Source organism: Odontesthes bonariensis, chromosome 9 (genome assembly GCF_027942865.1).
Source record: "Odontesthes bonariensis isolate fOdoBon6 chromosome 9, fOdoBon6.hap1, whole genome shotgun sequence".
In the NCBI taxonomy this organism is placed as follows: domain Eukaryota; kingdom Metazoa; phylum Chordata; class Actinopteri; order Atheriniformes; family Atherinopsidae; genus Odontesthes; species Odontesthes bonariensis.
The window spans coordinates 21,679,349-22,214,651 of NC_134514.1; the positions used below are offsets into that span (position 1 = coordinate 21,679,349).

Genomic DNA, 535,303 nt, shown 5'->3' on the forward strand with positions numbered 1-535,303 from the left:
TCTGCGTCTCTTCAGTTGTCCCTTCCCTGGGCTGCGCTTCGCTCTGCGCTCGCGCTCCGTATGACAGCGCGTTGCGGCTCGCGCAGTGTTTATAATAAACTTGGCAGGGCGCGAGACAATAGCGAGGCGGTGGTCTAGTTTCCATGACAATGCCACCAGTGAGTGAGCGTGGAAACGGACGGCCCCCTCCCACAGCTCACTGCACCGCCCACGCGGTCCACAGCATCGCGAGCTTGCAGGTGTCAGCGTAGTTAAATCACCAGTCTTTTTTTTTCTTTTTCTTTTTCTTTTTCTTTTAAAAAAACCCAACAAAATAAAAACCCAGCAACTTCTTCGTTTAGATCCGTTATAAAGCATGCTTCCTTTATCGGACATCTCTTCGTTCTGGTAGGTTCGTTGTCCTCCTCTCAGCCCAAAATGTGACCAAGTCAAACATCCTCGTTAAAGTGACCAATTTGCTTTTACATGTAGGCCTAGCTGTTATCTGCGTCAATTATGAGCTCATACATTTCCCAGGCATACAGGAAAGATCTCTTTTTAAAAAAAAAATTAAAGAAAAGAGAGCCCCTTTTGTGCGCAGCCATAGACTCTAATTTGCATATTTCCTCTTTGTATTATATACCCCAGACAAGCTAAGGCCTATAAATCATATTAGTGAATTTGGAATGTGAAGATAGCATTAGACAAAATGTCGTTGTTGCCTCGAGAGATTTTGTCCCCCCCAAAAAGGGAATATGGGAACGATGTTCAGGGAATAGTTTGGATTCGGATTTAAATTCGTTCCATGACACAAACATTTATTGGTTAAATTCAAGTATTTGAAAGTTGTCTATTATTTCTTGATCTATATTTGCTTTGATATTCAAGCCATGACAAAATGATCCTGAATAAATTACTCCTAATCTATGCAACCACGGTGAATCAATTTCAGCCCCCAAATGATGCTCCTCAGCCGGTCAGTGCTGTTCCGTCGCCCCTCAAACGGCGAGCTGGATCCATCCGCGGCGCAGCCACACAAGTCTTTATGTGAGGGGAAACGTCCAGATGTGACGGTGATTGCTGAGATTAAAAGCTTTGATTTGATTCCGATCACTTTTACGGAGATGTCACCAGAGTGAGCGTCACTTTGATGTATAGGACTGGAGAGAGGGAACTGCGTGGCTGCGGAGACAGCTGAGCAGCCACGACAGGCTAACCATAAACGCATTGACGCTTCAGAAATTGGTTTAAGTTTATTGTTCGGTGTCATACAATGTGATAAGTCATATCCCACACGGCCCCGTCTCACACACACAGGCGCGCGCTCCATGCAGCAGTTTCCAAATCTAGAGGTATTTTTTTTGGGGGGGGGGGGGGGGGGGCTGTTCGTGAAATTAACAGGCTTTTTATTAGTGGGTAAATTTCACCAAATAATATAATCCCCAAACCAAAATTACGTTTTGCGTGCACGCGAGAAAATTAATTAGGTTTGGCCCCGCGTGCCCGCTCCTAAAATGGCATAATAAGGCTCGGAGTGCGCGCTCGTATCTCTGGTCGACCAGAGGCTGCATGATGATGCTCCTTAATGCCATTAAAGCCGCTACACGCGCGCGCATGCGTGCATTTGCTGCTCCGAGTTCGTTTAAGTAATAATAAGATTTGTTTACAGCGGTTGTTGTGCGGTCGGTGAGAGGTGGTGGATGGATGAGGCGGGGCTGCACGCGGAGCTCCTGGTGCTCGTCTTCATCAGCTGATGCGGGCCCGAGGTTCTCTCCGAGCGTCTCTTCATCTCAGCCTGCAAGCACGTGCTTCCCTCTCGGCCAAGAGATGATTTTAGTATTTAGCTCATATTTCTGCCAGAACTAATTAGTAGCATATTTAAAAAATAAATAGCCTAAATTAAAAAAAAACTGTGTCCAACTGTCGTTTAAATGTGAAATATTCCACAGGTTTGTTGCTCACTCTGCTGCTATATATAGTGTTGTTGTTGAGTCAAAGCGTATTGCGTATTTGAAAGAAAAAAAACATGCTTATTTTGGACACATTTTGTGTCTTTTTTCCCCCTGTATTTACGCAAACTCTACGTGTGTAATTAATGTAGGCTATTTTATTAGGACATCCAATTAATTCGATGGCAGACTAATTTTGCAGACATTTTGTCTCAATCTCTTCTCTTGAACGATCACCTTGAACACCAAGAAGTGATTTCACAGGAGCCCCTTTGAAATAAATGCATGCGTTTTATAAACCAAATGAGCCCCCCCCCCCCCCCCCCCCCCCCCACCCCACCCCGCTCCCCAAAAGGCCCTCCCGTCTGTTGTGCGTCCTCGTCTGCTCGGTTCAGAGGTGAGTTTATCGAGAAACTTAAACAGTTTTAAAGTTAAACTCTTTAGTTTAAAGTTTTAAAGTTAACCCCCCCACCTCCACACACACACACACACACACATATATATATACAAAAAAAGAGCAGCCAGTAGCGACTCTAGCTCTCCCGCTTTCAAGCATTTAGACTCTAATCCCTTCAAAGAAGTAGAACCCGGTCTCTTCCAGGCCACTAATCCGCCCTATAGTGCTCCACGCTGCGCAGGGGGAGACTTCTCCTCCGCTGAGGCTTTAACTTTGGACTTTTACATTCATGGGGGCGATTGGACGGAAACAGTAACGGGGAGCTTTGGCATTCATTGCGTCTAAGTCAACAGAGGGGGACACAATGGTCCCCTAAAGACTCCTGAGGGACCATGAGAGAGCAGCCCCGACTATAGGGATTATAGGCCCGCTGGTTAAAACCTTATGGGCGACAGTAACGTGTTGTCCGTTTCTAATCAGAGACGTGATTAAGTGCAGAGAGTAATTCAACCTTTCAAAGATGAGTTTGTGATTTACAAGCTATAGAAGCATTATCCCGTATTAAAACATCAGGTTTATGTTGGAAGGAGACAACAACAACAAAAAAAGATGCGCCTAATTGAGCAATTAACCATCATGTTAATTACGCTTAATGAGGAAGTATTACAAGCTTACAGCACGAGTTATAATGGAGATGGGCAGCTATAATCAGTTTTTGTAATGTTTTCACAAGCATCAGTTTGCCCTTTTTTTTATACGTTTCATAATATTATTAACAACTTTGAATAATGAACCCTTTCAGGATTTATATTGGAGAAGTTGAAGCCATAATGACTAAAAAAAATTTGCAGAGGCCCTGCGATTTGTTTCTGATCTGCAATGGTTTTCTATTTTTTTTTATTACAGTGGGATCAAAGTGTTCAGAGCCCATTAATTGTCCTGTCTGTCTCAGATAATTTTAAACACCGAAGGGTCGTGATCTGCAGAGAAATCAAATTCCCAGCGTTTGTTCTCTCCCGCTACTGTAATTGTTTGTGATGAACTTCCACCGACTGGATATGTGCGGGACTGCCTGCGCGCATGCAGATTGGCCTTAACGAAGCAACAAGAGGGGAGGACTGGCGCAGGTCTGGAGTCTGGCAACTGTATGATGGATGGCTGGCTGGATGGTCCCGATGAAGACACGGAGAGGTGTAGGGATAGAGACACCGGGATAAAAGATGAGTGAAGGATGAGACAAGGCCACGCGGGAGGCCCAGTCCGGTTTCTGTCCCCGTGCCCACGCGGTGGTCCGACATCCAAGGCTGTCAGTTAGAGAAGGAGACTGCCAGGTCCATCCATCACGACAGCTCAAAGGAGAACATGCCCCATGCGCCCCAAAGCCGCTCTCCCGCCTCAGACTCGGGCAGCTATTGATTCTCAGGTCTGGATATTAACCTCCTCTTTGTTGAGCTTTGCAAAAACGAGCAGATAAACGCACGAGGAAAACTGGATATTACACCCGACATGAAAAAAAAAAAAGTTAGGCCTATTTCAATGGCTTCATGGCTTAACTGTGCAACTGCTGCAAAATAATAACCGGCTAAAAATAAACCAAAAGGGGGCATTTTGTTGATTTATTTGGCGATCCTGCAGCGTAGAACACGTCCAAATATAATAACATATAATTCAATGGGTTCTTGTTTTTTTTTCTTTTAAAAAAACAAACAAACAGATTTATGTGGTGTAAACGGATCATTCTTATTATCACACCTTTCACCAGATTCAGACTACTTTTCTCATTCATGGATGAAGGCCTGAACTGAGTCACCGAGTGAAACCAAGACACATCAAAGTGATAGTGATTAGCAAAAAAAAAAAAAAAAAGCTTCTTGCATAAAACACGCAGAGGGTAGACAATGGCATATTTAATATCCCAAAATCCAGCCCTATTTGGTGTCTGTATGTAAATAGTTTCAGAGTTGCTTTGATTTGTTGGAGCTCCATCCTGCAGCTCTGCTGTCTGCGGTAAAGCATTGCCGCTGACTCTCTACCTGCAGTATCACTGAAATGTGTCGTGTCATCGCCCCTCTTAAGATCCTCTTCCCTGGGAGCTCGATTTGATTGCGCATAAAAATAAATTCAGAGCTCACAGGTCCCGCCGTTAACATCGGCCTGCGTGTTTCCAGCAGCAGCAGACTGGCGCATTTGATTTGCCCGGTGATGGATGAGAGGCGGAGAAGCGGAGAGAAGGGGGAGCCGGGAGGTGGGGTGGGGTGGTTGATGGGCCCGGGGGCCCCGTCGGTGCTGCCTGCATGTCCCCACATATCAGTCCCCAATTACCGGAATGTACCGTGACGCTCCGGCTCGAGACCACGTCTCACATAAGAGAAGGGGTGAAGCTGCAGTCAGCTCCTCACTCAAGTGATCAAATTCAGCTCAGGCTGAGAGTGAAAATGGAGACAAGTAAACCCCTTGAATGTTGTTGAATGCCCTGATTAGGATCTTTCCTATATTTCTGCGGATCATTGCTGTAAACTGGGCCAAAGTGCGACACATAAAGGGGGGAAACAAATGCTGTTAAGACCGGTGTAATGCAGCAGAGGGAACAAATGAAATGGGTCTTTATTAAGGGTAAAATCTCATCAAAAACTGCTCCAAATGTTCCATCACCTGTGTCGTTAAAATCGCGCACTAAACTGACTGATGCCATATTTGTTTGAATACTGATCTTTGGCAGAGAATAATCAGAAAGCAATTAAACTGTGACCCAAACCTTCTGTCATGATCGTGCAGCTTAAAGGCTCAGCAGGAAGAAGTTGCAATTATTGCCTGAGATGGCAATAGGCTACATTTGAAGCCACCACACTGCACTCATCCGTATCTGAGTCCCCTTTAAGTTGCATTGAACATGCATCCATCAGGCGGAACATGACGCAGAGCAGCTGCGGTTATTCACATGCTGCGTCCATCTCTCCTGCGGCAACAGACCTGTAGCTATTATCCTAATGGACGACGGCATGTTACTTAAAAAAGAAGCTTTTTAGGATAAAAACCAGCTCCCTGGAGACCACAGTTTACGTACACACACACACATTCACGGGCACACCACAGCTGGAGCAGCGAGGGATAGCCGCGCGCAGGAGAGCTTCTCCAAACACGCTAATTAGATCTCGAGCTCTGGCCCCGCGCTCTGAAAGCAGCCCAGCGGCGGGGCGCGCGGAGCTGTGGAAAGTTAATTGAATTAAATTCCCTCTAAACTAATTAGACTGCAATCTGCCACGCGAGCTGTCCCTGTGCAAGGTTCGAATTAGGCGGAATGGATTTGTTCCCTTTCTTTAAAAGAAAGAAGGACAGACTGGTGCGTTTTTTGGTCTTTTTTTTTTTTTTTTTTAACTCGTCTTTTATGCTAATTCTCTCGGTGGGGGCTGTCACGTGACGGCCTCGAGGTAACCGGACGGCATCCGGAAGGCGCACCCCCTTCCACCGATCCACATCCCTGCTCGAACCGCAGCGCAACAGCCGCACAGTTCAGGCGTTAACACGAAGGATGGAGAGTCTCGTTTGAACAAACATGTGCAGCGAGTGGTCGGCTCAGGCTGTGATAAACTGTGCAGCTTTAGAGCCGCATGAATAAGGAGCGACCTCATACAGAGAGGAGCTGAGTGGACTGAGGTAATGGAGGTGAAATCGATCGCTTTCCTGGGGGAGCACAATGAGAAGCAGGGGGAGGGAAGAGTGGAGAGGAGTGCAGAGGGACACGGATGAAAATCCCCTGTTAAGAGCGGGGACAGATATGATAATGGGAGAGCCACTAGTAGTCGTTCATCATTCACCACCTCCACCTGGCTGCTGCACCTCTCTCAGCTCCTGCTGCTGCTGGCTGGGCTGCATGTCTGCTCATAAACACCTCACCAAAGCTTTATTCAGAAGAGGGAAGAGGGTGCACATTTAGGACCCCGGCGGCCTCCTGACTGAAAATAGGCAAACTTCCATGCAAACAAACTCATATACACAAGCAAACAACTCCACTTGCCTTAGGGACTCTGGACAAGAAATGAATTGCTAAAGCTTCTAAACTAAGCATGACACAGAGCAGCTGCGGTTAATTCACATGCTGCGTCCATCTCTTATCAAATCAAATGTATGTGCTTTCTGTACTTCCTGTGTTTTTTTTTTGTTTTTTTTACCTTCTCTGTTTTGCATTTTTCCTGCATCTAAAGCTCTCATCCAGCAGAAGCAGGTGGGAGAGAGACACAGGGGCAGGCAGATGGACTGCAGAGGAAGAGGGAAGGGCTGGGGAGAATGGGGAAAAAAAGGTGGAGGAGAGACTAGAGGGGAAGAAAACGAGCAGAAGGCAGAGGGAGGAGTGGGTGAGTAAAACGCAGGGAGATAGAAGGATATGGAGGTTAGGACGATGGAGGGCCAGGTTTCTGTTTCTCCTTAATCTAATCAGAGAAATGGCAGCAGTCAGAAATAGCCTGACGGACAGACTAAGAGCCTCTCCTCTTACTCCTCCTCTTCTTATCCCCGTCTTCCTCCGCAGGGAGAGTAAATGGATACATGCAAGCACCATTTTGACTTTCTAAAACCATAAAGTGTAGATGGGTTTGAGGGTTATGAGAGATGGCAAGAGCCTCAAGGTACCAGAGCAGAACCTGATCTACTGTCCAGATGCGGCTGCTCCAGGGTCGCGTTTGCTAAAACATTTGCTGCTCGTCTCCCTGTGGGTGTTTCACCCTCATCAGCTTCTGGCAGATGACACTTCAGATACTTGGCAGTTCATCTGCAGCAACACCCACAGTTCATGCAACCACAGCGTAAGATTGGCTTCACGTTTACAGGGTAGCAGACCTTTGGGGGGCACATTCAGTATCAAACAGCCTACAGCAGACTTTGTGAATGCAAAAAAATATATATTGTGTGGTTGTATTGTGAGGTTAAAACAACAAACATAACATAACTCACTGTTTTTCCTTTTAATTAAAACTATATATATATATATATAAACAAAAGAGATGGAGATGTAAAAGCTACATTTTTAAGTGTAGTTTTGAGCTTTATTTCTCAGATTTTGTGGAGAGTTTAGTTTAAAGGAAGAAGCTTGCTTGTGGAACTATGTGGCTCTTATTTGTACATTTTCATTGCAAGTTACCCAAGTTGGCCTCTTCAAACAACAATTTTGAGCCGCATCAACTCCAAACTAATCAACTTGCCAGAGTCATTGCACTGAGACAGCTGAAGCCTTCAAATATCTTTGTTGTCGACGGCTTCCTTAAATCTCATCATTCAGCCTGTAAGAAAAGACAGTGATTTGTAATCAGTCTCTTCCTCCTCAGAGCACAGCTATAACTCGGAGTAGATGTCAATGAAACAAGCTCTGTGTGTGTGTGTGTGTTGTGGGGGGGGGGTAGCACAGTAAGAATGAATGCATCTTCTCCCTACATGCTAATTTCTCCCTATGGAAAACACATTCCTGCAGGGTGTTGTGTGTTTCACAGCTTTTACCGCGCTGCATTCCCTTCTCAGCGTACTGCCTCGGACCCCCTCGTGGAGCAGAATTCCAAGGAAATTCCTCTGTCATGTCATTTCAGAGGGTGGTCAAACATTATTGTTGTTGAAGAATTCCCACCCAGAAACGGGTCCCTCAAACACACACACACTTACACCATCCATCCATCCATCAGGGGTGTCAGTGCAACACAGACAGAACAAAAAACAGAGGAATTCCCTTTTTGTTGTGACGGCTTTATTTACACGTGGGAGGTTGGGGATACAAGAATGAAAAATGTCGCTCGATTACATTTGGCGCCTTGTCGGCATGCTGTTCCAACAATTATGATGCAACGTGTTGAATGTCAAATGTTCGTTATGGCTGGAAATGCATCTCGACGCAAACACAGAACAGCACCAGAGCGTGACAGACGGGACTTCTCTACATTCACATGCAGCGACAGAAACTATTTGCAAGGCAGATATGTTGACCATAATTCAAATGGACGGCTGTGAATTACTTTTTTATTTACTCCTTTTGGGAGTTTTTCCACCAACACCTTTTTGGTCAAATGAAATGAGTGATCAGGTAGTGTTTAAATGTGATATGTGCCACCACACACAGGAAACATCAAGCTGTGTATGGACATGTTACTTGTTTAGATTAAATTAAAGGTTCTTTGTAAGATAAACATTTTTTATTTTCTATGTACCCCCATGTGTCATTGTTCATCTGTCACTCAAGCTTAAATTCCTCATCCTTGAGTCAGGCGCACTACCTTATATGGCCCTTTCTGATAATATCTCTTTAATAAATATTTGGCTTTTTTCTACATTTTTAAGTAAACATTAACTTATCACTAAATAACAGCACAGAGCAACAGGTTAATGTGATACAGAAAATGAGGCGTTTGATGGTCATGATGTCAGCTTCTGGGAGGACCTGCAAACAGTAAAAACCCTCATCCGTGCTTCATGTCTGTATCAGATTTAAGTTTTCTTTAAAGCTGCAGTCTGCAACTCTTTTTCAACCATAATGCCTGGAACTGTCCGGGGATTCTGAAAGTAGTACATTAAATACCCCAATACAAAAAAAAAAGAGTTCTCTAGGTCCCCTATATGTCCCGCTAGGTCCCTCCAAAGCCAGCAGGTTTGTTTACAAAATTGCAGACCGGACCGGTAAAAGGTAACCAATCAGGTTACGAGCTGGGCTCTGCTGCCTGTCAATCACCGATTGTGCACGCGCGATACAAGGTAGGCTCGTACCCACGCTTATTTATCTGGACTATTGAACTTCATTACGGGCTAGTCTACTTACTGTGTCTTCCATGATAGCAAATGACAGGTGAGTTGATGAATGAGGAGTCGTGTAGGCGCATCTGGCGTGCACGTAGACGTGCACGAGTTCTCATGTGTTTTGAAGGGGCGGGACAGGAAGTTGAATAACTTTTTATTTTTCGTTAAAAAATAAGCATTTCTTGCATTTTGCGACTACGGAGGTCACCGTTTTCAACTTCAAGCGTTCTGATAGATCATGTAAACTCTTAAAATGCCAAAAAGTAGGACTTTACGTATGACAACAACAAATCTTGCAGACTGCAGCTTTAAAGTTGTTGATCAAGTAGCTTATGGACTTTTTACAACGCACTCCTGGCAATTATTGTACTGCGTGTTGTGGAAACTTTGGCATGTTGTTACTGCATGGTTTACTGAATCAGAGAGGCGGTGATGTTTTTCTCTCGAGGTGCTTTTATTGTAAGAACCATCCATCCTCCTGACACTGGGTGATGATGATGATGATGATGATGATGATGATTTTGCATTGTGACATAAGTTAGTGATCGGGGCTGAGCGGTGGGCGGATGTCCACTGTTCTTGATGAACTGTCCTCTCCCACCACTTCAAGGCGCAGACTGGGCGTGTTCCGCTCTTCCTCGCCCTCCAATTGGACGATCAGACGCAAGGTGCAGCCTTTGGGCAGCAGCTCTTGCTCGTACGCGGCAGCTAACTGGTTGACGACCCGCCGCTCAACCTGAGGGATTAGTGGACCAGGTTAGTGATGAAATAGAGATCAGTTTTAGGAATGTTTGACAACAAAACACGAAAAACCAGAACACTGGTTTTACAAATGGTGATTTCTGAAGTTCTGAGCTTACAGATTTGACTTAAGCTCACATAGTTTTACATTTCAAATTTTACCGCTTTTGTCAACATGATCTCAGCTGTCAGTAAATTTGCGGTTTGTTTTCTTCACGCACTGTTCTCCAGCTGTGCTGCTTGGCTCTGAAAACAATACATAGCGAGCAGAGGGCACCTAACTATTATTTTCAGTTAGTCTCTTAAAGCGCAACAATGTCTCCACGTTTGAACAAAATTGTTCACAAAGTTCAAGCTATGAGCTTGTATCAAGAGTAAAATTCTTCCTCTCTGCTCTACTGACGGCTCTTTCACGCAAGACAAAAAAATAAAAAATAAATAAAAAAAACCTACCAACATCAGATTTTTGTCGTCTGTGAGGAGCAGCGTCCCGTCGGATGTCTTCCGCTTTTACGTGATTATCTATTTTTTCATGCTTTTCAGTAAATATTTCCACAAACTTTGGTCCACTGTAGTTTGTGTAAAAGTTGCTTGGTTTCAGTCCTGTTCTCATCTGAGAAATAATTTGAATGCAAGTTCCATCCACAATGTATTAATAATGCTGCCTCTGCCAACGGGAAGACTCAATTGCCTCGTCTTAGCTGGTGTATCAGTGCATATACGTGAATATCCGTAACTCCAGAGTTACTGTGACCCCAGATCTAAATGATAAACTAAGGGGTGCATCATATGATTATTGTCTGCATACCTCGTGTTTGATGGAACGCGCTCCGTAATGCAAGTTATACCCGCCCGCCAAAAGGTCCAGGACCGGGCGATCCCACTGTAGAGTGATGTCATGGCGCTGCTTTGCCTGATGATGCAGAGAAAGAGAGGAGGTAATGTTAAGAGACAGCAGAGGATCAGACCTGCAGTGCACACAGCAACAGAAAAACCCAACACAAATCAGTGAGAAAAGAGAGAGGAGGAGTGAAAGAGACAAATGCAGCAGCAGAGGGGAGATACTGTCAAGCAGCATGTCTGCCAGTGCTAATCAACAGGCCCTTAATGCGTTTTAATCAAACGCCAGTCAATAGTAGTGATCAGAGCAGCTCATTTAGCTACCGATGTTAATGCTTCATCCAATAAATAAGACACCGTGTTTTACTCCTGATGTATGGTTAACATTTAATTTTTCTAATATAAGTGACTGCCAAACAAATGGCTTTTGAGGATTCAATGATAATGAGATGCCAGACGGTTAATAAGAGACGTGTGCACTTAAAAGAATGAATAAACAATAAGGAGTCGAGCCAAACAACAGCGTTCAGAAGACGGATACACTGAAATGAGCCTGGAGTCAGTTCCCTATCGGTCGCCTGAAGGAGCCTTGTTGGTTGTCAGGACACCAGCTGTAATATTAATAATTAAATATTGATGAAGGCTCCACATGTTAAACACTGTAATCACATTATAGTGAGTAACAGTGGCACACAATATTGATCTGTGTGTGTTTCTGCGGAGCTCAGCGGCTGCAAGATGAAGTGGGTGAGTCTCACTGGAGGACATCTATGCTGTGCACATGTGGGAAGCTGTGAAGACAGGCCTCCAGAGACGAGTGCACGTCTCCCTCCCTCTGATACACTAACGCACAAGGTGAGCTGAGATCTGCTGTTTCTACTGTCCAGGACAAAGCGGAGCATTAAGCAGGAACAGAGGCTTGTTTTGTAATAAACTAACTCTACATAACATGTCTCAGCTGACGGGAACTGTCAGAAACCAAAGCATAAATGAAGGAGGTGAGAAGAACAAAATTCATAATGTGGCACCGAACCTTTTTGGCCCAGAAGTTGAGCTCTTTGCTGACCAGCTGTAGCAGCTCAGAGTGACAGAACGGCAGGAAGTATACGATTTCATTGATCCGACCCAGAAACTCGTCCCTCCGGAAATGAGCCTGTGGATTCATCAAAGAGTGAACAATGACTCCGGCGGCCTCTCAGGCCAGCTCTGTCTGGAAGTGAATCAGAACAAGCTGAGAGCTGCGGTACCTTCAGGATCGGTCGAATCACCGACTCTTTGAACTGTTGGGAGATTTTGACGTCTTCACTTTTCTGTACATCTTCTGCGGAGAAACATGTAAAAACAGTAAAGATCTTTTTCTGACTTTAAAAACACACGTTGTAAATATTACGGCGCAGCACCAGTGACTGAAGTCAGTGTGAAGCACGTGAGGCTGATTATCGCGTCGGGGGGCTTCTCTCACCCAGGTTTTCGGCCAGCTTCCTGCGGCTGACCTCTTCGGCTTCCTGCCGGAGCTGCAGTGCTTGCTGAGCGATCTCGTCGCTGGCAACGTTTGACGTCATGATGAAGATGGCGTCTTTACATTCAATGGTCTTTCCTTTACCGTCTGTGAGACGCCCCTGAGTGAGGAAGGGGCACGGATGAAAATGAGATGAGTAAGCTTACTGAACTGGCACACAGGATGAATAAACCGAGTGTTTCTGTTCACACCTCATCAAACAGCTGCAGCATGATGGTAAGAACGTCGGGGTGAGCCTTGTCCACTTCATCAAACAGGACAACGGCATTCGGGCACGCCCTCAACAGCTTGGTCAGCTGACCCCCTTCCTCGTGTCCTACGTAACCTGGTGGGGAGCCAATGAACTTTGCCACCTGAGAGATGAGGGATGAGAAGATTCTGCAAGCTTCTAAAACAATCACACCTTCTCCATGCAAGGATTCTAAGGATGTGCTGAAGTTTCAGATTCAAGTGAAACTACTATATGTCCCTGAGGAGTTTATCCGAAAGTGCTTACATTCATCTCCCTTTTTAAACAATGACGTATTTCCCCCTTTTATGATGACCAGTTTTTCCACGCCACCGCCCCGTGTGACGTTTATTGGGACAACTGCAAACACCACAACTCTTTTTTACTCCATCCGAGAGACATAAACTGGCCTTTAATCTGTGCTTTTTGTTGCCACTGACGACAGAAGCCCCCCAAGACCAAAACACTGAATATGTGCACAGAGCTGAAAATGATTAGATATGATCCTTTAGCACTGCATCATAGTGCAACTCTGAACCACTGATTAAATGTATTCATCACCAACGCTTCACAAAGAGGAGAAACGGATGAAAACGCAACTCTAATTTTGGTTTATGCATCAATTATGAGTACGTAAACAGAATTAATCCCGGGCGTCACTGCCATTCATCTGCAGCGGACAGATGAGACGGTCACAGCTGCGATGAATAAACCTCTGCAGAGCAACAGATTCACCACACTGTGCAATTTCTATGACCACACTAACATCACAGTTCTATACTTTGTGACTTCATGTGCTCATTATACGTTTGAACAAAGTACAGAAGAGCTTACCTCGTGCTTTTCCTGGAACTCGGACATGTCCATGCGGATGAAACCCTGCAAACACACGATGGGTTAAACCTCCACAGAAAGTGTAACTGCATGTGCTGTATCGTGTGTACGTTTTGGATCTCCTCATCTGTGCGGGAACCCATCTTATGTGTGTGTATCCTGCTGCGTCACGCACCTTTTTAATGTCTTTGTGCATGTAGCGAGCCACCTGTTTGGCCAGCTCCGTCTTTCCTGTGGCACCCGCCATCAAACGGAGAAGACGGAGAAAACAGAAACGTCATTTAGTTACTCAGCAAGCGGCGGGAACGAGTCCCGTTCGCCATCTTATTACTTTGTCTTTAATACCAAAAACAATCGGGGTCTTCATGGAGCACATCAGCATGCAGAGATTTCAGGGGAAACAAGCTTCCTCACATCAGACAGAAAGACAATCTCTATCCCTCGCTAAGTGCTGGCCTAAATCCCAGCGCCTCCCTCTACAAAGCTTTCAATCATCTCTGGCTCTCCAGAAGCACTCATTATGTTTGTCGGTAAAATATGCTGCATACAAATGCTCATATATGATATTGATGTCTTGTGCTCGGTATGCATATGGGTGTGATGATTTTGTGCATGAAAGAGGCTGTGTGCGCTCTTGTGTCTTGTTGCTTTGTTTAATATTGATGTCTCACGGCCACTGTTTGTCGCTGAGGGGAACAGAGGATATGAACACTGCCTCTCCCTCATCTCTCTTTCCCCTGTCATTTCACCATCTCCTTCTTTTTTAGGCCATCTATCTGGCCCTTAATATCCCTCTCTCCCCTCTCCTACTACCTCATTTTGCTGATGGTCGAGGACATTTAAGATTTTCCCTCAACCGTCTCAGTGAAGTCTTGTCATTTCATAGTGAAAATCTGCTGAGTGTTGGGTTTGTAATCCCATTTTCGTGTTTTCCTATTCAAAACACAACAATGGATCACAATTACAAACTCACAGTAAAACACTTTTCAATGCAAGGTTTCATTTAGCAAGTTTTTCTTAAAGTCCAGCGTCCCGGTTCTTCCCCACAGGATATCACTATTTGAAACTGCAAGATATTGTTGATGTGTTTTTCACTCACAACGCACCAGTGTTTTAATGTGCAATTAGCTGTTTTCTGTCAGCAGGTGCACCCTCAAAGCTCGGTGGGTTGCAGTAACCAAAGGGTAAAAATAAATGGAGCTTTTTCCCCAAAAAATTTAATTGAATCCCATCCCTACTTATCTTAACCTCTTATTTCTCCCCCTACCCGAACCAGGGTTTGCATCCCCACCCCGCTGTGACTGGTGTGCAGTTGGTGAGAGGCTGAGGTAGATTATGGTTGTTGTGGTGGGAGGAGCAGTGTTGGCTGGCATTAGGGGGGTGACTCTGGGACGCCAGTGGTCATTGTCTAGCCGCCTGGAGGTGTCGTGGGCCCAACTAGACGAAACACTGATGAAAGGAGGTTCCTACCTGATGACCCCAATGACATGTTGGTCAGCACTGCTCACTGATCTATATTATAGGGAGTGTAGGGAATTATTCACAGAGTCTGGTCCTTTATTTAATTTTTTCTTTAGCACAAGTTTCTTGTGTAACCGCGAAAAAGATCTGCTCACTAATGATGACGAGCTGCAAGGTGCACCCCAGTACGATCGCTTGTCATTCGGTGATGTGGTAAACTGCATAAAACTACCGAAGCAAACGGCGTTTCGAGTCATAATACCAGCACGAGAAAGCCCATTTTTAACCACGTTAAATGTCCTGGGGTTGGCATTTTTTGCATGTCACACTAAAGTGCAACTGAGACTTATTGAAATGTCATTACTTTTGCAAATATTTGCTATAAAAGAAAAACACTGGGCATGTAAAAACTGAACCCAGAAAGCTGACAAAATTTTAATAATCTATCTTATAGCTTCAGATATTTTGGTTTGGACCAAAGTGATGGACCATCGGATCTACCAGTACTGCTCATAGACTGTAAATAAATGATGCACAGAGCCATTGTGAAGTCATCTGTTGGTTTTTAACTCCATTGTTGGGGCCTAAACTTTGGTTTTCTGTAGCCAAAAGTAGCTGTTTTTGGACAAGAAGGAAGAGCTAAATTGAGAAAGGTATATATCTTGGAGGACAAATAGCTATCAAACAATGACATTATTCTCAAAAGGACCACCAGCACACTGATCAGAAGGTCTGAATATAGATAATGACACCATAATGACTACTTTGTTTTTCATGAGAGAAGTTTATGCCTTATGAATAAAAGTCTCTTGGAGCCAGAACTAGTTTGGAGCCAGCTCCTGCCTGTCATTCAATTTTAGACCAGAGTCTATGTCTTCTGAACGGATCAAGTTTTCTGCTGCAGGATAAGAGCTGGCTGTAATATTGTTTGTTTTGTCAGTCTTAGTGTCTGACTGGTGCGACACATACCAGCCGACTGCAACAAACCACCATTCCATCGTTACCTGTCCACAGGATCTTTCATTTCTGCTTCCTATACATCATGCCTGTAATCAGCCACGCAATGCATTAAAATTTCAGATGCATTCATTTAGCTGCAATAACCAAGTTAAGCTGCATTCGAAGCAATCGAGAACCCTGAATTTCTGATCTCTGACTAAGAGAATCTGCAGGTATGGCTGCTCAGTTCTGACTTTCACCATTTCCCAGAAAGGCGGCTTTAAACGGCAGACAAAAGAAAAAAATCCTCCCTTTGTTATTCTTGGTCCGATAAAACAAAATGTGTTTGTGCTTTATTACCTCGGCTGTTTCATCAGAGGGGAACAGACTGTTGATCGGTGTTGGTTGTTAAAAGGAAAAGACAAAAGCAGTTATGTGGTCCTATCTTATGTGTTGAAGATTATGTGACTTTTAGCACCGACTTTCCACTTTCCAGATACACTGAATGCAACATTAGACCCCCTGCTTTTTTAACAAATGTAATAACTTGCGAGTATGAAAAACATTACATGCAATATAGATTTCAAATCAAAGTGACACTTTTGATAAATACATTTATTAACTGGACCTCTATTAGTTAAATTTGTGTTTACAGTACACAGTGAGCTTTTGTAGGCATGTGTATACGTTTTTTGTTTGTTTGTCGATTCTTTTTTTTTTTTTTTTGTCTGGAGGAGAATACAGTCATCAACAAAATTCAAATACAAAGCTTAATCGAGTGTTGTTTTTATTTTTGGCTGCTATTTAAAGGAAGCTGACCCCCCCCCCAAAAAAACAAAACAAAACAAAAACAAAAAACACACACACAAATTTACCAGACCAGAATTTAAATGAGGGCAGTGAAAGAGTTAAATGAGTTACCGATTCCTGATGAGCCAAGGAAGAGAAATACGAGAGGATGCTCTTCATCGTACCAACCATTCTCCTTCCTCCTGATAGCTAGAGAGCACAAAGAAAGGGAGAGAAAGACAGAAAACCCATTATTTTGTTTACTCGCATTTGTTTTTCTACCAAGTTTTGCAGTCTGCTCGGAGCTGAACTGAGCCGACCTGAGGGTGGCAGGTATCCCGGAAACTATGATAGAAGAGTCGAAAAGCTGGGATGAGAAAAGGGTCAGAAACATTTGTTGGAAGAAAAAAAAAAAAAAAAAAGAGAAAACAGAGCAGGAGAGCAGGATGAGAGACCTCCAGAAAGCTACCCACAATGCCTCTCCTCCCCCTCAGTCAGTGGGGCCATTAGCCATCAGTAATTGTGTTAGCCTCTCTGGCGCGGCCATGGCGAAATCAGTTTAGCATAGATCGCAGCCTCACACACAGACACACACTCCTGCTTAAAGAGGAGTGCCTACCCTACCCTGCCATCACCCCAGCAACCACACTCACACACATACACGAAGAAAAGATGATGATGTAGAGTAAAGAGAGGCAGCGGTTTCAGCCACTCGACAAAGAAGCAGACACCAGCACAAACTCATCCAGATCTCAACCTGTTGGGAGATTGGGCTAAAACCAGAGCCACAGACAGACGGGGTTCGGGTTAGTACTGCTGCCTTCAGCAAAAAGTCCCTGGACTCGTATCTTCTGGCCTGCTAAGGCTCGTTTAGTACCACATCTATTACCACTGACCGGCCAGAGGCTTACATTTCAGATAAACAGGAAACTCTAAAATGCTGTAACATGGCATGTCGGCCTTTTGCGGCCGAGAGGCTCCTAAGTGGGAATAGATAATGGACGGAGGCATCTTGATTGTGTCATTCAGGTAAATTAGCTTTACAATGTTAATAAAAGAGACCAAAGTTCTCTTTATTAGCAGGACCTCACAGTGTTACCAAGGCCAGCAGAAAGGCTTTAACAAACTCTTTGTTAATCTGATGGAACCACAACATCGTTGCTCCACTTTTACTTACTTAAAACCTACACCATTGGACTGTAGAAGTGTACTCGAGGTTATCCACAACTTGAAACCTCATCTATTTGAATCAAGCAAGCAGTAACTTCGCAAAAGCCTTGACCGGAAAAAATTAGGCTTTAACTAGCACTTTTAAATGCACGATGGGCCACAGTTGCAGACACAATAACCCGATAAAAAAAGCTCATCTCGGAGGTGAAAATTTACAGCCAGTGCAAGACAAGTGGCGGCAGAATGCTGAGGCCACGTCGCCAGAAGGAACCAAATTGTGTTTTCCTGTTAAAGTATCTTCCACCAAGATAACAAATCACAACACGGTGGATTTGTTACATGACATAAGTGCTAAACTAGCAACTAATAGCTGATAAATCAAAGAGCACATATTTGGCAGGAGAGGAGGAGGGAAACAGAGGGAGGAACAAAGATAAGGAGAGGAAAGAGGAGTAAAGATGTAGAGGGAGATTAAGAGAGGAGTGATGGAGATAAGGAGACAGAGAATGAGGTAGAGAAACAAACAAGTGTGTCAGAGATGGACCAAGAGATGGATAGTGACAAGAGGGGCTCCAAAGCTCCGTCTGCTTTATCAATAGCCGCGTGAATGACAGCATAACCTTCTGTGTGTTTGTGTGTGTTTTAGCTGATTGAGACCGACTTTGACAGAAGGACACACTGACATTTCTGAGAGGACCCTGACAACCAGAAGGAAAGAAAGGGGGCATGAAACGAATGAGAGCTCGCTCCCTCACACACACAAACAGAAACAGGGCAGTGTGTATTGGGCAGGTCTGGTTGGCTCTAACATGATTACAGAGGGATGATTCTCTTCAATAACTCTTAGCCCTGAGAGCTAAACCTGGATCAATCTAACCTCCTTCCTGTGTGTGTGTGTGTGTGTGTGTGTGTGTGTGCGTGTGTGTGGCTTTGTGTATTTGTACTGTGTGAGTCTTGCTCCAGGCCAGCTGTTTGTCATGAGACTTTATAGTGGAAACTGTCATTTTGAAGACATGACAACACACACCACATTATTTTAATTTCTTTTCTGAAGGTCTAGTCCACACATTTTTTCCCCAAAACTGTCGATTTATCCGACTATCTCCCAAATGACTTTTTAAATGCATTTACTGCAGTAGAATCAGATAAATAATGATTTAGTAATAACTTTATTAATAGCTTTGTTGGTATAAGACTGTCAGCAACTTAACTACAAACTACTGGTCATAGTAATGTAGAGTATCGTTACCGTCATTCTTTATTTATCCATTTCTTTTCACCCTTTATTCTAAATTCAATTTTCAAATAAAATGTACAAACATATGTGGGAAAAAACCATGACCGCGAAGTCTTGCTTGTTATCAGTAAACATTAGAGATGAGCAATGCCTTATCAGTTACCATTTCCTGTGATTAACAGTCCCATTTCCTCCAGTACCACCCCCCCCCCTTTTCTAGACTGAGGATATACAGCAAGTCTTCTTTTCCATGCAGGGTATAGAACTGATTGTTAACATTTAAAAGAGACTCACCGAAGGAAACTTTTTGAAATGATTTTTCACGATTTTATTACAAATAATATCTGAAGTAGTTTGAACTGTAATCATCTTTTGATAGCCTCAGGCGGGATTCTTAAAGGATGCGATGTGTTGATGTTTAACGATGGACAGGCCCGACGTGCAAAACTGTCGCATCAATCAGTCACAGGATCAGTCGGGTCATTTTTATTGGCAGGCACCTGTGCTGCCATTTGAGAAGTTGAACGGTTCTTAACTTTCCACCACAAGCGATGCTTGCAAAGTGAAGCATCGGGCCCAGAATTCAATTGGACAACACAGGATGTCACCCCATTGAAAGTGAAGTGGAAGCGAAACAGCTGACACCTGAAAAGCGTACATGTACATTCTGCCTAATTGATCAATAATAGGCTGATCAAAAAAAATCTGTCATCTCTATGACGACAGAAGTTGAAAAAATGCAGCCCTATGTAGTGCTTTCTCTCAGTTGATCTATTTCTCATTTGTCATCTCCTTATCTGGAATACATCCTTCTCTCCCTTCCTGATCCATCTCCTCATCTCTAGATGTCCACTTCCTCTCTTTGACTCTGCCAGAGTTTGACTGATTTATGTGATGAAATCTAACAAAACAGCTGACATGGGTACAACGAACACGAGATAATGTGTGCTCCTGTCAATTTGTTTGCTGATTAATTTTCTGTCTGTAAGCCTCTTCTGCTTCTACCGTTCCACTTGTGTGAGTGTGTGTAATACAGTATATTTACTGTAATACATCTCAGAGATCAATAAGCTCTTTGTTTATGTCTGTGGTGATGTCACGTACAGCTTTCAGGATTATTTGCGATTATAATTACATTAATTTGTTGTCTTGCCAAAGACTACAAGCCCCATGAATACCCTCTTCCAAAGCTTTTTGCATTTCCTGCCACCACCGACGCTCGTAATCACGGAACATATACGTATCACATATCACATATACGCATAACTGTCTCTTGTTTTCATAGACAGCCCTGAAGGTACGTACAGAGGTCTTGGGTGGAAGCTTTTCTCCTGTTGGTTATAAACTCTGCAGTATTTGCTTTCACTAACACACCACAGTTGGTTGTTTTGGGAATATGTTAATTGTTTTCACAAATCTAAACAGAAAAAGTCCAACATCATAAAAATAACCCATGGCCTCTCAGTTAGCTGAGGAACAATTTCTGAACTCCAACACTCTTTCATCTGCCGATCAATACAGCACATGGCCTCCATGGATGCCTGCTGTAATATCAGCTCTTTACTGTCTTCTGTGTTATTGTGCTCTAACTCATCCACCCTCCTCTTTCCTGTACTCAGTGCTTACTCTCTGCCTTTCTGTCAATGCTCCAAGCTTTTCTATTCTCAGCTACTTTGCCATAATTGTCTCCCATCAGCGTCTGTATTTATTTTAAATATTTGCTTAATTTGCCTCACATCACGCACACACATCACCTAACATATCCATCATTGACTCTGTGACAACACAACTTGGAGGAACAACAACGAAAAAAATTCAAAAGGCCAAAAAGCGCAAGTAGGAGAGGACAGATGGGTGAAGGATGATCATCAAGGTAGCACAGGGAGAGATGGAGAAGAGAAAGCCAAAAGGGGAAGAAAGAAGGAAGGGGAAGAGCGGAAAGATGGAGAGAAAAAGAGGAGGAGGGGTATGGGGTCTGTAGTATGTCTCCTCTCTCTGTAATTGTGTTAACTGGCGGCTCCAAGCCTGGGCTCTTCAGCTGTCACACACAAACACGGACACACACATGCACACAGCACCTGTGTACCCCTGACAGACAGCTCATTCATCACAATTAACCAATTACAGCCTCCGCCGGTCTGTCTGAACCCGCCTACTGCTGCAGGGAAGGAAGGAGAGCAGGAGGAAGGACAGAGGAGGAGAAGACAGAAATACGCTAAAAAAAGGAGAAATCTAGAGAAACAAAAGAGGAAGAGGACAAGGACGTTGCATCAAAGCATGTATCTATGTGAACTCAAGATGTTTGCAGTATGTAGATGCTGTTTATGGGTCTGCTAAGTCATACATATATTGCTCAGTGTGTGTATTTGGTTACCTGAAGCCACTGTATTGATGGCCCCCTCCTGTCCGATGATGTGCTCCTTCAGCCTCCTCTCCAGGGGGAACCTCCTCCTCTCCTGTGCCTCACGCCGAGCCTGCAACTCCTTGAACTGAGAGGAGTTTTGAAAAATAAACAAGTTAGCATTTAAGAAACAGGCAAGACAGTCACTGCGTCTAAGAGAGAGGGTAGATGTTCGAGGGAATAGGGAAGGAAAGGAGGGAAATTAACTCTCAGTCGAAGTCTCGCAGGAAAACATTTAAGACTCTGCAGCTGTCCCTTAACCCTCAACTGTTTATCATCACTTTTTCCACTTTAATACATTTATCAACATCACTACCCACTAAAAGAGAGAAAGAGTTGGTTAACGCACTACAGCGCCCTTCTAATATTCTCTTTTTGCAGTAGTTGTGCTGATTGTACTTTCTGAGGGCTGCATTCACCTCTAAAACACCTCTGAGAACACGTCTAAATCACAGTCCCATCTATTCACAACTGTAGCTCAGTCTCTTTATTTTGCTGTGCGTTTTCTAATCCGACTCAAGGGTCTCATGACTGATATCTTTGCACATCTTTATGCAGAGAGTAGCTTACATATGGCAGCAAATTAGGGACACCGTTTGTTGAGAACAAAACAAAACAAAAACAAACGACAACATGAACTACAATAAGGGAACAGGAGAAGAGGGATTCTCTATTCAGGGAAAACAGAATTGCTAAGAGGCTGTAAGGCTGTACAGTTACACGAAATAACAGAAACCCTCAGATGCTTCCTGAAATAAAACCCTTAAATGTTCTGAGATTAAAGTAACAAATTTATGAGAAGAAATCCATCCTTAGAGGCAGCGAGGAAAAGAGGGAAACACTTAGCATACGCGCAACATTCAGGAAAACTGAAGTGTTTTAGGGCCACGTGCAGGCAATGACTGATGCTTAAACTAACGGCCAAATAATGAACATCAAAAATAATATATTTCTTTTTAAAACAAAGCTTTGTTGATAAAATATTTGTTGGATTTGGTGTCAAACTTAAAAAAAAAAAAAATGAAAGAAAACGTTTTTTCCTTCCTCTCTCCGAAACTTTCATTTCAACCTTCCACATTTATCTGCCAATTTAGGCCTTTTTCCTATTTACGCAGCAGCTCCTGAATACTCGAGCTTTCCTCTCTTCTGCTGATTTTGCTTCTCTTTCTTTACCCCCGTCCTTTCTCTCAACATCCCTCACTTGCTCCTCAGTTTCTCCTCCTCTTTCTTTCTCATGGACACCACTTGACTCATTTATCCTCCCCTCTTTGTCTCTTTAGACTCAGGGTTTTCACCCTGCAGTGGAGGCAGGCTCTTTATTCTCTCTCTCCATCTTGGTTAGCTCCAGCCTGCTGTCAAGCTGGTAGATAACTACAAATAACTCGAGTTTTATTTAAGGAAAAGGCAGACTCCACTTCCAGCACTGTGAAATACTGAGAGTGGAGGTGTGCCCGAGCTTCGTTCCGCCAGAGACCCGTTAAATCTCAAGATCAACTGCACCACGAGCAAACGTATTTTCCACACGATACTGTCATTAGAAAGAAAGACATTCAGTAAGGCATTAACAAAAGAGAACTAAATTAATTCATTCAGTCACGGTTTTTACTGTATGTAAAAAAAGTAAAGTAACTTTATTACCAGCAACTCCTTCAGTTCCCCATCATCACACTGCTTTGCATTTTAAAAGATAACTTGTGTTTAACCGTATCTCACAGTTTAAAAAGTCCAGAACGAGGCCAAATTCAACAATGATTAATCATACAGACAAGCCCCATCTGTTTTATCTGTCAATAAAAACCATCATTTTACCATTTCTTATGTGCCATACAGCTCCACTGATGTAAAAAAAATAAAAAAAGAAGAATACCGGGTGACATGTTTCTTTGAGAGGGAAAAGAAAAAGAAACAGGCTTATAAAAAGCTCCACAAACTAATAACAGCTATCACTTTCACAATCTCCAGAGAGCAGTTACTGTGGAGCAGAGGTCACTGATAGATGGGAAAAAAAAAAAACACACACAGTTATCCTGCAAAGGGTCAGGATGAAAAGTCCCAGATTGTTTCTCTCAATTTCAGCAATTTCAAGATTTCAGCATCCACAAAATTTCTCTCTTTGTTTTTTATTTCATAATTCTCTCTTTTTTTTGGGGGGGGGGGGGTCTGTTATTAAAACTATGAATCCCAACATAAGATAGCAACATGCATATTTCTTCTCTATTAGAACCTAAAACAGTAACTTTTGTAATAAATAAGAAAAGCTGCTGTATGTCAAAACGATACAGCCAAATTTCTTGATCGTGTATCTGTGAATAAGAACAGCTATACATACTTTATATATAAATAACAACATTTAGCTATACCAGCTCTCAAATATGTAAAGGTCTCATCTTTAAGGGCTCAAATGTAATTGAACAATTTATTCAAAAGCTTTTTTTCTGGCCACTTTGGGCTATTTCATCACAATTGTTCAGTCTTTATAAATATTTATTCACATTCCTCATTATCATTACACAGCTTTGGAGTTGATTAAAATGTGTGACTTTTGCATTTAGAAGCTGTGGCTGTGGACTCTCTAAAAGTTAGGGACATGTTTTGTTTTGTTTTGTTTTTTCCCCCCGGTGTGAGGTGGAAGTACGTGATTGCTGCCTGTTTGTTTGCAAGATTACAGAGAAACTAAAAGCTGAATTTCACAAAACTTGGTGGATTTTTCTGGTAAATACATTAGTATTATGTAAAAGTATTCTGCAGTAACCAAAGTAATCTCAGCCTGATCAAGGAGCAGTTCACATGCAAAAGACAAAACTAATACCCGGAAGACGGCTGCAGTGAAAAACAGATTGACAGGAATACATTTTTATGGTGATGTTCATTAACACCATTACTCAGAAACTTCTTCCTTCAGTCTGGAGGTCAGTGCCATCACATTAAAGCTGAAAGTCTGCAACTACAACCGGATTATGTTTTAATAAAAAGCTGGAATACCAAAAACTGTGTAGGTGTCCAAACATTTGGAGACCTAACTCTACGCACTGATCAATAACCAAGCTCTGCTCTCCTGCTCATTTTTAACCCCTGTTAACCTCTACCAGCTTTCACAACTTTAATACCCAATAGCACCTGTCAGTCAGAGACCAGACTGACACAGACCTCCTGAGGAGCGTGCGCCTGTGTGCATGATGGCGAGTAAATGACACAGATGCCTGACACGGTGAAAAGTGCTGTGTCAGACAGGCATTTCTAACATTAGAAAACTTTATTATTTAAATTACATGCATTCTGCTGAACTTGTATGTAGTTAGAACTTAAAGACCCATTTGTCATACCTTGCCCTCCCACTCCTGCAGGACTGTGCTCACTTCTCCCTCCTTAGCATAGGCCTGTGCCGTGTGCCCCAAACCATTGGTCTGCAGGGGGTTGGCACCTGTATGTGGATGAACACACACACACACACACAAATTTACAGTGCATTAGGACACAAAAAAGCTTTAGATAAGCAGGGTGGCAACATGCGCTCGCTTTAGAAAACTTGTTTTTCTTTAGCAGTTATTCCTGAAAAATGAAAATGAAAAATAAATGCACGCATCGCCTCGGCAGGAGGGTGAAAACGTCAATCAGTGGAAGCGGGGTTAGGGTTGAGAGGTCACACGGGGTCATCGGTCACTGTGGCTTTTTGCTGAGATGCAGGAAGAGCGCCCAATGCCCCTGCAGGGGGTTTCATATCTGCAATGCGTGCCAATAACACACACTTTGACCCCCACCACCGCACACCCACACCCTGGACCATTATACCGTCTACACACACTGCAGGTTGTTGCACCTCCACACAACAGGAGGGGGTCAAACAGAGGATAATAATAGTTTAATTGGGTCATAGTATGAATGTGGAGGAAACAATGTCGCTGTGTGACTGAAGTGTGCCAGTGCTGGATGGGAATGGGGATGTCAGTCTGGGTGCTTAGCAGGCCTTCTGCGCTGAGCTGGGCTACCACTCTAAACCAAGAGGGTACTTTGATCCCTGAGCCCCATAAAAACCCTTCAACATTACACTGCTGACATCAGCATGTTCTGCGTATCGCCTTTGGCTGTTGCATTGTATTGCATTAGCACGTCACAACGCAACACTGTTTATTGAGAACAGGCTGCGACCGTGGCCACCATCTTTTTAAAAGGTAAAAGTAAGGCAAGGCAAGTTTATTTGTATAGCACAAATCAACTACAAGGTGATTCAAAGTGCTTTACAGATACATTAAAACAGTAGAAATAAAAATCATGATTTAAGTTTTAAACAAAAATGAAAGAAATAAGAACAATAGATAGAATCAGATAAAATCAGTAGTTAAAATGTGATTAAGTTTTGAAAAAGTACCTAATCAGATCCTCCTCATTACCTAATCCATCATCATACCCTGCTTCAAGAGAAAAGTAACCACCTGAACCACAAATCTGATTGTATTCTGCCATTCTTTATGAGTCAATTTTGCATCAGACGGTTACACGGCCCTTGTTGAAACATGGTTCATCTAAGAGTAAAGAAAATGCAGTGACAACGTGATGGAGTGTAAAAATCCACAACCTCCAGTTTGCTTAAACCTCTCATTACATTTTTGAGGTTTAAGTTTTTCTTCTCAATGGCAAAAAATCTTCTATGGCCTTGTTTTGAGCCGTTGTTTGGAAGTTGAGACAATTTCTTCATGAAATGTCTGTGACATTTTTTGATCAAAACGCCACAGAGATAAAGTGCTACAGGACTAATCTCAACATCCCCGATCAGAGCAGCTCGCGGGAAAGAAAACAGTGTAAACTTGTGACATGAAATGCGTAAATAATGATAAGTTAGTGACATCTGCAGTGCACGCACAAGATTCTGAACGGGGCACCAAGAACCTAGAATACCCATCTGAAGTTTCTCAATATGTTGTCACAGCACCAACTACAGAGACTAATAATCCCTGCGATGATTATTGATAAACCCCTAAAGTTTATGACCTGCTCACAAAGCTATCGATCCTGACAACAATACACCAGTAACCCCCCCCCCCACCACCACAAACTAACAAAAACATGAGAGAGGAAAGCAATAAAGTACCCCACAAAACATAAACACACACACACTGGACATAATAAATAGCATCATTTAGGGCTTTAATATCAGGCCAACCCTCTGGGCCATGGCACTTTATAACAGGATCAACACTAAGGACAGTCACGCACACACGCACACACGCACGCACACACACACACACACACACACACGCACACACACACACACACACACACACACACACACACACACACACACACACACACACACACACACACACAGGATCCCTTCATTAGGAGTGCTTTAGTTATGCCTATTAGGAGTCCCCTCTCTTTCCCATTTCCCCCTCCCTCTCTTTCACTGCAGCTGGTGGGAGTGAGCCCCTGCTGGCCTTTCTGCATGTGTGTGTGTGTCTTTGTATCTGTTTTGTGTGCGTCTGCGTGCATGTGTGTCTCTTCTGGCCTCTACCACCTACGGAGCTCTCCATTACTCAGTGCCCCCTAGCCAGGGGCACTGATGTGGAGCCTGGGGAGAAGCTAGAGAGCCTCTGCAGGTAGGGTGAGGGACTGTGAGACAGAGTGATGCCTGAGGGTGGGCCTGGAGACTGTGATGGATGGAAATGCGAGTCGAGGTCTGGCTTAGGCCGAAAGAGCAAACCCACGGCTAGAAGAGTAACGTAGATGCACACAAACACAGGGGAAATAACAAGGTAAAGGACAGACAACTTTAAAAACACATACAGTGTATACACACATGGCAGGGGGATGGTGTACAATCAGAGAAGCAACACACACACTCAGATCAACAGATCTATGGCACTCACTACGATTTTTTTATGACGACGCAAAACGATTGAATAGATTAGAGAGACCTCAGCCATGCCAAAAGTTTTGTCAAAAAAAAAAAAAAAAAACACATTAAAAACTTTCATAAAAGTCTGAAATAATGCAGACACATGCACATCGTCAGCGACGTGTGATTGAAAGTGTGCGATGTCCTGACCGTTATTGGCCGCGATGGCGGCGCCAAGACAGCAAAGGTCCAGCCGGCAAGAAACAACCAAATCTGTCATTAATCTGATTGTCTTAAAACAAATGTCTCTGCTTTGTGAAATTTCTTACCTTTTTAATTCAAAAGTGCTTCGGCAGAACATTTGATCGAGTTAGATGAAGTGATTTGTTTAAGCATACGGAGCGCTCACAGAAGCAGGGATAAGACGATAGAGACAGGCAGACAGAGCTTAAGATGCATCATCAATCATAAACATAAACAAGACATTAATACAAGATTGTATGCAGGTGTGCGTTTCTGGTGGTTTGGGGTGTTTCATCCAAAAAAAAAAAAAAAAGACTGCTATTAGATTAAAGACCTAATCAGCCTAAAAAGATCCAACTACAAATTGTGTACAAGCTGAAACAAGGGTATAGGAAGAATAAACGCAGACATGAATATATGAATATTTGAATTAATATATGGAGGTCTGAGTGCACACACATACATGCTCACACATCACTGCGCTCACAAAGATGCACACTTCCTGTGGATGTGGAGTTACCCCAAGGGTATGTTCTGTGTGGGGGTCACAGTTCAACGAGACTTGGCTTGTTTAAGAGCTGCTCGCCTGGAAACTGAGGGGGATACTCTGCCCCCAGGGCGTGTGTGTGTGTGTGTGTGTGTGTGTCTGTACGCACACTGGCAAAGCTGAGTCAACGACAGGTGCAAGTGTAATGGAGGCGGGGCAAAATGAACAAGCAATAAATTTTAGATGAGTTTTGGGATACAGTTTATGACAATTGTTAGCTGAAGTGTTAAAATGGTGATAAGTGCTAAACCTTCAATAAATGACGAAGCTAAAAAGGCAGAATGAGAGACAACTTGAATTTAAAGTATGTGCAAAACTGGCTACTGAACTGAACTAGATTTAAGTTCAATTCACGAATGAGATAAGGTGAAATAACATCTTTTCTTGTATACGCAGTAACGATATCATCCTATGAAAGAAGAATTTAAAAGTCAACACAAACTTCCACACAACTGCCCCCTAGTTAAATAAGTTAAATAGGGACAGGGCTGGCTGAGACGGACCTGGCACATCCTGCTCAACATGTTGCCAGAAGTCACACAATGTTACAAAATCCATTATCAGTATTGTGGAAGGGTCAGTGGTGCACCTGGCTGTTGAAATATGCAGTTCAAAAGCTTCATTTATGCAGTGAAAACACCACTACACTAATGCTAATCTAACATGAAATAACTGAAACGTGACACGAGTAAGAGTGAAACGTAGACAGAAACAAACAACTTAGAACAACCCAATTTACATCTATAAAATGTTTTCTTTCAAATATAGAACATCTGCCTGACAATGATGCTTTTGTGTTGCCAGGACAACCCGTACGCACACAGCCCACAGCGTCAAAGATAACCATTACTTTCTGAAATTAGACCGTCGTCACAAAAACACGTCAAGTTAAAAAAAAATGTATCAACAGATGCAGATGATTAGTCTGCAAACATAATTCCCTCAATAAAACTAACAAATAAGAAAACTATCAGCTGAGGTCATTTTGCTCATCTTAAAAAACAAAATGTACATTCTGTGGAACCAGACGTTCTCCACTAGTGGACAAAACAACTGAAATCTGTCTGACTTGTTGAGCTGATGGTGACGGTCCAGGCGACAGCTGCATCTTCTGCTTAGATGAACAACCAGTAGGTGCAAACTGAAATCTTTCATCCATGTTTCTCCTTTTAACTCTATCATTACGTGAACACGATTCAGATTCAGATTCAGATTTGATCACTTCGGTGAAAAAAAAAGGAACAAAAAAAGTAAATGAGTGACATATTGAAGACAGGAACACTGACTGGCCAACTGTATGGATTCATGTAAATTAATTTCCAACATTAAAACCAAGGATTAAGGTTTTTTTTACTCTGCTAAAATGACCTGGAGGGTGTCAATCTGAAGCAAAATGCTGAACAGCTTTACTTAAAATCTTATCTTTGCGAGGTCCTCCGTGAACTTAAGGGTGGGGGTATGACAGAATGGGTTTCGAGATTGGAAATGCCAACATACCGGCCTCGAGAAGCATGCTGACAGTGCGAGGATCGTCAGCCAGTGTGGCGTAGTGAAGAGCAGTGCAACCACGGAAACCAGCCCTGCTGCTGAGCCTGCTGCTGAACTCATCCTCTCTGGACACCAGGACTGTAAAAACAAGGACAAAGATGAGACAGATGAAGCCCAGTATGTGTATTTACTTGAAGATAATTGATAGGTTGACCGATGGGGGAGGGGCTGCTAGGATCATCTTCATTTGTGAGATTGCTACTTATATTCTAGTTTCTACTGTTGCCAAGGCACACACACAACAAACCCCCCCCAAAAAGAGAAAAAAAGCCAACATTTAATGAGTTCTTAGATGCAAACAGAGTAGTTAAGACTTGAATCTGGAAAAAGTACACTCCCTGGGGCTAAAGAAAAAGAATCAAAATGTAATAAAATCTTATAAACTGTTGTAAATGGAACTGTTTGAGTGTTTCTAATCTGTTCACATTTATTGATAATGCTCCAGAGAGACTGACTGCTTCAAAATGATCTTTCTTGTTTCAAGCTTTTGAAAACTTGTTAATTTTCCTACATTTCGGCTCAACTGTCTGAAATGATCGGAATAATGCGAGTTGCATCTTCGAGAATTTCTTTGCTTTAGTCTTTGGTAATAATAGAAAAAGTCTATCATTCTCTCCTGACTTATTTTTCATAAGAACACTCATCTCGCGCTACTCCATCATCTATTTTTAATTTTTCTGCCTCCTTCCTCTCCTCCTCAGCGTCCATCAATTCCTTTCATCACTTGCACCCTCTTCCTCCCGCCTCCCTGCCATCTTTCCCCGTCCCCGCAAGTTTGTCTCATCCATTTCCTGACTTCCTCTCCCTCCCTCCCTCCCTCCCATTTCCTTCGACCCCTCCCTCTCTCCATCACCCCTAAACATCCACATCTTCATCCTGCTCCTCCATCTTTTACCATCTTTTCATTCTTATTCTTTCAGTGCCTTTCCCTTTTTCCTCCTTCCTTTCTTCATCAGTCTTCCCCTCCCTCCATTCATCCCACTCTTTCTCTGTGTCTCTCTGATAGTCTCCCTCTGCACTGTGTGTGTTTATATATGTGTGTGTGTGTGTGAGAAATACAGGGTGGGATAATCATAGCTAACCCAATAAAGCGTCACACAGACCCCACTAGCCCATCCATCAGTGTGCGTCTGGGAAACGCTTCCCCATGCTACGCCGGCCCCACGTGGACCCAAACCTGACAGCCTTATAAATGTCTGCAATATACATATCCCATATAAATATGTCTGCAGAAACCCAACACAGACGGGAGGGAGGGGAGGTGGGGGTTGGTGTGTGCGTGCTTGTGCCATTATGCATGTGTTTGTGTGCATCACTGTGTCGCTTGAAAGAAAAGCAAATAAAAAATACATTAGTTGTCCCAGAGCTTATACGCTAAATAATACACAAGGACTCAAACATGTGCATAAATGCACATTTTTATGCAAATTATAATGTCTGATAATATCTGCAGGTTCATGTGTGTCATAAAACAAACCGCACACATACAAATGCAAAATAAAAACACAAAAAAAAGACACATAGTTCTCCCCCACCTTCCAGCGAGTGAATGCCTTTCTCCCGCGAGGTGTCGTAAACGTTGCTGAAGTCATCTCCGGCGTTTGCGTCGGCACCAGCTTCGAGTAAAACCTTCACGACACTGTAGAGCAACAAAAGAAAGGGACAAACATTTGACTACACGCATGACTCTGTGTAGAACTGGATACCAGATGTCAAACATGTCACCAAACATGTCGCCAAAAGAGTCTTTTAGCACTGGGATGATGTAACTGTATCACCAGTTTTCTGGCTGGGGCTGAGTCATCCTAACAATTCACAAAACCCATAATAATAATAATATTAATATTAATAATAATAATAATAATAATAAATCCCGTTTGCAGTTTTAAAAGTATCTTAAATGCCCCCGACAAAGAGGCAGCAGCAGTGGCTGATTAAAGATTAAATTAAGTGTAGTGTCCATCAATAACATGACTTAGTAAATAATTGGGAATTCAATCAGAGGTTTAATGTGTAAGCATAAAAAACAACCACATAAATGACCCTCAACCTGCTTTCCAAATATGACTGCAGCAAAAAGCACAGAAAGGCTCCCAATTACAGTCAGGGTTTGGTTTATCCATTCTGGGCTGCTGTAACAGCGTGGCTTCGGGACGAGGAGGACGGATATAAATCACTTTGTGTAAGCTAATGAAATCCCAATCCTATTATTCAACAGAAATGTATGAATTCTTTTAATTTTTTCAATGATTTTATGCATCATTGATGAACCCCCCCCCCACAAATGATCATTTAAAATGAAAAAGTAGCACATAATTTTCACTAATATTTACTTGTCTCAGTTGTAAACACTTGATACGTTGTCTTTGTCTTATTTTACAATCAAATATGTGGTTGAATTTTTTGTAAATAACTACATTCTGTTTTTATTTTGCAAGTTTAACAACAGCCCGGGAAGAAAACAAAGAAAGAAGAAGACCAATCCCATTCCATGCTGAAGACGTTTTAGAGCAGCCTCCTCATTCACGATACTTAGGCCCAATATGACCAAATATACTAAAGGGCTGACCACTTTAACATAAATGGAAACGCTGGCAAAGTGACAGGTTGTTTAACTGTGGTCATTGGCAGTTTTGCACAACCTTAATCAAACCTAACTGTTTCCTAAAAATAAATAAAAACAACACATAAATATGCAGTCTTCTGAGGCCCTGCTACCGGAACAAGGATGAATACCGCTGAATACTGAGCTGGACTGGGATGAGACTTGTCTCTTTCACATCAAACATAACCTTGACCTCTTCACAAAGTTTCCTGCATCCTCAGAGAAAACAAAAAGACGCAGATGCAAACATCAATTCTTCAGCTCACCATGACACTTTCACCTGACTCACTTCCATCTTTTCTGTCCCGTTATGGTGGATACACTCCAATGGCCACTTGACTCTTTCTCTTCTTCAGGCCGCATTTGTCTGCCTTGTAGCACGTACATATGTGCACACTGAAGGGGGCAAGGGTCGGGCCCATTTCCGGCACTGCTGGGGGGGGGGGGGCCCTCTGTGACGAAGTGAGTATTTTGTGTAGCCCTTCATTGGAGCGTACTGCCTTAGAGAGCAAACACTACTACCTCGGCAACACCACTCGCTGTGACCCAAAGGACATTCCAGGTACCGTCGCTCTGTCTACAGAAGCACACGTTTTACATTTACCGCCATGAACGTGGGCATTGGCTTTGACACTGAGACGTGGATGTGCTCAAGAGTGCTCACAAAAACTAGACGGCTAGTCTGTGAAAGAGGGAGGCGGTGGCCGAAACATGAACTCTGCCGGTACGCCACTGCTGCCATTAAACCTGTGACCATGTAATGCAGCCGGGGAGGGAGTGATGGATAATTCTCAGCTAAATGGTTATGGCAGTGGCCTGAAAGGATTTAAATGGAACACAATGATTATTCATATGAGGATGAAGAGTGACTACACTTGACAACATAATAGGATACAGAGCCAACAGAAGAAACTCCGCTTTTAAAATTAGCCCTGACAGGTGAATAAGCTCAACACTGATTTCAGCCAACTCTGATATAAAACCAGGTAAAACTAAGTGTCTTGATGGTAATGACACACCAGTTACAAATAGGGAATGTCAATCAATTCACAGAACAAGAGAAGCAACATTTTGACACTTTACCCATAAAATCTGTATTGGACAAGAACTAAAAATGTGTTTTTAGGTTTTTTTCCAACCTTTAAAAATAGGTTGTCACGGTAATATTAAAATAGTTGGCGAGTAGTAGGAGATTTTGTTATCACTTCAACTGTGAATGGAATCTGGTAGCAATGTCTGTTTAGGGTAAAAGCCAAGGTTCAAGTTTCCTTCTCATCTCCGTCTCTGAAACGAAAGCAGGATGTTTACGGGCTTTGGTACTTTGTATCATCATCAGAGAACATAACATGTGTGTTCCTGTGGGAGACCGAGGCTGAGAACATTCTGGACAGGTCTTTGTGTCTGACCTTGCTGAGGGGGAATAAAAGGACTATCGGGGGGGTCCCCTTTTGTTACTGTATTACTGTGGCTGGGGGATGGATTGGGGGGGGGCATGACCCACAGAGGGCTCTCCTCTCACCCTTGCAAGCACTTCTACAAACACATTGATGCATTCTAGAGACACAGCCAGAGAGACACACACACACACACACACTCAAACTAAGTTTGGTCACACGAGGCTAGACAGGACTGTGAAGACACAAACTGGTCTGAAAAGAGTTAATGGCATAAGAAAGGTAAATATGGGGGAATAAAGAGAGGAAAACTCCAAAGAGGAGGAGAAGAAGGAGGAGGAGGGTGTGAAAGGACGGCGGCCAGACTAAAAAGATGAAAGAAATGAAGATTTAATTATATAGGACAGTACTAAAACTAATGAGCCTGTGAAAACAGTTTATAGTTTTACTAATCAACTGATGATCAAGTGGTTAACTTTATTTGGGACATTTAGGAGAGCTGCAGGAGTAATTTGAGGCCAAACTGAAGGCAGGCAGAGGTTAATTAAGTTAAACGCCAGTTTTTAAAGGACTGGCAAAAAATATCATAATTACAGATGTTCAGATAGAATCTAATCCGATGCATGCTTTTGAGGTATCTTTGGGAAATTTAGTTTTGGTTCACAGTTCCAAAACCATTATTATATCAGTCTAATGTGCTTGCAACAAAATAATTTCCAGTTTCCCTGTTTAACAGAAACATCTGAGCTTAAACTCAACCGAATCACCACTGGAGCTAAAAGAGGGGGTCAGCATAAAGGCTTGAGGATTCTCAGCAGAAGTCTGCACCTCTCTGCTGCACCACACTGCGATTTAATCAAACAGCTGTGGCCACTCAACATTTAGTATGCGGATGCTACGGCTGGTAGACTGAAGCTTTGTGAGCTTCGTGCTCTGCCTGAGCTTCACCAGCGGTGTGAGCGCGGGCTGTTAGTGGTCGTTGGTGTTAGTTTCTTATCCGGCCCTGGAGGGAAGACAGGAAGCAGACACTTCTGTCTCCCTTGTTTTATAAAAGACACCTGAGTCGAACTGACCATCCATGTCTCTGACCACCTGGCCCAGATGCCGGACCTCACTTGACCCTACCTCACCTGGGGTCAGGTGCAAGGCAGAAAACAGGGCTCCCCTGCACTTGGTTACTTTTAATTTTCTTAATTCAGCCGGATTATGTAACTGTTCAAAATCTACTGTGTGAAATTATCAGAGAGACCATCCCCACCCGTCTGCTTTACAGCATTTATTGAGCCCAATTATTCAATTACACCCACTTAAAATATTTCCCTTTTTCCCCCCAATCGGTTAAGTCCATGTTCAACCTTCAACAACCATCTCAATCATCGCACAGCTGCTGTATAAAGTGGCTGTGTGTTGAAAATGATTATATCAAACCCCAAAAACACAGACAAGCATTACCCGTATATGGTAACTGATTATGTCACTAAACCTGACCACTTACCATCAAAAGCTTTTGCAGCGTGACCAAGTCATGATAATATTTTCACCAAGAGTTATCCAGTCCAACTAATCCCAGTCACAAATCCATAATCCCACTTCACATCACTCTCTGCTCTCAGCAGTTCTTTTTCCTCACGCAAGCCACTCATCCTCTCATTCCATCATCCCTCAGCTTTCCCCTCGTTTCTACCCCGCTCCCACCCGTCGAGTCACTCGGCCGACAGGTCGGAACGGTCAACAGGCGTTACACTTGGCTGAGTGCTCATTGTGCACGTGAATGCAGCGAGGGTGGGATGGAGGGAGAGAAAGAGCGATTGAGATGAGCATTGTGTGTTAAAGAGTGCAAACAGAGGGCCAGGCCCTGCTCCTCCCTGATTTAGCCCCACATCAAAGCTAAGCAAACACACGCCTCTGCGGAGTCTTACCCTTAATTCTTACACACCCCTCTGCTCCACCCTGAGTCTCTCACACAGCCACGCCTCGACCGCTGGATACAAGCCCGTGGATGCTACAGCTACCACCATTTTCACTCCGATGAAACCCTACATGTCCTCAACTACAAATATCACTTATAGTCCGGGAAAATATAAAAACACCGTGAGAGCGGTGGAATAACTCAACAATGAGATCCAAACTGACATTTTAGCTACAGGCTAGACCTTGTTCATGAGTAATGTTCCATGTGTTTTCACTTAACGGCTGCAAATAAAGTTGTGTGTGGCTGAGTAATAGGCAGTTGGCCTGTAAGATATTTAGTATAAACTCCCCTTGTCTGCTCACTTTCGGCGTATATGTGTGCGTATGTTCAGTGAGCAGATGTGAGCGTGTGTGAGAGAGAGATGTGAAGGATGTGTGTGAACTGATATTCTGTCTTCCCTGCAGCAGTGACGGCTCACTGGGGGGTTGGAAGAGGGGATTAAACACAGAGGAGTGTCTGTCTTGCTGAGTTATAGCACTCATAACACAAACACACGCAGAAGACACACCGACACTGGGTAAACACACAGACGCACATACAATCAAATTTATATCCAAAAACACTTGACACACAGAGAGGGAGAGACGCATCATTAAACATGACACGGCACGCATCTGTATGTCATACAGTGACAATTCCTTACACACGATATGTAAATGTGAGCTATGCTGTGGCTGATAGATCACTGCAACCTAAACCAATCAAAGCAAACGACGTATTAGTTACAGACCAGAGATTTAAAGAGCAACTAAAGGTTATTGTGATCAACAATTAATTCTGCAGTTATTATTAAACTTACTCTTTATGGTGTTTAAAAAAAAAATGGTGACAAGCATTCATAATCATCAGCGTCACATTGTTTTCATCGTACCAACAATTCACACATTTAACCTGAAGTCACAGATAGGATTAAATTCTCATTTATTCCCATAGTGAAGGAGTCAGGAGCAGCAAATTTTGGGCATTTTTTTCTTGACATGACCTTCCAAACTAAAAAAGAAGTGACAATAACCTTGTGACTTTAAGTAAGCTTGTTTGCAGCTATTATCATATTCAGAATTCCCATTATGCCCGTCCCTCATAGAGACCTTTTAACAAAAAAGTGACCACACAGTCCTGATGGAGGGGAAAAAGGAAGAACAAAAAAAAAAAAAAAAAAAAAAGAGCCTTGTAAATTGGATTTGGCCCGGCCTTAACCTCGGCCCCTCTCTGTGTTGTGTGTGTTCTGTGGGCCAGGAGGCTAATTCAATTTGTTGGACAGAAGGATGGGGGTACGGGTAAACGCCGTCTGTCAGTCTGAAAGTTGCACTTTGCACTCCTGCAGATGTACTGTAAGGACTACAGCTGGGACACACACATGCTCACATTATAACTAAAGCAGACAGCTGTGTTATACCGAACAACTACGTTGTCGTTACATATGCTAACAAGGGAGGCCATCTCAGAGGTTTTCCACCCATTGCTGTTTAGGAGGTTTAGTTAGAGGAAACGCACACAGACCTGTGCTGTCGGTTCATAGCAGCCACCATAAGAGCGGTCCAGCCCAGACGATGGCGATGATTTGGATCCACGCCCTCTTTTAACAGCCTGATAGGAAAAGAAACAGAATGGAAAATGTTTACTGAAGCATCACAACTCCCACCAGCTAGTAACAGAGCTTCGAGACAGCACCACATCGCTGCATTTTGTCGTGTTGCACATTTTAACACAACCAAGACATAATGAGGATTATTTGCACATTTATCAATTCAAAATACAGACTTTTGCAGAATCTCTTTTAAGGATCTCTCAGTTGATCTTTTTTTTTTTTTTTTTTTTTTTTTTTTTTAAAACCTTTTTTGAGATCTGAGTGCAAACACAAAATATTTGCCAGAAAATTGTAGCTCTAGTTACTGTAGCCGTCTCAAAAACATATTACCATCCAAGTGTGGCGGATAATTTTATTGAAGCCCCAAAACAGTGTGTCACAGAAAAACAACATCCCAGCCCCAGAAGAAGTAAACTAACTAGTTGAAACTGCTCTCCTCTTATCTCCCCTCTACAAAATAAATAAACATATTTTGATTCCCCATTATTCAAAAGGCTATTTTACCATGAAAAAAAAAGAAAAACAGCACCTGTTATCAAACGTTATATATATACCATTTTTTAAAGGCCTGCTTCTGGACTGTTTCTTCACAGTATCCACAGAATCAACAGTGAACACAATTGTAAAGACATCAAGTTCACTCAAACAAACCCACTCCCAGAGTGGTGCAGTTTGCTGCCTGCTCCACCCACTGTGAAAAACGATAAGATTGCACATAAAAGATGGATGTGGCCTCCTGATCTGAAAAGAGACGTAACCGGCATTCTCTTGAATGGAGCTTTGGTAACAAAATAAAGGTAGACTGTAATATACGAAGGGGAAACCCTCCTCCGCCTCTTCCCAATGACTTTCAGGGTCGAAGCCAAATATTCCACTATTTGGAAATTCATTTTCTGAGTTTAAAAAAAAAAAAAAGAGAGACTGTAAATTCTGAATTCAGACATTTGTCCTTCTAAAGTGTGTGAATATATACTGTCGCAGAAAATATGACCGACTTCCCTCCTTCTCACAGCAATGGACATCCGAGTTTTGGTCCACCTAAAGAAGTGACCGAGTTGGTAGATGTAAACAGTGTTTCAAACCTTTTACTTCTGCTCACAACAAACGTATGCGTGCAGAGCCGCCCCATACAGATGTATGGGCATGCCTTGTATATGAGGGTTCTTCTTGAGTAAAAATGTACAGGTTCAAAAATTGAGAAGGAAATGTTTCAAAACATCAAGCTTTCAAACTGTAGCTAAACCAAGTGGTGACATCCTGGAGGTTACAACCATCCACATGTGAGAAGCAACGCTACATGTTTGATTAATTCATTCTTATAAAAGTGGTTGAATTTTTCTTCCATATTTACACAGAAATAAAAACAAATTCCATACTTTCAAAGATTGCCCAGGAGTCCTGTATTAAAGACGTGGCACACCAAGCATAAAATCACCACATGTTGTTTAGGTGAAGCCATACACTCCCTCTTTGACCAGTTAATGTGTCCGAGCCAGGTGTGTGTTGAGTTTTGTGCCTCAGGGCATAACATCAGGTGCTGGAGTGGCACTGTCCCTGTAAGTGAGTGTGTAAGGGATCCGTCTGCCGTCTCTTATGCCGAGCAGGCAGGCAGTGTGCCTGTTTACAGTCAACACAGTGGCCTCTGACTGGTCTGCACTTAGCTCTGAGGCTCTCTGGCTCCGTTTTCACTGCCTGGTCTGCATTCGGTATCAGTGTTAGGGCAGATATAATGGCAAACCATTACAGCTGCATCTGAGCTTTTCTGTACTTGTTTCCGCTCTGTCAAACTGAGCAGCTTGTACAGCTTCAAAAGTTCTTTTTTTTTTTTTTTTTTTTTTTTTAAAGGGACATTTTGAGAAGCCAAAGCATTTCTATTTAAAAAATTGCAAAAGTGATCTGAGGCATGATGAATGGATGACATTGTTAGTATTGCAATATTGGAGCTGTGTTAACGTGTCACAATCAATTGTCCCCCCCCCCCCGTTTCGTGGCTACGACTGTCCTAATAAAAGCAAAACAAAAAACTAACAAAAAAATCTCATATCTACCCTCTTGTTGTAGGCAAAAGATACATTTAATGAAAATCTTTGTGAAAAGGAGGCCTCCTCTCCTTCAAGTGGCTCTCAGCAGACACACCCTGACACTCTACCACGTCTGAGAACTCAACCAAAGCACTTAACACATCTGTGACCTGCTAACTGGATGTCTCAATGCACTCTCACCTACACCATCTGCCACATGTGCACAGGTAACCTGAGCCTGCAAATGGAGACACACAAATGCACACACTCAAATACACGGATCTGGATATCAACAGCCAAAGAACAGGCAATCGGCCATAACCGCTCTTAAAATAGATGCAAACAACAATCGAACATGATTTCTAACCTGTAGTAAGTAGCATCCCTAATGGGAAACCCCGACCATGCAAACACGGTTAGCCAACGTACACAAAAGGTATAATTATCCTAACTACACAGTTAACTACAGCTTGAAAATGATTGTGCCATTTCCTGCACCTAAAACCAGACATACAAACAGACTTGGCACAGTGTTTACCCACCTGTATACAGACACACACAAACACACGCCTCTTTTGATGCCTGGCTCTGAAAATGCCGAAGGGCATCATGTTTAGGCCTAAGATACCATTCAGAGCTGATGTTTTGATTGATCAGCTTAAAAGGATAAACAAAGGCAAATCAACGGTGGGTAAAGTTTGACATCCATCCTGCATTTAGCAGCTGTGTTGTCACAGATGGTCCACCAGTTCCATCTGGTGGTTACTCTAAGAACTACAACAACAGGGTATTCTCGTGAGCTTTCTTAACGGCAGATGACCCTGACAGTTCTGGAAATTGGCCTCAGCATCTGATTTATGAACAGACAGGACGAAAGTGACAAATACTGGGCTGGAAAAGGCACATTCATTCAGAGACGAGTGTCTTTATTCGTCGATGTTCTTAAATGTTTTGTGGTTCAGGTCAAAGATTTATAAGCATCGTTTTAAAAAGTAGAGGTTTATTAGAGGGCCAAAAATGTGCGTCCAAAGACGTTCACAAAACAGTGAGTATTTACAGCCATGCCTTTGAGAAAATGTCAAACAATTTGTCTGCAGTGTACCAACCGCAACAGGTTTGAAATCAAGATTTCAAGATGGGACCCAAGTATAAACCTTCAGCTTTAACATCAGCGTCCAAGTTTCATACTCTCTGCTAAAATAAATGACAACTGAAGGCTTCCAAGTACCTTTGAAATTGGGCATGTTGCCATTTAATAACCCTTTCCACCTTAAATCTGTAATTGACAAAAAAAAAACATTTGAGCCAGTGAACATGACTGTATGGCTCCCTCATTTAAAATGGAATATTTTTTATATAACCTCTCCGGTCAAAAGAGAGAAATAACACACTGTAGACACAAACCATGAAGTCTGAGAGTGTTTGTGTGTGAGGAAGTGTGTGTTATACCTGGCTACATCTTGAGAGTTATTGGTCCTTGCTGCCTCCAGAAGCGCATCACCTTGTTATCGCAAAGACACAAATATACAGAAAACATCAACTAAACAGAAAGTGACACAAAACAACATCAGCACACAGCAGAAGTCCGGACGTATCTACTCAATTATATGAGCCAAATTTATTTTCATGACTTAGTCCAAACTTAACAGACTGCTACAGTATTAGAGTAGTAAAAAAAAGTATTCTGCAAACTCTTAAAAAACGAACAATACTCTCTACACACATAAGTGATCAGTGACTGCTCCAGGTGATCAGTTCTACCTTTGCTATCTGAGTCTTTCCTCAGGCAGAATGCCACCGCTGCGGCGGACAGCACACCGGCCGAGGCCACTCCTGCCCGACTGGCTCCTCCACCTGATCCGCGGCCCTCACCCCCGCCGCTCTGTTCGCTCTCCTCCCAGTACCGGTTATTGTTACGCCCTCTGCTGGCCAGAGCGGCCCAGGAGCTGCGGCGGTTCACCAGGTTTGACAGCCATCTTGGGGCGAGGTGATGGTACTGCACCGATGGGTTTACACCAGTACCAGCAACCTCCTCAGACAAAATTCCTCTCCTGGAAACCCGGGAGGTGGACACAATGGGGTTGCGGTTGGTCTCCGCTGGTGTCTCGCGGATGCCCTGGCTTGCGGCACCGTTGGCGCTGGTCTGGAGAACGCGACTGCACGGTGACAGGCTGCGCGACCTTCGAGCTATTAGCCTGGTGGGAACAGATGATAGCATGGCGATAAATTCCAAGAAATCGAGGAGGGAGAAGAAACCCTCAGTCAGACAATAATTACAGGGGCAACGGACACCCTACGAATAGGAGACACGGCGTTAATTCAGATGTAGTGGTCGCTTGTCCTTCAGTTTACCGGTACCTAGATACAAACATCGGGACGAAAATAACCGTTTCACCTCGTAGTGTGGATGCCACCAGAAGCCGCAGTGCATTCTGGGAAATGGCGTTTTATCAGCGAACTGTGAGCAGGTTTCTATGGCGAAATGCGCCTTGTTACATACCTCATATAACTACTCATATATTAGCTTTTTTTTTTTTTTTAGATAAGCTGCTCTTTTTCTTGGCCTAGTGATAGTGAACAAGTGAAAAAGCCTCCGAGTTGACTAGTTTTAAATGTCTTGAATGTCGTCTATTGATAGTAGGCAGCATAACAACTGCATCAGTAAACTAGGCGTCGTTCTTTTCAAACCAATAAAATTGAATTTCCCTCCCAAACCTTGTCTTTGTATAACAACAATGGGACATGGTTGTTTTGATTTTCTGGGGCTTTCCTTTACACCCCCTTTTGTGTGACTACTGCTCTCCAAAGGACTGACACCACAAAATCATGAGACAAGCTCTTCAATAAAAGCATTTGGCCCTGTGGATTACTGCCGCCAGATGGCGTCACAGCATCGGGGTAGATAGATATAAGTAAAACTCAGCAATTGCCAACCTCTGACCACAGACTTGAGTTTGAGAAACTACTCTGTTAATTAATCCTCACTTTGAAATTTTGCCTGTTGTCCACAGAGCACAAATTGTTTTGGGTAAGTACTTGTGTAAAAAAAAAAAGAGAGAAAGATTTTCAGATATTCATTTTGAATAAGATACTAAAACCCTGTACACTGACTGCGTATTTCTCTAGAAATAGACGCGAGCATAGAAGTTTTACAAGTTCACTTTTCAGTTTCTGTTGAAAATCACTTTGAATGTAATATAAAATACATTTAGCATATTTAGCATTTACCAGCTGTTCAAATAAGACTACCACAAAAACACACTGACATGTGAAGCGTGTGAATGTTAGAGGAAATACTGCATTACACGTGTCACTTCCTGCCCATGAAACCTATCTTGAAAATCTGAATATTTTAGGTTTATCGTTAAGGTATTCAGAGTGAAAGCAGTGATGTGTCAGTGAAAGAAAGAAACACATTTTCATTCAGTCGGAGGAATGACAGGAACACATTCATTAGATATCTTGGATGGTTTACTGGTTTGCCTATTTATTCACAACTTTCAGATTATTACCAAAGATACAAAACACACCCACACACAAAACAAACAAAGAAAAAAGGCATTGAAGTGGCCTTCCTTCAGAGTGTAGCTGTAATAGTAGTGCAGTAATAGTAAGCAGGAGGCTTACTGTGCCTCAGCAGAATTGAATGATGGTCTGCCATCATAAATCTACTGGCACGTTTCAGGGGAGTCCGTGTAGGTTTGCCATACTTGACATTTATTTTCCCCAACAAACACATCTGTTACAATACTCTACATCCCCTCTGGTTTTGCAGTGGCCATGCAGGGGTGCTGCTGCATGGGCTTAAATGTCATAATTGTCCACACCTTTTGTGTTAGTCTCCATTAATTGTTGTGGCCCACATGCCAAGTTGTAACATAACTTGTATACTGGAAGGACCACTCAGTTTGTTTAGGGCTGTGTATGCTTCAACCTCCCCGCTAATGATCTCTCTCTGGTTAATCTGTGATTGCTCATATCCGTTTCCCAAAACAGTCAACCTCACAGTTAATGGCCTACAATGGATTTGCTGACACAACTGGTGAAACCAGCTTTTAATAACAACCGCGCAGTTTTATTCGAGCATTGTCTGCATAAACTGTCCCAGTGAGCTAGTGAGGCATAGCCCTGGAAAAAAAGGCTCAGCTAAATAGACTGCAGCCCTGGGTCATTTTAATGACTACATCTCCACACATAGTTGTCTACCATGAAAAAAGAGGAATTGCAGAATACCACGGGGAAGCACAATGGTGTTAATACAATTCTCACAAACTTAAAAAAAATGGTGACAACAGAAGCAGAAGCAGTTCAGGGCCTCCTTAGCCTGCAGTAGCTACATGCTTTATTAAAATAGGAAAGTTTTTAATTATATTACTATTTGTGCTCTGGTATGATTGCAAACACAACACAGCCTTTGATTGTGTTACTGATGTCTTTCAAGAAGCAGGGTACTGTCGGGTTTTCAGGTGAGGTTGGCAGGACACAGATGACTCCAGAGGTGAGAAGCAAACTGGGTTTATTATTCAAAAACAAGGTTAACAAAAACTAAGCTGAGGGACAAAACATGAACATGACTACGACAAAAACCAAACAATTGACTAGACATGGAATGAAAAACCACTTATCTTTGTCGTGGCGTGGCATGAGGGGTGAAAAACAGAAAAAGGATTTCACAAAATGAAAGGGGAAACCTGGAAACTAAATACTGAACTGGGAGTGATTGACAAATGAGTGCAGCTGGGGACAATGAATGCAGGTGACGTGAGTGAAACTAATGAACTGAAGATGGGAAGTGAGGGAAAAACAATGGCAAAACTAAAACTAAACATGAACTCAAAAACCAAGACATGAAACAACCTAAAACATGATAAAACATAAAACTAAAAACATGGGGAAAACCCCATGGACGTGACAGGTACCTGCTGTGAAAGGCATAGAGGGAGGGATGACAACATGCAAAAGTTCTGTAAGTGTACGCCAGGTGACTGTCAGGTGGACCTTCTACGGTACCAAAGCTTCCTTGAAATTAGACATTTCTGCACAGAGAGAAAAAACTGCGCATGGTTTGTCCTTGTTTCATATCTTCACAAAAAAAACACTTCAAAGATTAAAATGCAGAGTGAAATTCAAATTATTTGAACCTCAAGATGGAGCGAAAACACCCACAGATCAAAGTAAAGGAGGCCGATTATGGGATTTAAGATTAAAGGACAGAGAGGATGAAAGAGAAAATGGCAGAACAGTGAGTGAAAAACAGCAGACAGGTAACTGTATACATATTCTCAGTAACACCAAATACTGCATTACAAGACATTTAAATTAGTTAATTGTCCTCAGCAGTGGTGAGTTGTCCGCATACTTGTGACTGACAGCTGACTAATGGAAGATAAAAAAATAGAAAAATAATTGAAAAAAGACACCCAGATGCTCAATATGTCAACCAACAGGGGTCAGATGCGCTACCATTGCTCAGTGAACTAAGCACAAAAAGGAATTTATAAAAAAGTGTGTGTGTGTACAGTGTAGTAGATGCAATTGCTTTCAGGGACTGTACAGACTGAAAGAACTGAAAAACACACAAGTGTTGCTTTCATATTTAAAAAAAAACATGCTGGCAGCCACATACAGACTGCATAGTATCTTATATGATAATAAACAATAGTTTCCTTAAAAACTGAGTATAAAGTGGACATGGAGACTGTAGGGCTCCCGTAGTCATTGTGTTGTTGACAAGGTAAACATTAAAGAGAATATGAACCTCTTCTTCCTCCAGAGCTTAGTTACAGTTCAGTGAGTATAATAATAAAACATATTATCCCAGATGAATTAAAAAAATTGAATTACTTCCAAGGTTTGATTAGATCTTTTCTCCAGCTCTGTTAGTAAACCATACCCACCAGGCATATTAAAAGCAAACGGTTGTTTAGTTGTTAAGGCAGCGACAAAAAGTAGCAGTTACAAAAAGATAGCCCTAAAAACACTTATCAGACAGAGCAAACTGCATTCTCTAATTTCAGTGTTAGAAACATACACTGTAGATAAAAAGTGGATGCTCCTGCTGTGATGTCAACCACTAGTTTGTGAAATACAGTTTGACATTTGGTATTTGGCCTTCCATTATGGTCTTTTTTTGGATACAATCACTCAGAATACTGCTTCATTTATGGGCCACTCACCTTCAAGCTGATTCTCCAACAGGTCTGTGGCTCTAACAACATTCCCACTGACTGGAAACTGGCTGATCTTTGGCTGGAAACAGCAGAGCTAATTGTCTGCATCTGTATGTGGACACAAAAGGAAAACTGGTGAGTGATAGCCCAACTTAAACCTGACTAGGCTAAAATATGTCGTTGAGACCTAAAATGTGTTTAACAATGGAATTATATTAAAAATGAGCACCAGGACACTGTAGTAAATTCAGCTTAAAAATTTGTTGTTTGTTTAGTCAGTCAAGTTTTAGAGTTAATTCCCAGCAACCCTCAGTTTTATTGCATTTTAAGACATGTTTTAATCAACTTGTGTATTTTTGACACAAAAAAACCACCAAACAAGATATCTTATGACCATAAAATGACTTGGGTTTTATTCTACATCGGCCGGCCACAGCCACGTATCTCAGTACGTGGCCGAACACAAGTAGAAGCATCAGAATCGTAATGTGTTCACTGTCTATTACTCTCATCAATATGAGAAACGTAACTATTTTCAGAGCAGTGCAGTTGTGGCTGGCCTGGGGCATCTGCAGCCCTATTATCTCTTGAGTGCAGGAATTGTGAATGAGATTGGGAAAGAGCACTTTGTTGTAGTTTAATATCTAAGCCGTGAAGGCTCAAAGAAACAGATTTTGTGCTATTACAGTCATTAGGTTATAACATAATCATGTTATAACAGGTTATAACACCTTCACAACAACTGCAAAACACACAAAGTAGGCAGCTTCTCCATCTAGCTTGTGGCGTCTCCTTTTATTAGTTGCTCACAGTGCAACTAATGGTTCCCCTGATGTTCAATAGAGAAAAAGCAGGCTGTCTGACCGGGCCTTTCCGAGACTGCAGGTGGTGCTCCTATAGCAGCTTGGATAAGGGCAACTGGACTCCTCTGTCCTGGTTCCTGAAGGGGTTTCTCCGAGTGGTGCATTGTAGGTGGTGTTCTGCAGATTCAAAACAGAAATACCCAGCAATAGTGCTGATGGCTGATTTTTCTCATATGGGTTTTAATATATGACTACATCTGAAATACATATTGTCAAGGCGGACAACTCTATTTTAATCGAAAGAGTAATTCAACTCTTTATGTAAACTTGCAGGGGTTTGAGCTTTACGATGAGCACCTAAAGGCACCACAGTGTAGCTGCGTTGCCTGCTCGTGCAGCCCGGTTTCCCCTCCTCTGTCACACCACCTCCTCCTCTTCCTCTTATTTTTTCTCACCACATCTCGTTCACCACCTGCCACACCAGCAACTCAGCTATGGAGAGACCCTCCGCAAATGATTGTAAGCTGATAGGATAAACAGTTGAGGGAGAAGGAGAGGCAGAGGGAAACACAGGAGAGGAGGAGACAGAAACGCAGTGAGAGGCGGAAACACAGAAACATATGGTTTGTCTGAAGAGCGGCTGTTTCTAAGGACTGCTGAAGCCGGACAGAAACTTGTTAAACCGCCGTTATTATCTGAAAGTCACATTTCATCCTCCCATCCCATTATTTTTGCCACTTCTTTGGCTTATTGTCGCGCGCTCACCTGTGTGAGGCTGTGCTCGAGCCTCTGTTTCAGTAGTTTGTGCAGGGTGGATTGCGGTTATTGGACCTGCTCGAACGCGCGCGCACACACACGCTCACAGAGCCATCACAAGACGCGGTGGAGCCTACAAAAGCTTCATGCAAGGACCAAATTGAATTAGACAACTTATTCCCACAGAGGAGGACGTCATTTCGGTAGGCTTTCGGCTTCCCTTCGCTTCTTCGCCGGCACGCCGCATTCCCTGACCAGGAAACTCCCCCATCTCGCCGTTCTCACGTCCTCACGGTAGCAAGCCATGTCTGGACATACTGTGACCATCCCGGACGACGGGGCGTTCGCCAGCTTCAAGGCTGAGTGTCTGTGCGAAGAGAGATGGAGCATGACCTACAGCAAGGGGGGCATCAAGGTTTGGACCCAGGGTCTGGAGGAGGGGAAGTCCATCCACAAAATTAAGGTGAGGCTACTAAACCCGACGGATATGAAGTAAGATTTTATTCTTTTTTTCTTTCAAATGTAGAAAAATGCACACTTAATCTAGTACTGGTACGGTTCACGTCAAAACACACGTAGAAAAGAAAGTCGTGAAGTCATGTGACAACAGGACAAACACAAACGGGGATGGGGAGAAATAAAACCCCACTGTACCATCCAGCTGGCAGGGTAGCCTACTGCTCTGTCTAAATTCCCATATGATCCAAACTGCTGACATGCTTTTTTGCCGCATGGCCCCTTTGTGGTTGCAGATCTCTCTCCACCAGTATACGTATATATTAAAAAACATACCGTTTATTATCCACTGTAAGCATATGAAAAGGAAAAAACAATCTTCCATTAGCATTGCTTCGTGCAACTAAGAAGACTGTAGAAAACTTTAGTAAAGTGAAGCCATTCTGTTTTGGATTTGTATTATGGTGGGACTGCGCCACGATGCACAGTAGAAAAAAAAAATCCCGTTTCTGAGGGGAAGTGAGAGCAGGTGGAAAACTCAGGAGGCAGGTTCGTTTCTCAGGAGGAGACACGTCATCCTTTGCGAGTAAAGCTATTTCCAAGTCTATGGAAAAGCAAATTGCGAGTATAATCTACCTCGTTTTCCTCTGAGGAATTGGATTTGCATACAGTTTATCAGGGGTTTAACACAAAGTTGTGAGCAAGAGTGCACACTGAAATAGTACAAGAGATTTAACTGTGTTCAAAATGATAGACTAATGGCAGTTGGATAATCAATTTGCTCAGCTAAGAATCGAAGTAGTTTATTTTGTGGTTACAGCTTATGAAAGTGAAAAACTCTGCTGTCTTCTTCTGTTTCAGTTTCTTCACCCTGCCCGAGCTATTTTTGGTTTTAAAGCTGCATTATGTTGCTTGTTTTTTTCAAACAAATAAATGTCAGTTATGTCAAAGGGCTCACCATATGGGTTCACATAGTGCTGAAGGATGCCACGTGATTTTTTTTTTTTTTTTGTATTTTGCTTTATACCCCAGTGTAAACCTTGGGTGTTTGTGGCATTGGTAGTGATGCATTTTTGTCAACCAGTCTGGGTTGAAGACAGAAGCACACAAAGTCACAGAGATAATTGGCTTCTGCAAAAAAAAATGAGAACGATGGGGTCTACGATGAAAAAGCCTTGAAATGTCCAAGTAACCAAGAAACTCAGACTTCAGAGGAAGGACTGCACTCTAAAGTTGTCTTTGATGGAAGCGTGGAACTCATCTCAAAGAATCCAAGAAAATGACCTAACTTCAACCCTTTACTGCATATCCCAACAAAGACACCGTAACATTATAAATGTAATTAGTTCTAGATTTTTATTTATTTACTATTTGAGCTTAAGACTTAAAGGAATCAGATGGTTTTCAGCTTGGTCAGCCCTGACTCTGATCACTCACAGTTGTATCCGATTTGCGACGTCTTTACACAGACAATAATTTGACTCTTACTCTTACCCCGTCATGGAGGAATTTGTTAACTGTGAGTTAAGAGGACACAGAGCAATTGGTTAATATGTGACCCGGACATGATTTTATCTTTAGAGAGTCAACAGAGCAGCATTTCTGCTAGAACACTGCACCAGTTGCCAAGATATCCTCTCTATCAAGCTTTGCAGATCAGTAACTTTATATGTATTATTCTCTATGCAACTCAAATCATGCCTTTCTTACCAAAGCCAGACAATGAGCTAGAGCTTCATTTTCAGCATATTAAACTGACCTGGACAAGCTATCATCGGTTTCTGTGTCAACCAGTTCGGAGACAAAGGAGCAGGGGCTAAATATCATGTGCAGCACAAAAAAAAAGACACACCTCTGCTGTCTCTAATGTCAGATAGAGTGGGGTGGTGTGCAATTCATTTCCACAAATTTTAGGTTGTGTAACCTCAATTGGTTTCGGAGTCTTATTTACCTGTAAGCGCTTAATAACCTGTAATCAACTTTTCCATCAGAGGACAAAAGAAAATGGGAATTCAGACTTTTAAAAACTGGGAATTGGCCAAGAAAACTACAACAATCTTTATTGTTTCTCTCACTGCCAGAAGGGGAGATGAAAGTTCTGTACTGGGGTTTGAATGAATAGATTATATTGGGTTCTGATCATTTTTTGATGACATTTTCTTTTTGAATGCTCTATTGACTGTCACGAGAACTACATCAGGGGACAGTTGTTATCAATAACACAAGGTCCATCTGGCTGAAACATCTAGAAGTTCCCAATCAGTTGTTTTTGGTAAGATAATGTGACAGACATGTGAAAGTATGCAACGACTAAACTTGTTTATCTAGTTAAGTGACTGTCATGACAGTTTGTCTGATGTTTGAATGTTTGTCTTTGGAGTCGATGAGGAGGCAGGATAGGACAATGAGTGTGCACCTTTTAGCCATAAAAAAACTGCTGCGTGCCATCCAGTATATTATATGTGCTCACAGCCATGAATTAAGCTTTATTAGTGTTTAGGGAGTTGAAGGGGAAAGTATCCTTACGGCACACTTTGGCGATGTCACGTGGTTAAATATGTTGATTATTTTTATTTTTTTCTCAAAAGGAATAGTTCATTCTATAAATCGATTGAATTTGCACACATTAAGACACAAAATCAAAGGTTAGTCAAGCAGTTGACACACTGAGCCCTCTGGAAGTGATCAAAATTGATTAAATAATGATTTGAGAAAAAAAAGAAAAGAAATCGAGTTGCACTTGTTGCTCAATTTGCTGTTGGATGCTACAATCTCCTTTGAAGGCCTTGGATGTTGGCTTGTGTCCCACATCAACTGACAGTAATCTCATTTCTTAATGTCAGTTTTGGGCAGATCAGGTTTAGGCGTGGAAGCTGCCTTCTTTTCCTGCAGCTTATATCCGGGTCTGAGGCGCGTCAGTGAGCCGTTAGGTGTTTACTCTGGTAAATTAAGTGGTGTGTGCGTGGATGGGTGTGTGTCTGTGTGCATAGGGGGTGTTATCTTCATGAGCAGAAGCTCCCCCCCGCCCCCACTCTCTTTCTCCTCTGTTTTTACCTGGGAACCAGGTTCTTTGTGTGTGTAGGGTAGTGTGAATGAGCCAATCAAGAGTGTAAACCGGTCTCATTTCTCAGGCGTGATTCTTTGGGCTATGTCCCGTGTGGACGACAGAGGTGTATCACGTCTGCTGTGTGTGTGTGTGTGTATGCAAAGAGTAGGGATGTGCTTAATCGTGCTTTTTCACATAAGACAGGTGTGTTTCCTCCCGACAGCTGCAGCCTGCAAACATTTGATATGTACACACGTTATGCGTTTGGGTGTGTCTTCTGTCCATCACTGCCTCTTTTATCTTTTTGTAAATATGACAGTAACAGGAGCTTGATATTTGCATTGTACAACATTGTTGGTCTTGACTTTTATTTCAGTCCCACACACCTAATCTTCCGCTCTGTAAATGGACATTAAATTATTGACTGGTAGTCAGTGCGTGTGTTTGTGTACATGTGTTGGGATGCTGGCAATCAGCGATGCCACAGATACAGCTCTTCTATTTATAGACCAAAGAAAAGGGTGCATCTTTGCGGATGCACGTCGAATGATTAATGAGACGGTTGAAACTTTTTGTTTGAGATTTAAACCGGCTGCGTCTTTCGGTTTTTGTCTTTCCTTTAGAAATATTACAGAAAAATGTATAACCAGATGGGTGCAAGAGAGAATGGATAATGGCAATCATCATTATCATCAGTGGGCTAATTATCCATCAACATGATCATTATGATCATTACCTCTGTCATATTCATCAATAAGAATTTCCACGTCAGGGCAGTTATCACTCTCACAAACAGACATCATTATGATATCAGTTCACAGCACATGACTTCACATACAGTGCACTATGTGTGCATGTGTGTCAATATGTAGGAGTTTTTTTGCTTACTGTATCAATTTGATCCCAACAACACACACTCGCACACGCACAAGGAGCTCGGCTGGTCAATCTTAACATTGTCTTTTTTTCTCAGTTTTATGGACAGTTTCAGTCTAATTTTTTCATTTTTTTTATTACTTTTTTTTTACATCTACATGAACTCAAGGCAAAAGATCACTCAAACATATTTGCTTTGTTACAACTATACTTGCAATATAAACAGATAATAACAAAGGAGCAGCATTTGGAAGAGTGGAAATGGGCATTATTTAATTTTTTGGTTAAGAAATACATTTTCATAAAACAAAGCACTGCTGGCTTGCATTAAATAGAAGGATATACACAAGGCACTCATAATTCTTTTTGTGCTGAGCTCAGATCTCCTTTTGCTCTCTGTTACTGTCTCGCAAATGTCTACATGTCACAGCGTTTTACTGCCACTTGGGGACTGTTCTTAGTTGTGTTAGCACTCCTGTTGGTCCTTTAGCTTTGCTCTGCTTTGGAAAAGACACGAATCAAAGTGGGCAACGGTCAGCTTTGTGGTGGGGTGAAACTAAGTGTGAAATAATAAAGATTGTCCTCTGCAGCTGCCGTTTGTGGTCTTACTCATGCTTTTTTTTGCTATTTATGGATTTTGGTGCTTCGTACTAATGTTGCTGGCTCTCCCGACACTAGCTGGTTCGCCAAGTTTGGCAGTCATCATTCAATTAGCGTGTAGCATTATCTACAGAGCTTTTTGGAGGATCTCCATATTGAAAAAAATGTCTCTCTGAAGTCTTAAAGCGATGCAGACAGATACCCGAGAGAACGACTTTTAACGCACACATTCTCAGTGAAATCTTCTAAAGTAATTCATCACGTTTATCAGAGCCATTGCAGTTTTCTTGAACTGTTGAAGTGAAATCAAATTGAAAAATGTCTTTGCAAATGAAAAGTACTGCATACATATGTGTTCACCCCCTATTCTTTTAAACCCTGCCATAAAATGCGTTGCAGTTACCTTCAGAAGTTGCATAATTAGTCAAATTAGATCTACCCGTGTGCAATCCAAGCTGCACATGATCTAAGCAGACTTGCACCCATTGTAAAAGACACCAGAGTCTTCAACACAACTGACCAAGCAGCACCATTGAAGACCAAGGAGTACTCCAAGCCTGTGGGGGACAGACTGTCTGGACAGAACAGCCGGGATGGGTTATAAAAAGAATCTCTCAGAGCACCATTAAATCTATAATTTAAAGAAGTGGAAGGAATATGACACTTCAGCTAACCTGCCAGAATTGTGTTTAATGAATAACATACATAAAAAAGTCAAGAACAAGGGAAGGAGGGAATTAACGCGAGAGGTAACAAAGAGGCCAATGGTATCCCAGAAGGATCCATTGGAATTATTTAAGCTGTACATTCAAAGATACTGCTCTCAGCAAAAAATAGAAAAACACATTTTGAGGCTTCTTGGAGACTCCCCAAACATGTGGAAGAAGGTATGTTGCTCACTTGTGACTAAATTTTAAGATTTTTATCTACATCAAGAAAGATGCTGCTTGAGGGGCAAAACCGGGCACCTCTCATCACCATTCCCTCAATAAAGTATCCTTATAGCATTATCTGCGGGGTTGTTTTTCATCAACAAGGCCTGGAAGATTGATTAGAACTAATGGAATGATCGGTGGTGCTAAATATTCTCAAGTAGAACCCGTTTCAGAAAATAGAGACTGGGATGGAGACTGACCTTTCAGCTTGACCCTAACCTTAAGAAATATTGCAAAAACACTGAATGAACACTCCATTCATTCACGGGGAAATGTGTTGGAATGGCTTTGTCAAAGCTTAGACCTCAGTCTGTTAAAAATCTGTGATATGGCTTAAAGATTAATGTACATCTGCTGAACCCAACCAGCTTGAAGGAGTTGGAGCAGTTCTGCCTTGAGAAATGGGCAAAAATCCCTGTGGTTAGATGTGCCAGATTTATAGAGACATACACAAAGAAGCCTGCAGCCGTAAGTGCTGCTTAAAAAGAGATATTTCCCACGTATTGACTTTGGGAGATAAATAGCTATACAAGCTAAAGTTTTTTTCCCTTCTTTATTTATAACTATTAGAATAAATATATTGAACTCTCAAAGCGATAGGTGTGTTGTGTTCATCACAGGATTAATAATCATGCAACTTCTCGTGGTTACTGAGATGGAAGCTGGTCTATGTGTGGAAGACATGCTTTCAAGATAATTTTGGATAGAAATGAGACTTAAAGAACATCTCACTTAACTACTTCACTGTCATTAATGTCACATTGCCACATTTTTTGATAACATTTTATTGTTTTGATTCTATATCTTGCAATTTAGCCATTTTTTAACATTGCGTTATAACTCACTTAAACAACTCACTCCAACCCTACCTTAATCATAACTACTACTTGCTTAATCCAGATCGCCATAGATGGATAGCTGCACATGAGTAAGCAAAATCTGTTGGCAGATTTAAAAAGAGGTGGAACACATTTTGTAAATTCAAGAACTTTGGAACATTGGTTATTTTCTGACATCAATTCAGCTTTTAATTTACTTTTTGTAATTCATCTGCAATCAGACCTTTAGCCTGTATATCACTTATCCTGCCTAACATTGTGTAAACAGACGCAAGGCAGCGCCTCACAACATGAGAAATATCTGCCCAAACATACACTCACAAACACTCCTGGGTTCGCCTTCTCCCATGCTGACACAGAGGGAAACCCGGCTCTGAATCACACACGCACACCCCCCTTAAGTGTTTTTTTTTTTCATGATTGTCTTCCGCAATCACGTATCAGCCCCCGTGGGAGCAAATGATGGGAGTTGACAGAACTAAAAGAACGAGGGAGGCGAGGAAGAGAGGAGCAAGAAGAGAACAAGAGTGTGTGATGAGGGGAGAAAAGGAGAGAATGAAAAGTGGGTGGATTGTGTTGGACCAGCAGGGCCAGAAGGTCATTGGGGACTCGGAGTGGGCAGACGGTGCGGTGTGGACGAACACGAAGACAAAACCACACGCATATCTTTAGTCTGTACCCTTCAGCTTCCATGTCTTTGTGAACTCTATTTTACCCGCCTTTCTCTTTCCCCGTCTCTGTGCTTCATCTGTGCTGTTTACTGAATTAGTACGTAATAGAATTATGAACATGTGTACTCAGCTGGCTGTATGTCTTCATTCTCTACTAAATGTCTTTTGCCCCCTGCAGCTCTCCTCTTTCGCCTTTTCATTTGGTTTTCCTCCTACTGTTTCAGTTTGCCTGTGGATACAACGCATCCATTTTTCTCACTAGGCTTTTCTGACTTGCTGAACAAGTCATTTGCCAATCCATCCAGACACACACAAAGCCAGCTATCAAATATGAGAACTTACTGGTACACATACGGTAGCCTATTGAAGATAAAAAACGTTTAACATTTCCTCTGTCTGCCTCTTGAATAAAATCCATGGCTTTGGAATGTACACTTTTCTTTCAAAATACTATCATACTGTGTACTCTGTTTTTGGTAGCTCCATACAGGGAGTCAGAGATTAAGCTGTAATCTTGTAACAAGTGCATAGTTGTAATTAATTTCTGAACTATTACATGGAATGAACTCCGTGTTTCACAGACTTTAATCTTAACAGTCACAGTATCATCTCTGGGTACTCACAGAATACTTGTACGTGTTTCGGCTATTGTCTTCAGTCAGTGGCATTGCGTAAGCTTAAACAGAGTAATATCAGGTGACGACAATCACTAATCTCATTTAAACAAACAGTGAGCTGACTGTCTAACTTATCCTCTGGGCCGCCTATGTTCTGTTTTTTAATCACAGATCTGGAGATGTGTGAGCAAGTTTTTATGCTTCAAAGTTCAAATGGACACATTGTTTTTCTCACTCCAATTGGTCTGCTTGCTTTGTGACAGTGAGGCAGCAGTAGATGTAACCCAAGATTTTGTAAGTGTTAACGTTAAACCTGATCATTTCATCCATTCACCCATCCACAGTCTATACCCGCTTAATCTAACCTTAATCCAATTTAGGGTCACGGGGGGGGTGGCTATCCAAGCTGTCATTGGGCGAGAGGCGGGGTACACCTTGGACACGTTGCCAGTCCATCACAGGGCCACACAGAGACGAACGAGACCAACAACAATGCACGCTTTCACTCCTGAGGACAATTTAGTGACACCAATTAACCTAGCATGCATGTTTTTGGACAGTGGGAGGAAGCCGGAAAGATTTGATTGGTAAATTAACCAAAAGTTTAATGAACTAACCAGGATATAATCATTGTATTAATAAGGGAAAAAAAGTTAGATTAACTTACTAATAAAATGAAAAGATATCTGTAATCAGTTCAAATAAGTAATTGTTACTTGGAGCCCCAATTTATTATAATCATTTACTTTTGGTTTCACTTGTGTTAGTTATCATTAAAGATTTATTTGGCTTGTACGTGAGGCGGCGTCTGGCTCACTATCTGTACTTTACTCAAGTCCCTTTTATTATTGCTCAAGTGACTGAGCCAACTGATACCCCAGAGTGTTTAACTGGATATTGTCACATTTCTATCCAGCCAGCCTCATGCTTGAGAGCCAGAAATTAGCTCCCTTATGTTCTGGATTAGTGTAGTAATGAGGTTAAACGTCCAACATTGACCCATCTGCACCTCTGAAACCTTTTAATTCAATCTCTTCTATCTTTTTCTGTATTTATTTACCTGTTTTCTGTACTAATTGCACAGTTCCCTGTTTCATTTTGTGTTTGTCTCAGTCTTTTGTTTATGCCCGAGTCTAAGGGCTTTATAGTTGATTTAAACAGCAGTGGGTGGCTCAGTGGCAACAAAAGTGCATAGCTTCCACGTGTTCCACAGTTCTCTCTGCAATAGACTCTTAACTCCAAACAAATAAATGAGAAAAAGTTCATGATATTATTGTTTGAAATTAGTATTTTGTAGTGACTTATTATAAAGATCAGTCAGTTAAACTTGAATGACCATGCCTGACTTCTCAAGGGCCACCACTGAACCGAAACTGTCATCTCTCAAACTCTTTCTTTGTTTAAAACTGAGATCATGAACGTAATGAATTTTACACCTGGAAAGTAGCCCCGCCTCAACATTGTCACCACGAGCATCTTAGCATTTTAGATGACAGAAATGCAACCCTTTTTCCGAAATCTAGCGTTTGGAACGCCGTGTGAAATCTGACCTAAAACACAGTGAAAAAACACAAATGAAAAAAATATTTAAAGTGCACGTTTAACTGAAAACTGTGGCAAAGTTAAAAAAAAGATGTCATCCTGATGCGTCAAATGTTGTTCTGAAACCTGGATACTGTGTCTTAATTAACACTAAAGGTGCCCTCCCAGGTGTATAAGTTATCCACGTCAGTAAAACACCCGCATCATGGATGCTGTCTTTTTTTACTTTGCTTCCATATATTTGTAAACGCACAGTAGAATTTCTCAGTTTCAACATATGATACCGGTATGCCATCTTTGGAATATTTTTAAATGGCTTTCGGGTTTAAAAGAGCTGAAATCATTGCACCGCGTACTTATTTGCATGTTGAGCAGCGTGCAACTCTTTGGGAAATAGGGGGGAAAAGTGAAGGATTTTATTGAACCATTTCTAAGGGCAGGAATTTATAAGATTTCAAATTTGAAATGCTCAGAGCACATTTTATAATGTTCAACCAAAGGTGAGCTCATCCTATATTTCTCTCTTCACTATAGACTGAAAGGGGACCTCAACAGCGTCACAGCTAAATGTGAAGTCAGCGATAATTTTCTCAAATGAATCCCTCAGGGAACAAGGCAGTTAAGATTAAGCTTTAAAACTGATTTGCATTGGGATTTAAAATCTATCGTCTACCATCCTTCATAATGCAGTCTTTGTTGTACTTAATATTTTCTATTGTTCACTTTACTCTCCCCTCTTTCGCGCTGTTGTTATTATTAAGATTTATTCCCCCTGACAGTTGTAGCTGTAGTAACACCGACACTCCTGGGTTTCAGGCCTCACTTTGCCTGGGGTGTCGTGGCTCTGGTAATAAACTGTACCACACCTACATGAAGACACAAATAAAGTGTATGTGGTGAGGATGGATAAATGGTAATCTACCCTTAGATTTTGCTGACTCGGTTTCATTGCATCTAGGTTGCAGCATAAAACATGCACATCTCAGTGAAAAAGATTAGTCCAAAAATCGTTGTTCCAAGCAGCAAGTGAGGTGTGGAGGTGGATATCCAAAAAAGGAGCTTTCCGCCCCCCTGCAAAAGATTGGCTTTTGCAGATGATTTGATGAGTGTCAGCCTCACTCTGTCTTGTAATGTTGTTGTTTTCTGTTCAAGAGCTCGGGTCTAGTTATGACTCATCTATGGTCAGTGGCCTTTTCCTCTTAATGCTTTGCTTGTCACTTTTTCACACAAACACACACAGAAACGTATCACCCCTTTCTTTCCACTCTCTGGGACTGATGCTCTTCAAACATCTGAAGTCTAAATATTTCCTTGTCAGAAGCCAAGCCTGTCTGTGTATGTGAGTTTCTGTATAGGAACCCTCAACAGCAGATCTTGTTACTTATTTAACATCAGATTAACTGTGATGTATGCTTTAAATAAACTGTGTTTTTAGCTCTATGTTTTCTTGTTTTACCTAAAATTCTAACACCTGGTTTCTCTGTCTTTTTCTCTCAGTGTTGTATGATTTGTATGGACGTGTCAGCTGAGACGATGTACGACGTTCTCCATGACATTGAATACAGACGGAAGTGGGACTCAAACGTCATCGAGACCTTTGATATTGGGAAACTTACTGTCAATGCAGATGTCGGTTACTATTCATGTATGTTACACACTCTGATATAGACACATCTTGTTGATGCGACCATTTGGATTTGGGGTTGTGAGGCAAACTAGACACTCAATGTGTCCGCTGGAGTTTAATTGTTTTATTTATTTATTTTTAAGGGAAGTGTCCAAAACCTCTCCGGAACCGTGATGTCATCACACTTCGCTCCTGGCTGCCAATAGGGAAGGATTACATCATCATGAACTACTCGGTTAAACATGTAGTGAGTATACACACACAAACACAGGGTGCACATATGATCTGATCCTGCACATTCATCCCCTTTATAACCTCTAGTTGTTATCAAAGGTGCACAGGAATGCAAATGCAGCACTGTGAAACATGCACATTGGTCCAGTTTAGAAAGGGCATTGTAGTGTATGAATTTTTTCATAGAAAAGCGGCAGCACAAAGCTCTTACAGGTCATTTAAAATTCCACTCATCTTATACAGAAGCATTGCACGCAGGAAGGAAAGACAGTTTGGCACCATACCACAGAGACAGCCCTATCCTCCCCTTGCTGCTTGGATGTGATATAATCATACAGTAGATGTATTGTGTGCAAGCACCGCTTCAGTTTAGCTGTGAGGTCATTAATTGGATTCAGATGAACGTTGTCCATTTTTTACTTTGGCTTCAAATCCTGCTTTCTAAGAACTTAAATGAAGTAAATGAACAAGGTGACTCGAAGGACCGGAGACCATGTGAGAGACAGTTCATAATCATACCTCTCTGATACCTCTCTTTTCTTTAGCTGTCAATATGTCTGTTTTTCTTGTCTGGAATTAGAAAGCGAGTACAAGAACTGTTTCATGTAAAAGCTTGTACTCATCACCTGTCACACGAGCTACAACAACCAAATTATTATTGTCGGTGCTGGTTAAAGTAGAACTTTGCAACCTTGAGAAAAAGGTGAACTTAGGAAAAGTTGAGCAAATAGAAGGAATGCGCATAATGTAATCAGACATGTGACTACACTCGGGTCACGCCCACCGATTGATGAAAAGACAGATGGCTGCAGACTGTTTGGCTGGAAAACAAGTCCAAAATAGTGAAGAGCTGTTGCGTGATTGACTGTCTCAACAGATTCAGGAAGGTGACTGTTTTATTTTCAAGGACTTAATAAAGATAGACAGAAGAGAGCCAAATGTGTTCTTGCACACATTTGGCTTTCCAGGCTTGGAAACGTGGATTTGCTGTGGAAACCTTGTTTGGTTTGTTTGATTGTTATTGTGTTTTGGGTCCATGTAGCTGCACAGTTTTTGCATTTGATGGAAAACATGTGTGTCACAGTGTTCTAATTGGTTAAAAATTGCATTCTGCACATGAAATTTGTGCATAAAATGAATGTTATAAATCGAGTTTGTTGGGTAACAAAAATTCAAACATTAACTTAAAAAAAGGTTGAAACTGACTACGTTGTATAAAAACGAGTACACCCAGAATGTCATCTGATGTCTTTGCCTCCTTAATTTTGCTGACAAATTCCACTGTGAAGTGCAACCAGGCATCCAGACTTTTATTTGCTTTCAGCTTTAGTTTTTTTTGTGAATTTTCACATTGACTGGTCTCTTAATGTGAGTTGAAACCAGTCAGATTTTAATGCCAGTGATCCCCAAGTTCTTTGGCACGTCACCAAGATCCCTGGAGGTACCAACAACTTTAAATATAGATGGTATTCACTTATTCTCGTGACCTTAAGCCACCTTTACTGTTTTTCCTCAGGGGGAAAGTATAGAAGGAAAAATGACGAAGGTGTACACTCTGTTAAAGTAACAGGTCCCTCCCGCTCTGCTTTGCCCGTGCCCACAGAGGAGGTTGCGATGTATGTGCTGCCTAGTAACCACGGCAACTGTAGAGGTGGCGGTGATTGGCTCTCACTGGTTGTTTTCACTCAGGCATGTTGGATTTAGACAAATTGCACCAGAACCTGTACGAGGAGCCAGGGGAACCAGATTTTCTCTTATTTTTCCCTCACGTGAGATCAAGGTGCCAATTTCTGCCACCATTAAAAAAAATAATAATAATAATAGTTTGTATTCAATTTACAAACTTCTGGCAACATTTTCTACTTATTTTATTTATTTGATTGTCAGGTTGGAAAATATTTTCAGAAAGTAGATGGTACGTTGTTTTCTCAATCTCCTTTTTCTTCAAATGAAAGGATATTTTGTTTCGTATCATGTTAGACATAGAAATGAATCCTTCCAATCCCCCCTGGAAAACTCATAAACTGGATTTCTGACAAATGAAACTATCTTAGCTTCACCTCTCTCTCTGTCAGTCCTCTTCCTTTTATTTGAAGTGACTTCTGTCCCATTCTCCCTTTTCTCTCCTCTTCACTCTGTCTCAATTTTGCTCACTTATGTAATGTTTACAGAAGGATAAGGCCTCTCATGTGACTCTTAGCTTTTGACTTCCGCCTCACCTTCCGCATTGCTGCATCAATTTGTGGTTGCAAATGTAACAAACTCTGTGTGTGTTCATGTTTGCATTTCACGTGTGTGACTGAGTGCGATTAAGAAAGGCCAACATTGCTAATCAGTAGAACTTGAAGGTTTGTATTGTTGGGTTCAGCTTAAGGTAATCCTCCTGATTTATTCTTAATCTTTGCCATGATTTATATCTTTAGGATATACCACCCATCTGTTGTAGTAGCTGTAGCTAGATTTTCTGCACAGTGAGCCTCTGTCCAGATTGTTGCTTTATTAGTTAATCCATTGAATGTTTTTTTTTTCCCCTCTTACAAAGGCAGCATGGCTCCACGGTTAGCAGGATCAATTTGGACCAGGCTGGAATGTCTCAGAAGCTACTTGATGGATTCTAATTGTGTGGATGTTATTGTGCATACTGTAAAAATCCATAATGATTAAGGACTTTTTTTCCCCTTAAACTCTACGTCTATCCCCATCATTAGGATAAAATGTTAATTTGTCAAATAGTTTAGGGATATTTATTCAAAAATAACAACCAAATACCTACCCAACAACCTCTGCTGAACTTTGTTTGCTGAGTGTTTGTCAGTATTTGAATATACAGAACATAAGCGGGATCTTTGGCACGGGTGGGAAAAAAAAATACAAAACAAAAGTTTTGAGAATGTTGTCATGAAACCAGTTGATCAAGTGCTCGAGTCAAGATGTTTGATGGTGGGTGTGTTGAGAGATGCTTTAAATGTCATCTAATCCCTTAAAGCAGGGAGCTCAAACTCGAGGGCCACTATCCTCCAGGTTTTAGATGTTTACCTGCTCCAACACACCTGATCCAAACTGATGCCTCATTAGCTGGTTTGTGAAGAATTGAACAATCTTTTGAAGAGATCCATTTAATCTGAGGCGGGTGTGTTGAAGCAGGGAAACATCTAAAACCTGCATGACAGCGCCCCTCGAGGGCCGGCGTGTAAGCACCCAGCCTTAAAGAATGCATTAGCCCAGAACATGATGATGCTGTATCTGATTTCCCAGAAACCTGCAGATGATTCGTGAAAGCTGTAATGGTGCTGACAGCAGAAATTCCTACTATGTAAACTATTAGTAAAGAAACACAGTCAGTGAAGTCAAATGGCTCACAAAAGATAAAGCGGCTATGTGAAGTTCTCCTCTGATAACAGTTCTAAGCTCACTGCTGCTCTGTGCTGCTTTAGTGCTCCGCAGCGTGTCTGTCCCAATTAATACAGGCCAACCAGTACAATGCTGTATTTCCATGAAAGATACTCTAAGAAATTTAACTGTTAAATGTTTTGAGCTCACAATGAGCTCAAAACATTGGGCTACAGTGCATGTGGCATTTAATGCTGGGTTATATGTCGTGTAACATAGACTTTATTTGAATAAAAAGTACGACTGTTAAAAACTGCAGCAGCCTAAAGACAGAAAACAGAGGAGGACGATCAAGTGCCTACTCTGCAAATGTTTAGACCATTTGATGAACTGTTATATTAAGCCAGTTTATGTATATGAGGCTGATAATCAAAAAAAAAAAGATGGTTTTCTGTTGGTGGGTGCGTTTATGTTTGGTGTCAGTCATTAGTCAAAGTTAACTTTTGTAGAAATGTACAAAATATATCTATGTTAATGATAACCTAGGTAACTTCAGTCCATAACAGCTTTGGTGCTTTTTTATCTTGCTAATTTATACTTTTCGGGATGTGTCTCCACAGAAATACCCTCCTAAAAAGGACATGGTGCGAGCTGTTTCCATTCAGACTGGCTACTTAATCCAGGGCCAGGGACCTAATCACTGCATCCTCACGTACATGGCCCAGGTAGATCCACGAGGTAAATGACACACACACACACACACACACACACACACACACACACACACACACACACACACACGCACATGCACATGCACAGAGGCAAATCAACACACAAGCTCAAAGGGTGCATGCACTCGTACATAAAAAGGACAGAAACTCATCACTTCACTCATCCAGGTGCTTAGCACATGCTCTATGCTCTATAAATTATTCATTCCTCTGCCTTTATGTCAAAATGAGTCGTCATAGTAACCATATGAAAGATGGTCTATTTCACCTCTTAATGTAGCCATGTCCCTCTTTGGTCTTCATTCCCTTCCTCATTTTCTATTTATGTTTTCTCCCTTTAATTCACCTCTTCTCTGTTGCTCTCTTGCATTCAAGTGTTAATTGTGTAAATCTCTGTAATTACCTGCTTGTAATGTTTGCGTGTGTTTGGATGCAGTGAGTAGTAAGTTACTGAGCTCCTCTTTGATGCTGTTGAAGTGGAGCGTGATAACACAGACTTAAAATCCCTCTTTTACACACCTTTCCCACCCTCATCTTCCTCCTCCACTTTGATTCTCTGCCACTCTCGCGCTTTTATCCGTCTTACTCTGCTCGTTCTGTCTCCCTTTACAGGTTCATTACCCAAGTGGGTTGTCAACAAATCGTCCCACTTCCTGGCTCCTCGCGTAAGTCATGCACATATTAAAATGGATCCTTTGAGTCCAGAGACGCTGTGCATTAAGGTTACACAAACACACACACAGCACAGTGCCCGTTACAATGAGAAACATGCATACCTTGCACACGTAAAAAAAAGTGCTTCCACTCATTTTTAGAAGCATCATGTTTACTGTAATTGTTTGTCTGTTTGAGAGTGTGTGTTTGCTGAAATGGGGCCAAGACTCCCTCGAGAGCAGCCTGGGATGGATGTGTCCCATGATGATAGTGTCAGTAAGGGGAGAAGCTTTGAGAGATGTACAGAAAATACATCTCTCAAAGACAGAAAGTAAAAAAAATAAAAATAAAAATAAAAAAAATCATCTTTGAATTTCCAAGATACAGTTAGATTTTTTGCTGTATTGTTAGAATTATGACATTTTGTGCAAGGCTGACTGCTCCCTCGCTGTGTCGGGTGTGCATAATATGTACATCACTGTAATGCTGTGCATGTGTACTCACCCACAGCTTCTGAGCGTGCAATATTTTTCATTGTAAAAACCATGAATGTACAGTTTTGTTTAACTCACGGTGGATTTGATTAAAAAGTAAACCAAAGAGTTGGAACAGTTGAAACCAAAGCGCAGTCACTAAAGCGCAGTCACTTTACTTTTTAACCCTCATTCGAGGAGTGTGAGAAAAGCAACCAAAAGCAGACATGTCATTATGTCAGCATACCCACCCAATTGTATCTCAAATAGGGATCCTGCTTTATAGGTCTCCTCATATTGCCACAAATTCCCACTTTGATAACATGCAATCACCCAAATAAAAAAGGAAGTCCTCATAATGCGATTTAGTTTTACACACTGTGACATTTTGCCTACATAATGAAACTACTCTTGAAGGTTTGTTGTTGTTGATGTGAGGTCAGCATGAGATCAGAAATAATTTTGCTTTCCTCAAAAGAAAGACTAGAGGGATCTAATTTGCCAAATTTAATTCTAAAAACTCAAATTTGTTGCATTAGATTGGCTGCATGTGTAATTTCTGCTCTAATTGAACATTCAACTTTTCAAAATAGTGACCATAATTAACGGAGAGATTCCCCATAATCCACCTTTTTTTTTTTTTTTTTTTTTTTTTTTTACCTAGAGCAAATTTAACAAATAAAAAACTTGACCTTACAGTAAAGGGATGAAAGATAAAAAAAAACAACCCAAATGAATGCAACTTTTAGGTTGCTGTCAACAAATGTTGACTTTGTGGAATTACTTTAACATTAATTCCTTGCACAGCAAGTTTCTGTGGCTGACACTTTGTGAATGGTGTGAGAAGTGCTTATCACGTAGCCAGTGTGTACTCCGCAATCCTAACATGTGAGCCAAAAAATCATGATATTCTGCACACTCGGTCTCACAACCCATGCGGCTTTTGTGGAGCCAGCCTAAGGGTATTTTTCGATAATAAATGCATATATGTAGACGCTCTTTAAAGTGTTATGAAGAACATCTGAAGGTACCTGATTATTTGGCTCTGATATTTGAAAAACACTAGGATTTCTCTGTTCTTGTGGTTCGACACACAGTCACCTGGCGTCTCACTTGGCTTCTCTACCCACGTTTCATCCCTGTAAATATCTGCATCTCTCACACCATTCCTTCTGCCTCCCTTTGTCTTCTCACTCATCCATCTTCTGCAAAGCTATTTTGGTCCACAGTATTGTTATTTTTCATTCCAGCCCAGTCTGCGTTAGCTGAAGAAAGAATATAGGCAAAGTTTTCCAGCACACTCCCATAATTTCTCTCTTGCTTGCTGAATTTGCTGGTTCTAAACACGGATCTCTGTAACATCAACCATACGTGTCATTGTCCTATTGTCGTTTGCCTCATGTACCCTTTCTAGGTGATGAAGAAGATCAACAAAGCCTGTTTGAAGTACTCGGAGTGGAAGCAGAGACACAACCCTGGCTTCAAGCCCTGGCTCTACCCAGAACAGACTGCATTACCCAGCATCCCACTCTCAGAGCTGAGCATTCAGCATGCAGAGAGCCTGGAGAATATTGATGAGAGCTCTTTGGCTGAAACCCATGAGAGGGAAGACAGCGACTAACACAAACACATCCACTTGCACGGTCATGTTCATACAAACAGCAATGCAGGGATTCATAAATGCCTGATAAACATCCATGATTCCATGTATGTATATGTGATTCTGTTTGTAAGTGTGTGTGCGTGTATATGCATACATGATTGCATCAGTGTTGTTCATGAAATGCAAAAGCAAGCGTACTGTTGGGGACATGTTTGTAAGCATCGATGCACAAAGACAAACAACATACTTTTACCGACTTGGTCACATATCACATATGTATTGTATGAATACATACACCTGCAACAAAGATACACAAATGCCCTCAAACACTGATAAGGGACTCCAATTACATATATAAGTCAACAAACTAATATTTGTTTAATCAGAAAAGTAACTGTAAATGTGTTTTTGTTTTTTATTCCAAGGGATATCAATGTTTTCTGATTGGGACCTATGCAGTTTAACGTAGCAAAATATGTTTTATGGTATATTTTAGAGAATAACGGTAAAATGTTTACAACTTAATCTGACACATTTTTGCTGTCAATCAAAACATGACCAATGAACGTCAAAAATCATAATTTTTTCTTTTAGCTACTTTTGGCCACTCGTCTGACATCTCAGTGCAGCCCCAGGCGGTTTACGTACAGACGCACCGTACTGCACCATCCCTCTGCCTGTGTTGTTTCTTGTGTCCCTTGTTATGTGTCTCCTTCACATTTTGTAAGCACATAATAAATATGCAGGTGTGCAGAAGGCAGCTGGAACCCCCAACTCAACATTCATCCTATTCTCCCCCATACACACACACACACACACACACACACACACATAAACACCCACGCATGCAGATTCACACATACGTACTGTCTCCTTCTCTGTTTGAGAGATGTATGAATGTATGTAGACTTTAAAAATTAAATGCCGATTCCTACAAAGGTTTTCAAATTTCACTGGTGATCTGAGTCTTTATTTCTGCATGTGTGTGTCTTACCTGTGTCACTGCCTTTGCTTGGGTTGGTGCTCACAGTTTTGCTTGGTTGTGTCTACGCTTAACTCGGTTTCAGGAGTCATTGACCGGATAAGCTGCCTGATGAGCTCTCATTCACGTTTTCGTTCAGTGACACAAAACTACTGGTTTTAAAATTTTACTGCCGTGATTAGAACAGGAGAACACCATGACATGCGGCTGCTCCCATGAACTGTTTTTTTTTTCCCTCCCCGGGAAAAGTGTGTGTGTGTGCATTTGACTGCATGCATCCATGCATTTGCAGCATATGAGTGCGCAGTGGCCTAGATCAGTATTAGGAATCCCCCAATCTGTTGGCATGGCAACTCTGAGATCGACTCAGCACCAGAGGGACACAAAATGATGAGAGCATGTCACAGAGGAAGTTACTTATTGCGGGGTGTCTGATATACTTCCCTTTGCTAGCTTAAACGAAAAGCATGTGCTACAGTTTCTGATCCCTGTGGTGAGCTGATTAAATGACATAGAGCACACACAGAAAAGAAACTGTAACATGGCGTTGCAGTATGGGGAAGAGCTGGAGTCAAAACTGTTATACAGCCCATGTCTGAGAGAGCCTCAGTAAGAGGAACATAGCAGGGTTCTATATGCGTAATGTCATGCCCATGTTTTTTGCATGTCTTCCTCTCTGCCTCTTCCTCCTTTGCAACATCTGCCTCTGCATATGCACCACCTAATAAAGTATGAATGATGAAGCAAAGTATATCCAGGAGATGCACCACTGCTTCTCTTCTAACCCGTTTTCCCCTTAACAACAGCTGTATTGACTGCCATCCATCCATCCCCAGAGTCTTAATGAGGCCTCTCATCCTGCCCTCACCATCATCATCATTTATGTGTATGTGTGTGTGTGTGTGTTTGTGTGTCAGAAGGGAAGGGCTGCAAGTGCATGACTGTGAACTCTGTATCCCAGTGGCTTCCCTGTATTGTCTCCCACCCGCCTCCACAGCAGGAGGAGACGTATAAGCAGCGTGACGGCTTGCAACGCTCTCCGCCCGCATGTGTGTGTGTGTGACTGCATATGTGTCACACTGCCACCCCCACAGCAACCCAGTCCACTGGGGCTGATAGCCTGGTGATGAGTCATCACCACCCCCCTCTTCTTTATCTCCTCTCCCGCCCTCTCTTTCAACCTCTTGTAATTTCCCTTTACTCTGCTCCTCAAGTCTCCTCTTTTCTGTCCCGTTTCTTTTTTTGTCATCTTCCAATCTTTTCACTGTCATTCAAAGCTCCCCTCTGTTTTGATCCTTTCCTGTACATCATCTGACTCCCCCTCTCTGTCTTCTCTTTGACTCTGCCCGTTTTCTTTGACCCATTTGTTCTCCCTAATGTATTCCCATCCAGTCCCATTTGGTCAACCCTCTATACTCTCTAATTCACACATCTATTGCTAACTTTGCCTGTTTATTCTTACCCACCTCTCATTCCCCTTAATCGTTAAGCATTGTTCTCTCCCTGCTGCTCCTCACATTTTACCACCAGTTTTCTCCTTCTTCCTCCATCCCCTTCCCTTCAAGCCTCTGCTGCAGCACCCTTTCTGTATCTTTTTTTTTCAGGTCCCAAGTGAAATGAGAAACACACCGCTGAGCCACTGACTTGTCGTAGAGGAAGTGTGTTCATCATCCAGCCAGAAGGCTAAAATATTACCCTTTTACTCACACGTCTTCTGGATGACAGGGTCCCTGACTGTGACATATAGAAAGCCAACACACCAGTTGATATATGCACCTAAACTCACAAGTGGGATACGTTTAGATTGCTTGGGGTCTCCAGGGACATCTCAATGTGCAAACTTACTGTGAAGTTAAGGCTTCCGCTACGTTCTTCTTTATCTTATCACATGCCAGCCTCCCATTTCTTCAAGTTACTTACATGTTTGCCGACCATCTTCCCTTATTGAAATTAAATCAAAGGAATGTGCTTTAATAATTTAAATATATTTAAGATGCAACATTCTCTTTCTACTATAAACGTGGTTATCTATTAAGCATCTTTTTAAAAAACCTGATCAATTTTTTAACACTTTCACGAGCTCAGTGCTTCGATGGGGAGTGGGTGCCCTCTTCTGGTTCCAATGGGACTCTACAATGACCAAACCAGCTTCTCTGTCAGCTCCATAATAATGCCCGTTTCAACACATTTATGCCCACGATTATGGTAGATTTCTTCTTTAATCCTTGAAAAACTACGAGTCTTTCTTGTGTGTTGTCACTATTATGAAATTTGCATAAGGAATCATCTTTGCTGATCCCTGTGTACAGCAGAGATGTGATAGGGTTCGGGCAGACCACTTGGAAATGTAGTCAGTTACTGAATGCTACTTACATGGCGAATTTGAAAACATTGAATCAGTTTGAATGCTTTTGGATTACTTTGACAGCAAACACTGAAACTCGAAGGACCTTATGTAACTTTATTCAAAGTTACATAATTCAAAAAACCCTTATTCAAAAAACAGGTCTTCATTTTCCAGTACAAATATAAATGAATTAAACTTCATAATAAGTAAAAAGTCCATTTTCGAAACAAATTGAAATAAATCTAAAGAGAATACAAAACATAACGTACAATCAAATTGCCCTCATACAAACACGCTGTCATGAATGTCTTAATGTTTCTTTCAAGTTTTTGTTGTAACATTTTAAGATCCAATCCAAGTAGAATGACGTAACCCTTGACAATGTATAATCTCCTAACACCTTTTTAAACCCTCAAATGTCATGTTCTACTGATATTTTGAAACATTATTACATGGTTTCAACTGGATTTAATTTATAACTACAACTCTAAATCACAGGTAGGTATGTTTACTCGTTTTTTCTTCTTGGAATAACTTATTCTTCATCACCCTGTGAGTTTCAGTTCCTGTGAGTTACAACTGTGATCTTGTTTAAAAGCGTGTGCGCGTCTGCGCGAGACCACACCGGGCTGACCAGTCTTTCTCGGTGGTCACATGACGGGCTTAACGGAAGTTTTGCATTTTCATCGTTTTCCGTCAAGCTCGTAATATCTAGGAAGCTGCGAGCCTTGAAAATAAAACACGGCGGAGCTGAAGGAGAACGCATGCATTTATTCTGAAAAGATTTCCCCAGCGCCAACTCGCTTCTTGTCTGTTCGGCTTCACTCTTGGATGGCAAAGAGCGTGTGTTGGTGCTCGAGCGGCACTTCATTCGTGAGAAAAATGTTACGCGCTATCCGGTGCTGCTGCTGTCACGTTCCCTGAGTTCACGTCGAGGATAAAGCGTCAGGACATTTCAGCGAGTCGGACACTTGTTTAGACTTGAGAAGGTAAGTTAAAATGAGACGGATTTCTAACTTTTTTACCCTCCCGGTGAGGAACTTTCCCCGAGCAGCTGATACGAACAGCCCTAAAGTGAAGTGAGGCGGTTCGGTTCCAGCTCGGGATTACATTCAGGCACTGACCGTTAGTTTGACCCGCAGCGCTGAACATACGACATTTTTTAGAGGAGGTTTCAGCAGGTCTAGTTCTGCTTTTAGCTGCCTGATAATTAAAGAAAATTATTTAATGACACTCGATTTGAGTTGATGGTAACTTGTCGTTGGCTGTTTTTTTTCTTCTCAGTTCCCACATGCCGCTCTATTCTTTCTCTGGTAAAAGCGGACTGCCTGTGACTGGGCTGTTTATCCCCAGTGGAATTCATTCTTTTTAATCTGGTTGCATGCATGTTTTGATTAAGTATATCAAGTAAGCATCTGATCAAGTTTAAGTAAGCTTAGAGATGGAGCGATTAGTCCCCGGCTGTTTATGTTGCGAGCAGGTGGATTTATTACAGCGAGTCTGGCATTATTAAGACCAAATGGCAGCTTTATTGTCTCCTGTGTGACACAAATACCGCAAAAACCACTCTGAGTGTGTAGTTGAACGTGTCTTTCTCAGTCTATTTCTGCTTTTTTTTTTGTGCACAAGGGAAAAAGCCACCGAGTTTTTCTGGTTCTCGCATTGCAGATAATGAGGCTCGATCAAGAAGCGTAACTAATTTACTGACAATTAAGTGAACCATGCACGACAGATGCACGTTGGGTTCAGACAGACTAAGAGGTACAGATGGGAGGGATGGGAGGTACCTTTTCAGTGAGGATGTAAGCTCTAAATTATTTATTGGTCACCATGTTGCTGCCAATCGGTTTGCCAGTGCCCTTTCTCCCTCTTATTTCCACCACTTTACTGTCGCCTGTTCTCTATTCTCTATTCTCTCAGTGGCTTGTCTCATGCAATCACATGATTTCTTGCTTCTGAATCGCTCCATAATGAGGTAAGAGGAGGAACATCAGCGTTCCTGAGAGCGTTTTTAGCTATCTAAGAGCAAAATTACTCGGGTGAAAAAAAACAAGGCCAGCTGTGTAAGAAGTGATATGGGGCACCTGTAGAAAAAAAAAATGCTGTTATTAGCCAAGGCTGTTAATTCTGCTTCAAGGTTGTATATTTTCACACGGGAAAGAAATGCCCCAGTTGAGGATAAGATCTCGTGCATCTTGTGAGAAGAAAATTCTCCCCCAGAGAGGAATACAAGTTTCAGTAAAGACAAAGTTTTATTTGTTTTTGTTTTCTATGACCTGACCCCCCCCCCAAAAAAAACAAACAAAAAACAGATGGCCGACTGACGACGTTGTTGTGAAGTGTTTTGGTTAATTGCGATAAGCGAGTTGTGGTATGTTGCCAATGTAAGTATTACTTGTGTAAAAGTTAGCGATAAGAGCGCATGCACAAGGTTGCTCACTAGAGGACATTGTTCAGATGCATTGCTGTACTGGCAGAACTGAGTCACTATTCAGTTCTGATTGAAAGTGGGCTGAAAGCAGCAGTGTGTCTAGTGGTGGGTGTATGAGTCATGTCCCTTGTGTGGGTGTGTGTGTGTGTGTGTGTGTGTGTGTGTGTGCGTGCCTGTGTTTTCTAGCTGTCCTTTTTTAAAGACAGCATCTTGTTGGAAATCTGAATTGAAACTCTCTGTGTCCAAACTGCGCAGTAAGGCCAACGTGAAGCTGTTGAACATTGTGGAGAATTTCTGGCTTACACTCTTGAAGGGTGTATAAACACGACTCAAAATTATTGGTCATTTTCTCGACACAGGGGCCAAAATACACCACCAGCATCTTTTTCTGTATGCTACCTCCGCACCGGCGTTGGCTGGGCACATGCTGTTGCTCGGCAAGCCACTGCCACGTGAGATTTTACATTTTTACATCCCATTTCTAGAATCAAATCTTGCTTGTACGTCTTTGCTTTGCTCCTGTACCTGCGAGTTATACCCAGACATCCACTTCAGTCAGATTCAGTAGCCCTCATAACTCTATAGTCTCGCTTGTGTGAATGTTTCCCAACACAGAATCCATGACAAACTTGTTTGACAAACTTGTTTGTTTGCATTCTCTGTATCTCAGATTCATTAAATTGTGTAGAGAAATGTTTTCTTTTCTTTCTTGTTGAAGTTCAGTTCAATAATCTGGGAATGTCACATAGAAGGTTTCCACTGTTTTGCATTACGATGGGGTTTTATTACAGAGTATAGGAATTCTTCACATTCTTAGTTGAATGTTGTGTCTACAGCATGGTGGCACATGATCCTAAAATACTTCCCTTGACGTGACCCTTATGGGAAATTGATTAAAGGACACTGCAGCAATATTTTTGGGTCTTTCCCACTATCGCACAATAGTGGTGGTGATGTGTTTTGGTAAAGGAAAATGATGGGGTTTTTTTATCTCTTCTTCGCTGTATCTTTCTGCGCTCTTTTTACATTGATGGGTGTGTCGAGATGAGATGATTGCAAAAGGAGAAGTTAACTCCAAAGACACCAAACCGATAATTTGAGCAATCGTAGCCTGAGACATAGAGGAAGTGCTTGCTTGAGTTCATGTCCACATATCAGTGCTGAGTACATAATTGATTTGGGATTGATGATATTTGATGGCCACTCATGGTTGGAGTATATGGAAGAGAAGCTTTTAGCTACTAGAGGGAGGACAATGAGGAGGAAGAGGAGAGGAGCAACAAACTAAAATGTTCTCAAGCTGTCCCAGGTCTGTTATGTCTTGAAACAGTATTTCTGTAGAAAATTGGTCTTTAGTCAAAGAGTCCATCTTCTTTTTGTCTGGCAACCATGAGACTGTCAAAATGATAACTGCCAGTGCCAACACGGTGGTCTGCGAGGCTGAGTGTGCCATGGCCGAATTGTCAATATTCACTGAACGCCAAAGACTGGTTTATGGTTTCTGTGTCCATTTGTGTGCATGACACACACAAGTGGTATAAATTTTGGCTCTGATTATGGGCATAATAGGTTCAACATTTACAACCTGACAGCAAGGCAGCATGCACCACTGTCTTTGTAATAAACACCTTACTTGGCGTGACATGAGGAAATTGGCGTTGTTATTGATTACACTGTTGTTTGTGCAACTCAAAGTCCAAATTGTCTTGCCGTCACACTGGTGCCCGTTTTGACTTGCGGCGTATTTTTCTGCCATCTGAGAAGTTGGTGAACTGTCTGACTCAGTCTCACTGTTGTGGTGGTCGGAGCTGCGTTTGTAGGCAAAGGGAGTGAAAATGCAGCTTGCATCTTGGGTCATAAAAGACCACCTAAAACATATAGAAATGTAGTTCACGTCAAAGATTCTGCAGAGAAATTCTGACATTGGCAGATGTACAGTATCGGACACATCTTTCTCTAAACCGTGATAAACGCATCGGCCTCAAAAATCCTTTATCGGTCGAGCTGTAGATACCATAATGAATACATACAACAGTAATGAGAGTCTACTACAATAGAATTGAGATAAACCCATATGAAATGGAGATAGCATCCAACACTCTGTCTTTATAAGAAGTGTAAGTTAAAAAAAAATGAAAAGAGAAGTTTCTAAGAGAAAGATGAAACAAACTCACCGCACTGATGGATTCAGAGACTGCTAACAACACTGTGATGTACAGACTCGCATTATATATTTTTCACACCTTTTTGAACTGCCGTGCTTTTGCTGTTTCAACAAAAACAACACGCAGTCGTGGGGGTCATGTGTTTTGAGAGTCAGTAATGCGCCCAGTCGATGCAGAGGTCACTTTCACTACTTCGGTGGTGAAAACACTGAAACGGAAAACAAATGGGAAGAAAAATGGAACGTGCCGCTTCTATCTTTGTGTGCGTTCAATCAAAATAGGATATGAGATCTCACTCACTCCATAGCTTTCACACAAAGTATCACTAGGTTAGCACTTCTTTTAGCGTGTGAGCGGACCTGAACAGTGGGGCCCCCGCAGTGCTTTTCCTGCCTTCTTGTCAGTCTCGTCCCCTTGCCCAGGCAACAGAATGTCCCATTGTGAAGGCAGCACAGAGACCCTGTTATTGGCAGCTTTCTGAGTGGGAGGGAGAGAGCACAGAGAAAGTTGGACAGAGGTGGGAGAGAGTGAAGAGACGCAGGGAAATAAAATGGGCTCAAAAAATAGAGAGACTATAGCTCAGGGAAAATAAAGTTGGCAGCTTCTGAACCTCCTTATTGACTGTAAAGTGTTTTCTGAATGTACTTATCATATTAGATAAGTTCTGGTTATAATTCCATGTTGATTTAAGAAGTTCATGGAGCATGTTGACATTTAACACACTTCATTTAACATGAAGCTATAAAAAAAAACAAAGTCTAATACCTTCCAAAAGCTCTTCATCCATTAGACAGGTTGGACAGCAGCTTGGTCCGGTTTCCCTCAGTTACTGCTGGCAAAGTAATGGCTTTTATGACTGAGATGTGTACCGTAGAATTGTTCATTTACATGTTGGATTAGTTGGTAGAAAGTTTAACTTCAGAGGCTCCACAATTGCACAATAACTCTGCACCAAAACACTTCCAGTGAACAATATTCAGTTATTTAACAATTCAGACTTTTGTTTTGATTCCTTTTTGAAGGCAATATGTCTTTTTGGGTACTGTGCTGCTACTTTTCTTCTAGAATTATAAGAATTTAGAAGTAACTGAAGTTGTTGAGCATGGCTCGATCTCTTCACTTTTGTTACAGACTCATAATTCGTTTTAATGTAACAAAAAAGTGATCTGCAGCAGGCATATAGCAAGAGCTAAAGAGGCGTTGTTGTTTCTGTCCTGTTTTCTCATCTATAGTAGCGCTGAAACACTTTGTGTTGTTCCTCATCAACACCCACACAACGCTCACAAGATTTACACTGAATAAGGGCTTCTCTGTAATGAAGTGCTAAGGTGACAACTTGTGGTTGGTCAAAGATGCTGAGGCAAGACATTTTTAGACTATGCATGAGCCTTTTAGTTTATGAGCAACACACCAATCAGACTGTAATTCATTACATGTAGCATCTCTGAGTTCCTCAATTCATAATGGGAACTGCGTTCGATCAGAGAGAGAAGAGAGCAAAGTTGACGCTGTCCCTGTAGCTTGTGGTGTCTGCCTTATTAGAGAAAACATTTGACAGGAAATGAAATGCGCTCATTTCAACATGCTCACACACTGGAACACACTGGTTTTTCGCAGACTGGATAATGTGGGTTGCCGTGTCTTCAGTCAACCTCGGCAACCCTCACTTCCAGTCACTAAGTCAGGTTCATGTGATCTGTTTTCAGACATTTTTGTCATCTACCACCGGCCAGTAAGCTAATGTGTAGGTATCACACAGATTCTCTTCAAAATGTGCTGATGTTAAACATCGGCCTGTACAACTAAGCATAATATTTGAAATCTAAACTTGAAAGTGAAACTATAAGATGTCTAATAAATGCATCACGCTCATGGAAATAAGGCTGGACATTCAGCCCTTTGATTCATTGTTTAATCTTTCTAAAAAAACATGTCTTGGCACATGTAACTTGTATGTTTTCTGATGACTGTCACTTTAGGGTGGGGGTGCAATTAAAGGTTTTTAGAAATGTTCTGGTTCTAGTGAAGTGGAGTTTTTCTCAGACTTTGCATTGATTTTTTTTTTTTTAAATATGAAGGAAACGGCAAACAAATGTTTTAATTCCCACATAAGATATGAGCTGAAGAGAAACGGTGTTTGTGGTTGTGCCTGAGAAACCAGACATGTCCCCTGTGGTTGAATGTATGTGGCGTGTAGATCTCTGAATATTGACAAAGATAACAGGAAATGGCCTTTAGTTGTCTCATCTATAGTTAAAAAGTTAGTTGAAATGATTTGCGCAGGCCTTTTTTTGGGGGACATTGGTCCTTGCACCAGAGGAATTCTTGTTGAGTCATTGCAAATAGTTGCACGGGTTTCGGAGCTGGCACCGCTTGTTTACTAATTAAGGCTTGTTATTCTGACCGATCTGCATCTTAAAGCTCGTGGGACAGTTTGAGCTGTGTCGTGGCGTCCATCATTAATATGCCAAGACTTGGTGCATGAAAAGACTGAAAACCAGTGTGAATAGTGTGTTAAGAGACTGCTGAGAGTTCTAAAGGCCAGGCTCTGTGGGAAGAATTTTCTTATGCTGCATTGAAGTGTTGGTTAGAGAGGTGTAAGAGGGAACGAGTGCGTCTGTTAGAACATTATTTGTATGCCAGTGCTTGTGTGAGTTAGACTTCTTCCTGTAGTGGTCTGTTGTGATTGGTACACACTACTGACTGTTTGTTGGCGTCTCAATAGCACTCCTTAGAGTTTTACAAAGAAAAGACATGTTGTCTCGTTCGTCATTTTTTTTATAAACGATAACACATTATAAAAGTACTGTGTTTTCATATGTTTCAGGATGGATCTAAGGTCCAAATGTAGAACAGAATATAGAAAAGGAATAAAGACAGTACTGTGTGCTGTACGAGTCTAATGGCAATCGAAGAGCTGTTAAAAATGACACTTTGTTGAGGCTTTAACACCACTTCCTCTTTTACCAAAGTGGAAGACTTCCACCATGTCTGTTGATCACTTAGGCTATGTACACACGTAGCCGGGTATTTTTAAAACCGAATGTTTCCCCCCCTCCGTTTATAAAATAATCTGTATCCACATTACCTCGTTTTCGAAAAAAACACCTTCCACACATAACCGAACATCTGCGTTTTCACCTGTCTTGACAACCCAAATGCATTTGCTGTTTAGCGCAATCTGCCCTTGTCAGCTAAATAATAAAGTGTGCACGCAACTTTTTTGAGCACACTGACAGGTGATCGCATGACAGTGGACTGCCCCTCGATATGAGGACGTAATAATTCCGACAGCGAGAGGACTGAGGACCGGGACATGCGAAATTGTCACGCCATTCCTCTGGGAGTACGACTTGGGCGTGTAAAATCAAGGCAGTAAACAGCGCCTGCACAATAATAACCACCACAGTTCTCAAGGCATCCATGCTTCTTCAGTAAACAAAGGTCGCACTTTAGACTTTAAAGCAGATTTGTTGTTGTTTTGGCGCATATTGTGACGTTCGAAAACGCAAAACTCCGGTTATCTCTGTCTACACGCAGCTGCATAAACGGAGTTTTCAAAAATCTTCACTTTGCCCGGAGTTTTTAAAAACATTCGTTTACGATGCGTTTTTATGCGTTTTCATGTGGATGACAGGTCCAAACGTAGAAAAATAAATTCGTTTTAGCAGATACCCGGCTACGTGTGGATGGGGCCTTACAGCTTTGACAAAGCTGTTCACACCCAAAATAAAATGACTCTCTTTTCGATGTACGAATTTCAGTTTTGCTTATGAATAATACCGATTTGTCTTTTCCCAAACTGGCATTTATTAACACAGGTTTGCTGTTATCATGCCTCCCAATGCAGGATTATCAGAAAGGGTAGAGTGTAAGAAATGTTATTCCATAAAACAGACTTATGTGATGCACAATAATCCAATTTTAGACGACAAGTTCAGGAATATAGGAAAACGTAGCCCTTCTAACAAAGAACCCTTTCATTCTGCCAGTTTGTCATTCTTTTTTGTTGTATCTGACATTTTCATGCTTTGTCTTGTCCACAGCTTTGTCTTGGGTCATGATCTGACGTGGTGAGGTCTCCGTTTTCCCTGTGGAAGAGGATTCATGGCATGTTGACCCTCACACATGCTGCAAACACACACGTATTCGACCATGTCTCAGTCTGACTCCAGTGCAAAGGTGTGGGACTGGTTATGCGTGCTTCGTTTGGAGCAGTATGCAGAGGCATTTCAGAGCGCCGGGTTTGCAACGCTACCAGAGTGTCGGAACCTCACGCCAGATGAGCTGGAGCGGATGGGCATCAACCTGCCAGGTCACCAAAGACGCATCCTGGCTAGCCTGAACAAAGCCCTTTCCCACCTCGCACAGTCTGACAAATCGGAGCAGGCAGGCACTGCTCAAGGTGTTCAAAGAGAGAGACCGGTGCCCATCCCATTGGAGGGCAAACTGGAAAGGGAGAACAGTGATGGAGAGACAAGGAATCCTATTCCGAGTGAAAGAGGCAAACCAATGCCCAAAGAGAGACAAGTGTTCAGAATGCAAGAGAATAGCAGCGAAGGAGGAGAGACGAAGCCTGTTCCTGAAAGAAGACAAACAACATTTGAAGGAGGAAGAGAGGAAGAGAGGAACGGAGGAATAGCTGAGAGGATGAAGCCTGTCCCAAAAGAGAGGACTAAGTTTCGCTCTAGTGCTCCAGCTGACTGCGACACGAGCTCCGTCGTGTCTCCAGCTTCAGATGCCTCTTTACCACCTGTGCCCCCACGAAGCACCCTCAACTGCCCTCCACAACGTTTCACACCCTCTTTGTGCTCCTTGCCACCATCTCAAACCGCTGGCTCCCCGAAATCAGACAGCCATGCTGCCATACCCCCAGCTGTGCGGTCCCCAGGTTCCACCCCCAGCTGCTCCCCCGTTCCCACAGAAGCACCTCTCCACTCTCCCAACATTCAGTCAACCCAAACTAGGCCTCAGACATTAGCCATTCCACCACCTGCCCAACGCTTGAGTAGTAACGGCGGTAGAAAAGCTTTAGCTGGCTCCCCCGCGACGTCTCCCATCGACGGCGAAAACACTCCGCCTCTTCCTCCAAAAGCAGGAGCAGGGTGCAAAGGCCCCCCACCGATCCCACAGCGCTTTCCTGCACAGTGTCCAAGAAACCACAGGTGAGCCTGTTTTTAAGTGGCCATTCTTATTACTGCACCTCCCTCATTCTACAGTACTTTCTTTTACAACGCCCATGTTTTTAAAGAACGCATTGCCAGTACTTAGTGTATGTCAGATGCAAGATTTTGCTTTTGGACCTTGTGAAATGTAAAGAGCAATTTGAATATGTCACAAATTCCCTTGTCCTGTTTTGAGGACCCCATACCACCCTATCTATCTGTATATCTGCTGGTCAAGTTGTAGTATCCTCGAGGAAAATATGAAACAAAATAATCTGGGATGACTTTATTATGGTCAGTCCATCAGTCCACCTTATTTTGAAGGAGCCCTATACATCGGGCTATTTCAAGAGTAAGTTCCTTTGATTATATTAGCTTGAGAAAATGACAAAAATAATGTAAATGACACTCAGATGTGCTTTTATCTTTTGGTGGATTTAAGCGAGAGGTGGTCCTCATGAGTACTCGGTGGTCTGCACTGCCATCTATTGCCTAAACCGGAAAGTTACATCTTTTAACTTTTGTTCAGTGTGAGTTGAGACACTTACAGTCTTTCTGGGCAATTTTTAACACTTCCTGAAAGTAAAATTAGATACTTCCTTAAAGCGAAGGGCTAAAGGATATAGACTTAGTGAGTGAGCCAAAAGCTCAGCAGTTTGTTGAGTACAGAGATAAGTGAACAAGATTTGATGAGAGTACACATTATTTTATAATGGATTCTTTTTCCATTTCATTAGACCCCCCCCCCCCCCCCCCCCCTCATGTTGTTCCTCATGATCCTTGTTTTTTTCTTCTTCTAATTTCCTTTGCGCACATTGAGGCATTTGCAATGTTGTGGATCCGTAAAAAGCACACAGAGGCTACACATCTCAACCGCAGACCACCATTCTTCAGCTAAGTTTGACGGCATTGTTTGTGTAATGCCTCTGGATTGCGCACTAGATTAGAAGCTCTCTCTTCTTGGTGGTTGTTTTCTGTTTCGTCGCCAGCAGGCGAAATCTTGACCTTGCTGCGGGCTGTGGAGCGGTTCTATTATGACTCACACACATGTCCGTGTTTTAAAGGGAAACTAGCTTTAGAAAGAGTGAGGAAGTCACAGTGGAGAACAATATTTAGCGGATGAAAACTCTCCTTCTCATTAGCCCCTCATTAACCCAGGAGAGAGAGGGAGAGAGAGAGATGGGATGGAATTTAATGGCTAAAGGGATTTCTGAGCAGGAACTACCCTCAGACTAGTTTTGTGGTCTTTGTGAGAATACATTCACTTGCTCTCTTGCTACTTTCTTGCTTCCTTGTCAGCCTGCCAGGTTGCCTCCTCCCATCTGCAGGCTGTTCAGTCATTTCCTCCTGATTTTTGATGTGTCTATCTTTCTGTGTGTGCTTGAGATTTTATCATCATGGAAGAGGACTCCTTGTTAACACGCTGTGACAGGTAACATTTACACAAATCCTATCTATACATCTTTGCGTCTGTACCGTTAGGTATGCACTTTCTCACCTCTTCTCGCCCTCTTCACACCGCTGTGTTGTTGTACCCTAAACAAAAAAAAACCCTTTCCCTCCTGTTGTGTTGTGTTGTTGCTGGGCTGCACCAGTGAGCTGTTGGCGATGGCTCTGTTGTCTTCAGGTGACTAACGAGGAGAATAAGGAGATTAAAGCTAACCCCTTTCCTTGATTACCAGTGGGGGAGACCTGGTATCCTTTCTTGTCTTGTTCTGGGACTGTACATGCTTAGGGTAATGATAACGGTATTTAGTTGGTTACAGGTGGACCTATATAGAGCACAAAACAAACGGATGGAATTTAGGCAAAATATTAGTATATCAATAAATATTCTTGGTACATTTAGCTGGTTTTAGCCGTACTGTGTTCTTTAATCATAAATGCTCTACTTGTGCCATTTATTATGTCCTATGAGCGTTTCTTTTTCTCGATTTAAAAGTGGTGAATTATATTCATAGCCCATGTACAAATGAGTATATTAGCTTGTGGCTGGTCCAGTGTATCAGTATACTACAGTTAGCTTGTAGTTAATATCAAAGATTGCAAAACCCTACGTAAAAAACACACTGTGTGGCTGAACATGCTTCTCAGTTGTCTGCACCACATCGCTTTAGTTATTGTGTGGTGAATTGTTCTGACTTACACACAAGTGTGGGCGGAGAAAGGAACAGTCATTGTTTTCTCAGCTCACAGTCATCATAAGTTAGAGACCAAGTTAAATATAGCGAACAGCTTGCGACCCCCCCCCCCCCCTCCCCATGCACCACCAGTACTCTTCCTCTGAGAAAAAAGGGGGAACTATGTCAACTGTGCAGTTTCCCGTCATTGTCATTTTTGTTTGTAACGTACACTAAATAGAACACCTTTTGTAAGTACAGTGCAAAGTTTAGTTCCATACATTTTGATCTGGTGCTGGACACCAGCTGCATGAAAAAGTATTGTATTCTTTGACCACAGGAACTGCCTCCTCTGAGTTTCATACCTTTTTAGGTTGTGATTCTGAGAACTGTGTGCTTCGGTTTGACACCTAATACAGACACAGTGTTACTACTCCGAAGGATCACACACTATATTTAATTCACACCATGTCTGTGTGTTAGTTCAGCCCATAGAACGCTTGCTTTGCTGCTGTGACCCACTGTGAAGCATTTGACACGAGAGTAGAATTTTCTTTTTTTGACTCTGCCTGGTGCGGATGATCCTCCGTGAACTACTGAACTGAACATTCGATTGGAAACTTCAAGATGTGTCCTGCGAGGTGTGACTTTGATTGCAAGTGTTACGAGAGGCAAAATTCACAGAGGAAGGGAGGATCAAAGAGGAACTTTGGCAATACTGGATGGACAAAAACGAGACTCGTGTTCTCACCCATGATGGGAATAGGCTGTTAAACGTCTGAATGAATAGATTTCACAATTTTGGGTTTTATAACTAAGCTGTGAGAGATATTGATGAAATCGAAACAATCTGGGACACAAGGAAGAACAGTTATTCATACAAAAGCAGCAAATGTATTGTGTGGGTGTTTCACGAATCCAGGCCTGGGTGAGTCCTTATTAAAAAATGCTTATACATACAGTTTCTCATAGTTTACGGACTTACAAGCGTAATGTTTATGTCAGTGTGACTGTGAATTGATGATGGAAGGGACATGTGGTTTTAATCATCTTTGTTAGAAACCTCTAATACTTTGAAAGGAGAGGATACCGTCGCACAAGCCCTACCTACAAATGCCCCTGTGTCTAAAACTGCCACTGTGTGGGCATTACACAAATGTGTTGCGCGGTGATGGAGGCCAGACGGATTCTCATTGCAGCCCTGTGAAGGACCGGGAACCTGTCCAGGGCGTACACCACCTCTCACCATGAGGCAGCAGGGGCCAGGCTCCACTTCCACTCTGAATTGGTTTAAAGAGATAATCCGGAGTAAAATGCACTTTAGATCAATTTACGGGATGTTGGGAGTACATACGTTGAGTTGACATCAAAATCATGTCATTCGGATGTGTTTTGAGAATTTCGATTTGACCGTTTTTAGCCAAAAGTCGTTAGCGTGGAGGTGAAGGGGGCAAATCATGTCACCGCTACAAAACGCTATTTTTATACCTCTTCTACAGCTCCAAACAACATAACACTTACGTGGTAGTGAGTAGAGGGTCCCTAAAGCCAAACCGAAGTGTCCCGAGGTCTTCATGTGGTCGGATAGAGAGTCCAGAATGAATTTAATCAAGCCAACCTTTCCGGAAATGTGTCTGCTGCAGCTGCCGCTACAGACCGTGGTGAAGTTGGTTTGATATTGGTTTGAAAAAAAAGACACCTTATTTCCTTATTGTGAATATCTGTCGAATATCCTATATCAAACCAACTTCACCACGGTCTGTAGCGGCAGCTGCAGCAGACACATTTCCGGAAAGGTACTGGCTTGATTAAATTCATTCTGGACTCTATATCCGACCACATGAAGACCTCGGGACACTTTGGTTTGGCTTTAGGGACCCTCTACTCACTACCACGTAAGTGTTATGTTGTTTGGAGCTGTAGAAGAGGTATAAAAATAGCGTTTTGTAGCGGCAAAACGATATGCCCCTCCAGGCTAACGATTTTTGGCTAAAAACGGTCAAATCGAAATTCTCAAAACGCATCCGAATGACATGATTTTGATGTCAACTCAACGTATGTACTCCCAACATCCCGTAAATTGATCTAAAGTGCATTTTACTCCGGATTATCCCTTTAAGCGGCTATAGAAAATGGATGGATGAATCTTTCAGGCAGCTCAGTTTTCAGAGCAGTGTCCCCTGTGGAAGAGAGTAACTACCTTCAGTGTGGACTTTTGCCTTTGTCACACTTTGGACCTTTTACACGCAGAAAGGACTAAACAATTTGCTTATTTGCCTGAGTGAATGAGCAAAAGTAAATGTTGATCTGCAATTTTCCCGATATCAGGCCTATTGACCCTCGAGATGCTTAGTTATGTGGGAGGGCTGAGCCGTGTATTGATCTTTATAAATATATAAACTGGTACTTTGTAGTATGAAAGCAGACAATATAATCCAATGCTGTCTGTGCTCCTGTGATGCTGCCTGTGTCTATGAAACGCTATTTATTTTTTCTAATTCTGTGTTCAAAAGAGGCGGTCAACCCTTAAATATCCAGCGGAGTGTGTACGCATTTGAATGGGAATGATTGGGACTGACCAGACCCCTGGGACAAAGAGGTGGACCGGGAGAGGAATGTCTACCAGTGGCGACATCACAGTGATGCGCCTTACAAATTCACCATAAATGTCCGCCTAATAACTACGTTTGAATTCAGTCCACACAAGTCTGCTCGGTACGTCACTTGTCTGGACTTTGATGAGTAGCTGTTGTGACTGGATGCATTTAGGCCAGTTTGAGTATAGAAAATGCAAAGTTGACGTCAAGCATCAGTTTATATGGACGGCATTCTGTGTTCACGCTCGCTCTGAGCCTGTCTTTTGTATGTACAGACCCTGAATTCTAACTTCAGGGCAGTGTTTCGACGCTAAAAGTGTAGGAGCATTCTCTAAAGTCATGTATCTGTCCATTTTTAGTTCTCATAACCAAATGTTAAACGTATATATTCAAAGCAAGTACATTTCTAATGGCTTAAGAATATTAAAACACATCTTTATTATCATTATAGGGACATGTGAAATCCACTTCACATACCTTCATATGATAAATGCATCCCTGAATCAGTTTGGAAGTATTATAATTTGTTTACTTTAATGAATTAACCAAAAAGACAAAGGTTGGATTTAGTGAGAGATCACATTTCAGCACAACATATATATCCTGCGTTCAGGGCTCGTTTTAAATACTACTGCTTATGACCATCTTCTCCTCTTTTTTTTTTTTTGTCTCTTCTTTCCTTCACTTTCCTGCCTGTTTTTTAGCTAAATAAGATCTAAAAAAAATCTAATCTAAAATCTAAACAGGCAACTGTGGTCTTAAACGTCCCAGCATACAACACGGCGTGACATTTCTTCACATTCATGTTTCGTACTGGACTATGTGCTAATTTTTTTTTTAAGCTTTTTTAAAAAAAAAAACAAACAAAAAAACAATTTTGCTGCTCACATGGAACCATTAGCCTATAAATTTACACAAAATAGTTTCCTTTGAATGCACGATTTTTGATGATAACTGCTGTGGAATGAAACATGTTAAACGAACACCGATTAAAGGCCCCCATAACATTTATAGTAGTCCTGGCTTCTGCCTGTTTGATAATTGATTACCCAACACTGCTCCCTTGTTGGAATTCAGCACACTAATGTGGGATCTACAGTATTTGTCGTGTGGCAGAATGCTGGGATACTTACAATACTAGAGGAGAATGTATTAAATAAGTATGAAACAGATAGGAGTGTTTATTGCCGAGCCTACTTGCACTAAAAACAAATATCACAACTTGACCTTTTGACATTCTTCCTTTTAGCCTACGCACTTTTGCTGTTCTGCTCTATACAAATGGTTCTGCTATGACTCAGATTCCCCCCCGAGGTGAAGTACGGTGAAGACCTGATCAGTTAACGGCTGCCAGATATGTTTATGTACATGTATTTAAATGGGCTACTTTTGCTTTGTGAAATGTGGCATTGGATCCCTTTTCCCAGCATGACGAAAATATTTTTTTTCGTCTCAGCAAACCTAACTGAATAGTTATGTCTACTGTAAAAATGTGACGTTAAAGGTAATTCATGAGGAACTATGGCAAAACTTTTCTGGTCTAAAACACGGCAAAAATCTAACGGGCCACACGATGAATCGGGTGATAACGGATGATTACAAATACTGATTCCACTCAATTTTGTAATATCCTGATTTTTCTTGTGTCACCTACTAATCCTGTTGTTGGAAGTACTTAAAATGTGTTCTGTAAAAGTTTAAACAAAATGGTTGAAATTAGTCGTCGTCTTGCAAGACAAGATATCTGTCACAGACGTGAAAAAGTGTCTCCTGGTTTGCATATTTGATGTGAAGAATCTCTGATCAGCTTCTCCGGAATGGCAAACTGACTTTCCATCTCAAGGTTCCTAAACTCTGACTTGAGATACAGCCTCTTCCCGTGTAACATTTTAATACTCCAGGCGATTCTGCTGGCTACTTCAGCTCGCTGAGATGTCCCTGCCATGTCTGAATGAGAATTGCTGCCATTTTCTTCTGTTAGTAATTCCACTTATTGCTATCATCTACGACTCTTGCTGAGCTGCACTTGCTTGTAGACGGGGCTCTGTGCAACGTCACTGCAGAGGTGCGCAGAAGCAGCACTCGCCCCAGCTCGCCCTCTCGTTATGTTATAAATACAAAACTCTGATCCCCTTTAGTAGTTCCGTGTAGTTTCTCTCATAACTACACAGAGATATTCTTGTAAGGATTCGCTTGCATGCACACGCATTTAGAAATGTTTACGCACAAATCAGTGGTTGTAATTTGACCGTCATACTGGAGAGTGTTGGAGAAGTCTGTAGGTGATGCTGTGGATCCTAGCAGCTTAGAGTCGTTTGACCTTTCCTGTGTCTAGGTGCACTTTTTACGGATGGCATGATTGTCTTCTTGGTAAGGGAGGAAGTTGTTCTGGTAGAACTTGGAGGCAATGGTTCTCGCAGACGTTTGGTGAGCACCGCCTGTTCAGATTATTGCAGATTATTATTATTATAATTATTATTTCATAGAAATGTACCACAAAGAGAGCTGAGATTGACCCAGTTGGAAGAATGTGATCTATTTTTCTCTGAGTGTCACAACTCAGCCCCAATAGCAGAAAGTGGTGGCCAAGGTTGTATGAGTTGGACATGATTTATTAATTTGCACATTTATTTATTTATTTTTTCTCATATTTGAAGATGGCAATAACAACAGTGATGGCATTAATGGAGGCAGTTACCATTCTTGATACCGTGAGAATCTGCGGTCATGCTATGTTGTGCAACCAGTTTGTCAGGACATCCTCAATGTCCCCATCTTAGATGTGTTGTATTTGTTTACCTTAGATCTACAGGTATGTTGCATTTAGATCATACCTTGTGACTTCAGCAAGTTTGGACTTATTGCTTAAACTACAAGTAGAAAAAGACAGACAGTCGGTCTAGATGAAAGCAGAGGGACGCAGGTTTGTTACCGGGAACAGTTCTTGTACAGCTGAGTAAGGCTTTGTCTTTAGAAGAACAGTCGGCGTGTCTTCTTTAGGGGAGTACTGTGGGAGTTGTAGCTGCCAACCAGACTTTTATATATGATTACTTTCTCTATGATTACTTTCTACCATGATGTCTGAGGACTCATCTGTTTCTCTCTTCTGTACATTCTTATCCCACAGCCCACCTCTCACCAAGACAGGAGCTGATGAGGAGCAGAAAGACCACTCTCCACAAATCCCACCTCGCACCAAGACGCCCCAAACACAAGAAAACAACCAACAGTCCACTCAGCCTGACACACGGCCGGCTTTGCCTGCGAGGAGGATCACCCAGCCTCCCCGTGAGTACAGTAGGACGCATTAATTGCCAAAAGCCAGCCGAACTAATTTTGATGTAGCCTCCACGCGAAAGGGACGTTTCCATTTTCATTTTGAACGCTAAAGCCTGGTTTATATGCGGTAACGCAAGACGCAACGCAAGCCCTTGCGCAGTTGCAAGCCCCCCCTTGCGTGCTTGCGTGTGTCACCTCAATTTTCTAAACTTCACGCAAGACGCAAGACGCAAGACGCAAGACGCAAGACGCGAGCAGAGCTATAGATTAGCCACTCTGGACGCGAGCACAAGCCACTATCTACATCACATCGCCACGCAGCACCCGCAAGCGCCGGCAAAGCTAAATGAAGCATAAACGTCTCGAGCCATTAACACAAGCGCAAGACGCAAGCGCAAGGGCAGTTAAAAGAAGTATAACTCAGCCTTTAGAGTTTGAATTAAAGAAATTAAACCATTCAGTTAACTCTCCAGCCCGTTTCTAATTCAAAGTGGGTTTGATGTCTCAGATCTGTGCTTTAATGTCATGGATGTGGGAACTGGTAAACAAGAGTTTTCTGAATAACGTCAGAGGTCTCATTTTGAAACAGAATTTAAATCTCGAGTTCTCTGTTTCTCAGTTTCTCAAGCGTCTGTGCAGTGACTTTTGTGTGTTTTCTTTTTATCTATTTAAATGATGTTATTTCTTTTCTGAGTGCCGTCAGTTTTGGGCAAACTTTTTCTGTCCCCTCCCCTGCTCCCTTGTCCCGCTCTTTTGTCATAGGTTGTGTTCGTTCCCACGTTGAAACTAACTCATAAGTTACAGCAGACCACGTGAAGTTAATGTTTTACTGTTGGCTAATAGGGGTTTTTCTGACGAATGCATGGCTTCAGCCAAATGATTCAGATGAGCTTGGTTTCAAAACTGTGTTCCATGGCTTCGGTGTGGGAGCATTTTTTATTTGAGCTTAAGGAAGGGAAAGTCAAGGAAAGCCTATTATTCTAATTCTAATTAAGTGAAACTGGATTAGCCTCTCCTGTACTGGAGATAATAAACAGCCTTTTTCTACGCAAAAAAATAAAATAATGATGATGTATTTCAATTGATATTGTTTAATCTAATCCACTTGACAGAGGGTGTAGGATTTGTCTTAACATTTGCCAACATTTACTGTAAATGAGAGGCACAACTTCCACACATGCATGTAACTTATTATGCCCAGCAGTACTCTCAAACTCACTAAAGTGAGTCATTGATTTCTAGTCCAGCAGGTATTTCTGCATTTCCAAGAAGGGCTTCCACTATAACAACACGGAGAGAGAGTATGTGTTAAAGTTCAATGTGGCCTTCGAGTGGATTCATCTGAGTGGTTTTGATGACTTGTCATGAAAGTTTAAGGTCTGTAAGGCTACTAGTTAGTGGAATTAGTATTTTTGTTATTCCAAACAGTAAGCAAAGAGTCTCTTACTACGCTAATGCGTGGCATCATGGTTAACTGAAAATGCCTCACTGTGGACTCAAATCTGAATCCCAATTTCTATCATTTGCTTCTGTTTCACTTCTGAGATTTTTTTTGTGTGTGTAAAGAGAATACGTTTTCTTTAGATGATATGTCACTGGGGTGCATGCAAGTGTTTCCTGCGAAGACTAACAGAAACTCTACATCTCCTCTCCTCAGGCCTGGATTCGGTTGACGATAATTCCGATGACTACGAGGATCCAGACTTGTCATACCCCAGTGTCCAACAAAGAAACGTGGCGGACAGGGTGAGGAGATGTACAGCTTGCAGGACTATTTTCTTCCTTTATCGTCTCCCTTCTTTTTCTTCACAGGTGCGTTGTGATTAACCTTTGTGTCCTCCATCAGGATATGACCCTGCAGGTGCCCAGTCGATCAAAGGAGCGCTACGGTTCTCTCTGTAGTGATGATGAGTTGTTGGATGATGACGAGTGAGTCATGCAACAAAACGCAAACAATGCACTGGAATACATACAGTACAAGTCAAAAGTTTGGCCAGTCCTACCCATTTATTAAGAATTGATACACATTCATTTTGATGGTGTGTTTTTTATTTATTTTAGCTTAAAGTGCAACTTGCATGTTAGCAACCTCCCGTGGCTTAAAGTAGAGGGGGAAATAAATTTAAAAAAAACCCAAAAAAACCAATGTTTGCATATGTTTATTCATTACAATTAGAGCTATTTTAGTATTAGAGTTTTGTACAGTTTAAGAAAACCCAGCAGGTATGTCGCATGAGGAGCAACAGCCAAGTTGGGACAAGTTTAATGGTGAGAAATATGGATCCACGCAGGAGTTTGAGCACTAAAGAGATGACGAATATAAATGCAGAATGATATGACAGAAAGCATTTGTATAATTACGAGCCTTAAAGATGCTAACGAGACGAGGAAAAGACAAAGATTGATAAAAAGTATCGTTCGTCAGAGAGAATTTGTAGCTTGAGATGGACAGCTGGAGAACTGAGCCAGCGTGCTGGTGAGTTGATGCCATTTGCTAACTTGGCAGGTTGCCTGTGTGTTTTATTGACTCCGCTGATATGCCCTTGAGCTAGTAAGGGAAGTGGTAGCAGAGGCGAAATTGTTCTTCCTTGTGCATGCTTACACATAACAAGGCTAAAGTCCTCACTGCAGCTGGCCCCGGTTCGACTCCCGCACCGAGCGGCCCTGTGCTGCGTGTCTTTCCCCTCTCTCTGCCCCCTGCTTCCTGTCTCTCTCCAACTGTCCTAACATTAACGGCTTAAAAAGCCCCAAAAAATACTTAAATAAAAAAAAAATAATAAAATTAAAAAAAAACGAGGCGGCATCGCTGAACTTGTCACTCTCACCAAAGGTGATACCATCACTCAGCTGATTCCACAAGGCTGGCTTGATGTGAGTCAGCACGCAGCAAAGCGGGGCTGAGCTTCCTCTTTTTGACATGTCTGAATTATGAGGAGGAACAGCGGCAGGTCACTATCTGTCTTCGCCTATAACGTGCAACCGATGTGTGAAAGAGTCTTTGGGTGCCATGCAGCTCAACTCGATAAGCCGGTGCCCCACGTACAGAGGCTGTACTTCCTCTATGCCGCCGCCCCAAGTTCGGGTCGTCCTGACCTGAGGCACTTTGATGCGTGTCTTCCCTCACTCTCCCTGCCCCCTTTCCTGTCCACCTCCTTTCAAATAAAGGCAACTGGCATCCCAAAACATTGGAAGAAAAAAGAGCCTATCTTGAACTTTTGAGTTTTGTGAAGTACTGTGAATGTTAAATGAGACAGCTTTAGTGGTTGATTGAATTTCTTTGCACATGATGTTGCTCTTTAAGGATTCTGAAAAAAAAAACGCCATCAGCTTTAATCAAGATTCTGAAACTGTTCCTGGCTTTTAGTTTGGATTAATATCTTCTAAATGTTTATTCTGACTTGAATGTGAAATTTAGTTTTTACCCTTTTTAGATGTTTTTTAAATGATTTGAGAAGGTTTGTTATTAAACCCATCAGTGTTTGTGATTCTTGACATGTTTCTATGCATCCATAGTAATACCCTTTGGAATGATCAGGGCTTCAGCAGCCCGAAAGGCAGCTTCTACCTACCACTCAGTGGCAGACTTAGTGCACCCGTCAAAGAAGACAGCTCTCAGCTCTCTGCTGTTATCAAGATGGGCTGGCTCGACAAGAATCCACCTCAGGGGTAAGAATAACAGTACATTGAGGCTAACATGCATCCTGGGTGATTCAATTACAAGTGGACAGCGCTATTTAAGTGTGTTCACAACTGGCATTACAGTGCGTTCTTTACTGCATCCTGAGTGTATATGTAGAGCCGTATATGCTACTAAGCTTTGTAGCTTACATCAGACAGAGCTGTCAACTGGGCAGGAAACGGGACCTCAGCAGGTCAACTGATGTTTCTGTAAAGGCACAAATCTATTCAGTAACTCTGATATGCTTCAGATTAGCTCGGGTCCCATTTATTGTGTAATTCTTTTTGCAATCATTTCAATGAGCTCAGTTATGTAAAAGAGAGAAGGAGTATAAAATACAGTTTTAAGGCCGAGTGCTTTTTCCAGAAAGAGAAAAAAATCCAAGCAGCAACTCTGCTGCTGATGTGGAGTCATGTCAGGTAATTAGGCTTAGTGGTCCCAGAATGCTTCCCTGGGATGGATGGCGTTCAGGATATCGTAAGAGTGAGTGAGGACGAAAGGCTCCCAGACCACCTCTAAATGTGGCCTGAGTGATTGAATCTGAAATTGAGTCCCGAGTGTGTTCATACCAGTACTTAAAGCTGTCCACTCATGATTGGATCACCCAGGGCACATGTTAGCACCAGGTCTGAATAGCCTCAAACATACACAAGTTGAGGTTCTGCTAGAATCTGAGATTTATTGATTTATAGGCTTAACATGGAGCATGATATCTTCAATTCATAATGACCATAATAATAAAACAACAAATGTTATGCCAAATGTACAGTTTAGTACTTCTAGTTGTACAATAAGTGTTTTGTAAAGAGTATTTAAGGCTTTGTGAATGACTGTCATTTGTGTTCTTTTAAACAGGGCTCTTTATTACCAGAGACGATGGGTTAAACTGGATGTTGACTATCTGAGATATTTTGACAATGACAAGGTAAAGACACATGCACAGCAGCAACTCCCAGTCATTCAGTTCAAACACATGCACACGTCATGTGCATGTGTTACATGGTGTCATACAGCCAAACAGACTACAGACTGAATGTTAGATGTGGTTCCACTATATTTAATACAGAATTGTTGGTGTGTGGTACGTTGTAGGAGGTTTACTCTAAGGGGATCATCTCGACAGCGTTCATCACTAATGTGGCCAGTGTGGGGGAGCTGAAGTTTGAAGTTGTCACAAACAACCGAACTTTCATCTTCAGGGCTGAGAGCGAAGGTGCGTCTGTTTTGTCCGGTCACCTGTTCATGTCCTAACACGCATACAGAACAATGTGTCTTACAGTTTGTGATACACGGCCCGTGTTTGCTCATCTGTTGCAGCTGAGAAAAAGGAGTGGGTGACTGCACTGCTGGACTGCACCAGGGGGCGCCATCGACCTAGCACCATAAACCCTGGTTCACCATTGACCCCGGACTATCAAGGCTATCTGGAGCTCCGAGGATTACGCTCCAAACTGTATACCGTTGTTGCCTCAGATAAAGTCTTCCTTTACAAAAATCTGGATGTAAGAACACTCAGAGACAAGTAATGTGCGGAAAGCTCATGCTAGAAATAAAATGTGTGTTTTACCCTCTTTATTTTACAAAATACTATACAGATGGAATCTGAACATTAATGACCAGCTGTATTATCCCTTCCTTAAACACATCAATGACAACTGCTTTCAGAAAAAAGAAAAAAACAAACACTAAAAGGCATTAAAATTTGTAAAGAGCTAGAATTCTAAAAATTCTTTTTGCTTTTCTTCTAGGACTATCGACTTGGTGTGGGCATAACATCCATTGAGATGAATGTAGGAAATGTTAAAGACTCTGATCGCCGCAGTTTTGATCTCACCACCCCGTACCGCATATTCAGGTAGTGTATGAGAATCGAAAACGAAACACCCACGGACAGTTTCTCTTGTGTGCGTTGTAAAGATATCTCCAACAGGCCTCTGGTGCACACACTGACTGGCTATTACACGTCTTCTTTTGAGTTTTACTGTGTAACATTTAGTGCTTTTGATTGGCGAAAAGGTCACGTCGTCCTCCTTTTTTTTTTTTTTCTTCTTTCCAATCTAATGCAGTTAGTGCGTTGTTCTTGGCGCTAAGATAACTCCAAAAATGAGATCATGTTATTTTAATAACAACTCACCTTCATCTAGCCTCAAGAATGTGAGAAGCTGTTTTGTTTGACTGTGGTGAATAAGAACAAGGCATACGTGTGTGCACCAGTGCATGTGGTGTGTGTGGTCTTTAGGCTCACAGTACACAGCCTGCAGTGCAAGGACTCAACTTGACAGGAAGAGGACCTGTGAAAAGGCTGGTGTCTCTCTCTGAACTGTTTGCTGTGTGTATTGTATCTGTAAAGATGTGTCTCTGTAGTAGTCAAAGTTTCTTTGTGGAGAATTAACAGCAAAACGTTTATGCTCACATCAAATAGTTGTGAATTTCTTTTTGAAGATTTAAAAGCTTTTAGAAGTGTGTACTAATTGAATCAGTGTGCATTAAAGGGGAAATGTACTCATGTATTGTGAAATTGAAGCAACGTTTAGATGACACACGGGTGCATCTAAACGTGCATCATTATATTTACTTCAACTTTTGTTTAAAAAAAGACCTAAACAAAAGTTAGAAAAAGCAGCCTCTGGCAGTGATGGCTTGGGGGTGTATCAGTACCACGGTACAATGGTTATTTACACTACTGTGACAGCAGAATTTCTGCAGAAACATCCAGTGACATTTTAGTGCAACATCTGCTGCTTTCAAAACGACATCTTTCCCAGGGACATGCATACATCACACATCTGTTAGACAATCCAAAACAACATTCTGTACATATTACAAATGAATGGAAGAGGAAGAGGGCTTAGGATACTGGACTTTTATGTTTTCCCCATCCCCATGAAAGAATTTGTGGAGTATTTCGAAAGGAAAAATGACCAAATAACACTTGAAATCCTTTTTTCTTTTTTTTTTTTCAATTTGTGTACAATTTGATCTCAAATTGTTGAGTCGATGCTACCAATTTGTAATGATTTTTTTCTTCTTCTTTGGTATTATTTCACTATCTGTGGAAAATCAGTGTTGTTTGCTGTTCTGGAAACTTGCAGACACAGCTGTCATGTAAGAAGTATGATCCTGCATGTATTACTATATTTAAATGCAGACAGAGCCAGAATGTTGCCAGACGCATCAGAAGAGGAAGCAACAAGGATTCAGACAAAAGTCTGTGTCAAGACACAAATTTATCTTTGTGTGTGTGTGTGCATGGATGTGAGTTTTAGTTTTTTTCCAGGATTTGATTCATATATATTTAGCAAAACAGAAACAAAGTAAGAGTCAGTTGACACCCTGCCCATAACCAGCAAGGAACAAATGCAGAAATTCCTGTTGCTTAACACCTTCATGTCAGCAACAACATTTGGCCATGTGTTTGTCTCTCTTCGCAGCTTCATAGCTGAGTCGGAGCAGATGAGAGAGCAATGGGTGGACGCCATGAGGAATGCCATAGGTGAGGCGCTGTCCAATAGCGAGGTGGCCGAGCAGATCTGGGTGGAGCCTAGTAACAGTTTCTGTGCCGACTGTTCGGCACCGAAGCCGGATTGGGCGGCCATCAACTTGTGTGTGGTGATCTGCAAACGATGTGCAGGTTTGTTTGAGAGCCTTTGAACTTGTGAGAAGTTTTGTCTACCTGCGTTTTTTGGGACACGTGTACATCATTTTAACGTCATTGAAAATCGTTTGCTGTGGTAGAGGCTGTGTCTCTTTTTTTTTTTTTTTTCATCCGTGTGAAAATATTGATATGAACACAAATGGTACATAGTTTGTTTTTGACAAATTGTTTGCCGATGTTTCAGGAGAGCACAGAGGACTGGGTCCAAGCATCTCGAAAGTTCGGAGTCTGAAGATGGACAAGAAAGTGTGGACACACGAGCTCATTAAGGTACTAAGCCAGAAAAAGAAAATAGGCACTTGAAAGATGTAGTTGTTGGGATTTTTAATTTTTTTCTGGAATAGAAAACCGTTCAATCTTTTGCAAACTCGGAACATTTTGCAAACCGATTTATAACCCTGCAGGTACACGAGCTCGTAGAAAATTTGCTTTGACGCCTAAACTTTGATAGTGTTGAAGTTTAATTTAGATTTAAGTAGCAGTTAATTAGATGTATTTTGAAAAGTATTGCAGTCTATTGCACCTCTTTGATTGATTATGGTGATGTTGGTGGCTTAAGTTTCTTCATCAGCGGTTTATTTTCAGCTCTTTGGTAATGTTTTAGGTTTACATTATTTGAAGAGTTGAAAGTGAAGAATTTGGCTCCTCTGTGACGAATAGTAGTAAGCTGCCGTACTTTATATACCAATGTCACAGTAAGGGTGAAAAAAGCAACCCATTTCCTTTTTAATGTGAAAATGCTTTTTCCTGTGACAGGTGTTTTTGTTGCTTGGCAACGAGCGGGTGAACAGTTTCTGGGCAGCTAATGTCCCACCAAGTGAAGCTTTAACGCCTTCGAGCTGCAGCGAACTCAGACGACGCTTCATCACCAACAAATACCGGCAGGGCAAATACAGGAAGTACCATCCTCTGTATGGCAACCAGAGGGAGCTTAACAATGTAAGTTGAAATCCTGTTTGGAGCGTTTGATTTTGTGTTGCGCTGATGTTTAGATTTCAACCTCCATGCTGTGTTTTATGTGGTTATATAAGTTTTAAATGGAAGACTTTACTGAAAAGTCTGCATATCTTGGAGCAAGATTAAAGGTAGATGAGATTTCTCTATGACTAGAATACATTTTGAACCTGATGTAATGCCTTGCTCATCGCAATATTTGCTAAGTGTTTCATAGCAGTTACATTCTAAAGCTCTAATAGATTTGTCCGCACTTCTGCACAAACTCGCGGGAAGGTGCTGCGTCGCTGTATTTTATACAGAAGTTCCTGTTTTGCTGAGCAGGACAGAATTTGTTTGTGGCAGAGAGGTTTAAACGGACAGAAAGCAGAGGCGAACAAGGAAATAGCAGTTTGATCTAATCGCTACAATTTATAGCTCTCACATGTGCACAAGGGCAGCGTCGCTGCTGATAAACATACAACAACACACTTATAGTGGCTCATGTGGGATGATTGCAAAGGGTTACTTTTGTTTGAGGGTGTTTTTCTTTTGTTGTTGTTTGTTTTGTTTTTCTTTCCAAGTTGTTTTGGGCACTTTATTCAGGAGTGGGTGGACAGGAAAGGGGACAGAGAGAGTGGGGGGAAGACATGCAGCAAAGGGCTCCAGGCTGGTATGCAAACCTGAGCCAGCTGCGTCGAGGAACTACAGCCTACACTGGATGCAATACAGCTCCTCGTGTTTTTTTTTTTTTTTTTTTTTTTTTTTTTTGGTTGGCAGGTGTTGTTATGGCTGGATTTAGCTTGTGCACTGGCAGCATAAATCCATTATACAAAGTACGCTTACACATTCACTACTTGGACTATCACTAAGCTTCTAATTATTGTCCTGGTAACTCAGACTCATAGACAGAGAACTACAGGATTTCCTTGGACATAAGTTATAATTTGAAATCTCTTTAGTCGATGCGAGTCTAAGGGCCTAATAGTGCACTACAAGGGCATTTTCTTTAAAAAGCTGAAAAGATTAAAAGAAAGAAATAACATTCCCTCGGTCAGTGACAATAAAGTTGACTATTTTCAATTCTGTGTGTCTTTAATTGTCTCTGTAGTAATCTTTATGTATGTAACTGACATTCAGAGTTGGTGTAAATTGAAGTCGCGCTTTAATCCGGGTATTGCAAGACAACCAGGGTATCTGTCTGTGTGTCTTTGTCAGTGAGATAAGTGATTTCCCACAGCCAAAGTCTGAGGTGGGACTTTTGGGAACAGCATATGAATAGCTTTTATGTTACGGCCTGGCAGTGCTCCATCATGTGTGATAAAAGTCTTAGTGTTTCAGCCTCAGTGGGGTCATTCATTAGCCGCTTAACCCACTTACAGCAACAATGTGTAGAGCTAACAGACAAACTTGAGTGTGTTAGTGAGTCACATTTAACACCTGACTGTGAGTTATTGTACGTTGCTCCTCCCTCAAACATTTAGTCCTGTGTGTGTGTGTGTGTGTGTGTGGTTTTGGTCACTGTGTTGTGAAGACAGAGATAAAGGAAGTTCCTCTTTTTTCGGCTGCTGGACCTACTCCTCCTGTAAAAACGTCACTGCTGAATATCCCAGTTACTCTTTTGGGTTGTTTCTGAGAACTCGCTGTCTCAGACTTTTTTACACTTTTCTGTCTCTTTGAAAGCAGCAGCTCCCCTCACTCTAGAGGGGTGGTTACTGATGGCAACTTTACCTGTTTTGATTTTGTTTCTGATTAAATTGCATGAAAGAATTCTGCTATGAATTGGTTCGGTTTCTACTTGGGTGTGTCTAAAGAAATTGTAGACTCTAGAAATGCGTTTGGGATAACTTTGCTGTGACATCAGTGACAATACGTTGACAATAAGGCAGTGCTTGACAAAATGTTTGTATTTTCAGTGTTTTGGACTGAACTTTGATTTATTGATCTAATCCTGGCTTTTCAATCCTACTGCTTCCTTTCTTCTTTGTTTTTCCTATTTTTTTTCCCCTCAATGTGACATCACTACTCACTGATTTAACTGGAATGTGCTGTAACTCCGCCTCTCCCTCTCGTCCTCCTCTCCTCCTCTTTCGCCTGCCCTCATTGTTTGGCTGGGACTGCTGCAGAAAGCTGATCTCCTCTTGGGTCTTTTTCCTGATTTGTAAGTTGCTTATTAACATTCTGTCTGACTAAAAGCTTTGCAAAATTTTACATTTTGGGCGTGCCCGTCAGTGCTGGTTGACATTTAAATTGAGCAGTGTGTGAAAAGGAACTGAAAGCTTGAAGGTGTGAACTGAGCTGAAGTAGAGGGTAGTAAAACAGGTTGTGTAGCTACAGCTCTGTTTTCTTGTAGTTTAGTTAGGTAAAGAATGTGAATATGTGTTTTAAAGGCGTGTGTCGCTGGACTTCGGATCTCTGACTTTATGTGATCTCAGTGAAATTGCACAAAATGCAACTTTGAACTTGTTTAAGTGGCATAGTTTGCTGTAATGTAGGTTTATGTGAGAGCACATTGGAGTTATTGTGTGTCTATGTTTCTCACTGAAGTGGGCTGGGATATGTGAACATGCATATTGATGTGCATGTGTGTGGATGCTTCTGTGCCTTTTTTGTGTTTTTGTCCATGTGTACTCTGTGTACTCGCTCGATAATAATTTCTCTCCTGTCAGTAGGCATCATTATCGCTCTCATTCTGTCGGTCTTGGTTCCCCATCTGTCTTTAGTTCTCGCATTACTCTTTCACACCATGTAGTAAACTGTTGATTTTCAGTTCTATTAATTGTGTATGTCATGGAAATGTTACTACAAAGAAGACATGTCAGGGCCCTCTACACGAAGAAGAAGTCCAACAAGTGCTTGGATCAAGCACTTGACGACAGTGGGGAGGAAAAATGCCGTTTTAAAACAAAGAAATCAGTGACAAAATCACATTTTGGGACGTGCGTGTATCTGCCTGGACTGGTTGAGTGAGGGACACAAAGAGCAAAAAGGATGGAGAGAACAATAAAAACTAGGCCTGTCGCTCAGAGCAGTAATTGCATTACAGTGGGAAAAAAAGCTCAGACCATTAAGTTGACAGATGTTGTGGCATACACATGCAGGGAAATTGAGAAATGAGTGGCACTCAGTGCATCATGGGAGGTTCTCCAGAGGCCTGGGCCTATAGCACCACGACTAAGAGGCGGTTTAGGATCATTAAGCCAGCACCAAATGGAAGATTTACAAAACAGAGTTCAAGTATTTAGCCTAATCCTAAAAGTAGAGATTGTCAGCCTCCTCTCCTGTGGGAGAGCTTGTCCCAAAGTAGAGGAGCCTGATAACTGAATGCTCTGCCTCCCATTCTTCTGTTGGAAACTTTAGGAACCCCTGAGACCAAAGTGCTCTGATGGAGTAAGATGGAGGTCTTAAAGAGACAATGGAGTTTGGTTTTTGGGGGTGTTAAACTTGAATGTGAGCAGATTTTGATTTATCGATTTTTACAGAGTGCCAAAAAAATGTGTCTCAGAAGGCTTCAGATAAAAAAAAAAAAAAGCAATAACTGAAGCTTGGTTAGAATTTAACAGCAGACATATATGGATCATCCAGACCTTTATGTCTTCGCAACATGCTGTTACTTGAATTGATTAATCGATTGGCACTGTTATCTAAAAGTTGGATTACATAAGATAGCCTTGTTTGGCTCCTTTAATTCCAGTGACATGTCCCAGTGTCTTTATTTAAATGCTGTGGTCAGTGATGTCAGTAGAATTTTGAGACTATTGTTTATAGCAGTCCTCTGTGCTGTTTATGTGTTATAATGGGCTAAAACACTTGAAACAAACTGTTTTGATCCAAGAGGTTCAAATTTATTGGAAATAGCTTTTTTCCGATCAAGTTTTTTAAGAAACATATAATAAGTTTGTTACGGTATAGCTTTATACTTGGCTAGATAAGATGTAAAACACTTCTTTATCAAGTGTAGGCTTTTCATGTAAATGCTTAATTGCAGCAGCCCTAAAAACCTGCGGTTCAATAAGGCTGATCAGATGTAATAATTAGATGGTGTTTTCCACTAGTGACAACTCATTCATTAACTTAGTTTCATATTTCTTTCTAAGATCACACTGTAGTATCTATGTTTCACCCCAAAATCTCACATGTTGCTGGCACGCTGTTCTTGGTTTTTGTTTCTAGGAGACACAGACTGAATGTTTGTCAGTAGTGTTTAGAATTAAGTGACAGCCATTCATGGGTCTGACTTCCTGCATGGTGTGCTGTTATGCTTCCCTCAGCCCCTGGACTGACACATTAAAAGGCTTCATTGTTCGTCGGTTCCTTCTGCATGTTTGCGAGCGTGAAGAAGCGTTAAGTGAGCATTAAGAATGAAAGTACGGCCGTGAGTTTATGAAGTGCTGATGGGGTGCTTATGTTCACACAGGCGTCAGTTTAATGTTAGGATAATTATGATAAATCCTGATGTTATTTTTAACAGGGGAAAGTTTTTGAACACGACTTCCCCACTGGATAATCACTTTTCACTTCTCATACCTTGAACGCTGTGGGCTGGTGACAATCAGAATGTTATTGGTACGTATTATAGCAAACTGACAGCGGAGGCCCCTGTTTAGGAAAGTTGCTTCCATAGAAGGAAAACACTTTCTGTACTGGATAGTTGCTTCTTTTCTTTTTTTCTTTTTTGTCTTACTTTACATTTCTCTGCCCATTCATTTCCTCATTTACATTGTAGAATTTAGGAGATGCAACCTTTCTTTGCTATATCAAGATCAGCTTGAGATTATTTTCTTTCTTGTGTCTTTTCTTTTTTCTATCTCCAACTCAGTCGCCGCCCCGCCCCCCCCCCATTTCTTACTCATTTTTCTCTCCTTTTTCATCTGCCACCTCCACCTCTCTCTCCATCTCCTTCCCTGGTGAGGTAATGATGGAACATATGTGGATCGCTGCTCGTTCTCATCTGGATTTAATATACGAACAAACATAAACTTGTATGTGTGTGTAGTTGTCACAGAATGTGCACTATGGATGCTAAAATCTACAAAGCTTTGTATGTGTTTGTGTCAGTACGTAGGCTGAGTGTCCAGCCAAGCGCAATTAGCGTCTGATTAATGTGTATAACTGAATCACTTTCATCTTCTTTTCACAATATTTTCCTTTGTGTGCTTTTTCTCATCTCGTTCTTTTCCTCCAATTCTGTCCCATGTAACTGCAGAGGGCAGATGAAGGCCTGTGATTTTTAGACACACCCAGATAAAATCTCTCTCTTTCTGTTCTCTCTCTCTCTCTCTCTCTCTCTCTCTCTCTCTCTCTCTGGGGGACTCGGGTAAGATTCTTGTATTCCCTTCTCCTCTCTTTTCTCTCTGTGTGTTATTACATTACTCCCTTTTTCTTCAGAGGCAGCAGATGTTGAAGGGTGAGGTCTTTAAACACTCAAACAGCCCATTTCCTCATTGTACTTTGTTTCGATTGGCTCAAGTCACTTGGTCAGAGGGAAAACGCTTGACCTTATCATTCTTGCACCCTGACCTATATGCATAGCTGTGAAACGTCCAATGATTTTTAGGTTACTGGCGTGGTTCCTTTGCGTTGTTGATTCAATCACCAGAATTAACCCTAAGTTAGAAGACATCGGTTAACCCCTAAAAACTCGTGTTTTTTCATTTGTACTGTGCTCTAATATGTTAGTCATGCAGATTAGTGCCAGTGCTAAACGTTTCAGATAGCAAAGTGCAGTAAATGGCTTAAATTCCCTTTATTCTACATTTTATGATTTGTTTCATATCAAAACAAAAAGATGCTTCTGCCCCTCAAAGCCAGAGTGACGTAAAGAGTAATGTAGCCACTGAAATACCAAGATAGCGCTCTGAAGTAGGATTGATTCTCAAGCCCTCTCTGCCAGCTCTATCTTGGCGCTCATGTGATCCATATCATGAGAACGCTCGTGTGCATGTGCTCGTCCCCAGATGGCCGACCGCAACTTTTTTTTTTTTTTTTTGCTCGGATGTCTCCAGAGTTGTGTGAGACAGAAAAATGCAGTGTATCTTTGCGTCTTCTGGGTGTGTGGGGGTGTCTTGTGCAATTTTAATCTTTGTTAATTGGTTTGTTTGTCTCAATGTGTGTGTGTAGAGACTCTGTAGTGCTTATATGGAGGAGGGGCTGTGTCTGTGTGTGTGACTGAGTGCTGTGGAATTTCTCAATCAGACCAAAAACAGCTTATTGGTTTTAACAGAGGACAGATGTGCCCGTGCCCGTGTGTGTGTGTTCGTCTGTGGGTCTTTGAGTGTGCATTTTCATGAATCAGAATTGAGCTCCCGAACTCTACAACTTCTCCTGTCGTGTACAGAAATCTGTATTTGTTTGTCATCATCTGGCTCAAAATCAGTAATGATGATAATCTGCTTTTGGAAGAAAAGCAGTTGTTTGATGTTCAGCGTGGGAAAATGTTCTCCTGATGTTTTGACTTTGGTGTTTATTTTTTAGTTTTCTACAAATTGTCGTTTTCATGTAGACTTGTAGAGTAGCACAAGTGTCTCAGTCTTGTTGGGTTTACCTGTACTCTTACACCGGAGTTCATGTCATCTGGTCTTCTGAAACAAGGATTGTTTATAGTCTATAAACTAATCATAACAAAATAGCTCCAGGCTGCTGTGTTATTAAATGTCCCTCCAGTGGATTTAGAGTGAATTCAACAGTTTGCACAACAGAGCGCTTTGTTTATAGTTATTTTGTAATAATTGCCTCCACATGTGCAATGAATTCCAACATTTTTTTTTTTTTAACAGTATGGCATACGCATATTTCATCATAGGAACATAAGACACTTTATCACAAGTTTGTACTTTAAAAAGAATATATAAATCAGGGTTTACAGGTGATGTTTAGGTTCAGCAGTCACAAAGCTCATGATATTTGTTTTTTTGAAGAAAAAAAACAACAAATATTTATTTTGGACGCCATACTTGAGGCTCTCACTTCAACCAAAACTGGCACTTCTGTACCTGCTCCACCGGGGCTGTTATTTAAATCGATTGAAGACTCATTGCACATGTCAGGGTTTCTTTTCTGGCGAAGCTTGAATGTTGCTCGTCACTTGTAAGCCACGGAAATCGTCAGGTAATTGACAAAATCGAAATGTGAATGCAGAAAACAGACTTGCTTAGATCAAGCTTCGCTTGACACAGTTAAAGTCTCGTCATTGTTTTCAGGGTTGTGTCCTAAATTCAGTCCATTCTCAGTTTTGTGTATTAGCCTTGCACATGATTGAAATCTGCTTCTTTCTTTGTCTTTTTTTTCCTCTGGTTAGCTCACTTTAGAATAAGTTTCTTTGTTACTGTTGGCATATTTTGTCTGCACATACTAACATGTTAATAGACCTAGAATGTGTTGTTTCTTTGTGGTTCTCATCTTTGTCTCCTTCCATATGGGGGAAATGCAAATACTAACATGAATGTTTTATTTCAGTTCACAACCAATATTGACCACAATAAGAGGTTGTGGCTGCATTTACTCATGTATTTTTCTTGTTTCCTTTTACTGTCACTCCTTCTCTCCAGGCTCTTTGTATAAATGTGCAATGCAGCGATGTCCTGGAGACATTAAGCCTGATTTTCTGCGGTTCGGATGTGAATTGTTCAACTGGTATGGAAGGCTGTCCGTCCCCTCTCTCACTAGCCACTGCACACTCGCAGCCCTTGCAGGCTGAGTTAATCCGCCATAATCTCAACACAGGTAAAGTATTTGTGCTCAAGCGGGCTCACAAAATCATCTTTGCTTGTGATAATGCTTACATTAGGGTCGAGGAGGGTTTGAAATTAATATCAAAGCACAAAGAGCTTTTACGAGGCTAAACATGGAAGGAGAAAAATGACACTAGATGTGCACATGCATTCCCAAAGATATACGATTTAAAAACATAAAATGAATTAATGTGCCTGAAGCACCAGAAAACCAATTAAAAATGACAAATGTTTTGAAACATTTGAAACCTTTTCACAAGCAGCAAAGATGACGGCAGGTTTTAAATTCTGTTGAAAGGCGAATAATTATGAATACAGGCAGTTTGAAGTGGTTGAACAGCCGAGGGATGGCTGTTAACGATCCAGAGGAGGCAATCAGGAAAGGATCTTTAAATAGAATATAGAGGGACGTCTGAGGCAAAAAAATCCACAGAGCCTAAAGGTTTTGGACACATTGCACCACATACAAGATGGGGGGTGACTACAGAGGCCAGAACAGAATTCAGGTCATTTGCATACTAATCGTACCATCCAGTGAGCCTTTGTGCCCTGTGGTTTGGGACATTGTCATAATGGAAGAGGCCACTCGCGTGAAGAAGAAAAAAAAAATTGTTGTGGGATAAAGGTGATCACTTATAACAGCTTTTACAGAGAATTTCAGTGACCTTTTATCTTTAAGAAACCATCAGAGCAAAATAGACCCCCCCCCCCCCGAGCCACTGCTTCCCCTTCCCTGATCCCACCGGCTCAAGTGAATCATGCATGTGCACTTTTCTTCCCTGTAAAGTTTTGTGATTGATAGCAGACAGACAAAGACACAAACACACACACCTGCAACAAAAACTCAGAACTACCTCTGCTACAGTATTATCCACATCTTGTCACGATGATACAGACAGACTCACAGTATGATGAACATATTCTGAATATGTAGAAATGGAAGCAATGTCCCATGCTGGGCTTTTGAATGACTGAAAGACACATCTGTGAAGAAGTGGCTAAAATATTTCATAGTCGTGCTTCAACATCTTTAACTGTTAGACTGCGGTGTCGGGTAATTATGTCTTGGACAAGAATGTTAATCAGTGAGGACTGTATGAGTTTCAGCTTTATGTATCTAGGGAAAAAAGTTATTATTGTAGTTTCTTTTATTATCCGGCCTCATGACTTGGTGTCAAAATAGTTGTGTGGAGAATTGAATGTACATCACTGATTCCTTTGTTTTTCCTCATTGTCATGCTGCCAACATTTGTTTTCTAGTGATAATAAAAAAAAAATTAGAGTTACATGAACACACAAATGCTTCACAGGTCTGGTATGTTAAGCACTAAGGAAGTCGCCTGCCTTTTTTTTTTTTTTTTTTTAAATAATTATTTTTGTTATTTTTACTCTTTGTAGAGCTACCACAATCAGAGGTGGGTGGGGATATGGATCTATCACATTACCAGCCATCACCCTCTGTGTCTCACAATGGCTTCCTGTTCAAAACTGCATCCATGGCCCGGGCCGTCACCGAGCGCAAGGGCAAAGAAGGTATGCATGGACACCGCGTAGCGCCATTGCACTTTCCCTACAATAGGAAACAGACTGTACCTTTTCGTAAAGTTGTGGGATATTGTTAAAAAAAAAAAAAAAGAATGTACCAAACACAACACAGCAAACGGAGAAAATGATTGTGTCCATCGATTCAATTTTTTATTACTCTTCATATTATTCTTAGTAAATGTCCATTTGTCCATCCTCGTAGAGTTCAGTCGTCGCTGGTGCACTTTGAATGACGGCACTTTCAGCTACTATGAAAGTGACAAGAACTCAAACCCTAATGGGACTCTTAAGGCTTCAGAGATCGTCTGTTTGGCTGTTGACACACCTGAAAAACATGGGTATGCTCTTATCTCTCTCTTTCACACATTTCTGACGATGGTAAATACCAAATAAAAAGGCTAGGCTCAAACTAAATGCTGCCTCAATTCTTCCTCATCTCTTTTCCACCTCCAGGTACGACTATACCTTTGAGCTCTACTCAGAGTCTGAGCGTCTCTATCTGTTTGGCACCGATGACGCAGAGAGCCACAAAGAGTGGGTCAAGTCTATTGCTAAGGTAACGGATTATTCAGAGAACCGATTTCATACACAGCGAGCTTGTAATTTTTCATCAATTCTGTTGAAATTGGAAAGCTGTGATTAAGTAGAGGGTAGGCAGTTCAAGATATGCTCTAAATTATTTTTGTTGTTGGGAAAACAGTGTGAACTGCCTGTGTTGTGTGTAAGCTCATGCAGCACTTGTGAAATGATGTCGTCACTGGCTCTTTTTGTTTAATGAAGCATCAAAGGTCGCATTAGTGCATCCACGGTTCCTGCTTGGAAAGCCACACAAAAAATCAAAGTTGGGTTTATAAATGGCCACACCATATCACCGCATTGAATATTTTGCTAATGGTGATTACTGTTTTTCACACAATCATGTGGTTAAATCCTAAAAAAGGTAAACGTCAATTACTGTCTAGAAGTCTCAACGTTCCCTTTTATTTGTAGACCGTTATTCCAGCCTCAGCAGAGCCTTTGCTGCGACTGGGTTTTGAGCGAATTGGCCGGCTGAAGTGTAAAGACGGCTTGAACCTACAAACATCCAAGGTTGGGTGGTTTGCTCTGGTGGGCTCCACACTTCACGCCCACCTCGAGGACAGTAAAGGAGAGGAGATCCACCTCCGCAAACTGAATGAACTTTGTGAGTGGCATCCAAATCAGTGTAGACGCATAGCGACAAGCTGAGAGTGCTCAGACAAAATGGTAATTGTTCTTTATTTTTATTTTCCAGCAATTCAACAAGACAATGAGGTGCTGGTTCTGGTGGAGAAAGGCCGGTAAGATGAAAAGATAGCGCAGATTTCTTTTTGTTTTTCAGTGCTTTAGTTGAACTTTGCATTCTGTCCTGCACTCGTAAAACTCTTTATATGTTAAGTCAAGTATTTTGTGTTACCTTTAGTAATAACTCAAAGTTTTTGTGGGAAAAAGGAAATCGGCACTTCTTTTTCTGAATTTAAAAGCTCATTATCTTCTGCTTCTTCAGTGACGGCTTTTCACAGGATCCTGAGATGATGATTTTCATTTTATTAGCATCATCATATCATTTGATCATTTATTCATTTCCCCTCTTTGCTTTTGTGTTTATTTGTTCAGAACTCTGTACATTGAGGGAGAAAGAAAGCTGGACTTTGCTGGCTGGTGTGGGGCCATCCAGGCGGCGGCAGGGAGCGGAGGAGACACGCTGAGCCAGCAGCAGCTCACGGAGACAGACACACCCGTCATAGTACACAGCTGCATCGACTACATCACACAGTGCGGTAAGAGACATCCACAGTGGGACAGAAACTAGGGTTTGTGGAAATGAACGACACCGCGGACATTCGCAGGTAGATCAGCTGTTCGTAATTTTAGCTTCTCACCAGCGCTGCCATCACAGAAGAAGTCACCCACAGTGTACATTACTGTATGCAATTATGGTCACTCTCCGAGTCTTCGGTACTCATGTGACTGTAATAGCAGGAGTTTTGGCTCTGGGAGAGACCAACGCACCACAAGACAACAAAGAAACTTTGTTCCACCTCCATTTCAGTTCCTGCTTCCTCTGAGATTTTCTTTCCCCTGTTTTCTGTTCTCTAATATATCGCTCATCACCCCCCACTCCCACCCACGCACGCATTTAATCTTCAAATGTATTTGGTTGAAACAGACTTTTAATTTTTTTTAATGCCCTCTGAGGGGAATAATTTGCAAATCTGAGGAACACATGGTGTTCGCATCCATTGTTTTGACAAATTTGCACCCACAGCGTTAAAAACTTTAGATGTACTAAGCTGCTTTCTGCTTGGTTACTCTTTTAATCAAGCATGCTGCCCCTCTGCTCAGACCAGCCAGGGATGCTGTAGTAGATTGGCTGTAAGTTGCCCTCAGCAGTCAGTTTACTAAATAGCTATGAATCGAAATGCACATCCTCCAGTTGGTGGGGGGGACATGTTTTCTTTATCCAACAACAGTGTTGCATAGTGTTGGTTATCCTTTCTGTACAGGCCAGTTTTTACGGTATTGTGTCATCTCCGTATGCTCATTAACGTATATTTTTTCTAGGTTTGACATCGGAGGGAATTTATCGCAAGAGCGGTGTGAACTCCCGTGTGGCAGCCTTGTGTGAGAGATTCCGTCGGGATGCTCGCAGTCTTCGTCTAAAGGAAGGAGAGCATCAGGTGGACGATGTCTCCAACACACTCAAACGCTTCTTCAGAGAGTTAGAAGAGGGACTGTTCACGTCAGAGGACGCCGGCACCTGGCTCGGTATCGCTGGTAAGACGCACCGGTGTACCTGGGTGTGAGCACGCTGTTAATAAACGATATGCCATTTTCTGTCCTGATGAGATGGTTCCAATGCACTTGCGTTGCATTTCCGTGCAACAGAGCATCAGCTGTGGCTTGTATACCTTTGCGTTTGTATTCCTGGAAGTATCAGTAATATCACGTAAACATTATGATTTCCGCTGTATGATCCATCTTCCTGCTGCCGCTGCTGTGCATCATATATTATATGGTTACTGCTGAAATCAAACCCCCTACACCTGACATTATCTGTCTTTTCTACAGTAATTGTTCACAGTTTGCTTTCCATCCTAACCATTCACACTTCCTGGTGCGATTTTGTGTTCCAGCCAATCAGGACAAACGTGAAAAGATTTCCCAGTACAAGGACCTGTTGGGCAAACTTCCGCATGTCAACAAGGTTACACTACAAGCCCTTATCAACCACCTCTACTGGTAAGAGATGGATGCACACTTACCGATATCCTCACCGTTCATATGTTTGTACGCAGGCTTGTTATGCTCTCTGTTTGTGACGTTTCAGCGTGCAGCGTTTTTCTGAGCTAAATCAGATGAACCTCCACAACCTGGCCATAGTGTTCGGTCCCACTCTGTTCCAGACGGATGGGAAGGACTACACTGCCGGCTGCGCCATCGAAGACCTCATAGAGCACTACACGCTCATCTTTGAGGTTAGACTCTTACGCTGAGGAACGCTACGAGGTGATAAAGCAGTTTGCTCTAAAAGCTGCTTTTTCCTCCCATCAGCGTTGACATCAGTAAATCAGTATGCACAGCACCAGTCTAAAAAGGCTGAGATGTCAAAGAGCATGACTTATTAAATAGGCTGCTCTGAATGCATGCACACAAAACTTCCAGGAGCAAATTCCAGTCATCACTATTTAATTACAAGTGGTATTTACACTTGTATGCATCATTAATTTCTTATGAATAGAAAAAGATCTGAACTAGTGGCATGTTTTGATGTTTTTTTCATTCAGTGAACTTTATTGGAAAAGATGTTGAAATTAGAGGAAGGTTTGGGTAGGGAGGAAAGGATGTCTCTCGTGGTCTCACGGTAGAAATATCTATTGTGAGTATAAATGTTATCCCTCTGGTTTGCAGGTGGATGAGCAGCAGCTAAACAAGCAGCTTGAGGAGATCAAAGCCATCATCACAATGCGAGACAAACTCAGCACAAAGTTTCCTGTGAGCCACTCACACTGACAGAAAACACAGTCACATTTCCTCTCTTAAACAATGTGTTATACACCCATATTGGGTTTGTGTAGATTGTTTGCATAACAATGTAATTTTGGCTAAATTAAATTTTTGAATTACTTAAGGGAAACTGCATTGTTGTTGTGTGGTGTATGTCAAAGTAGCAGAGAGAGTTGCAGTTGATCTCCCGCTTTAACCTTGAATATATTGGGGTGTTTGTAGCTAGGCAACACCTGAGTTGATGCGATGACATTCAGCACCTGTAGGTAACACAGGTGAACTCTCTGTAGACAACATGGATGGCATTCCTTCTCAGTGACAGGGTTACACCATCTGTCGCCATATGACGGGGGAAGAGGGGGTCAAAAGTTCCCCTTCCTCTCCCTTTTGCTCCTGCCCTGTATCCATAATGCCTCATCCTCAACTTGTCTGGATTTGGGGCCTTATTCCTGGCATTGCATGGGCTTGGGAACTCAATTATCCGCTCCCACATGTAAACAACTTTTGTTCTGGCATGGTTACACATCATAATAGATATCATAAAGTGTCAGAAGTATCAGCGGAAATCATTTAAGCAGCACAGCATCTAAACCAGCATGGACATTTTTTTTAAAATAATCAGTGTTTTCACAGAAAAAGCTCAGTGGAAAACTCAGTCACAATATGTTCAGAGCTACTGCAACAGGCTACAACTAGTGTGGCAAAATGCCAGTAGAAATCTCTACTGCAGCCTGCTTCCTCATTGTTTTATGGAAGAAAGGAATCAAAGGTGTGGAGATACTAACAAGTGTTGCATTTCTTAACTGTTTGCGGAAATTAATTTGGGGTCCAAAGAGCATTTGGTGCCTTTGACCAGAGAAAGCAGTCTCAGTTACTTTTGAGCGTGTCATATTTGAATGGACTACTGTGTGTTTAAAACATAGATGTAATTCCTTAACAATTAATATGACATTTATTAAAATGCTTCAATTAAATTAAAGGTGAAATTTTACACTTTAGTCACATGTTGCTTGATGTCAAACCCGTAACGATGTACAAAGGCTAAATTCTCCGAACTGTGCAACTTTCCAAATACTTCTGGACCTACTTGTGGTGGTCTCTGTGTGCACAGGTACACTGTATTCAGCCCACACATCTGCTGTTTGCTATCATGCTGATTTTGTTGCCGTCCTGTCTGATCTTTTGTCTGTATGTGCAGTCACATCAGAGGACTGAGCGTGACGGCCACTTCATCTGCACAGTGTATCTGGAAGAAAAGAAGGACACAGCAGAGCAACACGTCAAGGTAAATTGGATTTTTGCAAATGACACGACATTACATTTGTCCAAATCTGCTTTTGTGTGCATGCATGCAAGTACCAGAATAACAAACTGCATTAAACTGACCGCATCTTCTCTGCCTTTGCCTCAGATCCCTGGTTCTATGACGGCAGCAGAGTTGACATGCGAGGTTTTGGACCGGCGTAACATCCCAGTTAAAGACAAAGAGTACTGGAGCTGCTGGGAGGTCTGCGATAAGGACGAAATAGGTGAGACGGATGGAAAGAAAAGCAGAGGGGAAAGAGTAGTGGTTGTTGTAAAGGTTTTTCCCTTCTAACTATAATACAAGAGCCGAAAGAGCCCGACTCAAAATAAAAGCTTTACTGAATAGTTTTCTGCTGCTTCGTGCAACAAGTGCATTTCATTCACTTTTTTGGTGAAGCTAGATAAGATCTTGGCTCGAAGTGTGGACCACCAGTAATCTCTACACAGCTGACATTAAGTTGTGAGTCGAAGAATGAAAGGTTTTAGCTTTGGAAAGAATCGTAGGTTCATATGACCAAATACAAGCTGTGTCAAATTAACAGTGGGATATGAAAAGGCCCACAGCAAAAACAAAAACAATGACACAAAGCATGTAAAATACTCTCCGCTCAGCTTGCACTATCCACAATGACGCACAAACCCTCGAGGCAGAAAAAAAGATCCTAATCAGCAGTGTGACTGTGTGCTGTGGTTTGTTTAGAGCATGGTATGTGGGCCGCCTTTGTCCCCACCAGGAAGCCTGTTGGTGGCTAAACAAGTGCCAGTAACTCTCAGCTGATTTGGTAGATTTCCCATTCCTTGGCAGAAGAGCAGTTTCAAAGCTCTTCCTCTTACTTTGCTCAGGCTGTTTTTCTTATGATATTAAAATTCCTGTTCTCATGTAAAGGCATAATTTGAGTTCGAATTTTGTTGCATCATCCTGTCTTTCTGCGTCCCCTTCTGCTCCTTAGAACGTCCACTTCATTATCAAGAGCGAGTTTTGCCCATCCTTCACTCCGTCGGGACCGACTCCCATCTCCTCATCAAGAAACAACCCGCTATGGAGGCGATGCGGCTTTTCCTATGTAAGCACAAATCAGACAAATGTTTCTTTCCAAAACCGCTGCATTATATTTTCTGCGTCGTTGCTGGATACTCACAAATCTCTCATTCTGCCTCGCAGCCAATAAAGTGGATGTGTCCAAGCACGGGATGATAAAATTCAGGGAAGAACGGAGCATCTTGGGGTTGGGGCTGCCCACTGGAAACTTTCACGACAAATATTTCATCCTCAATTCAATGTCACTAAGAATGTACAAGGAAGTCCGGGTAAGAGGGATAATCTTCCCATTCTTCTTTTTTGAATCGTCACTTTCTTTCACAGACTCGTGAGCTCATGTGCTCTTTTTTTGTCTGTCTATCAGAGTAACCGTCCAGAGCGGGAATGGCCAGTGAAAAACTTAAAAGTTTACCTTGGTATCAAGAAGAAACTCCGTCCTCCCACATGGTGAGCAAACACGTGAACATTTAATGTAAAGAAACGGGTCACTCATCTGAATTACCAATTTTTCTTTTTCTTTCGTTATGTTTGACACATTTTTATGCCTATTTTGGAACATTAATGCATCTTTAACTGATCTGCTGTCTTTTTCTTACTTGAATAGGAAGAGCTCTCCTAATTGTAATTTTCAGTTAAACACTAAATTGGGTGGTAACCTGTTTTGTTACTCTGCAGCGTGATCATCAAAACAAAAAGTTGATGGCTAAAGTTAGATGTTTAATTTTCTAAATTTGATCAGAGCTTATAGCTTGTGAAATAGCTTCTTTGGACTTGTATGATTAATGACCACCAGGGGGCAGGCTAAGCTCAAGACTCGCACTCATAAAGTGCTAGTGAAGAATTTCCTCTTTCTGTCCTTTTCTTTTTCTAGTTGGGGTCTTACAGTCGTGTACGAGAGCAAGAAACAAGAGAAGCCAGAAAGACAGCAGTGGTGAGGCAAAAACTAAGATTAATTTTATAACATAGCAACTCTCACATGGCTTTCATTCTTTGATTTGTACACCTGTGACCGATTTCCCTCTTCAAAATGCAGTGAAACCGTGTGCTTATTTCACAGTGAGGAATAGAGCTACATTTTTTAGTTTTATAGTTTTATACCTCCTCTGCCTCTACAGGGACAGCATCACTCTATACTAAAACACAAATAGAGCTTTAATACATTCTCCAGAGGAGCTGGCAGCCTTCTCAGTTGTTCTGACATGTTCACTGCCTTTTTGCAGGCAGTGGCATTTTCCCATAGCGGCAGCTTGATCACATTTATGATATGCATGTAAACACGACAAACATCAGAGGAAGCTGGAGGCTTCTCTATAGGCATAGAAAATGGATCGGAGCCCTGCATGAGTTTGGAGAAAGAATCAAATGAAAGGTCAGCTCCACCCAGAGGGAAACGCATGAGAACACCTATAACCATGGCTCTATTCTTCACCTGGTCTATTCACGTAGATATCTCTGTGTGTGCACGTGTGTTACGGATATGCATGTCTAACACTGAGGCACATCTGGATGCACAGCTTACAATTCAATATTTTCAAGATTCATACGAGGCAGCTACCATTACTATTATTATTACTATTACTATTGCTGTGCGGTGCAATTGGACATAATTTGATTCGACAGTGAAATCCGTCCACGGTATACAATTCAGATGGTTTGATTTGACATCTTTGGTTTTATGCTTTTAAGGCTTTTTCTTTGTGACCTTCAAAAACACTCGACCCACCACTGTGGATCATGCCTTGACTCATTCCCTCTTTCCTGTTCTGCGTTCCCGCTCACACTTTTACTACATCTCCAACATTAAAAGCTGGGGAGGATGCTCTGATTAACATTAAAGCCTGGTGCAATGTGCCGCAATTACTGCCAGCAGACGCATGCGCCACCCCGCTTCAGCAGCAGTGACAGGAAAGCAGGGGTCCGGTTTTTCTATATGAAAGGTGAAGCGAGGTGTTGAAGAAAAGTCAGAATGTTCAACTGTCTTGCTGCAGTCAGTGCTGCTGCAGCCAGACGGAGGCTGTTAAAGATGACGTTCAATAGTGAATAATAAAGGAATCTTTACTCGGGCTCTCTACTCATTGTTCGGGGGAAAACAATGTTTTTTGGGGGTTTGGTTGTCTCTATTATGCTGCGAGTCGTATCATTTCTTGGTACGCTCTACTGTCATGTCCTTCATAGCAACAAACAGGTCTGAGAGGAGGGGGTAAGATGCCGGGTAAAGCAGCAGGGCTTCATGCTGAATCAGAGATACTAAGTTAGAAGCCTTATGTTTAACCTGTGCTGGAGGAGGTAATAAAGATTATAAAAAGAATGGGAAACACACACAAGTTGATGAATGAGGTGCTCATGTGGCTGTTGTGCTCATCTTGCTTATCTACCTTCACTTAGTGTTGTTTTGTCCTATCCTGACATTGCTTCTACATTTCCTCTTAATATGTTAAATTTGTCTTTTTATGGCACCATCTTATCATTTTCCTGCAATCTCTCTATTTAGGTCGCTTCCCTTTACAGCTGGTAATATTGCCACGTAATTGTAGGCAAAAAATGGAAATGTCAACAGTCGTAGAGACACTAGACTGTAGGAATGCATGCTCTCCTTTCTAATCCCAGCAAGCACTAATGAGCTCTGTTAGGCATAATGATGTAAACCAGGCACAGGGACGGGCTCTGTGTGTGTTAGCATGTGTGCAAAATGATGCTAAATTCACAACTGTCGAATACAACAAACACTACATACATTAAGTTCGAAAGTCTCACCTTTTTTATGTCTCAGTGGAGGGAACTTGAATGATGGCTGTGGTCTAAATCTGTGCTCCCAACTCTAATCACTGTATAAATAACGTTTATTTATTCAGCATCACAGCATGGCTGATGACTCAGAGCGGTATGAGACGATAACCTGAGTGGCATAGAATATGCACATGCACACACAGTGTTAAGAGACACAAACACCCACACTATTCATGGACACAGTGCTGAAAGTCCTAATCAGTGTTTTTCTTTGCCTTCACTTTTGAATAAGGAATCACACTCAGTGTTTGCGCTTGTGGCGTCACTGTTGTGTGCCATCAGAGAGAGCATGTCACTTTCTGTTTATATCTTTGACTATTCTGTCTTCTCTATTTTCCTATTTTTCCTCTTTTCTACCTCTCTGACTTCTAGTCTTCTAAGACACAGACACACGCACGTACGCACGTACGCAGTCTGCCTCCTGAATTTGCTGCACTGTCTGCTTCCAGCTATCACCATCCATTTATTTGCAGGTATCTCTGCTGTGAAACCCAGTCGGAAATGAGGGAGTGGTATGCTACATTTCTCAGCATCCAGGTGTGTTCTCTCTCACACGCACAAACACAAATTGACAGACATGATTTACAGGCGTGCTGTAACTTCAGCGTTGGCAATAATTCAAAATTCATGGCTCATTTTCACTGCTCAGTCATTTTTAAGGCCAAACCAAACTTGGAGGAGATTTTGTCCTTGAGCTACAACAGCAATTGTAAAATCTCCCTGTCTCTGTCTCTGTGTCTCTGTCCACTCATTTAAGTACGACGGCGACGTGTGGCCTCAGGACGGACTCCAGCTGACCCGAGCGAGCCGCGTGGTACCCGATTCTCGTCACGGTAACGTGTCGCTGATACCGCTGCGTGGCAGTGAGAATGAAATGCGGAACAGCGTAGCAGCTTTCAGCCAAGACCCGCTTGCTGTGAGTCAATCTGCCAATCACTGGGACTAATCTAGGACAAACCAAGGATGCTCAATATAGAGCTGCCAGCTAATCAGAGACATTCATGCTGAACAGGTGGTTCAGACCCTCAACCCTGATCCTTATCGAAGAGCAGGGGAACATAAACGTGCTATATTAATTGTGCAACATGCTCTGTGGAGGGCTGGTTGCTGTTGAGTCTCTCACTCAGCGGACAAACGTCCGATTGCATGTTTTCTTATGATTTCTCTTCGATTTGCTCCATCAAAAGGAGAACAGGAGTTGGGGGGGTTGCACCTGTGCAGGATCAATATCTCTGATTCATGATTTAACTGTGATTTAATGATGATGTCAGCCTCTGGGTTCTTTCAATGTGGGATTTGAACAAAAAAAAAAGGAGGCTTTTATATTGTGAAGCACCCATTTGTGTTTTTGATAACCTGGATTACAAGACAAGAGAATAAAATCCTCATTTGTGCCTGAGCCTCATAATGTTGAAGAACCCAGACGACGTGACGAGACGCAGACTGCAGCATCTTCATATTGCAGGCCTTTTGGACCGAGACCCAAGAAAACAACTGCAGTCAGAGTAATTCTGGCGAAGCTCTGCCAAACCTTACAGAAACACAAAAGAATTTCACATTTGAAGTGGACTCGTGCCTTCAGGCAAACTAAGGTTAACAGTGTGTTGCACAGCAGGGATACGAGAGCTGCTTACAGTCGTAGACTTTAATGAATTTGAAAAGCACCAAGGCCGTAGGTTTGGAGGGCTCTATTTCAAGCGCACCGACATGAAACCAGACCTGTTCAACAGTGTCAGCATCACCCCTTTCTGTCAGCTCTCTCATTCTTTTATAGAGAATTTCAGCATCCTTTAAAGAATTCAGTCTCAGTGGTCTGAGAAACAAGTGTTTTTTTTTTACAATCTGAGGATGTAGTTGTTCTCCTCTTGCTCTTTTGTACCCATCACATACCACTCATTAGTTTGCTGCAGACCGCAGCATCACATTAGGATCCAACTCAGCCAGTTGGAACTTCCACTGGCAGCAACATGATTGTTTTTTTTTGCGTCCACATATTTTTATGTTGATTTCTTGTCTGCTCAGTGTACCGACTCACTTATTTTATTTATTCATCTTTTGTTTGGAGTTTTAATTGAGGTGTGATTGCTTTGGCGATGGGGCAGCAACTGGAGCTGGATTTTTGCAGGACGTGTGTGCGTGGGGTGGTGGTGGTGGTGGGGGGGGGCTTCATTGTGTGTCAGTGTGTTCAATTCTCAGTGTGAAGTGACTGTAAATATGCCACAGTGAGCATGTGTTTCAGTGACTGTCTTTTTGTAGGAATCTCCCCTACAGCTCACATAAGACCTTTTCTTAGTATGCATTTAAAAATCATGACTGTACACGGAAGTTCAGGGATGATTGGCATTTGGTTTTTGAGTGTTAACGCAGGCTGTCGCATTCAGAGAGCTTTTTCGAAATGCTTAAATAAACTGTTCAGTCTCAGTCCCTTCACTGTCTTCCCCTCCCATCTCCTGTCTTCTTCATCTGTCCATCCCCTTCTTTGTCACAAACCCTCTATTTGCGTTTCAGACCTTTAGAGATCTTCGATAATGCTCACAGCAGTGGCGGCAGCAAGGTAGGAATCTTTCACACTTGCATTGAAAACTAATCTCATTGAGTACATTTTCTCACAATCATTCTGGTCTAATGTGATGGTCTTTGTAGTCATCAAGTTTATTGGTCAAAATAAACCAGTCTGTGGGAATCTGAGTAAATTACAATAGTCAGAGGCTTGCTATAGTTTTCTGTTTTCTTTTAGGTCATTTAGTGCCAACTTGACTTACTGAGCGGCGGGTTAACGAGGCTGTTTTTTTTCTTCTTTTTGTCTGTTCATTTAAATAACCACAATATGGAAAGGGTAAATGTAACACAGTCTGTAACACTTCTCGAGTTGTAGTTACAAAAAAATGTACAAACTTCATAGAATAATTTATTTACATGTGGCTGCTGTACATCATCAGGTAGCTGATGTATGCAAGCAGCACACAGACATACAAAGCCTTGAACTATATCTGTGAATGGGTATTTCTTTTCTTACTTTAATTTTGTTTAGGATTTCTTTATTTTTCATCTTTTATTTTGTACTTTGCAGTACCAAAAACTAGTAGAGATTCCTAGAAAAAAAGTCTTAGGAAAAAAGTTAAGTCATTAGACTGAACTAGATTTCGTATGAAAAAAAAGGTGTTTTTAGACAGTAAAAATGTGTTGGCCTTTGTTATACACGCAGCCTCTAAAACATGATCAGTTTTGGGTTCCGCAGTAAAGGAAAAATGAAGTCGATAAATAAAGTTATTTCTGCTGTGAAAGTTGCCATGTACACATGTCCATCTCGCTTGTCCTTAAACAAGCTTTTTAAATCGATAAAAGAATTTCTGTTCCCAGTTTCTGAAATGTGTTATAGTTTAGGATCTTTGCAGTCTGAGAAGTAGCTTAACGTTTGAGTGAAAATTTAAGCATCACCTCAGTTAAAGCTGATCTGTTTGCTTATCTGTACTGCTGCATCTGTGTTTATCTGTTCTTTTGAACGGCAGCTTATTGAGTCCACTTCTCATGAGCAGCCTCGTATCTGGTTGCCATGGCTCCGAGACGTTCATGGTCTGGATGAGAATTTTAAGCTCGACCTCCCTGGGGACTTTGAAAATACAGTGAGACTGATTTAGGCTCTGGGGAGAGAGGCTGCCTGTTAGTTTTCTTAGAAATAATCTAAATACCAAACATTTGCAGATGTCTATGAATGACAGGATGAGTAAGTGATGAATGTAATGTTCAATCCATGATTTGTTTATATGTCTTTACTTTAAAGGACGGATCACTGGGCCCATCAGATGACCTCTGAATATTCTAGTGACTTCATCATTCTGTGATTGTACAGAGCAGCGCGACAGACTCTCAGGCAGCACAGACTCCCTTAACTGTATTTGGACTTTGACTTTACAGTCCCACCTGGACAAAAATAAATAAGATAAACGGACAACAGGATCATGTAAAACAACCTGCACTGGTTTCATGCCACTGATGAATTTTAGTTGATGCACAGAAGAAGCGGAAGGGAACTTCAGTGTTAAAAGAAAAGAGACAGTGATGGACCACAATCGCCCAGAAGAGTTCCCTGCTGCTTCCAGCTTGTTGTGCAGCAAGTGTGCCCCCAGCGTTCAGCCATCTTAAAGATGCGCTGCGAGAAACCTTTTTCTTTAGCACATTTATATAAGAAAAGACTTAAAAAGGTTCAAGTTATTGTAGGCACCAAATCCGAGTGCTTAAACTTTTTTTTTTTTTTTTTTTTTCAAATGAAAGTTTGACAGTCATTTGTAGCTGATTTCTCTGTCCACTTTAAGTACTGTTGCTCAACGAATCGCCAGCATAATTATGCAGCTCAGCATTGAACAATGAAATCCAGACTGAGGTGAAGCCTCGTCCGTCCGGACTGGGACTGAAAAGACGGCAAGTGATGGATCGACATCTCTTCCTCTGCAGGACATTTGCCATTACTCTGCAAAAGCTCGGTCGGAATTGGATATTTGTGCTTTTGTCTACAGAAGTTTTACAACGTGCGCGATGTCCATGTGGATGATTTTAATGTTGTGTGAAATAGTGGCTGCTGGGGTGTGAAGGAAAGGACTGTCTTGTACTAAAAGGAAAGAAAGAGGGGAAAAAAAGCAGTAGTTCTTTTCTCTCTTTTTTTTTTTTTTTTTTTTTTTTTAAAGAGTTTAAAGAAAGAAAGTCACGACCAAGGGCAAAGTGTTTTGAAATGTAAGACAAAATGAGAGGTCCTTGATTTTTGGTAATTATTGTGAATCGGTTAAACGAGCTGTGCCTCAACAAGGTCAGTTTTCCAACCATATTAACCAGTTGGAAAAGCAGTCTTTGTCAAGTTTTGGTTTAGAAATGTATCACATTTGAATTAATCATGTGTTTTCTGTTCATTATGCACAACATTGAATCTTTAAAACTATATTTCTACAGTTTGGGGCACACAATCCTTTAAAAACAAAAAGAATCTATAAGCACAAAAAACTTAGACATTCCCTTTCTACATTCTATCCGCAAGGGCTCAGACTTGTATATATTTAAATGATTAATCTCTCAACAGTTGCCTTGCTAGGTGCATAGCCCAATTCTCACTACCTTGTAGTGTTGTCTGTGAACCACCTGTAAGTTTATTTTATTGTAAAGATTTATTTATTTCGACAGCAGAGGACGCTAGATGCCGCACTGCCCAACCCGTTTGCTCCATTTTCACGACTATCGTGATTTTTGGTGAAATGCAAGATAAAACATGTCCAAGCACAGCACCTGTGAAGATTCTGTATTTACAGTGTGTGGTAATGTGAGTGTAGTGATGACGACCCTTCATGTAGGAAGTGTTCCCTCTGGCCTTCTTTACAGTGTATTGTTTTACAACATTGAATCACAGTGGTGGCTTTTATGGCACCAATGCTCAGATTTTGGTACCAGTTTTACACGTGAAGTAATTTATAAGTTGGACCACTCAGGTATGGGGGATCAAAATTAATGATTTCACAGCCGGGTTACAAAAAAAACCCAAACACTGTGTCGATGTGTCAATAATTCTACAATTGTTTCCTGGTTTTATTTTCTTTAAGTCTCAATTTGCTGTCCAAATGTATCTCTGTCATCACTACAATTCATTGTTGTAAAACTCCTGCAGAGGTTATTGATACTTTTTTTTTTTTTTTTTCATATAGGCAGTGTGTTCATTTTTTGCCTTTGTCTCTCTTATTCTCATTTGGCATTTTACAGATTTTTACGTCTCTGAAACTCTAATAAACACATTCAGCTAGTTGTTGTTGTGGTTCGTTGTCTATCTCTGAATGTGCTTCCTCATGTAGAACTGGCTACTGATTTAAAAAAAAAAAAAAATAATAAAAATTTTAAAAAGAAGAAACAAACCCATGCCCTTCAGCTCTGGTTTGCCTACATGAGAGCAGTGAAAAGACAAGCCAGGCTAAACACTTTTGATGTGTGCATACACTGACAGTAACTTCTGGAAAGCCTGCAGGTTTCATGACAATGTCACGCAACGGCCATAAAATGGACGCCTATAGATTTGCTTTAAGGAAAAATGTCAGCTGTGTGGGGGGTACAGAGTTTTGTGTTGGTGTGTGAGTGAGTGGGTGAGTCACAGAGGTCCACCAGCACTTTATTCATTCTTTTAAGCAGAACTGACACATCAGGGTCACTCTGTACCTCGAGATACCCACCGGAGAGCCCTGCGAGGGACTCGCACACAGGAGATCTTCAGTAAACCGTTCGCAAACATGCATAGGAAACCTATCAGGGAGTAAAAACAAATGCACGCGCACACACACACACACACATTAAAATGGCCTTTACTATATAGGTCATGGCAGCGGTTGCATAACACACGGGGATGGAAACGGAGAGAAGGGTCAAAACTGGAAGACGGAGATAAAGTCAAAAATGAGAAAAGAGCTTCAGGGGTGGATCCACATGGTGGCGAGGTGTGTCAGCCAACCTGCCAGGATGTGCCAGCTCACCTGCCACTTCCCAAATATAAAATGTAAATTTTCACTGAGCACATTGTGCCACAAGCTCTGAAAACAGACAAAACAAGAGGAAGGGCAGCAGCAGCCACCTGCCTCGTAGAGGCATCTGGACGTCCATGTGTGTACGCTTCCTTACTTCATCTTCGCCCAGGGCATGCAGTGCCAAGAACGGTGCAAGCAAGTTGCACCTGTAGTGGACTTATCTGCCTGCAGAGCTGCATTAGAACACAAGAATCCTCCTTTATATGAAGTTTAGCCCGACCTTCGGGTGTCCAGAAATAGTGGAAATGATGTTAATGTCTGCTTAAAGGTGTACCACCTTCCCCTTTTCTACCAACACAGAACAGGTCCAGCTCCACTTTGCATGCCTGCAGAGATTGATCTGAAAATAATTGCTAAAAGTCAGATTATTTTTGCTGTTCACCAAAATATAACCAAGTAATAGTCATAATGAATATGACCTGAATAATCCCAGGTTCAGTTTGAAGGTATTAACATTCAGGATTTAGATCTCTTTAACTGTGTGTGTAACCTTGTTTTTCAGGGGCTCAAAGTAACAGGACTAATGAACGTGAATACCATGAATCTAACGTTCATTTTCAATACTTTATCAAGAGTCTCTTTTAGGCAATTACTCCCTGAAGTTTGACATTCATGGACTTAATGAAGGAATGTTTTTCCCCCTTTGTGATGCTTAGCCAGTGCTTTTCTGCAGCTGTCTTCAGGTGTTTGTTTGTGAGACTTTCTGTCTTTAGTTTCGTCTTCAGCAAGTCTTCGGCTACTTGATCAGGTTAAATAACTCAAATTCACTCACTCATTTATTTTTTTTTATGGCTGTCTTGGATAATGTCATGTCATGTTGTGAGGTGTTATTATGCAAAAAGGTCACGTGATCCGCCATCACGACTCTCCTCCATTTGCAGGCATGCCTAATTATGTTGCAAACCTCACCAGTGCATTTCATCTCATCAGAATGTCCCATTTGTCCACTCCAAATGTTTGGCAATCTCTCTGATGAATTTGTTTTGTTTTTGCAGCCTGTGGGTGACCTTTTTCATTTGCACGGAGAGCTGCTTTGACTGCATGCTGCGCGTTCCCAGCAAACAGCTTTCAAATGCAAATGCGCCTCATGGAATCAACTCCAGACCTTTTACCTGCTTAAATTGATGAAGAAATAATGAAGGAATAGCCCACACTTGTCCACTAAAAAGCTTTTAGAGTCAATTGTATAATTACATTTGAGCATCTGAAAAAAAGGATTGAACATGTTAATGAGCTAAGCACTGGGAAAAGGCTGCACTATGAGCCAACTCTATTGTACGACTTGAATATATTATGGTAAACAGGTAAAGTAGTACATTTAGTCACAGTAATATTTCTAGAGCTCACTGTTTAAGCATTTTGTTTTAAATTCTGTGCAGATTTTTGAGAAGCAGATTTTGCAGAACCAGTCATTCTGACATCTGTGTGCAGGTTATTAAGAGAGGCTGTGCAACGCCCTCTGCTGATGATGCTTCTTTGATTATTATGATTCGAGTAAAAAGAACAAGCTGGGTCATAGGAAACACCATACATTTCCTTGAAGCTGATTATGATGGTAATATTGAAGAAATGCAGTTAAATGAGGAAATTAACGAGTTAATGGGGGATGCTGTAGATGGAATAATTTGTTTTTCTGCTAACAATGTACGGTCAAAGTGATTGCGAAGGGGTTTTGTCCTACAGTCACTTTAACCTGTGAGCGGCAAATACTTCTGTTATGGAGATGAATAAAATAAGCATTTAAAAGAAAAAGCGAGATTTGTAGCAGAAAGTTGTCATTAGAGCAGGTAAGCTGAGCAAAGCTGATATTGAGCGCAGCTTCTGGTTCACAGGGTTTGAAAATGTTTGAGGTGATGAGCAGCTTGCATCAAGAACGGAAGTTTGATGAGAGATCTGGAGAGTTTTTTTCTCTCCTTTTGAATCTGTCGCCAGTTTGAGGAGGACCCGAGGCTCATTTTGAAGTTGTGTAACTATCCGTTTTGACAAGCAAAGGCCAAAGAATCTTTTCCAGCAGTTAGTATGGATTCCATCTAGACACATTTTGCTGTTAGAGTGAGCATGTGACGGCTTACGAGTCGGTACCAGGGGGCCACTAGCAGCGCTTTAGGTGTTAGAGGAAGTCTTGAGCAGTCAGATGTTGAGTTAGTGTGACTCAACAGAACATTTTGAGGTTAAGAATCTGTGTGTGATTCGAGGGTACTTGAGGAGTTTAAAGACTGCTACCAGTGTTGTTGAGTGTTGGGTAAGAGGTGCCTGTGAAGCTGCCACTCAGGTGACTGAAAATGTGCTGGCACATAAAAGAAAATTCTGAAAAGAAAAAAATGAAAAGAAAGAGTCTTGGTTTGCATTCACGTGGCATGTTTGGTGATGTTGGAACGCAGAGAACCCTGCACTAAAAAGTAAGATGAATCATGATGCTGGTTTACATGTTGAACCAGCCACTCCCAGTGTTCCAGGGAAGAAAATCCCAGTTATCTCAGAGGAAGACCTCGATTCAGTTAAACCTGATTCTGTCTGTTAAGCTTCTGTATCAGATGGGTGTGTATATTAAAGTAGATGGGACGTTATATTAAAGTTCTTAAATTTTATTAGATACAGAAGCAAATGGTGCGTTTACCAGTCCATGCTGCCTTCTTCTCAGCATTTGGATATGATCGTCTGCATCGTCATCATAGAGGAGTCTCAGCTACCTAAAGTGCAAATGGAAAAGATATGACACTGGGGAATGATTTGGTGAGCATCGTGTTTCAGCTGAATAGGCAGCAGTTCTCTGTTCACCTATAGCTTGTGCTGTGGCTATAGGATCAAGTCAAATTCTTCAGTTCAGGATAAAGAGTGTGATTTGGAAAGTGAAAGAGTCTCTCTCCTTGTATGAAATAAGTTTTCATTTCATCTAAATATTTACCTAACCAGGAGATCAAATTCTTTATATTTAAATATATTTTCCAAGCGAAGAGAGAGCTGTTTAAACAGCTGCAACCTTCGGGTATTTCCTACAGAATTAGGTGATGATCTATTAGTGGGTGCCACATGGTTTTGAAGGATGATCTAGTTGTCCAAACAGCAGGTTCAGGTAAGGATAAAAAAAAGTTTTGAAGCATTCTCATAACTAGTACCAATCACAGTTGTGGGCAACCCATTTTAACATCCAGTCATCGACTGCGATGAGATGATTTTGCTGAGTTGAAATGTTCGGTTTGAAAATCTATTGATTGTGTTTCACCAAGTTTTTGCGCTATCCTTCCATCTTCCCTGTACGTGCTATCCCAGCCAAGTATGTAACACAGGCCGCAAATGAGTTTCCTTTTCTATGTGAAAAGATCATTCAGAAAGACATCATTTGATGTACATCAAATTTCCCATCACATTTGTTCTTACTTTGTACTTGTCAGGATATTGCACAGACTTGACAGGGATGTGGAGGATTTGTGGTTGCTTTCAGCCACTAGGAAAGTGTGTTAAGAAGGTCATGGTTTCACTCCTAATTACCAAGTCTTTAGTCACATTGTACATGGACAGCTGGGAGAGCTTCAGGATGTGTGGAATACAGATTAACCCCCTCTGAACTTGATCTAGTGAATGTTTCTAACCCAAAGTCTCTCAAAATGATAAGACTGGATGATACGTGTGTGTGTGTAACTAGCGGTCTAAAAAAATAAATAAATCAAGATGAGGACTACTAAGTACTAGCCATGTTGCAGATTGTAGATATGCAGAATGTCCATTTTGAGCAGTTTGGTAGGAAATTTAGTTTGGGGCACTTACTGTCTGAGCAGAACTACCTTATTCCTAATCAATATTTCAAGAGAACATGTTTTACAGAGCATCTCAGAATGAATCAGATTTCTCTTCCTCAGAGGAGTTTTTACTGCCTGTATTGTGGAGCCAACATTCATTGGGAGGGAGGATGTGGCAGTGACTGATTTCTTCCTGTTGCAAGATTGCTTAAAGAATTCTGAATCATTGCAAAGGGTCGACGTTTTGTCAGCTTGTTTAAAAGCTTACTGAAGTTGGCTGATTTGAAGTTATTTATCCCTTTTGGGTGCATGCCTTTAAAAATCTGATTGAATGTGACATTGATGTGCAGAACGGAAAAGAAACGATCAATCAAAGGTTGTGTGAAGTTCCTGAGGAGGAGTTGAAAATGATCAATGGTGAAGTTAATTTCATGCTTGATAACCACATTGCCGCAACCCTCTTTTCCCAGAAAGGCATCTCTGTGTCAGTTGGTTGAAAAATCTGGTACGTCACTGCGGTGTGGTGCAGGCTTACGCAAAGTAGATGCTACGTCAAGGCCTGAGTCTTATCCATACGCTGTGTTAATAACTGCATTAATTCACTTGTGTCAGCAGAGTCAAATTCAATCTTTCAAAGGAGTACTGGCATTAACCCAAAGAGCTCATGAAATATCTGTTTTTATGACACCAACTGACTTACATGAAGACACTAGCTGCATTTCAACAACTCAAAATGATCACCAATTGGCAGAAATGAGCTGAAAGTTTTATTCAGGCATTTATTAAACAACTATCAGATAGAAATCTAACTGCAATCTTAATGAAAGGAGGCTCATAAAAGTCACTGAGATGTTTTGCAGTTGTGGGTCAGACCAATGTTTCAGCTGTTGATGAGTTATCTGTTCCCACCACTGGGAGGGAACAACGTTCTTAGATTTGGCTCTGCTGTTTTTACAATAACTTCTCAGCCATAGTAGCTTCTCTGGCTTAATTTCAAATCCACAGTTGTGTTTTTTGTTTCTCTTGCTTCATGTGAGCAAGATTTTGGTAACATCAAATGTTGCTGTGTTTCTCTCCAGCTCTCTTTTGCTCTCAAGCTTCACATAGATGCATGTGAGTTTGAAGAAGGTGTAGTACTCTCTGAAGCTGACAAACAAGGTATTGATCATCCGGTTATTTTCTTTTCCGAGAAGTTCAGCTCCAACCGGCTAATCACTCAGACCTAGAACAAAGGGAGCTCTGCCATTAATCTTGTCTTTGTGGCAGTTCCATGTCTGTTTTGACCCCAGAATACCAATAATAGTATTTTCTGATCCTAATCCCACTCCCCTTAATGAACTCACTGCAGAGGTTTGTTTAGTGTGTTGTGTTTCTGCAGCCCGACGACTTGAACATCCCCCATATAAAGGAGAAACATGATGCCATGGCACCTGTGCACCTGTGATTCTTTGCACTTCAGCTAATGAGATGTTTTCTACCCTGACCTTCAGCTCCTGTTCTCCTCCATCTTAAATTGCTCCATAGCATCCAGGCAGTTGAGCACCCACATGCTGAGTCACGAGAGGGAAAGTGTTTCAAGTTGTGTTGACGTGTGTTCGTCAGCAACCTCAGCCGTCTCCTTAAACTTGTGAAATTTGCTTCTAATGTCGACAAAATGTAAACAGGTTAAGGTCCAAGGTAGGAAACCATCCTTTGGAGCTTAGACTAACAGGCTAACATGCATCCTGACCTATCCGATCACATGTGGTGATCACATACAAGTGTGAATGTCCTCAGGATGGATTAAGGCGCATTTTCACCATTTTCACCAACGTGAACAAAAGGATGCTTTTGTTCACGTTGGTTCAGCAGTTTGAATGGAAGCAGAGTTTCAACAAGGATGTTTTCCCACTCTCCTGGTTCCTGAAGAAATCACATTCTGTAAAAAGAAGTGACAATACTTTGAAGATGTTTCACTCACAGGAAACCTCCTCCATGACTGTCTGTCATGGTAATATCTGTAGCCAGAGTGAACAAAGCAAGGGAGCTTCAAAGCTCCATAGCCTATCTGTCCTTTTGGTCCTGTGAGTCGCCATAATGGGACTCGCCAAGATCAACCTCAGTTTAATTCACGGCAGAAGAAGGGCACACCCTTTATTGGATGATGTAGCTTGAGGATATAGAAGCTCCTACTTGCTTTCAAGCGAGGTCCCAATCAAAAACTGTGAAGGCTGGCTATATTTTGAAATCCAGGTATTAAGAATGTTTACATGCAAACCAGACTTCTAAATTTGAAATGAGCAATCTGTGGGAATATACTGAAGAAATGATTTTTTTGGGATAAAGGTATTATTGAAATGGATTGTCAGGACCCTAAATAAAAAAAGAAAGATTTTCTGGGAAAAGATATGATATCAGTGGATTGCCAGGAGGCTTTTAGAGGTGACTTACCTTAGAATTTTGATTAAATTTTGCGGGTGTTGATTGCAAATGCTGTGCTCACTGTATCATTAAATGTTTTGTATCAACTAAATCACAAGAATTCTAACTTTCTAATGGAATGTCGTAAGAACACCCACTTAAATCTAGTTTACTTATTGACATGACACTGGATCTTGTAAGGTGGGTTGAAGCACAATTTCCAAATTTCACAAGTTTGAGATGAGTTTGGTTGGTTTATTTGTTTTCTGCCCACACAGCAGGACAGAGTGAGCTGCCAGTTGTCTTACATTCAGGTAAAATTGATCAATCTTGTGTATCAATCTTTTTGTTGGCGTTGCTCAATGTCAGAGCCTCCATGTGAGAGAGTATGGTCGGTAAATGTGTGTCTCTGTAAAGTAAAACTGAACCGTGCCCACTCTTATGCCTGCAGCATCTTCAGTGTCAGCACCCAGGTGGATCTGAGTTATACCTGTGACCACAGCGGAGTACTTTCATGTGGGACTAAATGCCTGCTAAACACTTTCATTGCACTCACAGGCCAGATGTTAGTGTACTTTAGCAGATATTTTTAACCTAAATAAAAAGGGTTTTAGTAAAGGATTATAATTCAAGCTGGATGGAAGAGTAGCAAAAACAACACAAACATTATTCCCTTTTGTGGATTTACCTTCTTTGTATCAAGTTCACTGCTTTTTATAAAAAACCCAGCTATGTAATCTGTTTGTCTTCAAAGCTACATTCTGTGTGGGATGGGAGTTATGATCAGACATGTGTGAGATTTAGTGGACCCCAGAACTTGCTGGTTAATTCATTTCAGGGCATGCGCAGGGATTGCCTGCACAGTTAACCAACTCTTGGTTTGAGATAAAGATCAGTTAATTTTTTGTAGTTTTAAAATGGACCAACATGCAGCTTTGAAAGGAAATTCCTCTCTCCTTGTTTTTGTCTGATAAAAACGCGATGATGTATGGGCCGACAGGAATACCTAATCCACCAAATATCTACACAGTCAACAGGACATTTGGAAGTAACTCGGTGAATTGATGCAGACTCTCTTGGGCTTAGTGTTGCCTTCAGGCTTCTTTATCTTTCAGTTTCTCTTTCAAATATTGTGAAACGCTTCCTGAGAAAAATTTGTACAAAAGCAGCTGCATATATTAAATTAAATTAAATTTCCTCTTTCAATTTATCATTCAGGGATCTTTAAAAGAAAGCAATAAACTAATTTTCTCTAGACCAGAAACGTGTTGATTGTCTATCACCTTCATTAATCCTAGGCACCAGCTATCTTTGTTGCATTGTAAATGTTAACCAGGAATTGTTTACTTGTCATTTTTCGTGTCCTTGACTGCAATCTCCACATTTACCTGCAGTGTTTAGATGGATGAGGCATCAGTCCTGATTCTAATAATTAAGCAGTGCTGTGTGCTCACTCTCCCTGTCAGAACCGGCTGCCATCGCTGAGAAAATCTTCTAATCCACCACTAATGAGCTTCAGAGTTTTGTGGATATAATCAATCAGATCTGTTTGCTCAGATCAGACTCATTCTGCATTTTCTCCTCTCGACTTCCAGGCAAAATCATTTCCACCTCAGAAATCCTAATCTCCTGCTTTGTTGTCAAGGAAACCAACCAAACAAGAACTCATCACCATAAAGGTGTTAATCCCAGCAGCATTCAGACTATAAAAAGGTTTACTTTCTGAGGTCACACTGTAATTGTAATCAGCAGGCCGTGCTCTGTTTCGGGCTTGATTGAGAGGTGGACACGTTTGTAAAGCAGCATGTGTCTTTTCTTCTGTGTCTCTGATGCTGAATTGTACACATCGATATAAGGAGCTGTCAGGAAGAGGTTTAAAGACTGTGTATGGGTGAGAGGGGAAGAACATTCTTTTCTTGCCGATTTTTTCCCCCCTGCCGTACACTGGATCCTGCGGCAACTTATCATTCAGACTGAGAGAAGAAGGCATGAGAGGATTTAAAAAAATCATCTACCATCCCCTCACAACTAAAGTTAGAGCCCTGAAGTTCAGACACAGGTGAATGTATCCTCTAAAGATATTTATATTGCATAGTACTTCAATTGAGCAGGATCGCTTTCTAATTATAACTACCTGCATGCCTACCACTGTAGAGGAGGTGCTCAACTCTTCTCTGTGATGTTTTTATTGTCTGAATTGTGGCTCACCTGCCAGTGAAGAGACCATGGCAGCAGGAAATTTCCCCAAACATGCAGGAGGCCTGAAGCAGCCCAGTTTAAACTTTAATTCAGTATTCAAGTATTCAAATATCCAAGTATTTTGTGCTGAATTTTAAAATCAATTTCCTAAAAGTTGAATTGAAATGGATTGTCAGAACCTTTGCAAAGAAAAGGACAGTTCACACACACACACACACACACATATATACATATGTAAAAATATGTTTCAATTCAACTTTTAGCCGATAAATCACTTGATATTTCTTTCTTTAAAAAATGATAAATAGCTGTAAGGTGGTGCACAACTGACAAGACAACGAAAACAAAGTAAATCTACCTAGCTGTCCCCATCTCACTTTTAATCTTCACATGATGTTTTCTGATTCTAGTTGTTTGTGCTAGGTCTTTATCTCTCTTTGTGTGTCTTTCTTGTTATCCTAAGCCTCTCCTGCAGGCTGCAAATGAAACGGGAGCTGAAGAGAGATTGTGTGCTCAATGGTCTCTTCTGTTACATGGAGCATCTCTCAGCTGGATACAGTTCATCCAGACAGTTTCTTTTTTTACATTTCATTAGCACCTTGTCTCCAGTCACCTCCAGCTGACTGGCGAACACTTATAAATGCACACGCAGCCCTGTCCCACTCCTTCTCTGCCTTGCTTACACACATACTGTATTTACTCTTAACACACTTACTGTGTTCTGCCGCACCTCTCCAGTATTGTTGAAGCTGTCCATAAATGCTGTGTCTAAATAAATCGCCCTTCAGCCCCTCCCTCCAAATTTATCAACAATTACTGGTCCCTCAAGTATAAAAAGAAGAGGTGAGAGTAAGCTCCTTCTCCTTGTCCCCATGGCAACAACTCTCCTCCTCTCCTTTTCTGTGCAATCAATCAGGCAGCGCCTTTCTGGTTGTCTTGCCCCATCCTGGCTAAAGTGAAGAAGTTCAAAGACCAAAGATCACTTTAAGAGATTTGGCCTATAAACTGTTTTGGGTGATATTCATCCACGATGTCAGCCTGCCATCAGTCTTTTTCTGAAACAAAAGGTCTCTATGCTTCTTCCTTTGTGACCTCAACTTACAAAACATATTCCAGAGAACTAAAACCAAGTTTGATGTTAAATTCTCACCACTCATTATGTATATATACACTAGTCTAGACTCTTTCAATTAAACAATATTCAGCAAGACTCAGCTGTAACTATTTAATTTCAAGATAATTTGAACATGTAATGGCCAACAGAGGTGAAACAAAAGTTCTTTTCTGTGTTTTTTTTGCCCCCAATACGTTGATCTCATAGACCCATGATGCTTGTTTTATCGTTCCCTTTCTACGCCACCTCTGCCTCCTCATTCTTCAGCTTTATCTTTCAGCTAGGCCATTTTTTACCAGAACCAAACACGGAGAAATCGGGGAACATTACTTGTCTGACGCCCGGCTTATCTAATAGATACAATCATCATGGAAGGGGTGGTTGTAGTGGTGATGTGGAGGGAGGTGGCCCGGAGGGGAGAAGAGACAAGATAGAGAAAGTAAGAAATAAAAGAAATAGATGTAGAATGCAAGGGTGTAAAAAAAAAAAAGATATCAATAAAAAAGAGAGAGATTGTGCACATAGGTGGTCCAAAATATGAGGTGAAAGACTGTTCAAAGGGGAAGAAAGAGAAAAATGTGAGTGTGAGGAGGGAACACGAGAATGACGATGGGAGAGAATGACAATTCTGGAGGCAGATGAAAAAAGGACCGGAGGAGAAAGAGATGAAGCAAATTACATCATGTGTTGAGGTCTTGTCAATCTGAAATTGCTACTGTTATTTTTTTAGAAGAAGCTAAACAGTCTGACAGTTGAGAAACCCCTTGAGCTCATCGTGGATGAAGGAGGGGAAAGAGCAGAGGAGAGCAGTAGGGAGAAGGGTGCAAGGACTGCTGGGGGAAGAGGAAGAGAAGACCTGGGAGACAAGTGCTAATAGTAGATTAGTCACTATAAAGATGCTCTGGGTCAGTGCACCACTAATCACGCCGTATGTGTGTGTGTGTGTGTAAGCGTGTGCTTGAGTTTATGGATGAGGGTGGAACAGGAAGCGCAAAAGCCGACGGACTGAGCAATTTGCCCCTTAATCACTGTACAGTTTAATTAAATCTGACCGACTTTATGAACAGACATAGACATTGTTGCAGGGCAAATGATGTCATTGTATTATTTTTTAAAGGCAGCTGCAGCAGTCGTCACATCATCTGAATACCAGCAAACACATTTCTCTCCTTGCACTGCAACAAAACTTGTCTCTTTAAACGTTTTGACAGGGATTCTATCTTTTCTTTTTTTCTCATCTTGTTTGTCTCTCCCCTCAGTTTCCTCTTTTTCTCTTCCCTCAGGCACACAGATGTCACATTTCAACATTGTGACTGCATATCAAACCGACATCTTAATGTCCTCTTTGACCTTCCCCACCACAGGGCCGCAAACTCATGTTGTCCGGGCAAACTGCCTTTAAGTGCTCAGAATTTTATCTTAAAATGTAATCAAGTAGTTCACAGTTTTCGAAGAAAGTAATCATGTCAGGCTGGATTGTGCAGGTTCAGAAAACATTTGGGAAATCAAATTTGAAGCCTTATCAGTGCTGTTAATGAATGACTTGGAAGAAATGTAGCTATCAATGCAACCGAGATGCAGAAGATAAACATGAGGATTTTATGCGGCTTATTCAGAGGGAAAATTTAAAGCTTTAGAGCTTCACTCACTCTGGACTGCACGGACATGCACCAAAATATATGCGCGGTCAGACCAGAACGCAGAACAGAGGAACTCGATTTATCATATCAGGGAAGGAGGATGTGCTCTCTGGTAAGATCATTATTATTCCGCTACATCTTCATATTCAAGTGAGTTTGTTACCGCATTAAGGCTTAGAATATTGTATATCGACCCAATAAAATACAAAAAGGAGCAATGTTATTGTCTTTAGGTCATACAGCTGACTCCGGAACAGGCCTACCGGTATATGGAAACAGACACTACATGTTGAATTCAAATTCAAATCAGATGAAGAGTGAAACTCTAAAGATTTTAAACACACCTGTCAAACATGAAATCTTGATTCTATTGATAATTCTATCGTTGATCCAGACCTGAGGCCAGATGTATAAATAACTTATACAACCCCTGGCAAAGATATATGGAGTCACCACACTTTCAGATTGTTCAATCAGCTGTTTTCTTTTCTTTTTAATTTGGCAAAAGAACAGAAAACAGATATGACACAGACACAGACACAAAGAACATATCTAATAGCTAAACATTCCTCCTGTGTAAATGAGGAAGAAATTAGAAAGAAAAAGTAGGTCTTCCCTGAGGAAAGGTTTGAACACTGTTTGCTCTGTGGCAAGATTCATTATCATCCTGAAAAAATGACCTCAACATCACCAAACCTCCTTTTGATCATTGAAATGGGAAAAGTCATCCAAAGTGTCAATGTCCACCTGTGCATTGACTGTAGAGGTAATGACTACCATCTCCTCTGGTCCTTTACCTGACATCAACCCCCTATCACCAATGTTTGAGGAAATTTGTGAGTCATTTTCATATGCACAAAAAAAGCTCCTGCATCATCACCTTGTTTAATGCAGATCGGTGAATCATCCCTGAATGTCACTTTAATCCAGTCATCCACACTTCATGCCTGCCTCTCTTAAGCCCACTGTAACCTTGTTTACCTCTGTCTGGGTGCTGGTGTATGTTTCCCCATATAACCTTCCTATTTTGTCTGTATACCTGCTCCAAATTTTGAACACAGCTAACTGGCAGCAACCAACATCATTTACCTCACTCTGAGCTAAATTACCTTCTTAAAGGAGCTTTATAATACTTTTCATTATTTCCACTGACAACTCTCTTGTTCAGGTCCATGTTTCCCCCCATTCAGTCGGGTACAGCAGCTCAAACTCTCCAAGGCCTCCTTTAACTACAGACTCATTTGAAATTTGGACTTGTGAAGGGAATTTGTTTTAGAAATGCAGATTACAGATCTAATGGGTGACCTCACATTTTGTTTCAGTTATTTGAGGTATGATTCACAATGACAGTGTGCTCAGCTATGGAATAATATTGTTTTCTATAATAATATGTGTGTGTGTATGTATGTATGTTTGGGTGGCCTAAATTAGAAAATTCCACATTCTGTCATGACTGGGTTGGAATAAAGCAGGTTACTGTCAATCTGTATGTTTACGCACACCTGTGTATGAATAGTGATGACATTGAGCCTCGATGCTGAAACATAGAAATGGACACAGCACAGTCAAGCCAGGCTTTCACAAATCACACGTCCGCAGTTAGAATCCTTCATCTGACCACAAAGCAGCTTGGGTGCTGTGCAGGGAACCAAAGAGAAAATAGAGACTGCGTGAATGATGTTGCCACAGGGCCTTCTTGTGAGTGTGTGTGTGTGTGTGTGTGTGTGTTGTCCTGTGCTATGCTCTTTGAATTATGTAAGCTGTTTGGGAAAGGGGCAAAATTCTGCACACAGTAAAATTCGTGGCATTGGGGAGTGCTATCAAAAATACAATTTACAGGAGATGAAAATAAATGATAGCAGCCCAAGTTTAATAGAAACACACACAAGGAAGCTCAGTTATAAACCCATTTAGATTCTCCAAACTTCCTTGTCAGTGTTGGTCACGTGCACAGAACTTTTGACGTAGTAGCATAATCCTCTTTTCTCTCCTCACTTCCCTCCTGTCTGCAAATACCATCCTCATCCAGCTCTCCTCTGACTTCATTACTCATTTCGCTGTGCCTGTCTCGACCGTATGCATTAACATATGGCACAATGCTGTATGTTGCTGCTGCTGCTGCTAAGCTGCAGAAAAAAAAATCACCATCTGTGTGATTTTGGTGCCTTACTGACTGTTGTGTGCTGATGCATGTCACTTCTCACATCAGGTATTATCCCTACTTTTAGTATTTGATTCATAGGATACTTTGGATTAAATATAACATAAAAAATACAGACTAACCAAACTGCTGCACTGTAGTTTTTCCTATAGTATTAAAATGCAAACAAGCTAAACTGAGACTGATGTGTAGAACAATTAAACAAATCCATGTGTTTTTTGTTTGAAGTAACAGCTTCCAAATATTTTTGATAGATTTGTTTGTTGATTAATTTATACTGCACCAATAAAAATTCCCTTTGTGGATTATTGTAGTATTATTAGGCTGAAATGAATAAAAATCCAAACCTTTTTGTTGATAACCATGGGTTTTGTTGCCTTTGAGATTGTATTTTATTCTGTGGGTTTGTGAATTTAGATCTGTACTGCTTCGTGATGTTTGCTTCCTGTTTTGTTTTGTAGTTTATGCTCCCTCTGTTCATTCCTGTTAGTCTTCCTCCTCTCCTTGTACACCTGGATTCAGTTAGCTAATCACCATCACCTGCCCTGTGAAGTTCATTAGCTCCCTCAGTTTAAGTACTCCCCGGTTTGCTCAGTTTAGTGCCAGATCCTTAGCAGCTCTGTTTTCGTTTGCCGTTGTACATCCTCCAGTCCTGTGTTTTCCTTGTTTTGTTGTCTTACTACTGCAGCACCTACTTCTCTCACCGTGGATTATAAGACTTTTACAGACTTTGTGATAGTCTTGTATTACAAATGTTAATGGATGGGCAAATCTTAATCAGAGACTATCTCTTTGTTGCACTTTGTTTTTTCAGCCACTGGTTTTTATTTTAAAATCACGTTTTTTCTTTACTTTTTAGGCCAAAATGACTTTTTGAGGGACAATTTTTGTTCTCGTTTAATTCTTATGCTTAAGAAGTGCTTATGAGTAGTGAGCGCGTGAGAGAGATTTTTCACCATCTAAAACAACAAAAAAAACCTACTTTCATAATGGATCGAGCAAATGCTATATTGTGGATATTTTCACCATTTCACTTCTGCATCAGTTAGTTGTTTACACTCCCAACACAGGGGGTTTGGTCGAATAGTCAACTTTGTTTAGGAACTTTTCCAACTGACTGAAATGTCCCACAAATATCTAAACCTGACGAGATTCTCCAAATATTAAGAAACGGAGCTCCAATTCTTCCTTTAAGATATCCTTTGGCATAGAATAGATTGGACCATCCCACAATTTCTTTGCGGTCGCAGTTTTCATGGCGATGCTTGACTTTTTTCATCCAGTTACCTGTCTTTCATGCTGATATCTCATATATGATAAAGATAAACTTGGAGTAGCAATGTGATAAGATTGCAATAGACGAGTATCTAAAGAATTCTTTGTAGAATATTTATTGAACAATTGTAGTTGCAGTGGTGCAGACCCACATCACCTCTTGCTGTAAGTGTGGTTGGATTCCAGTTGGAACGATCCTCTTTTCCAAAGACCGTAAGACTTTTTCCTGCCACCCTTCCTCAACCTTGTGATGGTTTTCAACGAGGTCAAGAAGAAGAGCTTAGGAGAAGGTCATTTTTTTACTATTCGACTGTTTGCGTCACGTTTCCAAACAGTCGGGGTTCAAACACTGTGTGGATATGTGTTAGGATTCTCCAAATAACAGAGAATCTGACCAATGTCTTATATGGTCTTAAAAAAAGAACATGTACTTTCAAGGCTGTATTGGATATGGTGGTTAGGTGGTTAAAATAATTTACATGGAGTTTTGCAATGCTCACACCAATTGGACTGTAGGGTCATGACGAAAGCTTACACCACTTTCACCATTGTGTGAGTGGATGTTAGGTTGGATCATCCCATTTCTCCCTCTGTGTGCTCAGCCATCTAACATTCTTCTTTTTGTTTCCTTCAAGCCTATTCTTGGTTATCTCCCACCTTACTCACAGACCTCCATCCTTCAAGAAAAGTATAGAAAGTTTCCATCTTTGCTCCCAGGTCTTACAACTTTTACTTATCACCAAAACCTCCTTTCGGTTGATGAAAATGATTCTGCTTCCATGAAGAGATGTACACCACTGTCTGCGGTGTACACAAAATAAGTGCTTTCACAGCAGCTAAGTAAAACTCCTTTACTGTGTAACTGCTGCTGACTGAGCTGGTGCCTGTCTTGGGTAAGACACCTTTGAGATATAAATGTCAAGAGTCGTATTTTCATGGGTAAATTAAGATTAATCTTTAAAAAAAATATAAAATATAAGATATATATATATATATATATATATATATAAAAACTTTTTCAGTTGTTTCCTCTTGCATCTTTGGTGTGTGGGTAATGAAAATGTTGCTCTGATGATCATGATGGGGGTTGCAATCAGCAAAATGGAGCAAAGCACTCAGGACCACTGTCTATGTGCATTTAAGGCGCAGCCTCCTTTTTTATCCACTTTCTTGTGCTGCTGAAATCAGTTCAAGGGCAGCAGAGGCGCCAGCCAATCAAATTGCCCAATTAATTGTGTGTCTTAGGGTTAGGTCTTAAATTCAAAATCTATTGATATGAATCTGCCTAAGCAAAGCTCCCTTGCAGTTAGGGGCCAGGGCTTTTGGCCCCAAAATTCCTCTTAGGCCAGATAAGGCTACCTCTGGTCTGAGGAGGCGTCGAGTTGAATGGCCAGGGTTTACCAAACACTTATTTCTTTCAGCAACAACGTAAAAAAACGCAATAGACAGGGTGTACTGGTCGTCTGAGGATAGTAGGACTCTGCTCAGGATCTGACACAAGACTATATGGGCCCAAGATGTTGCGGCTCTGCTGCCAGATTCAGATTCAGTCGGCAAGGTAATTTTTTCCACCATTAATTAATTTTTTTGACTAATTGGTGATATTATTCAAATGTAGACCTTTAACTCAGTTTTTTGTTGTTAGGTTAACATTTACACTGACCAGTAAAATTATTTACTGCTGCTGTGGATCGTAAGTAAACTGGGCATGGTGCCACTCTCAGCTTAAAAACAGCTGCGGCTTGGTGATGCCACGAGTTCAAAAACAGATAATACAATAATTACCCCTTCAGTCTGCTCAGTCTCCTCACATACTCCCTTTAACTGCAATTGCTCTCTTATCGCTGCTGAAATGCTTTCTGTTGCTGTGCAACCACCACAGATCCTTGAGTTTTTAATCCCAGCTATGTTGGCTGGAGCCTATCGTGGCTGCCATCTGGTGAAAGTCAGGTTACACCTTAGACAGGTCGCCAGGGGATGCATGTTTTTAACGGTAGGAGGAAGCTGGAGAACCTGGTGAGAACCCACGTGTGCACAGGGAGAACATACAAACTCTGCCCAGCCTCTTTCATTGATCTTTTCTTACCGTCAAAGCTGACAGAGCTCCATCACAAAGTATCAAAACCTTGAGGTTCAGTGGGTTATCCTTGATATGAGGAACAGAAAAGCCAAGGAAAAGAGATCCCCACGGATATACATGCAACTTATATTTGTGAGTGGACATGAACTTGTGCTCTAAAGGGAGGGGTCATAGTCTGTGTCAGGTCCTGTTTCTACAATTTCATACTAAGCGAGGTATGTTAATGGAGAGCTAAGCACAACTGTCTCATGTGATTTCCTTTAATTCTTGCTGCTAAATCAGCCGTCAGCCATCTGGCTCACTCTGAAACAAACACACGGTCTTTCTCACACACTCTGAAACATACGAATGCACATTCTCATACACGAGCACGCACAACAAACTCAGTGAGAAAGACAACCTGAGGGCATGTAGTCAGAGGGAGGAGAAGACAGGCTAAAATGACCGTAACTCCCAGATGATGCACCAGTCAGACAATTCACACACAAACACATACACACGCAACTGACAAAATGATGGAAAAGTCTGCTTCATTTATTTATTCCCCCAGGGCCTGTGAGTCCACTAAAAGTGGTCAGTCTATTTTGGCCACTTTAAACATACAATTGAATTAACTAATGGTGTTATTGGTGGCAGCTGTTAGGTTTCCCCCCTTGGTTCAAAAGATTTCTCTGATAATATATCAAAGCCCAGCATAACATATGTGGCGCTGAGCCTCTGGCTGGGGTCAAAAAAAGGATGTTCATGTGACACAAGCAAAGAGCACAAAAAAGATGAACCATTATGCTGTGAAAAATTAATATTAACACCCACAGCTAGAAACGGCTTCAGCACATGACTAAATGTGGTCAGCTGGCTCTGTGCTGACAGGAAGCTTAAACACTACTGGTTTTGTTGAATTTTAGAATATTTTCCACTGCATGGCCACAGTGAAGTTTCCATTTCAAATGAAGTACTGTAAGACATTGCAGCGCTTTACAGGTCTCTGTCTCCATCACAACAGACAGCAGTTTACATTTTAGGGACGCTTTAATGCAGTGACTAATGGTCAGACCAGATTGGTGATATCAGTATCTCACTACTGAGCAAAGCTGCACTCTTACTGCAGTGTGTGACTTTAATCCCCTCATCCAAAGCTATTATATGACAACAACTTAATTCCAACAGATTAATGAAAAAATTGTGGGTTTTAAAGAGGGTTTTAACATTCGGTGCCACCACAGTTGTTTGAAATGACAACGTGACCCTGAAAAAATTGCTGCAGATTTGTACAAAAAGCAGCCACTCAGCAGATGAAGACTGAAGTCCCAGTGGCCCGTTTCGAGCTTTGGATCACTACAAAATCTCCTGGATGACTTGATGAATCTTTTTGAGCCTCTTCTTGTATCCTGATAAGTTATGCATCAAAAGCAGTCTGTGCACTCAGGAATTAGTTCATGGAGAGGATAATATGGCACGCACCACTTTTTAGATGATTCCTGAATATTTTACGTTCTGTATCTCATGCAATCGTGTTATTAACAGGATCTTCTCCAGGTTAGTACAGTTGTAGATCACAGTAAAATATGCAGGACTACGGTATGCACATGAACGGTTACATGAACATGTGCCATCATCATGCGACTGCCTGTAAGAAATATAATGATTCTAAGAATGCAACACACACTTAAAGAGACTTTTTACATTGTGCACTACACTTGTAGCCCTGAGCAAGCAGGAACAAGGTATCCCAGGAAGATGAACATGTTGAAAAAGGCTTTAATTAGTTTTGGGAGAACTTAGCCCTGGGAGGAGGATAACACTGGGCTATAAGTTGCTGCAGTAAAACCACAAAAGATCGAGTGAAGATGGCAGCAGCCACAGGGATTTCGAGTTAATGCCGTGTTTTGATTGCCATGAGAAGAGGCTTAAGGATAGCGGGAATGGCCGCATGGGAGAATGGAGGTGTGAAGAAGAGAGAAGAAGGAAGTTAAGGATGACGAAGAGGAAAAGATGGGGAGATTGAGGGATACAGGAAGGTATTTAAACAAGCACAGCAGTAATGGAAGGCAGAAGGATGTAGGGAAAGTGCAAGGGAAACACAGATGGAGAAAAAGGGGATTAAGATAAGGAGGAATAGATAGAAGGTGTGGGAAAGTTCATTTTATTTGCTAGCTTTCGTTTTATTCCTTTCAAGTCTTGTGGTTTATCCAAACTTTCAAAAAACACCAGTCAACTGTTTCTTAACACCCTGATCTCACAGCAGTTTAAGAAATATTGTTGTCAAGATTCAAAGTTTGCTTTATTTGAGCAGAGACAAAAATGGTCCATTCCGATCGACTTCTGTCATAGCTGGATCGGGTTTAATGCCCAAACCTTACCAAATATGTGTGGCAGTGAAAGTACAAGAGTGTATATACACAAAAATGAAGTGTATGAGTAAATTGTACAATGTTAAGTTTAAAATCAACATACATGTTGAGAAAGACCTGCTGTTTCTGTGACAAAAAAAAAAAAAAAAAAGATTGGCGTGAAATGGCAAAATCTGCCACTTACTCAGAGATGAACTGTTGATGATATGGTTTATATGTATGATAATGGCCCAGTCACTGTCTTGTAATGTAATGCACGTCCTTGTTTTCTGTTTAATATTTTATAGACTATTAATTGTTTTTGAAACAGTAGTGATCAGACAGCAACGTGATAATGCATTGTTTTTTATTTATGCAGACCCCTAGCTGCAGGGGCTTGTAAGCAAAATAAGCTTTTGGTCTTTAACACAATCAGCATGGTTATATTAACGGTTGACAGCTCAACTATGCAATTTAACTAGACCACTGGCCTCGTCCTAGTATACACTGAAGTACGTCTGATGCAATGCTCTGCGGAGAAAAAGTTCAAGACATTCTGCTGCTTCTTTCTTATTCACTGAGAGCATCGTCCATGCAAGTATAGTGAATTAATTGCACTTGTCTTAGAGCGATTTGAATGGTGATTTTGTCAGATGACGCAAAAGAAAAAAATTGTCATTTTAAAAGGAACAGATAGAAATGCACGAGTCTTAATTATCTGAAATCTGTCACAAATTCTGACTCGTTTCGCTGCTTGACAAAAGTAAATGGGGAAAAACATGAATGACAGCAGCTTTACTTGGAATTTGGCTGTGTCATCATCACACTTACATCTTTCAGTATCTTTTTGTAAAAACAAAAAGATACAAAAAGACAGAGCACGAACAGAGCGCCTTTGACTTCCATCTCACAATTGAAAACATATAATGATTGAAAGTGCTGCACATAATTGTACCATCCAAGCCCCGGTCTTTTCTCCTCGACAGGATTTTTTAGGTTGTTAAAGGAAAGACTTGGGAATAATGTCTGCTCCAATGTGGCAATGCTCACATGAGTCACATTTCTCAGCCCCAACTTTATGTCCCAATTCCTGTGAAAGCAGTGAAACTAATACATTTTTCATACACTGCTTTTGCATTTTGGCTGAGTTTACGTTCGATAGATACTGACACGGTATAATCTATCACATGTTGTTGTTTGTCTGAGCTTGGATTTACCTAATTTGGAGACCTAGTAAGCACCATATGATTTATTCTTTAATCATGTCCTGCTATTTAAGACCTCAGAATTGAAGAGGGTGTACTTTCTTTTTTACAGGACTGTAGAGAGTGCCAATACAATTATAATTTGGACTTGGTAGAGCGTAAAATTGGATGGAAGAATTATACACACAGACATTCAGTGAGTTGCACAAGTTGGTGGTGTTTTTTTTTTTTTTTGCTTATTCCAATGTAAGAATATAAAAATATTTATAGCATTATCTCTCTCTCTCTCTCTCTCTGTAATTAGCCACCAGTTCCTTGTTCAGTAATCAACCTCCCCAGTATATGTCATTCTAGTTTCACTCGTTGCCGGATCCTCGTCTCACTTCCCATCTATCTACCCCGTCAAGCTGTCCTGTCCTATGTTCCAAGGTTTTCCTCGTCAGTCCTTGTCCTGCAAGTATTTCAGTCTGGTTTTGTTATTTTGTTTTGCTTTTTGTTTATATTTAAAATAAATCCTTTATTTTTTAAATACATCTCATGACTGCTTCAATGTGGAGGGGTGATTGCATCGAGTTTTGCAGTTCCCCGAAGGGACTACAGAGCACTTATGCAACCTTTACCCTTTTTCTACTAAAATGCTCTGATAAATCAATTTAATGCCAATTACCAAGGAAAAAAGTGGTTAGAGAGTGGAGTTGAGCGTTTAGCAGCAACATAGCCAGGTATTTCCCTCAGGAGTCGGTTCCAGAAACAGCTGAAGGTAGAGTGAGTATAGAAGACTTAAATACCTTGAAATAAGCCCAAAAGAAGGATAACTTTGCTCTCTATCTGCTAGGTGTGTAGATGGCAGGAGACTTTAAAGCTGCAGTCGGCAAGTTTTCAAAATTGCGAGTCTAAAGTCGGAAAATTCGAACTGATACAACTTTCAGGTCCCTCCCCCAACTTCTACCAAGCTCCGAATCGCCCCCCAAACCCCTCCCCCTCTGTGGACGAGGTTGTGCACGTGAGTTCACACCAGTGTGAGCGCACACAAGCTGGGGCAGACTCACGCTCAGCAGCGTGTGCACAAGCTGTGATTGACAGGTAGGATTCCTCCCCCCTAACTTGATTGGTTAAAAACAGCCGGGAGCGCTCGGTTTTTGCAAGCACGATTACAGGCTTCAGAGGGAGCTACAGATTTCGTTATTTTTCCTAAACAGCCTATATAATATTCTACTTCCAGAATCCCATGACAGTTCAAGCTAATATGACTAAAAAAAAGTTGCCGACCGCAGCTTTAAAGTAATACTATGTAACATTTCTACCTTAAAATAACAGCTTGAAAAAAATTGTGCGGCTAGAATGAGTTTTAATATTACGATTGGCCTGTCTCCTATGCCCTTCGGGGGTCTGAGTTGGAATAACTGCGCTATGTAACTTTGCTGGACCGGCCCGGGAGCTGAGCGGAAGTACTTCGACTTGCTTTCTGGCCCTATGGGTGGGGGTTGGGTAAGAAGGATAGGGTGAACTCAACTGTCCAATGTAACTGATGAACATTGTACCCTGTGTTTTGGAAATGACTGTATAAATGGAAATTACATGTACATGTGCTGTATTCTTGTGGGTAAAAATTTCCAGAAAATCAATAAAACACAATATACAAAAAAAACAAAAAAAACCCACAAATGATTTGTTTCAAATCGGTTAGGTTCAGGGGTCACAACTAACTGTTTAGGTTTAGGAACTTAAACTAAGTGCTTTTGAAAACACAATTGATCTCTAATCACTTGCTACAGCGATAACTGATGCTGAAAGCCACCCTTTTTTTAGTTTAAGAAAGGACAGGGGCTCAGGCAGTATAGCACAACGTCAGAGTGAGAACAAGCAGGTGTAAAACATTTTCCAGTAAGATGCTTCAGTAATCCTCTTATTTGAGCACGTCTTTGATACATTCAACAACTCCTGGAGCAGAATTAGCAAAGCAGCCCTTCACCATGAAAGAGCCTACTTTATGCTTGACTGTAGATAGTTCTTTCTCTCGTGGGCTTCCATAATCATTTCCAACCAGTGCATTGTAATCCAAAAGAACTGATTGGCTTTTGTCTGTAAGCATGTTAACATTTCGTATTAACAGCCTTCTGCATCATTGTTATAAAGATGCAAGAAAAAAAAAAAAAAATCGCCCCCTTTTCATGCGATAAAAAATGACAATTTATTGGTTCAGGTCATGCTATAACTGAACGTTAGGTGCAGGTGAAACTTATCATTTCATTGTTTGTATAGCTGCTTTTAATCAATCAAAAGGGTGTCAATAACTTGCTCTGTGATGGGCTAGTGACCTGTCCATTGGGAAAGCCTACCAGCCTGATGGTAGCTGGGATAGGCTTCAGCTTATAAGCTTGGTTTAAATGCCTAAGGATGATACTCGATGTGTCTTCTCCTTTTACTTCATGTCCTACCAGAGTGTTTCTTTTCCTCCTCAAATTGTAGGCCTCAGATTCTACTGCTGCTTGTCACTTGTTACCAGCCTGACACTGTGTTTGCAGAACAAGTGAGAAAATATGTGAGAAAGAAGGTGTGAGTGTGTGCTGTTGGGACAAGGTGCCGCAGCCTGCTACATACAGGTAGAATTGTTTTTGGGACAAAACTGCACTGCACACCAGCAATGTCAGGGAGATCTGCAGGGAAATGTGTGTAGATTTGTTGAGAGAGCGAAGTTGACAGAGTCCAAAAAAGCAGTAAGCTCAAACAAAAACATCCACTTCTTTGCCCCAGTCTAGTCTAATGTGTGTGATCTGAGTCAGGAAATGACATGAAACGTTCAAAACCATTAAGAGCATTGGAAATTACAGTATCTTCACAAATAAAGTACCACATATACATTTCTCCACATTAATGACAACTTATTTCACAACAGCAGTAATTTAACAGACAATATTTCAACATATTACTGCACTTTGTTAACCGAACACGTTTAAATAAACAAGATTTTAACATTCTTACCAGAGCACTACATTACAAATATCATGGCCAAACAGAACTGTTTACCAATCAGGCCACGGGCAAAGAAAGGATCATAAATAATTCAGTGCAGTCGGCACTTTCAAATTCCGGGAAGTATCAAAGACTTGTGGATCAGGCTGGCTGTAAATGTCAGTAAACACTCCAAGTTAAAGGGATACGCCACCCCCAGGCCAAATTAAGTGTATCCCCGCATTCCCGAGACATAAATAAGTGTGTGGGAGCGTTTTCCTGGCGACCCAGGCATTGTCCGAATCTCACAGCACTGCCCACTGCTTGGTTTCGCGTAATACCTCCATGCTCCCACACACTTATTTATGTCTCGGGAATGCGGGGATACACTTAATTTGGCCGGGGGGTGGCATATCCCTTTAAGCACAGTGGCTCTAATGGGGTTCTGATGTAATCAACTTGAGGAGCAACGCTGAAAAACTCAATCAACTGAAGTGTGACATGCTTTTTTCCCCCTGTACAGCTTTGTTGGATATCAACACAGCATCAGGATTTCAGTTTCATAGTCTTTAAACTTTAAATTGACGTCAAGGGAATTTTCTACTCTGGCTGTTTTCATGACCTTATCTGATTCAAAGATCTTGATTAGACCTTAAGGTGGCACACTCAACATGACCCAGTGGTGGTATTGATTCCACTGAGCTGTAAAGTTAAAGCACGTCTCACATTATGTCTGGCCTTTTATTGCTTGATAAAAACATGATATTTTTCACCGCTTTGCACTTCCAACACATTTGATTTGGACCCACAGGGGATGAAAAGGCTCTAATTTTAGTGTTATGTGACAAACAAATCAGTTTTTAATGAGGGACAGCGTGTTCAGGGTCACATTAATGGGTCGCTTCAGCTTTAGTTGCATTTCAAACGAGTTCAGAAATTAGCAGAGATGTTCCTCCGCTTTGTTCATCAGTTTCAGCTTAATTACAGAAGCAGCTCTGTACTTTGTGTTGGAGTACAAACTGGAACAACAGGAATTTCCCCTCTCATAAAAATAAGCCTCACTGCATTTTATTGCAGAGCACTGCTCACCAAACACTGCTGTCACATTACAGCTGCTGCTCCTTCTCGTCAGCCGTGGTACTGGGAAGCCTTTCACAGTTCTTCGAGCAAGGCAAAGATACAAATTCAGCCTTGATATGGTTCATGTCCGTGCACATCAATATTTACTATATGTTTTACAAAGGCTGTACACATCCTGCAGTTAAAAAGAAACATCAGTCAGTTGGACTTTAAAGTCTTTGAGTAAAATGTAAAAGATACCTGAAAAACAAACAAACAAAAAAATCTCTATTTCTCTGTACATTCACAATGGATAATGTATTTTTTAGTTCAGTGTTCAGTTTTTCGGTTATCAAAAAGCTAAAAAAAAACTGAATCGCAGTTGCATTCTTCAGCTGGTGGTGAGTGAAAACTTTTCTTTCATCGAAGTGAAAGGTCTTTCACTCTTTTCTTTCAGCCAAGTTCACTTTTCTACTACCGTCACCTCTGCATTATTCTTTCTCTTCCACCTCTCGTGCCCCTGTCACATTCTTCCATTGTCGCTTCATCGTGTTTCTCTCTTTTTTGTTCTCTCTCTTGGTGCCTCTCTTGTGTATTTTCTAAATTGCTACCCTGTGAAATCTAGCACCATCCTCTTCAAGTAGTAGAAAAGAGGAACAATTTACTTTTAGTCCTTTTACAAAAGGACTGTAAAGATGGATTGACACTCCGGGTTATATTTGCATCTCTTCTGGTCTTTCTCTGCAAGATGGTCTGCCTTAAATCACATTTGACCTATTTGGATAGTAATATGGAGATCATCCATATGCCACAAACTGGGAATAAACAGACTTTCTGCTGCAGTCTAAATGCAGCCAAGACAGGTTGAGGTCATGTCCTCACTTTTTGTACATTGGTATTTGTCAAAATATAACAGTGTGAGAGGACTGTCATTGCTAGGTGCTATTTGGTCATTCATGTTTAGGGATGGGAATTGATAAGATTTTTACGATTCCAATTCCATTTTCGATTCTGCTTAACGATTCGGTTCTTTGTCGGTTCCCTTATCGATTCTCATTTGTAGAAAAAGGACAACAAACCGGTCGATTAGCATCAACTTTGTTTAGTTTAGAAGTAACATGAGTCATGACCTTACAAACCCAACAACGGTGAGGTCCACATTGGTCTATCATGTCCTGGGTAATTTAACTCTTCCCTGCTCTGGTGAAAGGAGAAGCTGGAGGTAGACATGAACTGGGGGTAGTACCACCAGCCTCTGGCTCTGAGCCACCCAGGCTCTGTCTCTCATGATTTCATCTAAATGTAATGCCTGAGAAGGCATTCATTTAACCTTAACCGTTACTAAAAGCAGATTTTACAATGAGGCAAATGGTGCTAACATGATAGGCAGCGTTTGTTAGTTAGTTAGTTACCTGCAGTGTTAGCCGAGGACATGCTAACGTTGATAACGTTGCTGGGTTCAGGTTCACCAACGTTAATCATTCATTCATAGTTATTGCATGTTGGTAGTATTTCCTCCCTTTGGTGAAATATTCACTTTGCAAGTTGCCCTGTTGTCATCTTTTTTAGGGATGTGTAACCAAACTTTCGAGCATTTGTACCGCTTGGGCACCATGTTTACTGCTGGCTGCACTAGACTCATTGGCGCCCACTGGAATTGAATCGCCAAACGATTCCAAGGAATTGAAACACTGGGAATTCCCATCCCTATTCATGTTGGACTTTAGTCTCTGCTTTTTGTGAAAGACTTTATCATTTCACATTGAAAAATTGGCCCATCAGCAAACATTTATTACCAATATAATTTTTATTCATGTCAGCGCACTATAAACAAGTCACCCAGCAACTGATAAGGTCAATTTCCATGGCCCAGCTACGTATTTTGAGGGTGCTGAGCCCAGGAGACTTTGAACTTTCTGTAAAAATACGTGATATTAAGTACTGCATCTATTAACATACTGTATCTCAGGTGTTTTAACATGTCACAGCAGGAAAATGACAGATACGACTGATAAGATAAGTAGCTTTTTTCTTATCAAAGGTCAGTGGTCTAGCTTTTGCTCATTTAGAGACCAACCCCTACATTGTAAAGAGGCACTTAAGATGACTAGTTATTGATGTGACTGGTTACATGCCTGTTATCGCTGAAGTGCAAAACTATCAGTGTTTGACATGTCAGGCTACACTTTCCCCCAAACCTATTCAAATGAAAGACATTTTTTGTTCAGCCAAGAAACAGAAAATAAACGGTAGCCGAGTAGAGACCCAAGCCACTACAACATTAACACGAGAACAACAATGGACTAACAAAGTTACAATAATGGGCACCCTGCTCAATCACGCAGGTGTATGTACTTACGACTAATCAGGGCTCTCAAGTTTTCAAGTTTGCTTGGAGTGAGATTCGGGCGGGGCAGGGCCATGTGTGTGGGGGGGTTTCTTTCGGGTTTTTTTTGGGGGGGGGTCCCTTGCAGTATCCCATCGCCATAAACTAGCTACTTAAAGAACAAAGAAATTGTTTTATTTATACCAAAATCACAAATCTTCACTTTTACACTTCTGCTATATTTTAAAATAAATTGTTTTAGGTATGCAAAGTCTTAACAAACAAAAAAAACAGACAAATTAAATTAAGAAAAACAAACATAACCCCAAATGGGCCCCTTGAGCAGTCCCTCTCTGTGTGTGTTTGTTTATGAGTGTTGTTGTAAGTGTTTGTGGCAGATTTTGATGCTTGATGACTGATATTGGGGGCTCCCATTTAAAGCACTGTGGCTCAATGTCAGCCATTTTCACAGTCATGATGGATGACAGAGTTCCATTCAGAAACAAAGTGTTCCTGGTCTTGGTTTTATTGAGCCCCACCATGGAAAAAACCCTCTCTGCATCAGCTTTTCAGTGTGGCAGAACTAATACCAGTTTGGCAATTGTAGATAGCCTTATTGGGAATCTGTTCATACCAGTCACCTTTGAAAAAAATTAACCACGGAAGCCTAATTACACTCCTACATATTTTTCATTTTTCATTAAGTTGCTCATGTCAAGGGTGTGTGCTGAATATTTAGGCCTACTACTCCAACGAACACTTTAATCGGCAGGTATTGGTCTTTTACAAAGAGTAGGAAAACTATAGTAACTAATAAAAGATTCAAATAAATGAAGATATGACCTGCTGATGATCCTGACGGTTCTCTTCCACCTCCAGCTCGTCTACAACTTCTGCACGCATTCAGAGCATAATAGGCTATGTCCGCTGTGCATTCATGGGACGCGTGCTTGCAGCTGAAAGCTATTTCACACCCGGCAACAAGAAATTCTGTTTTCTGATTGGCTGAGAAATTCTATTTTGTGATTTGCCGATGGGTTGCTAAATCAAGACAGCTGTACCAGAGCTATAGTTCTGAGCTGTACGAGCGCACAGTAACCTGCCATTGACTCGTTTATAGTATAGGCCATTAGAATTTCTGTGCGACGAAGTTGATCATTTCTCAGCGTGAGAAATGGCATGTGTAGTAGCGTGTGAACCTGTTGAAATGCGTGTGTCTCACGCTCATTGCGTGAGACTTGAGAGCCCTGCGACTAATTAGCCCTCCGCTCAGCCGGAAGTTGGGTGGAGGAGTTCTTGAGGTAACCAAACTCGTGAACTTTATAATGCTTGAAATTTTGAAAATGAATCGATGATGAACATGTGCGGCCAATCAAACAGAAATGTGCGGGATGCCAATCTATCACAGTGTGGATGTGCTCACGAGCCTCTGGTGGAGAGGCAATCAGGCAAATATAGCTTAATTGTGAACACCTGTGGTACTCATGGCTGCACGATACAGGATGTTTAATATGGTATTCAATGCTTGTTTTCTTTTTAGTTGTGCGTGATTGTGCGCAAAAAAACCTAACAAGCCCAGTAACATGTAAAACAGCTGAAACCGCGTGGAGGATATTTTAAGCACTTGTGGAGAAACCCTCCCAAGTCTCCTGTTTCACTATGCAATGCACTTGTAGTGGATCCCTGCTGCTCCTCTGTGTGTACTTGAGAAGCCATATATGGCAGAAGATGTGTGCAGGACCTTGAGACCTGCAGTGTCCCGTGATTGTGACTCGTGGAACGCAGCGTCGTTTACCATAAAATCCCGTCGGCTTGAGCCGATAAGATCTCTGTTAGAAAGGAGAGGAATCAATTAAAGATATTGTCCTGTCGCATAGCCTATATCAAATAGTATTCAAGGACAGGAGTGTGTACGAATTGAGTGAAAATGCACAGCTGGGGTGTGGATACACCGTAAAAGTTGAATATTAACAACACAACTTTAATTTGTAGGCTACGGATGGATTAGCTGGTGCCCGTGGAGTAGGAAATGGCTAGAAGAAAATTGTTTTGGGGCGCTCGAGGAGGAGTGACGTGTCTCAGCCTTCGGTTTGACTGACGCCTCTTTGACTGTTGATGCGTCCATGTGGAGCTGAGAGTGAAAACGCCGGGTGAGCTCTCTCCCCTGTCTCTTTGCTCAGCTGTTATATCCTCGCTCACCACAGCTCGAGTATCAGTTACTGGGTCCCGACCAATCCCCGCGCGCTGTCAGAGCTCGAGAGAGGAGCAGACCGGAGAGAGGCTGGCAGATTGGGAAGAGAGCGAGAGGAGCACACACCCAGCCATCTATCCATCCATAACCTATCCTCCTTCACCCCTCCAAGCCGACCTGCACGCTGCTCTCACTCCTCCCTTCGTCCGCCAGGTCTCCCCTGACTGCAGCTGTTTGGTTTAACAAGAAGGCGCGAGGCAGGATGCGCGATGGGACAGGCGTGCGGACACGCGCTCCTCTGCCGTAGCCAACCGCCGTCCTCTGAGATGTAAGTGTGTCTTGTAACTATCTATGCCGTGTCTGGTGTTTGTCTCCTGAAGCTTTTGCTACTTCTCTGCACAGTGCTGTAGCTGCTGAGGCACATGGCGTCTAGCAGAGAGACAAATACAGCGAGTGTGTGTGCACCGTAGTAGTGCGTGTGACCTGCTGGGTGTCACCCCCCCCCACACTGACAATGAATACCCCATGCGAAGTTTACATCCCGCTGTAATATAACTAAAATGTTCTGTCAGAGTGCCTATCTTCTCCACAGATTTATAAATTTAAATCTAGTGACCTTATCGTGCCTTTGTATCTTCAGGCTATCATAACACTACTCAGGCAGGCTGCTCTTTCCCTAATATTCAGGAACGGGTCCATTTGCTGTCATATCGCTGCTAATTGAATTCTGTCTGCTAAAATCGTATTTTTACAGGCTGACTTTGAGCAAACCATATTATACTGAATAGGAAACTTAGCCCCACACGAACTGTCTCTCTCCTTCAGCACCCTCCATAAATGGTGTATATAAGCGATAACTAATGGCATTAAAAATGTTTTAAAGAGTAATGTTTTATAGATTAGTCCCAATACAAGTCTTTTATACATACAAGTGTGGGTTGGCAGGTTGTGGAAACTTGGATAATGTGTGCGTTTGACCTGGAAAAGGGTTGCAAAGGCAACTTCACTGAAGTACATTAACTTCACCGACATGTGCCACTAGTCTATGATCAAAAATAAAGAATAAAAAGTCTGATACAAACGATGTTTTTCAACCGAGCAGCATAACCGTGCTCATTTTCAAACTATCTGTAAGGTTCCCTCAAGATGTAAATGTATTTATCATTCCTTAAATGACTAAATTTGAGTTTTTTTTTTTTCAGTTTTCAGTGTTGATCCCGAGGCTGTTTTTCTATGTTCATATGAGGGTTAGCAAATAAGTGCTGCGGATCAAAGGGAGCTGTCATGATCATTATAATAATTGGCTGCGTTATTGGATCTAACAAAGCAGCTCAGTGTTACATCCCAACTTAGCGTGTTTGTTATGTCTTGAGGACATGTCAGAGAGCTGTTCACTAAACTGTAATCATTGGGACTGTTGAGTGTTTGACTGAACCGTTTTTTTTTTTGTTTTGTTTTTTTGGTAGCTGCAGTGTTTGTCCCCTCTGCCTGTCATGAGTCTCCTCAAGGACGCTGGTCTAAAAAAAAAGTGTTTCTAAATGTCAAGGCCATGCTCGGTGCTAGTTAATAAAGTACAACACTCCAGAGATTGATCTCAAATTAAAGCTACGCCTCTGCTGCTGATGGTCCTGAGTGATTGTGATCAAGCATGCGACTGATCAAATAACATATGCGCCCTTTATCCCTGAGATCTTCCCTCAGGATTTACACACTGTTTTATTCTACTGCGTATTATCTTCCCCTTTCTCTCTGTGATGGCATTATACACAAAAATACACTGCACAAAAATTAGCAACTTTTTTGCATGCCAAGTTTCAACTCCCTTTTGATCAAGAGTTGAGAAAACCTCAGATGAGTTTGATTCTCTTTATATCCTCCTTCATTATTGGTTTTAAATTCAATATTAGAATTCACTGGATGATAAAAGGTTTCATTCATCTCCTCATGGAGAAGACTAAGCTTTCCTGGCGAAAATAACTTGAATTGTGAGAGAATAATGAATCTGCCACATGGATGTCAGTGATCTCTTAAACACAATTGGATTCAGTAGCTGGGCTCACCTGCTTCCCTCGAGCCGGAGCCTGCTTGACTTGGAGACGGCATGAAATGAACTGTGACGCTTGCATGAAATAGATAAAACCCGATGCTATGCATACGCTGAGAACCAAGACAACCATTTTGGCTCTGAAAACTCCAAGGGGAACAACCAGAAGGTGTTATTTGCTTCTGGGGGTTTGAATATCTGAAATATAATATTGAGAGCCAGTTACTCATCACAAATATCGCAAGACAGTACAGTTTCAGGAACGCCTACATGCACTCTTCCTCAGCTGGTAGTCCGCCTCATTGATGCGATGCCCTACCCTGTTGTCGTGTTTTTGTTTGTGGTTTCTAAACGGCCTTTTGGGAAACCCCGTTCATATTCAATGCATTCTGCTTATCCACTTGAGTCACTGTGCATCGTTTATCAGCCAACACACATCATCTCCGTAGTTTGTGTATTTGCGGGCCAGTGCGTGTGCATGTGAGTGTTTTTCAGCCTGAAAAATATTGCACTTTATTGGACTGATGCCAGGAAGCGAGATTCCCCAGCCCCCTGCTGAGCACACACACTCACAGAGAAATGCACACAAGTGCTCCGCAGCAGAGTTGTAACCCGACCTCTGATTAGTGTGTGCATGTGTGTGTGTGAGACAGAGAAGAGAGGAAAGATGCTGATGTTGCACCGTGTTATCATCAGTAATGCCCTCATCATTACTAAAATATTCAGAGAGAAGAGACAGAGGGGATAGGCAGATAAAGTGAAGGGAAAGAGAATGCAGGGAAAATCTTTTGTGTGTTGTTTTTCCATACTTTTGGGCCTATTTATGCATATTCAAAATGTACCGTGTGTGTGTCAGCAAACCTTGCAGCTTAAAAGTGTTTCAATTCACAGATTTATCCACATTTAGTTTCCCTTTTGTCTAAGTCCAGAAGTTACTTTACAGTGCTCAGTTTAAAATGCATAGCTCAGTAAGATGAAACTGCTGACACAACTCTGGAATGTCGTACTCTGTTGTCGTTTATATTTGATTAGTTCTATATACAAGATTTTTACCCATTTTGCATTGATATCAGGAGGATCGTTTCAATCATGTCAAGAAAAATGGCACTCTGCATTTGTCTTGCAAAAATTCCTGTCTCTCACATGAGGTCTGAATGAGAATATTACGAGCTGACTTGCAAAGTTTAGGTACCATGAAACTCACCCAGCTGAATCATCGATATGGAATATGTGCGCCTGTGAAGAAAAAATCAGTTGTTTTAGCAAAAAAAAAAATCAAAAGGTCAACAGTGTGCCAAGACCACACTCATCAATGACTCACAATCAGTATGTCATATAAGTTCATCAGTAGCTTAAAGGTGGGGTAGGGGTTCTTTTTCTGGAACATTTTTTTTACATATTGCTTGAAATACTCTTCACACCCCCATTACAACCAAATAATTAAAAGTTTTGACACAAATATGAAAAGTTTTAGTGGCCTCTAGAACGTACAATCTAGGAAAAACACTATCCAATCATTGTGAATGGACCGTTCACAATGATTGGATACTGATGCCGTCTATCAAACTGCAATCTGCTCCTCCCTCCCCCTCCTTCCCCCTGTGCGCGTACCCTGCTCCGTGAATGAATTACACGTTCAGAAGCTTGGCAGGAAGCTAAACTAGAGCCAGCTTGGCTAGCACCTAGCATTATTAAACGTATAGTTAGCATATACTAAATACGGCAACGATTGATGCTTGCTGTCAGAACAGCGCTCGTGCACCTTCGTGCTCATCCGCGTTCATGTACTCTAGAGGTGTGGCTTCGGGGGGAAAGTGAAGAAAAGGGTTGGGACTTTTGACCTGTGTATTTTCAAAATGTAGCTTCGCTGGACTCAAAATCCAGGATCTCCTACCCTACCTTTAAGTGTTATTTATGGCAAAAAAAATAATGTTATGCATTTGCTTTAACTCAGATATGTGCTTCTGTCCATACCAATGTCACAAAATATCCTCAGAAATAATATATATATATATATATATTTTTTTTTTTAAAAACATACAACTGTAAACTGAAGAAACCTGTTAATGTGGAACGCAGCCTACACTTATCAAAGAGAAAATAAACGTTAAACAAATAGTCTCACATGGGAAAAAGGTAGAACATTGTGTCAAATGTGACAAAATGGTTGTTACATAATGTCACTGGAACTGGATCCTTGGTCTCTTGGACTGAGGTCAGGGACTTACTACTCCACCACCCCTCCAACCTCATTGGCATTTTGTTTTCTTTCTGCCGTAGCATATTGTATGAATCAAGTGTCACAGGGAATGTTGTATCACAGCACCGGTGTTAATAGACACATCGGTCTGTATGCCAAACTTTTTATGAACATAGAGGTTTATTGTATTAGTGGTGACTGAGTTGCTTAAGGTGCAGCTTAAGCAGAACCAACACTTCTGCACATGTACTGTGCCGTCCTGACATAACTGGGTTACATTGATGGACGACAGTAAACTGTGTACCTATTCTATGTGTAAACAGCGTAAGGTAGCTTTCTGTGTTGCACACCTTTCTGTCCTTCGAGTAAAACAGAAATTACATTAGTAAAGCAGCTCATAGGTGATGTTCTAGATGGAAGCGACATGATTATCCAGCTGCTCAGCCATCCATTTGTCATGTTTTCTTATTCTGAGCGCAGGGCTGTACTGAATCCCAGCACAGGAGGAGCAGGGGCACCCTGGACAGGACTGACACATTTACAGCCATAACTATCCTAGTCTTTGGTGCACTTGAGTGTATACACAAGTGAGTATGTGGACTGTGAAGCTTACAGAAACGTTTCTCATCATAGTCTGACAAAAATAATAGATATGTTATAATAATAAAAAAAACATACAAACAACTTAAATATTCGTTTTCACAGAGGCATTGCCACTTGATTCAGTGTCAGGTTATAAATGCGTTAACTACTGTGCTGGATATATACATTGATTCTGGACTAAATTGAGTCGACTCATTGTGCTCAGTCAATGCCACCAGAAGCATTCTATTTTACTGTACTATTAACTAGAAAGTAGGAGATGGATGTGGCAATTTACTTACATGTCATTTCACATTGGTGTTAAACAGTGAATTCTATGTAATTAGATGATATACAACCGTCTCTATCAGTTAAGTGGCGAGTTGTTTCATACAGTCTCAGCCAATATAAATCTGCTCTCCTACTGCCTTCACTAAGTTTTATAGAAACCGACAGAGCACACTAATGGCTAGTTCTTGTGGAAAAAAACGGACATGCAAGTAGCCAATACAAGACTGTTTCCTCTTAATAAGCCAAGTTAAGGTATGTATACTGCTTATGATATTGATTTTTGACATAAACAGCTTTTGTAGATAGATGCAATCAACAGTAAATGTTCCTCGACATGAAACGTCATAACTTTACATTCATATCTTTCCAGCCAATTCATTCCTTTACAGCACAAAGCTGGTACTGCAACTTTTCCGATGGAAAAAAAAATCCCCTCAGTCCCTTTAATACCGTGTCATGACAAGAACTCTTTGTTTTTTTTAAGGGTTTTTCTAGAAACAGTCTAAGTTCGTCTGCCATCCATGTTTCCAGTGTAGGTTCCACACTAGAATAGCAAACCTGGCCAGCTGGTTTTATGCGATGACTGATTTCGACTCCTTATTAGGAGGAGTTATTTTAAAGGCAGAGGCTAGAATTAGACGGGGCTTATGGTCGAAATTGTTGTTAAGAGTAATCTTTCTTATTGCGGTGACTCAAGAGGAAGAATTCAATTAAAAAGTTATGGTACTGTAAGAATACGGCCCGAAAATGAATTTAAGTCAACACTGTCATCCCAAAGTGTGTGTGTGTGTGTTTGTTTGTGTGTGAGCAGGGAGGTGTAACAGTGAAATGAGTCTGACAGCTCCCATGGTTCCCGGGTTTGGCCCCAGCAGCTCTTGTCAGCCTTCTTATCTCTATGGACTGCTGCCACAGACAGGTGTTTCTGTGTGTGTGTCTCAGATTGTGTGTGCGTGGTTACTTTTTCACATGTGGGCATATTAGTGATGTATATTTATACATACAGTCTGGGAGTAATCAGATGGGTAGCCACAACTATATATGTGTTTTTATAAGTGACCACAACTGTCATGGCTCTCTCTGTATGTGTGTAGGTGCGTGTGCCCCTCCAAGAAATTAAGGTGGAAAGTGAGGCAGCTGTGTTTGTGTCATGGAGCTTTGGTCTAATTAGAAAACAGTATCACGTCTCCTCCATGCGTGGTGATTGGCACTGAAGGTGGGCTGCTGGCTGCAGTTCTGGCAGTTTGTGAGAAGTTTGCGTTTTGTGGCGCGTCACAAAAATACTTTTAAGCTCTTTCCGTTTAAGTGTGAAGGACATGCATACTTTCAGCTTGTGCTGTAAGGACTTATGAATTATGAATCAAAGCATAGAAATTACTTTTGCATTTGTCGTGTTTTACATGAAAGAGTTTAAAGTGTAAAAATGATCCACGACCTGGGCTTGTATACATTTTTTACACTGACGAGCATGATAGTTGTTGGAATTAGGCCTCTGGTGATAAGAATATGCTAGATGAAAGTGATCAATTTGAAGCTACAGTTGAGAAGGTGAGTGTGGTCTGAATGATAGAAAATGATGGATGTGAATAATGCATGAATCTAAAAAAAAACCATTCGCACAGCTCAAATAAGGCCAAATAAGGCTACATTCACAGTGTGGTTTTCCCATCTGTTAAAAAAAAGGAAAGAAAAACAACAAAATACACGTTTTTATGTAAGAGAATCGAAATGACACTGTAGTTAATCATATCATTCTGTTTCGCTGAACTAATTCAGTTTTGTTGTTTGCAGTGTGCTCAAGTGCCATTAGTTTGCTGCTGTGGTAGGTGTTATTATCATTTCCACTGTTTTTGTTGCTGACATTACAGATATTCATTATGTGATGCTTTTGTGAATCCACAGGTTTTGGTTCTGTTGCCGTAGACACTTCAGCAGATGTTTTTACAGTTGTTTTCCTTCTAATTAGGGTTTTGCATTTGAACCTTTAGCTGTTCGATTAAAAATGAAACCCGTATTGCTGTTACTACAGTGGTTTTTATTGATGCTGTTATTGTTGGCATGCTTGTGCTCTGACTCAACGATAGGGATGCACAATGACCTAACTGCAGGGCTCTTTTTTTCTTATTGATCGGCTCTATTGATCAGCCCACATAGAGATCAAGTGTTGCATTTGGGACATTCACAGGTTTTAGAATCAGCTCTGCATACAAAACCCCACAGTACACCTCATACACTAAAGTAATTTGCACATAAATCCTGATCGTATTATCTGCAAGCCACTGTTCATCCAGTATTTTTTACATACATTCCAGCTGCACTCAGCTGCAATTTTAAAGCTGATTGACAAATGGAAACACTTAATAATGGATTACAATCACATGAATGATTATTTATATATTTTATTTTATGTATGTATGTATGTATGTATGTATGTATGTATGTATGTATGTATGTATATATATATATATATATATATATATATATATATATATCATAGTGCGTATCTGTGCACTGCATGTCTGTTATTTCCGATCAATTTTTCAACCCCTTCATGAGCTTGTTTGGATTATTTAGTACGTCTACATGTTCATCATTGTTTATTTTCTCTCTTCCTGCTCTGACTTTTGACATTTCAACCTTTGAAATCCCACCTGGCAGACAGACAAAGAGGGGAGGCAGGTGTGTCAGAGAGAGGAGGCTGCTGAGATGGTTTGATAGATGAAGGGCAGGTGTTTCATCCAAATTGTCCATGTTGCTCGGCAGCTAATAGGGTCACAAGTTACACTTCATTTTCAATGTATATTAGTCTCAGGTATGTTTTCTTCTTTAATCTATCTTGTTACTGTCCTTAAACCATAGTTTGTGTGAACACGTTTTTCACTAAGCCTGTCGGTAAATAAAAGGTGTCTCATTAAAAAATTTTTTGTAAAGTGTGTGACGAGGCTGCAGTCACAGCATTTCTTCAATTTTTCTTCCAAATATCAGGAAATGTTAACCTTAACCCAAACGTACTTAGCTGAGTTGGAACTACTGAGCAACATCTAATTTCAAGCTCTGAAATATTGCGATATTCTTTTCATACTGTTTGAAGTTATCACATATTGAATGATACAAAAAATTTTGAAATCAGATGAGTTGAGAAATGCATGACTTTATAACTTATATCAAGGCTATATATGGTAAAAGTACTTTGTTTTACAAATGTTTGTTTTACCTGTGTTGTATTGTTGTTTTGTCACTAAATTTAACGTATGATGCTAAATACCATCCTGGTGAGTACAATAAACTATTATACTTGCTAAAGTTATTATACTCCAGGATGCTAAATATTTTGTTTACTCTTTCAAATTGCAGTTTTACCAGTGTTAGTTTAGAACTTTTTAATCTTTTTTTTTTTATTTTTTTTTATCATCTATTTTCTTTTAATGACAATTTACCTGTTTGATGATTTAGAGTTTTAAACCCCTCACTGTATACCTGCTCACAGACTAGTGGTTCCCAGCCTTGTTCCTCAGCGCTCAGAGTCCTGCTGCTATTCATTTTCAACATTTAATACAGGCTCAACCCACCGAGACACAGATAATTGCAGTTAACCAATGCTCTATTAAAGAAATAGCAGTTGTCAGTGCTGGCTCCACTGGGAATGGCACTTGCTTCAAAGTGCACCTGTCCTGCCAAGCACCAGTGTGAAGCCATTTTTATGACCTAATAACACTCACACCATTATCGGCTGTCTTAACTCATTGGCTTCCAGCCATTTTCAGTTCAGAGACACCCATACTGCCAAGTGTTTTTCAGTATTTTGACTGATTTTCCAAGACCCACAGAAAAGTGTGTCTTATGACTATGTACACACCAAAATTACCAAAAGAAAGAGTAGACTCTCTTCTTTGATCAGGAAAAAAAAGTTTGTTTCTACCATTTTCAGTCTTTTAGTAATAGACAGTAGAATATAGGTTGGTTTCACCAAAAACAGCTGTTTGACCCAAAAAATGGAGAAAACAAGCTCTTTTTTTTTTTTTTTTTTGTGCATAGTGGCACTGCTGCCACCTAGCGGGTAATTTTGCCAGTATATTCTCTGTTTAGTGTTTACAAGCCTAAGATTTAGTGACGAACTCCGCTAGATTGTCCCCCAGCCCGCTCCATTAAAAAACGCAATTGACGTCTATAGACGTCAATGGCACCGAAAGAGTTAACTGCACCAGGTTTAATGAAAGCAGAGCTTAGAGACAGATTGAGAAAAAAAAACAAGTTGTCATTATAATGTAGACAACCAAAGATTAGTTATATCCCAGAATCTTTGTCAAAGTCATTGCATCTGATTATTTTTCTAATGAACAAAAGACTTGTTTGTTCCTCAAAATGTGTGCGATTTTCCAGGAACTGATATTGTCTTTATATTTCTTTTGCCGCCAGACCGTTAACAAGTGCCATGTGATTGAGAGAATTCAAGTATGCAATTTAGCTGAAAAAAGCCTCGACTCTGCCATGACTTTGCTTTATGAAAGATAGAAAAGTGACCTGAAGCACAATGAATAGGGCAAACAACAAAAACAACCCAGTTTCACGACATGGAATCATATGAATTGGTCACATCACAGAGAACATCACGGAAAACTTTGTATTACAAAGAAATCTGTATTTTTAAGTTATATTAATAAGGTTTTTCAGTAAGACGTCTGGTTTGTATGTCCAGCATGTTTAGTGTGTTTAACTGAAGGTGTGGGACTCCACAGCCTGTAATCAAGGCAAATACTATATTGACGCAATTGTTATCACACTTATTTAATGCAGGCCGTAATGTTTTCCTAACCTTAAACATCTAATTTTTAGTGCCCGATCGTAACCAAGTAGTTTGTAATGTATTAAACTGTGACAGAAAAGCGAGTGACAGCAGTTGCAAATTTGAGTCTGCGGGCACGAACCAGTAGATTGAATTTATGTGACCGTTTTGTGTTTTTCCTTGAGACTAAGCTGACATGAAACTGTGTAAAACAGAGATGAAGCTGTTAAAGATGACAGAGTGAAAGCAGATCATAAAAGCTTCCAGGAGGAATTTAATAGAGGTTTCAGGCTTAGAGTAAAAGCCTAGAAAATACTCACCCTGAGAGATTCACACGCTGATTTAAAACACCTGATCAGAAACAGTTCTCCTGTTGGGAGACCACTCAGGCCACTTTGGCTCGACTCAACATTAACTACCTTTAAAGAACCAGAAACACTGCTGTATTAGTCTTTAAACATAAGCAATGCTCTCTTTGAATTTATACCGAACCTTAAACACTGCCCACTGTTTCAATTTAGCTGAAGATCTGGGAATGGATTTTAATTGATTGTTTTTTTTGTTGTTGTTTTTTTCGATAGAAAATAGAGTAATAAAACATTTAAACACTTTTTTAGGGCAAGAAAAAAAGTTGGTCAACCATTATACACTCAGAGGTATTCTTGGTCTGGCCATAAAGAATTCAAAGGTGTCTCACAGTCAAAATGTTTTTGATCTGGAGGAAGGTAACAATGAGCACAGACTAGCATCTAATGCTATGTGCTGAGTTTTGAGGGATAAAGACCTGCGTTCTCGAATAAGACATAAAAACAACATGCATATTTTAAAGAGTAATAGTTCTTGTAGTATAAGTTTATATATATCGGAGAGAAAACTTTTTTTTTTTTTTTTTTTTTTTTTTTTTAAACACTACATAACAACCAATTTTGCGAAGAATAACACCACCCCCAAAAGATAAATAAACAAAACATGTTTTAAGCAGATAGAGAGGTGTCCTGTAGGTACCCCCCGAGGGTGGAGTTTAAGTATGCCATCATATAATAGCTGTAAACAAAGGAGTCAAATGTTCTCTCCTTGACCAAATGTAAGTTTTAAGACAATGAAGCGACATTATGTAAACTCTTAACCTGCAGTGTATACCACTTTGTGGCAAGCGCCCTTGAGTTCAGTAATTTCCACAACAGCCGACAAACAGATGGGCACCAAAAGTTAAGTGGTGGCTGTAAAGGGTATAAATTAAGTGATGTCAGTTGACCTGTGGAAGAGGCTGGATACATTTACTTTGAGTGCAGGGTTAGTAAAAGTCCAATCTGTCACACATGTAGTCATTTTAACAAACAAGTGCTACATACCAAATAAATGACGACAAGGACTGACCTCAACCAGCTGTTAACCAGAATTACTCTTCAATGGTTGTATGCCTCAAACTGGGAGGATTTCCCTCGGCTGCTAAACCACTCAAGTTACTGTATGTATGTATGTATGTATGTATCTTATTTGTGATTAAATAAAAAGGCTTGTGCTGATGTATGAGCAAAACACAGCAAACAGCATAACGAAACAACAAAAGCAAGTACAACAACACAACATCTCAGAAAAAACAGAACATTTTTTTTATATATATGTATATTTCACAACAATAAAACTTAAAAACAGCTATGTTCAGAAAACACAACATTTTTTACGTGTCTTTACATTTTCAGACATTTTCTTGTCATTTCGGTTTTGTATGTGTTGTGTTTTGTGCCCCGGGGCCACCGTAAATGACAGCAGGCGATGCAAGTGTGGAAGCTCAAAATAAAAGGGGGGAAAAAAATGGAATTGAAGTCTTTATATTCATAATCCCTAAGCCCTTCATCAAATTTTGTAACAGAAAACCAGAGAGCCTTCAGCCAAGCATGCTACATGCATTGGTATAAAAGGCATAAAATTATAGTCTTTAAGTTTGAAGAGAATTTGACCTTTCTGCCATAGTTTTGTACACTTGTACAGTGGCAAAGAGGCCAAAAAGTTGTCCTTGACTCCCACTTTGATTCAGTCTTGAAAACACTCTCCTTTGGGCAAAGTACGAGGGTTTAAGATGAGATTACACACATGCCGTCACATGCTAATTTCTTTTTAGTCTTGCTTAAGTGCTATGAAGCAGTTTGGTAAGACGGGGTGAAATTAATTTGCATTCAGACAGCGTTTTCATAGTTTGATTGGCTGTCAACGCTGTAGTATTATGATATGCTATGGAGCCACCCCGCTGATAAATTCCACGTCTGAGTCTCTTATAACCCCTAAATGATAACACACTGAGACAGACACCAGCAAACATACAGACACACATGCAAACCCTGTTTTGTATGGATGTTAAGTTCATAATTAGATTTTAAGCTCATTTAGTTTCCTTGTTGTCAAGAAGTAGGCTAAGTGTCGTAGTTTTTTCTTCCTGTGTTTGTGTGTGTGTGTGTGTGTGTGTGTATGTCTGTGTGTGTTAAGCTTTCTGTGATTCTTTGTAATTGTACCCACATCTGTCAGTATGTCTCTTTTCATTTTCATTTCTCTTTCATCAGGGGCCTCGACTGGTCCCCTTTGACACTTGTCACATTTCAAGTCTACTCACACACACTCATGCGTGCACGCGGACAAGCGCACACAAACAGGCAGACATACGGTAGCTCGTTATAACTGCCAAGGGGCATTTTCCTTCGTCTCTGTGATTCTGTCTCTCGATTTGCCTTCTATCTTTTGTCTTTGCCCCCTAAACATTTCCCTTTCAAACCAACTCAAGCAAAAATGAAGATGTTGAGCTGCCAACAGTGTATCTGAAAAGTGTGCACTTTTTGTACATGTGGATCTTTAAGCATGTCTGCACAGACGTCCTGTATATGGACAGTACTGCTTCCACGGCTGATATTACTCAGGATGTTTCGTGTCTCCATATGTTATCGTGTGTTTTTATCCTCACACGGCTGACAGATATAGTTTTTGGAGATGTCTCCAGGTGCAGGCTCCCTCTCAACATCAAAGTTGTTATGGAAAGAGTTTGTATATCTTTGATAGCTCTAACCTTTGGGCACCGTGGAGAGGAGGGAGAGTTTAAGTCTTTGATGGGTCCATTTCACCTTTTTAAAGTCTTCTTTGGGTGAAGCTTCCTGATGGCGGAGTGGATTGATGTCTCAGAGAGGGCATACATGCTTTCATCTCTTTTGTCTATATCCGTCTCTCTTTAATTTGCCTCTTCTGTTGTCTGTGTCGGTTGTTTTCTTGTCAGTGGTGAGATTACAGAGCGAGCCTGGTCCTTAACTAGTATGTCTGGGATGCTACTTTGATGTCCAACAATTTGAAGCCAGTAATGAGGAGGAAGATGCAGTTCTCATTAGTGTCAGCGTTTCTTGAATTATAGTCCCGCCTCGTGTTTGCTGATGGTGTTTGCGCTATGTTGACTTATTTTCTGCCTCCCAGTTAATCAAGCCACTTGTTTGTTCTGACAGATAGGCTGCCTGCAGTTGGTTTTCACAAATGAAGCCATGCAGGGCCCTTTCACCTCACACTCTCCTCTGATGTGTATGAAAGAAGTTACGATGTCTGCAGTCAGTGAAACACAGTTAAAAAGGGAGCACACTGTACCTGGGTTTAGCCATTAATTATGAATTGCGTTTTGAACATACGTTCAACTTTATTTATTCTATATGTGAAAGTCCTCTGTGTGCAGTTTTATTGAAGGAATGAGACTACATCCCACACTACGAGCACAACATCGTTTTAATTCATTGACTTCTGGGCCAAAAGGGGGATCTGATATGTGAAACACTGAGTCAAGAAGAAAATGAAACTGAGTCAAGAAATTTATATCAAGACCCAGAGAAATACACAGTAAATTATAAAACAAATCACTGTAACTGCCATCTCTTTGAGCACAATTGAAACTGGGCCTTAAGAAATAAATTGGTGTCCACTGCAAGACTAATTGGGTTGCTGAATTACTGAAATGTCTCTGTGTGAGACTCCCAATGTTTCATGTAGTTCTTGAGCATTGAATGATTCTTTATTACAGCGTTCGTTGGGTCACTCAAAAAAGGAGGACAATCAGCAAAGGTCCTGACAGAGTGAGCAGTGAGTCAGATGGAAACTTTCCATTTTCCCTTCTTTTCTCGTGCAGCATATTATCCTCCCTTCTCTGTCCCATTTGCATCAATCTCACTTTTACCATTATCCTGGTGAAGCTGTTAAAAATGCTGCTACTGCAGCTGTGGTAGAGAGGAAAAGGACAGTAAAAGCAGGTGATATTCTGAGGTCCCTTTTATGTTTGTTTTTTCCCCATGTTTTTTAATGTTAGATACATCAGTAGAGGACATCAAAACTGTCTACCCATCTCTCCTTTCACCTCCCTTTTCCCTTTGGTCTCACTTTAATGCTTGCTAATAATATGTTTGGCACCTTGTTGTCAGTTGTCGTATTTTTGATTCGCTAATATCTTACTTTAGTGAATGCAAGATGAAATGTATCATTAAAGCTTAAATTTCCTATCCGATGGTCCTTGAATTTTCATGTAATCTGATGTATTTTTTGTAGTTTGTCTCTACAGTCAGCAATGTGACATCAGAGCATATTTGTGCGGCTGGACATTTGACAGTGGTAGAGTTCACTCTAAGTTGTTACCTATACGTTGAGATACAATGCTGAAAGTATATGAAAACATGTTGATGGTTTACTGCTCATTATGGTGATCTTAGAGTTAAACAACAATTTTGCACAGCCCTGATTAGGGGCTTGTCGTCACAAAAAACAGGCTGAAAATTTCCATCCAGGGTGTATCCCGGCTCTCGCCCAATGACAGCTGGGATAAGCTCCTGCCACCCCTGAGATAGATCAAGCGAGTACAGAAAATGGATGGATGAATGGATATTTGAAATTCTGTTTTTCAACTATTGAAGGTGTCCCCTGAATGTCTATATCGTCATAATGTAACTCTGCTGTTGCTGCTAATATGTTGACACTGAGGGCGTATTCACACCTATCTCGTTTGGTCCGGACCAAACGACCAAACGGACCAGATTTCCGTTGGTTCGGACCTTTTGGGATGGTCTGAATACAAACCACCGAACTCTGGTCCGGACCAAACAAGCGGACCGAGACCGAGCTGAAAGGTCGGACTCGGTCCGGATCAAACGAACCCTGGTGCGGATCTTTTGGAGGTGTGAAAGCAGACCGGACCTAATCCCAGACTTTTTGCTTTTTTGTACCTCGGGAGCATCCGTCGTTTGTCTGCTGCTAGGTAACAGAACAGAGTGTCGTTCTTCTAATTACTAGACCGGCTGTGGTAAAGCTAACGAAAGACCGGAAATAATATTTCTAGACCGAAAATGAGTAGGGGACAAACGTGGGCCGAAGAGGAGACCCGTGCTCTTGTGGACGTTTGGGCAGATGCCCACATATCATATACGTTGAAAAAACATATAGTTTTGATTATATTAAAAGCAATAACGGCACGGAAAGCGTCCATGACTACATTCACTTTTGAACTTAGCACTTTGTGTTGCGCGTGTCGATTCTGACCAATAGCCGAACGACTTCAGGGCGCGTGGCTTTGTACATTTCAGTAAACGGACCAAAATATGTCAACAGTCTGAAAGCGAACCGCACCAAAATGGAAAAAAAAAGGTTCGGACCAAAGCAAGTGAACTATCGGACTTTCCTGGTCTGAATACGCCCTAAGATTGCTATATTAATGTTTTCTATGGGCAATTCCATGTAACCTCCATTGCATTGGATTCTCTGTGCATCAGTGATTGAATTATTTTGTTTTGGTCTGTATACATTAAAGGTGGGGTAGGGGTTCTTTTTCTGGAACATTTTTTTTACATATTGCTTGAAATACTCTTCACACCCCCATTACAACCAATTAATTAAAAGTTTTGACACAAATATGAAAAGTTTTAGTGGCCTCTAGAACGTACAATCTAGGAAAAACACTATCCAATCATACTGAACGGACCGTTCACAATGATTGGATACTGATGCCGTCTATCAAACTGCAATCTGCTCCTCCCTCCCCATTCCTCCACCTGTGCGCGTACCCTGCTCCGTGAACGAATTACGCGTCCAGAAGCTTGGCAGGAAGCTAAACTAGAGCCAGCTTGGCTAGCACCTAGCATTATTAAACGTATAGTTATCATATACTAAATACTAAATACGGCAACGATCGATGCTTGCTGTCAGAACAGCGCTCGTGCTCGTGCGCGTTCATGTACTCTAGAGGCGTGCCTTCGGGGGGAAAGTGAAGAAAAGGGTTGGGACTTTTTACCTGTGTTTTTTCAAAATGCAGCTTCGCTGGACTCAAAATCCAGGATCTCCTACCCTACCTTTAACAGAAATGTCATGATTTGATTGCATTGGTGATTAGACTTATAGTACAGTAACCCCCCCACCCTCTTTATATTCTGCTCCCAACCAACCAGAATTGTTTTTTTTATCTTTTAAAGTGGACTTGAGGAATATTTCTTCAGGCTTTTTGAAGGTCCTTCAAAGTTTTTCTCGTTTTTCCCCCCACTTGTTTCTTTTCAGACCTTGTACCCGACCATTTTCGGAGGAATGCATTTTTTTTTTTTAGTTTGTTTGTTTGTTTGTTAACACTACCCCATTAATCATTCAAAAATTAAAATGACACCATAATTTTAATACATACAACAGATTTAACCCGTCCAGGCTTAACTGGAGTCGTGTCTACACAAAACCGACAACTTAGCAAAAAAACAAAGGTTAAAGTGAGGAAACTAGACATCAGATGATCAACAGTATCTGAAAGTGATGTCCTTCAGAAATTGGAAAAATCCAGTAAATACTTAACACAGTCAGTTGAACCCACTACTCTTTGCTAAAGCCTCATCAGTGGTCTCTATCAGTGCTTGGCTATCAAATTCTTGAGGAATATTTGTACATGTTTAAGTAAATTGCTGCACTTGTTTTCTTGGTGATATACAGTGGCTTAAGACTTTTAAAACAGCACTGTAAATTGAAAAAATTGCTTTGAAGCAGAGCAAATTTGCAGAATGAATCTCATAGCGATGGAGAGTACACGATTAAATAGAGCGCTGCGTTGGAATGAAGGTAAGTTAATGTACTCAAGTCTTTAGTATGGCATTTGTACTTATTGTATTTTTCCAGGGCAAGTTGTGATACTTGATACTCCAACACATATCAGGAGTAAATGTAGTAGTCTGCAGTATCTCTAAAGCAATGATGAGCCAGGTATAAACACATCCAGTCAGAAGAATGATATCGCCTGAATGTGAGCATTATTTTATTAGTCAACATTTCACTAATATCTAACATGTGGTACACAATTTTCGACGTCGTACACGAATGTCAAATATTTATTAATTAAGTAATTTAATTTAGGAGATAGGAGGGTTCCAGGTTCAACTCCTGGCTGGGGCCTTTCTGTGTGGAGTTGCATGTTCTCCCTGTGTATGCGGGAGTTCTCTCCGGGTACTCCGGCTTCCTCCTTCTGTCCAAAAAACATGCATGGTAGGTTAACAGGTGTCTCTAAAATTGTCCTTAGCAGTGTGTGTGGCTGTTTGTCTCTGTGTGGCCCTGTGATGGACTGGCGACCTGTCCAGGGTGTACCCCGCCTCTCGCCTGATGACCGCTGAGATAGGCTCCAGCCCCCTGCGACGGATTAAGTGGGTATAGAACATGGATGGAATTTAGGAAGAGTTTTCTTTCCCTTTTGCATATGTACGGGATAAAAAAGTCTCGGGCCTACACAGAGAGTCAGGGTGTATCAACAGACAGAATGGCCAGAAGGGCTTAAAATGCTCATCCTCGCTGCTTTTAGAGGCCACTGCTGACCAATGATTGGATGGATTGTGTCCAGTTAACAGCCAACGTTTAGGGTCACAGCGGGTAATTGGAAGGAGGAGAGGAGGAGGACCTGAAACATGCATCTCTATATGGAATGCTGTAAATACGAAGCCCTTCTTCACATTTTTCACACCCAAACTCAGCTCCTAACTTTTACCCTAAGCTCAGTAAACATCAACTCACTTTAGGGCACAGTCCTCACTTTAGGGTCAGCCTTACAGTGTGCACCATGCCCACTCTGAAGATTTCAAACAGACACACAGCAAAAGCACACACAGATACACACTGACACTGTGGAGCATGTATGAATACTCTACACCTCACAGGCTTTTTCCTTCTGGTCTCCCTGCTCTGATACATAATACATTACAACTGAGACCAAACGGGCCCTCGTCTGGTTTCACTTTCTCACCTCTTCTACCTTAATTTCTCTCATCCAGTGTTTTCACCTCCTTTCTTAATCTCCCAGCAATGATGATTTTGCTCACTCTCCTCGCCATCTTTCACCATTTTTCTGTCTCACTCTTGTGATGTGTTGTTGCTCCTATGTGTTGCTACGTCCCAGCAGTGATTTATTCATAAATGTTCTCTGGTTAGTGTTTCCCAAAATACAGGGACAGTTGGTTTATAACAGGAGTCTTTCAAGAGATGTGGGTCAAGACAGAAAAGCTACAAAGTGGAGAGTGGTGGATGAAAGTATTATTGTTATAATTTTCTTGGATTGAGAGAAGAGCTGCACCATCTCAAGTAAAGCCTATGAAATGTCAACTCAGGTACTCAGAACTGGAATTAAGTCAAGAGGCTAGTATTTGTTTTTTGGTTTTTTTTAGCTATGAAGGCTTCATATTCAAATCAGATCAAAACACCAGACACGTAAAACATATGGACAAGCAAGCTTCTGCTCACTTAATAATTGAAGTACCTCAAGCAGCAGGCAGATGTTTTGTATTACTGTTTAGTAGAATAACCATCAAGTATTATTCAGCACTTGATATTCAAAAGGTCTAAATCACTCCAAAAGTCCTAAAGCAATTGGCAAACATAGAGTCTATACGTCCAATATTGGAGGTGCCTTTTTCTTTTTTTTTTCCCCCAAACATTCCGACCTCAATTTTGAGATAGACGTCCAATTCAAAGGAATTAGCACATGCTTGATTTTCATATGGATACATGAAGTATTACCAAAGATAATTCTGAGCTGCTGTAGCCGTGTGTCCTTGATAATATACACACAGATCCTAATTCCCTCAGATGAATCAAACAGCTGCATCTCACTGACATCTCTGACAGTACCATCACAGAATGGTGGGAGACAGAAACTTAGTCTGATGTTCTGGTGAAAGGAGTCAAACAAACAACACTGCCTTCAATGTCATTACGGAACAATTACCATTTGGTGTTATATGCTTGTGTTAAAGTCTTTGTTTTTTTTTTTTTTTTTTTTTTGTTTTTTTTTTTTTTTTTTTTCTTTTTGCCAGATCATATGCACCCCATTGACAAAAGCTTCACAGCTCAGTGATCAAAATACAAAGACAAACAATAAAATCCTCCAAATGCTTTTTGCATCTGTCTGATAGCCTCTTGGGCCAATATGCTGGCAGCTTATGCCACTTTATCATTGTTCAGTCTTTTTAAAGGTTACAATGGACGATTTATTCTCTTGTAAAAGGATTTAGGATAGGACTTGTGACTGGCAAGTTAAAACCAGTCCGTCTTCTTCTTTTTCAACCATTCTTTCACACCATTAGATGTAACCAAAACCCTCACCTGACAACAGGCGGTGGTTTTCTGACACCGGGTAGCACTCTTGGGTAAAAAATAAGTCGGTAATCTCCCGATTTCAACATTCCTTGCTTATAATGCCAGAAGCAGCAGATGGGGCCCCACAGCATGAAAGAACTCCCTCCAAGTTTTATTGTCTGTAGGATCCTTTTTTTTTTTTTTTTTCCCCTGATGGTTTTGGTTCCTCACTGATAAACACTGATGCATTGAATTTGCAAAGAACTTCACTGTGAGATAATCAAAGTTCCTCTACTTTATGATGTGATACATACAGAAACCATCACTCCAGATGGGCAAAGTTAAGCTGAAAGATCATCACCCATTGTGACTTCCCTCATTGAGTTTGTTCTTTGTGACACATTATAGAATTATCTTCTGACTGTAAAACTTGAAAACTTCACAAGCCTTTGGGAGAAGGACTTTGAAATCGTTGGTGATAGTTTCGTAACCCTTGGAAATGTCGTTTTTTTTTTTTTACAACAGCCTTCCTGCTGCTCTCTTTCACCACTGAAAATAAATGTGGAGACAGTCGGCTGCTTTCACAGCAGTGAAACAATCTTTTTTGGTTAATGCACATTATGTAAACACTGAAAACTAAATATAGATGAGTTTATTTTTCAGGCAGCCTAATTCTATTTGTTGGCTTGCCAATAATTGTGTCCCACTTATCATAGGTGTGTAGTTTTAACTTCACCAAATGAAAGTCTTTTAGTTATTGTTGCTCACAAACAAATTCTTGAAGTACTTTATTTCTGATAACGTTCAAATTCTAAGCAAAAAATTGCCAAGCAGTATACATATCCAGGCCTTTCTCCTCTGTGAAATATTACTGAGTGGAAGATTAGCGAGTGGTCTCTGCTTTCTGTTTTTCAGTGTTCATGAATAGAGATAATTAGTGCCCTCTGCTCCTGTTATTTTCAACATGTAAATCTTCTTTTTATGTAATGCCGCTGTATCTTTTACAATATTTAAAGTTGCCGAGGGGCATTTGTTTGACCTTCACGGTGCTGATTAATGTGTATAGGTCCACACAAGAAAGCTACTTTCACATTAATCTGCTGAAGAGGGTCTTGGTTTGAGACATTTATCATGGCTACATAGAATTTATTAAAACATGTCTGATTTGGACTTGTTCTCTCCAGCCTTGCAAGATAACGTGAGAAAGGTCAGTGTTGTATTCTTTTCTGTTTCAGGCGTTTTGTCCCTTTTTATTGTATCCTCATCTCAATTACCACCATAACGGTGTCCTCTAAACTAAAGCCCCTGCAGGTGTCAGGAGAAAAACTCGACTTAAATGAGTGCTTCCATGTCGTAGCTGCAGTCATTCTGTTTTTGTTTTTTTTTGTCATGCTTGGTCAGTTACAAAATAACACTTTATTAAAAAAAAAACTTTCTTTCACTTCCTGTTTTGGATTCAGCAATAAGATTAGTTGTTCTGGGTTATGGTTAGGCCTAAAAGACGGTCTTTCTAATAAGGCACTGTTCGGTACCTCTGACATGACCACGAGAGATAGCATATTGTTTTAACACAATGTATAGGTTTTCTATTAACTGCTTAAAGTGACCCATGGGGTTTTATTTCTGAGAAGAGGACAGTCTCTTCAGTTCAGAACAGCATTTGCTTGGATATTAGATGGGCTTTATTTAGCTGTTAAAAGCTCTCCAATAAAGATGTTATAGGCTTCTGATGATTGCATTTTTTTTTTTCTACCAATGGGAGAGACAAGTTGCTGGACCTTTTGGGAGATGAATGGTCTTTTTTTTTCAATTAGTATTCTAGTTCCTCAGAGGTCCTCTGTCTTTTTTGTGTTTTGTTTCCATTTGGGAAAAGGTGCCCCCTCACCCTCAGAGAGATTTCGAACTGGGGACTGATAACATGATTGATCTGCTCTTTAGTCTAGAGGATGTGACATCCATGGTTTTATGGATGTTTTTATTTTCTATATTTTATCCATTTCCGGGTTGTATGGGGGGCTGGAGCCTATCTCAGCTGCCATTGAGTGAGATGCAGGTTACACCCCGACAGATCACCTGTCCATCAGAGGGACAACACTGGGGAAAAAACAAGATGAAAAACCACGCATTCTCACATTCACTCCTACGGGCAATTTAGAATAGCCTAGCACAGTGGTTCCCAAACTGTGGTACGCGTACCCCTAGTGGTACGCGGCGCACAGGGAGTTTTTAAAAAAAAAAAAAAAAATTTATTTATTAAGGCGTCACACTTTTATGGAGGACTGTTTATATGAAGGAGACTCCAGTTTTGTGATGAATGTTACATGAGTTAGGCCTGTTAATGTATTCTTAAAAAGAGAGAGAAATGAGTTATGTTCATGTATTCTTAAAAAAAAGAGAAATGTTACTTGTTTAAGTTGGATAAAAAAGGAAGATTATTTTGATTTAGTATTTATGCTATTTTGGTTAATTATTTATATTTCAAGAAAATGTTTTTTATTCTTATGTTGAATTCAACTGAGGTTAAAAAAAAGAGAGAAAGCCTGAGAATTTTATGTTCAAGTTAAGGATCCATCCATCTATCCATCCATCCATTATCTTCCGCTTGTCCGGGGGTCGGGTCGCGGGGGCAGCAGCTTAAGCAGAGAAACCGAGACGTCCCTGTCCCCGGCCACTTCCTCCAGCTCTTCTGGGGGGACCCCGAGGCGTTCCCAGGCCAGCCGAGAAACATAGTCTCTCCAACGTGTCCTGGGTCTTCCCCGGGGCCTCCTCCCAGTGGGACGGGCCCGGAACACCTCACCAGGGAGGCGTCCAGGAGGCATTCTCACTAGATGCCCGAGCCACCTCATCTGACTCCTCTCGATGCGGAGGAGCAGCAGTTCTACTCCGAGCCCCTCCCGGATGACCGAGCTTCTCACCCTATCTCTAAGGGAGAGCCCAGACACCCTGCGGAGGAAACTCATTTCGGCCGCGTGTATTCGCGATCTCGTTCTTTCGGTCACTACCCACAGCTCGTGACCATAGGTGAGGGTAGGAACATAGATTGACCGGTAAATCGAGAGCTTCGCCTTCTGGCTCAGTTCCTTCTTCACCACGACGGGCCGGTGCAGAGCCCGCATCACTGCAGACGCCGCACCGATCCGCCTGTCAATCTCCTGCTCCATTCGTCCCTCACTCGTGAACAAGACCCCGAGATACTTGAACTCCTCCACTTGGGGAATGAGAGTTAAGGATATCAAATAAAATGATTTTCATGTAATAACCACTGTGTTGCTCTACTTTTAATGAATCATCGCACGCGTTGGATGTGTAAGGGTGTACTCGTGGTGTGACAAGAAGGCTCAGGGGGTACTCAGGCCAAAAAAGTTTGGGAACCACTGGCCTAGCATATATGTTTTTGGAGGAAGGCAGAAAGCTGGGGTGCCCAGAGAGATCTCCAGCGAGCACGGGGTGAACATGAAAATTCCACACCGAAAGCCCCCAGTGGAGATTTGAACTAGGAACTATCTTTGGTGAGGTGGTAGTGCTAAATACTTTACCACTGTGCAGCTTGTCCATGCTTTCAAAAGACAAAGAAAAAAAACAAACGGGTATTTCAAATTTTGATTTGTTTGACCACAGAATAGTTTCCATTTTGACATTTAGTCCATCTAGTTCATAATGAACGTTGTCCAAGAGAAGACAATAGTGTTTGTGTGTCAAGTTCACATGTGAACAAGTAGTTTTATAGACAAATTTCCAAATTGTTAATCTTGGAAATACTCCTATTTATTCATATTCGCTGTGTTGTAGAGTTTTAACTGAGTGTTATTCTGACTTAGCTGGGTTTGGCAGGTGCCACTGTAAAACGTTATAGTGATCAGTTTGCTAGATAACACAAAATAAACACATTGGTCTACACTAAGAAATATCAATTATTTATTATTCTGTCAGCAGTGATTGATTATCTGTAAATAACAAGGCTTGATTTGCATTATATAGGTTTTTCTTGTGGTAATTTATTCCATCCTTGCACTTCTAAGTCTCAGCCAGAGATATTTTTGGGATCTTGCTCTGAAGGCCCTTTGTCACCCAGCAACACTAATTAAAAAGGCCAAACTCTATGAAAAGTTCTGATAGTTTCGATTTTGTTCTATTTTACAATGTTTGAGCCCACGAGCTTCGGGAGACACTTAAAAGTTTAGAAATAGAATTTTAACTTTGCCTTGATCTAAGACTTAACACTGTTTAATACATTTTTTTTTTTTACAAAGAGTTACTCTGTTACCCCCCAGTTTTGTTAGTGCTGCTTTGAATTTATTTCATAACTATAGTTATCTGGTTTGGTACAAAGCAGGACTGTTGTTATGGTTACCCGCCACTTGTTACATTTTGTGCACTGATTTAGAAATAATGGTTGAACAGTTCCCTGGAAATAGATTTGAGGTGCCTTGATGCAATTTCTGCCTGATGCCTTCACAGCCAACTACAAGCCTATTTTTTTCGGTGGTCATGGTACATTATTTCTTAATGTCTTCAATTACAATAGATGTAATGTGTTGGAGGGTAGTGTTTGTAGTAGATGATGGAGATACTAGATGGCCATTACACTTGGCTATATTGTCCAATAACCACCAGTTTACCCAGTGAGCTGCCAAATTGTTTCCTGTCAGTGTGTGTACGAGTGTGTATCCATATATGTTTGTCTGTGTGAATGACAACCGTGTTGATCTTGTGAAACCAGCTGCGAGGTGTGTCTTCCATCAGCTTTCCAACAGGAAGGATACACAGACCCATTAGAGAAGAGAGGGGAGAGACCTAATTGACCAACAACAGGACATCAGAGTTGACACACAGTGGTTTCCATCCTGAACCAGTCTCCCATCCGCTCTGCACTTTGTGCTCCAGTTATTATTATTCTAAACATACATTTCTTGTTATAAAGCACTGTTCCTATTCCGGCAGACATGAAAACTGCCTAATTGTCACATACACCATATGCCATCAAGCATATGGATATATGAGCTTTATATCCATAGCCAGTCTCATCTCATAGCTAGCTGCACCATGTAATGAGGTTCAAACACATTTATTCTTCATACCACACTGCTCCTCCGCTGCTTTGCTTCAGCACCTCCTGATGGCTAAAGATATTTAAGAATTGTATGAACTTTTTGGATTTTGAGGAGTCTGGATGTCATGTTTGATTTGTGATACCCATCCTCTCACTGTCTCCATCCTCTCTCTCTATTCACTACCTATGTCTGTAGTTCCAAGACAGCTATTAATAATAGATGGCACTGACTGTGTAAAATGTCACTTGCATGCATATGAGTAAATTGTCCTTTTTAGAAAGCTAATCCTGACAAATGACTTTGAAGCACAAGGCATTTGAACCCACTATTAGTCTCTGAAATGTGATTTTTTTTTTTTTTTTTTTGTGTGTGCATGTGTGCGCCTGCCTATAAATTGTTATTGTGGCTTGTTAACCTTTATTATCCTTCTTTCATTTCATTGCTTTTTCTACAAATGCCATCACATATCTACATACAGATATATATATATACAGACGCTGTAGCTCTTGAGCATACACCAAAGCACAAAGGCGTGCTCAGACAGGCACCCTGTCTCTGTCGGACACACACACACTCACACGTATCGAGAGTCCACATATGTTGCTGTGCAGCAAATCGAGTTGGAAGATAGAAGTAATTTGCAGCACACCTTCTAAGGATGAAGGGAATAATTGGAAGCTCAACTACAGATTTTATTAGATGCACACAGACACTCACACATGCTGCCCACGAGCAGGTTTTGTCTTTTGTCACTGTGAATGAATTGGATGGTGTTAAAGAGATAACGCTAAACTGGACTCATTAAATTGAACCTTTGTTTTTTTATGTGAGTGACTCAGAAAGTGACAGAGAGTGTGTGATTGAGTCAGGAAGAAGAAAGAGCCTACGACTTGCTGAGCTGCTTAATTACCTTGCCATGGAAAATCATGTTAGTACTGTAAAAGGTGCTGGATTAAATGTCAGAATATCCTCGTGTATAATCAGAGAGCGTGCGGATGAAGGTGTGTGTAAGCTTGTGTGTGTGTGTTTATAGATGCACTCTGTCAGTGCTGCTGGCCCTCATCTCACGATTTCTGTCATGCAGTCTCTTTGGGAGCCCTCCTCACCGCTCCATTTACTTTGCTATGCTCTCTGAGTGTGTGTGTGTGACTGTGTGTTATCTTCTTGTTTTATTGTTCTGCAGTTTCTTATTAAATTTAGTTGTGACCTTCTCCCCTGGTATTTTTCTCACCCTCTCTTTTGTATTGTTTTTTGCTATGCTCCTCCTTTTAATTTGTTTTGTTCATCTCTTTGTTTACTTTCTGAATCTGACTTGGTCTCTTGTGAATTTTTCTCTTTTTTTAAAAAAATTCTCTCTGATTCCCAGACTCACACGCAAAGATTGCATCTTTTTTTTATCAAATAGACATGCGGTCGCTAAAAATAATTAAATAATCCATATGATATACTCCATGTAGTATTTATTCGGAGTGATGAGGATTTAGTCAACTGTTACCAAACAGAGAAATGTTGGTAATTAAGGTTCAAGTTAATGTTTCATGATCGTTTTGTCTTAGATAGATTTATTCATGTGTTGTTCATATTTATGAGATGGATTATAATTTTGTCTTTCCTAAAAACCAAAGCAGCTTTTTGCTTAACAGCTACATTAAGTTAATTAGCAGTTGAGCTTTTTTCCTCTTCTGTTAATAACAGGCAATGACTCAGTGGAACCATGAGTAGAACTAATTAATCATATTTCCCTTCATTACTTTGCACTTTGCAGCATCATTAATGTGTAGACAGTATGCTGTTGTTTGGAGCTTTTTAAGAAGACTTCACACACAGTAATGTACAGACGCCGAGAACGTCCATTGTTTTTTTTTTTTTTTTTTGTTTGTTTTTTTTAATGCACTGTTATCTCGTGATAACGACTTATTATTCCGTTATTTGGATATAACAAAGATCATTTTCTCGTGATAGCGAATCAATTATTTCGTTATCTTGACATAACAAAGATCGTTTTCTAGTGATTCAATGCCAATTTCCATTATTTGATCTTTGAATGGCACTAAAACAGCATTGGGCTTTGACATGCAGTCGTACTGCAGATAAAAACCTTCAGAATTCTCTGGGTTTGAACTTTGGAGCTTCAGATAAAGTTAACAAGTGAGGGTCATTTTTAGGTAAACCAGCATAAAGAAAACCCATCACACACAGTTTTGATCTTAAATGTTTGATATTTTCATGCCCCTCTTTTCCTGTGTGCTGGATTTGTGTCATGAGCTGCTTTTGCTCTGAGATCATTTCCAGTCAGGATATGGCCCACACATTCACTGATGTGTAAATGTTGGTTTGTGAACATCTGAGGATGCAGTGTTTACCCATTGTTTGCATTTGTGTGTGTGTGTGTGTGTGTGTGTGTAATGGAGATGGTGAGATCAGAGTGTTGTAGCATCAGGTTTAGGTTTTAAACAGAGTTTCCCCTACTTAGTGTTTGTGTCTGTGTGATATATCATATTGTATGTGTTTAAATTTACGCATTTGTGTATGCACACTCTTATCTCCAGCGTCACACAGGAACTAAACCAACACAGGACCGGAAGCCTTATCGCTCCAAACACCACCTCTGTGTTTACAAAGAGAGCAAAGACTCACACACACCTTTACTTTCCTTTGTGGCACATTCATTCAGTGTAATGAGAGGAAGCTTGGTGTTTACTGTATGATGTGTTTGCATGTTTGAGTGCGTGTGCATGCACTGATGTGTCTGGATTGTCCACAATGTGAGAACGGTTTGAGTGATAATAGTACAATAAACATGGACGCGTAATTGGTTTATTGTCCGATTCAGTGTGTGAAAACGGTAGTTTTTTGTTTGTTCAATTTGTGTAAAGGTGATGAAAAATAGCAAAGGCAGTGACCAGAAAAGTAAACAAGATGGCATTTTCTTTGATAGATGGAGAATGCTAGTCTAATGTAGGTTCAGATCTGTTGCCTTAAGTGACTTGAACGTTGTGATGGGTGTTCAAAAGTCAGATTCAAAGTCCTCATTTCTACATGTTCTTCACTGAACTCACATGCTGTTGGAGAGGAGAGGCTGCTCGCACGCTGAAAATTACACTCCACAAAACTTAAAACAACACCCCTATCTACGTGAGCAACAAATTGGCTTGACATCTGGCATTTGAATTTAACAACAAACTGTTCTGTCCTTTTATGTGTTGTTTTGCTCTCTTCTTAACAAGGGATGAATTTGAACACTTTCTTTTTCTTGCATATTGACCAATAAACTGTGTTCCTTGGGTGGAACATACAGAAGGAATCTGTTTCCACTTTATCATGACCCATTCAACAGTAAAGCTGAGCTAATTCGACCTGTGACGCACTATAACTCTACAAAGGCCCAGAATAGTAACTCTTAGTTGCACGTCACATACAAGATGCCACACTGCAATTTCTATCAGTACCATCCTGCGACTCTCTGTAGATTCAGTGTATCAAATTCAAGTAAAGCAGACAATTTAATTGTCTGAGTCATACATTTTGTAATTAAACGTTCAAAACTAATAGTATTCTTGTGATGGCTTTGTTATTTTGGATCCAGATTGCTTAGGCATAAAGAGTTACTGTGTATAATTATGGTTATTTACAGGATGAGCAGCAGAATGAAATGGATGGGGGAGGATTAGGTTTCTACAGTCAGGACATATAAAGTGATATAAATGTGTTTACAGACTGCCTGCAGTAAAAAGAATAGCCAGGCTGCTGTTCTGTATAGTGGTATAACAGTAGGGGATTAAGTGTCACAAACACAAGCTAGATGTGTCATTCTCCAAATAACAGTGTGTCTGCAGGATACCACTGTGACTTTAAAAAAAGCAATTTATAGTGTGAATGAGTGTGCAGCTGTCTTTTTGGGAAGAAAGGTTTTGCATCATTTCATGTGAGTGAAACAACCGTGTTCTACAGATCTGACCTCTGGTTAGCAGACACACGAAAAGCTATTCATAAATCCACACAGTCATACATGCCATTATTTATTCATGAGCCGTTTTGCAATCCATGCCCATAGATCTGTAAATTGTGCACAGATTTGTATACGATTGCCCTCTTCTGAGGACAAGGAAGTGTGCCTCAGTGCTCAGCAGTGTTTCACATACCGTGATATATCGGCTTATCGTACTTACTGAACAAAAAGCATCAGGTATGAGAGACGAGCTACGGTGGATAAAACTGTTTAAGCAGTGAGAGGCTAGGTGGAAAGAAACTGTATATCGGCAGACATTTCAGCAAACTGTCCAATATTAACATTGTTTTTATGGGTGCTTTGGCATTTGGTTGAACTTTTTTTGGATTGTGGGTAGCAACATGTAGCTAATACTCTTTTGGGTACTATCTCAGCTGAGATTCCAAGCAAGCCAAGCCAATATTATATGGTGACATGGAAACGCTTCAGAGTGCTGATTGACAGACAGAATCATCTTTGGGTGTAAGCAACAATGTCTCAGCACCAGCACAGGCACAGACACACACACACACATCCTCGTTCTGGGAAGTCATTGGCACACAATTTACAATATAAATCACAAGTATCTCATCTGTGAGCAAAGTGGGAAATTATTTTGCAGCATGAAGAATTAATAATTGTCAATATTCACTGTTAAAAAAAAAAAAAAAAAGAGGGAAAAAAAAAACATTGGATAGAGTTATTGCTGTGGGCAGGAATGACCTTTTTATAATAGTCTTTGATACAGTGGAAACATTCTTAGTTGTCCAACTAAACACTGAACACATGTTTTGCCTCAGCATGACTGCAATACTGATGAATAGATTATTTGGCTACAAACAGACAGTTTTTCTGATTTATTTTAAAGGAAGAGATATTAGAGGAGATATTAGAGTGGAGGTGTGCTTAAAGAAAAAAAAACATGAAGTTTAAGTGCTCTTTATTGTCATAAATCCTCTTTGTATTTCTGTAGGCAAAACAAATAAGTGCATTGCCATAGCATTTATCAGTAGTGCTATTAAGGTGAAATAAATGCAGAGGTGTTCAGTGACACGTCATCTGATTAACTGAGGATCAGATTCACTTTGGCTCACTTTTTTTAAACAATGTGACTGAGAATGAAGTGAACGGCAGCTCTTGCTTTAGGCATAAAACATGGTGGAATGAACTGATTTCTGTTGAAATCATGTTGACGTTTGACAATTTGACATTGCTGCCGTTTCAGCAGTGCATCATGCTTTCTGTTGCACTTTATCAGTGTTTCATGTCTAAGGTTTGTGTTCGAGTTTGGCAAAATAGTTTTCCAGCCAGTTTCCAGCTTGCAGGTATTGATTTACCTTTTTCTTCAGTTAGTTGAAAAAAATGTGGCGCGCAGCTTTGATGATTTCTCCCTAAAAGAAAAGCCCCGTCACTAAATCATTCAGTATAATACCCACTCCATACTCTTTTATACTTCTCATTTGTAAGTAGCTTTGTGACAAAGCATCTGGTAAATCGTTTTGAAGTAAACACACACTGGGAAGTTGTCACCACAGCTTCACGCATGCTGCGATGGAAAACAGTTTTGAATTAATTTATTTTTTTACCATTCTTTCCCTTCTGCAGGATTTGTATTCCCAAGCGTTTACACAGCCATGACTCCACAGGTGTTCCTTTTCTTGACTGATTTGACCTCATATGTGGGTACATAAGGTTTTGACCGTGACCTTGCTTCACTCGATAAAAATCTTTCCGTAAACAGGTCTTTGGAATAATCACTTCATTATGATTAGATATTCATTTTGAATCAGTATCAGATATGCAGACTCTGGCGTGAAAACTGGGACATTACTAGTTTTTAGGAAAGTTAGGAAAGTTTCAGATTTTGCTAATCTGATCATGACTTGTGTTTGGGCATTGGGCTTCATTCACAAGGAGTGACATCAGGATATGTACGGGAGCGTGTCAAAGCTGTCACTTGTAGTTTGCACATGGGCTTTAACACTGCTTGCATTAATGAAAGTCTCCCTTGACAGAAATGTCAGCTAAATAATTAAACAATAAATGTACATATGGGAGGGAAGTGGGTGTAGGATTAAGTAGGAGAAGAAATGGGGAAAGAGGAGAGACGGAGTCAGAAGCAGACAGAAAGAGGCAGAGAGGAGAAAAGATAAGCTGAGAGAGAAATGAGAGTTTCTCTGGCTTGCAGAAGAAATTTTGGTGAGCTTTGCTTAAGCCTGTTCACACACATTTGTGTCAGTTTACATGCACCTGTACACTATACACTGTTCTCCCTAACAGGCTCTCGTTTCAAAATTCATTCTCTCTCTTTTCTGCATTGCCTTGACATTTAAGTCATAACTCCTTGTCACCCTTTTTGTCGATCTGCCCCATCTCTCTGAGTGCGGTAATTTAAAACAACTCGTGCGCAAAAATGTGTCATCCCTACTTGACTGTTAGCACTACAAAGTTGAACTCACCACCTTGGTGTGCAGTGGAATCTATTTTGTGGTAGTGTTACAAATAATTCTACTAAACCCTATGATCCAGAGTTACAAAATGAACATGTATGGAACGAATCGATAAAATTATCAATGTAATCTAAAGTTTTCTACGTCATGCTTTGACTCCAAGTGAAGCTGAGTATTTATAGTGGCTCATATGTTTCTTTGAAAAGCTGGGAAGTAGTCCATCCTGTCGTTGAATTTTCCATTCACAGAGTTTTATTTTTAGCTTGGGGCTTTGCCCAAAGAAAGATGCTCCTGCAGCATTCAGCACCATAACTAGCACTGCTGTTAGCGCAGTGACAGTGTTGAGGCTGATTAATGATTCTACACTTTTATTTGCATTTTGCCCCAACCCCTCACAAAGAGTGAAGGATTACAACCACTGTGACTATGGAGACTGGCACTCTTTGTTTACATCTTTGTGTGTTTTGAAGCAGCGTAATGCTGAAGGACCAACAACAGCACAAACAAGAGTAGCCTACATTTCAAGTTGAGCTGTTTATTTTTGACAGAGCCCCAGGTGGAAGCAGAAAGCTACAGCAGATAAATGTGTCTGCAAAGCACCAGCATAGTAAAAAAAAAAAAACGTTTCAGGGAGAAGTTATTTTAGTGTGGATAAAATAAATGCAATGATTTGTTCATCATTGTTCTTTTACCAGGTTTATTTTATTTCAAATGGTACAAAGACAGTGTCAGATACAGAAACGTGAGGAATCTTGTTGTTTTTAGAACAAATATGTACGTTCACTTTACACGAGGAAGAAAGAGAAGAAAAATTGTGCCAAAGCAAAAGAAACATGAGAGGATGTCGGCCTTTAAGACAAGAGCGCCGAGACGCATCAAAAACAAGCTCTGTGAGCAGGCAGGACCATGAAGCTTTGATTGTTTAGAGCATACATGATGGGAGTGAACAGCAGGGCTTCCCTTTCTTGCTATCTTCAAAACTGCACATCTCAAATTTGGCAGTCAAATCAGATCTGTGCTAAGCAAACAGAGCTGAGCAAAATCCTTTGGATCTGATATGCCATGAAGTGCTTGTCTGTAAAATCCTGTTGACTTTGCCTTCTGTCAGGCTACTTCCAGGTCTAATACGGAAGCATCTGGTGATACACTGATCTTAAGCTATGTCTCAGACATAATGTTCACTAAATAGCTATACTGACTTCTATGTGAAAATGCTTGAGGGAATCACTGGTGTAATAATGAACATGGTACCCTGTTTGATTGAACCTACCTTTATCATCTGATAACTACCTTTTTCTCCACATTGCAGCCTGACTTTCTGCCACTCAGTTTGTCAGTGGGACACACACATGTGATGTTGTTAATACTGAACATCGATAGTCGACTTTTTTTTATATAATTTAAGACTCTTTCTGAAACCATTTTACAATCCTTCTGCCACATGCTAAAGAATGAAAAACAAGTTTATTATTATTTTTTATTTTATTTTATGAATATCTTGCGTTGGCATTGGATTTATCACCATCTCTCCTTGTTTTGGTTTTATGCTTCAAAGTACTTGTTGCAGATCAAGTGCAGCATGCAACAAGAAGCTGAAAGGTGGCGGGGGAGAAAAATAGTGAACGTAAGAACAGGAGCAGGATGAGGATGAGAGGAGGAGAAAGAATGGATATGAAGATGGAGAGTGAAAGCATGTAGGAGAAAATGAGATTTTCACCAAGAGGAAAAGAGGAGGTTGTTATGACCATGTTACCATGGCGACAGCAGGTTTCTCATGATGACTGACTTTGAAGGTGTCTGCTTGAGTATGAGTGTTCATGGGAGGTTTGTGTGCCTTAGTTTTCTGTGTGTTTATGTGCGTCATTGCGTGTGTGTATGAAAAGTAACAGAGACAGGAAGTAATGGCTGGCCTTTGTGGCATATAATGTGTGCTGTGAATTGATATTGTTTGCTTTAGTGTGTCCTTTTGTGTGTTTACATATACACATTTGTAACTATGACTACTCTTTTAATCTAAATTTGCAGTTTGCGTGTCAGCTCTGTTGAATGATAATGGCAGTCATCATCCATGTGAGAGGATGCTTGGTTGTATGTAACTATTCTTACGTTACTTTGTCTACTCTGTGTGGCTGTTGTGTTGCTCTGTACGTGCGTGTGAGCAGCTGAATTGTCTTCCACTCTGAAAACAATTGGTGGAACTGAGCTGTTGTCGAGTGTTACAAAAGGCTGAAACAAATTATTTTCTAGCAATCCAATCAAGTACAGTAAGAGCGTCTCAGTGGAAACCATGTTTACAAGAGAAAAGATATTGACTCAAGTTACTAGTGAGAATATAAAGAGAGGAAGAGATAACCCTAACTCAGGGGAAAGACGTCAGCTGAGGAAAACTGGGGAGAAAATTATTCCTGATTTTCTCTGCAGTGCTGAGGCAATTGAGCAGGCATTACTGAGACACTCACACACACACTGGGGTGCACACTCTCATCCATGCACACCATCACACTTTTTGACAGTACTTCAATGCTGAGTGCTATAAGCAGAGCTTGTTGCAGTAATCATGAGATAAAGTGTTTTAATCGAGGAGCTGAATCGCTTCTCTTATCTTTTAATCTCTGTGATGCTCAGCATTGGAAATACTGCACTCCAAATGTATTCTGGACAAACGACCAGCTATACTAACCCATATTTTATGATGATATAAATCCTCTCTGCCTCAGGCAGGCTCAGGTAGAGCAAGTTGTCCACAAATCAATGGTCTGCAAAAAAAATATTTAGGTAGGTGGCAGGTGTCTAAGTAACTTCAATGTGAATACCAAGATGCATGTTTTCCCAGCAGAACTTTGCATTGGAACAACATAAGCAGTGTTGCAAGTTTAACCTCAGTGGTTTTAATGTTGTAGCTGATGGTGTTTTGTCTGTTGGATTATGTTTTGCTACCGAGGGCTCCCGATCCACAGAGGTAGCTGTGAACATTAATCTTAACTCAAAAAGGAAGCTGAATGCAGAGCCCTCAGGCAGCTGTGGCTGTGGCTGCAGCTAGGCTTTTGAAATGCTATCCATAGTGGCAGCAAGCGGCAGAATAACTTTTGGATTAGCAGGCGTTGAGCAAGAAAATGAGCAAAAGTAACACTTGGCTTAAGAACACCTTAGTGATTTATTGCAATGCGATTTTTGCAGTGGACGTGACCTGAATTGCTTGAACTACTGCAGTTTTCAGGCTTACTGTTTATTTGATCTTTTAAACATTTCTAACTCAATTTTCAAGGTTTTATATCTATATATAGTTTGTTATTTCTATTTAAAATATATATACTGTAAAACTGTCTAAATTGAATAGCTCGAGGTCAAACTTACAGAGAGGCATGTCGACACGTGTTTCACATGATATGGTTATGCTCTTGTTACCAACCTCATTGAGGATTAACTACTGAAGTGACTTCCTGTAATGATACTGTCACACACACACAAAGCACATTCACAAGTACACAGGCATGAATGTGTGCACTCATGTGGGTTTTTCTCATATATGCTGCACTCACAGTCTTACGCTAGAGTATTTATGTCATATTGAGTCAGAGTCATCCAAAGGACAGCTGAACTAAGATGGAGAACATGACCAGTGAAGATATGAAAGAAAGGTCTACTTGGCTCTGTATCCTCTCAATAGATTAGTTGTCCTTTCTCAATTTTCCTCCCCCCTTATTTATCATTTTTTCTGGGGGATAGACTTGATGTTTAATTCTTACCCTTTGTAGGCTTGATGTTTCTCTTTGAAATGGAAACAATGAGCTCATTTATATTCCTTATAGGGAAGTGTAAGTGTGTGTGTGTGTGTGTGTGTGTGTGTGTGTGTGTGTGTGTGGTGTGTAGGAGAAAGAGGGAGAGGGGGAACACTTGTAAGACTTTGAAGTTTGTGTTCGAGAGGTGGAGCGATGTCGTAATTGATGTGGAGCACTGAAATGAAGCCAGCACAGAAGTTGCTCTTCATTTCCGCTGTGCAGCTGCTGCTATATGATTGCAGAATCTCTTGGAGGAAATGTAAAAAATTGCCTTCCATTTTGGTCTGAAGCACAGGGAGCAGTGCTGAGCGCGTCACAATTTATCCAAGCATAAAGAGAGCACTAATACATTTCCGATAATGACAGCTGTCAGAGTTACATTTTCTCCACTACACATTGTGTTGGATGAATGAACAAAATGACTTTCAAAAGAGGGAGCAGATAAAAATAGTTTCCGCTTATTTAGTGAATTTAAATGCAGCTGAAGAATTTTTTTTTAATTCAGATTGTGCAAGGGATGTGAATTGCAACTCCCACACTCTCAGGAGTATATATGGCAACTCAGTATGCTGAGTGTCGTTAATGTGTGTGTACACTTGGGGGCACTCTGACAGCAGCGCTGGCTTATAGGACCTTGCAAACCTGCAACAGGAACACAGGGGAAAAAAAGATTTGAAGAGAGGATAAAAGAAGAGAGAGAAAAGGAAACAATTTTAAGGAAAAAGAATGTGAATGCAGAAAAGAAGGAAGGAAGAGGTCAAGTGAGAAAATAGGAGGGAAGTGGAAAGAAGAGGCCTAAGATTAGTAAGGTCAAATGTGCGATTAAGGTCTGTTTATGTAGGTGATGATGTGGATGTGTGTTGAGGGCGTGGATGTGCTTTTGACGTGCATGTTTATGACATGAAGGAGTGCAGAGTGAGTGGTGCAGCTCTAATTGCCATTGTGTATTCAGACCTGGATACTGTCTCTTTGTGTTGACCTGTTGACTGCATCACTGCTTTGGAGGATTTGCTCCATTTGTATCCTGAGCGTCTTTCTTTGCTTTGCTGTTAGGCCTGCTCTCTCTACCGGGGCAAAGGGTTACATGATCACAATCAAGAGAAGATTAATCTGATAGTGATCTGATAGTCAAACTCTATATCAGCTGCAGACAACCAACAATTTCATATAATTTGATTTCCTCTTTGGTTTAGTGTCACAGTTGAAAATAGAATTATTCAAACTATCATTGACTGTAATGCAGATTTTGGTTTGTTTTGAAAATGTTCTGTCCTAACATGTCATCTAATTTGTTTGCTCATGCCCCACTATACTCCCTCATAACAGGGACCTGTAAAGTACCACATCAGAATGGATGTCATTCTCAAGTCTTTTGTTTAAAAAGCCACACTGACCTCACAAGGAAGGAGAAGGAGGAGTGGGTGACGCAGGTAAGCACTCCTGCTTTTAACCACAGGACTTTGTGTGAGTTGAGATCAAGACCAACATCAGTTCTGTCAGTAACTCAACAGTAAGTCATTTTTGTCACTTCCTGGTTTGTTTCAGGCAGAACACTGCATGGTCAGGGTTAGATAACTATCAACATCAGGTCAAAAATACATTCTTTTAATAAAAAGACCATCACCCTCATGGATGGCATTTTGCTGGTTGCCTTGAAAACATGTGATCACAGCATGTTACGACCAAATGTTGACACACCGTTGCGGCATCACTCGGGTTAGAAAAACAATCACAGTTAGGGCTAAAACAGCTAGAGCTCGATCAAAGGTTGCACATTCTTAAAACATATTTGTTGGCTGTATCTGCTTGCTTGGAGAAATGACACATGGGTACCTTTGGGGAGGAGGACATCTTTATTCAACTTGCATTGAAAAAATCTGATAACTTCCTTTTTGACAAAATCTTCAATTACCAAAATAGGAAATCAAAGACCTTCTTTTTATGTCAAGGGCTTTGAGGTGCAATAAACCTCTTAACAGGTGGATAACACACCCTAACAACATCCTGGTTTCCTCCTCTAATCCTTGCTGCTTCCTTGTGCACCGCAAAACATATTGTGCCTTTATTTTACACGCAAAGTGAATAATGAACCGAAACCCATCTGATATCTCTGGACTCATGCACATAACTCAGCTTTGGAAAACCTGAATAATTCTGTCCTGAAGGTATGCACTGCATCTGACTTTCTGCTCACTGACACAATTAGTAGCTTAATAGTGGCTTTGTTGTTGCTAAAATATGTTAGCTTGCTACTTTAGTCTTCATAATCAGAACATCAGGTTGCTGTTTGTAATGAGTCTCCTCTAAAAATGTTGTTGTCGTCTTTGGTTATGAGTTTGGTTATGATCCACCATCCAGCGTGCTTATGATATTGCATGTATGCCAGTGTTAGTGCAGTCACTGCTTCATTATCGAGAGTAAATTGTTGGTATAAATTGTTCTCAGATTTTTGCACCTCAGGAGGACAGGGTGCCATAGCAACAAATCAGAGCCTGTGTGGCTATTTTACACACACTTGCACACGCGCGCACACACAAACACAAACACAAACACACACACACTTTCCTGTCATCGTCATTACCACTTGTAGCATTTACTCAGTCTGTTCAACACCAGATAGTCTCAAAGCTGTGCTCTCATTTGTTGAGTTGAGGAACCAATTATATTAGAGAAATGAAGAGACAAAAAGGGTATGTATCCATCTCGTCTTTTTTCCCCCGATGCTTGCTCCTTAAAACACTTTAACATATAAATAAATGAATAAAACAAACAAAGAACATAATTCTCCTATTTGGTTTTTCAAACACACATCACATACAAACACACAGTGCTGTGTGATGCCGCCCACACCTCATTAGTTGTTGGGCAGTTTGCTGCAAAGAAAGTAAAAGAAAGAAGTAAAGGAAACAAGTGAAGGAGGTGTCAGAGGGTGGAGGATGAAGTTTGTTGGTTTGCTGCAGTGCTCCTCTGTCTTCTTTCCCTCCCTACCCCTGCATGACGTCTTCCATCTATTATTTTGCAGTCTCTTTCTGCAATTGCTTTTGTTGCTGCAGTGTTTCCTTTTTTCATTCCCTTTCTTGTGCGCTTGTCGTCTCCCTCTTTGGACTTTTGTGTTTTTGTTTTCAGCCTCCATTTTTAACTTTGGTATAACTTCTACCTTGCTCACTGCTGAGGAATTTTCAAGACACTCATTCACTCTCCACTTAGTCTGTGTGTGTTCTTTTAAGGCTTAGTAGCGCATGTCAACACGCATGCGTTTATGTAACAACAACTGTGTGTCGTCTGTGACGCCTTTTATCTTTCCAGCTGATCCTGACATTACCAGAGGCTACACTGTTGATGACTGACAGAGTTGCTCCCCCTAAACTCTTAACTTCCCGTTGGGAAGCAGGTTTGCTGCCTTCCTTCCATCTCATTGCTTCCCTCTTCATCTCCCTGCATTCTATCTTGTGTGTCACTATCTTCTTTGTCTTCCCTTTTCCTTACACTGCTTACTGTTTAACCTCTGACATGAGCTGAATAGCAAGCACTAACTACTGAAGGAAGGAAATGGGTGTGTGAGTCTGTGTGTGTGTGTGTGTGTGTGTGTGTGTGTTGAACATTGCTGAGCTGCACATCAGGAAGGAACACTGACAAGAGAAATACAGGCACAAACACATTTCAAACCATTTAACCACTGTATTTATAGTGAGATCTTTCTTGGGGGGGACATTAGTATTTGAATAAAAACATTTGAGACTGGAGTACATCATATTTAATAGCTTTACAAGGGAAATTTTATGGGAAAATAACTTTTTTCTGTGCTTGGGTGTCTGAAATCACTACCGACTCAAAACACACCCTTATTTTTTAATTTAGGGCTCCATATATCTGAAAATGTGACATTAATTGAGCCATTCAGATTTCCAGGGGAATCCTACAAGGTTATCAAGCCTCTTTATCTCCACCTAACTTTAATTTCAGATGATGCTACATTTGCTGTGCCTCGAAAGTGGCACAGTATTTGCTCTCGCTATTTGCTTTGCTGCTAACATGAAATGTCATCATTCGCGATAAAGTTCACTTAACTGAAGAAAATAATGTTCTAATAATGTTCTATCAGTACTATGTTTTACGTTTAATATCTTAACAAGGAAATTTGACATTTAATTGGTGTCCTTTCATTAATTCACTACTCAGATGTTAAAATTTAGATTTCCTATTTGTCATTGAATTCACCATCAATCCAGCACCAGCCACTGCAGTTAAGAAATGAAACTGGTGAAATTTTGGCCATATAAACAACAGTTCTGAATGTTGGCTGCCAGAACCTACCACAAAACACAGAGGCATGTTGTGACCTGGAAGTCGAGTTTCTGGAGCTGATATATGACTTTTTATCAGTGATATTGGCGGACAGCAGCCTAACATGAAATGTCATCATTCGCGATAAAGTTTACTTAACTGAAGAAAATAATGTTCTAATAATGTTCTATCAGTACTATGTTTTACGTTTAATATCCTAACAAGGAAATTTGACATTTAATTGGTGTCCTTTCATTAATTCACTACTCGGATGTTAAAATTTAGATTTCCTATTTGTCATTGAATTCACCATCAATCCAGCACCAGCCACTGCAGTTACGAAATGAAACTGGTGAAATTTTGGCCATATAAACAACAGTTCCGAATGTTGGCTGCCAGAACCTACCACAAAACACAGAGGCATGTTGTGACCTGGAAGTCGAGTTTCTGGAGCTGATATATGACTTTTTATTAGTGATATTAGCGGACAGCAGCCGTTACATTCTGTGGTGAGTGTTTAAACAACTTTGGCCAGTTCAACACATGTCTCAGCCCATCAGCTCTCTATGGCCCAACTGCAGATGAGAGAAAGTATTTTTTGTCATTTTTCAGTTTGGTGTGTGGTGCTCACTCATACTGTAATAATGTGCTTATTGAGTATTACAGATCTCAAAAGAGTCAGAGCCTGAGAGGAAAGGGGTGTAGTGGAGTCCAGTGGGTCACTCCACGCCCTCAATTGATCTGCTTGAAAAGAGGTAAAAATTAATGGAAGAAAAAAGAGCTGTTGTAGTATCTCTCCTTATTATTTTGACCAAAGCATGTCACAGACATTTCATTAAGATCTCAGGAAATTGTGTCAGCTTATGATAAAAGGGAGAATATATATTGTTTTCAGTTGGGGCCTCCTCTTCAAATAAATCAAAGATGGGATGCGTCGCCATTGCAAAATGAAAAATTGTATTCTAGATTGTTTCTAGATTGATCATGATGTTTTCCATATCTTAATCAATAACTTTTAAGGGGCAAGTGTAGAAGTATGTCAAATGCAGTCAAAATAAAAACAGTTTCAAAGTTAGTGTTGAACACCAATCATATGTTTCATAGACATCCATCCTCATCCTCACTATCGACTCTGATTTTGTTTTTGAGCAGCCGGTGTTTCACTTACTACCAATAACTGTCAATATGCAGCTACAGAACAGTTCTCTGTGCTTCATAAAATAAAGGCGGTACCTTCTGTCTTCAATAATGAGACAAATGCTTTTGATCAAGTGGAAGCCACACAAACCACAAAATTATTCATTTGCATGGATTTGCAAAAAACTTCTTTCTTTAGAGAACTATGACTGCAGTTATTTGATGCAAAATAAGTCCAATTTATCTTAATTTAGGGAAGATTTTAAATGCTCTCATTTTGCAAATGTTATCTATACTATATATTTAGATGAATTAGCCTTACTTTCTGTATATGGTTGCCATCCATAAAGAAAGCCTAAGAGAAACCGAAAGCTTTTTTTGGGTTGGTAAATGTCTTTAAATACGATTTACATTTGTAATTAAGTTATGACTGACTGACTCAACCACGAACAAAAAACGTAATTACGTTATGAGCATGAATTGTAAAAGCCAGTTTTTGGATGACAAGCCCGAAAGCAATGGTGTTGTAAGCAAAGTTGTTTTTTTTTTTATTTATTTATTTTTATTTTTATTTTTCTGGGAGATAAAAAGGGATGTCAGGGGGCTATTCAGCAAACCTCAGTGCATGTGTGTGTTGTTAAGTTTGCTACGCCATCAACTGGTCCAATCATTTCCCCACATTTCTTTGGTTAAAATAATTTACTCTGCCTCTAAGAATTAATCAAAAGAAGTAACGGTGACGATACCACTGCTTCTTTGAAAAGTTCTTAGATTTCCAAGTTGCTGCCCGATTATTCATCTGGGTATTCCTCTGCTGAAACATTACAGAAAATGCATTTTCAGAAGAAATCTGCAGCTGATTGGATGCATCATTATCTCTCATAAGCAGACTTCATCCAATCAACATCATCAGTCGTTGAACAGGAGCTGCCATTGTTGAATGTCTTCACACCTAAAACCTGCCCCTAGCTGACAGTATCGTTAGCCTATAGATAACCTGAGGCCCGATTAGATGGCGTTTATCCTGATTTTATCCTTGTGAGTCGTGTAAGAATCCAGCTGCTCTGTTTCAGGCAGAGTGGAAACTCAGCCTTAAACGTTCATGTTTATGATCGCCATTGCTGTCATCATGCAACAACAGCGGAAGGCCAGAATTTCCAAAGTGACATTACTACAGCTGGTGGTACAGCTTGGGCTGGCAGGACACCTCCCGGCTCTTTGTATAGTGGTGCTCACCATGCAGCTGGCACGTTTACAAATTGGAACAGAAGCTTGAGGCACGAGACTGTAAGCAGGTCGGTGACAGCAGGGATTTCTACAAGCCAGCATTATGGGTGCTTAGGAATTCTCAGATGTCATAGAACTTGTGGAGAAAAATATGGGGAAAATCTCAGTGATTGCTCTGTGCTTCCTGTTCATCATCTCTTTTCCTGCTGTTGTTGCCATGTATTTTTCTTAGCATCAGTGCCTATTGTTTAGGAGCGGACAACAGGGATTCAAGTGCTTGTCACGAGTATAAACCGTTGCTTTGTTCATGTCATTGCATAATCTCACATGCAACAAGTAGTGTGTTAAATCAACTTTAGGTATTGAGTTTTTATTTTGTATCTTCCCCATGGTAGCTCTGTAAGAATGTTGTATAACCATGTGCCGATTTGGACCAGTACCTTGCATCCCTGATCTCTGTGATATCGATTTCTAAAAAGGCAGAGTTCAAAATGGTTTACAAATGGCCCAGTTAAGGTTAATAAATCTTTTAATAAGAAATCATTGGCCATCAAGTCGTAAACCGGTTCATTCAAATCCTCTTCCACACACTTGATTTATATATTTAGGTGGCTCTTTACTTGGTGTGAACACTTTCATTGTTTTGACCATTTGCCACCTGGAAACCAGCTGCAGATCCAAGGACCATTTGCATCTTGCTAACAATTACAATTGTAAACTTGTAAAAAGTTAATCACATACTAGCATTTATAGTTGTGGATGTGATTGCTCGAAAAAAATTAAAGATATTTTATAGTAATGCATTGAATTAGTGACTTGTTTATGGGTCTAAAAGTTGTTGGCAAATGGATTTTAGCCCAGATGCTCCGCAGGCAGTTGTTTTATAGCTGTGTGATAGTATAAAGAAGGTGACAGGAGCACAACCTACATGACAGCACAAATGTTCTCCTTATAAATGGTCTCTTAATAAATCTATAAAGAATGTGTTTATTCAGTGAAGTGTTAGGGCGCTTTCAGTGTTAGGGGCCACATCAGGATAGCAGGGAACTGGGTTTGATTGGGAGGGGAGTGCCAAAAAACCTCACACCTGCATTGGGTTTGGTTCACGTTCATGCTGCAATTTTGAAAACGGATGAAACCGCCTGAACAATGGCATGCAGTTAGAACAGCTGCTCATTTGGGGCGATATTGACGGAAATGGGCACTGACCAGGAAGAAAAAAAGCATTAGAAAACCTGGCTCATCGATTGGCCAGGAACCAAAAACAGAAATCCATCCTTTTCAGGGGGCTTGTTCACAATAAAAGCAAACATTGGAGCAATGCCAAATTCTTGCACTTCTCCTGAGGTTTCTGTTTTGCTATCATGTTCAAACCTTATTTTTTCTTTTTCACAAGAACCTGCGCAGTATGAGCAGCAGGCGAGGTAGTGGGCTATCCCACTTCCTCTCTTTGGTTCACTTCCTCTCTCTGGTTCTCTGGACATTCCGTTTGCATTTCCAGCTGTAAGCGGAGCGCACCAGGAGTCACTTGCAAGTGAACCAACATTTTCAGGCGGTCCAGAGTCGACTTCTTTGAAACGGACTGTCCGAGGGAACAAACTCCGGTCCATTTAAAGTGGACCAAACAGCTCTGGTGTGAAAGTGGCCACACAGTAAAGCCATTAGTTACCTTATGACTCAAAACCATTTATAATGGGTGCACTTCCAGATGAATGTACACACAAACATGCTGCACTCATAACCACCCTCTGAGAGAGACAGTCAAACATGTGCAAACTGAGATTTAGAAGTGTTTCCTGGCAATTGTTGGACACAATTCAAGCTGTGTGTGTGTGTGTGTGTGTGTGTCACTATAAAAATGCAAGTAGCTGGATATGTTTTGCAGTTTGAGACATGATTTTCTTTTTAGGGTGTCACATAACAACTCCCTTTAGCATTGCAGGAGCCCTTCCATAGATCTCTGGTCTGGTTCCTTTAGGTATTTTGTCTCTCCCTTATAATGTGTTTGGGAACTCAGTAAGAAGGTTTCCAAAAAAGATTTTTTTTCTGCTATTTTCAATTGCAAAAAAAATCTGTTGTATTACTTGTAAAACCTAAAATACATCCAAGTCACTTTGATGTTTCTGTCCTCATCTTAATTTCCATGAGCACTGACTCTTAATGGAGTAGGATGATGGCCGCATCACTCGAAGATGCAGGGCCTCCATTTGATTCAGGTGCCAGTAAGGATTAGGAGGCGTAGTAGTATGGGCTGTCATCATTTGGAATTATTCATTTGACAGAGAACCAAGAAATCTGGTTCAAGAGAAGCAACAAATCTTTGCTGGTATAGAAGTAAAAAAAACAAGCTCATAATTCAAATCATGTTCCCTGTTGTTACATGTTTAATATCATCAGTCTGCATTTATTTTCATTATAGAGTTGGCTGTGGCTGAAGTATTACCGTCGTCACCTTCTAATCAGAAGATTGGTGGTTCATTCTCTTTCTTTCATTTGTTGAAACGACCTTAGACAAGACAATGAACCCTGCTTTGTCCTGATGTGGTTATTGGTGTGGGATTCCAGAAAAAAGTGCTGCATGAACTGAGTGCAATGAAAACATTGACATTCACGATTGAAACTTCATTTCTTAGGGGTCTGTCAGTGTTGCAGTGTGTTCCCAAACATCGACCGCTGATTGTAGCCACATTTGTAAATTCAGACTGGTGACAAGAAAATATTGATTGGTAGAGAAATTAAGTAAATAACCTGAACTGTGGAGATAAACTATGTTTCTTTTAGCTGGTCCTCTGAACCTCCCTTCAGTTTATTCTAAAACTCTACAAACGCAACCAAACCAGGGTAGGAGCAGACATACAGTATACATTAACGGGTTGATGTAGCTCTATGGGCCTTGGAAAAGGAAATTGGCTCTTATGAGGAGAAGCAGTTATCACAGGGAACATAAAAAAATGACCACATACAACATTTCCTTTAAACTAGTACAATAGAATTCATTAAAGTTGGCACAATGATTAAAGCAATCGTATTTTCATCAATAAACACTATTGTCTAACCTACTGCACTATGTACAAAATGTGTGTGTGTGGATGCATGTAAAGCCCCTTTCACACTGAGGAAGAACCGGCGTTTAATTCGCGAATTTAGTGTGTCCGCTGTTCCTTTCACACTGACGATCCGGGCTGGGGTGTCAACTCGATTCGCCATTCGACCCGCGTCGGACCCTAGTCTTTTTGCCGAGCCGAATTTGATGTGAAAGCAATTGACGCGGGATGGACGTGGGCGTGACGTGAGGAGTACAGAACAACAGCGACAGGTGAGGACAAGTTTCACTTCAAGTTTTACTCTGCAAGTTCGAGACATTTTTCAAGATGGCCAGCTGGGGAGACAAGGAGGTCTGCGAGCTCCTCAGCCTCCGAGCAGAGGACGTTATTTACCGCCACATGTCGGGGACAGTGAAAGATGGACCTCTGCTGGAAGGGCTGGCAAGAAAGATGGGAGAGCGCGGTTTCCCACGCAGCAAGGCGCAGGTGACCAACAAACTGAAAGCCATGAGAGAGAAGTTCCATGCGGTTAATGACCACAACGGCAGGAGTGGCAGAGGGCGATTGGACTGGCCATATTTCGACATGTACCACGCCATCTGGATAGGAAGCCACTCTGCCAACCCCATTGCCATTCATTGTACACGCCCAGCATTTTATGTGTTTCGTGTGACGCTCTGCCACTAGGCAATGCCCCCGGAACTCGGCTTCAGGCGGCACGGATCACCTAATACACCAAGCTTTCACATTGCTCGACGCGGGATGAAGTGGCAATTTGGACCCGCGATGGTAGCGGATCTCAGTGTGAAAACAGCTAATGAGAGAAGAGGTGTGATCATGTGATGGTGAGGGCACAAGATGGGAGCCGTGACCATGTGCTCAGTAAGTCATGTGTTAGCCAGAGAACCTACAACAATGGCGGACATGTTAACTGTTAACACATGTTAACTGGAGCTATCTGGGCTCTATGTATGTGTAGTATGTGTAAGCACATTTACCAGCATGTGAAAGTGAACAGCATGACAGAAACCACGCAAAGCAGGACTTTCAAATCCCTGTTTGTGGTTCTGGTTAACAAAGACTTCAAATGTTGGTGTGTGAGTTATGTTTAAGGTGCCAGGATAAACAAAAGTAAGATGGTTGGTTCACATGCAAGATCATAAGTAACATCTACTCATTTAAAATGGACAATACTGTTCAAACGTTATCACAACAAAACCTTCGAAAAGAAAAGTCAATACAATGCACTTTCAGAACAAAGGATTTCCTATGCTTGGCCATGTGGCGCTGACACTAATGCTAATGCCCAGTGTTCTCTTGGCACACCGGTCCTTGGAAACTGTTTAGTCTTTGAAGAAAAGGGCTTGGGACAGTCCTGTGTCCACTTAAGGTCCAGTCTTCGTTGTAAATGCTTGTGTTCGCTGGAAGAAGGATTCTAGTTGCTTCTTCTGGTGTTGGGAAATTAGCACTCAAGCTAAGTCTGGGTCATCTCTCAGTAGATTCTCAGCCATACACTGGCCTTGGCTTTGTCAGCTGAGGAGGGCCCCATGCAGGTTTTTTTGTTGTTCTTGCAAGAGAGACAGAGAGATTGGGGCCACTGGCAGGCTGTACTGATCCTGCAGGCTGTGAGAGCAAATTGAGTGGAGGTTAGCAGGCCTTTGTTGTCTCTCCTCATGGAGACAGAGGCATGGAGGAGGGGATGGGGCCATACTAGTGTTTGCCACTTTTTGTTCCTTATTAGTGACATTCAAACTAAATTAGGAGAATAACAACATGGGAGCTTGGGAAAAAAAAAAAGTTTTGTCATGTAATTGATCATTCTGCACACTTGTAATTGCCTAACTGTGCAAACTTGTTCTAAAGATGAAATTTACTTTTCTTTTGTTAAACATTCAGTTTTGAGTTTTTAATAGCGGTTTTGTATGAATGAGAGGTGTATTTGTTCAATAATGAATTAATCTTGAAAAATACAATTTGCCAAATGGTTTTGCACGCATTGTTGTTTGAATAGACAGGCCAGGGAAAAGCGATTAGAGAAAATCATTTGACAGCATTCATTGATTCCAGCTTCTCAAAAGTCATTGTTTGTTTTCAGGTGTTTAACTGAAACTGTGAAAACTCCAGGCAGACAAATCAGGGAAATTGAACCAACGATCTGGGTGTGGAAATGTTCAAACTCTTTCACACAATTTTTGTTAGTTTAGCTGTTAGCACACATCCATGTTACATGTAATGAATTTAGATTTAAAGTGCATCCGCTCAGCTTGAATTTGAGATTTTTTTTATTATTATTATTATTATTTTTGGGGGGTTTTTATGCCTTTAATTGACAGGACAGTTCTAGAGAGACAGGAAGCAGGGGGCAGAGAGAGAGGGAAAGACATGTAGCAAAGGGCCGTCCGATGCAGGACTCGAAGCGGGGCCCGCTGCAGCGAGGACTATAGCCTCTGTACATGGGGCGCCTGCTTAACCCACTACGCCACCGACCACCCCGAATTTGAGATTTTAACATCTAAATTGGCAAACTGTTTGGAAATGACAGCTATTAAATGTGAGGAACCTTATTTTTGGGGGGAATTTTTGTAAACCAAAGAGAAAAATTTGATCAGTTTGGAAAAGTGAATGTAAAGTTTGGCTTTACTTTAACCAATGTTATGCTGTTGTTGTTGCTGAAAATCCACCCCAAATCCACACAAAGCTGTGTCCATTATCAGTGAGTGATAGTGACCCTCACATGGATCAAAGGATCAGTCCAAGAAACAATTACAGTCACAGAGTTGGGCCTTAGTTCAGGGTCAGTCCAGTTCTCGTATAAAGGTCACTGAAGTGATTACAGTCTGATCAAATAACAAAGAACAAAGCAGAGCATAGTTCCATTTTATTGCTGGAGGCTTAGAAAACTGTCTGGTCCACTTTGAGCATGTCTCTTGTTCAAACATATCCCTAACAGCTTTATCATTTATCCACATGCTCAGCAAACTGACAGCCCTGAAGCATCACAGAGCCCCGACACTTCTCTACCCTCAAAATTTCCCTTTGAGTGTTTAGAGTCTTACATATGGCAAACCCATTTTCCAAGCTTGCACAGAAAAAAAAGAAAGGAAAGTTGGAAAGAAATCTGGACACAGCTGTATAAGATTCATTTTCATCTGACGGAAATCATCCAGTTTAGGGGCAAACTTCCTGTTTGTTCCTATGGCACTTGTATGCACTTGCTTGGTTGAATGTATCACATGTCACACATCTATCCATCCATCCATTTTTAGGGTGCACCCTAGACAGGTCCATATCACAAATGCACACAAATACACTTAATGATCAAATATATTACAGGTTGTCCATCAACATTAATATACAAAGCTGGTAGCTCTAAACAAGAGAGCTACATAGAGATTCCTGATAATTGGGTCTCTTTTTCTTTTCTTTCCTTTTTTTCCCTCATCTGCCTGTACTCATTTAGGAGACAGCGCATGTTGGTATGGAAACTGGCTTACAAACCTTTCAGGTTGCCAACGTACTAACTCACATAGCAACCACCATGCTGCCTCTCAAAATGTTGCCTTCCGATTTCTGATGAATAGAAGTCTGAAAGGTTTATTATTTTTGGTGTGTGGCTATTCTACAGGTCATCCCACAGTGTATTGCTGCGGTGGCAGTGTGGTACGGAAGGCAATGAGTTTATCCTGATGGAGCTGGATTATTGATGCACCATTTCAGCCATTTCAAGGAAATGACTCCCACTCGTGTACCTCGACATTCCATAAGCACACTCAGAGGTGCTTGTGACATGTGAGTCATCTTAAAACGTTTTCTCCACAAAACACTAAATATTCAGTTAATTTGATCAACTCCCACCTGAGAATAAAAGCCTTCAAAGCCTTTCTACAGGATGAAAAATCTTCATGTTTTTACTTCAGTTCTCGGTAAGATATCCTCTTGTGAAATGATCAGTTTTTGATGCACACAAGAGAAAATATGTAATCGGTGGGTTTTCAAAAGAGCCCTACCTACATACCATTTGGAGCGTTATCGATGCTTGTTGGGTTCAGGTCATGCTTTTCAAGTGCTGTGTCTGACAGTAGAGGCAGGTTAAAAAATGCTTTGCACTGTTGAAACAGGTTATCAATACTGACATTGCTGCCTGCTGTTAAGCGTGTGAGATTGCGCGCCAACATTTTCCAAGGCAGGGCGTGTCACTGTCGCTTTCCTGCTGTTGTTTTACTGTTCGTGTTGTTTAAGGAAATTAGTTATGAGTAACAATAAGGCCAAGTCATTTTAACACACACATACATGCTGACAAACAACTTTCCCCAAGGCATTATTCAAACGTTATGCGGTGTGATACTTTAAATTAGGGAGATCTACAGCTCTGAGATAGCGAAGATTTTCTGGACTGAGGGTCCCAACAGGAATCACACAAATCATTTTCTTTTCTTTTCTTTCTCTCTCTCGTCCACACCTTTATCTTCACACAGACTGATTAGATAATAACAGAATGCTCTGTGGGTGAACTCTTAATCAACTGCATTAATCTTAATTTGATTTTATCATTAGTCTATAATCAACCTTGACTAATTGCCCCAGCACTTATTGCGTGTGCAAAACAAAGGTGTGTAGCAGACAAACATCTGTCTGTATATTTGACCACTTATAAGTACAAATGCAGCTTTATACAAAAATGCCTCTATACTTGTTTATTTGTCTGCTAAATGGATGAATTAGGATGCATTTGAGGGCTGCCAACAGTTGACTGTCAAAATACCTTTAACTTATCCCAGGTATAATCTAAAGTCTTATTAATCAGTTAGCATGTCCATTTAATGCCTCTCTTCATCTCAGCTCCTCACAGAGTAAGCAATTTTCCAAATGCACGTTGCTCATCGAGCCAAGCACATTTCTGAAGCCACCTCAAGAAGGTAAGCTCTATTATACCACAGAAAAGGATGTCAGTTCATTTGCAGATCCCATTCTAGCTGTGTTGGAGTTGAGGCAAGAGAGACTAATAATGAAAGGTTAATGTTGAAAATAAAAGTGTACACATGCTCTCGTAACCATGGTTCTCCTTAGCTTAACAGGCCTTTTGCTATTGGCATGTTGCAATTGAACCTATGAAAAATACTCATGCCTTGTAGCTTGTGAAAGCTTGTGAAACTTCCATATGTGTTCAGTTAATGAGTAAGTCAGGGGGCAAAGGGGTCTGTAAAAAGTCAAACGAAAACAGCAACCAATAATATTACCCCCAAAACAGTGCCATTGGCTAGACATTCACACCAGTTTGTTTATCTTTTCAGAGAAAATTGTGGATCACATATTGGCTCAAAGACAATAAAAAAATTCTTAAAAAGTATTGAAAATTGACTACAGTTCAGTATCAGTTCAGTATTTTGATATGCAGACCAGAGGAGCTAGGGATCAAACCACTAGCTTTGAAAATAGAATACAAACTGCTTAACATCCTGAGCCACAAGTGCCCCAAAACAAAGGACAAAACAGAAAAAGAAAAAGGAAGAACCAGAACTACTCATGAGTTATGGAACACAGCAAGTGTGTTTCCTAAAAGGTATTACACATGTCAAATTTGTAAAAAGCAGAATGCTTTATTTTGCAAATGATTAAAAATATTTATAATTGAGTGATAATAATATAAAAACACAATATTCCAAGAGTGAGAAAAATATATCCTTTGTTCCAAGGAAGCTGGTGTACCAAAGCAGACTCTAAGATGAGAGAAGTGTTAATGATATTTATTGCCATCCAGTGTATATTTACAGGGATTCCTTGAAAAGTGTGGGAAGGCTCATAGTGGTAGAGTTCGAGGCAGGTGCCACTCCTGTAAACAGAGGAAAAAAGCTAAGTATGTTGAGAACTGAGCACAGACATTTGAACTCCGCCATAAAGGGCAGTGGCGCTTCTATGTCCTGGCATGCTGGTTTCTTCTGGCAATTGGTCTGGGGATAAAAACTATGACCTCAGTGATTCCAGGCCTTCCACACATGTGATGTGAGTAGGGGTCCCTGGTCTGACACATTGTGCCAAGGAATTCCATGTTGGAAAAACGAGAGACTGACTTTGGGATCAGGGAAGACTGGGAACATAGAGGGGATGGAGAAGAGGAGGAGGTTGGTGGAAGGTTTTTACTGTGTGCTCAGTGGTATAGGTTGCCACTAACTACCTTTCTTTTTGGAGGGCCACTGAAACCTTCTTTCGAGTAGGGAGACGTTTTTGTTGAGCTGCAGGATGGCAGCCAAAATGAGAGGTGTGACCCCATTGAAGTTCCTGGGAACACACACCGTGTCAGGAACAAACAAATGTTTTGTGGGGGCAGAGCAGACTGTAGAAAAAACAAGTGGAGTTACAATATGAGCCCCAAGTGTAGCTTTAGTCCAATCAATGATGGGTTTGTGTGTAGTTAACCAGAGATGTTATAAGACTTCAAGTGTGTGACACTGACATACACACACAAAAAACGACCGACTAACTAATTAACTAAATAACGGACAAACAAACAATGCACCAGACATTACTATGCAATCATAAAAAAGTAATATCACAAAAGGTCTATCGTTTATTCCCTTATTAGGTTTTGGAGATTACAACTTTCCATTTCCAGATCCAAAACTTGACATGCTACAATAACACCTTTAATCATGAATAGACTCACAGTTTCAATTATCTTCAATTATCTTTTTGTAGTGCTCAGCCATGGAGTAGTTTAGAAAAATAATTAGAATTTTTCTTAATCCATAAACGAAACAAAGGCTCCCAAATCAATACAACAAAAATTAAACGAGTCCAAATCTGCAACCTATAAAACTAATCTATTATACTTTCTTAGTTTTTAAAGTCACAAATAATCTCCCTTAAAGGCAACTTTCTTCAACCTGCTGGTGATTTAATGAGTCATTCAAAATGAATGCCAGGAATCACAAGTATGACGACCAATTCTGACAAAACTGTTAAATACAGAAAGGATACAGTAGTATAATTACATCTTTTCTTCTCATTCGGATAAGTAGGACAATTGCTAATACTGCTTCTGTGGGGAATCAGAGAAACTCCCATTTAGTAGAAACCTACTGTACTGAAGCAGTGGGTGTGTGTGGTGTGTGTGTGTTTGTGGACCCTCGCATCAAGTTGCTGTTAATACAGTTCCACCATTATGTAGATTAGCCCTATTCTCCTGAGTGCACCTTTACCATTTAGAGCTTTCAATCACTTGACAGCTTTATGGGAGTCAGGGCAAACACACAAATGTCCACGTACACACAAACACGCACACACACACGCATACATATTTAAGTGCATATACACCGTCAGTCACTGTTTTTATGGATATCATATACTCAAATGGCATCTCATCAGAGCCAACAAGATTCAGTAAACTGAACACATCAGAAAACGCATCAGACCAAGGTTACTGGCTGGATCCTCATCAAATTCCAAGTGCAGAGATTGAAAGCTACGTTCCTGTGCACTGCATTTATTCACGCTGCCACACTGTGTGGGTGTGTGTGTGTGTGTGTGTGTTTGAAGGAGTAATTGAGTGAGTCAGTGATTACATTTCGGGTTTGTGTGATTGCATTTGAGCAGTAACAACAGCCCTTGTTTTAATCACAAACTTGAGATCGATACTCTTTTCAGCTCAGGTGCAGCGACAGTAAGGATGTGTGTGTGTGTGTCTGCGTGAGTAAAAGGTAATTTAGATCACAGCGGTTGAAAAGAAACAGTCTTTGAGGAGAATTTGCTTTGAACTAACCTATTTTAAGCTGTGTGTTCGGATAGTCTCGACTTGACATGCTAGGGTCCTCTCCTCTTCCTAAGAGCGTTTGTTTTAGCTGTTTGTGAGCTTTAGCCCTGGCCAGTACAGTACACATTTATGGTATGAACTATTTGCTGTTCCAATGATCTCTTTCTGTCTCTTGTGGCTGTTTGCCAACTGGGGTCAATATAGTCTGCTGTAACTAATAAAATGGTTCTGCTGTACTCAGATCACCTTTCGGTATGTGTACAAAACAGACAGTCTCAGGGATCACAGAGATATTACAGCAGAGCACACTCACCTGATCACGACTGCATGAACCAAGAATCCTACTTTGTAGTAACCCCTGTGAACTCTCTGTCTTCCTTTGCCATTCCATGTATAAAAGAATACTCTGATGAAATGCTCTATCAGAGTTTGAAATATTTATTGGAGTGTATAGATATGTGACTTTGTAATATGACATAAAAGCATGTTTTTATAGATTAAAGATTGCCGATTTTCAAAAGAGCCATCATTTGCCATTGGTAGTTTCAGCATCCAGTGGACATGTCACAATCGCACTTGGTTTTGATTGTTTTTCCAGTAGATTACTCTTTCTTCCTTTAGCCAGACCCATTTTCAGCAGTATTTTGAAATTATGTGACCGTCTGTGATGGCTTAAAATCTGAGCAGAGTGAATATCCCTCAACAACCTTCATTCAGGTGATATCCATTTAGTTCACTTTCAAGGAAAACATCCTACGTCACGCCCCCGAAACTATATTACACGTATATATTACATTTGACATATTATTTGACATGACTTTGTGAGTGTGTAGCTGCTGGCAAGCCTGTTTTTAGTAAATGACCATGGGGTTTGCTGTCAGATTGATGCACTGTCATAAGTCAGTCCTAATCAACCTGTTGAACAGCTTCATGCTAATCGTCCCGTCTCCACCAATGTCACCTCAGATTGCTGACTGTCAGCCTCACGGGACTCTCATCCCGCAGCTGTTTGGGCTCATGCGATGAAGTGCCAGCTGATTAAATGTATTGAAGATGGAATCTATGTGACTGGGTTGCTTATAAGCTGGTTGAAAGAATTTTTCTGGATTTTATTTATTTATTTATTTTTTTTATCTAGGAATGAACTTGGTTTTATGCATAATTATAAAAGATAAGACTCTTACACACCATCTAACAGGCAAAAATACATATGTATTTTTTGTCAAAGTGAAGTCAAGTTAAAAAAAAAAAAAACTGCCTGTAAGCCTGCAAAGAAATTATGATCCACAGCTGCTACAGGAAGTATTTCCCTAAATAAATATCTCCCGATATTCTTTTTATGCAAAATTAGGAAAGCTCTGCCACCTAATAATTCATATTTTGTGCTACTTTAAGATGCATTCTCTTTCTGTCATTGCAAGAAGACCATAATAGTTGCTAAATATGGTGAAATTAGCTAAGGAAACAATCCTTTTTATTTTCTCTTATGGAACTTTCGATCAAGATATAGCAAAGAGACAATAACTTAAAGGTTTTGGGTAAAAAAGACAAAAGCTCCATCTTCAACTGACGGCAGGGAAGGCGATCTGGCCACAACATCAGTGACTATCTTTGGGGGTTGAATCATTATCCAGGATCTGAATCATAAGTCTTCTAACAGATTCAGCTGAGCTCATCCAATCACATGATTCACATTGTGTATATACTTTAAAGATGCTTTGATGGTTTTCTTGATTGCTGATGTTGATGTTATTTCTATGCTACCTAGAACAAGGGAAACCCCACGAATAGTTTCTGAAATTATAACTCCCAGAAACTGAATACGAATAAACATAATTATACCAAAAACATACAGCCAGACTTTAGTAAATGACAACATCCCAATGCACAGCCTCAATTAACCTCACTCATGGTAACAGTTTAAGTCTATGCAGAGATAAGAAACAAAAAGAAAAACACTATACATCAACCCAAATTAGTTTTCATTGTTATTATAGTGAAACGAAATTAAACGGAACATTATTACCAGAAAAATAGCAGTGTCAGACCCTGAGGATTGATTAAAGCCCTGAAAAAACTAAATCCCTGCTTTTTAGAATTATGTTTTTTTTTAAATAAGTATTTTTGGCTTATGACATCAAGTGTTTAAAGCAATACTATGTAACATTTCTACCTTAAAATAACAGCTTGAAAAAAATTGTGCGGCTACAATGAGTTTTAATATTACGATTGGCCTGTCTCCTATGCCCTTCGGGGGTCTGAGTTGGAAAAACTGCGCTATGTAACTTTGCTGGACCGGCCCTGGAGCGGCCCGGGAGCTGAGCGGAAGTACTTCGACTTGCTTTCTGGCACACCTACCGCAAAAACAAATAGACCCCTCTCACGCTCCCGTACATTTGATTACTCTTACCTTCTCGGTCGACATAGCTTGCACCTTCTGACTCTTCGCCGGTTCGTCAACAAACGTGAAAGCGAAAGGGTGTTGTATTTACGACAGTGTAACCATACATTACCTCCAAGCATGTAGGGGGAGCTCCATAATGGGCTTTTTGAGAAGTTACATTGTATTGCATTAAATGTGACTTTACACGCCTAATTTAGTATCCAGGACTTTCCCTTCCCCCTCCAACATTTGCTTATAGAATTGTGATTAACATCAAATAAGAGATGAGAAGATATGTGTAATAATATGTTAAAATTAGGTTGAAAGTTAAAAACTATGCCAATGCATGTAAGACGCATCCATACAAATTGTAATTTTTGAATGGGGGTGGGAGCAAATAAGTATTTTTACTTCATCTCACTCCCTTTCGAGCGAGTATTGACTTCTGTTACCTTTGTTCTAGATGAATATGTAAATTCATATGTATTATGGAAATGTATTTATTTTGTAATCTGCCTGAAAATAAGCTCGAAATAAACACTCAATCAAATCAATCAATCAAACTCCCAACTATCTCCGTAAGTCTGCTCTGCTGGTCCATCATATCAAAGGAGGTGTCATTTCTTTTTTAGTAGATCAACACTGCTGGGAAGCTTTTATTGGATTTAAGGCGACATGAGGAGTTGCCTCTTATGCGCTCTCCATCTCAGTCTGTTTTTTGTTTTTTCTATGACACATGTTGCAATACTTGTACAGACCTGATAATGCGTTGCTAAATGCTAATCTTAGATAAACCTTGCTCCAGCTCTGACAAGTCAGCTCCACCCCACAAGGAAAGGGGATATTTTGTTCAGAATCAAACTTATAAAGATGGTGGAAAAGCTTGGAGATGTTGTGACTCTGTATTTCGTTCATGGGGCATCCTCATGTATATGCTGCATGTAAAAGGGAGACTTTTTCAGAATCCGCACAAAAATAAAGACTTTTGCCTTGTATTATCTATGTTTCCTATATTTTGCCGTGTTCAGGACATTTTTGGGCTGCAACCAATGACGGCCAATGACAGTGTGTGGCTGTGAGAAATGTAAAGCTTGCCTTTAACAAAGTTAAAAACCACTTCTTGAGTTATTGTCTCTGGCCTATGAATTGGCAATTGTTACGTAACAAATCAATAAGGAGATTAAGTAGAATGCAAATATGGCAGCGGAGACAGAGGTCTCAGAATGAACTTACACATCTCATGTAAACAGTGGCTTTCTACAATCCCTGTTGACACAGTCTTGTCAGCCTTCTGCTATTTTTCATCTGCCATGCTGTCTTCTGTTGGGAAAAGTACTTAGACCTTCAAGATCCTTCGTGCATTCAGCGAGCAGTCTAATTGTGTTGCAGCCAATCGTGCTTTAACTTGCTTTGCATGGAGCCAGAAAGTTCGGCCACATTAAAATCGTCGATGATCTAACATCATTGGATTGCTCACATCTGCGATGAAGTTATGTGACGTGACTAAAAGCTCTGAATAGGTAATAAATATGGGAATTGAGATTTGTTGTTTTATTGTCAACAAGAGGTGATTTGTTACTTTTTATCTGAAATAACGAGAGTTCCCATCTTCCCGAATATTTTCTTGAAGTTATTGGTTTCGTAAGGATATGATTAGTTTAACACTGACTGCTGATAGGTGATCGGATTGTCCAAACCCAGACTGTTGATATGGTATTGATGGGATGTTGTCAACAATGTCAAAGTCAGACCTGTTTAAACAACAACCGCCTTGCTTAGCAGTTTTGAATCAATAAAACAATGACCCAGATGTCCCACTTCTGCATCTCAAAGATCAAAAGGGTGCTTTTTAACAATAAACATAAACAATTTAGATATTGTTTTGAATAGATAATGCAGTGGCCAGTACCACATATATGGTGCAAATGCTGTCAATCCATGTTAATTCCCAGCTTTGGAATGTTCTTCCCTTGCTGAATAATAGCATATATTTCTTTTAGAGTAGACAGTTTCCCCCAAAAAAAGTCAATTTCAGTAAAAAATGATACACTTTGTACCTGTAGTATTGTGTTTTCCAGTTGGTGTTTGTACTGACAGTTGGGAGGTGAAACATGGGGAGGGCTGAGGGAGGCGGTAAGACCCAGAGGAGGAATAGTGAGAGCGAGTGAGAGAGAGGTGGGAGGAGAGAGGAGGAGGGACTGTGCTCACTCTCAACTCTATGCGCTGCTGCTCGTGGTGTCAGCGCACCAGTGTGTGCCTCAGCCTGCCAGTGCGAGTGAGTGCATTGGTGTGCCGCTGTGTGTGTGAATGTGTGCGTGACTCCAGCGCTCTCTCTGCGTACGACAGGTGGAGATGACATGACTGCGCTCGAGAGGAAGAAAGCAAAGGACCTGTAAGGAATTCACTCCCGTGAACACACTCACCTTTTCACCGACATTCCCTCACACACACACACACACACACACCTTTAAATTCCTGCACTCTTCGGGGATAAGATTTGTTGAATGTGTGTGTTGTGTGTGAGAGTGTAAGAAAATGCTCTTTTCCAGCAGCTTATCACTCAGACCTTTCCCAGCTGACACTATGTGTACACTGCAGGTAACTCAAACACACAAACGCAGAAAGTGGTCCTGAGTATTGTTTTTGATGCCTGCAGACGTGGTCAGCAAGTGTTTCTGCGTCCTGAGGAGAGTTCAGCTCCGGCTCTGAGTGCAAGACAGTCCACCACGTTGTCCGAACAGCTGCAGGTAGGATCCTCACTTCTCTTTTCTTCTCTACTCGTCTCTTCTCTTCACTCTGCCTAAACAGGATGCTATGTGTTTGAAGCCCTCTCCTCTCTGCCTTCCTATTTTAATTTTTTTTGCCATCCACTAAAATCTGGTATGTAACAAGTAAAAAAAACTAGATAACTCCCGTTCTCTGCTTTTCTGTATTTGAATCAGTCTTTAAAACCCCTCTGAAAGAGGAATTTTCTTTCGTAAGTTCCTTATTCTGTTCTCCTCTGTTAATTATCTTTATAGCTCTCGTTTGTGAAAATGTAACTTTTCTTTTTTTCTTGAAGGTAAGTTTGGAGATTTTTTGCTGCAGCCATCTGTCTCTCCCTGATTATTCAGCCAGTGAGAGGCATTACTTTGCATGTTTGTGCGTGCGTGTGTGTGCTTGAGGGGTCAGACAATAGACGGAAAGATAAAACATAAAGCAACCATAAGAATGAAAGAGAGGATAATTAATTACATTTTTTTTTTTGGTGGATGAGAACACCATCATCTCTACTTTGTTTTCCATTTTAATGAATGCAGTGATCAGTAAACTGCATTTAGTTTAGTGTTTTTGTTATTTTGCTATTGTGTCATATTCTAAATTACCCCTTCATTAGATTTTTGTCAGGATTTATAACAAGCTGAAACCACAAATTTCAAATTGCTGCCCGCTTGTATCTTCACATGTACCATCAAGCAGCACAAGTCTGAATATGTGCGTGTACGCAGTGTCAGCCTCTGATTTATATTGCAGCCGGATTTAATGTTGGCAGGGAAATAGAAAAAAATATTTGATTGGCTGCCAGTGTCGACATGTTGTGCTCAGATTCAATTACCTAGAGATGTACTGTGTATACTCACAGAGATGCTGGCACCTGTACGCACACAACCCCCCACCCCACCCCCCACGTACACAAACATAGAGTTCCATTCAGACATGAAAGAGATAAACAGTATTTCTTCCAAAAAGTGCTTGCTCATTAAATTATGTCTGTGCGTGTCAGGGCAAATATCAGTTTGAGACGTACATAAGCATGTGCTTTACGTTGTACAGTGAGTACGTTTCAATGCTGTGTGTATGCTGTGTTTTTTGTTTTCACCTACACCTCAATAAATTTGTCAGCACAGCTCCATCACTTGAAATTTCAAACATGCTTTCCTATAATTAGTCCTTTGTGGATTTCATGCTGATATTTTATTCATACAGGCCTGCGTGCATGCGTGTGTGCGTGTATCTACATGTTTGGGAACGTTGCAGTGCCAATGCAATTGTGCGTCAGGCTTCCACACATATTTCTGCAACTACGTTGCGTAGCTAAAAGTCTTGTCCAACTTCATTCCTTTCTCACACCCTTTTGTGCTTGTGAATGGTTCATTGCTGGCGGCTCACTGGTACGGCGTCACCAGTACTGTATTATGGTTTTGTAATTTGGCTGCTGGTGGAAATGCAGGTTCTGCAAGCAAGCTGCTGCTCAGCTTAGTGCTGTCATGCTAATAGATTCTCACAACAGGACTCACACTAACATTGTAATAGTTAATAATGATAACGCTATCAGTCAAATTAATTGTTAACCCAGTCTAGTTTGTGTTTTTCTTAGTTTTTATCAAATTCTGAACTCAAAGTGCACTTTGCTGTGCGCCCTTTGAAGTTTTCAACTCCTTGTTGGTTTAAGTTGATTCTGTTTTTGATTCCATGATTTTCTTTCTTCAGTCTTTGCACATACCACAAATGAAGAACAAAGATGTTTTTGGATCGTTTTATTCATTCAGGACAATCACTTACATATATCATTTGCATGCAATGGTAGAATGACACATATCGGTTGACATTTCTCCTTTTTCTCGTGGCTGAAACCTTTAAGCTCCACCTTTTTGGATGGCGTTTCAGTCCACAGCTGTTATCAGGTCTTGCCTGAGTCTTTTTCTGAGACTTTTTCTGAAGCCACTATTAAGTATTCTTGGCGGTATGTCTTGCTGAAATGTAAACTTTCATCACACCATGATATTCTGAACTCTCTGGATTCATTTTTCTCTTTATTCTGATGATTTACGTAGCACCTGTTGCATAAAAACATTTCCACAGGATGAAGCTACCATCGCCATGTTTTACTGTAGAAATATTATTAATTGAGGTAGTGTCCAGTGCTTGGTTTCCTCCACACACGGCATTGACAGTTGAAAATAAATTGTTCAGTCGAGATCTTTTTACGCATGGACACCAGAGATTTTCTTTATATTTGAGGACGGCTTTCTCCACAGCTGCTGTTCATTAACACACTTGACAATAGCAGATTCTGTGCTAAAGATGTGCTCTTGCAGCTGGAAATGTGAGGGAGAGACGTCTGTTTAGAGCACAGATGATGCACGACGTGACGCAAAATGTATTGCGTAGATACCACGATGTCTTTTTATAGCAAGATAAGAAAGGTGCATGCGGCTCCCTCATAACAGTCTTTTTTGTTGTTATCAGTACGCCATGAATTATCCACAATGCCACTGAGTTAGTGACAAACAGGTCAGCTGTAAATAGTTTTATGCATCTGCTCTTTCCATCATACACACTCACTTAGAGTTAATGCTCTGTAAGATTAACTTGTGCATTCACACATTATATCGCTCTGCAATCTTCCAGAGATTTTAACAGGGAACTGGCTGAAAAACGTCCACAAGAGGCCAAGAGCAAATGTGGCAGACATTTGCGTTCTCACATGCTGTGCTTTTAGAGCATCTCTGGGAAATTTCAAGGCTGCAATGCATGCATAAAAACTACTTTTCATCTGAAAAGAAAATTTTATTTTTCATGGTCAAATAGTCATTCAGCTGACTCCTGGCTCACTCCCAGCAGACTGGCATGTGCCTTTTAGTGAGGAATGGCTTCACTCTGACCATTCTACCATAAAGACTTGCTAGGTAGAGTGCTACACTGATGGTTGTCCTTCTCTAAGGTTCTCCCACCTCCACAAAGAAACTCTAGATCTCATTCTGGGTGACAGTCCGTCACCTTGCTGACTGAGGTTCTTCATCACAAGTTATTCAGTTTAGCTGGGTAACCAGACCACTGAGGTCTGCTGGAGGCTCCAAATCTGATCGATTTTTGAATGATGAAGGCCACTTAACTTTAAATAGTGCAAAAATAAAAATAAATGTTGCAGGTCTATTTATTTACTATATTTATATTTGATAATTACTCACATAGAAAACATGGAATGAAACAAGTGAGGGATTCACGGAGGCTTCAACCATTTAAAGTTGATGGGACAATGTCCATAACCTAAAATATCAAACATATATATATATGTTACAGAGATAACTTCATTTGTTGAGTCAGGACAAATAGCAGGGCATGTTAAAACATTTGACTGTTTTGATTGCTAAATGCACACAAGTTTAATTCACATTTGATATTTCTAAGCCTGCAGTTAACTGATAAGATACTGCACAGTGTTCACATAGAGCACCTTCACCACAACTCTCAATGTTAGGGGGAGTCAGTCACACAAGACTGACCACAGTACTGCTGACCTACTCTGACTTAGTTAAATACACAGAAACAATCCGGAAAGCTTGATTTTTGGCACCATGAATCAGTTAGTCGTGATAGCAGCAGTTACTGTCCCGGATAATGAGAAGAAGAAGTCTTTCTATTTTTTCCAAAAAGCAGAATCATCATATTTTCTACATTTCTACCTTTACTTAATCTTAGCATTTTAGAAATCTTAGCTGATGCATGTTTGCTATTAGTATAGATTCATTGACATACCCCACCAACTGTGAGACCTTATATGGACATGTGTGCGCCTTCTTAATTTTGTTTAATAAATTCAAGTAGGCACAGGTGGACTCCAGTCAAGTTGTTAAAGCATTGACTGTCAGAGGAAGAGATGCATCAGAGGGTTTGGATACTTATATAAGGAGATCTGGAGTTTTGTTTCTAATGAATTTACAAAAGACTTCAAAACCTGTTTTTGCATTGTCATTGTGGAAAATTGTGAATTCATAAAACTTGAAAGGGTCTGAAACCTTTCTGTCTGCACTGTAGGGAGGTGGATTAATTATGATTGTGTCTAAAGAGACCACACCTGATACACAGAATCATCGCTGAATTACCCTTTAGGCCTAACATCTGCCATCATTATAATATCAAACAAAACCAAAATCCCCCTGAGTACCATCGCACGTTGTCATTGACATACGGATATTTCATTCTTTTATATCCGTCTATGGTTTTCTGTATGTATGCACGTGTGCTGTTATGCATTATTAAAATGATTTGATTCTGCAATTGTAAGTTTTTACAAAATAGGAACAGATCACGTATGTGTGTGTTCATTTGTACGTGCGACATGTGAGGCAGTGAAAGCAGCAGGTTGATCTCCTCTCAGTCTCCGGTTGAACAGATGTGAGGATTAATTTGTCCGGAAATCGGGGTGGTTCTTTTGTGTGTGTGTTTCTGACAGAGAGGAAATCTAACTGTACCAAAACAGACACTTGCATGCATCCCAGGTATATATTTCCCATTATCTCTAATAATCTAAGTGCCCGTGTGCCAGAACAATTGGAGCTTCTGTATCATAGCTCTTTATATTACAATTTACATGTCTGGATTCCCCTTCTTCTACAATCTCCTAATCTGTTTTCCTCTTTGTCTTTATGTTCATTTTGCCATCGGTGCAAGTTGAAAGCAAAGAAAAACTCCGGGCCGGAAATTTTGGCGGAAAATTCCAAGTGAATTTCACAAACACAAACACTAGGCACATAATTATCTGTTTGTGTGTCTGGGAAGTGGGGTGGACGTTGTATGTGTGTGTCCTAGATAGCTCAACCTTAATGACATGAATGTGTTACTGAGGGATGGATCAGGTTTAGCCTACGAGAGTTTGCACTTTGTCGTGTAATAATTTTCAGTTCAGAAGGGAGACTCTGTGCTCTGACCTCACTGCTTGGGGAACATGAAGACAGAATTTCCTCATGGGAATAAAAACACAACTGTTGCATTAGTTGCACTGAGCACATTCCTGCTTGCTCTCACGTTCAAGCCAGTCTTTTTGACAGAATTATTTCCGACCACAATTTTTTTTTTTATCACGATCACACATTACTGTTGATTAGCAGATGAGAAATGAAATAATTATCTCTGGTAGTTGTGTGTTTTATTCAGCTGTGCACAATCTGTGCATGGTTAATTTAATTATAGAATTTGAAATAGAAAATGGGATAAAAAGACATAGAGCTGGCCCAGCGGTGTAGATACAGACACACTGCTCCGTCAATATCAATCACTTTACTTTAAGCTCGGTCACTACACAAAATGATTTAGTGCAGGGATTGATAAATGTAAATAGATTCTTTGGGTATGGCTGAAGGCAACCAGAAAAGATCAATTCATTAAAAACTGAATTCAATAAACCAATGGAGCTCCTGCTAATATCTAACATTTTGGGTTTGAAGGGAGACATGAGGAAGCAATAGTTTTGCCCTTCAGATCTGATGTGGCCTTTTCAGCGTTGCATGAAACCTCTAGTGTGTATTTCCTCTGGTCTGCTCAGCTCTTATCCTTCATGTGGGTATACCAGCAGTAGTAAACAGCAAATACAAAGCCTGATATTCAGCTCGTTCAGTCAAGTGTACACGCCACTGCTGCCTGTTGTTTTGTGAGTGGGCAAAACTTGAAATTATCTCCAACGGCAGAAGAAGATTAGTGACCTATGTCGGCAGCGTGCTACTATACCATGCGGGATATGAAGTGGTGTAGAAGCCAGTACAGGTAATTTGCTTGTTGCTCATCAGATAATCACTGTGTTTCACATCCCTTAAAACCAGCAGGAGCAGCATTCTCTGTCACAATTCAAGTCAACTCACACATTGTAATGGCAATATCTTGAAAGCCTTGGCCTTATGCTGCATATAGATGACGACACCGCATGGCATGTCCTTTTATGCTTCAATTTCAAACCAAAAACAAAAGGCTGTAAAAGCAAAGGCTTTAAACTATTGGCAAATATGCTGTTGGTGAGCGCACATAACAAAGCAGAATGGCAGCAGAGAAGCAAAGATAAATTTCCATACTAGCAACGTAATTTACATTTATTTAAATCACTGACATAAATCACACAAGTATAATGACAATAGGAACTCAAATTCCCTTGCTTTTTTTCCTAAATACATAGTCATACATAGGTCCATATTATGTCAGTGAGCTTGTTGATATCCATAAAGTATGCACTCCCGCTCTCACTTTTATTGCATTGATTGTGATACAATCACAATCGGGGCTTGAATGAAACTACAGGGTGCAGGATCTATAATAATCCAAAATTTCCAATGCTGTTCTTTAATTATAAACCTTGACAGACTCAGTGATAACATGTAAGACGTGACATGCATGAGCAAAGGCTGCAGTAGAGGAAAATGTGCAGTGAGATGACAGCTGGAAGGGTTATTTGGTAAAGGGAGCACCCAAGCTTGGTTGTTCTTCAACTGATCCAGAGCACTGCCCCAGTTGATGTTGCGTGAGTTCACCTAGACACACTTTTTGAAAAAAAATTTTATTACTTTATATTATTAACTTGCACTACGCCACGGCTTTAGTTGAGAAACACACATTTTTTTTGGTGGATATGTGTTTATGTGTTTTTCATCCATATGTATGGATTGCAGGGCTTCTTATGATCCCAAGTGGAACATAAACAACATTTTCAAGGAGGGTCAGTCATCGAAATACCATCAAAATGTGCATTGAGAATAGCAAACCTTCTTCTTTGTAGCTAAAAGACATTTCAGCCCCAAAGGCTATCAGTAAACACAATGCATCAATAATAGGCTGTTGAATTAAAAAACACAAAAGTCAGCAAAAACATCTATAGGTTGCAGATGTAACTGTTATGATCTTTATAAGTCCCACAGTTTAGTTTTTTATCACGCTAGATCAGTCTATCAGTTTCTTGTTTTACAAAATCTTAGATTTTCCTGGTTTAGCCCTCTGGTGCAGAACCGGAAGTCCTGAAATCATCCATGTTAATACAAATACATGCATGACTCTGTGAAACTATTTCAGTATAAGTTAAAAGTTCTGCTTTCAGACTTACATCTTTACTTAAACAAGTAAAGATTAGCCAATTGCAGTTTTATATGTTGATCAATGTCCATGCTGCATCTCACTGTTGTATCTGGTTGAGATCAAGGTTGTTTTAACTACTGTGTATACAGTGTGGTGGTTTAGGCTTTCCCAGCCAAAGCCTGTAAATTGTCATAATTATTTCTGTGGGTTGTTTATATATATATATATATATATATATATATATATATATATATAGATAGATAGATAGATAGATATACTTTATTGATCCCAAGCTGTGAAATTACAGCCTCTATTATCCTCTATTTTGCGAGAATAACAAGGCAGGTCGCTGCCTTTTTAAGTACGTATTTATCCATCTATTTATTTTATTTCAATTGTAGGCACACTGTCTGTCCGGAAAGTCTTTATCTCTATTGATTTTGTCTTAAAAAGGCAAATTGGTGTTAACGCAAATAAAAAGTGTAAACATACTGAAAAAAATCTAATTAGTTACTTACCACCAAGTTTCCTTTCCTTTTGACCCATCTTCTTCATAGCAAATAATTCAAAAGAAGTGATATTTTCCAGCCCAGTCTCATCAGAAATTTTAGGAACGTTTGCTTTCGATTTTGCCCAACACAAAGTAGTTTAACAATACAGGCTTGTGTGGGGCGTCACTTCTTGTTGATGGTAGCCAATGAGTATTACATTGAACTGAACAGAAAGGGATTTGAACCAGTGATCTTTCACTTGAAGGAACTTTTTAGCTTTTTTTTGTGAATTTACTATGTTTTGTTCTGTGGACCAGCTTACGTACTTTAAGATCTGCTATTTGTGATGTCTGACACTAACTATCGGTGTGGAAACTTTCTGATAATGAAAAAAAACTGTAATTCTTTACTTGCTCTAAATTTCATGATATATCAGACTCTAACAGGTCATCGTATTAGATGTGTTGTCCTGCTGAGTTGACATTCCTCCTGTTGCAGGGCTCGCTGTGACTAAATGATTCAAATCCAAACACTGGGGGGGAGAGTGTTTTACATTGCAGGGACACAGCCTTGTGCATTATGGGCTGTATGGTTCAAAGCAAGGAGAGGAAATTCACCCGAAAGTACAGAGCATCTAGCTACTTTGGATCACGTATTCTGATGTATGACCACGGACACAAGGGCACCTTCACTTCACACCAACCCTCTGAGAGTGCCTGTATACACACCGTATATGTGTGTGTGTGTGTGTGTATGTCAGGGTTAGCATTTTTTTCTGTGATAAATGGACTGCATTATTTAGTGCTGCTGAATTTTATCTCAAGTGGATCCCTGCAGGATATTGAAGAAGCTCTTCATCTCCCTTGCGTGTGTGTGAGTTAGTTTGCATGCACATTCAAACATTGTATTTGCTGTCAAAGGCCTCTGGTGACTTGCATAACCCCAAAGAGTACGAGGAGGCATTTGAGCACTCTTCGTTTGCTCAGGTAGTTATATCTTGACACATTCTTTATCATATAACTGAGGTGATATAATGAAAAACAATCCCAAAGGACAGAAGATAAGAAGAGAGAAAACAATGTTGCAGTGGGTTGTTTTTGATGACCAGGTTTGTGCTTATTGCTTGCTTAAGGGTGCTGCAGTTTACATGGTTGCTGCTGTAATGCCATCTCAGTTATATGCTCGGTGAGGTGCAGTGGGTCCTTCATAAATTGCAGGATTGTTGTTTGCTCCTCACCTCCTGCTCTTCACATTTTAAAGTGTTTATGCGGAAGACACCGAACTCCAATATACTCCCAATTGCTGGCGAGCACCTTGTTCCAGACTCTGCCTACTTGTTGCGCCGCCAGAATCCTCAGGAAAAGTAATGGTGCGGATGCACTGTGACCCACTGTGTCTTAGCCTTTTAGGGGTTCACTTCTTACAGCCCCTTTTCATTAAATCTTGCTTTCTACACTCAAGGGAATGAGTGTAGATAGCAAGATGATATTTATGCAGGCTTGAGCTCAATGCGTGGTTGGTAAGGGAGAAAAAGCAAGTAAGAGAAGAGTGTTGTGGACCTAAGGGGCAAAGTGAGCAAGATTAATCCAAAGGATAAAAAAACAAAACAACAACCAAAAAAAAATCAAAAAGGCACCATAATGCTTAAGGGAGCGCACACCATGCTGACCTAACAGTCTGGCAGACAGTGAATGAGCAACTGGGGTTTAAATATTGCTGTGCTGATGAGGTGATAGGAGACAGGTGTGTAGGCTGATGATCAATCAGGGAGCTTGTGAGAATAGATGGGCTACATGCGCACACACCAAGGGCTCATCTCATTTCTCTGTTTTGTGCTATGTCGTGTCCTTCCTCCTCCGTTCTCCTGCCTTTGACCCCAGAAATTGATCCCAGTGTGGCACGCTAAAAGATGCCTCTGTGCCTAAAATGAATCTCAGGGAGAAGGAAGGCTTGTGGGAGGAGCTATGGGCAAGTTGCCTCCATCATATGTATCTGCTATTTTTGATACTGTGGTGGAAAAGAGATTGCACATTATGCAGGGACGCATTATGCCATGTTGTAAACTTTAAGTTGTTGTAAACACTGTAAACATCTGAGATCACTGAATACAGGGATAGATTGGAACTAAACACCAGACAGGTGATGTAGCTGTCATGCACGTATGTCATTTCATTTTAATTGTGTTTATTGATTAATTGATGTACAGCAAGGATGTCAAGTTTTTGAAAATGGTCTTCACCTCCTCTCATCAAGCTTCAAGCTTCTTCTTTGCTTTCAATACTTGTATTTCAGATGTAAGGGACTAAGATGTGAGGACTGGAGGCAAGAAAAGTAATCAATAACATCCAAAACTTTGAAATGAGAAAAGTAGATGAGGGGGGGATAGGCATAGAAAGGGGAAAACAGGATGTCGGCATAAACCATCCAATGTTGGCATGTTTTTGTAATTGGCAAAACTAACTAAATTGGGATAAAATGTCCTGTTCATCTAAAAACATGGCCAATTTCAGTGGTATGTCTACATGAAGGACAAACCTTCCATTCTTCTTTTGTACGGGTTAAATAATAGTAAATGTTCAATTCACTTCTTCTTCTTCTACAGTCTTCTTCTTTCCTGAACAAGAATGAGAACACTGAAAGTGAAATTTGGCTTTGTTTGGACACAGGCACATTTACCGCTTCAAGCAAAACACAAGAAAAAAAACAAAAAGGAATCATCATTAGTCATCAGTTTACCTCATGTAGCCTGGCATCTTACAGAGAAGCTCGTTCTTCGATAACTTCTTTGAGCAATTCTTTATCCACAACCTCTTTGACCAAGTAGAGCAACAATCATACCTTTGTTGGCAGTAAAGGTACACTTGTATTAGAATATTTTACTCCATCGTTACTGGTTGAAATCAACTTTGTGTCACTTGAATGCGGCTTGAGTTCCAGTGACAATTTCTCATTGTCCTATTAGTCATTGTTCAATGTGGCTGTGAAAGTAATCAGCCATAAGGTGTGCCTACACACATACCTTTAGAATTAGGTGTCTAAAATAGAGCCTTTTTTTAAATAACCTGTTGATATTTTAAAATCAGACTCACCTTTTCCTTTTACACTGGATTCATTCATATTTTTTGTAAGCATGTACAAAAGATCACAGATTATCTGTTACCACAATCAAGATTCACTTAAACACATCTTTATCTTCATCGGTAATAGAAGAAAAGAAAGAAAGAAAGAAAGAAAGAAAGAAAAATGGGAAAGAGTTGTTCATAATGAGTCTAATCATTAGGGTTAACCTGTAGTTGGTACCCATTTATGATACGGACACTTAAGACAGTTGTTAGGAGTCACTTATTGAAAGATGCTGTGTTGGATAACAGTAAATTACATGTCACTCAGATGGTTTTGTGGAATTTTGTAACACAAAAGAGTGATATATGTCAAAAGATTTATATTCAAATGTTCTGGAAATGTTCACCAGCTAGTAAATTGGGAGAAATTATAGGTTCAGCAAAAAAGCCCTAAGGTACATAAATAGCACATATAAGACACAGTTGTCATTCTCTGTGTCTCTGCTATTCTCCTTTTGCTGCCTATGTTTCAGAAAAACAACCTTGAAAAAGAGAGAAAAAAAAAGTTGGAGCATCTATTCCCTGTTTTATAAGCCAGTACATTAAAATCTATCTAAAACTTAAGGTGGGTGGCCTGCCCACGCTCCTTTTACTAAAAGAATAGTTGGTTCTCTCTTCATCGTCAGCAAGGCCAAGTTAGATAAGAACGTGAGTGCAGAGGCAGCAGAGAGGCAGCATGAGTAATAGATAGATAGATAGATAGATAGATAGATGCTTTGGTGCTGCTCTCTTGCAGTCCCACCATTGTGGTGATATAGCATTAATGAATAAAGACTTGGATTGAGGGGGAACAAAAGGCGAGAAAAAAGAAAAGAGTTGAAGAAGTGAAAGAGGGATAGAGGTGTCAGTTTGTGATTTCCTCAGGGAAGGGAGCTGAAAGAGAGGGGTGTGTCTCTTTTTCGGCCACTTGCTGTCCACCTGCTCCGGCAACATGTGGGTGCTTGTGTGTGTGATTGTGTCGACCTACACGTCTATTTTTCCACCATGCCACACTGCAGTATTAATAATACATATACATTTTATTTTTCGAGGCGCCTTTCAGGTCACCCAAGGTCACCTTACATTAAAATTGAGAGCATTAGAAAGTAATAAAAGCATAAAAACATGAGACAACATAAAACAGAAGTGCACAGAGTACAGTTATAGGGAGTATGCCAGTTTGAATAGGTGAGTTTTAAGTTGGGATTTGAATGATGTGATGGAGTCTGACTGTCTTATGAGTGGGGGGAGGGAGTTCCAGAGCCTGGGTGCTGAGTAGCTGAAGGCTCGGTCACCCATGGTCCTGAGGCGTGATGTGGGGATGGTTAGCAGTCCAGTATTGACCTCCAGGCATTTCTGATGTGTTTGACTCTTCATTCTCAAAGAAATTTCAATAACCAGCAGAAGTTTTTGTGTCTTTGGGAGGATATGCACATGTATGCGTGTATGTTTCAGTGTGTAGTTGGTTCGCTTGCATGTGCGTGGCTGGCAAGTGTTTTCATCTCCATGTAGGTGTATCACTTTTTAGATAGTGGCTCACCAGCAGATTTATTGATCCAATTCGTGCTAATAATGGAGTTCGATCTTCTGCCACTTCTGCACGCCACACAGCACCCACACATCCACATACACACTGATGCACGACTTACATTTAAAACTTTCCATAGGCGCAGAGGTCGGACTCCATCAGGCTTGTGCACCTTTTACTCTAAAAGCTCTGCTGTATCAAGAGGGATACACAGAGACATGCAAGTGGCTTTTAGAGATCCCAGCGGAGAAACTGACAGATAACTGAAAGAGAAGCATGAGCCTCTATATCTCTATGGGCCGTAAAAATTAGTTGTGTTCCACGTGCAGAGCACTGATGTCCACATATGGTCCATGAAAGTATGTTCAGGTTCCAACACATTGTTTTCTTTCTTTTGGAATAGAGTAGTTTGTATAATACCTCATTGAACATAGATGCAAAATGGAAAACCAACCGTCTTTATAATCATAATTAATCATTTAGGGGTTTTGAATCAAATTACCATTATGTGCGGTCTCATTCTAGGATAGGTAACTTAGTCATATGTCACTCTCCCCTTTTCTGCCTTTGCTGCCTAATAGATCCTAAATAATATAATTAAAATATTGTGTTTTTGACTGGAATTTCACAGCTAAAGCTGGGCTGACTCACAAATAGGACCCAAGAGCAGGCACTGACACTCGGAGATTTGAGTAAAAGACTAGTTTTATTTAAAAAAAGGTGATGCGATAAGCCAGTGAGTGGATCCAGAGGAACGAGTGGTTCTGACAGGAGAGGGAGATGGTTAGTGTGGTTTGGAGAGAGTCATTTAAAAGTCACAAAATACCACAGCCAAGCCTGATCGTGACAGTTCCTGCATTCACTGTTGCTAAAGCTACAGTAAATCTCCTGTCTCAGACTCCTGTCTGAAAAGTTTTCTCAAGTCATATTCCATATAGTAGCAACAATTATTGTTGTGTTACCGCAATGATGGCTTGAGGTGTTCTAATTAACAATATTGAAAGATTTGTTATAAAACTGACATGAATAATACCTCCATCACGTTATATGTTCAAAAGTTTCATGTGGTCTTGTGTCAGGCACTTGAATTAATCATAATTATCATTTACTGTAATAATAATTTTTTTATGATTATAATTGTATAGTTATAATTATTGTCTTCTGGAACTCTTCCTCATAACATTCAATGACAGCTGCAATCCTCGCCTGCTTGATTAATGATTTGATCTCATTTAATTTCAGTTAAGCACTTTCAAGTTGTTCTCATAGCTCTACAAGAGGAAAATCGATCTAAGTGAGCTGACTGAACATTTTAGGAAAGACTACATTTTATTATATTCATTGTCCTGAGTCCCCAGTTAATTAGAATGTTTTCTTTGCATGCTCACTTATTCCAAAGTGTCTAATCATAAAATCTGACGATTGTTCATGTCTGAATCTTACCACAAAGCCACCACAGTTGAGGTTTGAATTGATTATAAAAGCTCAAAAGCCCCTAGCAACAAAGAAAGCAACAGGTGTCTCTTCTTGAATATGATGCAAACAATATTTTCTGTAATGTACAGAACAAATATCATCATATATAGCTGTTGACACCAACAAATACAGCATCGGGTGGAAACTTAAAGCAACCCATCTGCACCGATCTCAAACTCTCTGCCAGTGTTTTGTTGGTTTGATATCGCTAAAGGATCCTTTGTTTGGTCCCAGTCATCAGGCCAAATGTCACAGGAAAGGGAGATCTTCCACTGTGTTACAGCTCGGCGCACATTCTGGCAGCTCATCAGAGTTTCTAAGGCAGAGCGACATGCCACTAAGTGTACCCAGACATCACATTGGCATTTGAGTTGTTTGAGGTTTCTCTGAAGATGAGAACCGGCAGCACAGCACCCTATAGCATTTTGATAAGGAGTCAGTACCTGAGGATACAGCGGCTGTCTCCCACCACAGAGCTGCAGACCGAGGTCAGCTCTCATCTGCCGACTTGACCCAGATCACAATGATCATGTTTAAGCATAAAAAAGATTTTTCAAAAATGAAGAATTCTAATGGAAAATGCTTAATTCTGAAGTTTGCCCTCAGTAAAAGAAAACTGTCAGGTACAATATGTGAGTTCTGCCTTTGTCTTCATTTTCCTTGAATTTATTACAGCATTTTTTAACATAAATTGTGTGCAAAAATTGGAGGTTTTATTTCTTTATCTTTAGTTTGGATTCAATTTTTAAAATCAATCTTAACTCGCATTCTTGGTTTAAAATGGACTTTCTGGGACTTTCAGATACCCCAAACAAGATTTACTTGGGGAAAAGTTATTTTTTGAAGGTTTTTACTTTATTGTGACTCACAAAGTGACTCACGGTAGTTTAGGGCAGGATGAAAAATAAAGAAAATGTACATTAACTTTGGAAGACTGAAGAAAAAAAATATAGAAAAAACTTACAAGCTGATATTTGATATGAGCTTCACAGATCCAGATCATCTGGTCTCTTAGGGCAGAAAAAGTGAAAAATTATGTGATGTGTTGGGAATGGCTGACTGAACAAACTGCATTAACTTAAAATAAAGGTAATTTGCAGAAACAGATCAAGAGGGATTTAATGAAAACAAAGATTATAAATGTCATCAAAAGATCCTCTTTGTGAGTTTTATGTTATTTTTTCAGCTTTAACCTGCGGTTAGCCCTTGTGTGCAGTTGAATGCATTTGATCTTGACTGACACGTCTCCTCCGTCTGCTTTCCTATGATGCAGCTTGGCAGCTGCAGAAATGTTAGCAATTTCCGTCTCCACATTAAATGTCCTGTTTGATTTCTCTCCGTTACAGCTTTACTTTGACTTCTCTGTAACATAGTCAATCACAGCCCTATCTTCTTTCTTTTGTTTTTTTCCTGTCTCTTCTCACTCTGCAGACATACAACATTTTGACACAAATTTTCCTGCAAACTGGATACTGTTGAATTCCTCATAATTGCTTGTCTGTCCTCTGAAGACTCTTTCCATGTCATGTACGGGCTGTTATCTACGTCGAAGTGTGTAACTGCCAAACCACTTGACAGGCGTATAGCTGAGAGTTTGTGTCTAATGTGTCATTGGGTGACACTTGAACTCAAGTTAAAATGTCAGTGTGATGTTGCCGCTCTGTCCATCTCTCCTCGCTGTGTCCTAACACTCCGTACCAGCCTGCTAATGAGCCAGATTTTACAACCTTCCACAGGTTGATGTGAGTATTGTGAGTACTAGACCAATGTTACAGAAATTTTCAACAGAACATTCAATTGAAGTTTGAATAAAACAGCTACCAAACGGACAGTTGGAGACTGAATGGCATAATACTCATATAATCGTTCCAGCCTGGGCTAATCCTGTTTTACCCTGTGGAGGAAAACAGAAGAATCATGCAATTCATGCAATTACACATTCCACAATTTAACTAAACTAAATAGTTTCCAGTGGCTGTGACAATAAAAATAAATGACTGAATTAAATGGGATAAATAGACTGATTGGATGATATCAAGAGAACCTGCATGTTTCTTCTGGGCCTCTTTTCGCCGCTACGTTAAAGAGGATGAGAGAAGAGAAAACTAAGAGAAGAAAGCAACCATCATGTAAAACCAATGTGATCACTGTCTCCATCACTTAGTCATTGTCAGTAAAGAAAAGCTTCTATAAGCTTAACCGCAGGTCTTGCAGTTTTTGTGCGATGTGTGTATTAATGTTCTCACGGCATCATCAGAAAAAAAATGATGGTGTTTTAATAGCGAGTAAGACACAACTAAGCAGTATAGGAGCTTACCATACATATATTTTTTTCTTTTTATGGTTGGCAATAGTGTTATTTCCAACCTGCTTTGTGTTACACTCAAATCTTTCTGCAATATAGTTGCCAAATAACAGTGCACACCTTATGAATTACTCTGAGAAAGTATAACTCACTTTCCTGTTCTTAAATGGCTTTAGTTTCAGTAACACTTTTGGTAAAACTGAAAGCCTTTCATTTCTTCAACGTTGAAATTGTTCCTGAGTAATATAGTCTGTCTGATGATTGTTTTGTTGATTTTTGTTCAGAAAGACAAACTTCTGACACAGATTTATTTATTTGTCACTGAACTTTTCTTTTAGATCTTGCTGTGACCAAATTGTTTCAGACCAAAAAGGATCAATGCAGTGACAGAAAGAAAGAGCAGTGTGAGTTCTCCCACTGGAAAATGGGTGGTGAGCAGCGGAATTAATATTTCTGAAAAGCTGAACACTGAAGTGGTGAAAATATGTTACATGGATACCAGAATGTGTACTATTGCCCCACTAAATCAGTTTTGCAATCAGTGTTACAGAACTGAATGGCCTGTTGGAGTCTATGTTTAAAGTTTGGGTACAGAGACCAGATAAGAGGCTAAATTAAACTGAGTTTGGAGCATGTCATTGGGTTAGCAAAAAGAGCACACAGCTCACTAAAAGACAGAACAATGGAGCCTTTGAAACTAAACAATGTTGCACTATCCTCATCTTTGTAATGCAGAACACTCAACCTCTTTGTATGCCCTCACTGAGCGGTGTGTGTCATCATTTTCAGTGTGTCTGTCTACCTGTGGTTAGTCATCAATTACCTTGTAAATGAACCCGCGTCAAATATAAACATCATTTACAAAATGTGATTTTTATTATCAGAAGTGAAACGGTGGCAGAAAATTCTCCCCGACACCACATCGACTTGAAGCTGTCACATTAAATATCTTCATTTTACATGTATCTTGGCCATTTTCCTTCTTTTTTTTGAGCATGATAACACATTTGTAACACTTAAAATCTTCAATTTTTGATCCATATACGATTGAAAAATGAAAACAAAAACTAAAAGAAAGGAAGAAAAAACTGGAGTAAGTCGAAACCCAAAACAATGTTCATTATTTACTGCACCAACGTGTCTTGTTACAATGCAACACAGTTTCATTATCAATTAAGATACAGCAGAAAACCATTCTTTTGCTGTCTGTGGTTGATTGACACAACAGAGTAATCCAAGCTGTGTCAGTTCCTGACATCTTTTTGAGCATTTACTGTACACCCACTGAGGGATTGCTGTTTGATTTTTTTTTTTTTTTTTTTCATCCGAGGTAACGATTCTCTGCCGTTTTGTCTTTTCTTTGATCGTTTGCCCTGATAAAAACATCTGATTTTCTGTAGATTAATTTAGCTGACGCTGATCTTGTAAACATTTGAATATTCCCAGCATGGGTTCGTTGAAAAAGAAAAAAAATAATTGAAATTATTCCCAAAGGCTTCAGAAAGAAATGAGGCACACAGCAATCGCACCAGTGATTTAATTAAGTGAAAATCAAACAACACTACAGAGAATGTGCATCAGTCTTCCTCCTGTTTGTCGACGAAGCATCTCTCTCACTATTTCATCAGTCTGCAATATTTGATGAATTCCAAGAATTGGTCTGAAGTGCCTTAATTAACTTTTGCCGGCAAACCACTTTATCTTAAAGCTTGTTATCCCTCTAATGATTTCCTTTATTTCCCTCATCCTTTTAGAAACTCAAAGTTTTTCACGACAGTTTTCCTTTTTGAGAAGTCACAGAACTGAAGCAAGTTGATAAGAGCAACAATACAGCTTGGTGGTAAAAGAAGTTTGTACCAAACCTACTCTGCGAAATGAGATTTGTCCTGCAGCTGTATTGCATTGTGAAATCTTCCTCCTCCTTCCTGTTAAATCTTTCACCGCAAGATTGTTTCAACTTTTGCCTTCATGTATTTTAGAAAGCCTGCAAGTTCAGCGTAACATGAGTATATAATGTACTACCCAGTTGCAAAAGTGCCCAAGAATTCAGGCTATACCACTTCCTGCATCACTGCAGTATTTTCAAATGTTTTTTTTTCCATTTTTGTGCAGACATATTATTCACTAAACATGTTGGTGTAACATTTGTTTGTTGGCCCATGTTAGGAACCTGGTGCAGTTATGATTTGTCTATTTAACTTATTTTCCTGAAATTGGACATTTCCTGTCACTTGAAAATGCTTGAAAACAAATTCACACTTCACCATTTGAATAGAATTTCCTACACTCCTGCATTCGTCAGCAAGGTGTAGTTCATCTGCAGATGGTCAAATCTGCAGCAGCCTGTCTTTTACCAGACAAAGCCACGGCAGGTAGTCAATATGTTTTGCTCTCAGAACTTTGAGCATAACAGATGAGACTGTCGATTTATCTGTAATGACGACTACTTGATATTTGTACTTCACCCTATTTTCACATATTCACCATAATGATGCAACAGTGGAAGGCAACATACATCAGCGTGCACATTTACTTACTGTGAAATGGAACTTGTCAGTTACTTTACCAGCTGCAGTTAGACGTGCTCTCATTCACCAGACAAGGAGCCGTCGGGGGTAAAATACGCATACAGGCAGACACACTGATCGTCACGTATAGACCCTGTAGATAATTCTGAAAATTTAGGCCTGCAGTGCATGTGTGAAAAGGGCTCTGATATTAAATAGGGAATAACCCTGAAGAGGGACGAGCAGGGGATTAGTATGAGGAGATCAGTCAATTTCTCCCTGATCCTTTGATCTTGGTTCTATTTGGTTTATTTTTGACGCCGGTCTTACCTGTCTCTCTGAGTCCTCTTTGCTTCATCCACTGTCTGTTTGTGTTGGTCTTTTTCTCTGTCTGTCATTCAATCAGTATGCAGTTGGTGTACATCACTCGTCCGTCAAGCCTTTACAGTCAATGATCTGCCTCTTTCAAAAAATTAATCTTAATGTTTACCCCAGTATTGATTAGCAAATAGCAGACAGGTGGCCATTGATTAAACCATCAATTGTACAACTCTCTTGGGAAATGGGCTGAAGAACAGTTACAAGTCACATAAAATGCACACGTGTACAGGAACACAGACAGACTGGCAGCAGCTGCGTACATAGATCACTATTAAAAGGAAGGCAGAGACAAAGCAAACAGAAATTGCCTGTAATATAATAATCATGATCACATTACATCTTTTTATTATGCTATTTTGTTACGAGCCCTTATTACTATGCTGACAAAATCACATTTCTGCCTCAGATCAAATGCATTTAAACTTGCAGGCACCTGGGACAAACACGGTAAGCACAAACAACCGTGCACATGCACATAGACACACCCTAAATAACCGAAAGCAGCATGCTAAACAACAGGTCTCTTCTATTATATCTAATCCAAACGAGATGACACGTTGCCTATTCTAACCATATTCTGTGACTCCTACATCCTTTATCAAAAAAAGCACCTGATGTCCAGTGTACTTCCAGTGGTGTGCATCCTGGAAGTGTGTGTGTTTGACTGTTATTAAACAGGCTTTGTCTTCTTCTGCTCCTCAGGAAATGAACCTGACATTACTCATCATCTATCAGGACCACTATCCCTCCCCCACTCTTCTTGTCTTCTCTGTCTGTCCCTCTTTCTGTCACCTTGATTTTCTGTCCTCGTTCCTTTCTCTGACTTTCTTACTTGCCTTCTCAAATTTTCTTTTGTTCTCTTTCTGTTCAATTGCAAATCTTTGCTTGATATGCCCCCCCCCCCCCACACACACACACACACTTATTTTCTTCTTGTTCATTCCACTCAACTTTCTCAGCATACTGTTTGTTCCATATGTTCTCTCCTTTAACTTTTTTGCCCCCTCCTTCCCATTTGTTTTCTGAATTATAACATGTTCCCCTCAGTGTTTCCGTTCCTCTTCCTCCCATCTGTTTTATATGCTATTTTCTCACAGCGTCTGTCTCCTCAGCTATCAATCTATAAATCTGCTCCTCTCCATCAGTCTCTCCTGCACCATTCTTCTTCTGTACTTCTCTATGAAACACCCCCCTTCCTGTACGAAGCCATTCATCTTGGGTGCATTCAAGTGCATCGAACCCTTCCTACAATGAATGCACTCTGAGTTTTTTAAATCCCTGTTTCTCTCAATATCTCCTCAGAGCGGCTTGAACGTCCACCGTATTATCTGATTCAGTTGTCTGAGTTCCACATTAACAAAACAAAAACTAAATAAATGATGATTTCATCTTCCAGTCCAGCCCTGAAAAACTCCACATTTAATTGAATCCTATGTTATGATTCTTCCCTCTGTGGCAAAATTGTTCTGCTTTTAATGAGAAACAACATCAGAATCAAATAGTGAAAGCTATAAGCGCACATAAGTCGGGTGCAAAATGTTTTTACCAACACTGATAGCACAGTCTATTTTTACCCACCAATATCAATGTAAATCTTGCCTTAAACCACAGCTTTATATAGTTTCAAGATTGATTTAATATTAACGGCACAACAGCTTTTTTTGTCCTTTGTTGTTAGAGGTGGAAATGGACTGGAACAAGCACAGTGCCACAGGGGGTAAAAGTAATAAGAGAATAATGTTCCAGCTGGGACTTGTTTTATTTGAGACTGTATAGATATGTTGTGTTAATGTGAACCCTTTTAATTGTACAGGAATCATTTGGGATTTTTTTTCCCTCTGCAGTTGATAGGGTGGCATTAAAGATGCATGTATGGCACTTAAAGCAGATAAACTGTGTCTCTCTCTTAGCTCAGCTGGACTATTCTTCCTTGAAGCTGAAATTTGAAAACCGTGGGCTGCTCAAATCACTCTCAGAACTGATTCAGCAAGAAATCCATTTTAGTGCAGGTACAACAGCATAAACAAAGAATTAGCATTGCAGTTTTTCATGACAAGGGGGAATCAATTCCCAAAACAAAATTCTTGATTAAATAATACACCAGTTAGCCATAACATTATGACCACCCGTCAAATAGTAAGTCTCCATGGTGTCAAAAGAGCTTTAAGAAGTCAAGTCTGGTATCGAGAGATAGATCTGGAAAGATCCTTTTGACCCTGTGGGTTGTGGGCTTACTTCCCTGAATTACCATCAGTTCCCAATAGCTGGGGAGTTTTGCGGTCAGATAAATACCTCAGACTCTTTATCATGATCATTGAATCCTTACTAAGCAAGGCCCGCCGCTGTCCTGCTGTAGGCGGAGGTCCGTTGTCACAAGGGAGGTAATTTTTTTAGCAAGGTTGTAAGTGTCAAAGTAACATCTGTGTGAATACCAGGATGCAGCTTTGCTCAGCAGTACATTGCATTCTAACAAGATGAGCAATGTTACTTACTTTACCGATCAGTGGTTCTAATGTATTTGGCTAATCAGCGAGCAATTGCAATACATTGATGCAATAATAAATCAAAAACAGTGTATTCTGGGTAAATAACCTGTGTGGTTGGTCATATGTTACATGGTGTGTAAAGACACCATTGATATTCCTAAATACAAGTAAATAACATACAACAACGTGCACATGTGGTGATAATGTGTGTCTCGTGTCTCTGTTTGTGACGGCACAATGATTTAATACTTTTTTAATTGACTTGTTACTTGGTAAGCTTCAAAAGAAGTGATTTATGTGTAACCAAATAAAGAGTGTAAACAAAAGTGAAGTTAAAACCGATAAAGTCATCTGAGTTAGATGAGCTGTTGACTCGGGTATACACAGCCTTCCAATCTCAGTCTTTGCACCTGCTCAAATTGGTAAATACTCCCTCTGTGATAGTTTTATGAGATGTTATATGTAATAGTGTTCATGTCCACTGAGCACTGTCTGCCCACAAGCTGAACAAATAAGCCAAGGTTATTTACCTGATGAATCAAGCTTCCTTGGTAGCTCATCCAAAATAAATATATCCTCCTTATCTAACTGTTGACTATTAAACTATTACAAAATCTTGAACAGAATGTGTAAAAGTTACACTTTCTATCTATTTAAATTAATTGGGGAAAAAATGGATCATTCAGAAGGAGGGAAAGCAAGAGGAACAATTTAAATCTGAATCAAAGTACACTGTGATGTCATCATTTGTGTCTCCAGTAAAATCAAGAGGAAAAGGCAGCAGCTCTTGGCAGATTGAATTTACCTGAGTAGCTCTCATGGTAAAGAGGTTCAAAGCCACTTCTCAAAAAGCTTGAATTTGCTTAACAGCAAAGGGCAAAGAATCAGTCTGAAAAGTCTTTTTTATCCCTGTATGTACAGAACTGTGATAAGGTGTTTAGTTCCTGACTGTGAGAGAGAATAACAGATTTTATACAACATAAGTGACAGACAGGGGCAAGAAAAAAACATTAATTTAGAGCCGAGGATGTTCCCAGTTCTCGGCAACACTGTTAATCATCCAGATTTTATCAATGCTTCATAAAATCAGTCATTAAAAATAAACTCAAGGTTTTCTTACTCATTCCAAGGTCAAAAATGTTCTCAAGTTCATTACTATTCTTGACTCATGGCAGCACAGTTTGACAGCATCTTACAGTCCAATTATGTGACAACATGGGGCCAAAGCTCCCACAGGCTAAATGCAATAGCATGAAACTGTTAGTATGCAGAGGCAGAGACTGACTTTATAACACATAATTGCTCCTGAGATCCAGTGGTTTCTTCCTATGAGCAGTGTTTTTTCTTCCCTTCATTTTACCTCATTGATGTCAGTCTCACCATAAATCGGCATTTTATTTGTGTATATCTACTTTACTTTACAGCCAACAAATGTAAATAATTAGTGCCCCAAATTTTTTTGCATATACAAAACTGTACATCTGACGCAAAGAGAGTATTCAACAAGCACCAGCTTCCAAAAATTTCAGCTTACTGCTATTGCATGTCACCCCCGTTCCTTGTTTGTTATGGAAAATGCTGGAGTTGCAAGAGTAGAAATTTGTAATTCTATACCGATATGTACAACTGCTCCCAATCTGATGTCCTGAAAGCTCCCAGTTGACAGCATACAGACAGCATACATAAACCAAATTTACGTCTGTTGCAAAATGGATTTTTTGGAAGTACCATCACACTGGTCAGTGTAATTCAAACAGCAAGCGAATAAATGATCTCTACGATTATGCCTACATACAGATGTTGGAACCACATATTACCTGTTTTCAAAAGAGGACAAAATTTGCCAGAATTGAGAACACTCTACCTTCTCTATACAACCCCACATTGGTTCTGTATGATGAGCAAACATCTCACTTTGGTTTATGCTCCTGTGTTGCCACAGGTGACTGCCATAGCTGCTGCTTTAGTTTGTCAGTCAGATCCATCCCTTGCATGTCGGGTCTGTCACCAAAAACCAAAGTTAATTGCCCAAATAGTACATTTAAACTACAAAATTCTACAAAGATGAAAAATTACAGGAAGTTTAAGGAAAATAATGTTGAGTAAAAAATGTATTAGTTGTTTTTGTAACTTCTTGCTCCCCTTCTAATTTTGGATTTCTACATTTGTTCAGAAAAGCATCTCGAAACATATTTTCGAAATTTGGATTCAAGCTTCTGCTCTATTGAAGCTTCTGCTCTATCCACATTTTCTGTCGGTAGCTTTGCGTGTTTTATTTTACATTTGCTCACTGGGTGAGTCACCGTTTATTAAGTGTGTTACATTTTAGTCAGTTTCATTATTACACCCTGCTGGAGCAATACCAATCCAAAGCACACACGGGCACTGTGGTTGTCCCTCTCTAACGACGAGAATCACCATGCAGTCGCTTCATTAGCCTTTAGCCCCTTTCAACCGTGTCATAAAAATAGCTCTGCCATTTAACAGACATGCAGACACATGGACATGGACAAAAACACACCATTCCTACTCTTTGTTATTACCACTGACATCATAGACACCCACATCAGGGGAAGGCAAAGGGAGAGAGATGGATCACAGCAAGAAAAATAGAAAAAGAGTGCGTAAGAGATGGCTGTAGCAGGAAGAACAAACATATAGACAAAATGAGACTGAAGGACGAGGTGAAGAAGACACAGAGAGCGCATTGTCCTGTTTTTATCTGTTTTTCTGTCAAACTCTTGTGCTTCCTCAGTGCTGTTTATCACCACGGCAACTGTCACTTAGATGTGTCGATGAGGGGGCGATGGGAAGTGTTATTCAAGACAGGAAGGAGAAATTGTAGGGCAGCCACTGAATCGAGGCCACAACACTGGACGTCAGCATGTGATAATCGTCCCGAGTGGACAGAATATTTTCATTCCTCTGTCAAGCACTGATTTTTTTTTTTTTTTCTTTTTTTCTATTTAAAAATATGTTTTTATCATAAAGGGTGGGAACCTACAACAGAGAGGAAATAAGAAAGGAAATAAAGAAGTTGTTGTTTTGAGGTGTAACCGACGGTTTTTCCGAAGTTCTGTACATTATTTAGGCACCACAAAGACAAATACATGTCATTTAGCTGCGATGAAGAGCGTTCAATAATTAAAGTGTGGCCCTACAACGCAGTACACAAGACACCATCATCCGTAAAAACAGAGCGTGTTTGCTTGATCCTCAGCCTGGGGCAGGATTTTTCATCACTATCTCTCTTTTTATCCGCATCTATCGAGCTGTGTTTGTGTTTGAGTGTCGGCTGTGTGTGGGTGTGCATGTGGAGGTTTCTGCCTTTCTCCTTTTTGCTCTTTATGAGTTAGCAAGCACTTTTTCATGATGAGATTCTTTTCAGTGCCTAATGTCAAAGATCATATACTCGCCCACTCTCTTACACACACACACACACACACACACACACACACACACACACACACACACACATGCGCACACTCAGTTTGTACGTCCTCGGCTTCTGCTCATGTATACTTATAGGAATATGAGAGCAAATGTGAGCGTAAAATGCACTGATTACATGTAGGTGTGCAAATCTATTTTCTGTATGAGTTCAGAAGGTTTTCAAATTTCATCCTCGGGAAGTCAGAATGGACCGTCATTCCTCTGTGTGTGTGTGTTGGTGTGTGTTTTAAAAGTACAACAAGTGAGAAGAGATGGTGGTTGTGCAGAGACTTCTTTTTCTAACATTTAAATTTCACTTTCCCCGTGTGTCTCTTTTGTGCTCTTCACAGTTCATGTGACTGAGGGCACAACAAAAAAGAGGCCATATTCATATTCAAGTATTTATTTTTTCATTAATTTTCCTCTTTTTTTTTCCCCTTTTCCTTGGTGTGTTAAACAGATTTATGTGTTTGTAAAAAGGTCAGCAAAGTTACAGAACACCAAAAGGAGGTTATTCTGCCCGTCAGAAGAGACTGATGCCGAACTGCCTGAAATGGTTCATTTGTAGTTTAGGCTTTTTCTTCCATTAATCATCATCATCTCCTCAAAGCATATTTGAATAATATGTGCCTAGTGGCTAGTTTGGCACACCTAAAGCAGCTGTCTTATACTCAAACTTTTGGCTCTTAATTCCCTTTTTGTTATGAAAGTAAATCCAAACATCACAAGTTGCTAGCACATCATTTTCACTCCAGACAGGTTTAGACTGACATGTGATTAATACAAGAATGAGGGATTAAATGCAATTTGACTTTTTTTTTTCTCTGCAGAATGTTGAATAGTATCACTTCAGTTTGCAGTACAACGTGAACAAATAAGCTATTTTCATTTGCTCTTATTCTTATGGAAATTACCTCAATATTGGCACTTGTGATTTGTAGCTGTGATCGAGACAATAACAACACGATGGAGAAAAAAAGTGTGAATAAACAATAAGTGTATCTGCATTTGTATCTTTGTGTATATGTTTCCGTGGTACGTTTCTATCTCAACATGCAAAATTTGATCTGCGTGTATTGCCACAGAGTTCTCAGTTTTCTGTAAATCTTCTGCATTTGTAAGTACCTTATGTGTATGCATAACCATGAATTTCTGAGTTTGCGTGTGCGTATGTATCTGTGTGTAGTTGTAATACACCCTGAGAGCTGGCGCAGGAGTAAAAGCCTTCCCTTCAGTGACTCTTTCACCTTTTCCTGTCACCAGCAAATTAACATCAGCATGGGTGAGATGAAATTAGCAAGAAAAACAGTGTCAAGAGTGAGCGTAAGAAGGGGAAGTGACTAATACTCTAGATATACAGTATTTTTGTTTGGTAACTGCACAAAAGAAAGGGAATGGACAGATCGTGTTGTTCAGAATAGAGAAGAACAAACATGTGTGAAAAACAACCTAAAAAAACACAGACAACATTCAGACTACCAACCTTCATAACAGGCAATATAAAGCTTTCTGCAGGAAGAGATTATTGGTTAAGTACAATTAGGGTATTTTTTATGCCCTATAGAACACAACTTTTATTTTGATTTCAGCTGCAAATTACTGAACTGGCTGTTTGTTTAAATTGGACTAAATGCACTGTCAACATTGCATCTTCAAAGCTCATTCATCATTGACTAAAAAAAAACAAAGTGGAGCTTATTGAGAACAGACAGAGAATGGAATCATTTTGCAGAGGTGCTTTTAGAAGATTAAAGTACCCTTTGAAACATGTTTTTTCTTTAGCCTAAATTGCCATCTTTTATATCCATTATAATCCAAATTATTACAAGCTGATTTTAGCTTTAGTTAATGTTGAATGAGCTGACCAATGAATATTCTGCAGCCAAGTTTCAGTCTGAGGACTGGCAAGATAGTACATATGCTCACATGTTACTGTCAACACAATCAGCATTGCTTAATGTTCTTTAATCACTTGACTTTATCTACTTCACTGCTTAATTTCATGATTAACAGTGACCTCCAAACAGGGTTTCTTTCCATTGTTGCTGTTTATTTGTTTTACCTGTAGATGGTAACTGATACTTTTGAGGGAAATAAGAGATGAAGAAAGGTTACAGTTATGTGTTTCGCATATTAACTAATTAGCTCCTAAGATGCACCCAACTGGACCATCATTTTCGTACTTTAGTAATTACCGTAGCTGAACATGCTGTGACTAATGCTACACATTAGTCCACCTTTAATCCGCCTGTCGGATCAACACCAGAGCGCTATCTGGAGTCAGCACAGTTACATACGCAGTTGGATCGAGCTAAGATTACAGCTCAGCTTTAGCATTTAACTGGATCAATATCTTTGTGCATGGCTGAAAAAAATCATGTTAATTTGATGGAAGTATGTCTGACGACATTTCTGTGGACTGTATGAGCAAACATTCAAGACATGCTAACGCTTCAAACTTTTTCTGTGGGAGGTAATCGTGCATGTTAGCTGAGCCAAATTCATTGCACAGGTGTTGCCTTTAAAGGGGAACTCCGGGGCATTTGAAGCGCATTTCCATTGCTAGAGGTTGTCAAATACTGATAGTAGGACACAGACAGGTGCAAATCTGCGCTCTCTGTGTGGAGATCGCGCTGTTCGCACAGCCTGTCATGCCCAGTAATATTGTTGTAATGTTTTAAATACTTGAACGCAGTTTTTCTAGAGAAGATAATTGTTTTGTATATGTGATTATCGTCCATTGACTCTTTTGGGCTTTCACATGCGCGAGCGTACAACTAACCGGTGAGTTACATGCTGTTTATAAAGTTGTTTTGTAACGTCCCCATGCCAGTAATGTGAGAACCATGCATATGGTTTTGATGGTAAGGCTTGTGACTTTATTGTCGGATGGTTTATAAAGTGGTGTGACGTTTCTGCAGTGTGCAAGTTGTTGTTTTACGTGGAAGGGTTAGCGCTTGCCCCTTAGCCACCACATATTAGCCTCGCATGACAGGCTGAGCGAACAGCGCTATCTCCACACAGGGAGCGCAGATTTGCACCTGTCTGTGTCCTACTATCAGTATTTGACAACCTCTAGCAATGGAAATGCGCTTCAAATGCCCCGGACTTCCCCTTTAAGTTGTCCGATTGGTGGTTTTGTCAGATAATGCTGTGGTTATAAGATCAGAATTATATTATAGCTGAGCAAGACTGTGGAAATGCTTCAATTGACCACTAGTTCATATCAAGTCTTAATGGTCTGGTTACCAGGCACAATTTCTGATGCTTTTAGCTGTCTAACAAAAGAAGCAGAAAAATATGCAAATGAGAGTAGCTTTATCGGGAATCTGGCTGCACTAATAACACTTACATGTCCTTGTTTTTACAAAAAGATGAAACTTTGGAGCATGTACAGAACACTTAGGCCATTTGAATTGAGACGAGTGCATATATTCAGAGCATGTATAGCAGTGAATCATTTGCAAACTATTCATTTTCAAGGCTTCTGTCTTTTACCGTGGAACTCTGGTTTTGTCTGCACTGAATACTGTTCATCACACGGAGGGTACACTGAGTTTGTTTGTTGTAGTAAATCTGTTTCTGGCTTGTGTCTGAGCTTCAATTTCTGCAGAACCGTCAAGGGACTCTTCCTGAAAATAGGATTTAGATCATTTCCTCAAACTGTCACGAAGCAGCTCTACTAATATGCTGTGGTAGCGAAGAATCATGTGATTGCTCTGGGCTAAACGTGTGCTGCTCTTTATGAAACACTGACCCCATGAGAAAATATTTCATTACATTCAATCCCCAAGCAGACCTCCACAAGAGATTAACCTGCTGCAAAGAGGTGACGTGATGCAACCTACAGCTACATTTAAGTAAAACAAAGCGCAGCTTTCTTGTTACAAATTAAAAGTTTTGGTGACCACTCTGTTCCTCCACCTAATTGGCCAAATAGTCTCACTGGCATTGCCTGCTTATTGGTTAAACTGCTTCTCAAGAACCCAGTATTAGAAAGCCAAGATAAAACAGTGTCTCAGGAATTATACCTCACAATTTCCAGATGTTATTCCAACTTGTCAAGCACAATTAAACAGGCTGTCACAAGTATGACTCGCTATGACCTGCGGTTCGGACCGTTCAACTGGACCCACATTTTGTTCACTCAGCCATCTTGTAACATCTTATGTGGATGGATAACAAACCTCCACATCAACCCAACAAAATATCCACGTCAGCCATCTTGAAGACAAGGAGCTACTCCTTCAAGCGGGCACCAAAGAAATACAACAAAACTTACTGAGGAAGCTTTTTGTGGCAAAGCTTTCATTTATGCCAACTTTGAATAGTGTAACAAAGTACACTTTTCCATAATTGTTTGTTTCTGTCATTTTTATTACAAAACACATTTTATGAAGAACTTTTTTGTCACTATTATTGAAAAGCCCTACTGTTTAAGCTTGCTCTCACAACTGACCAGTTGAAAAGTCTCTTTCTGAATATTCCATTTTATTAGCCATTTATTTTTTTAACTTGAAAAAGTTTTTTCATGATAAATACAATTACAATAATACAATTCAAGAGGTAACAGATATGCGGTATATAGCAATTAATCACAAAAATACACACAAATATTGAAAAGATGAAATTGATGACATTATGAAATAGCTGCATATATAAATGTTCCAGACTCATTGCATTTTGTTTAACCTATGTGGGCTCTACAAAGTGTTTTAAAATGTGTTTTCTTTTCAGTCAAATGCTCATATAACATTTCTTATCATTATATACATTGTATTCTATTCTTTACAAGAAAATGAGAAGCGACCACTTTACTACCCGAACCATGGGCTCGGACATGTACACAGATAGATGCACTGGGCTCTTAAATTTAGTTTGAATAGGTTGCTGATGATTTGAGGAATTGATTGAGTGAGTAAGTGATTCCAACCACAATGAGCATACTTGAAAATCCTTCTTCCCAAATCTGGGAGCAGATAGCAGGGATTAGTCTGGCAAGGGAAGACAGTAACTAACCATATATTTTCTGAAAGATGGAAATTTGTATGTAAGAAGGATGAGGACCAAGTATTGCCACAGGTGTAAACATATAGGAATGATTAAGTCAGCAGGCAGTCAAGGCAGATTGTTCAATTTGAAAAAAGAAAACACTAAATAATGACAAAGAGATTTACAATCTTGTGATAAACCTCAGTGTTCTGTGGTAGGCGACATTCAGGGAATTATCTTAACCAAACCCTCAGTACAAGCATCATTAGCCCTGCCGTGCACATCTTATTATTATTATTATATTTGCAGCTGTTGAGGACTTTTCATTGAGACGGCATGAAAACACAGCCAGCATTATAATCCTTTGTCGGGATCTAGATCTTTGCAGATCAACAGATGTAATCCATGTAGTTACAGCAGCAGCTCAATTTTAAGTTTTTTATTAGAAAGATTTCAAATGAATTGCAACAGGAAATATTGGAAATGCACTTTGTCAGAAAAAGAAAAAAAGAATGTATGTATAAGAAACAGGCAGTGACTCCCACTGAGAAGAAGGCACAGAGTCTGACTGGTGCTCAAATCATTTTTTGTTCTTTCCTCCTTGTAGACTATGGGAATGAGTGGAGCTGAAGTAAGGTAATCGAGGTGTCCATTTGCTGGTCTGTTACTTTGATGCCAGTCTGCCTATATCTCGCTTATGTCTCTTGCTCTCTCACTAAGCACCTTCAAACCGAATCAATTTAAAAGCACTCTGTTTGTTGATGATGGCATTTATCTGCGGCTTGCATTTATCTGCAGTTTCACAGTACAATAAAAGTCTCTAGGCTTCTCACCCCAGTACCTTCAACTGGTTTAATCAATTCTGTCTTTCCATCCAGCCACAATTTTTCTTCCCTCTTTCTTTCTGCCTGTCCCTCAGTACCGTTCCTCTGTCATTTTCTCTTTCAACCATTCTCGCCTCCTCGGTGTTTGTCAGCTCATCTCTCAGAGATGATCAGCAGAATAAACTACTTTTGGAAAACATTATTCTCAACAAATAGCTTCTTAGAAGAGTATAAAGTATCGAAGGAAAGGTCAAGGAAATAAAAATGCTGGTATAGACTGCAGGGGCACGGCCTCTGTTTGTATGGCAAAGTCTGGGTTATTTTGATATTGTGAAGACTAATGTGCTGTTAAAAAACTGTAATTGTTTGCATTGTTTATGTGCCTTGAACACCATAATAACAGTGAAATACAGCTTTCTTTTTATATACATTGAAGTGGATTGCTGACCTTCTGGCTGTCAACATTATTTTTCCAGTGTCATCAAACAAGTGGCTGATGAGTTTTCATAATCAATCATGTTCCTTCCCTATAATTTAAATATGTTTGGTCGAAACTGCTGTTGAATGCACATAGTTCGTTAGAGTAAAGCCACTCATGACCATCCCGTAGATGGTAATGTGCAAGGTAGGAATATATTAAAGAGCTTAAGTGTGCCGTAACTGAATAGTTTTTTCTGTGCTTCTGTTTAATTTATTTCTCTTGAGAACTTTCTACCGAGAAACCTTCAGAATTAAAAATCGTATGGCAAAAATATTGGTAGAAAGTTTTTAGATTTACACTTAATAAGGACTACATTATTATCTACATTATTATCAGTGGACGCACCTTGAAACCAAGTTGGTTGAAGGTGAAAGGAGACTATGAAAAGTTTGGTCAGAATGAACTGAACTTGCAGGTCTAAGTATATTTTTTCCAACCATGCAGAATTGACTGCTGAAAAGGTTGATTATTTTTCAAAATCCAAAACATTATGTTTTCACTAAGAGTAACCAAGTTGTTTTAGGCCCTAACTAACTAAATTGCTGCTGTAATTTAGTCCATGTGTTTGTTTCAGGCAGCAGGTCAGAGCAGATAAGTAAAGATAAATCACATTTAGACTATGACCATTTAGGGAATCACGGTGACAACTAACTGCACTATATTAGTCAGGAAGTTTTTGATATGAACTGATGGACAAGAAAAGCGGGAGATAAAGGATCTACTGCTCTAAATGTGCACACATTTGTGGTTATGTGGAAGAATGAGGAAGAAGTGCCCACAATGGAGTTTGATTGATCACATTTCAATTTTGTATGCTACATTTTGCTCAGAACAATTACTTCCATCCCTAAAAGTATGCTTGTTCCAAGAAAAAAAATCCCTCTCCAAGGTAACTTTTGTACAGATTTGTACAACATTACTCTGTTCCAGGGTGTCTACTCATCAATGCGTAAAGGAAAATTAATCATTGATGGTTTACACGCTACTTTGGAAACTAACGGCATGACAAAAAAACATTTCTGATTCATGCCTCCAGGCCTTAATTCGACAATAAAATCAGTGTTTCCATCTCGATCAAATTTTGTAAAAGTGTGAAAATAGTACCAGTCTAGATTCGGAAATGCGTGTCCACATATGCCGTCACACTTGCTGCCAGAATACTCGACAGCAGGGTAGAATCCTGCATTGTCTACTCCTAAAAACTGAAAATAACACACAGCCCAGCCTTGTGTTGCATAAAAAGCCTCCTAAAGCCTGGTTTAAGCCTGGTTTATAGTCGGTAACGCAAGACGCAAGACGCAACGCAAGCCTTTGCGCGGTTGCAAGCCCCCCCTTGCGTGCTTGCGTGTGTCACCTCAATTTTCTAAACTTCACGCAAGCGCAAGCCACTAGCTGTGGTCGAAACCGCCTACTACTTGATCGATCTGACAGCATGCAGAGCGTTTACACACAGTGCACTTCACTCCTGTCCGAGCCGAAATCAGCCAGCCTGAAAAGCTGATTTCCCTTAAGCTACAAACTCTGTAAATATATAACTTTAGCAACATTTGAAACATTTTCAGGCGAGAAAGTAGTCGTTTAGACCCCCAAGGTGTTGAAAATCTGACAAAATACCGGCTATTTACAAGAAGAAGAAGCATGAATCCACTCGAAGAGGTCCTGGCGGTGAATTTCCTTTCATCATAGTAGGCTTGTCATTGAAAAAACCCGCTACTCCACCTACTGTCCTGGCGGTGAATCGCCACGCAGCACACGCAAGCGCCGGCAAAGCTAAATGAAGCATAAAAGTCTCGAGCCATTAACACAAGCGCAAGACGCAAGCGCAAGGGCAGTTAAAAGAAGTATAACTCAGCCTTTATAGTCGGTAACGCAAGACGCAACGCAAGACGCAAGCCGCAACGCAAGCCCTTGCGCGGTTGCAAGCCCCCCCTTGCATGCTTGCGTGTGTCACCTCAATTTTCTAAACTTCACGCAAGACGCAAGCGCAAGCCACTGGCTGTGGTCGAAACCACCTACTACTTGATCGATCTGACAGTATGCAGAGCGTTTACACACAGTGCACTTCACTCCTGCCCGAGCCGAAATCAGCCGGCCTGAAAAGCTGATTTCCCTTAAATTATAGGCTAAACTCTGTAAATATATAACTTTAGCAACATTTGAAACATTTTCAGGCGAGAAAGTAGTCGTTTAGACCCCCAAGGTGTTGAAAATCTGACAAAATACCGGCTATTTACAAGAAGAAGAAGAAGCATGAATCTATGGAAGAGAGACTTGCCAAAGAGCTCCTGGCGGTGAATTTCCTTTCATCGTAGTAGGCTTGTCATTGAAAAAACCCGCTACTCCACCTACTGTCCTGGCGGTGAATCGCCACGCAGCACACGCAGCCGCCGACAAAGCAAAATGAAGTATAAACGTCTCGAGCCATTAACATACGCGCAAGACGCAAGCGCAAGGGCAGTTAAAAGAAGTATAACTCAGCCTTAAGTGTCCGTCTATGTAATCAAACTGGTGACGGACCAATTAGTCAGATGGCCGACTGAATGCCATTTTGACATAATTGGCATTGGCCAATTATTTTGCCCTATTGGCTGGCGATTATTTCAGATGTCCGTTTAAAACATTTTTTTTTTTTAAAAGAGACAAATGCAGAGACACGTGCAGCACAGGCACATGAATGCACTGCAAACAGAGTGCAGAACAGAACATCTTAACCAAACAAACACTATAGTGTAAAGTAAAGGTTGATTGTCTCATTTGTTAGTGACGGATATGGAGATATTGATAAACTGAGCTATTTCACAAGTTGCAAAATTCAAAATGAATGTTAAAAAAAAACAACACAGAGATTGGAGCTACTGTTCACTTAGAGAAAAAGCTTATCTGGTGGACATCTAAGTCACTACAATTTATGTTCGGCAGGCAGCTACTGAATTAAATTGTGAAGTACCACTAATGTACTTTACTCATTGGCAGAGCTGAACATGGTCAAATTCAAACCTAGTCAAAGCAACCATAAGATCAGCTGTTACAAGCATACATGGTCAAAAGTTATGAAGGAAAAACATAGGCAGCTGCTCTTGGTTTGAAGGACAAATTGGTGTGAATCTTTAAAACGTTACCTCTTCACTCAGCAATAATAAGTTATAATCTTTAAAAAACTGGTTCAAGCTGTCAAGTCTAGGTGACTTTTATAGATTCAATATCTTCAGGCCTTTAAAGATCGCCTCTCTAGAAATGTCACTGCAAAGAAAAAGGTCCCTATTGAGCCACTACTGAAGAGATGTATTAAAGATGTGGGGTTGTAGCAATGAGACATTGATGCCTTGATAAATCGGACACACATTGTAAGTTCTTATTAACATGTCCAACGATGTGTTCACTGCTCTTAATCTGAATCCAATTGGCTAAAAGAAAGTTGGTTGGAGCACTGGGGCAAAATAGAAGATTTATCCCTGAAATTGAACAGAATTTGTCACAGCAAACTTTATCACCTGTACTGATACTTTCATTAACATATGATCCCATATGGCAGATTTCCATAGGAGGTGTGAGAACAGGTTTGACTGCTTTGTAGAGTGAATTAATGATATGAACTATGTGCTATAATTTATGGTTATTTTGGGCCTCTTCATTGCCTACTCATCTTTTGAACAAAAAGCTTAGAGCAGCAAACTTTTCATCAGACATTTTTTCACTCAACACTCGTGCGTACACTGCATCATTAGAGTCACAACGGCATGAAAATGGTTTTCTGGCTTGTTTTTCACATCTGCACTTGATATTCTATGCAGTACAAACACAGACTACTAATCATTTTTATTCTTCTCAGAGTATTTAAGAATGCAGGCAGCCTGCATCAAGCTTTCTGCTTTTCACCAAGCATGCAAGGCTTTAATCTGTTGGTCTGTGTCAGCAGGTGAGTTTGTATTTATGTTCCCCGAAAACAGTAGTCACTGCTGCTGTTAATAGATCAAGCAACTGTCCAATAATGTTTTTTTGTACCTCATCAAATTGGATCAATACTGAAAAAAAGTTAATTCATCCTAGAAATGTTAGCAGGAAATGTAATTAGTGTAATTAGTTTTTCAACTAAAACTAAGCTAATATGTAGAAGCAATGTGTGAAAAAACTAAGTTACACCCTTAGTGCTTCCATAAGAATTCAGAGTGTAAGTAGCTGCCAGGTGCTGCCGATCAAAGGTTTTTTTTATTGATTGATCATTGAAAGTGAACACCTTCATAAAAGCAGAAGTTTTGGCAGTTTGCTGGTGTTAACACAATGCCAAGGAGGAAAGACATCAGCAAGTCCATCATTCTACAGAGAAAAAGATCATTCACAAGTGGACTCAAGATTTGGGGGACCGAGCTTTTGGCGTCGCTCTCCCCCTCTGGAACTCACTTCCACAACTCGTCAGAAAATCAGACTCATTACAGAATTTCAAATCGCTCATCAAAACCCACCTGTACAAACTGGCTTTCCTTGAATGTGTAGTAAATAAGAGGGATGGTCGCCGAGCCAATGTGGAGATGAGTGATGAAGAACTCTGCTGACACGGACTTAATTAAGTCTCTTTTTCTCCAGGCATCTAGTCAGGAAACAATGCATATGGACTTCACGCCTTTGGAATGTATTTTCCTCCGAATCTCCTTATTTGACTATATGCTATCTCTGGTTGGGACACATGCACTCAGTGGCCTTCATCAGTGATGTGTTTAGAGCATATGTACTCAGTAACCTTAGAGATGGTCCTTTTCAACTGTTCTCTTGAGTATCAGACACCTCAAATGTTTTGGGTTTTTTTTTCCCCCACGTGTTAAACGTCTTTGAGTGTCCAAAAAAGCGCTATATAAGTTTGATGCTTATTATCAAGACTGTTGCCAGTCTTCCCCAGGAGTGGATATCCCAGCAAGTTCACCCCAAGGTCAGATCATGCAATGCTTAAAGAAAATGGAAAAATCCAAGAGCTTCATCTCAAACTCTACAGTCTTCACTTATCATTGCAAAGTTCATGACGGTAAATTTATAAAAAGACTGAACAAGTGCGCCTTGTTTGGAAGGCTTGCAGGAGTAAGCCTCCTCTCTTCTGGAACAATGCCCTCTGAACAGACCGGACAAAAGTGTCCACAATGGACACGTTCTTGTTTGGAAAAAAAAAAAAAATCATAGCATATGAGCACAAACCCCTTATATCAACTGTCAGCACAGTGGTGGGGGGCTGATGATTTGGGCACATCCAGGACCTGGGCACCTCAGTCATTGAGTCGACCATGAAAGTATTTGAGTCCAACTGTCTGCCAGCTAAAGCTTGGCTGGAAATGTATCATGTAATATCCAAAACACAGCAACAGATCCACAAAAGAACGCCTGAAACAAAAGAACCAAGATGTTGCATTGATCAAGTCAAAGTCCAGACCTCAACCTGATTTACATGCTGAGGCGGCACCTTCGGAGAGCTGTGCATAAACAAATACCCAAAAACCTCAATGAGCTTACAGTTTTTCTCGATTGCTAAGACGCATTTCTTGAAAGCTGCTCTTCTTTTCTCTAAACTGTGAACACAAAACCCAATTTTCAAGCTACATTCACAAAACCTCAGACTCTTCTTGCAAAACCAAACTTTCACCTCAAAACAGTTAAATCTGTGCTCAAAACTGAACTATGTTGTCAAATTGTGCCCTGAGTCAATCAAAATGAAAAACACTACTGAGCAGTCACTAAACACAACATAGAAAAATAGAAAACACAATGCTCAGGACATGAAGCTGGAGAAATAAATGTTTATTGTTGATTCTTAATGCATGTTGCAAAACGAAAAAACAGTGCATTTAGCACTTGTACAAAAAGAAAAAAAAAAAAAAAACTGAAATCTTGTGTGCAATAAGCCCATGTAAAAAAAAAAAAAAAAGTACACAAATATACAAATAAGGGAATCACTCTGCCACAGCATCATGTCTCCGTACTGGGTCAGGCCGCAGAACTTCAGCAACATCACAGGCCACATTTTGTCTGGCCAGGCAACGGGGGAAAAACCCCTGGCATGCCGTATCCAGGCTTGGCATGCCTCCACACCCATGTCACGACAGGCAAGTTCCATGGCCTCCAGTAGATTTACCCTGGTGTACGGTTGGCACTCATACACCTTCCACCGCCATGAGAAGAATTCCTCTATGGGGTTTAGGAAAGGGGAGTACGGTGGAAGGCAAAGATTGAGAAAACCTGGGTTCATATTGAACCACTCTCTAACCTGGAGAGCTCTATGAAAACTAACATTGTCCCAAACAACATAGATGGTATGCTCATCCTGCTGCTCTAACAGAGCATCCCGCATGTTATTTAGGACAATGAGGAGCTGGTGAGTGTTGTAAGGCCCCAGGTTGGCATGATGGTAGACAACCCCATTATTGCTGATGGCAGCACATAATGTTACATTGCCACCACGCTGCCCAGGGACACCAACAATGGCCCGATGGCCAATAACATTACGACCTCTCCTTCTCCACTTTGTGAGATTAAACCCAGCTTCATCCATGTCAATGTATTCATGGGCTCTTTCCATCGCATCCAGTTGAAAAACCCTCTGTAGAAATAGATATAGTTTTGTAAGTGATACAGAAAAAGTGACTTAGGCCACTACAGTAAATCACTACTAAGAGTAATCAACATTGAATGTGTCTGGATATAAAGCAACCTGTACATACTGGAATCTCTGCTCTTTGACTCTGTCTGAGTTGCGATCAAAGGGCACTCTGTATAGCTGTTTCATGCGCAGTCTGTTGCGCTTGAGGACACGATCAACAGTGGAGCGGCTGACACTGTTGATACCCTCAAAATTGACATGGTCCTCAATTATCTTCTGCTGAATTTCCCTAAGTTTAATGGCATTGTTCTCTCGGACCATGTCGACAATTAGGGTCTCTTGTTGTGGGGAGAACATACCTGTCCTCCCACCCCCATGTGGTAGTCTTTCAATTCTACAAAAAGAGAACATACAGTTACAAACAATATACATGGAATACTAGGCCTACAAACAGTTAGACCAACCCTCCATTACAATACTACAGTACATTGGTACAGTGATTGTACTGAAACATATTTACAGTATACTGTGGTACAGTACAGTATGTCATACAGTAATTGCTGTCAACATTTACATACTGTACTATGTCAAAAAAGGTAATTACCTGTTCTCTTCTCTATATCTTCTGATTATGGTGGACACAGTGAATCGGCTGATGTTGGGTTGTACCCTTTGTCCGGCCTCCCTCATGGTCATACCATGGATAAGAACATGGTCGATCACTGTAGCTCTGATTTCATCAGATATTACTGTTCTTCGCTGACCACCTCGACCTCCTCTCATACGAACTCTTCCTTCCATTGTAGGGCCTCACAAACCAGTGCTCTCTGAACTGGCTTATATGTTCCCTCACATCATTAGCCACAAGTGTGATCAATTTTGAGTTGTTGTGTTCAAGTGGTGACACCTGTGCTTTAATTATGTGTCACTTTTGTCACCTGTGCTCACCATTATGCAGCACAGGTGCATCACAATGAAAATGTGTTGGTAAGTTGTGTCTAAACAGGCGAAAAGAGCTTATGGTTTTGCCAAAAGAGTGATTGATTCAATCAGTGGGTTCAGGCAACTGAGCATTTGGTTCAGACAATAGGGTTTAGTGTTTTAGCAATTGAGAAAAACTGTAATCAACATATAAATGTGAGTGAGGCACGACCAGAAGAATTTTTCTTTTATGTCCTGATGCTGTATGTAAATTGCTAGCATTAACAAAACCATAGAATTTTCACATGGCTGTATACTCATTGTATCATATTCATTATGTCATCTTATGATCAGAGATTAAATCCCCATTTTGGATACATATTAAAATCAACAAATCCTCCTGATACCCATCTACAGCTCCCAGCCTGAATGAAACATGTCGCAGGATATTTTTCATCATTTTGTTCAATTATACTGATCCAAAGATAACTCCAAATCTACATACAGCAACTTCATTAAATCATTGAAAAGGCTCTGTGGTTATTTGCTGCATGCTTGTCTTCATGCAGTGTGTTTGAGGATGTGTGTGTGTGTGTGTGTGTGTGTGTGTGTGTGTGTGTGTGTGTGTGTTCATGCCTGTGTGTGTGGGTGCCGTGTGTGTTCTTCAGCAGCCCTTGCTGTGGGGGTGTCTGTTATTATTAGCACCTCTGTCGCCATGGAAACCATTTCAGTTATACTAATTGGCTTCATAACAAGACGAGTGGGAACGTGCTGAACTGGCAGAGAGATGGAGAAAAAAAAACGAGGGAGAAATAAGAGAGAGTGATACGGACAGATGAAAAGTTAGTTGGTATGGAAAGAGTTTTCCAGGGTGACAAGTGAAAAGACAGAGATATTTAGACGGGATGGAAAAGACAGTTGGCGAGCAAGGATTGAGGCAAAAAAGAAAGGCTCTTTTTTTTTTTTTTTTTTTTCCCCAAGTTTTTTAGAAAATAGCACACATAATCCCATGAGGTAGTGCACTCAGGCATCTGCTCTGCCGCTATTTTGTGGGATATCTGTGTGTATATGTGTGTGCATCTGTCTATATTGCACGATGCCACTGAATAGAGTAAGACTATAACAGGGGTTGGCTACCACGGATGATTTAACGCCAGCTGTTTTAGTCGCAAGGTCGCTCATTACATGTGCGGGGGTCTACACACAATCATAATCACTCGGAACCCCAGGGCTCGCTCTCCTCCCCTCGAAAAGGGCCACTTACGTCAATTATTTGTTGTACAAATTCAGAAACTGTATTTAACCGGGCTTGATCACAACAAAAGCCTGCAATTTGTCATGTTCTCTTATCTATTGTTTGTGATGTACTGCCTTAGTTGTTTTTAGATCCATTCAGCAAGCTGATTCCAAAAAAGCAAAAAAAAAGCAAAATACTGCAGAGTGATGTCAACAAATACAGGAAATGGACAGCACTTTAACCCTCTGTGACACAAGTTCTCGTTAAGAATTCACATGTCCCTTTGCAGATTTTGTCACATCCTGTTTCAGCGCATCTTTTCAGCTTCATGGGGATGCAGCTCCAGTCAATTCACGATGGATTCGAACAAAGCGACAACATACAAGTAATCCAAAGTGACATGCGTTGCAAAATGCATAGACACAAGTAAATGGGCTGTACAAAAACGAAAAAGGACACCAGCGTTCTTTGTTAACACTGGCTGGCTGTTAGCTTGGCAGTGCGTCTCAGGCAGGCTGGTCCACGCATATTGGAGACACACAGATGGGCTCAGCGCTGAATATGGATGAGAGATCTGACACCAGAACTCAGACAGAAAGCCAGGAAGGGGGAGATGGAGGAGAAGAAAGGAGGAGGAGGAGAAAGATAGAAAAATACAGGGGTCAGATCAATAAAGTGAAGCCTCAGGTGGCAATTACAGATCAGTTAATGCATCTGTTCTTAATACTCCATTTCCATTTTCTCCTTATCCCTTTCTTTCCCTGATCAGCCTTCTCAATCCCTTCTCTATCCTTCTGGCTATGGCTATATGAATTTTGAGGCACAAATGAGGTGTATGCGATTGTGTGTGTACGTACGTGAAAGTGCAGTATATTGTGGTCGTGTTTGTCTATGAGTCTATGAGTGGGCTGGAGGCCATGAGTGAGGGAGCGAGAAGCGCAGCGCTACAGTCGCTGCCACAGCATCTGTCAGGGCGAGGGTGTGAAGGTATTCTCTCGTGATACACAGAGGTTATAAAAAGACACACACTAACACATTCTAACACAATTCTCACAAGCGAACAAATAAACAGTCTGGCCAAAAAAAAAAAAAAAAAACATATACACACAAAAGAGAACTCTCAAAGACAAAACACATGCATGCAGGCGGATAAGACCATGTGAATATATATTCCCTCTTCACATAATGAGCGTATACACGGGTGGTGCCTGAAGGACTTAAAGAATATGTGTTGTATATGCACACTGTATATGCGTGTGTGTGTGTGTCTCTGTTTGTGCCCTTGTGTTGCTCGGGCTAATGAGGTCTTTAGTAGAGGTGGCCGATTCCAGTCTGAAAAGGGTGGGCCAGCAATTCTACCATGCCGCCACATTTTGTTGGCTCCTAACTTAGTGGGAGAAGAAAAGTGAGAGCGGCAAAGGGAGGGGAAGGACACACAGATGGCACATGTAAGGGAAAAGGGATGAAAACAGAGGAAAGAGGGTGATAATAGGACAGGAGACAGGAGGATATTTAGGAGGAGAAAGGAATGCTGTGAGGGATGTTTTGATAAGATTACAAGAGGCTGTGACAGAGGTAATGTAAGGACATTTGACACCACCATATCTGGCTTTTACTTTCTATTGGAAGCAACTTTAAACTTCTTATTTGAAGGGTACCAAAGTAGCCAACAGGCACTCATTTTGCAAATGTATATCCTGGTGATGTTGTTAGACAAACGAAGAAAAATATGAACTTCAAATTTCAGGCTATCCAAGAGGAGTATCTCCCTTGGGAAGAATAACTCCCTTTGGTTAGGACTTTAAGATCTGCATCGACCTGGAGAAAAACCCAGAAAGTATAATATGACCTCTTAAAATCTTGGGGTGGTTTTCTCAGACACTCTGCTTCTTAATCCATTACAACAAAGGCCTTGCTTTTTAAAACCTGAGGATTGTCCAGTGAAACTTTTTGATTTCTCAGCCTCTTATCAAGCTCCTAATGTGAAGTAAAATCCATTTGGGTGGTTAAAGTTTCTGCATTTACTATACATATTTAACTTTGCTCCCAGTCTTATCAATGTTGATTTAGATGTAATTGTTTATGTGCTTAGAAAGGTAAAAAATATGTTTAATCAAGTTATAATGGGTTAATTATGATCCCAGATTCAAATAAAAAGTCACTTCTTACTAATTTTGCTTTCCTAATATTAACCTGTCATTAGTACAAACATGCAGGTGTAACAAACAGATGAGTTAGGGAACTTTTTAAGGCTCAGACGTGACTGTTGTGCATAGGAAAAAGCTAATCCCTCTGCAAACTGCAATGGGAAGTTTTATCGTGTTTATTCATATAAATCCTGGTACAATTCTGTCATTTAATGCAGAGCAGATGAGACGTAATTTATATTTCTCAGTGCTTATAAGATTGAGTTAGTGCTCTCCAGTCACTCAGTGCTCAGGAGATTCATTTTGAAAGTCACTTGAAATGTTATTTATGCTCATCATGTTTCCCTCGAAGTAGATTTTCTTCAACAGATGATGAAATAAATGGAAACCCAGTGCTGCCTGGAAGGAAGAAAATCATGTACAGGCACTCTTGGTACAGTAGTTATATAAAGTATTGGTGACTTGAATTTGATGCAGAAATCAAGAAGATTCTTTGAGGCTTCCGTTTCTTTTAGCACTTGAATATCCTTTTCTTTCTCTCTTATTTCCCCTTCTCTGTTCATTACAAGTTAAGGGAATGTTTCTCCTTGGGGAGCGCCTTGTAAAGCCTGTCTGAAAGATTGAAACAGGCAAAGTTTCACCTCCAGCTCAGCTCCCCAGTGTCTGCTCATATCAGAGCTACTGGGCTTCGATTATTTTTTCCTTTATCCTCGGTCTCCATCACCAGCAGGGAGTGGAAGCACTTGGTAATACGTTTCTCTGACTCCATCCAGGGACGATAACTCGTTTGTCTTCTGGGTCCTCAGTCTCTCACCCTGACAGAAACATGATTCTTTTTAGTTAGAAGTGCCACATGGTCGGGGACTCCATGCAACAGGCACAACTTCAATAAACTTGGATGAACTAAGTATCTATGTCTATCTGTTTGTTAATTCCTTGTTCAGTGCTTTAAAAGACAAACTCAAATCTTCCAGTGTCTCAAAAATGATTTTTTTTTACCTCCGTCACTGGGACAATTTGTCTTGTTTGCTCCTTTTTTGCTTGAGTTTTTTCTTTTGTCTACATTGTTCTTTGTTAGGAATAGCATGTGATCCAGTGACATCTTTCACACACCAGGGAAGTCATTTTTCTTCATTATGTAAATCTTACAACAAAAGAAAGAAAGAACACAATTTACTTAATATAACATTTAGAAGGTGCCTGTTGTATACAGTTATGGTGGAAAATGGATTTTCCCAGTCTGGACCTTACAATTATATAACAGAAGGTTCCTCTCAGGCTGTGATAACCTACTCCAAAGTAGGAGTTGAAACAAAAAAAGAGTACTGTACAAGTTCCTGTGGGGCTGTCACAAACAGGGGAGGATTATTCTCCAGCAAAACGTTATGAAAAAGTGTCTGCTGCAAAGCAAAGGTCTCACAGCTTTTCCAAGCCTAATCTAAGTTTGAAAAAAGAGGAAATCAAGTTTCCCAGACAAAGCTTTTGAGATTCGATCCACCATCAGCCATCAAGCCAATTTATGTAGATGTTTTTGCTTATTCAGAAGGAAAATATTGGCTCTTCACATCGAATGCATCTTTGCAAATGTGTTAAGGCACCGATGCCAAAGGGCACTTTGTGCACATTTCAAAGATGTTGCCAGCTTTGAGAGAATGGCAATATTTGGTGGCCAGGATATATTGTGGGGAGAAAAAGCAGAAGCACAGAGACCTGCGGACTGCTGATGCTTCAGAATCTGTACACTGGATAAACTGTCTCAAACATTGCTACAGCCTGAGAGTGACGCATTTTACTGAGATTAAAAAATGATGCGGGAAGCGAGGCGAGAGAGAAACAAAAAAGGGGGTCCTTGTTACACAACCGCTTAATTTTTAGGCTTTGCAAGGATTTATGGTTGGTGACATGCCCTCAATATACCTGCAAAGGAATTAATGCAATGTGTTTTAGTGGTTTAAAAAACTACAAATACAAGCATATTAATTGATAAATGCCACTAAAATAGCTATTTGGGTTACTCGAGAAAAAAAGCAGGTAAACAAAATAATTGGATATGTCAACCTTCCTCCCACTGTTTCATTAGAATGCATTTAATCATTTCTGTTTCTGCCAGAAGCGTTTGCTTGAACTGGATGGAAAATGAAAAAAAAAAGAGAGGGAGAAAGATTGAAGGAAAGAAAGCAAAATGCAGACAGAAGGAGCGGAAAAAAAACTGGGTGACCTGGAGTGTACCTCAGATGGACTACCCGTATAAATTCATTAGCTTTTTGCAACAATCAATTGAACCCCACAGAGAACATGATTACACTTACTCTTGTCTTCCCTGTTCTTGCTTTTCTTCATCTTTCCTTCTCTCTGTGGCTCTTTAAATGCTTTAATTATTTATGATTTAATCACAGGGAGCGCTGGCTGCCGCCTGTTGCACACACACACACACACCAATACACAAGTGAGAACATGACTAATGACACGATGTCATTTTGTTTTAAATTGTCCCGATTTTCCAGTGGTGATCGCTTCATGGCAACGGTTTAGAAAAAAAAAAAAAACATGCGTGAAAAGGAGCAACAATTTTACCATTTCTCATCAACTTGACAACTAGATTTTATTTAAATTGTTTTGTTTGTATTCTGTGTTCATGCTTTGGAAGAAAAACTTTCTGACTAGAAAAAAAGATAATGTCCAGAACCCAGACGGTTAAGAGTAATCCTTAAGGGATTAAAGTTGCCCCAATTTACTACTTCATCTTTCCAATTATCTATCCTTTTACTTGTTACCAAGAAGCTCTCAGCCTCTATAGAGCTGTTAGAAAAGAACGAGGTTGGTAAGAATGAATAATTTAATACACGTTTTATGCACTTGAGGCTGAAATGAAAGTAGAAATGTAAATTTCCTCTGGGGCATTCATTACTCTGTACTGAGGTGCATAAGTTTCTTTTTAACCTGGTCTGTCACTCATCAGTTTAAAAGTTGGATGCATTGCTGCTTTACAGCTCATGCCCTCTCTCACAGCATTTAAACATCACCCTCCTTTCCCCTGCTAAAAAATGGTCACATACAGTGTAACTAAAATGTTCAGGAACTTATCGGTATCTGTCTCTTATGCTTTGCTATTCAATACAGTTAGGAGATCAGAAGGAGCATGAGAGTGAAATGGGAAGACAGGTTATGTCGTTACTTCAGGGATTAGATTAGCTGTTTAATTCAAGTAAGCAAAATGAAAGTCAGACGGAAGGAGAGAGGAGAGTCAGGGTAACGCACAGAGGACAAAGTAAGAAAGGGAGAGGAAGGGGAAATGAGGAGGTGGTTTGGTCTCTTTTCTCTCTGCGTCCCTCTCAGTTTTATTTCATCACATTGCCATATTTTCACAAGGCTTAGTTGCTTAGTCTCTACAAGTGTGGGTTTGTGTCTCAGATTTTGAAGAACAATAATACCTTAAGTGTCCACGTGCAGACTATGCCAGCTGCTCATGTGAGACGTCACACTATGCGACCACAGGCAAGGTCTACATGACCCACTGCAAGATATATAACTGTCTGCTCCCAACTAGAAAAAAAATTACCTTTCACAGACATGCACGCACATTAAAGGTAGGGTAGGAGATCCTGGATTTGGAGTCCAGCGAAGCTGCATTTAGAAAATACACAGGTAAAAAGTCCCAACCCTTTTCTTCACTTTCCCCCCGAAGGCACGCCTCTAGAGTACATGAACGAGCACGAAGGTGCACGAGCGCTGTTCTGACAGCAAGCATCGATCGTTGCCGTATTTAGTATTTAGTATATGATAACTATACGTTTAATAATGCTAGGTGCTAGCCAAGCTGGCTCTAGTTTAGCTTCCTGCCAAGCTTCTGGACGCGTAATTCGTTCACGGAGCAGGGTACGTGCACAGGGGGAAGGAGGGGGAGGGAGGAGCAGATTGCAGTTTTATAGACGGCATCAGAATCCAATCATTGTTAACGGTCTGTTCAGTATGATTGGATAGTGTTTTTCCTAGATTGTACGTTCTAGAGGCCACTAAAACTTTTCATATTTGTGTCAAAACTTTTAATTAATTGGTTGCAATGGGGGTGTGAAGAGTATTTCAAGCAATATGTAAAAAAATGTTCCAGAAAAAGATCCCCTACCCAACCTTTAACTGAAGTAAATACATACACAGAAGAATAACAAAATGTAGAGAGTCCTTTTTGACTTTCTCTAAACTTCTTTTTTCCATCAGTGTGTGTGTGTGGGTGTGTGTGTACTATTCATGATGTGTAGCTATAAATCTGATTACACAGTCACATTGTGGGGACTCTATGACCTATTGGGAACAAAAAGTCCTTGTGATGTAAATCAGTTCATGTTATGGTGGAGAGTTGGTTTGTGGCGTATGTTTAGGTTTAAAGGTTTAGGTTTAAATTAAAGGTTGGATTTAATAAAGTAAAGGTTAGGCTTAGTCTCCAGGAAATAAAAGCCAAAATAAGTCAATATAATGTCCTCTGAAGCAACTGTGTGTGTTGGTGTCTGTGTGTATGTCAGTGAGTATATTTAGAGATGTCGACGTGCCTTCACAAGCAATCTTTTTCTGTGTTACCATGGAAATGACAGAACCAAATTGTCAGTTTGCACTAGAAAAGAGGGGTAAGTGATGCACAGCCTTGATGTCCTTACGCGTGTTTGTGTATGAGAGAGAGTACAGTGTGCATTCACTGCATTTGTGCGCTTGGCTTTGTGTAGACGACTGCCTCAAAGAGGGTCTAGAGGGATGAGCTGTGTTTGTTTCGGTTATCAGGGCCGATAAAACAATATTAGAGGCATCATGCCTTCTGCCACTAAATGTCTCTGCGTATTTGACCAGGAAATTAAATCTGTGGTTCTTTTCGACAACGCTGATCTGCTTGATCTCCACCAATGTCTTTACGTTATCAACCCTGCACCTGCCAATCTCTTCATTCATTCTCTCTTCCCAGATATTTCCACCTCTGCCCTCATATTGGTGCTCCTGGCTGTCCGTATCCATCTCATTCTGCATCTCAGCACGATCACTCTTCACTGTGCGATCATGGTGAGAAGCAGCTGTTTGGGGAAGAAGTGAAAAAGACAGATTATGTGGTTTCGCTGAGGTTCATTTAACTGCTTTTGGGGGTCCTTGTACTCCTCAGAAGCTGTTAAATGGACCATAGATTTTAGAAAAAAAGATTTCTTTAAAATGTTGCAAGAGACCTGTAAAGCTGTAAATATATTTTCTCAATTTAGTCTGGGGCGTTTTGGTTTTAGATGATACTTAGATGAAAATTTATTACATGAAATATTTGTCCACCCCTTCATGTGAGTCACATGTCTCTACTACATCAGTAGGTAATAAAATATGATCTGTTTGTAACTACTGGCTGGCTTAAATCAATGCTACACTGTAAACTAATCTAAAAATAAGTTCAATAAAGATAAATAAATCAATTTTTGCCTATGAAGACTTCATAGTCATTAGGGGGAATGGAAACAACTTTCCGTGTTCAATCGCATCTGTCATGGCAAAGATTAAAATGATGAGACTCACCAGCTGTTTCTGGTCTAAGCCATCAAACAATAAAGTCACATGACCGACCGATGACTTCCCAGATATAATATCTCAGATATATAGAGATTAAAGTAATCCCTGATGAAGAGCTTTCTCCATTCTTCTCTTGTTGGACACCAAATGCTAGGCCATGGCGGTAAAAAAGTTAGAGCTGTGTTTCAGATTGCGAATTTAAATTCTGGCCAAATATATTATATTTTAACCAAATCTGTCACCCCAAGTTGGTATGCAAGTCACACACACACACCCACACACACACACACATCCAAAAACCAGAAGTTAGACAAAGGTTAGTGCAGAAACTTTGCATGTAACTGTTGCTAAAACTGAATACCCATGCAGGAGTTTTTGGGAAAACGTTGGCATGAGTTTTATGAGAAACTACATTGTAATTATGGTGTCAGAATCTTAATAGTTCTCTAGCCTCAGGGTACATTGTTCACTGATTGTTCACTGTTCTGTAATGATACATGCTGACAATGATCAAAGTGAATGTAAAAATGCAGCCTGCAGTAAATTGTGGGGACAAGATCAGCAGAATTCTTCCTCAAACAGAAGGCACATAGGCGTAAAAATACACCACCAGTAGAGACAAACCCCACCCAACAAGGAGATAATGAATGGTTGAAACGGGCTAAGCAAATCTGACAGGGCCCACAGAAAAATTACAATGCTGCTTGTCTCTCCTTCCTCCCCATGTTTTCGTTGTCAGTTTTTACTTAGTTGTTTGTGCATTTATTAGTACCGAAAGTCCGTCTTTGCTTGCTTTCATTTCCAGACCTTGAATAGAAATACTGAAGAGATATTATAAAAGCAGAGTCATGAAATAGAGATTCATCAATTAACTGTGTACTTTACCTGAGGTAGGCCTTGGAGAGTGATCAGTCTTTGTGCATATGCTTTTAGAACACACAAGAATTTTCTAAAATTCGTATACATGCGACATTTTCTTGAGGAAGGTAGGAAGTGAAGAGCAGTGTCCTATGTAATATCATTTGAATTATTAAACGTTCAAGCTGGTACATTGCCCTTTGTGACAGAAACTATGTGTGAGCGTGTGAGCAAACTGAGACAGTGGCTATTATTTTCCTCATCTCATCCTCTCAATCTTTGTTTTCTTTTGCTTCATCTCTGTCTAACAGTGTGAGTGGCTGTGAGTGGGTGCATGAGAGCAGCAGAGAGGGACAGAAGCATGGAAAGGAGGGACAGCATCAGGGCTGTTTGTTGTAGCCGAGATGTACCCATGGACAATGCACAAGAACCACTACATAGTTCAGCTGTGGTTTCTGCACACATACGCAAAGTCTCTCACACACACATTAGATTTATTTGATTATGCTACAGAGAGATGACAGAGCAGAGTGATATCCAGAAATGGTGTTCTTGTTACAGCTTGCAGTAGAGGATGTTCTGCTTGTGCTTAATCCAATAAAAACAATTTCTCACATTTTATTTCACTTCTATTGCATAATGCAGAGGAAACATGTTAAATGCTTGTGCACTCTTACAAAGATTAATGAGCTTCTGTAGCTTTAGGAATAGTTTTGTCAGTTTCGCTTTAATACCTTCTCTAAAATCCAACTTTGAGGACTGTGAAAATCTGGTTTCAACCCTTGATATTTTTATTAACAACACCTATGGTACACTAAGCAAAACCTTTTGGCTACTTTTCGCAAGCAACATTCAGACGTCTTGGGTTTGGCCCCTCCTCCTCTGGTAGGAGGAAGAGCAGCAGCAGAGTTCAAGCTGGAGAAAGTGCCTCAGTCACAGAGCAAAGCAGTAAACCAAAGTAATTAAGGTAAAACCTGCCTGCAGAAGATGCAGCATTGCCACAAATCAAGTGAAAATCTCTGCTTTGCTGCAAGTGAACGAAGAGGAACGCGGAGCATGTACACAGCAATTTAAAATGACCACTCTTCTTTTTTTTTTCTTTCATAGCATGCATCTCTAAAATCCTGAGCTGTGCTGCAGTGTTCTGTTTAGAGAGAAGACTCGGTCTAATGGCAACTACTCAAAACAAATCGCACTTCAGTTCAGTCTATTTCTAATTGTACTGTCATGAACTTTAGCATTTAATTGAGGCCGGTGGAGTTTTTTTTAGTGAATTCTTTGAGACATTGAACAGTCTGACTTTGAGGTGTTGTTGCTGAGACGTCCTGAACGCTTGATTGACGATTGAACGCTGTCTTGAATTATTTCCACTTGTGAATAATCTTTTTATCTGCAGAATGATGGACCCTTCCTACATTGATGAGCAGCAACAATTGCTTCTCTAAAATAACTGATGATGTCTTTCCTCCTTGGCATTGTGTTGATTTTACGTTTTACTTGTTTTACATCTTTTTACTTGTTTGCACATATATGAACAGTTACTCACTGATTATAGTGAGGAACAGAGGTGGACTGTAATAGGGAGTACACTGCAGAATAAAAAGCTTAACCTTATTGGTTCAGTTTTTGCGAAATAAATGATTACACTTATAAAAATTCCATGGGTTGTTGTTCATCTGAACTTGCATTTTTCTTATTTTAAGACTTATTAATGACCAGATCATTTTGTTTATCTCCTCCATTTGTCTCTTTACATATCCATGACTGATTAGACAACAGCCTTTGTGAGAGTTAGAAAAGATACTGTTTAGTCATATTCATTAGCTCAAGGATACTTTAGTGCCATCGCATCTGTCTACTGACTGAACCTTTTGGAGGAACAGGAAAACTTTCAGATAATGAATATCCAATGGATTCCAGCTCTTTAATGCTCCATAGCTGTAAACAACCACACACCTGTTGACCTGCATGCGACCAAACTTTTCTTAAAGGACAAGACCTTTTTTCGACATTGGGCCCTTGAGTTCACATTATAACATGATGTTCTACTCACCCCTGCTTATTGTTGGTAATTTGGAGCTGTTCCGAAGATATTTGAGAGGCGTCTGGCTGCTCTCTTGAGATATTCGGCCATGAAACGGTTTCCTATGGGCAACGTTATACAGACACAAACTATGCTGTTTATAATTTATTAATTACTGTACACTAGCACTGATAACGTGGAGGTGCGTCGCTTACTTAAAAAAATCCGGGTTACTGTAATTTTGAATTTTTGTCGTAAAGTCTGTGTGTGTTTGTCTGTGGGCTGTCTGTGGTAGTAGCATGATGATGACGTCAGTAACACCCACTTTACGACAAAAATTCAAAATTACAGTAACCCGGATTTTTTTAAGTAAGCGACGCACCTCCACGTTATCAGTGCTAGTGTACAGTAATTGATAAATTATAAAAAGCATAGTTTGTGCCTGTATAACATTGCCCATAGGAAACCGTTTCATGGCCGAATATCTCAAGAGAGCAGCCAGACGCCTCTCGAATATCTTCGGAACAGCTCCAAATTACCAACAACAAGCAGGGGTGAGTAGAACATCATGTTATAATGTGAAATCAAGGGCCCAATGTAAAAAAAACGGTCTTGTCCTTTAATGTGATCGGTCAATGCTGCTACTCAGATAAAAATGAAAACCAGAGAACTTTTGGGCCCCACAATCTTATTTCATGTTCATTTGTTTATAAATACTGCAGCGGAAGTGTGAAGTGAGAAAATTTGGTTCCACGTAGGCCCGTATTATGCGTACTGAGAAAATGATTGAGATTTCAGTAACTTTTCGGGTTTTCTAATCCATTGTCCATTGAAAAGGTCAGTCATTTTACTCATACCTACATAAGTCACACTTGTAGCTTGCACAGAAAGGAAAAAAAAGAAAAACAGATGGGCAAATTGGTTTTATGATAACCAGGGTCTGAATTATGCAGGTAAATGCCATGAGATGAGGCACTAGTTACTGTTTTGACTGTGGTATCGCAGTATAGCACATCCCTGACGAGGGCTAATTGGATCTGCTTTCAATGTTAAAGCTGCGGTCGGCAACTTTTTTTTAGTCATATTAGCTTGAACTGTCATGGGATTCTGGAAGTAGAATATTAAATAGGCTGTTTAGGAAAAATAACGAAATCTGTAGCTCCCTCTGAAGCCTGTAATCGTGCTTGCAAAAACCGAGCGCTCCCGGCTGTTTTTAACCAATCAAGTTAGGGTGGAGGAATCCTACCTGTCAATCACAGCTTGTGCACACGCTGCTGAGCGTGAGTCTGCCCCAGCTTGTGTGCGCTCACACTGGTGTGAACTCATGTGCACAACCTCGTCCACAGAGGGGGAGGGGTTTGGGGGGCGATTCGGAGCTTGTTAGAGGTTGGGGGAGGGACCTGAAAGTTGTATCAGTTCGAATTTTCCGACTTTAGACTCGGAATTTTGAAAACCTGCCGACGGCAGCTTTAAAAAAAATTTTAGAACGTAGGTTAACAAGTCAATTAGATATTTTACCAAGTGAGATCTTCCTGTGTACTCATATCATATCAAACATTTTCCATTTTGATTTTCCACAGAAAACTATAAAACATTACAAATATTGTCCTCGAAGAAGCACCCATCACTGTGAAATGTCCTAAGTGCATTCTTAGTCACAATTCTTAAAAGGAAGCTGAAAATCTTTACGAAAGTAATGATTGTGACTTGCACTGTATTTTTGTTCCCTCAAAAAATAATAACACCAGTAGAAAGTGAGTAGAGAATGGGGGTTATCATAGATATAAGGCACCTGTTACAGTTAGCCATCTCTTAGTAACCGTGGAAACGACTAAGAGATATAATTTGCCATCACCTTGGGAACAGAATGGAGTGGAGTAAAATATGAAAAATATAAGGAATGGGTAGTGGAATGATGGATGTCATTATGACATTTTACTTTGCATAATAGTGTGTGTGAGTCCAGGTGTGTATTTTTGTGAGTGTCAGTCAAACAAAAAGAAATCAAGGCCTATAGAGAGGAATTAATCAGCACCCTCTTCCTTTTAGACGAGCGTTCTGATGGATACAGCTATTATGTAAATGATTATTCCTGCGCTTGTGCTGCAGATCCTAATTTTGCCTTCTGTGCCACTGCCTCCTTCACACATAGAGCTAAAAGGGAGTGGGGGTTGTGTGGCTGTAACAGATTAGTAGCAGCTCCCTATAAGTGGAGTGAACTACACTGATCTGTGAGTCACAGTAACCCTGAGATCAGAGAGGCGGCGCTGTATTGAGCCCTGTTTCCACTATAGGTTGAAAGTAGTTTTTTTTTTCTACGCAAACTAAGCCAACTCTTTGGAATCTGTTTGAAGCATTCTGATCTCGTCCCTCCACTGATCCCATTTAAAGGCGAACATCTTTTCATTTCTGTTTTAAATTCACACAATATATCTGAGGTGTTTGGAGGAATGCCTTAAAACAGCCTGCAGAGCAGGTTTAAGAAAACCCCCTGCTGGTTCCGTACAAAAGGAAGCTTTGTTATTCTGGAGTTTCGTGTGACAAACTCAGCTTTTGTAAAAAGAAGGAGAAAAAATAAAAACAGAAAACCTTCTAAAAGGTGCTGTTTTTTCCCACCGGCATCAAAATACAAACAGGGATGATATATCTCTTGTTGAAAAAAATGCAAAGAGTTACAATGACAGTGTGTTCTACATACTTTACAACTGTGTGGCAAAAGTCACTTTATGTTAATCAAAAGTACTCTTCCAAGAATGAGCAATAAAAAAAAAAAAAAAAATCCAATTAGAACATCTACAGATTTTTCCACCACAGCAGAAAAAAAAAAGTCTTTTGAAGCACTATCTGTCTGTGTGTGCCCATGAATCTGTGAAGCACATAATACACCTGATCGGATATGTGAATGTATTGTTTTCTCCTCTTGAAATGAATGTTCTTGTATCATATTCACAGATGAGAACACCAGACCTCGTCTTTCATTCTAATTTTTTTTTTTCACTCCACTCTCTCTTTCGTTTTCCACCATCTCTGCAGGTCAAGTCAGGTCCATCCAACAAAGCTCCAAAATGATCACCGTAATTTATATGGGGGAGCTTAGAGATGAGGCCTGATAGAAATACTATCTGAAATGGCTGTGAAAAAGGTTGTGTGCTGAAGCCGGGCTTTATAATGTCTTGCATCGGATTGATCTTGCCCTAAAATCCACATGCGTATCTTTGTTTGTAACAAGCCAAAAACAACCCTAATTTTTTACATGCATATATTGAATTTCCCTGTTCATTATCACTTCAGTGTGCAGTTCCAACACAAATCTCACACATAATGATGGACGCTTCAAGAGTTCAGCTCTTTTCCATCTAAAAACACACAGCCACACAAAAGGAATAATTCAAAACATTTTTTGAATAACTGTTAACTAGTAAATGTCAACATAATTATGTTGCACAGTACCAGTGAACATGGAGTAAACGCTAATAACTGTGTTTCACAAATTTGAGGCAGAGGGAGGCATCAAATGTGCTTAAACACACATGAAGACTTGGAGGCAAACACTGAAAAAAACACAAATGCACACACAGAATGAAAGATGGATCAGGAGAGGTTTCACAGGGACTAGAAAGTGACAGCTTGATCAGAAAGTTTTATTTCTCTTCCTGACTGATCTGACAAGAATCAGACTCACAGCCTCTGTATCCTGGCAACAGTCCTGTTTCTGTGGCACTGAGAGATGGACAAGATGCAAGGGTGTGTGTCTGTGAGCACGGGTGTTAATAATCTTTGGTGAATATACTCGTGTCCTAATTTCTGTCTGGCCCAGCAGTTGGTCAATCTTGACACATCCAAGCTGCGTAGATCAACCCGCGGAATGTCAGTTTAAACTTTAAAAGTCTGCATGAAATAATGAGACATTTGTCAAAAATAGATTTTTTTATTGTAGACCTTTTTTATTTGAGACATCTTGACATGCAGCAGTGGGAAAGCCACAGGTCTAAATAATTGAAATAATTTCAAATTCCACGTAGCTGCGTAACTTTCAGGGTTTAGTTCTTGTGTCTGTTGGCTCACTGTCAAACCATCTGAATTCAAACGACCCTGTGGACTTGCAGACTCAGGGATTGTCAAAGTTTAAGAGATCATTAATGGTATTAACACCTGTTCTTTTTCTTCAAGTCAGAATGTCTGCTGTGGTGCAGCCATGTAAAACATTGAATTTGGGGTGCAGTGATACTGGTGTTCAAATTATAAAAAATTCGAACAAAATGGAAAGTTAAATTTTTTGTGCTTTTTCTTCATCCATAATTGCATCATTTTTCTGGTTTTAAAAAAAAAAAAAAAAAAAGCTCAACCTGACTTTTCCAGGCTTTTACTCAAACTGAGCCATTTAGGGAAGCTTGCACCATCAGCAGTTTGAATGAAAAAGCTGCTTCTGTCGGCCAAACAAACCCAGCACTGTGGCTGCTCTCTGTAGTTTGATTTAGGGTTTGAATCTGCTCACTTTAACTGGTTCAGCGTGTGAATTGGATCATTTTGATCACATGCCACACCAGTCATGAAAACATGAAAACTGAATGACATAGAGACTGTAAGGATGTTATCCTTAGAAGGGTAAATGAAGACGGCGTGACATACTGCATCATAAGGGGAAGAAAAATCTAAATTCCACCAACAAAAATGTAAATATAATCCTGCAGCATCAGTTCAAGAGTGTAGATGTGTTATTTCTAAAGGGGTCGTTTGTATATGTGTTGAAGTAGGAACTTGTGAACATATCAGTGTGTAGGAGTGTTAGGCTTGGCTTGCTTTTGGAGGCACAAGTGAGAGCCAAGTATGTACCTGTATGTGCTTGTTCCTATGAAATTGTAAGTGTGTTTATCAGTGTGAGAGATACTGGCTTGTCTGGGTGTGAGAAAGTGAGCATACCTTTCGGTGTGTGTGTTTGTGTGCGTGTGTGCGCTTGCATGTGTGAGTGTCTTAATCCTCCCCGTCAAAATGATTTTACATCCCTCGCTCATCTCCTTCAGTCTTTCCAAACAGAGGAAGAGAAGATTAGTCACACCTCCTCCTCTCTTGCTCCGAGTCTCTTCCTTTATCCTTTGTTCCGCAGTTGTGTATTTGCGTGCTTGTGCGCGTGCACGCGTGCAGCATGTTTGTGTGTGGGCTCAGCAGTTTTACGTAAAGCTCCATTGAAAAGGCAAGAGTCAAGCAGAGAGTCCTTGGCAGAAGAATGCAATCGCTGTTCAATGGAGCATTTTCTGCAGAGCTGACCCTGCCATATTGAGTTTTTTGTAGAGAAGTGCACACACACACACACCCACACACACTCACTTGTGTACACGCAAGACAGACTTCAGATAATGACGCTACAGACATTCAAAACTTATTAAAAAAGTTAGAAGCAACTCATGCGCACACACATTTACAGAAGAGAGCTGCTGAAATTCATGCATACGAATGCAATTGAATGTATACCTGTGCACATTACTCATTCAAAAACACAAAGATATGCTTCGTATACGCCCACGCACACAAATGCAAAGCTGTGAATTTAAGAATTATGTGTCCACGTTTGGCTTGATAATGATAATTACCACCTAATCACATACTCAAGCGGAGAGTAATTATCATACAGCTGTTTAAACACACTGTTTGTGTGTTAGCATATGTGCTTATGTGGTATATTCGTGTGTGCCTTTAGGTCAGTGGGATATGGGCGGCTTTCCCTCCATTGTGGAAGTGTGTGTGATGACACTGTGACCTCTTCATCAGCTGCTCTTTCACTTTTGACCTTTAACCCAAGCAAGAGTTTGGGTGGAACGCCATGATTTACACATTGTAATGTTTACGTAATATTTCTTTTTTTTCTAGAAAAATCTGTCAGTTACAGGCAGAGGTTTAAAGCTCTCGTCTCACTATAGAGGCGGAAAATGTTGGAGCATTATGTCATAAAAATTCCGACTTACACATATTATGAAAACTATTTCTGTCCTAACAATAGTCTTTTTTTCTTTTTCTCTCCAATTTATGCTTCCCCCGTCTTCTTGGTGCTTTTGGATGATTCTCCTTTAAGGTAAGAAACATGTGCAGATGCCAATTGTATCAAATGTACTTATATAGATAGAGGGGTAAGACATGATGAAGCAGTGACAGATTGCAGATAAACAGACAAAGAGCAACGGGGGAGTGGATGTGGATCAATTTTCAGACTGGTGAAGGGGATTGATTGAGGGACTGACAGAAGTATAAACAGATCAACAGGTGCTCCCTGTTCCCATGGCAGTCTATCAAGTGCCAGCTGGAATGCAGGAGGAATGCCCCAACACACACTTCATCTTTTCAGTCCTCTGTATCTTTATCCAGAGGAGATATTTAATCTAATGACATAAATTGTAGACACCTCCAGTTAGTATCCTGTGGAGGTAAATCATATAAAATGATGTCTGTGTTCATTTTTACGCTTTATTGTGACAATAACTGCATCCTTTACAAAAACAGCTAATCCTCCAATATGACCTGACTTTTAAGGTGCTTGATTGGTAACTATATCCCCTTTTGGTGCCTATGGTCATAGTTTATTTATGTACCTTTATCTTTCGTGTGCAGTACAGTTTGAGATCATAATGATACTCAGACAAAATCTAGTGTTGCACTTCATATATCATAACAATGTCAGCTACCATATGTACCGAGGGCTTTTCCAAGAATTCATCATCCTGTAACAACCTGGCTCCTGCATTGCCCACAGCTCAACTCGTCTGCCAGATTAAGATTTGGGGGATTTGTGAGTTGCAGCTTCTGTAGTCTCTAGCTGCTTACCTCATGAGATAAGGAGTGGGTCATAGTGTTCTGGTAAAGTCTAATTTTGTCGCTTAAAGTGTCTCCATTTGCTCAAACATATTAGATATTTTGTTTAGAAAATGTCAGGGGGGAAAAAAATTCTGTGATTTCTGCCAACTAACCTTGTCTAATTGCATTTACTTTACATAGACTTATTATGGTTATATATAACCAGGACTAAATACAGCCCTGAGCTTACCTCACACCCCAATACTGTTGTCTTCGGTCCCTAATATCCTGTAAGCTTTATTTCCATATAAATGTCAAGCAAATTTGAAGTAAATTCTAAGAATATTAATACATGGGAAAACAGGTACTCGTTTGGATTCGGTAAACTGCTTTGTGTTGGTGTCATATAAGGCCTTGTGTTTGATAACTGGATACAACGCGAGGAAGAAGACGATACAACAACATAGGGAAAAGTCTTCAGAAATTTATTTCAATGATGTAAATGATAGTGTTCTTTCAGGTTAACTCGTCTTGGCAACATTTCCTCTCTGGAACAAAGAACAGCTTAAGAGTGATATGATTAGCGTCAGTTTTCGTTGTCAGAGCTTACTTGCAAAAAGTTCACAGTAGTATCTTTGACACATGGCTTTTCCAGCCAGTACTGATGCACCTTCGTTGTGCATCAGGTCATGTGTGAGAATACAGAGGCAAAATAATCCCACCTCATGTGTGCTCACACACATAAAGCTGGAATTGCTGACCTCACCACCCAAACCGGTGGTACCATCGTCACCCAGCTGATTCCATGATACCGGCTTGCTGTAAGAGCACAGCGATGTGGAGCCGAGCCTTCTTCGTTTGGCATGTGTGAATTACGAAGAGGAACAGGACGTATGCTAATTAGGACATCTTTTTTTCATCCTATAAAGATGCAAAAATATATGAAAGAGGTCATTACCTCTTTTAAAAAAGATAAAAATTACCTCAAGCAAGATTAAAAACTTTCTTGAATTGTGGAGTATTGTGGAGCACTTTGAGGAGTCCGTTAATTCATAGTTGCAACACTGAAACCATTTGTAAAGAAAATGGATGTTTCCAGATTTATTTCTGTCGTTTAAGTGGTTTTGCTCTCACTTTTTCCCGTTGGACCCCTTGGTGTCAAACTGTAGCACAAATACTCTTTTAAAGGAGAAGATACGTTAAAATACATTCATCTCCTCACCGATAACAGTTTGGTGAAAGTCGGCGTCCTTCGGACGATATTTAGATCCGCATATAGGTGCATCGGAAATAAGGTCCAGGTTTAAAAAAAAAACTAACTTCTCCTTTAATGTTTCTTTGTTTTTGTTTTTTTGTTTTTTTTTTTTAGAAAAAAACACTTCGGGAACAACACTGTAACAGGGTGTATGGATTTATTTTTTTCCCGATCCAACTAGTAAGGCGTGTTTTGTCTAAACTCAACAAAACAGCAAGTAGAAGTGAAACAGAAACAACTGTGGAGTCACACGAGACTCTCTAGGAACTGTGGTGAAACAATGTGAAAAAACTGTCAGCAGGTGGAAAGTTCTGCCCCTTAATCCAACACTACCTCCTTATGCAGAAATTTCAGAAAAATAAGACCCATCTAAAGTCAACGTTGACACCAAAGAACACCCTACCAACTTAGACAGTCTCTTTCTTTTCACTTGAAACCTCCATATATACCAGTCTTATTTTCCCACCAGTGCCTCCTTGTCTCCTGTTGTTCTTTTTACTTCACTGATGCCCACATACTCTCTCTTATTCACCCATCCATTGTTTTCTCGTTTATTTTTTTCTTCTCCTGTGGTCTGCTGTCCATCAATCATTTCACCCCCACCCGTTTTCACCTTGTCTGTTTCATGTTTCCTCCTAATGCTCCCCACCTGCTTCTCTTTTCGTGTTCAGCCTTTCCATGCCTTCTCCTACTCAGCCCCTCACTTTCAGTTGTTCCCATAATGCTCTCTGCTCCTGTCGCTGTGTCAACACTTATTGACCTCCATCACTATTATTGGTCAATTTATTACTGTTGAAGTTAACTCATTGGCTGCCAGCCATTTTCAGTTCAGAGACACCCATACTGCCAAGTGTTTTACAGTATTTTGACTGATTTTCCAAGACCCACAGAAAAGTGTGTCTTATGACTATGTACACACCGAAATTACCAAACGAAAGAGTAGACTCTCTTCTTTCATCAGGAAAAAAAAGTTTGTTTCTACCATTTTCAGTCCTTTAGTAATAGACAGTAGAACATAGGTTGGTTTCACCAAAAACAGCTGTTTGACCCAAAAAACGGAGAAAACACGCTTTTTCTTTTTTTGTGCAAAGTGGCACTGCTGCCACCTTGCGGGTAATTTTGCCAGTATATTCTCTGTTTAGTGTTTACAAACCTAAGATTTAGTGACAAACTCCGCTAGATTGTCCCCCAGCCCGCTCCGTTAAAAACGCAATTGACGTCTATAGACGTCTTTGGCAGTCAGCGTTTTTTTTTAAATTGACGTCTATGGCACCGAAAGAGTTAAGGGACACTCGAGTGTCAAACCATGCTTTGCTAGTATATGAATATGTCTTGGTGCAGTGAATATCCTCCCATTCTGTGCTATTACTTTCTTTCTAATATTTTTTAAATAATTTCCATAAGACTTATTGTTTCAAAATATGCATGTGTTCTTTTGTGTGTGTGTGGGGGGGGTGAATAATGGCACGTGTTACCCTCACATAAATATAGCGCATATAATCTACACCTTTGACCCATGTGTAATCTGTTTTGTCGTTGCTTTTCAAACACTTTCTCCCCAGCGAGCAGAAAGTATATATCGTGCAAACATGAGAGTTACTTACACACACACACATAACCTAAGCTGGAATTAAGTAACACCGCGATGATAACAGAGTTCAAATGGTTGACCTTGAGAGTGTGTGAGTATGTTTGTGGACGAGAATTAATGGCCTGGCAATAATCTTTGTGTTTGACTTTGTCCGACCACACACACATGCACACTTAGAGAGAGAGAGTCAGTGCAGTTCTAGTTTTGTGAAATGCAACACACCCGCATCTGCAGTTTAGTCTTAATTTCTTAGTGCTAGAGCAGTTAACGAGGTGAAACATTTGTCACAAATTGATGATGGTTGATTACCCAAATGCAGGCTCACAAACAGGAGGCAGGCAGATGAGGGCAGCCATGACTTCATTTAGAAGGAAACATAAAGCACTGCAGTAGCAAAAGATGCCAGAGCGTAGTTGAAAGTTGAAAACCAGAACACAAAAACTCACAAACCATGATGGTTTCATAGCAGCAGGGACGGTACCCTCTGTGTCAGCACTGTCAAATTTGTGAAAATACCATTTCAGCTGCTGAGTGCTTTGGATAAGGAATGGCCTCTTTCCAACATTTCAAATGTCAGAAGTGTTTGGAAATGTATGGATCACATAGGTGTAAATGTTTGGCTTTCTAAAATGTTTGTCTAACTCATGTCTGCAAAAACTGTTCAACTGTGACAAGCTCAAACGATAATTCTGCATCCCTGAACTTCACTTCACTTCACTTGTTTCAATATCACTGTAACAAATATGCTCACACTTGTAGATATACATGTTGCAGATGTGTTTAATTTTGACATTCAAAGTAGACTGTTGCAAGTCCCTGGTGAGGAAGCCCTGTGCAAGATCCAAAGAATATTGATATTAGTCTACTGTATCACCAAGTTTGCATCTGGAAACAATTGTGTGTATTTTTGGTTGTGTGTTATTGTGAAGTGGCGCAATCTATATATATCAATAGACCACGTATCAATCAGTTCCAGTGCAATCAGCTGAGTGGAACTCAACTGTGTGTGCTGGTGTGTGTGTTTCAGAAACGCATGCAAGTGTGTGTAGACTGCCTAATCTAATTCATTTTCATTTGATAGATTACATCTCTTTTCCGTTTAGTCAGCAGAACACATTTAAATACCAGCTTTACAGATTGTCAAGCCTATCTTCCTTTCTATCCACTCTGAACCTAACGTGTAACAGAGCAAATTCCTGGTTTTGACACAATTTAACAAATGCCCAATTTCACCACCTCGCTTTGTGGCAGTAACATAGTGCTGAGGCTTTTTTGCATTTTCTTCACATAAACTGTTCCTCCTCTTTACTGCATCATCGTCAGACCATATATCATCTGACATATGCGATCTATATTGTATGTGTGTGTATATGTGCACATGCGTGAGCTGGTGTTCCATCGGTCGTTTATGTTCCGCTGCAGCAGGCTTCCTGTCCAGTCTTCTCTGACTGTGGATCTTTGGCAGGAATCCTTTAGATAGAGTTATGGCCCCATGCAGCATGCACGTTTTCAGGCTAGTGTGCGTTTGTGTGTGGGAGAGAGGGAGACCTCTGGGGCAAGCATTGATTGAGTATCTGGTGTCCCACTGTCAGCGCACAGTTAGCCTCATTAGTAAAAGGTCTTGCTGTCCCGTCCTCTTCCTCTTCTCATATCTTCATCATATCTTCTCCCTCTACAACCTCCCATGACTCCATTCTCCTCTCCACGCCCGGCACCTCTATTTCTGCCCTCTTAGTTCTTTTTACTCCTCCCTTTTCTTCATCGTTATTTTCACCCTTTCACAGAAGGTGCCACAACAGCAGCAAGAGATTTGCATCACTAGTTATATGTATACATATATATATATTTATGTATATATTTATATGGACCCTAATATCCACTGATAATCAAAATAATAACACAATCAGGATAAAGATGAGTCATGAAACCATGTCAGCTAGAACAAACTGGTCAGGTCTGGCTCCATTCAATTGAGAGGGGTTATGTAAACCTTTCGATAATCTCATCAATAGGAAAATAAAACCTTGTTAACACTTTAATAATTCCTCCCTGGTTAGAATAATTATGTTTTTTTATGTCAAGGTGTTTCACTGGGGGAGGTCACATTAGGTGGCGAGAGGGCCCAGAGACCATACCGCTCCATTAAGAAATACAGTTTCAATGATTGCTCTTGTGTCATTTGCAAATGTTGTTTCTGTTCAACACCTTACTACCAGTCTTTGTTGCAGACCTTCATCCACTACCTCGTGGTGTTTCGCAGAGGGAAATCGGGGTTGCATTTCTGTACCTAAAGGGGCAGTTCTCAGAAATCACCCTGAGGTTTATATTCTCTGTAACTTTGTTTTATTTTAAAGGTACAAAAGTCCTCATTGTTAACTAAGTGCACATAATTGTACCTTCGATAACCTTAAGCATAGGCTCATAGTTAGGCTAAACTATAGTTAGGTGTATGTTGAACAGTGGAGTGTTTGCTTACATTATGTCATCTTGCAACAAGAAGGGTTCAAATCTTGGCTGGGGTCTTTCTGTGTGGAGAATGCATATTCTTCCTGTGCCTCTGTGTTTTTTTTCTCCAGGTACCCCTGCTTCCTCCCACAATCCAAAAGATGTATCTTAACTAAACTGGTGATTCAAAATTGACTGTTTACAATGGTTACCAGAACAAAAGCGTACATTTTCATAACTTGGGATGCATAATTGTACTTTCAAAGATACAGAAATGAGTGTTTGAAGATGCACAAATTTTCATGCACATGTTGCTTTTTGGTACCATTCCTGCCACAGGATTTCTCTGTGTGAAGGAGCACAAAGTGCACTGTTTTTGGTAAGCTGTAAAGATCCTCTAGCACTTTGCCCCTGTTGTATGAGCCGCTGAGATTGATGCTTAATTAGGGAGAACAGCAGGAACATAAAAAGGATCCCAGTGAATCAACTGAATCAATTTACATTCATTTGATCAATAAAATTAAAAAATACATTTAAACACACAACTTCTCTGATTACTTTATTCAGGGTCCATGTAAACAGTAAAGTTGGAATCCGACTGAGGAGAGATTTGTCTGCACAACTGCAGCTATTACTGGCATTACTCATCATGACAAATATAATGAACTTTGTAGCAGTGTTTGTACAAATGGAATCTGTGTAGCAGTGTCCTATGCTAAAGCATCAAATAAAATGTCCATATAATAGAATAAACATGATATGTATAAAACCATATATTTTTTAAAAATCTTTTAATACACAAATCTTTATGATTAGACAACAGCATCTAGAAGGGTGTTATCCCCTGATCGCTTTTTTAAAGTTGGACTTTAGCCTCTAGAACACGTGTGGATTCAGTAACTCAGTGACAATGATGTCCGACCCTGACCACGGTACCTTGTGGAAAAATAAAATAGATTTTGAAATCACATCTGTACTTCATTGAAGCCAATAAAAAGAGGACAATCACAGGGCGACACTGAACCTGCGAGAGCATTTGTCAAAAGCCTGGCAGTAGCGTCCCTGCAGCAGCTGCTGCCAGGTCATTGTTGACTGACTGAGGCAGAAAAATAAGCCAATGCCAGTGACCTGACATGATGAGATAAAAGCATGAATGATTTTTTATTTTTTTTTAAATGATAAAGAAAAAAAAAAGCTTGACAGGTTGCATGCACATCCCAATGTGGAAACAAAGATAAACAAATTCTCAGCTACACACAGTTTAGGGCTTGATTTTGTCTTCGACTGTGGCAGAAACCAAAAAATACACAAATATGCAAAGTGCTAAGTGCTGAGCAGTAATTATTTGCCTAAATTAGTAACTCACCAAGATGAGCAATTGACAGTAGAAACAATGCTGGTAAAACAAGATCCTCTCAAAGTAAGGAAAAAGAAGAAAAAAAACCTGCCTCAAGAACAAAGTGTAAGTCTATTTATTTATCTTTGAGCCATCTTCCTTTTCAGATGTAACAGTTATTGTTCACATATCCAAAGACCAGAGTGGCAACAAATTAACCTTCTTCAATTAAGAGACTCATCTTGCCAGCTTCCAATTACTGTTGCTGGGCTTGTTCCATATTATGTTCATGCTATCGGGGTTTTAATTATTTTCCTCAATCATGATCTTTGCCAACTGAAACAGTGTACGATCCTTTCCATCTAACTCAGGCTGTTTGTCTGTTCTGCCAGTGCCGGCGGTGCCGGCAGTGCACTATAATAACAAAATGTGCTGTGGTGTAGTTTTTGTATTTGTGTCATTTTTCAGCATTTTCTCTGTTTTTAGTTGTTCAGACCTATGTTTTGACAAGAGTATAATACTCTAAAAAATATATAACATTTACAACACTACAACAGCATAGGTGTTATAGCCAGTGTATTTGTTAAAGGGAAGGGGAGAACATCACACTATCTACACCACGGTCACGTCACATCACGGTAGGAAGAAGCTGTATTTAACCTTTGTGTGACCTGCAAGGCTGTTTATTTTAGGAGGTTTTTCCCTCCCCCCCAACTCTCTTTCAATCACTTTAGTTTTTCAGGGTCAGTTGGCTGATCCAGAATCAACATTTCTTATCGTTAAACCCTATTTAGAATTTGATTGGACTAACATGAATTGGTCATTCGTATAATTGTAAATATATCTATCGGTGAGTTTACTCAAGCAAAAAAGTGGCCAACAAATTTGAGGCAATATTCTTTTTTCATTTCTTCATTCATTTTTTTTTTTCTTCTATAATATATTCACAATGCAGTGGAGCAGAGTTTTTATTCTCAACTCGGCAGCCCGATGAAAAAGAAGTCAGACTACAAAATAGTTTCATGCTCTACTCAACCACTGGATATCACACCATAAAGAGGATAAAACATTCTGGTATACCATAAAACACAACATGACATCTGGGCTATATTTCGTCCACTAAAACAGAACATGCATAAAACAAACCTAAAACATCATGTGCGTCCTGCGCACAGCTGCGATGTAAAGCGCAAACGTTAAGCCATGCTTTTAATCTGCAGCAAATAGTGCTGCAACATGCAGTGAATTGATGAGCGCAAAGCTTAGTAAAATTACTTTGAGACTCATTTAGATTAATTTTGCACTTTTGTAGGAAACTCCCATGAGTACATTTCAAGAGGGCTAGTCACAAAAGTTGCAATGTCTACTGTATATCGGGAAGGCATTACTAGTATCTGACATTATAAGTGAATGTATAACTAGGTTGGGTAGGTCCAGGTGTCAGACACTGCAGGACTCTCCCAGATGTCCCAAATCCATGTCCTGATGTTTCAGAAGCAAATCTTCACAACATTAGGCTCATGGCATTAATTACCTGTGTGTCAGTTACATATTCCTAAATTATTTCTACTGCAAAAAGTGGCAAAAAGAATAGTTATTGATATTACATTTGTACTTGTATTAAGAAAAACAACAACACCACTGTGTCCTATCATCAGCTGGATCCACAAAATATTTCATATGACTGCTTCGAAATTTGTCAGTGGGTAATCATTTGTTTTAGCTTGAGGTAAAGGCTCAGTCGGTCGACTACGAGATACATGAAGTGATTGCCTGAGTGTTTTCTAGCCTCTCGAGGTGTCAGTGTATCTGTCAACATGCTTGTTAGCCCCCAGGATGTTTGCTGCCTTTCATACCACTTATAACAAGAAAAGAGATTTTATTCAGACAATAAAAAAGAATCATGATGAATGGAAGAGAGACAGTATAGTAGATCAATGGTACATGTATCAAAAACACTGAAGATAAAAGATTATTAATTTCCCTCCTGTCTGTACTGATAATGTCACACCAGGAAAGATTCAGAAAGAGTTTATTAAGTCCACGCGCTCTGTGCTGAACATTACCAAACCTAAAACGATCTCTGCAGTTTACTGCCTCAAACAATAAATCCACGTTTACGTCGGCTGCACATGAAAATCTACGACTCTGCATCTGTTTCACCCCTTAAAAAGTTAGGTGTTTAAAATGACTAATTGCATGGGAGAAAAGTGTTGATATTTTTACTCCCTGAAAAATGATGACAGATGAAAAATTATGCCCTCAGAGCCGGCACCCCGGTTTACTACTTACCCATTCTCACTTCTAAGATGTTCACACCTCCTCTCACCATGAGTCCATCTAACTCTCAGTCATTAGTGTAGTCCATAACACTACACATTCATCCAGGAGCATTCTAGATAAAACACAGGAGCATAGCCCGCAAGCACGCTCTTCCGAATAGAATGAGAATAAACACATCCTCACAGTCTCAAGTTAAACATTCATATTAAAAGTATTGTTTTATGTCTTCTATGTGTAATTTCACGATTTTGTGTATCATATTTTTCAAAGTAATGTTTTAAGGGGCAAATGCTGAATGAAAGTACAATAGTATAAATTTAAGCTCACATAAGCCAGGATTTGAGGCGCCGCCCTTTAGGACCGTGTGCTGTAGGTCAAGGTGGCCTTTTTTTTTTTTTTTTTTTATAGGTGAGAGACACAGGAGGAGGAAAGGAGGTCATGGGAACGGAGAGAAGTGTGTACAAGGACTGACCCAGTAGAAGTAACGATGGAGGGGGAGGCATGGAAGGAATGGGGGTGAGGGAGAGAGGAAAAGGAGAGGTGAGTGAAATGTCAAGGAGACTTAAGGGTAACTTAGGGAGACAGAAGCATTGTACTGCCCAGTGAAACCATATTTTTGTGTGTGCATTTTTGCATGTGTTCAGGAATACGCACAAGCACATGCAGATAAACAGGGAAGCTCCCAGAGTGGAGCCCATCCTGGAATTTTTAACAGGAAATTTATTCTACTGCTAAACAATGGCATAATGCTCACACACTCAGTCAGAGCGCGCGCACACTGACATACATGCAGTACACACACAAGGCCTACGGGTGCAAGTTAGCAGAACATGCTAGAAGTTTCTTCTCATGCACAGTGTGTGTTTGAATGTTTTGAATCTTAAAGTGTGTATGTTTGTATTTGATTCATGGCTTTTCAGTAATTAAAATTGGATTAGTTGGCTTCCACCTGTGCATGTTTGCGTGTGTGTGTGTGTGTGTACGTGTGAATTGGGTGAACTAATCACATCGTGTTTATAATTCGGTTTAATACATTTTCATTTTTAATTTGCTGCATTCATGTGCGGCAGCTGCCCCAGGTGTACACTTTGAAGTTGGAGCTCGCATAGACGAGCCGTTCACTCACTGATGTGCTCAACAGAAGCCGGGAGTCGGGTGAAAGGCTCCATGGTTCAAATAAAAAGTGTTTGAAAATGTGAACACACACATGGAACGGATAGAGAAAGGGATTCCTGATTTTCTGTTTCTTGTCCAAAGAAGAAGAGCTCCGAGAGCTGTTGGTTGCTAAAGCATGACATGGAGGGAGGGAATATTTGTGTCACTGATCTCCTGGCAGCTAGCTAAGATTTGGCTGAAAATTACTGGTCTGCTTGAAAAAGAGGGCAATAATTACAGCAATGTTAAATTCAGCAGAAGTGTGATGATGTTGATCTGTCTCCAGATTTCTCTGTGGCACAGAGAACAGTAATTATTGCTGGCAAGTTATGGTGAATATGTTAATGCCTTCTAAAGCTCAGTGGCTGCCTTTTGGATGCAGTAACTTGCAATATAAAGACTTTGTAACCCTATTTGTAAAGATATGACATTATAAATGTCCCTAACCACTGTGAGTATTAATATGCTCTTTCAGTTCTGTGTTACCACCGTAAAAGCCTTTGATTTTTATTACTCGCTAGATTTTTTATTCCTAATTACATCAGTTTTACACGTAGTCATGCCACTTCAAAGTTAAAGGCCACCTCAAAAGAGACTAATTTACTTGTTGCCAAGCAAATCCCTTGGGTGTCTTTTAAATGCTTTGAAGTCCTGCATGTCTTGCTTAGAAATGTGACATAAGATGAATTCAGTGAACTCAGATGCTCAGATTTTTTTTAACTCTGCAACTACTTTCAAACACAACTGATTCCTGCAACCAGTTGCTGTAAGCACTTAAGGTGTACAAAAGCAACAAAAAAAAACCACAACCAAAAAACAGATTAAACTAAAAAGCACTCAAAAAGCCCCATTTCCAAAAATATTGGGTTGCTGTGTAAAATGCAGATACAAATTAGCAAAAACAATGTTTTATCAATAATTATATTAAATTTTTCTGTTTCATTTAAAACATTAGCTCATCTTGAATGTGATAGCAAGAATACGTCTCCGAAAGGTTAGGAGAGTGGTACCAAAAAGAAGTTGGAGCAACATTTTGCAGCTAAATGGCCTAATTGGCAACAGATCATTAACATGATTGGGCTTCAAAATAGAATCATAGAGATGCAGAGTCTCATGATGTCATGAGACATGACATGATTTTGTCTTTGAACACAGTTCACTGTACCATCCACAAATGCAGGAAGAAGCCATATATCAACATGATAAAGAAATGCTGGTATCTTCTTTTGGCTGAAGCTCGACTTAAATGGACTGAGGCAATGAGAACAGATTGCTATGGTATTGTAAATCAAGTCTTTTAGTCATAGCAAAGTCAACTTAACGGACCAAAATGCTGAAATTTCATGAAAGACATTCCAACGTGACATGGCGTTTTCTTTAATACTCGACCAAAAGTCCTCCTAATTTATTTTGTCAGTGCCCTTTAAAATGTCACAGAAAAGCGATTTTTTTTTTTTTTTTTTTATCTGACACTTCAGTCAGTTGGACAGCATAATCCGTCCCTGAAATGTCACAAGTCATTGTTAAAAATAAAAAATAAAAATTCATTTTTGTTTGTCTTTGGTTTGATGGTTAAGCTTGGAGCAGGTTTTAGCAGAAAGATAACTCAGGTCATGGATTTGGATAAAAGTTCAAGTCAACGTCTACCTGTAAACCATTAAAATGCCTTAGAGAAAACACTGCAGCAAATGAGTGGGAATGTACCTCTAAATTAAAGTGCAACATCATTTCAGATGGATTTGTTTAGAACAAACTGTCAGCCAAGACGTGGAGTTTAAAAGCCAGTCTCTTTAAATCCCAAAGGTGCAAGTGACATCTGTTTTAAAGCTAATTTGATTATCATCTACACCTACAGTGTCCTATTCAGCAACAACTTCTACATTGTCTGAGTGTGCATTAAAAAGTCCAGGCATTATTCCTGAGTCACTCCAAACAATCCCATGGATAGATAGATTTGATAGACAGACCAGAAAGACCCAAGGGAGGAGAAAAAAGAGGGAATAAAGAATGAGATGGAGCCTGGAGAATGGTGAGAGCTTGTGGGTGTCTGTTCATGAACGGAAGAGTCAGATTAAAATAGAACAAGAGCCATATGACGACAGTGTGACTGTCGAACACCTGCACCGGAGAGACAGAAAAAAAATCGGAGACAGAGGGAGAGTCATAATGGGATGTAAGGGATAAATGGAGAAGCAGGCAGGTGACAAAGATAGAGGGAAAAGGGTGGGGGTGGAAATTGTGAATAATGAGAATATGCAAAACATTAGAGAGAACAGAGCGACAAAGAGAGTTTGCTGCTTTGAGTAAAAGCTGGGGAGCAATTGTAAAAGAAGGGGTGGACAACGAATGGAGATCATTAATGTGGCTTCCCCGTCACACTTTGTGTGAGTCAGACTGATGTATTTGGCTTGTGTTCTCCCATCAATGTCCCTTTTCCTCCTCACTCCTCTCTGCAGCTGAAATGAGAGAAAGTATCATTGTCTCCAACAAAAGTATCACTTCAGTGTCATGAGTGACACATCTGCCGCATTTGCACAGGTAGTTTTTTGCGGCCATGATATTTAAACATTCCTGATTGGCAGTTGTTGACATTTGAGAGGAGAGCATGTCCCTCAGTGAGAACTGACAACAATCAGAGCCATTCATATTTGACAAGGTTATTGGCATTTTACTGCATCAGTACTAAGTCTGCACCAGAAACAAACACAAAGCCAAGGCTCGGAAATTACTCTTGAGTATACTGTCACGACAAAATATAGGGGACAGGGGATGTGACCAACTCAAACGTTTTAGGGACCACAGGGTGAATACAAGTGTCAATAGCTGTAATTCATTAAAGGTCATAACCGTGATCATTACCAGCTTGGTCAATGTTGTCACTGTCATCATCAGTGTAAGTGTGGGAATGACACCCAATGAGGAACATTAGCTGCGCTTCAATAACCACAGACAACAATACCTCCAAAGGCGATGACGAGGAGTGACTCCCAGCAGGAAAGGATTCTGATGCTGCTCAGTCGCCTGAAACAAAAGGAGACATTACACACACAGCAGTGAAACTCCTTCATTCGCTGATACAGAAACAGCTGCATATACAACAAGATGACAGCATGGTTATTAATTTCTCATCGACAAGAATCTTTAACAGTTCTAATCAGGCTAAATCAATGGATATAAAATGCTGTAATCCCTAACCCTCCCTTTAACCTTAGTGGGTTAAATTGTAATATCTTTTAAAGCCAATAACTCATTTGTAAACAACATGGCACTTTAATACTGTTTGTCCAACTGAATCAGATTCAAATAAAATGTTTTTAAAAAAATTAAGGAAAACACTCATACAATAAGCTGAGATAAAAACACATTTATGCTTGTCACTCTTATCTTGTTTGAGTCTGGCATTCCATATCAACAAAATTACAACCCAGTGTTTTTGTTTCTTCCTTTTGGTCAACTTATAAAATCAAGATATTTGCATGCGAGGCAAAATTTGGTAATAGATGAGGTAAGACTTCTTTTTTTTGGTGGTGGGGGGGTGTATAAGTTTTTATTTAATGTGTTGTTTTAACCTAAAAAGCATGAATACTAAAACAGATTCAAAGTCTTAAGTAATACTTTGATAATACTGTGATATGATAATTAGGACATCAAATGAGTAACAGTTTTTTATATATATATATATATATATATATATATATATATATATATATATATATATATATATATATATATATATATATATATAAAAAAAGAGGCTTCAGCTTGTCATTTCTAGTTTTTGGAGAACATCAGTTTCCTCTGCAGTATCTTGCTATGAACACCATGCACCCACGTGGTCACAGAGCATGTTTTGCATAGGATTAACACATTAAATACTGTTAAACAGCTCCAATGATCACTTCATGCCTCGAGCTGTCGCTCTAGTCTGTGGACTGTACTGAGGAAGGCAGCCACAGTACAGGTATTAGATAATCTTTGTTAATGCACAATTAGTCAAACTTCGGACATCTGAATATCATGTCGTTGAGAACACTCTGTAACACTTATCCAAATCAAAAATATTTTAAGTCCTCTGAGATCAGTTTCTTTGAACTTTGATCTGAACATATCTGTGGTTCAGATTGGAGGATTTGTCTTTTATACAGAAAACTCAGAGCTCCAACTTTCCAGTCCTGTTTTGTGGTTCACTAAATCCTGATTGTAGCTGAATTTTGTTGTTCATCTACTTTTTTCACACTCCAACAATGTTAAAAGAGTTCAAATGATGAAAATCGCGCATAACTGCAACTTTGCTGAAGGTCTGACTCCTTTGATTTTAAGACAGATTGATTCATAAATTCAGGTAATTCCAAAGGGTTCACTTTATTTATGACCTCCCTGTCCCTAATCTCACTTACTCCAAACAGCAGTCTCAAACATGACCCACTCAAAGTTCTAAGCAATCCCTTTGCATTTGTATTTAACCACATGAAGGAAAGCAGACTGACCTGATGAAGTGAAGCTTATTCAAAATATACCATACCAGTGGTACAAAGTATCAATGATGTGTTTAGACAGCTTGCTCTCACGCTAAACTTCTCTCACATGGACACATTGTCAGAACCTCTTTCCATTTCAACACACAGGCTACCAGGTGTAATTTTTCAATACCTGCTTCAGTAGATCTAAATGGAAGCCCATCAACATGTGACAAAAACATTTTATCAATAAATGGATCTGCAGGTTTTCTTCACTGTAGTCGGATATGTCACCGTGGTAACCAAGAAGCGGGATATTATAGATTGTAGCAGAAAGGAGAGGGTCCTATTTACACCCAAACCATGAAGTTTTCCCGAACCAAATATAGTAGTTTTAGTGTCTAAACCTAAAAACACCTACTTTAGAAAATGTAATGTGAAAATTAATCCAGAGTCCTATTCTTCCACCGCTCCTTGATTCTGTAGATTGCCACACATTTAAAGATATGATAAAGAGTTAAAAATATTACTCCTCCTGACAGAGCATCAGTATATGATGAGTCGGGAAAGTGAATGTGTTGGTTTATGGTGTGATTATAGAGAAGTCATCATAAAATTATTATTAAATAATAAAGTTTTGCAAAGACTAAACAAGTCAACTCATAAACCCACAGCTCTTTATTGCTACATTTAGTCTTTCTTTCTCTTTCTTGTTTAATTAAAGTGCAATATTGATAAGACCTGACGTGAGGAGCTGTCTCTGGAGAAGCTGAACCAGCTTTGGACTAAGAGGAGAATTAGCAGACGTTCTTCTTTGCCAGAATATTGTTGTCTACTTTCATATGAGTCGGTTTAAAATCCTTTTAGTTGGATATTTTTCTCAGATGAGCTTGTGTTGAAATGGGTTTTAACTGTGACTTCAATTCTTACCACAATGAGATAAGAATAATTTTCATTGTGGATTTGCGATATATTACAGCACAGCGACCAGAGAGAACAGCATGGACTCACACTGACACACTGGCATTTCCTATAATGCTGCAGCTTTTGTCTTTTTCCTCTGAGCAATGTGTGAATTTAATCAGCGGACAGTTTTCTGTCTTTAAGAGACTGAGTTCCCCTGTTTTGTCCATTGGTTGCTGCCTATCTACTAGTTCTTTCAAGTCTGGATTTTTGTTCCTCACTCTGCCTGTCTATCATCCACTCCCCTTGAGTCATGCTGACAAAATATTTATGAATTATGCTCTGTTGGCCGGTGTCAGTTTTATGAATTTCAATCAGAACTCTTGAAAAATTTCCTCCATCTTATCCTCACGCTCTTACTCTTACATACATGTGCACACACACATAACGGAGTCGGTTAACCAAGCGTCAAGATGCATATGGTCCTTCATCAGTAACTGCTTAGCCTAATCGTTGCCATAACTACAACTTTTTATTGTTTTAGCTTCTTTCCTTTGCCTTTTTGTGTATATGTTCGTTGGAGAATTTTTTATCATATGAAAAGGATGAATGAGTGTCATGTTGTGTGCATGTGGGTGTGCATCAGGGGGTCTTTCCTCATGGCTTGGCTGTATTCTACAGTGCATGTGTCTCCAGTATGTTAGTGATGCTACTGGAGACCCAGCTCTGTTGGAATAACAACCAGGACCCAGTGCAGCACTACTAGCACCCCTCCAGGCGCACCGTGTGTGTGTGTGTGTGTGTGTGTGTGTGTGTGTGTGTGTGTGTGTGTGTACAGGTGTGTGTCAATGCCTTGTTTTTGTCAAACAGACACCCCACAGACAACCTAATTTAATCTTTAGGCTTGTCCTTCTTCAGTCCTCGGTTTCTTTATTGACTGACAGACAACCTGCAAAACTCCATCGGCAACAATAATTCTCCGAACTTAAATTTTAAAGAGAAAAGATTCCACTAATAAACATGTTGCAGGGGAAGTAAGCAAGTCAGTGATTTGCTGTTCTGCACAGAGAGGCTAGTCAGTACAAATAAATAATTGATTTTAAATAAACCCCTACAGGCAGTGGGAGGATGCCTTTAATCATCTGCAAGTGGAATACCATTACCAACCATCTCTTGGCTGTTAGATCAAGTTCGAGCCTCTTGAAATGTAGATTGGCTTGATGTTGGATGCCCTGTGAACAATGCGGCAGATAAGACATACCGCAGTTACCCTTAAGGCTCCAATTAACTCCTTCAATTAATCCTTGCGTTCAACTCTTTACCTGCGATAGCTCATTATCATATGCGATCAATTTAAGATGTTAGTGTTCAGCTAACTGGCTAATTTAATCTGATTCTCAGAGGGACGTGTGTTGCTTTCAATACATTCATGAGTGTAATCAAGCACTAAATGATCTGTGTTTGGTTTTGGAGTCGTAATGAAAATACTTGTTCCTGCAGTTTCTGATTTAGTCATTAATAAAGAAATGTATTTTAAATGTTATCAGTTTGTCTCAAACTCAGTCTGCTGGAGCTGAGTGAGTGTTCAAGAGTTGTGAGATAAAACTCATCACAAATCATCTGCTTCTGATTGTCCAATTTTATTTTTAAAAAAAACTGTAATTACAACTATAACATTTAAGACAATAACTCAAAAGGGAGATCCTGAACCGGCTCTTATAAGATAATAAAATAATTCAAAGAGATGCTGTGATATGCTTTGGTTCTATGTTAAAATGACATCAAAGGGGGGTGTCCAATTAAAAGCAGTTTATTTTCATGTGGCTCTGGTTGGTTTTATTGCTTAAAGGGGAAAATGTCAGTAAAAGAAGATAATTATGAAGTATAATACATTCAATACCCAAAGGTAAAAAGGTAGCAAATACCCAGTGCGGGTAATGTTAAAACTCAATTTCTCAAATGTATTTGGGGCATGTCTACAAACTGCCTGAACTGAATGCCAATGTCAATTACAAATGTGTGTTTTTAACTTGTAACTTAAGCCGGATTTGTATCATTTCACCTGCTTTCAGGTATTGTCATATCATCAAAAGAAGTTATACATCCAACCATGGAAAGTCTATTTCTGTGTGATCCTTTTAGCCAATCACATGCAAACCTCATGTGTAAATGGCATGACCTCCATTAGATTTCTAAGCCAAAACTGTTTATGATCACCCTGGAATAAATCAGTGAAACTCACATGAGTCAACTTTATCATGAATCTCTGTGTGTGCTGTGCTTTGGGTATTTGACACTGATATTAAATAACAATGTTTTTGAACCATGCACAAAAACTGTATACTGAGAAAATCCATACTTTCTATGTTAGATCCTTTGACTTTTGGCCAGCAGGCCCCAAGGCTGCTTCAGATTCTCCACAGGTCTCAGAACTCCCAGGACAACTTTGCATGTTTATTCTTCACATTTTCTTTTTCTTCTTTCTTTTTTCATTTTTTTGGCCTGATGTCAATGGACAATTTTCCATGCCTTCTCTCTTTTCTACTCCCAACCAACCCCAGTATGGATGTTAAAAGGACTTGAATCACAATCTCACAAAACATGTCAGATTGTGATTGGGGTTTTGTCGCACATTTTATGACCTTTGAATATGACAGACATTCTTTGAAATATATTTTCAAGATCATTTATAGCAAGAAATATTTGTGCTTTATCTCCCACTCTTTATAAATCCGTGATCTCACTCTGCTCAGCAGCTCATCAGGTGACCAACACTGCAGGAGAGGCCAACTCAAGGAGCTGGAGCTGCTGAACCCTCATAATAAAAAGAAAATGGCAGTGTCAAATAGATTGTCTTTGTTATGTTCCCTCAATGGTGGAGTAATTTAATGTTGTTTGAATATGAAGAAGCATGTGGCTTTTTTACTCAGAAGTTTTTTACATAAATTGAACTTTGAAATTTAAAAAAAAAATTCAAATAGACTTCAAAAGAGTGGTGAATCAAGGTTGCATCTTTACTTCTTTAAAATAACAGCTTTTCATGTTCTCTAAAATAGAAAAAATACTCTCGGTTTTGTCACTCACTCATTCATTCACTCCTACCTGCTTTATTGAATTGGTTGCTAGTCTTCACTTCACCAAACCTACTTAATTTGTTTATCAAAAATATTTCCAGAGGCATTTTCTTACATTATACATATTCAATGCATCACTGTTCTGCTCCTCAAGGGCTTAAATCTCAGTCCTTGCACACTCTGGTCGTTGCTGGTTTCATATGTAAAGTCCCTCAGAGAACAGAGGGCCCACACCAACGACTATAGCTAACTACTGAGTTTCTGCAGTTATGCTTTCTCTGAAATTTAATGAACATGTGCGCTGACTAGCAGAGCTGCGTTAAATAGCTGTGGGAAATAAATCAGTTTTAATAACCTGGAAATACCAAAGCAAATTAAAAGTACAGATCAGGCGAGTTCAGGAAAGTTGTCTGTCAAAATTAACCGCGACTCCAAACAATATAGAATCCAGGAAAGAAAAAAACCTCCCCGTTACGGCAGGCACAGCAGACTAAAAGAAACCGTGGGCCGAATGTGCAAATACTATCTGGCCTAGTTCTGCTCAGTAGGAAATTATCTCAATATTACAGAGAGCTTTATCCTGCTAGCTACAGCTCTGTCCATGTAGACTTAATTAAACTTTTCAGTGAGATGTCCTCCTGGAGTTATGCTGAAATTTCTGTCTCCCTCTCTATTAACTCACATACATGCCTGCTATAGTTCAGGCTACCGATTGAATGAAAGAATGACATTTTTCCCCTGTTTTCTTTCTTCCTTACATTTATTAGCAGGTCAGCCTTGCTCAACAACTTCTCTGTAGTCTAATTTCCATGCTAGCGTAGCTTTAGGCCGAACACTATGTTCTCGGCTTTGTGCACCAGCTGCCGTGCAGCTTCACAGGGATGTTTCAAGCTTAAGTGCTACCCCGGCGAGCAAATTCACAGTAGCGCTTGCAGAAGAAGCTTGTAGGCTTTAGACACTATGTATCCTTCAGCTCACACTTGAGAAAACCAGCGGTAAAAAAAGAGAGGATGTTATAGAGATTAAGAGATGAGAGAAAATATATTACTCTGTAATTTTCTAGAAAAATACAGTTAGCAAATTTCGGTGTAATTATTTTAAATGTTCTCTCAATGACAATTTGTAAACAGTCAACATCCACTGCCTTTAGTTTTGTGAATTTCAGCTTTGTAGGATCAGTTTTAAATGTCAGCTGAGGTGCTTTTGAGTTTGAGCCGAGGGTAACTGGCTAGTTTGAGTATTTGACAAGGGAAATATGCATGTCTTTGTTCAGGGGGGCTTCTGAGAAAGATAAAAGAGAGAGGAATTTGTGTTTAGTTATGCTGATCACAGGTACCCTTCAAAATGTCAGAGCGCTGCCACTGATCAAGAAGGCTGCAAATAAAGACAGCTGCACAGCCTTCACCCTGATGAAAGCAGAAGCGAGGAAGGAAGAGAAGGTGAAACCTAAAGATCAACATAAAAAGTAAGGGGTCTGAGTGGCATTGTACATGTGGAAAACTACAGAGGTGGCATAAAGACAGGAAGGAATGGGTAGAACGAGGGGAAACGGGACAAAGGCAAAAGAGAGAAAAAAGGCATGACTCATAGTGACATTTGTTGCAATTTAACATTCAGATTGTTCTGTACGTAGAGTCTGGAGGACAGTACAACGTGCGTCAGATGAGAGCAGCGATGACAGTATTATTAACGATGACAGTAATGATATGAGTTGAATCAACATGGAAACTATGAGAGTATTTCTAAAATTAAATAAAATGATTTAATCAAAACTAATGACCATGCATTTACTATTTCTGTGTTTTGTTCGGGCATTTTCAGGTCAAGCCAGGTAAAAGCTTCATCCTCATTTACGGGAGTAAAACTGAAATGACAGGAAACAGCCAGTTGTAATGAAATCGCAAAGCTGTTTTCATTCAAACTTTAACTGTCAGGCTTCAGTTTTGATCTAATTAAAGTCCTGTGTTTCATTCTTCTTTTAAATTCCCCAAAAAGCTGACATTTTTCTGACAAGACCGATTAAACCCGAGAGAATAATCTTATCAGGACTTGCTGGGTGGGAGATTGGATGTGTGTGTATCTCTGCGTGAACATGTGTAGGTGTGTGTAAAAGTGTGTGCAGTGATGGGTGGAGAGGCAGGTAAATTAATGTAACAGATGGTTTGAGGTACATGGCAAGAAATGATTGTGAAAGGTCATAGGACAGAGTCTGACATTTACCAAGCCACACATCTTATTGCCTGTAATATACATTCGCAAACACTCGCACACAAACACACACTCTAAACTGCAGAGCACTGAGGCTGAGCAGCCGGAGATATTTTTTGTTTGTCTGCTGTTCAGATCTACTCTCGATCAAATGTTGCTTTGTGGGATTAGCACAAGCATCTTGAGATCCGAGACTTGCGATGTAGCACACCCTCAAACTCGCACAGATGCTCGCACGCATGGGCTGGCATAGCCCCAACTTCATTACAGCATGCTCTGGCAGGCTGATTGAGTGATCAGAGATAATCATATCTAATCACATATAATGACCAACACTAACTGCATATGACAGCACTCTCCCCTTTCTCTCCATCTTTTCCCTCTCTTCCTTCACATTTGACACACCCACCGCCACACATATACACTTGCTATCTATCAACCCAACCTTCCTCCTCCTTCACCTCCGGAAATTACTAAATAGATGGACAGAAAAACATCAAGCCTGAAAGCAGGTGCAGCGCACAGTACCTTTGAGGTGCTCATGCTTAAAGAAGCAGCCACATGCTATTCCCTCTAACCCCACCGAAGGCCCATCAGCTTTGCCTGAACAATTGGAAGAACATTGCATTCAGCGGCTTCATTTTCAACGTCATCGTTTTCGTTCTTATTTATATTCAGTACTCAGTTTTAAACGCTGCTCTATATTAAGCCTTTAGGATTTCTTCCTTTGTTTTTCCTTGCTTTGATCAGATTTCTAAGTCCCACTGAGATGTTTTCTCAGACTGGAGCTACACAAAATGATAATGCAATGTGATAACTGGAACTGGTGGAGATTTAAGTAGACCGCACACAGAGAAATGCTTTTGGTGTGAATCTATAGGTTTCACATGGGATGTTAAATCTCATTTGATACAGTTGAATTTGTTAGATGGAGCAGATCTCTCTGTCTGCCTGACTGTCATCTTAGTGGATAGTGATACCTTTTTTTATATAACCTTAAGACATAAAATCCCTGAGGTCCGCTTTCTTGTTCTGTTAGCAGTTTATTTCTTTACTGTGGCCTAGTTTTTTCCAGAGGACCAGTGACAGCTTTTAAAGGAAAACAGTCTTCTCAATTTGCAGTTGAATTGTTCTTTTTAAGGCATTTGTATGCTTCAAAATCATATTCATTAAATGGTCAGACAACATCTAAATAACCTATCCCCTCCCCTCTTCTCTGACAGGGAAATTGCTTTGCAAATCACCAGCCCTGGTCAACAGCCCAGTGTGCAGTCAAGAAACTTGCCAAGATTTGAAGTTCTCTTTCTAGTTTTAAAAAAAAATGATTATCATACAGTGCATCTGTCTTACGTCTGGCTGCTCAAACAGCTACAAACAGTGTATTCTTTGTACAGTGTCTACATAGTGTATGAAAGCATAAGCAGCCCATTAGCAGAGCAGCAGCTCCATTGGTTTGTGTGTTCAGGAACAATATTGAGCTACAGGTCACCAGTATTTTGGCAGAACACAACAGATTACATTATTTCCTTGTTATACATTTTGTTACAAGAATGAAGTGTAAAAAATGAATAAAAGTATTTTTTGTTTTGCTTTCACTGGCGAGAGTAATACGCAAACCATAGAATAGTAGTCAGACTGATTGAAGTATTAGCATATCTGTTTGCTCAGATGTGTGTGAGAAAGACACAGATAGAAGATAGAGGTCAGATTTGTGGATAGAGGTCAGATGTCCCCAGGACATCTTCATGCTGACCCCAGCCTTTGCTGTAAAGAGGAATAAATGCTAGTTTATAGGCGCACTTTGGAGTCCATTTGCGCAGCTCACAGGTCACGCAGACTAAAGGATTAGTGGGAACTAAACCAGTGCAATCCTACAGATGGTCATCAGCATTTCACTCTGGGCAATGCTATTTTGTAATGCTGATTGGGGGAAATCTTTGTTTGATCTGGAAAGGGAAGAGACAACCCTTACAAGATTCACCATGGAGTTTAAAAACAATCATTCAAGACATAGATTTACTACTTTTCCAATATGACTTGTGACTTTCCTGTGGTTATGGCGGTTAAGGACGAACAAATGACAAAAAAAAGGAAAAGAGTATCCTATTTTTAAGTTGTTGCGGATATCTTGACACTGCCCCCGGCTAGCACCAGGAAGCTACAACAAGTCGACAAGCATCCGCAGAGCTCTGCGCTGCATAGCTACGATGCAGTGTGAATACTTGAACACATTGGTTTGTATCAGGCTAACATTGTCAGACTTTCCGTTTGAGCTCAGAAAATATGTATTTAGGGTTAGTGGGAGTGGTCACTTCCCAAACAGGAAGAGGTTTTTATCAGTCAAAACAGGTAAAATAGAATGGATTCCTTCTTGCCTAATTTGATCAGTTTGAGGACGCACATTAAGAAAGATCTCCACCATGTTTTCAAACATTTCTATGAAAGCCGCCATTCACTTTCATTTCATATATCAGCTGCCAGCCTAACTCTCCAAATAAATTGTGAAGTGCTTTGTTTTCACTGTTCCAAAATTAAACAAAAGCATTGATTATTATGGAGAGCATAACAAACTCCACTGATATCAGATGACATTTGAGTTCGGTTCATTTTTAGGAACCACACTTGTGTCTCTAACTGCCACACACTGCCAAGTGTGACACAGTTTAAATATTGTTTCAGAGGTCTATGCAGCCTTCAAAGGTAAATATCTGAGAAGAGACGTGGCAGTGAAAATCTTGTAGCCACAAAGAAAACAAATTATAGCCCAGGTCTCAGGTTTTTGGAGCTGCTCTTTGAAATCATAAACAAACAACCCAATAGACTTCAGGAAATCTGTTTGTGTTTTCCTCCAGGATGCTTTGCTGCGGCTGGCCGCAGTTGTTGATGCACGCTCGCTGCGAGTGGCCCTGCGAGACAGCATACATGAGCTGCTTCCCAGCACGGTATTTGCTCACACACTCAAGTGCACATAATTGAACCTTCTTCAGTTTATACATAAAAAAATCCTGCTAGTGTTCGGTGAGATGGGACTCAGTGTCTCAGTTTCTACATAACACCAAGAAACAAGGCCCATACCTCTCACAAATAGCTGAATTCATATGCATTGTATCAGTTAGAATTTGATTAATATTACAAACAAATATTAATTTATCTTTTGTTGTTGTTGTTTTTTACCAGGAGTGTGTATGTGTCTACATGCTGGAAGGGAGCTCAAGGCTGCTGTCTGATGACCCGCCACATGAACTGCCTAAGGAGGGAAAAATCAGGTGTGTACCATTTGTGTCTGTGCGGCAAGCAGCAGATGTTTTGTCCCAGTAAATCACCGCTGTGTGCTGATATGCTGCTGCATTGGCAGCGGCGATACCGAGAGAAGCAATAAAACAAGGAGGGAGGCTAAAAAGCATAAACAGAGACAACTGTTTGTGTAGGTGAAAATCGAGTTTCACCTGAATGAATACGAGCCGCTCAATCCCAAATCTCATCATCAACACATAGATAGTGGTGTCACAGAGAGAGATCTCATCATCAAGAAGCACAAAGAAAAATAAATTCTCTGTCTCTTTTATCTCGTTACCGCCTTTTACTTTTTTCCTCACTCAATCTACTTCTCTTATTTTCCATCTTGTTTAACATCTCTCTATCTCTCTAACAGCCTCTATCTTATTTTGTCAAATTTCTATCTCCCTGCCTGAGTTGCTCTTTGCCATCTTTTACTCTCAGCCTGCCCTTTCCCCTGAGCACTAAGCTGCCTGTATTTTGGTCTTTCACCCCACACCTCCTGTCCCCCTGTGCCCAATACCTCTCTTTCACCTTCAATCCCACTCCCTGTGGAAGCGTTGTAGGGCTAATCACCCAAATGACAGTGCCCTTGGTCCCTCAGTGAGACACATCTATCCTCTCCTCTCCTAAGTGCTCTCTGATGCTCTGATTCTACAACCTTGTGTGCCGCTGCGACAGCTGCCCAGATGCTGGCAAAAACCAATACTACATTATTGATGAATCTGTCTGCTTGTCAGACAACCCTGTTTCCAACACCTCATTGCCACAGAGACACAGTATCACAACACAAACATGCTTTTGAGAAACAAGCGCACAAGTACACAAGCACAGACCACACATGTGTACTCATACGCATCCACACACAAACTCTTATCAAAGCTGCATACAGGTTAGCTGTGGTGAGGATATTCAAAGAGCTACTGGGCACTTTGTTACTCTCCTCTCTCCAATTCAACCTGCTTATATAAGCCTGTTATCAAGACCTTGCCATACACCCACACACACACTCACACACTCGAACCAATCTGAGAGTCAGAAGGCTATGTAGTTCGGGCCTAAATCTACCCAACTTTCTAATATATATACAAGCCCATTAACTAGACTTTCACAGACATACACAGACATACAAAAAGCACTAACAAGTTTGGCCCAGACAGCTTCCATGACTGTTTATCCTCTTAAACTATTTGTTATGCACAACCTGAACGAACTCTCAAAATCAAACAAGTTGTCGTTTAAACTTTTGCAAATGAAGGACACCCAAATCAAAGTCTGAAAATGTATGATACAGTTACAAACATATACAAAATACATGCACAACCGTTTTTTATGTTTTCTCATTTATGAAATAACAAAAGGAACGTTTATACATGAAAGTTTTTACTTTCATTTTGTTCCATATTTTACTTTACAGATTTTCTTTTACTTTACTGTAAAGATGATTGACTGGTTGGGTGATGATCCTCTAGGCATTTCATTCAAAGACATGACCACAACTACTGTGTGACAGAAATGATCTGTCCATGATAGGGTTTTCCTTTATTTTTGTGCGTTTGTGTATGTGCAACCTTTGCCAGTCTTGTCCAGTTGTTTTTTTCCACAGCTGTGTGTATTCTCTAATGCACAAATGATCAAACAGTTGTATGAATCACAGCAGCGGTTGCAGCAGAGCTCCCCTGTGCTCTTTAAATTAGAGAAGTGTTTTCTCTCAATGCTGATCGTGTTATCACCTCACACAGACAGTCACTGAATATCTATAAGTATTGTAATAAGCATTTTAAGAACGATGCAACAATTAGATTATTTTTGTAATTGTAAATTAGGGCACCATCTGCTGTTTCCTCTTTATATCAATAGTTAAGCACTTATGACAAATCAAACTGTCAAATTGTCATATTTTATTGGTTAGAACTGTGCTTGTGTAATTCACGTTAATTTCCAATTTTTGACTTTTGAAGTGCACTGTACCTGTTCTTCTTAATGCTAAAATTGCATCTAAAATTTAGTAACTTGGAAACCACAAAGAAAATAAACATTAACTATAGAATACTGGATATGAATTCCTTTAATCAACAAGAACAAATTATGATTATAAAACAAATTAGTCAAAACTATCTAACAAATACAGCAACTAGCCCTCAGAAAACATATTTAAAAATTGTGAGCAGTGAGAAAGATGAAGAACCCAAATGCAGGACACAGCCTTGTAAAATGAAAAGAAGGAAATCAGTCAGCACGGCAACCTTCACAGGCCCCTTTCACATACGGGTTCACTCAAAAAAGATGTCCCCATTGACCCGCTGCCGTTCTTCCTTGGTACTTCACACATCCCAGACAGAGGGAGCTCAGTCCTGCAATGTCGCGTGCTCACACACATAAAGCCATAGAAACAGCTGAGTGTCGACAGTGCTGTTGGTTGGAGTGGTGTGCTTTGTGATTATACTATAACTAAATAAAATAAAACCTTCATTAATATTATTCATAACACAGATATTTGATATCACAATGGTTGTTCTGATATGCAGGATTGCATTTTAAGCTACTTTTTCAGACATTATGTTCATGTTTTACACAGTGTATGTCGCCAACTACACATACATACGTATTATTGCCAGAGTGATCCCATCCCTGGGCACACTGCAATTAGTACTAATGCACAATTTATCATTTTACACATACAGTGCGTTTTCACATGTGCACAGACATTAAGTAACTGTACTGTTCTTACTGCGCCGTTCGTTTGTGTTTGCTTTTTACCGTGGCCCATTTGAATTGGCTTCATGACTATGCTTGTGAGCCGCTATGAATAAATACATTGCACAAAGGTCAAATCCGTTTGCCATATTATAATATTGGACTGTTCCTCAGTGAGCTGAAAAAAATGAACACTTTGAAATAAGTGCACCATGCAGAGATTTGTCTGCGATGGCTGGAGGGGATTTCAGACTCTGTGAGCATTTAATAGAGTGACTGCTGCTACCCTCCATGTTTCTGTCAGTTTGTGCACTTGTCTGTGTAGGTAGCTGCCAAAGAGCTTTGCTGATTATCATGTGAAGCGCATAGTGGTCGAATTTACCTATATGCTTGAGTGAAACTGTTTTGATTCTTTTTTGCTTTCCATATTCATAAGAGTCTAAAGGTGTGTGTGTGCGCGCGTGTGTGTTCATGCGTGCGTGTGTTTGCGTGTGTGTGTGTGTGTGTTTGGAAGCAACCGGTCCAGAATAAACAAATCGTTGTCTCATATTTTAGCATAAAAATGCTGCCCTTTGTATCAAATGACAGAACAGAACACAGACACACAAATGTATGTATTGAGTTCATATAACTTGAGAATGAATAATAGCTCTATTCAGCAGTGTTTTGGTTCATGTCTGGTTTTTTAAGGTTGACAATTGTTTTTCCATTTGCCACATTTGTCCTTCAAACCTCCTCCTCCTTATTTTCTCTGCAATGTTTGAAAAACTGTGTCTTACATTATACTACATTCAAGTATGTTACTGTCCTTTTCAAACCTGAGTCAGACTCTTGTATTTGTTGTAGGAATATTGCGGACCAGCTGAAGCGATGTCAGTGCGCTGGCCTTCCTCCATCTGAACTGCCAGAGATATACAGAACCTGCCTCGCAGCACCTTTACCAGCACACAGAAGAGGTGAAGTTGTATGCTTTATGAAGGGTCCACTGATGGCTTGAATGTTGCTGATGGACAGACAAAAGGACCGACACCTGAGTCTGTGTGCTTGTTTTTGAGGATGTGTGAGCATGTGCCTGTGCATGCAAAGGAGCACAGAGATGTGGGAGCGTGGGAGGACAAAACAAACGAAAGGAGATAGAGAGACAAGTAGCGAACAGGAGATGATGATTGCACGGAAAGAGGTATGGAGCTATGTGGGCAACAAAATTAGAGAAGAAGCCAAAAAAAGCGATGAAAGGTTTGTGATGAGAGAATAAAAAATTTAAGAGTATTACCAGACTCTGCATTGTGCTTCAAATTGAACACATTTTCTTTGCATTCAAAAGCAAGAGTAAGAGAATAACCTGAGAAATGTGTAGATGTCTTTCAGCACAAAAGCATGACTGCTCAGCACTTTGGGGATAAGAGCACACCAATTAATATGCTGTAAAGATACAGAAAAAAGTTAGCATGATAGTTAGTTCTGTATGAGTTTTGCTTATTATGACGCGTATTGCCATCAAATGAAAAGGGAAAAAAAACAGTCATATCCAAGGACATCAGATCTATATTTGTTCATGTCTTTTTCCTTGTATATTCCTTGAGTATTAGAACAAAAAGGAAGACTAAGTAAGATAAAAAAAAAGCTGGACAAGGACATAGAAAACTAATTAAAACGAAGGACCAAACACTGTTTTATTTGAATTGATGCATGACTCTGAATGCTTTCCTATTTTTCTTTCTTTTAGCTGTTGTAATTCCTATCTTGGATCAGGATCAGGACAAGATCCTTGCTGTCTTACTGGTGAGTCCCTGCATTCAAGGATGTACAAAAGGATTTGAAAGAAATTAGTCAACCAAAGTAGCAAATCAAGTGTGAGTGATTACATCACCACCTTCACCTCCTATTTGAAAAAGGTAAATTTTTTTGGGACTGATTTCATTTTAGTTAACCCACACAAATTAAATTAAGTCCACTGAGACAGCAGGGCATTCACCAGTGAAGCCTACAAACAAAAACTGCCCTCTGCTTAGTTTCTACTGTGTGTGTTCATTTCTCTGTTTTGCAGGTTGGCTGTAACCCACCATCGGATCAAGAAGAACTGCATTTAAACGTGCTGGGAAAACATGTAAGTTCTCGTCTTTTCTATTCTTCTTGGTCAACCCTGAAAAAACAAAATACTTGGCAACACGACCTGCAGTACTTTGCTTACTCAACACCTTTTTGGCGCCGGGCTGTTTTGTAGAAAAATAGCACAGCATAAGTAGTGGTTGTTGTTAAATCGAAAACTAGTCACGTACTAAACCCATTTCCAGAAATGTTCTGAAATGCGGTGAAAACTTGAATCTTTCAATGGTCCATTTGTTTGAACCCTTACGTAACAGACACAATTCCAAAGAAAAGATTCTCAGTGCCTTTATTGTATTTAGACAAGATAAACAAGATAAAGATTTCATGACCACACACTTAAAAGAAGGTTGGGATAGAGGCATGTTTGCCATTGTCTCTCATCGCCCTTCCTTTTAATGATACCTTTTGATTTTTTACCAATTGAGGATACAAATTTTTGCCGTTTTGCAGAGGAATCTATGTCCATTTTAGCTGAATACAAACCGTCACCTGCTCAACAGTGCGTGTCTGATTCTCTCATTCATAATGCGCTGCAGGCAGGAAAATCAAGGTATGAAGCCACACTGTTGTAAGTAGTGCAGGATGAGGTACCTCGTGGGAAAAGGCATCACCTTTGATGACAACATATGTTTCTCAAAACTTTCAATATTTGCCTCTGGATCAATGATACACTCACACATGCACACATGTGCACCTATCCCACTGACACTGACGCATCTCAATACCAGCACAGATGCTGGTTTTTGCACCTTTTGCTGATAACAGCCTAGATGGCCTTTCCTATCTTTGGCACATAGAAACTCCAGAACTCCCATGAGGTTATAAGGATCGAGGTTGAATGACGGTTTGTCACGCAGTGCTGCTTGAGGACTCGAAGGTCACACGCATGTTTTCTGTTATTGCCCATCACACTCTGCAATTACCCCGGTCTCTGAATCTTATACTATATTATGCACTGAAGATGTTGAAATACTGAAGTTCATTGCAGTTTTGCATTGACAACATTGTTTTGCGAGCTAAGTGATCTAAACATGTTTCAAGCATGAAGATTGAATTGTTTTTTATTTGTCAAAAGAAAAAGTAAGAAGAAAGTGAACCCTGCACTACAAAGTCTCAGATGGAAACCTTAATAAACTTCTTCAGGCTATGGTTTTCCACAGTCATCGTTTGGTAAGGTTAGCTGATACAAATGTTTAAAAATTGGGGCAGGATCTGTGGAATCAGAGTTTATAAAGCTATGCTATTTCAAATATTTTTAAACATCCATGGGGATCCCTAAATATCGGCCACTAAAAATCATAATTAATACTCACAAAGCAGGACTAAACTATAAGAAGGTGACAAAGTCTTAACAGGTACAGTGGAAGTCAAGCTGATCAGACCATCATCTGTTAAACAACAAGAAAATGAGAAATCAATGGTCTTTGAAACAGGAACATGATCATGAATTCACAAAAGACACAGTGGACAACTTGAATAGGTTCATGCAGAAGGTTTTACCATGGCATTTATGTCCTCCAGTCTGAACACTGACAGTTGAAGCATGCCCGCTGTTTTGAGGGAAGAAAAGACAAAAATACTCCATACAAAACGAAAAGGGAAATACCACTACAAAGTGTTTCCAAAATGTATTGCTCGGCAAAAGAGGTGTTACTGAAATTGCCAAGAATGGTCCCCAAACATTTTGTGAAGAACGTAGATAAAAAAAGAAAATGTCTTTAAATTATCACAGAGATCTGTTGTATGCCTTGTTGATGCCTTTAAAGATCAAGCTACCCTTTCTTCACTTAGTTTTTAGCTTTTTTACAGTCACAAACTTTTTGCCTCAACCTTTGCATTCCACTTTTGAAGTACACTAAATCAAAAGAACCAACTTGAATGTATTGTTTCAGTTGGTTAGAAGCATATGAATAAAGTCTATCCAAAAGCACAAAGTGTAATTTTCAAGTTGATCGAATCCACAGAAGTAGACCACCATTGCCAAACAAGAAAAGTAAATTAGACTCGCCTACAGAAAAAATCCTTTATATCAAATATAGCTCCAAACTCTTTTTGAAGTGTACATATCTCTCCTTTGGTAGATTATTAAACAGTGATCTTGTGTTTTCAGATATTATGAATAAAGAAAGCTTCAATAAATGGCCGGATATTAAAAAGGTCTGCCTCCTGGAATATTATATATCTGCAAAACTGTGTTGTGACCACACACACACACATACTCCGGAGATAATCCTGTGCATGGCTGGTGGCTTTCAGGATGAAAAATAGCTAAATGACTTCAAACAGTATTTACCCACCATTTTATCTCCTAAATATGCTGACTTTGGTGCTTCTCTGTGTATGCTTGTTTGTGTGTATCTTCTTGTAGGCTTCTGTGGCGTGTGTACGTGTCCAGGCTGTTCAGGCATCCTATCAGAGGCCTCCTCTCAGCCCTTCTCCTTTGCAGTCCCACAATGCTCTGCTGCACCTCAACGTATCGGAGCAGGACTACTGCGAGCTGGACCGCAACATATTGCAGCTCTGTGGTATGTACACGCACACACATGCAGGGGATTTACGAATAAAGTTTATGCATGAAATCTCCTCTTTCACTCTTTCTCAAACACATACATTTCATCTCCTACAGCTTTTGAACCCGTACGCAAAAATTTCATACGTAGTCACACACTGACAGGTGAGGTGTGTTAATAGAGTGAGTCCCTGTGGATGAAAAGCTCTGTGAATTTAGATTCAGAATGTCAGTGACAAAAGGAGTGTGTGACAGTTACAACATGAAAACAGAATGCTTTGCAAAAACACATGCTTTAAAATCTCATGCATAATGGAAGTGGACTCACTCATGTCATCCCTGCACACACATCAACAATGTTTACTCCCACTTAATTGTCAACAAAGATGAGTTTCCTTTGTTGTCTTCAGGTTTTTCCACCTCTATCTCACCTCGCTGCTTTTCTATTCAGCTATCTCCAGTCGTTTCTTGCCTGCAGTCCAGGCAGCTCTCCGTCAGTTGTCTTTGCTATTAGCCCCTGTGTTAACCCGCTCCTGTTCACTCTTCCCCGACCTGGATGTGTGAGTGCATCCTCCCCGGATTGCTTTCTGTCCACTTGCTTATATGATCTGCATTCGCATTCTTCCTTCACACCAATCTGCCCTTGGTCCTCTGTGGTTTCCCTGCCGTCACTTTCACTCTCTCGTTGTCTCCCTCTCCTCTTTTAGGTGAGCTCTATGACCTTGATGCAGCTTCTCTGCAGCTCAAAGTCATCAATTATGTAAGTGGCTGAGATCACTCATACACTCCTGCACGCACCACCATACACGTGCACACACTGAGCTAAATACGCACAGTACATGCAAAATATCCCTCCCCGTGACCTCTTCCCCTCCTCCTGTCACAGTATTTTTTATCATGCAGTTACTTCATCAATCTCCCCACAGGACAACCCAAGCGCCTCATATAAACAGTGAGAAGGACTCTCTGTAAAGGCAGATGAGAATAATGAGAAGAGAGAGAGGTGTAGATCGACGAGCAGAAATTGACTACAATTCCAAACGTATGAAGTTATTCACAGATGAAGAAAATATGAGAGAAAAGGGGGTAAAGCCAGAGGGAACAGGGGAGATTTGAAGGTTATAATGCATCAGAGGGACAAAGCCTCAGTCCATAAGAGCTCCAGGGAAGCCTAATGGATGAATGCACATGATTCATCTTCATCTACAGCGTGAAGGACTTCTTTTGAATATTTCATAGCTTTTGATGAGATGGGAAGTTAGTTCAAAGTTTGTCTGAATCTTAAAAATCAAGAATCTTTCTTCAGCAGAGGGGAAATTAATTTTTTTTAAAAAACAGAAAAATCACAACTATTTTACCAGCTGATTCATTTTGATTTTCAAACCTTGCTGCTTTACCTTGTCTTGTTTTATGAGAAGCTTTGCATCTTTACAGTTATAAAAAAAACTTTTTTCAACTTTTTTTTAATGACAAATTGTTGTAATTTTCAGGATATTGTTAGATACAATTACAATTGGTTCATATATACTCTATTAGGTAGCTAATATTTTACAGAAAGAAAGATTAAACAGGTATATTGACTTGAAAGCTTTTTTTAGACAAATGTGGGCTTCTACTTCATCCTGTTTCTGTTAGTTTAGCAGGTAAAACTTTTCTAGTTCATTTGAAGGCGAGTTGCATTTGCTCTTAAAAGTTTGCTGCATACAACCTGCAGTCGAAGGAGTTCCAAATGTAACTGAGACAGGCCATCCTGAAAAAATAAAACAAATACATAAAAAAGATTTAAAAAATATGTACAACCAAGAGATGACAGGAACATAGAGTTCAAATCATCACTAAGTTACATTCTTTAAAAAAGAAAAACTTTCACAGAAGACATTAGATGGCAGGTTTCTTCCAGCCCAGAGAAGAATACTTTCCAGGAGGTGGGCAAGACGAGACATTATCCAAGTTTAATGTTTAATGAGAAAAGAGAAAATTTCACAAGAGCAAACTCAGACGAGTCATCAAACTATTTCTCTGGAAACTGAATTTGCAGAGAGAAAATACAAAAAAATTAAATCACATTGTAGAGTTCAGGTATTCTTAGTATCTTTTTCTTTCTTAGTTACAGTTGCTTTGCTTTTGTTCTTTCTGTTATGTTCTCCCAAAAGAGAAAAAAAGAACTGCAATTGTCAGAAGAAAAGATAAATACCTCCAGAGGGCATGGTCTGTTTAACAATTCATGTATGAATTAGTTGTCATTTCTCGGTTTAATTGCTGAAGCCAAGCTTATTGACCCATCCTGCACCTAAGCTACCTTGGGACCAACTCAGTGGGGCTGTGCTCAGTGTGTGCTGTGCTGTGGAGGTTCAGCCTGTACTGCTTCATCCCTCAATGTCTCTTAAACCTGAATTCAAAGCAATTACTCTTTGTTTGAGGGAGAAAGACTGGAGGAGGGGAAAATGATCAGGAATGCATCCCTTTTGTAAACTACTTTGACTCAGACATGATATGTTTGGCCTGAATATTGTTGTAAAAATGGGTTTGGGAGAGGAGGAGCAGGGGATTGTTGCTCCTGAAGGATCATCAGTTTGGAGAAGAGGAGCTCGGAGCAGTTCTTTTGGGATTAACACAATTTTGGAAAATAAGGGGATGATGGGGCTTATTATTGTATGTGGGTGCGGCAACATGTCTTATGTGCGCATATTTGTGCTGTGTGTGTGTATGCACATGGGCGAGTGTGTTGGCAGTGGCTCCAGCTTATTCCTGTCCTGCTTGTTCTTCATCCAGATCTGTGGATTACAGAGAAGAATGTTGTGCGAGGATAAATAGCTCTCGTAAGTGTGTGCGCGCGTACCCGTGCACATGTTTATGCTCGTGTACCCTCAGCTTTTGTGCCATTGTGCATACAGGTGTGTTCACATCTAAGAGTGTATTACAGTCTATGAATGTGAATGAAGCATTCCTCATCCCACGCAGCGGCAGGAAACTGGCTGAAAATCTGCAGGTCGTACAGAATAGCAGTATTAGGGAAGCTGAGAGCACATGCACCACCTCTTTTAAACACATTGACACAAAAAGTGACTTTCTCCTATTTAGTTGTGGCTTAATGTCATAAGTCGTAAGCTATTTCATTGTATGTTATTTCATTTTCGGTGTTTCAATGAGACAATCAAATATTAAATGAGAAACTTCATGAGCAATAACTGAAAAATCATTGTTATTGTGTTATTGAGTGTGTGTTAATGCACATTTATTTGTTGTGTAGTATGTATGTATACGTATATAAATGCTAAGTTGCTTATTGTCAATATCCATTTTGGACAATTCATAGCAAGCTGTGGCTAGCTTTACAAAGAATGCTAATACTAATAGAATGTATCCCACATTGTACTGTGTAACAATATTTGATTATTATAATAGAAAGTTTTTGGTACAGTTTAATTTACAATTCAATGGTGTTATGGAAGAAAACACTAAATTCTTGCTACACCCGAGCTGCAGTCATTTTCATTGCTCACTGGTTTGTTTAATCTGATCTTATCTTCAAACAATCATAAAAGACAATCATAAAAAGTGCTTTAAAAACACCGACTGGATCTGTCAGAGTAATATTTTGTGATTGTCTGATGTTATGTTTGCGTTCCTCTGCAGCTGCAGCAACAGACGCAGTCACAGTGCTGTTGTTTGCTACTGGTATCCGAGGACAACCACCAGCTATTTTGCCAGGTACACGCACATGCACATGTTTCCCCTTGCATTTTTATCGCTCTGGTACACATTTGTTTTTATTATCTGCTTTTGAAATACCACACAAAAACAACACACCAATTTCCCTCACACAACGCTCCCTTCATCTCTCCCAACTCTCCCCTGGCCACACACACACACACTCAGCCTTCCACCATCTTAGCACTTACTCACTCACCAAAGAATGAATTCAACATTAACATTTGAGTAACTTTAGATCTTTGACCTCTGTGACATTTAGGTGGTTGCAGACAAAGTCCTGGAAGAGGAGATCAGCTTCCCGGTGAGAAAGAAAAACAATTATATATTCATATGAACATTCATTTATTTATTTGCAGTTGCCTGTTTATTTTTGATATTCCCAGTGAAAACATTTGCTCATACATTAATTGCTGATTTATTTCATCGTGTCCTCATTCAGTCAGTCATTTATTTTAAATATATAGTTATTCATAAGATCCCCCCTACTCATGGTTTAGTAAACAAAGAAATCCAAGGACGTTTGTAGTAAATAATGATTGGCTTACTTAAAATGCAAGTGTTGTAATCCGTCATGTCTTTTTGACGGCAAGAACGAATAAAGCTCCCACATGTGAACATCTCTAATCATCAGTAGAGACTATAATTAAGAAATTTGAGCAGAAGAAGTAATTGCTTCCTTTGAGTCTCTTCAAGTCTCCTGTCCATGCTTGTGATGCAAAAGTAGCATTTTTAACAGGCTCTTCATTATAGTGTGCATAGACTGTGTCCCCCTGGCTAAATGATGTGTGAAATCTCGATATTAGTTGGTGTGGAGAGATTCGAAGCCACACAGAAAGCCTTACATGGGCTATTTGTGCTGCTGATAAGTAAGATAATAAGCTACACTCTGAAAAAGCAATTATATTTATTATATATTTTACTTCAAAAGAAATCTCTGGGGAATCTTTCAAAAGGGATAGTTTCTTCCTCAAGTCTTTTGTACTCATTATCCCCTTTGCTCACCATGTCTCTCATCACCGTGTCTCTCATCCCTTCAGCTGATGTTTGGACGGTTCGGTCAAGTTGTCGAGAAGAAGAAGTCAATCACTCTTCAAGACATCACTGCCGTAAGATTCTGTCTCTCCATCCACCCATTCGTCCATCCATCCATTGTATTTATCTAACTCTCGTCTTTCTGCCTGGCCCCCCCTCTCAGGAGGAGCGCAGGCAGCTGTCCAGTATGTTGGGTTGTGAAATATCCTCCATGCTCTGCGTCCCTGTGGTCAGCAGGGCCACTGGTCATGTGGTGGCACTAGCATGTGCCTTCAACAAGCAGGGTGGGCAGAGGTATGTCTGCTGTTCCTTTTGTTTGTGCGTTCATTTCCTGCAAAGTAGGGCTCTCACGCTAAAAAGAGACACTCACTGTAATCCCGTTTTTAACCTCGCAGCTGTTGAGAAATTACACTGACTTCCTTATAGGTGGCTTAAGGATAATACATATAAAAACCAATGGTTGTCAATCTGCGGTAGATATAAAGATTTATGTGACAGCAGCTTACAGTGATTTTTGGGATGGGCCTGACTGTATGAGCCATCCAGATTTGCTGAGTTACAGCGGAGTTACAGCAGATTTGCTTAGTTACAGGACTAAGACCCAACAGCAGCCCTGGGGCCAGCTGCATAAAACTGTGTGGAAACACAAAGGCTTTCTTTTCACCAAGTCACGTGTACTTATGGTTCTCTTTTATAAATCTCAGTCATCATGATATTGGACTTGCTCCATCCTGATTTCCACTCCCATTTTTAGCCTTGAATCGATGCAGACACATCCCTACTTTGTCTTTTGTGCGTTAAAAAAAACACAGTTTGAATGCACCTCAACCAAATACACATGACAATGAAAGCAACAGAAAAGAAAGGAGAGGAAGCTCAATTTTACCGAACGTGACATTGAGACAGTCATCAGAGGTGATGATGAACAGAGTAAAATCTTCTGAATGGAGAAAAGTAACATAAATCTTTCTGTATGATCCCAGCAAACGATCCTCTTGAGGTAAAAAAAAAAGAAATGCTTGGATTACAAATGAGAGTCCAAAGAGTGCATACGTTCACTTGGGACAGCACCAGGCCTACAGGTGAAGGACACCAACAGCTCCTGCTTTGTCTGCAATGAATAGATGTATAGCTTGTATATTCCTGTATATTGGGTCTTTCAGCAATGCTTGCACATGATCAAGAGGAAGATCCAGACCTACAGGCAGAGCACTTAAACAGTCTTATGGAGCCTAAAGCAGTGCAAAAATTCACCTTGTACCAAAGTATAAAACTTTATTCTAAATACTTGCTCTTTTCTTAAAGATTCATCAGCAAGGTCAGAGCCACAACTGAAGAAGAGTATATAATAAGAACTGTCAATAAGAGCCTTAAAGTGCTCTAAAAAATGTGTGTACACACGGTCTGAAGAATATAGTTTTGATTTATAAATACTGTTTTGTGTATAGGAAACATGCATATATATGCATCTCTTTTTCAACTAGCTCCTAGCTAGAGTTTGAGCCAAAGCTTAGCATACAAATGCTAAACCTTCCGCAGCTGGGTTGTCATTATACCCTGTTTTTTGTTATTATATGCTAGCTAGGGTGTTCATTCAGATGTACATTTGCCTCAAGTAACCGGTCAAAACACATGCAAAAAAACTAAGTCTGAGAGAAAAATAGCAAGTGCTATGACAGTTTCCAAATTAATGGCTTTAAGCTATGATTATATATGCAAAAAGAATTGGTGATTTAAGGTTAAAGGAATGCCAGGAGGCTTTGGGCCCAATGATAAAAATGGCAGTTCCATCTAAAATGCATGAGGTATTACACATGGCCATGCTGTTAACGCTTTACAATGACAGCTAATGTTTTTTGAATTATCGAACTGAATGGAGGTATGAATGCACACCCTTTATATCAAAGGAGTATAAACGCATGCTGCTTACAGTATTGCAGGTTATTAGTTTTCAAGTTACACTCAAAATTAAGACCATTTAAAAGCACAACATGCATAAAAATGCGCACAAAAAAGCACTGAATCTCTTCACAGGCTGTGAGCATTCACAAATGGCACAACTGAATAGATGGTCTAACCACTGAACTGACATGGATGATATCAAAATGTTTAATTTGTTAAATTAATTCAAACAGGAACTGTTTATGATGATGACTGTCCTTAGGGGCAGCACTTAATGATACAATTAAGGGAAACTGTGCTCTTCATTTCATCAGTCATAAGCTGTGTGTGACCGACTTACTCAGTGTGTCTCTGAAGTGCACTGATCTTCAAAGGTTCAATAAGCATTTCCCACTGGACTTCAAGTCTCCTGTAGTGAAAATAACTTCATAAATGACTTCTTATTTTTGTTAAGTGCTCGCTTCTCACAGTTGTTCTGACTACATGTCCCTCTTTCAACCAGTGCTCTGATCCAGTTTCTGAGTACCTTGGCTTTCCCATCAGATTCTGCTCTCATTCGTTTTGCACTGAGGTTTTTCACCAGATTTCCAAAAATCCACCCTCTAAACCTGCCAGAAAAATAGTTTTACAAAAACACCCAGCTACTCGGCTTTCATTGGGAATGCTGGAAAAACCTACCAACTTACCAGGCTGCTGATAGCACTCCATCAATGGTAGCAGGATATAGTCTGGAGCCCTTTTTCACCACACTGAGATTTGTCTCGCCTTACAAATCGATGGGGCAATGTTACACAAAAAGGAAAAAAAGTATATATGCTGTTGTCTGTTTGAAAGCTGTGCAGTTTCCACCAACCGTCGGGACTTGGACAGACTAAAAGTGTTCCCTGATCGGGCACCACAGCTCTTTCAAACTCATGTCCAATTGCCCCCTCTTTGTGTCTGTGAGCAAAAAGTATGTGTGCAACCAGATGGCTGTGATGATGATGGCGGTGTGATGATCTAGAGTCAGGTCATGAGTCTAACAGCAGCGGGTGGCTTGGCTGCCTGGTTTGGCATCATGTTTTGGCATGTATTTGTGTGTACGTGTGTGTGTTTGTGAGCTGCCAGAAACACAATGCCGTTATCTCCTAAATGCAGAGGTCTGTAAGAGCGTACTCCAGCTTATTATTTTTTGTTGTGTCTTCGTTTAAGATTTTGGCAAATTAATTTTTTAATTATATTATTTCTACACATGTAACACACACATGCATGCACTCAAATGAGAAAGATGAGAGGGGTTCATGTCTACTAATTTCTCCCTCTGCCTGTGGCTCTCATGATAGAGCTGGCATCTCATTACCATAGTAACAGCAACAGAATTATGATTGCAACTATCCATATAATGTGATAAGCCCAGTCTTTGCTCCGAGCACAGTCTCACAGATTTTAAACTCATCATCCCTTTCTCCTATATAATACATATTCAGATGCAAAATTTGCAAGAGACACAGGTGCGTGATAGCACAGTCTGGCACCAGTTATAAGTTCATAACTCAGTTTTGGTGCTAGCAGATAAAAAGACTGAAACAAACACAGTAAGTCTTGTCTCACTCACAGATACGGGTTGAGAAGACAGAGAAGGCCTTTTATACGTTAAAAGAAATCCCTTTAAGGTTTTGTGTACAGCACAAAAATGTTTATCTCAAATCAACTCGAATGCTTAGCAGCAGGATGTACAAGACCAACAGCTGACAAATAAGTTGACTGCAGTGTTATCTCAAAATGTCTGTTAAACAGAGGGCAGTCTTACTGCAGCATCACAAAACACCAAGCAAGGTATGCACATTCTTACATAGTCTTTTCTCTTAAGTACCATTTTCCATGTGGAATGTATTGTGTGCTCTTTAACTATTTGTATCAAATTTCCCGTCTTTGGAAATGGACTCCCACTGGCTGCTATTCTACCTGTGGAGATGGATACTATTTTCTGTCATGAGTGCAAATAACTAGCTGTTACCACAGAAAATCATTCTCCAGCCTCACTGTTGTTCTGCATAAGTCTCCAAAGTGTCAGTCATACAGATTTCCATGATACATTGCATTTCCAGGCTCCTGTCTACTTTGTAAAGATTCCTATGAGTCTAAGCTGGGGGGCTGGTAAACCCTGGAGCCTGTTCAAGGCTCCTGTCAATTACACAATAACATGCCACCGCTCTCTGTAGGCAAGGACAGTTAACTGCAGGCAATAACTGCCCTTCACTAAGGACATTGCTTTACCTTTTTAATGCTGTCAAACATTTTGAAGTTCACATAAACTCGCTGCAGGAAACACGAGTATAGTTCAGTTTCCTGTACTTTCAAACATTCTATCATTGCCTTAATGGTCAAGTTCATTCTTTTAGTATCTGTTTTAGCTTCTAGTAAAGTATCTTAGCTGTCTTTTTAAAGCAGCCCAAGGGAAGTGTGTGAACCTATGTGGTGTTTGAAATACACCAACCTTTTTTCTGCCCTGGAGCGTCCAGGGGCTCAGATAATGCAGTTGTCAACTTTGGTTTCCTGCCCAGCATAGCCTCATTTTGCTTTACAAGATCACATAACACACTAACAACTAAATAACAACACTCTTTCATCATAACGAATAAAGAATAAAAGATGGGGGTTGGGGGGCACATCATAAAATTGTGTGCCTTGAGTGCATTACCTTTACAAATAAAGTTGAGCCACAGGAATGAATTTTAGATTAATGTTTGGAAATAAAAACAAGCTGTTAGAAGAAGTAAGGTAGAAGAGATAAAGAGTATAGGCAAGACATAGAACAAGAATAAACATTAGATTGGATTTCACACCTGGAGAGACCTCAGAGAAAACAACAGGATGATGGACAGATGCAGAGTAAGCTTCATTGTTGCTGTTGGAAAGGAATAACAGATTAGCTCACTTGCTCTGCTGCGTTTGATTTGCTTGGGTCTGTCTGTGAAGTTTCTGACCTGCGGATTTTAATGAATCTGAAGAATATGATTGTGATAAGTTCTCCCTTTGCTCTGTGTAGGCTGTAAATAAGAGGAGAGTGAAGTTGTGATTGATTCCGATATTAAAAGTAATGAACTATGTTTACATACTCCAGACTTTTATTTTAGTTTTCTGCATAATGAAAACGGGAAATACACAACATAGTTATTTATCAGAGGTTGAAATGTATGTTATAACCATATCATTATCATATCTACCTCGCTGATGACTCAGATAGCCTCTGTTACCCACGGCAATTCTATTACATATTCCGTTACACAATTATTGACTTCACGCACATTCAGGTTCACGTTCAAATCCTCCAAAAAACGTAAATAAGAAACCACAAACTCTATTACAAATAAACAAGCAAATTCTTATTCTTTTTTGGTTGTTTCGTCCTATGGTGAGCTTGTTTGGTCATCATATACAGTATATATCATAGTAATATGAAAATATGTAATCTTATTCTTGCTTGGTCCTGTAATATTACTACAGATTGTCTAAATTTTTTTGTGGCCTCTGAAGGAGTCCCATCAAATTTTGCTCAACTGTGGTATCCGTGTAGTATGAAATGTTAAGGTTTTTCATTGATCAATGATGACTTAATGATTATCATAACACATCATGGTACATTTTTTTGTTGATTAATTGATTCAGCTTTGATTTTTTTTTTTTAAATATCTATAAATGCTTAGATCCACCCTTTCACCATGTGTTTCCTTCTGCAGACACACAGAGACAGATGAGCATGCCATCCAGCACTGTTTCTGCTACACTTCAACAGTCCTCACTTCGACTTTGGCCTTCCAGAAAGAACAGAAACTCAAAGTGGAGTGTCAGGTACGGCACATGCTCACACACTCACTCTCTCTACCACCCACATGCCACATGCATACATAAATGTACATGAAGATGCCTTTAGGGGAGCTTTTTTGTCCATTGTTTCTCCACATAGGCACTCCTACAAGTGGCCAAAAATCTCTTCACACACCTGGGTAAGTCTTTTCTCCTCTGTCTTTCTGTCTGTGTGAAAAACGGACACTTTTGGACAATTTGCATTAATGACAGACATTTAAACGGTCGCCTTGTGAAACGAATGACGCACATAATTAAATGAGTTATTACAGACCGTAAAGGTGATTACACCCAGAATCCTAATCATAAAATCAAAAGGGCATTAAAAATGATGGCAGCGCCATATCACATAATTACACCGGGGCATTTTCATTCTTATCAAACAGTGAGCACCAACAGAAGAATATGTCATTGTTGATTTATCATGATTGCAGGTGCAAAAATTGATCCAGTGGTAGAGCAGATTGTCACTACTGTACTGAGCCATTGATTACAAAGCTCTTATCAGCTTGTACAGCTGATCCACGCGTACTGTTGTTATAATCTCTGCTTCTGTCCTCTGTTTTCCTTTTAATTCCCCTCTCCTTCTCGTTCCCTCCCCCGACTCTTTCAGATGATGTTTCGGTGCTGTTACAGGAAATTATAGTGGAGGCCAGGAACCTTAGTGACGCAGAGATGTAAGCCGTCGATTTGTCCTCATGGAGATATCGTATTGTGTGTCTGAAAAAGGGTGTTTGTCTTTGTATATATTGGGAATGTCTTCATCTTCATTTGGAAGGGATTGTTCTTAACCGACTCACCTGATTTAATAAAAGCTGCAAAATGACCTGAGATGGAATGAGATAAAAACCTTGTAATGTTCTCAGCTTTGCTCTGTTCTGCATCCCCCCTCTGACTTTGTCACTCTCTATTCCTCTAGCTGTTCAGTGTTTCTGCTGGATCGAGTCAGCCACGAGTTAGTAGCAAAGGTCTTTGATGGGGGTGTGGTTAGTGACGAAGAGGTAAAGCAAACAAGCAGTCATTTTTTGACTTGCATATATCTGCACAGAAGGGTGACAACTTAAAGGAAATACTTGAGCCCCTGATGCCTCCCGTGAGGAGATCCGGTGAAGGTTTTTTTTCTTCTGCCTGTCCTGATAGAGGGAAGGGATACAAAACTGTCCCAAATTATCTCTTTTATCCTATGTTGAAACATTTCTAATCCAAAGGCAATGGTCCCTTCCATGATCATAATGCCTCTACAGGGTTTGTTGATTAGTATGAAAATTGTATGTGCTCACAGTTACCAGACTGAACACAAATAGATGATTATGGACCAACGTTATAGACTCAACCAAATGTGGGAATATGTAATGTAGGAATGTTAACTGATCATTCCTCTAAGTTCAAGAGACTTTAATATCAAGGCTTACTGAAGCTGCTCTGGTACCACATGGTGGTCCATCACCTATCTAGGTCACTCTGTGTCAGCTTTTCCTTTCATTTGTCACCCATCTATAGATGCACATTTCTCTGTGTGAATGTTTTTGAATATACAATTGCTTATCATGCCTTTTTTCGTGTGCCCTACTTGTCCCAGATGCATCCACTTTTTTGCAACTTCAAGAAAAAGGGGGAAAAATTGGGGCATTTTATGCATTTATTAGAAAGTTGGCAAGTGACAGACTTAGCCCACTAGCTGGGAGACTCAGCTGCATGTCATCCCCTTACTCGCTGCAGCATTTCTTGTCTTTCTCGTTTGTCAACTGTCAAGTGAAGAAAAACGTTTTTAAAGGAAATTCTGAAGCTGACATAAACAGTTGTGTGTGTGGATGTGTTTGTGGGTGTGCAGAAGGAGTTTCGTATCCCAGCTGATCAGGGCATTGCAGGCCATGTTGCAACCACTGGTCAGATTTTGAACATTAAGGACGCCTACTCCCATCCACTCTTCTACCGCGGCGTCGATGACAGCACCGGATTCAGGACTCGCAACATCCTCTGCTTCCCCATCAAAGATGAGAACAATGGTAACAAGAAACTGACACGTTTTGTCCTTCATCCATTGAGATATGAGCGCCAAAATGGCCAAAAACAGCTGAAAGTAAAATGTTTAAGTGCTTAGAATGCCCAAAGGTTAAAATGAATAAAACTTTAGACTGCTTTGAACGTCTTTCCAGGTTGCAGCTGCACAGTAAGTAAAACTGGCTTCATCAATTTTCCTAAAAGCCTCTGTGATACAATCAATTAAACATGCTCGATACAGACTCACATAAGCAGCCAAGTAATGAACAGGGGTTAAGACAATAACAGTAAAGAATCTATAGATGTCTAACAGTGCCTAAAGGCAGTGAGGACTACTCATTTGAATCATAGAGCTCAGATTTTGAGTTTTATTCTAACTTTCACAGCTGAAAAAGCTTAGTACACATAAAAAGCAAAAGGCTTCAAAATAACAGCTGAGGGTACATGCACCATTAAACTATAATGGAAGAAAAATTGCCCTGATAAGTGTTTTTGCAGAGAAACACGTGATGTGTTCTTATAAAACAAACCAATTCTCCTTCTTAGTTTGTTTGTCAGTGTAATCACACAAATTCTAAGAATCAGCTTTTTATCCATCGAAATTCTAGGATACCTTTACTCTGTTGTTTTCCTTGAATTTGTTTTCACTCAAATCAAATGTAACAAGATTTCTTATTATCAGTATTTTTTACTTTTTGGTTTATATAACACCAAAAACAACGCCAACGCAACAAACTGTTTCCTCTCTCAGTTGTGTACAGTTAAAAGGGATTACGGTAGTAATTAAATGCACAAAAATATGATGGGAAAATGCTACATGAAATTAAATATGCAATCTTAAGAAAATAGCTTTATCAGTATTTATATGACACATTCATTATCTCTCAGATGTTTAGAGAAACTGTTTCTGCAACATGCTGCATTAAAAACGAACTTTGGTATCAGTACGGCCAAGTTGTCAATAAGCAGATCCGTGTGTTAGTTTACATAAACAATGTTGGCTTTTCATCACTGTCACATTTTCAGTTTCATTGCGTCATTGGTATGAGTTACCTCCAGCGTATACTATAACCTCTCTTCAACTTCTATCTTAAACTGCAAAGCTGCATTTTCACCCTGAGTCTTGCTCAGAATAGCACAAAGTGTGGTTACATCATATCCCTGCACCTAAATGTTGAAGTGCTTGAAGTGCACTTTAAACCTTCTTCAGTCAGAGTTTTCAGGAACCTCTGCACCATTCTCACAGTGCTGCCTAAACAAGCTTTTTCTGTGTTGAGGAACTTTACGTTTAGTGTGATTTGTATCTATACAGAAATCTGTCTAAATTCTGATTTCTTTTAATTCAATTAGGATCAACCGCACTGTGAAATGAATCTAAGTTGGCAGACCTATTTTACACTTCCCCTCTAACTGTTTTGCTCTGTGCCCCATTTTCTCATCCTCAACTCTGATCTTTCACTTCCCATTTTACTTCATTACCAAATTTTGCTACCTCCATCCTTTTTGCTGCTTTCCCTCCTGAGATGAATTCCTCCTTCAATATCTCACTTTCTTCCCTCATTTGTCTCCTCTTTCCATCCTCCTTGTCTTTGAACCATCTGTCCTGTAGAGGTGATTGGCGTGGCTGAGTTAGTGAATAAAATGAATGGGCCGTGGTTCAACCGCTTTGATGAGGATCTGGCCACAGCTTTCTCCATCTACTGCGGTATCAGCATCGCCCACGTAAGTCTCTCCTCCCACTCTTTTAAACTTTTGAATCTTCTTCTTTCTTTTTTTTTAAACCCTCAACTTGTCCACCTTTTAGTGATATTAGAAACAACAAAAAAATGTTTAGAAATGAAATGCATTGAGAATGAAGTAAATAAACTCTAAACTTGATTTTAGAAATTAAATATCGAGGGCAATAAATGCACCAGTTCTTCTTCTAAACATCCATCTTCAAAGTTGATTCATCCTCAGAAGTTAATATGGTTGTGCCATGTGTTCCTCTGATCTTTGATTGACCTGAGTCCTGGGAATGTAATAGAAAAATGTCAGAAATAAGCATTTACAGTTTATCCCTCATTAGGACTCTCTTCTTTTTCATGGTAGATGTGTTGCTAATGCAGTCAGAAAGATTGAGCCTGTCTAGCTAAATGAGATCCATTCAGCAGGAGCAAAATGTGCAGTCAAAGCAAAGTAGAGCAATTTCTCATTGGAAATTTGAAGAGTTTCAGTCTGGGTGGTGCTGTGCTGTTTGACTGTGTTGTACGACTGCTGCAATCTCATCAATACACATTCAACTGAACTGCTGTTAGTTGGTGGCTCAGATAATTGTGAGGATGATGATGTTTAAAATAACGAGAGAGTCTGCTATGTTTTGCAGTTTTATCCTCATTCACAAAACTGGTTATTGCTGACATTGATTTCATAGTGTTTGCAAAGCAAACGTGTAATCTCACGTCAGTTTTCTCCACTCCCCTTAAAAACAGTTTTTTTTTTTTAAAATATGACTCAAACGTGGAACTAAATTGCTTTGGAAGGAGGAAAGAAAAGTAGCAAGAGCAGGAGGACGAGGAGAGGAATGACAGAACATAGGAGAGGAGGTCCAAAGAGTGGAGCGTGAGAGAGAAGGCAGGGAGAGAGGGAAAAGAAAAGGGCGAAAAGAAGAATAGACAGAAAAAAGATGCAAGGGAAGAGAAAAGAAAGTTTTAAATGAAAGAAGGAATGAAACAAAGAAAGAACACAGAAGGGAAAGGCAGATTGAATAGACTAAAGAAAAAAGGAATGTAAGATGGAGCAAAAGAGGTGAGAAAGAAGGAAGAGAAAAAGAGGAGTGTTTAATGACAGCCACGGTACGGCTGTGGAATATTTCATTCAACGTTTCCAATTCATCTTCATATCAAGTAGCACTTGTGGAGTCTGACCTTTGGATGACTGCAGGTATTCAACAGTGTATCTACAAACTATAAAGATATGTGATTAGGAAAATAATTGCCTTCAAGGAAGCTCATTAATCATTTAAACATTACCAAATTCATTATTCATCAATGTCTGTGTTGTATCACAGTGTACAGTATTCTGTTGATGGTATGAAGCAGAGCTATGATGACGAAATCTAAGCAGCAGTCAGTGAAGTTTTGCTGTTTTGCAAACTAAACAAATAGACTCTGAGAAGCCCATTGGAAATGAAAATGCACTTGCTAACTGGAACACAGATTCATTTATTTGATTTAAGAACAGTTAGAACAATAGTAGGCTACATAGAAGTAAAAAGTAACAAATATCAAACAGTTTCTTTCCATGAAATTATCTTTGCAATAGTTCTGTCAAAGTGAAGTCTCTGCAGTATAATATTGTAGCTATTCATCTTGCAAAGATGATGCTTTAATGTTGCTTTTGCTTGTGATCTATCTGTCACTGTAGTCTCTGCTTTACAAGAAAGTCCACGAAGCTCAGTTCAGGTCCCATCTGGCCAACGAAATGATGATGTACCATATGAAGGTAAATCCAGAGCTATCAGACACCCGTGGTATTTCCTGACACTGTCTATATTTTTGACCTCATATGATTCAGCATGCATCTGCTTCAGGTTTCAGAGGAAGAGGTATCTAAGCTCCTGGTGACTGGGATTGATCCAGTAAAGGAGATTCACCCGTGCTACGCTGAGTTCACATACCAACCACGCTCCCTGCCGGATGACACCACGCCCATGGTGAGAGAAAGAGGGGAAGGAGGGGTGCTGAAAACAAAAAGAGCAAGACAAAAAGAGAAAATAGCACAATGAAATTAAAAGACTGCTCCTGTTATGTTTGTCTGCAGTGCGTCCTCAGCATGTTTGAAGACATGGGCTTCATCACCACGTACAAGATTGACATGCCGACTCTCGCCAGGTTTGACAGCTCTATCAATCATGTGTTTGCACGTGTGTTTGCCATTTACTTCAAGCACATCATAAAATTGATTCTACTTTCTGGTGTACTTGTGGCTTTTCTATCCTTTGGTATCAGATCTCCATATTTAATAATTTTCTCCTCATATTCTTGTCAACCATATTATAGGCTGCTGCAGCACATAGGCTTTGCTTTTGGGCTGAATTATGCAAATGTTTGTGATCTAATAAGTCCTGTCAGTCAGTAACACTTGTAAGATTGAAAACCATAATACTGCCAGAAGAGAGATGCAAATAGATGACTTAGAGGCAAAACTGAGGGTAAAATTGTTGAAATATACTCTTAGTTTCGGGGTCAAAATTAATTTTTTAACATTGACTGATGGATGGGTTGTGATGGAGAATGACATGAAGCATTGTAGGGACGTAATATAGCAGCATTTTTCAGTAATTCTTTCTGCTCTTTGTATTGAAAGAAAGAGCTGCATAAACAAACCAAAATGTTCAAAAAGAAATGACCTGCTGAAAAAAATTGGGGGAATGATGTAACACTTTTATAGTACATTTGAATGTGTCACTGGCAACGAGGTGAGATGTAGGCCATAATTAAACTGCCGCCTTTGTGACAGGTTCTGTCTGATGGTGAAAAAAGGCTACAGGGACCCTCCCTACCACAACTGGATGCACGCCTTCTCTGTCTCACACTTCTGCTACCTGCTCTACAAAAACCTAGGCCTGTCAAACTACCTCGAGTGAGTGTGAGACTCCCAAAACCTTAAGAAGTGCATTTGCCTTGCTGATCCCAAAATTATTCTATTTTTTCCCTACTCTCATCTAGGGATATAGAGATTTTAGCTCTTTTTGTCTCCTGTATGTGCCATGACCTGGACCACCGTGGCACCAACAATTCTTTCCAAGTGGCCTCGGTGAGAGCATTTATTATTTTCCCTCTTTATTAGAAGGTGTTTTATCAAACATCGTGAAAGACAGGAAGAACGGGACATTAAATAAGAACATTAATCCACACAATTACACTGATTGCAGTACAGCTCTGGGTATCTTTCCAGTTATATTATTTAGTTTCATCTTTTCATCTGTGAATATGCTCCAGTGAGACATTAGATTGCATTGCTGCTAAACCATCTTGCTCTGGTACACTCTAATCATGCATTACTCATGCATAACTATATGCAGCAAAAGCCATTCTTTAAGAAATCATATTAGAGTTTATTTGAACTGTCCTAGAGGGGACTAGAGACTACCTTAGTTGAAGGATTCTCTTTGTGTGTTTCATTTTCAGCAATCAGTTCTGGCTGCTCTCTACAGCTCAGAGGGATCTGTGATGGAGGTAAACTCAAGCAAGTGGTTTGTGTCTATACAAACCTTGGCTGCCTTTTTAAGGAGACTTGGAAAATGCCGGTTTTTTTCATTGGTTTTGTCTGTTTGCTTCTTCACAATTAGTAAACTGCTCTATCTGCAAGCTGCCAATGTTGTGTTCTGCTACGACATCTAGTGGTCAAAATCAGACTGGACTTTTTATAGCCACAAGGAAGCAATGAGATGCATATGAATTGCTCATACTTTTCACAAGGTGGCATGATTAAATGTTACTAATGTGACTAAATGTTAGAGACAGTATATTCAAATTTTCTAACACATTTTACCACTCTGATATGTTTGCTTTAACAGAGACATCACTTTGCCCAGGCTATTGCTATTTTGAACACTCAAGGCTGCAACATCTTTGAGAAGTTTTCCAGAAAGGTAAATTATGAATATATGCATTTTGTGTATGTAATGTATGCCACATGTTTGTGCAAGCTTACGATATTTGTTTTGCATGTTTTTAGGACTACCAGAGGGTGTTGGATTTGATAAGAGACATAATTCTGGCCACAGACCTAGCTCACCACCTTCGCATTTTCAAGGACTTGCAGAAGATGGCTGATGGTACGTCTCAGTAGATCAGTATGCACAGCCACGCCGCCAGAGCTGCTTGCAGTCATGGCCCTGAAGAGCCAGTGGAGGCTCGGATCAGATGGCTCCGCAAACCAATATTTTAAATTCTCCTTCGAAAAAATGGGCTGGTTTAACACGAGAAAACATGCTAGACAAATTATATTTTAATCATATTGTGTTAGAAATTTAAAGGAGGGCATTTTGATCATTTTGTTTTGAACCACTTGTTCAAGTTTACATTAGTTCGTATCTGTTTCAAAGTAAAGGAACACTGTTATAGATACAGACCAATTGCTTCCACACGACAGAAACTTTCTGAGTCATTATTTTTCAACAATTGACTAAATTTTCAAAAATCTCAAAGTCAAACTTGAAACATTCAGCTCCAACATTCTTAATAATATTCTGCTTTTGTTGGCTCTTTTGGGGAGACTGTTGCTGTAACTCTCACCTACAATAATTGGCTTTAACCTCCTGGCCAGTGTTTTTTACACCTGAATGCAACCAATTATAAGTTATCCTGGGTGGATGTCTCTGCAGTGAATTCAGTTCTGAGCTGTTAAAGCAATTCAAGGACATTAAAAACCTCTAAATGAGTTAGCTGCTTCCTCCAACTGCATGAATGTGAGTTGTCAATCATGGACTAAAAAAAGCTTAACCAAATGCAGAACGAATGTATACAGTGCAATGCACTGCCAAGGTGTCATGGGATCATAATTTTCCCCTACCAATCATACAAATTTTCTGTTCATTTTCTTTTGTTCATCTATATTGTAAGAATCTAGTAACTTGTCATTTTCAGTACTAGATACTTACTGCAATGAATTTCTGAAATATGAATATTTGTCAGTAAACATTGTTGAAGGTGTCCTTTTGTAATTTTACAAACGTTCTCTCTCGGATATTTGCTCATGCATTGTCTTCCTTGTCTGAAGTGCTATTTACAATGAGAGATGTGCTAATGTGTTTCAGATGGATACAATCCAAAAAGCCGAATGCACCACTCCTTACTGCTTTGCCTGTTGATGACTTCATGTGATCTGTCAGACCAAACAAAGGGCTGGAAAACCACACGCAAGATTGCTGTCAGTTTATGAGCTAAACTCTGTTGTATCTGCCTGATTTTTAGTATGTTGATGGTATTTAGTTTTAATGTCAACCTGGTAAATGTGTGGCTTTGTTTGATAAATTGTTAAGGTGATGGTGTACCCACACATTCCATGTTGTCATTATTCAACTAGTTTGTTGCAAGACAGAACATGCTCTAACTTTTTAGTTACTTGTTCCTATTTCAGTAGTTCATTTTTAAAGATTTTCAATAAGAAATGACTGGGCAGTAAACTCATTTGTAGGCTGAAAAAACCTTTGAGCTCTGTTCCATTTTATTCTACTCTGTGAGAGCATACTCCACTTTAGGATTACATTTAATCTTGGCCTGCCCCCTTTTCAATACCAAAACCCCTAAACCTTGCCCCAAATCCTGCCCTCAATCTCCTAACACCTGACACCCAAAACCAATGCACTGTAATCCTTGTCCCCAAAACCAAAAACAAATTTCTCCTTAATTCAGTGGAGAACATTGTTGAACAATGTTCTGGCTTGTTTCCATCTCAAGACCACTCCAAACGTAATAAAGGAGAATGGCAGCAGTGGAGAGCAGTGGCAAAATGGAGAAACAAAAAGTGTCACAAAATCAGTAATCAACACTGTGATACACCAGCCTGGCATCAAAAATTATATAAATGCTAATTAAAGGAGTAGGTTTTCTTATTTTGAGCATGTTAAGTGTTGTGCTCGTTTTAAAATGAAATAAAAGTCCAAACTTTTAAATTGATTGTTTCGTCCTGAAGAGGTGCACGCCATAGAAAAAAAACCTGAACTAAATTGTATCATCATTACTGTGAATATAAAACCATATGAGCAGTAAAATATGTCTGTCTTTATGTGTCCACAGGAGCTGATTTATAAGGAATTTTTCTCTCAAGGAGATCTGGTATGTGTCAGTGGTTTATTATTTCACACATTACTGTGCTCATTACTCATGTCTACGTCACATGTGTTTCTGTGTGTGCAGGAAAAAGCCATGGGGAACAGGCCCAGTGAGATGATGGACAGAGAGAAAGCGTACATCCCAGAACTACAGATCAGCTTCATGGAACATATTGCCATGCCCATCTACAAGTGTGTACAAAAAGTCAACGCTTCACATTCTCACTCAGACCACCTGGCACTACTTTACAACCCTCACGACCAGTTTTGCACACTGAAAAGATCTTTAGATTATAAATAATATAGCAACTACAATTAAAATACTCCAAAAATAACGTACTCCATTTCATTCATCTCAATGGTGCATCGTCATTATCAGCAATCTCTCAGCAAAATGTTTTGGTTCACTCTCACTGACACTGTTTCCCGCTGTGACTAGCTGATGAAAATACAAGAGCTTTTAGCAGTTAAATCACATATTTCCCTCAGGAGATGGTAGAAGGGGAAAACTGATCAAATTAGTGTGAATCCTGACTTTACATTCATTAGACGGACACAAACACAACTCCAGCCGAATGCTAATGGTGCCACGAGTATAAATGACTGCGTACTTGCTGACACATTCACAATATTAGCTTTGTAAAGTGATAAACATATGTTATGTTTACCCCTCCCAAGTGGCCAAAAAAAAAACTCAGTTTGTTGGCATTTGAAAAAGAAAACCTGTCATTAAGAAAATAAACATTTTATGAGGTTTTAATGTAAATATGTTGATTAATTTAACCCCATGAATAATGATCACATCTCTTTATCTTGAACTGTAAATATGAAGCATATTCCCAGTGAGAAATGATATATGTAGAGTGTTCTTTAATGTGGAATAAACATTTGTGAGCCTCTCTTCAAACTTCGCCATCAGAGACAAATTAATACCACCTCCTCTTCTCTTCTCTTAGGTTGCTGTCTGAACTGTTTCCCGGGGCCACTGAGCTGTACGAGAGAGTGGCAGCAAATCGTGAGCAGTGGACCAAAGTGTCCCACAAGTTCACCATCCGTGGGTTGCCTAGCAACAACAGCCTGGACTTCCTGGACCAGGAATACGAGCTGCTTCAGTCCCAGGGTGCTTTCGGGAGCGATGACCACTGCCTCAATGGTTGCCTTGACGACACAGATGGGGGGAGGGGCCAGTGACAACATGGGGCTGCTGACGTTTTATTTCCTGAAGTTTTCTGTGGTCCAATAAGAGGCGACCGAAAAAACAGGACGTCTATCTGCTGTCAAACCACTTAGTTACTTGGCAGACCACGCAGAACGGAAAGGACAAAGTTTGAAACTAACTGAAACAGACCAGTGATCAGAAACGAGGGGATTCATTTGAGTTGGACCACTGATTAGATGCTAAATGTTGCTTGTGTCTACCAGTTGAGGAGAGCAAGAGATGGTGACTTTATCTTTTTCAGCAGCTATACTGGAAAAATAGGTTTTTACCACTAATCACGAGTTCATTCATACATTACCGATCCTGATTGAGATTGTAAAAATCAACCCATATATGTACATGGACATACCATTAAAAAAAAAAACACAAGTCGGAAAGAAACATTCATTGTTACGGCAAAGACTGCTTCAACGTGTAACAGTGACATGAAGTGCTACACGCTCAGTAAAATGTGTCATAACAGCTTATATTGATTCAAATGGCTCAGCAAACACGGCTGCCATACTTCTCAACTGATGCATATGAATGCATGATGGATGCACACCTCGTGTGTTTTTCTTTTTATCTTACTCACTGTTCATTTTCCCCATTATTAAGACATAATATCATCTACTGGTCTGTTTTACACCATCATAACACATTTTTGTATTTAGCTCTTCAGAGTACATTTCATTCATTTGTAACCTTAAACATGTAGGATTTTACTCTTCTTCATATCCTTAGACCGCATTCAAACCATACTTCCTTCTCCCTCATTGTTTCATTGGGGTTTAAGGGCACTTTGACAATCACTCCTCCGTGACGCAAGAGTCACAGATCCCTGACTCTCCTCCATGCATTAAACATTAAAAACAAACTCTCTGTGCATATTCACTGCACATCGCTATGTCAAGTGTGCATTTACACCTCAGAAAAGGGCCACTGAATAGCTGATATTCACTTTCAGTTTACCATTCATCCCACTCCCTCGTACTTCTGAAATTATTTTTTTGTTTACTTTCAGATAGAGTAACAGAAGCCCTTTAAAAGATCCATCTCATTCTTTTGTGTAAATGTGCTATAGTGGGGTGTGTTAATTAGAGTGTCACTGAGTAAGTCATATGGATCTGCCTTATTGCGCATCTTTGCTGCCTTTTTTAGAGCTTTTAATATATAAAACTGAAATAAAGAATCAGTTTAGTATGTATGTTGACTATTTGTTATAGACATAGTACCGATGTGTTGACTGAATGATCACCATGCTGAGACGATGGATAATTGTACTTGTATGAGGTAGGATGTCATGTCATTTCACTTCTTTCTATTCTAACTTATCTGTACAACCAGCTGCGGGTGTCATAGGCAAACATGAAAGCATTTTGTTTGTGCACCCAAAAATTATTTTAAAAAAGAGGAACTAGAGATGTAGCCATCATAGAAAAGTCTCTTTCCTGAAAGCATCAACAGCTCACTATTGCTGCACTCCAAAGGAAATGACAAGAGTTGAATTCTCAGATGTGTGCCTCGTAGAAAGAAACCTGACACTTCAGGGCCATTGGGGTTTGATTTTACGGAATGCCATACTTAATTTTACCTTAAAATGTTTCACTGAGAAAATGCTGCAGAGTTAGGGATGAGATAATCACAGAATCGTTGTAAAGAGAGACTTGTGTCGTGAACAGCACTGTGTGTGGGCTGCGTGTGGACAGCTGAACGAATGAGTGGACGGACAAGTGGGTGTGTGGATGACATGGAAAGAGAATTGGAGAGAAAAGGCAGGAGGTAGTTGCTTTAAGATCAAGAGAGGAATGCTAATAGAGCTGGTGAGGCTGACACAAACCTCAAGTCATCCACTAAAATTTCTTCTTCCCCTCGTCCTTTCACGCAGCACCAAAAATGTTAGTGGAAGCAGATGAAAGCAAAAGTATTGCCATCATATGATTTAAGTATATGATTATTCTTTGAAAGAATCTCATGAGGGTGCTTTAGTGAAGAAGGTTAATTGGGAAAAGTTGTTGTATGTGTCATGCCATCATTGGGATCTACATTTGCGTGGCTGGATATAATTGATCTGCCTTGCTCTGCTTCATGGACTTACTATAAAGTTTTTAAAGGGCATACAAGTGTATTTATAGGTAGGTCCCTCCTTTTCTTTCTCAGACTCTTTCTCTCACTTGTGGTATTCCCATCTCTATGATTTTTAAACCATTTTTCACATGTACCTGCCTTTTTCATGTGCAATATGAAGTGTCTGCCTCTGTGATATTGCATAGATACCTATGTAAATACCTACGCCTCTTGTTAAATTATTGCTTTAGGTCTGAGTTGCCAAAGGCTAATAAGTGTTAGATCATGATGTTTCCATTGAACAAAAAAAAAAGAATAAATAAATAGAGTGTGACTATTTCAATCCTAAAACGCTTTTGAGAGTTCAGACCTTTAACAGTTTTCTATAATGAGTGTGTATCTGTCCTTCTATGTTTGTTTTAGAGAGTCAGGGCTAAATGTGCCAAGCAAACATTTTCTACTTCCTGGCCAAGCTGCAAAGTGAAAACCCCACATAACTGAAGATATATTTTGCTCTTTAATGTCAGAGGGTCGACGAGGCCAATTTAATTTTTTGTGATACATTGTGACGGCTTGTCCATGAAGTACAAACCCTATCTACTGTATTTCTCTTCATCACAGCAGGAACAGCAGGACTCTAACCTGTGATGTAATGTCCTTGTAACGATCACCTGTGACATAACTGTTTAAAGTGGCAAGAATATAATTGCTGTAAATAACAAAGTTTTAAAAGAAAATGTTTTTTTTTGATCGTCTGTCATTATTACAATGGGAAGTATTTCAATCTGTAATGTATTTAAAGTGGTTGCTTCCTGTTCTTTCTTGTTTGTTTTTTTTGTTTTTTTCCTTTCAAAGCCATTTTTGAATAACCCCAGGCTTAGACTTTTACAGAGGGGATGAAAGAAAATGATATGTGTATTTAAGATATAAAGATGATATTCTACCACTAATAAAAAAAAAAAAAAAAATTATTAAAAAAATCACAGACTAACTGTATAAATGATGCTTATACTGAGAGGTAAATCCGGTCTTCTATTGATCAATTGTTTTGTTGACTTCTGAGTACCGGTGGTCTTGTTCTTTTTCAGGTGTGCTGAACATGGACATTTTTGAGAAGGCGTCAAATGGATGAAAATTTAATTTCCCTTTTTCTTTTCTTGGAATAAAACTGGTGAAAGGTCTCTTTCAGTTTTTTTTGGTCTCTGTGTGCACATAAATGCTGTAGCTTCTCCTTACTGTGCCATATTATCCCAACACACAGTAGCCCAGAGTTGTGTTTGTATACCGGAAACACTAATTTAGTCATCACAGGAATTCTGGTGGACCTGTAGTTGATCTGGTGGACCTATGGCAAAATGTGTACAATCTTGGGTTGATTCAAAACATTGAGAACTCTGAAGTTATAATCTACAACAATACAGTGATATCTTAAATTATGAGTATCATTTCATTTCTCTAAACTTTGTGTGTATTCAGATTAAAATCAACATAGTGTGTTTATACAGTATGTAATCCTGTTGTTAATCCTGCCCAAATTAGATTTTACCAAGAGCTAACTGAACCAGCCAAGTTGTTTGACATTTTTTACAAAGGTATGTTGTTTAATACATGACATGAAGGAACACAGGTTCCTGTATAATCCGCCTAAAATTATTCCTATAGTTTGGATTTCATTAAGTTATCCCCCATCATCTGAAATTCGACCAAACTGGTCGGAAAAAAAATGTATTGGTGGAAAATTCATGTCAGGAACATTTTCCAAGAGGAAATCCTTTTAAATTTCAACATAATGTTTAAATCTGATTGGGTGAAATTAGATTTTTAATGTGAAGATATTCCAGCTTGTGTTGAGATTCGGTGTGGAAGTTAATTATAAAATTTGAGAAATTAAAACGTGAGAGACAAATAATTGTCTGTCAAGCTACTTTGGTCTAAAGAGTTAGAGACAAACGCTGCTTAAACAAAACCAGATCGGCCTCTCCAAAAGAACCTGGAACAAAGATAAAAACTCATGTCAAGATATTGATCAAATCTTACACCAGCAACACATTTGCTTAATGCGGTGTATGCAGTATAAACCAAAATAATGGCCAGTCTGCACTCTGCACAATCCTAAAGACTTTTTTAGTAGAAGACGGTTAGAAATTAGAGAATTATGAGAAGGCTCATCCATCACAGGGCCTGAAGGCACTGAGGCAGTTAAACAGCTCCATGGCAGGGAGGCCCCAGGAGTGGATGAGATTCACCCTGAGAGGCTCTGGCTCAGGATGTTGTTGGGCCATAAGGGTTGACACACCTGCACATTATCATGTCGAAGTCGGGGGACAGTTATTTTGGATTGTTCCAACTGCGGAAAAATCCCACTTCTCAGCCTCCCCAAGAAAGTCTGTGCAAGGGTGCTGGAAAGAATAGCATTGAATCTGAGGTTTGACGAGTAGTTAGACAAAAAATGTAGCCACATCAAATGTTAATTGGTGTTTAGATACTGAAAAATATGACAATCCAAAAGATTAGAATATGTATTGCAAAAGAGATTAAACAAAGTCATGTGCAATCATCTCCATCTGCAAGAGATACAACAGTCCTGAATTTAGCTGTATTTCCAAGTTGGTAAAACTGGGAGTGAACTAAAGAATTTACATGCTGGTCCAGGCCCAAACCTTGGCCCATAGAAGCACCAAGATTACCCAAAGATGGTTTCACTAAAGATGACAGAAAGTCAAGAAAGACTCTCTCTCTCCTTTTGGCCTAAACCAGCTGGAGCAGAACAGACAGCTCAGAAGGACAGATAACTGACAGATAACAGAAACGTCATCAAGCTTGAAAGAAACATCTAGCCAAGGATCATCTACGTAACAGTGATAGAATACACCTTCAAATCTACATATCAAATGACCCAAAGGAAGCAAGTTTAACAAAAACAGTTCTGTTCTGTAGCCCAGAACAGAAGCTTGGTGAGCACCGGAGGACACAGGTTGAGTCAAACCTTCGCCATGAAAGATTGTTTAAAAACAAGCCTGTAATTCTGTGGCAAGGAAGGACCTAGATTTTATTTCAAACTATCTTCTTTATTTATCTATCTAATTTTTCTATTTTTTTTTTTAAGAAGTGGTTCAACAGAAGCTTGCTTGAAAAAAGCAGAAACTTAACCAGACATATAAAAGTCCATTGGTATTTTTGAGGACCTTTGGAGCTGTACATTTAAAAGCATACAGAGTAAGGAAGAAGGTAAAATGTCAAGTGGACTTGAGAAGTTTTATCGTTGAGTCAACCAGTCTGTTTAGATCTCATAATGAAATGGGAGAAAAAGGATCCCTGGGGGTGAAGGACAAGCTATTGGGATGGAAAAAGATGGAATCATGTTGGCACTGATGTTATTTATGTCAAAAATAACATTTTGCTCTCTCTGAAATACTTTGTCAGTGTGTTTTCTTAAATGTTTGTTTGTTTTGCTGAAATGTGTCCTATGTTGTGTGGTAGACTTATTTAAATTATAGATAAATTTGAGAAATGCCCTAATACCAAACTCTTTGCTCAGCTCCGTATGAAAACAATTACAAAGAAAAACTATTTTCAAAAGATGGTATATCTCTGGATTACAGTTTTTTTTATTTCTCGCGTGAGTTGGAGTGCGTGAGCTCTGCGCAATGAGAAGTGCAGCTTGTCCGCCATTGCTGTATGAAGAACTATCGGGCTTGGCGTTTGGCTGTCAACAATAAACTTGAGGTGCGGGACACGGAGCTGAGAGGTCGAGTGAAAGCTCGTCGACTGCTCCAGAAACCAGCAGTCACCCCTGTCCCTCCCTGAAGAACATTTTCATGCCCACGGACGAGGCAACCATGTCCAATCTCAGCAAAGGCGGCACCAAGAAGGACACCAAAATGAGGATAAGGGCCTTTCCTGTAAGTGTACACCGCAGTAGGCTGTCTGACTGTCCGACGGGCGGTGACTCTATCACCGTGGTCTGGGCTGCTGGCTAAATGCTAGCAGGCTAACCAGCTGAGCAGCAGATATGACTTGTCAACCCATAAACAAAGTGCAGCCCTCAAATGTCCTGTCGCCCCTGTTTGTGGTCGGTTGATTAGGTAGCCATTTGATATAATAACGGCTCAATGAAAAGTTTTAGGATCCAGTTACTGCCCTTTATATTTAAATTAATTACAACTTCCCAGACGATAGCTAGCAGATACGTTCTGTCGCCAAAGCTGACGCTAACGTTAACACTCTCTTCTTGACACTTGTTGTTTGGCAGCCTTTCCACAAAAAAAATGCATGGTGTTTGTGCTTCTAAGCTCATGTGCCAAAATTATAGCAACATTTTCTGTTGACCCCGGGAAAACATTGGAATCTGTTTGTTTTTTTTACAGCTATGAATGGTTGCTTTGGGTCAACCAAACCTGCTAACCTAGATGTGGTTTTGCATCAGTGGTTAAGTACAGGGTAGCTCAGTATCTGCAGTTATTTAATGGTTCAAACTGGGGTTCTGGATTTCGGTCCTCATCCACCTGGCACTCCTTTTGACCGCAAGTCGCCTCAACATTTCATTCACGAACTGACCTTTTTTCTGCATCAGACATTAGCTTCTCTGCGACTACATAAGTGAGAGCGTAGCTACGTTATCCAGGAAAACAAAGGACTATTTACCTATCTATTTGAATACTTGAATAATGTCAGGTTTTCTGTTCGTGACATTCGCCTTATATGTTGTCGCACCTTTCTGGCGTTAATACAGTTGGGTCCTTCACACGCGAGTGCCTGCAGAGTGTGGCCCAGTTTTGACAGACTTTGACTGGCATCTTGACATGCATGTGTTTGGGCTTGTCTGACAAGAAGAAGCACACACTGTTTCTCTCCATGTATTAACAAGGTCTTGGCTAGATCACTGACATGTTGAAATGAACCGTTTCTGTTTAAAGCGTTGATGTTGTGCCATATTATTGAATTATACATTATGACAACACTGCACTGCTTAGTAGTGTTGCAGGGTAGAACTACCTTTTTTGGGTGGTTAAATGATTGGACCGAATAAAAACTGAGCTTCTGTAGCAACAATATAGCCTCTGGATATTTAAATAACCTGAAAGACTTCTCTTTAAATCACTGTCGAAGGGTAAAAAAAAGTTTGTTGCAAGTTGTAGCTTAAATGTCATCTTTCTGTTTTTACATTTTAAAGGTGCAACTTGTATGTATTATTCATTCATCCATTAGCTATGCAATGCCTTATCCCTCAGAGAGGCACAACAGGTCTGGAGTCTATCTCAGCTGACTAGTGGGTGAACCCAGAACCATCTACATGTGAGATGACAGTGCTGTACCACTAATTCAGTCCTATTGTGATTATCACTTTTGTATTGTTTCTCTCTATATAAACTGTAGTCAGTTGCAGCTCCTGAAATTAAATACATTTTACCCTAAAAGTTCCTTTCAGCTACAGCTTTCATTCCTTCCAGCTCAATAGCTACAACAGCTTAGTCCAACAGCCAACATGTCTTTTTATATCTCTTTTTTTATACCTCATCTATCCATTAAACCATATTGTTTAATGAGTTTTTCTGACAGTAAGTCCTCTTCCCAGCATGATGTTACATATGTGGGAACTTGTAGAGTTCTGGGGTGTTGAGAAGTTAGGAAGAGCTGTGACCTCGGGTACACTGCAGTACCATTTAAGTGACTCATCCTCAATAACAAAGTTAGTGATCAAAGCTTAGAGAGCAACTATTTAGGAAAAGTACTATTTCTTCTGTACATTTATTCCATATGAACACATTTGCCCATAGGCAAAGTCTTTTTGCATCAGTAGCTTCTTATTGAGGAACAGGGTCATATGGTTCTAAGTTTTGGCACAAATGCAGACAAGTGACCCATATCTAACTTAATCCATTGCTGGCTACCTTTTGCAGATGACGATGGATGAAAAGTATGTCAACAACATTTGGGACCTTTTGAAGAACGCCATCCAGGAAATCCAGAGGAAGAACAACAGTGGCCTGAGCTTTGAGGAACTTTACAGGAATGCCTATACCATGGTGCTACACAAACATGGAGAGAAGCTGTACACAGGCCTACGGGAAGTCGTCACTGAACACCTTATCAACAAAGTAAGACTAACACGGATCACAGGCCGACACAGCTGCAGAGATAAAGTGATGACTGAAACATTCATAGGTGTATCTGACTTCTCTCTCAATCATGTGTAAAAGAAAATAAAGTTAAAAAAAACAAAACGGTACATTGTTGTCAGATACTAAAAGTCGTGACGCGAGGATCCAGGACAATGACTGCATACAGAAATGCTGATATTATAGGTGAATATTGTTAAAGTTTCACCCCATTGATTGAATAGCGAGACGCTTGAAAGCCTCTTTTGAGAAGTTTGTTCGCTGCTTGACAGAATTTGTCGTTGGTGTTAAGCTTAGTTTTGCAGCTTGGTTTGTGTGTCATCCATGCAGATCGATCGCAGTACCGGGTAGTCGCTTTCTGTTCAAGAGCGACCTCCCGGGGCTGATTCATTGCAACCGGAAAGTTGGAGAATTACGTTGTCGATCAAATGTTGTCGAGTTGGGGATTTTGTAAGACAGGTTTGTCATTCCTGGCTACGAAGAGCCAAGTGTTGTTGATTAAGGACCATATTATTTATGTTTAGCTTTTTCAGACAGAAGATCAAGGCATCGTTTGAGATGTCTTGATGGATTCTGATTTTCAGAAATCAGACATGTACTTGATTTTTTTTTTTTTTTTTTTTCACCTGGATAAACCCATTTAAAGAGACATGGGGAAATACCAGATTTCAGAGAGTTATTCTTCAGTTAATTTGAACAACCTGTGGAAAAAAAAACTTTAAAACATGGCACAAAGAGGGCAATCTGATACTAATCCCGTAACTGTGAGATTAATTGGTTTTCAAACTCCCTCAAATAAGTGAAAGAAGCCTTCAGTGAGTGTTGCTCTAAAGCTGTCACGTGTGCTTTATAGCATGTAATTAGCAGGAAATTAGGTTCTTCCACGATATCTGCAGCGATTGCCTCTTTGCAGATACCCAGTGAACAATATTTCAGCAGGCTGCGGTTAAATACCAGCCAGATGGTTTAACAACTAAATTGGATGCGTGTTCTCAACTTGGCAGGCTTTGTGAATTAATGTTGTCAAGTAATGTCAACAAGCGGTAGATCAAAGACGAAGATGGATGTGACACCCAGTTGTGTTTTTATAATCTATTAATGGTCCGGATCTCGCGATGAAAGATGGACAGTAATGACGGTTTGGAGGTTTGGATGCAGCTTAAAAACCTGCAGCCAGATTCAAGCCATTGCCCGATCTGGAACACAAGTCCCATAAGACTGGCTTCCCACCAGTTGCACGACATCCACATTGTACACTACATCCATCACAGCTGCCTTATTAACAGATCAGAGCCTGCACACCGGCTGCAACAGCAACTGAGTGTGAGATATATTGTTTATGTATATTTTTCACACTTGAGGTTTGCACCACCGAATCAGTTCTCAGCAAAATACTCAACTAAAGCGTTTTTGGATCAACATATTGAACTTGTTGTTAGCTGAAGGTTTGGGGAAGTAAAAACTCTCCCAATGGTGAGTTACGCACTCGCTTCTGAAGGAGAGTTTAAAATTCTCAATGTCTTTTTGAGCGTATACCCTTGTTTTAAAGCAGGGCTCAGTAATACGGGTTTGTTTACCATGCAATACACACCCCAAAGCTGTAGGGGGAGCTCCGTAGAAAATAGGCGACAGTCTAGCCAGACTGTCATAAACCCACCAGAGGCAATTTGCGGTTTATTTGTCTTGGGTCCGCATGAGAAGGTGAACACAGTCACACACACACACCCAAATAGTAATAATAACAGTCCTAAAAAGATAATTCTGGAAGCGATCGTAACATAGCCTAATTTCATTACACCAAGACCTACTACTTGGCGCAGGAAGACTGTGTATTTGTACAAATGTAGTTCTACAAAAGTCCTTATAGCAACATCCACTGAAATAAACACGAACGGACATGTCTAGTCCTAGTACTATAGCCAGCCGCTTCAGAAACAGAGAATTGTTATTTTAGATATAGTTCGTTAGCCTGGGTGCCAGCCGAACTTAGCCCCGCCCATAAAATTTTTGGTCGGGATGTTCGGTCTGGCTCTGCTCAGTTGGGAAATCATTATGCCCGACCAAGAATCGGTCGACCCAATCAGATTGCCAGGGCGGGCTTTATACGATGATGGACAGATGACCAACAGGGACATTATCGAGTACGTCACTAAAGAGCTGAACATGGCTGCTGCTGGAGAGCTAGGGTGTGTAGATTCTGCCATCGAGTCTGTTCTACAGGATCTCCACATTGCATTCATTTTGAAAGACGAACAGAGGAACGCGATAAAGGCTTTTATCGATAGAAAAGATGTTTTTGCCGTCCTTCCTACAACAAGGGTGTGTCGCTTAATCTACGTCACATATTACGTTGCTCTGATTGGTTGTAGGTCTATCCAATTGAGCGAAGAGGCATTTTTTCTCCTGGTTCGGTTGAAACACGCCCCATACTCAAATCTCTATTGAGCGGTATCAGACTCACATTCTGACTAGAATCGTGAGTATGACGTAGTCAGGCTAATAGTTTGTGAGGCAGGAACAATACATAACAGTATGTTCACCTTTACAGTTACAACTCAAATACCTTCAACTCCAGCAAGCCGCTTTCAAAATTATTGTAATGAAAACAACAAGTTCTACACCGACATCACTGCTAACCTGCACACGGCAACTGCTCAACATTTGTCTATATACTAGCAGCTACATCCACTGATGAAAACGGTGGTTAGCTCAATGGCTGCTAACCAAACATCGTTTTCACAAGTTTTGACTTGGAAAATGTAACGATTTTAGCCGTAACCGCATTCAATTTAGCCGTCGACAGCTAATGGAGAGGGGGTGTGTCTATCAGGCTACCTGGCTCGGCTCAGAGCCCTTTACGACCTGCCGTGAAGCAGTAGTTCTCGGCTCTCGTGTGTCGCGAGACTTCCAGAGCTAAACAAAGCACGCGGCGCCACAGGCAAAGTTGCAAGCGCTGTTTCGGGCTAGGGCCACCAGATGGAGATGGAAATGTCACCGTTTTCATCGGAACGGGTCAGCCAAGAAAACTGATGATTGCCAAGCAATATTATGACCATGAAAAAGTTGCGTAGCATGTCTTTAAAGAAAAACAACTAATTTTTCATATGGTTAACTTTAGTTTTTCTTGTGTTACCTCTGAGACACATGATAGTGCCCTTGTACAGTCCTATGGTTCTTGAACATGTAGTCGGATTAAATCAAGCGTAATTATTGATGGAAAGACGTTGCATATTACTTCTTGTCATTTTATTATTAAACTGATTTTGACTAAACTTAAGTCTACTTTATTTTGAATCTTGTTTGTGCATATATGCAAATTTGGTAGTGTGGAGTAGCAGCAAAGGAAGTTTGAAAACAGATTAACATGGTCAAAGCCCAGCAATATTTATATCCTCATAAACCCTTACAATTGAAAAAACAATAAGTGTGATTTATCTGTTTGTCTCCCAAGATCTAACATGATTATAAGCATCATATGATTAATTGTTGTATTTATGAAGGCTGAACTGATGTAATACGAGGAGCAGAGGCAATAATTAATCATCTCTGCCCTGAGGAAGAATAAAAGGGGAGGTCAATGTGCCCTTAAGAATCCTCCTCCAACTGGGGCGCTGGGTTTACAATGCTGAGTCACACTGCAGTCTGACAGTTATCAAGCTGTTGGATACCTGACTAGAACTATAAAAACAGCCAAGAAGAGTCACGACAAAGACTCATGTTGGCAAGAAATCCCACGTTTCAGCTGATTTTAGGTGCTTTTTGTTTTGGGCTTTGCTCTGTGACCGTTGGTTTGTTTTCACTTGGTCTGTCGAGGAGTATTACTGCAAAAGTTGCAGATATATGTCCACCGCATGCGCATTTATGTCTCGACTTTTCCCCAAAGGTGCGAGAAGATGTCCTCAACTCCCTAAACAACAATTTCCTCCAAACCCTGAATCAGGCCTGGAATGACCATCAGACAGCGATGGTGATGATCAGAGACATCCTGATGTATATGGTGAGTGAGTGAAACATTTGTAAGACTAAAGATGTAAGGCGCTGATGTCTAACCAGAGCACGGCATAACCTTGCTGCACTTTTGGAGCCGATTATAGATGTAAATTCATGCATTTTAACAACATCTGAGCTGACACCCACTGGCGCATTGAAACACAAAAGACATTAGAGGTAATGGGAGAAATGCAAATGTTGTTCAAGACCTTTAACTTTTTTTGTCCTTTTTTTGTTTGTTTTCTCTGCCACAGGACCGGGTGTATGTACAGCAGAACAATGTAGAGAATGTCTACAATCTGGGGCTTATCATCTTTAGGGATCAGGTGGTCCGTTACGGCTGCATCAGGGACCATCTCCGACAGACCCTGCTGGACATGATTGCGCGGGAGAGGAAGGGGGAGGTGGTGGACAGGTAGCCAAAAATCCTAGTCGACAACATGATGTCATCTGATGAATAGTTTTTAGTTTAATGTTGCTGAAGCATGTAAGGATTCAACACTAAACTGATGATGGTAAAGTTGTCACCAGAGATGACAACACATGCTTTTTGCTGTGAGGGATAAGAGAGATGTCAAATTATTTTACTATATCTCTTGCCTTATGAGAAAAAGCCTTAAAACCTCTGATATATTGAAACAATGATTTCTCTGAGCCTTGCTGTGGAGGGTAACTGGGTTTTTTTCAGTGAATGAATAATAAAAAGGTAGCTAGCAGCTGTAGTAAGTGAAATGAGTATCTACAAAGGTTTATTTATGGTTTTCTTTCCTTTGAGTGTTTTTGGAGTTTCTTTGAGAATTCCTTTTAGTATTTTTTTCTTTTTCATCTCTCCTCCAGGGGGGCGATTAGAAATGCCTGCCAAATGTTAATGATCCTCGGCCTTGAAGGGAGGTCTGTGTATGAAGAAGACTTTGAAGCACCATTCTTAGAAATGTCTGCAGAATTTTTCCAGGTTTGAGAGAACAATAATCATTCCTCTGACTTTTCTTCTTTTTTATTTAATCATTTTTATTATTCAAACTAATCGTATCCATCGTATTCTTCGGGAGTCGTATGAATAAGTTGGCAATGTAAATACCGGTGACTGTCAGAACATCCTTGGAAAGGGATTGCCAACCCCAGCTGATATGTTATTTCTTGTTTTCACTTAGATGGAGAGCCAAAAGTTCCTTGCAGAAAACAGTGCCAGTGTTTACATAAAGAAGGTCGAAGCCAGAATTAATGAGGAGATTGAGCGTGTAATGCACTGCTTGGATAAATCCACAGAGGAGCCCATCGTCAAGGTGGTGGAGCGGGAGCTCATTTCTAAACACATGAAGACCATCGTAGAGATGGAAAACTCTGGCCTGGTTCACATGCTCAAAAATGGCAAGACAGATGGTAAGACTTAAATTCACAAAGCAGAGAAATGGGAATCCTCGCCTCTCTTTGATAAACCATGTAGCTGTCACTTAGAAATGTCCTTGTGGGTCATTAATACAATAATACTCCTTGTTTAATTCACAAACTACGTATATGTGGTATTTAAGAATCATTTGATTTCTGTGAAGCCGTGACTGGAGTGACGTCGGCAGATATTTCACTTCCCTTTGCTTTAAGCAGACCTGTGTCGTTTTCAGTCGGTAGAAATGGATTTACAGCATATGTGTTCGTGCGTATCCGTCCACAGATTTGGCATGCATGTACAAGCTGTTCAGTCGGGTTCCCAACGGGCTGAAGACCATGTGCGAGTGTATGAGCTCATACCTGCGGGAGCAAGGCAAGGCGCTCGTGTCGGAGGAGGGGGAGGGAAAAAACCCGGTAGATTACATCCAGGTATGTTCACAGGCTATCGGGAGACAGCCGCTATTGCTCATCCTCTTAACACGATGTCAGATTTTTCATTTGCATGCCCCAGCACGATGGGACTGTTCAGGTGTTATTGATTGTTGAAAAGGAAAGACACTTGTCCAAATGTTTACTCTCGTGAGAGATCGTAGAATAGTTTCCACTGGCTTGGCACACTGAAGCATGCTGCTGCGTGATGAGCCTTGATCATGAAGCACCTCCATGACCTTCCAGCAGATCATAGCTGCTCTCACATTCATGATGGTAGCCACAAACCATGATGGTCTTTATATTCAGTCACGTTGGCATTGCTTTTTGAATTATTATGTGCGGTTGCTTTGGGAAGCGGAGAGTAGGCTCTGTTTTTAAGGGCTTTTAGTGCTTCTGAAGCTCCTGCATTAAACCAGTTGCTGTCCAGCTGACAGCCGCCTCCATATTTTCTGATCAGACGCTCTCCCCTTTCCAGCCTGACTCATCTCCTTTCATTCGTGTCTTCCCGTCGCCTCCTTACAGGGTTTGCTGGACCTCAAGTCCCGTTTTGACCGTTTCCTCCAGGAGTCTTTCAATAACGACCGGCTCTTCAAGCAAACGATTGCTGGCGATTTCGAGTACTTCCTTAACCTCAACTCCCGCTCGCCTGAATACCTGTCACTCTTCATTGATGATAAACTGAAGAAGGGAGTAAAAGGGGTGAGCAATCTAATGGAGCTACACTTTTATTTTGGAACAGACTACAGATACTGCTGGCTCATAATCTATTACCTCACCTCAGTGTACGTCACACGTTGTTTTTTGTTGTCACAAAAAATTGCTTTTGGAAATTTTGTCTCTTGATTTGAAAACATTAAGTCACTGTTTTCTCGTAGTTTAGCTTGTTTATCTATTTAAGTGGTATTTCAGCAACATAAGCTCATGTCTTTTATATATTTTGCATGCATATATAGCCTGACCCTTTGGATTGATTTATTTTTATCCAGCTAACAGAGCAGGAGGTGGAGTCCATACTGGACAAGGCCATGGTGCTCTTCCGCTTCATGCAGGAGAAGGACGTGTTTGAGAGGTACTACAAGCAGCACTTGGCTCGACGATTGCTCACCAACAAGAGCGTCTCTGATGACTCTGAAAAGAATATGATCTCAAAGCTAAAGGTGAGCAGGACTGCAGCGGAACAAATGAATGCTCTCAGAAAGTTGAATATTAATGGGGGGGAATCTTGAGCAAAAAATGGCAATCTAGCTCAAAAGATTTCTTGTGGTTCACTTATCCCTGCGTTCCATAAACTTTTCCTTTTTTACACACAAGTTGAATTTCCTGTGTCAGTTGCTGAGGAAAATATATGTGGATTTGTTGATGGGTAGTTTTAATTTTTTAATTGTATTTTTTTTGTGTTAACTACTGGAAACAGCTTTTGATCATTAAATGTTGCCCTTTTTCTGTTCTTGTGCTCAGACTGAGTGCGGCTGTCAATTCACTTCTAAACTGGAGGGAATGTTCCGGGACATGAGCATCTCAAACACAACCATGGATGAGTTTAGACAACACCTACAGACAACGGGGGTGAGGAGGCTCCCCGTGACACGACTCATTCTGTCAAATTAATAAGCCCGCATGCTATCTGCCGTCGGTACATGGCTGCTAGATTGACAGCAAAGCTGCGCTGCTCAGTTACATGGAAACAATCGTGGACTTAACTAGCTGTTTCCTGGTGCAACACGATACGAGTTACTGACCTGTGCTTTGTTTTCATTGTGGGTTTTCATTGTTCATTGGGTTTTTTTTTGTCACCTGAGTGTCTGTAACTCCATCTAGTAGCCATTGTAAGTGATGCAAGTGTGCTTTATAATTAGCACAAAGATGATTCATGATGATGAGTACAAAATATGTCTCTCAATGATAAACGTTTTCAGGATGCAGATTCAGATGAATCCATTTCTAACAAATTGCTCATGCACATAGTTTTTGTTATTGGTCTTTAGTTATTAGGAAGTCCTGCAGTGTGTGTGTGTGTGTTTCTAAAACCTAACTGCAACCTAACTGCATACATATTATGTTTGTTTTTTTCACTTTAGGTGTCACTTGGAGGGGTTGATCTCACAGTGAGAGTACTGACCACAGGATACTGGCCAACACAATCAGCAACACCCAAGTGCAATATCCCCCCTTCACCGCGACATGCATTTGAAGTCTTTAGAAGGTTTGTCAGCTGTACACTTATGATAAAGTTGAATGCTTTTTTTAAATTTAAAAAAAAAAAAAAAATTTATTATCAACTTCAGGATCGCAAACGCAACCCGTTAAAAGGTCTTAATATTCCGGCCTCCCTTTAACTCCACTGCCTCCTACCTTTACAAACATTTCTTATTTTATCTATTTTCTAAGTCGCAGGATAACCAAGAAGCGTCAGATAAGAATTTCTAACCCCAAAGTTCTAGCAAAGTTTCATAAATGTTAAGCTTGTATTCGTCAATGATTTTTTTTTTTTCTAAAGGAAACGATGTGCACCTAAGTCTGTTTTGTTGACTGTTGCTGTGTTTTCTTCTTCTCTTCGTGTGGAAATTGTTAAGAGTAACACTCTTCAGTTCCCTGCCCACTGTTGAAGGTGGATCTTTTTGTGTATTCCTACCAACTGAACTGCTAGAAGTTGCTGCCAAACTTAATGTTCATGCTTATTTTTTTGCTATTGGCGGAAAGCGCTTACACCCGAGTAACATTAGTTGTGTTGCCTTGACTGTTAGAGGTTAACCCAGCACGACTCCCCTCTGCTTGCAGGTTTTATCTCGGGAAGCACAGTGGGAGACAACTCACTCTGCAGCACCATATGGGGTCTGCAGATTTAAATGCCACCTTCTATGGTCCCATCAAAAAGGTATGTGCCACACGTGAAGTGGAGTTTAGTGTATTTCAACATAATGAAGGATACTTTGTAACACTGTTTTATGGTATCTGTCACTTGTGGACAGGAGACTCTGATCTGCGGTGTCAAAGGAACACCGCTTGACTTATCAAGGTGTTTGCTGTTTAAAGTTTACTTTTGTAACTTTTTGTAACAATTTTTTTTCAATGATACTTCACGCTCTCAAACGTACCTGCTGCAAAGTAACATCGAAGTAATGAACAGCTTAATGTGCCAAGTATTTAGTGCTGCTACAGCATCACGTGCAACTTATTATTTTTTTTCAAATCGGCATCATTTTTGTTATTTTTAAATCCACAACGTACAATTGAAATCTTTGTGAACCTTTTTGGACACTTCTTTCGCCGTTGTAGGGTGTTCTGTGTGATTCTTTTAGATAACAGGCATTTATCCCGTCAACAGGAGGATGGTTCCGAGGTTGGAGTAGGAGGGGCCCAGGTGACGGGCTCCAACACCAGAAAGCACATCCTGCAGGTGTCCACCTTTCAGATGACCATCCTCATGTTTTTCAACAACAGAGAAAAGTCCACATTTGAGGTACACGACTTTGCCACGCGATGTAACTGTAGCCGTGTTTTCTTGTAAGCGCTACGCAAATTTGAGGCCCACTTCTGAGAACTTGCAAAAAGGTCAATTGAATTTGTACGCACTTGTATTCACTGGTTTCGGCTGAGTAATCTGGGCTGTGTGGTGCCATCAGAAAGTAGTGTATTGGCAAGATTACACGCAATTATTGTGAAGGAAGCAGAAAATACAGTGGAAGAAGATGCAAACGAAACAAATCGCCTCAGAAAGAAATGTAGAGATCTTAAGCACTTTTTTCCCAACTGGGCATCTAATCACATGTCAACCGGTAATGACCAAGTGTCTTTTTTGTATTTTTTTTATTTTTTTTATTTTTTTAGCGTCTCATATTGTGCATTGGCTCATTCTTAAATTTTTTTCCTTATCGTCCGACACTACTTAAAAATCAACAATAGAAAATAGCATCTGATATCAGTAATGATTTGTCTTGCGAAAAAATAAAGACTTGCAACAAGGAATCATCTGTTCATCTGCACAGTTTCAGCGGGCAAGATAAGAATCGATATTACGGACTTGCTGCCTCAATTATTAAGTCTTGTTTTACCGTGACACTGAACTCGCTGTCTTGAACGTGCAGGAGATCCAGCAGGAGACGGACATCCCAGAGCGGGAGCTGGTGCGAGCGCTGCAGTCTCTGGCCTGTGGGAAGCCCACGCAGAGAGTTCTCACTAAGGAGCCCAAGTCCAAGGAGATTGAAAACGGGCACGTGTTTACAGTCAATGACCAGTTTACCTCCAAACTGCATCGTGTCAAAATCCAGACGGGTAAACAAAATCTTTTACGTTTATTCAGTATTTTAAACCAGAACTTTGCAAGCTTTGTTGTTTATTAAACACGTTTTTAGAAATCTTCTTGCTACCTACATGTAACGCAGGTGTAACATTCAGGAAAAGTTCCAAATCACAGTATTTTAATGTCATGTAATGCTCTCTTTGGGTGTTTTGTTAAACCTTATGCCCCTCGTCAAATCACATTTCTTGTGTGTGATTTTTCTCCTGTGTCGTGCATCCTCCAGTCGCTGCTAAACAGGGGGAGTCGGACCCAGAGAGGAAGGAGACGCGACAAAAAGTGGACGACGACAGAAAGCATGAGATCGAAGCTGCCATCGTTCGCATCATGAAGTCTAGAAAGAAGATGCAGCACAACGTCCTTGTTGCAGAGGTCAGTCGGTCGATGTGGTTATCTCGACAGTTTCTTAGACGGTGCAGCTCACAGATCATCTCGGGGTATATTTGAGTCCACATTTTTCACAGTGGACACAAGCTCATTATCTTTCACTCAGTGAGTCTTCTGGTTCTCAGAGGGACTCGCTGCTTCTGAGTGTGAAATTACAAATATTTTCTAATTAAATCAACAAACACTCGCTGCTTATTTCTTTGGTTTCACCGCAGCCCATCTGTGCGCTAACACAACAGGCCATTGACAAAGTGATACTGATGAGGGTGCAGAGGGACAGTGAGGGGATGAAATGGGATGTAGTGTCGTGTAGTAATTTCTGCCTTGTATCTCCACAGGTCACGCAGCAGTTGCGAGCACGATTCCTTCCCAGTCCTGTAGTCATCAAGAAGCGCATTGAAGGACTCATTGAGAGAGAATATTTGGCAAGAACACCAGAGGACCGCAAAGTGTACACTTATGTAGCATAACTCACTGAAAGCTAGCATCAAGAAACTGAGGGCCTTTTTTTTTTTTCCTTTTTCTTTTTTCTCGTGGACTGCTATGTGTTTGAACTTGGAAGTGCTTTCATCATTGATTCTGGGAAACACTGGGAAGCTTAACTTTTCTTCCAGACAATGTGTTTAAAAAAAAAAAAAAAAGAGAAAGAAAAATCATGCAAATGATGGTGAAGTTTTCTAGCAATATTAGATTTCTTCAGAGAGAAATGAAAGGATGGGGGGGGTCTAGTTTTGTATAAACTCCCGTTTCTTGTGGCCTTTGGAGAGAACTCGGTGAGCCTGTTTGCCAGTTAACCACTCACTGTCAAGAACACGCATATAGCAAACGTGGCTACACGGAGACCAAGAAAACATTTGAAGTCACTCCCCTGTTTTAAATGTTAACGTCAATGTGTTCTACTTTGTGTTTCGTGGCACAGTTCCGGCTGTACAGCTTGACAGACAGTAATGGCCTTTTCCTCACAGAAGATTTTTTTTAGATTTAAAAAAAAAAAAAAAAAAAAAAGATGAATTGTTAACCAGTACAGACCTGGTTTACAGCTGCAGTGAAACACGCCATGAAGATTTCTTAATTTATGTGGCAAGGATGTTTGTTTTTTTTGGGGGGGGGGGGGGCAGGCATTTTAACGTTGCGTATAAATACAGTTCATCTCACGTGACTGAAATATATTTAAAGTCAATCTCGGTAATGTGGGCCAGGTCTGTACTGGTGTCCAGAGAGATCAAGGGCTGTTGGTTCACGGCATGCTTTTATCTAAGGGGTCAGTCGGAAGGGGGGAATGACACATTTAAAAATGCCATGAATATTTGGCACGTTTTTCACTTTAGGCCTGCTGTTTGATCAGCTAAAAAAAGAAAAACTCTTTGTGGTGCAGGTTTCAAAGAGGATTTTTTTTTTGTTGTTTTTTTTTGTTCCTTCTTGACTGCATTTTGAACAGGTGGAACCAGTGAAGCACCATGCTCTAATGTGTACAAATTGTAAAATAATAATTGTACTCACTGCGAAGGTGGATTGTACAGGGCCTTGTTTTCATCATATTAAATGTAGAGTTAAAAAAAGGCACTTTTTTTTTTTTTACACCCCCTAAAAACATCTTGCACAAGACAGCCTCAGCAAAGCCGTAGAATGGTTTCCTCGCTTGCCATAATTGAAGCTTCATTTAAATGGGAAACCGCATTCAAATGTTCTGTGCTGTGGAGAATTTGGCAGACATCCAAAGAGCATTGTTTGCTTCATGCTTGAAGATTTACTTGTATTTAACGTCCTTTGGTTTTGGTGTTCATAAGGAAATGTGTAAGCAATGAGATGCGGCGTGTCACAGTCGAATCATTTTCCCGTTACACTGAGAAGCGTTGGAGGTTTCTACCCTCTTGTTACCCGATGCTGAGAAAAAGCTTTCATCCCATCCCTTTTCGTGGTGACTCAAATTGCAGCCATAAGCCAAAATCATGTAACTATAAAAACATATTTGTTCTATAGACTAAAAGTGTTGCTTGCACTTTGAATTCTTTAAAAAGTCTCATACGATGTTGAGATGGTGAAAAAAATATGCTTTTTTTTCTGTTGTTGACTTTAAAGCTTATTAATAAGGATTTTTTTTTTTTTTTTTTTTTTTTTTTTACAATCATTTGTTGTTTCAGAAACAAAAATAAGATCTTTGTTCATTCAGACCAAATCAGTGTGTCTGATTTTGGGGGGGGGGACGACCTGTGGATATAAAGACATATCAAAGCAGCCTACTGGAATTTAATTGAAAAAGGGGTAAGTCTTCAACCTGAGCAGTAATGAGAAAATAGTCACAATTTCAGGTTGGAAGGACAATCAATTTGCGACTGAAGTGAATCTTAAACTTTAGTTTGCATCAACTCGAACACCGTTCATCTGTTCTGACTTCTTCATGGACGACCAGTCATTTACCGAACATGTATGTTCCCAAACCTCACACCTACACCCATCCTGCCCGACACATTCAGAGTAGAAATGCTTTTTTTTTTTTTTTTTTTTTTTTTCAGATATTATGATATGTAATGAGCTGGTTATTTAACATTGAAGGGATGTGTCGAGACTAGACTATTATTATTTTCGGTATACATGAAGCTTGTGTGTCATAGGTAAGAGTTTAATGCTCTTAACGAGGCTTTCACAAACAACGTCTTTAATTTCCGGTGCCTGCCCTCCTCACGTCCCCTACATATTTAAATCTTTCCAGCCCGTCTGGTCTGTCTCCTTTGTCTTCCCATATTGTCAGACTCATGCCATCTGCTCTCTGTTATTATTAAAGGCGGCTTTGGATTTAAAGCAGCAACACCTCTGCTGCTCCCTTTCCCCCCCCCACACTTTACTCGCTGGATCTATTAAAACATCCTCCAGCATGCATTTACGTCGAACTCGACAGGAAACTCCACCAGTTTTTGTCTCATCTTTAACATAACGGTGTGTATCGTTGCCTGGTGACGTCAGAGTCCCAGTAAGATCCCAGTCCGTTTTTTCTCTCCCTGTTTGGCAGCCCGTGGAAATAAATCGAACAGGATGCTTTCCTCTCCAAGTTTGAGTTCTTGCAAACACCGCTCAAACTCTCTGCCCGGATCATTGGACCACATGTGAAAGTGTGTGCCGGACGATGTGGCAAAGAGCGGCGGTGATAAAGAGAATCGACAATGAAAACGCGGACTCCGGAGCTGAAACCGCCGAGTGAGTCAACTGTTCTCCGCTTTAGCTCGGAGCTAACGTTAGCTAGCCAACTTTGCGTTTCAGCAGCACTCAAAATGGAAATTAATATTGGCCCAGACGGTTCATTGTAAAAAAAAAAATCGTTATTTAAAGCCAGGAACCTAAATAGTTGAAACGTCTTGGCACCCAGACCTTTCGTTTGTGTGACTGCTGTACTTATTAATCGCCTTTTGTCATAATTGAACTTTTTCAGCCCATACGAGCTAACAACAGAAAAAGTGTTGTCATGGTGACCAAAGCAAAGTGGCAGGTTTCCAAACCAACCACCGCAAGATGGAGACAGATTTTTGCCTTTCCTCCAGTGACTGTGAATCAGGCACCCATATGCTTTTAATTTTCCCTTTTTCAGATCTGATTGCAGCAGGATGTCATCGTCTGCCAGTGAGTATTTTATTTATTTCTTAAATTATCCGCACATAATTTAAAGTGGCATACTGCTAAATTGGTGTATATACTCTCATAAAATTGTCTGTCACAGGTTGCAAGGTTAGAAACATGAATTATTAACAATGTCTCAGCAAAAGCCAAGGTATGAGCCAAGTTAAATAAATAAATAAATAAATAAATAAATAAATAAAGCATCCATACAGTCATGTGAAAAATAAAGCGCACCATCTTTTGAGATGCTTTACATGTCAGGACCTAAAATAATCAGCCAGTGGTGACCAGGTCCTCAAATGAGGTCAATACAACCTGAGATGAACCACGACACACGACTTATTACATGAAGTCATTATTTATCTTACAAAATCAAGGCAGAAAATGCAGAAGCAGTGTGTGGAAAAACTAAGTACACCCTATAATTTAGTTGCTTGTCAAAGCAGCTACAGCCTAACATAATTGTTTTCTGTGTTATGTTATCAGTTCCACACAGTGCTGTGGGGGGATTTTGTCCCACTTTTCTTCCACAACGTTGAGGTTTGCTGGCACTCCTATATTCATTTACATTTTGCGACCAAATTAGTTTGAAAGCCAACGTGGCGATATCTTTTAATTGCATGTACACTGTATGTTTAGGAGCAGTCAAAGCCAGGGATCAAACAACCAACCATCCAACTGCCAGACCACTGTTCCAACTCTTGAGTCACATCCACCCCATCCCGACATTATTAGCAAAGTAGGCTGATTGCCACTGACTCCCAAAATTAACCTGACACAACATAACCATTCATCCGTTTTCTATTCCCACTTAGTGGGATTCAGGGTGGTGGGGAGGCTGGTGCTTATCCCAGAACATACAAACTCACTTATGCTAACCAGTGTTTGCAAATATGACAGGAGACTGAGGTCTCCGTGTTGGATGATTACTTTTTTACAGATTTATTTATATTTGAACTAAGCAGAAATATGTTAGATATAACTGTTTCCTGAGTAATACTTAATATTACGTTGTAACTCTTGTTACATGTAAAAACGGTCTGTAACTTCTGCCAGAGGGAACTCTTAAGTCATGAGACAAGTCGTCTACATGGAGTTTGCATAGTACTGGTACAACTTCACAGAAATATGGAGAGAAACCCAACGGTTCCTCCCTCGGAAACGCCTGAAGAAGTTGCAGATGAAAACTTACCTTTACGCCGCTGAAACTTCCAACATGAACAGACGGTCAGCCACTATTTGTCTCCACTGGTTATGTTGATGGGACATCACTAGCATGTACGGACATATTTTTGTGCATTGTGTTTATGTGTGACCTCAGCCGAGCTCGTGACCAGGCGGGTCAGGCAGCGGCAGCAGCAGCAGCTCCTGCTGATGAACCTACATCTGCTCGCCAACCCTGGAGACTCTCTGCTGTTGCAGCAGACTCTGGATCGCCTGCTGCGCTGGCTCTGTCCAAGCCTCCGCATCTTCCATGTGTCAGAGAGAGCCGCCCCTTTCAGAAGTTACACCCACCTCAGTCCTGTGGCAGGTGAGGCCCAACAGTGTGAGGACTTGCGTGACAACATACTGTAAATGTTTTGTAGGAACAATCTCATGTGACAGATTTGTTTTGAGTAAAAAATGAATTTACATATGAAAGCATGTTTATGAAAAATAAATTAAATGAGCTTGGCCTTCATGCCAACAATTCCTCAAATCGGTGTTCTATATACCATAATGAGAGCCTTCCAGACTTGTGTCCGCTTTTGTTAAGAGTTTAGAGCAAACCTTTTCCAAAACTTTTCAGGCTATCCTTCATTGGCCATCACTTTCTTCCTCCACGAGGCTTACGGAGAGGAACGCATCCTCAAAGTGCTGGAATTCTTCCAGCGGCCACCCTGGCAGTACCATCACACTGAGAGTTGTGGCAGCCGGACGGGAGGGATCCACATTACGTCAAGCAGCTTAGCTTCCAACACTCTTCTGCAGCCCTACCTCCTGCCCAGCAGAGACTTCTACTGTCTAGGTGCAGGGATGCCAGTGTGGGGGGTACGACCTGTGCACTGTGGAGGAGAAATACTGCGTGTGACACTCTACAGTGGCTATGACAACTATGAAGACGCCGTGCGGCTCTATGAGACGGTGCTGCAACGGCAGGCAGAAGAGCAGAAGACCGGCTTCTGCTGGTTCACCCTCCACACAGGTGAGACTTTAAGAGGTTTGCTGTCACCAACTGTTGTATTTGCATTTGTTGCACTGTAAAATGTAATTCATCATTTAAATTGGCTGAGGGTTACGAGTGTTATTTCAGAAGATAAACAACAATGTTGAATCTAATGCAATTTCTGAACAAAACAATTGAATTATTTAAATAGCTTCCATCAACACACCCCTTCTGCCTTGTGTTGTCTGCACATAGAACCAGGACTGTGCCTTCAGCTGGCCTTAAAGCAGTTGTCACCGGGGGTTCGAGTGGAGCCGTGCAGCTCTGCCGTCCTGCAGTTTAGTGTTGAAGAAATAGGCCAACTGGTCCCACTCCTACCCAACCCCTGCACCCCCATCAGCACCACACGCTGGCAGACAGAAGACCTGGACGGCAACAAGCTTCTCTTTCAGGTAAGCACAGCTTGATGTATGTAATGTTGAGGTGTTTGTGCTCATATATTTGTTGTTCACCGAACCTGCTGCTGGGGATTATGACCAAACATCTCCACTTTGGTCTCATCTGTCCAAAGAACATTGTTCCAGAAGTCTTTACCAACCTAAGCTATGGTGCCATGTTCATTTTGGAGCATAAATGCTTTCTCTCGGCAGCACTTCCAAATAAACCACTCTTGTTCAGTCTTTTTTTCTAATTGTACTAAGACGAACTTCAACATTTAACATGCTAACTGAGGTCTGTAGAGTCTTGATGTAGCTCTTTTGGTTTTTTGCAGTTTCTCAAAGCTTCAAAACTTAGATGTGAACTAGTTGGGAATACTTTCAACTATCTTCAATGTTTTCCACTTGCAGAAAATCTTTTTCCCTGTAGAATGATGGACTGCAAATCGTTTTAAAGGGACATTATAATCCCTCAGACATTGATAGGCAGCATCAATTGCATCACACAAACCTGATAAGACGTAACAAAGCAGAATGAAAACTTTTTAAAATAACAAATGACCCCAACAATAGAAAGGTGAACTATTTTTAATTTTAGCTTTGCTATTATGGTTATCTTAAAAAGTTAATCTCACACATGCTTGTTAATTCTGTCAAAGTTACTTAACCAAATCTGTTGTCCTGGTGGAAATCATAATCCTGCTCCTCCTGTCCTTCTGTGCTGCAGGTGACAACCCCAACTCAACCTCAACGAACTCTGACATGCGCTTTTCCCCCAACTTGCCCGAGTGTGTCCCCGCGAGGGTGGCAGCTCAGGAGTTCAGGACAGGGCCAAAGCCTCTCAACCCCTCTGTCCTGGCAAACTCACGGGCAGGGTAAGCACAGAAGAAAAACTACAGGGAGTTCAAGCTGCCACAGATTTATTACCTGGTTTGATGGACGGGAGGACAAGTAATAAAATTGTTGTCCCCTCATCTATCCCGCAGGTTCCTGGATTTAAAATGATTTGACAATAGTCTTTCTTCCTCACCTCTTTTAAAATGCTGGTGATTTGAGTGCTAAGTGTTTGGTTTGTTTTGTTCCAGGATTGTAATTTTATCGAAAAAAATGAAGGAGGCACCTAATGTTGAAAACTGTTATACAAGCAAGTTCACCTCTTCTTTATACAAAGGGTTGATGAACATTTTCCGTCTCGGGCATAACTTTTATCTAACAAATCATCATCAAGATCTTTTGGTGGAAAATATTTATAATGTGAAAAAGAGTCCAATGTTACATTATTACATCATTTTTAATTGGAATGTGTAAAACGAATACCATTCAGTCACCTACACAATGAGACCACACCAGATAGTTTGATTTGCTCCTCCACACTTGAGGACTTTTTTTTTTCTTTGTAAAACAGTAGACTTCTGTGACACGGCTCGGTGTGTGTTTGGCTGTTGGCAGGACACAGACCGCGCAGCGAGCCTTTCTTGGACAAGCTTCATGGAGGAGTTGTTGGAGCGGAGAGCTTGGGATCAGGAAGCTGCTGCAGCACCCCTCCTGGCAGCTCCTGTTACTCGTCCCAGCGCAGTAGCCCAGCTCAGCTCTCGACCTCCAATCACCTCGACTCCCCTCTGCGCCCCTCCATCACTCGCTCTCTCTCCCATCTTCTTCTGGAACAAGATGAGGAGGAGTCGGAGACCAACGTCGACACAGGAGTTGCCATCTGTCCTTGCGCAGAGACGGCAGTCGGATCATTCACTCGCTCCTCCTCCATCGACCTTTTGATGACTCTCCAATCTGAAAGACCTGCGGCTGTCGGGGCTTCATCTGTCGAGGAGCTGGCCAAGGAGTTGATTGAATGCCTGCCACGGGCACACATGCCCCCACATAGGCCTTCAGGAACGTGGGCTTCGGGTGGCTGTGCAGACGCAGCCTTTGAGAGCAGGACCACCACAGTAAGACAGAGCCCCTCAAGCAGGCTCTTGGCAGAGAAAAGGACTGCTGCTGAGCCGCTGTCCGCACGTACAAACAATGACGAGCCGGTCGATGAGTTCTTCATCTAAATTCCTGCCGCTATGACACAAGCTGTGATAATAACCAGAGGACCCAGCAGTGTAGCCTGATGAGCGAGGCCGGCTCTGGGATGAAAAGGACACCACAGTGATGCAGCAGGTGACACTCTTCACCCAGAAGTGTCCAAATTCCTTAAACAGTCCCAGTTGTCCCCATGAGGGTACCACAATGACACTGCCCAATGACCCAGTAGGAGCTTGTTGCAAGGTGAGTCACATGGAACTGTACAGCTTCTAGTGTTGAATGTGAAACCTAGTTTTATATTTAGATTTGATAATGATTTGAGCAGCTGTTATGCTAAAGTGTAGCTCAGTGAATAACAAAGTAACTTTTGTATTTAAGTGGTACTGATGGGAGTCTTGGTTTATCACTCAGCTTGGAAAGCTAACATTTGATGTCAATGGGAAGGAAGTCTTTGGTGTTGCTGTTTATCATGATAAGAAGTCTGATTTAACCAGTGCAGCTGTATCAGTCTCTGTCACAGGTCTGAGACCAGTCTAATCTTGTGGCTTTCAATTAAATTTTTTAAATGCATTTCAAATGATGATTCTCGCTTTTGTATTTTTGGGTTAAATGTACAATTGGTGGATCAGAACTGGCTAACTTATTGTATTAAAGAGGATTGAAACTCCTTTAATTGATCCTTTATGTTTCCCCTCAGAAGCTTTTTTTTTTTTTTTTTTTTTTTTAAGCAAACCTACTCACTGTTCATTATCGTAAGTCCACACTAAGCCGAGGGATCAGCGAACAGATTAACTTAAGTGAAAACTTTGCAAGCAAAGCACGGATTGGACCGATCAGTTAAACAGATGGAGTCCCCCTGGTCACCACAGCGGTTTCAAAACAAAAAATGTTGAGTTAAAAACATCATATTATACAATGACGAGCTCCATAATCCCGATTAAACTAGTTTCTTTCACAACAGCAGCTTTTTTACATTTTTCCTTTCAAATCAAAAGTTGGAAAGACCTACAAGTGTTTACTGTGCACAGGGGGGAGGGGGGAGAAAAGCACCCTCATTGGTAAACATCAAATCTGAAGACTTAACACTTGAGTGTGCTGGCAGGTATGTTTCCAGATTGTGCATGACCAAAAGTAAAATGTTGTTGAATCTAAAACGGGAATGTTACACAGAGGGAAAGTGACCCGTTTGCACAATTATTAGGCAACTCAGTCGGATTCTTGATCTGTTCACAATCAACTCGACCTGAAGCAGAAACCGCAGCCTCCCGTTTAAGGAGCTGCAAGCTTCCTGCGCTGTAAGTGGGACATTTGAGATGGTTTAAGTCAAGTGAGGGAGGTTGCCCTGGTTACTATCTCTGAGCAGTGGAGAACCTGAATAAATGTGATGGACCACTGTTCTGCAAAAACACTTCAGCCTTTTTGAATGATGCAGAGTTCTTCTTGTACCGCTGCTTGAAGAAAGCGTGTTGTAGAAATCGGCAGCAGGTTTTTGGAGTTGACCATCACTCCATTTTCAACCCACAAAGGTCCAACTCGTCCACCCTTTATTGTATCGGCTCATATTTCTACCTCAGGTGTACTTAAAGTGATGTCGTCTGTCCGGTAGTGATGCAGCACACATCCATCCATTTGCTCCACCAAAAGTCCCGATCGTTGAATCTGTCCACTTTTTTGTCCATTTTTTTGTTTGTTTGTTTTTGGTCCTCTCATGATGTTTTAATTGAACTTTTTTTGTTGTTCTTCTTCTTACCTGACCCAGGGATAAAAGCTGCCTAATAATTTTACGTACCTTAATGTAAAGTATCAAAAGGCATTCATGTTTTCTATTGTCTGCAGAATCTACGATAAGGTCAGAGCAGTCACTTAATTGTTCACACATTGTAGAAAGGTTCAGGCTTTTAGCTGTAGCTCGTTATAAGCAGGAACATACAATCCCAGGCCAAAGCTCACGTGTATATCATGCTGCATACATACTTGCATACATGGGTAACATTGCAGAAGCAGTGATGGAAACCTGCTGTTTGTTTGATGGAAACGGTGTCACTGTGCAAAGAAAATGTAGTTCAGAAAGCATGACACTTCCCTTTTGTGTGAAATTGCCTCCACCCAATTTTTTTTTCCATAAAATCCGTATATTAATTATTCATACATATATACATAAAGTAATAATCAAACCGTATTAATCAAGTAGTGTTAAAGTAGTCTGAGCAACACCCCTGATGCAACCTAAACTGAGTGCAGGCTCAGCACGATACAACACGCAGTATGTCCACAAAGTGCACTTTTGATCTTATTGCTCCCTCTGCTGGTCAAAGGATGTTGTTGCTCTGAGGAAGGCTGCTGCAGCCGGTCCAGCTCAGATGCTTGGCCCATTGGCCCTCTCTGGTGACTCGCACTTTCACTGGGTCAAACCTCCAGTACCGCTGGTCTCTGAACAGGTAAAGGCGGCCGTCTGGACGGGTCAGCGCGCCATTGGTCCCCTGTGGCACACCGGTCCAGTCTGTCAGTCGGCGGGGGTAGTAAGGCTCCTGCCGCAAAGTTTTGAGGTCGAGCACAAAGTAGCGGGAGCCCTTGAAGAGCACCATGTGACCCAGAGGAGCGTAATAGAAGGCGCAGTCGGGGTGACGAGGGAGCCCCAGCTCAGTGCTCTTCTTGGGGAAGCCTGGGTCCAGTATGCTGCCTGTGTAGCGCCATATCCTCTTCCCTACACAACATGAGAGAGATAGACTGGTTTAATGCCAAAACTAGAGTCCCCAAGGTTTATTCTTTGATACACCTTTTTAATCAGATGTGATCATTAGAAGCTGTACAGATGCGTCCTATTATTTCTGAGCTCACACGGCATCACAACACCCATAACTTTAGAGGACACGCTTTCAAAGCTAACCGTAACTCTTACAGATGATGGGAAGCAGCGTCTTATGGAAATGTAACATCCTGTCTGAGAGCAGGGCGTGATTTATGCAGTCGAAATTATGCCTCATTAGAGGCACGATACTTCAAATAAAACTGTTTTGCATTTAGCAGATAAGAGAATCTATATTTAACTGTCAGGCTTCTTGGCTCTCAGCAGGAATTTCAAGCAATACATTAGCCTTTTGGCACCAAGGTGCAGCTAATTAAAACGGCTGAGGCTTCAGCGCTGCTTGTTCTTTAAATACCACTTTGCTCCTCAAAAAGGTTCATGAGAATCTATTTCAGGGATTTAACAGAAATGGGAAGCTCGCCAATAGGTCAGGGAATGTCTTCAAACGGAAGTGCGAGTCCTATTATTGAGCTCGATGAAGCGGCACCTTTGAAAAAATACCACTTGGAGTCCAGCGGGGAGAAGGCAGCAGCCTCGATGGCTTGTGGGAGGTCAGACCAGCGCTGACGGAGGGGCAGTGGGCCGCTCACACTGCCCCCAGCTGACACTGTCCAGTACACACTGCCCCGAAACACCAGCACGGTCCCATTCTGGTCTGGACACAAAAAACACCTGATCAAGGATAAACTGACCTAGAGCTGTTTGCTCTTGATATTTTTGTAGTTTCGGCTGCATCAGTGAAAACAGATGAGGCCAAATGTTATTTTCTGGCAGTGTTGTCTTTGGAGCTCACCTATAGTGATGGCATCAAAGACTCCCTGGCAGTAGAGCGGCAGTCCTGAATTCTTACGCTGTTTTTGAAGCTCTGTGAACTCCCACTCCTGCAGCACCGCATGCAGCACTTGACCTGGCAACCGCACGGGGCGATCGCCCAACGGTTTACCTGAAAGATCCAACATAAACAACTAACATATAGTCAACTCTACGGCCACATTGAAGGCCTTAAATGATGAAGGCTCATGTCAAAATCCCTAAATTCCCCACAAGTGGTTGAGTTATGCCTTAAAGATTCAGATTTTATGACCTCCAGTGACCAATTAAGGATCAAAATATGTTTGTTACAGATCAAGTCTCATTTCCCATACATTGCCAAATGTAAGTGCTTTGTAAATTAGACACTATGGGAACAAATGGAAAGACAAACAGTTGAGGTTTTCTTCTAAAACAAGACCTGGAAATGTTAACACTTAAATTGTCCTTTGCAGGATGTGGTTGGTATGATGTATACTGATGGATGACATTATACAGCACAGGAAATAAACACAATAGACATTAGATAGACATGCTGGAATCCTGAACAAACTGATTTGATTTTTAGCACCGAAGCAAGAGTCTCTCTATTGACTTCAGGCTGTGGAGCCTCATCATACGCACACCTCTGCTGCTGAATTAGATCAAAAGAATAAAGAACAAAAGGGTGAGCACAGCAGACTGAAGGTTAAGAGTAAATGATAGTGCTTTAGACATGATTACAGCCATTTTGTTTGCATGGAGCTGGACAAACATTTGTGTTGGAAGTGGATAAAATCAGCACACCCATGAACTGGAGGAAGACTGCAGGAAAAATAGATATACACACCACAGTGGATAACAGTGTGGAGATAAGGAGTGGATGTCGGACTTTACTCAAACAGAAAGCCTCCCTCCCCGTGCTCTGCCACGTTCTTCAGTGCTGGAGGACGCGTTCGCGGGATTCACTCGTTCCTGCATTCTACATTTTCCCCTGATGCCATAACCAGCGAGACGCTGTGTCAACCGACTGATGTGGAGCTAGTTTGAATAATTCATACACAACGTTTTTCATATTTTATGAAATGGTCACATTTGTAGGTTAAAAGGGAATTTGACAAATCACTACTTTTTTTGCACAAAGGCCTGCTTTAATTCATCGTTAGTCTGTCCTCACAGCTGAACTTTGGTCTGACAAAGATCAATGTGATATGATAAAACAGCAACATAACATGTTGGTGGCAGCTTAGATCAAATTTTACTGATGTGATGTTAGTACAAGTAAAACTAAACGTATAACCACATTTTCCTAAATTTGGTGTGCTGATTAGAATAGAAATAAAAGCAGATTGCAAAGATTTGAAAGTAATCCAAATTGAAAATTGTACAAAGAGAACATATCAAATGTTGAAATGCGACATGTTTGGTATTTTCTTAGAAATATGGGAGAGCAAAATCCAAATCTGTAAGACCCACATAGTATTTTTCTATTCGACTCTATTCTATCACCACATATGCTGGCTTTTGAGGTCGGACAGTCAGTCTCCTCTTTAGCATTCAGGACGCAGCTTCCACTGTTTCCACAAAAACAAACAAAAAAAAAGGGTTTTGAGTGTTGATTCATCTGTCCTCAGGACAGTTTTCCAGCTCACCTCAGGTCATCTCAGAGTAGCTGATCCAAAAGGAAGACGGCCGCATTTCTGCATGTTTTTTTCATTTCTTAGATCCATTCTATTACCTTTGCCATCATGCAACTTTTCCAGGCATGTGTTGCTGTTATCAAAGTGTTGTTCTTTGTTTTTTTTAGGCCCACTCTCATATTCTGGTTCACTTACTCTCATTTGAATATATGAATACTCAACCTAATGTTTGAGAAAGGAAACACTTGGACTGTATCCCATGTTAGAAACATCACATCCATGTTCCTGGAGATATTAATTTGGCCTCGCATGAGCATCTCATCATATCGCAGAACAACAGCAATGCTTCTCACACACACACTTCTGTCCAAAGCTTATATCTTTGAGCAGATGGAGCATTTTTGCAGTGCCAGCAGTCCTGTCAGCTGCTGCTCTTGTTTGTATCTGTCTGTGGAGCCGCTTGACATTTACGTGGGAGCAGCTGCAGTCTGGAGAAATTACTGCCACGGGGTTGAAATCATGTTGATGAGTGTACAGAGAAAAACAGGCTGTTAAACTCCACCTGACTGCCACTGAAAGTATCCTGGATCGTGTTTGTGAAGCACGATGAACTCTTTCATCTAAGACCCATAAGCAGACACTCCCAGGTGAGGCTTTACTAAAGCAACTGCTGCTCTTTAGTAACAATTAATTCATGATGTGGCCGAGTCATGAACCAATCCAAAGCTAATTAGGGAGGCTGGTAAACACCATTTTTGGAAGGCAAGGACAGAATATTTCCAGACACAGAGCAGATGGGACTCCTCAGGTAATAAGCAGGAAAGGGAGTCGCCGGGTCATGGCCCGCCATCGAGCTTCTTCTGAGCCAAATCTAAAGTTCATAGCTGAATTATTCAAACGATTGTGTGACTATCCTGCAGCACTGCACACATTCCTGCCTCCCGCTGTGCGATTTCGCTGGCCCTCTGCAGCTGCGGGTCCACGGTCAAAGCAGAGAGAAAATGCTTTTGGCTTTTTGTTGACTCGAAGCACCACATGATCACACATGTAGCTCAGAAGCTATGCGTGGCGCAAAACTACTTGAAGGCATTTCTTGCAACTGATACAGTGGAAGCCGGTGGAAAAAAAAACAAAAAACAACAGAAAGCAAACTCTGCCGAGCGGCACATGTGTAAACCTGCCTTACACATGCCGGGAGGGACAGCATGCTCACAGTAAACAGAAACTATCATACGCAAAGTCGTAATGTAACGCTCCCACACTCTGCAACTACACCAGTAATCTATCACAACAAAGCTGACAGAAACTCCCAGGTGAGCGCTGTGGGAGACGCTGCATAATAAGAATATACAGTACGTAGGCAGACCTGAGTGTGTTATTGTGACACTCGCACCACCTCTGCTGCCCTCTGTGTAAACCCTCCTCTACCAGCAGCTGAGAAGACACAGAGCAGACTCATCCTGCCTCAGAGTTAAACTCAACTAAAAGCACAAAGAGGGGATGTTGTGATTTTGATTGGATGTTTGTTACGGGGTAACAATAAAGTGTCCCGGGCTGAGGAAATAAAACAATGAGAACTGATGGGTGATGTTAAAGTGTTATTTATTGGAAATGAAAAGTAACACTATTCAAACAAAACCTAAAAGAAAAACACAATCCCAACGGAACCTGCTGAGGAAAAACAAGAGCTTGAATGTTTAACAGAACAACCAAAACCAAAGTCAAGCAGTCACCCTCCTTCCACTGAAAGAGTTCCGCTTCACACCCGGCACAAACTACTGAAAAACACACCAACAACAGCTGGCCCCACTGGCAGCAGGGTGGCGTCTTCCACTTTCTTTTAAAAGTACCCCAGCTGATTAGAACTACTCAACCACAGCTGGGACAGCTCACCTGGCTGCAGCCCTAAACACACACACACACACACACACACACTATACTATACGACCCTCGGGTCGTAACAATGTTGTTCCGATGTTTGCCAGGAATACTGCAGAAGGTTTTCTGCTCTCCTCACGCCTGCTGTCGCTTGTTGCATTATTAGCAATGCACTTGATGACCCAAGAGCTCTGAGCGTGCACAGTTAAGAGAAACAGAAGATGTCGACTTTCCAGATTGATTCAACTTGCCATTTAAAAGTATTCAGGACTTCAGAATTTTTAAAAGCCTTTGCAGTTCTGTTCATTCTCATTCTGTGTTTGCGGTTGTGGGCTTCCTGGCTTTTTCACAGCTCCTGATTTAATCATTAAAAAATTGCTCTACATGTAGGTTTCCTCAAAGATAATCCGGTTTCATGGCAGGTCGGGTGGTTATATGTACTCCCTTTCTGAGGCCGGTCTCTCACACACACACACACACACGCACACACACGCACACACACACACACACACACACACACACACACACACACACACACACACACACACACACACACACACACGTGTCATCTGCTCTCTAAAAAGAGCTTTTTTTGCCACCCCTCAAACTTCAAACTGAGGTTAAAGATGTAAAAGTGTGTGTGTCCAGAGAAGGTGTTACATTTAACACCTCCTCTCTCCTTAGAACCGCACATCTCATTCAACAAAGAACTCACATCCCCCGAGTGGCGTTCAATGTTCAACCTGGACTTTTTCACCCGGATGAGAAATGCCGCTCGTCAGTTTTATGACAAACCCGCGTACAGCATCTATGGGCTCAAAGTTACCGCAAACCCAGAATCAGATCACAAATGAAGCCTCTCACCGTAGAGCTGCTGCACCGCGATGATGTCGTCCCAGCTCAGAACGAGGCTGCGGCCCAGTTTCCTGTAGTATGGGGACATGAGCGCGTGTCGCACAGGCGAGTGCTCCAGACCCAGAGTGTGCCCGACCTCATGCGCAGTCACCATGAACAGGTTGTGGCCCTTGTGTCCGTTCAGAGTCCACCTCTCTGCCATGTCGAAGTGGGCTTCGCCTCGGCGAGGCAAGAAGGCGTGAGCCAGGGTTCCCCCTGAATGTCAACCAGTCAGGACACTTTTACATTCTCACAGGCTAAGTTGCATATCTACAAATGTTGCATATCTACAAATGTCCGCGATGGCTTGATTCAACAAACTGTGTCTGATAAGTTAACTGCAAGGGCTCAGTTTCTGATCAGATTGATTTTATTGTCTTTGCAAGTGTACAGTAGCCTTGATGTGCAAAACAGAACAAAGAGACCAACAACAGGTCAAATTATACATTTTTTGTTTCTTTGTTTTCTGAGAAGTTGTTACTGCGGTTTCCATTTCATTGAGGCATTTTCCATTATGTGGTTTTCCTAAATGTTGTGTAATGTGATTTACATTTTTTTTCTTTTCTGAAGTGTCTATCCATGTATCTATCTATATATATATAGATAGATGGATATGATGAAGAGTTGAAAGAAGCCACACCTATCAGATGGGTAGGAATAGGATGATTTTGATAACTTTAAAGCCGCATGTGGAAAATAAAACAGGAAAACTGGTGTCAATTGATTACATTCAGAAAAATTCCCACGAGTTCCCTCCATTTGTGGCATCAGTATGCTAATTCCCTCAGAAATCTACATATCTAAATGAAATGTAAGCCAGTGGGATTTAAATGGCAGCATAATGTGATGTCAGACTATTACTTTAACCTGGTTATATGCAGCAATCATCAAGAAATCACCACAAACTGGTGTGTTTTCTGACCTGGTCCATCAAAAGCGTTGCTGGCCCCGTCGTTGTGGTCCCCCTCGTAAAAAGCCAGCCGGATATCTGCGGGCCCCTCGGGGGCCTCCTGGAAGACCAAGCCCGACACGTTGCTCCACAGCTGGAATGCAGAGCGCACCACCAGCCGCACCGAGCCCAGAGACAGGTGGCGAGGCCAGTTCACGATCTGGTAGGTCAGATGGCGCTTGTACCACTTCTCCGCTGCAGAACACCCACAGAGAGACAAACAGAGACATGCAGGTAGGAAGCTTACAGTCTTACTAATCACAAACTCACAGACAATACTTTCTGCACTTTGTCAACTAAACATTATTTCTAGTAATATTGTGAAACAACAAGCAAAGTAAAGGCAAGCAAACCAAGAACTCCAGTAACCAGAGTTAAACATTTGATTGTTTATTCTTTGTCATTGACGTTGGACCGAAATAACAAAAATGCTTTACCATTATATCTAACACTTTAGTTTAATTCACGTCTAAAGAAATTGTGTTTCTTATCACAGCTCTTAATGGCAGCAGATGTTGGCAGCAGCCACGGATAGCTCACTAAAAAGAACACATTCCATTAGAAAATGGGCGATTGACGGAGATCAGAAAGAGCTGATCAAAGTTAGCTCTGATGACCTAAAAGAATTTTGAGGCGCTTTTTTTCGGGTTCTTAAAGTTGGGTTGACGTGGATTTTAAAACCCGAAAAAGATTAAACTAAACTTATTGCTGTGATTACAGGATGCTGACGTTTGTTTGAGAGCTTTAATGATGGTTAAAATAAGTAAGAATTTGGAGTAATAATCAGAAAAAATGCCAACTACTAATACAAGATTTGATACAAGATCTGCTTTCACTGATTCGCTAGAAAAGATTTGTGGAGGGATTTTATTTATTTTCCGTGCTTCTTGATAAATCCAGAATTTGTTTTCATTCAACTAATTCGGCTGTTTTTTTTCTTTGTTTTTTTCCTGGTTTTATGCCGCCTTAAAAGACTTACAGTTTTTGTATTCTACATTGTTACCTGGTTAAATTGTTGTATATAAAAAGTTTTCTACAGCTTTCAGACAACGTTTATAAAAGGTTCTTTTAAGGTTCAACAAATTCAATTCAATTTAGTAGATTTATATAGCGCCAAATCACAACAAATGTCATCTCAAGGTCCCTCAATGATACAGTCCAATTCATTATTCATTTATCATTATGTCCAATTATCCAAATGTACCTTGAAGGTTCTTCAAAGATTTCACAAAATTTCGCACTATAACTTTGGTTGAACATTTAGAAAACATCCCCTAAAACTAACTTTAGCAATACGGTCCCTGAAGCTATTCTGAAGTTCGACCAGAATAACGAAGGAACCATTTATTGAACATTCCCTGTGAGTTCTAAAAAGTTACAACTAAACCAACAAACAGAAAACCTGGAAACCTGGAAGCATTTTGAAGGATCTCCAAAGGTTTTTGCAAAGGGATCCTCCAAGAACATTCAAGAAATTTTTCATCAAGGTTGCCGTTTCACATCATGTACAATAAATTCTGATATCCGGTATTCAGCCGTCCTGCTTTGAAGTGAAACCTATTGCGTTCAACAGGTTGAGCCAAATGAGAGGACGACCACCATGTCAGCTTACAGACGGATAAACTAACAAGCACTCTGAGTACATGCTCGAGTAAACAGTTTACCTCGACACGTGTCTGTGGTATCAGCACTCAGACATAATTATGTGCCACAAACTTCTCACATTTGTTCAGGAACAGATGGACCGGGGTTAAATGCGGTCACCCTTTAATTTGCATGACTCCTATCTATTCATATACACATAATTGCAACATATAGCAGTGTGGAAAATATGCAAACATAACACCTCCTCGCAGAGAGCAGTCATCAGATGATATGAACCTTTCAGGAGACGCATCCGCACACTGCGTGTTGTCAGAGTCAGAGTGGCGGGGCTGCTGACTTCACTAAGACTAATCTCTTAAAGGTAATATGGAAACGTTTTCTGACTCATTTCCCTTTTCGAACAATAAATCCAGGCAAAGTCCTAAAAAAAAACCATATGCTTTCACCATAGTTTTAGCTGTTAGTGAAACTTCCACCACAGTAAACCTGGACTGAAACTGTCCATAAATTCACCATAAACCTCCAACAAGCTGAGCACAAAGCTTTAAGGGTCCCACTTTTCTATGAAGAGGCATCATAAATCACGCACATTTACAGCTGCCAAAATATTTCTAAATATGCCAAATGTACTTGGGAGGTCTGCTCACATCTGCATTACACACTGCTGCTCCGGCGTACAGCCTGCAGACAACTTTAGGCTTAAAATGTGAGTTATTTTGGTGCCATTAGCGCTTGTTTAAATAATGCTCAGCGGAGAGGAGATGTGAGCGATACGCAAGAGTTATGTACTACATACTGTGAATTGCAGAGAGGCCCAATCAGCACCCATGAGACCGAAAAAATATCTGCATATCTACAGCCATTAAGGCATGGGTTTGGCAATGACATCAATATGTGTCTCTGTGTGAGTAAACGCACAAACAGATGTTGGAGTGTTAAATACACTTGATGCTGAGCATTTTTGCCACAATTCACAGAAATATTACACGGCAGAAGCGGAGGCACCAAACAGGGGTGGGGCGGTGATACATTCATTTGACATTCATGAGAAAATGTTTAAAAAGATGCTGAAAAGTAAGACTGCAACCTAGCTGTTAATGCTGACCTGTGGAAGTCAGATTTTTATGTGAAATGATGCTTGGATAGGCTCCCAGTAGGACAAAAGACCAGAAGCTGTGGGTCATTTTCTTAGACTCTCCCATCTCAGCTCCAAATTTTCCCTCCCAGATTAACTCAGGGCATTAGGCCCGTTACCACACAGTGTGTGTAGATCTGCATCCTGAGCAGAGCTCAGACGCCTTCTTTCAATCCCAGACGGTCGCAGAACAACAGGTCCCCTGAGGACAGTGGAGAAGCCAGGAAGTCCGATACACAAGACATTCCAAGACTTCCCTTATGGAAGCGATTAACATGATGCCCTCTATAGCAGCAGTGCAGAAAGGCCCGAGATCATCTGATAGCCAAAGTTATTGTTTGTGGAGTTGCAGAGAGATTTTGTTTGTTACTGGTGTTAAGAGGCTGTTTGGCACACACAAGATATCTCCGACTGCTAGGCCAACCAGCATTTAAAATGCTCGTCACGATTTCAGAAAGCCCAAGGACACGTTTGGTGACTTGTCATGTCTGGCCTAAAGGAAAGCACAAAGAGGTTCAATGGACAACGATATGAGGGAAGCCGCTGATTGTCACACTTGAGATGGAACAAGGAAAAATGTGGAAAAATGAACAAAGAATCGATGTCAAAATAGTTGCCAAATCTGTTCCTGCCACTCAGCTTATTTACTTAACGGCTTGTTTTGCTCATCTGTGTGTCTGCTGTAAAGAGACTGTAACATTATAGTAAAAGGTGTTGTCTTAAAATAGGCTGTTAAGAGCTTGCAGGGCAGGACACAGATCCATAAGTGCACCACTGTGAATAACACCCACATTTACAGCACTTAAAAAGCTGTCCGAGGCTGGTGGAATGTCAGTTTGGTAAATATCACAGCGAACAACCTTCAGATTCTACATGTCAAGGTCTGTTTTCAGTTTCCTGGAAGCTCGGAGGCAGCGGCTGCTTTCGCACTGAACACAATCACAATGCACCCCAGCTGAGAGTGAACAAGTCTGACTCATCCCTGTGCTGCTGTGGCCGCAGGCTTCATTTTGCAGTCAAGGTCAGTTGTAAATGATGAGTCCAAGTCACGGATAACCTCAATTTAAAGCATACTAGATGTCCTAACTGAAAACTTCTGATACCAGAAAAAGTAAATATGAAACGTTTCTCTGGTGAAATTACAATCTGAGCAGGTCTTCTTCAAAAAGAACATGAAGTTCCGCAGGGTTCTGTTCTGGGGCATCTTCTGTTCAACTACAAGTTCCCATTTGCTCAGATTATGCAAAGTTACAAAACATGTCACAAAAGTTCAGTGAACTACCAACAATTATCACACAAGCCATATCGTTAGGTGATTATAATCCCTTTTAAACACTCATGAAGGTTCTTGGACAAATAAACAAACAAACAAGTGTGTGTTGCAAAATTCTATTCAATTAAATAAAGACAAAATAGAGGTTGTTGTCTTTAGAACAAAGGAAGAAGAATAAGCTAAACCTCAGTCTGCAATGTTGAAAACCACAAGCCAGAAAACTTGGTGTCATTATGGAGTCAGACCTGAATTTTCACAGCCAGTCACAAAGTCAGACAATTATCTCCTCAAGAATATCTAAAAGAGTCTTTCAGACTCAGAGTCATTTAGAAAAACTGGTGCATGAAATCACCTTCAGTAGTTTTGACAACTGTAAGTAGATTTATCTGTCTGCTGAGTAGTTGATCATGTCTCTCCGGTCCTGAGGTTTCTTGTCTGGCTTCCTGACAGTTAAAGAGTCCATTTAAACTATTGTTGTTGGTTTATAAAGCTTTAAAAGTTTTAGGGCCAAAATACAATTCAGATGTGATAAATTATGAACCTTCCAGGCATCTTAAGTCATCCAGAATAGGTTGTCTCTCTGTCGCCAGAGTTTAAAAAAAAAAGCTCATAGAGAATCTGTGAAAAGTGTTAAGATTTCCTTTAAAGCTAATCTTAACACTTTCCTGCCAAAGTGAACCAACATCAGTCAGGAATGCCTTCCTCTGAGCCACACCACTCGGGAAAATAACTGCACATGATAAAAACCTTCAGATCTGACACGTTTTCCTTCTGAGTGCATGTTTTACTGGCATTTTGCCCATTCTAAATCTTTCAGACCAAAAGTGTGAACTGGACATGCAGCAAATATACCAAAAAAGGATTCTTGCAGCCACCGGCAGAAAAATACCTGCTGTTCAAACTCCTGTTTGAGTTTAAGGCGGTGGTTGTACGACATTGTGCATCATCATAATTATACTGTTTAACTCAATCAGTGGATATATTAAGCTAGATCTGTGAGAGGTTTGACTTGAGGGTGTAAAAGAATCTCCTGCTCTTTGTGTAACAGTACTGACGCCTGGTACATGAGTCACGTCTGGCTCTCAAATAAACAAACAAGACAGACACCGGGAGGAGAACCATCCGAAAAGTCAGTCACTCAGCATGATATCCACCCATTCGGCCAATGCCATATCAGCCAACCAGTTTGGCAAACAACTTAATCCAGTCAGTCAGTCAGTCAGTCAGTTATGGAGTTATGAATGTGTTTACCGAGGGGGAACAGGTCAGGTACTGACATGAAGAGGCAGCAGCAAACATCAGCCACCGCTGCATTCCCTGAACATTAGTCAACGTCCTCAATGACATAAAGGAATGCAGAGGCTTCACACCTCATGAGGCTGGAGGCACGAACAGATGGAGAGGAGGGAGGAGAGGTGCTCCCGCTGCTGTCCCCAGGATGCTGTGGTTGATCATTCACAGTGGAGATGTGGAAAATGGTGACAGAAAACATCACATTTACACACAAAGGCAGTTTTAGGAGGCAAACGGACACATTCAAGGCAGTTACAGTACAGTTCAGCAGCCTGAACTGACAACAACATGGCATGCATTTAGTATTTGCTTCATTGGTTTGTATCCGGGGGTGAGGGGTTTCCCCCTCATAAAACACCCTTAACTAGGAGCGTGGAACCCTGAGCTCAATTACGTTGTGGAATCCGCAAATGATTTGGCAGAGCTCTTAACCACCGTTAAACACTTTCAATCCTCAAAGCTTCAGCCAGCTCAGTCTGCAAATCTCACCAGAGAATGCTCATAGCAGAAAAATTGTGGCGATCAATCACTTGCAACAGGGAATTATGGCAAAAAGTCGATTACGCAATCTAAGCGACAGTCACTGTTTCCTCAAGAGACCTCTGACATATCGCTCAAATCATGCCTGACCTGAAAGCTATAACAGCAGGTTTAAAGGCTTTTTGACTACAGGCGACCTTAAGGCTTTCACAGCACGGAGGGAAACATGTTCAACTCTAGGACTCTGTCAAATGTAAACAGAAACAGTGCAATTTGTTGTTTGTTTGTTGTATGATGTGAAGTGGTGCAATTGGTGCTAAAGGCAAGAATCGCTCGGGCTGGCACTCCACCAGCTTTAATTACAACCCTCAACTGTGTTTAGTGCTTTGCTTTAGAAAGGTGGGTCCTCCCAGTTAGCTTTTGGCTCTTTAAGACCACAAAAGGACATAAAACGCCTCCACATTCAGCGTGATATACTGGCTCTCTTACAGGTCCACCCTCAGCATAAAAACACTCTGAAATATGCACATAAACATCACGCCTGATAAGCCTACGGACTGCAAACAGTACCTTGCGCAGCAGAGCGCCTCCTGCGGTGCAGCAGGCGTCTCTTGCCAGTAAAGATGACATTTACTCTGTGTCCCCAGATCTGCTGGCTGCCCTCGTCTGACACGCCACAGCGGGGCTCTGCCATCTGCCGCAGGGTAGCGCCATCGAGTTCCCCCGTGACAGGTAGACGGGACAGCCACTGGAACTCTCTGCAGAGAGAGGAAACTGCTGACCAGCACTGAATGGAGACACGTGATGTGGTTAACAGCTTGGACTGCGACTGGTTCTATTTTCCAGGTGATGGTGGACGAACAAAGTGGGTCATTATGTCATAGATTACATGTGGTAACAATTGAAAAACAGGAAAAAGGTCATCACAAGGATGTACGCAGTAAACATCAGCTCACATCACACTACAGTTAATGCCAGAGATGAGCATTTTGACTTATTATATTAATGTCAGCTGCACACAGTTTACAAGCTTTCAGTTCATCAAGCTTTTTCAATCAGTTCCCAGTTTACAGTACAGTCCGTGGATGGGCCAGAGGGCGAGGTTCCTGAAATTCCTCGATGGTTCAGAAAGGGTTCAGGAGATGTTTCCCAGTGCACAGATGAGGGTGTGTTTTACGGCCCCGCACCGCCATTCAGCCCGAGGCTTGTCTCACATTGAGCCCACCCTTCCCCCTGATGCTGAACACACTAAACACAACCAGCGTCTCTGAATCAGGACAGTGCCAGGTGAAGTACACGCGCTCTTAAATCATACCACATTCATTCTAGGAACATTTGAAGGCACTGAGGGAACCCTCTTATCACCCACCGGATGGCCGACTGCACCTCCACTGCATTGTGGATGTGGTGGTCGTGATGGAGGTAGCCGTACTTTTCCAGAAAGTCCTGCAACAGCAATAATGCATGTTAGTGCAAAACTTTTTTTAAAGTTCAATGAAGTGAATTTATTTTCTAAAAGAAAAAAAAAAAGACAGAGAAGATTTTGAAGGCATACTTCACAAGGATCATAAGAGATAAAGAGAGAAAGATGATGTTTAATATCTACTGTAGTTTGCTGTGTGTACATGTGGACCACCCATACAACAAAGAACCCTCTGGGGTGTCCCTAAATAAAAATCATAGCTATTATTTAGACTTTAGAATTCTGTGTAAGCGCACAAACCAAGAACAGTCCTTCATTTCAACACGGGTGAAATGCTCTTAGAATGAACCTGCAGGGTACCTGACCAACAGATGTTACACTGGGGTCTGAGATTTGCCAAAGTTTAATATATTCTGTGTGAATGTTTCGTGTTCAGACAACAGCTGTAATTACAGGTGTGGGGGGAAATCAAAATTGCGAGATGACGGACGTGTTTCGGCAAATAAGAGCGCGAAGCATAAATGTTCCTTTGTCCTATTAGTCACTGAAAAGTGCCAGATGGGTTTATTTTTAGAAGAAGGAAAAGTCTAGTTAAAACTGCAACAGCCTGATATTATTTGTTGCTGCTTTAATGGAGGCTGTGTGCAACAGACTGTTGTCTGTGCCAGGTCTCCTATATCATTATACATGTTGCAATAAATTCAAATAAATTCCATTTTGCCATTATACAATGTTCTATCAATATGTATTTGGCTTGAACTATATTCTGGAATAAATTTAACTTCAGCATTCAGGAAACAGCCCAGTGTAGATTGAGTCAGTCTAATTTGTGTTTTCTTGCCCCTTTATGGAGGTTATATACATGAAAATGAGTTCACTTTCCTCTCCCTTAACATCAGGCACTACATGTCTAAAGCTGTATACATTCCCTTTGTATAAATCTGATCTTGTATATTTGACAAAATCGGATCTATTGATCTGTTTGAGGTCAGACTTGTGTCAAAGTTTAGTAGAACTTCGCGCAGCTGAGGTCTTATTCTCTCGTAATAAAGTTGTCAGGTGCAAGCTTGTTTGCAGCAGTTACAATAAAGCTTCAGTACAATAAAGATAAGCTCCCCTAGTTTACATCTCCACAGTGTCTCACAAGCTACGTGTGACATGTGTCCTCTGGTCATTTTGAGATGAGATCGTGTCTGACAGGAGTACCTCTGGGTCCACGACCTGCGGAGCCCCCCGGGCAGCGTGAGAAGCGACAAGCGCCGCCGCCAGCAGGATCCAAATTCTCCTCATGACCCGCCTGGAGGTCGGCGGCTCATTTCGGGATAAACACGCCGTCACCACACCGCGCATTTCTGCCGAGTTTCGACTGTTGTCCTCATAATTGACTCCGCTTGCTGTCAGCAACAGGCTGCATGCAGTCGGTCTCCATCCCTGCCGGGACTGACTGAGCCCGGAGCATTATTATAGGAGGAGGTGGAGGACCAGCACCGCCCCTCTGTGAGCGCCTGCACGGGAGCTCAAGGCAAAAATACCAGCAGCTCTTCATACCGACAGCTTTAATGGATGCCAATCCTACTAAGCTCTGATTTCACTATTGCAGACTTGGAAAAGATTCACACGAAGGGCAAAAGAAAAGATCACATTTTTAATGTGTAATATTTTCGCAAGAAAAAACAAAACAAAAAAAAACAATAACCCAAGTAAAACATGTTTATTCCATTCATACAAAACAATGGTTCAAAGTCTATCTCACAAAACATCTGCATCTAGAATCTGAGAAAATTAGACATACAGAAAAATAAAACAAAAGACATGCCAACAGTGCCCATCAGCCCAAAAGCCTGTTCACACTAGCTCAACACATCCCTCTCACAGAAGAACAGTAATACTTAGGATGAACAAGCTACAAAAAGCAGACAAATATGGATGTCTGACCCCCTCCCTCCGCCCCACCTCCCCACTTTCTTTCCCCAAAGTCAAATCCTCCATCCGCTGCAAATTTAAGGGCTGGAATGGTTGTTTTGTTTGTTTTTTTAATATGGCCGTCCTCTCCTGTCATCGCGACGGTCATCTCTGAGGGAAAAAAAAAAAAAAAAAGACAGATGAGTTATACCAACTGTATCTTAAAAAGACCAACCCTTATCTGACAAATGAAGGTGAAACATGACGTCAACTTCACTCTTGCAACCCGTTAAAATTAAAGTCTAAATTAATAAAAAGAGACCTTCAATAATGCCACAGAGTTCAACAGACAGCATCTTATGTGAAAGCAAAGATGGAATTATTAACCAATATATCACAAGTCCAAGTACAGAATCTCACATTTAATAAACATCCTCAGATACAAAAAGCCTTTTATGATAGACTTTACTGACCACAGGTAGTAATGATTTAGATCTTCCAGAAGGTAAACAAAGCCCTTGGAATTTTGATTTGAATCAAACACCAGTAAAATTACTTAGATGAAATATAATATATTGTCCACCTTTACAGTGAAGTAGAAGCTTTTATTCCCTGGCAGTCGACGCCCTCTTCTGTTCATATAACTCAACTACATCAGTGCAGATTACATAGTTATCTTTAATATCATCCCGTTTCAACTAACCTTCCTCCCATTTTGTAGCCGCCACCACCATATCCACCACCTCCAAAGCCACCGCGATCTCCACCACGGAAGCTTCCACGGCCCCGGAAGCCACCGCCTCTGTCGCCACCATAACTGCCTCTGCCTCCACGATCTGCTCAACAATCATGTCATAAGCATGGTGTAGTCAGTCTAAGATGGTAAACGCTGGACAGCTGTTTTGCCGATTCTTGTAATGCAGATCACTTTATCCAGTCAAAACACTGACCTCCACCTCCAAATCCTGCGTCTCCTGGTTTGGGTGCGCCACACTTGTTACACTCCTGCCGCCGAGCAAAATTCATGTTGCCGCAAGAGCTGAGGAAATAAATATTAGAGGGTTACTTACACATAAACTGCTTGTTGAAAACCAGGTTTTAAGAGCATTAACACACAAACCTGTTGGGACACGGCCAGTCTCCTCCTTTAAGGTCAAAGTTGGGTCCTCCTCCTCCACCACCACCACGACCTCTGAAACCTGCCCACAACCAGAGATTAAAAACGGATTAAAAGCAGAACCGTGACAACACCGGGGCCCCTGGACAGCTTGATCAGCACCCACCTCCTCGCCCCCCTCTGCCTCCTCCACTACTACCACCTCCTCTCTGTGTGAACTCGGCTCTGCGGGTGGCAAATGATACTTTGATGGGTTTGCCGTTGAATTCCTTTCCTGTAATCAAAACACAACAGGCAAGGGGTGAATATGATGATATGAACTATTAAAAGAAAAACATAAATAAGCATCTGAACTCACCATCAAACCAGTCAATGGCCGCCTTGGCTGAAGGAGGGTCATCAAATGACACAGTAGCCTCTCCCTTTGGCCGGCCGGTGGCCTTGTCAGAGTAGATATTGATCATTGGCTGAGCAGTTTTCTTATTAACCTGAAAGCACAAAATACAGAGGAAACGTGTCATTTAAGTCACTCCAATTCAAAGACGATTTATATGACAATGAGACGTTTTCTGTACCTTGATGATACCAATTTGTTTGAAATAATCTCCAACTTCCTGAACTGTGGCGTCTTCTCCAAGTCCCTGCACAAATATGGTGTTGTTGTCAGAGTTGTCCTGCTCTCCAGCTGTCAAATGAAGAAGGAAAATACCACAAAAATGATTACATACAGAAATAAAATAATAGGTTGCGTGATCCGCGAACATCCTCATTTCGTCATGCGATGGTCAGTCTCACCTGGTTCATCCCTTGAGTCGTAGTCTCGAGAGCCTGGGAAACAGATAAGGATGGGGGAGGGAACTTTAATAAAAGAGGTTCTGAAGAACTTCTCAGAGTTTCACACAACAATCAACTTCAATCCTACCAAAGCATAACGATAAACTTTAAGTCCATGTTTACAGCTTCCTGATGGGTGTTCTCATACCGTTGCATCACATACCAATACCTTGCAACAAGAACAGAATTGGTTTTTTTTCTTCCTTTTCTTTTTGAGTTTACACCAGAAATGAAAACCACCAAAATGTCTCCAGTTTAAGTTTTCCTTCCTTCGTCCTGGGAACACCTTTTGTCATTTACAAATCAAACCTCGTCTTCATGCAGCAATACCATTATTTTACAACTCAAGCTCCAGGTTCTTTACCATATCTGAAGTCATTTATGAGAAACTGTATTAGGTGGAGTCCCTTGGGATTCTGGACATGGAAATGGTGGCATTCATTGAGTTTCTTTTACCTCTAAACCCCTCTTTTTAAATTTCTTTTTGCTAATTCAAGTTCTTTTCTCCCCCACCGACACAGTTCTGATGCTCGTCACTTACCACCGAAATTTTTGTAGCCACCACGGTCACCACCTCTGCAGAGGAAAAATTGGAGATATGATGGCTTTTCCTTTGTCCCAACTGAGAACTCAAAGCTCCCCTACATCCACACCAGTATGCACTCCTGCCAGGGTGTGCGACTATGGTGGAAACGTCTCACACGGGGAATGTGTTAGTCTTTGTCATTAAAGATCAATGAACAGACGACTAGGCAGCTCTGACTGAACAGGCAGACGAGTGAAGACAATCACGTCAATGGTTCACCATTTACAAAGAATTTGGGTCTTTTTTTCTCTCTTTCTATTTTCCTTTGTACCTGGCCGGATTGGATACCGAGCTGGAAAACCAGCTGAATTTGTTGTCAAATGGAAGCCAAATTGATGTCAATAGGTGTAGCGACCAATGAGCAATCTTCCGAGTGCATTTACGAGATCCAAGTTTTAGCTCATTCACTCTGAACACCTGTAGTATAAAATGTAGATCCATGTTAACACAGTACACATGTTCGCCATTGTCAAATACACAACACTTGAATGAAACCTCTTGAATATGAAATAGCTGAAGATGCGGCTCAGTATCATTTTAATGGGAGTTTCCACTGTTCAAAAACTTATGCGGTCTCCATAGCACGAGAGCGTCGATCGAGCATCTTTGATAGAAATGTGAAAGCACAACTAAACACTCCTGTCCCCTCAAACTAACATTTTTACAGGTTTAGGAGATCACTTAGACTTGTTATGCGGTTGCATTGTTGTGAAGGCCGGTTTGCTCGCTTCACCTTGTTGACCAACATGTGGTACTTCAACATGTCAAACTGTAGAAAAATAAACACGCACGTTTTCCCCACTTCTGGTCATGTAGTTGTAGATTTTTCTCAGTTGAGCAGTGACATTTTTGTAGAATTTATATTAAAAAATAAAAAAAAGGGGGGGGCCCTTCATTCCATTACATGGTGCAATGTGGTCTGTTTCACTAGTTTTGTTTGGAGGTTTACCACCAGTTACCCTCCCTACCTCAGCTGAGGTTCCAAGCCAGTTGACACCATATATCCTGCCTGTCTTCACACAGTGAGACAATGATAAACAGCTGATCCTGTGTTCACTGAGTGGATACTCTTACAGCGGAGAGCCATGTAGATAAGAGTTGAGTTATACCATGCAATGGAAAAATAGCTAAGTTTGACATTTCTTAAAAATACACTAATACTTCCCAGACAAACAACACTGTCTAGAAATAACAAAAAAAAAATTAAAATAAAAAATAAGTCAACCGAGATCACAGACCAATTCAGACCTTTCCAAATATCAGGAATAGTAACCTTACAAATGCATGTCTCTGCTTTTTAAGCTTCCTTCTGGGTTGACATGATCAGTGTTTGTTTCTTCACTTTAACTCCTTCTGATCGTGACTCTTTGGGTAAAACAATTCATCTAAACACCACTTGGATGAGCATCGATTTGATCTGAACGGCAGCATGGAATCAACACGACACTTTCTAATGCAAAAAATAAATAAAAACAAACAATATTCTGAAAGGTACAGGCACCTGGAGCACAAAGCAGATGATTGAAGAATATTACCTTTGTCATCCATGACGACATTTGAAGATTTGAAAAACAAATATTACCATAGTGTGGGGTGCTGGAGCAAAAAGCAGATGAGTAGTGGAAATCCACCTATGTGGATGGTTTTTAGTTGAGTGATAATGTGTTAAGTGACAGGTTTGTGCTCATATTTAAATATTTAGGAGGTACCTTGGGGGCAGTGGCAATATGCAACTTACCCCATACCAGGAGGTCCACCTCTGCCACCGCGATCATATCCACCACGGTCGTATCCACTGCTGCGGTCATAACCGCCACGTTCATAGGCACTGCCACCACGGCCCCTGAAGCCTCCTCCTGCTCCTCCTTCTGAACGGTCTCCATGGTCACGCCCAAACCTGCCACCCTGACCTCCCCCTTCACCTGATGCTAGAAAAAAAATTACAAAAAAAAAAAAAAAAAAAAAATGCAGAGTTATTCCACAGTTGAGCTCGGTGGCAAGAGAGTGACCTCAACTCCATACAGATGTTACATCTTTACCGACTTAAGATCCAGTTATATGTACCTTCACTCCATCTCCCATAGCTGCCACCTCCTGCACCACCTGCACCTCCTCCTGCTGCTGCTGCTGCTGCTGCTGCTGCTGCTGCTCCTTGTCCCTGGCCACCAGTGTAAGCACTGGCACCCTGTGCAGCATAGGTGCTTTGCTGTCCAAAGCCGTCTCCCCCTTGCCCCTGACCACCATAAGTACTTTGTTGTCCATAAGCACTTTGCTGGCCATAAGACGCCGCTCCCTGTTGGCCGTAAGCCGGTTTGTCGCCATACCTTGATTTTAGAAAAGTGATGCGGTTAGACAAACATAATATTTGAATCTACAAAAAGCTGTCCCAGAATGTGATATCAGCTTACCCAGATGACTCCTGTCCATAACTACTGTAACTCTGTTGAGTTTGGCCATAACTTTCTGTGAAGACACAAGAAAAAATAAAATAAAAAATGAACACACCCTCCGTTTCTCATAGAACCCTATATTTCCTTCAGAACAACTTAGTCCAATTCACTGCACCCATTTAAAAATAAATCTCATAATAAATCCAAACCAAATCACTACTTGAAAGTAAGCATTTAAAGCAATACAATGTAACTTCTCAAAAAGCCCTTTATGGAGCTCCCCCTACAGGCTTGGAGGTAATGTACAGTTACAGTCGTAAATACAACACCCTTTCGCTTTCACGTTTGTTGACGAACCGGCGAGGAGTCAGAAGGTGCAAGCTATGTCGACCGAGAAGGTAAGAGTAATCAAATGTACCTGGGAGCGTGAGAGGGGTCTATTTGTTTTTGCGGTAGGTGTGCCAGAAAGCAAGTCGAAGTACTTCTGCTCAGCTCCCGGGCCGGTCCAGCAAAGTTACATAGCGCAGTTTTTCCAACTCATACCCCCGAAGGGCATAGGAGACAGGCCAATCGTAATATTAAAACTCATTCTAGCTGCACAATTTTTTTCAAGCTGTTATTTTAAGGTAGAAATGTTACATAGCAGTGATGCGCGGGCTGACCCGAAGCCAGCGGGCGCCTGCAGGCATCCGCGGTCACCCGCAGTTGCGGGTCATAAAAAAATATTTTTAATGATATTCGGGTTGCAATCGGTCGGGTCGTTTGAGAAACATTAAAAAAATAACGTGGTAAACATTTGTAATTCAAACAGTAGACACAATGTTCTATTAAATAAATACACTTTATTGGCTGAATAACTTCCGCAGAGATGATGTACGTGGTCAGAAGTGCATAATAATTAAGACATATATTGTGCATGTGATGTGAGAGCTTTTATTATTTATCCATGTGACGAAGTTGCCTATAGCCAATTGTTGTGGGAAGGTTACCTCTATTGTATTATTTTAGATGCTGAGCGCTAATTTAACTTTTGAATGCTGAAGCGGGGCAAGTTTGTCAACATAAACTTACAAGCAATGCCATCTTACAATTTTAACACCTTAAAAATGAATGCAGGTAGGCTATATGAGGTCCGTTGTGCGTTGCCAATGACGCTAGGATGTTTATTAAGACCATTGGCTACTTTTTTTTTTTTTTTTTTTTAAGTGGGTCGGCAAGCGGGTCGGGTCAACATTGTTTCATAAATATTTCTTGCGGTCTGAGTTAACGGGCAGGTTAGTGGAAAAAGCGGTCGGTTGCGGGATGTTTTTTCGTCGACCCGCGCATCACTTTTACATAGTATTGCTTTAATTGTCTTGGCTCCAAACCCCCCATGACATGGTGTTTGCTACATCCAGGGTGTATACAGGTATAAACAAGTTAAATTTAAGACTTTTTAAGACCTTTTAATACCACTTCTAAATGAAATTTAAGACCAAAAGTACAATGGAAATGCCAAGTAAACACACTGACGGTATGGTAAAATGACAGTTGAGTTTAAGAACATCGACTAAATGTGTGTCATGCGAAAAGATCACAAAAATGTCATCACTGTCCTAAATTAAATTTATTACAATATTTTCAGAACATTTAAGTCCCGTGAACAAATGCTTATAAAATCAAGTATATATATAAAAATACTGTTCCTTTAGAGAAAAAAGAAAAATACAAATATTTAAGACCCATGCAATCTGAATTTAAGACAATTTAATACTTTTTAAGGTCTTATTTTCAGGAAAATTGATTTACGACTTTTTTAGGACCCACGGCCACCCTGTACATCACATATAAAACACTTATATCACTGCCACTTCCTCAAACATTCCTTTCAAATAAACAAACTGTACCTTGTGTTCCACCCGTTTGACCTCCGTATCCACTATAATTCTGTGCCCCGTAGGAGGAGCCACCGCTGCCACTGCTACCGCTACCGTTTCCTTGGCCGTAACCCTGTCGTACAACCCAAGCACATCAGCTATACAGGCTATCACAAAAGCTGTCATGAAATGCTAGCAACTGTTTTGAAATGTCTCACCTGTCCACCCGGCTGACCTCCATATGCACCATAGCTGCAGACATAAAAACAAAAAAAAAATTAAAAAATTAGCTTCTGTTCAAGGTACATTCAGGGAGACATTTGACATAACACAAGCAAACTACTTTTTATTCATTGTATTCATAGTAAAACATAATGCAAATAGAAAGTTGGGTTTCCATCTACTGGTTCAAACAGTCACTCTGACTTGTAAATAAATTACCTTTGTGAGCCACCGTAGCCTGAATCTGAAAGAAAACCAATGCAATTCGTTAAATTTGGCAAGCAAAGACGTTTAGAAGAATCGCAGTAGGATCTTTTCCCAAACAGCATGCTTAAAATCTGGGTGACCATGCCGCCAAGACGACGGTTAAATAGGTCACTAAAGTAGGCCAGGAACACGCCAACAGGCCCATCGCAAGGCACATCCAAATAAAATGGCGGTCGATTTGGTGCTAGCTAAGGCTACATGTTTAACACAAAACAAACCATAATTTCCGTTTTTTCAAGTCTTAACTTGCTTCAAAGTCCACCAGTCTAAATATTTCCAAGCTTATGATGTAATTCACCAGCAAACTTTAAAGCGCAATATGTTCAACAGGGGGAATAAGAGTACTGGTATAAACAAAGACGTATTCAAGTCCGCAGGCAGGAACCTTATGCATGGTAGTCCAGCCGCGAGGCCTTTCTCAGCTTTCTCTACACATGATGGCATTTACAAGAATACTCCTTTGTAACGTATAACAGAAAGAAGAAGTTACCATAACATAACATAAAGTTCACTTCCGCTAATGAAAAGAGCAGCGACATATCCCATGAAATAGACGGTGCCGCTTTACTAGCCTCGCGGCTCATGCTAACAGCCGCAATGCCATACGATCTACGTTTCGTCGCTAAAATGAAAAAAAAAAAAAACAAGTTGGCAGACACTGGGGCACATTTACTTACCGGTGGCCATTTTTTTTATCGGTATACGGTGCTAGCTTTTTAAAAAAACGATGTTGTCTGTCTCTGTGATGAGCTGATTAAAATCGGCTGGGTTAGCCTACGCAGCGCCACAGGACTGAGCTGAACACGCTGCGGCACTTCCCTTTACCACCTCTTTCTTCTTCTACTGTCTGCAGGCCGCTCTAGAGCCCCCTTTCAAAGCTACAGCACATTATCGCCACCTGGTGTTTTACAATAGTAATGAGGAACCAGCGTCCACAAACAAAATACGCGAATACACTAGCACAGGGGTTTTCAACGTTTTTCAGGCCAGGGACCCCCAAACTGATGGAGAGTTGGAGCAGGGACCCCCCTACTATTTATATGGCATACAATTTTGTTTTATATTTAACGGGGCCTAGTACCGTGTATCAACATAGCTACTCTGTTATTGTCCATTCAATACTAAGCTATTCAAATAATACACAGGTTAATATATTCATGTTTTTATTTCAAACATGTGCAAGGTACAGGGTGGCCGTGCCACTGCCATTTATAAACAAACATCTTGCAAACATCACAGTTATGCAGACGATACACAACTTTATGTGTCTCTGTCTCCGGACGACTGCAGCCCAGCAGACGTACTGTGTCAGTGTCTGGAGGAAGTAAACACCTGGATGAGAGAAAATTTTCTACAATTAAATGAAGACAAAACTGAGATCATTCTGTTTGGTAGCAAAGAGAAGAGGGTCAGCATTGGTAAATATCTTGAGACTCGGGACCTTACAATCACTGACCAAGTTGGTAACCTCGGAGTGTTGATAGACTCAGATCTGACTTTCAGCAGCCACATCAAAGCTGTCACCAAGGCAGCTTTTTACCATCTCAGAAACATCAAAAAGACCAGGAGAAACTCATCCATGCATTCATCTCCAGCAGACTCGATTACTGTTACGCTCTTTTAACTGGACTTCCCAAAAAGAGCATTAAACATCTGCAGCTCATCCAGAACGCTGCTGCTAGAGTTTTAACCCAGACTAAGAGATCTGAACACATCACACCAGTTTTAAAATCTTTACTCTGGCCTCCAGTCAGTCACAGAATAGATTTTAAAAGCCTGCTGATGGTTTACAAACCCCAGAACGGTTTAGGCCCAAAATACATCTGTGATATGTTCAGAGAATATAAAGCTAGCAGAGCTCTTAGATCCAAGGACTCAGGCCAGCTGGTCCAGTCCAGAGTCCAGACTAAACATGGAGAAGCAGCATTTAGCTGTTATGCTGCAAACAAGTGGAACAAACTGCCAGTGGAGATTAAACTTTCACCAAATGTAGACATTTTTAAATCCAGGTTAAAGACATTTCTGTTCTCATGTGTCTATGCATGAAATATCTTTTAACTTATCTAGATCGTTGCCTGTTTTTAAATTAATTTAAATTGTTTTATTTGTTTCTCTTTATATTCTTTTATGTATTTTTAATGCTTCTTGCACTCCCTGCTGCAATGCTATTATTTTATGTAAAGCATTTTGAACTGTTTGTACATGAAATGTGCTATATAAATAAATTTGATTTGATTTGATACAACACTGAGCCATTCAAATAATCCACAGATTTCAACTTTAAACATGCATGTAGATGGGACAATGAATCCTCGAACCAACTGTGGATGGCACACGTTTGCACACAATTTGTGAGAAAAAACTGTTTGAAAAAACCAAAGATTTCGCGACCCCCCTGCAGTACCTCCGCGGACCCCCTGTTGAAGACCTCTGCACTAGCAGTTCTCATCAGACTGCATTAATATGCGTCTTTCTTTATGTGACGATGCTAATGTTGCATTTAGCACCATGAAAGATTTCCATTTAAATATCACAGGAAATTGTTATTGTTTCGTGGGTTCTCCAACAACCCATGTATGGGTTGATATGATTGATAATTCTGGTCATGTTTTAAAGATTGTGCACCTCTATGATTATTACATATTTGTAGATTTCTAAGGGGGAAAAAAACAAGCAAATATAACCCTTACGGCTTGTAAACATTAATCAATTACCCCATCCTCACATGTTAATCCTGTGTAAAAAAACAAAAAACAAACAAACAAACAAAAAAACTTTGAACACATATGATTGGGAAAAAGCTTCAGCTTGTTTTTTGAAGTGGTTCATCTTGGATTTTGACACCTGCTTTGGATCAGCTAATGCCCTGTTAAAGAAGTCCACTGAATTATGATACCGAACTATAATCAATAATATAAATATCATAAATCCATCTAAACATAAACTATTATAAATCTGAGGCTGTTCCAACCATTACCTGGAAGATGAAATGAGTACAAGTCAGCACATCAGTCAACCAATTTAAAAAAAAAAAAAAAAGCGTTTTCTCTCTATTTTCTTGTTCGACCAAATCTTTTCGCTTCCAAAGGTCCCCGCAACTGCATTTTTTGAGGACATTTTGGACAGTGGAAACAAATGCTGAAAATGCTCCGATGTGTTTTTAATGAATCTTTTTGTGACCTAAGCTAATGACACCAAAAGTAGGCCTTACAGTGCTTATAAAAAACAAGTTTATCTCTAAGTACTGTTTTTGGGTCAGCAAACAGGATAACATCAATTGATCGCAGTAGCCAGTATTTATCTGGTGCGTCTCACTCACTTTGCCAAGAAATTTACAAGATTTATTCAAGTATAAAGTTTTATCTACATATAAAATTATAAAATGTTGTGCTCATTAGATTCAAGATAGTTGTATTTGTCACATACACAATCATACAGGGTACCATGTGCAGTCCTGATACCAATAAAATAAGAATTAAAATTAAATATGAACAACATAAAAACCCTATCACAATAATCACACACAATTTTTGCCTCTGTTTAAAGTGTCCACTGTAAGGTATAGGGTATCTAAAATGTACAACATTAACAACCAGAAGGTGAATGTGACAGAGGTCCAGTTTAACGCTCACTGTTGAGCAGACGGATGGCCTGGGGGAAGAAGCTTTTCCTCATCCTCTCAGTGCTGGTTCTCAGGCTGCGGAATCGACAGCCTGAAGGCAGCAGGGAGAGGAGTGAGTGTCCGGGGTGGTGGGGCTGCCTGAGGACCTTCTCAGCTCTTGACCTGCATCGTTTGATGTAAATGTCCTGCAGGTTGGGTAGGGTTGTTCTGATAGTCCGCTCAGCTGAGCGGACTACTTTCCTAAGGGCCAATAGGTCCTGTTTTTTTCGCAGCTGCCCATCCATGTGGTGATGCTCCCACTCAAGATGCTCTCAATGGTTCGGGTGTAAAAGTTCCTGAGCACCCTGAGGGGGAGCCTGAAGTCTCTAAAGCGTCTGAGGTGGAACAGACGCTGCCTGGCCTTTTTAACAGTACTGTTAATGTGCAGTGACCAGGACAGGTCCTGTGCGATGGTCACACCGAGGTATTTGAAACCGTCCACCCTCTCCACCTCAGACCCGCCGATGCATTGGACAGTTGTCACCCTGCTGCTTCCTCCTGTAGACAACAATCATTTCCTTAGTTTTGCTGGCGTTCAGCAGGAGGTTATTCTCCCAGCACCAGCTCTCCAGGTGGATGACCTCCTTCCTGTAGACCTCTTCCTTGTTATGGGAGATTAACCCCACAATGGCTGTGTTGTCAGCGAATGTAATGATAATATTGCCTTCTGATGTGGACAAACAGTAATGCGTGTACAGGGAGTACAGCAGGGGACTCAGCCTTGAGGGGATCCAGTGTCGAGTGAGTGTGATATTGTAATGGGATGAACGACTGAAATACTTTAGTCTTTTTTTTTTTTTTTCACAACGCCATTGTTTTCCTGGCAATAAAAGAAAAATAACGAAAAGCAACCGGTGTTGACCCAGAATGTCAGATTTGGTGCATCCAGTATGATATGCTTAAGAGAAAAGAGACTAAATCTTTGCCATTAAAATATGCAATATGACAAAAAAAAAAAGACGCAGATAATCATGCTGTAGAAGGGACAAAGTGTAGACTAGTTACAGCCCATTTGAGGAAAAAAAACAAACAGTCGAAACCATTTTGTGGCCTTTTTCACATAATATTAAGAAAGCTTGAATTCCATTTATAATCATAGTTTATTATTTTATATGTAATATTACAAAAATCTATTCAAACCAACACATTTTGGGTATTCCCAAAACACTGGCTGTCTTCAGGCAAATCTGTCACATTTGAAGGTTAAGACTTTTTTAAAGATGTTTTTCAGTACAGACACATATTCAAAGCAGGTTTTAAGAGTGTAGTCCTTCGAGGAGGTTCAAGGTTTGGTTGTTGTACAGGTCCGTACACTTTCCTATTAAATCATGTTGCTGTTGAGTTTGAGAAATGACGATAGAGGCAACAGCTGCTCCACTGACACGTTAACACATTCGAGCCCTTATTGAACTTCAGGTCTAACAATAACAGATGCTCGAGTAAACAGAGAGCTGAATATACTTTAATGTTTGCAACACGTGGTTTCTGGGTTTGCTTTGCACACTGCAGCACATAACTCCATCAGTTGCACTTCTTTCTTTCAAAGCTGCAAAGACCACAATTTATTGCCAAGAAAGAAACAAACCCAACGAATTAGTCCAAATTTATTCATTTTAAAAAATATGCATGCCTCCATACAATTAGTTACTTTATAAAGTGTAATGGCAGAAAGTGACTGCGCTGGGTAAAGTGTCTCAGAGGAAATGGAATTTTTTATGAAAATCTAAGCAAGGAAGGAAAAAAAAAAAAAAAAATGTTGCAAAGACAACGAACCGTCATGGTTTCAATGCCAACTTCATACATAAGGCAGTGTTAAAAAGGCACGGGTTGCACAACCTCCCCATATTTTCTCAGAAAGGTACTGGAAGGAGCTCTGATTGACAGATGGTGGGAAACACAAAATGCACATTTACATCTGGTCATTTTCGCTACATGTGTAAAAAAATAAAAATAAAATAAAATAAAAAATAAAAATCAATAACCATTCAGAGAATGAAACAGACGTGGTCGTGTCATCAGTTAATCCCGGACTCCTCCGCTGTCAGATGCATGTTATTCAAACAGTATTTTGAGAGGCCCGACCCGATGTTGAAAGTCGCATTTTTTAATGTTTTAACACCAAATGATTTTTACCATGTTTAAAAGAAAGTTTCTCATGGAAATAAAATGCACATAATCTCATGTTTTTCTATATATGATCATCCCCTCTGCATCGCTTTAACTCCTCTCGGGTTATTGTTACCAATAAAAACGATCAGCAACTTATGCATAAAAAGGCAAACTCCCATGTCGATGTAAAAAGGTAAACATAATTGTACCTATGATGCCAGTATGTTACACCTAACGTTTTCCTCACAGAAGCTTTTAAAATATCTTACAGATTTGAAGTGCTTTTAAAAGCACCAATAGATCAGCTCAGAGAAAGAAAAACAAAAACAAAAAAAAGTAAAGTCAGCACGCTTTCCTGTCAAAACTGCTCTGAGTATTCATGCTGCAACAGGAACACACAACCCTCCACATCTCTACTTAAATGACACGATACAATGTTGTCCCACATGCTTTGACACGTACGGTCTGTTTATTGCTCTAATTTTCCAAACTCAAAGCTCTGAAGGGTTGCAGTAAAACGCCCCGTTACACTAATTTGAACATTAATATCAGAGACTCGCGACAGTCTCTGGAAACCAGAAAGCCGTTGCCTCGCCTGAAGCCACGGCTCAAACGAGGACCTGAGCATACGTGTGCTGATGGTCCGAAAGCATAATGTAAAGAACATAAGAAAGGGACGCAGATTTATTTGTTGAATGGGTTGATGAAAACCTGCTGAGGTAGGGTTTGCCTCATGATCCTCTACTACATGTAGCCCTCCTGAACCTTGGTGAGAGTGAACCAGAGTTTAATGTTTTTATATTCAGTCCTGAACGAGACAGACAGTAAAAGTAGAAACTTTAAAACTACCACTTTAGTAGTGAATAGTGAGACAAGGTCTGAGGCTCTTTAACTCCACACGTCCTGTGAGTAGCGTCCCTTGGTCATCAGTTTCTTGACGTAATCTGTGGCCTGGGTGCGCGTCATGCCTCCCACTTCCTCTGCGATCTCGTGGAAAGCCGTCTGCACGTCTTTAGCCATGTGACTCGCGTCCCTGAACAAGTAAGATAACTCCAGATGTAGTCATACATTTCCTTTCATTTAATCAAATTAAAGACTTTTCAATCATTTGCACTTTCACATGAAAGCCGTTTGCTTTTCGTGACTCCCAACAAACCACACTAGGAGGAGCCAAAGTACCACAGATTATTTCTCATGGTCAAATCTCAAAAACTGAACAACACAAATTAAAAAAAGTGCTATGCAAATATTCCAAAACCTCACAAAATAACATCCTGAAACAATAATTCAGTGGGTTTTTTTTGTTTTTTGAATACACTCAATTATAAAGGTTTTCTGCTGATCAAACGTGGTCATTACCCGCAGACGTAGAGATGAGCATTGTCTGAGTGAATCAGCTTCCAGATGTGTTCCTTATTATTCTTCAGGAGATGCTGCACGTATACCTTTATTTAGGAGAGCAGAAAGAGAAAAATTTGATAAAACAGCCAAGTTCATCAGTACAGACGCGTACCGACAAATTATAAACGGCCCTGTGTTCGCTGGAATCGATTCCTTTTCCTTTTGCAAAAATGGATTCAAATAAAACAAGTCAACAGAATATATTTACACAAGTGGAAATCTTCTGGTGCATTTTATCAAGTAAAAACAATTTTGGTGTTTTTTGTTCTTTTTTGTGGCTGCAGCAGCGTGGAAGCCGTTTCTCACCTTTTGCTCCTGGTCTCGGGAGAAGGCGACATTAAGCTGCGTTAAGACTTCGTTCTTCTCCGCTTCCTCCAGCTCTTCCTGGTAAATATAATCCTCGTTCTTATATCTGCAGCCGTAAAACAACACCGTCTCGCCGACCTCCTTACCTATGAAAAGAGAGCAGCCATTACTGAACGTCTGTGCTCTACCCATCTGGTCTAAGAAATATCTGCTTGGTCTTTAAATGGAGATGAATGCTTTTCCTCCCGTGGAACAACTGCGATTAATTAAGTACAGAACAGAAAATAACCTCCAACGAGATAACAGATCAACATGTATAATTCGTGCACAGATTTCCAGCATGCGTCATCAATCATTACTTGTGTGCTTACACTGCACAGATTTGTTTTTTATTTTTCTCTGGTTTGAGGTGAGTAAGGACAGAAAAGCCCAAACATGTTTGGAGGTCCTTCCCCTTGTTTTCCTCCTCCCATTAAACCAGACAAACAAAACAACACACACATCATGGCAGCGCGTCTATGAGCACCTTGCTCTTTGAGCCAGCCTCTCTCCTGGATGAAGCCCATGAAAGGAGCGATTCCAGTCCCAGGGCCGATCATGACCACCGGGTTGGTGGCTTTGAAAGGCAGACGGAACTGGGACTTGCGGATGTACATGGGAACAGTGGACTTGTGGCCATTGACGAGTTTGTTTTTCAGCCAGTTGGTCGCTACTCCTTTGTTGACGCGGCCCGTCTTGGTCTTGTACTCCACCACCACGGCACAGATGTGGATGCTGTTGGGGTGAACCTACAAAACAGAAGAGTTACTAACAGCGCGCCATCAGACTGTCGTTCAATATCAAGTATGAAAACATGCAAGAGGCGAATTAAACAGAAAATTAAAAATGATTTTCTCTGCAGCTTAGAGGGGTTTTTACTTTAGAGGAGGAGGCGATGGAATAGTAGCGAGCCTGGAGACGAGGCAGCAGCTCACACAGGTGGTCGACTGGAGGCTTCAAAGAAGGCATATCTTCCAGAATGGCGAGGATGTTTCTGCAAGAGTCCAAAACCCAGCCCTGGTAGAGAGCCTGCGGAAAGACATGATAATTAGACAGTGACAGCTTCTTTGCTCATCTCAGCAACTACCAGCAGTTGTGTTTCTCTAAAATGAACACAATAATGGTTCATTTGGGGCTAAAAGGTGCTCTGAATCTTCACCACCCGTCACTGACCTTGCCCTCGGGGGAGGAGGAAGCCATCTTGCGCATGTTCTCCTGTTCTTTGGGGTCGGAGGCGTACTGAGCCAGCTCGTACAGGACGTTGGTGCGGGGGGGGTTGGTAATGTCCAGGTAGTGCGTGAGCGCTGTGCGGTAGGTGGTGGGACAGGGGAAAGGATGTTTCTTGTTGGACTCCTCTGAAAAAAACCCCCCAAAAAAACAGAAGTTAAAACTTTTGATGCGTTTTATCTGATCATCATTTTTTTGACCAAATTCAATCTGCATGTCTGTCAAAGAAACTGCTAAGTAATAAGTATCACATGGGTGAAAAGTTATTGTGACATATTCTGTCATTTTGACGATACACTGAAAGACAGCACTGTCATCACTGTTATGCAATCGCAATGTACGTCAGGTTACCTTTGCACTGATAGAAAACTCATGAACAATAAAAAAGTCTATCTGTATCACAGCAGTAAGATTATATGGCATGTGCTATACACGTGTGTTAGGAGAGCTGATACTGCACTAGACTGTCGGGGGGCGGAATTGTGAAGTCAAAGTGCGTTGGGCTGTCAATGCCATACCATCAAGGTTGTTGAGAGAGATAACCACATCAAGGTCTACGCCGAGGACCTCTCCCAGCCTATTCACCAGCCCAGATTCATTCGTGGGGAAAACGGCAACGTGGTCGCCTGACTCATATCTGAAATCACAGAGCAAGAGAAATTTAGACTTTGACCGTCATTCGTGAAGCTTAATGGGAGTTGTTCTTCTGGTCTCGTGAAATTTGGGATATCGCATGCATGTCGAGGCAGCCTTACCTGATCTTGGAGCCTGTTATGTCGAGCTCCAGGTGCATAAGATGCCTATCACCAGCTTTGTTAAGTCTGCGGTTGACAGTGACTGGGGCCAGGAAAGGGTTTTTTGAGTCAAAGGGCCTGCAAATAAGAGTAACACAAAAAATATAAATATACATACGTAATAGCTGGACAGAATCATAAGGGAGACAAGAAATACTTTGGATAAAAACAAAAATACGAAGATTAGTTTTTCCAATAACAAAAACAAGTTGTTAACGTTTTATCTAAAAAGGCTGCAGAAACGTGCTCCCTGTGTCCACTAGGGGGCACAAACTTTCATTTTTTTCCCAAAGTGACCGAAGGTAAACTTTGCAGATGATTATAATGTATTTAAAAAGGGGAGCAATGACTGAGCAGACAACGCTGTGAGGGAGTCTCTGCAACAGAACTTACGGCTTTTGGGTCTCAAAACTCTTTAGGCGGCCAATCTCTCCCATGTACACTTTGTTCATGTTGAGGTCAGTGTGCACCTTCAGCTCGTACTGCCGGATGCTGTGCGAGACAACGGAAGTTAGACTCTTCATATACACAGAGCAAAATACATCGAATACAAAGGGAATTCAAATTAATCAGTTGGCAGTTGCATTGAAAATAGCAGAGAACATGTATGAAAGGTATGACAACTTAAGACAACCTTAACAGAAAAACTGTAACGAGAAAAAAACTGAAACGATGAACTATTAAAATATCAGTTGCCCATCAACGCACCTCGACTCATCTCCTGACGCCTCCACTCCAAAATGCTCGCAGATGGCCGGCCAGAACTGCTCCCTCCATGAAACGAAGTCCTCTTCCAGACTGAAAATCAAAAAGCAGGGAGTTTTATTTACACCGTCTGCATTTCATTTTACTTCACCGTGAAATAATAAACCTGCAAAGTGTGAACAAACCTTTTCAGTGATCCATCTAATATCTAGCAAATCTGTTTCTGTATGTGAAGCGTTACTTCTTTTCCGATCTGCTCTGTGAGATTCCACAGCTCTACATCCTGTGTTCCACATTTACTTCAAACATTTTTGTTGTGCTGGTTTAGCACGGTCTAGTTCACCCTTTTATCGTTTGCCTAACTGAAGACACTGGTGAGATCGTGTGGTGGCATCTCCAAAAAAATAAAAATCACCAGACTGATGTAAAAACTTAGTTATGTGCTTGAGAAAGTGAATGGAAACGTTAAACATATTAGCCTCGAGCTTATTGCTTGTTGTTGTAATTGAAAAGATTCAAATAACGGTAAACAATTTCCATTGTTAAAGGATAACTGTGCTTAATGTTGAAAATACCGCAGTTATCCTTTAACATGTCCAACAATAAAGCAACCCCCATTACATCACAGGTCACACTGTGAAGGGCTTGTAATAACCAGAAGTCGTCACTAGCAGGAAACAAAACTTGGAAAAAAACAGTCGCTGTGATAAAAAGCCCGCAGTGTTGTTTACTCTTTATCGTCTACAAGTGTTGATCATGTTAGAAAGTGCGTCAGAACTGATGTGCATTAGACATTTCCATCTCTCCACAACTCTTTAAAGAAAAATGACAAGAAATTCCTAAAGTGAGCATAAAAAGAGGTTTCTGACACAACTGAGGAAGTTCCTTTGAATTTTGTCGTTTTCATTGACCATCTCTGATGTCCAACTTCAAAAAAGGGTCAAATGAGGACGGCATGTAGCATGTAATCTGTGCTGCGTCTCAGAAATCGAAATATTCAAATAGTTTCTTTTGTAGACGAGCAGGATTAGTGGGTCACCTACTTGCCATCATCGTCTCCCAAACCAAGATCAAAGAGTCGCTTGGCTCCCAGCTCTTCTAGCCTTTTGTCCACATATTTCCCCATTGCGTTGTAGTGCTCGTATGTCTTGTTGCCCAAAGCAAACACCTGGATGCAGACATGGGCACAATAATTAAAAGTATTAAGAGCATGGCTTTAAGACTTGAGCCAAACAAGGAATACTTCCAAACCATCCATTTTCTTAATGAATCCTGTTCAGGGTGGCAGGACTTCAGTGAGAATTTTTTCAACACGTGTGTATGAATGCTGTTTGTTCAGAGAGAAAATACAGGGGGAAGGGCTGTAACGGTGCCAGAATAAATCTAACCTGTAATCAAGTTCACAATGAACTTGATTACACAATGAACTTTATGAACCATAAAAAAGCCCAATGGATGAGTCGAAATGACAGGATTTTGGTCCTTTGTAAAACTCACTCCAAACTCTTTTTCTTGGCCTTAAAAAATAAACAACTTTAACAGGAACACACACACACATGCCCTGTGGAAAGTCAACAACCTTTTTCGTGCATTACATACACACTAAAAACTTGTGCATAAAGACTCACAGTGTAGTTTAGTCCAGAGAGCTCTTCATCATCGTTCTCCTGCAGCCAGTCATATAAGTCCTGAGCATTATCTGTTGGGTCTCCTTCACCGTAAGTGGCCACGCAAAATATGGCGAGGGAGTTTTCAATCTCAGACAGACGGGACAGCTCCCCCTATACCATGAGAGAACAAGATGGGGGGGGCAGTAAGAACAGCAGAAATAACCTTTTTAAGTTAAGTTTCCACTGTTTGACTGGATGTCTTTAAAGTCCCCCTGTGAGAAGACTATAGTAAATCAAAGGTTCTCATAGTATGAATCTATGCACTGAATTAAAATTCAAACAAAAATAAATCAGTAAAGTCCTGTATGTAGACAATGAAGAATAATCAGATTATTAACACCACTGAGGTAGCAAAGTCCTGTGTCAAAGAATGATTAAGACCTCTGCTCGCTTTGTTGCTGTGGTGTGCAAGTTGCTCCACGGATGTAAATTACCATGTTATACTCCTCTGGATCAGCAGCCATTCCTTTCATGCCGTAGCGCTGAGCGTCTTTGGACAATCTGTTTGCGAATTCTTCTGCTGTACCCGTCTGGGAGCCGTAGAACACGATGATGTTCTTTCCCTGTCCACAAATTGACATCATTGGAAAATCATTCACATCGTGCAGCATGTCAAAGCTTCTCCCACAACCATGATAAACATTTCTTATGTCGAAATTCGGCCTTTTCTTTATTTTTTTTTAATTGTACAACAACATAAGTGTGGAGTAAGGATTCAATTTTTTACATTTTACCTAAAATAAAAACACTTTTTCTTCTTGAGATGACATCCTGAAACTGGCAATTAGAGCATCCACGTATATAGTGGAGAGATCATAATAGTAATAATAATATCATCTTATCTGTGTACGAAATGTTGCTATTAGACTTTCTGATGAAAGGAAAAACTTGAGTAGAGACTGAAGCCTTTTCAGCGGGCGTCGTAGCATCTGAAAAATTTCCTGTAAAACCACTTGATTCAGAAGCAGCATTTCCTCTGTTCTGGCTTGAAAACAAAAGACCATGAAAGTCAAAAGAGTGCTTTTGAAGTCTAAAGCTTCATGTGGTCAAATTTACTGGGAAACCGTCACGGTCGCCGTAGCTTTCTTCCACGGAGCAAATAACTAGGAACACTGCATTTGGTTTCATAAGACTGATGACTTTCAACTAGGTGAAGAAAGAAAAAAAACATTGGGGTGTTTCATCTTGCAGATAAACATTTGTTTGTGGTGAAAAAAAAACAAAAACAATCAAGGTTGATCAACTGGTACCGCTGAAGGGACAGAATTGAATTTAGTTCACACCACAGTTACAGCAGGTAAAACAGCTCTTTAGACATTTACCTGCGATGGTAAAGTTAACCAGCTCACACAACAAGAAACCAACAGAAAGGAGGGAGGAACTAAGAAGAAAATAACTCACAGTTTTCTTCATTTTCTCGATGAAACTCGTCTCTCGTGATGCAGGTGCTCTGAAAAAGGAAAATAAATAATAAATGTTTTTGATCAAGCTTCTGATAATTCAGAAACTCTGTAGCGTTCAACACTCGTTCTCATATCAAAACATTATATAAATGGTTGTGATTGGCCCAGCCATCCCCATGATGGTGGAATTTGAATGGGACGGGGGGCAAAATGCATTCTGCCACATTAATCTTCAATTAAATCAACCTTCAGCTAACAGATTTGTCCATTTCTCAGGCTTGAATTTCACAGTGGCAGTCGTCTTTATGTGTGAGCTGAATTCACAACATAAGATTGTAATTTACTTCAACTTCACATAATTTTACAGTCAAGACTTCCAAAAGTAAAGATCACCACTTTGCCTCAGTTCTTTTGAAATGAGCTTTGGCCCAGAGGGTCTCTGTGTCATGTTCAAGTTTGGCTTCAGCTTTTCATGATAGAGCTTCAACCTGCATTTGTGAATGAGCTGCATTCACAGACAATGATCTATGGAAGTGTTCCTCAGCCCACGCAGTGATTCCCACGATGGAAACATGCCTGTTTTTTAATACAGTGATGTTTGTGCACCTGAAGAATAACGGACATCCAACGCTTATTTTCACCTTTGACCCCTTGGGAAATCTGCATCTTTCGATCACATTACGTATAACAGATAATATTCAAAAACTTCAATGTTATGTTGAAGAACATTATTCTGAAATTGCTCCACAATTTGCTGAACATCTGTCCATCTTTACTTATGAGAGACCATGCCTCTCTAAGTACATTTAACATTTCTCAATGTAAAACAAAAAGAATACGTGCCTTTTTTGTGAAATACAAACTTTTACTCGAGATTCTAAAGAGTTTATTTAAAGGCCATTCAGAGTGACAGTAGGCTTCAGAACTGCACTCTCACGTGCAAGTGTTAGTGGCCGACATTGATTTTAGATGAGGTTTCATCTGTTGCCAACTGGTTTTTAGTTGTGCACACTAAAATATCTAAAGTTCAGAGTCGGGACATGAACAATCAAAGATTTACTGAACAAGTGAAGGATTTATACAGTTAGAACAAGTTGGAGAGCGATCACTCATGAGATAAGAGGCAGGTGCAGTAACATAGTGATAGTTGAAGTAAGGTTCAACAAAATCAACTACTTGATGTTTCAGATAATATTTCAATATTTAAGAGGACAAAATTTTGATTCAGGTGTACCCAGGAAATAATTAATGGACTGAAACAAGATCAAAACAAAATGAGCAAACACAATGTTAGTAAAATTAATAGAAACATAAATGTATTATTGAACTAAATGAAAGGCAATGCTGCTTCATTCAGCATCAAAGCTCAGAGCAGACACCTGCGTTTGTGACTAATGAGGGAACACAGCACCAACTGCAAGCGTAGCCGCAAATGCAAAATGAATGCATTTTCTGATTTCAGCTCAGCGACACCGCAACAAAATGCAGGATTTGAGCTGAAGTAGAAGAAATTACAACCTTTGAAAATCACAGCCTTTCACATCATTTCCAACAGGGTTGTGTTTCCAAATCAAAGTTTTCTATTTGGCATCCCAAAAACAGGAATGCTGGAACTAATGAAGGCGGCAGCAACAGCATGAACATTACATTTGAAAATCAGTATCTAACTCAACCAGCATTGGTATTTTGAGAGAGCCTTTCGAAATCTAGTTTAAAGAACATTATTGTTGTGGTTTTGTCATTTCCGTGGACTCAGCTGGAGCTGTGCCCTTCATAAAGATAAAATTAAACGTTGTCACTTAAAGTGTGTTGAGGCTTCGATAATGCAAACAGACTTCCAAAAACGCTGAACTTTGCTCTGATTGATGTGCTATGACATCAAGTGTGATGTTGCTTGGTTGTCACTAGTCGGTTATAAACCAAAATAAAACTCAATCATCAAGGAAATCGTTCTTTCCCAACAAGCGCATTGACTAAAGCAGTTTTCTCTGATTTTTTTCTTAACAAAATCTTTCAAGGCTTGATATGTCTGCATCAAACAGACCGGAAGTAACGCAGAGTTTAACCAGCCAAATATCTCATTAACCCAAGAAACTGCTTCAATGAACCCACATGTGGTACAGCAGGTTATTCTCCAGAGAGTTCACAGGGAGCACATGTGTATGCGGTCAGTGCTTTAAATAAAACACAGACTTTACCAGTGTTCTCTTTGAATCATGTCCTGCCTGCTGCATGCTCTGCTCAGCTGGGAAAAGGCGTTTGACACAGGCTGTCTACAATACGCGTGAAGAGGCAACGGTGGGTCAAGTCACAGTAAATAGCTGGCGTTTGAAAAGAGCTTCGTTTTCTGAATCCCAGGGTTTAAACGAGCCGGCAAGTTAATGATGCAACAGTTTGATCTCATGCCAAGTGTGTTTCGTGATCAAGATTAAACAAGGCTGGAAATGTGCACGTAGTCAAAGCGGTAAATGATTATGCTTGCGAGAAGACGAGGAAAAACAGAACACTTAATTATTACATCGTTAAACTGCATTAGCAGGAACAGAATGCATCTCCATCTCTTACACAACCCCCTCGGAACATTGCATGCTTTTTTTATGCCATCATCTCATAACAAACAACAATGCTTTTTGTTTATGCCTTCTGTTGGAAACATTTGTCCAATTCAACAGTTACTTACAAAACACTCAAATATGAACTGAAAACTTCCAAAATGTGATCTTTGCTGTCAAACTACACAAGATCATTTCATTTTAGTGTCCCTTAAAAGATATTTTGTCCAGCTTTGAAGCAGGAATTTAAATACTGTACCGACCTCTCAGCAGGATCTCTCCTGTCCCCTGGCAGTGAGAAGACACAGCCCATGACATGCAGCCCTGTAGCTCACCACTTCCACTAGCACTGCCGGCTAGGCCAAGCCAAAAATCACCACTGTCAAAATCAAAATCAGGACTCCACAACCATAGGATGGATCCGTAATGTCAGTCCAGACAGGCAGATGGATACTTGCAAGGTTTGACGCGCTGCCCGCTTTCACCTCAGAGGCTCCAACGGGGTCTGAATTCTGCCTCTTACTGTGCCGTCTGTGGAAACCAGCAGCGTCTGCTCTCCACACACACAAACACGACAGCCTCCAGCCTTGTCAGTGTCTGGCAAGCGCAGAGAACACAATGGTGGGAAACTGACTTTCCCATAAAATGTAGTCGAGCTGCAGACCCACAACTTTCAACACACGCTGAAATGATCATGAGCTGGAAATGCCTTACTCCTCATCCCCACCCCTTTTCCTCCCCAGCATGAAAGGTGTTAGGAAGGAAAAAGTGTACAAGATCCATTCTGAGAACTTGGCTTGTTAACAGAGCAACTCCTCGGTGGACCACTAAAGGGGAAGAGCTGTGAATGGTAGGTTTTTTTTTTGCCAAAGTATCCCCAGCCCCCACCACTGGAGGAGAGAGGGGAATGTCATTGCCATGGCAACCTCATTTATCATAAAAGGATTCCATTTGTGACATCGCCCAATGGCAGAGCAGCTCAGCCCTGACGCACACACAAAAAGAAAAACAGGGGAGCGAGGAAAGAAAAATGAATAAAAGTAACTGGGAGCAAAGAAAGAGCTGCTTGTCTTTTGCCTCAACTTTCCACCTTTGGAGAGGGCTCACAAAAGAAACTTGGCTCGCCCTCCGGGGAACTTTCAAAATGGGTTCAGGGACAAAAAACAAAAGCACAGGAAAGCCTTGGAAGACTACGCCCCCTTCATAACAGTTAGGGAATTGCTGCTCCTTTAAGGGGAGGGGAGACCAACTTGTGTTGCTCGATCCTTTCCCGAATCTCTTCCCTCCAAAGACACATATGCGTCTAAAAGACTAAACATTTTCTCCAGTGGTCTTTCCCTCCTCTAGGAAAACTCTTGTTTTCGCACAAGTGATCAGGATCTCCCTCGTTCAGTCTGTGTCCATTTACAGAATCACACAGCGAGCGAGGCTGCTGCTGGCTTGGCTTTTTGCCAGAAACAAAAAAAGATTATGTTGTGGTTGGGGAGGGACTAAAAGTGACTCTAGTGCAACGAGAGCCCGCTGTAATCAAGCCAAGCCTCTATCACTTCGCTGCTAAGTGATGAGGGGAGGGAACAGGGGAGGAAGGGTGGGCTTGCAGCCTTGGACAAGAGTGAAAAAGGCAGCTAGAGAAAAAACAGATCAGCTGAGTGTGTGAAAAAGCCAAGTCCAAGTTAAAGAGGAGGCAGCGAGAAAACAAAGGTCATTGCTGGTGAAACATTTACTCTCGCCTTAATCTGTGCACTCTCACACACTTGCTTCAAGGGCCATGCAGTGTCAACTTCCACACAGTCTGCCGCGACGTAGACTTCTGTTAGGGTCGCCATGACAAGTGGGTTGGCTTCAGAGATACTGCCATACACGGGTCTACACCACACTCTGGTGGTTGCTATGTAACCTTACTACATTCAATAATAAGTGACGGCACTGCTTCAATGGCCCCTCTGGCCTGTGGTGTTCCCCAAGGCTCTGAGTCCCTGTGTCAACATTTACATTCTTCTATAAGGACAGTGTTATCAGCAAGAACAAGATGATTACAATTAGCATGCAGATAAAAAAAATGAAAAAATGAAAGAAAAGCAAGCTATCAGATAATGTTGTCTTATAAAGCCAAGGTGGTAAAAGTCAATAAACTTTTGATGCCAAGTGGAAATACTCAACTGATTGGCTGCTGTAATTGAATATAAATCAAGGTGGAACCCAAAACCATCGAGCTTTGCTAGTTAAAACTGCAAATGACATGATGGCACTGGTGGGTGGGGAACAATTCATTCATTCATTCATTCAACTGTAGCAAATAAATGTGTGCGCCATCTCAACTGAGGCCAAAATTATTATCATTAATTATTATTAACACTGAATTTAGTAGGAAAAGGATCTTATGTCTTTTTATTTCACCCCATACATGCGGCCACAGCAGAACTGGGACGTGATAGTTCAGACCAAAACAGTGAAAAACTAAAAGATGCAATAAAAACTAGAGGACACTCACGGTGTGTCAAGCTTCTTAAACTCGGGGATGGGCTCCGGCTTCTGACGGGACATGAACCAATAAATGACGAGGCCAACAATCAAGGAGAAGAGGAAGAGGTCCAGGTTGCTGAAAAGAGGCTCCTCTTCATCCACCATGGGCTCAGTGTGGGTGATGGTGTCAGGGTCCATGTCTGCCATGATGACACTACACAGCAATGAAAAATAAACAACAAAACAATCTAAAGTTAAGCAGCAAATATTTGTGAGATTACAAAAGTAAGTTACAGATAAGTTTACTTTTTTCCCCCAAACTTGAATTAGAATAAATAAAGATTACATAGAGATGTAATCAGTTTGGACTTTGTGGGAAGGACATCTCGTAGTATTTTACCTCTCTATAGGCAAATATCTAAAAGGGAAAAAATTGGCGCCAGCTCTGGGGTGAAGTTCCTATTTTTATTATTATTTAATTCAGCAGTCTGTATATTAAATCGGCTGATTGCAACGCGACACAATGAAGGCCTTTGTGCTCGTATCATTGGAGAAACTCTCTTTAAATTTGGCTAGACGTATTCCAACATTGTAACCCGCTGCTTTTGATGCGCAAGGAATTTCTCGTCGTGCATCAACAACATCCCCTCTTTTCAGGCCGAGCACGAAAGGACACCGTGTTCTGAACACTCAGGTTTCAATTCGGTTGGAGGATGGGAAAAACACTGAGTTCAGGTTTTCAATAATTCCGAAACTTGGCCTGATCACAACTAGAGTGTGACAGAGCAACTTAAAAGAAAAAGAAAAACCCTCACCCAACTAAGCGCTGGCTTGCACAAAAGTAAACTGCTGATTCACAATTACACCAAGTAAAGCACTTCATGATGAGCTGGGCGCCCACTCCCTCTGGAACAGAAGTCGCACTGACTTCAAGTTGTGCAACGGTGTCTGACGAGAACCAAGCGCGACAGAAAACACGGTCCTCCAATTCAGAAATAGAATGATACACGACCCTCATTTCATATAACCCTCGCTTATCTCTTATTCTTTCTTTCTCATTTCCACTGAAACAGACACGTTTCCCACTGGAATATTTTCAAAAAATGACCTTAACAGTAGCTACTCGGCAGATTTTAAAGACTCCAATTTAAACAGCTCCTTTTGCCTTTTATCTCATCTACAACATGGTAAACACAGGAAGTTTTCAGGCACATACTGAGGAATATTCAAAACGATCTAAAGATTCTGCTGAAAGCACAACAACACATATTCAAACATTTTCAAGCGGGTCCCTTTGACTCAGTTTCTGAACAATGTGAACCAAAACGTGGACTGAAAAGTACATTTTACAGATGCACGGGGGAAAAAAATTCACATGGCAACCGTCATTACAAACCTATGGCGCTACCTCCTGAACTACTACAGCTTAACCTGTATCAGCCAATTATGGGCTGTCACCAATACATCTGCATCATGGCTGCAATGAAAAAGATTGATCAAGTTTCCTTTTCAATACAACTAACATAAAGTTCACAGAGCACCCCCAACTATGTGCTAAGCAGCAGCACTTCAAGCCGTTACATCACCCAACTAAAACTGACAGGGGCTAAATTAAAGACAAGTGCATGTCAACTTTTCCCACATGCAGTCTGGCAAGACACAATAGAGGACGACGGCCACACACACAACCTCACTGACACAGAGCCAGAGTTTCCGGTCTGTTACAAAACCTCCACAACTACTTTGGCTTGATTTCCCTGCAGCAACAGTTAGTAGCTCAGCAGATCCAGACGCACTTTCAAGTTCAGTGTCAAAGCAACAGCAGCAAAAACAACAACAAAAAAGAAGAAAATTGTTGCAAAGATAACATAACTGTTTATCTTGATATCAAAGCATAAGGACATAACATACAGGAGAAGAGGAGTTCGTCTAGTAAGGCGAGTCCTCGTAAAACATAGCTCAATGGCTCACCTTGCATTTCCAATCACGGACTAAGTGACTGAGTCGAGCCGTTTTAAAAACCTGTTTCATTAACCTTTGTCACTGCAGAGAAAAATCACTCAGATGACTCAGTTTCACTGTGACATAACCCACTGTCTGTCAAACTGCACCCCTGACCAACAAACACCATGCATTCATGGTCATGGGACACAGTTCAGGGCAAATAAAAGAGGCTTCAGCAGCTGCTGTCACCGTGGTCCATTGAGATCAAACAGATGCGGTTTACTACAGGTCGCCTGAATATGCAATTAAGAAACTCAAAAACTTTATCGCCGCAGGGGAATTGTGTAATTATCGGTAACGGGTCACCAGTTTCCGCCGAGATGTAAAAAGTCCCTCGTTACACCATGCTACACGCCGGTTTCACTTCTTAGTTCGACTAAATTTCGATATGATGCCTCCCTCCAGCTGTAAAAGCAAATGTGTCTGGCGGTCAGCTAAACCGAAAAATCCCGCTGGAGTGGGCTATGACTATGTCCTGGACCGTGACAACACTGCCTGAAAGCATGGTCCTGCACTGAATATTTAGTCCATTAGGAGACACAGCACTGTTGCCTACAGCATGAAGCTTATTCCTTATGTCTTAGAATTGCGTCAAAAAAAAAAAAATGACACAAGGTAACCCCAGTTTGCGTAACACTGGAGCCATCACTTATCTAAAGCTACATTTTCACGTGAAAAAAAATAGCTGAGCGTTACCTCCGTGACACGAGTTGTAAAGTGTCGGCGTGAGTGTGTTACCGCTGCAGTGTAACCCCGGCAGACTGCCACAGAGCACAGCTGACTATAACTCGGTTTTATAAGAGGCTTTTGGTGTGAAGCTTACCTTCGCTTCTCCTCTTTGTGTCAGCCTCAGACTGCGCTCAACGCGGAAGGAAACTTTACGCCGTGTAGGGTCAGACCATCTCCATCCTATTCGCTGGGGGGGAGGTTCCTTACATTTTCGAGACCCACACAAAAAAAGACTTCGTCATGTTTTCAGTTTTTGGGAAGTTTTAGATATGTGGTCACTCAGAATTATGTGCAAACTCACTCTGTGAACGCAGCGTCACGGTGTTGAGTGACACGCCGTTTATATTTCATTTGGACCAGTCCACAGTAATGCACATGTAACCTGCGTAATTGAATAACTGTCAAGGTGCAGCAGGCAAAGGTTCACGGTTATGTAATGCAACCAGTAGAACAGTTTGGAAAGCAGACTCTTCAAACGTGTCCTCTCCTAGTTAAACAGTGTTTATGTTCACAAAGCCAAGGACACGTGACTGATAACCCAACAACCTGTGAGCTCCCCTCAGCGAAAAACTGCCATTTTTGAAAATACGATTATGAAAAAGCCATTTACTTGTTGAACAAGTGGGCATTATAGGAGGTAAAAACATACATTTACTCAAGTGATGTAGACTCACCTTTAAAGTAAAAAAAAGGACATCCAATGCTCTCATCCATCCCATCTTTTTTAGTCCCCCCAACAGAAATGTTGTCATACGTTTGCTATTTCTGGCTGTGTGATTTATTTGCCGTTAAACGTGGCCTTGATTCAAACTCTGAACTGTAGAAAAAATGTTGTGAGGACACTCTCTAGACTTTCTGTAAGACTTTGAATTGAACCATTTTTATCTATACTGTGTGTATTTGTAGAACTACAGCACTGCAGTTCAAATCCAAGAACCTTCAAGACAAATTAGGGGATTTGCACTATTGTATTTACTTCCAAATACTTGTTACCACATGCATGGGGCCGTTTCACCTATGGCTGTAGATTCCACTTTAAGTCAAGTTTTTCTTTCAGTCCATTTCCTCGGCTGTGCGTTTGCTTTGCTAATCTGCAGTGCAACCAAAGTGCTTTATACTCCGTTTCTCGTGCTTCAGACTTTTTTTTATTCCACTACATTTCAAGCAAATCAGTTTACACAGACAAAACAAAACACAGCAGTAAATGCATGAATTAAACATGGCTCCACCTTTTATTGCAATTGTGTTTTTATGAATAAATGTGCAATGTACAAAACAACAAGTTGTGATTCGATACTGTAGGTCAAGACAACATCACAATAAAAGCAAACACAACAGAGATAGATTGTCATACGTCGTGCATAATCTGTACAAAGAAAGGCATTTGTAAAAATTAATATGTCATGTAAACCACTTAGTATCCCAAATGATTACTGTCTTACAGAATAACAGTTGGCATTGTTTAAAAGAGTACTTTCTGTCAGTATGTCAGGTTACCATAGGAGCTCCATATTTACATGTAGATTTTTGCTTGTCTGTCTATTAGCCTATCATATCAGTCTTAACCTCGCTATTTAGTCTCAGGTTGAATAGCCCCTATTCTTAAATCCATAGCTTATCAAATTTGTCTATTACTCGTCATTGATACACACAAATAAAGCCGGAAAATGGCTCCACAAAACGTAAAACTGTAGCTGAAATATCTAAAAAGCAACAACAAAGATGCTGGATTTGTTCACAATAATTCAAAGACGTCGGGCCTGCTACTGCTCAGTCGGGCGACTACTTCAACCCTGTCAATTAGTTGTAATTGAATAATATTTGTTTTGTTCCCGTAAATTCACAGTTGGGCTGTACAAAAAACAGTTTCAGTGTGGTTCTCTTCAGTACATCAGTGACATATTTGTGCTATTTATCAACATCACAACAAATTATGTGACCGAAGGCAACTCCAAAGACGAGCCTTGATCCGGAAAGATGAGGCAGCTTTTTATGGACACAATTAGAAATCACACACTCTTGGGTTTCTGACTCCTGCTCTTGATTTTCTGACGAACGACTGCAAGCGTGGTGAAGAAATTTCCCAAGAACAGAATAAGGAAGCAGATACCACACATTGTGACCTGGCAGTACATGGAACACAGGAACAATGCATGAGTAAGCAAAACAGCAGTAAGCACAAATGTATTACTCATTTTTTGTGCTATGGATTGGGTCTGGACACATATGTGGCCCTTCTATTGGTGTGAATATAGTATGGGTGTGAATAATGAGTCAATGAAGGGTAAATTTGTTATGAAAGCAGAAAGAGAGTGACACAGCAAAATCTGGTAACTGAGAGCACTGACCTGCCATTCTTTGCAGTCTGGGAGCTGAGCCATTCTGAACAGAGACACGCTATTAAAGAGCTGCCAGAACTACAAGACAATACAAGAGGGCGAAGGATTTGTTTGGGTTAAAGGAAATATATGTAGTGTGCAGCTCTGAAGACACAAAGACATATTAAGCCCACAGATCCCCAAAAACCTCAAAGCTGCCTGAACCGTGTCTAAATTTGCTGAAGAATAGGCAGCCTAGAATTTCATCAGAACTTTTGTCTATCTTTATGTCGTCTAAACATGACAAAGGGTTATTTCTTTAATGCAAACTTATCTGTTACTGGAGACTTCTAAGCATCACAGACTGTACTCACATGTCCAAAAAACAGGAAGGGCAGGAGAAATTGCAGCCCTTTCCACATCCAGGAATGGAATCCTTCTAGAAAACAGAGAGCATTCAAGAGTTGATTGTGTGACTTTTCTACTCTCTTGGGTGTTACTGAAGAATTGACAAACAAGGGGTCCAGACAGGCCTGCTGGTTATAATTTTTATTAATCATATTTGTGGCTGAGCTCCTCTGTGTTCACTGTCCTTGGCACATTTTGCCGTGTCTCACCTACAGTCAGATCCATGTTGTGTCTTTCTCCCAGGGCTCGCAGTCTGTACAGACATCCACTCTGATAGTAGCACTGCAGACACTGAACAAAACCTGTGGTGGGTTCCACGTGAGAGAAACAATCATCAGGCTATGGAAACTTGGAGCCGTGAGTGCTTTTGTGTTTTTGTCTTGGAGTACTTTGACCTTACTTTGATACAAGGAGTAGGCAAGGAATTGATTCCTGAATATCTTGTACAAATTTCCATCTGGCCTTAAGGTGTGAAAAGAAAATTAGAATTAATTAGTCATTAATTAGTGTCTAATGTGCTGAAGTAGTTTTTTTACTGCTTTATTTGGGCTTTTTATTTCATGCTACTCACCATGTCAGCATTACACCGGACAAAAAAGCTGAGATGTAGTGGTGAAAAACCCACCATCCTTTGATTCTGATTCAACGCATATTTGATTTTGTTTAATATTCAGATTGCATGTTTGAACAAATATTTGAATTAAGCAGAAATAGTGATAACGTAAGTGTAAAAGAGTAGGGCAGAAGCCTGTGAATGATGCCAACCTGGAGCCATTTGTGATGAGGACACTCTCTCTGATGGTTAATGTACAATAGTACCACACCAGCAGGAAATTGAGGATTGCATCAAGGAATCTAAGGGCAAGAGCACAAGTCATCTTCTATGAATACATCATCAGTTTTACTAAATTGTAACCTACAGAGCAAATCCAGCTGTTAAGTATGACTATGAGCTGCATATTATGTTTACTGACCTGTAGCTCACGAAGAAATAGCAAATGAAAGAGAACAGCAGCAGGAGGACTGTGAGGTACAGCTTGAATTTCTCATACTCATCTTTGTAGGCAAACCTGACAAAGATGTGACATTTTGAGAACTCTGTACACATCAGAACTAATAAAATAGAACTTTGTCCTGCTTATTTATTATTCATCTTGTTGAATAACAGAACAGCTATCAATCAAAAAGTGGCAAATGGTAAAAAACAAATGCTCAATTAAAGCAATGCCAGCTTCCTATGATAGATGTTGGCTTGATATTTAGTGTCTATGGGCTTTTGGAGGCCATTGCTTACTTTGACTGCTTGCTGAGAAGAGTGACATTCACATTTCCAAGAACCAGACGGAGGTACAACCTGCAATGTGAAACACAGCCGCACGTTATCATAGCTTCTGTCTATTAAGCTGGTCAGTAACAAGCTTATTTCTGAGATCTTTTTGTGAATTAGAAGTTATTACCCATTTTTCATGGGAAGGAAAGATTCCATCTCAGAGATAGAATTTGGTCTCGTCTTGATTTTCTCTTTCATTTCATACAGTATCTCTGAGTCCTCTTCTGATAGTCCTTTGCTGCATCTGATGAATTGAATGAAGAGAGTATGTACCATTTGCACATCATGACTTATTAACAGTATGAGTTCATTTGAGCTGAGGAGGGTTCATATATCAGTTCACTTTTTCTTCTTCCCTAGTTTGTGATCTTACATGCTGCATCCATCTGCGCATGCAACAGAATATCTATGGCTATGAACATTTTTGGGCTGTGAGTGGACACTTGGGCCTACTTTTTCTCGAGGCGGGACATCTCTTTAAGTCTTTTCCGCTGACGGAAAATAGATGAAGAGCAGCTGCTCTGTAGTTCGGAGATCTCATCTAGTTTCTGTAAATAAATTTTGTGTGTTTCCTGAAAGACAATGAGAATACAGGATTATACCAATAACCAAAGTGACATACTGATTGCAAGGAAAGAATTCAAGGTGTGCTTAGGATGTGGCAGATTATATTCTGGACTCAAACCAAGATATCGGACATAGAGATAAGCATTCATGATACACGTTTTGCATTAAAGTTAATTTGTGGAAGTAAAACATATCTCAAGAGTTGGTTGGAGTAACACTCAATTTAAAGAATAAAAAGTTCACAATACTGCATGCAAAGCAAGAATTACTGAGTCAATAGCCTGACACTGCCAGCCTTATTCTTACCTGAAGTTGATGATACTCGTCCTCCAGACATTTCCACTGCTCCCGAATTTCTGTTAAAACTTGAGCCATTTTGTGATTGTTTCACTTACAGAAAACACAGATGTACTTGAAAATTTGTGGCCCCTGTCAATTCCTTATCCACCCTGAAATGACTTAAAAATCTATGCTGAGGTATACTCTGGGTGTGTATCACATCTCAATGAACAGTTTATTGCAAGTACTGAACTTTGACTGGTGTTATCACTTACAGAGCAGAAAGGTATTGTGGCCCTTGTATGCTTTATGTATTATGCAAAGACTGGAGGTCAACATTTTCATCTTTGCCACAGTCTGTCCTGCTAGTTAGATGGTGCTCTTGTGCACATTTTAACTGACTACCCAACTATATTTTGTTAGTCTGTGATAAATAGCTGCACATTAGCCACATCTGGTGGACTAAATCAGAATCTTCCTAACTTTACAACTGATGGTGGTGTTCAGAGGGAGATTGAGGTTTTGATAGCATACATGGCAATTTTGATTAAACAAGAATCAGTATTAAAAAAAAAAAAAAAAAAAAAAAAAAAAGAATAGTAATAGCAATATGTACGGTGTATAGTTATATTAGACATATATCTAAGGTGTCGGCTGTGGGATTTATTTTGGATTTGTCAATGTCACACTCAAAACATGTGTCATCCTATTTAGCTGTTTAAGGGGACAAAATGCAGCTAAAAAATAAATAAATAAAAATATTGACGCTTTTATTCTGAAATTCTCTGGCGGACGTGTGGTCATCGTTCGACGAGGGCGAGCAGCTGGGGTAAGGAGCGCATGCGCAAACAATAGACAGCGGCCGGTTAGTGTCACAGCTGTGTTGTGCAGAGCTTATTGGCTCTGTTGCCCAGAGGCCAGTTCATCAGTTTATCTGCATGTAGCGTAGCCTGTTGCTCGGTTTCTTAGATATTAGCGACGCAGCCAACACTAAAGAAACATAGAACAACTAAAAGAATTGATGACAAAGGTAAGAATATATTTTGTGAGTTCGACCTCGTTTCAGCTAACATTAGCAAACTGCAGCTAGTGTAGCATCTTCAGTAACGATTGTTGCAGATGTGCGAGTACAGATAAATGTTGCCTCTTATCTTGTTTGGTATTTCTGTCTGTGTTTAGACTGCTTGTACAGAGACCGAGTCACAGTGACATTGTGATAATAAACACAACAATAATCTTATTCGGTTTTGCAGTTTAAAGGTGTTGTCTGAAGCTACTGTGACTTTATCATCCTTTTAATTACGGGTTTCCTCTTTTTAAATGGAGACGATATTCATTGATTATAATTGTGTGAAGACTAAGAATGCCGGTAAGGATATCAGAGTAACTGTTGTCTCAGTTTGGTTATTACGTGGTGATTACGATGGGTAAATAACAGCATACTTACAAGTAGGTTAGGGAGTAGAGCAGCACTATATATATATATATATATATATATTTTTTTTTATAATACATTTTTGAAGAAATACATTTCAATTTAAAAATAATAATAATATCTTATGGGAGTAGCTGCATAGGAAATATAAATGGTATCTAAAAGTTTCTTGAATGTAGGTTTTTATAAAAGTACAATTAATGGACCAAATCACTCCGAGTCCAACTGATTCTGTAGGAAACATTCGTTCATTTATAAGGTCACATTATGAAATACAAGTGTTGTAACACCGTCTCATCAATGTATCACAAGCAATAGAAATAGATCAGTCATTTGTGTGGCATCAACTTGTGCCATCCCCACCACCGCTCCCCTGGCTCCGCACCTGCAGATGCCCACTGCTCCGGTCGGGTGTTCACTGCCTCCAGAGTGCGTTTCCACTTGCTCAATTGTCATTGTGTGTTCATGATTTACAGGTGTTTGTAACACAGAGGTCAAATTCCTGTGTGTGTAAATCCTGAACTCGTCCTCTCGTCCGAGGCAATAATTGTTGGATTAATCAATTAGCTGTTGGAAAGACTAAGTTTGCGTGTTTAAGATATCTCTTAGCCTTTCACCCATTTGAATTGTTTTCTCAAATGATGAATTGGCTGGAAAAGACCCGGTGACGTCTATGCTGTCGCCGTTTCTTAAATGTATCTTTTGAGGATTCAGTATTTATCTGTCCAGTTAAAGACACACAAGTTTTTCTGAAACGCGTTTCACTGGTTATGTTAACCGTTAACTGTTTGTTTTTTCTCAGTGGGCCGATAGGAGATGTGTGCTGCCGTGTATGTCCTGTCAACGGTAACGGGCTACGTGCTCACCTCTGCCCTGCTGCTGAAATGTCCGCATCTTTTGCGCTGGAGGAAGCGAGAAACGTTCCTCAGCAAACACATTTCCCATCGTGGAGGTGAGTAAGTGACGATTGATCTATTTTGTTAGTGTTGAAGTGTCCCTGGTTTGCATTTCCAGCCATCATGGAGAAAAGGGGAAAACACTGTACTACGCCTAATGTTTAACTCTCACATTGCAGGGGCAGGAGAAAACCTGGAAAACACCATGGCAGCTTTCAAACAGTGAGTAAAAGGCTCTTTCTTGATCTTTTACACACAGTTGGTGCTTGCACTCGTGACTGTGGGCGGCTTGTGTAATCTGGGCTGTCGGCTTTGTCTGCAAGTAGACAAGAATCAATGAAACCTATCACTGTTCAGGTCAAAACCCTGAATGATATACTTCTGTTTGATTTGTTATTTGAACTGCTTTGATTGCAATTGAACTATTAGCTTAAACTTAAACACCACAGTGCCGAGAGAGAACAAATGAAGTCAGTGATGTCTCTCAGGTTTGGTCCTAAGTGCAGTTTTGTGCAACGTGTGTTTGTTTTCTTGCAGTGCTGTGGACCTCGGCACAGACATGCTGGAGTTGGACTGCCACCTGACAAAAGATGAACAGGTTGTGGTTTCACATGATGCCAACTTACAAAGGGTATGCGGCATCGACGCCAACATCTCAAACGTAGCCTACGCTGTGAGTTGCCGCCTCGCATAATCTCCGCATCCATATCCGACAGACAAATAACCAACTCTGCACTAATAGTAAATGTGTTTTTGGCTGCCTTTTTTTATTTCATGACAAGGGATGTGCTAAAATGAGCTTGTTTTGACATGACATAACGCTGGATTTTGTATTTACTCTCAAAGTATTTTCTAAAGATCTTGGATAAAACCCTGTAGTCAGGAGTATTTTCTGCTAATTCAGACAACAGATATATGTGGTTTTGTGTACAGAATAGTGCACGTGAGGTAACAGCATAGATTTATCGGGTGTCTTAATCAGGTGAAGTGCATACCAAGTCATCTGACTGTGTCACATGGGGGTTAAAGAATGTCAAACAGAAACTCTTAATGATTTAGTGGATTAACTGTCCTTCACTGAAGATTTCTGCTCTGTTCCTGCACTTTATTTCTTCTCCTTCTTTTTTTTTTCTTTCTTCCTCTTTATACACAATTTCTAATGAAACAAAGATCTTCAAAGATCAGAGAACAAAACTAGAATCCCATTTCAAAGAAGAGGTCGTGATTAAAAATTCCAGGCACATAACTCAATGGCATTAGTATCGTTTACACCCAAACCTTGGTGGGAACACCCTCCGTCACACTCATGCCATTGTTGACCTGTCTCTGACTGTAGTTGTATTTAATGTGTGAAACCACTGCCTGCTGTTTGCAGGAACTCCCTCCGTACCTCTGCAAGCTGGGTGTAACTTTTCAAAAGGGTAAGCGTCACACATCCATGACCGGCGTCATCCCTGCACCACTCAGATATTTGTATTGTCAGCAACATCTGTAGACGCTGTTCACGGTCAGTGCTGTCTAGTAGAAAATACACACATCCTGTATGCCTTTACAAACCGTTAGTAGCCAATGAAAAGAAAACAGGGGCCGAGAGGACTATTCACGGCCCAATGTGCTCGGCTAAGATTATAAAAGTATCCTGAAAAAAGTCTAATCTGAAGCCGACAGTTTTTGCAACTCGTCCTTGTCTGTGCAGAGTGTTTCTGTGAGGGAGGCGAGGACAAGCGCATCCCTCTCCTCAGGGATGTTTTTGATGCCTTCCCCAATACGCCCGTCAACATTGACATCAAGGTCAACAACGACACACTCATCAAGAAGGTGTGTGCGCATGTCTGTATCCTCCTTTTTTCCTTTAAGCATTCAAGCCTTCTTTCAGAGCAGCTTTACGTTTTTTTTCCCCTCCATCTTTCTTTTTTTATTGCTACTCATTTGTCAAGAATTGTGACTCAGATTTCATTTCCGACTCGTTTGAAAGAAGAAGAAGAAAGAGGGTAAAAAAAAAAAAAAGTGTAAGAAAACGAGCAGATTTGGAATCCCAATCCGCCATCCAGTTGTCAAAGGAGCAAGTTGCAGTTCTTTCCTTCTGCAATGATCAAAAGCTTCCTGGGATGTCGAGATGTAATTTGAATGCCAGCCGAGTGTCGTGTTTCACAGTTTATTTTTTTAATCCTTGCAGGTTTCCGAGCTGGTCGTTAAGTATGACAGAGAGCATCTGACTGTGTGGGGCAACGCCAGCAACCAGATAGTCAAAAAGTGTTACAAAGAGGTACTTCCATGATCCTGTGGCCTTATTTTAAATGACATTCGTACAGTAGAAAGATTCGTATTGTCAGAGTGGCCGCGGGTCCTTAAAAAGTCTTAAAAAGTCGTAAATCAATTTTCCTGAAAATAAGACCTTAAAACGTATTAAATTGTCTTAAATTCAGATTGCATGGGTCTTAAATATTTGTCTATTTTTCTTTTTGCTCTAAAGGGACAGTATTAATTTTTTTTATATATATTTACTTGATTTTATAAGCATTTGTTCATGGGACTTAAATGTTCTGAAAATATTGTAATAAATTTAATTTAGGACAGTGATGACATTTTTGTGATCTTTTCGCATGACACACATTTAGTCGATGTTCTTAAACTCAACCGTCATTTGACCATACTGTCAGTGTGTTTACTTGGAGATACTTGGTATTTCCATCGTACGTTTGGTCTTAAATTTCATTTAGAAGTTGTATTAAAAGGTCTTAAAAAGTCTTAGATTTAACTTGTTTATACCTGTATAAACCCTGATTGTTTCTTCACTTCACGAGGATGTTTTCTTCATAGCTGTATTAAGTGTTAACATTCATACCAGTGACTTCACCAGGCAAAATGTCCACTGAGCAAAGAATAAGCTGCCAGTTATGAAAACATTTTGTCACATACGTACTATAGGCGGGACACTGCAAAGAAAAGTTCAGAAAAGGAAATTATTAGATTTGATGTATTGCTATGGGGAGTCAGTAGTCGTCTTTATGTCAGTTACATGCCAAAATTAGGTAGAAATAGACCCATCATCCCAGAGCTTTTTGAAAGAACAGGACTTGCATCTTCCCTGATCATTTTACTTTTGTAACAACTGCTTTATTAGAGGGAACCGACTGTCAGCGTCATATTTCTGTTTTGTTTTCGCAGAACCCCCATATCCCAGTGTTGTTCAGCCTTCCCAGAGTATTGCAGCTTTTGGGCCTCTTCTACACAGGCCTCCTGCCCTTTGTTCCCATCAAGGAGCAGTTCCTGGAGATCCCCATGCCCTCCATTATAACCAAGTAAGAACACGCAAAATGTTACCAAATGAAAAGCGACGTGCTTATGGAGCTTATGTAAACAGCAGTATTCAGGAAATGGTCAGGTCACGCTCAGCAGCATGAGTCAGCTCTCAGTAATACTGCTGCTTGTTATACAACACGATGGTGGTGATGGTGGTGGGCTGCCTGATAGCACAAACACTAGACTCGAACAGAGGTGATCACAAACACCAGTAGGTCAAAGGTTGAGGGCTGTTCTCCCGGCGTACATTTTATTCCTTTTTCTCTGTCTCAAGTCCTAATTGGGCCAGTTGGCAAAATGACCGACACATGTGTAACAGCTTTTTAATGGGTCACGGCAGGATTTTTCCCCCAAACTCTAAAACCTTACCTGGAACGAACTTTGGCAGCTGTGTTTAAGGAAAAGACCCCAGTTTTTCACAAATCACTAGAGAGTTAGAAAGTTGTCCTGTTATTCCCACAATTTGATTTCCATTTCCATTTCCAAGTATTTATTATTGGTCACAGGTAAAGCATGGCAGCGCTGGACTTCCAGGAAATCCGTCAGCCCGAGCCCCGATAAGCAGAAATAGTTCATATTTATCTTCTTCACATTTATCTCACAGGGGTTGTACTTGCACGCGACAATTGGCCAGTTTTTAGTGACATGAACAGGCCATCCACCGTCCTCATCATGTTCTTTGAATGTGATAAACAACGTGTGAGTGTTGTTATTAAGCGTGTATCTTGAACCATACATTGCGTAGTATGAGCAGGAACAAAATAGGAACATAGATTATTTAAACTCTGCTGATAAAGGCCCCCAGAGATGGTTTAAAACTGTGGAGAGCTGTGGACGCTAACAACTGCAGTTTAACTTTACATAGAGTCCTCTGACCGTCAAAACTTCAGAGAAAACATTTACGTAAATAGGTTTTTTTTACCTCGTGCTACCGGTCTGAAATTATTGCTGTAATAATGGATCTACAAGTATTACACACATTATTTAAAAAAAACCATAAATGTGTGTGTTGCAGTTACACTGAATTGGAGGCACAGGAACAGCCTCTGTTGATAAGATTTACATGCCGGATACCAGAGGCGACTCATTTGTACATTTGGATTAAAAGTGTATATAAGTGACATTGGCCACAGTTTAGATGTTTTCTTCGTGTCCTTTAAGTGTTTGTTATTGATGCCACGATTATGTTTGAAGGACACTGCTTTGTAAGTCATATCGGTTAAGTCATTAAAGGAAGAATTCACACCACTTGGCTTTGAGAGTGTGTGCCAATAGATTGTGTGGATCAAGGTCAAGCAACAGATTAGACGTGCCGGACGTTCACTTGCTCCTACATTTAAGGATTTCTTTTATTACTCCCCCTGCCCAAAAGCACAGTTGCTCCTTTGAGGCACTTCAGGATTTTTATTTACTTCTTAGAATACGTTTCAACAGGACCAATAGAAAATGTTGATTTCTTCTGTCGGGTGGTTGTTTATTCTATTTAGACTAAATTAAGCTGTATTTGCATTTCTCACATCATGTAACTGGTCATTGAAGGAAAAGGTGATGGATGATGGCGATAGTTTCCTACCACATATCTACCTGAAGTGATCTTATGAGAACTTCATCAATGGCTTGTTTCTACCTGAAGTATTTAACTTTCCTGTGTGATTTTTTTTTACAGACTAAAAGACCCCGACAGATTAACAAGGAGTCAGCGATTTATCACCTGGCTTGCAGACACGTAAGTCCCTCATTCATCTAGATATGCATAAAACATTTAAGCTTTCACTGTTGAGCTGTAATTTTGATGAAGTCCAAACAGCCTTCATAGTTGGTGAGCTGCCACATGTTTCCAGTCACACTGGGACAGTAGTTTAAACCTTAGTGTGGGCTACTTAAACTGAAGAGCAAAATGTCTGATGGGATTTATTGAGGAGATTTTTGGTTCTTCGGTTATTTCTCGACGTCAATAATCAATGTCTCCTCATCTATTCTACAAATGATTTGATACTTGACAGAAATGCTATAAAAGGTGGGAAGAGGAAACATGAAGAAAAAAAAAAAGTTAAAGATGCGTTTATAGAGGGCCGTTGCAGATGTGGGGGGCTAAAATAGGGAGTAATCAGAGGGTCTGTTTTTGAGGCACGTCGTTGCGGTGTTTCTGTTAAGCTGAAAACTTGCATCCAAGAGCTGTCAAACACATCTGAGGCCTGCAGAGTCTTCACGGGTTGACCTTATTCTCACAAATTAAAATCACATTTAATCACAACAAATTATGCTGTGGGGCATCTGCCTTTATGAAAATGGGAAAAATGAATGCCGTGGACTGTACCCACACTTGTGACAAAAGTCTAGACAGCTTTTATTACTGATTTAGATCTTGGTAATAATCAAATCCATCTCATGTGCGTACAGTTTTGTTGTGATGTCCTCAATCAGTTAATGCAGTTTATCTTTTAAATCTTTGAGTCAGTCATGAGAGTCTCTGCACCTCAGTCACATCTCGACTGGTTCATTCTGCTGCACGAAAGCTCAAAAACTTGTGTCACTGTTCAAACACTTATGTATCCAACTAGAAATATTTTCTTCCCGTTTTATACTGACAGTTTCTCTTTGCTGACGGGTCTTTACGTTTGTGTTGCAGTTTGCTGATGAGGAAAGCTCTTTTCGAGCATCTAACTGCCAGAGGAATACAGGTAACGCTGCTGCTGTTGGGCACTTTTTAATTCTATTTTCAAGACACCCAGATGTGACATGGATCGAGAAGGACACAAAAACTTTCCATCGTATTAAAAGAATGAAAAGAAACCAATCCCGCCTGTCTGCGTGCTCATAGCTGTCTTTGAACCTGGAAATGTCTGAGGTTCTTATGAGTTCAAACATAGACTGGGGTGGCTGATAACTCTGCGTTCAGGGGGCAGAAGCATTCTTGTGCGGCTCCCTCCATTGTTTGACTGCATTAACTGTACGAGTCCTGTATCTGGTTTCAGGTGTACATTTGGGTGCTGAACGATGAGGAGGACTTCCAGAGGGCGTTTCAGCTGGGAGCCACAGGAGTTATGACAGATTTTCCCACCAGGCTTAAAGACTTTATGGACAAGAATGGCATTTCTAAGTCCCAGTGACCTGCTAAATTCTACTTCACCCCGCCTCACCGCCGATTATCCTTCAAACTGAGTGACCTGCCCAACCAGCCCCCCCACGCCACATGCGCCCACTTTTACTGCATGCATCCTCTCACATTGTGGTTCACAAATATGAGGCATCAGTCGCTTCCCTTGTATATGTTTGTATTATAGCCACACAAAAAAAGAAAATCCTATATGGGCCCTTCTGGGTTCATTCAGCTGAGTTTTTGAAAACTCCCCACACCAAGTTTTTGGTGAAGGATGAATATTTACACGGTAGAGACGTCCCATAGTCACACTTGATGTTTTTACAGCAGGTGGAACAGATTTACAATTTCAACTTGTATTGTTCAGCAGGTATAATGGTCCAGAAAGGCTGATTAGGACTGTTGTATACATATCAAATGTACAGAGAGATAAACTAAACAAACAACCATGTATGCTTCCACTCTAGGCCTTGTTTTTAGACTGTGAGAGGAAGCCGGAGTACTGGGACAGAACCCATCCAAGCACAGGGAGACCAGAAAAGCTCCACATTGGATGATCTGAAATTAAACCAGGAAGGTTCTTGCTGTCAGGCAAATATGCCAACGACCACACCATAGTGTCGATCTACTGCAATGATTCAGTTTTTAAAACTGAATCATTACGCACATATCTGTGCCCTTGAAACTGCACAATAATCTAAATGAGTTAGTTATGTTGAATGAACATAAAATGTCCCAAAAGGACTTTACTTGTACCTGCAATAGATTATCAGCCTTTTTGAACTGCGTTCAGCGGTCAGTCGCTGTGAGGTTTCTGTTGTTACTACAAAGCTATTTAAAAGCAGCTAATCTTTTTAAGCAAATCTAAAGAAAGTGAAGAAAAGAATAACTTCTGAAATATTGTGGCTGCAAAGCTCATTGGTCTTGAATTTCATTAGAAGTGTACGAGGCATCACCTCCATTATCTTTTGATACAGGTTTACTGATGTGAGGACTTGATTTTTTTTAATGCTTTCAGACTGACTTATATTGTTCAAGTGTTCAACAGATGGAGCTTGATGTTGCAATGCCATGTGAGTTGACCATTTGCATTATGTTTGATTTTATTCCCTACTGCCGTCAGACTGTTTTTTGGCACATGCAATAATACACTTGTCAGAGGTTTTTAAATTTTTTTATGTAGTCAATGCAGCCAAAAATGACATGTCATAAATGTCATAAATAACAGAGCGTGCACAGATTCAGTTGAACTGTTCAGTGTACTGTTATAACCACTGTTTACTTGCTGTATTGTTTGTTGAAGCCACTATCATGAATTTAACTTTAGTCAAATGAACTTTTTTAGTTTTATTGGTTATCTGAGGGAGAGATTTTGCACAAAAAGAAAGCCAATTTTTATTTTTTTTTTTCCATCGTTTCAGTATGATCGGAAACATTTGAAAGGAATCTAAATATGTTCAATATTGAAAGTATTTTTGGCAGGCCGGTAGAGGTTGATTGATTCTTCCACCGCTGTCGTGTCATGTTAAAACGTGTTAAAGACAATGAAGCCCAAAGCACAGCGTTCTCCTGCACTGCCACTGCGAGGCGGGTATAACAGGGTTATTGTATAAACACGTACCAATGATGCTCTCTAATTCAAACTCGTGACCACACGTTGAGGGTCTTTAATGAATGTAGTATTGGTTGAATGTACCGCAAGTCGGTTGATGTTTTGCAATCAAAGCAGTATTTCAGTTTCATAGACTGCGAGTTAAGTCTGCATATGTTGATATTTTACATGGTTTTCAGAGCTGTTCATCCAAAATTATTTTTCTTTGGAAGACTACATTTACCAATCATACAAATAGTGGAAATAGTTCTCATTACGTGTTCTGTACTGAGTGAACTTGTACATTGCATGCTCAGATGAAGCTGTTGTGCTTATTTGATAACATTTTGTCTGTAGGAACTATCAACTTGCATTTATCAAGCCCATGCCACATGCAGTGTGTAATTTGGTTTCTTTAAATATGATCTTAAGTTAGTTTTTTTTTTGAGCATCAATAAGCACTGAATATAATCCTACATATGTGTTGTGTATGTACGGTAGAATGATAGGTTATTGTAACTTTTTGTTGCTGTTCTTTACATCTTTGGTCACCAGTTACATGCCAGTTACATGCCAATTTAAATGGAAAGTGTCTTGTACATTGACAGGAGGTGGCGCTGCAGACAGGGCAGTTTTCAGATGTTTGGGCTGTAGCAGAAAAGTTAAGGATGTTGAATAGAGGGTTCCACGTGAAAATCATCCGCAAAGACATCATTTATCTATGTTATGACAGCCGGTGTCTTTCGTTCGCTTGTAAAACTTTAAAGTAATTTCAATAAACTGTTCACACAACATGTTGGTGTTCTTTCTAAAGAGATCAGTAAAAATGTTATGTTGTGGTGACGTTATTGGTTACTCTCCTTTGCCCTCGGCCAATAAGCATTGTGTTGCTATGCCTTATCGGTTTGCTGATTGGCCGATACGCTTGTCATTTAATCGTCATTAAAAAGCCAGTCTGATTTTTGACAAAGAGTGTTGGCTCAAGATGTTAAAAAAAAAATTAAGTGTATATAAGGAGGTTTTACTACTCTTTCTGTGAATATGGAGGTACGAAAAAGGTTGGTGTGAGTGGAAAATGCTTTCAAGCTTGTTCGTTTTGCTACCTACCGGCATTAAGGAGTGAAAACGCCTAAGATATTACAACAAAACTATGTTTTTTGAATACATATCAGCTTTTTTTTTTTCTTAACAAAAATGCTTTAAATGTCATGTCATACAAACACTATATTCACATTTAGTATTCTGAGTAGAAACATTTGCAACCATTTCAATGCTCGACGTTTAAAATACAACAGACGCTGCTCGGTAACAGTGCGGGGAATGACGTATTTACTGCGAACGCGGAAGTGTTGAGGAGGGAATGATCTTGCTCCGGCTGGATGCTTAACCACTCTCTGCCTCACTCTGTAAACTCTACTGGGCACCGTTGCGCGTCAAAACATTGCGTCTCTCTGCAGGACTTGCCAGGGCTGGAGAGGAGAGGAAATTTGCCTGGGAAGGAATGCGAAAGAGGTTTTAGGATTGGCACTGCCACGAGGAAAACGAGGAGGTGCGACATTTTCTAGGCTACGTGGAGATCCGTTTTTCTTCCTTTCAAAGGTATGCCTGATATATATTTTTTTTCCCTCCGATGCATTTGTTACGCACTGTTTTCATTTCTCTGTTTGAGAGTTATCCAAGCATCAATGTAGTCACAAACTGCCTGTCCAATAGAGTTAACTTATAACTTGTGCCACACGTATATTTGCTCAAGTATTACTGCGTAAAAGTGAAGTTAATGGCTTTGCATCCAGATATTTTGCCTCAGATAACTGTGATCATGCTTCATGTGTGAGCTGATAATTTTTTTTAATTGTTATTTTTTATTGTTATTTGGGGGGCTTGGGGGGGGCTCATGGCACGTTCTGTGTGGTTAAGCGTCAATGTTGTTTTTTTATATGAACGCATGCTGTTGTGGTGGGCATTTCTGCACGTATATGCGCCATCGTCCCTGTGCGCGCGCCTGACCGTAACTGTGCACGCCAGTGATGATCAATGCGGGTTATCGTGTAATAGGCTCATGTGATCGCACATACTGACGACAATAGCCTGTCAAAGTCACTGAGGGTGATACAGATTTTCAATGGCATTGGTGTGAATGAGTGCGTGCGTGCGCGCGTGCGTGTTTTCAGCATTGCTGAGCTGAGGCATCCCCGCCATCTGTGGCGGCTGAAGTTCTGCCCCAGATAAAGTGCGCCACTTCCTGTGACCTGATTCACACCAGTAATTACGCACACATACTGTAAAGCAAGCCCTGCGTGTTTTTAATCGATGTCTGACTGTCGGTGATGAGGCACTACTGTCACTCCAGCACCCTGTGACAGTCTAGAACTGCAGGCGGTGGGGGGGGGGGGGTAAATACTGGATTTTAACCCCGAAATCAATTCGATGTGAGAGCATATGGACAGCTGAAAAACAGACACCATTATCAAGTCTCTACCTCTTTGGGATCACTGCGCAGCGTCCATGCAGATAGTCATTGATTATGTGAGCGAGAGGGTCAATATCAGGGATCAAAGATAGCTGCAGGCCATGAAAGGTGATCCTTCACGGACAGAGCTCGTATACATAAACAAAAGTTGCATACAGTGCGCTTACAGTTTTAGCCACAAGAGTCCCTCTGATCTGCCACCTCACCGCTCATTACAAAAAAAAAAAAAAAACAACACACACAAGAGTGAGGACAACAAGTTATGTGCTGTTTTCCTCAGTTTCCCTGTGTAAGTTGATATAGCGTCTAAAGCCGCTGAAAACACTCCATCAACGTGCTCTTTTCTCCTCCGAGGGTAAGGGAAAAAAAGAAGCAGCAAAAGAAGAGGTAGAGGCAGCAGTAACCAGACACGCACACCAGAGTAGCAGGAGCATCACTTCATCAGTGAGATTTGATACAAGTGGGGAGTGGAGTCAGTGATGTCATGCTGCTGTATGCTGCTGGTTTTGGTGTACCACTGAACGGGGAGTAGGATGAAAGTACATCAAGTCCACAAATCGTGTCAGTGCAGCTTGTAGGCAGCGTAGGACACACAACATTTCTTGCCCTCTATCCTTCTCCTGCTTGGGATCATTGTCAGAAACAGCATCAGCAGCATCAGTGTGTTACATAACAAAGGCTTTTTTTGTTGGGATACAAGGGGCCTTTTGGCTGTTCCAGCTCGTGGCACGTAGCCCTTTGTGATGACACCCAGAAATGACCAGAATGGACAGCTCGGTGACCTCAAACAACCCGCTGCAGGACTGATGAATAGACAGAAAGACAGCAGAAAAAATAAATATGCAAACAGGCCGAGGGGCGAGACAGATGAAGAGAGGACAGAGCCAGACAGTCTGAAAGATGAAGTGATAAAAATGAAAAAAGATAGACGAACAAGCTGACGTTACACTAGCAGTTTTGGTCCTGACTTGTGAGTTTTGATTAAAATTTTCTCTTTTTTTTTCCTGCTGGAGCCTGTCTGAATAACTGATCTGCAAGTCATCTGATCATTTATGCAATTTGCTTTTCTGAAGGGAGTTTTTATTTTTACTCATTTCAAAGCAGCTCTGACTGGCTCTTTGCGTCAGCGTTTTGCACAGCGTCAGCATCCTCGTTCCCACCAACAATGTTGCTTTACGAAATGATTTTCAAGCACTTCCACCCGCCAAGATGAGTGATGTCCTGTTTGTTTAATTTTGTTGGAGGCTAATGGAAACCGTTGGAAAATGTGAACCAGCGTCATATTCAATCCACGAATTTCTGTTTAATATTCTTCCACTGCTCGCGGCTGCAGGTCTCTCCTGAATATTTCATGTTCTTTGTTTGGGGAAATCTCGTCGTCAAATTAACTGATTTCATGCCCTGTAAATCAAACCCATTACGTCTCCTGGGCCAAAACTAAAGATTAGCTCCATAATCGCATCGTCTGCTAAATAACTTTTTGAGTTAATTGAAACGCTGCAGGCGTTACGGTGCCGCTTAAAACTTTGTCAACCTTTTTCTGGATTTCTGCATTGATCTAACCCAAAACTTGCTGAGTGGGTGTTTTTTTGGTCCCGTTAAACACGTGCTTACAACTTGAATGTATACATTTTTTCTTAATCACGTAGCCAGGTGTATCCAATTTCATCCAAAACTGCTGACGCACACTGGCTCCATTATTGCCGTCGTGATGTGATTCTGCTCTAGAAAGTGATCGACTCCCGATAAAACAGAGAAAACCTGTCATGAGATAATCAGCACTGCTGGTGAATATTACCCCACAAGGGAACATTATTGTCACGATGCACTCAAAGTCAGAATGCTCGCAGTTAGCCGTTCCCGCTGAGCTTTTTCCATAGCTCATAGTTTGTTGTGTCTGGTTTCCTACGTTTTAAACACTCAGCCGCTACTTTCACCCATTAGCAACTTGTAGCAAAAGCTGCTGCAGGAGCAGGAAAGATTTAATTGAGAAGAATTTCAAATCCAAAGAAGCTTTCTTTGCTAGTTTATGTGCAGTATCTGAAAATAATAATTTAGCTGTAATGTGGCAGCCTTGTTCATTTTGACTCTTTGATAGTTTAGTCAATAAAATGTGGCTCAAATTCACCCAAAACTACAACATCGTAAACCACAATGCAGTTTACGGTTTTATAAATAAATAAAAGATGTGCCTCAAAAGGTAAATGGGTTCATTCTGTTTCACAGGATCCGAGGGGGTGATTCTACATAAACTGAAACGACTGAGCATGCTTTTGGTTTCCAACATCGGTCAGTGTGTGTGTGTGTGTGTGTGTGTGTGTGTGTGTGTGTGTGTGGCAAGGGTCAGCTCTGACAACTGTATGAGTGTGTCTTTGTGCCCCAATCCCACTCTGCTGGCACCGACTCAGAGCAGAGAAAACAAGGGCACGTCTCACTGCCTTATTTATTTATATCCCCCGGTCCTTCCCATCAGGCCTGGAGCCTTTATCAGCCTCCGTCCGATACTAAAAACAATCATATTGCAGTGCAGTCAAGTAAAGAGGCCCTGCTCTTTTGTTTGCTCCCAATCAGTATTTTATGAGCTTTTCCAGATGGTTCTATAGTTACAGACCTGATTGAGATTAGACAGCGTGGCACAGCAAGTTGTAAAGATGATCTATGCATAAAAACCAAGCAAAAACATTTGACTGAGAGTTAATTTTTTAGAAATGTTCTGGTTTTTTTCTATTATATTTTTCCTGTGAAGCGTTCCCTTAAATCAGAAATGGGGCGGGTGCAGTAAAGTAGCTTATTCTTCATTATTGAGGCTCCTTAGCTTTATGAAAAGTGGCAAAGAGGAATGACACAAGATTGCATTTGTGATCGATAGCCACAGTTGCATTATGCAATAAAACTACAAAAATTATTACTGCACCACATGGCAGAACTTACAGCTTGTCAAAATACTCTTGCTCTCTTGGCCTCTGGGACAGTTTCCTGGGCCAGATCGCTAATCTTCTCGCCGGGGCACACCAGAAGAAGTATTTTAAGGGCTCGATCCCTTTGAATATCATGTAGCATTGCCCGATCCTCACAGTTGTGCTAAACTAAGCAGATTATCTCCGCAGCCTCATAGACTTAAACACAGAGAGCAAAGTGGCACTGCTGCACTGGCAAAGCGGTCAGCGAGAGTCATCGTTTTACTGCATGACTGACAGCAAGAGAAGAAGTGGTCAAATGAATAATGCTCAATTTGTTGATAAAAACAAAGCAGCAAAGTTTTCATATTTGAGAGGATTGAGGTCGCTCAAACCCGCCCGCCCCAAGTCGTAGCAGCAGCATTGCTACAAATCACTCAGACTAACCATAACCAATCAGCAAAACATTTACAGTGACTGCATGTGCTGAGCTGCTTTTGTGCATGAAACAAGCAACTAAAAACCACCTGTGAATATTTTTCTGCTGAGGCTGAATTTCCTCCGCTTTCTGAGCTTGAACGTGATATATGGGACGCTGTGTCTCAGCCTGGGACACAGGTTCATTCATAATACAACGCCTCATCATATCGGGCTGTTGCTTTTGGAGGTTTCACACACATGCAAAAACAGCTGAAAAAAATTCTCTTAGCCCACAAAGCGGACTGTAATCCCATCAGCAGTTCTGCACCAGTGGCACAGGTTGCAACAAGAGTTTTAGGAAGCAGCAGTTACACAATTACGTTACCATTTGCTGCTCTTCTATCCTTCCTGTGCTCAGGTGTTCACCTCCCTACCCACCGCCCACCACGGCCCTCACCTGTGTGTTGCGGTGCTTCCCTTGTGAGCCGACCTGGGCTGGCAGTCCCTTCTTGCACCGCCCGCCAACACCGCCCATGGTCAGGATGACGCGCTCCAAGACCTTCCAGGCATACCTGCCGAGCTGCCACCGAACCTACAGCTGCATCCACTGTCGAGCTCACCTGGCCAACCACGACGAGCTCATCTCCAAGGTAACCGGCAGCAACAGTGACTTGACTCATCTCGCGAACGTTGCCCATGGAAACCACAAGAGCAGTAGTTAATTTAGACAGCTATACAATTAATGGAAAAGAAAAGAAAAAGGAAGACGTATGGGAGGTCGATATGCTCAAGTTTTATTTGTGTTGTTGCAGTCTGTTTTTAGCACCTTGAATTGGTTGCACATCGATGACACAGAATGTAATTTACATGTTAAGCAGCACTAGCACTGAAGACTAATAAAGAGGTGAAGCGGATTAGAAAGTGCAAAAATAGACAGCTGGCTAAACATCTGTATGTCTGTGTCAGCCACCGCCACTTTTTTGCCTGTGGATGGATTATGGTATAAGCTGGTTTGTGAATAGGATTATGACTGCCTTATCACTTTTTCCATGTGTGATGATGAAAGCACACTCACCTGTGTACAAAGGCCTCATGCTAAACATCTGTTTAATGTGTTTGCCAATGCTCCGAACTCAACCCTGCCAGGGAAAAAAAGTCATCCATGACATTAACAATAAACACTTAAGTAGATTTTTTTTTTTAGTTTTAACATGAGAGCATCTCAAGTTGACTTTTAGGGAAACCAAACCAGTACGCTCACGTGACCGTAGTCCACAGTTACACTTTTTAAAATGTTGTTTGCTGTTTGTAGTAGGAGAGAGGACGAGAAGCAGGCAGGTGAAAAAGACGATAATGTTCATTAAAGAAGGGAAGGGTGTCCAAAAGATGAAATCCAAAGCACAAAGATGAGCGAGGCGGTAGCAGAGCAAGACTGTGCTGAGAGAAAAGAATGCACAAGACAAACCAAGAGGAACCAAGAGGGTCAGGCACTGAACAAAGGAAGCCTGGTGTTTTCCCTATAGTGAGCGAGGTGATGACTTATACAATGCAGGTGTGTGCCAATCTGTAACTAAAACCTGGTGTGAAACAAGGACAGAGACAGGAAGTAAAGTTCAACACACAAGGGAAGAGGCTCCACAAAATAAAACCGAAAGTAGAACGACGACGCAGAAGGCAAAAACAGCTTCAAAATTAAACAGAAATAGGGTCAACTAGAAGACAGTTATACAAATGACAAGTAGAACGCTAAATCTATGAAACAAAGGACATAAGAAAAACCCAGAGACAACAAAACATGTGGTTTTCGCACTATGTTCGATAGATTCTGGTTCCGGTCTTTTGAGTTTTGTCTTATCTTGTCTCTGCAGTCGTTCCAGGGCAGCCAGGGCAGGGCCTACCTGTTCAACTCAGTGTGAGTATTGATCTAAAATCTCATCTCGACCCATCTGTTTGCAAAAGGCTTTACTGGGAAAAAAAACTGTTGTGCATTCTGAACTCAAGGCAGGACGCAAGTGCTCTGCCATGCTCAGGTTAATAATACATGCGGCTCCACAACGGCTGTTTTTGAAGCCCTGGCATGGACAGATCCAGACTGTGGCTCAGAGTGCTGTGGTTATCAGCTGAATTGAGTGTAAAAACTTAGGGATGTCTTAATCCACGCAGCACAGCCTGGTGCCCAGTCAGGATGCCCTGTGAGATTGGTACAACCATGATTTGAGAAGTTTTTGTCTCTGTCTCTGCTTGCCCATCTCTCCCCCTTGCTCTCAGGGTGAACGTTGGGTGTGGCCCTGCAGAGGAGAGAGTTCTGCTGACAGGCCTGCATGCTGTGGCAGATATCTACTGTGAGAACTGCAAGACGACTCTGGGCTGGAAATACGTAAGTGTCCTTGGCTGATTAAAAGCCTGGCATCCACAAACTGCATCCAAGTTTAGAAGACGATAAACCGGGAGGTTATTTTTACAACATACCCTCTTTTTTTTTTCTTCTACTCTAATTATGTTTGGACTGCTCGTCTCTCAGGGTCACTGAAGTAGTTCAGCTGTAGACTGAGGTAATTATATGTTGAACTTGTCTGAACAGATGGAGAGGTCTTGATTTATCTCAAGTGACTTGTGATGAGTTTTTTTGCGGATTCAGCAGTGGGGTTTTTATCACTCAACCTGAAGAGTTATATTCAGAAGCAAGCAAAGGGCCTGGTGCCTCTCATATGATCTGCATCCCAGTTAAGTTTGATATACAGTTTACTGTGTGTAAAAGTGTTATCCCTGATATATTTCACAATAAAAGCTCAGTTAAGCAGTGAATGGTTTCAGTTCACTGAAATGCCAGAAGTTAACATGAAATGATGTGTTCTACGGATAGTAGTATTTGAGACTGTATATCGATACCAAGAAGAATACTTGATCACATTTTCAATACCACGGAGGGACAAATGACAAATTAAAAGTCAAAAAAGTTTTTTGATTTCTATTTGTATCCTGTTTCAAAACAAAGGGGAGCGCCAGTATTTTGCACACGTGTTGAGAGTCGCATATTCACTGAAGCTCAGTCTTCTCAAATAATTAAATGTGACTCATGTAGTCAGTGACAGTTCTTGCTTTACAAGGTGTGGAACATACTGAGTATTGTTGTCATCTCAGTCTGTTCAGCAGACTGATAGGTTGATTCCGGCCCTTTCAAATGTCTCCGACAGACCTGCTGCAGTTAAATGCATCTGTGTCTGGCCTCGCTGTCTGAGTAGATGCAGTATGTCTTGCATACTTCGGGCTAGATTTACGAATCCAGCCAAAATTATACGAGGCTGGACATCAGGAAAAGCTCTCATGGGAGTGGCTATCTTTGCAGGTGATCGACAAGCAACGGACTGATTTCTAAAGACAAGCTCAGCTATTTGATTGAAGCAATGACCAAAGCAATTTACCAGCAAAAGCTGGTAAAAATTAGCACAAAGAGGCCGACCTGTTGATAATTTACTGCAGAGTAATCTGCTAATGACACAGGTACAACTTACGATGGCCATAACCGCCACGTTTTTAAGTAAGTGAAAATAATATTTGCATGGCTAATTGAAATACTCTCCAAATGTTTTGAACTCTGTCATAACATTAGCTTATGACGGTGCAAAATCCCAAAACAAGTTTTTTTCACCAGTTAGAATAGTTAGTAATTCTGGCCCTTTAGGTTTCAACAGCAGATGCCTTCCTATACTGTAGTTCATGAAGTTGATTTCATCACACTTCTCACTGCTGGGTCGCAATAGTGCTGACACAAAGTCAACTTGAATGTTAAGTGGAATGATTTCTGAGTTGAAACAACATCGACAGACACACTGTGCTTTAGCTAACATTCAGAGCAATGCATTTACTGTCTCTCTCTCTATATATATATATATATATATATATATATATATATATATTAGGGCTGGGCGAGTTAACTCGTTATTATCGTGTTAACTTGCTAATTATTTAACGCCGATAAATATTTTATCGCGCATTAACGCAGGTTTTATCTATTTTTTTTTTGATTAAAAAAAAAAAAAAAAGTTTTTTGGCCTTTATTGGATAGGAAAGTTCAGAGAGACTGGAAGCAGGGGGCAGAGAGAGGGGGAACAACAAGCAGCATAGGGCCGTCCGATGCGGGACTCGAACCAGGGCCAGCTGCAGTGAAGACTATAGCCTCTTATACATGGGGCGCTTGCTCAACCCACTACGCCACGGACCACCCATTTTATTATTTATTTTATTATTGCAAAAATCTGTTCTTCACAGGCTTTTATTTTGTAAAAGTCTGTTGCCGTCTGCTGCGGAACCGGAAAAGAAAGTAATTGGCGGATCCACCAAACATGGAGAAGGGTACGGAACTTTTACTTGGCCATTTTCATTTTAGAGTTCTTCCAGACGGCGGAATCGACAGAACCAAAGTCATCTGTAAACACTGCCAAGTTGAAATGTCTTCTCAGCGTAGTAGTTCCAGTCTAAAATATCACTTAAAGGCAAAACACACAATGGATAGCAGCAAGTCATTCAACGAAACAGACAGTGGAGCGAGGCTTCTACATAAAAACTACATCAAAATGCTGATGTTAAAAGTGTGTTTGCACAACAAATGTTATGGTACTTTCATTCATATGGCAGTACATTTAAAATAAAACCAAATGCTAAAAGCTATACACTACTTTTGAATTCATTTTTGGATTTTTACAAATGCGATTAATCGCGATTAATCAGGGAAATCATGTGATTAATTAGATTAAAAATTTTAATCGTTGCCCAGCCCTAATATATGTATGTATATATATATATATATATATATATATATATATATATATATATATATATATATGTATGTATATATGTATGTATATATATATATATGTATGTATGTATGTATGTATGTATATATATATATATGTATGTATGTATGTATGTATGTATATATATATATATGTATGTATGTATGTATATATGTATGTATATATATATATATGTATGTATGTATATATGTATGTATATATATATATATGTATGTATGTATGTATGTATAGCTACAATGCCTGTAAAGTTGCGATGTAGCCTGTCAAAATACACGTGCAGTTTGTATTTAGACCAGGCGGTATTTTGGGTCTCATACCATGGTGACCTAAAGCAGATTCGCACATGTTAGCTGTCTTCATATATCAGCAGAACTAAGCTAGTGCAGCTGTCACTGGTGAACTCAAGTCAGCATAGAAGTCAGAGTTTACATTATACTGCACGTGACTGTATCCTTGAAGGGTTAACACACACAGTGTCCTTGTTAGAATCCTGAGAAGGCTCCATTGATAAGACTCTATGCCTAACCTGTTACAATAACAAAGCTACGAGCCAACCCTTAAACCCTCTTCCTCCCAGCCTAAAAATAACAGTTTTCCTTATGGTGCCTGGTGAACCAGCTTCACAAATAGCTACTCTTCTCATTAGGGCAGAGAAAACAGGGGTCACATGCACTCGATGGGGCTGTATGGAGGGCTCCCATGAATATCAGCTGCAGCAGTGTAGATTTTCCGCAGTCACCTTAGTTCTATTGAGAGGCTTGACCTACTGCACTTCTGCACATAGAAATCTGATAACGCGCCTCGGCAGCTCAGAACTAAAATAATCAAAGACAAAACAAGCCCCAGATGCTGTACAGAGAAAGAGCATTAGCATCTACCTCTACAGTAACACATCTCTGGGAGCTTTTTTTTTTTCAAACCAACACAAGACTGGTAATGAACACTAAGCAGAAGTTGTCATTTTGTGTCTTTTTTTTATTTTTTTTTTTAAATGGAATTTCTTTGTGATTTTATATTGTTTAGTTTGTAATGCCAAATGGAATTTTTTTTTCTGCATATTTACATAAACAATCTAGGGAGGCCACCACCCACTCTTTTTTTAATTAATAGTCCGGCCAACACATTAATTATAAAGCCATTTGTACTGTGGCTTGCAAACAGTGTTGTGATGCTTTACCATCATCAGCTCAAACTGACTGTGGATCAGAAAACTGCTTACATGGTTACTTGCATAACAGGTCTAGCTCTCATTTAAACGTATGTTTCCAGACAAAAATGCAGAATCTGCAGGCAAAGGACAAGACGTTTTTTTATGAGCAGTCCACTTGTAGCTTTAGAACTACTGACCATTAGCCTGTGGGCTTTGGTTGCATGCTTGCAGACAGTAGACTAGAGAACAAGAGGTGAAATCATCTCCCCAAATCATTTGAGCTTAAAAGCTGTATAAAATTAGACTGGTAAATGAAAACAGGGAGTCCCGGAAAGCCATTATCCAGATACCTGCGAGATAACATCAGAAATCCAGAAACACTGGCTTTTGCCTCCAAAAGTCATCAAAACAAATTCGATGGATTGTTTGGAAGCGTTTTTCCAATAGAAAGAGGATAACGGCTGTTAAATATTTACACTTGGAATTAGTCAAACACTGCAGGAGCATTCATGTGTGTTAACCAGTGCTGTAGTGCAGCAATATAAGTGGGTATACCCACTTATTTTTTAGCCATCCCCGAGTATACGTACCTCCAAATTCCCTCAGATGTAGATCACATTCAGTGGTGGGTTTCAGTTCAATATTTCTTTACAGGCCAGTAGTAGTGACCTTTACTGGATGGGATGTTAGGCTGCACATAATGCACAGTCATTGGAGAGCCTTCTCCTTTACTTACTTTGGTCTGTCTCTACGAGATAAATCAACTTGTTTGGCCTTGGCAGTGGCACCTGTCAACGCAGTTTCCTTTTCATTACTTTCTCATTTCTCATTTGACTGAGTTTAGCCAGTCAAACAGTTCATATCCTTTAATAGTATGTAAAGATAGAATTAATCAAATGTAACACAGTGACATATTGAGACTAACTTAATAACACTACATACAGTAATATGTGTCTGTGTATCTTAGATTTAGGCACTGGTGTTATATTCTAAATATAATTCATATTATCCTGAGGGAACTTTGGATTACACTCCTAAGAATAATCATAACTGTCTGTCACTGTCTGCATACACTGAGCTGCGGCAAGGTTCAAACTTCTACATCCATGGTTTTGGCAGATTCTTAGTGGTTTGAGAAAGACTTTAATGTGTGATGGTCCTCTGTGGTCAGAGTTTTGATTCCGCAGACTGCTCTGCAGAGTTAAATGACCAATGGTTATGTATCCAGCTTCTCCACAGGATTCTACTCTCTGTCAAAGGTGTTATTCTATCCATCACTTGAATTAAACGCTGTGTCCCCTGTCCTCTGTCGCACCCTCCAGGAACACGCTTTTGAGAGCAGTCAGAAGTATAAAGAGGGCAAGTTCATCATCGAGCTGGCCCACATGATCAAGGATAACGGCTGGGACTGAGAGGCGAGCAGTCGGGTGACAACAGCAGTGGAGGAAGGAAAGGGAGGGACTGGATGGCTGCATGGGAGGGAGGGGGGTTGTGTTGGGGGGAGGGGGGTTGTGTGTGGTGGGTGAGTGTGTGACTTTGGTTTGGCTGATTTACCATTAACCTCTGTAACTTACTGCCCATCCCTCCCTGCTACACCTCTTGATGTACACACGCACAAAAACACATCAAGGTTCCAGACATCCCAGTTTGATGGAGAGACGGACAGGGCAGGCTGTATGCAGCTAGCAGGACGAAGTGACTGGCCAGCAACAGTAGACAAGACAAGACGTCTCATGTTGTTAGTCTTATTTTTCTGAAACGCGAGCTCTTAAAATCAGCTGGTAAAGACTTTCCCTCTGCAGCGGCTAGGAGACATCCTAATTGTGTGGATTATTCTTTCTTGTCTAATGATAACTCTAACACCAGTTGTTACCAGGTCATTATCTGGAAATCTAGTTAGAAGAAGGCCAGTTGACTCAGCCTCACGGGGTCCATTTGCCTAGGTCGAAGCGCTGATGGGTGTTCACTCTGTCCCCAGCATGAATGAGATGACCTAAGATGATTATAGCAAATCCGGCTGATCGGGGCCATGCCAGCTGGGCCAGTGATGAGGCCTGGTGTCGAGGCTTGGCTCTGAGGCCCGGGCACATGGGCACTGGGCTGTGGCAGGGATTGGATTCAAGGATTGCCACCCTCTGGGCCACACACTCAAAGGGGTAGGGGAAGATCCTGATCCAGTTATGCAGTTGCTTTGGTGGCGTCTGGCTGGGATCCATTCCATGCCTTGCCAGTGATGCAGCTCAGAACGAGCAGGGTGGGGCAAGACTGAAAGAGATACAGATGGACCGCCACCAGCTTGTCCTAAAACCTCACAGGAATCTGCCCTCGCAGCAGCAAAGCAACTCCCCCCTGGGTTTTATTCTTCCTTCAAAACACGAAGTCGTGAAACGGGATCTGCTGATCCTCCCTGTGTTTTCTTGTGTTGGCGGGCACATTGCTGCGTTCACTTTTGTCACTCGGTCATATAGATTTACATTACATAAGCATGTCTCAGGTCAACAAGGATGGCTGGAATTTGGGAAAGGTTTGCGAACACTGTGAGCATCTCTCTGCTGTTGTTGGGCAATGAGCAAAGGTGACGAGGATCTGATGGGTTCGATAGGAGAACAACTAGTAATCAGTCAGACACAAACATGGCCAAGGATGTCATGCAAGTAACGGTTTGATTTCATACTGTCACAGTCGCTGATGTATGACTGGATTTGTGGGACAAGGGAAAATTAAAATAGAAAACAAAATCATGAAAAGTATTCTGACTTTTAATGACGAAACCACAAATGCATGTACTGTAGCCTCATAGGAAAAACCTATCAGTCTTAGGCTCTCTTTCAGTCTGGGATGATCGCTGTTTAAATGCTGTTACTCTGTTCTTTATCAACTGGCCCCCACAAAACCCACAGGGCAACATTATGAAGCAGTGTACTTGACTGGCTCACTTCTTCCTTTGTTCCATAATGCACCACACTTGATTGACTAAAGTTTTCCTCGCTTACCCAATATCCATAACGGGCCTTTGATGGGTAATGTTTGAACTAACTTTTAGTGGGAAGCATTGCTAGTTAGTTGAGCTAACTTTTCTTTGCTAAGGCCAGGATCCGGCTTATTGTGCTGGATATGTTATTCTCCAATGGAAATGTCTTGTTTTCAAATGAGAGAATCTATTGCAGCTGCCTCCATCCCATGCAAATGCGACCTTAATGCATGCATGATATCACCAGGCTTTCTGACTAGTTTCGTGCCATGCCCTCGTCACATTTTTGTGGAAAGAACATTGTGTGTTGCTATGAAACCTTGTGCTGTAAAACAACATCTAATCAGATTAATTTCAGTTCATTTGAGCTGTGAGATCAATTTGCAGTGGCACAAAAGTACAGATTAAATGTGATCCTGGTTTAGAAAAGTAAAAATGAGTTGCTCTGTTTGTCACACAGTTTCCTGCCAACGTTGCTCTAGAAGTTTCCCTGTATGTCACAAGCCCTATCCAGTTCCAACCAAACCTAAACAGTTAACTTTTCTTAAGTAACTCGCAGCAGCTGACCCCTAAGTCAGAGCCTGCAACATTAAACTCAGCACAACCAAAGAACCCACCCGTCTACAATAATTGACCAAACAAAAGATCTCATTTTGCTTGGGCAACGTGTTGCAAAACAAGAGGGTGTGTCTATAGCTGAAAGCCAAGTTTGCGGATAGCCTTTCTCTGTGATATATATAATGCATTGTGATTTTGTAAACAAAAGATCTTAATATATGAATATATTCTATTTACTGTATTCATCATGAGGATTACCATTTATGTCAACCTCTGTGTTACAGACTGTAAATAGTGTTAATGTATTGTCTTTTATCTATGATCCATATGATGATGAATGAATATGATTGAAGTCATGTCATGCTTTCTCTCTGGTACCCCACATTGGCTGTACGATACTACTTTTTTACTGAAAATGTTTAAATTTTAATGTCTTTTGTAAAGGAGGATGCTGATGTTGACTATATATCGTTGGATCTTCATCTAATAAAATGCACCTTAATATCTGTATGGAATATAGTGTTTGTTTCTGCTCACGCAGCCTTAAATCTGAATACTGGATGCTGAGCACATTCTAGGAGCACTCAATCAATTAAACATTTACTGCAAAATTTCTTTCCGAAGCTTGTTGTACGTTAGAGTAAGGCCTGACTGCAATTTAGCCAAATCACAAACGCATAAAGTCTTAAAAATAGTTCACAGATCTATGGAGGACATCATGCTTCCACTCCAAAATTCAGTTGTTCAGTTTACTCTGGCTGTATGGGCCATCTCTTTTAGTTTCATGAAATATGTATAACTCTGCTCAAAGTTACTAACTGAAAACAAATTTCTGCCATTTGAAAACATGTATCCATGTTACATATGTATATATCCATATGTTGTATAACTGTTAAACTACCCTTACAAGCTGATTATTTTTCAGTATCACAGACAAAATAAAGCCTTAAAAAATTGGTAAATTAAATAGCACAAAATATGCAGATTATGTTTTTCTTTGAGTTCTTTTGTCAACCTTTAATTAATATAACAATATATTTTAGAGACTATGTCTTGAATTAAATACTTTGATGTAATTTTCAAAGAGTAAAATTCATTCAGTAAGCTAGGCTAGCTAGCATGTACAATGACTGTAATTCATCAAGTGTTTCCTCTCCATTTTCTAAAATTATGCTGTTTTAGCTATTTTGTTTTTATGAATTTGATCATTAAGAAATATATTCAGAGAGCATTAAGTGGGCAAACCAACTTTAGTTAAAGCTATCTCACCAGCTAGGCTTAGCTAGTATGAGCCCAGCTCATAGTAGCTGGGCTAGTATATTTCTAGAAGAAATAACATGAACATGAAAACTGAAATTACACATTTATATAGTATAACAATGGCAGGCTGTTACACATATACACAGTCAGTTGGAGGTCAATGTCGACCTAATATGTACTGTGTTTTGGATTTATGTAAGATTATTTATAGTCAGCTGACATTACCCATTAGAAGCTACTGAAACGCTAAAGCTGTAGCAAAGAGTATTCTGCTCAGGAATAGGAGGCTAAATGTAGCTGCTTATGAAATCAACTTTTGTGAGGGGACACGTGCTTTGTCTTCTCTCAAATTTTTAATTAAAACTCAATCCTGTTTAAATCCACTGTAGTTAGGGGTTACCTACATGTTCAGATGATGGGTAACCCACAGATGCTACCCACTTATTACAGTTATTTTTTCTGATCAAAACCCTCCAATAATGACATTAAGGATGAGAGAAGTGACTCATTCCCTCTTTAAAGGCCCCCATATCATCAGAGGACGTGGGCACAAAATGTGCTGTGACTGAATAATAACAGGTATCTGGTGAAGATATTTCATTGTCCCCATGGTAACAGATGCATCATTTGTTACAATTGGGAGCGTGGAAAAAAACAACAGCAGAGACAGCTTGGTCTCACCTCCACCAGTGTTTATGACTTTAACACTGACATATTATGAAGATGGTACTCTTGACATTTTCTGTGATCATTTGATGGTGTATGTGTGTGTGGAGGAGGGCTGAATGTGTGTCATAAGAGTCACACCTGTTAGTCATACACTTAATAAGCTCCTCGTCACGCACTTTCCTCCTCTTTGCTGCCCTCCGTACCTATTCCCACCTTCTCTCCTCATTTTCCTCCGGTCTCATATCTTGCTTTTCTTTAACCTTTTTTTCCATTCGATGTCATTATTCCTCCTTCCTGCAACTCTTTCCTCTGTCTCTCCCTATAATGTTGTTTCCAATGAGCCTCCGAGGCTGATTTCTCTCTCCCTGTCCGACTTGGCTAAACTACTCCAAATCCTACAGCAGCAGATGGTGCTGTGTTTGCATTGAGCCACGTCTCCTAGCAACCTCATCTCCCTCGACTTCTCCCTCCTAAGCCAGAGCTGCGGAGGAGTTGGTGTCATGCACTGTCTGGATCTGCCCTGCCCAGCCCTCCTCTGTTTCTGATTGACCTGACTGCCTCAAGTGTTGATGTCTATTTTTCATGTCTGTCTCTCTCTAATGCAGAAGTAGGGCAACAGCTGACCGGCTGGATTACTGTACATGTGTAGTGATTACATCTGAAGCACAAAAACAACCACAGGACCACCCCTTCCCTGCAGACTAAATGTAATTTGTAACTCTGCATGACCTATATTTTACAGATGTTAACATATGTAGTGAGAGCAGGAAAAGAAATCACATCTGGGTCGTCTAGGTTGGACTGAAAACAAGTTTGCCCATGTTTGCGGCTGCTAAAACCTATAAATGTATAACATTTTTCTTTGTCATCCCTTGACCTAATAATTGTAAAAGCGCAACAGTGTGATATGAGCCTGTCTCCTGAAAATACACCATCAGGCCTGCATGCAGAGACATATACGTAACACTATTGTCTGCTCTATCCAGACATACAAACACTGCACTTTGCAAAGACAGGAGCACATATAAGGACTTGCATTTGAAACGTAACTGGTTCTTGTGCCTTCATAGCAATTCTTAAGATAGGTTTGAGTTTTGTATTTTGTGTGTGTATGTATGTGTATGTATGTGTGTGTGTGTGGTGGTGGTGGGGGGGCTTTTTGTGGGTGAAATAGAAGTCCTTAAAAAGTGTCTCCATTGTCAAATGCTGCCGTTTTGTGAAAGCTGGTCCTTAAAATATGTACAAAGTGCCCTTTGGCATCGGTGCCATGACACAATGGTTAAATGATATTCAGCCCTATTAAAGTGCTTATGAAACGAATTTTAATTGTTGGAATTTCACAGTTTTTGCTGCTGATTCTAAAGGTTCCAAGCCTTGCGATTAAAATGAGATATTGTCTGGATAATAATTTATCCGGGAAGTCATGTTAAAACGGGCTCAAAAGGAGCCACATTTTGTCTTTTTGTGCGAATTCTTTTTTTAATGCGTGACGTCATAGGGTTGACACAGAAGTTCTCGTAGTCTAACTGTAATGGCGGCGTCTATGGCTAAGACATCACAGCACGGCAGAAAATATTGTGTTGCTGGAGGAACAAATGGTGTTAGTTGCAAAAATAGCAGCTTCACTGAAGGCATCTCTCTGCACATGTTTCCCAAACCAAAAACTACTGGAACTGAGGCTGACAAGGAGAAGGCAAAGACGAGAGCACGGTGGATACAGTTTGTACGGAGGCATCGTCGTGATTTTGAAGTGTCCTCAACATCCGTGTTGTGCTCCGTACATTTCCATCACAAAAGTTTCATTTAAAAATGTGGAGATCGCGGGAATGGTTGGGAATAGGAGACGTCTTTTAGCTGAAGCTGTTCCAACTATTGACATCGCTGGACCTGGTGTGCCGACGGAGACTGTCCCTGCTCGAACTACTGCTCGGGCGCGAAGACAGGTGAGTCTGAAATTTCCACATCGGACATTACTGGACTTGTTTTTTTTATATATAATAATGTTCGCTTACTGTTCGCTTCTGAGAGGCAAGTGTCGACCACTGCTATTGGCTGAGAGCACGGTGGATCGTATCACTGCGTGCTGCCGCCTGCCGATAGCTGCACCTGTTACGGTGTTTGCTGCTCGGAAGCAGGGGACTGCTCGCTTTGCTCTTCGGTCTACACACATATCCAGCTAGAATTGCTGTCTGGTCTCTCCGGTGATTGCGCCGGCTACGACATCCGAGGCTCCGTGGATCAGTCCTACCGATGGCTGCTGTCAGTCGTGCCGAGGCCGGGTGCCCATCTCCCTGCCGCCGACCCGTGAGGATCCGCAGATGGGGCCGCGCACTGGAGGATCTCCGACCCGTTAATCCACGCCATTGTTTATTAAGCTTACATTAAAACCATGTTATTATCACATACGTTTTTTTTAAGTGGCTGGATTTCAAAGTGCCCCTTCGTTAGGTTTCAACGTGTCAAAGACAGCGCAGCAGAATGCCATATCTGCCAAACCGGCATGTTCAAATCTTTTCCAGTTTACCACAGCAAACATACACTATTGTGTCATTTGATTGATAACATCTTAATAATAATCAGCGTGTAGTAGGCGCGATGGCTGTTTTGTGCCGCCGATCCTGTGCTGAAAATGGTAACTTTCTTTCATTTCCATTACCCATACGGGAGGTGCAGAGAGCCTCTACAATATAGATATTAAATCGATTTGTGTGGCTTAAATTCAACGAAAGTTTTTCCACATAATGTTAGAGGTGTGTTCTTTCGACCTGCTGATGTTTGTATCAGAATTTTGGTTCCTTTATGAGATATAGGTCCATCAAATGTATGTTATTATCGCAGCCAGCCATACTAGCAAATAAGGGAGTCAACCCTATGACGTCACGGTCATATGGCCAATTTCGCACCAAAGGCCACATAATTCACACTTTTAAATGGCCGTTTTAACAAGTTATGCCCGGAAAATTTAGTTCAAGTTGGATTGATGGTTTTAAAAAAAGACAAAAATTTCATTTGAATGATAGATGAACATTCGTTTCAGTGCATCTTTAAGAGATGGGATTTGGGACATCAGTGGCTTCATCAGTCTGTTAAAGTGTTATTATTCAAAAGAGACCCACAAAGCACATGTGATATTTGTCATTCATTGAAGATGGGGTACCCCGTCAACTATAGTGACAGTACCTAAGTTTTCATGGAGTCAGTGTTCTCTTACAGTGACATAATGCCCTAAATATTGATGATGGTTTGGGTTTCAGCTTATTGAACAAGGACTCTCTCTGGCTTCTCTATTACAAAGGCTATTGCACTTACAGCAATCAGTGTAATTTATGACTGGGAAATTATTTTTGGGAAGATTTGGGAAACACAGGTATTTGTATATTCAGTGAGACAATCTGTGAGGTTCCTCTGGAGAGCAGATCGTTTAGCAAATTAAGACCCACCGGAACTGTGCATGTCTATGCATGTAAACGGGACTCCACACAGTTCAGACGTGCAATATGTTGGAAGTGATATTCAAATGTTGCTGGGTTCAACCTAGCTCGATTGCCATCTCAGTTGTTTTACAGGTAAGAACCAGGAATCTCATTCAGACATGAATTTGACATCTTCAGCCGATCACTTCAGCTGGTAAGTAGTTGGAAAGAGGTTTGAGTTGGAGGACTTTATCAAGAGGCATAAGGTCACAAGGTGGTTGGATTTTAGGGACCAAGGCCATTCAGTTGTGGTAAAAATTGGAAAATACCCCAAATCACAATGTTACCTGAAAAGATAACGCAACGAGACCTCTGCAAGAAGTTATGATGTCAGTGTGATCCTTACAGAAAAAGTGGTACCTTGAATATAAGAACAGCCTTAATGTTTTTGTTTTTTTTGCAGTCTTTAATCAAGACTGACAGTTAAGGAGCATACACAAACTTTAAAGAGCGAGAAGGGCAATGACATGGCAAATGGCCACTGGTCAGATTCAAACCCGTCATCAAATGCAAGAAGTTTTGTTAAGTTTTTAGGGGATTATTAGCTAAATCCATTCCTTCTGATCAGCGTGACCGTAGTCTAAAACTATTCCATAATTAAGTGGATATTAGGCTTTGAAGAGTGCCATTTTTGTCCAGTCATATTTCAAATGTCTCTCAAAAAATTGTCACTCTCGCCTCCAAACAAACCAAAACAGTGAAACTTGACGATTCTTAAATCCACTGAACAATTTGTCAATGTGTGGCTTTTTAATAAAAAAAGAAAAGTTATTAGTACTGATGTGGCCACATAATGTCCTCACAAAAACAGAAGTTTGTCAGAATACTCACACAGATGCTTTTAAAGTCCCACAGAGCAATCATCCATCATGCAGAGTCTAGGAAACACACACACACACACATATACAACCCCCACAAACTCACGCAGGGTTTTTCTGAGGGAAAACAAACAATAGAAATGGCATCTACTGGCCATGTTATGATGCCCCTGTCTCTGATTAATTGCTTTAATTTATTTTTCCATCTGTATCACACAGCAAACACAAAGGCTTAATCACTCCCCTTGAGCACTAAAAAAGAATTACAATGCACTGTCTTCCAAGTTTGAACATGTTTAAAGTGTGCTTTCCCTATCCAAACACAATCAACCACACATCTAAAAGGTTCAGCTGGGCATGTGGCAACAGATATTGATCATCGATAGGAAGCCGGGACGCATCTTTATGGCTTCTCCTTGTTTTTGAGGGAAATCTTTGGCTACCGAGGGCAGAACATTTTTCTTTTTTTTTTTTGTTTACTTGGGCAGCAGAGCTCATGGGCCTCAGCAAAGAGGGAGACACTTTTTTCCTCATCTTGTGATCTCATATTGGTGTCAGGCACCCAAGAGCAAGCCCAGGCTAGAGTATAATGGGTGAGGCTGGCACAAAACATTGTGTTCAAAGGCCTTCAGTGAGGCCGGCCTGAGTGATGACACTTGCTGACTGTCTTGTTCAGCTAAAACCGCAAGAGTATTCAGGAAGCTTTATATTACCAAAAGAGCTGATCCTTTGGAATATCCTCAATTCCACTGCTTATTATCACCGGGATGATCAGTTTTTAAGGTGGGCTCGAGTAATCTTGTAATGTTTTTTGACAGGAAAATTTTCTTTTGCCTACTGTGTTTTTCCATATTTTCCCAACATGTCAGGAAAATTTAAAGCTCAACTTTAAAAAAAAAAAAAAAAAAAAAAAAAAAAAAGTTTCTCCGTGCTCATTCATTTAGTGTAGCACAGTAACAATGGAAGTCAGCTGGGGTGTGCGGAAAAAGTGGAACATATTTGCCGTCTACTTTCGGCTCTGCATTGTGCAGCACTCTCAGGGAGGAGGCTGGGTGGAGCTTCAGCTAGCTTCGCCACAGTGTGAGGATCAAATGGGCGAACCAGGTGGCATCAAAGTGTTACTGATACTTTTTTTTATTGGTTAAATATCTGTGAAATCAACTTACAGACATAAAAGGTGATAAATAGCTTGGAATCCTGAAACTAAGAGCAAATAGTGAAATATGGAGATACGTGGTTTATGAAACCCAACTTTGAGTAGATGTAACTGTCCAGCGGTAAACTTTTGAGATCAAGAGTAGCTGTGAGTAATTATTATCTTGGAAAAAAAAACAAAAACATGTCTGACAAGAAAAATTACTCCAGTTAGTTAGAGGACTATTATTCAAAGTTGTTTGATATGTCGGGATGTTTTTTTTCTTTAACTAATAATAATGTTACTAAAGTGTCTCGGCTCTCCTTTAGTGCATTTCAAAGTTTTTGTTGTTGTTGTTGTTGTTCTTCTTCTTCTTCCCTTTCCTGCATGTAGGTGTGCAGAGTTTTAAAGCTTCAAGAACACTCCACAGCGAAGCTATCGTTCCTGAAGTGCCTGAAACAATTGGTTAGAAGTCCAGGTATTTCTTCTTTAATGACATCACCATTAAAGCTAATTGACATAATGCCTGCCTGGTCGCAAAGAATGAGCTGCTGCTTTGCACTCCTCCAGCTATTTTTGCACAAGCCCTTGAAAAGTGGAGATGGTGATAAAGAACTTGTTTTGCAATGTTTAACTTTTTTTGATATACTGAGAAGGACCGAATCAAGTAGGAAGGATAGACCCTTTCTCAGTCGTGTCCACTCAAAGAAGTCATCAGTACTGTGTGCTGCTTAAAAATGGCTCAAAATCTCCAGAATGACAGTGTTTATATGCAAACATCATCAAGCTGTGTAAAGTCCTCCTGCAGCTGTGGGGTTACATGGCACTGAAAGGATCAGATAATTGGCTAAATTACAATAAGATTGAGTTATTAGTAAAACTGCTGCAAGCCTGAAAAGTTCTAATGGTCTTCTAAGCTGCGCTGTATGCTGTCCTGAAAATATCGCACTTCATTTTGATGCAATGACCTCCTCAGTCTGCTTTGACTTAGCAGTGATAGCGTGTCGTGCTGCTACTATCATGCGATCACATATACGAAGGCCTCAAACGCAGCACACAGCCAGAGAATTCATGCTTGCTAGATTCATTATAGATTATAGGAAAGCGGGCCGAGCATGTGAACATGTCGCTGATATTTTGTTGTGACAGCTGCTGAGGGTCAGCAGGACTGCTGGGAAGAGCTGCGGCCTGCCGGCAAATCCCAACACTTGTTCTCATCGCCGCAGAAAGAAATCATAGGATGGAAGTGTTTTCAGAACATGCTGGCAGCCTGTGTTTGTTTACTCGGAGTGGAAAAAAAGTGTGATTCGCAAATGTCTCTGTTGGTTTGTTTGAAAGAAAAACGAATATGGAGCTACCTCCAGCAGCTGGTTAGCTTAGCATAGACAGCACAGATATGTCCTAATGTGCAATGAGTCCACCCAGCACCATCGCCACATCTGCAAGAAGGTGAACAAGAGTTCCCCCCCCCCCTTCCCCCCAAAAGAACAAACCATGCATTTGAATTTGTACACTTCCCTGATAGTTTTCTGCAAACCGTGAAAGTTTTTCTTTAAGAACTACAATGGAAGAGCTCTTCTTGTATCAAGACAATATTAGTATGACTGAGTTATAACGAGAAAAGGAAATTGCACGGCAGCCTGATGCTAAAAATCTGGATTTTATAATGAATTTATAAGGCCTAAAAGAGGAGTCCATCTACCTGCTATATGTCTGATTGTACGCCTCCGTTTCACACAGAGACCTTTTATTCCCTTCCCTTGGACCTGCTGTCAGTAAATGTCCCCCGTGTGTGTGAGCGGTCCTCCCGTGCCCGTCAGTGTACCTGTTGATTTAAGGCAACTGTATAAGTGTGGCTGCTTTGTTGCTGTTGGATCTGCAGACAAACGCAGATTCTGCTGCTGCTGCCAGGAGACCTGCTGTAAGGCTGCCCAGCTCTGGACTGCAGAGGCTATAAATAGCTCAGTGTGTCTTTCTCACAGGCAACACCCACCACATTACCCATGTGACAACAGCAGCACAGAGCAAAACATCCCAAGCACCACGGCACACTGACTCTACCACATTTCAAAGAGTGCAAACCTCACCTGTTCACTTCTGCTGATTTCAGTCACACACCGATTCACTGAGGGGAAAAAAACATCAAGAGCAGATGGACGGCCCTTTTGGAGAGGATTCAAAGTCTGTCTCCACGGTCAGAGCAAGACGTTTTCAAAGAATGGTGCAACAGCTCCGTGGACATTTTGAGCTGGAGTCACAAATCTGACCGAATTAAAATGAAAGTCATAAATATTGAGTTATACCTTAATATACCTATAAATAGGTAGAAGCAAAAGCTTCAGTTAATTGAACTATTGAAAGTTTGGTCTCCTGTTAAAGGCTTCTTTAGATCTTCAGATCATGAAAATGCATCATTATGTCGGCATGCCGGGACAAGCAGACCTATTATCTCTTTGAAATGCTGTCAGTACACTGTGATGATTGCGGCAGATCTTGAAAACACTTGGAAAACCGATTCATTTTAAAGTGATTAGATTCTCCTCATGCTCTCTTTATGTTGTCAGTGAACATGTCTGTTTCTGTGGCCAAACAATTCAATCCTTAATCGATCTGCTCAGGGGACAAAATTTCCAAAGTGTCCAGTCTTTGTCTGTACTTTATGTCCCTTTCAAACCGCAGTCCTTATTCAGAGCAGACACTTTCTCCCTAACGCAGAGCCAGTTTGTGAGATCTCACTAACAATTACAAGTTCTCCACACATGCTTAGTTTAAAATGTTGGCTTTTTGGAGATTTCTTTTGGCAAATCCTGAATTAATTGGCAGTTGTTTGCGTCTTCTACACGATTTTCTTTATAGTGGAAGGATTTCCAAATCATGTCACCCTGACAACTTCTCATATCTTATTATGATCACATAAATGTTTAAATGGCAGAAGAACACCAGCTGCTCAGAACCAAAAAAAAAAAAAAAAAAAGTACATCTGATGAGCCTGGAAGCCAAGCTGATGTCTTTCTGTCCATCTTCAGGAAAGCGGCTCTCCATATGATTGCGAATACTGATTTGTAATTGTAATTATCTGTATTCCCCACATTCCACCGAGGCTCATGTTTCAGTCATCGCCGGCCTCTCTGGAGAAAAAGCTCCTCAGCCTGTTGTTGTTGTTGCTCAATACTCTGAGCTCACAGGATTTACCAAACCACAAAAGGATTAATGCTGTTTTGGGCTGGAGCCCCAGAGGTCTATGGTCCTTAGACATTAAAAATACAACCTTGTACCTGTCAAGTGGGCTGTACTGTAACAAAACTATGAGTCTTAAAATCATAGGAATTAAATCCAAAAATTTTTAATTAACCAATATAAAGATTCAAACTTTGGTTCTGGTTCAGTTGTCTCACTAACAAGGAAGGGTCACTGATCAAATCCCTACGGAGGTCATGTGATCAAACATTCAGTACTACGGTGGCCCTGACGTGCAGGAAGAAACACTGGGAGGAGACACAACAGCAAAAAAACAACAAAAAAAAAAAACAACAACAAAAAAAAAAAAACAACTTCTTGAGAAAACGCAAAATTTCCCAGAAAAAAGACAAACTCTGACCATAAATACTATCCCCGTCCCCCCCCAAAATGAATAAACTAAATTATTTTTCATCTTTTGTTTTTTGCCAAGTAGTTGCATTAAATGTTACGTCTAGTTTCTTGATAGCATCTTGCACCATGTTGGGAGCTAATTCTTCCAGGAAGACGGTGATTCCAACCCAAGAGCCCTCTGTGTCACTATATAATGTGAGTAGCGTGAAAAGGACATGGTAACTTTAAAAAAAAAAAAAAAAAAAAAAAGTAAGATTGTAGCTCTCCTTTAAAACAGATGTGCGAATATTGCTTCAGTTATTGAGCAAACCCTGTTGTGTAATGTCAGCATTTTCCCCAAGAATAATCCTCTGCTGATGAACGGGAAGAGGCATAACCCAGCTTATTGATCTGAAAATAACTCCCCGTCACAGCTTCGTCCACAGGTCAGCGGAGACGTTACAAACCACAGTCACGCCTTAGTCCGTATTAATGAGTCCAAATATTTATTTCAAAAACTGGAAAAATAAAAACAAACTCACCAACATAGTTTTAGTATAATATACAAATACATATTTCAATGTTGCGATGTGAGTATTTGTTTCTACAGTGTGAGGCAGTTTGAAAGGCTGGCTGAGCTGGTGGAACTACAGACATGAACCCGATAGAGAGAGAGAGAGAGACGAGGAGAGGTTAATGAAGGATATCTGAGCACAGATTCAAACCAAACATCACTCAGGGTGCCTTCAACTCATCATTCAAGACACTTGAGATACCACTGAAAGTACACGTTCACTTCTTTTATGGCATGTGTTGTTTTATATTACAATTTCTAGTGAAATCAAGAGTGTGTCCAGGTGTGCAGGACGAGACAGAAAAGCTTAAAATCATCATTAAATACAAAGACCTGTAGGTAACTGTGCTGCAAATAATACTTTCTAAAAACCTGGTCGAAACAGCAGAGAGGTGAAGTGAAAGACATTTCAAGGTTTCTTTTTCATCCAATTGGTTTAAACCTCGCTTTTTTTTTCTTTTTTTTCCCTCCTTTGGAAGAAATATTGTGAAAAACTAACCGAGCAGCGCTTGTTAAAAACCCAGCGTGATCTTTTTTAAATTTTTTATTAGAGACACACGACTGAAGCGGGGCGTCAAAACTAATTACGTTAAGACAGAATCGTCGAACAGGAAGAGGGTAAAAAGGTGTTGGCTTGAAAAGAAACGCCTGCTCATCTATGGTTTCCACAGAGACATGGTCGGTACTCTCACAGAGTCCACTCGAAGCAAATTCAAAGTCAGTTGATCAGTCTCGGCAGGAAATTCAGTTAAACGGCCTCTTCGGGAAGAAATGAGGACTTGTATTAGTGACGCGCGGCGTTCCTGTGCAGCGTTCTGTAACCGTTATTGAATCAAACTGAATCTACACTTGAAAAGATGCAAAAGCTGACGCTTTAGCATGAAAAGAAAGCAGAAAATTATTTCCAACTGTAGAAGGCCTTTAGTTTATATACACAGCTACTTGGTCTTAGGGGGAAACTAACAAAAACAATGCAGTCTGAGTTCTGCATACTTCAGAGTCCACTGGCATCGACCGTCTTTACTACGAAACCTGAAGATGGCCCGATGAACCAGGCAAATCCTGTTCTTTCCCTAAAAGGTTTGTGCAGTGGAAGTGCCTCCAATTCTCAGACAACTATGGTTCAAAAACTTAAAAACAGATACTCATTCGCTTGCTTCTTTCTGCAGACTTATCGGACTGAGCAGACAGTTTCCCCTCCTGAAATACCCTTAAAGGATTAACATCCTCACCAGGAGCAAAGCTTCCCTGCTGGCAGAGTCGTCTCCGGGAGCAGATGCAACACGGTTGGCAGCTTACTGTGCGACTAGATCACAGCTCGAAAAAAAACAAAGGACCTTCAGCTTTATTAAACAACAGACGTAAACTTGTATTACTGAACAGTAAGGCGTCAGAATGTATTGAAACTTGTGTTCCATTTAAAAACAGAGGGTCGCCTCTTGCTACCCTGTTCCATAACTTAAATGTTACAAAGAGGAAATCATAAAAACAAAGCAAATGTTATTAGTGTTTCGAGCAAAACACGTCCTTACTTAAGGAACTTCTCCGTGATACGCCACTACCTCCGTCGATGTAGCGCGAGGTAGTCCGCAGCTTAGAAACCTCACGGAAACGATTTGAGGAGTCGTTTTAAGAGTCTCCGTGCAGGCGTGTGTGAAAGTAAATGGACAAAAAAGGAAGAGGAGGGGGAGGTGGCTTGAGTTAACAGTCACAGTCGTTACAATGGCGAGGACGTGGAAGGCAGAAAGTCCAGAGAACCAGCCTGTAAAGCCGTATGGACTTACTAAGGTGATAAACTCACAGTGAGAACAGAATGGGAAGAAACTCAGGAGGAGGAGGGCGTCAAACTGCACCGATGGACAGAGCGCCCACAGCTTCAGGAGGTCGGGACAGAGAGCACACGCAGGGAAACAGGAGAGCACGCTCGCCATCTATGTTACGCAGAGACATGAAGCTCTGGCAGCTCCGGTCACTGATCCATCCCCCTGCTGCTGAGAGTTTGGCCCCTGTGCAGATGCATCCTGGGATGTCTTGAGAGCTTTAGCTTGATGAGGGCGCCGTCATTAAAAAAAAAAAAAAAAAAAAACGGGGGAAAAAGACAATAAATACTCGGCACGACGGATAGACTTCCCTGGTGTTTTTCACCAGCGCAGCTCTGGAGGAGAAGCAGGTGGGATGTGAGGCTGTGAAGTCAGCGTGAAGATTTTCTGTCACTCTTACATCCATTTGTTCCTCCCGTCCAACACCCCCCCGATGCCGAGCCCTTGGTTTCGGAGCTTTATGTGGAACGCGTGCGGACACGAGACACGAGCAGGTTTAGAAAAGAAGCACCTTCTCATTTGGCTTCGATTACAAACAAATAAACAAAAGAAGGACCAAAAAACGGGGTTGAAAGAGACAGAAAAGTGTTTCTATAAATAGAAAGAGGCAGACGGAAGCCGGTCTTGTGATGGAGAAGGGGGATGACAGTGGCGGCCGGTCTCACCCTGTGCCTGAAGAGGAGGAGAAGCTCATCAGCCATTTTTGCTGCATTATTTTAAGGTACACTCATGTCAGTGGGGTTGCTGTTTGTGCCTACCCTCCTCTGCCTCGCCCCAGCCCTCTGCTACACCAGCCAACTCGTAATGCTTCTTCCTCAGCTCGCCGAGACGCTCTCGCTCCTTCTGCAGACGAGTTTCTAGCTCCAGAACCAGGACCTGAAGGAAAAACAGACACAACAGAACTAACTGGGGAACAAAGCAGCTTTCACCGAGCACCAATGATTGATTTTCTCATTCAAGACAGTATACAGTACATGCAATTATCTCGGAGCCTCTCCATAATTTACGCTAATCTTTTCCTGGAGATCCTCACAGATATTTGTTTTCCTTTCATTTCCGTCTCTATGGAAACTTCCTATAACCCAGCTGAAGTCGTTATTCTCACAGGTTTAATTGAGACTAAAAATACACAGTTATCTTCAAAACAGGAGCCCTCTGTGCTTCCACAACAATGAAGCATCTGTGTGTGAGAACCTGCTGCGTTTTTCTTTCAGTGTTAGCAAAGCAGAGCCACAACACACAGTTAGGAGTTGAATTCAGCTTCTCAGAGGACGAGAAACAATTTACCCTTAGGGTCAAATATGAGCTTTAACAGTCAGAAACAAAGATTTTAGGCTAAATGATATGACGGGCACCTTGAGGATCCTTTTCTTAACTGGAGTTCGTCTCGACTGAATTAAAATGCCACGTTTTCCAGTCACAGCTCAAATATGTGGCTCATCATCGTCAAAAACTTTTCTCTGCCGTTTACCTGTGCGTCCATCTCTTGTCGTTTGATCTGGGTGAGAGTCATGCTGGAGAAGTCCATTGTTTCTATTAGCGGACAAAGCAAAAGATATTTTGGGTAAATGATCAGCGGTAATCATTTACTGTTTGTTTTTTGGAACGGTGTTAAGAAATCCAATCAACAAATTAATGAGAAGATCAGAAAATTCAGGAGACAAGCACGTCTCAGTTCTCTCAAGCACCGTAACATGCAGTGGATGGGATGCGCTCACCCGTCTCCTCAATCTGGGACTTTCCAGACTTGGTGGAGGCCACTACGGCTGCGGTGGCCTGCGTCACCCCCCGGGACGCCAGCTGCAGACGGCTCAGGTTGGCGCTGTCTTTGTCTGCTTTTACCTGAAGGAGAACAGCAGTAATGATGATCTACAACGTGGCGGTTTGCTGCTGATACTTTGCATGAAATCAAAAAAGAGCCAACTCTTTGCTCACCTTGGAAGCAGCCACTAGCTGTGCTGTGCTAGCAGCTATTTCGTGTGAGCATACCATGAGCTCCTCAAACTTCCCTTTGCCCTGCACCACCAGGTCGGCAGCATCACTGGAACACCACAACACATTGCAACTTAAACTCAAGGGACTCGTGGGTTTTTAATGTTGAGGGCCAGACCACTTAGTTGACATCACAATGTGAAATTAAAGATTTATGAATGTCCTTGAATGACCCTACATTTCAGTCCTTGTTAATATGGTCTCTTTTTGCTTCTTCGGGGACGTTTAGGGGTCCCAAAGTAGGCACTGCTGCTCGCACTACACTTTCTCACTGCCACGAACAGAAGCTTTTTCAGACTTACACCATGACCGTGGCGCCCCATCCAACTGCTTTCGAGGCAGAGATCAGGCCCTCAGTCCAGCGGGAGTTCTTGGCATAGAATTCCTTCATGGAGGCTGCCCCCTGGTGGACAAAAGACCAAATAATCAAATATAATATAAGACACACATCTATCACTCTATTACAGGGGTGGCCAACCCACTCTTATGTTCATATCAAAATTTGTGTTTGTGTTTTTTTATTTTTTTATGTGCGTGTTCGCTTCGTTTGAGTTCAATACGGCAGCGGTCTCCAACCGTTTTTGCTCCATGGAACGGTTTAATGTCAGACAATATTTTCACGGACCGGCCTTTCAGGTGTGGCGGATAAATTCTACAAAATAAAACGATACGACTAACACAGACTCTGTGGTATTTAGTAAATATAACAATAAACTTGAATCCACTGTGTACTTGTATGTAACTTTATTAGCAGCGTCCTCCTGACATCCTCTCTGCCTCCTAACGCTCTCTGGTCGCTATGGTAACGCTTAAACATGTCTTCAAAATGCAGCTTTCTTTTTCTTAGTGGTCAGAGCCTCTTCTTCTGTCTCCTCACTGGGAAGAAGCTCTCCAAACACGTCTGTTTTTGACTCATTTTGCTCGGTTCGTGGGTTTAATATCAGCGTTGATGCGTCACGTGGCCGAGACGAGAGCAGGTCAAGAACAGACGGATGGAACGGAGAGAATTCGGTCATTCTTCAAAATAATGTGGCTCTTTATGGTAACACAGTAAAAAACGGCTCTGAGTTTCTGACCGGTTGGCCACCCCTGCTCTATTAGAAATGGGATGACAAATTGTTTAGCCTTTCACACATCAGGCAAAAACACAACGGCATCAGATGTTGAATCATGCTGGTCTCTTTGTGAGACTGTACAGCTCACCCTCCCACTCTCCACGATGTCCCTTTGCAGGTTTTTGGAAGACCGCACGAGCTCCTTGATCGCCTGCATCAGCTCGGTGCAGGAGGCCAAGATCCTGCAGAGGGCGACAGAGCACAGGACATCTACAGCTGATATAACACCGGTATCTGGATTTGATGGGAACCCCAGCATCAGGTCCAGTCTCCTAAACCTGTGAGGTGTGCTGCTGAAACATCTGACCACCTTACAGATGACATCCAGCTGCTTGTTCGCCCACAGAGGAGTAAATGCACGACTGAAACGTTTTCTCGGTTTCAAACAGCACTGAAACATCAGCTGTTGTGTTCACTTCGCTGAGAGGCATCTAGATTTCCCCCCCAGTTCATTGCTTCAACGGCATCTTTTACGTTGAATTTACAAACAAAAAAGCCTCTCGTTTAATCTATTCATAATCAATCAATTGGTTTCTCGGTCTTCAAGGTTATTCATGAAGCAACTTTCAGTTCTCCTCTCAGCACAGAGTTTTACTCACAACACTACAGCTCAGTGCTTTATGGAGTAGGACAGCCTGTTTGTGGGTCGATTGTATTTCTTTTTTGGGAAAATGTGATGTTCTCGTCAGGGTGAACCTGTTCGGTAGACCTAGTTCAAGTCATATGGCTCTCACGATAAGCACATTCAAGTGCAAAGTTTCTGAAGTATTTGGTTCTCTGGAACAGGGCTCAGCATCAATGGTCGCCCGTTTGCCGAGGCAAACTAAACTCTGCGTCTGGGCAAGTGGAAAGTCTCGTGCGGCTGTCCAGTCGGGTAAGTAAAACCAAATATATTGCTTTTGTTCCCATTTCCAGATAGAAAACTCTGTTGTTGTTGTAAGCTGAGTCCGTTTACCAGTCCCCGACTGCGTTTCTGTATTACACTCGCATTGAGTGATTTACCATCGTATGCACAGCGTGACCATCAGTCTGAGCTTAAAGTTTGACCAAGGCTGTTTTGGGGGAGGGGGGCATATAAAACAAATAGGAAACAAGTAAAAAAACAAAAGAAAATTGTTGTAGAGTTGGTCGCAAAAGTTTCAGAGTCCGCTACCATGAGGAAAACAACACAAAGTTGTTGAACGGTGAATTTCGTTCAGACTCTTTAAGTAATCCACATGTTTCGGGGCTTTTCAGTTTAATGATTATAAAAGATTTTGGCTCAAGTCCCTGACATTTACTTTAATAACAATTTATAGGTACAACAAGAAAAAAAACAAATCAATGTTTTTACCAACTGTATTCATCGGTCCTGACAGTTTCAGTTATTTCTGTGGTAGCATCGGTATGTTACTACAACAGTTTTTAACAGTTCAATTTAACAGGCATAACTTGCGCAAACAAATCCAAATGACCATGTATTTCTCTTTACAGTAAATTATAGATGACGCTAGAAATAAACGTTGAAATGTTACTTTTCACTGAACTTTTCAAAGAACTGTTTCTTATGAAGATTTCTGACAAAAACGCCAGGTAGAAACTCTAACCCTCTGATTTAATCAAGTAATGTTCTAAAGCCTGCATTTTAGTCTTTGCCATCCTCGCTTTTTGAATCTGGGCGTGATGAGTTGGGAACGAATCCGACTGCCCACCTATGAAACCAAGACCTGTCAATCACAAGGTATCGCCGTGATTTAAAAGCTGGTTTAACTCTCAAGTTAAACCAGCTTTGGTGTCTTAAAGTTCATCGCATCAAAAGTGAAGCTGCGGAGGGAAAATGACTCCCTGCAGTTCCACGAACCGACTCTAATCTGAGTTTTACCTCTCGTTGACCTCCATCTTGATTCCTGTATCAACTGCTCGAGACTTGTTCAGCATTTCCTGTTGAGACGCACAGAGACACAGGGGAGAGAGAGGAAAAGAGGAGACACTTTGAAGTTAACGCTGCTCAGGAGTGAAACAAGGGGCAACGCTTTCACACAGCGAGTTCACTTGAAAATACATCTGCTGCCCTGTGAAGGCCAGAGCTAAACACTCGCAGACGCGCTTACACACCTCTATCCTGGCAGCGGCGGATTCCACAGCGGCGGATGTGGCAGACATTTCCTGTTCCACGAGATCTCCCAGCTCCCCCTGCTGCAGCTCCAAACCCCGAGGGCGCAGTTTCTGAAACAATGACATGACTTTAATGTGCAGGTGACTGGACAGGTCGACCACAAGGCTGATGTCAAACCAGTGCGTCTCGAGGCAATGATTAATAAATCAATAAATGAATAAAACAGCAACTCCCATGAGATCGCGAGTCGTAACAAACATTTGTGAGTATGAAGTACGGACCTCTGCGGTGGCCAGGATGGCCTCCAGAGCCGCCTTCAGTTTGCCGTTGTCTGCTGCTGCCAGGCCATCCTGCAGTTTCATCTGTCCCAGCAGAGCCAGAGCTTCTGCCCCACACATCTTCACGCTCTCTGACAGGGCTGACACACACAAAGAAAAGGGTGGTCTATGTGTTACTGAAGATAAAAACACCCCGTCATACACCCAAAGAGGATATACTGTACAGAGGAGAAGCAGCCACATTCCGCACTGTGAAAACTATGAAAAAAACCACCATATTAGGTCTCCTGTGCACTCTGACATGTAACAGCGCCGCTAGTAGCTGCAGCAGCACCGTTAATTAAGTAAGGCTTCCTGCAGGCAAAGTGTCAACTAACAGTCGCATTCAAAAACAATTTAAAAAAAAACAACGGCCCGTCTGCCAGTCCGACCCAGTTTCAACTCTGCCTGTTTGCTTTTCAGCAGCGATAACATGGCAGCTGGCCAGAGCCGCATTAAATTTGGGCACGTTTAGACTTGCCATCTCTGAGTAGAACAAAAAAACATTACTTGTGTATAAAGTCAGCAACTTTGTTCCCTTTGTGCATGTTTTGGCTGCTATTCTGATCTGAAAACACAGCTGAAGGCTATTTTGGGTTACACTGCGAATGTTATGGCGCGACATTTAGATTTATGAGCACAAACCGATTTTAGGTATTTTAGTTGTCTCACCAAAAGATTGACAACACATTCTGTCGTGTTCATGTCTATGATAGTCACAGACAACATTATTATGCATTTAAAATGCCCAACAGACCCAACTTACATGAAGTTTATAAAGTATCAAAGTCGGTGTTCTTTCCACTATCTAACACCTGCACTAACAGGTTAAACAAAAACAGCTCCAACTCAATTCTTCTGAGAGCCTCGTCCTCTCTAAGGTGCTCTTTTTATACCCAATCCTGTTACTAACCTGTTGCAAATGAATCTAATTGGTTGCAACGTGTTCCTCCAGCAGTTTCTTTTTTAGTACCACATAGTTTTCTCAGCCTTTGGTTGCCCCTTTCCCAACACTTTTGAGACGTCTTTTTGCCATCAAACTTAAGATCCTATCTTTAAATAAATGGCTAAAAATTCTCACTTTAAACATTTGAAACGCTTTCTGTTGTGAATGAAATATTGGTTTAGCAGATTTGCAAATGATTGCATTCTGTTTGTAATGTACATTTTCACAGCTTCCCCGACAGTTTTGGGATTGGGGAAGATTGGACTGGATTGGAGAAGGACGGAGGTGTTCTGGCAAACTTACCCTAAAAGCTTTCAAAAGATTGCTTTAAAAAACAATTAAGAGGGAAAACAGGTCGGGCAGGAATCACAGATTCCATGTTATTTCTCGTCTGTTGAATGACATGAAGGAAAACGGAGTGGATAAATGCCAAACAGCTGGTTTCCCGCAGGCAACCAGCAGATAAAAAAAAAAACAACCTTTGCTGGGACTGCACAGTTTTTTGTTTCTATAGAGACCTCAGTGCAGGTTGGATGAGTTGCTCTCCCACAGCCACAGCCCGCCTCCCGCACTGCTGCACATTCCCACCTCTCCTTGCTCAATACTAACACAGCATTGTAATATTATTCCATTGTGCTTGGTATGCTGGAGCCATCGTCTTGTTTTTAAATCAAAAGGTAAACTTATATCTGTGTTTTGGGAAAAAAAAGAAGAAGTTTAGTGTCACTTTTACGTCTGTGCTGGATCGAGATGATGTCAGCTGCATGCGTGCGTCTTTGCGATGCTTAAACACATAACGCGCAGCCTACGGAAGCAGTTAAACACAAAGCTTAAAATCTTCATTACACATTGCTCGGATAGTCTGGCTCGTCTTCCTGTAGGCTCAACCGCTGACATGTTTTCAATTAATAAGCTATTCCTCTTCTCCCACCTCACCTTCTGACCTGCATCCTTCAAAAAAATAAAAAATAAAAATCTGCGAAGCAATTTCCTTTGCACCCAAGACTTGTTTAATTTTTCAACCCTAAATCCCAAACACAATTGGGAAGGCGGTGTTTAAACATGTTGCTCCTCTTGACTGCAATCAGCTGCTGAGAAACAGGATCTGATGGAGCTGGTGCTGCTTTTCGAACTCTCAAACCACTCAGAACCAAAAACATGTGGCTGCAAATGTTATGATATTAAACAATGCCCCCACATTCTGACTTTAATTTGATGTTTTTGATGCTCCTGTGGCTCATTCTTAATTCAATAAGCATGTATGTACTTCCTTTGTGTTTGTTGCTTCTAACTGAGTAGCTGCCTCTCTTGACAAAGACGGCATTTGCCTCATTCAATCATGGTTAAATAAACAAGAAATGTGTATCTAGTCTTTAATCTTTTCTGACTTTATTTTAACCAATTACTGCTAATATCCTAAGTTCACAAAGTTCTTCTGTACAATATTACTGATATTTGGAAGTGGTTGCTTCCTTTTAGAAATGCACGGAGCAGCTCTACTTATATCTCTTATAATTGGCTAAGTTTGTGGTAGCTATGTGTAACCCAGATGTGAATGTGATTTTGATACATTACAGATATAAAAAATAGGGGTGACTTAATATTCTAGAACACTTCAAATAGGGTGTGTCCACGTCGACTGCAGAGACAGTAGCCTTGACTTGCTTCGCCTGAGCTAACTGAACAGATGCAACAGATCAGGAGGGCTACTCATAGACACGTCAGAACATGTATCCGTCTGACTTACCCAGAGATTAACCTGCAGACACTGTCACACAAACTTACCATCAGCTTGCTCCGCGGGCACCATGTGGGAGGTGGCACTCCCCTGAACGATGGTGTCGCCCACTAGGTGGCCACACTGGATCACCACTCGCACAAGCTCAGACACGCCTGCATTAAATAAAGTAACATGAAATAGCATAAAATAAATAAACCCAAACTCTCACTTCCCCTTTTCAGTTTTTCAGAGTAGTAGCATTCTTCAGCGTGATATATATATATTCAGAGGTGCGCTGAAGTGTTTTTTGTGTCTCACCTGTGTTGTCGGCCAAGAAGGCCTGTCTGGCATCATGTAAGCGGTTCATACAGTCTAAAGAGGCTTGGCATCTGGAGGCAAGATAGTCTGCAGAGACGGAGAGACGTATGAGAGCATGCTCACACAGCGCTAACAGCTGTGCTCCGCTTTTTAAAATCAGTGTCTGACCTGCAGAGCTGGTGCAGCTGATGTGTGCCGGATCATCTATCTGAACCAGAGAGTCCTGGACGATCTTCTCTGCCTCGTCCACAGCGCCTTGCAGACTGGCCCAGCGGGCCCCCACCAGCTGGCTCTCCAGAGCCTGCTCCCTGCTCTCCTGTGGACGCAAACACACACTCTGCTCAACCAATCGCTCACATCTGTCAGATGTATTCTTAGTGATTCTCTCACATGGCAAGACAACATCTGTACGAGCAACTGAAGCCAATTACTGGCGTTCAGACAGTATTTCACCTTCTCATTGAGCTGATTCTGCAGGGCTTCGGCTGCCTTCACCCCGCTTTGCCTCTCGGTCACCAGAGAGCTTTGGGCTTGCTGTAGTTCCTCCCCCCGGACCACGAACTCAGCCTCCACCTTCGACAAGTTCTGAACCAGTTCGGCCTTTTCAGACGCCAGAGCAGCCAGTTGAGAGCTAAGCACTTCACTTGACTGCGGCAAGGAATTAAAGATAGCGGGATGAAAAAGACAAAGAAGGCAAAGTTGGTGAAGGAAGAAGGATTTTGTGGAGGACGTGGTTAGGTAACACATAGCTGTCAGGATGTGGCACGACGCGACTGCTCTGATCTTACAATAAAGGACAGATTATTTTTAGCCACTAGTTTTAACAATATTGTCTCAGTTTAAGTTTGAGCCATGGAGTCTCCAGAGAGATTTGGGTTGAGGTCAAGTTTACAACCAAAGACAAACTGGGAAGTTGTGGTTGTGCAACTTTGTTGCAATGCAGTGGTCACGAATTACGACAACAGAAAGTAGTTGCAACAGATCCTTTGCACTGAAGCTTTTTGTCTTGGAGGAATTTCTATGCAGTTAAGACAGTGAGGTGTGTACATAATAAAAAAAAAACAGCAGAAAAACTCACAGTCTGAGTGCCAGCAGGTCCGACAGAAAAGGAGAGAAGAAACAGAGTAGTTATGAGTAGTATTTCTGTGACAAAAGCTGGGAAATGAAGACGCAAGGCAGAAGCGATAAGATGTGGGCTGTGTGTGAAACACATTGTGGGGATTAGAGAGAGAGAGTCAGAGAAAGACAGAAAGAGGGGCAGAGTTCATAAGTGGTGGTCCTACAAAATTAGGATGTCAGAAGTGGGAGATTGGGAGAAGAAACGGTGCGTGTACCAAATAACATCTGAAAAAGACCGAAAAGAGACGCCAGGAGCTGTGAGGGTAAATTAAAGGCTTATCTAACTAAGTAAGTGATTCCCTCATAAATACTCTAGCTGACATTTTGTTTTAAATGTAGCTCTGTTTTTCTCTCACAGAAACACATTCTAGGGCCTGCTACAAGCATCAACTTGGTGCCTCCAAGTTCCATATGGCTCATATCTGCAGCTATGACAACAACAATCCAAGGCAGGATTAAGAGGAAAAAAAAAAAAAAACTCTAAATACCAATTCATTCAACCACCGATTTTACAGAAATTTATCAGCATAAAAAAATCTAATCTGTGAGAGGATGAAGTTTGATCCTTTTTTAATTGTTGCTAAGTCAGTCATTAAGCCTGAAGTCAGTCATCACAGAAGTGGAAAAGTGCTAATTTAAGTACGTGGTCAAATTCTGACTTCATTCTTGACTTCAAGTGGTCAAATTTAGCAGAGTTATCGTTACCAGCTGCAGTTTGGATTTAGTGTCCCCCTCCGTTTTTAAACACTTCACAAATCTGGGTGAAAATCCCTCTGACCTGGGAGACGTTCCCATTTCTGTGGTTATTAATGTTGTCAAAGCTAAATAATTTTATTTTTTTTTTTTAACTTTTGATTCAATGGATTGATGCAGCACAAATAGGTTTAAAATCAGATCACTCAATAATGATGACTAGAAACTCCAGCAGCCTATTTTCAGCTTTCCTCCAGACTGTAATATTCTGTCAGGATCCCTCAGGTCTGAGTCCCCCTGCAGCAGCTGACATTTCTTCAGATGGCTGAAAATTGGGAGTTAGCGGGTTTAGGATTGAAACTTCTTGTGTAAGGAGAGTAAAAAAAAAAAAAAAAAAGGAAAAACTGAGCGGAAAGGAGAGTGACCTGCTGTGACGAGGCCATGGTGGTCTTCAGGGAGTCCAGCTCTGTCCGGGTGGACGTCAGCTCTCCCTGAAGCTCCTGAAGCTGCTCGAGCTGTTTCCTCTCCTGAACAAGAAAAGTCAGAAATCTCACTTTAGACGGCTCGCAAATCATAAAGCCCAGTTTTGCAAAGCAGTTTGTTGGAGGCACTTGGGTGATAAAAATCCAATCTTTCCCTGATTACTTTTCACATCAGGACTGGACCCACAGCGAATCATTTGGCCGTGGTCATTGACATTTGTCTCGTCCTCACCTGTCTGTCTGCAGTCTCCTGGGCGGCCTTCACATTTTCTTGCATCTCTTTTCTCACGGTCTCCACTTCATCCTGTGCTGCCCGGGCTACAGTCATCTGCCGGGTCACCTCTGCGTTCTGCACACACACAGAGGGGCATTGGACTAAGATGCATGGAGAAACACGGCAAAATAACCAGAACAGAGTTCTGATCCGCAGCTCCAGGGAAATAAAACAAGGAGGACAGCATGTGACCTAAGCCTAAGGACAAAGAATAATCTTATGAACATGAAGATGTACAGTGTGATGTCCTCACCTTCCTCAACAGGTCTGCATGACTCTGAACCAGCTCCGTGTACTTCTCCTTCAGTTTGGTGTAGCGCTGCTCGTTGGCCTGAGCTTTTTCTGGTAAACACAAAACGACAGAAAGAAGCAAACACAGCAGGTGAGGAAACATCCTCAGGCACCAGCAACAGATCTGATGAGGAAACCAGGTTTAGTTTGATACGTTTTTAGGTTTCACCTTTCATTTGATTTAAATGACAGTTTCTGCTCGTTTTATTTTATGTTGAAGAATTTCTCTCTTGGTCAAGAAGAGTCTCTTGTAATTCCAGAGGAGGCAACGGGAACATGCCTGCAGTCAACCCCTCTTAGAAAACTATCAAAAACAACCAATGCCTATGACAATAAATTCTACACTATCCTCCTATAGTGGTGTATCTGTGTTGTGCAGAAGTGGAACACAGGATCTGTTGTATTCAAGTAAACGCCGCCTTACTCTCAATCTCCGTCAGGCTCCGCTGCTCCTTCTCCGTGTCCTCCCTGACCCTCCGCAGGTCGTCCAGCTCGGCCTTCAGGAACTCACTCTCTCCCACAGCCTGCAGTCTCAGGTGGCTCTGCTCTGCCAGCTCCGCCTCCAGCTCACTGACGCGGCCCCTCAGAGCCTGACACAACCGACCACTCTGGCGACGGACGAGGAAAACAAGAAGATAGAAAATGAGATGTCGGGAAAAGCTGGTGTGTCGATGACGTAAAGTTAAGTCCTTAAAAAAGATGTTAATAATGTTATTCTCGTCTTTACCTCAAGTCTGAAAGACTCCAGCTCCTCTTTAAGGGCCTGGATCTCCCTCGTCAGCTGTTCTATCAGACGGTCTCTGACAAATACACATTCATTTATATACAAATATAACTGCTGCCCGTCTATTTTGAATGAATTAACGACCAACGTGTTCCTAACTCGCACGCAAAATGTTTTTTGCTGTAAGTCTGTTGGTGGTAATATGTAAAAACTACTGGCTTTGTGGACGCATCACATACAAGTCACCGCTGTATTCCTTGTTTACCACAGGGCCGTGTAATGTTCCGAGTTTGGTTTTCACCATTATAAAAAAACATGATGACAACAGACATGCACCTTCAAGTGCAAGCACACTCATTTTACCAGGCTGCCATACATTTAGGAGCTCGTGGTATTTACATGTTAAATAACTGTGTCTTAACATTGAATAGAATGATTGCAATCTGTTTGCCACTTCATACCACGCTGGATTTTTTTAAGCATTTTCATATATCACGCTTCAAAAACTTTTAGTCCTATCGAGCGAGGTCTCACGTTCGAGACACTTCAATATGTCCCGTCTGACTTACAGATGATCATATCTCCATCATAAAGTTTAACAAAATTCGATTTGATTGACAAGCCGAAACATTTTCATTAAAATCTTCACCCAAGGCGGATGAAGTTATAGCATGGATTTTCATTTTTTAATCTATCTCTTTCTGCTGAAAGGCAGCCAAACAGGAAGTGTCTGTGTCGCCTCCTCTGCTCACGGGGCAGGTGGGAGTGACAATGACGTAATCGGGGATGTACAAGCTGAGAATGAGAGGCAGGGTTGGTCATCATGAGGTCATCCAAAAACAATCTCAAACTCTGACCCAAACGTCCTACCCTCACTAGAGCTCCTGTTTCAGTGCTCTTTTTGTTCGCGGCTTGGATCGGTCTTTAAATTATGATTAAATCTAAAAAAAATGTACCGGCTTTTTTATTTCATATATTCTTTATAGCAGTGAGGAAACTCACTTGTCATCCTTGCGCATGCCGTTCTGACTGTTAAAGTTGAATGGATCGATTTCAGCCGAAGTGCCAAACAAGTCATCAAACTTGGTCTCGGGAGGGGCCTAAAAAGTAAAAAAAAAATACACAAACTGAATTCAAATACTCGGGCTATCAGGTTTCTTATGTTTTTCTATTAAATGTGTGGGTCTAGAATAATTTACCCCATTATTTCCCCATCTTTAGAAGAAGATCAACTTCCAGTCAGGTATGTGAAAATCAATATAATATTTACTGAAACATTGCTCAAGAATCCAAACAATATCAAAGGAGTCTATCAGTGAAATTGGTTATTGCCCATTTCCTTCTTGGCTGCTCTCACAAACACAACATCCATCATAAATCTTTGATTGCGGATCGTAAGGGGCACACAAACAAGTGAGTGAGCCAAAACTTTGTCCTACCGCCAGCACAGGGACGTCTGTGTCCACCAGATCATCCGTTTCCACCACGTGTTCCGACTCAGGGGACGAAGACTCGGCCGGGATCACGACCACGGGGCTGACGTGCTCCGACAGAGCCGACGCTCGCAGGAAGTTTGGAGGGTTCTGCGAGTATCAGAACGCACATGTCAATCAGGAAATGATTTTAAAGATGCACAGGTAGTTATTTTCATCAGTTGGAGTTCAGTTGGAACAGGGACAGAGATATCCCTTCATCTTCCCGAGAGTGTCAATTGTTTGCAAAGTCTCAAGATTAGATGTACACCACAACTTCTACAGAGTGAACTTTGTTCTTCCATTTCATCATATTACTTTATATGCTAAAGATACAGGGAGCTTAGAAGGAAAAAAATCTGTGACATTTGGGCTCAATCAAGAAAATCATTGAAATCATTCAAAAATAATGCAATGTAAACTGGAATATTGACGTTTATTCTATTCATTGCTCATTTACTTGTATTAATGCTGACTATATAAACAGACACATGCTATGTCTAATTAGTTGATTAGTTGAAATCAATCAGAAACTATTTTAAAATGCAAAAATGTAGGCAAACATAATGGGAGGGATGGGAATGATCTCAGAGACGTATTAAAAACTGTGTGATATAAACAAATGTTGGTTTTTGGCGGGAAAACATTCAGAAAACCAGCGGAGGCGATCAACTTTTTGTGTTGGCGACCTTTAAATGTGGAAAATGTAAGATGTAGTGAAGGCGGTCCTCACCTCTGGCAACTGTGGGATCTGAATGAGCCTTTTGAAATACTGCAAGTTACTGGAGCGATAGAACAGACTCTTCAACCTGAGACCAAAACAAACACACAAATAAACAAAAACAACAACAAAAAAAAAAAGACACACGAACAGATCAAAAAGAAGACGAGTCAGAAAAGCTGAGCGACAAAGGCAGACTGAGCAGAAAGGTTTGAATCAACACGGCCCAGAGTTCAGTCCTCTGGATCCCACTCAGGCCAGAGAGTACAGAGGAACTGTGCCTGGCTGGTTTTCTGCCCGTTTGTGTGCGACTGCGAATGAGCTTCATACTTCTTAAACTGCTCCTGGAAGCGATCTCTGTGGCCCTGGAGAGTGTCGGCTGGAAGGCCTGCGAGCACGCACAGAACACAAACACATCAAAAGTGTGCAGGAATTACTCAAGTATAAATAAACATATCGCTACAGGATAAATACACAAGTGTGTGCGACAGGATTTGTTGAAAATTACACGAAAGCTTGCAGGTGGAAACCCCCAGAACTCAGAAGCTCAAAAATACTGTAGGAAAAAAATTAGCTGCATGTTTGAATTTTTCAAACGGGACTTTTGAAAGGTTTCGTGAGTCCAGGGTGCTAAGAGCCTATTTGCAGGCAGTGACAGTTTATCTGACATTAACAGGGAAAAGTGAGGTTGGGAACACTGTGCAGTAAAGGCTCCTGGCTGGTTTTGAACCCAGGCCACTGAGGAGGGGACTGAACCTTTGGTGCGTGCATCATAATAAATGGCCGAGGCCCCGGCTCACAAGTTTTTCTAGTCAAAAAATAACCAAACTTTAACCAAAAACACTAAGTTACAGTTGTGTAGTTTGACCCGCAGAGGTGTGTGACTCACAGGAGTGAAGCTTAAACAGCAGCTTGACGGTGTAGTCATACAGGTGGCTGGAGTCCAGGATGACCTGGATGAGGGGGGCCAGGCGACATTGACCCGCCGCTGTCACAGACACCGACCGAGACATGTCGAGAGAGCTGAATACTGAATAGATAGATAGAAAAACAAAACATAGATAATATATAAGCAGACAGGCTTTTGTGCGCTCATCATTGGAAACGCACATGAATGAAAGCGCAAATAAGGCTCATCAAACATTAATTTTTCATGACTCAATTGACTTGTGCTGCCACATTTTATGGTCATTTCACTGCCTCATCTGTAATTAAGCAATAAAATGCCTGAAAGCAACACACACACACACACACACACACACACACACAGACTCTTGTTTAAAAAAACATGAATTGGAGCAGAGTATCAACCTGAACACTGACTGATTGTTTTCCTCGATCATTACAACCCTCTTTCATTTCCCAGCCGTCTTGCTCACATCATTTCACAGAGCTTCAGAGCAGTGCAGGGGTGGTTTCCTCCATGCTTAAGAACACACACACACACACACACCTCTTCGCCCCCTAGATGATGTGATGCTTTTAAAACACACAAGACCAGAGGAGGAAGATGACTAAGGCTATGTACACACGTAGCCGGGTATTTTTAAAACCGAATGTTTCCCCCCCTCCGTTTATAAAATAATCTGTATCCACATTACCTCGTTTTCGAAAAAACACCTTCCACACATAACCGAACATCTGCGTTTTCACCTGTCTTGACAACCCAAATGCATTTGCTGTTTAGCGCAATCTGCCCTCGTCAGCTAAATAATAAAGTGTGCATGCAACTTTTTTGAGCACACTGACAGGTGATCGCATGACAGTGGACTGCCCCTTGATATGAGGACGTAATAATTCCGACAGCGACAGGAGTGAGGACCGGGACATGCGAAATTGTCACGCCATTCCTCTGGGAGTACGACTTGGGCGTGTAAAATCAAGGCAGTAAACAGCGCCTGCACAATAATAACCACCACAGTTCTCAAGGCATCAATGCTTCTTCAGTTAGCAACGGTCGCACTTTAGACTTTAAAGCAGATTTGTTGTTGTTTTGGCGCATATTGTGACGTTCGAAAACGCAAAACTCCGGTTATCTTTGTCTACACGCAGCTGCATAAACAGAGTTTTCAAAAATCTTCACTTTGCCCAGAGTTTTTAAAAACATTCGTTTACGATGCGTTTTTATGCGTTTTCATGTGGATGACAGGTCCAAACGTAGAAAAATATATTCGTTTTAGCAGATACCCGGCTACGTGTGGATGGGGCCTAAAGCCTTGAGATTTAGGTGTGAAGTACTTGCCAACAGTGCTTATGTGTGGTGTTTTACTACCTTAAACTGGTTTATTTGATAATGGAAGGCTTCGAAGCCATAAATAATATCAAGTCACATTAGTAACGGCTGACTAAGCAGACATATGGTTCTGGCAGGCAACTTCATTTTTTCTAGAAAGGTGGAGAAGCAGGAGGTGGTGGGGAGGGACATAATATCATCAGGGTGCGAGGGAGTGACAGGCATGATGAATAGAAACCAGAATGCAATTTCCTCCTCATCCCCTCATGAATGGAAGCGCACAGCTTTTCCAGCATTTCTCCTGGTCACATCCCAGCAGTCCATTTTTAACCCAGTCCATGCTTCAAGAAAGATTAACCCCAGATGACTCAGCCAGACAACAACAAGGCAACAGCTCAACCCAGTGAGTCAGGCGATGAGGTTTGATTTCATCAGTCTACGTCTGTGTGTTGCAGTGTCTGTTTCTGTGCAGTATTATAAACAGCGCACCTATCAGTCAGACCGTGTCTTCCTGTCTGTCAAAGCATGAGTCTGCGTGCATTAATCTGTCTGCCTGGGTGCTCAGATAAGCACAGCTTGTAGCACAGAGTCGGTCCAGAATAACTTACCACCCAGGAAAAGGTTGAGCTCACACTCCAGGTAGTCAAACATCTCCACTGTCAGCTGGAAGCTAGAGAGGAGAGGAAGACCAATATTGAACATGCTTTCAGTTGATAAAACATATAGAGACACATGTGAAATATGAAGGTGCTAAGACACAACCCTCACATCGACTTAGCCCCGTCTCACACATTACAGCACATCACTGACACGTCAGAAAAATGGTTCAGCCGTACAAGGAGTGCTTGTAACAATATACAGGCACGAGAGCAGACTAGAGTTACTGCCCAACACTGTGGACTGTGTGAGAAAACATTGAATGCATTCTGTTGCTTCTAACTTTCCCTGTGGGAGATCATCGTACATATAAGCACAGCTGAGTTCACTGCACAGACGTCATCTTTAATTTACCCGAAAGGTGATTTTGTCAGATGACGCTGTGGTTATAAAAATCAGGATTTTAGTCGAACAGAGCGACAGTCTGGACGTTTTTTAAGCAACTACGCATTGACACACAGTCTTAATGGTCTGCTTTTCAGTCACAAGTTTGGAGGTGCTTAGCCGACTGACAAAAGAAAGAAAACTATGTGAATGAGAGCAGCTTTATTAGTAATTTGGCTGTATTTACATAAGCTTACATTTGACTCGTAAAAAATTATGGAAATTCAGAGCAGTCTAGGTCCCTTTGAGTCTGGTTGAGCGTATACGTGCAGGTGTTATTCAATTCATTATCTGGGTCTGTTAATCTCGTTCTATCTGAAGGAGATATGCGTAATAACGCAACTGCGAATCGGAACCTTCTTCCCAAACTTGGGATACATACTAAAGTGAAGAATGAGATTAGCTTCAATAGGCTTATCAATTTCAAATTGTCAGGTCATGATTTGAGTCTTTCATTTCAAACTTTTCCCCCCGTGCCTCAATAAAACTTTTAATCAATTCACCAAGCAGCACACACACAAAAAATAAAAAGCAATAAGAACATCACACAACACTCACAAGTTGTTCACGTCGTTCTCTCCCGCCTCGTCAAGCTGCCTGTTTGACATCTGGAGGTTGCCGGGGAAACGGGGGTTCTGAAACAGAGAGGGACAGAATTTGGACCAACGTTCAAGCATCCTGACATCCATTCGAGACCAGACTGTGACAATATACTGGCAGAATCTGATGTTAGCAGCAGTCAAAATGCTTATCAAGTTGGGAGTTTTGCCATTAAGAAATATGGTCATCAGTCAAGCGATGCATTGAAGTGCAAATTTGAGGAATTCAATTCAAGAATTTCAAACTAACACTTCCACTTCACTGTTGTTCTGACATGTTCAGCTCTGAACTTTAGTGATAACTTATTGTCAACCCATTACTGCGGTGTCAGTAATTTGTTGTTAGCCACCTGCAAACAAGCTTTAATGGAGATATAACGGACATCCCAAAGGGCATCTCAAGTTTACTGGGCTGGACATGCAGTGTCTGACCTTATGTGTGAAACTGTGAGAGCAGGACATCGACCCTGAGGTTCTGCCTTAGTTATTAATGAGCTGTATAAAGCTTCCGAGTCCCCCCAAAAGCCCCTGAGAGCTGCTCAAAATGAAGCTGAAATCAGATCACGTCAGTGTGGGACCTTTAATTGGGAACATGCCTGTCCTGGGTGTGTACCTACCAATGGCTGACCAACCTAAAGAGATTTATTTTGACAATGCGTCCTTTGTGCCTCCTCTGTGACTTTTACTTGGACAGAAATAGATTATTATTGGGAGTTTTTTGGTGGCAACACCCTTTCTGTGTTTGGAGCACAACGTAAGCAGTGAGAAATAAGGAAAACAGCAAGAATGTGACCTAAAAAAACCCAAAACAGTCACCATAAGAAGTGACAACACGGCTTTTATCAAAAATACTGATCAGGGTAGTTTTATCAGAGGGTTCTTTTTCTAAGCCAAATTATAGTTTTGTGAGCAGAAACCTGTTTTTCCGCGATCTGAAAGGCTGACTACGCAGTAGCACTATCTGAGGCAATGCCTTGTCCTCATGGCGACAGAGGTGAAAAGAAATAGAAGAAACAAAGACAAAGGTGCCTTTACATGGAGTATTTTATGAGTGACCTGATCATTTTTTGATTGTGATGCTGAAAAGACACACAGCCTAACACATCTGAAGAAATATACATGTATGATGATGCACAGCAAGTACTTTGATCATATCTCTACTAACTCTATGTAGGTTAAAAGTTAATCTGAGACTCTTTGCAGGAACCGATTCACTGACTTTTATGAAATGAATGACAATAGTACCCTGGACAAGGCTTGAAGCTCACAGATAAACCTGAAGGATGGAGCATAAAATATCATATTTTGCTTAATCTGGTCACATTACTGCTTTGGTTCTAAAGCCACGTTGTGGAACACCGTCCTCAGCCTTGGAATAGGAATTAGCTTCCAGCCTTCAGCAGAGCAACAAGGAACCACATCCCCCTGCAACAGCATCGGCGCTGCCTCTCGTTCCTTCCACAGCTCTGCTCAGCTGTCTCATAAAAAAGGCAGCATTACAGCTTCTTTAGAGGCCATTAACGTAAAAGCTGGAAATTTCTATGAAGCCCCCCGCAGAGACATGCCGACACTAAAAGGAGAGTCTGACGCAAAGATAATGAGTGATGAGGGAGACTGGTGCCCGGTTTTATAGGCCAGGCCAACTCACTTTGATGTGAAACTCCATTTTGGTGATGAGCAGTTTGAGGTAGATGCTGCACAGCTTCCCATAGCCTTCACTCAGGTGACCCTAAGAGACGCATCAAGAGAAACAAGGACACACATGATCAAAGACGGAATCCAATCTCATCATCATGCTAGAAGACAATTGCTAGCTTGATAAACTATGCAAATAATTTGCAAGGATGTGAATTGTCCTAAAGGGATGAAAAACCACAGCAGCCAACATACGTCCTCTGCTTAGTGAAAAACACCATAACATAACATTTGAGTGTGAAGGTACGGTTCCCAGTAGCCTCTGTTCTGTCTGGGTGGGGTGGGGGGGCTATCTGTAGCTATTTGGCTAATTTCTTCCAACTTCCTTTTTCTTTGAGCCTGGGAGTTTGGTTGGTGATGACACAACAGGAAAGAGAGGGCAAAACTCTGGTCACAGCAACCACACTTCCTGTATCCTCCTGCCTGGTGACATCAGCAAAAACCAAGAAGTGCAACAAGGGCTATCAAGGTCTCCACCCAGTTCCGAGGTTGCCCAAGTTAACCGAGGAGTGACTCTCAAGATAGATTTTGTGTCTTAAATTCAACTGATTTTCATCAGAAATATATCCATCAACACTTTAAAATGGACTTGCACTCTATGGGTCATGTAAATGTGACCAACAATAATACTTTTCATGAACAAAGAGTCCAGCTCTCTAAAGTTGAATTATTAGCTCTGCTGCATTGCAACAGCTCAGCTTGTGAGAGCAGAAATTCCCCACAAAGAAGCTGCTTTAAAATCAGTGTCTCAGACGCAACACGAGGGAGCTCTGGCACTCATATTTGGCATGTTTTACGTGGCTTTTCACCACTAAATCCAACAATGTCTGTCAGTCCTCTGTGATGGCAGCAGGCTGACAACAAACAATGGATGTGAGCTGATCTGATGAAAGTAACACGTAGGAGAGTTGGTGGCTGTAATCTAAAGCTGATCAACAAAATCCCCCTTTTCCTTGCATACATTGGTCCTCAACCTAAAATATCAACCAAAACTTCTGCAGCATGTTGCACTCAACCTTCAACACTGATTCAGACTGTTCAGCTGAAGCTTCTGTTTTGATTTTCATGTAAGAGTAGCCTCCCCAAGCTCTGTACATAAGGTTAATAGCTAAGATGCCTATTATCTACCAGTTTCTGTGTGTTTTCGTGGACTTTTAATATGGCTTTAATGAGGAAGTAACATACTGCAAATCCCAGCTGAGCTGTTAAGGGCGCTTTCGGTCTCCAATAAGAGGAGTTCTTATTGTACACTTCATTGACAGAGCTCTACTAATTCTACCTCTTTTTTTGCACTTTGAAAACGGTGTGCTCATCCTACTCTCGTTACCTACGACTGGTGTGCTGTGTTATCAACAGTGCATATATGTAGCAGCGTCCTGGTTTGGGGATGAAAACAAAAAGAGTCGGGCGGAAGCAAAGCAAAATACCGTTGTGGACAAGGTCAGCAGCAAAAGCCACACCATTACCTGTTTAAGTGCAAACTATATTTATAATGTTTTACTTCGCTATCGGACATGCCTTTTCAAAAGGGAACAGAAGCCATTCTGTCGACTGCATCAAAGCCAACAGCCTCTCTAGATAAACGGGATAATTCTACCTTGCAGAACATGAGATTTGCTGGTCTGCCACAGCCTTGATCGGTTCCTTTCTTTAACTGCGTGACGAGCTTTTTTAATTATTAGTTGTTTTTAATGCATGACTGCCTCAAGCAGTGTTTTCCCTCAACTTCGGTGTTTTGGTAGACAAGCAAACTAGTGTGTTTGATGAGGTATTTGGCAAGTGTTTTTGTTATTCAGATGGCTTCAAAGGTGGATATAACAGCTCCAACGGTGCTCCTATATTCCATATTAGCCACATGACAAATTACGAGATAATAACAGCCTGTTGTGTGAAAATCCATTTTAAGACGGTCACAAACTGCTTGCTTTGTTCGTGTTGATGAGGTTTGCTTTCAAAAGGAAGAACATGATAAGTATACATTTTAAACACTGTACTGATCACCTCGCAGGGGACACTTGAGCAGTATTTGAAAACTTTACGTTTTCAAAAGTCACATTGACAAAATTCTTAGTGAGTCAAACTCGGTAACCATTTTCATCCCTGGAGAAGTTTAATTGAAAACAAGCAGGTAACTGCCCCTGTAAATACAGGGAATACAGACATTTAAAACCATCAATATGTCTCTGCTCTACTCACTATCAGTCCCTCTTTTAAAGATGTAAAAATAAATGACTGATTCTGTGACCGAAAACTGTTATTTTACCTCATTTTCTCTAATTAATATCTAAAAAAAAAATGTTGTCTTTAGAAGAGAGGATTAAACAGCGCCATGTCATAAAGCCATAATCCTTAGAAAAGTGACAGGATAACATGATATGATGCATGACATGATCCAATAATCTCTGTGTCCTTACTTACCCACATCCTGCTCATATCTGTTAGATCAGCCTTGTTCCTCATGGAGTCCTTTATCACCTGAAGGGGCAACAGACGACAGGCCAAGCAGCATTAATGTGACGATCGAGAAATGGACAACAAATGTGATAAACACCAGAGAAAACATGAGCAAGTTCCCGACACAGAATCGCTGATGGACTTTGGAAACGGCTGCGTCGCCTTTACATACGTTTGGGTGTCCGTCTCGCAGCAGCTTGTGGAAGACGTGGCAGAACTTCCAGCAGAGCACCGCGTTGCTGGAGAGAGGAAGCCGGTTGACCACTGCCCAGAATGTGTGGGCACCTTTCTCATGATGGGTCCCCAAGATGCAAGGTGATGACGACAGTCAAGGATCTCCAGGTTACAGGGCATGGCTTTTTTAATAACAGCTAACTTTACATTTGATCATCACACTTTCCTTGACCTCGACCCTCTTTCTCCATCTGTCAGATGAGCCCGTGTTTTTATATCTGTCAGATCATTTATGAGGGTGTGATTATGACACAGGTCCCATTGTTGCATGTTTGAGATAAATCATCGACACAAATCAAAACAATTTCCAAAATCTCTCTCTTTTTTTAAATCTTTCAATCAAAAAGTATTGAGGCCCTTATTTTTTCTCACCTCTGCAGGATTTCAGATGACTGTTTTGTTCTTTAGAAACTGAGAAGGGAGAAAACTCTGCTCACGCTGAAGCTTTTTAAACATTTTTTCTATTCATTGTTTTTGTTGTTTTGCACTAACGTAACCCTCAGAATCTGCAAACACATGGAAACACAGTTCTCCCTCTCTCTCACACACACACACACACAAGATAATATGAGGATATTCCTGGCATGCTTTTCTTTGACAGCGACCTCCTGTGTGTTGATGGCCTTATTGATGCTGACAGCCTGCAAAGACGAGGAAAGGAAGAAGAGAACAGAGGAAAACAAAAATCAACCCACAGCTTTTTATTCATGTATTTCATGAGAAAAACTTGACATCTTTCCACCTCTCTGAAAGTTGCTTTTTCCTTTTCGGATCACACGGGGAAAAGGAAGCAGCAAGGCGCTTTTTTTTTTAAAATAGAAAAAGACTGATTGACCCATTTTCTGCAGAGTTAGTATTCACGGCAGAAACTGAGAAGCCGCAGCTTCTCGCTGCTTTTGAGGAGCTCTACAGCCTTGCAGGCATAAATATTTCCAATTAAACCACACGTGTGCTGCAACATCACTCTTAATCTGTCGGTGCACGCAGAACATGGTCTGTAGAGCATGTGGACGGGACCACGGATTTGGGAGAGTGACAAATATATAAAAGAGTATTCAAACCATTGAGAATACTGCGTCTATGGACAGAATTCGGACTGAAACACTCAAAGCCAGTAGCCTGTGTGCACATTTCCAAGGACGCACTCTTCATCAAACACAGTTAACATGAAGACTGTAAGCATAAAGACTTAATGAGATGGCACCAAAAACTAACCACGTGTGGATGAGCAGGGGAGTATCTGTATGTGCAGTGAAATCAAATGAGGAATGTTGGCCAAGACTGAACACCGTCCAACTTAAGCTTCATCCAACTCATATTACGACAAGGCAAGGCAAACGCCATCATGATTGATGCCAAACTGCAAATTTTGTCAGGATCTGTGCTTTTGATTATTTACCGACTGATTCTTTCATCTCTTTTTGGATTGACTCTTTATGTTGCAAATTGATTTCCCACTTTGAGATTCCCAACGTATTATAATTCAATTCAGTTCGATGATTTCACCGTTTCTCAGTTTTCATGACACAACTAAGCATAAAGTACTTAAGTAGTGACAATTGCTGGTGACAATGGAGACAATGAGGAAATGCTATCAAAATGTTAAAAGGAGCCCAGTCTGCATCCATTTTAGTAGTTTCACCCCTGTACTTTGCATAGCATAGCATGACAATGCTGATAATAGCATGCTAACATGTTAATGTTCAGAAACTGTAATGTTTATGTTCACAATAATAGTTTAAAATACCAGCATACTAACATTTGTAGTTGAGACTTTTGGTCATAAACATCCATGCTGGCAGCTGTACCATGCTAATGTTCAAGACTCTATGTCCATTATTTTAGCTCAATATGCCATTACTTTGCTCCCTTGCCGAGGGAACTACTGGACCCATTTTAAACAAGCAACACAACTTCCGAACACTTAATAAATTGGTACTTTTCAGGCCGATGAACGAGCTGAATGTTACCTTTGTTTGAGGCCCAACAGATAACACTAAATCTGGACACACGTATACCACTTAGCAAAGAAAAAGCTAAATATATGACCAAAATATAACCTGGGGAATTCAATTGCTATTCTTTATGCGACTTACATCTGCACATAAATACCAGGCAAGGGATATCTAAATTTACCTTAAACCATCCACACAATTTTCAAACTTATTGGCAAGACATCGAATAGTTGCCGAGGCATTTAGCTAAAAACAGCACAATCAAGGCTGGTATGAAACCAAACATCTGTGGATCCCCTTAGACATGTGCATTCATTGTCTCAGGACTATCAACACTTTTTTCCAAGGAGAAAGGACATTCCACATCTCTCTCTCTCTGTCTCTCTATCACACATTCACTTCTCAGCTGTGTAGTAATCTATCAAAAAGGGTTGAGATTTACATAAAGGCATAGACAAAAGTATGGTCTGGAAGTGCCTTATTTTCTTTGAATTGGACTTTTTATAGACTTTTGTTGTCATCGGCTTTGTTCTTAGACATTATGTATACATATTCTGTATTTTTCTAATAAACCTATGCTCCTATTTTATACTTTTCCACTCTGCTCATACTACACAATCTATGTCCCTGAATGGTCCAAGACTTTAAGATAGCATCACTGGTTAGAACTGGACTGAATAACTGGGTCAGATGAAGCCTCTCTATCTTGTCAGATAGGTCTGTTACATTAGATACACGCCTAAAAACAAACAACAACACACACACACACACACACACTGTTTATCACATCCCAAGAACATGACGTGGACAGTGTTTGGCCTTTTCATGTCACTAGTAACTGGCCAATGACATTCAGTTGCGTGTAAGTCCAACTTCTGTACGGGTCTGGCCCAGCCAAAGAAGATAAATGTGAATCATTTCTGGATATCTGGGTTTGTTCTGCCATTCTGCCCTGCGAGAGCTCTGTCACTTTCAGCCCAGCGCTGCCATACTTTACCTGTGACCAAAATAAATACAGTCCGTAAACTGACAATTTCTCCGGTTTGTTCTTGGGCTTCCAACATAAGAATCGGGCTAGCAATTTGATACAATGAGTCACTTAATCACTCGGTTAACTAAATAGTGTGCAGAACCCTAAACCCTTACCCATCTGACCACGAATTTGTGTGCAAAATTAAACAGCAACAGTGAGATATTTAAGTCTGAACCAAAGTTGTGGACCGACACAGGCTGGCATCCAGAATTATCACTATTCTTTTTAATGTTCCATCAAAGTTATGTCTGGCAGCCAAACAGGAAAATATGTAAGATGAAATGAAAAACGAACCCTCAAATTGTTCAAATTTGTGCCAAAGTTTCGGGCCTGCATTATTTCAGCGTTTGAGCTGGTTTTCAAAAATACACCACGTTCATCTTGAGGAAGTTTCCCATCAAAGATGAGAGGAAAAATCTAATTTAATTTTTTATTTTTTTTAAAACAGCCAAGCATTTCAAACAGAGCCTGAAATGCCAGTGGTCAGTAAATACAGCCAAACATATGTCCGGTCACTATCGTATGTGCGGTTTTACGAACTGCAAGTGTGGCAGCTTGGGTCAGCAGAGGACAGGATCCTGTTTCATAATCTCACTTCCCACAGATGTCCTGAGTCTGCTCCTCCTCTTCCAGTATGTGAGCAGTTTGGGCTGGAAGTCCACCATGAGGAGTGGGCCAGGGGAAGGGGTGGGACGGGAATTAGGCTGGGATGTAGGAGCGAGGAAAGCTTGAGCAATATGGATGCACCGTTGGCTTACTGTAGTAAAACGTAGTAAAGACTCACGAGGACGACATCTGCAGCGTTCCATTACCAGGTGTTGCGGGCTGTTTTTGTAAAGATCTGAAAATTTCAGCCGAGGAAGTACTTTTACACCTATAATCCCTTCAAAACACACCCTGAAATAAAATACCAACTCAGGATTAGAGACAAACAATGCAAATCCGCTGCTTTCCTGTCAAAACACCAGCGAAAAAATGCAGCATCCTCCACACAAAGACGTCACCCCGAGTGATGCATCATCATCATCATCCGAGCAGGCAGGCAAACAAGTTTTGTGTCCACAAAAACAATCTAATTTGGGTTAAATTCAGGTTAAGTAACAGACGTGATTCACAGAAGTGTGAGCATAGGAGGAACTCAAGAGCTAGCTGTTGTTGTTCACACATAACCAACTCGAAATCTCATCTAACGTTTGTGCTCGAATCCTGATGATGGGAACCACAATGCGTCACGAAGTAGATATTCATCAAACATAAAAACCTGTCCTGTCATCAGAAGCTGAGACAAGACTCTGCAGCTGTGTGTGTGCGCGTGTGTCTCGTAAAGGTCAAACACAGCAGAGGTAACACTGCTCCGTTCAGGATGTGCACAAGAGAGGTGAAACAAGACTGCGGTCAGATCTGTGGTTTACTGCCTTTGACTGAGACCACAAGTAAAAACGTTACTCAGTTAAAATTGAGCATCTGCTAAATAAGAAGCTACACTTCCTGTTAACTTGTTAACAGAAATAGCAAACTCACATGTTGCATGATCATAGGGTACATCCACTACAAAGCCAAGATAAAGGAGCGTTTCACCTTCTTCACTACGACTGGGGAGAATAAACAAGAAGAGTTGCAGCTACAAGACACAGATCTCTTGCACCGTTTGAGTTCACAGATTGAGCACTGGGTGACACAATGCCTGCCCTTTATAATCAGCTGAATCACACTTCGCCAAAACATTTTGTTTACACTGTGGCCACATCAGCCTCGCACTGACTATGAGGGAAGTGACTCTTGTGTCATTTCCTGTCACAGTCAAAGTCGTTAGTAAATGCATCAAATGGAGACTATTTCATGTTATCACTTATACGTGGGTGACTGCAGTGAAGCGTAAGCACCAAGGCTTTTCGTTCAGACTGTGGATGATTACAAGACAAATGTCATCATCTAGACTCTTTTTTTTTGCTCTATGCTGCTTCAATTCACTTTTCATCTTATTCTCTCTGTCACTCGCACACAGAGCAAATCAAGGGACGATTGAGCAAATGCCAGAGCAACTGGCTCCCACATGAGGATGACCCAATTAGCCCACAGTGAGACTTTGTACTGGGTGTTTAGGTTGAATGGGTGAGCCAGCTGCCTGGGACTCCTGGCATTGGCAGAAGCGGCTCGCTGGCATCAGTCAATCAATGGCCTTTTAGCTCCGGCTACACAGACCAGCTGACAAAATCAGATGATGTGATATCAAACCGGTGTCGTGTCACGGATTATGGGGATAAAAAGCAATGACCGCAGGTTGGCAGTTTTAGACACAAACCTGCAGCTCTGCATCCACCATTAGGGCTAACTTCAGCTCCCATACCTGTGCTCACTTTTTCAGCATTCAATCCATCACACGCCAGCTGAGGACAGAAAACCTTTTTTTTTTTTGCCTCTTGCCATCTACAGAAACGTCTTGGCCTCTGCAGCTTTGCTCTCCAACAGAGTGTTATTGATACAGTGCTGAAAGCATGTTAAGTTTGGCCTGGCAAGCCCCAATCAGACCTTTGGTAGAAAGCACAGCATTGATATGCGGATCATAGCCTGTGTCCACTGAAGGGCCCACGCACAGCACTCAGAAGGGAAGTATCCTCTGCCTGCTAAATGAAACAGCCCCTCACTCACTGACTCATTTCCCCATCCTCTGCTTCATTTCTCAGGACTCCTCTCATCGTTTCACAAGAGCATGTGATCCATTTGTGGAGATTTGATCTTCCATCTTAGTCCTGAAAAGATGTCATCTTATCGTGGTCACTTAATGATGCCAACAGTGAGACAAACAGGGATCCTGTACTTTTTACCGCTGCTGTGGCACATCTTGTGTCAACATTAATGAATGGTCAGTTATGTCCAATGATGAGAAGAAACCTCGCAAGAAACTAATTAAAAGAGGAAGTCCAGAAGCAAATCCAGAAACGCTTGTCCTCACAACTTTAAATTTTCCCGAAGGAGGTAGAGGTACCCTTGTGTGACCCTGATGATTAAGTTTGGGAGTGGAGCGATAAATCTGAGTTACAGTACTGGGATTAGAATTCAAATTCAGGATGAAGAGGATAGAGCTTGGAGCACTCACAGTGGACCGCACAGTTTTTTTTCAGTGTCACTTATTCAAATGATCCATTTGCCTCTTGTTCTAATCTCCCCATTGGATGAGAAGGACGAGTCAAGTGTTGGTCTCAAGAGCCTCATATGGGGTAATTGTTTTGACAACGTAATGATAATAAAGTACATACACGGCTGTCTACATTGAATTACAATCCCTTGAATTACAATCCTGTATCCAAAACCATTGGGCTGCGATGACGAGTGCGATACATTACCAAGTTTAGGAAACCAGGAACAACACTCGGTTGGTTTTACCAAATCGTTTTTTTTTTTTTTTTAAATAATGTGAACTGTGCAGCTGGTAGAAAAACACACAAACATTACACTCGGTCAACTTAGCCTTATCATAAAACTGAAGTCACCAAGCAACAGGGCACAAGAACGCTGAGCAGTTTCTCTAAACCAGTCCTAGCAGACTCCATCTGTCAATAAAACATTCCTGGTTTTCTCTGAAAGCATGATGCGGTATGAATGAATGATGGTTTAGGTGCCACAGGACGGAGGCGGAAGCTCCTGCTGAGACTTGTCAAGCAGACTGTACAGTGCAGGGTGACGAGTTAACGGTGAAGGGATGCTGGGAGGAATGAAAACAGGGAACATGTGACGGTCCGTGAAATGCAGAAGCGCTATAATGCTGTGATGCAGCGGTGGAGGCATGGCCACTGTGGCCAACTCTCAGTGGGTGGAGGTAACTCTCTGACGGTGGGAGGAGAAGGAGGGGCGGTGGGCTCAGTCAGGCTTCCTGTCTTGGCACACCCTGCACTGCCCATTTCCTTCCTGCCTGCCAGCTGAAAAATGCCCAGCTCCACCACTCCACTACTCCCTTCAGCTAAGATCCTTACTCAGTCAACCCAGACAGGCAGCGGCTGAGACCCAAAACAGACTGTCCCAGGTGTTTTTGGGTGAATAAACACGGGCCTCTGCATCGGCAAGAAGGAATACTGAAGACCAAACCTTTTGTGCAAATGTGAAAGGAAAACAGTGAAATGACAGCACTGGATCAAAGTCACATAACACTCTCAGCTCCACAATGAGTGTCTCATGCGTAGCCAACAAAAAAAACATTTTAATATAATTACAAACACCTGGCCTTTTACATATCTGGCACACAAAATAAAGTCACGTAAGGAATTTATTCCAAGGGGAGTTTCTGCCCAATTCACATATCAAGCCAAAAATTCATCCTCCTTTGAGCTTCAGATAAAGGTTTTCCTGGGTTTATGAGGTAGATGCCAATCAAACTGTCCTGTTTGGTGCTGAACCAGCAGAATCCGTTTTACCTGTAGAAAAGAGCCGCATCTGGAACCAAAGCTGGTAAGAGATGTGACAGAAAACAACTGAAAACAAGTCGTCACATTGACATGATAGTTTAAGTTAGTGTACCAAGTATGCAGCGATTGTTGGAAACATAGCTCAAATTAAACTACTGTTGTGTCGGTCTGTATGTTATGACTGCAGCAGTGCACACTTGCGAAGTGTTGAAAATGACACAGAAATGTTACCAGGTCAAACCTATATGGACTTTGTCTCAAAATGTTACGCAAAAGCCAAAAGAAGGTATTTCACACGTGACAACAACACGTTCAGCTGCCGCCAGATTAATGAAAAGCAATACATGTGGGAAAGTTCTGATTGAGAGCTGCCTCAAATTTGATTTATACCCACCAGTAGGGGCGCAGCTGTGAACATATTGACAACTTACAAATGACGGAAGGGGCCTTTATTTTCTGCGTTTGTTGTGTACTTTGTCTCTGGCTAAAGGGAGTTTTTGAGCCGCCAAAAGGACGCGCCCGTTTCCTTAAAAACATAAAACTCACCTCACACTTCGACGCACACAACCAAAAATAGTCACTTGAGACTGAAAGCCAGCCTCGCTCAAGTGCATTTCACACGAACGCACACCTTCTGTCACCACAGGCTACAGCTGCACAAAGTGGCACTATTTCGCAGCTGCATTCAAAAATCAGATAATGAAAAGGAAAAGCATTTCGGGCCCAAACATTTTTCCAAGCAGGAGCTCCACCCGATTCAAAAGGTCAGCGCTGTGAACAGAGCTGCCTGTGTTGCTTGTTTAAAGGACCATTTTACATGTTGTCACTCCACATCCCGTGAAAAGCAGAGTGGTTCACACAGTGGAAAAGATGGTGTGTGTGTGTGTGTGTGTGTGTGTGTGTGTGTCCGAAGTACTTGTAGGCACACAGAAGACGACCTAACTGAGAAGGAGCGTTAAAGATACAAAAACATACCCATGTCAAATCTAATGCTGATGTTTCTAATGCTATGTTTTCAACTCTGAGCAGGATCTGGATGTGAATCTCTTATTCTGTCATCAAGCAACGTTGAAACCGTCCATCAATCTTAATACAATGGGCTCCACAAGCCTCTGAGGCTGTCAGCAGGAGCTGGTTTTCCACAGAACACACCAAGCACCTTCAGACCCATTAATAACAGAGCGTTTACTGATGCAGATAAGCCCATCGGGATGATGCTGTCTCTTAAGAGCCTATTTAAAAAAAAAAAAAAAAAAAAAAAAAAAAAAAAAAAAAAGGCAGGAAAACACGAAGCTTCAGGCTGTTTGGAGTGTGTGACTTCAGTGCACCAAGCCTCTGTTGCTGAGGGCAGAAGTGGGTGGCAGCAGCTGCTTGGTTTAGGAAAATTAAACTCCAAAGCCATCGGTGCCGTGGCAGTACATGTGCCCCTTCGGGGGAAAAAAATGACCTGTGTGACTTCCTGTGTGAAGGACTGTCAGCTCAGAAACTCAGCTCCCTGCAGGATTGATGATGTCACAAAGACTCGTCATCAAGGTAACATCTGTGCTTCTCAGCTGAGCCCACTTGCTCACAGCTTTCTTGCACCAAAAGACGTCACGATTTGCCCGGCTGTGGGTGTGTGCGTTTTCCTGAGGGACTTGATAATGGCTCGCGTGGTGATCTGACAAATCTCCCGCAGCGAACACACGTTTTTGTCAGTGCTCCATTGAAGCACTGGAGTCTGTTTGACTGGCAACCGCCGGCTCAGTTTGTTAGAGGAGGGCGCTTGCTTACACTTAAGTTAAGGTGCAGAATAAACCACCCGAGAAACAGCCTTTGCTCTGAAGCCATAAGTCGTCAACATGTAGTAAATTCTGTATTTACCTAATGGTTTGGGGGAGGAGGGGGGCTGCACATAAGAAACGAAAGCCGGTATGTTACCACAATAAAAAAAACAATTGTGTCGGGATGACTCAAAATTCCTGTACATACCTAAAGCCTAAAATGAGATCTCAATCTCAGGTCTTTATACGACAGAACAGTTTAACATTCCCGAGGTTTTTGGTTTTGGAAGTAAATCCGTGATGTTAATGGATCGTGGATGTTAACATCCATGGAAGAACAATCTGAATGTGCGTTAATTGGCCACATGCTGGAATATAAGTGCGCTGAGATAAACAGATGTTTACATCAAAATAGAGCAGAAGAAAGGGATCCAAAAGATGGAAAACAACGTGGAATTGTTCCATTTCTGTTAAGTTTCACTCATCTGTTCAGTAAAGATGAATGAAAATAATAAAAAATTTGTGATTAGGGAGGAATTATGCTCCAACGGTGACAGGTTTGGGTAAATGTTCAGCGGTCGCTTGTTGCATTTCATTCATATCGGCTTTCTAATTGTCATTTAAATTTCGGGAATAAAATTCCATTTACATGTACTGTACCTCTGCACTAAATGACAGCACACAGTCATGCGTTTGGCCAAACATCCAAACAACTTTTTTTTTGGAAATCAGCACAAATCCACTGCGAAAAACTCGACAAACATCTAGTCAATCGGCCGAGTGCAAACACTTTACCGTTAAAACAAAAACCACATAACACTGGCAATGCCGTCCTCTGGAAGGTCTGCACTTTGCTTCACCAAATCTTATGGGAATGTAGTAGTCTGCTTGCTGGAAGTCTTGCATCCATCTGCACTTTGTGTTCATACCACTGTGTCTCACCACATGCCAAAAAAGCCAAAACAAAGGGGCAGAAAGAAATGGCCAATAAAACCGTGCGGGGCAGCCTTAGGGAGTTCTAATAAACCCACAACACTGAACGGTACCACACTAACAGAGACAAGTTTAGTCTGAAAGTAACTTTGTCTAAAAGGGACACTGCATTGCTACACCTCCACCACGTCTGAGCTACATGGCCCCAATGACTTCACACGGGCAGCTTTGTTTTATCTCGTGGCCGAGACTTTCCTGTTCCCGTTATCAAAGGAGACCAACTCCATTCATGTGTCCTCTGCCTCTTTTATAGCTCATTTAAAAGAAAAAAAAAAATCTTCCACAAACTTCCCTCGGTGAGAGATTACAGGACTGTGAGGAGTCTTGGGGGGGTTGGTTGGTTGTTTTCACCATCCAACCTCCCCCACACCTACACACGGGCTAAAAGCACACCCATCCATCCATCCATGCTGGCAGTGAAAGGCCGGTCTTGTTGCTCTGGCTTATGTGCACCTGCTCCAGCAGTGCACTCAGGACACTTGGCCAGCCTGTGAGCCTCTATCGCATCATTCACAGCGACCCGAGTCAAAAGCACAGTTTGCTTGGCCTTGAAACACTGAATGAAGTCTCTTTGTGTGGCGGCTTCTGCCCATCTGGACAAATCATCTCAGTGGACTTTAAGTACACAACTACTGCCTACTACTGTGTTAGTTACAGATCGACACACATGTGAGCCTCGAACAAACTTCATCTCTAATTGACATTCATGGCACATTCAGACTGAGCCTGCAGACCTTTCCCCCCCTCTAACCTGCAGCAGGAAACTCGGCTATTTAAAATCAGAAAGGAGAATTTGCATGTCTGGGGTTCAAATTAAAAGCTTTACGTGTTCCTGTCCTCTACATTTCATGCGTTGGTTTTGGTTGCAATTTGTTCACAAGACAATTCAAAGTATCCAGAGTCTAGGAAAGTGAAGAGAGGCTCCTGATCTCAGGCTTTTCCTTTAAGATTTTCCACTCTTGTCTTTTAAAAAGGACCCCCTTTCAAGGAACCTGCTCATAAACCGCTTCCTGCCTCATCTTCCACATCAAAAACCAAACTTCCCACGGACACATTCAGCTGCCTTTCATCAGCAGACAACAAGTCCCTACCCGCACTGAGCCCTAACTTACACGTATTCGTGCAAACAGCCCTGGTTTGTGTGTGCAGTAGGACTTGTTGGATACCACCACCACCCCACACCTCCAAAAAAACAACATGCAAACCCTCCGTGTCTGTCGGTGATTTCTTTTTATGTCAATAAAACAAGCAAATCGGTAATTGAGAGCTTACGATTTTACTCAGATCCATGATCGTCCCTCCAAGCACTGTGCCAGGATCCTTGGAGCCGAAGAGGAGAGCCGCTGGCTTTATCCTAACAGAGTAATTAGCGACGGGAAGGCGATTGAGGCAACGAATGCATTTGGGAGGAGAAGGAGGGTGGGGGGTGGAGCGGGCCGTTAGCTCAACATGTGTCCCGATTTGGTATTAAAAAGCTCCACTATCTTTCCTTCCTTCCTTCCGCGTCCCTTCTCCTTTCTCTCCGCGCCCTACGTGCTCCCTTATCGGTGAGGACTTCCAGCATCCGACCGCCGAGAAGCCCAAGCTGTCTGAGGGGGAATTCACTCGTGGTGAATAATAAGAGCTGATAATCGCCACTCACTGCCGCCACATTAAAACCCACCCTGCTCGTAGGGATCAGCCCACACAGCGGCTAACGCCGAGGCTACCTTTATTTTGCAAATAGCCCGCTCTCCTGTTAGACAATAGTAGCATGGAGCCTGCGGAGTGGGACGGCTCAAACCCGGTGGTTCCCAAGCTGGGGTCCGGGGCCCGCCCGGGGGTCCAAGCTAATAGGGGGGCAGGGTTGGGGGGGTGAGTCCAGGAAATGAGAAAACATCTCAACTTTCACAGTTTCTCCATTCAGCAACTGTGTAATTACAGATGACAAACTGAGCAGCTACAAATCATCTTCCTCGGGATGATGATGATGTCAGTGTTGCAGGAGATTAAAGAGTTGTGCCCCCCGCCCCCCCCTTCTGATAGAAGCAAACACCCCCAGAGGAAACCATACATGGTACACAAAAGGCTGTTTTTTTTTTATACAGTCATGTTTGTAAAGGCATGAGGTGTGATCAGATCACGTTTGGGTTTTAGTCCTCATTCTGACTGCAGCAATGATGGAGCCTTGAAAAGAGCAACTTTCAAAAGGTGAAAGAAAAGGGGGAAAAAAAAGAGCAGGAAATGCTTTCACTGCGAGATCAACTTTGGGTGACTGATGCCCCCATCTGGTTTCTCTGAGACAGTCAACGCAAGTCTGCTGTGTGATGTGAGTGCATCACGACAACAACAGTCCGAGAGCCCACCGTCACATGACAGAGTGAAAGAAACGTCTGCAAGTAAATGAAAACGGTTGCACTTGTTTGCTCACCAAGACTCTGCAGGGTCCCACTTGAGGTGAACGCAGCCATCGTTAATGTGGGCCCTTCTGACTGGATTACGCTGCATGCGCCGGCTGTTCCTGAGTGCGGGAAATCCTGTTTTATTTACAGCGCACCCGCAGGAGCCTGCCAAACTGTTTAAGGATGGACTCGTTTTTATCAATAATTCATTCATTCATCCATTTTTCCATAGCCACTTTTATCCCGTTCAGAGTCGTGGGGGCGGGAGGGTTGAGCCTATCCCTGCTGCCACCAGGCGAGAGGCAGTCCATCACGGGGACACTCCCTTTCCATTATTACAGCAATATATTTCATCTAAGCTCTTCTTGTTTAAGTAAATCACTTTAGTTGGACTTTTTCACGAAAAAGAGACATGTATAAAAAAAGAAAACAACTACAAAAATGGCGTAATACAAGAAACACACCTGAGTATTAGGAGGTAGTGCTGGGCGGTATGACCAAAAATACATATCACGGTATTTTTTCACAGTATCACGGTATTTTTTTTTCATGCATAATTAGGTGTTCACAGCATTTTCTACAGATTGAGAACAGAATTAAAAATAAAAATAAAAATTCTTCAAAATAATTCCTTCGTTAATAATTGGTCACACAGAACTTTATTGTATTAATATTCACATCTTCATTGTAAACAAATGAATAACATAGCTAATTACACTGGTCGGACTGTTCAGCTGTTTCAGACTGATACCTCCGGTTCAGGCTGGTCCTCATCCTCAACACGCACGTCTCTCTTTCAATCGCGGAAAATATTTTTCAATACTCATCTGGATTGAAGCAGCAAACATTCAGTGTAAGAGTTTAAAAAAACCTAATTTATTTGATTCACAGCTGCTAGTGTTTTGACCTCGACAACCCAACTACTTTTTTTTTTTTTTTTTTTTTTTGTCGGCAAACTTGCGACTAGTTAACTTTATAAAGAAGGCGTAATCACTTCTTTGCTATGGGTCGGGACGGGACAACATTGTATTAAAAATATAAAATATTTTTATAGGACTTTTTAATGGGAGCTAATCTAACGCGACGCTGAAGCTAGCAAGCTTCCACGCTTCCAGGGATGATCTCGCTGATGGAGACACACGCGGTGTGCACGGAGGGGAGGGGCTCTGTGTGAGTGTGTGTGTGTGTGTGTGTGTGTGTGTGTGTGTAGGCTGACAGAGAGACGGAGGGAGAGCAGGGAAAGGAAATGCAGCTTAACGAATACGAGTATTTTTTAAATAGCGTTAAAAATAATAATAATAACAAAACGCAATATGTGGCGGCCGGTGTTGAATCTGTGGCGCACCGCCACGAATTAGTCTATGGGAAACACTGCTATCCACCTTCACCTTCGCGTAACGCAAGTGCTTATTACCACCTCGCACCCATAGACAGTAAACATGCATGTTTAGAAGCGCAACACTGAAAAGGGTCCCGTCTCAAACAATGTCGCGCGATGCAGCGTTCCCCCCGTTGTGTAATCAAATACACCGGTATGGCGGTATATTAAAAATTCATATCATAACGAAATTAAAAACCGGTATTCGGTGTGAACCGGTATACCGCCCAGCACTATTAGGAGGAACATCTAAACTCAATTAGATATAGTTCACTTTGGGCTGGTGCCCACAAAGTCCTGATCTCAATGACACAGAGATTCTGGGATTACATGAACAGGCGGAAAGCACTGGGGCAACCTTAAACCACAGAGGAACAATAAGCCCACTAGATCCATTTTCCAATCCAGGCCAGCCTCTTCGGTACAATCACAAAACATCAGCTGACCAGCCGAGGGCAGGGCCAGCCATGATAATCAATATGCTTCTCATTAGAGCAGTGGAACTGCACATAATACCTCAGAGCTGCTCAGCAGTCCGTCTCCAAACAATGCAAACTATTTTCCGCCGAGTCTCTTCACTTCCTGGTACGGCGTGGGCCCTTTGCCGAAGGCTGAGCATTTCTAGCATACAGCTGTCCCACTCTGTCTCCGTCTGGCTTTTCACTCAGAAACACTCATATCCTCTTTAGAAAGTCCACCCACCTGAAAAAAAAAAAAACACGTCCGACTTTCATTCTTTTCTAACTAAGGCGACGGTCGGACTCCAAAGATGTCTTAAGAAGGAAAGTTTGATAGCTGGTTCGTCAAAATAAGCACAAAACGCATTCAATGCATAACAAGTGCAACCAAACAAAGGCCAGCTGTTGGTGTGCTGCTGCCACCGTCTATCAAGACCCATCTCTTTGCAAACATCCTTCAGTTCCAACTAACGTTTAAAAACCAAAGCAAGCAATTAATATTACCTTTGCTCTTAGAGTTAAAGACCAGGAGGAAGCATTTGAGACTCTAGATGGACTTCAACTATTCTGCCCCATTAGTGATTTATTGATAAAAAAAAAAAAAAAGGATAAAAAGAGATGTTCAAGACTGTACAAAGCAGATTAATCATACAAAATTAAAAGCGGAAACACGAGTGGAGGAGATACTTATTCTGCGGTATCAAATCCTGTATGTTCTTTAGAAAATCGAGCCGGTCTAAATCTAATGTCCCGTGGTGGCGCCTTTCCAGAGCTAGTTTTTGAATCTTAATTACAGCACCACCAGGTGGCCCACCTGCACTAATGTTTTTTTTCATTTGCAAGTCATTTCCTAATGATAAGTTTTTCGTTTCGACACTCCCAGCTCTGGGATTATAACCCTCATTACCTCTAAAGTTATACTTCTGCTAGAAGATATGTACCAAAGCTGGTCAACAGTTCAGTTGTGGTGGAATTATAATACGATTGTACTGTGTTAAATATTTTGTGTCATTGAACAATATCGATACTGATGCCGCCTCAGTTTGTGAAAATCACCACCAGCCTCCGTCAGTGTAGACTGTGCTTTGTCGCATAGCTGAGGGGCATGTTTTTTTTTTTTTTTTTTTATGTGGTCACTTGAGTTTGAAGCAGGCCGATTTGCATTTCACATGCTTACACCAGTGATGATGGTTTCAGTCGGACTTTTGACCTGCGCTACAAGGCAAACAAAAAGCAGCGCTCCTTCTCCGTCTTCCTCCCTTCTCACTTTATGACGCTGTAAAACACAGACGAGAGCTCCAAAAAACATTTTGTTGATCAAAGCCATTGTTAACGCCGCCAGGAACTCATCGCTGCACTTTGTTCCACTTACGGACCCGTCACTCACGTCCAGCTCTATTATCCCGCGCACAGCCAGTGCAATGAGGCCACAAACCACCGCCTGCTGTTTCTGCTGCCTCAGTGCTTTTAAAAGTCTCTCTTTCATGCTCGCGTTTGTGTACCTCGTGTATGCGGATATCCCCCTACAACCTCTGTGTTTTGTGAATTGCAGGATGTGGAAGAATGGAAGAAGGCAAGAAGGATCTGAGACAATGAGTGATGGAGGAGGGGGAGAGCAAGACACAAAAGACAAAAGTTATTTAAAAAAAAAAAGAAAAAAAAAAAAAGAAATCTACGTCCACCCTGCTGGTGTCTGAAGGCTGCGGAGCTGCTCCTCCCATGAATTCCACAGCTGTTGGGGCACCAAACAGTACTAAAACAGGGTGCATCGGGTTTTTTTTTCACATATAATTGTTCACGATGGGGTACTTTGCAGGGGGTAAGTGAAAAAACATTTGAATTGATATATCCATGAAAAAAAAATACAGAGTCAGTTGAAAGGAGCTGAAAGGAGTGAATAAGCGCTGAATTTGGGAGCAGAGAGTGCGAAAAAGGTTAAAAAAAACAAACAAACAACAGTAATGGAGCTGAAATAGTTCAAAGTTGGCTATAAACAGGTGAAATGTCCAGCTTCTGCTACTATGAGTATTAGAGACATGACGTTGAACTTGTATAAACCATCCTTATTCCTCGGTATGACCAACGTTTACAGGCAGACGGTACAACTCGACTGTCCCAGTATACAGGTACAGGAAATATATCTAATGCCAGGACTCTGTGGACTGCAACATACATGCAAGCATATCTGAATTCACTGCACAGATGTTGTCTTTAAGGTACAAAAGTACGACAGCCAGGGCGACAGTCTGGAAATGCTTTAAGTGACCGAGAGCTGACACGTAGTCTTACTGAGCTGATTTTCAATAACAGTCTCAGACATGATTAACCGTCTGACAAAAGAAACTCATGTAAATGAGAGCACTTCTATTGGTAGTTTTGGCTGTACTAACATACACTTATGCACGCCATCCCTTATGGTTGTTTTTTGTCGCTACCAGTTCTATCTGCTGTGTGCAAGGGAGGGAACTGGGAACTATTCACAGACGACCTTGGATCTAGTTTCACATATACATGCTTTATCTGGTTGTGTTATTCACAGACTAACATGTTTAACAAGTCCTTTTTCCATCTGACTAACACAATAATTGATCTTTTTCTAGTGTCATGTGAACGTATCGAGTACGTTTTAATGGCGCGAATTGGGGGTCAAACTACTCCTACATTTACACATTTGTTTGGACTCAGCCAGGCCTCGGCACTATAGTTTCCATCCTGGGCTTTGACCCAGAAGTAACAGAAGAGGCCAGTTACAACAGAGCCAATATGTAGCCATTTAAGATAGCTGATAATCATTTTTGGTCTGGAACGTTATAGGTCAACCAGAAAAGGCCCCTTACTAACAAGCCATCATAGCCATTATATGCTTGCGAACTGGGACAAGGGGAGTACTCCAGTTAAATGCTCTAGTCGAGCTATAATATACCTCAACTTCAGTGTTCGTACTGACTGACACGTTCATCAGATCAGGACACACTGCTGAAAACGATCAAACTCTTCCTCAGCATGGACTCACAGGGAAGGAGGAGGCAATCTAATTTAAGGCCTTAATTATGCAACGTACAAATATGGTGTCACTCAGTGGCTCACACTCCTCATCCCAAATGGTGCCCCAGAAGTTCTCCCGCAAGCACTAATTATGGTCCATATTGGTCTGGAGATTACTGCCTACCCCGGCTTTCCAATGAGAAGCCTCCTGTGGCCTCAGACAGTTCTGACTCCGGGAGCTGGCATTTCTTGCATTCTGGAGCCTAAAGATAAAGACTATGAAATACGGAGCGACTCGGTACTAGCTTGTTATTTGCACCTTGGTTTTCTTACAGCAATTGAGACGACGGTTTAAGACAAAATCCAAAACATGCAATGACGTTAGAGACAAACACACGGGTGAGGGATTAACCCCACCCAGAACTCCAAATTAAAGAGTCAGCTGCTATTATGACGCTAAACATGTCATTAAAAGCCAGGGCTGTGTGTTATCTGGCTGCCCCAGTTCATGCTTTTTATAACCCGGCGCGGACACTGCGACGGAGAGGATTTTGAACACAAAGTGGTTGTTTACCCAACTCAACAGAGATAGGCACGCGGCTCACAGAATGAGCGTTTTACACAACTGTGGTCTATAAGCCAGTGTTTGAGTCACTCACTGCTCAAAGAAAAATCCTATCCTGAACATTTTAAAGACCAACACACGAGTAGGTTAACTGAGCAAAGCAAAGACAGGCGCACAAGTACTGAAACTATTTTGCAGTTCTGGACTTTCTCGGTTCTCCCGTTTAGTGAATAATGTAGAGCTGCCAACTCTCCAGGAACTTATTAAGGATGCAGCAAATTGCACCTTATAATGGAATACAGTGGTGATGAATCGAAAGGGGGGGGGGGCGCAAGGCAGATCCGCAGAAAGGCAGAAATCCAGGCACCCAGCAGATTTAGGCAGCTTTGGAGCACAACAGATCAGATGAGATTATCTCTTGCTGATCCCCTGTAAAGCAGACAGCAGATTCATTGATTCCTCCACCTCTTAGCACAGCTCCGGATCCTTAGTCAAACATCAGCCATACAAAGAAAGGAAATGCCTGCAGCCTGCTTACAGAGGTAACAAACAGGAACTTTAAAAAAAACAAAAACAAGAAAATGCCCCATCAAAGTTTTACAGATGAGAGACTGGCTCCAATAGTACAGAAATGAATCGTATGCGTAATGCTTTTCAGGTTGGTAGAAAAACATCCGACTTATTTTCATCTTGCCTGAATGTGAGTTTTAATAAGCTGGATACAAATTCTGTCCCACTCTGGCCTAGTCGGCACCACTTATCATCACTCCAATGCGATTGTGCATTAATCTGCAACACCTAAACGCACTTGCAGAAGACGTGATCACAGGAACCTGACAGTGACCTAATGACACAAACTCGGCTCAGGACACATAAAGCTACACATGCCATCTCTTCGCTTCTAATCCCTGCTGCTAGCATCCCACGTGAGGGGAGAGGCATGGAGTTTCAGGAGAGGGTTGCTGCAAATCCACAGGGACCATCTAGATGCACGGTCGCCAAATACCTGCTGTGCACATTTAGGCTTTTGTTGAGTGGATTGCCCGAACTAGCAGTCACTGATGGGAGAAGCATGTTGCAACTCTGCTACAACATTTTGGCTGACTGGATTCATCTGACCTACTTTCTCCCCACCCTTCCCTCCCCTGTGCCTGGTCTGGAGAGAGGGGAGGGGAGACCACCAGGCAGGAAGCGGTGGACTCAGCGGCATACATACATATGCTCACTGGGAGAGCAATTCACACAAGGTCAGATGTTGCTCTTGAAGCTGCTCCCATTATTCACGAGGAGCCATAGCATCAAAGGTACCCAAAACAAAGACTGCCATACATCTCCTCAGCCTTGAAATAATGCAGGAACCATCTCACAGACCTCATCAGAGCATCATTACCTGCCGGGTTTATACAGCACAATGATCTGAATTCAAAAGACAATTGACCCACATTTGGACAGCTCTTTGGTTGTGCAGTGGACTCGTTTGTATCTGATAAATACAGACTACATACATGTAGGTGGAAAAATAACAACCTGAACCAAACGCAGACGGTGTGAGACCTGGAAGAGTAACTAACGGTGAGTCACACACAATTAGAAAGTGTCATTTTTCTCCACGATATCACGGTGAAGTTTAGTTTATGAGCTGAAAACAAACAGCCCGACATGGCTATTAATCATCTCTACACACAGCGGCACCTGGCAGGACCTCCATCCCACGCTTCCAGCAGGATAATGTTGCTGTATGTGTGTATGTATATGTATGTATATAATATGTGCCCAGCTCCGCTCCGTACCTGCCCTCTCTCAAAGTTTTCCTTCTCCAGCTCCAGGCTGTTGGCCCCGCCGGTCCGACGGATTACTTTGGGGATAGCGTTGGGGACTTGCTGCATGGAGCTCTTCACTCGGTCCATTGTCGTCTGTGACAGGGAACAAAAAAAAAAAAAAAAAAAACGGCAGCGGAACAATAACAAAATACAGTAAACTCAGCCACTAGGGTATAAAAACGAAAATACACGTAGCAACAACTATGGCGGGCAGCCGTCCATGCTGCTCTGCACTCGTCGCCCCCTTCACTGGCTCACTTGGCCTTTCTGTCCAACAGCCCGTCAATGACAGCAGCTCTGTGAACGGCAGCAACGTAAAGTGACGCAAGCTTACGGCAAAACACGAGTTCCGTTTATTATCTTTTCAAAGTAAAGCTCCGACAAAAGTAAATCGAAAATACACAACTCGTCGTTGTACCTTAGCTGTCTTTCAAAGATTTAAGGACATTTCTCACTCAGTCCCAGAGCCCCGCTTACTCATTGTTAAAATCGATGTTTTCCATTTAATGTTCAATATAAAATACAGCTTATGAACGTATCCCTGAACCCAAGTAAGAACATCAAGTGGACATTCAAGATTCAAGATTCAAGTAGTTTATTGTCAATTCTGCATGTACCGGACATACAAGGATTGAAATTACGTTACTCTCCTACCAAGGCTGCAGCTAAAAAGAGACATTTATACATACATAAAGAAACATTTATACAAACACTAAGAACATCTAAGCTAAATAAATAAAATAAAATATCCAAAATAAGGCACTAAAATAAGAAAAGACATACATAAGACAATATGGACACCAAACACTTAAGGGACGTGTGGCATGACTGCAAAAAATATACCAGAACTCACACTGGTAATATAAACTTTCAGGGCCGCGGTGTTGCTGCACAAACACACGACCTAAGTTACAGGGTTTTGCGCAGAGCAACCTCACAGGAAGAACCACGCTGCTGTTGTGGCCTGCTTGACACCTCTCGGCTACATGAGGATGAGCGTCGCTGTTATCTGGATATTTTCTCTGGCAACGGTTCACTGACTCCTCCCAGCGTTTTCAGCCACTGGCTGAATCCTCAGCAGGCTCTGCCCACATCATCGGTGATATGTAGCTGTAGTTACTCCAGCCTACACCAAAGACAACGCCAGCTGTGTTACTTAACAGATACACATTTGCAGATCCATGCCTCTTGACCTGGGTTTTTCTTCTTTTTTTCTTCTTCTTTTTCTATGTATTATTCAATTAAATTCAGTCCAATTTTACTTATATAGCACCAAACCACAACAAATGTCATATCAAGGCACTCCAAAACAAACAGTCCATTTCAAGAAGCTGTCATTACAGCATGATCTGGAGCATGCGATAATCTGTTTTAAAATATCCATGCATCCATGGATATGTCTGTATCCGTTATATTCCGCTTATCCGAGGTTGGTCGCAGAGGCAGCAGGTCCAGGGGAGAAAACCCAGACATCCCTCTCCCTGGCGACACTCTCCAGCTCCTCCTGGGGCATCCCGAGACGTTCCCACGCCAGAGGGGGAATATATAATCTCTTCAGCAAGTTCTGGGTCTGCCCTGGGATTTTCCCCAGTTGGAAGTGCTTGTAATACAATGCGTTTTTTAAGTGCATCTTTTGATTCCATTGCCCATAACAAGTTATTACAAAGAGATTAAGATTTTATTGGGATCAAGAGTAATGCTTGAGACCGGATCAAGTAATGTTTATCTGAGAAACTCCAGTTTACTCATGTAAATGGTGCGTCCTTAGGGTGTCACTAAATAACCATATAGTTACTCTCTCTTGATGGCATTGCCTTAGCATCCAGTTATACTGTGAGGAACCTTGGAGTTATTTTTGACCAGGATTAGTCTTTTAACTCTCACTTTAAAGGCAAGGCATCTTTATTTATATAGCGCATTTCATACCACAGGCAACTCAATGTGCTTTACATAAAAGCACATTGAGGTCTAGGGCTGCCTTCTTTCATCTGAATAATACCTCCTACTTCTGCTCCACTACATCTAAGACAGACATCTTACACTCTCCTCACCACATTTGTATGACAGCTTTACTGGTTACATAACTAACGTAACTTGTGTCTAGACTAGTTACATTCAAAATGAATATTTCTAGGTACAAAACAGGACTCAGAAAGTATGATGCCACCTCAGCTGTTTATACAGACTGAGATGAAAAGCAGAGTCATCAATTAGTCGACTGACAGAAAACTAGAGTTTTGTCAGGGCTACACCACAGGAAACTTTACAGTGAGGCCAGTTTTGATATAGGGGGAACCAGCAGCTTAAAGAGAGTTGACCTTGTTCTTGTTCTCCCTGAAGTACATAAGCAAGCAAGGGATAACTCCTTTTAAATTATTGCTCCTATCATGGCAATAAATCAAAGTAACAAACTCCCAACCTTTGCTCTCAGTTACTGATTTACAGGAGGGATTTGCTCACTCTGCATGACTCAACGCTGCTCTCTGCCCGTCAAATGTGGGAACTACAACGGAATCCGCATGGAATAGACATGGACAAAACCCACTTTTACACTCAAACATATGAAATATAAAACCTTAGCAAAGAAAACCAGTTCATTTGGGATTAAAGTTGGATTTTTTTTATTTGTTTCAGCACACAAAATTGTCAAACCAACAACAAGATGGGGTATGTCTGAGGTAAAAGAGCTGCAATCAGACTAAAAATGCTAATTGTGACAATGTGACAGACAAACCATTATATTTTGTATATCTAATATGTGATCATAAATAAAATCACAAGATTTATTTTCTATACAGACCTAAAATGGAATAAAAGGGCAGTGTACTGTGGAAATTGATGAAACTTAAGTAAGAATCTTTATTGGATATAGCAAAGATAATAAATACATATAACTTCTAATAAAAATAAATTGTCCTCATGTAAGCAATCAGCTGAAGATGTTTTATGTTTATCTCCATTTTCTAAAATTTGCACCCTTTAATAGGGATTTTAAGTACACATATATGAAACTTTCCTTGTCTTATAGTTTTTCCCTCGATGTCGACAATATCTGGTACTTTTTGCCATGACAAAAAGACATACCCAAATTCTTTCTGCGTGGACCGTTGATTCTAGCATGTCAACAAAATGTTGCACTTTGAACTTGGTCTTATGTTACGATTTACAGTCTGGGAATGTTAACAAAAGAGCATAATTAGCTGGAGAAGTGGCTCATTTTGGTAGTCAAGCATAACATTTCAGGCAACTAGTAACACAAAAATAATTGTCTTGATGTCAGTTATCAGCTGAGGAAGGTTCATAACTTCGATGAATCAAATTTTTACCTGGTAGGCTCTTTGTAAATGTCAAATATGTTCACCATGTCTTCATGGTGCATACTATAAAAAAAATAGGGTGAAGCCAAAAAAGGAGTTCAACCAAGAGGAGGAGGAGGTCTCGCGAGATTACCACCGTGAGAGAGGATTGGGGCTTGGTCTTGAAGTTTTCAGATGCATCTGTAGATGAATCACAACAGCATCAAGATGTCGGGACGGTCAGGCCGCGCTGAGACCCGAAGTCGAGCTAAAGACGACATTAAAAAGGTCCTGGCGGCCATCGAGAAGGTGCGCAAATGGTACGTAAGCTGTGTGAGTGACAATATGGAGGGAAATGTGTTAGTGGACCGTTGCCTGATATCTTGCTGCGTCGCTCAACAAACTTCAGTCGGAAAAGTTAGAAGATTGACAGGGCTGCTGACCAACCAGCGCTCTCGTTTGACAGGAGGGGCGGGGTTAGTTGAGTTTTTCCGCTGATAGCTGTCAATATGGCTACAGTAGCCTCACATGCGGCGGGCTGTAATTCTGCGAAATGTCTTCACGGTCTCACAATACTGTCTGCAAGAAACACCATCGGAAATGTCACGATTTGCACATATAACTGTTTAGCTGCGAATGCTGCGAGTGAGCGCATTGGGAGCTATCTGCTCTGTTATGGACAAAGAGAGAATGAACACTAAAAGAATACAGATGCGAGTGCTACATGTAGCTCCTCTCTGATATTGATAAAAATTAATGTTATCCCCAGGGAGAAGAAATGGGTGACAGTTGGAGACACATCTTTACGCATATTCAAGTGGGTGCCAGTAACAGAAACTAAGCAGGTGTGGACATCTGACATGTACACTGCTCCCTCTTATACTCTTATTGCCTGCATCCTCCTCATGAATTTCACACCCCACTTTCTGTCTTCAGATATATCGCTCCAAATCCACTGGTGGGGATGTCAGGGGCTTGAAAGATGTGGTCATAGAAAATACCAACTCTTTGCTGGATTTCACTGGTAGGCATAATGACGGAGTTGTGTGCCTGATGATGGTTGTTATATGCATATATGAAAGTAGAAACACAAAACTTGCTGCAGGAGTGCAAGCAGCCACCTGATGTCCTGAATCTCTCCTTTGCTCTAAGATGAAAACAGCAACCAGAGCTTTCTGTCAGATGTGTATCAGCCTAAAATGGACAACAGCAGCAGCACCTCCAGCTCGCAGCAGGTCAGCCCTCCACACACCTACAGTCTCAGGGCTGAAGACTCTCAGCCACCGATGCTTGGTCAGGAGAGTGTGGATGGTATGTGGATGGCTCTCTGAACCGCACTGTCACTCAGTTTTGATCCTCGCTCCTGTAATTCTAAAAGGGTGTTGGATCCTGTACTCGAAGATCTGTGTGACCGTTTGCAAATGGCCGTTTTAATTCAGGAGTACATCATTTCACGCCTCGTTGTTAATACAGAGCCTGTTCATTTGGGGCAAGAGGGCGCAGACGAGCCACCTACGCTCATCAAGGAGGACCCTCTTTCAGCAGGAGCTGTCAGACGGAGCGCTCCAGACACACAGGTTTACTTGAACTACTTGTAAATAATTTCAAGAGAGACCACAAACATTTCCCTTGTTCAAAACAGTTCATATTTCTAGTAGTTGTTGCATGATCTAAAATTTGATTTATTTTCAGCTAAAACTGTTTTGAAGCATTTAAGCTTTAAGTAGCCTAATCTGTTTCTTTTACGTCCAACAGGAAGAACTGGATGAATCGGGAGCGCCTCCTTTAAAGAGGATTTGCACAGGGGAAAATGCCGCCCTGAGATAGCTTATTTATACTATTTTTTAAAGATAATGCACTTGTTACCTGTCCTTGGTTGCTGTAAAGCAAAGCTTTCAGAATGATTCTGCTACTCTTCGCATATTTACTCAGATATCACTCATTACATTTCAGCTAATGACAAAAAAATGTATTAACTGCATTTTTAGAGTCTTTGAAGTCTTGCTGTTTTAAGTGATTTTTGAAAAAGAAAAAAAAAGGAGAAATTTTGTATGTACAAAGCCATAATGAGTATTTGCATTCACATTTTGTAAATGTCTGCGTTAAAGGCATCTGCTTCTGATTTCTTCCCTATCCAAGTTGAACTTTTGCATGTTTCCATACTTTATTTTTAAGGTTAACTTGTCATCTTGAAAAGATGTTTTGTGTGCTTCATGCCGATTTAATGTTTAGGTGTGCCATTATGTATTGAACATGATGCGCTTTCTGGAGCAAATCTTTTGGTTTGTCATACTCTGGAATAAAATACTTTTTAAAATACTCATTCTAGTTTGCCTGTCTTTTCAACAGGTTTCTTTGTATGCCACAATAAATAATGCTTTAATTTTAATTAATGGATTATATTTCGTAATCACTCTGCTATACTTGGTAAATAGGGTAATCTATTGTTTAGCAAGCCTATTCAAAATGGACCCCAGACAATGAGTTAAGAAAATAATTTGATTATTAACAGATCGTTGGATTCGTTCTTAACTAATTCTATTCGTTGTCATAGGTTTTAATTCTATTGGGTTAAATGCTACAGATAACCTTTATTTGATTTAGCTGACGAAAAACCTCTTAATTTATGTTTCAGAGGAGCGTGGTTTATTTAACGTGGCCTGAACAACATTGATAATAGACAGTTCATAACGGCCAATGAGAGACGGTGAGAGCAATTTGATAACGGCACTGCACTGTGGTAGCCAATGAACGCCAAGAGGGGGCGGGACATGGTTGCGGCGCCGCTTGCTGCCGGGGAAACAGAGTGTTCAGGCTCTACGGATTTGTGCCGGTAGACTAGAAACTCCCGCCATTTCGGCAGAGAATTAACCTCTTGTTTGATTCAGGTTACTTTCCCGTAACACTTGCGAATGCTGTTGTCTGTTACCACGTAACTTCGATTACACGCACATTCAGCGACAACAGTTTAAACCAAACCAGAACAGGACTAAATTGCAAAGACTTGATTGGGACTGTGGAGTGTCAGAGATCTGCTGAACTGAGCTTTGGCCGTTGCCTCGAGTTTGATTTCGGTGACGTTCGCATCCTTTCGTGCTCATCTGAAGGAGATAAAAGTTTGCCAACTATCTCGGGACACAACTCCGGTAACACCTTTTACAACTTAAGACACTTTGTAAAACCAGTATGACACCGCGGCAAGCGAAGCTTAGGATGGTGCGATGAGGACGGCGGCAAGAAGCGCACTGTTATTGTTGTGCAACGAGATAGCGTCCAACCTGCTAGCTAACCAGCTAGCTGCTGCACGTTGAGTGCCGGGCCTGCCGGCGGTAACGTGAGACGTGCTATCTTTCAGCAGAAGTATTACGGACACTTGGATACATGCTAAGGTCATATAATTCGGTTTTATTTTACTAGTTTACTGTTTAAAAAATCAAATTTACCTCCGGCAATCGTGCCATCTCTGGATTTGACATGGCACCGCTCTTGGGCCGGAAACCGTACCCACTGGCTAAGCCGTTAGCTGAGCCACCAGGCCCGGGAGAGGAGGTCTACATCATCGAGCACACCAAGGAGGCCTTCAGGAACAAAGAGTATCCTTTAACGTGATGTTGATGCTTTGGTTTGACTTAACAAGCTAGCCGTTATGCTAGGCGTCAGGTTCTATTAAACTGTATGTCTAAATTGATGTTCACACAATTTCATGTTATGCACTGACTTGCTGGCTAAAGAATTTGACATTACCTGACATTTCCCCCCCTTAACTATTTCACCGCATGCACACAGTTTACATTGGGTGACAGGCTGGTAAGCTAACATCTACACAGCTTTGCTAATCAACTCATTGTTGCTCTTAGTTGACTATTCATCAAGTTCGTGAGAAATATGAGATTTTAAGTGGCACAAAACCCACATACATTGTGCTTTTTGAGATGTACAGTGTGTTTCACTTTCATCTTTTACGGCTCCGCTGTCAGCCCCTAATGCTAACATGGTTAGCTAGCACGCTGTTAACGTAATGTATCCCATTATGTCACAATAGCTCCTCGTCTGCCTCCACAGACTGAGGCGGCTGCCTCGCTGGCTTCAGTTAGCTTGTGTTAGCAAACAACTCTCTTTAGCTTCTTTTGTATTCTGAAGTACAACCGTAGCTGAAACCAAATCGTTGTTTTGTTACAGCCTTAATTTTTTCATACTACTTAGGCTGCCTCTAGTGTAATTTTGTGTGAACTTAACCCGCTTGTTTGTTAGTTGTTTATAAGTGTAACAACCGTCAGAGGTCCGTAGCTGTCAGCAAGGTTATGTAGCCTGTTGTGTCCGCTCAATTTGACAGAATTTAAATTGTGGTTTAAGTGATCTGAAACGTGATCGTGGCTCCCTAGGTTATCGATAGCTGCTGTAGATGAGGATTCGTCTTTTGACAGTCCTGTGATGTTCAGTGTACTTTCACGTATGTGCCTTTAATTTTGATATTTGGTTTGATTTGCCTCAGCCTGCACATGTAACTTTTCTAACTCTCTAATCACACCACAAAGTACTTGTTGAGCCATTTAGAAATGATCAGGGATGTCGGTGTAAAATGTTGGAAACTACCCATAGGCGTGTGTTATCATTTTCAGACAGAACTTTTGCTCCTTTTGATAGGAGTTTATTTATAATCTTCCATTTTGTATTCTTACCCAGCCACATAAACTTTCCCCAGCGTTGTTTGAGTTGAAGCATCCAGTTTGGTTAAGAAGCGTTTGTGCGCTGTATGATGGGTCTCCCACGTCCTGTCGTCACTGCAGTTGTTCTCAAACTTTTTCTCGTGTGCCCTCCCTCATGAACCTGCCACATACCTCACCATTTTTTTCAGTTAGTAATAATGGTAAGAAATTCAACTAATAAAAATGTCGAACTTTAGTGAAATGTCTGTAGTTGCATTAGCAAACACTCAGCTATTTATTTTGCTTGTGTAAGTCCCGATGGTTCAGCCTTATTTTCTCTAGTCAACTACTTCCCCATGGCTGTATGGCTTCAGTTTGCGAATCACTACGTTACTAGCATAAATGACACAGATGTTTAACCAATGTGGGATGTACATATAGTCTAAATGGGAGAGTGTTTCTGTCTGAATGTTGTACGTTCCTTGACAACATTTTCTACAGAGAGTACGAGGCACGCTTGCAGAGGTATAGTGAACGCATCTGGACATGCAAGAGCACAGGAAGCCTCCAGCTCACTCACAACGAAGCATGGGAGGAGGAACAAGAAGTCACGGAACTGTTAGTATTAAGAACCATCCATCTGATCCTTGCTGATTTCAGTCTCTGGTCTATATAGATTTTGCAAAGGCTGTTGCATGAATGTAGTCCATAGGTTAAGCTTTGTAGGTGGTAATACTTTGCCTTCAGATGACTTGTAGAATTCCAGTTCTCATAGATCTTAATGTGTTAATAACTGCCTGCCATTTATATCAGCTCTGCTACATAAAGAGGATCGTCTCTAGCATAACTTAGACAAAGAACCACACTCTGCCTGTGAAGGTCACACAGCTTATTGCTCTGTTACGATTGGGTAAATCTTTCACTCCTCTCAATCTAGTCAGAGGCTTTGTGATTGAGTCATCCTTGAATCTGCGGTGGCCTGGTGTCAGTTCTTTGATCCTGATCTGAGAAAACATTTGGTTGGGGAAAAAAAAGAAAAAAAAAGGGGGGGGGGGTGTACAAAACTGATCCTTCATTGTCCACTTATCACCAAACTGGTGTTTATAGGGCAGAAAAAAAGGTGTGTGCATGTGTCCTTGCAGCAAGAGGACGGTGAATCAGATTGTATGTGTGGCCCAAAGGCGATATCATAGCAAAGACGGAGCAGGGCAGCATTCAGCCACCCAAAGCTCAAGTCACTCAGGATCATAAGCTGTATTTAAGCTCTGTCTAATTATATCAGCCAGGAGATTTTACTCCCCCCTACTGGCCTCTCTCAGACCTTTGTTTCCCTGTTGTTTAATAATCAGATCTCAATGATAGCAACGCCACAGAAGTCCAAAACTGTGTCAGTGATTAGTGTTCCATTTCAGCTCAGGAGCACAGAATAATGGGATTCCAACTTTAAAACTACTTGATACATAATTATCATTTTTGGTTGACTGTTTTTTTTATTTTTTATCTAGACACTGACCATAATCTGTGTGCAGGCTTCAGGAGGAGTATCCCCAGTGGTTTGAGAAGCCAGTCCTCGAGATGGTGCACCACAACACGGTGTCTTTAGACAAACTGGTTGAAATGGCCTGGATGGAAATCCTCACAAAGTATGCGGTGGATGAAGAGTGCGACTTCCTGGTTAGTTTGACTTATGAACTGTATAAACTTGTCTGTTCTATGACAAACATCTTATGTTGCCTGTTGTATTTTTCACTCCTATGTATAGCCACTGTTGATATTTCCTTTTAAAGCACTTTACAAATATTTTTGTTTATGAATAATCTTCCTCTTAAGAGGCAGTTAGTTTCAGTTACTTTTGAAAGGTACTGAAAATGTGTAAACATTCAACCCGTTACGGTTTCGTATATCGGTCCTGTTATTGTGACACTTGAGACTTACACGACTTTTCCACTTCAGGTGGGTAAGGATAAAAGTTTACCAGGGAAAGTGGTAAAGATTCATCCCTTGGAAAACCCTGAAGGGGACCCCGGGGAGAAGAAGCTTGAAGGGGCCTGTGACTCCCCATCCAGCGACAAGGAGAACGCAAGCCAGGAGAACCAGAGGAAAGAGCCTCCGCCCCGAGACGAGGAGAACAGGAGGGAGAGTCTGAGTAAGTACCAGTCAGTGGAGAACTTGGTTGCTGTTCATAGTCGTCTTTAAGGATGGTTAATATCAAGGACACGTGGCTAATGTTTGATTATGCAGACCTGTGATTGGCTGGTTTTGTTTGGATCGGTTTTTATTTCACCTGATTACGTTCTACTTAAACAGCTCCTTTCTAAAATGTTTCTCTTCACTGTCATGTCGATTTGCTCGCTTCCAGGTGACAGAGCACGTCGTTCTCCGAGGAAACTCACCACTGCCATGAAAGAGGAAAAGAAGAGATGGGTAATGCCCAAATTCCTTCCTCATAAGTACGACGTAAAGCTCATCAATGAGGATAAGGTTTGTTCCTATACTTCAATGGGAGATAACAGTCATACTTGACAGCCTTTTCCGGAGCATCTGTCTATAAATGCTGTGTAGGGCTTATATTGGTTTATACTGACTTTGATTTCCCTTTTGACTTCTGTCATAGGTGATCTGTGATGTCCCAGCAGACAGTCTTTATAGGACGGAGCGCCCTCCTACCAAAGAGATCATCCGCTACTTTATCAGGCACAACGCTCTGAGGCTGGGCAAGGGAGAAAGTGCTCCCTGGGTTGTTGAAGATGAACTGGTGAAAAAGTTTAACCTACCCAGTAAATTCAGCGACTTTCTTCTTGATCCACACAAGGTAATCCAGTTATATTCTCTTTTATATATTTAGAGTTTTAAAGTTTTGCTCGCTTCTGGCTCACTTTTTTTTTTTTTTTTAAGTTTTTGGCAGAAAATCCCTCCTCAAAGCGTAAGAGCTTGACATCTCCTGAAGGTAAACCCAGCAAGAAGCTTAAGACGGCTGACACTCCTGGAGAGGATTCGGGAAATGAGAAGTCGGAGAAGAAGAGGAAAAAGAAGACGGATTCTCTTGGCATGCCCCTCAGTCCCACCATCTGGGGGCACATGCAGGTTAGTCGGCTCATTTCCACATTACGTTTTTCCTTTAGTTATTAAATCATCGCGGTGGGGTAAAAGCTTTGCTCAATGGGTTCTTGTGTCTTTATTTCAGAAAATAAAAATGAACGGTTCTCCACTCAAGGTAAAGAATTCCGGGAAAGGAGACGGCAAAAGCTCGACTCCCTCCACTCCGAAATCCGGCAAGAAAACGGGGGACAAAAAAGAGGGAAAGAAAAGCGGGAAGAGCGGCGACAAAAAGCTCAATGTTCTCAAAGCCTCTAAAAAAGATGGCAAAGCTGGTGCTAAATCTCCAAAGATGAAGCAGATGACTCTGCTACATCTGGCTAAGGGCACCCCTGCAGGGAGTCCCAAGAAGAGAGCCCGTAGTACCAGCCTGGGCACACCTAAACTTGGGAAGCCACTGCACCCCATGGCTCTCCACCTCCTTCGTTACTATAAAGAGAACAAGGGAAAAGAGGATAAAAAGAACTCCCTCTCCTCCCTCATCTCCAAAGCTGCAAAAACCCTGTCTGCAGATGATCGTGGCCGTCTGCCAGAGGAGCTCAAAGAGCTGGTACAGAAACGCTGGGAGCTCCTGGAGCAGAAGAAACGATGGGCGGCCATGAGTGAAGAGGAGAGGAAGGAGGAGATGAAGAAGAAGCGTCAGGAACTCAAAGAGAAGCTGAGAGAAAAGGCAAAGGAGAGACGCGAGAAGGAGATGCTGGTCCGTCGCGAACAATCGCGCAGATACGAGGACCAAGAGATCGAAGATGGCAAGACCCTGCCTACATTCAAGCTTGTAGACATGCCAGAAGGGCTGCCCAACACCCTGTTTGGCAGTGTAGCCATGGTTGTGGACTTTCTTCACTGCTATGCAGGGCTGCTGATGCCAAATGACCAATATCCCATCACAGCAGTGCCTCTGATGGAGGCCTTGGCAGGGGAGCGGTCTGGTTTTCTCTACCTGAACCGTGTGCTGGTGGTGCTGCTTCAGACGCTGCTGCAGGACGAGCTGGCCGAAGGCTACAGCGAGCTTGACATGCCCTTATCTGAGATTCCTCTTACTATGTACTCTGCGTCAGAGCTGGCGCGGTTGTGCCTGCGGCCGTGCGACGCTCACGGTGAGGAAAGCGCTCAGGGATCTGAGGACTTGGCGCCCGTGGGCGGCTATGACGATGTGGTGACCAGCGAGTTCCTGGAGAAGCTTGAAACATTCGAAGTGTTTGAGCTGAGCTCCGAGGACAAGGTCAACCTGTTGGTGGCTTTGTGCCACCGTATCCTTATGACTTACTCAGTGGAGGACCACGTCGATGCAATGCAGCAACGGTCCGCTGAGGTTTGGAAGGAGCGCCTGGCAATGCTGAAAGAGGTCAATGACCGCAAGAAGGCTGAGAAGAAAATGCGAAAGGAGCAGGAGAGCAAAGGTAGGCGGGTTCATTCGGTGTTTACCTGTGTTTGAATTGTAGCCGTAAGTCATGCAGATTCTACGGTGTTAACCTCCTCCTTTCCACAGAGCAATAACTTAATAAAGCAATGTATGCATTTTCTGGGCTCAAAGGTGAGAAGAAAAAAGAGGGGGGTGCTAAGAAGGAGAACAAGAAGGAAGTAAAAGTGGAGCCAGAGCCGGAGCCCGAGCCTGAGGATATGATCAGTTCAGTGAAGAGCCGGCGGCTGATGTCTATGCAGGCCAAGAAGGAGAAGGAGGAGCTGGACAGGCAGAAAAAAGGTAAACGAGCAGCGGTTCAGCCTTTCCAAAATGTGCCGTCTTTGGAAAAATGCAAAACAATCATCTGTATTATTCACTCAAGATGTGTAACGGCAATGGTGTTGCTCTTCTGTAGAGCGGATGGAGAAGGAGGCAGAGGAGGAACGGATGCGGAAACAGAGAGCTGCCACAGAGAGAGCCTTTCAGGATGGAATAACCAAAGCCAGACTTGTGATGCGCAGGTCTCAGCTCGGTACAGACAGAAATCATAACAGGTTGGTATTGCTTGTATATTGCATAGTATACAAAGACATCAAGCATTTTCAGTGGGAAAGAAGCTAATTGTAAACAAAAAAGTCTTTCTCTCCAGCTGTCCTTTTGTCAATGTTCTCAGACATTGGTAATAATCTGAGCACAACATTTGCCCTGTTAAATCGTATCGCAGCTGTTTAGTGCTTCAGTGTTTCTGCTCAATATATGTTTGAATTTGAATACTTCAGTGCTTAACAACACCCAAACGGAGACGAACAAGCTGACAGACCAACAGCATATTACAGAGGATTGGTCATAAAGTTTGGGCTCATCAGTGTATGTAAAACAATTGTAAGAAGTTCTAAGTCTATTAGTAACGCTAACCACGGGTTTTGTGCTGTTTTCTTTCTTAAGATACTGGGTTTTCTCTGACGTGGTTCCTGGTCTGTACATTGAGAAAGGCTGGGTCCATGAGAGCATCGACTACAGCTTCACTCCTCCACCTGAGGAGAAACCGACGGAGCCTGAGATGGAGGAAGAGGATGCTGAGGCTGAGGCTGAGGCTGAGGCTGCTCCCGATTCACAAGGTACAGTAAATACATTTATCTACACGATAATAAAAATATTCAGGCGATTTTCTTTTAAAAGTGAACTCATAATGTCACGGTTTCCAGTGTGTTTATTGTACGACTTTCCATGTAAAAGATACACCATTATTATTTAAACTTCTCGTTTTATTTATGTTGAAGGAGCTGAAAAGGACGATGGGAGTATAGACGGTGCTGTGAGTGAAGGAGCCCAGCAGGGAGCAGCACCAGATATCTGTATTGAAACTACTGTTCCCAAGCAGGGACAGAATCTTTGGTGAGAGTCTGCGGTCTCGTCTGTTTTGTCCTCATTTCTAACTTGCTCTTTTCAGTTTTCTAATGCTCCTGCTTTTTGAATCCAGGTTTGTTGTCGACAGCCCAACAGAGCTGGACGAGCTGGTGGAAAGTCTTCATTCTCAGGGGGTCAGAGAAAGTGAACTGAAGACAAAGATCCAAAGCAGGTGAATGGGCTCTTATTATCGGAGATAATTACTTTAGCATACGGGTATCTAGTCCTGTGACTTTAAAACGCTGTTTAGAGTTTTGCTTTAGGTGACCTTTTTATCTGGAAACCAACAGCAAACTTACGAGCGTTAGATTAAACATGAAGCTGAATTTGAAACTGAGGATTTTGCTGTTTCAGGTATCATGACATCCTACACTCCATCCATTTGGCCCGTAAGAGCAAACAGGGCCTCAGGACCTGTGATGGCTACGCAGAGCTGCTCAAATACATGCGTAGTGACATCCAGGAAATAGCCTCCAGACTCCAGAAAGGGGGCCTGGGATACCTTGATGATGACATAAACATTAAGGATCAGGTGAGTCTGACTTCATACTCTATTTTAACACTTATGTTCACTCAGGACTGTTGAATTTTTTACAATCTTCTTTCACCAAATAAGATATTCATGCCTGTCAGGATAAACACATTAAACCGGCTGGTAAAATTGCTGTATTTAGAATATGTCTATTACTAAGTAGTTGGTTTGGAAGAATCTGAGGAAATCTAATGGCCGATTTGTTTTTGCACACGTCACAAAAGTGTTTAACTGCTTTACAAGCTATTAAAACCTACACAGACTTTAAAATTGATCCGTTTTAGTTGTTTTTGTGAAGCAGACATTTTATTAGAGCCTCTTGTCATATGTCTAAGTCATATCTTCGTCTCTGTTCACAGTTGAAAGACATGGAGAGCTTGAAAGACTTTGGCGAGTGCGTCATCACTATTCAGGCCTGTGTAATCAAAAAGTTCCTGCAGGGGTTCATGGCCCCCAAGCAGAAAAAGAAGAAAAAGCAGGGAGGCGAGGAAAGCAGCAAGGCCGAAGAGGTGGACGAGGAGAAGAGACTGGCAGAGGAGGCCAGAGTAAGAGACCAGAGATCATTACCATCAAAAAGCCAGTAAATGAGATTTAAAAAAAAAAAAAAAAGAGAAGTAAATAAATGTGCAATATTCAACCTTTCCCCATCAGGTAGCGACAGCGGTAGAGAAGTGGAAGACGGCTATCAGGGAAGCTCAGACCTTATCCCGCATGCACGTGCTGCTGGGAATGCTGGACGCTTGCATAAAGTGGGACATGTCTGCAGAGAACGCTCGCTGCAAAGTGTGTCGCAGGAAAGGTGAGAAATGTCTCCCACTGTTAGATTTGTGTGCAGACTGACAAACACGGGAAGCTCCGTGATGTCACTTAGGTTTCTGTGCTCTGACTGTAATTACATGCAGTTCATAAACTACATCTGAGACCTCAACACAGCCAGTGACTTGTGGAAATAGGCTTTTTTTTCCTCTTTTTTTCTTTCCCTTTTCTGAATTTGTTTTTGCTGAATCTGTGTTATCTGAATTACTGTGTTATCTGCATTAAAACTTGGCCAGTCATAGACAGTCAGTGATTCTCTACCCAAACAACTTTCCACTCCCTGTTCAGTGCTCGGGCAGAACTCGTCTCTGCTGAGGCTGATGGAGTCTAGGACCAGATCCAGACAGGGCGGCGGCAGCACGAAGCTCAGAGCAGAACAGACTAGTTGGGTCAGACAGGTCTACATACAGAGTCAACAGCTGTGCCAGCCTACAGGTGAACCTGTGGTGAAAAGAGAACAGAATCTCAGACACAAGGAAAATGCATTAGAGGGATGCGGGGGTCCTTTCAGGGAGTGAAGACCTGAAAAATCGAGAGGATTTCGGAAGAAAAATGTGGGAATACCACATCATTTCCAGATCAAACTTGGCATAAAAATAAGGAACTCTTTCTCAGTCTTACAGTTTGTTCTTATCTCTTCAAGGTGATGATGAGAAACTCATCCTCTGTGATGAGTGCAACAAGGCCTTCCATTTATTCTGCCTGCGACCGGCTCTGTACCGCATTCCTGCTGGAGAGTGGCTGTGCCCGGCCTGCCAGCCCACCGTGGCCAGACGTGGCTCCCGTTCAAGGTAACTGCCGGCCTGTTCCACATTTTCCATATGAGCTGTTATACTACAGCAAGGCAACTGAGAAGTTGATTACTCAGTCAGAAGTCTGGAGGTAGCACTTCGTTTAACATGTTATGCTGCGTGTACACCAAGAGCGACCTCTGCTACCTGGTAGCGGAGGTCGCTGGAGAAGCTTCGCTTGTGAATTTGCTTTGGTAGCTTTGGTAGCTCGTGACGTCACATTTAGAATGTTCAATTCTTAAAGGCCCCGCGGCTGTGCAGCACCCCCGCGGGAAAAAAAAAAAGGAGGAAAGTGAGGGCAGGGACACGAATAAACGTGTTGTAATTTACAATTTGTTATACAAAATATACATCACATTACAAATGATGTAAAACTACATTAGGTACACCTGAGAAGAGCAGGAATAGCAGAGGCAGCTGTGAAAAAGAAACTAAATTCGAAATAAAATCCGCAATAAATCCGAAATAAAACTTAATTGCAGTGAGAAAGGTATGCGTGGGGTTACTACACTATTGTATTGAAGCACTCGACACGGCAATTGCAACAGTCTCAGGATTAAACGACTATTGTTTGGATAGGAACTAAAGTTTACACATCTGTTTCCGCGAACCCCGCGGATTGTCGGACCACTACAATCTGTGGATTGTCATTGGTTTTCGCCGAAACGCGTCATAGCTCATTACCATAAAGTTAGCTGGAGTTTAATCGCTCGAATCCGCTCTGGTCGCTCAGGAAGCTTCGCCACTGGAGAATCCGCTTTGGTAGCGCAGGTAGCTCACCCTCCATAGAGAAATAATGATTTCCGGCGCTCAGGTAGCGTAGGTCGCTCTTGGTGTACACGCAGCATTACAGGCGCGCTGTTGTTTGGTTTAGGGTGGAGATTTAGGCGGGGACTATTATCTGCGTGTATACATTATACTGTAATATGTTCACACTGCATTAAGATTAGTAAGGGTCCTGTAAAGGTAACAACTGAAAAGAAAAAAGCCAGTCTTCATGTTTTGCTTCACTTGTTTCCTTTTGTTATTTATTTATTTTTTTTTTTCGTAAAAGTTTTTCACATTTCATCTGCAGGAACTATAACCAAGACACAGATGAAGAAGAGAGCGAGGAGGAGTCTGAAGAGGAAGACTCCGAGGAGGATGAAGAGGATGAGGAAGAGAATGACTACAAAGCCATGGGGCACAGCTGTGAGTATCTTCAAAACAAACGAGCTCGCAGTCATCCACCCGAGGACAAAAAGTTTTTCTGTCCGCGTAACGGCTCAGCACAAAAAGTCTCGGCCCATCCAGGTTGTTCGTTCCATGAAACTATGGCATGAGACAAAGAATACAGTAAGGAGGGGGAGTTGTCTAAAAGCAGATCTGTTGGTTTTGGTTAAAGGGATCTTTGGTGCAAATGGAATGAGAGGAATGCTGAGGGGGGATTTCAGGCCCTGTTTTCTTTCCGTCTCTATTGTCTGTGTGTTGTCATGTAGCACAGCTCAGGTCTGAACCTTGCTTTGGATGTCTCACTCTGGCTTAACTGAGGGTATGTGGCAGGATGATCCCCCTCTGTCAGCTCAGGCCTGCTGGTCAAAACGAACAATAAAGAAATTCAGCTCATCAGTTCATGGGAGGACGTTGGTGCCCCTATGACCTGATTATTTTTGTCATTTCTAATGTGCAGCTCGGCTACAGCCAATTGGGCATCGGTTGAGCTAATGTTTTGGAATTCTTTACCAGCATTGTCCCGTGCACATGCTGATTTCTTCTTGTTTTTATGTTGTCCTCATCACTTCATTCTTGCTTTACAGTGAGACCAAGGAAAAAAACGAAGCAGTCCTCATCGCGCCAGAAAAGCTTGAAGAGCAAACCCAAGAAGCCGACCTCCTCAAGCAGTCAGAGCAAGCAGAGGACGGGTCCCAACAGCCCCGCAGACATCGACGAACTGGTACGAAATCCCATTCATTTAAGAATGAAAGAACACATTGGGCAGGAACTGCATCATATTCCAGGGCTCAGCAGATGTTTGGCGTCAACGTTTGGTTCTTAACGGTTGCTGTTGCTCGTTTCTGCAGGTGCGACAAAGTTCCCAAACTGGCGTTCGCAGGCAGGTGCTGGAGCTGGAGAGGTGTGAGGAAATCCTCAAGAAACTGCTGAAGTTCCGCTACAGCTGGCCTTTCAGGTGAGCTAAAAATGTCATCAGTTTTCACTCTTACGGAGAGGTGGAGCCACCCAACGATTTGGGTATCGACTATTTGTAACGCCTTCTCGTTAAACAACTCGATACCATCTGCCGACCTTCTGAAAACACAGTAAGTAGTAGATCCTGTCGGAGTGGGTTCCCCCGAGGATGATATTTTGCCACGATGCCACACAATGTGAAAACAGTACTACAAAATACACAATACTACAAAGCAAGAATTAAGCCATTACAGCCACAGCCAAAACTCAGCTGGTGCTGTTTTCACCCTCTGAGACGGTATGTGTGTGTTTCTTTGTGTTTGTGTCATCCTGGCAAATTGTTGTGTTGGAGAACAGCTGCGAACATTTCAGACATTTTTATTTCCTTTCCAACTCTGAAAATAGAGTGGTGATCACGGGGAGTAGTGAAGAACCAAAGTTTAACATCGTCTTCCGATCGTTTCAAAGTACATGCGTTCACCTGGACCCGAAATGCAGCTGTTTGTACTGGGGTTGTGTAAACTTGAATGAAGTCTGTTGGAGTGTAAAGTTCATGCACAAAACTGGTGGGAACACTGGCAGGTAAAATGAACCCTGAACTTAACTTGGTCAAGAAATTCTGATCAAATGTGTCAGAAAAGGGATATTAAGCTTTTTATCTTTTGTTGTTTTTGGTGTTCCTGAGAATTCTGTGTTGAGAGGGGTGTTTTACTGGGAATCCTCATGAAATCTCACTAATACCTGCATGCTTTGCCTGCTTTCAGGGAGGCGGTTTCTCCAGAGGAGGCAGAAGACTATCTGGACATCATCTCCCAACCCATGGATTTCCAGACCATGCTGGGCAAGTTCAGCCAGGGTTCATACCGCCACGCCCAGGACTTCCTGGAAGACGTGAAGCTGGTCTTCGCCAATGCTGAGGAGTACAACCAGCAGGGCAGCACGGTGCTCTCCTGTATGGTCAAGACGGAGCAGACGTTGACAGAGCTGCTTCAGAAGCTGCTGCCTGGCCTCAGCTACCTCCGCCGGCGTTCTCGCAAACGCGTCAGCCAAGCGCAAGCCACTTCTGAGGAGGAGGAGGAAGAGGAGGAGGAAGAAGATGAAGATCAGGAAGATGAAGAACAGGAAGAGGAGCCCAAGAAGAAGATGCAGAATGGCAAATCAAACGGGAGGAAAACCAGAAATAATCAGAGGGAGAAGAATGAGGAGAGCGAAAGCCAGGAAGATGATGAAGATGATGATGATGGCAGGAGAAGAAGTAAGAGGACCCCTAACACCTCGGGCAGGAGGGATTACAGGGAGCAGGATAGCGATGACGAGCGGGACACGCGAAGAACTCGTCAACGGGGGGTTCGGGGCGACACCGACGGGGCGAGCAGCGACGAGGAGCGGTCCAGCCAGCAGCGACATTCCAAGAGACAGAAACGCTCGTGAAATCCACGGTGCTGCTTTGTATTTCATCTCTTTATTTGCTTTAGAAACGTCTGTCCCGCTCCCCTGAAAAGTGACCACACGCTCTCCTCCTCCTCCCTCCAGCACGACCGAATCCTCAGAAGGACTCTTTTGTTTTTTTTTTCCTTTCTTTTTTTGTGTTGTTGAATTTGTTCATATTTTGAAAAAGAGAAGAAAACCAATTTATATTTGTAACCTGTTAAATATTGGTAATATGTTGGTTTTTTTTGTTAAATCTTTATCTTTTTCAACCTAGAAAATTTGATATTTACAATGATGGAGTTGATCCTCTTTAGCTTTTCAAGACTCTTTGATTTAAATTTCTATTCCAAGTCAACCTCCTTGCACACGAGTGTCATTTGGCTTCACTGTTGCCCATTTAGATTTCCTCTCTGTGAACATCAGTGCGGTGTAATAAGAGGTTCAGTCACAGATGGTAAAGCCACCACCTCGAAGGTATTTTTCAGCTGCCAGATGTTTCTCCCACAGGCATCTTGTTAAATGCTACTGTGTTTTGAACTCGCTACACGAGATGGCGCCCATGTACCTAAATCCCTCTTCTTTTTTTTTTTTTTGTGCTTAAAAACAGTGCTGATGGCTGTCACCTCACCAGTAAATTGCCCTTTTTAACAAGTCATCTAGTCACCAAGCTTACCTTTTTGGTTATTACAAACCTACACATAAACATGGGGGGGATTTTTACAAGCTGTAGGTTTTTTTCAATCTTCTTCTTTCCACAAACCCACTGTCGAAGTCGTGGAGAATAACTACATTGAAACTGCAGATCACACATCATGACGTTGATTTAGAAAAATAAATAAACAAAAAACTAAAAAAACGTGCTTCAGCGCAGCTCTCGGTGCCGGGACGTTTTCAGGAACCTGACTCGGAGTCTCGTCTTTGCTCGCAGAGCTGCGCAGCCTCTTCCTCCTCTTCCTCCTCCTCTGTAGTGCCCTGCCACTTTAAAACACCCGGTACCTCAACTGAACCACCAGTTTGCACTCCTATGTAAAGTGTACCTATTATGCCAGCAGCTGCAGGACCATACTTTTAAGATTATGTGCATAAACATTTGTAAACAGTGTTTAAAACAACCAAAGTGATGTTTGTTAAGAAAATGGGCATTTTTGAATATTTGATATTTTTTGCACATTTTATTTGGTATTGTAAATGATAACTTGTTAGTGGATGGTAATCGCATCCAGTTAATTGCAAAGGTTGAACCAGGGCTCTCCCAGTCCGCACGGAGAATTCGGCACTTGTACATTTTATAGCCAACGTAATATCTCTGTCGTTCAGTTAAATGGATTTAGGGATGCAAACGCGTGGGTCGAGCAGCTCTTCAGAGGAATTTGAAGGTTTTCCAGGACGCTATCCTGGTTCAGTCACCTGGTGGCGCCCTCTCCCTGCTCTTTGAATACCCGCATCCCAGCGGTCAGATGCACTCGGTCGCAGCGCTGCTGGCTGGGCTGTAACATCTGACTCACTGCTGTGTGCTCTCGCTGGGTTTCAAAGGGCAGGGGAGCTTCACAGTGCTTGTGTTTTGTAGGAACTTCTACAGACTCATTTTTATAGTAAACACAATAGCCACTAAATGGAAGAACTCCATCTCAAAAGTGGAGAAGTTATATTAGGGTGAGGTTGCCAGCATTGTGGGTGTATATATATATACATATTTGTGTATACTGATAAGGCAGTGGTTGGTTTGCCCTCTTCTGTCTACTGTGCTGTTTGCTTGTTGTTTACTTGTGCTGTTATCAACCAGACTTTCCCGTTTCCATTTGGCCACTAATTATTTTTTCCCAGTCCGTTATATTTGGTTGAAATTTGGCTTTATTCCCGACATGGTAAACCATCGTTGGAAATCACCGTTCTAATCGTTTGACTTCTGAACAAACAAGCAAAAGGTGACTGCCCTTCTCCAAGTGAGATCCGACTGTAAATGCTTTCTTTATTATTGGAGGAACTGCAAAATTCTTTTACACTTCCTTTTTTATATATATATTTATAGTCTAAAGCTGGGTTTGGGCAGGTTCGGAGGACTTACATGTAAAGAATTTCCAATAAAGGCTATGGACAAATACTCTAGTTCTCCCTGATTTATTTGTGCTGACTTGATGAGTGCCCCCCCCCCGGGTCAGACCGACAAAAATCACTGCCATCTGTAATCCTTGACGAGACCATAAAAAGGGAGGAAAGCAGGCTGGCCTTGATGACTGACTTATGTCTTTACTTTTTAATAAAACATCAAACAGTTGGGCCTCTCTCTGGTGTCGCCTCTTTACTCGGAGCCGCTGGGTTGTTGCTCTCAAACATGACACGTTGAAGCCAAAGCTGACAGTAAATGATCGAATCACTCATCTGCAGGAGAATGAACAATTCTGTCATGAAAACATACCGTTCAGATCTAACCTTGACTTCGGGGTGGCATCTGAACTAGTTGTGGATGAGACTGAAGGAAAAAAACTCCAGGGTGAGAGCAGTCTGACCTCGTTTCATGTGTCTTCCCAGGTAGTAGATGCCAGCTGTGATCCCACAGTGAGACGGCCAGTGTAAGATCTGTGATATATGGGGGAGAGGCGAGTGCAAGGAGGACTGCAGGACCTTATGAAATATCTAGTAGTGAGGTGGTGACAGCCTGTGAGCCATCTGTAATTTGGCAACAGGTGTAGAGGCTAAGATGGATCAGAGTAAAGGTCAGAGATGTGAAAAGTCAGTGGAAACAGCTCTTGATTAGTGGCAGTTCAAGAAAGCAACCTCGGCTGCATTCAGCTATCATAAACCTTAAATGATCTTTCACTTTCTTGACTTTTATTGACTTTCCTGCATTTCAATAAAATCCAGTATAGCTAAGTTGGGTCAATTAAATCAATCCACACATGAATACTTGCAGCACTTTGAGCTTTAAAAGAGGAAAAAGGCTGCAGGTCCCATAAGCTTCCCTAAAGAGAAAAGTTAAAAAGCAGACTGATGTCATAATGAACCATAAGCCTTAAGGAGAAATCACATAGTCTCTTCTGTTGTTAATTTTCAGACACGGTTTCAACCCAGCTTAACTGTTTTCCCTAACAGTGCTTTAAACCAAAATGAACCCTTCGTGCTTTGAATGAACTTCTGCTGAACCCTGAGAAGTGGATCGCTTTTCTCTCAGGACGCTCTTTAGCATTTAAGAATCCGTTGGTTACTCAAATGAAACGGAATACAGTTGAGATATAGTAGAAGCTGGGAGTCCTTATCGGCCTCTTTCCAAACTGGACGAAACGGGTCATTCCTCACACGGTTCCATCCTACACAGTGGAGCACGCATGAGTCAGCCAGCTCTCCCTGCTGAGGGCAGCTCGCTGCTTGCACAGGTATGGAGGCCAAAAGGTCCAGGCAAAGTTCAAACACGAGTAAATAAAGTGAAAGCGTCCCTAACCATGTCTTGATGGTGTTCTTATTAATAGCCTGGCATCACGCTGAACTTTTTTAGCCATGTTGATGACATGGCGCAATGTTTCAGACTGAAATATCTCAACAGCTATTGGATGGATTGCTGTGAAATTTGTTGACATAATTGCCTCCCTCTGGATGAAACATTTCCTATCATGTCACGAACTGCTGCGTGTGGGGCAGAATGACTCCATTTAATTCTACTTTAGCAACCAAATTCCTGTTAAACAACTCGGTGCTTCACTCTAAGATTGTGTTCTTTTTGTTTTAATTTATTTCAGAGCTAAAAACCAAAGAGTGAAAAATAAAAAAGATCTCAGCACTCTTGACGTTTATTGGGTAAGAGGAACTATCATGAATTTTTTAGGGTAGCTCGTGATCTCTCCTGATCGAGCAAACTCTCAGAGTGACCTTTGAACCCAGTACAAACTGGCAGAAGCAGAGTGTGAGAGATCCATCCACACACAGCGCTGGGATGTGTACGAATAGAGCGGAGCAGCCTTCCCCATGCAAATATTTACCTCTGGTCCCAGCCGGGGCAGAGGTCGTGAGGCATGGCGCGTGTCTCGCGCTCTCATTCCAAACTGAGATGAACCTGACCATGTTGCTGGGTTTGACACTTGTAAAGTTGTAGCGTTCATTCTTACTGGGATTTTTTGTTTCTTATGTCCTCTGCTCTTTTTTTTTGCTGGTGCTTTTGTATTTAAGGGTCAGTGCTACATTTTTTCTCTTATTCTTGGTGCGTTTTTGGATCCCACAGAAACGATTTGATGCGCTTTAATCAATTTGTGTTTGCAGCAGTTATTAGGAGCATTCAGACCTCTCACATCGCAGAAGTGATGCATGAGTGTACCGCAGGGGGTTTTAGTACTGTTGGGCATGGTCACAGTTTTTAACAATTATGCATAAAATTGAAATGTTTTGGAAATCAATGTGAAGGGTCAATAAAAGGTCAATAAATTGAATTTGATGATAAAATTGGCCACTTCGGACATGTTCTGACTGCTCTTACCTGTGCTGTATGTGAGGGGCAGGCAAGATGCAGGAGGCAGGACATCCAACGTCTAAAAGAAATACAAATGCTCCACAGATTTCTAAGCCAAAATCGGCTCAAGACACATCCCACCTTTCCACATAGCCTGCGATTTCATTTCCATTTACGTATTTACCTCCCCTCCTTACAATGTTCCTGCTGCGTCTTGTTGGACACATTCAGCTCGTATTGTTCCACATTCATAATAGTTTATATGAAACATTAAATGACCACATTTCATTCATCAGGGAAATACGAGTTTGGAAACAATATCTCCATATCAACCAGCATAGTCTTTCTTTCTGAGCAAAGTGAAACTGAACACATTGATGTTATCGCTGCATTTTTGGCAACTGAAAAAGAGAGTTGAAAAAAAGTTTCTAGAGGTGCAGATCACAAATGAGCCACTTTTGGCACAGAACTGTTGAAATCCTAGTTAGTGTGGCTTTAAGCTGTGTATGTTATATATTTACAGTTGTTTGTGTAGTATATCATTTAAGTAAAAATGGCTAAACTGCTTGGATTAAAGGTTTGGCCAAAGGAGGGTAACAACTAGACTCATGTTTAGCGCTCACTGGGATGTTTAAAAAGAGAAAAATAGCTACTTCATAATTTAGCAGGAAACGTCTGAATCTATGGTCTTTCTTTAGAATTGTCTGATTGTTTCCGTGTCGACTCTCACCAACATGGTCTGATTGGCTGCCATCTGCAGTTGCATTCTTTTTCTCAGTGTGTTTGTGTTAAACGAGGATTCTCCTTCGCCACTTTGGATGTTTGTACTCATTCAGTTTCACGCCTTTTATGGAAACATCAGCAACATGCACATTCACTTAAACAGTCTGCAGAGAAACTCAGCTCTAGTCACACGGGCTGATTCAAACATTACCCACACTTTGTTCTGGGGGAGCTGGTATAGGTTCAAGTTCTTACAAGGTCTGGTCTGACCCATTGGGACACTTGTGTTCTCACATAGAGCTCCTCCAGGTGCCGTCTTAAAAACGTCAGGGCTACTGTGAGGTTTGAAAAAGTTTACGAGTAGTAGTTGTCACAGTTTGACTCTGGAGAATATCACAAAGAATCTTCATACGCACCATTTTATGTTTCAAACATGTCTACAATTTGAGATGAGGTTATATTGAGGCCTACTTTGCCTCTCCTGCTGTTGGAGTTGCTGTTGCGGTGCACAAAGGGACTTCTGAGCTGTAGGGGTAAACTCAATTTGTGTCATATCACGGCACGCATCAGAATGAGCTCAGTCAGTGGTCTATCATGCTGGCAGCTGCAGGAATGCACAATGAGAAAATGAGGACAAGGGGGGAATAGAGACAGAAACATCCTGACAGGCTGCCAGAACAGAGAGAAGTGAAGTAACAGAATCATTTACAGAGCGTAAAGGTGCCTTAAAAATTAAGCCTGTGAAAGCCAACTGATATGACCGCAGCCATGACATGCCCTAAATTTCTCTTTCCCCGTTTGCTTTAAGAGCAAGTACAAATGATTATTAATGCATTATTCACAAAACAGAGCCTTCTCTCCCAATTTTTCTCCACTGATGTGCGTCCTCTCCCTTTGATGATAAAACCCAACTAAAAGGGTGGAAAAGTGAGGGAGTGCAGAGAGGCTTCATCCTACTGCTCAGTCAAGCTAGTGATCTCAAATGTTGAATAGGCTTATGTATATTGCTGGATCCTTTGCAGTGGATGATACAAAGCAGAGTCAATCCTCTATCCTGCACAAAATTAGAACCTAAAAAACTTGTTCTCCACCTTTGCATTTGCTTAATATACCATCCGCCACACTGGAACAAAATCACTCCTTCATGTACATGCTTAGAAAGACTTAAATTAAGCCTGCCGTTTTAAACATGCTCCAAATTCCAATTTTTTTTTAATGAAAACAGTGAAGTGGAAGCGTACACTAATACAGTTGAATTCCCAATTAAACTTCATTCACTTATTTTTCAGGTATTTTTTGTCAGATGGTTACAAAAATCAGAAAATTTTGACTGAAAGTCAGCCCATTAAGACTGTGCATCAACTCGCAGTCATCCGACTAAATCGCTATTCATGTGCCTTAAAGGTGACGTGTGGTGGCTGGTCAACATGTCATTCCACCGATCAGCTGTGACTAAAAAGTCTGCCGGTCAAATGTCAATACACTGAAATTGAATGAAAAGCCTGGGAAAGCGTAAACATTTACCATCTTTAAAATATTTGCAAAACTAATGACCAACAATGAGCTATTCAGCAAGTCTGACACAAGTCCTGATGGGCTCAGATGATCGGTGGTTGGATACATTCAGCCAGCGGGCACCCTGCACTGCAACACAGACGTCCTTCAGTTGAGAAATACAGTGACTGACCCCTGAAATGTCACAGATGGCACGATGATTGAAAACAAGTTTCCATAACCCTCTGCAGTTCTTACATTAAACCGAGCCTCTCTCTGTCTGACGCTTATGGCGTGTTCCAGTAGAACATTACAGAAAATCTGTAATTTCCCATTTACAAGTACCCAATTTCATTTGGAATTTTAGATCTTACTCTTCATGTTACAGATAATCTATTTACAGCACAAGCTGCCCAACGTGGGTGTTCTTCCACCGGTTTCACCAGAACAAGTTCCTCTTTGACGTTTTTTCTTTTGTAGTTCCCCGACATTTTTGCATCCCGTCCATGCAACATCTGTGATTACGATTGATTTAAAGAAACAAACATTTCAACAGAATTCTCAGGGCACCTAACATAGAGAGAAACCCGACAATTCTGTTGAGCACTAGGGAGAAAATAGTTCCGTTACACCTCCTCCCATCAGACTCAGGGAGAGTGGCTGCATCAACCGGCTCAGATAAGGGGACAGCACGAAAGGGAGAGAGAAACAGAAAACAATAAACACTGAGCAGACTGCTCGGGCCGCAGATCAAAAACACGCAGCTTCAGATGGAAAAGCACAAACTATGGGAGACAGGCACACATAGTTAATGATGTGCAAAAATGGCGTACAAACGCATGAGATTAAAAGGGAGGGGAGTAAAAAGGGGAAATGAGAGCATTATGGGATGCCCCCTGACAGCCTACAGCAGCATAGGAGAGGATTCACCTGTAATGCTGATCAAAAGTAAACCAAGTTCAAGTGTTTTTCTCTTGAATATCAGATGAACAAAATGACAACTGGCAATTATTAACGAAAATCAGATGGATGAGATAGCTACGGGTGAGATTTGGCACGCAACAAAGATCCAAGCCAGGAGAGATAAGAAATCTGCTAAATGAGATTTCAAATGATACTTTCAAGTCTTTGATCAAAAACAACTTCTGTGTCTCCTCCTCCTCAGCAAAGACTTTTTTTTTTTTATCTCACAGGAGGGAATTAAAGTGCAAGTGTCTCCTCTCACACCTAATCAAATCGCATTGTTCATTAGATTTTCTATCATTTTTCCTTCAGATCCATCTAAAGTTACAAGGTGGCCTTGCTGCTGTCGCGCCTTATGTTCCCGTGCAGTGTGCTTATGCCCAGTCAGAGGGATGTCTGCAGTAAATAGATTAAAGTGTGTAATGGCCCACTAAGCGCCTCTGCGCTTCACCATACACGGGTGACTCACTTAAAAAACGAAGAAACAAAAAAATGCAGCAGCTGTTTAGGCTGACTTAAGTCCAGATCTTTGGTTTGGTAAGAAATTAACCGAAGGTTGTTGTGTACATGGAGCCCGGACTGCATGTACAGTGTTATTGTGTTTTTATGCAATGCACAACCATTAGTACAGTACATAAATATGCATCAAAATATGTATCAATAAACATAGCAAATGTGTAAATGTGTATGCTCTGTGTGTGTGTGCGTGTGTATCAAAGTGTGTAAGTGTACCAAGTGTGGCTTAAGCAGTCACAGGGCTGCTGACGGCTCCATAAAGGGGCCTTTGAATGTCCTGGCTCTGGTAAATTCGTAGCAGATGTGAGGGAAAGAATATCCACCCAGGTTGAGTGGCCCTTCACTGCAAAGGCGACAGGAGTCCAATCCAGGGGAGGCAGACGGATGGCAGACAGGAACCAGGAGACAAACTCTCACACACACACACATGTTGGGTGATTTCCAGTCAGCCAGGAGGGAACTGTGCATGGCGCTAAGCAGGAGACAGGAGGTTTTACTTTGAACCACTTTGGTTTTTAAGTAGAAAATAATTCTTACTTGGAGGCTGATTTTTTTGAGTTCACTGCGTTGCTCTCTGGGGGGATTTTTCATTCAAGTGTGCAAGTTCAGGCCAGGTGCGGGCTTTGAGGATGGCTCTTCATGAACTGGATCAAGCCTCCTTGTTCCGTCTGGATCCAGAGAGTCTGGAGCGCTCAGAGGCCAGGCTTTATGCCACCTTTCCTGGCTTTTACTGACGCCAGAGGGGGGTTAGGAAAGAGACTGGCGCCTCACCACCAATTAACATCCTCTCACACTGAGAGCACAGCCAGGTAACACATGATAGGCCTGAATCTTTTTTAGCAAAGAGCTGGACAGACAGTCAGGTGAAGTGACACTGGACATCTGTCAGTGATACCACCCGAGGCAAGTGCTTTTTTTCAAACACTGAGTGCCACCGGTGGGTCACAGAAAGAAATCGAGACATGAGATCTTCAGTGAGAGGGTCCGAACAAAGGATAATTATGCAGTTTTACAGTAAAACACTCGATAGCAAATATAAAGGATGAAGAGGAAGGCAATGTTGTAAAAATCACCGTACCAAGAAATAGCCCTGCATGAAAAATAAAAACCCCTTGTTTTATCACAATTTGTTTTTACACCTTATATTTTTCACAAATAGGTCTAACTTAAAGGCAGGGTGATCTATTTAAGTCATGTGAGCTTCAAAGACAATGGGCCCTAAAAGGTGCAAATTCCAAATTATTTTAACGTATAAAAACTGTTGATAGTATCAAATATGCATCAAGATTTCTCCTGAAAACCTACATTTGCATTTAATTTCAATGAATCAATTTCACGAATGTGAGAATACAATAAATACATTTTAAAAAAGCTCCCTGCTGCGCGTCAGCAAAACCAACATCGGCTTAAATTAAAAGTCGTCTGGAACATTTATCACATGGGGCCACTGAGGCTCATTCACACAGTTTCTCCCTCCTACAGGCAATTACAACTGATAGATGGCAGGTTTAGCTTTATTACCTGCGTTGCTATAAACAAGGTGTACGTACAATGAGCTTTTTTTAGTTTAGTGGGATGGGGGAGTCAGTGCGCCAGCTCATAAATGAGGCCCCAGCTTTTTGTATCCGGAGGCAATTGGTAAACACAACATGAGCTCAGTCTCACTCGTAAACTGCTGCTTCGACTGTGACCACAATGCAAAAGCTGCTGAAGTGTCAGGATTTGCATTAATGAAAAAAGTATATGCTTTTACTGCCTTTCCAAAAGAGAGTACCATGTGATGAAGGCAGGAAGAGAGTTGGGAATTAGTCCAAGTTTTCCTTGTTCCTGGTCTTGGATAGAGAAGATTGCAGTTGCTCATGTTGACAGAGGTGATCTTGCATGCAAAAGAGCTTCTGGCAACCAGTCTCTCGAGAGTGAACAGATTTCTTTGTAAGCAATACGCCCTTCTTTACGTGTAAGAGCACTTTGTCTGTAACTCAGGCGGCTCCACCTGACTGCAACTGAAAACCAGCAGCACAAGTGGAAATTTCACACCCTGTGCGCCTCCTGAGAAGATAAATCAATGTAATCTCTCCTCTTTTTACTCGTTTTCTTCATTTTGATTACATCCGTCAGTCTCCCACTCTGTGCTGTTCTCTCTTCCATCCAACCTCAGGTAAAGTTCGGGTCAAAGGCGAAGCTGGCTTGGCCGGCAGGGATTGCTTTAACTTTTAATTAAAACTTCACACCTAAATAAATGTAGCTGAGTATCACACCCACTCATATCGCACTATATGAGAAGAGCTCACCAGAGCCAGATGTTTGTCTTGGTGAGGATAAATATCTAAGTGGCAGCTTTCTCTGTAAGGGAATCTGCTCCCTCTGTCGTTTTGTCGGATTAGCTGGGGTAAGGAAAACATGAGGATCGTGTTCCTGTGCGTTTCCCACTCGCTGGCTATTCAGCATAAACACCATGAGCTCTTGGTTTCCTTCACATCCGCCTCCTCAGCTCCTCCGCCACTCTCCTCTGCTCCTGGGGTCCCAGCTCAGGGTTTGTTTTAGTAGCAAACCCCCTGAAGAGTGTTTGGTTGTGTTGTGTGTCACGCTGGGTGAGTGTTTGATTATGTTGAGTGTTACACGGTGTGAGTGTGCATGAGCAGACAGGCGGGGGACGCTAATCCTTCTCTGCTTTGTCCTTTGCAGCACACTTCACACCGAAACACTGGAGGAATTCATGAGGCCGCTGCTTTGTGAAGGGCTCTGTGGATCTCAATGTGGTGCACATTAAAAAAATTAATCATTAATTTTTACTTTGAAATGCAAGAGACATAGAGGAAACCCCAGCATAATCAGTCGTACTTCTGTCTTGGTTTGTATTTAGTGGCCAAAAATCTCCTTTTCAAGTGGGCGCATTATGCCTCTTGTGTTTTTATGCTATAATCACTGTGTCATATAACTTTTTGTGCACATAAAGGTCTGTAGTAGAAAAAAAATCTACACCAAAGAGTCATTCGCGCCCACAAAAAAATGCTGTTCCAGGATTGCTCCATCCCTTTCTTCTTTTGCACACCTCATTCCATCTTTCTCAACTTATCAGCTGACCAATCAGAGCCGACTGGGCCCTTTGAAAAGCTACGTTTCAGACAAAAGGTGCTGCAGGAGTGTAAAGAATAAGAAAAATAATGTGCCTTTTTAACACAAAGACTTGAAACTTTGATTCTTCTCAGATGAGCATAATATTGCTGCTTCACATTCAAATCTATATTTGGAACGACCGAGTCTGAGGCCATGGTACTCGGCTGGAAAAGAGTGGATTTGCCCTCTGCAGTTGGGAGTAAATTGCTGCCTCAAGTGGAGGAGTTTAAGTATCTTGGGGCCTTGTTCACGAGTTGGGGGGCGAACAGAGTGGGAGACTGACCGGCTGATTGGATCAGCGTCTGCAGGGATGAAGACACTGTACTGGTTTGTTGGAGAGAAGAGAGAAGTGAGCTGAAAGGCAAAGCTGTTGATTTACCAGTCGATCTAAGATCCAGACCTCACCTATGGTCAGGAGGTGTGGGTTGTGACAGAAAGAATGGGATCATCATCAGCAAGGAGCAGGGCAGGGGATCTGATGCTCAGACTGTTGCCCCTGCAATCTGGTACCAGATAAGAGGTAGAACAATGGAGGGATGGATGGAATAGTGAAACGAAGCAGGTTATTTGAAGTACGTGTTCTTTGGTGGTGTCTGTATTCAGCTTGTTACCAAGAATATTAATGAAAAGACGAAAAACAACAATAACCTGATTCTACTAAAGGCCAGGGAAGTATTCTCAGTGTATCCACAGTCTGCTTATTGCTTACTCTCCAGTTCATTATGTCACGAACCGCTGGCTCCAGCTCTGTGTCTTCCTTGTTGTGTCATTTTTCCACTTCCCCGGAGTGTGCATGTGTCTGTCTTTCTCCCCCCTCTGTCTCTGAGAGCGTGAGTGTGGCCGTGGCTCAGGTCTCCTCCAGCAGGTTTTCCTAGTTCAACTGCAAGCCATAAACTCAACAACCCACAGTATATGGCCTGATCACCTCTCTTCGCCATCTCGTCGTACTTAACAGTGGGGTAAACCAACCAACTAGTCCGTTGATCAAATCAAATTCAAATCAAATCAAATTTATTTGTATGGCACATTTCATGTACAAAACAATTCAAAGTGCTTTACATAAAATAAAAGCATTGCAGCAGGGAGTGGAAGAAGCATTAAAATACATAAAAGAATATAAAGAGAAACAAATAAAACAATTTAAATGAATTTAAAAACGATATCGTGCAGATATTATGCATAGACACATGAGAAAAGAAATGTTTTTAACCTGGATTTAAAAATGTTTACATTTGGTGAAAGTATAATCTTCACTGGCAGTTAATTTAGTCTGGACTCTGGACTGGACCAGCTGACCTGAGTCCTTGGATCTAAGAGCTCTGCTGGGTTTATATTCTCTGAACATATCACAGATGTATTTTGGGCCTAAACCGTTCTGGGATTTGTAAACCATCAGCAGGCTTTTAAAATCTATTCTGTGACTGACTGGAAGCCAGAGTAAAGATTTTAAAACTGCTGTGACGTGTTCAGATCTCTTAGTCCGGGTTAAAACTCCAGCAGCAGCGTTCTGGATGAGCTGCAGATGTTTAATGCTCTTTTTGGGAAGTCCAGTTAAAAGAGCATTACAGTAATCGAGTCTACTGGAGATGAATGCATGGATGAGTTTCTCCTGGTCTGTTTGGGAGAGGAAACCTTTAATTCTGTTGATGTTTCTGAGATGGTAAAAAGCTGCCTTGGTGACAGCTTTGATGTGGCTGCTGAAAGTCAGATCTGAGTCTATCAACACTCCGACGTTACGAACTTGTTCAGTGATTGTAAGGTCCCGAGTCTCAAGATATTTACCAACGCTGACCCTCTTTGCTACCAAACAGAATGATCTCAGTTTTGTCTTCATTTAATTGTAGAAAATTCTCTCTCATCCAGGTGTTTACTTCCTCCAGACACTGACACAGTAGTTGATCTTGAAAGGCTGTCGGTTTTAGAAACCGGTCTCTTCTATGTCTAGATTCCCCACCACGCTATCCTGCCACTTGCCTGAAGACGTACCTGGCTGTTCCGTGTCGAACCTCTGACCTCCTAAGCCCCGATCCACCATACATCACCACCAATCACCTTCAACAAAACCTCTGCCCCATCTTCGATGTCTCACTCCGGCTGGGAATAAGGACTCAGAAGGAAGAAGCGTGGAAATATCATTCCATGCTGTTAATCGCCCATCATTTGTGATAAATAAATCACATGAAACCTACCACTGTTTCAGTCTGCTTTTGGGTCCAGAATCCAGAGCCTTTTGTGACATATTATGAGTGTGGTTGCTATAGTATATGCTGTCTTTCTTCTGTAATACCACCAAATGTGTGAAATTTGCTGTTTTAAGAAACCGTTACATAGATTAATGTTATTCATATAAACAGGATAATGATACTGAGAGGGAGAAACAAACAAGCTATAAACTTTAAACGCTGAAACATGAGCATCTTTTGAAGTATTACAGTTGTGCAATATGAGCTTTTCTCACATAATGCACAAAATTTGACACGTAACAGTCTGCAAGGGAATACATTTTCTTTTCAGGTGGGACGTTTTTTTTGTCCTAGCTATTACACAATCAGGAGCAAGACTGCCTTGTCATCAGCATTAGCCTTTAAAAGTCAAAGACATGGTGAAATCTAGAGGTTTAACTACAGATTGTAAGCAGCTGATAGCTGATTCTAAGATAATTCTTATTTCCGGGTGATTCTATGCAAATAAAAACATAGACATGACTATTTTAATGTTGTTTTTTCACTGCAGTGGGTACATTTTTTACACTCTGGAACTTTATTCCCCTTTGGCATCCAAGTTGATGAATCCCTGTGTATGATCAAAAATGTTGTGTTCTTCAAGTGGATTTTTATTTGAAACAAATTTTGCACACATGTGATGAGTAAGGCTCGATTCACCCTGTTTTGGAAACAGGCTGTGGCATGGAGCACCTGGCCCAGTTGGGTTCTGGTTTGGGGCTACAGACTGGCCCCACTAATAGGCACGTCAGCCCCCCCACATCCGCCTAGCACCATGTTCCACTTAATGAGGCTCTACCCTTGGCTGTAAACAAGCCCAGATGCAACCTCAAAACACACACAGGAAATGTCTTATGACCATAACAACACAAGGATCCAGCCAGCTCATGCATGATGGGGTGTGAACAGGAAGGCTGATCTGTGCAGGTTTTCTCCCTCTCTGCTTCACAAGCACTTATTATCCTGAGGGAAAGGGCTGCATGTGGTAGTGCTGCTCTAGCTCTTGCTCAGCATGCCAAATCCCCACCGTCCGCCAAGATCATCACAGACCGTTGCCTCACTCCTTTTCCACAGCCTAAAGTTACAATATGTACACAAACCACACTTTATTCAGCACTGTGTTGGACCTGGCATGTCAGCTCTGACACGCCACAATAGGAACAATGTCTGCTTCTACACAAAGAGTATTTCTCCTACAACAAGGTTTTTATTTTACTTTTAGGGGGGCTGAGACCTTGACAAAAGGTCCAGTGTTAGAGTGAGTGTGGCCCCAGCTGGTTCCCTTTACTACACAGACTGGCTAATGTACATTGATCAGCCTGAGTCAACAGCGCTGGCCGGAAAAAGGGTTTAATTGATGATAGGAAAGTTTTTGGCTAAATGTGTTTGAACTGCCCCGAAATGTCCTGTTGAATTTTCTGTCTCATCCACAGAATACAAATAATCCTGGACATAGTCAGGCTGAACGTCAGCACATACTTACATAATGTGCAGAAAATACAAGGTTAATGAACATATTCAGCGAAACAATGAACAGAGACCAGGAACGAAAAGCAGGTCAATGAGTAACACAGTAACTGCTTAGGTTTTTGAAAAAGACAGTATTCCTTATGATGAAAGCTGATGAAATATTGCACTAATATTTGTGTTTACAAAAAGCAATCGGATTGGGTTTGCCTTCTTTTCATAAAGTGGCAGACTTATTTGATCGTGGGACAGCCTCCTTCTTTCTTTCTTTCACCTGATCATAAGCAGGCAAAAGGTTTTGTGTTGTTCTGTAGACCGTTCTGATCAAGTACATGTATGTATGTATCAGTTGATAACACATTGAAACAATGTCTTGGTCAACATGAGACTTCTATTAAACTTTACACCTTGGACAAAAGTGCTTTGTCTATAGAGTTAGATTGTGTGGAGAGATGTCACTCCTATATTAGAGTTAAAAGTGTCGCGCACCAGCTGATTAGGTTAGCGTATGAAGACCAGAACCAGAAGACACAGTCCCTCTTGATTTGTTAAAAAAATAGCCTTTTATTGAATATGGATATAAAGGGATTTCACAGGACCTCGTCTTAAACAGCAACTCGTCTCTAAAATCAGGTTTTTGTATTTGGATAAAGCAAAGAATGCTGCATCCAGTCTTTATAGTTAGTTAAGACAAGCTAATTATTTGCTGACTGTAGCTTTGTCAATAGGTATACAACTGAGAGTGGGTGAATAAGTGTATTTCCAAAAATAGTCATTTAATTTATCTCCTTGCAGTTGTTGGCTCTCTTCGTCTTTGCAAAAGCCGAATGACTAAAAGCAGACACAAATGAGGCACAGCATCAGAGTCAGCAGAGCTACAGTGCCAGGTTGGCAGATTGTTCATCTTCTAAAAACTTCAAGACTCAAAACAGTCAACATGAAATACAACGAAGAGAAGAAGATAGACAAAAAGGTAGACAGGAACAAACTTCAAACCTCCAAATCAAAGAGTGTGAAATGCAACGGAGAACAGCAGATCCTCACTGAGCCCGAGGCTGGGGTGGGAGGGGAGGATCGGTTTGTTGGGGAGGAGGGATATGCCTCCTCTCTGAGAACACTGAGCCCAGGGGTGAGCCTTTGATGGCGGAGCGTGACATGAGCACATTTAGGATGGGGTTGCTGCAGCACTGTGACAGCAGACTAATTTACTCGACGGACGACCTCTAGATCTGAATGGTTCTGGTCCATTTAGGCGCCTTCACAATTTGTTTCAAAATTGTGACGCACATGATTTGTCCTGAAAAGCTACGCTCCTTTGTTCCCCAACATTTGCAAAAGGGAACAGATTTGGATGTTGACTCTAACCTGCTGGTGTTCCTTTATGTATTCAGTCAATGGCACAATCAAACCACCGGGTTTAAAGAAGCTCAGGAGGGCCGGAGCTGGTTTCAGGACTGAGCTTAGATTCCCAAATCCTGCCCAGTTCCACTCCCTCTCTTTAGAGTCTCTCTGGAAGCAGCCCTTGCATCAGTCTGTGTTCTTTGTTGATGCTGTTTTCACATTTTTTTCCATCCTTTTGTAACTCCTGCTCCCTCTCTTTTTCTCTGGGGAGAGACTCTTTGGTACGAGAGATTAGAGCGGGTGCTGCCTAGCAACTGAATAAAAATGGCAGCTACAAAAGGGTTGCTCTCACTCCCCAATGTCTGACCTATATAATCCCAAGCCTCTGATCGTGCAACATAACAACATGATGAAAGGCCTGCTGTGATTTAACCCTCAAACAAATACTTGCAATCGCTGACCCCCTTGCTCAAAGAGCAATCTCGCTTTCTGCAGAACACCAAAGGCTGACTTCTGAAATCTTAACTGTGCCTAATTAGAAAGGAAGAGGCCGTGAATACTATTGGAAATTAGATGAATGTATTTGAGGAGATGGCAGCAGAGTGGCAAAGGAGATTAACAGTGATCACAGCAACGCTGTGGGCTTCAGAGAGCGCGAGCGAGCGGCGGAACCTCCCTCTGTTCACTGATTCATCTCTCCTTCAGCCACAGGCAGACAGAGCACAGGAATGAGTACAGAGGGATGAGGAAGCTTTACTTCTCTGTCATCTGCTTATTGATCAAAGGACATGAAAAAATAAAACTGAAAAACAAAAAAGAAACACACAAAAAGCTGTAAACATTTCTGGAAACTTTCCCTTCCTGCACAGTGCTCTTCATATAATCTCCCTGCCCTTTACTTCTACTTTTTCTTTTTCTGTTTTTAGGTATACTCTTTGACGTTACAATATTCAGTTTGCATTGGATTTCAAGTAACTTACAATGTGTGCTAGGCAGGATTTACAGACTGCAAATGCAACCTTTCAAAAAATAACTAAAACAAACTAAACTGTCAGTTTACCAGTAGTAATGTTCCCGCTTAATCCAGTTCAGTGTCATGGGGGTGCTTGAGCCTATTCCAGCGGTTATCGGGTGAGAGGTGGGGTACACCCTGGACGGGTTTCCAGTCCATCACAGGGCCAACCCAGAGACAAACAACCATTGACATTCACACTCACTCCTAGGGTCAATTTAGAATGACCAATTAACCCAACATGCATGTTTGGAGGTTGGAGGAAACCAGAGTACCCAGAGAGAACCCACACATGTATGAGGAACATGCAAATTCCACACAGAAAGTCCCCAGCCGGGATCCTAACCAGGGATCCTTTTGCTGTGAGGCGACAGTGCTAACTGCCATGCTACCATGCAGCCTCCAGAGTATTTCCATCAGAGAAAATATCACTCACATGGACAATATCCTGTCATGTAATACACGTGTGAATGCACAACTCCGCAGCTGAGCCTCTGGACATTGCCCAGAGTTTGTATGTGAATATGGATTAAAGAATTGCAGTCACTTTCTGTTTCTTTAAAGCTTTTCATGATAATTAGAGGGACACAAATAACTAGAAATGGTTTTGATAGGGACATTTATGCATACTATCTGTTCAGCCTTTGACTGAGACTTAAAGGAGACATGCCAAAAAAGGGTATAGTACGGGTAGAGTGAGCCAAAGCACTGCTCACTACACCCCACACTTCCACCAGGTATGCCTAGTTTGAGATTACACCAGACAGTATTTTACCATAAGGTTCAACTGTATGTGAGAGCACAGAGCACAGAGTAAACTAATAGACTAATAGCTCTTATAAGCACACAAACAAAATTAACTCACACTAACAAACACCAGACTGAATGAAAAGTATTTAATCGTAGGTTGCATTTCGGAAGTTTACTTTTAGGTCATTTCAGCAACAAAATGCAGAGTAAAATACATTTATTTACAAACTAAAAACCTAGCATGCTAATATGCTAACTTTGCTAATAGTCAAAGGCTCAAATAGCTGTATTATCATCTAAATACTTAAATTTCTCTTTTACTCTTTATGGTCCCAAGCAGTTGGTACTGATCCCAATTTTAGGCACAATCTTGTCATGTCATTTCTTGAATAGGCCCAGGTTGGTAAAACAGCCAGTGGTTGGCACACACTAGCGGCTTTTTGCTAACCAACTTTGTCCTCAAAAAAGAAGTCTATCCACTTTGTTCTTATATCTTCAGAGGCTGGGGGTTGATGACAGGGTTGTGTTATGTTGGAGTTTTGTTGTTGGTAGCGAGTTCAGATATATGAGGTCAAACTCAGAAACAGTTGTTTTCATAATATGTTGCCTTTAGAATTCTACTGTTTGAAAGTGACCAAAAAAGAAAAAAGAATCTAGGGAGTGACAATCCATTAAAAAAAATCCACCTAGAAATCATCTAGAGGCTTAGGATCAAAATCTTTTTTTTGTTTTTTTGCAGCAGTTTTCTCCTGTGGTGGAACCAAAAAAACAAAAATTTTTAAGATATCTAAAAAATAGAAACTGTACTGATGACAGTTGGGGTTAATAGGAGATGGTCATTTTGAACTTTACATCAACTCTTGATGTATGTGCTACTATAAAAAGAACATTTTCTCTACACTATACTGAAATTCTAAGCCACTGAACGATCCTCCGTACTCTAAGACAGACTTTTAATCTCTCAGCCTAACTGCTTTGATTTAATTGATTTGATGAATAATGCAGAAAAAAGTCCGCTGTTGTATCTTTTCAGCCTCTTGACACATTAACCTGACTTCAACACAAAGTCACTGTGAACCTGAAAATTCAGTGCCTTCAGTTCAGGAGTGGATTCCACTTATACTGAAGGTCAGCGTGTAAATGGAAATTTCACATAATGATATGAGTCTAGATGCATGTTCAGTTGTGCGTGTTTCATTTTGTGTGGGTGTTTTGCCCTGACAGGCGAGACATCAGTGGTGTATTGGCTGTCTGACTGGGCTCTGCTTGTGAGGAGTGGTGAGCTGTGTGAACTCTGGTGCTCTGTGACTGGCGCATTTTCATGGAAAGCATCTCTTTGGGGGCCTCCAGGTTTTCAATACGCTCATTTACACATCAAAACAGCCCAGGAAAGGGATAGTGCTCAAGGGGGGTGAGGGACTGCAGAAGGAGGGAGGGCAGGGTAATGAAGGATGCTTTATTTTCTCTTTTTTACCCTCAGGGGTGGGCAGGGGTTTAAGTCTATGAGGGAGGCGCATTGATGCCATAATGATCGCCTTTAATCAGACCCATGACCAGATGGAGGGATTTCTCCTCAGCAGACAAAAACATGGTGTCAGCAGCTGAAGCGGGATAACCACTCAGGTGTTTTCACGCCTTTTTATCAAAAGCAAATGGTACAAATCCTGCATAAACACGCCAGTTTTATGTTGCTTGAGAATCAATAAATACATCTAAGACTAAGAATAAAAACAATTAAATATTTCTGAGAACCCTTTAAGGAAAAATGTTGCCTTTTCTGGGAGTAGTCTCACTTTTGGCCCAGACAAAGTTGCTGCTCAGTGACTCTGACACTATTTAACCTCCTGAGCCAGGGAAGAAAAACAGCTCGGAGTCTGAGCCAAACTAAATCTTTCGAGCGAGACTGAGCTTACTTACTCCTGAAATTGGACATTACTGGAGATGGGGTGGGGTCTTCTTGAAAACAAACTTGGTGTTGATTGGCTGGTACTGCTCCAGCGCTTCAGACCTCAGGTGTGTGTGTGTGTGTGTGTGTGCGTGACGGGAAGGTGTTCCCGGCAGCCACATCTCAGGGCGCCAAAAGAACCACAGCTCAAACAACTCTGTTTTTGGAATGAACCTTTCTTTCTTGCCTCTATCTGAAGCTCTGTGCCGTGCTATTTCTTTCTTCTGTGAAAAAAAAAAAAAAGAAGCTAAAAATAGCTTTGAGTGACCTGGAAATGCAGCGATAGAATTCATATTTGTGGAAAAAGAAACAAGAGCAAAGACACCCTCTTGCTGCTGTAACAAGTCGTTTCTGATGACTTGAAAACCCCTTCTTCGTTCTACTCAGCAATACATGGAAAAATATACAGATGAAAAAAATTCAAAGAGAAATGCTGAGATGGAGAAAAGTTTAATCAAAACACTGCAGCAGAAGAAGACAACCCCCCCTGTGTCTTTAAACATCTGCACCTACCTCCTTCCTATCTAATCAGTGCAACTCAACGCAGGTGGGACAAGCTGGTTTGTGTCTCACACAGCAAGTGTTTGGCCTCTTTGGGTCATGTCACTGGAGTGTAAACTGGGGAGGAGGCACGCGCCCCCGTTCAGGCGCCTGTGAACTGGAACATGTGGCTGAAACACCACCAGCCGAGGCTCTAGCTGCCAGCCTGCTCCAAGCAAAACACCCCTTTTTTTTTTTTGATAGTTAAATGTGATCCACACAGTGTCAGAGTCCAGGACAAGCAGTCCTCGTCTGCCAAACCTTTGGACAACATCTACAAAGGCTGAGTACTGAAAACAAAGAGGAGGAGGTTGTTGGTACTTAACCCACATCTAGTTCTGAAGAAGGAAGGAATAAGTCATTTAAGTTAGCTCAGGCATTGCAGGTCTACACAACATTGCACTGATGGGAAATGTGGTTAATTTACTACAGACACATGAAGAACCCAGTGGTGGAAAGTAATCAAGTACATTTACTCAAGTGCTGAAGTTGAGTACAGTTTAGTAAGTGGACTACTTCCCCAGTATTTTAGAGAGAAATATTACATTATATGCTCCACTACACTATTTGACAGATTTAGCAGCTGGTTACCTTTGAGATTATGCTTTCACACAATGGAATATAAAACAAGCGTTTAAATTTCAACACATTGCTAAAGATTAAATCAGCAGCTTAGAAGGTTTAGGGCTTCCCACGTCCAAGAAAAAGCAATGTGTAATTGGTGTCACTTTTCAGATCTTTATGAATTGTTAACAGCAAGAGTATAGTTTATTATAAGTGACATCATCTAAAAGTTCATATCATCAGTCTGACCTTCCAAATAAGCTCTTTAATTGTACTGTAGCTGCACTTTAACTTGAGCAAGAGCTTTTATGCAGGACTTTTACTTGTAAACGAGTGCTTACAGGATCTGAATCACCAATGAAAGCATTTTTGAGTCAACCTGGCGTGCGCTGCAAACGAAATTCTAACATGTGTACGGAACAAGCTGCAGAACATCTTACTTTAGTCAGAGTGGTGGAAAAATGAAAGCAAAACAACTTGTAACCTCTGCAGATGTCATCGAGCACACGCCTGCTTCACCCGGCTGACGCTCCACTAATGTAATAAAAACAAGCTCCTGGTCATCGCAACTTTTGCAAACTATCACCCCCGTGTGCTGCTGGGGGTGGTGACACGGCACACAATCACGCACAGGCACAATAAACAATCGCCAAACGCTCGTGTCCACAGTGTTTTGGCGTTAAACGACATGCTGTGTGAGGCTGCAATTTGCGTTGGCACTTAAATGTTGAAGCCTCGTAATGCAAAAGCTATTTATTTTCACTTTTTTATGGACCGTCTGAGAACATGGTGGCTCTTGTGCATTATAAAATTGACTTTATTACTGAAAAGTTAGTTGCAGGAACCAACTTCGAGCATTGGTTTAATGAAAATAATGTTTTGCATATTTCTTTTCTGAATCAGTGATTATTTAAACCTCGTGGCAGTTTCTGAAGGCTTACATTGTTTTAGCCAAACAGTATCACCTTATGCAGCGGGATCCCCTCAGTTTATATCAGATATTCCTGGAGCCACAAACCACACGTAAGCATTCAGTTAATTACCCACCTACTCGATGAGCTACTCCAGTTTTGAGTGGCTGCGCTAAACTTAAATCTGTCAGGGAAACCATGCAATGAGTGTGAAATCCTCTTCAGATTTGTGCGCTCGGATCAGAATGCAGCTTGTTTGCAGGAGGATCAAATGGAGCAGCGAGAGGGCAACAACACTGCGTCTGTGCGAGGATTAAAACAGCCATTAATTAAATATATTCCTCTGCAAGCTGCTGCATTTTTAAGCTGGTGACGCAAACGTTAATGCCTGCCACGGTTTGTCACTCCATTCATCAGCGATTCTCTTTGAGGATTATTGTGGAGGACGCCTCTGGGATGCATGTGGAAGACAACACATGGGCTGGGAGTCTAAATCTCAGGGGAAGGATGGCAGGAAAATCAGCGAAAATAGTGAAATGATTGATGGCGTTTTTTGTTTTAAACCTCAAACTGTTTAAGACTGTTAAGATGCACAAGTAATTGCAGTGAAGCACAAGACAGTTTAACACGAATTCAACACATTTATTATCTTCCAATAGACCAGAACCAGAGTTTTTTTCTTTTATAAAAGGCACTTCATTTCCCTTGAACTTTGATAACTCTATCCAAACAACAAAACTTGGTAAGAGCCAAGGTGGACTTTAAATTAAATATATTTACAATAAATAAAACATTTGTACAGATTTATACAGTGAATCATGCCATTCTCAAGAAGAGGAATACACTAATATTTCCCAAGATCCTCCCATAACAGTCTTTAGTTTTTCTATCTCTTTTTTTTTTTTTTTTTTGCTTTGCAACACGGGGCATGTCTACTGCACAGAACGCTATGAACAGAAAAGTATGGGTAACAATACTGAACATTTCCCTTTATGCACAGAATACTGTTTATAGATAGTTTTTCTCGTAGTGACAGCTGTACCTGTGAGTCCCTTGGCAGCAGCAGAGAAGTAACTGACAGTTCAATTCAACCACTCATCTTCTTATAAAGTCTTTTAGCAGCTCCTTACACGGGGCGTAAGAGTGTGTGTGAGTGTGTGTGCTGCCTCTCAGACGTGTGTGGGGTTGTCTGAGTGCAGGTCAGTCTTGGCCATGTGCAGAACCACAGCAGGAGATTTGTAGTGGCAGTGTGTGCTGCCGCAGCTGACGCCGCTGCAGGGTTTCCTACTACTAGTCCTGTCCGCCAGCTTCCTGCTGCACAGGCCCTGCCAGGTCTGCAGGGTCTTGGAGCTCCACACCCACACCCCGCTGGTGATGCCCACCACCAGCGACATGAAGATCTTTAGCATGAAGACGGCCACAGTGGGCACGGACGTCTGCAGCGAGCAGTCGCTGGTGTGGCCGTTGAAAGAGCCACACTTCATCTGCAGCCCCCTCAGCTTCCAGTAGTCCATGTTGAGCCTCTCGTAGAAGTAGCACACGATGACGCAGGTGGCGGGCACCGTGTAGAGGATGGAGTAGATGCCGATTTTCACCATGAGCTTCTCCAGCTTCTCGGTGTTGGTGCCCTCTGTCTTCATCACTTTCCGGATGTGGAACAGAGCCACGAAGCCTGTGAGGATGAAGGACGTGCCGATGATCAGGTAGCAGGACAGAGGGATGAGAACGAAGCCCGTGAGCGCCCCTGGGTCCATGCTTCCCACATAACACAGCCCAGTAAGCTCATCTCCAGCCACCTTCCTCATGGTGAGGATGATGATGGTCTTAAGAGCAGGGATGCCCCAAGCAGCCATGTGGAAGTAGTTGCTGTGGGCCTCAATAGCTTCGTGGCCCCACTTCTTCCCTGCGGCCAGGAACCAGGTGAGGGTGAGGATTACCCACCAGATAGAAGAGGCCATGCCAAAGTAGTAGAGAATGAGGAAGACTATGGTGCAGCCAGTGGACTCCAGCCCTTCTTGGATGATGTACAGCTCGCCGTGCTCGCGGTCGCAGGCAATGTTCTCAGCCCCCGCCACAGAGCGGATGATGAAGGCCACAGAGTAGACGTTGTAGCACATGGAGAGGAAGATGATGGGGCGCTCAGGGTACTGGAAGCGGTGAGGCTCCAGGAGGAAGGTCAGGACTGTGAAAGCAGTAGAGACGAAGCAGAGGATGGACCACACAGTCATCCAAATGAAGGCAAAGTCTTTGTCCTGCCGGGACCAGAAGACGTCCACAGCTGGGGAGCAGCGTGGAGCACATGACTGGCTCTTCTCCACAAACTGGAACTTGTCCGGGTTCTCACAGGAGCCCACGCTGCCCGGCGAGCGGCCACTGCTGGTCCCCGGCTGCCTGGGGCGAGGGGGCACCGGAAGCATGCCATCGCCTTTCTTCACCTCTGGCCTGGTTTCGTTCTCGGGGGCCTCCATGCACAGAGCGTTGGGGTCGTTTCTGGTGGGCAGCTTGGAGCAGTCCAGTGAGTCGGGCCAGGTGTAGCTGAACTTCTTCATGATGGGCGCACACCTCTCCCTGGCCTGCTCACACATGGGTCTGCAGGCGGGGATGGAGGTCGAGACTTTGTCCGTGCACATGGGGGCGTAGAGGGAGCAGAGGAAGAAGCGGAGGTGCACATCGCAGCCGTATGCCACCAGAGGAGCAAACTCCTGTAACTTGATGGCAGCCTCCCTCTGGTCGTCGTGGTCCATAAAGTTAGGCATCCGGGTCAGGTTGTAGCCGATCCCCTCGCACATGGGGATCACGATGGGCTCACATTTGGCCGGTCTTCCTCGCTCCAGGTCGTAGGAGCCTATCTCAAAGCTGGAGCCAGAAGTCACCAGCAGACACCACAGCAAAATCCTTACCTGCAACGGGCAACCGTCCATGCTCATTATTCAAACACAAACCGAGGTCTGTCCTTTAAAAACACAGTCATGAAAAAGTCAAAAACAAGGGGTCGGACAAGCAGAGATCCCCGCTATTTCCCCATGTCGACGGCAGGTCGAAATTCAGCCCGAACCGTTACAGCTCCGTTAGACAAGCTCCGAAAAACAAGCCGCAGTCACCGAGTGCCTTCGGGTTTAATGAACAAGTCTTCAATTGAAAGAGCAATCCCACAAATAGAAGAGATACAGGTCCGTAACTGAAACGTGACAGTCGGAAACTTCGATCAAACAACTGGAGAAAGGCATAAAAAGCCCCGCGAGCCGACGTAAATCCTCAAAGCAACAAAAGAGGCAGATATGAAAGCGTCTGTTCGTGTCGTTTCACGCGGCTCCTGGTGGTTGTTTAGCGGCGAGTCTGTTTGAAAGCTCTGGCTCCTCGTCCTCCGCGTTCAGGCTGGGCACTGAAGTTTGAGAGCCGCTCAGAGGGACTTCAGTCTGGGAGAGACGGACAGCAGGAGGAGGAGGAGGAGGAGGAAAAGGAGGGAGGGCACTCTGTGACGCTCACATTTCAACCCGAGCACCACACAAGGAAAATTATCAGACAGATGCTGGAGCGTGGTCAAATACCTCTGACATTTCTGCCCCGAATAGTACTGTCAGACGCTGTACTCGGGGGGAAGTTAAATACTGTTACAGCCAGAACTCCTGCAGCCATTAGAGGAGCTGCACGGGTGCATTAATACTCAGAAATATGCCTTCTGTGGGGACATTTTTTTTTGTATAATCTTTACTTTGAAAAGTTTTACTTTCTTTTCTAAAGTAACATGTTACAAGTGAAGATAGTAAAATAACCATTTATTCACATGTATCGCTTAAGAGCAAACGCAATGAGAATGTACACTAACCAGCCATCCTTTCAGAATGGCATCTGGGGAGTTTGGAGGCAGGGTGAACACCTCTAACTGTTTCATCAGGATGTAGGTTTTCCCAGAATGAAATTGCATTGTAACAAGGTGAGCAGTCCACCCGCTTTTCCTTTCAGTGGTTTACTCATCAGAGTACAAGGAAGTCCTGCACTCAGTTATTCCTGAGTATAAACAGGGCCACATTAACGAGCAAAGGGGCCCCTGGGCAAAAAAATGCACAGTGGGCCCACTTGTCTGCTCCCAGGCTCGTTTGAGAACACAGCATTTACATAGCTGCTCTGTTATATAGGTATAGCACTGCTTTTTTGAATTGGTGGTTCAAATGACCAAAAAGTTCTTGCTGAGGGTGTTGGACTGTAATCTGGGGTTGCGTTATGCTACGTTACCAGAGTTTAACACGGTGTAACGTAAGCCGTGACAGGGAAAATGTTTGAGATCTCACTCTATGACTGCAGAAGCTTATTAACTTTATGAGTATATTATGTTAATTTTGTTTTGAATGGAGAAAATGTGTCAGAACAATACTGACTTAAAAACTTAAGCTGTTGCATAAGGAAGAAGCTGCACTCAATCGGACAAATCAGGCTCTTTGATGTAGATTAATCTTTTGACTCACATGACCACAAACTACATGCTGCACTGTGAATTTGTTGCCCATTACCTGCTTGGTGCCATTAGTAAACCTACTTTGAGTAAAAGTATGAAGGTATGATAATCAAAATGCACTAATAATAGAATTGACTGAAAATATCTCATCATACAGCAGAAAGGCTTTTGTCTTTTATCCATTTCATATATAATACCGTCAAACTACTATTAATGGTGCTATATAACAACAGCTGTTAAATTATTGTAGTAGAAATAAATATTTCGCTCTGTGTTAAAAGTGTAAAATGATATAAAATGGAAAAACTTCAAATTTTTTTCCAGTTACTGGCAGAGCCAAAGGTAACGCATACAACGTCCACCCAATGGATCTCATTAATAATCCAGTAAACATAGCTGATAGGTTTTTTTCTCCTTTATTAAATAATTATAAGAAAAAAAACACAATAGTGAGGCACCAACAATCCTGTCTGGATCACTAACGAGAAACCTGCCACTGAGTCAGACACCGACGAGTTTATTTTTCTCCACGGTGGGCGTAGAAAAAGACCTACTCCTGTGGTAAAATGATAGTCCCTGTGGTGTTTCACCGTTGCTGACTCAAAATGACTCTTTCACCATGTTTTCATACAATATAATGTGAAACTTTATTGAGCCCTGCAGGTCAGTTCCCCTAAAAACAAAGCAGTCCTGCAGCTGGTGGGGGATTTCACCGCCTCGGTAAGCGACACTTCAGAGGGAGCAAGTGCGTCAGGGCGGACCTTTTCGAAAGGAAGGTCGTCCTAAAAACACACAGACACCTGCATATACAGACCCCGCGAACAGGAAGGCCTGATGAAAAGTGACAACAATGCACAGAATCGGCCGTTATTTGTGAGAAATTAGTGCAACAGTGATTGAGTGGAGCAGGCCATTGTTTCCATCTAGTGGCTGGATGGGAAGAGCCCGCAGCTCCACAGCTGTTGCACTGAGCATTTGATCTTTTCTCAAACAGGGGTGGAACTCAAGGATTTTGGCCTCTCGCCCTACATGACTGAATTGCTTGTCAACTGCATACTGTCTCTATTAGTCCCAGTGTTAAAACTCTGTCTGCAGAAGGTAGTTTTGCACCTGTCCCGCCTGAGATTGGCCCCCTTTGCTCTTAACATTTCCATCAATGTTGACAACATACTGAGGAATAAGACACTGTGGCCTTTAACATATGAAACTGAAATTGCAAATATGCGTATTTGATGTCTTGAGGTAAACACATGTCTCTACACGGAAAGACGACCTCTCTCTTTTGTTTCATGTCGGGCTACAGAAGAAAAGCTTTCCCCAAATTTCCAACTAGTGATTTAAGATAATTGTGCTCTCCACTGTTTTCATCTTGGCCCGTGAAGCCTGAAAATACAGCTTCTTAAATTTTGTACTTTGTACAAGCCGACCAATTTGCCTGTGCTTAACGAGAAGTCTACGTTTATTCTGACAAATTGAGCTAGATGAAGGCCGTAAGAAGGCAGCTGTATCAGTTCTGGTGTCAGGCCACCGACTTCAAATCAAGCCTGATCGAGCGGAGCAGGAACTACATTCCAGACTCTGAGATGATATCTTATTGTGCGTCAGCATTGAGGCTATTGGTGAATCAAACAAAAATGCTTTGACTGTGGTTCCATTATCGCCTAGCAGCCTTTCCACTTTGATATTTTTTAAGGTAACACTTCAAAGACAGAGAGTCTTTGGAGGGGTCCAGCTGGGGAGCCTTCAGAGTGCCTTTCGAAGGTGTCAGATTATAATCAGAGATATCTTTCTCCAAGGTAAGCAACACATATTGGGGCTCATTAGTTTCCAAGTGACAATCCATCTAAAGGTGGGAGCAACAGTGGATCAAGATTTGAGGCAGTCTGGCTTATAGTTAAACGACTTCCAGGTCGACTCAAGTGGGAGAGAACTTTCTTTTTGTATTTTTATCTTTACAATTTAAGGTAAAAAGTGAGACATATGGCGGAATAAGGTTTCTTTTTACAATCTTAAAATTATATGAGAGGACTGCAATCTATTTCTTAATTAATCTTGTAAATTTGAAGCTGCGACATATTCTCACAGCAGGCAGTGAAACTGCAACTGTGTTGTATCAGGGATATGACTTTCTCTTTTCATGTTGTCTTGTGGCAACAAAAATTGCTGACTCTAAATGAGTCATGAAACTGTCACAATAAGGAGCGTTGACCTTTTTCTACAAAAAAAAAAGAACCCTCGTTAGGAGGGTGTAGCAGTGGAGGTATTCAAAAGTGTGACCCGCTATTTTTACTTTTCATTTCAATGTACCTTTTTCTGAAAGTTTTGCTCGGTGCAAAGCCAATTAATGTCCCCCATGCAAATAAAATCATGTTCATTTCAGCTAGATTTCTAAGCTTAGCATAAACAGCTGGCCTGGCTTCTGCAAGCAGTTTCATTATATTGCTCTGGTAGGCATCAGTGTTATTGGCATCAATTTGTTAGTGGTGCTGGTGGGTTTTGTTCTATCAGATAAGGACCCCGTGTTTCCAGTCTTTGCGCTAAGCTAACCTAAAGCCCCTTTTACACTCCCTCAAACACTCACTAACTGGCTTTTGGGGTCTTGTGGGAAAATGTTTAGTCAGCATTCAGCACCCCATCAAATGACTCTGCAGTTATCGCGGGTATTCATCGACTCTACCTCCAATCTGCATATTGCACATATTAATTTTCTAGTGCTGCGCTTGGGATGGCAAGAGTGGGCACAGCTCATTTTTTCTTCACAAAAGTGCACGTTTACTCGCTGTAATGTCTCACTTGGAGGCTCCTAAACTTAGCGCAACAAAAAAAAAGAATTGATCTGTTTGATTTTACCTCTCTACAGGGTGTCTGGGAACTCAGTGTCATTACCTCTCAGACACAACTGACAAAACTAGACTAATTATCTCAAAAATTCATGATTACCAGAAACCGAGAGCCAACGCAGCCCATGCAATAAAGTGCAAAGCTGTCCCTTCATGTAGTGAAGTAATGGTGACAGTTAATCTGGTCTGAAATTACGGCAGTCCCCGAAGGATTAAACACGGAGCTACTTCCAGTGGGAGAGGATTTATTTGGCTCGAAATTGCCACAAAACTAAATACATTATTACAGTGTCTGTTTAACAAACAAAACAAATAAACATATGTGACAACCATGTTTTTAGCATCATCACAATAATCTCCCAGCCTCCAAATCTGGGCTTTATTTAATAAAAATTAAATAAGCAGTGTACGTAATAATGCAGTATTCAAATTTTGAACGTGTATTTTTTTTTAAAAATGCCAAATTGGAATTATCTTTTTTATGTACATTGCTGGAACTGAACTCTGTGTCAGTAGACTATGTAAACTGCTGCAGGATGTAGCTCCATATTTACTGAAGTGCTATGACATGCTATCAATCTTGTCATCTATTCTGGCAAAGCAGCAAATAATTATAAAACAACCGGTACTTAATGTTGATTCTCCTCTGTGTTCCTGGGGCAACATCTATAAAGAATAAATGGCAGAGTGCCCCTGATTAGTTTGGGAGCCACAAGGTCTGACCGCAATGCTGCTGTGTGTCCCGGGCTCTACAATAGGATACCATTGTGCTTTTTTGGTGTGTTTTTATTTCACCTAATTGTGTTATTTCATCTCGACCTGAGCAGAGAATGGGGTAAGGAGCAGGAATTTGTGCAACTGAGTATTTCATTTTTTTTTTTTCTGGCTTGCAGCTGATTTGTTTTTGGAAGGTCAGTGATATTTACTTTGCCATTTGGTAGAAGAAATGGATATGTGTTATTTATTCCTCCCCCTGCTCACACTCTCCTTTTTACAATACTGCTGCATGTCAAGTCTCTGTATGTCTCTGTAATAAGTAGCCTCTACAAATAACCCCCCATCTTTTATTTCACGCATTCATCAGTTGATCCGGTGGAGTGTGGGTCTTGTAATTACTACCTCTTACTTATTGGTTATCATATATCAGGTACAAAGCTATAAACATCCCATGGAACAATGGGAGAGCCTTGCCACAGCCTGGCATGACATTACTATCCCAGAGACGCGGGCTGTCTGAGGTTGTTATGGGTGTAATAAGAGACACCTCACACATAAAGCAGTACATCTGGACCAGTGTACGGCTTTTGACAGCGAGTATAATAGCAAATTGTTGAAGCCTGAATCATGTCATTAGCTCTTTGTTCATTCTGTGCATTGTAATATGCAGAGCTAGTGGAGTAAGCCGACACAGGAGACGAGTGAAAGTTAGCATCGGCTGGAGATGTATTTTTCTTGTTTTCCAATTCGGACTTCGGCTATGATGTCTGCTTAAGTGACAGTGCTCACTTCTTTCCACCTCCACAGTCTGAAACGGTTATTAGCTGTAATGAGAGGACAGCGTGCACAAAATGTCTCAATTTCACTGTTATGCAATTTTATGTAGTGCTATTAGGTGACTGAGTGAATGGGCCTGATTTATCACATCAGTCCATCTGCGTTCCTCATCCGTCACTGTTCTGAAATGAGATAATGTCCTTTACAGCCCGGGGCAGGTAGCAATAATGATGCTGCTGCCATTCCCTCTAACTGTCAGTATTAGTGGAACACAAGTGTATAATTAAGCTATTTAACAGTCACCAGGTTTCAGAATGACCCAAGTGCTTTTAAAAGGTATTTGTGCAAAAGATAAGTAGTATTCAAGATAAGGACTACTAGATACTTTTTAGTGCTTTCTACACACTTGACAGAATACAATGGGTGCTTAATAAAATGATCAATTAAACTATTGGTGTTGATGGTGTAACAGTTAAAACATTTTTAATTCAGCTCAGTAGTTTTTGAGTTATTTTAACCGGCACTGATCACGACTTTTAAGCACACACAAGCCCAGAGGTTCAGGTAAGGTGTAAAGACTGATAAAGTTCACTTTTCAATGTCGGAGGACTATCACTGCGCCGCTTTCACCAGCAGTTGTAAAACAGGAGTATTTGTCCTCACGTTCATCACTTAATAAAATATAAATGAAAAATGAAATGAACTAGCAATCTCTCACTTTAAGGTTAGGGGTTTAATGCCACCCATTCACCTCTAATATGGCACATTTGTTCCAGTCTACACTGGCAATGGTCGTCATCATTGCATCACAAGTGAAAATGTCATCACATGGCAAGGAGAATGGAAATGTCATTAAATTGGTGTGTTTTTTTCCGTGGACCAACGTACGTTCTTTACAATATGTCAGAAGATTGTGTTAACTTTGACACGGGAGACTGCAGGACATGTCTGATGTGGGACTCTCTATTACTTCTTTGTTTTGTTTTTTAAATTTTTTTGCCGCGTCAAGGCACCAAAGGTCTTTTTGTAAGGTCAGCAAAAAGATGTGGTCAGTTACTTTGGTAATCGAGACGATAGAGGAGAACGTTGATACTTTCCGTGGTGTGACACGCAATTTTAAGGATTCATCGGCCAACAACTTATGATGCGATACTAAGAGGTTGTGATACTGTCTCCTATTTCTGGAAGACTGTGAGAAAAACGGAGAAATTTATTGACAATCAAACAACATTTTGGTTGAGTAATGACTTGTGGTACAATGGCAACAAGATATTAAAGAATACATCCTTAGAAAACATTTAAATTAAATACATTGAAGTTCTATAAATTTTAAATAAAGCAGGGTTTTCCATATATTGCATCAGTCTTGATCACAAACATCAGTTTAGATCAGTCATTTCTTGTTTTTTTCCAGAAACAGTTCTGTGAAAAGCTACAGTGAATACATAGTGTAAACATAAAGTAAAACAGAATTACTCCGCAGTCACAGCTGATCCCTGAAGCTGTTTTAAACTTAACATTCACTATATACAAAACTGGTGTTCAGCACTTAAGAGCGGAATTCGTGTAACCCAAACATTGATCAGTGAGACGATGCTACTGGCTGAATTCAGCCATTATCTGCCTTAGCCACATTTTAGCTGCGCTGCCAACTATTTTTCAAGGACAGTGGCTACTTGTTGATAATAATGTTACATTGAGTTGCCAGATGATGGTTCATATAAATAGGATCCATTTTCTACAGCCCCCTGTTTAGAATAAGAGGGGCCTACCCTGAGGTACGCATGCAGTGCAAATCAATGTGACTCCACCGGGGGCTATGAGTGGTATGTGCCTGGCCTGCCAAAGAGAAAGGTTGTGTTTAGATATAAGATTAACACTTGTTATGTTTAGATTGCTCAAGTTTGGGTACCGTGTTAAAAGTTATGTTTAGACTTAAATTTCTGATGACTGAAGTTCTGGTACAAATCTGTGAGGAATGTTCTCCTAACTGTCACGACGGACTGTTAATCTGCCACCTATATGATCTGATTTCTTTAATTTGAAGAAAAAAAAATGGTGGTAATGGTGCTTTATGCACCAAAAAGACAGGGCCGGGTCCCTCATTGATCGCTGGTTCAGATGTTAAGGCCTCACCATACTGACTGTGGCAGCTTATCAGAGCTCTCAGGAGGAGTGAATGGGGAAAGAGGCCTGTGAGCTGTACAAACCATGACACTATTTTAAAATCAAAATTAGAGAACTGCTGCTCATACTTTGTGTGGTGAGTGCCAAATTAGCCATCGGACAGGTATAACGCCAATGTGTTTTATTGGTGAGGAAAAAGTAGAGCGAAGAGAGAAATGTAAAAGAAGAAAAGCCAGGACAACAAACCAGACGTTACAAATTGCTCAGGAGCAGCTTCTTCTGTGGGATAGAATCACTCCCTTTAGAGTTCACCTAAAGGGAGTCAACTCTAGGAGTGAAGTAGTGGGAAAAGCCATAAAGCATAATATGATCTCTTTACAGTCAAGAGTAAGTCATCTTACCTGGCTCTACATCTACTACAGCTGTCACAATGACCATCACTGAATATTCAAGTCAGTCTTTTAAGTCTTCACATGAAAACCCTTGAAATCATTATAGCTGGTCTGTATACTCATGAGTCTGGAAAATGTCTGCAACTAACCCTTCTAAAGATGGTGACACAGAGAAAAGTTACTCTAACAATATGTTGATATTTTCTGAAATTCAGTTGCTGCTTTGTAGCCACACTTGGGTTCTGCAACTGCTTCAAGAAACATCAATCAATTTTATTTTGATATCATGGTTTAATATAAATTTTAGTACGTATAATAGTCCAGTAGTAACGGTTCATCTATGCAAACATTTCTGTGATCAACCTAGATTATCTTTTATTCTGTTATCTGATAAATAAGACAAAAGTTTGACAAAAAAAATCAGTTAAACAGTTGCTACACATAAGCTAACTTTGCTTTGAACTATTCCACCCTGACTTTGACCCAACTTTGAAATGGCCCCTGTGAGGAGGATTTCTTTAAGGTAACAATTCTGCAGCTGAATCAGCCACTGGAAAAAAGAAAAACCCAGGAAGAGAAACAAATAGAAATAATACACATTATAAATACTTTATAAAACAGAAAAATAGAACCTTTGAAAATGATCATATAAATCATTTAGCAAATCTTTTGCTCCTGCAGCTGCAGGTTGTTTATGCAAATTTAAGAGATCACAAGAACTCCTTCTGATTTAGCTTCATATTCACTGCAAATATGTTCTGCAGTATCAGCCAGAGATACTCTAACACAAATTGTGTTTGTTCTAAAATAATTTTTGCAACTATTAACATTCTCCTAAAAGTTTGTTTTATCTGTGAAAAATAAAAAAAAGGCAAGAATGAAGAGAGCTCAGTAAAGGAGGATTAAAGTCTTCAGACGTTCAGTTGTGTCAAACATAAAACAAACTCACGACACTTTGTGTTCTGCATGGCTGGATGCAATCTGTTGGTATGTGTGTATTTGCACGGGACAACTTTTGCTGAATGGCTCATTTTGCAAACAGTTTAAAATCTCTGTTTTGTTTTTAAAGGCTGACGTTTCTGGGCACACACATGTCCACGCTCAGATGTCCTTGGGGAGCAATGCAGTTGAAAGCAATACAAGCATTTGGTCATACGGCCATAGTGGGGAAGGGTGGGGGGTGTTTTGAATGGCCGCGACTTTGCACAGAGGGAAAGTGGGGTCAGAGGATTTAGAAATGTCTCAAGATAAAGTTTTTTTCGGGTAGGTAAGTCTAAACAATGATATTATGTTATTCAGATTGTTCAAATTTTTGAGGGAGGTTAATAGAAGAAACAGTCGCTGTTTGCCAAGGTTGTATAACTTGAGAGGATGTTATAATCCTTCTTCCCAGAATGTGAGTACTCTTAAGGCATCCTGCTTTGGTAAGAGCTGGAATTGATTGAGTTTCACTGTAGGCCGGAGAGCAGCGAGTGACCAACTTTAGGCTGTCAGCCAGACCGACATGGAAAGACTAAAAATGGACTGAGGGGTGTCGGAGTGAGCAAGGTTAAAGGAACAAGTAGCATATCTGACTGGAAATAACACTTGCAGTTGCTGTTTATTTAGTCAAGGCCTGTCAATCAGCATTAGGAACTGTACTTACAGACCTAACAAGACTTACCTGAGTTTTGAATTTGCTCTATTGGCATTTGACGTCAAGCGAAGAGAATGCTAAGAATGTTACAGTATTTCTAATTCAGTCTGAAGGAATTACTTTCGCAAAGGCCACAATATGGATAGCTACATGACAAGACTAAGTCTCTCTCAAATGTTTATGTCATTATATACAATACAGTCCCCTCCAAAAGTATTGGAACAGCAAGGCAAATTCCCTTGTTTTTGTTGTTCACTGAAGACATTTGGGTTTAAGATTAAATGATGAGTATGAGACAAGAGTTCAGAATGTCAGCTTTTATTTCCTGGTATTTACATCTAGATGCGTTAAACAACTTAGGATATATCACCATTTGTATTACACCACAGCATTTTTAGGTGAGCAAAAGTAAAGGAACAAATAATCTTAAAGTAAATAACATTTAATATTTGGTGGCATAACCCTTGATTGCAATAACTGCCTCAAGCCTGCGACCCATCGACATCACCAAACTGTTGCATTCTTCCTTTGTGATGCTATTCCAGGCTTTTACCGTAGCTTCTTTCAGTTCTTGTTTGTTTCGGGGGGTTTCCCCCTTCAGTCTCCTCTTCAGGAGGTGAAATGCATGCTCTATCGGGTTAAGGTCAGGTGATTGACTTGGCCAGTCTAAAACCTTCCAGTGTTTCCCCCTGATGAAGTCCTTTGTTTTATTGGCAGTGTGCTTTGGGTCATTGTCCTACTGCATGATAAAATTCCTCCCGATTAGTTTGGATGCATTTCTCCATAAATTGGCAGACAAAATGTTTCTGTACACTTCGGAATTCATTCTGCTGCTACCATCATCAGTTACATCATCAATAAATATTAATGAGCCTGTTCCAGAACCGGCCATGCATGCCCAAGCCATGACATTACCTCCACCATGCTTCAGGATCATAAGCAGTTCCTTTGTTTCTCCACACTTTGGCCTTTCCATCACTTTGGTAGAGATCAATCTTGGTCTCATCAGTCCATAAGATTGTGTTCCAGAACTTTTGCGGCTCATCTCTGTACTTCTTTGAAAATTTCAATCTGGCCTTCCGATTCTTACTGCTGATGAGTGGTGTGCATCTTGTGGTATGGCCTCTATATTTCTGCTCTTGGAGTCTTCTTCGAACAGTGGATTGTGATACCTTCACCCCTGCACTGTGGAGGTCGTTGGTGATGTCACTTACTGATGTTTTGGGGTTTTTCTTTACAGCTCTCACAATATTTCTGTCATCAACTACTGTTGTTTTCCTTAGCCAACCTGTTCGACGTCTGTTGCTCAGTACACCAGTAGTTTCTTTCTTTTTCAGGACATTCCAAATTGTTGTGCTTGCTATGCCCAATGTTTGTCCAATGGCTCTGATTGATTTTCCTTCTTTTCTCAGCTTCAAAATGGCTTGCTTTTCTCCCATAGACAGCTCTCTGGTCTTCATGTTGGTTTATCCTCTTTAACAAGAAATTCAGTCTTTATAGGTTTAAACATGCAGAGCTATTTAATGTTTGAATAATCAACCTTAAAGGCAACACCAGGTCAACAAGAAACACCTGTCAGTCACATGTTCCAATAGTTTTGCTCACTTGAAAAATGTGTGGGTTCAAACAAAGGGTGGTATGTCCTGAGTTGTTTAACGCATCTAGATGTAAATACCAGTAAATAAAAGCTGACATTCTGAACTCTTGTCTCATACTCATCTTTTGATCTTAAACCCAAATGTCTTCAGTGAACAACAAAAACAAGGGAATTTGCCTTGCTGTTCCAATACTTTTGGAGGGGACTGTATATATATACTGTTATAGTCAATATTGTTGGCATTGTTGTTTGATTGATGAAACCCATATTTTCAGCATTATTTTTTGTTTTCTTCCAGCCTAGTGTCACCAGAAAATTTATTTACATCCAAGAAATACAATAGGAAGTAATGTCCCAATCTGTGGTTGTAAAGTTTGAGATGGCAACATATTGTTACGGTGTCATTTTCCATCAGGCAGCGTCCATTGGACTTGATTGGGAATTAGTAGTAAAAATTCTTAAGCACTCCTTCTTCCCTATATATCCCTGTTTTTGGTCAATTCATTACTATCGAGAAGTGGAGAATGGACATCATCGTGTATAATTTTTTCACTGTCGACCAATGCAGCTATTTCATGTTCTGTCATGAGATTGAGTTGTTGCTTCCAAAGTCCCGCAGTTTCGGTCTCACATTTTATTTAATACAGTTTTTTTTTGCATCCTTCCTCAGCTTTACCTAGAGGGTCTTGTTGGCTCCCTTCAAGAGAGAGGTTTCATTCGTTCAGACCTGAACGAGGATGCTGTTGTTATAGTTGTTGTGAACAGCCCTCATTCCAACAGTGATCTGACCTGAGACGAGATAGAACAGGAAAAAGCAAAGATGAGAAAAGACGATAAAAAAACAAAAGATCCAAAACGCTGAATAAAGGCATGAATAACATTTAGCCCTGAACCAGATTGCCCTACCTGTTTTGCTGCTGCCCTGAACCTCCAGAACGTCAGGGTTATACCAGGGATATAAAAAGTGAAACTCTACCATTTCAGTGAGATGTGATTTGTTGGGCCGTCTTTGCCTTTAAGATACAGCCAGACATACATTGTCGCTGTCTTTGAGATAAGCCAAATGAGCCAGCTGCTGGCTGGAACTGAACATTTACTGCATACACATGACAGTGCTGCTGAACAGACAGCGTGAAAATACTCTTTATTGCTCCATTGCTGTTTTACAAAAACTTAATGATTAAAAAAAATCCAATCCAATCTTGTAATTGGTTGGAATTCTTGTTACATATTCTTTATATCGTAAACTATCCAAAATAGTCACTGTGCATGTTTGATAGCTCTTTGTAAAACAAGTGCATCAGTTTGTAAAACTCTCCATGGTGCTCAGGTTCAACTCCCAGGCCCCCCCCTTCGAGGCCCTCATATTTCTCCCTCCTCTCCTTCTCTGTACTGTCGGAAAACTAATAAAATACCCAAGGAGGGCGGATTGCTCACTTGTCTTTGAAAAAAAAAAAAAAAAAAATGAAGGGAGAGGATTATTCCTCGCAGCTGTGCGATTCTGAGGCCATATCTAAGGAGCCGCCTCTACAGAGGTCAGCAAAGTCACAGTCTCACTCTAGCCTTTAAATCAATCACATGTCAAGGCTGTGAATAGCAGACCAATAAGCTCAATTAACACCAAAATACTCTGAATCCGTGCCCTTCTGCCGCCCGTCACCACCTCCTGGGTGAGGCCTCTCAGATCTCAAGACATGAGAAGACACCGACAGCCCTTACCCACCATAGCTCCATCACGGCCGCAGCCTCGCAGCCACATACAACCCCTATCAAGCTATAGTCACATAACTTAAGCCTGCACTCACACACAAACAGCTTGGTGCCTATTTATACATCACATCCTGGCAGCGCACATGGGAAAACAAGACCCCAGCACTATCAGTGTATCCAGTGTTGTCTGCCTCTCACTGTTCTCTCCCTGACTGATGGCGGACGGGACAGAGACATAAGATAGCTGCTTAGGATAGCTGAAAGATGGCTGCTTTAGATAGCTGGAAATACCAAAACAACTTGATTATGCATTTGGCAAGAGGGAGCGGTTGCTGATATTCCACACGCCGCATTCCCCGCTGGCATTGCTGTGCATGTAATTGTGCGTAGTGTCATGTTATCAAAATATTATCAACAAAACAGCGGGACAATATAATTTAACTCTGCCTGCAATGCTTGGTGGTGTACTCAGCTGTGAAACAAAAAGACCTTTAACCACTGTTTTTTATTTGGATCCTGAGTCTACAGATACCTTGATCAAAAAAAGACTTCACAATATAACCAGACAGAATAACACGACAAATTAAGTAACACATCAGGAACATTTGACAATACTGTCTGTGTTTTAAAAAAAAAAAACCTTGTTTAGTATCGATGGGATTAAAAAGTTACTAGATTCTAAACACCAGAGTCAAAATGAGTGTTGAACTTTTTAGGCAAGATAAAATTGAATCCCCTATTGTAGTAGGGGATTAAATTTAAAATCCCCTACTAAATTAAATTGCACTTTGAATTACCTTGTGTACGAATTGTGCTCTACAAATAAAATTGCTTTGCCTTGCCTAGTATTTATGTTTAAAAAAAAAAAAAATTAGGGATACTTGTGTCATCATTCAGAAAGGCAAAGCGAGCTTTGTGAATACTCTTCAGATACCCTCGTCCTGCCCTTCAACAGCCAATGACTCCTTTTCACACTTTTCTGTAACTGACAATGAAAGAGACTGATGCCCTCAACATCACAGGAGGAGGCTACAAGAAAATAAGTGTTTCCAGGTAGCGGCTTTCTCAGTTTGTAACGTAATTAAGAAATGGTAATAAACAGGACTCTTGACGTCCAAGCTGAGGTCTAGAAAACCAGTAAAATGTTGTGAAAAAATTTAGCTCAAAATTCTGTTAAGCACAGGGGTGGACTAATCATGCTTGGTTCTTGTGTTGCACCCGGTGGCATGAGGAACATTTCACTGGTAGAAGGAAAAGTGGATTCAATCAAATACCAGAAACTAAAAGACTCTTATGTGACTACAGAAAGTGATCACAAATTGTAGTACTCACCAAATTGAGTGTTACTAAGCAATGAAAATGCAAGATGCCCCTAAAAGGCAGAGCGCCTCAAGCACTTTTTTTCTAAATTAAAAAGAAATCCTGCTTTAGATATTAAAGCAAGATTGTTTCATCTTTAACTTCTTGCCTGTCTACCTTGTCACAGAAACAGATTTGAAGCCCTTTTCTATACTACCGTAATGTATGTGGTTGATTTGATGGACACAAAGTGGCCATGGGGAACTCTTTTTATCAGTGAATGGGGATGACTATCTGATGTGACTGCTGTTGATCAAACCCAGACCACTGGCTCAGCATGGTACATCCTGTCCCTTCCACATTACTGTCTTATCTCTTTTTACAGGATAACGTGGCACCAGGAAGTTTGATTCTCTGTGATTGTTTGAAGGACTACACCGGCAATGCCACTATATCAGTCAGAAACTATATGCTCAGGTTTAAGATGGTTTCAAAATGAATTTGTGTACTTCATAGTCTCAGGCACCACATGTAATCCAACGGATTATATGCAATCGTGTTAATCCACACATCCTGTTTCTCAGGGACTCTCTGATGGGAAATACAGCATGTGCAGACCAAAGAGTGGTAATTCATATTTTAACACATTGACTCATTTTGTGAAGCAGCCTTGTTTCATTGAGGGGGAGGAGAAAGTCTGGGGTCAATTATAATTATAATGATGAAGCACAAATCTCCTCCGAATTGCCGACCATTTGCTGAGTGGCTGAGCAGTTTGATTACGAGCTGTCAACCGAGCTCCAGCTGAAAGCACAGCACGATGGAGACACTCTGCAATGATGATGATGAAGCACAAATTCCTCAAGCCATTTGTCATGTTTTCATGTGTTTGACCATTTCAATTACATGCTGTCAGCTGGAAAGATGCAGAGAGAGTGAGTGTGCATAGAGACGGAGCGCATGCCGGGGAGAGTGCGAGTGACACATGCTACACTGGCTGAGTGAGGGAGGACACATGGCGGGCAGACAAAGCGAGACTATGAAAAAGAAAGACAGTGAGAGAAAGTTGGCAGCGTAGGGGAGTGGGGGCCTGTATGGTGCGGTTAGAGGACAAGCACGGGGGATATCGTCTATCTGCGACCCCACCCCCACCCCATCTGCCCACCCTGTAGCTTCAGCACTGGTACGTCAAACGAGTCCTATTTATAACCTGTAGATGGATGAGAGAATCAGGTGGACTCTCCTCTGCAAACAGTCCACATCTGAAGGGTGTATGAACAGTATGTGTTAATGTTGATGTGTGTTTGTGTGAGTGTAGTTGGCACATGTGCATTTGCTTCAGTGCATTCGCACAGGAATGTGTCCCAAGACTTACTGACCTACTGTGCTAATGTGCTGTAATGTGAAAACAAAATCTTTTAACTTGAATTCTTTTTTTTCTCCTCTTCCAAGTTGCTTCTCTATTAGTCTTATTTTGGACAATTTTAGTTTAAAGTTTTTTGGAAAAGGTTGAGATGAGGGTGTAATGTTT

At 41.1% G+C, this 535,303-nt stretch overlaps 16 protein-coding genes across 24 annotated transcripts; 9 read left to right on the top strand and 7 right to left on the bottom strand.

The window, feature by feature from the left end:
• Positions 1 to 8,031: 8,031 nt before the first annotated feature.
• clpb (ClpB family mitochondrial disaggregase) lies at positions 8,032 to 41,420 on the bottom strand. Its single transcript, XM_075473616.1, has 16 exons — positions 40,766 to 41,420; positions 40,454 to 40,505; positions 36,896 to 36,982; positions 30,960 to 31,063; positions 29,374 to 29,502; positions 24,577 to 24,674; positions 21,227 to 21,341; positions 16,578 to 16,655; positions 13,432 to 13,487; positions 13,257 to 13,301; positions 12,385 to 12,546; positions 12,137 to 12,293; positions 11,922 to 11,995; positions 11,708 to 11,827; positions 10,643 to 10,747; positions 8,032 to 9,829 (listed from the first exon to the last, which is right to left on the bottom strand). Exons 1-16 carry the CDS (start codon positions 41,220 to 41,222, stop codon positions 9,632 to 9,634), a joined length of 2,037 nt encoding a protein of 678 aa, XP_075329731.1. The 5' UTR covers positions 41,223 to 41,420; the 3' UTR covers positions 8,032 to 9,631.
• A 4,988-nt stretch (positions 41,421 to 46,408) lies between these two features.
• On the top strand, positions 46,409 to 65,920 carry stard10 (StAR related lipid transfer domain containing 10). Its single transcript, XM_075473617.1, has 6 exons — positions 46,409 to 47,196; positions 57,813 to 57,960; positions 58,086 to 58,189; positions 62,127 to 62,244; positions 62,850 to 62,902; positions 64,779 to 65,920. The coding sequence occupies exons 1-6, from the start codon at positions 47,038 to 47,040 to the stop codon at positions 64,983 to 64,985; spliced, it is 789 nt and encodes a 262-aa protein (XP_075329732.1). The 5' UTR covers positions 46,409 to 47,037; the 3' UTR covers positions 64,986 to 65,920.
• Positions 65,921 to 69,152: 3,232 nt separating this feature from the next.
• Positions 69,153 to 118,531, top strand: arap1 (ArfGAP with RhoGAP domain, ankyrin repeat and PH domain 1). Of its 4 annotated transcripts, none has more exons than XM_075473619.1 (34): positions 69,153 to 69,285; positions 76,939 to 78,057; positions 85,902 to 86,062; positions 87,711 to 87,799; positions 87,900 to 87,982; positions 89,567 to 89,719; positions 90,588 to 90,657; positions 90,825 to 90,945; positions 91,050 to 91,234; positions 91,481 to 91,587; positions 93,164 to 93,363; positions 93,572 to 93,657; positions 94,144 to 94,326; positions 101,868 to 102,042; positions 103,449 to 103,583; positions 103,798 to 103,933; positions 104,049 to 104,151; positions 104,586 to 104,778; positions 104,869 to 104,914; positions 105,231 to 105,394; positions 106,179 to 106,391; positions 106,751 to 106,856; positions 106,945 to 107,092; positions 107,526 to 107,609; positions 108,820 to 108,906; positions 109,033 to 109,150; positions 109,877 to 109,990; positions 110,089 to 110,234; positions 110,330 to 110,412; positions 110,837 to 110,896; positions 113,226 to 113,289; positions 113,510 to 113,668; positions 115,261 to 115,306; positions 116,534 to 118,531. In XM_075473619.1, exons 2-33 carry the CDS (start codon positions 77,021 to 77,023, stop codon positions 115,279 to 115,281), a joined length of 4,830 nt encoding a protein of 1,609 aa, XP_075329734.1. In that variant the 5' UTR covers positions 69,153 to 69,285; positions 76,939 to 77,020; the 3' UTR covers positions 115,282 to 115,306; positions 116,534 to 118,531. The 4 variants fall into 4 exon arrangements, with proteins under 4 accessions (XP_075329734.1, XP_075329735.1, XP_075329736.1 ...); XM_075473620.1 differs by having other exon boundaries at positions 113,510 to 113,585; XM_075473621.1 differs by lacking the exons at positions 69,153 to 69,285; positions 76,939 to 78,057 and adding an exon at positions 78,920 to 79,489.
• A 29,479-nt stretch (positions 118,532 to 148,010) lies between these two features.
• pde2a (phosphodiesterase 2A) lies at positions 148,011 to 318,500 on the top strand. 3 transcript variants are annotated; one of them, XM_075473631.1, is made up of 31 exons: positions 148,011 to 148,297; positions 205,204 to 205,294; positions 286,002 to 286,091; positions 286,327 to 286,415; positions 289,969 to 290,078; positions 290,849 to 290,904; positions 291,170 to 291,229; positions 293,600 to 293,756; positions 294,448 to 294,500; positions 297,377 to 297,451; positions 297,714 to 297,755; positions 298,492 to 298,560; positions 298,650 to 298,780; positions 304,108 to 304,219; positions 304,335 to 304,374; positions 304,848 to 304,911; positions 305,154 to 305,235; positions 306,066 to 306,240; positions 307,845 to 307,957; positions 309,641 to 309,718; positions 309,807 to 309,929; positions 310,037 to 310,107; positions 310,736 to 310,858; positions 310,945 to 311,032; positions 311,407 to 311,454; positions 311,796 to 311,870; positions 311,957 to 312,056; positions 313,038 to 313,150; positions 314,020 to 314,058; positions 314,140 to 314,246; positions 315,011 to 318,500. In XM_075473631.1, exons 1-31 carry the CDS (start codon positions 148,239 to 148,241, stop codon positions 315,243 to 315,245), a joined length of 2,868 nt encoding a protein of 955 aa, XP_075329746.1. In that variant the 5' UTR covers positions 148,011 to 148,238; the 3' UTR covers positions 315,246 to 318,500. The 3 variants fall into 3 exon arrangements, with proteins under 3 accessions (XP_075329746.1, XP_075329747.1, XP_075329748.1); XM_075473632.1 differs by lacking the exon at positions 148,011 to 148,297 and adding an exon at positions 204,782 to 204,939; XM_075473633.1 differs by lacking the exon at positions 148,011 to 148,297 and adding an exon at positions 271,761 to 271,892 and having other exon boundaries at positions 205,212 to 205,294.
• A 2,469-nt stretch (positions 318,501 to 320,969) lies between these two features.
• Positions 320,970 to 334,573, top strand: cul3b (cullin 3b). Its single transcript, XM_075473634.1, has 16 exons — positions 320,970 to 321,221; positions 323,220 to 323,417; positions 327,322 to 327,435; positions 327,683 to 327,843; positions 328,266 to 328,380; positions 328,580 to 328,808; positions 329,098 to 329,243; positions 329,769 to 329,945; positions 330,233 to 330,403; positions 330,705 to 330,812; positions 331,325 to 331,449; positions 332,025 to 332,121; positions 332,572 to 332,706; positions 333,332 to 333,518; positions 333,770 to 333,915; positions 334,269 to 334,573. Exons 1-16 carry the CDS (start codon positions 321,138 to 321,140, stop codon positions 334,398 to 334,400), a joined length of 2,325 nt encoding a protein of 774 aa, XP_075329749.1. The 5' UTR covers positions 320,970 to 321,137; the 3' UTR covers positions 334,401 to 334,573.
• A 91-nt stretch (positions 334,574 to 334,664) lies between these two features.
• fam124b (family with sequence similarity 124B) lies at positions 334,665 to 342,871 on the top strand. The gene is made up of 7 exons (XM_075473635.1): positions 334,665 to 337,122; positions 337,511 to 337,542; positions 338,861 to 339,070; positions 339,329 to 339,724; positions 339,941 to 340,137; positions 340,850 to 340,997; positions 341,572 to 342,871. Exons 1-7 carry the CDS (start codon positions 337,052 to 337,054, stop codon positions 342,171 to 342,173), a joined length of 1,656 nt encoding a protein of 551 aa, XP_075329750.1. The 5' UTR covers positions 334,665 to 337,051; the 3' UTR covers positions 342,174 to 342,871.
• Positions 341,354 to 359,793, bottom strand: mmp28 (matrix metallopeptidase 28). Its single transcript, XM_075473637.1, has 8 exons — positions 359,519 to 359,793; positions 358,259 to 358,335; positions 357,460 to 357,647; positions 351,077 to 351,298; positions 350,125 to 350,370; positions 345,747 to 345,896; positions 345,441 to 345,608; positions 341,354 to 344,851 (listed from the first exon to the last, which is right to left on the bottom strand). Exons 1-8 carry the CDS (start codon positions 359,660 to 359,662, stop codon positions 344,457 to 344,459), a joined length of 1,590 nt encoding a protein of 529 aa, XP_075329752.1. The 5' UTR covers positions 359,663 to 359,793; the 3' UTR covers positions 341,354 to 344,456.
• Positions 359,794 to 359,943: 150 nt separating this feature from the next.
• On the bottom strand, positions 359,944 to 368,312 carry taf15 (TAF15 RNA polymerase II, TATA box binding protein (TBP)-associated factor). The gene is made up of 16 exons (XM_075473638.1): positions 368,164 to 368,312; positions 367,439 to 367,463; positions 367,216 to 367,249; positions 367,028 to 367,130; positions 365,160 to 365,214; positions 364,816 to 365,075; positions 364,490 to 364,679; positions 362,707 to 362,741; positions 362,127 to 362,159; positions 361,907 to 362,016; positions 361,690 to 361,819; positions 361,498 to 361,605; positions 361,335 to 361,413; positions 361,165 to 361,253; positions 360,918 to 361,050; positions 359,944 to 360,385 (listed from the first exon to the last, which is right to left on the bottom strand). Exons 1-16 carry the CDS (start codon positions 368,171 to 368,173, stop codon positions 360,346 to 360,348), a joined length of 1,434 nt encoding a protein of 477 aa, XP_075329753.1. The 5' UTR covers positions 368,174 to 368,312; the 3' UTR covers positions 359,944 to 360,345.
• Positions 368,313 to 372,228: 3,916 nt separating this feature from the next.
• On the bottom strand, positions 372,229 to 388,720 carry porb (P450 (cytochrome) oxidoreductase b). 3 transcript variants are annotated; one of them, XM_075473623.1, is made up of 16 exons: positions 388,644 to 388,720; positions 385,845 to 386,030; positions 380,800 to 380,848; positions 379,833 to 379,961; positions 379,357 to 379,509; positions 378,772 to 378,896; positions 377,732 to 377,821; positions 377,417 to 377,515; positions 376,985 to 377,101; positions 376,748 to 376,866; positions 376,176 to 376,357; positions 375,882 to 376,031; positions 375,490 to 375,751; positions 374,964 to 375,109; positions 374,616 to 374,701; positions 372,229 to 374,289 (listed from the first exon to the last, which is right to left on the bottom strand). In XM_075473623.1, exons 2-16 carry the CDS (start codon positions 386,021 to 386,023, stop codon positions 374,145 to 374,147), a joined length of 2,031 nt encoding a protein of 676 aa, XP_075329738.1. In that variant the 5' UTR covers positions 386,024 to 386,030; positions 388,644 to 388,720; the 3' UTR covers positions 372,229 to 374,144. The 3 variants fall into 3 exon arrangements, with proteins under 3 accessions (XP_075329738.1, XP_075329739.1, XP_075329740.1); XM_075473624.1 differs by lacking the exon at positions 388,644 to 388,720 and adding an exon at positions 388,517 to 388,622; XM_075473625.1 differs by lacking the exons at positions 385,845 to 386,030; positions 388,644 to 388,720 and adding an exon at positions 383,617 to 384,169.
• A 1,838-nt stretch (positions 388,721 to 390,558) lies between these two features.
• tmem120ab (transmembrane protein 120Ab) lies at positions 390,559 to 393,547 on the bottom strand. The gene is made up of 12 exons (XM_075474442.1): positions 393,479 to 393,547; positions 393,059 to 393,177; positions 392,733 to 392,843; positions 392,570 to 392,629; positions 392,250 to 392,345; positions 392,041 to 392,130; positions 391,847 to 391,912; positions 391,676 to 391,737; positions 391,485 to 391,577; positions 391,242 to 391,306; positions 390,898 to 390,966; positions 390,559 to 390,672 (listed from the first exon to the last, which is right to left on the bottom strand). The coding sequence occupies exons 1-12, from the start codon at positions 393,545 to 393,547 to the stop codon at positions 390,559 to 390,561; spliced, it is 1,014 nt and encodes a 337-aa protein (XP_075330557.1).
• A 763-nt stretch (positions 393,548 to 394,310) lies between these two features.
• gdpd1 (glycerophosphodiester phosphodiesterase domain containing 1) lies at positions 394,311 to 404,570 on the top strand. Its single transcript, XM_075473626.1, has 11 exons — positions 394,311 to 394,481; positions 395,689 to 395,838; positions 395,962 to 396,004; positions 396,320 to 396,455; positions 397,158 to 397,203; positions 397,479 to 397,600; positions 397,959 to 398,048; positions 398,951 to 399,084; positions 400,752 to 400,811; positions 401,715 to 401,766; positions 402,061 to 404,570. Exons 2-11 carry the CDS (start codon positions 395,703 to 395,705, stop codon positions 402,193 to 402,195), a joined length of 954 nt encoding a protein of 317 aa, XP_075329741.1. The 5' UTR covers positions 394,311 to 394,481; positions 395,689 to 395,702; the 3' UTR covers positions 402,196 to 404,570.
• A 618-nt stretch (positions 404,571 to 405,188) lies between these two features.
• Positions 405,189 to 419,562, top strand: ypel2b (yippee-like 2b). The gene is made up of 5 exons (XM_075473627.1): positions 405,189 to 405,375; positions 409,982 to 410,213; positions 411,432 to 411,475; positions 411,832 to 411,940; positions 416,850 to 419,562. Exons 2-5 carry the CDS (start codon positions 410,097 to 410,099, stop codon positions 416,937 to 416,939), a joined length of 360 nt encoding a protein of 119 aa, XP_075329742.1. The 5' UTR covers positions 405,189 to 405,375; positions 409,982 to 410,096; the 3' UTR covers positions 416,940 to 419,562.
• A 10,902-nt stretch (positions 419,563 to 430,464) lies between these two features.
• On the bottom strand, positions 430,465 to 474,898 carry hip1 (huntingtin interacting protein 1). 2 transcript variants are annotated; one of them, XM_075473629.1, is made up of 31 exons: positions 474,612 to 474,898; positions 455,488 to 455,551; positions 454,849 to 454,991; positions 454,641 to 454,697; positions 452,176 to 452,256; positions 450,487 to 450,563; positions 449,496 to 449,557; positions 447,544 to 447,684; positions 446,985 to 447,042; positions 446,667 to 446,742; positions 445,901 to 446,044; positions 445,464 to 445,561; positions 444,465 to 444,537; positions 444,162 to 444,345; positions 443,700 to 443,788; positions 443,405 to 443,521; positions 443,116 to 443,217; positions 441,332 to 441,526; positions 441,047 to 441,194; positions 440,879 to 440,965; positions 440,626 to 440,733; positions 437,859 to 437,995; positions 437,577 to 437,687; positions 437,344 to 437,402; positions 435,571 to 435,664; positions 434,670 to 434,770; positions 434,311 to 434,416; positions 434,094 to 434,217; positions 433,847 to 433,908; positions 433,134 to 433,251; positions 430,465 to 433,047 (listed from the first exon to the last, which is right to left on the bottom strand). In XM_075473629.1, the coding sequence occupies exons 1-31, from the start codon at positions 474,726 to 474,728 to the stop codon at positions 433,037 to 433,039; spliced, it is 3,144 nt and encodes a 1,047-aa protein (XP_075329744.1). In that variant the 5' UTR covers positions 474,729 to 474,898; the 3' UTR covers positions 430,465 to 433,036. The 2 variants fall into 2 exon arrangements, with proteins under 2 accessions (XP_075329744.1, XP_075329745.1); XM_075473630.1 differs by lacking the exon at positions 474,612 to 474,898 and adding an exon at positions 466,327 to 466,780.
• A 3,203-nt stretch (positions 474,899 to 478,101) lies between these two features.
• bcl7bb (BAF chromatin remodeling complex subunit BCL7B b) lies at positions 478,102 to 480,256 on the top strand. Its single transcript, XM_075474443.1, has 6 exons — positions 478,102 to 478,257; positions 478,707 to 478,782; positions 478,874 to 478,961; positions 479,090 to 479,248; positions 479,411 to 479,514; positions 479,693 to 480,256. Exons 1-6 carry the CDS (start codon positions 478,145 to 478,147, stop codon positions 479,762 to 479,764), a joined length of 612 nt encoding a protein of 203 aa, XP_075330558.1. The 5' UTR covers positions 478,102 to 478,144; the 3' UTR covers positions 479,765 to 480,256.
• A 493-nt stretch (positions 480,257 to 480,749) lies between these two features.
• Positions 480,750 to 496,325, top strand: baz1b (bromodomain adjacent to zinc finger domain, 1B). The gene is made up of 21 exons (XM_075473639.1): positions 480,750 to 481,530; positions 483,085 to 483,201; positions 484,113 to 484,257; positions 484,537 to 484,729; positions 484,943 to 485,064; positions 485,198 to 485,395; positions 485,479 to 485,667; positions 485,768 to 487,079; positions 487,214 to 487,381; positions 487,497 to 487,635; positions 488,027 to 488,199; positions 488,362 to 488,476; positions 488,562 to 488,660; positions 488,843 to 489,020; positions 489,380 to 489,565; positions 489,672 to 489,819; positions 490,480 to 490,627; positions 491,703 to 491,818; positions 492,424 to 492,560; positions 492,688 to 492,794; positions 493,558 to 496,325. Exons 1-21 carry the CDS (start codon positions 481,412 to 481,414, stop codon positions 494,222 to 494,224), a joined length of 4,776 nt encoding a protein of 1,591 aa, XP_075329754.1. The 5' UTR covers positions 480,750 to 481,411; the 3' UTR covers positions 494,225 to 496,325.
• A 20,520-nt stretch (positions 496,326 to 516,845) lies between these two features.
• On the bottom strand, positions 516,846 to 519,650 carry fzd9b (frizzled class receptor 9b). The gene has a single exon (XM_075473640.1). The coding sequence runs from the start codon at positions 519,149 to 519,151 to the stop codon at positions 517,394 to 517,396; it is 1,758 nt and encodes a 585-aa protein (XP_075329755.1). The 5' UTR covers positions 519,152 to 519,650; the 3' UTR covers positions 516,846 to 517,393.
• Between the last annotated feature and the right edge of the window lie 15,653 nt (positions 519,651 to 535,303).

Coding starts and splice junctions, on each gene's coding strand:
- taf15 (XM_075473638.1), bottom strand. Junction 362,160..362,706: donor TGGCTACAAAAATTTCGGTG/GTAAGTGACGAG, acceptor TCTGTTTCCCAG/GCTCTCGAGACTACGACTCA. Junction 361,051..361,164: donor CGCAGGATTTGGAGGTGGAG/GTCAGTGTTTTG, acceptor ATTGTTGAGCAG/ATCGTGGAGGCAGAGGCAGT.
- baz1b (XM_075473639.1), top strand. CDS start 481,412: ATGGCACCGCTCTTGGGCCGGAAACCGTACCCACTGGCTAAGCCGTTA. Junction 487,080..487,213: donor AAAGGAGCAGGAGAGCAAAG/GTAGGCGGGTTC, acceptor CTGGGCTCAAAG/GTGAGAAGAAAAAAGAGGGG. Junction 489,021..489,379: donor ACATAAACATTAAGGATCAG/GTGAGTCTGACT, acceptor CTCTGTTCACAG/TTGAAAGACATGGAGAGCTT.
- bcl7bb (XM_075474443.1), top strand. CDS start 478,145: ATGAATCACAACAGCATCAAGATGTCGGGACGGTCAGGCCGCGCTGAG. Junction 478,783..478,873: donor CAGTAACAGAAACTAAGCAG/GTGTGGACATCT, acceptor TTCTGTCTTCAG/ATATATCGCTCCAAATCCAC. Junction 478,962..479,089: donor CTCTTTGCTGGATTTCACTG/GTAGGCATAATG, acceptor CTTTGCTCTAAG/ATGAAAACAGCAACCAGAGC.
- porb (XM_075473623.1), bottom strand. CDS start 386,023: ATGGCAGACATGGACCCTGACACCATCACCCACACTGAGCCCATGGTG. Junction 379,962..380,799: donor TCGAGAAAATGAAGAAAACT/GTGAGTTATTTT, acceptor ATTTGTGGACAG/GGAAAGAACATCATCGTGTT. Junction 377,822..378,771: donor TTGGGAGACGATGATGGCAA/GTAGGTGACCCA, acceptor TTTGATTTTCAG/TCTGGAAGAGGACTTCGTTT.
- hip1 (XM_075473629.1), bottom strand. CDS start 474,728: ATGGACCGAGTGAAGAGCTCCATGCAGCAAGTCCCCAACGCTATCCCC. Junction 449,558..450,486: donor GAGAACGACGTGAACAACTT/GTGAGTGTTGTG, acceptor TCTCCTCTCTAG/CTTCCAGCTGACAGTGGAGA. Junction 437,996..440,625: donor GCCCGCGGAGCAAGCTGATG/GTAAGTTTGTGT, acceptor TGTGTGTGTCAG/CCCTGTCAGAGAGCGTGAAG.
- tmem120ab (XM_075474442.1), bottom strand. CDS start 393,547: ATGGCTCAAGTTTTAACAGAAATTCGGGAGCAGTGGAAATGTCTGGAG. Junction 392,844..393,058: donor ATGTCCCGCCTCGAGAAAAA/GTAGGCCCAAGT, acceptor CATCAGATGCAG/CAAAGGACTATCAGAAGAGG. Junction 390,967..391,241: donor CCTTCCTGTTTTTTGGACAT/GTGAGTACAGTC, acceptor ATTGTCTTGTAG/TTCTGGCAGCTCTTTAATAG.
- clpb (XM_075473616.1), bottom strand. CDS start 41,222: ATGCTATCATCTGTTCCCACCAGGCTAATAGCTCGAAGGTCGCGCAGC. Junction 13,488..16,577: donor CCTTGGCTCATCAGGAATCG/GTAACTCATTTA, acceptor CGGGTGCCACAG/GAAAGACGGAGCTGGCCAAA. Junction 11,996..12,136: donor GAAGCTGGCCGAAAACCTGG/GTGAGAGAAGCC, acceptor GTTTCTCCGCAG/AAGATGTACAGAAAAGTGAA.
- ypel2b (XM_075473627.1), top strand. CDS start 410,097: ATGGTCAGGATGACGCGCTCCAAGACCTTCCAGGCATACCTGCCGAGC. Junction 410,214..411,431: donor ACGACGAGCTCATCTCCAAG/GTAACCGGCAGC, acceptor TTGTCTCTGCAG/TCGTTCCAGGGCAGCCAGGG. Junction 411,941..416,849: donor CGACTCTGGGCTGGAAATAC/GTAAGTGTCCTT, acceptor CGCACCCTCCAG/GAACACGCTTTTGAGAGCAG.
- fzd9b (XM_075473640.1), bottom strand. CDS start 519,151: ATGAGCATGGACGGTTGCCCGTTGCAGGTAAGGATTTTGCTGTGGTGT.
- arap1 (XM_075473619.1), top strand. CDS start 77,021: ATGCTGCAAACACACACGTATTCGACCATGTCTCAGTCTGACTCCAGT. Junction 86,063..87,710: donor GAGGATCACCCAGCCTCCCC/GTGAGTACAGTA, acceptor TCCTCTCCTCAG/GCCTGGATTCGGTTGACGAT. Junction 110,413..110,836: donor AAACTCCGTCCTCCCACATG/GTGAGCAAACAC, acceptor TTCTTTTTCTAG/TTGGGGTCTTACAGTCGTGT.
- pde2a (XM_075473631.1), top strand. CDS start 148,239: ATGGGACAGGCGTGCGGACACGCGCTCCTCTGCCGTAGCCAACCGCCG. Junction 286,092..286,326: donor ATGAGCTGCTTCCCAGCACG/GTATTTGCTCAC, acceptor GTTTTTTACCAG/GAGTGTGTATGTGTCTACAT. Junction 294,501..297,376: donor AGCTCAAAGTCATCAATTAT/GTAAGTGGCTGA, acceptor GTTCCTCTGCAG/CTGCAGCAACAGACGCAGTC.
- stard10 (XM_075473617.1), top strand. CDS start 47,038: ATGTCTGGACATACTGTGACCATCCCGGACGACGGGGCGTTCGCCAGC. Junction 57,961..58,085: donor AGATGTCGGTTACTATTCAT/GTATGTTACACA, acceptor TTTATTTTTAAG/GGAAGTGTCCAAAACCTCTC. Junction 62,245..62,849: donor GGCCCAGGTAGATCCACGAG/GTAAATGACACA, acceptor CTCCCTTTACAG/GTTCATTACCCAAGTGGGTT.
- gdpd1 (XM_075473626.1), top strand. CDS start 395,703: ATGTGTGCTGCCGTGTATGTCCTGTCAACGGTAACGGGCTACGTGCTC. Junction 397,204..397,478: donor GGGTGTAACTTTTCAAAAGG/GTAAGCGTCACA, acceptor TTGTCTGTGCAG/AGTGTTTCTGTGAGGGAGGC. Junction 397,601..397,958: donor ACGACACACTCATCAAGAAG/GTGTGTGCGCAT, acceptor TAATCCTTGCAG/GTTTCCGAGCTGGTCGTTAA.
- mmp28 (XM_075473637.1), bottom strand. CDS start 359,662: ATGCGCGGTGTGGTGACGGCGTGTTTATCCCGAAATGAGCCGCCGACC. Junction 351,299..357,459: donor GAGGCGCTCTGCTGCGCAAG/GTACTGTTTGCA, acceptor GGTGTTCTGCAG/CGGAGAAGTGGTACAAGCGC. Junction 345,609..345,746: donor CTTTGATGCCATCACTATAG/GTGAGCTCCAAA, acceptor TTTTGTGTCCAG/ACCAGAATGGGACCGTGCTG.
- fam124b (XM_075473635.1), top strand. CDS start 337,052: ATGTGGCAAAGAGCGGCGGTGATAAAGAGAATCGACAATGAAAACGCG. Junction 339,071..339,328: donor CCACCTCAGTCCTGTGGCAG/GTGAGGCCCAAC, acceptor AAAACTTTTCAG/GCTATCCTTCATTGGCCATC. Junction 340,138..340,849: donor GCAACAAGCTTCTCTTTCAG/GTAAGCACAGCT, acceptor TCTGTGCTGCAG/GTGACAACCCCAACTCAACC.
- cul3b (XM_075473634.1), top strand. CDS start 321,138: ATGCCCACGGACGAGGCAACCATGTCCAATCTCAGCAAAGGCGGCACC. Junction 327,844..328,265: donor AAGGGGGAGGTGGTGGACAG/GTAGCCAAAAAT, acceptor TCTCTCCTCCAG/GGGGGCGATTAGAAATGCCT. Junction 329,244..329,768: donor ACCCGGTAGATTACATCCAG/GTATGTTCACAG, acceptor GCCTCCTTACAG/GGTTTGCTGGACCTCAAGTC.